General features: G+C 45.6%; 3 protein-coding genes, 2 non-coding genes and 1 pseudogene across 11 annotated transcripts; 2 read left to right on the top strand and 4 right to left on the bottom strand.

The window, feature by feature from the left end:
- Window positions 1-21659: 21659 nt before the first annotated feature.
- Window positions 21660-22546, bottom strand: LOC139177075 (polyadenylate-binding protein 2 pseudogene; annotated as a pseudogene).
- A 1210-nt stretch (window positions 22547-23756) lies between these two features.
- On the bottom strand, window positions 23757-50601 carry LOC109572944 (liver carboxylesterase-like). Of its 2 annotated transcripts, none has more exons than XM_019980119.2 (14): window positions 50484-50601; window positions 47820-48027; window positions 44180-44324; window positions 43271-43404; window positions 41034-41187; window positions 39232-39336; window positions 36907-37011; window positions 34540-34578; window positions 31901-32041; window positions 30036-30116; window positions 29608-29755; window positions 25419-25550; window positions 24357-24429; window positions 23757-24091 (listed from the first exon to the last, which is right to left on the bottom strand). In XM_019980119.2, the coding sequence occupies exons 1-14, from the start codon at window positions 50533-50535 to the stop codon at window positions 23908-23910; spliced, it is 1701 nt and encodes a 566-aa protein (XP_019835678.2). In that variant the 5' UTR covers window positions 50536-50601; the 3' UTR covers window positions 23757-23907. The 2 variants fall into 2 exon arrangements, with proteins under 2 accessions (XP_019835678.2, XP_019835679.2); XM_019980120.2 differs by having other exon boundaries at window positions 47820-48024.
- A 4503-nt stretch (window positions 50602-55104) lies between these two features.
- TRNAS-GGA (transfer RNA serine (anticodon GGA)) lies at window positions 55105-55176 on the bottom strand. Its single transcript has one exon. It is a non-coding gene; the product is annotated as a tRNA-Ser (tRNA).
- A 31484-nt stretch (window positions 55177-86660) lies between these two features.
- Window positions 86661-357698, bottom strand: CES5A (carboxylesterase 5A). Of its 4 annotated transcripts, none has more exons than XM_070770595.1 (13): window positions 357595-357698; window positions 189598-189728; window positions 110373-110511; window positions 108273-108406; window positions 105115-105268; window positions 103981-104085; window positions 101760-101864; window positions 99979-100119; window positions 96486-96554; window positions 94591-94738; window positions 89863-90012; window positions 87273-87345; window positions 86661-87182 (listed from the first exon to the last, which is right to left on the bottom strand). In XM_070770595.1, the coding sequence occupies exons 2-13, from the start codon at window positions 189600-189602 to the stop codon at window positions 86951-86953; spliced, it is 1455 nt and encodes a 484-aa protein (XP_070626696.1). In that variant the 5' UTR covers window positions 189603-189728; window positions 357595-357698; the 3' UTR covers window positions 86661-86950. The 4 variants fall into 4 exon arrangements, with proteins under 4 accessions (XP_070626696.1, XP_070626694.1, XP_070626695.1 ...); XM_070770593.1 differs by lacking the exons at window positions 189598-189728; window positions 357595-357698 and adding exons at window positions 113320-113527; window positions 114957-115174 and having other exon boundaries at window positions 87273-87342; XM_019978727.2 differs by lacking the exons at window positions 189598-189728; window positions 357595-357698 and adding exons at window positions 113320-113527; window positions 114957-115174 and having other exon boundaries at window positions 86662-87182.
- Window positions 276285-276357, top strand: TRNAG-UCC (transfer RNA glycine (anticodon UCC)). The gene has a single exon. It is a non-coding gene; the product is annotated as a tRNA-Gly (tRNA).
- Window positions 357699-360220: 2522 nt separating the features above from the next.
- On the top strand, window positions 360221-541101 carry GNAO1 (G protein subunit alpha o1). Of its 3 annotated transcripts, XM_019979878.2 has the most exons (9): window positions 360221-360352; window positions 360588-360630; window positions 458153-458294; window positions 513412-513572; window positions 520233-520361; window positions 522112-522241; window positions 535592-535745; window positions 538615-538830; window positions 539790-541101. In XM_019979878.2, exons 1-8 carry the CDS (start codon window positions 360235-360237, stop codon window positions 538800-538802), a joined length of 1065 nt encoding a protein of 354 aa, XP_019835437.1. In that variant the 5' UTR covers window positions 360221-360234; the 3' UTR covers window positions 538803-538830; window positions 539790-541101. The 3 variants fall into 3 exon arrangements, with proteins under 3 accessions (XP_019835437.1, XP_019835435.1, XP_019835436.1); XM_019979876.2 differs by having other exon boundaries at window positions 538615-541101; XM_019979877.2 differs by lacking the exons at window positions 535592-535745; window positions 538615-538830; window positions 539790-541101 and adding exons at window positions 525988-526141; window positions 528246-532679.
- The last annotated feature ends 473 nt before the right edge of the window (window positions 541102-541574 follow it).

Below are 541574 nucleotides of genomic sequence, written 5' to 3'. Positions count from 1 at the left end.
CGCTCAGTCGTGTCTGACTCTTTGCGACCCCATGGACTGTAGAGTCCATGGAATTCTCCAGGCCAGAATATTGGAGGTAGCCTTTCTCTTCTCCAGGGGATCTTTCCCAACCCAGGGATCGAACCCGGGTCTCCCGCATTGCAGGCGCATTCTTTACCAGTTGAGCCACTAGGGAAGACCGTGGTGGGGGAAATAAAATTTAATAAATGACTGCCAGTTTGTAAGGAAGGCAATGGCGAAACAAGCAGGGTAACAGGAGAGAGAATGCCTGTGTGGTCAGAGAGGGCCTCTCGGAGAAGGTGATCGCTGAGCTGAAACTTAAATGAAGAGAAAGGGTCAGCCTTGCATAGCCTTGGCTGCAGAACATTCCGAGTAGAGGGAACAAATCTGAAGGTTCCACGGGGAAACACCTGGTGTTTGAAGAATAGAAAGAAGAGGGGTATGCCTGGTAGAAGATGATAGAGCACAGGTCGGGTAAGACTCACAGCTGGGGGGGCCAGACTTTGCAGATCCTTCAGGCTGCAGCGAGAAAGTGTAAGTTATTCCTCATGCAAGTGGAAGCCACTGGAGGGTTTCATGCTGAGTTCTGACATGAGCTGGTTTACTTTTGTAGACAATCCCTCTAGTCCTTTTTGGGGGAGAATGGACAATAGGCAGCAGGGAGGAGCTGGGAGGCTACTTCTGTGTTTAAGACATAAAGCAGAGGACTTCCCTGGTCCTCAGGTGGTTATAAATCCACCTGCCAAAGCAGGGGACACGAGTTTGATCCCTGCTTCAGGAAGATTCCACATGCCCCAGGGCAACTAAGCACCACAACTACCGAGCCCAAGCAGCACAGCTACAGAGTAGCCGCCTCTTGCTGCAACTAGAGAAAGCCTGCCCATGGCAATGAAGACTCAGTGCAGCCAAAAATAAATAAATAAATAAAATGAAAAAAAGAAAGACAAGAGAGTGGAACTACGATTGTTGCAGTGCCCAGTCATGCAACACAATTAGTCCTTATTATCTGATGAGGAAGTGGGTACAGAAAGAGTGTATTTCAATGTAACATGTAAGGATGCTAAGGGAGTTTAACCCAGTCTGGTGGGTTGAAAGGAGCCTTCCCCTGGGGGTGGGTGGAGTGACACCTTAACTGAGCTGTAAAGATGAACAGGGCTCAGACTGGCAAAGAAAGAAGGGAGCTTTTTCCTCGCCAAGGGAATAGAATAAGCAAAGGTGGAGAGGAAAGAAATAGTGTCTGCCCACCCTCTCCATATATTACCTCTCAATTCTGAGAAAGGGAGCATCTACCCAGGCTCCTTTAAGACCTGTTCTCTTCTAAGCTTTCAACTTGCACCTGTAAAGACTTGAGCAAAACACTTAACATACTTTCTAACAGCTATTAAAATCAGATATGAAAGTGTGGACATTACTGCTGATTCTATAGAAATAAGGATAAGAGTACTGCGAATAATTGTACCCCAACAAATGATGGATGGTATGGACCAATTCCCAGAAACGTAAAACTTACCAAGACTAAATCAAGAAAAAGTAGATAATCAGAGTAGATCTGTAATTCATGAGATTGAATCAGTCAAAAATCTCTCAACAAATAAAAGCTTTGGATCCAATGGCTTCACTGGTAAATTCCACCAAATATTTTAAAAACTACTACCAACCCTTCTCAAATTCTTCCAAAAAACTGAAGGGGAGAGAACACTTTTTATGAGTGTTCTGTGAGGCCAGTATTACCCTGATTCCAAAGCCAGCCAAAGATACCACAAGTAAAAATTCTTAGCAAAATACTAGCAAACCAATTTCAGCAGCATATTTTTAAAGAGATTTTTTGGATGTGGACCATTTTTTAAAAGACTTTATTGAATTTGTTACAATACTGCTTCTGCTTTATGTTTTGTTTCCCTGGCCATGAGGCATGTGGAATCTTAGCTCCCTATATGTGCATGCTCAGACATATCTGATTCTTTGCGACCCTATGGACTGTAGCCCACCAGGCTTCTCTGTCCATGGGATTTTCCAGGCAAGAATACTGGAGTGCATTGCAATGTCCTCCTCCAGGGGATATCCCTAACCCAGGGATAAAACCTGCATCTCCTTTGTCTCCTGTATTGCAGGCAGATTCTTTACCACTTGAGCCATCAGGGAAGCCCTCAGCAGCATATTAAAATGAGTATAACACCATGACCAAGAAGCATTTATTTCTGGAACGTAAAACTAGTTCAACATATGAAAATCAATCAATGTAATACACCACTTTAACAGAATGAAGGAGAAAAATCATGATAATCTCAACTGATGCATAAATACATTTGACAAAATTCAACACCCTGTCATTATAAAAACACTTTGCAAACTAGGAACAGAAGGAAAGTACTTCAACAGAATAAAAGCCATATATGAAAAAAACATCATACTCAATGGCGAAGAGCTGAAATCTTTTCCTTTAAGATCAGAAACAAGACAGGGATGCCTGCTTTTGGCACCTCTATTCAACATAGTACTGGAAGTTCTAGCTAGAGCAGTTAGGCAAGAAAGAGAAATAAAAGGCTTTCAAATAAAAAAGGAAGAAGTTAAATTATCTCTGTTCCCAGATAAGGTTTATATGTAGACAGTCCTAAAGATCACACACACACACAAACCCTGTTAGAGTGAACAAATTAATTCAGCAAAGTAGCAGGATACAAAGTCAACACACAGAAAACCACTCACATTTCTATACTCTAACAAAGAAAAATCTGAAAAGAAAATTACAAAAACAATTCAGTTTTTAATAGCATAAAAATAATTTAGAAATTAACTAAGGAGGGAAAAACTTACACAATGAAAACTACAAAATAGCTGAAACAAGTTAAAGAAGACATAAGAGAAAACACATTCCATGTCCATGGATTGGAAGACTCAGTATTGTTAAGATGTCAATATTACTCAAAGAGATCTGCAGAGTCAATGCAATCCCTAAAAAAAACCCTTATGACTTTTTTTTGGAGTAGAAAAACCCATTATTTATGGAGAAGCCTCAAAAACTAAAAATGGAATTTCCATATGATCCAGTAATTCCACTTCTGGGTATATACTCCAAAGAATTGAAAGCAAGGTCTCAAAGTGACATTTCTACACTGATATACATAGCATTATTTACAATATTCAAACTACAGAAGCAATCCAAGTGTCCATGATGGATGAATGGATAAGCAAATGTAGTAAATACAGAGAATAGAATATTATTCAGCCTTTAAAAGGAGGGAAATCATGACATATACTATAACTGGATGAACCTTGAGGACACTATACTAAATGAAATAAACCAGTAACAAAAAGACAAAGACTATATTATTTCACTTAGAGTAGGTAAAGTCATGGAGACATAAAGTAAAATGGCAGTTGCCAGGAGCTAGGGAGTGGGGTGGGAATGGGGTTATCATTTAACGGGTTCAGAATTTTAGTTTTACAGGTTGAAAAGGGTTAAGAAGATAGATGTAGTGGTAGTATTATAATAATCATAAACACATTGTGAAAGTATTTAATACTACAGAACTGTACACTTGAAAATTAAGATGGTTAATTTTATGTTGCATATTTTACCAGAATTAAAAAAAAAAAATGTTTTTAAGGTTGTGGAGCAACTAAGACCATGATATACTACAGAGGATTTGTAAATAGGAACATCCGTTTTGGAAAACTAGCAAAACATATTAAAGTTAAATGCACACAAACCCCGTGATTCAACAGTTTTATGTATGTATGTATATGTTTGTGTGCTTTACTCCATCTCTTGCATAAATGTGTACATATTTTCACTAAAGCCATGTACAACGACACTTATAACACCATATTTTGTACTAGCCCCAAAGTGGGAACTACCCAAATGTCCATTAAAAGAAGAATGCGATAAATAAGTTATGGTGTGATACTGCAAAGTGCTGCAGTAAATAAATGAATATGTGAACTACATCCACATATAATACCATGAATGAATTTCATAAACAGAATAATGGTAAGCCAAAGCCAGACCCAACTGTATGACTCCATTTACATAAAGTTCAAATCAGACAAAACTCATCTATGGTGACAGATTGTCAGATCAGTAGTAGTGCTTTGAAGGCACATCAGTAGTTATTTTGAAGGGAGGAAAGGTTGTTGATTAGGAAGGGAAATGAGACAATCTTCTGAGGTTTGTTAATGTTCTGTTTCTTAATCTGGATGCTGAGTACATGGGTGTATTCACTTTTAAAAAATTCATTGAGCTGCACATTTAAGATTTATATACTTTACCACACATATATTATTCATTATACAATAAAAGTTAAAAAAGGGAAAATATCCCCTTCACTGTGGAATATTCGATATTTTTGCTACCCCCAAATTCCTATCACTTCTCTTTCCTCAAGTATTTGCAGTTTAGAACCTTGTTTTACTTCCTTGGTATCCCCCACAATCTTTAGCATGTAGTACATGGAAAGAAAGCTAGAATTATTTCTTAAATGACAGAATTCAGCTCCACAATTGCCCCCTATCTTGAGCTGCTACTGCTAGAGATGGGCTCTTAGTGGGTGGCAGCAAATTGCATAATGCTTTGTGATCTGTGGCTGAGTGATCAGCAGTATTCTTTAATAGTCATTAAAAGCTTAAAAGGGAAGCTTCTTACTTTGCTCTTTAGATGAATTTAATTTCAGCTGCACAGAAGGTGACTTGGCATTATCAGAGATGGCAAATAGGCTTTGACTAGAATACTAACTCCTGTGTCAGCACAATTGGCTGGGTCTACCAGAAGTCCTGTGTAAAGATGCTGAGGGTAGTTCCAGGCTCAATAGAGGACCTCTGAGATCATTTAGTATGATCTCTAATCATACAGTCAGGATGTTTGAGCTCCAAATAACCAATTGAATTTGGCCTGAACCATAAGGAAACGTGTTATTAACCTAACTGGAAGTTTGGCAGTAGATGTCAGGCTGGTTGATTCAGCAGCTCACAGTCTCCAGGGCCCTTCCAGCTCTCTGCTGTGTCATCCTCGGTGTGAACTCCATCTTGAGGCAGTAAAGATGTTGCTGATCTAACAGGATAGCCAGTTCTTACCCTATAAAATGGGCTTCCTTGATGACTCAGTAGGTAAAGAATCTCCCTGCAATGCAGGAAATGTGGGTTCGACCCCTGGGCTGGGAAGATCCCCTGGAGGAGGGCGTAGCAATCCACTTCAGTATTCTTGCCTGTAAAATCCCAAGGACAAAGAAGCCTGGTGGGTTACAGCCTACCACAGGGTTGCAAAGAGTCAGACATGACTGAAGCGATTTAACACGCATGCACAGGTGTATACATATCAAAAATTTATTGAGCTGTAGGCTTATGACTTGTGTACGTCACCAGATGTAATAATCTCTCAATGAAAAGATTAATAAGCTTGAAATGAAAGAAATGCGATTCACATCTAATATCGCACTTGAACCTTGCAACAACCCAGGGGTAGGCAGGGCAGGGCTGGTGATCATCGTGCATCCCGTGGGAACCCAAACTCCAGGAGGATTAAGTGATATACCCAAGCTTACAGAGGGAGGTAGTGGCAGCCTAGAGCCTACACTCAAGTCTTCCGATATCAAGGCCGGTGTTTTCTAGTCCAATGAAAGCCTCAGAGGTGAATTTAGAAGCCTTCGTGAACTGTAATAAGAGCTATGCAGTGAAGTTCTTATATGGACTTTCTTGCCAAGTTTCTGAATTGGGTTGGAAACAAACCTCACATTCTCATTAATCAGCAGCTAACTCTCAGATGACATTGTGGAGATGGTAGGATTTTTTTAAACATCTGGTTGTTTTATTTGTTATTAAACAAACTGTTGAGTGAAAGGAAAAAAAATCCTACACATTTCTTCGTTGCTGCTGTTTCAAAACAGCTTTGCCGACATCTATCAACTTTGTTTATGTCAAATTGCACAATTTGTCACTGATGCTGAATTTGCCAAAAGTAAAGTGAATTTGATTGACAAGGCCCCAGGGCTTCTCTCTCTTCCTTTTCAACATTCCAGATGTTAAAAAAAAAGTTGGATCCACCCCCAAGAAAGGCTCATCTGCGGGTGGAGCTTGGGGGATATGGTTATAGTTTGTTACAGTTTCTGTAGAAACTTTGCCTCCTAGAAACCCCATCTTCTTGATTGGTTCAAATTACCCTCCATTTTCAATTGTTGCCTTTCAATGGAGCCATCTGTTTTGAGGCTCATCTGTCAGGGGCTCTGTTGTGGTTGATTATTAAACATATTTGCAGCTGGAGGTTCAGAGAAAAAAAAAACAACAAAAAAAACCCTTAAATAACAAAAGAAAAGTGTCCCCAAAAATGAAAGTAGAAAACAGAAACAGACTTCTAGCTATTACCACTCTTAGATGGCTTAATCCTTCTCTGAAAACCCAGGAGAAAATTAATATAAGCAAACAAGTATGGTGGACAGTAATGGCCATTGGGTGGCATCGGGGCTTACCACCGCACAGTCTCCCTTCTTTGGAAACTACACCCAAGGACACACAGGCTAACTCTGGGGGGATTACCTCTTTCACATTGTGACTATTCTCATAGGGATAATAGTAATCCACCATGAAGGGCTGTCTCTAAGGATTAAATTAGTTAATGCATGTTAAGGGCTTAGAGCAGTCTTAACATATATCAGGTGCTCAGTAAATATTAATTGTTTTTATTTCTGGCAGAGCTTGTTGTTACAATATTCTAGAATTGAGTAGAGGTTTCTCTGACCCACCAGGACCAAGCCACCCTCTGCCCTCACCCATCCCATCCCACTCCACCTCACCCCATGCTAGGCATCACAGGACATGGCAACTCTCCATAACTTTCCCCTTAAGAGCTAGGTCACGGCACGTTCTGCTTTATGTCCACCAAGGGGTGATCAGTGAATCTTAGTTGAAAAAGGACCAGCCTGACCCCCTGGCTGGGACTCTCGGAACAAAGGCTCCAGCGTCCCCAACGCGTCAACTCCCCTGGAACAAACACAGAGCCTGAGATTCTCAAATAGAATTAGCAGCCTCAGCATTTGGTTCAGACTAAGGTTAACAGTGGTATGTGTAATATAGTATGTGTAGCCCCATCTTGGTGGTCACGGGTTCTGTAATATTCCTAGGCACTGGAAACATTTCCTGAAACATGATGCAGCCAGACCTTGTCTTGTGTCTTGCTTTGAGATAGAAGACTGCTGAATACTCAGACTTCAGTGAAGCAACGCCAGAGTTTACCCTTATGAAAACCATTTCACATACACTCACCAGGCTACAGCCCCTGGCTGAAATCTGGCTTAGGTGTCTCATCCTTTTTTAGAGTAGAAAAAGAAAAACAGTCTTCTGAAAGTCAGAGAAGAGGGGCATTTAGGGAAGAGTAAAACTTTCTTTATCCATCTGGTTGGTAATGTAATTTTAATGGAAAATATGTTTGTTTATGTTTTTAATCCATGTGTCTTCACAGCATTTACTTTTTTGTAATGCATTTAATTTTATATTATGAAAAGTATGACCTTCAGTTTCATGGTTCAGTTTAAACTGGAAGATTTGAAGGGAGAGTTTTTATCCAGTATGGTCTCAATTTTTCAAATCATCCGTCAATTTCTGTGAAGTTTTTGTGAAAAATCTATCCTGGCGAGAATCAGTGTTTCTGTTTTTGTTTGTTTGTTTTTTAAATGAAATTAATTCCTGCAAGTAAAATTAAAATACATTCATTTCAACTCAAGGTCTTGTATAGAATATTTAATAAATGTGTCAAGTGAATGAGAGAAATATTAGTATGAAAGCCTGCAAAGAAGTGGGGTAACTTCTGTGTTGCGGAGTTGACTGTGCTGGACTCAGCCCATCGTTTCATTCCACCCAGCAGCAACACTTAGGGAGGACCTGTCAGGGTCTATTTTGGAAGAGAGGGCTCTTTGCTCTTTGACTTCCATTTAGCCAGCCAGGAATGGTTGGTTGACAATCAGAACACGCCTCACTGGTAGCTGGATCAGGGTTGTTTTATCTCTACCTGGTGAATAATCTTAGCATCATACTTTATACCCAGAAGGTGTGTAATTAGTGTAATGAATTAACAGTTTCTTGCTTCTCTGGGAAAATGAATACCAGGAACCCTATTATCATAAAGGGCAATTGAGGGGAAAGGAACTCACATGGCAGATACTTGACTTATGCTGTTTAATTTAATCCCTCCAACAGCGCTTTCAAAGTATTCGTGTGTTTCAGAGCAGAAAGGAAGCTGAGCAGAGGAAAATGTCCAAGGTCACGTAGTGAAGTAACTAGAAAAGGGTTTTTTTGAACCAAAAGTTGGTCTAATGCTGTGGCCCATGGTCTTGCCGCCATATCATTCTCTTTGTAGAAGAATGAGGGGCTGCTGTTTAGAGACAAAGAACTGAGCTGAACATTGCACAGCAGGGACTCAGATGAGGCAGGACCTCATGGAGGATCATCCCATGGCACCTGACAGTGGGTAGCCCCTTGCCCGACCTGAGCCCTAGCTCTGGCACACTCCACTGTCATCGGGGGAAAAGGACTTCACCCTTGCCCTTTGAAATGCTTCATGCCCAGACATCCCTGTACCACTGTGGTTCTCAGGCATTTCCATAGTGCCCTGGGCAAAAAGTCAGGGGATCCCACCACTGCCTGTGGTCTGTTTGGGCCATGGAGGGGAATATTGGGCAAGTTACTTGCCTTCTGAATCTCAGACCTTTCCTGTGTCAGGGGAAGTCACTACTGCTTGTCCAAATACAACCCACCTGGAAGGATGCAATGAGACTCTATGAAAAGATATGTGTGGAAGTGCTTTGAAAACATTAGAGACTGTAGGAATATTCTTCCAGATTCCTCGACTTCTTTCCAAAAAACATGTGACCGAATTCCTGAGAAATTAATTGGTATCAGTTTTTCATTTTGTTTTGTTTTGCCTTTTTTCCCCCTTTGGTCAGCATCTTCTAACAAAGAACGGAGAATTCATTTTCTCCATCTCCCTCAAAGGAAAACAGCCAGGTGCAGAAGTTAGTATTCAATTCAACTGCAGAAAACAAACAAAACCCAAACACAGTAACACCACCAGTACCTGAACAAGGGAAGACATTATTTTTCTGTCACTTAAGAGAAGTCCAAAGAGAGGCCATGCAGACAATGTGGTGGCTCCCGAGTCATCAAGGACCCAGGCTCCTTCTTCACTGTTGCTCCACCATCCTTAACGTCCCTCCTCACTGGCCAAGGTGGTTGCTTAAGATCCAGCTATTGCATTCAGGTTCCAGCTAGCATAAAGGGCAGGACTCTGAAGAAGCTCCTAATTCCTTTAAGAATATATTCCTACAGTTTTATACCCACTTCCACTTACCAGTCATTGGACAAAACTTGGTTACATGGCCACCACTGGCTGCAAAATAAGCTGGGAAATGTAGTCTTAGTGGGACGTTCACCTCCCAGACAATTGTGGGTTCTTATTACAAAGAGGGAGAAGGCAATGGCACCCCACTCCAGTCCTGTTGCCTGGAAAATCCCATGGATGGAGGAGCCTGTTAGGCTGCAGTCCATGGGGTCACTAAGAGTAGAACGTGACTGAGCAACTTCACTTTCACTTTTCACTTTCATGCCTTGGAGAAGGAAATGGCAACCCACTCCAGTGTACTTGCCTGGAGAATCCCAGGGACAGGGGAGCCTGGTAGGCTGCAGTCCATGGGGTCGCGCAGAGTCGGACATGACTGAAGCGACTTAGCAGCAGCAGCAGCAGCAGCATTACAAAGAGGGAGGGGGTGCATAGCGAGGGCAAACCCATTGTCTACCCATCATATCTTGGGTTCTTAAGTTCTGGATTCCTTGTCCAGGTATGTGTGTGTGTGCGTGCATGCATACATGCACACGTGTGTTAGGTGGAAGAGAGCAAGCAGGGGAAAATATCCAATAGAGCACCACTGAGATCTCAAATTTTAGTGCAAAGCAGAATCACATGAGAAGCTTACTAAACACATAGTCAGTAGGCAGATCTTAGGCAGGAAACTAGCACTAATCAAAATAGGACAAAATAACAAACTGGTTTTCAACACAAATTAAGATTTCTGATCATCAAAAGATACCATGAAGAAAATGAAAAGGCAAGCCCTCGACTGAAAGGAAAATTTCCTAATATTTATCTATGACAAAGGACATATGACCAAAACTGTGTGCTGGTCTCAGCCTGTCGATAACCAATATTTTGGTTGGACCAGTCCATGTGGTTCTTACGATTGAAGACACCCTTCAGCTACAACCATCAGGAAATTTTGAAAAAAAAAAAATTTGAGGTTTAAGACTTATAAGATCTGGAAATGACACATCACATCTGGGGCCACACAGCAAGGTCAAGGGGAGAGAGACTGCATGGGCCTGGTGTTCCTCTTTTATTGGGGTTGAGGGTGGGGGGGTAGATTTTCCTGAACTCACTCCTTATTGATGAATTTAAAACATAAAAGTGGGAATTTTAAAACATAGAAAGAAGAGAAAGGGTAGCACCTAAGGTCAGTTGTTGGAATCAACCAAGATCTCTAAAAATAAAGGAATCTTGGTGGGGGAGGCAGCCTGGCTCTTTATCTTGCTGTGTAGCTGGCAATGTGTTTATTCTAAATGTTTGTTTTTGAAGTGGATGCTTCTTTGGAATAGATGCCCCAGTGATCAAAGTGTGTCAGGCACTTGCACTATAAAAAAGAAAATACTGTCGGAGCTTATACTATAAGAATATATAAAAGAATATCTGAAAATTAATAATTATTAATAATAATTTAAAAGATAACCAATTTTTCTAAATGGTCAAAAGACTTGAATAGGCACTTCATGAAAAGAGCATGCTGCTGCTGCTGCTGCTAAGGCGCCTCAGTCGTGGCCGACTCTGTGCGACCCCATAGACGGCAGCCCACCAGGCTTCCCCGTCCCTGGAATTCTCCAGGCAAGAACACTGGAGTGGGTTGCCATTTCCTCCTCCAATGCATGAAAGTGAAAAGTGAAAGGGAAGTTGCTCAGTCGTGCCCGACTCTTAGTGACCCCATGGACTACAGCGGGATTTTCCAGGCAAGAGTACTGGAGTGGGGTGCCAGTGCCTTCTCTGGAAAAGAGCATATAAAATGCCAATAAACATGAAAAAATAGTTAATATTCTTAGTCATCAGGGAAAAATAAATTCCGGTCACAATGATCCACCACTTCATACCCACCAAAATGACCACAATTTAAAAGCCTGATAATACCAAGTGTTGGCAGAAATGTGAAGCAACTGGAACTCATATTCTGCTGGATGGAGTCTTAAAGGTTACAACCATTCTAGAAAAGTTTGGCAGCTTGTAATAAAGGCCCAGAAATTCCACTGCTAGGTGTCTGCCCAAGAGAAATGAAAGCATGCTGTCCACAAAAAGACTTACCCTCAAATGCTCATGGCCGCTTTCTGCATAATGGCCCCAAACTGTGAACAACCTGACTGTCCAGCAAAGATGGGATAAGCTAACTGTGGGGCATGCATACAATGGAATGCTACTCAGATATAAAGGAATAGACTATTGATATATGCAATAATATGGTTGAATTTCAAAAACACTGGGCTGGGTAAAAGAAGCCAGAACAAGTATTAACTATAGGATTCTGTTTACATGAAATTCATGAATAGATGAAACTAATATGGGGCAGAAATCAAACGGTGGTTGTGGGTGGGTGAGACGTATTGACTGGAAGCGGGGCTGGGGAATTCTTAGGGTGATGGACATGTTCTATGTCATGTCTGGTGTGTGAGTTACATGGGAATGTTTCATTTGTCAAAACCCATCAGACTATGAATTTAACGTTTGCACATTTTACTGAATGTAAATGTAATTTAATCTCAAAAACTGTGTGTGTGAGTTGGTGGTGTGAGTGTGTGTGTGTGTGAATTGCCAGTCCTCATCTCAGAGATTTGGATTCATGGGATCTAGGAAACTGACGTTTTTCAGCTTAGGAACTGGCATTTTAATCACCCCCCTCCTCAGGGTGTCCTGATGCAGGTGGACAGGCCTGATGTGGCTTCTGGAACCAGGGAGGGAGCCGTGAAGGCCGTGTGGCTCGGATGGGAGTGGCTCTGAGTTCTGGAGGACCCCAAGGTGGAGGGTGGAGGAGGGGAGAGGGGCCTGGGTTCACAGCACACAGTGCCCTGCAGGGGGCCCTCGGGTGGGGAGGTGCAAGAATACTCCTGACCCTGGTGCCTAGTGCCTGGGCCCTGGGGGAGCAGGCAGGGCCCCATCAAGAAGGCCTGTGGTCAGTGGTGAGGGCAGCTGGGAGAATGTCCTTGTGGCCTGCTTAGAGCGGCTAGAGATGATGGCCAGCGGAAGAACAATCCAGGGCTAGTGTTACTGAACCAAGCTCGGGTCTGCTTACCTGCATGCAATTAAGCCCATCTACTGACACCAGGTTGTGGTGAAGGAACGTGCAGTGTTTATTGCAGGGCACCAAGCAAAGGGTTCAGGGCAGCTAATGCTCAGAAGGCCCAAACTCCCCATGGCTTTCAGGGAAAGGTTTATAAAGACAGGGAGAAAGGGTTGCAGGCGTGTGGACACTCTTCTGATTGGCTGGTGGTGAGGTAATCGGGAGTCAACATTATTAACCTTCTGGTTCCAGCTGGTCTGGAATCTATGTGCTTGTGGGCAGCACACCATTAACTTCTCCTACCTGGTGGGGGGTTCAGTTGCTGCAAAGCATTTGAAAGGATTTGGCTCAGAATATTGTCTACTGCCCTTGAGGAGGAACTGAAGATCCTCGACTTTAATGGCTAAACCATCACTTTTGTCTTGCTTGACTGTTTTCCTTTGTTCCTGAATTTTCTCACTTCTCTGATTAAATTTATTCCTTGGAACTTGGGGGAGGCCGAGGAGGCTAAAGTTTTTCTACAACCAAGGGGCAGGTGGAGGACATAGGGAAGGGAGGTCTGTCCCAGAAAGGCCCATTAGGGTCCCCCTTGGTGACAATTCCCTCTTTTTTTTGTTCCTCAATCCTGAGGAAGAACAGGTCTGGAACGAGAAAGGAAATAAAGCTTTGGATACAGAAGTTAATCGTAAACTCCGTGGAGGAGCTCAGTTTTGGGTGAGGGGGAACTCCGTTTCTCTAGGGATCAAACTAATAGTTATCGATCATTGAGTGTGAAGAGGTTTACATGTACTGATATCTATTCATTTCGTTTCCCCCATATTATAAGTGAAAAAACTGGGATGCCAGGGGAGCCAGGATTTGAACCCGACAGCCTGGTTCCAGGGCTTACATCCTCACCCTCCATGCTGATCTTCCCCTTCCACTGACCCCCACCCCTTGTATCTCTGCTTTCCTGGGCATCAGACAAATTGCTGTAGCCAGAGGTAGAATATACAGCCTCGAAAGGAGATTGAAGAAAAAAAAGGTAGAAACTGAGGTTGGACTCCTCAAAGCCTTGGTAAGTGGGAAGCCACGGCCCCTTGCAGGGCCAGGAACTCTTGCTCATGAGTAACAAGGCAGGTGTGAAACGCTGGGGAGTGGGGGGCGCGGGCTGTGGCACGACCACTTTGAAGGGGGCAGACGTTACTGAGATGGTCCCCTTGGGGACATGCAGCAACACTGATTTTTAAAGATTCTGATCCTTCTGGTTCACATTCCAGTCAAGTGAAACGTGGGCAGGTGGGATGCAACCCTGGGGGTGCCTATTGCAATGTCTGCTCTTTTCTGCTCCCTGGGTGTCCTGTGGCAGGATGGATGGCAGGCCAGTGGCCTTCAGAAGGTTGGCCTCAGGCTTCTCAGGGAGAGCATATTTAACTCCATTAGAGCCCACCCGCCCCTGTGTACTGAGCCTGAACTTTCTGAGGTGGCCAAGGGAGTCCCACACTGCCCTCGTGTCGGCGTGCACCCTTCCTTGCTGACAGTCAATAGCTTTATCCCAGAATCCTACCAGCCCTTCCTCAGGGGCTCCTTTGCCCCATGCCAGTTTTCCCAAAGGCCCTCACGTCTGCCAGAGCTGCCTCCCGCCTTGTCCCGCCACGTCCCACTGCCTCCCACTCCGTTGGCTGGCTGATACACATTTTTGGTTTCTTAAATTCCATTTGAGCCATCATGCTGCCCAATCTCTTATCTCACTCCCTATCTAGCTTCAGCCTCAGCGTGTGCGTCTTGTGGGCTTTGCAGCCAGATATGAAAGGAGGAGAGATTCATTTCCTGCCGCCTGCCTCTCCAACCCCACATCTTCCAGTTTAATTCACAAGCTCTTTTTTGGTGTAAACAGCAGACATTCGTTTTCTCACGATCCTGGAGGCCACAAGGCCCAAATCAAGGTGTCAGCAGGGTTGACTCCCCCTGCCCGAGGCTTCTCTCCTTGGTTTGTGATGGTTGGATTCTAGCTGCGTCCTCACTGAAGTCTTCCTTCTGTGCGTGTCTGTGTCCTCATCCTGTCTTATGAGGACAGCAGTCACACTGGACGTGGGCCCACCTTCATGACCTCATGGTAACTTCATTATCTCTCTAAAGACAGTCTCCAAATACAATCATTCTGAGGTGCTGGGGGTTAGATTTGCTTTAATGTCACACATGCTTTTTTTTTTTAATTAAAAATGTTTTAATACAAATTTTAAAGTTCACACTCCATTTACAGTTATTTTAAAATATTGGCTATAATCTGCGTATTGTACAATGTATTTTAAAAATATAATAATGTCTTATTTAATGCAATATATCCTATTATTTCAACATGTAACAAATGTTAAAAAAATTTTTAATGAGATCTTATTTTTTTCATACCAAACTCTGAAACCCTATGTGTATTTTATTTATTTATTTTTAAACTTTATTTTAGTTGGAGGATAATTGCTTTACAATGTTGTGTTGGTTTCTGCTATACAACAATGTGCATCAGCCATAAGCACACACACATTCCGTCCCTCTTAAGCTTCCCTGCCCCCGCCCCCCATGCTTGTTATGAAGCCTCGCTCACCAGTAGCTGATGGCTGGGTCTCTCGATGCACAGTGTGGGCGTGTTGCCATTCCAGGCCTCCTTACAGGCTGTCAGCATCCTTCGCCTGACACTGGGGCCTCTGCCTCTCCCTAAGATGCTTGGCAGGTTGCATCTCACTCCAGGGCAGACCTGAGGGAAACAAAACCCTTGCTCATAGCAGGACAGTTCAGTGGTATAAGTTCTGCACCCTAGTGGGAGAGGCCGAGGATAGAGGGTCCCTGACAATTATCTGTGCTCGGTGCCCTCCTTTCCTGTTCTCACCCTCCTTCCCTCCTTCTCACCTTCAAAAAGTCACCTGCATGGAATTGTGGTCTCCAGCTCTGAATCAGAGAAACCTGAGGGCAGAAGAGGGTCAGTGCTGGGCTGAGAAGAGAGCAGGGCAATGTCTAAGACGGGATGGCAAGAAACCCCTGTACTCCCATCGCTAAGTTCAAGACGCTAAAAATCCCATTATTACAGTGAAAAAATAAAGTCTTAGTTTTCCAACAATAGAGGCCAGCTTGATAAATTACAGCTCACCCTTACAATGCATATTCTGCCATTATTAGTAGTGCTGTATAGAGTATGGCAAAATGTTGACATTTGTTGAAGCTAAGGGATGGATACATTTCATTTTACTATCCTCTTTACTTTTATATGTTTGAAATTTTTCATAATAAAATGCATATAAAAAGATGGATGAAGAAAATGCCGTTGTACTTGGAAATTATTCACTATGTTGTTGAGTGAAAAAAAAACTGGCCACAACTAATTCAACTATTTAAAATAATACATCTATATGTGCATTTTAAAAATATTAAGAAATTAACTATTAAGAAAATAATATTTTAAAAAGAAATTGAAATGTACATGCCCGATGACCCAGCAATTCCACTTCTGGGTAGAGAAATGCATATGAGAAAGGAGATGGGTAAACAGCTGAAGTATCTATTAATAGGAAAATGGCTTTTACAATGGTACTATAATCATTCCTTGAAAATTTGGCAGCAGACAAAAAGAAAATTACTAGAACACTTAAGTGCAGGTACCCTTCTAAATACTTAGGCACGCTAACATAATTCTCACCCTATAAAGTAGGTATTATTGTTAAGCCATTTTATAGATAAAGAACAGAAAAGCTAATAAACTTGCCCGAAGTTCACTGGGCCAATGGTAGTTCTGGGACTGGAACCCAGGGAGCGGTCAGCCTGACTGCACAGCCCACGCTCTAAACCGCTACGCTACTTCACCATTTGATGAGGAAATGGTCCTAGAAATAGCAGCACATTTATCAGACCTAACATTCATTTGAAGTCGTCCATGTGGCAGGCCCTGTTTTGAACAGTTGACGTGTATGATCTCGTTTTGTCCTCATGACAACTCTTTTAGGAAGGGAGATAAGATACTAACTACTAAGAGCTCATTTTTCTAAAGGAGACAAAGAGCGGAGAGGCTAAGTAACCTTCCCAAGGTTACACAGCTAAGAAGCGGTAGAGACAGGATTCAAACCTATGGAATCAGGTTCCAGAGCCTAAGCTCTCTACCCCTTTGCCCTAAGTCAATACATCACAACAGGATAAATACAGTTCAAACACACGAAAAAAAACCAACAAAAATAATGTATTTTCTAGAGGTACATATGTGAGCATATAGAATAAGTATTCAAATGTGAAGTAGAAAGATGCACCCACAGAACTGAATTTACAATATAAAATATATAGATAAAGAATAGAAAAAAAAAAAAAAAAAAAAACCCAGGTCTCTGCATCTCCACATACATAGAAAACGGTCTGGAATGATACTTACTACCCTAACGAGTGGTCATCTGGGAGGCAAGGGCTGGAGCCAGCTACAAGAGTGGGGCTGGCTGTCTAAGGGGACTTGAGACCTATCTATAATGTTTTAATTTTTGACAAGAAGACTATATTCATGTATTATTCATAATTAAAAATTTAATAATGCCCCTAATAGTCTACATGAATATACACTAAAATGGCAGCAAGTACCATCTCTGTGTGGTGAGGTTTTTTTAGTTCTTTCCTATAATTTATAAATTTTCTACCAAGAAAATATGTGACTTTAGCAATCAAGGTGGGGAAGGAAGGGAGGGAGCAAAAAGAAACAAATGTAACATTACTGCCTCCAAATGATGCCCCAACTTCTCCTCCTGGATCATCTCTTTTTTTTTTTTTTTCTGGATCATCTCTGGTTCACTCTCCTAGCCCACCGCGCAGCGCGGTGTCCTGGTCCCCAGCCCCTTCCCACAGAACAGCTCACTCCCCACGCAGTGCTCTCTGAGCCCCATGGGGGCGCAGAATACATTGTTCTCTGTTGGTTGGCTCTGTGGCTTGGCAGTGAACTTCTCCAGGGTAGGCCCTCTGTGCTGACCTCTGACATCCCTGCTGGCTCCTCCACTCCAAGCGCTGGCCCACAGGCATCAATAAGTGTTGGTGGAATTTACAGTGTTCAGAATCCATCAAAAAAGGAGAGGAGAGGATCCTTCAGGTCCACCTTTCTCTCCCACCTGGGACCCCCTGTGAATCCTAAGGGTCTTCTGACCATCCACTCACATACCCCCAAAGATGCATTGCCAAGCCCAGCTTCCTTTTCACTGAGTACCTACTATGTGCCAGTCACTTCTGGGCACTGGGGTTGACCCACAGTGACATGCTCTGTAAAGAGCAAAGACAAGGATGGACCTCAGCCTTTGATACCATACCTGATACTGACCTCAGAACCTCAGACCCCAGACCATCAATGAGGAAACCCTTGGTTTTGTTAGGGCCACCACAGCACTCACAGTTAATTTCTCCAGTGTGGTTATTCAGAGACCTACGGCAATTCACTTCACAGCTGCCCTCCACTGTTCTTGTTTCTGCCTTGACTAAATAAACCCTTGAGGTAACAAATAGAAGAAATGAAGAAACATAGGTCAGATATCATCTGAATCTATAGAACCAAGATGGGGGATTGTTATGTTGCTTCGTGGGATAAGTAAAAAGTTAAGCCTTTTAAACCATAAATAGAAGACATCTTTTTACAATAACTGTATAATCAGTCAGTCAATCGCTCAGTTGTGTCTGACTCTTTGGGACCCCATGGACAGTAACCTGCCAGACTCCTCTGTCTGTGGAACTTCCCAGGCAAGACTACTAGAGTGGGTTGCTATTCCCTACTCCAAGGGATCTTCCCGACCCAGGGACCAAACCCACATATCTTATGTCTCCTGCATTGGCAGGCAGATTCTTTACCACTAGCTCCACCTGGGAAGTCTTAAGAATGGTTTCCTTCATATAACGTCCCTGTTTCAAAAAGCTGCTGCTGCTGCTGCTGCTAAGTCACTTCAGTCGTGTCCGACTCTGTGCGACCCCATAGATGGTGGCCCACCAGGCTCCCCCGTCCCTGGGATTCTCCACGCAAGAACACTGGAGTGGGTTGCCATTTCCTTCTCCAATGCATGAAAGTGAAAAGTGAAAGTGAAGTCCCTCAGTCATGTCTGACTCTTAGAGACCCCATGGACTGCAGCCCACCAGGCTCCGCCATCCATGGGACTTTCCAGGCAAGAGTACTGGAGTGGGTTGCCATTGCCTTCTCCGGTTTCAAAGAGAGAGACCTTTAATTCACAAGTTTGCTTGTCTGACTTATTATGTGCACACTCTGCCCATTAATGTCTGGAGAAAGCAAGGATTTTTCCATAATAAAGTCCCTGCCCTCATGGAGTGTGCCTTCTTTTAGGGGAGGATAGATAATGACAGGTGCTCAGGCAAAAAATAAAGCTGGAAAGGGGAAGGGGTAGGTTTCTGAGGGGGAGGGGCTGAGATTTTAAAGAAAAGAGGGCGGGAGTCCACTGACAGCGCATCACAGGCGCAGAGGACCAGAGATGACAAGGGTCCAAAGCAGAACATTTCTGATGGTCCCGAGGTACAGGACTTGGCAAATGGAGCTAGTGGGAGGGAGTCATGTAGGGCCTGGTGAGCCAACATAAGGACTTTGGTTTCTACTCCCAGAGGAGTGCTGAGCCATTAGAGGGTTTGCAACAGAGGATGACACGTTCTACCAGGATGAGTCTGGCTGCTGTGTTAAGAACAGACCAAAATCCTAGCTGAATTCTCTTGAAGCCTCTTGAAACACCATTGTTATTGCTATTAAATATTATTCATGTTAATAACAGTTGTGGGTGGATTCTGGCCAAGACTGAGCTCTGAACAACCATTTTATCTGGGCCCAGAGGGACAGGGAAGTGGCAGAAGACCGGAAACTGAGTCTTGGGACTACTCAGCATCCTCAAGGTCAGCCAGCATCCTGTGTCACCACAGCGACAGTGTTGACACTGTGACACTGAGGTCCCTGGGCCTCCTTGCTACTAATAGTCACTGAAAGGTCCTGCCTTGGGCCTGCTTTTTGCTATGTTTCTAATGTCAGGCAATTTGGAAAACAGTGCTTTAAAACAAGATGTTCCCAGTTTTGGGCATCCTAAATACGTATAATTATCTCCAATTGTACTATGAAATTCTCAAAAACATCTTCACAGGATGAATTCAACCATCCTTGACTATAAATTTATAAATGCATTCTGAATAGGGCTTTTAGTAGCAGGGAAGTTGGGGACAAAGTCAAGGTCCTAAAAATTCAAACTAAGACCCTAGGGAAAAAATGGGGGGGAGGGGAGGTCACTACATATATCAGCTCATGCTAACTCCAAAGTGTTTACTCAAGGGCCTGTCAGCTATAAACTTAGAACCACGTTCTAGGATCTGAGCAAAGCAAGTCTGATTGTTTCAACCTTTTGATGTGCTGGTTGGTTGACTCAGTTCAGTTCAGTTCAATCGCTCAGTCGTATCTGACTCTTTGCGACCCCATGAATCCCAGCACGCCAGGGCTCCCTGTCCATCACCAACTCCCAGAGTTTACCCAAACTCATGTCCATCGAGTCAGTGATGCCATCCAGCCATCTCATCCTCTGTCATCCCCTTCTCCTCCTGCCCCCAATCCCTCCCAGCATTAGGGTCTTTTCCAATGATTCAACTCTTCACATGAGGTGGCCAAAGTATTGGAGTTTCAGCTTCAGCATCAGTCCCTCCAATGAACACCCAGGACTGATCTCCTTTAGAATGGACTGGTTGGATCTCCTTGCAGTCCAAGGGACTCTCAAGAGTCTTCTCCAACACCACAGTTCAAAAGCATCAATTCTTCGGTGCTCAGCTTTCTTCACAGTCCAACTCTCACATCCATACATGACCACTGGAAAAACCATAGCCTTGACTAGATGGATCTTTGTTGGCAAAGTAATGTCTCTGCTTTTGAATATGCTACTAGGTTGGTCATAACTTTCCTTCCAAGGAGTAAGCGTTTTTTAATTTCATGGCTGCAATCACCATCTGCAGTGATTTTGGAGCCCCCCAAAATAAAGTCTGACACTGTTTCCGACTGCTGCTGCTGCTGCTAAGTCGCTTCAGTTGTGTCCGACTCTGTGCGACTCCATAGACGGCAGCCCACCAGGCTCCTCCGTCCCTGGGATTCTCCAGGCAAGAACCCTGGAGTGGGTTACCATTTCCTTCTCCAATGCATGAATGCGAGAAGTGAAAGTGAAGTCGCTCAGTCGTGTCCGACTCTTAGCGACCCCATGGACTGCAGCCCACCGGGCTCCTCCGTCTATGGGATTTTCCAGGCAAGAGTACTGGAGCGGGGTGCCATTGCCTTCTCTGACTAGTTAAGACTAAATTGGGATTTCCCGCAGCTTGCAATGAACTAAATTACCACTAGGTGGCAGCAGACACCCAGTAAAAGTCAATTCCTTTTTGACCTATAAAGTTCTCACTTGCAAACTCAAAAGATGAGATCATTGGATAACATTGGAAAGGGGAGTACTTAAAATTCTGGATAACTATAGCTAAATTATGTTGCTGATTAAAAAAAATGTATCCAGCTTTCTTTCTTTTTTTTATTTTATTTTCAAAAACAACTTTATTCATGACACATATTAAAAAAAAAACTCCCACCCCCTGGAAATGAGCTAAAAAAATAAACAAAATCCACCTCCCACCTCCCTGTTCCCACTTCCTCCCATTCCCTCCAAATAAAAGGGGAAAAAAAAAAAAGGCAAAGAAAAACAAAACAAAAAAAACCTGAAAAACAAAAAACCCCCCAAAACCCCCCAAAACAAGGTAGTGCATTCCCCAAGGCGAAGGGGAATTTACACTGGAGCCGCTGGGAGCCGAACGGAGATCTTCCGGCTACAGAAACCTGCAAAGAAAGACACTCAAAACAGAAAAAGAAACACAAAAGGAAACAAAATAGATCACCAGGCAATCTGGAGGGGCAGGGAGCCAGAAAAGAGGGGCAGGGTGGGTGGTAGACCTGGCAGGACAGGAGCAGGCAGGAGGGGACTGTGAAAGTGAGGAAGATGGAGGGAAGGTAACAAGCAGAACAGTCTGGTGTCCTTCCAGAGCCCTGGGTAAAAAAAACCCCTCCTACCACCCATGCCCACCTACCCTTGAGCAGCCCCCAAGGGGGCAAAGGGAAACAGGGAAACAGGGGAGCAGCTTGCGCGATTGAGACGTGTCCATGGCGAATCCCCAGAGTGAATGAGCAGCCCCCTGCCCTACTCCCTGGGCCTTCCCCTACTCCCCAAAGCAGGTCCCTCCTCAGCAGTTAGTTATGGGATTATTCCCCCCTTCCACAGTATATCTTTTTTTTTTTTTTTAATATTTTTTTTTCCATCAAGGTCATCTTCTGTTTTTTTTTTTATTCTTTTTTTTTTTTTCCTTCTTTCCTCTTTTTTTCCTCTCTCTCCTCCTAATACACACTTTTTTTTTAGTAAGGGGAATACCATGATGTCGCTCTAGCCCGGCCCCTGTAGACGCGACCCCGGGGCCTGCTGTTAAAACCACTGTAGAATCGAGAGCGGGTACTGTTGTAGTTGGTGGTTCGGGCACGGTATCGGGTTCGTGGGAAGCCTCGGTCTGTTGTGCTGATGCCTGGTCTGTTGGTTCGTTTAGGGATCACCTTGATCTGTCTTCCTCTAAATAAGGATTCATCTAAGGCCAGGGAAGTCCTCACTGACTCTTTGTCTGAGAACTCTATATACGCAAACCCTTTCGGATGGCCACTAAATTTGTCACAGAGTATAGTAACACGGTTGACTGAACCACAGCCATGAAAGTGTGCTTCTAGCTCTTCCGCTGTTGCACCATAGTCCACATTGCCAACATAGATGGAACGGGCATCAGCCTCTATCTTCTCCTCAATGGACATGATCACTGGGCCAGCATTGCCCGGAGGTGGACTCATATTCATCTGCTTCTCTACCTCATTCTGTAGCTCCTTTAGCTTCTCAGCTTCTTCCTCCATCTCCCTAACTCGAGCTTTGATCGCTTCCAGCTCCGGGTCCTAAATGGCGCCGTCCCCCGGGTCACCCTCGACCAGTCCCGACTCCTCCTCCTCCTCCTGGTTGCCGGGGACTCCCGAGCCAGGCCCAGGGCCCGGAGCTCCCGGGTGGGGGGGCGCGGGGCCGGGGCGGCTCCTCTTCGGGCTCGGGCTCCGGCTCGGGCTCCAGCAGCAGCTCCTCAGGCTCCAGTTCCTCAGACTCCAAGCCGTTCCGTAGTCCCCTGCGCCCCCCGGGGCCCCCTCCCCGGCCTCCCCACCGGCCCCGGGCACAAGATGGCGCCGCCGCCCCGGCCGGGAGCCCCGACCGCCCGCAGCCCCCGCTCTGTATCCAGCTTTCAACCTAAAATTTTCCTTTCCCTCAGCTTCAGTAGGTTTTCCCCAGGGCCCAAAACGGGATGGGTTTGCTGCCTTTTCGCAGTGGTTAAGAGATTCATTTCTTAGGGGAAGAAGTGTCTGAGCAGGGCTTCTAGCCTGCCCTCTTAGGACAGGCTTTCTCTGATCTTACTACCTGTTACCAGTATTTCTCAAAGCTCCCTGATAGAGGTCCAGGGAGAAGGGCCAGCAATGAGTAACCTTCCTGTGGGTCCTTGGTTTCTGAGGACTGTATACTCCCTTACCCGCTCACAGTTGGCCTTTAACACTTGATGCTCATTTTAAGTCACTCTACTCACACACGCAGTGACTCCATCTTCCACCTGTCAGCAGTCAGTCAGTGTTCATGTCCCATCTCTCTTCCACAGTGCTCATCTTCCTTCAGACTTCAGGGTAATTGCCCTGCAACCTCTTTGAATGAATCAGAAAAAGTCATGAAACGGAATAATCCAGATTTTTCTTGCAGAAAGTGTGGCTGTAACTTTCTTAGAGATTTCTACATCCCAGGAGAAGACAGTAGTCACCCCAGGAAATCTGAAAGAGACAGTTTTCAGGTGATACTCCTGGGACTCACTTCAGGGTGGTCACTGCTTGGATCTGATGTAGTTCAGACCGCAGAGAGGGTTCATATGAGTTGTTGGAAGAGATGGCCCCAGGGAGGGGCCTGGAAGGATAACACGTAAGTTGAAGAAAGCACTGTAGACCTGTGGGAGGGCCAGTAAGGGCCAGGCAGCCATGCCACATGTCGCCATGCCCCGTCCCTCTCTTTCCCACTCCAGGACATCCTCAGTCTGTGTCGCCTCCATCTCTACAGGCACCTCTGCATGGAGGAGGGGGACACGGCACTCTGGTCCCCCACATCCTCTCATTGGAGTTGTGGATGGCCCAGAGACATGGAGTGATGCAGCGTCCCCCTCAGCACCTCCCAGGGCCCAGCCCGCTCCACTCTGCACGTCCAGAGGTCAAGCCAGAACGGCCAGAGCACCTTCCTGCCGATGGTGCCCACTGCCTTCATCCTTCTCTCACTGAGGAGGATGACTATTCCAGCGCAAGACAAAGACATTGACTTGGTCTCCAAAAGAACGTTTATTTCCAAATCGAGGCCACAGAAACAGAAACTCCCCCTCCCTGACCTCTGCCACTCCCATCGGATAATTCCTCAGCCTCCACAATAAGATGCCTCTTTGGTCCATAAACATTTCTAGAGAAACCCCCGGTTTACAGCTCAACATGTTTTGACCGTGGTGCCTTCTTTGTTGCCTCCTGGGACAGAAGCTCATTCCAGAAAGCCACTTTCTCACTTTTCAGCTTCTCGGCTGCCTGAGTGTTAACACCAATCTGAAGGTATCCTTCTTTCTGGTCATACGCTGGCCAGTGGGGAAGCCCCTTCCCATTGGGATTCCTAGAAAAAAATCAAACAGAAATTCCCCAAAGCTGCTGTGTGGTCTTGGACCTCTGAGATTGTCAGGGACCCCCCTGGCTTCATTTCTGCCAAAGGCTCAAATGCCTCCAGAGATAGGAGGCTGACCATGTCCTGGGCAGCCAGTCTATCACAGGGAGCTCTCATCTCAGAGGTCACAGGGCGGGGCGTTTGACCATCACACATTGGAAGCTCCCCCCACCCAACAGACACGCCCAACCCTGCTCCATGTCTGCCAGCAGCTCACCCATTCCGAGCAAAGTTGGCCCAAAATTTCATCATCATCTTGCTGAGGTTGATCTCTTCTTCTGAGGCACCATCTGTGGGGAGGGGACAAAGCCAATGCTGCTCAAAGAGTGGTTCATGGGCAGTAGCAGCACTTGAGAAATTGTTAATAAATTCAGAAATGGGGGCCTTACTCCAGACCTACTGAGTCTGAGTCTGCATTTTAAGAAGATCTTGGGTAACACAAGTAGACTTTAAACTTGACAGTTACCAACTGAGGCTGGGCTCAGTGAAGGGCTGCAGTCGATCCATAAGCTGACTGCCTTGTCTTCTGTGCCCACACGACTGCCCTTCTGCCTTTAGTGTTTCAGGGACACACCCCAGGGTTGCTGCTAGAGTAACCCCACTCCCAGGATGCTCTCCTTTGGGTCTTTTCTCAGTGTCTTTGATCCACACACATTTTCATAGAATCTGGAAAATAACTGAGCTCCAAGATCCCACAAAAGTCACCCAACCAGGAAATGCCCAGAGGCATTGTGTGTAATGAACAGTTCTGTGATGTGTCACACACAATTTGTCTGTAACTACTAATGGTTAAGGCATTGAAGACATCTGTGAAAAGTTTTTATTTTTTTTAATATTACACACCTAGATATATTATGATATTAAAAGATATGAGTTTTAGACAGATAGATGATTGGATAGAGAGACACACATGTTAGTCCTGATTCAAGGTAAATAACAACTCTAATTTTACCCTCACGCACATTCTGATGTGTTCTTGTGAGGGCAGAGTGAGTGGTGGCCTTCTAGCCCTGAGCAGGGCCCTGCGGGTGACCCAGCTCCCGTCTTGCTAACGCCCGGTCTGGATTCTTACAGTGACCAGGGTGAGGGCACAAGGATTCACATTCTCCATCAGGTTCATTAGAGCAAAAGGATGGTTGGGACCTTTGTCCTTCCACCCTGTTATGGTGAATTCAGGAAACTAAGACCTGGAGAGAAGGAGGAACCTGCCCAAGGTCACCAAATAAACTTGAACCCAGGTCTCCTAACTCCAAGTTCATAGTCACCAAAGGGCCATCACCTTGCAAAACTGGAATCCCGAAGACAGAGGACTGTTCATCCCCATGGTCCCCTATCACTGTCTTGGATTTCAGCTCTGATGAGAATCTTGGGCGATACTGAAATTCGTACATGTAGGTTGGGACTCCAGCATCTGGAAAACATGGATTCATACATGGTTCATTTCAGCAGACGCACACCTGATGGTATCAAGGTCTCCGGGGGTCTGTGAGCAATCAGGAAATTGGGGGCACGCCTAGTCCTGAGTGAATAACAACAGTATGAATAGCAGCTGCCCGCTGTGAGAACCAACCGTGTGCCAACCTTGTGTGTTCCTACAGGAAGCCCCTGGTTATGAGCACATGAAAAATTTTGGAAAAATTTCATCACTTGTTTAAGGCTGCGTAGTTGGTAGAGGTGGAAAAGGATTTGAGCTGGGTATTTATTGAATGAGTAAGTGAAGAGTGAATGAATGAATGTTGAAACCTTGAGTAGCTCCATTCTAAATAAATATAGGGGCACTGGGTCAGTTCACATAAGCCCCTTTTGATCATCCATGCACAAGGACATCCATACATGCACACTTTATTGTATTTCATTGCTGACAGGCTAGTCTTCATTTCCTTTGAGAATACCTGCAGCCTGACAGGTGTCTTCCATTATGTCCATTTTTGAACCTTTCCAGTGATTTTCACATGTATTCCAAGAGTGAAGTAAATTCAAGTTGTGAGCCTGAACGTGCGGATTTAAACACAAACCTATGCAGAAAGGGGAAAATTTGCTCCCCGTGTCTCAGGAAACCTCAATCCAGTATTTCCTTTTTGTCCGTCCTCTCACATGTCTTGATTCCTGCGTGGCTCAGGGAGTGTGCAGCACTGGCAGAAGGAAGAAGGGGCTGAGGAAGGGGACAGTCCCTCTCTCCTGGCCTCTCTCCTCCCCTCTCCTCTCCCCTCTCCTCTCCCCTCTCTCCACCCCGTCTCGAAGCCCCAAGAAGAGTCAGTTTTCCTGCTGATGCTTTAGCAGAGATGCTCATCTTGTTCCTTCAGGGCTAACTCGTGGGCCCCCCACCTGGGGAGCTCTGTGCTTTGCACTGATCGTTATGCCACAGCCAGTGACTGTAATGGGGAAGGGTCAGGCCCCAAGGCAGACTGGTGGGCAGATATCACAACATCCCCTCCCCGCCTTGGGGATACTATCACATTTGGAAAATGCCAAAAAAAAAAAAAGAAAGGAAAATGAACAAAATGATCACTTATAATCGCACTGCTCAGAGTGCAGAGTGCTCTGTTAATATTTCAGAACTTATTCCACTTATGCATATAAAATTATGATACTATTGATAATTATGTTATTACATATGCCCATAATAATTGCTTCATGTCATTAAAATTTCCCAACAAAGTAGTTTAACAATATATGCCATCCCAACAGGAGGATGTAAAATAATTTGTTTAATTGCCTCCCTCATCTCCCACCTTTGCACTTTGGTTTAGCAAGAGGTGGTTTTTGGAAGAAGCAATCCTCTGTGGTCCCACAAGCCACTTATTAAACAGTTGCTTCAAGGCTGTGGGCTTCCCTGGTGGTTCAGATGATAAAGTATCTGTCTGCAATGCTGGAGACCCAGGTTCGATCCCTGGGTCGAGAAGATCCCCTGGAGAAGGAAATGGCAACCCACTCTCGCCTGGAAAATCTCATGGACAGAGGAGCCTGGTAGGCTACAGTCCATGGTGCTGCAAAGAGTTGGACACGACTAAGTGACTTTACTTTACTTCAATGTCAAGCAGAGAATGCCGTAAGGAGGGGCTTTAACCTTGGCTCTACCATTTTAAAGTTTTAGAAAGAACTCATGATCCAACCATAGGGGAAAGAACTTTCATGAATGAGAGAAATTATTTTTGGGAGCATATTGCCCAAAAGATATTTTTGTTCATTTTTTTCTTTTTAACATTTCTGGCTTAAACTTCTGAGATTTATTAAATTCCTACAACCACAACACAAGTCTTCAAAAGAATAAGTAGGGCACAGGTTTGAATAGTAACATTTAGGAACAATAAGAAAAGCAGAGGGAAGGAAATAGCTAGCAATAAAAAATACACAAATTTAAACAGTGTGATGTTCTTTTTTCTCTATTTGGTAAGGAGGGGCTTATGAAATTGGCAGCATTATTTTTATTTTTTAATCTGAGTATCTTAACAGAGAGAATTAAGAAATACTCATTCTTATATACTGGAAGCAATTTCACAATATGTATCAAGAACTTTAAAATGGTCCTACAAGCTAGCCTAGTAATTAAACCTTTAGTAACCAAATCTAAAAAAAAAATCATCAGAGATTTCGTTAAAGATATATGCACATCAGGCTGAGCATAATATTTTACAGCATCAAAGTATGGTCAGCCTGCCTCAATATCCAGTAGGACAGGAATACTAAAGTAAATTTTAATGTATTATTCCATGAGATAATGGATGCTTTTTATGAGTTTTCATTGACATTGAGGAAATGCTTACCATATAGGATTCCATGAAAAAAACACAATATAAAATTAATATTTAAATTATATGTAAGTCATGGGAAGATTAATGAAGAAAATATGTCAAAAATTTATAGTGGATATTTCTATGAATTTTGAAGGCTTCCAAGGTTAGAGCTAGCTTTGACTATAAATTTGACTAGAAACTAGAAATTTCTAGTTTCTTCTTTATGTGTTTCCATATTTTCAAAATGTTCTACAACTATAAGATGCTAATTTTTATATTCAGAATAAGTTCTCTTCTGTATAAAAAAAGACTTAAGACAAGTACAAAAAGTTAAAAAAAGGAAAGCATAATGTTAATGAAGTCTGGGAATTCCAAGCAAAAATGACTCTGATGGGGGTCCGACACATCCTGACTCACCCAAGATGACTGGGTCAACAGACAATGAAGCAGAGGAAACCACATGTATGGAGAGACAAGACCACTTTGTGAGAGAACAGCTCTGACCCCAGGCCGCCCCTGGCTGAAGAGCTTCATCAAGACCCTAGGGAGGAGGAAGGGTAACCAGAACCTATCCATGACTGTATTGAACTGGGGGGACCTGGTAGGTCAGCTGTAGCTACTTTTTATTATGCTTATAGAGTCCCAAATTCTAAAACCCTTCTAGCATGGTTAGAAAGAGTGATCTGGGTCAGAGAACCACGTCCTGCCTTGCAGACTAGGTGAGAGATAGCTCCTGGAAAGGGAGGGTCCTGTGAGGACCTCAGCAAGGCACTCCAAAAGGACACCTCCTGTCCAGGTGAGCTCCTCCATCCTTGGCCTCATGCCCCTAGGGCCCCCTCACACACAGTCTTGGGATATGCTAAAAGGTCCTGTGATAGACCCAGCACACACTGGCATGGAACAAGGCCAGCTGCAGACATCAACATTCTCCAGACCACTTGCCCCATACCTCCCTCTGCTCAGTCCTTTGGGTTTTCTTGGTCCCAGACAACATTCCCGATCCGACACTTGGCCTCATGCTATCTCAGCTCCACTGGTTAACAAACTAGTCTGAAGCTATCTCTGACCTTGGAAGGTTTCTAAGACAAAACCTCCAATATTTGCCCTGTGGCCCCACAGACTACTGTAATTCAGGTGAGGGACCCCGGGGCAGAGACTGTTGGTGTCTCCCCAAGTCCCCTGCTTCTGGGCACACTGGCCAGAGTTCCACCTCCTGCATCTGTAGCTCTTTGCCTGAGGTCTTCGGCAGCCAGAGACCATTCTGCCCACATGTGCAGCAGATTAAAGCACCAGGGAATTAACTGCCCTTGGGAACAGCCTTCAACTGATGACTCATCAAAGCTGGAGGATAAATACCCCAGCTCTCTTGCCACTGACTGGGGAAAACCCTGAGCCACGTCTTCTGCTGGTTTCCCAGTGATTCCCCAGCCCCAGGTGTCCGTGGTGGATACTCGCTTGACAGCACAGTGTAGACTGACTTCCTTGTCCATCCGTGTCACTTCTCCACTCCTCTACCAGTGTTATCTGGGATCACCCCAAATACACTGCCTGCATTTAGGTCCTTCCTCAGAGTCTGCTTCTGGTGGAAACCAAAATAGGACAGTGCCCCACCCCTGGCTATGTGGAATGCATCTTGAAGTTTTCTTATATCTTTCTGTGCTGAGGGTTAAGACAGAATACAGTGTGAAGCTGGTGGGGTCAGGGTCCCTCTCCTGTCCAATGTCGAAGACTCACCTCTGTGGTAGCGGGCCGTGTTCACAGACGGGACACCAAACAACCCATCTGCAATCAAGTCCAGGAGCAGGTCTTTCTTTTGGACGGGGTCATGTGTCCCTCCTAAATACTTGTCAGTGGCCACTGGAGCCAGTTCCTCAGGGATGTTCTGAAATAGATCAAAAGTTAAAGTGACCACCAAGCCCTAGTGAACAGCCCTGGCTTCCCCAGCCAGGGAGGAAGGCTTGCATTAATGGTGAACTTCTCAGGCCCCATGCCACCACTCCTGCCCACCCCTGGTGGTGAGGTGGAAAGGCAGAAAAATAGGAGCTGAACCCCCCTGACCCCTAGCCCCAGTCTTCATTTTGCCATCAGATGCTCTGAAATTGGAAACAAGCCCCTGCCCCTCTTTGGTGCTCAGCCAGTTTCTGTGATTTCTAGAGTCTTACAAGGATGGGGTAGGACTTCCACACGAATGACGTGGCCATCTCCTGGTCCATCTTGCCTGCAGTGAGTGGGAAGCCCATGAGCTGTTAAAACAAAGGTTAAGCAATTATGAAATCATCAGGAAATAGCAGGAAAAACCAAAGTGACCAACAGACCAAACTAAATGGAAGCTGAAGGTCACTTTGTCATGCGTTTTTGATGAGTTTTGGACTCAAATGGACTTTAATATCCAGAGACCAAGGAGTGTAAAGAGGATAATGTAATTGTTAAGGGCAGCTGTCCTAGTCCTTGTGTGTGTGTGTGTATATGTGTGTGTGTGTGTGTGTATGTGTGTGTGTAGACACACACAGACAAACAATTAGAGTCCCCAGAGTGGTCCAGACAGACAGGGAAGATTTCGGCCAGCCTAGGGTTGAAGTGAAGGGCTCTGGGGCAGATGACACGGACCCACAAATACCCTACCTGTGTCAGATAAACTGGTAAAAAAAAGTGAAAGTATTAGTAGCTCAGTCATGTCTGACTCTTTGCAACCCCATCGACTGTAGCCCAACAGGCTCCTCTGTTTGTGGAATTCTCCAGACAAGAATACTGGAGTGGGTAGCCATTCCCTTCTCCAGGGGATCTTCCCGACCCAGGGGCTTTACAGGCAGATTTGATAGTCAGATAACTGAGAAAGCCCCAAATCCTGCCATTATGACTTTGGTCCTTTGGTATAACCTCTGAAATCATTCTGAAGAACCGCAGAACTACAACTCCATTAAAGCTCAGCCCTAAGAGACTAGACCAAACTCCAGGACAGCTAAAGAAGGCTTAAGGCCATGTCCCCAGGATGACCGCAGGCCCCCTTCAAGAGCTCTGGGCTGCCAGGAGATTTTACTGTTTGTTTCCGCCAAAGCCTGGTGATAGGCAGGTAGGTCCCTGAACTCCCTCTTTGTGCAGTTACTTTAGAACTCTTGTAATTATAAATCTTTTCTTTGTCCCTTTACATGTAAATCTACCACCCAAAGCTGTTTCCTCAAGGACCTGAGAGCCATCTCTATGAAAAACAAACATGCAGGGGATAATTCTTGCTCTGTCCTCCAGTCCCTGTGAAAAGATAAAGGCCTAAGTTCAGTGGGAACCTTGATTCTACACACTGCCTCCTGTCATAAGACAGAAGTTTGTTTCTTCTCCAGATAAATGCCAGCTAACAAATCCAGGTGGTCCAGTCACATGGACAATCCACCCCACCCCACCCCACTCCCACCCACTCCTTAAATAAGCTCCAGGCTTTCATTTCAGGGATTGGATTCAGTTCACGATGGATCTTTTCCCTAGAGCAGGGGTGTAACTGAATCAAATCTGTTACCACGTCACCTAGTGTCCGGCTTTGTTTATCTTTGGCAGAAGGGAAAGCCCTTCCTAACTTTTGAAGTCAATTTTAACCCAGGAGGAAGCAGGCTCCTCTGACTCTTTCTGTGAGATGAGTGAGAGCATGGGTGACCAGGGGTGATTAGTGGGGAAAGCATGAAAACAGCAAGCCCTAGGGGAGAGGCTGCAGGTCCCAGACCTCACTCTCCAGAACCCCCGAGCCCCTGGCCCCGTCCAGGCCTTGGGTTTCATCTGCCCAGTGACGATCTCCACCGGCCCTCCTGGAACCAGCATTTCAGGATCCATGGATGGGGGGACAATCACAGAGTGTGTGGGGACGTGGGTCCCCAGGGCTACATCTCCCAGATGACAGTGTGGACCATCAGAGATAGTTTTCATGGAAATGTCAACTTTTGTATGACGGGGACAGCTGGCCTGGTCCCAGAGAGAGGTCTGTGACCAGAGATGGGAGGGTGATGGGATGGGAGACAAGTTTATGAGGCCTGCGCTTTCTCACCAAAGGCAGAATCCAGCCAAACTCTTGCTTGTTGATTCCGACGATGTAGGGAACAGTGTTGAAGTTCTTTTCAGCCAGCATCTCTTCTGGCATCTTTGGCAGCAGCACTCCGTCAACCACGGTGGGCAGGAAAGGATAGGTCTGGGGAAGAGGGCAGAGTATTGTCTGTGCTTCCCCTTCCAGGTCACACCCGCATCCCTGTCTCCACCTGCCGGAGCTCACAACCAGTATCGCACACCTGAGTCCTAACAAAGGGGGATAACTCTGTGGACCCCAGAGGGTAGGACTCTGACCAGGGGACAGCAGTGGCCAGGTGATGGGGACAGATCTTCAGTCAATTTGGTATAAAAATATATAATATATAATGTGCATATATTTGAAGTATCTATCTATCTAACTATATGTCTCTTTCCAGTCTCATTCAGCTCTCTGTATTTGTGATACTTAAGCTCTAAAAACTTACTGTAACAGACTTCCCTGGTGGTCCCCCAGTTAAGAGACTGTCTGCCAATGCAGGGGACATGGGGTTTAATCCCTGGTCCGGGAAGATTCCGCAGGCCTCAGGGCAACTAAGCCAACAAGGGCTCAGCGGTTCCCTGGGTGATGGGACTGTAAATCCCTTGGCCATCAGCCTCAACAGTGCTGCCCACTGTGCTTTTTTTTTAATCCGCCTTCATCTCATAAAATCACAAACATAGCTTGTTTTTCATGGCTTCGTCACACGCTATAGATGTTAATTTAGCATATTCCTAAGCAGCTCAACGAACTGATCGGCAAATAATCTTTTCCTTATTCTGGATGCTACACATTGTTGATTCATTAACACTGAATTCTTGACCAGCAGCACTGTCATCCATGCCTGAAGGCAGTTTGTCTAATACTCGTATTTCTCACAAGTCAGACACATCGTAGGCTGCCTGCACTTAGGCACACTAGACAGCCCTTCTGTCTGTGGTCGGGATTATTTTAAACAGCAAAACTGACAGCACAAAACTCAAGAATGCAAAAGGTGGCACTAAATAGGACCATGAAAAGATATGTTAATGGTATTAGAGATGAAACAAAAAGACAAAAATGTAGCTCCTTGTTTGATCTCTGTGAAGAAAAGGGAACCCTCCTACACTGTTGGTGGGAATGTAAATTTGTGCAGCCACCTTGCAGAACGGTATGGAGGTTCCTTAAAAAGCTAAAAATATTATCATATGACCCTGCAATCCCACTCCGAGGCATATATCCACAGAAAACTCTAATTCAAAAAGACACATGCATCTCAATGTTCACAACAGCCCTATTTACAGTAGCCAAGACACGAAAGCAATCTAAATGTCCATCGACAGATAAATGGATAAAGAAGATATGGAACATATGATGGAATATTACTCAGCCATGAAAAAGGATGAAACAATGCCATTTGCAGTAACATGGGTGGCCGCAGGGATTATATACTAGGTGAAGTAAGTCAGAAAGAGAAGGACAAATGCCATATGATATCACTTATATGTGGAATCTAAAATATGATGCAAATGAACTTATTTACAAAACAAAACAGACTCACAGACAGAAAACAAACTATAGTTACCAAAGGGGAAAAGGGGTCGAGTGGGGATAAATTAGGAGTTTGGGATTAGCAGATACAAACTCCTATATATAAAACAGATAAGCAACAAGACCCTACAGAGGGAGCTATATTCAATATCCTGTAATAAACCATGGAGAAGGAAATGGCAACCCACTCCAGTGTTCTTGCCTGGAGAATCCCAGGGACAGGGGAGCCTGGTGGGCTGCCGTCTCTGGGGTCACACAGAGTCGGACACGACTGAAGTGACTTAGTAGTAGTAGTAATTAAACCATAATGGAAAATAATATTAAAAAGATTGTGTATATATATGTATAGTTGAATCATTTTGCTATATACCAGAAACCAGTCCAACACTGCAAATCTACTTAAAAAAAAAAAAAAAACTTTGTTGAATGACTAAGTCTCATTTGATCCTCTCTACACCTTTTAAGGTAAGACTCCCCAGGGAGTCTGCAGAGAGGCCAGGACTGAGATGCCACAGAAGTAATGCCATCAGAACCTGGTGAAGGGAAGCGTTGGAAGGTGAGAGGAGACGAAGGAGATGGGAGACTGCTGTTGGAGTTTCCCACGTGGCTGGGAGGAGAGTGGTGTCCTGAGGACTCAAGACTCATGGCTCCTTTCCCCACATCCCTGCAAACAGTGCGACTTGCACAGTCAGTCAACCTGAAACCCCCCAGGAGATGATCCGGGCTCCTCCTGGAGGCTTCTGAAGAGCCCCTTACCCAGTCATCTCCACTCCCCACAGTGGAGGTTTCTCGTTCACCTTCTCCCAACAGGGCGTTTTCAGGAATGTAAACAAGACCATGGGCTGGTTGGGGACAGGGACACAGAGTTGGTGATGGAGAGCACTGCCCGGGGGTCAGGGTACTGGGTTCTAGTCTGATGACTGGTCTCCTCCTGGGGCCACCCGGACATTACTCTATCTCTCTCTGGGCGTCAGCAGGGTAAACACAAGGAGCTACTATGGCTTCGCATGGGAGAATTCCTGTCATTCATATGTAACTGGAGCTTAAAGGTGTCAAGACTTAAAACCCATAATAAAGAAACCAAAGGTCCTTACCTTTGTTGGGTCTCCCAAGAAATTAAGAGTGAAAAAGTTCTGTGAAGACAAAGACAGAGGTTGTGGTGAGGAGGCTTCCTGGGAAGAAAGCTGACCTCTGTGAGCTGTCCCAAAGGTACCAAGTGCTCCTTCCTGGTGCCACCCTGGCTGGGCTGAAAGGAAGCGGGCACGACACCCTCCCCTGGGCACCAGCACAGGGAGCAGGTGTGGGATGGGGGAGGGGAGCTCTGCAGAGGACTGTTGGTTGCCTGCCTTGCCCTCCACCCATTTCCCCTTCTTCTTCCTCCAGGCAACAACACCCTGATTTTCCTTTGGGGGGCCCCCTCTCCCCAACTCTCACTCCATGATTACAGGCATCTGTATGTGACCTCAGGTGCACCAAATCCCTGAATACAGGGACTACTTCAGCGGTGGACATGTGCCCATGTCAGTTCAATAGAGTTTACCCAAAACTTTTGCTGGAGTTATTGGGAAAGAGGGTTTCTAAGCAGATAGGATGTAAGACTAGAGTATTGTTGTTTAACTTCCCTAGGGGCCAGATCTGCCTAAGAGTGAAGCCAACACAGAAAGGTAAAAGGTGAGGGATAGAGACTGATTCTTAATAGCATCATATGTGCATCCAGATCCAGCCACGCCAGAAGCCGTCAACTCCTGGACTTGTCCGTGAGTTACCAGAAGATTCTGTCACAATATATTCCTCTCTCTTCTCAAAGCACTTTGAGATGAGTTTTCTCATCTTGCATTAGAAAATCCTGACTCCTACAAACTCACTGAAAATTCTCTTTGTTGTAAGTTTACCACGATTGTACTGACATTATTGTTATACTGTAGCTAACAGGCCTGACCAGTACATATGAGGTCACCAAAAACGGTCTCTCCATTATGTGTTGTAGCCCTGCAATCCAGGTGCATGTGTCCATGTGTGTGTGTCTATGTGTGTGTACTAGGGTGAGAAGGTAATCATGGAAACACTTCCACATGATCTCAGAAAACTCAGGAGGATTATAGAGGCTCTGGGTTTTACCAAAGTTACCAATTCTCCCTTTATAAACTGGACCTCATGTACCACATTGAGAGGTGCTGAAATAAATTCACATCCTTTCAGGCATTAGAAGGCAGTTGTGTTTTCATTCTTTGAACATATTGGTCACATCATGTGAGCCTGAGAAGCCAGGATCTAAGTCCCAAGGCCACACTGGAAAGGGCTCAGAGTCCAGTGTTAGAGACTTGTTTCTGGGGGTCCAGGAATACCCTCCGAGTCCAGACAGAGAGCCCAGGTGCTTAGGTTACTCTGGGCTTTCTTTCAAACCCTCCCCGACAGAGAGGATAGTTTATATTGGCCTGGGTGCTATATTTCTGGGTGTCCATCCTGCTGTGGCTTCTCTGTGATGACGCACTGCCACAGACATCCATCAAGCCTCACAGGTCACCTTCTCTGTGAAGTATCCTTGCTTAGTACAACAAATACTTCCCCTCTCTGTATGCCTACCACACAGAGCCCACAAAGTATGTGGGTGTGTTTCTCCCTGGAAAGTTCCTTGTGAGCAGGGACTATATAGCTGATTCACGTTCACATCACCCTCCCTGCTACCACCCCTCCCCGCCGCACACACATTTAACCTAGATACATGGATGGATGAAGTGGTCAGTAGGTGGAGTACTGGTGAGTCAGATGGACAAGTGGATACATGGAGATGGGTGATGGATGGATCACTGATTGGAGGGACGGATGATGGAGTGACAATACTGGTATCTGGATGGTGCATGGATAATTAATAATAGATGAATGAAAAGTTTTGAATGGATTTGTGGGCTGGATAGAGGAATGATAAGATAGATGAATAAATGAATGGATGGTTGGATAGATTAATGGGTTGATGTACAGTTTTCCTAGAATAACAACTGAGGCAGAGTCTTAAAAAAATCTAGAAAAGTGGCCCACCATTAGCTTAAAAATGAAAAGGTTTCTAAGTTAACTAAGACAAATTGTGATAATCTTTCCAAAAATATTTGTTTTTTATATTTCTGTCCCTAAAGTTCAGGATGGTAGTTACCTCTGAAATATACAATGTTTAATTTTTTAAAATATATCTAAAAATGAGAATAGAAAAAATGTTTTGATAGATCTAGAGGATTATTAATTGTTCATTATGTTCTTTTTTTGACTTTGCTAAAGTTTGAGGTATTCATAATAATAAATAAAAACAGTTCCCCATTCAGATCCAGAGGCTGACACTGCTCCTGGGAGGTGAGAAACTGTCCCAGGTAATTTTTCTAGGGCAAGAGGACTGAAGCTGAAATGGTGAAGCCTGGAGCCATGTTTCCAGGGTTGGCGGCTCGTTTTTCCAAGAGAACTGATGCACTTACCATCTTTTGTGTTATCTCCAAGAGCTCGTCCTCCGTCTTCTGGCGCAGGCAGTGAACAAGGACAGCCGAGGTGATGGTTTTGCACCCAGCAAAGGCAGCAATTCGCTACAGAGATCACAGGTGACAGCAGAATTCAAGAGTCACTTCTCTTCCCTCCATCAATACTGAGGTGTTCTGTCCCAACCTCAATTTCTCAAGGCAGCCAGAGGTAGCAGAAAACACCCGAGACCAGGACTTCCCTGGTGGTCCAGTGGTTAAGAATCTGCCTGCCAGTGCAGGGGATCCGGGTTCATCCCTGGTCTGGGAGGATTCCATCTGCTGCAGGCAACTAAAGCCACGCACCACAACTGCTGAAGCCCCTGCACCCCAGACCCCATGCTCTGTAACAAGAGAACCCACCACAGTGAGAAGCCTGTGCGCCACAACTAGAGAAAGCCTGCACACAGCAATAAACACTCAGCACAGTCAAAAATAAATACATGATTAAAAAAAAATAATAATAAAATTAAAGTTTAAAACACTAAAAGAAGAAGAAGAAGAAAGAAAAAGAAAATGCTCCAGACCAGTTTGCGTGGGTCCTGGGTCCCAGTCATGCCGATTATACAGCCTCTGCTCTGTTACTTTATGTCTGTTAAAATGGGCACAATATCCTTGAAACTGAAGAGAGGTATCATGGAATGGAGCTTAAAAATGTGGAATCCACAATCCCACTATCTAATTTCAAATCTTGTCTCATCCAATTAACAGCCATGTGGCCTCAGGCCAGTCACTGGCAAAGTGAAGCCAGAGGGGAAGATGCAGCGGAGAACTCAGGCGCCAGGATGGTGGGGCACTGGAGAGTGTGCACACTGGAGACGGGTCCAGTGTCTGACATGCAATCAGTGCTCAGCCATAAGAAGTGGACAGAGTAGGGGGAGAGAGAGAGGGAGGTAGGGCAAGAATAAGAATCTTAGATTCCTTCATTATCTTAGATTCCTCCCTTTAAGTGAGGCTGCTGGCCCTACCCCTCCACCAACCAGCCCGACCAAAATGCTCCACATCACTGACTCTAAGGCACACTCCTCAGCAGGGCCTTTGTGTTGCTCACCCTTCCCTGTCTTCCTAACATTCTCCAAATAAAGGCAAAGTCCCCACTAGGTCCTATGTAGCATGGCCCTGCCAATGGCCGCATCCTCAGCTCTCTCCAGGTGCTGTCTGCACTTTCTGCCCTGGCCATATCAGCCTTCCTCACCCTCTCACTTGAGATACCTGCTCCTGCCACAGGACACTTGCTCAGGATGTTCCCTCTTCCTGGATATTCTTTTCTTACCAAGTAATTTACTGCTCACCCTTCTCATCTCAACTCGTTGATCATTATTTTTTCCAGGAGCCTCTCCTGATAACTTCTCCCTACACACTGGACTAAGTGCTCCTTTTGGATTCTTTTGACATCAGGTACCTCTTCTCTCGGAGAAGGCAATGGCACCCCACTCCAGTACTCTTGCCTGGAAAATCCCATGGATGGAGGAGCCTGGTAGGCTGCAGTCCATGGGGTCGCTAACAGTCGGACACGACTGAGCGACTTCACTTTCACTTTTCACTTTCATGCATTGGAGAAGGAAATGGCAACCCACTCCAGTGTTCTTGCCTGGAGAATCCCAGGGACGGGGGAGCCTGGTGGGCTACCGTCTCTGGGGTCGCACAGAGTCGGACACGACTGAAGCGACTTAGCAGCAGTAGCAGTAGCTCTTCTCTATTGCTCTAGTCACAGTTGACATTTTACAAGTTGTGCAATTGTATAATTATTACTCTATCTCCTAAATTATAATAGAAGCTTCATGAGGTTGCCAGATGTCAGATTATATCAAAACTACTTGTTGAGTGAATGAATGATTGAATGAATGCTCCAGGAACCTACCCCAGTCACAAGCCCCCAGGGAAAATCCACTCCAGGCTCACATGAGGCCAATGAGTTCAGCAGACTCAGACACTGAGGGAGGCAACACAGATGCCACTGCCCACTGTGCAGCCCCTCACCCCACCTGGCACACTTTGGGACGCATGTTCAGTGCAAAGTGCGCCGGGGCTGGCAGTCCAGAGTCACGAGCCCGAGTCCAGCTCTGCCCTCATCACTGGCTGACCTTGACAAGTTCTTCTGCTCTCTGCCCCAGTTTGCTTAGCAGGAGAACTGGGAGGTGGGGTGGAGTGTGTCCTCGCCCTTCCTGGTCAGCCACCCTCACTGCTATGATTCTCTGAGGATGTCAGCCAGACCCTGTGATAAGAAAGGGCCCTGACAACTTCAGCAGAGCAGAGCATGGTGTAGGGACAGTCCAGTGTGAGACCTACCTTAGCTTCAGCCTTAGAGTCCTTCTTGACCAGGCCAGGAATAAGGGCAACGCCACTCTCTGAGATGGCCCGGTGGAAGAGATTCTTGGCCAGAGGAGATAAAACCTGGGAGGAGAGTGGCAAGAAAGGGAGTTTATGCTCACAGGGAGTGGGGTCTTCAAGAGCTAGACCCATCCATAGCCCCATCCTGGACTGTTCCTATGGAGACCGTGGGGCTCAGTGGACATGACAGGTCCTTGCTTGAACTGACTGACCTTGTTCCCTAGACTGACCGGAGGGTCCAGCTTCTCCAAGAAAACCTCCTCTAGAGGGAACCAGGTGTACAGAGTGAGGCATAACAGTCAAAGTATCTGAAAGGCAGCTGGAAATTTCTAGCATCGATTTAAACACACAGTTCTAATTTTCCAATTCCATTACTCAGGATTTAAGGGAAATGATTTGGAGGCAAACAAAAATCTCCAAGATGTTCACGTTATTCATAACAGTAAAAAGTGGAAATAACACAAGGTGTTATATGACATTGGGTAAATAAGGTATTTTTCATTCTTCATTCAAAGACTAGAAATACTAATGACTATACACACAAAACATAAATAATAATTAATGGTTAGGGAAACATATATGCTATAATGTAAAGGAAGCTTTTTTGTTTAAAAATTCATACATATAGATAGATGATAGATAGGGTGATTCATGGGAAAAGGGCTATTCTGGTGGCTCAAATGGTAAAGAATCTGCCTGCAATGCAGGAGACCTGGGTTCAATCCCCGGGTTGGGAAGATACCCTGGAGGAGGTCATGGCAACCCACTCCAGTATTCTTGCCTGGAGAATCCCCAAGGACAGAGGAGCCTGGTGGGCTACAGTCCACAGGGTTGCAAAGAGTTAGACACGACTGAGCGACTAAGCACAGAACAGCACAACAGCATGGAAAAAAGACCAGAAAAATGAAACTGTCCATGGTGAGAATCACTGGCTAATGGGATTGTGGATGAATTTTTATTTGAGGGGGTTATCTATGATTTTCTTTTTTCTCCATTTTATAAAATATAAAAAAGTTTTCCCTGAATATTCAACTATGATTCCACATGTTTTAAAAATATAGTAATAGTGCTCAATAGTGAGGTAGTTGGAGTGTTTCCCACAGCTCCCAGCACCTTCTAATCTGGCTTTCCAGCTTTGCTTCCCTTGGTGTCTCCCCCATTCCCATTCCCCACACCACACTCCCAGGTCCTATCTGTGTCCCTTGTCGCCTGTCCCATCCCCCATCCCTCCTCTTCTTCTCCTTCTCCCCAGCCCAGCTCCATCCCTCAGCCCCAGAGACTGCTGCCCTCCCTCCTGGGCATGGACAAGCCCCCAGAGCCCTCAGAGGGGACCCCCAACCTGTTCCTAGTGCTCGTGTCTCCCTGAACTGTAGGCCTGGCTTCAAGTCAGACAAGGACACCCAGACCAACCTCATGGTCAGCTCCTCTGATTAATCATTTACACCCACCCCTAATCTCAAAAGAAGTGAGGCGAGTCCTAATGTTAAAATGATTAAGAAGGAGAGGATGAGCTCAATCAACACAGGACAGCAAGAGAGTGTCTGTCGCAGCTGTGGCTGCAGCTACGGCCCTGGAGGCTGAGCTGAGTCCTGAGCTTCCTGGGGGCTAAGGGGAGTCTGGCCATTAACTCTCCACCATCTGATGCTGCACAGAGGTGGGTCAGCCTTGAATCCAGATCTTGAAAGTAAAGGTCCCAGGACTAGATGGGCTGGTCTGCAAGGGGTCCCATCAGCAGCCACATCAGGGCCAGGAAGACTTACAAGAACGGAGACACTTTCCGCTCCTGCTGACCCTCCAAAGATGGTCACAGAGCCTGGATCCCCTCCAAAGTTGGCAATGTTCTCCTGGACCCAGTGCAGCGCAGCTACCTGGTCCAAGTGGCCCCAGTTTCCCCGGCTGTGCTCGTCCCCTGTGCTGTGAGTAAGAGAACAGGGTGGGGTTGGGGGCAGAGATGTCCCGGCAGGGCCCTGAGGACCAGAGATGGGGCTGGGGGTCCAGGGGAGACTTCTGGAAAGGACTGGGCTTCCACAACCCTGACACAGGGTCTTCATCTTCTTCTATCCTATTCTGCTGTAGGGCTCTACATATCCATCCTTTATCTATTGACTGAGCATTTCCTATGAGTACATGGACTTCACAAATATCCAAAGAAGGGCGTTCCCGGTGGAAGAAACAGCAAGTGCAAAGGCCCTGGGGTCCAGTGAAGCAAAAGTGTGAGTCTAGGACATGCAGCTACAGAGGGTCCTGAGGCTCTGGGTGAGGACATCCATGTCGCTGTAAGTAAGAAGGGAAGCCATTGCAGAGATAACAAGATTCCATTTATGTCTTAAATGATCACTCTGGTTACTGTGGAACCAAGAGGATTTGGTGGTGACTGAATGTGGGGAGTGAAAAAAAGAGAAGAATTCATGCAACCATAAGGTTTTTATCCAGAGTAACTGGAAGGGTGTATTTGCCAATAGCTGAGCATGAGGCCCTGTTGAGGGGACCATGGGAGCCAAGGGTTATGTCTGTTAGTGGAGGAGTGAGGTGCCCTCAGATGCCCCATAGAGAAGGTAGGAGGCACTTAATGGTGTACTTGTGGGCTTCAGTGGAGAAAAGGGACTAAAAATAGGAAGCTTGGAAGTGCTCCCTGAGGTCACTCAAGGAATCAGTGGGACAAAGAAGGAGATGCACAGAGGCTGAGACAGGAGGAGGAGGGCCAGGGAGGAGCTGAGAAGGAGGACCCATGAGGGAGGAGGTGGCCAGGAGCCAAGAGAGGTCAGCTTTTCAAGAAGAACTGAGGGATCACGTGTGGATCTGCCAAGGTTGGCTGAGAGATGCTGGGGCATGGTGACCTGGACCAGAGTAGTCTGGTGTCTGGTTGGGGTGAAACCTTGGTTCATGTGGTAGAAGAGAGACTGGGGGAGAGGAAGTGGGGCGAGTATGTGCAGTTACACTGTCCCTGGGAGCAGACACGGGTCGTGGGGGGAAGAGCTGAAGGGTCTCCGTGAAGGGGACACATCCTGAGACACGACTCCCCTGGGACAACCCTCCCCCAGCCCACAGGTCTTTCCAGGGAGGTGACCACCTCTCACCCAGGCCACCCCCCAGCATCTCAGAGTAAGAGGTCCTGGCACCAGTACATTCGGGAAAAGCTCAGTAACTGCCTGCTGGAAACCTGGTTCCTGTCCCCACAGAATCCACACAGGAGACTCAAGCCTTCACTTACGCATGTGCCAAGTTCCAGAAGGAAATGGGGTGAGTGGCCCAACGCTCCTCCCAGTAGATGTACCCCTGGAGTCAGATGCTCCTTACCACCTCCTAGTTCCAGGCACCCGTTCCTTCACCTACAAGACTTCACGGAGCTCCCACATGAGTCTACCCCTTCCTTTTTTTAAAAAAATTAATTTATTTTTTTAATTGGAGGCTAATTACTTTACAATATTGTGGTGGGTTCTGCCATACACTGACATGAATCAGCCACGGGTGTACATGTGTCCCCCAGGTCCTGAACCCTCCTCCTACCTCCCTCCCCATCCCTTCCCTTTGGGTTGTCCCAGTGCACCGGCTTTGAGTGCCCTGCTTCATGCATTGAACTTGGACTGGTCATCTATTTCACATATGGTAATATACATTTGCTTCCCCAGGAGATAAGATGTGTGAGCCTCTAAGTGCTGTGCTGCATGATAACTGTCATCTTAAAGATACTGCAACATGCCAGGCAGCAAAGTGAAAACGAGATAAGTAGTTCAGATGAGATAACATCTGGGTTGGGCTTGGTAGGAATAATAGGAGTGTGTCAGGGAGATTAGGTGTTTTATGTGTAAGAGCTCAGAAGTAAGTGCACCAGGGTGGCTGGGGAATGAGAAGGTAGGTGGAGCCCAATTAGGAGGGGACTCAGATGTCTTAGTAGGGAGCCTAGCAAGGAGCCCCTTGAGGGCTTGCATGACCAGAGTAGGGTCCTAGCACCCCCACACTCGGGGCAATGTGCCATCAGGAGAGTCCAGAGTCTTACCTGAAGAATCCCCAGATGCCCAGGCGGTACTGAATGGTCACCACCACCACATTTTCATGGGCAGAGAGGACCAGCCCATCACAGCTTGATGCTCCACCCATCAGCAGAGCTCCTCCATGGATCCACACCATCACCTGGATTGGGCGGGGTGGGGGGGGGGACCCAACCACACAGGTTACAGAAAGCAGAGCTGGGGAAGACCTCAGAGGCAGGTTTGGTCACCTACCCATTCTCCAGCAGTGGCCCAGGCCGCCACCCCACTCAGGGCACCCCAGCTGCCCCTGCCTGTCTCCCCTGTCCCAGTGCCACCTGCACTCAGCGCTCTTCATGCTGAGAGCATCATCATGGGAACAGCCAAGGCTCGAGCATCATCTTCTTTCCAACACTCCCACCACCCTCACTCCTGGGCCCCTCACCCAGCTCAGTACACTCAGCATGCAGAAGCCCTTGGTTAGAAGCTTGTTTCAGCTTCATCTTAGTTACCTTTTGTGTGGCGAATTCAACTTCTCATGTGAATGAATGATCGTGTCAAGAAGCCTATGCCCTGGGTGGTACCTCATCTTAATATGACTTCCTGCTGCCTCCTTCTGCTCCCCAAATCTCACCCATCCTCCAAAGACCGGCCTAAAAACCACCTCCTCCAAGAAGTCTTCAACCATTTGATGAATATGATCTGAAAACCTACTAGGTGCCAAGGACTGTGGTAAGAATTGAGGCCATTCATAATGCATGTCCCCAAATTTAAGGAGTTCACATAGCAAGAAAGTGAGAATAGCTAAAGTTTTTGTTAACACCATCATCATGGGAACGGCCAAGGCTCGAGCATCATCTCCTCCCCAGCACTCCCACTCCTGGATCCCTCACTCCTGGACCCAACACCAGCCTTGACCAGTGGTTCCCACCGCTTACCGGCAGCCTGCTTCTCTTCATCAAGTCAGCAGGGGTGTAAATATTTAGGTAAAGACAGTCTTCAGAAAATTTAGTTTTAACAGTCTCCATTCCGTTGCTAATGAGGTCTGAGGTCATTTCCACCAACACTGCGTTTTGGGAGCACCTGGGAGGGGCAAGGAAAGAGAAGAACTCCTGATGTTCAATCAGAGCTGACCAAGGAGATGTCTCCTGTAGTGAGGCCAGGTCTTGGACTGGGAGAAGTAAGCCTGTAAACAGAGCTGTCTTACCAGATTCCAGACACTGGAATGGGTAGGAGACTACCTGGGGGGTCAGGATAGGGGGCTCTAGGGCTCACCAAGGTCTCTGGGGAGAGTGACTAATGAGAAGACCTGGCACCTCCCCCTTTCAGGAGCTTCGGAATGCATTGTGTCAAGAAGATGCTGCTTATGAGCCTGGAAGTGGACCATTTCCTGCATTCCCTGGTTGCAGCTGGCTCTCTGCTGCATAGCGAGTGCAGGGTGCTTACGCTCCTCTACAGGTCAACTAGGAGTTCCAGTTCATGGGAGACTTCCAAAAACGGTGAGAAGCCACTCTGTTGGCAGTCATTTAAGGCATGCCACAGGTCAAGGGCAAAATATTTGTGGTGAACATTAGGAGAGCTTGGTTCTAGTTCTGCCTCTGCACTTACGTGCCGGGTGACCTTGGGCAAGTTCCTTCTCTGTTCTGGGTCTCAGTCTGCCACGTCTGAATGCAGGGAATGATTTCTATACGGGTCTTGCAGCACTGACATGCTAAGATTTTGTCAGCTCATCTCGTCAAGTGTTATGCATTGCCCAAATAATGGATCTGAAAGGTCTAACAGCGGTAACAGGCAATACTTAATATTTAAAAGACACTTGCTCCTTGTAAGGAAAGCTATGACCAACCTAGACTGCATATTAAAAGGCAGCGACATCACTTTGCCGACAAAGGTCCGTACAGTCAAAGCTATGGCTTTTCCCATAGTCATGTATAGATGTGAGAATTGGTCCATAAAGAAGGCTGAAGGCTAAGGAATTGATGCTTTTGAATTGTGGTGCTGGAGAAGACTAGAAAGTTCCTTGGACTGCAAGGAGATCCAACCGGTCAATCCTAAAGGAAATCAACCGTGAATATTCATTGGAATGACTGTTGCTGATGCTGACACTCCAATACTTTGGCCACGTGATACTAAGAGTCAACTTGTTGGAAAAGACCTTGATGCTGGGAAAGATTGAAGGCAAAAGGAAAAGAGGGTGGCAGAGGATGAGATGGTTAGATAGCATCACCGACTCAAGGGAGATGAATTTGAGTCCAGGAGATAGTGAAGGACAGAGGAGCCAGATGGGCTACAGTCCATGGGGTTGCAAAGATTCGGATATAACTTATGGACTGAACAACCACAAAATCTTCAGATCAGGGGCTTCCCTGGTGGCTCAGTGGTAAAGAATCTGCCTGCCAGTGCAGGAGACACAGGTTCAATCCCTGATTTGGGAAGATCCCACATGCCACGGGGCAACTAAGCCTGTGAGCCACAACTACTAAGTCTGTGCTCTAGAGCCTGGGAGCCTCAACTACTGACGCCTGCGCGCTAGATAAAGACTGCACAGCATCAAAGACCCAGCACAGCCAAAAATAAGTAATAAGATAAATAAAATTATTTTAAAAAATCTTCAGATCAGACCCATGATATGGGTTCTATTATTATCCCCATTTTACAGTTGAGAAAACTGAGGCACAGAGAGGTTATAGAACCTGCCCAAGGTCACATAGCCATGAAGAGTCAGACTATGCACTGCTTATGTTTCCGAGGACATTATAAGCCACATTTCCAGATTTTCAGAAAGCAGGCATGGTGGCCCCCAGTACTGAGGTGCTTGGATGACATAGCTGTCAAATGACTGTCAGAGCCCCAAAGAGACCCTCTTGATTTCCATCCTGGAGGAGCTGTCCCCAGATCACCAAGGCAAGTGGATATAGTATTCATAAAAGGATACAATGAAAAATTAATGGGAAAGAGAGTTCAACATCACTAGTATTGAGATAAATGCAGAATAAACTCTAAAATTATATAAATAATTATGATGCTAATAATTATTATTATTTTGCCTACTCAATAGCCAAAATATTTTTAAATAATCTCAAGCATTGGCTACGGTCTGGTGAATGAAAGTTTTCATATATTAACGAAAAGAGTGTAGCTGGGACATTTTCGGAAGGAGATTTAACAAAAGGTGATACTGTTTTACTCAGAAATGTCATTTCTTGGAACTCAGCCTCAATTACTGTGAATGTGCATAAAGGTTTGGCTATAGGATGTTCATCACAGTGCTAATTATATTATCAAAAATATCCAGAACTTAATGGTCCCAAATAAGAGACTGGGTAAATAAACTATAACTCAATACCCAATGTAATGTAATGTCAGGCTGTGATATGTAATGACATATAACCATGTTTATGATACAAATGAGCAAAGCAGACATCCAAAGTATCTGTATCGGGCTTCCCTGGTGGTCCAATGGTTAAGAGTCTGCTTTGCAATGCAGGGACATCGGTTTGATCCCTGATCTGGGAAGCTCTCACACGCTGTGGGACAGTGAAGCCCGTGAGCCACAACGACTGAGTCCGAGCCCTACAGCCCATGCTTCACAACAAGAGAAGCCACGGCAGAGAGAAGCCCACGATCTCAACTAGAGAGTAGCCCCTGTTCCTTGCAACTAGGGGAAGCCCACGTGCAGCAACAAAGACCTGGTGCGGCCAATAAAACTTAATAATCAAAATTTTTAAAATTGTTAAAAAAAATAAAGAATCTGTATTGTGTGATATGATACTGTGATATAATAAGAAATGTGTCTTTGGTCTTCCCATTTCCTGCAAGGAGTTCCTAAAGCCCTAGGAATTTCCTAAGTGAAGAGAGTGACAAACGCATCATATGTTGTGTTAATGAGGTGGTTCTGGACCCCACCTTAGGGCGGAAAGTAGCGGCAAGAGGCAGATCCTGGAAATCCCCAGAGATCCACGCATGTAGATGTCCTAGGTGTTCTGGGGGATGACTTTGACTTCTTTGCCCAACGTGGACACAGTGACTAGGACACACCGACCATTGCTGTCCTCCTTACTAGGCAGCAGTCACACCTGGGAGTTAGGAACTGGCGATACCCCAAAGACTCCCCACCCACACACTTCCTGGCCCACCTCACTCCCCAGCTGCATCGAAGATCAAGACAGAAGAATAAACAGAATCGTTACTTCTGACCACTGCTCAACTCCTTGTTTTATTCCAAAGCACTTAGCCTATTCTTACATATTATTACTCTGCTACCTTGCATATTGCTCAGGATCTGTCTTTCCCTGCTACAAAGGCAAGCTGCATGAGGGTGGGATCTTTCTTTGGGTCACTGATGGATCCCAGGACACTAGAACACGCCTGACACATAGGAGGTGCTCCAGAAATATTGGTTGAATAAAAGGCTCTACAGTGCTGTGAGAATTCTGGAATGCTGGTAAGGATCTACAATATCTTGAGGATTTCAGAATAAAGCATAAGCCACTCAGAGGATTGCCTTGGCTCCTTCCTGCATCCCTTTGAGACTAACATCCCCACTGAACGATGCCAAAAGCCACACCCCCGGCTTACATGGGAGAGTAAGAGGTGGTATTCTTCACGAAGGTCCATGGTTCTGCAGGCTGCGGCGGAGCAAACCTCAAAGATCCAAGAGGAGGCTTGGCAAAAGGAATTCCCAGGAAAACGCCCACAGGCTGTGCAAATCCTTTTAAGCTGACATATTTTCCCAGGACTCTGCCCTGAGCGGTGTCCACAATAGGCGGTGAGGGTGGCAGCCCTGCTGGACATTGGGAGGAAATGAGGACACGTCAGAGGTGAAGGTTTGAACCGGATTCTGGGTGGACTTTGTTACCTTTGCCATGTGATCTTGAATGTCCTCTCAACTCTCTAAGCCTCAGCTTCTTATGTGAGAGACAGTGAAGCTGACTGTCCTTCCTAACTCACAGGGTCATCAGAGAGAGCGAGACTGGGGGTCACACTCTGTCTGTCCCATTCCCATGGAGCAGACAGTTCCTTCTCACTGAGCTCAAATGCATCTCCTGCAGTTGCCACGTCAGGCCTGGTCCTCCCTGCTTGGGGACATCCTGTACCTTCACAAGGCAGGTGGCCTTCGTGTTGACCCCTGTTCATGCTCATCTCTCAAGTCCTCTCTTGTCCATCCTCAACAGCTGCAGTTTGTTTAAGCATCCTAACAGAAAATGATTTCCAGCCTCTCACCCTCCCAATTGTTCCCTTTTAGATACAGATAAAACGACAACCTCTCCCTCAAAGCGTGTGGCCAGAACAGAGAAGAATAACCCAGATCTGGTCTTATAAACACATCTGATGATAACCTTCAAGAGACATGAAGTGGACAGATGGCCAATTGGCAAAGGTGAAAAAGTGGGTGGTGCTGTGAGGCACAGGCAGCAATGGTGACGGCGGCGGTTACCACCTGAGGTGCATGTAATGATGTGTATTGGGTACTTTCTCTGTGCCATGTGGACATTCCAATGACAAAAGCCTCGCTAGGGAAACATTAATATGCCCATTTTACAAAAGAGGTAACTGAAGAAATGGAGGAAGCCAGTATGGATCTTTAAAAGATGGAAATAGACTGACTCTACCCAGATAAACCAGCAGAAAGGGGATAATCAGCTTCTAATGTGCTTCTTACTCTGCTCTTCCCCTCAGTTCCAGGCCTCTCACAGTGTCACAGCACCAGGAAGAGGATTAAACCCAGTGTAGACTGGACTGTCAGAGCACTTGCTCTGGACTCAGGAGACAGGGATAGAATTCAGAGCATGATTTTCCAGCTGACCTTGGATACATACCTTTCCCCTCTCTGAGCCTCGGTTTTTCCATCTATAAAATGGTACAGATACATTCTGAGGGCTCTTGCTGCACCCTTGTATTAACCATGTCTTCTATGCTGTGTATTCTGATGCTTTGACACTGGGAGCCTTGCTGATTCTGGGGGGACTGCCCCTCCCAGAGTTAGCCAATCCCTGGAGACAGGAATGAACTTTCTCTTCCAGCATGCCAGAGGCTGAACCCCAACCACCTTATTTATCAGGCCCTCCACAATGGCCACTATCATCCTGCCCTAATCACTCCAAGGCAAAGTACCTAACAGTTGTGGGCACTCCCTAAGCCCTAGAGCGTGGCGGGGATTGGCTAGTTCCCTCACCCTATCCAGCCCACCCCACTAACCAAGATAAAGTTCTTGCCCTGATTCCTCCCTTCTTCCTCTGCCCCTGACACACCTGGTGCTTCACCTTCTAGCCCACCAGGTGGTGTCACACCCCCACCTCTGGGAAACTGGGAAAAACAAACTATCTCTTAAATGGCAATTGGCTCCTGATCTATGGGCTTTACCACACCTCAGGGTGTCTATTAATACACTATAAGTTATAACAACTCTTTTACTTATGAATCACTGCTTTTTCACTTTTTCCAATTCCAGACACTCTTTAGAAACAACCCATTTCACACTTAGAACAGCCCAATGATGTAGATACAGTTCTCACCTCCATTTTAGACGTGCAAAACTTAGACACAGAAAAGAAACATCCCTTGTCTAAGAATACATAGCTACTGAGTGCTGCCTTGGATGGGAACCCTTGTACACTGACTCCAGAGTGGACATTAATACTCCATTAACCCACTTTTGGAGAAGGCAGTGGCACCCCACTCCAGTACTCTTGCCTGGCAAATCCCATGGATGGAGTAGCCTGGTAGGCTGCAGTCCATGGGGTCCCTAGGAGTCGGACACGACTGAGTGACTTCACTTTCACTTTCATGCATTGGAGAAGGAAATGGCAACCCACTCCAGTGTTCTTGCCTGGAGAATCCCAGGGACCGGGGAGCCTGGTGAGCTGCCGTCTCTGGGGTCGCACAGAGACGGACACGACTGAAGTGACTTAGCAGCAGCAGCAGCAGCAACCCACTTTTAGCCATATCTGGACTAATGATCAAGGGGGAAACAGACGGAGCTCGCCAAAGTCCTCAGCTGCTCAGCGATAGGTGAGCTGGTTGCCCTCCTGCACGTGGCACGGCCGGTGGGCTCCCAGTGGGTACCCTCCCCTTTGTCTCCTGTCGCCGCCGGGAGTTGGCAGAGCCTCAGAGTTCTGACAGCTCGCGCTGCTGTGGGACCTGGCAGCTTGTCACTGCTTTGCACTGTACGCTTCTCCTCCACCTGGTCCCCTACAAGGATTCCCAAAGACCGCCTGCTATTTGCATTTCAGGACGACTCACCCCAAGCCGTGGAAATGGCGAGGGAGGTCAGGACGAGAGCGACGAGCCACATCGTGGCAGGACAGCAAGCTCTTCGTCCTCAGGTCTCTGTGCCTACCGAGGGCCTTATGAGTCAGCCCAGTTCCCGCCCCCTCCAGCTTCTCCCCTAGCCCCGCCCCCGCCGCCCAAGAGCCTGAGGAGACAACAGAAAAGCTCTCCCCGCTACCGAAGATGAGAGGGCTGACGTTTCCGCGGCCAAGCCCGTCCAGGCCCCGCCCTCCAAGACTTTGACTTTTATCAAAAGAGCTTGCATTAAACTTTCTGATTACAGATAACCACTGACTTGTTCAACCACAGGTTTCACAAGTGTTTCTCCCTTCCTGGATTCTAACCTTAGTGCACTGTGAGCTACCCAAAGCACGCATAAGCAAACAGAGGTCTTTAGACAAGGGCACACTTTGATGGAACAAAAGACTGGATACAAATGGGAAAAGGAGTACCTCAAGCCTGTATATTGTCACCCTGCTTATTTAACTTACATGCAGAGTACATCATGCGGAATGCCAGGCTGGATGAAGCACAAGCTGGAATCAAGATTTCTGGGAGAAACACCAATAACCTCAGATATGCAGATGACACCACCCTTATGGCAGAAAGTGAAGAAGAACTAAAGATCCTCTTGATGAAAGTGAAAGAGGAGAGTGAAAAAAATGGCTTAAAACTCAATATACAGAAAACTAAGATCATGGCATCAGGTCCTATCATTTCATGGCAAATAGATGGGGGAAACAATGGAAACAGTGAGAGACTTTATTTTCATGGTCTCCAAAATCACTGCAGCCATGAAATTAGAAGATGCTTGCTCCTTGGAAGAAAAGCTATGACCATCCTAGACAGCATATTAAAAAGCAGATGCATTACTTTGCCAACAAAGGTCCGTCTAGTCAAAGCTATGGTTTTTCCAGTGGTCATGTATAGATGTGAGAGTTGGACTGTGAAGAAAGCTGAGCGCCGAAGAATTGATGCTTTTGAACTGTGGTGTTGGAGAAGAATCTTGAGAGTCCCTTGGACTGCAAGGAGATCCAACCAGTCCATCCCGAAGGAGATCAGTCCTGAATATTCATTGGAAGGACTGATGCTGAAGCTGAAACGCCAATACTTTGGCCACTTCATGCAAAGAACTGACTCATTGGAAAAGACCCTGATGCTGGGAAAGATTGAAGGCAGGAGGAGAAGGGGACAACAGAGGCTGAGATTGTTGGATAGTATCACTGACTTGATGGACATGAGTTTGAGTAAGCTCTGGGAGTTGGTGATGGACAGGGAAGCCTGGAGTGCTGCAGTCCATGGGGTCGCAAAGAGTCAGACACAACTGAGTGACTGAACTGACTGAATTGACGCTTTGGTCTGTGGTCTTCAGAACAACTCAAAAATTTTCAGAGTGACTCATACCCCACAGCTGTCCGGTTGGAGAATATGGCAAATCTCTTCGCTTCCCCAGGTTTCTGTTTCATAGAATTCCATGCTTTCCACTTTGGAAGCATCTTAAATTTCATCCCATTTCCCTTTTGATACGTGGATTAACTTTACAGTGTTCCTGACAATTAACTCAGCCTCCTTTTGCACACCTCGCACAGAGTCGAACATGACTGAAGCAACTTAGCAGCAGCAGGGTCTGAGGACTCACTACTTCTCCAGGCAGGGATCTTTGGACAGAATGTTCTTATAGTAAAGGAACACTGTCTCTTCATAGTTCCTGACTCTAACCATCCATCTTTCCATCTATTCATTATTTCCTTTATTCATTCATTCTGAAAACATCTATCAAATATTTGACTCTATGCTGGGAAGTATGGATACAAAGGTACATTTAAGACATGTTCTAGTGCCCAGAGGAGTTCACCATGTAATAGATAAAAGAGATGGGGGAAGCTATGGGTGGCTTGCCATGCAATGTGAAAGTGCCATATACAGGGATATGTGCTATATATATAAAGTGCTCTGGATATACCTGGGAGAGTGTCATCTCCCTGGTGGGGATGCAAAGAAAATGCTCAAAATCTGTTTCATAGAATCATTAAATGTCCAACAAAAGAGAATTCTCCAAATATGCTCTGATGTTGGTATTTAGCTGGCTAAGACAATACTATCCATTCACTCAAACTAGTGATGCACACTTCTACATACGGACAAGAGAATACAGTCATGATCCACTGTTAAGGGGAAAATATAGGTTATAAAATAGTTAGGGTTGCTTTAGGACACAGCTTGGCAGTTTATTAAAAATTAAACTTAGGAACTCCCTGGTGGTTTGGTGGTTAAGAATCAGCCTGCCAACGCAGGGGACACAGGTTTGATCCTTGGTCTGGGAAGATCCTATATGCCGTGGAGCAACTAAGCCTGTACACCACAACTACTGGGCCCATGCGCTGCAACTACTGAAACCCGCATGCCCTAGAGCCTGTGCTCTGCAACAAGAGAAGCCACTGCATTGAGAAGCCTGTGCACTGCAAGGAAGAGTAGCCCCATTTGCTGCAACTAAAGAAAGTCCTCGAGCAGCAACGAAGACCCAGTGCAGCCAAACATAAATAAATAAAAACATAAATTAAAAACAAATAAATAAAAATTAAAATTAGAGTTACCATATTTCACAGCAATTTCACTCCTAGGTATGTACCCAAGATAATTGATAATATGTCTATACAAAAACTTGCACACAAATAGCAGCATTTTTGTGTTTGAGCACAACTGAGCACAATTGTACTCATCTCACATGCTAGTAAAGTAATGCTCAAAATTCTCCAAGCCAGGCTTCAGCACTATGTGAACCGTGAACTTCCTGATGTTCAAGCTGGTTTTAGAAAAGGCAGAGGAACTAGAGATCAAATTGCCAACATCTGCTGGATCATGGAAAAAGCAAGAGTTCCAGAAAAACATCTATTTCTGCTTTATTGACTATGCCAACGCCTTTGACTGTGTGGATCACAATAAACTGTGGAAAATTCTTCAAGAGATGGGAATACCAGACCACCTGACCTGCCTCTTGAGAAACCTATATGCAGGTCAGGAAGCAACAGTTAGAACTGGACATGGAACAACAGACTGGTTCCAAATATTGTCACCCTGCTCATTTAACGTATATGCAGAGTACATCATGATAAATGCTGGGCTGGAAGAAGCACAAGCTGGAATCAAGATTGCTGGGAGAAATACCAATAACCTCAGATATGCAGATGACACCACTCTTATGGCAGTAAGTGAGGAGGAACTAAAAAGCCTCTTGATGAAAGTGAAAGAGGAGAGTGAAAAAGTTGGCTTAAAGTTCAACATTCAGAAAACTAAGATCATGGCATCTGGTCCCATCACTTCATGGGAAACAGATGGGGAAACAGTGGAAACAGTGTCAGACTTTATTTTTTTGGGCTCCAAAACCACTGCAGATGGTGATTGTAGCCATGAAATTAAAAGATTCTTACCCCTTGGAAGGAAAGTTATGACCAACCTAGATAGCATATTAAAAAGCAGAGACATTACTTTGCCAACAAAGGTCCATCTAGTCAAGGCTATGGTTTTTCCAGTGGTCATGTATGGATGTGAGAGTTGGACTGTGAAGAAAGCTGAGCGCCGAAGAATTGATGCTTTTGCACTGTGGTGTTGGAGAAGACTCTTGAGAGTCCCTTGGACTGCAAGGAGATCCAACCAGGCTATCCTAAAGGAGATCAGTCCTGGAAGGACTGATGCTGAAGCTGAAACTCCAATACTTTGGCCACCTCATGTGAAGAGTTGACTCATTGAAAAAGACCCTGATGCTGGGAGGGATGGGGGGCAGGAGGAGAAGGGGACGACAGAGGATGAGATGGCTGGATGGCATCACTGACTTGATGGATATAAGTTGGAGTGAACTCTGGGAGTAGCTGATGGACAGGGAGGCCTGGCGTACTGTGATTCATGGGGTCGCAAGGAGTCGGACACGACTGAGCGACTGAACTGAACTGAGCAGCGTTAGTCAAAAGAGTTGAAAGTGGAAACAACCAAAATGTCCATCAACTGATAAATGGACAAAGAACTATTATGATCTATAATATAATCTATCCACACAATGGAATATTATTTGGGCATAAAAAGAAATACAGTATGGATACTTGCTGCAATGTGGAGGAACCTTAAAAACATCATGCTAATGGAAAAAGCCAGCTACAGGAGGCCAGATGTTGTATGATTTTATTTACAAGATGTTCATAATAAGCAAATCCACAGAAACAAAGTAGATTAGAGGTTCCCACAGGCTGGGGATGAGGGGAATAAAGAATGACTCCTAATGGGTATGAGGTTTCTTTTAGGAGTGGTGACAATTTTCTGGAATTGGATAATGGTGATGGTTAAACAACTTTGTGAATATACAGTCCACTAAATAGTGCACTTTAAAAATGTGAATTTTATGGTACTTGAATTATATTTCAAGAAAATAGTTATTTTAAAAATCCCATCAAGTATAGCGAAAAGTGAAAGTGAAAGTGAAGTTGCTCAGTCGTGTCTGACTCTTTGCAACCCCATGGACTGTAGCCTACCAGGCTCCTCACTCCATGGGATTCTCCAGGCAAGAATACTGGAGTGGGTTGCCATTTTCCTTCTCCAGGGGATCTTCCCAACCCAGGGATCGAACCTGGGTCTCCCGCATTCCAGGCAGATGCTTTAACCTCTAAGCCACCAGGGACAGTATCCTATGTTAAAAAATAAAGTTCCACTTCATAAATCTGAAGATATAATTGCCTTTTCAAATGATTCACACACAAAGCAGAAATCCATCTAGCAAGCAGAAAAGTTCTGAAAGGTAGGGAGGAGGTTGGACAAGCAAATCATAAACAAATGAAAAATGATGACGTTGGGCAGTGTCACTTTCTTCGAGGGGACAAAAGGGTCTATGAGGCATATTACCTCACTGGTGCTGGCTAGGAAATTCCAGACTGACTCGTTAAGATTACATCCCTGGGGAAGGTTGACACTCCACTTAGGTAAGGTACTAAATCTTCATCTGATGATGAGGGCTTAGCACAGTGACTGCATCTGAGGCCTGTTTGTTTTTGTTTTTAACAATTCCCCTCTTTTGATCCAATAGTTAGCTTAACTGAGAGAGGTGATCAAGATCTAGGCAAGATCTAAGCACCACTCTTGGCTACAGGTCACAACTTCTGTGGGTCCTTTGTGTGGTGTCCAGAACGCAACAATTTTTTTTGTTTAATCCCCATGACAGGTCATAGGTCATGGCTTCAAGTTCATGATACTTATCTGGTTATTCTCTTTCCTTCTTTTCCAACATTCCAGTCTTAGGGAGATCATTTTCTTGGTCGTTAGCAGCTGGGAACATGTATTTAAAGCTTTTGAGAGAATATAATGCACTCATGGAAATGACTATGATTGCAATAAGCACAGTAACTCTCAATGTTTGGAGTGCACTCAGTGCAGGAGATGCAAGAGAAGCAGATCTGATCCCTGGGTGGGGAAAATCTCCTGGTGGAGGAAATGGCAACCCACTCCAGTATTCTTACCTGGGAAATCCCATGGACAGAGGAGCCCAGCAGGCTACAGTCCACGGAGTCACAAAGAGTCAGACACAACCAAGTGACTGAGCTCGTGCGTGTGTGCACACACACACACACACACAACATACAGTAGAGCCATGGTACCCAAGAACTAATTCAAAGTCAAATCTGTCCAAGAAAGAATCTTTGAAGGAGTCAGCTTTTTAAGCCAAGTGGCTTGCTCAGTGACCTTACGTAATTGATCATACGTAACTAAGTCACTTCCCCAGAAATGTTAATCCAAGTGCAGCACGTGGTGTTGGTCAAAGTACAGATATCTCCTTGCTCAGTCAAAAGATAATCAGGCGAATAAGACACATGTATCCCATTGTTCACAGCAGCACTATTTACAATAGCTGGAACATGGAAGCAACCTAGATGTCCATCGATAGATGAATGGATAAAGAATTTGTGGTAGTATACACAATGGAATATTACTCAGTCATAAAAAGGAATGCGTTTGAGTCAGTTCTAATGAGGTGGATGAACCTAGAACCTATTATACAGAGTGAAGTAAGTCAGAAAGAGAAAGAAATATCATATTCTAAGGCATATATACAGAATCTAGAAAAATGGTACTGAAGAATATTTACAGAGTAGCAATGGAGAAATAGACATAGAGAATAGACTTACGGACATGGGGAGAGGGTGAGAGGGTGAGACAGTAAGACTAACATGGAAACTTACGTTACCATATGTAAAATAGATAGCTATTTTAAAAAATGGGGAATTTGCCGTATGGCTCAGGAAACTCAAACAGGGGCTCTGTATTAACCTAGAGGGGTGGGATGGAGAGGGAGATGGGAGGAAGTTCAAAAGGGAGGGGATATATGTATACACACCTATGGCTGATTCATGTTGAGGTTTGACAGTAAACAAAATTCTGTAAAGCAATTATCCTTCAACAAAAAATAAATAAAAAAGATCAAGGGCTATCCTGTTACCAAAAACAACTTTGGCTAGAGAGTCTAAGGAGTTTTCTTGGGCAGCTATTTCTTTAGTAGCAGATTCTGTAATACTTTCAACAGTAAAGGAGAGGTTCCTGATCATAGCCTCATTTACATTTACTCCTAACCATTTACATTTACACATTCCTTCAAAGGAAGCAAGTCCTGAACACTGAATGTCTCCTGGTAATTCCCATTTGAATCTTTGGCTCAAGATTGGAAAGGTGACAGCCATGGAGGCTAGTAAAAGGGTCTGTAGACCACCTAGGCAGTTTTACCTTTTCCTCATGTACAATTTTTTTTGCAGACAGCCTGGACACAAGGTTTCCCAAGTTTGGGGTTGTTAACAGAGACAAAGAAATGGATCAGGGTGACCCTGGCATCATGGACAGACAAGAGTTTTTTAAAATGACAGATCCAGCAGTCTGAAAACTTACTCCCTTTAGCAATGGATGATGGCATCATCTTTCCAGGCCATTGCCAGAGTCGAGGGAAGAAAGAGAATAAAAAGAAAGGTTTCATGTTTAAAGTATTAAGTATTTTTTTAAATTAATTTCTGTTGGCATATAGTTGCTTTTTACAATGTGTTGCCTTCTGCTATACAGCAAAGTGAATCAGCTATGTTGTTGATGTTCATTGCCATTTCCTCCTTAGGGGATCTTCCTGACCCAGGGATCGAGTGGCATCTCCTGCATTGCAGGCAGATTCTTTACAACTGTGTCTCCTGGGAAGCCTGCAATACCTATTGTTTGGGTAAATTCCTTTCTTCTTGAGGTTCCTGAGTCTGCCAGGAAGTTATTTTCCTTTCTCACCTGGTAAGCTTGCTGGGAAACCTGTAAGCAAGGTAACAGGTCAACTTTTTCAAGCAGCTCCTTAAAGTTGTCTGGTCATATTTGAGCCTTTATACATCTCTTTTAAATATGACGTTCTCAGGTTCAATGGCTGGGTCAAGGCGTTCCCCTGGAGAAGGAAACTGCAACCTACTCCAGTTTTCTTGCCTGGAAAATTTCATGGCCAGAGGAGCCTGGTGGGCTACAGTCCATGGGGTCCCAAAGAGTTGGACATGACTGAGGAACTGAGCACTAAAACTACTAGTCAAAGCTTTGGTAATATGTCCAATATTATTGTGTTCTGTTATAAGGAGAACAGAGTCTTACTGAACTTACTCAAATAAACTATATTACCATGAAAAGAATACTCAAGAGTTTCTGAATTTTGAAGGGGTTAGGTAGGGAGAAAAAGTAAATATTTCATCTTTGTTCGCAAAGGTATAATTGATTAACTTGTCAATCACTTCAAGAAAAAGAAAACAGGTTTCCTTAAATCTGGAAGAACAAAACATAAACGAACCAGCAACATTTCAAACAAAAAGTCATCAAAAGTTATAATGATCTTTATCAATTCATTTAGTCCTACATAATTAATTCTTGCTGATCTTTTGTTAGCAATTTTATGAATTTAATTTTTCCTTAGAGTTCTGAAAATTCTTACCCACTTTGGTGGTATGATCGAAAGTTATTACAATAGGTATTCTAGAGCACTTGTGAGAATCTCTTTTATGAATTTCTCTGAAGATGAAACATTTTGTTGGAACACTTTTGCAAAAGCATCCAAGTAAAACAAGAACTTTCTGTAAATGACAGAAGACTTAAAATAACCATGGTTAAAGATCTCATTAGATTTCATTACAGTGTGATTGATACGGAAATTTTGTTATTTCTGTGAAATACAACATTTTAAGATAATAACTGGAACTACTAAGCCATTTCAGATTTTTAGGAATTTCATGCAATTTTTGGAACACATAATACATACTAACATAAATACAACATTAAAAAGCTTAGTGTTACTTCTTTTCTGACAATGCTTCCCATGTAACTTAATATATCAAATATATCTAATTAATCTTTTCATATGAGAGAGAATAAATTTTTTAAGGTGTTCCAGGAACTCTTCAAAAGATCCCAAAGTTAGTTTAGGTTAAAAGATTTCATTTAGAATTTTATTTTGGGGACGTTTGTAAAAAATAACAAAAGGTTTAAAAACAGTCAAATAGAATCACAGGTCACTGTGAAACAATACTTAGTTATCTACTAAACCAAAGTGACAAAGACTTCTCAAGCAAATATGGAAGGTTATATATTCTGAGCAAAACTTCCCTCATTTACTATTGAGAGGGCTAGTTTTACTTAAGTAATCAAAGACAACATGCAATACAAGTGATTATTTTAACAAGTCTCAAGATGTTTGTTTTCTAGGCAGATCATTTTAAAAGGTAAAGAAAAACCTTTCACTATCAGACCAATAGTTCAATAAAACTTTTTCCCTTTAACAGTGAAAAAACCAACTTTTAATTTGTACCAGCTTACTTTTGATATTGGGAAAGTTCCCCAGTGGCTCAGGGGTAAAGAATCCACCTGAAATGCAGGAGAGGCAGTTGGAGCCGTGGGTTCAATCCCTGGCTTAGGAAGATCCCCTGGAGAAGGAAATGGCAGCCCACTCTAGTATTCCTGTCTGAGAATCCAATGGACAGAGGAGCCCAGCAGGCTACAGTCCATGGGGTCCCACAGAGTCGCACACAACTGGACAACTGAGCACACACTTTTGATATGAAAACTCATTCAACTTATTTAAAAAATATATTTTTTAGAAACATAATTTTTATAGTAAAATTTTCAATGTGTCACAAGATATGTTTACTAACATACCCAACAAACTTAAACTAGCTTTTATTTACTAAAGATTATTTTAGATCATATGAACTTGAGAAACATTTGGGCTAGTTTCTGTTATATTTCTGAGAGTTTGACTTATATAAGCACTTAATTTTTCTTAAACTAATTAAATAAAGCTCATTTTACAAGCTAATTTTAGAAATACCATCTAGAGGTAGAAAATACACACACATCTACAGCACACATTTTTATACATATAAACATACAGAGAGAGAAAAAGAGACTTTATAGTTTCATTTATGAATTGTAGCCAGGCCAGTACAGTAAGAGGCGGCAGTACCTCCCTTATGCTCACATGCTTTGACATTGTCATTTAGCAAGCCTGCTTTTGTCCAGGCCAGACCAATATTGACATCAGAGAGAGCTGAGCAACCAGCAGCTATAAAACACAAGATAATCCCCAAAAGGCTCATGGGTTCTTGGCTAAGGGCATAGGCTATAGCTGAAATGAAGCTTCTGGAGACCCAAATTCTAGAAAGGATGCTCATTTGCACTCATTCTGGCCACAATGGCAGGCCAGTGAGGGGAAGCCCTGTGTTTCAGATGAGGACTTTGTAACAAAATTGGGATCAGCCTTCAGAGAAGATTGCTTCTATGAAGTTTGATTTCTTCCCTTACTTTTATCTGAGAAAGAATCAGGGGTCATATGAGCACCCTAAAAAGGGAATCTCTATTTCTATTCATGTGGAACAATCCAAGTGGTCTACCTAAGCAAAAAACAAGGCTGTTTCTAATCACTTATCATAACATACACACACACACACACACAAACTTACACTCACACTAAAACTCATAAATGCATACGCCTGTCAAGAAATACGGAGAAGGCAATGGCACCCCACTCCAGTACTTTGCCTGGAAAATCCCATGGATGGAGAAGCCTGGTAGGCCGCAGTCCATGGGGTCGCTAAGAGTTGGACAGGACTGAGTGACTTCACTTTCACTTTTCACTTTCGTGCATTGGAGAAGGAAATGGCAACCCACTCCAGTGTTCTTGCCTGGAGAATCCCAGGGACGGGGGAGCCTGATGGGCTGCCGTCTATGGGGTCGCACAGAGTCGGACACGACTGAAGTGACTTAGCAGCAGCAGCAGTCAAGGAATAACTATCCAGCCTTTTGCCCTGGCCATTTGGCCTTTCCATTCTGGGAACACAACCCTAGCTGTTAGCCTAGGAAGACTGTGGGATGCTGTCTTAACAAAATATAAAAAGAGGGGATGAATTATTCTCTTCATCTCATGGTTCAATCACATACCTACTTGCGACACCCACAATTTCAAAAAGAGAGGCAGCCACTCCCAGACCTTGCTCTGAATGGCTACAGTTATGAATGCCCATACCTAGCTCATGATGACTCTGCAGAAATGGGTAAGGCTGAAGCCTATCAAATCTGAAGCCAAACCTCAGTTTCGCTTAATGTGTATAATTCTGTGGCATCACAATCACTATAAGTAACACAGCTCTTAGGTGTCAGTGGTGTTTGATTGGGATGATCACCTTTCCTTTGGGTAACTCCCTAAGGTTTCCATGTGAAACTAGATGATCTGGAAAGTAAAATCCTAGGAACTGACCTTAACTCCTATGCAGCTGGGCAGGTCTTAGGAGAGAAGACAAAACCTTTCCATCTCTATCAATTTATTCAAAAGATATACAGAGAGCACATACTAAAACAAGCACTAGACAAGTATGAGCTTGTGTCATATGGGTCCTTTACTGGGCTTTGTTCGGTTAATCATGGGATTAATCAGACAAAGACTTCATGGTTTAGAACATGGCACTGGGAGATCAGAAACCTGGGAACTCCACTGGGTAGCATTCGGGCATCTGTTCTGGAAAGGGAGTGGTGAGAGACAGGAGTGCCTATGGGTGAGGTGATCTCTCATGCACCACTCACTCTGAATCAACATTCTATGAATCTAGAATTATATGACATTTTCCACTGCAGCCTAGACATATGCAGTGTTTCTGGAACCTCAGTTGTTCTCATAATAACATCATGCTTTTTTGCTGTATCAGTATACCATCTGTATTATTATTATCATGAGATCCTGTGTGTGTGCTCAGGATCACATGTCCGACTTTTTTCAACCCGGTGGACTGCAGCCCTCCAGGCTCCTCTGTCCACGAAATTTTCCAGGAGTGGATATTGGAGTGGGTAGCCATGCCCTCCTCCAGTGGAACTTGTCCATCCAGGGATTGAACTTGTGCCTCCTGCTGCATTGCAGGTGGATTCTTTACCACTGAACTACCTGGATAGCCCATCAGAACATATATATATATATATATGCCCAAATTTGTCCATGACTTCTGATCATACTGGGCATTAAGAGGTGAGCAGGATTTGGAGAATAGAGAAGAAAGGACATTAGCAGCAGTGCAAAGTGGATTTGGAGGCTTCTTGGGGTTGGGCAGCAGGGGCTGAAAGGTGAATAAAGGACAGAGACCAATTTTTTTTTACTCTGAAAAGTACCAGGTTAAGGAGAGCTGGGTTTCACCCCAGATGATGGGGATGACAAGATAACACGGGTGTTTCTGAAAGTAGAATCTGGCAGAAGCATGTAAGCCATTGGAGTGGCCAAGAGGGTTAATCTGAAAAGGAACCCTCCAAACACTCACTGAGACAGTGGAAGGTGAGTTCTCCTTCCCAAAGATGGCTAAATTCTCAGCAGGTGAAAGTTTTTCCTTAGGGGATCCCACAGACCTCAGCAAGAATAAAACAGAAGAATCTCCAAAATGCTAGATTGCCAACAAGTTTTGTCAAATCCCAGGATCTATTTTTGTGAGCTCTTGGCTCTCACTCTGAAAGGTCACAGGAGCCATGGGAAGTTGTAACCCACTGAGATTCCCCTGAATCACTGTCTTGTTCTGTGCTTACTTGTCCTTCTAGGAAGCAGGTCAGGAGCACACTGGGGACCGGGCACAAGTCTGTGGTGCGGGCGGAGGTTGAATTAGTCCACGGTTCCCCCATCATATCACCCAGGTTTCAAGTACCCTTCAAGCTGCACATATATATAAAATGTCACTCCAAAGTACAAGCATGAACATCAAGATGTGCAAATTAAAACTATACATATCAAACTGTACCTGTCCAATTGGCAAGGAATCACCTCACGACAGTTTTAGTGGTTGTGCCAAGTATTGGCAAGAAAAACAGGAAGTTTCACAACTGATGTAGGAGATCAATTAATACAGCATTTCTTGGGGCAATTTGGCAAAATCTATCCCCCCCGGAGAAGGAAATGGCAATACACTCCAGTGTTCTTGCCTGGAGAATCCCATGGACAGAGGAGCCTGGTGGGCTACAATCCATGGGGTTGCAAAGAGTTGAACACGACTGAAGCAGTTAAACACATCCAAATACTTACAAAGGATATCCGGGTGGCCCTAGCTATTCTCTGCTGCTGCTGCTGCTGCTGCTAAGTCACTTCAGTCGTGTCTGACTCTGTGTGACCCCACAGACGGCAGCTTTCTCTACTGAGGAATAATTCTGAATGTCTGTATGATTCTCTACTGAAGAATAGTTCTCAAAGGTGTCTGTTTCAGATTGTTCACCTCAGTGATACTGATAGTAGTAAAAAGTATGAAATAACTTATGACCAACAAAGTAAATGATTACATAATTTATTAAGTGTTTCTACTGTGGGATGCTATGTAGCAGTCAAAAATGTAATGACATGTATGATATTGTTTTTAAGTGTTTATTTAAAAAGCAGTTTGGCACTTGCTATTAAAGAAGAAGGATCAAAACTTGCATTTATGGGGACTTCCCTGGTTGTCCAGTGGTTAAGAATTCGCCTTGCCATGCAGGGGATGCAGGTTCGATCCCTGGTTGGGGAACTAAGATTCCACATGCCTCAGAGCAACTAAGCCCACGGGCCACAATTACTGAACCGGAACACTCTTGAGCCTGCCCGCCACAGCTAGAGAGTCGATAGGCTGTAGCAAAAGATCCCACACAACACGACTAAGCCTCGACATAGCCAAATAAATAAATATTTTAAAAAATCTATTTTAAAACTCCATGCATTTATTTCCACTCCCTTCTCAAGTTTTTCTAAAAGGAGAGCAAAATAACATTTGTTAAGGCACAAGCTGCTGTGTCCAAACAAAACAGAAGAGGAGTTGATGGCAACAGTATTTTAGAAGCTGAAAGATGACAGAACAATGATTACTACTTTCAGAGCAGAGAGAGGGAGAGTCGATGTGTGGGGATGAGGGAACCCCCAACAGATGGATGCAGAATGGAGGCAATAGACAGCCTTCTAGCTTAGAGGTGCCAGGTAACTGTTAAAGTGGGGGTGCAGATATCCCCAACTTCTGTGCATCAAGAGTGCAGCTCTCCCCTCCAAGATCCACCCAGGCCAAAGTTCCCCACGTGGGCTCTGCTTCTGCCATTCCTAGAACTGGACTGCATCTGGGGAATCCAATCACTTAATCACAACAGGGCATCAGAAGGACCCTGGAAGCCTCAACATAATGTTATTTCTGTCCAGAGATCTTAGTGTCAAAAGGAAAAGTCTCCTGAAGTTCCAGGAAGTGACTGCAGTAACAGTGACCCTTGATGAAGACAATGCCTGATTACCTACCTAGTGGTCATGATGGTGGACAAGGTGGTCCCATCCTTATATTACTAGCTGATCATCATGGTATGCTTTTCCCACTGAGTAACTTATTTTCAGGAAAACAATTTTCTAAGGGAGTGGCCAACATGGTGCAGTGGAAAGACCCTGAACTCACCTCTTCCAACAGGCACTCCAAATAGGGTAACAATGAGAATGACCTGAAGACTAGCAGAAAAGGTTTTCCACAACTAAGATACAAAGAAGGAAACAACAATACAAGAGGATGGATAGAGAAGACCCACATCCCCTGTGTAGGTGACCCACAAGCAGGAAGATAAGCACAGTTGAAGGGGTTCTCCCCAAGGAGCGAGGAGTCTGAGTCCTGCCTTCATCAGGCCCCCAACCTGGGGAACCTACACCAGGAAGACCAGCCAGCCCCCAGAGTCTCTGGCTTTGAAGGCCGGCATGCAGGGGAACTGGAGACCTTGGGAAAGGTGCACATAAAATATCACATACTCTTAGATCCAGCAAGGAAGCAGTCATATGAAAGGAGCCTTGGTCTTATCCACTTGCTGATCTTGGAGAGCCTCCTGAAGAGGCAGGAGACAACTGGGGCACCCCCTAAGGAGAAATATTACAGTGGCAGCTATTTATGGGCTCCTGTTCTACCACCAGGACACCAGGGCTAGCAAGTGCCATTTGGGAGCCCTCCCTCTAGTCCATTAGCACTGGCTCTTCCCTATCCCCCAGTTAGTTGGCACAAGTCCCAGGACCCCTCAGGCTGAGCAGTCAGCCACTCTGGGACACAGCCCTGCCCATCAGCAGGCCCAGAACCCAGCCTCACCCAACAGGTCAGCACCAGCTGTAAAACCCCCCGACCTCAGCAGCCAACCATACTGGCACATGGCCCTGCCATGAACAGGCTGAAACCAGCCCTGGGACCTACCCCCAATTCAGAATCCCCTGGCAGCCAGCTGGGCCAGGGACCAGCCCCACTTACTGTGGGCCCACAGTAGTCTGCCCTGCCAAAATAGGAGGACTCTGGCAATCCACACAGGTGGCACCACTAGAGCCTATAATTTTGGTGACCTGAGGGGAGTGTGCTGCTGGCTCCTACAGGACAACTGCTGCATAAGGCCACTTCTCCAAGACTGGGAAATGTAACTGACCTATCTAATACAAAAAAATAAAAACAGAGCTAGGCAAAAGGGGGCAAAAGGAAAATATGTTACAAGGGAAGGAATAAGATAAAACCCTAGAAGAAGTGGAGATAAGCAATCTATTCCATAAAGGGTTCAAGGTAATGAATATAAAGAGCCTCAACAAACTCAAGAAGAATGGATGAACACAGTGAGATGCACAACAAAGAGTTAGAAAGTATAAAGAAAAATAGAGCTGAAAAATACAACAACTGAAATTAAAAACATGCTAGAAGGAATCATCAATAGAATAGGTGATATGAATGAACAAATCAGGGAACTGCAGGACAGAGTAGTGGGGATCCCCAAAGTGCAAAAGGAAAAAAAAAAGGATTAAAAAAATTAGAATAGTTTAAAAGACTGCTGGGACAATATCAAGTATACTGTCATTTTCAGGGTAGGGAAAGAGAAGAGAGAGAGAAAGGGGCAGAAAATTTATTTGAAGAAACGATAGCTGAAAACTTCCCTAATATGGGAAAGGAAACAGAAATCCAGATCCAGGAAGCACAGAGTGTTCCAAGAGGTCCACACCAAGACAAAATGTCAAAAGTTAAAGAGTGACTATTAAAAGCACCAAGGTTAAACCAACTAGTTATGCCTAATGAAATTCTCATAAAGCATCAGCTAACTCTTCAGCAGAAACTTTGCATGTCAGGAGGAAGTGGCATGGTGTATTTGAAGTCATAAGGAAAAATCCTACATCAAGAATACTCTACCTGAGATGGATATCATTCAGGTTTGAAAATAAGATAAAGAGTTTAAGCTAAAAGAAGGATTCCCTGGTGACTCAGTGGTAAAGAATCCACCTGGGTAGGGAAAATTGGATTTTCCCTGGAGAAGGAAATGACAATCCACTCCTGTATTCATGCTGGGGAAATCCCATGGACAGAGGAGCCTGGCAGGCTACAGTCCATGGGGTCGCAAAAGAGTCATCCATGACTTAGCGATTAAACAACAAAAGCTAAGAGTTTGATACCAGAAAACCAGCTTTACAATAAATGCTAAAGGGACTTCTCTAAGAATGAAAGACCACAGCTAGAGATAGGAAATTTACAGAAGAAAATATCTCACTGGTAACCAATGGTAAATCAGCTCCTCTACAACAAAGGGCCACATCAAGATGGGCTGGCTGGGCAGAGTCATGGTGTTCCCCAAACCCACCCCAGTATGGTGACCCACAAGCAGGAGGAATATCACAAACACACTGCTTATCCCTGAGGAGCAAGGGGTCTGTGCCCACTAGCCCTTGGGACCTGAACTGGAGAGACAGGTCCCAGGATGCCTGATTTTAAAAACCAACAGAGCTCCTGTTCAGGAGAACTATGGGCCTATAGGGAATGGAGATTTATCTCTTAGATTATACTCAAACTCACTTCCTGGGATATAGCACAAAAGCAGCAGCTTGAAAGATGCCTAGACCATTTGTGAAGAAGATTCATTTGGTAATCCTTAAGCATCTGCTGGAGGGGCAGGAACCTGCTGGGTTGCTCTCTGGGGACACGGCCTCTGGTGGGCACCCTTTTTGCTTCTCCTTCTACCTCGCTAACATAAGCTTGGCAGACACGTTTTCTGCACTCTGCCTCTGGCCTGCTAGCTCCGGGGGGGAGGTCTGGCCTCTGAGACTTTCCCTTGGCCCCACCAAAGCTGACCAAGCAAGTGCCTCACCCCTGTACCGCTTCTGCAGTCCCACCAAAGCCAGTTGGGTAGGTGCCTACAGTCTTGCCAAACCTGGCTGGGCAAGTACCCTGCCCTTGCACTGCTCCTGTGACCCTCCCCCAAAGCTGGCAGACACATGCAGGCCATAGTGGGGACACCCTGGTTCACTCTGGTGGCAAAGAGTTTTATATTTCTGGGTCCCAGGGGTCTGAAAAATCAGAAAGTTTTTGACACCCTCAAAAACTGGCACCTATCAAGAAAAAAACCAGGCTGCTTAGAAACAGACTCACAGACTTAGAAAATGAACTTATGGTGGTCAGGGAGGGATATGTGGGGAAGGGATAGTTAGGGAGTTTGGGATCGACATGTACACATTGCTATATTTAAAATGGATAACAATAAGGACCTACTGTACAGCACAGGGAACTCTGCTCAATCCTATGTGACAGCCTGGATGGGAAAGCAGTTAGGGGGAGAAGGGATACATGGATACGTGTGGCTGAGTCCCTTTGCTGTCTGCCTGAGACTATTACAACATTGTTAATGACTATATTCCAATGTAAAATAGAAAGTTAAAAAAAAAAATCTAAACCACAAAATTAAAAAAAAAATCAGGCTGCTTAAATAATCACAAATGACTAAGAGACAACTCAAGCTAGGTCAGGTTAAATGCTGTTTTATCTCCTACTCAAGTCTGTTACTTCAAGACTGGGAGAGATAGCTATTTTGCCTAATATCAAGGTATGGAACAAATACAGAGAGCAAAACAAAATGAGGAGATAGAGGAATATTTTCCAAATGAAAGAACAAGATAAAACCTCAGAAAAACCTCAATGAAATAGAAATAAGTAATTTACCCAATATAAGTCTAAAAGTAGTGGTCATGAGGATGCTCACTGAATTTGGGAGAGGAAAGGATGAACATAGCAGAATTTCAGCAGAGAAAAAACACGAGAAGGTACCAAACAAATCACAGGCCTGCAGAATACAAGAACTGAACCAGAATATACACTGGAGGGGTTCAACAGCAGAGTGAAAGAAGCATTGAAAAGAATCAGTGACTTGGAAGACAGGGCAGTGGAACTTACTAAAAGAGAGCAGCAAAGAGAAAAAAAGAACTTTAAAAAATGAAGATAACTTAAGGGACCTATAGGACCACATCAAGCAGAATACCATTCACATTATAGGGATTCAAGAAACACAAGAAGAGAAAAGAGAGTCACTTCAGATCTAATCTGAAGAAGAAAATGGCAACCTGCTCCAGTATTTTTGCCTGGAGAATCCCATGGACAGAAGAGCCGGGAGAGCCCCAGCATGTGGGGTTACAAAGAGTCAGACATGACTGAGCGACTAACACTTCACTTCAGATCTAAAGATGCACACAAACTGAAAGTAAGGAGATGGGTAATTTCTGAGTTTTTTGTTTTCCCAGTGCATATAAAAGTTATATTTGCACCCTATAACAGTCTATTAGGACTTCCCAAGTGGCTCAGATGGTAAAGAGTCTGCCTACAATTCGGGAGACCTGGGTTCAATACCTGGGTTGGGAAGATCCTCTGGAGAAGGCAATGGCACCCCACTCCAGTATTCTTGCCTGGAAAACCCCATGGATGGAGAAGCCTTGTAGGCTACAGTCCACGGGGTCGAAAAGAGTCAGACACAACTAAGCGACTTCACTTTCTTTCTTTCATAATAGTCTATTAAGAATTCAATAGCATTATGTTTTTATTTTTTTTATTTTTTTAAATTTATTTATTTATTTTTTTTGCAAATAAGTGCATTTGTATACTTTTTTTAGAGTCCACATATAAGCAACATCATACAATATGCATGTTTGTAAACGCATTCAACATTCTCGATTGTTGGCATATGTGCGTATTCTTTAAATTGTCCTTTGAACTTACTAATTTTCTCATTAACTAGTGAATGTGACAAAGTTTGCATTTGTGTGAGATTTATGACTTTATTCATTAAAAAGTATCCCTTTTCCCCCAATGATTTATAATACACATTTTATAACAGGAAACTTACTATACAGCACTATAATAAGCATTTCTGTTTTTTTTTTTTAATACAAATTTTTATTTACACGTGCTCCCCATCCTGAACCCTCCTCCCTCCCCCCTCCCCATACCATCCCCCTAGGCCGTCCCAGCGCACCAGCCCCAAGCATCCAGCATCGTGCACTGAACCTGGACTGGCATCTCGTTTCATACATGACATTTCACATGTTTCAATGCCATTCTCCCAAATCTTTCCACCCTCTCCCTCTCCCACAGAGTCCATAAGACTGTTCTATACATCAGTGTCTCTTTTGCTGTCTCGTATACAGGGTTATCGTTACCATCTTTCTAAATTCCATATATATGCGTTAGTATACTGTATTGATGTTTTTCCTTCTGGCTTACTTCACTCTGTATAATAGGCTCCAGTTTCATCCACCTCATTAGAACTGATTCAAATGTATTCTTTTTAATGGCTGAGTAATACTCCATTGTGTATATGTACCACAGCTTGCTTATCCATTCATCTGCTGATAGACATCTAGGTTGCTTCCATGTCCTGGCTATTATAAACAGTGCTGCGATGAACATTGGGGTACACGTGTCTCTTTCCCTTCTGGTTTCCTCAGTGTGTATGCCCAGCAGTGGGATTGCTGGATCATAAGGCAGTTCTACTTCCAGTTTTTTAAGGAATCTCCACACTGTTCTCCATAGTGGCTGTACTAGTTTGCATTCCCACCAACAGTGTAAGAGGGTTCCCTTTTCTCCACACCCTCTCCAGCATTTATTATTTGTAGACTTTTGGATCGCAGCCATTCTGACTGGTGTGAAATGGTACCTCATAGTGGTTTTGATTTGCATTTCTCTGATAATGAGTGATGTTGAGCATCTTTTCATGTGTTTGTTAGCCATCTGTATGTCTTCTTTGGAGAAATGTCTATTTAGATCTTTGGCCCATTTTTTGATTGGGTCATTTATTTTTCTGGAGTTGAGCTGTAGGAGTTGCTTGTATATTTTTGAGATTAGTTGTTTGTCGGTTGCTTCATTTGCTATTATTTTCTCCCATTCTGAAGGCTGTCTTTTCACCTTGCTAATAGTTTCCTTTGATGTGCAGAAGCTTTTAAGTTTAATTAGGTCCCATTTGTTTATTTTTGCTTTTATTTCAAATATTCTGGGAGGTGGGTCATAGAGGATCCTGCTGTGATGTATGTCAGAGAGTGTTTTGCCTATGTTCTCCTCTAGGAGTTTTATAGTTTCTGGTCTTACGTTGAGATCTTTAATCCATTTTGAGTTTATTTTTGTATATGGTGTTAGAAAGTGTTCTAGTTTCATTCTTTTACAAGTGGTTGACCAGATTTCCCAGCACCACTTGTTAAAGAGATTGTCTTTAATCCACTGTATATTCTTGCCTCCTTTGTCAAAGATAAGGTGTCCATATGTGCGTGGATTTATCTCTGGGCTTTCTATTTTGTTCCATTGATCTGTATTTCTGTCTTTGTGCCAGTACCATACTGTCTTGATAACTGTGGCTTTGTAGTAGAGCCTGAAGTCAGGTAGGTTGATTCCTCCAGTTCCATTTTTCTTTCTCAAGATCGCTTTGGCTATTCGAGGTTTTTTGTATTTCCATACAAATTGTGAAATTATTTGTTCTAGCTCTGTGAAGAATACTCTTGGTAGCTTGATAGGGATTGCATTGAATCTATAAATTGCTTTGGGTAGTATACTCATTTTCACTATATTGATTCTTCCAATCCATGAACATGGTATATTTCTCCATCTATTAGTGTCCTCTTTGATTTCTTTCACCAGTGTTTTATAGTTTTCTATATATATATTTTTATAGTTTTCTATATATATATTTTTAATTTAAAAAAACTTTTTTTGCTAAAAATTGTGCTAACCATCATCTGAGCCTTCAGCAAGTCATAATCTTTTTGCTGGTAGAGGGTCTTACCTTGATGTTGATAGCTGCTGACTGATCAGGGTGTTGGTTGCTGAACGTTGGGGTGACTGTGGCAATTTTTAAAGATAACAGTGAAGTCTGTGCACTGACTGGCTCTTCCTTTCATGAATGATTTCTCTGTAGCATGCAATGCGATTTGATGGCAGTAGGACTCCTTTCAAAAGTGGAGTCAAATTCTCCCAAATCCTGCTGTTGCTTTACCAATGAAGTTTATGTAATATCCTAAATCTTTACTGTTGTTTTAATAATACAGTTAAATCTAGTTATTTTAACTAGATCTGCTAGACAGAGTGCCTGATGAACTATGGACGGAGGTTCGTGACATTGTATAGGAGACAGGGAGCAAGACCATCTCCAAGAAAAAGAAATGCAAAAAAGCAAAATGGCTGTCTGGGGAGGCCTTACAAATAGCTCTGAAAAGAAGAGAGGCAAAAGGCAAAGGAAAAAAGGAAAGATATAAGCATCTGAATGCAGAGTTCCAAAGAATAGCAAGGAGAGATAAGAAAGCCTTCCTCAATGATCAATGCAAAGAAACAGAGGAAAACAATAGAATGGGAATGACTAGAGATCTCTTCAAGAAAATTAGAGATACCAAGAGAACGTTTCATGCAAAGATGGGCTCAATAAAGGACAGAAATGGTATGGACTTAACAGAAGCAGAAGATATGAAGAAGAGGTGGCAAGAATACACAGAAGAACTGTACAAAAAAGATCTTCACAACCCAGATAATTACGAAAGTGTGATCACTCACACTCACCTAGAGGTGGACATCCTGGAATGTGAAGTCAAGTGGGCCTTAGGAAGCATCACTATGAACAAAGCTAGTGGTGGTGATGGAATTCCAGTTGAGCTATTTCAAATCCTAAAAGATGATGCTGTGAAAGTGCTGCATTCAATATGCCAGCAAATTTGGAAAACTCAGCAATGGCCACAGGACTGGAAAAGGTCAGTTTCATTTCAATCCCAAAGAAAGGCAATGCCAAAGAATGCTCAAACTACCACACAATTACACTCATCTCACACGCTAGTAAAGTAATGCTCAAAATTCTCCTAGCCAGGCTTCAGCAATACATGAACCGTGAACTTCCAGATGTTCAAGCTGGTTTTAGAAAAGGCAGAGGAACCAGAGATCAAATTGTCAACATCCGCTGGATCATGGTAAAAGCAAGAGAGTTCCAGAAAAACATCTATTTCTTCTTTATTGACTATGCCAAAGCCTTTGACTGTGTGGATCATGACAAACTGTGGAAAATTATTCAAGAGATGGGAATACCATACCACCTGACCTGCCTCTTGAGAAACCTATATGCAGGTCAGGAAGCAACAGTTAGAACTGGACATGGAACAACAGACTGGTTCCAAATAGGAGTATGTCAAGGTTGTATATTGTCACCCTGCTTATTTAACTTATATGCAGAGTACATCATGAGAAACGCTGGGCTGGAAGAAGCATAAGCTGGAATCAAGATTGCTGGGAGAAATACCAATAACCTCAGATATGCAGATGACACCACCCTTATGGCAGAAAGTGAAGAAGAACTAAAGAGTCTCTTGATGAAAGTGAAAGAGGAGAGTTAAAAAGTTGGCTTAAAGCTCAACATTCAGAAAACTAAGATCATGGCATCCGGTCCCATCACTTCATGGCAAATAGATGGGGAAACGGAGGAAACAGTGGCTGACTTTATTTTTCTGGGCTCCAAAATCACTGCAGATGGTGATTGCAGCCACGAAATTAAAAGATGCTTGCTCCTTGGAAGGAAAGTTACGACCAACCTAGACAGCATATTAAAAAGCAGAGACATTACTTTGCCAACAAAGGTCCGTCTAGTCAAGGCTATGGTTTTTCCTGTGGTCATGTATGGATGTGAGAGTTGGACAGTGAAGAAAGCTGAGCGCCAAAGAATTGATGCTTTTGTACTGTGGTGTTGGAGAAGACGCTTGAGAGTCCCTTGAACTGCAAGGAGATCCAACCAGTCCATCCTAAAGGTGATTACTCTTGGGTATTCATTTGAGAGGCTGATGTTGAAGCTGAAACTCCAATACTTTGGCCACCTGATGAGGAGAGCTGACTCATTTGAAAAGACCCTGATGCTGGGAGGGATTGGGGGCAGGAGGAGAAGGGGATGACAGAGGAGGAGATGGTTGGATGGCATCACTGACACAATAGACATGGATTTGGGTGGACTCCAGGAATTGGTGATGGACAGGGAGGCTTGGTGTGCTGTGGTTCATGGGGTCGCAGAGTTGGACACGACTGAGTGACTGAACTGAACTAACAATCTTCACAACATCTTCACCAGGTATAGATTTCATCTAAAGTAGTCGCCTTCTTTGCTCATCATTAGAAGCAACTCCTCAGCTGTTGAAGTTTTATCATGAAAACATATACTTTGCCATATGTTAAATGGGTAGCCAGTGGGAATTTGCTGAGTGACACAGCGAGCCTAAACCCGGTGCTCTGTGACAACCAAGAGGGGTTGGATGGGGGTGGGAGGTGGGAAGGAGGCTTAAGAGAGAGGGGACTTGTGTATACCTATGGCTGATTCATGTTGATGTATGGCATAGACAAATACAATATTGTAAAGCAATTATCCTCCAATTTAAAAAAGTTTTATCATGAGATGGCAGCAATTCAGTCCCTTCATGAGGTTCCACTTCTAATTCTAGCTCTCTTGCTATTTCCATCATATCTGCAGTTAGTTCCTCCACGGAAGTCTTGAACCCTTCAAAGTCATCCATGAAAGCTGCAATCAACTTTTTCTAAACTATCGTTAATATTGACATTTGGGCTTCTTCACATGAATCGTGAATGTTCTTAATGGCATCTAGAATGATGAATCCTTTCCAGAAGGTTTTCAATTTCCTTTGCCCTGGTCCATCAGAGGAATCACTACCTGTATTGTCTATAACCTGAATGAAATGTATTTCTTAAATAACATGACTTGAAAGTTTAAACTAGCCCTTGATCCACGGACTGCAGAATGGATGTTTAAGCAGCATGAAAATAGAGCTTTTGAGCAGTAATATTTTGAAAGGAATCCTTCTTTTCCCTGAGCACTAGGTCTGAACAGTGGGCTTAAAATTTTTGGCAAACCATGTTGGAAACAAATGTATTGTCATCCAGGCTTTGTGGTTCCATTTACAGAGCACAAACAGAGTAGATTTAGAATAATTCTTCTAAGCGTCCTAGGATTTTCAGAATGGTAAATGAGCATTGACTCAACTGAAAGTCAGCAGCTGCGTTAGCCCCTAACAACAGAGTCGGCCTGTCCTCTGAAGTTTTGAAGCCAGATATTCACTTCTCCTCTCTAGCTGTGAAAATCCTAGCTGGATCTTCTTCTAATAGAAGGCTGTTTATATATAAAGTCTGTCATTAGCGCAGCTGCCTTTGCTAATCATTTTAGCTAGATAATCTGGCCGACTTGCTGCAGTTTCTTGGCACTTCTTTGTTCTTCTATGTTATGGTGACAGTTTCTTTCCTTAAACCTTATGAACCAAGCTCTGCTAGCTTCACACTTTTATTCTGCAGCTTCCTCACCTGTCTCAGCCTTCACAGAATTAAAGGAAGTCAGGGTCATGCACTAGATTAGATTTTGGCTTAAGGGAATGTTGTCACTGGTTTGATCTGCTGCTGCTGCTGCTAAGTCACTTCAGTCGTGTCCGACTCTGTGCGACCCCAGAGATGGCAGCCCACCAGGCTCCCCTGTCCCTGAGATTCTCCAGGCAAGAACACTGGAGTGGGTTGCCATTTCCTTCTCCAATGAGTTAAAGTGAAGTCGCTCAGTCGTGTCCAACTCTTAGCAATCCCATGGACTGCAGCTTACCAGGCTCCTCCGTCCATGGGATTTTCCAGGCAAGAGTACTGGAGTGGGGTGCCATTGCCTTCTCCGACAATAAAATGAGGTATGTCTAAAAAGGGGCTCAGATACATAGATGATAGATAGATGTGTGTGTGTATGTGTTAGTCACTGAGTCGTGTCCGACTCTTTGTGACCCCATGTAGCCTACCAGGCTCCTCTGTCCATGGAATTCCCCAGGCAAGAATACTGGAATGGGTTGCTATTCCCTTCTCCAGGGGATCTTCCCAACACAGGGATTGAACTCACACATTGTCTCCCACATTTCAGGCAGATTCTTTACCATTTGAGCCAGCAAGGAAGCCTGATAGATAGATATAGATGATAGATAATGGATGAATGAATGGATAGGTAGGTAAATTCACCTTTTATCAATCATCCCACTGTGAACAAAGAGATCTATTTCCTACAGGTCAAGGTATAAAAACTGTTCTCTAAGCCTCAAAGTTGTACTCCAGCAACCATAATACTCACCATGCTGCACATTGGGCTGACTCTCGCCCTGTCCTGCACATTTATGGCCGAGCTTCTACACACCTTTGCTGGCCTTTATCCCCCCATTCATTCTGGTCCAAATTTAAGACTCAGTCCATCCATATAGCATAGCAATCTCTTTGCCCAGGAATTCCCTTGTATTTGAACACAATCAAATGACAAGTTAGATTTTTTCCTCCCCACGCCTGCCTTCCCAGGGGATAAAATGAGGTGCACACTTACAAACTAGCAGAGCACAGGGCTATGGTGCGCTGGATCTGTCTTAGGGCAGTGGTCGCCCAGGCAGGGCAGCTTCCCAGGTCTAGGTCCTGAACCCCACCTCTGCCAGGAGGGGAAACCCGTGACTTGTGGCCAAGACCAGAGGCTGACAGGGAGAAGGATTGGGCTTTGGGGGGTCAGGCAGAAAGGTCCACCACGGTGCAAAGGGCCGCTGAGGGAAGAGTAGAAAGAACAGGATCCGCCGGGGAAGGAACTGCTTCTGACCCGTATGAGGCCCCGAGGGATTGATGGAAAACTAGAAAAAACAGGAAAGGAAAAGATCGCTGGCCCCAAACTCTTCTGCCTGTGAGTCATTCCAGTCAGACTTTTTTTTTTTAATTGGAGTATAATTGCTTTACAATGTTGTGTTAGTTTCTGTTGTACAACAACGTAAATCTGCTGTATGTACACATATGTCCCCTCCCTCTTGAGCCTTCCGCCCCACCCTCTCCCCTGGGCCATCTCAGCACTGAGCTGAGCCCCCCGTGCCACACAGCAGCTTCCCGCTCGCAGTGTATATATGTCGACGCCACTCTCTGCACTTTCCTCCCCTCCCCTTTCCCCACTGTCCGTTCTCTACATCTGTGTGTCCATTCCTGCCCTTGAGGTAATGAACTACACTTCTCCCCTTTCCAAATATCGCAGAGAAAAGAGACAATGATTAATGGTGTTGGTTTGCAACTTAACTGTTTTGTATGGTTTTCTTTTCCTTTTGCTGCTGCTGCTGCTGCTAAGTCGCTTCAGTTGTGTCTGACTGTGAGACCCCATAGATGGCAGCCCACCACGCTCCCCCGTCCCTGGGATTCTCAAGGCAAGAACACTGGAGTGGGTTGCCATTTCCTTCTAAGCTCTAGCATATCACAGCACCTGCATCCCAGGACCCCTGAGGGAAGGGAAAAATTTCCCCCCTTTACATTGCTGCCCTCTGCTGGATGAGAAGAAATTCAGGTGAAGACTGGGTTTGATTTAGTAATTCAATTCAAGATTGTCTGAAAAAAAATAAAGGATTTCTCTGTAAATAAAAAAGTTTTAAAGTTTGCAACAAGAAAGTAATTAAATACTTCATGCTTTTCAGTTTAGTTCAGTTGCTCAGTGTGTCCGACTCTTTGTGACCCCATGAATTGCAGCACGCCAGGCTTCCCTGTCCATCACCAACTCCCGGAGTTCACTCAGACTCACATTCATTGAGTCAGTGATGCCATTCAGCCATCTCATCCTCTGTTGTCCCCTTCTCCTCCTGCCCCCAATCCCTCCCAGCATCAGAGTCTTTTCCAATGAGTCAATTCTTCACATGAGGTGGCCAAAGTATTGGAGTTTCAGCTTTAGCATCATTCCTTCCAAAGAAATCCCAGGGCTGATCTCCTTCAGAATGGACTGGTTGGATCTCCTTGCAGTCCAAGGGACTCTCAAGAGTCTTCTCCAACACCACAGTTCAAAAGCATCAATTCTTCAGCGCTCAGCTTTCTTCACAGTCCAACTCTCACATCCATACATGACCACAGGAAAACCATAGCCTTGACTAGACAGACCTTTGTTGGCAAAGGAATGTCTCTGCTTTTGAATATGCTATATAGGTTGGTTATAACTTTTCTTCCAAGAAAAGACGAGTAAGCGTCTTTTAATTTCATGGCTGCAGTCACCATCTGCAGTGATTGTGGAGCCCCCCAAAATAAAGTCTGACACTGTTTCCACTGTTTCCCCATCTGTTTCCCATGAAGTGATGGGACCAGATGCCATGATCTTTGTCTTCTGTATGTTGAGCTTTAAGCCAACTTTTTCACTTTCCACTTTCACTTTCATCAAGAGGCTTTTGAGTTTCTCTTCACTTTCTGCCTTAAGGGTGGTGTCATCTGCATATCTGAAGTTATTGATATTTCTCCCGGCAATCTTGATTCCAGCTTATGCTTCTTTCAGCCCAGCGTTTCTCATGATGTACTCTGCATAGAAGTTAAATAAGCAGGGTGACAATATACAGCCTTGACGTACTCCTTTTCCTATTTGGAACCGGTCTGTTGTTCCATGTCCAGTTCTAACTGTTGCTTCCTGACCTGCATACAGGTTTCTCAAGAGGCAGGTCAGGTGTTCTGGTATTCCTCTCCCTTGAATAATTTTCCACAGTTTGTCGTGATCCACACAGTCAAAGGCTTTGGCATAGTCAATAAAGAAGAAATAGATGTTTTTCTGGAACTCTCTTGCTTTTACCAGATCCAGTGGATGTTGGCAATTTGATCTCTGGTTCCTCTGCCTTTTCTAAAACCAGCTTGAACATCTGGAAGTTCACGGTTTATGTATTGCTGAAGCCTGGCTAGGAGAATTTTGAGCATTACTTTACTAGCTTGTGAGATGAGTGTAATTGTGTGGTAGTTTGAGCATTCTTTGGCATTGCCTTTCTTTGGGACTGGAATGAAAACTGACCTTTTCCAGTCCTGGGGCCACTGCTGAGTTTTCCAAATTTGCTGGCATATTGAGTGCAGCACTTTCACAGCACCATCTTTTAGGATTTGAAATAGCTCAACTGGAATTCCATTACCACCACTAGCTTTGTTCATAGTGATGCTTTCTAAGGCCCACCTGATTTCACATTCCAGGATGTCTGGCTCTAGGTGAGTGATCACACCATCGTGATTATCTGGGTTGTGAAGATCTTTTTTGTACAGTTCTGTGTATTCTTGCCACCTCTTCTTCATATCTTCTGCTTCTGTTAGGTCCATACCATTTCTGTCCTTTATCGAGCCCATCTTTGCATGAAATGTTCCCTTGGTATCTCTAGTTTTCTTGACGAGATCTCTAGTCTTTCCCATTCTGTTGTTTTCCTCTATTTCTTTGCATTGATCACTGAGGAAGGCTTTCTTATCTCTTCTTGCTATTCTTTGGAATGCTGCATTCGGATGCTTATATCTTTCCTTTTCTCCTTTGCTTTTTGCTTCTCTTCTTTTCACAGCTATTTGTAAGCCTTCCTCAGACAGCCATTTTGCTCTTTTGCATTTCTTTTCCATTGGGATGGTCTTGATCCCTGTCTCCTGTACAATGTCACGAACATCCGTCCATAGTTCATCAGGCACTCTATCAGATCTAGTCCCTTAAATTTATTTCTCACTTTCACTGCATAATCATAAGGGATTTGATTTAGGTCATACCTGAATGGTCTAGTGGTTTTCCCTACTTTCTTTAATTTAAGTCTGAATTTGGCAATAAGGAGTTCATGATCTGAGCCACAGTCAGCTCCTGGTCTTGTTTTTGTTGACTGTATAGAGCTTCTCCATCTTTGGCTGCAAAGAATATAATCAATCTGATGTCGGTGTTGACCATCTGGTGATGTCATTCATACTTTTGGAATGATGAAAAAGCAGAAGTGTCTGTGAAATACATGTACCTGTATTGTTGAAGAAGTGATGTGATCTTCCAGAAGTGAGTTTGTAGAACAAAAAGACAGTAATGTAAATAGGGCACCGCCTTTGATCCAGTTGATCTTCTGCAAATTCAGAAGCCAGAAACAGTTTTTAAAAGTATCAATAAAAGCACATGTGCACTGTATAAATTTAAGGTTACAGAATAATGATGTGACTCACATTTACCATGAAATGATTACCACAATTTTAGTGAACAGTCATCATCTCACAGATATAAAATTAAGGAAATAGTAAACTTTTTTTCCCCTTGTGATGAAACTTTTAGGATTTACTCTCTTAACAACTTTCATACATAACATTTCCCAGGCAAGAATTTCCTGAGAAACCTGTACGCAGGTCAAGAAGCAACAGTTAGAACTGGACAAGGGACAACCGGCCGGTTCAAAATTGGGAAAGGAGTACATCAAGGCTGTATATTGTCACCCTGCTTATTTAACTTATATGCAGAGTTCATCATGCAAAATGCCAGCTGGATGAAGCACAAGCTGGAATCAAGATTGCCAGGAGAAATATCAATTACCTCAGACATGCAGATGACACCACCCTTATGGCAGAAAGCGAAGAGGAACTAAAGAGCCTCTTGATGAAGGTGAAAAAGGAGAGTGAAAAAGCTGGCTTAAAACTCAACATTGAAAAAACCAAGACCATGGTATCTGGTCCCATCAGTTGATGGCAAATAGATGGGGAAACAATGGAAACAGTGACAGACTTTATTTTCTTGGGCTCCAAAATCACTGCAGCTGGTGACTGCAGCCATGAAATTAAAAGACGCTTGCTCCTTGAAAGAAAAACTATGACAAAACTAGACAGTGTATAAAAAGCAGAGACATTACTTTGCCGACAAAGGTCTGATAAGTCAAGGCTATGGTTTTTCCAGTAGTCATGTATGGATGTAAGAGTTGGACCATAAAGAAGGCTGAGTGCCGAAGAATTGATGTTTTTGAACTGTGGTGTTGGAGAAGACTCTTGAGAGTACCTTGGACTGCAAGGAGACCCAACCAGTCAATCCTAAAGGAAATCAGTCCTGAATATTCATTCGAAGGACAGATGTTGAAGCTGAAGCTCCTATGCTTTGGCCACCTGATGCAAAGAACTGATTCACTGGAAAAGACCCTGATGCTGGGAAAGATTGAAGGCAGGAGGAGAAGGGGATGATAAAGGATGAGATGGTTGGAAGGCATCACTGACTCAACGGACATGAGTTTGAGCAAGTTTGGGAGATGGTGAAGGACAGGGAAGCCTGGCATGCTGCAGTCCATGGAGTTGCAAAGAGTGGCACGTGACTGAGTAGACTGAACAACAAGGCAAGAATACAGGAGTGGGTGGCCATTTCCTTCTCCAGTGGATCTTCCCGAAGCAGGGATCAAACCCGCGTTTCCTGCTTGGCAGGTAGATTTGCTGAGCCACCTGGGAAGCCCTTCATATATAACATACTGTAGTGTTAATTACGGGGCTTCTCTGGTGGCCCTAGTGGTAAAGAACCTGCCTGTCAATACAGGAGATGTAAGAGACCCAGGTTCAGTCCCTAGGTTGGGACAATGCCCTGGAGGAGGACATGGCAACCTACTCCAGTATTCTTGTCTGGAGAATCTCATAGACAGAGGAGCCTGGTGGGCTACAATCCACAGGGTCGCAAAGAGTTGGTCATGGCTGAAGTGACTTAGCACGCATGCATGCAGTGTTAATTATATTTATTATGTTGTACATTGCATCTCTAGTATTTATTTATCTAATGATGGGAAATTTGTACCTTTTGACAACATTTCATACAATTTCACCTTCCCCATCCCTGCCTCTAGTAACCAAAAATATAATCTGTTTTTCTATGAGTTTTTTAGATTATTTGCTTGTTTGGGCTTCCTATGTAGTGCAGTTGGTAAAGAATCTGCTTGCTAATGCAGGAGATGGAAGAGACACAAGTTTGATCCTTGGGTCAGGAAGATGCCCTGGAGGAGGAAATGGCAACCCACTCCAGTATTCTTGTCTGGACAATTCCATGGACAGAGGAGCCCTGAGGGCTATAGTCCATGGGGTTGCAGAGTCATACACTGCTGAACACAGCACAACCTTGCTTGCTTGTTTGTTTTTGAAGTGTAATTGCCCTACAACTCTCTGTTAGTTCCTATTATATAACATGGTGATCTATATGTTTCCAAAAAATCACCATGATAAATCTAGTTACCATCTCTCAATATACAGTAGCACATATATTTGCTATATCCCCCATGCTGGATATTTTACATCCACAACTCATTGTTTTACAACTGAAGTTTGCATTTCTTAATCTCCCTCCCCTATTTTTGTCTTCTACCCAACCCCCACTCCTTGACAACCACCTGTTTGTTCTCTGTATCTATGATTATGTTTCTGTTTTGTTTTTTCATTTGTTTTGTATAAGGGGAATCATACGATAATTATCTTTCTTTGACTTATTTTGCTTAGCATAATAACTGCTAGGTCCATTCATATTGTCAAAAACAGCAAGATCTCATTCTTCCTTATGGCTAAGCATGTATATATATATACACACACATATACATATGTGTATATATACCATATCTTCAATGTCCATTTGTCTTTTGATGGCACTTAGGCTGCTTCTGTATTTTACCTATTGTAAATAATTCTGCAAGAAACATTTCAAATTAGTGTTTATGTCTCCTTTGGACAAATTGCCAGGAGTAAAATTTCTGGATCATATGGCAGTTCTATTTTTAATTTTTTTGAGGATTCTCCATACTGTATTGCATAGTAGCTGCACCAAATTTACATTCCCACCAACAGTGTCGAGGGTTCCCTTTCCTCCACACCCTCACCGTTTGTTGTCTTTTTTATAATAGCCATTAGCCATTCTGACAGGTGTGAGGTGATACCTCGTTGTGGTTTTGATTTTCATTTCCCTGATGATTAGTGACGTATTTTCATGTGCCTGCTGGCCTTTGTATATCTTCTTTGGAAAAAATGTCTGCTCAGGTCCTCTGCCCATTTTAAAATCTTTTTTTTTTTTTTTGATGTTGAGTTCTGTGAGTTCTTTGTGTATTTTGGATATTAGCCTCTTATCATATATATCATTTGCAAATATCTTCTCCCATTTAGCAGGTGGACTTTTTGTTTTGTTGATAGTTTCCTTTGCTGTATAAAACCTTTTTAGTTTGATGTAACCTCATTTGTTTGTTTTGGCTTTTGTTTCCCTTACCTGGGGAGATAGATCCAAAAAACATTACTAAGACCAAAGTCAAAGAATGTACTACCTATGTTTTCTTCTGTAAGTTTTATGATTTGGGGTCCTACATTTAAGTCTTTAATACATTTTGAATTTATTTTTGATTATGGTGTGAGAAAGTCATCCTGTTTGATTATTTTGCATGTTGCAGTTTCCCCAGCACCGTCTATTGGAGAGGCTGTCTCTACCGTCAGCGTGTATTCTTACTTTGTGCTAGATTGCGTGCTGTGTGCCTAGTCGCTTCAGTCGTGTCTGACTCTTTGCGACCCTATGGACTATAGCCCACCAGGCTCCCTTGTCCTTGGGATTCTCCAGGCAAGAACACTGGAGTGGGTTGCCATGCCCTCCTCCAGGGGATCCTCCCGACCCAGAGATTCAAACTGTGTTTCTTATGTCTCCTGCATCGGCAGGCAGGTTCTGTGCCACTGGTGCCACCTGGGAAGCCCTAGATTAATGGACCGGATGTGTGTGAGTTCACTCGGGACTCTCCTCTGTTCCATTGATCTGTGTGTCCCTTTTTGTGCCAGGATCATATTGTTTTGATTACTGTAGTTTTGTACGAGAGTTTGAAATCAGGAAACATGATACCTTCAGATTTGTTCTTCTTTCTCAATATTGTTTTGGCTATTCTGGTTCTTCTGTGTCTCCATACAAATAGTTCTAGTTCTGTGAAAGATTCCATGGGCATTTTTATAGGAATTGTATTGAATCTGTAGACTGTCTTGGGTAGTAGGGTCAATTTAACAATATCAGTTCTTCTAATCCATGAGCACAGTGTATCTTTCCATTTGTTTGTGTCATCCTTAATTTCTTTGGTCAGTGTCTTATAGCTTTTTGAGTACAAGTGTTTTATCTCTTTGGTTAGATTTATTTCTTAGGTATTTTATTCTTTTTGATGTGATTGTGAATGGAATTGTTTTCTAAATTTCTCTTTCTGATAGTTCATTGTTAGTGTATAGAAACATAGCAGATTTCTGTATATTAATTTTGTATCCTGAATCATTACTGAATTCATTGATGAGTTCGAATGTTTTTTCAGTGGTAGCTTTAGGATTTTCTATATATAGTATCATGCCATCTGCAAACAGGAACAAAAGGAAATCTGGATTCCTTTTATTTCTTTTTGTTGTCAAATTTCTGTGGCTAAGACCTCCAGTACTAAGCTGAATAAAAGTGGTGAGGGTGGGCATCCTTGGCTTGTTTCTGACAAGAGGAAATGCCTTCAGCTTTTCATTATTGAGTGTGATGTTATCTGTGGGCTTGTCATAGATGGCCTATATTATGTTGAGGTTTGTTCCCTCTACATCTGTTTTTTGAGAGTTTTTATCATAAATGGTCAAATTTTGTCAAAAGCTTTTTCTACATCTATTGTGATTATCATGTGATTTTTATTCTTCAATTTGTTGGTGTGGTATTTAATATTGATTGATTTTCAGATATTGAACTATCTCTGCATGCCTGCCATAAATTCTGCTTGATCATGTTATATGTTCCTTTTACTGCATAGTTGAATTCAATCTGCTAATAGCTTGTTGAGGAATTTGCATCTATGTTTGTTAGTGATATCAGCCTGTAATTTTCTTTTTTGTGTGATATCTTCATTTGATTTTAGTATCAGGGTGATGTTGGCCTACTGTGATGAGTCTGACCCAGGTAATTTCAAATGACTGCTTCTGCCCTGGGTCTCCGAGCATGTAATATTCTGTGTGTGTCCTTAAGTGTGGAGTTTCTGTTTCCTACAGCCTTCTGTCTTTCATGAAAGTTAGATCCACTGGCTTGCCAAGTCAAATGTTTTGGGGGATCATCTTCCTGTGCAGGGTCTCTGGACTGAGGACCCCAATGTGGAGTTTCGACTCCTCACTCTTGGGGGGAACCTCTGCAGTTAGAATTATAATCCTGTTTGTGGGTTGCCTATACAGGGGTATGGATCTTGACTATAATATTTCTGCCCCTCCAACCTATCTCATTGTAGATCCTCTTTTAATTAATATCTTTAATTATTAGCCTATCAAAATATTTTCTGCTAGTCTTCATGTCATTCTCATTGATAATTGCTCTGTAAATAGCTATAATTTAGTTTGCCCATGAGAGTAGGTGGAATTGGGGTCTTCCTACTCTGCCATCTTGGCCATGCCCCATAAAAATGGATTTTTTTTAAGATGCTCTAACAATTAGAAAAATACATATGCCACATGATTAACGCTCAGCAGTTCTTATTCAGGGTGTGCATTGAACATGTAAAAGCTGAAAATATAGATATCCAGGTCCCTCCCAAGAAGATTTTGCCTCAGTTAGACTGGGGTGTGGCTGGACATTGGATTTTGAAAAAAACCTCCATATAATTCTTCTACTTACACCCCATATAAATTCTGAATTAAATGAAAAATGTTGGATACCAAATGTCATTTATATTTCAACTTTGATTTGATAAAACATCTGGTTGCAGGTGGACAGGAATATGAGGAGAGAGGGCCCTATATCTGGATGAAGTAGAAATATGCTCCCTCCAGCAAGATACCAACCAAAATAAGAACCATATTTGATGTTAGGACTGCATTCAGTATATAAATAATATGTGTAATTTCATTTAATATAATAATATTTAAAAATATGAATTGAGTGGTATTTTCTAGTTGGTAGTTTTGCCAAATATCAATGTAGAAATTAGCCTTCTGCAGCTGCAGAAGCAATTGAATTTTCAGCTTGCTTGCATATGGCTCAGTCCCTCTTTTAAGAGCCATAAATTAGCCTGAACATCACTGATCTGCAACTTTCAAAATCACTTAAACTAGAGACAATCCAGTGACTTTGGATCATCTGCTGATGGAGGCAGCCAACATGGCAGGAAGAGTCTTGCTCTGGAGGGACAAGAGATTCAAGGCCTGGTTGATTCAAAGTTGGCTTGCTGCTAACTCACTAAGTGATCTTGGGTGAATCCCATCACCTCTGCAGATTACTGTAGAATGAGAAGGTAAAGGGTCCAAACCTAAACACCTTCAGGGGGCAGGAAATGTCAGTGAGCGAAGTGGGCCAGGACCAAGACAGTGGGGAATAGTGAGGGCTGTGGAACATTGAGAGTTCATTCCTTTGTCAAGGGATAGCCACTCCTCAGCTCCTGCAGACTGTTCCATCAGAGGACAGTTATGAAGGTTGTCCACTGCACAAGGACACTACTTCAGAGGATGTGTCATTCATATCACAGATGTAGATATTTTCTGGGGAGAGTTCTGAGGAAAGGATATCTTCTAATTTGCACAAAGGTACTTCACGGGCTTTCAGAAGTCCACATTACCGTGTGGTAATTCTGTTCCAGTGTCACCAGATCTGTTGTTGAGAAGCTGTAAATATAGCTTTTAATGTGAAATTTCCCTAATTTAAAATTAGGTGGAAAATAATTCCAAAACATATTTGACATTGTGTGAGCTAAACAAAATACTTGTGGGCATCAGATTCAGGCTGTAAGCAAAAATCTCTGACCTAGATGAACTGTAAGTTACTGAGATTTCAGAGACTTTCTTATTCTGTGTACTTTATGTGTAATTCTGAAGGAATAAAAAATAAACACTAATTACCTGGGTAAGTTATATGGATGTAACAGGGATTATATGGGTATAAAAAGTCAAAGTATACCCTTTGACTGATGGTATGTATAATGTTCTCCCTAATTATCATGTGGTTAACTTTAATTCATCCCTTCTTATTACAAATGTTATTTCTCCAGAGAGAGCTTCCTGAGACTTTCACCTAAGTTAGGTTCCCCTCTTATACTTTCTTAAAACACCTTACTTTCCTGAGTGAACTCTTCAATGTAATAATGTAAGATAGTCACATGTTTGAATGTTTGCTTCCTGTCTGCTTACCATTCAGTGGAGAGTATGCCTTTGTTAACCACTATCTGCCCACTGGAGATATTACTGGTATCTATCAGGCACCCAGTGTAGATTTACTGAATGATGGATTAGGCTTCACACATCCATGTAACATCTTTTCTTCTTGGTGTCTCTGACTGAACTTGCTGCTTGGTGCTTAACTTCTGGGACTCAGACCCTGGAGGACACCTGGTTTCCATTTCTGAGGAGGATCTCTGGTATATCCCCCTCCCTGAAATATCTCCAGAGTCAGATAAGAGACATAGTTCAAGGCAGTGATGTTCAGGACATCCATTCTTGGTTTGTGGTTAAAATTCACCTGGATGGGGGTTGGAGGACTCGTAATTTGGGAAACGTACACAAGATACGTTTTGCTGATAGAAAGCCCACTTCATTTTGGTTGCTGGGACTATGGGGAGAGTTTTCAGCTCAGAATTAAATTCTGTTCCCTATATATGTTTTGCATTCTTATTTTATTTTAGATCAGTAACAGGATCATGATGATGCCAACTGATGGCCCAGCCCTCTTCCAGCTTTACTAAAGAAATCTGGTAGCCTTCCAAGACAAATTGCATTTTTTTATGTTGAAAATAGTTTTTTAAGGATCATTCCCAAGTTCCCAAAACACAGATAAAGCAGCTGATTCCATAAAGTAACTGAACACAGATGAAGCTAATGATGGTGGAAGAAATTGTAGGAGAAGGAAAACCAAAACTACACAAAGATAACTTCTCAGGGAGCAAAAGAGAAAATGAAAGGCAGGAGTAGAAAAAGGAAGGTTGAGGAAGAAAGAGAAGCCAGGAGAGCTCCGGACGAGGTCATCATTAAGGGGAGGGTTTCTGTCCAAAATTTCAGCTCCAGCTCTTTCAATCTCTGTCCCACGCTTATGTTCAAGTCCAGCTGCAAGTATTCCTCAGACTGCCTGTAGGCCGGCCACAGAGGCAGACCTTTCCCATTAGGATTCCTGGAAGTGAGAGATTTTTTTGCCTCAAATACCCAGTGAGATTTTCATCCTCAAACATCTGGTATGGAGGAAGATGGGAGGTTCACTTACCCAGTCCGAGCAAAGTTAGCCCAGTATCTCATCATCTTCCTGCTCAGCCCTTTCTCTTCCTCTGTGGCTTCTTCTGGAGGAAATAATCACAAAATCTCATTCCCACAATGATGTGCCAGAAGCCCAAGGGGCCTCACATTGGATGAATTGCTTTGGCGCCTTTCTTTCTGTTGCGTCCCTAACAGCCAGCTAAGTCGCAGTACTCATTGTGCATTTGCAGACAATCACCTTCCCAAGCAACCATGCTTTCGCATGGTAGAGGCTGAACACACACCGTTGCTGTCTGTCCAGTGCTCTTCCAGCCTTTTCCATGTGACTGCGATTTCCTTGGGGACAAAGATCACCTCTTTCCCTCTCTACCAATCCATTAATTGTATGTATATTTTTTAATTTGAAAATGTAATACTGCTCAAAGTACAAAATTAGAAACACAGAAAGTAAATCTAATGAAAGTTAAGTTTCTCCCCATCTCTTCTCTCTAGTCACTGAGTTACCAGCCTCAGAGGCAACCTCAGAGGCGACCATTGTTTCCTCGTTCTTGAGTGCACTTCTGAAAGAGTGTAGATGTGCACAGGGCTTTAAGCAGACATCTTTTTACACACTTGGTACTATAATGGACACACATTCTATATCTTTCTCTTTCACTAAAATCGTATCCAGGAGTTAGTTCCACATTGGCACCTATAAAACTTCCATTTGTTGCTCTTTGTTGTTCTAGAAACATATAATATATAAATATATATTTATATGTATGTGCTTGCGTGTGCGTTCAGTCATGTCCGTCTCTTTGTTACACCATGGACAGTAGCATGCCAAGCTCCTCTGTCCATGGGATTTTCCAGGCAAGAATACTAGAGTGGGCTGTTATTTCCTCCTCCAGGGGATCTTCCCAATCCAGGGATCAGACCCACATCTCTGGCATCTCCTGCATTGGCAGGCAGATTCTTTTCCACTGAGCCACATGCGAAGCCCATATTTATATTTAATTATATGTAAATATATTATTCAGGTATCCAGTACTATATTAATGGGTCTTGACATTTTTTGAATCTTTTGCTCAAAAAAGCAATGTTTCACTGTGTGCATATATATTTTTGCACACGAGGAAGTATAACTGCACACACAAAAAAATCTTAGAAGTTGAATTGTTGGACTAATGACTACGTGCATTTTAAGTTTTGATAGAGTGTTCCATTGATACATGAGGTTATCTATTATCCCCCACCTGCTCAAATACATTATGTAAAATGTTCTTCCCAACTTTGACCTATGAAAAATGATTACTTGGTCAAGGTTAGTTTTTAATCCTCTTTGCCAGGAGCCAGTCTAGGTAGATTTTTATGTTCAAAAGCCACTGGTGTTTCTGTTTCCCTAAACTATCTATTTATATCTGTTACTCAGTTTTTGACTGGGTTGTGCTTTTCTCATTGATTTCACAAGCTCTTCAGATACCAAGTAATTTAACTCTTTGACCCAAACACATGTTGTTCATTTGTCCATTTTTGAGAGTCCATGTGCCCATCACATACTATAGACTCAGTGATGGCTACTGAGTAGTAATAGTAATATTTATTAAGCACTCACCACGTGATTTATGAGAATTGTTTCATTTAATCCTTATGACAACCTAAGAGGTAGTTCTGTTATTACTGGCATTAAAGATAAGAAAGAATAAATAAAGCAATGAACAAACCACACTACACACACTCTAGAGGAGAGGTTCTGTCCTTATCACAGAGCGGCCAGTGTGAATTGGTTAAGGGTCCATATTGTGCAATTTTTTAAATGAAATAGTTTAGTCCTAACTCCTGTGTATAGTTCCTGTGGTTTTTAAAATTTTGATAACCTCAATGAACAGGTCATAAGCTCAGGAATAAATGAGCTAACCTCACTAGAAACAGTTCACAAGCATTCACATAAGATCACCTGAATCCACACCACTTTCAGCTAAAATTATGAAAAATATGGCTTTTGCCTTTGAAAGCCCTGGATGGTAGCCTCAGGGGAGCTCTGGGAAGGGCGGGGAGGATAAGATCAGGTGTCAGGGAGAGGGAACTAAGTGGCTTTGTTTCTCAAAATGATCAGATTGTGGGACTTACTGGTGGTCCAGAGACTAAGACTGTGCACTCCTAATGCAGGGGACCCAGGTTCGATCCCTGGTCAGGGAACTAGATCCTATATGCTGCTATTAAGAGATCACATGGTAGAACTTAAGATCCTGTGTGCCGCAAGGACAATGGAAGAACTCACAGGCCACAGCTAAGACCCAGTGCAGCCAAGTAAATAAATATTGAATTGCATGAGTGCCCCCAGATGGCCACCCTGCCTTTAGTCCAAACAGAAACATTTATCGAGCAAATGTTGGCCCTTCTTTTTCATCCTTGTTTCTAAAACTATGACTGGGGCCATTCTCCAGGGAAAGGTTGTGTCTGTTAACCAGAGGTTCAGTCCACCCCGCCAGCACTCCCAGGCTCTTGCATAGTGGTGGGGTGGGCGAGGCTTCATGCTAAAGGTGGTGATTCTCTCCTTATCCCCTTCTCCCTATTTCATGTTCCTGCAAGAGCAGGAACCCCTCAGGCCAGTTTCTTACCAAACATGACAATGTTGCCCTTCAGGAAGGCGCCTCCAAAGACGAAGCGGATTTCATCAGTGTGATCAGCCTTGACAAAAGATGGCTTCCTGTCCTTCAAGCACTGGGGCCGATGCTGAAACTCATAGAAGTAGACAGGGGCACCAGCATCTACAGGAAGATCGAGAGGGTTTGTGGTAGACATGCAGGCAGGGGACAGTAGAGGCTGGCCCCTCACTCCACCCATCTGGTCTGGGATTCACAGACTCACAGGTGGAACAGCCCAGAGACTAGAGGTGACCTAAAAAGCTAACTCCTTCTTCCTCATCTGAGGCTAGGGTTTCCTGCTCCTGGAAACAGAACTCATTACCCCTCAGGGCAAAATTCTGAAAGAGATGGGAATACCAGACCACCTGACCTGCCTCTTGAGAAACCTGTATGCAGGTCAGGAAGCAACAGTTAGAACTAGACATGGAACAACAGACTGGTTCCACATAGGAAAAGGAGTACGTCAAGGCTGTATATTGTCACCCTGCTTATTTAACTTATATGCAGAATACATCATGTGAAACGCTGGGCTGGAAGAAGCACAAGCTGGAATCAAGATTGCTGGGAGAAATATCAATAATCTCAGATATGCAGATGACACCACTCTTATGGCAGAAAGTGAAGAGGAACTCAAAAGCCTCTTGATGAAAGTGAAAGAGGAGAGTGAAAAAGTTAGCTTAAAGCTCAACATTCAGAAAATGAAGATCATGGCATCTGGTCCCATCACTTCATGGGAAATAGTGGAAATAGTGTCAGACTTTAATTTTTTGGGCTCCAAAATCACTGCAGATGGTGACTGCAGCCATGAAATTAAAACATGCTTACTCCTTGGAAGAAAAGTTATGATCAACCTAAACAGCACATTCAAAAGCAGAGATATTACTTTGACAACAAAGGTCCATCTAGTCAAGGCTATGGTTTTTCCAGTGGTATGGATGTGAGAGTTGGACTGTGAAGAAAGCTGAGCGCCGAAGAATTGATGCTTTTGAACTGTGGTGTTGGAGAAGACTCTTGAGAGTCCCTTGGACTGCAAGGAGATCCAACCAGTCCATTCTGAAGGAGATCAGCCCTGGGATTTCTTTAGAAGGAATGATGCTAAAGCTGAAACTCCAGTACTTTGGCCACCTCATGCGAAGAGTTGACTCATTGGAAAAGACTCTGATGCTGGGAGGGATTGGGGGCAGGAGGAGAAGGGGACGACAGAGGATGAAATGGCTGGATGGCATCACTGACTCGATGGACGTGAGTCTGAGTGAACTCCGGGAGTTGGTGATGGACAGGGAGGCCTGGCGTGCTGTGATTCATGGGGTCGCAGAGTCGGACACGACTGAGTGACTGAACTGAACTGAACTGAACCCCTCAGGGCAGCCTGCAAGGGCAACAGTTCTACTTTTCAAAACAAACAAACAAACAAAAACCAAAGGAGGGTGGGATAAATTAGGAGAATAGCATTGACATGTATTTAAATACCATGTGTAAAATAGATAGCTAGTGGGAAGCTGTTGTATAGCACAGGAGGTCAGCTCTCTGTGCTCTGTGATAACCTGGAGGGCTGGGGTGGGGGTGGATGGGAGGGAGGTCCAAAAGGGAGGGGATGTATGTATACTTATAGTTGATTCATGTTATTATACAGCAGAAACTAACACAACATCATAAAGCAATTATTCTCCAATTTAAAAAATGCTTTATACTGATCCAAGATGTACCTCCTTGTGACTTCCTTTCATTGACCCTGGTTCAGCTGTCTGCAGAAAATAGGACAAAGCTATCCTCCTGCTTCCAAGATGCTCCACTGCGTCCTATGTTGCTTCATCTCTCTTCTACTGCACGTCTTTGCTCTGCCATTTCTGCTCCTTCTCTGCATCAGTTTCTCTCTATTGGATCATCACCATCAGTGGCAAACAAGCTTACAAAGTCTCTCATTAAAGCACACACGTACACATGCATGCATGCATACACACAGAGAAACACATACAAGCATACATACTCTTGGTTTCAACTTGCCCTCCAGTTACTGGCTTATTTCTCTAAATCCTTTCTAGCTAGCCTTAATAATGCAGTTGCTTTGTACTCACAGTCTGTGCTTCCTTGCCTCTCATTTTCTCTCTTTTCATCAAAGTATCAGGTAAAAAGCACAGATTTTAAATGTGCATTTTGGTGAAATTTAACAAATGCGTGCACCTTCATGTAAACACCACCCCAAGCAGGATACAGAGCATTTCCATCACCCCAGAAGTTCCCTTGTAGCTCCTTCTAGTCATTCTACCAAGAAACACAATATTTTTATTCCTATCACAATTGATTAATTTTGCTTGTTCTTGAACTTTGTGTGAATGGAATAACACAATATGTACTCTCTTGAATCTGGCTTCTTTGGCTCATCATAATGTTTTTGAGGTTCATCCATGTTTTCCCTGTATCAATAGTTGATTCCCTGTCACCAAGTAGTATGCTGTTGCATGAATATACCATAAATTATTTATCTATTCATCTGATGAAAGACATTTTGGGTTCTTTCCAGTTTGGGGCTATTATGATTGAAGCTGCTGTGGATATCCATACACAAGTCTTATGTATATTTGAATAATAGAGTAGGTATATGTCTAACTTTGTAAGAAACGTGCTGTTTTCCAGAGTGATTGTAACCATTTCACATTCTTGTCAAAAGTACTAAACATTCCACATCCTTGGCAATACTTTTTGGTATATGGCTTGAGTTTTTAATATTAAATATTAATCATTCTAGCAGGTGTAAATGATTGCCTCATTTTGGGCTTACTTTGCATTTCCCTGATGATTAATACTGTTGAGCACCTTTTCATGTGCTTTTTGTTCTCATTTTTCCTCTATTGCATAGTGTCTTTTCAAGCCTTTCACCCATTTGTAAATGGATTATTTGTCTTTTCATTATTGAACTATAAGAATTCTTCTAGTCTGGATATGGATTTTTTTGGTGGGATAGCTGTGTTGTGAATATATTCTTCCATCTGTGGCTTGCTTTCTTCACTGTAAGTCGTAAAAACTCACCAACATAAATGTCAACATTTTAATAGTTTCAGGGTGTGTAATTCAGCAGCTTTTAGAAAGTTCAGAATGTTGTGCAATCATCACCACTATCTAGGTCCAGAACATTCTTGTCACTCCAGACAGAAACCCAGGCCCGTTGAAGCACTCATTCCCTCATTGACCCCTCCCTTTCATTCATGAAAACTCTATGACTCTGTAGATTTGCCTATTCTGGACATATCACATAAACAGAATCACACAACATATAAGCTTTTGTGTCTGGCTTCTTACACTTAGCAGTGCTTCCAAGCTTCATCCATGTTGTGGCATGTATCAATATTTCATTACTTTTTAATGGCCAAATAATAATTCATATATATAAATTAAATATATATGTCCTGCATTGGCAAAAGGATTCTTTATCACTAGCATCACCTGGGAAGCCCCATAATCCAAAAAGATACATGCACCCTAATGTTCATAGCAGCAGTACTCACAATATCCAAAACATGGAGACAACCTAAATGTCCATCAGCAGAGAGATGGATAAAGAAGATGGGGTGTGTGTATTATGTATTTATATATACACATATATACACAGTGGAATACTACTCAGTCATAAAAAGAATGAAATGATGCCATCTGCTGCAACACAGATGCAACTAGAGATTACCATACTAAATGAAGTAAGCCAGAAAGAAAGTAAGCCGTGAAAGAAAAAGGCAAATACCCTATAACATCACTTACATGTAGTATCTAAACTACGACACAAATGAACCTAATTGTGAATGGGCTCACAGACACAGAGGACAAATCTGTGGTTGCCAACAGGGAAGGGGGATGGGGAGGGACGGACTGGGAGTTTGGGGTTAGCAGATGAAAATTGTTATGTATAGAACGGATAACAACAAGGTCCTACTGTATAGCACAGGAAACTATACTCAATATCTGTGATAAGCCATAATGGAAAAGAATACTGAAAAGAATATATATATGTGTATATATATACATATATGTAGCTGAATTATTTTGCTGTATAGCAGAAATTTACACAACATTGTAAATCAACTGTACTTCAATTAAAAGTAAATAAATACAAACTTTTTTTAAAAAAGAAAGAAAGGCAGGTTTGTGCCCCACAAGTAATCTCTTTCTTATTGCTCCACTGCTCCTTATAGATATTTGGGAAGACATTTCCAGACAGGGCTTCCCAGGTGACTCACTAGTAAAGAATCCACCTGCCAATGCAGGAGACATGGGTTTGATTCCTGGGTCGGGAAGATCCCCTGGAGTAGGAATTGGCAACTTGCTCCAGTATTATTGCCTGGAAAACTGGAAGATTGTAGCCCACGGAGTCACAAAGAGTCAGACACAACTGAGCATGCACACGCACGCATTCCAAAGAGAAAGGTAAGTGTGGGCCGGCCTCTGAAAATATGGGGGGATGGGACTTTTCTACACAGTCCTGAAGAAAGGAAAGTACTAGAATCAACAAGGACTGATCAACATTCCTGAACTCTGAAAGGCAGGGGAACTGCGAAGGTCAGCATGCAGGGCTATATCCCAGGCAGCCTTGGGAGCTCCCTCTCAGCAAGGGAACAGCAGGGCAGGGCAGAGCAGGTGGCCGCCAGTATACAGGCAAAGGGATCCCTGCGGCCACCAGCCTTGCAGGAGGAGGGGTGCGAGGAGACTTACCTGTGTGATATTGAGCTGTGACCAGCCCAGGGATCACAAAGAACACATCTCCAAGCAAATCCAGGAAGCGATTTCGTATATCGACCAGAGAGTGCTTATTGTGGAAATATTCATTAGCCACAAGGTATAAATACTGGACAGGGATGTGCTGTAAAACATCATGGTAGCAAGAGATCCAGGTCAACTGCAATAGCCATCATAGCGACACTCGCCAAACATTTGCCTTTGCAAGCATAATTCTGAGTGCTTTATATGCATTGTCTCATTGAATCCACACAGTAATACTATGACGCAGGCATCAGAATTAACCCCATTTGACAGGTGAGGGAACTGAGGTTTAGAGAGGTGATGTGGTTTGTCCAAAGTGGTAGAACTATGACTCCTTCACAAGTCTATTTGCATCCAGGTCCCATGTTCTTAACTCCAGTATGAGGTGTTTGGTCATGTTCACCCATCCCAACAGTCTACAAGTCCCTCAAATTCAGGGAGAGTGCCTGCTATCACTGTTCAGTTCAGTCGCTCAATTGTGTCTGACTCTTTGTGGCCTCATGGACAGCAGCATGCCAGGCTTCCCTGTCCATTACCAACTCCCAGGGCCTGCTCAAACTTATGTCCATCGAGTCAGTGATACCATCCAACCATCTCATCCTCTGTTGTCCCCTTCTCCTCCTACCTTCAATCTTCCCCAACATCAGGGTCTTTTCCAATGAGTCAGCTCTTTGCATCAGGTGGCCAAAGTATTGGAGCTTCAATTTCAGCATCAGTCCTTCCAATGAATATTCAGGACTGATTTCCTTTAGGATTGACTGGTTTGATCTCCTTGCAGTCCAAGGGACTCTCAAAAGTCTTCTCTAACACCACAGTTAAAAAGCATCAATTCTTTGGCGCTCAGCTTTCTTTATGGTCCAACTATCACATCCATACATGACTACTGAAAAAACCATAGCTTTGACTAGACGAACTGCTTTTAAATATGCTGTCTAGGTTGGTCATAGCTTTTCTTCCAAGGAGCAAGTGTCTTTTAATTTCATGGCTGCGGTCACCATCTACAGTGATTTTGGAGCCCAAGAAAATAAAGTCTCTCACTGTTTCCATTGTTTCCCCAACTATTTGCCATGAAGTGATGGAACCGGATGCCATGATCTTAGTTTCCTGAGTGTTGAGTTTTAAGTCAGTTTTTTTCCCACTCTCCTCTTTTACTTTCATTAAGAGGCCCTTCAGTTCCTCTATCACTGTACCCAGGACCTAAGGACATGCCAGGGTGTGCAGACTCTCAAGAAACATTTATTCAATGAAAAAATGAATGAAATGAACCTGGCACAGAATACACACTGAGTGTATGTTTATGGAAAGAAGAAAGGAAGGAAGGGAAGAAATCTGTCTCTGTCTTAGTGTCTAGGTTGATATATCTCTATACCCCTAGTATAGGGAGTGAATGAATAAATGATTGGCTAAAGGCCCTCAGCACTGCTAGAACAGAGAACAGTACCTGACTGGTATGTAGTGAATATGGGTCTCTAGTCCCAGGTGGTTTTCAGAATTCAAAACTTTTCAGTTCTTAGATGAATAATTCAGTACATATGCTGCATATTATACGATATGCTCAGCCCCCACATTGATCACATAGAAACATATAGTGGGACAAAGTGAATGAACGTGTAGGAATAATGAAGACCAATGGCTGTGTATCAGTCTAGGTGAATTTTGGCTGCCGAGCTTGTGGGCTGTCAGAGCTATTTGGATGTTGAGACTGTGGATAAGGGATTGCAGAACTCTGTTTAGTGAAGATCTACTAATGAATGAATGAATAAATCTCTATCCCAGCCTTACCCCTGAGTGTGACCCAGGAGGTTTGTGAAATGAATGGATCTTGGAGGAGAGTCAAGCTCGCTTACCAGGACTGAGTGTATCAGTTGCAGGGCGAGGGACTTGTTGGAGCCCCAGAGGATCTCAGGAAACTCCTTCTGTGGAAAGAAGCAGGGAGTCCTCCGTGAGTACATCAGGTCATCAGAAGAGAAACTGGTCTCCCCAAGTGCCCAGGCACCCACCTTTCAGAGGGGAGGCTGGCTAGAGCAGGAACCCTTTCAGCCCCGAGGGGTCCATGTGTAAGGAGCAGCCTCAGTGGGTTGGTTGAGCAATGATGATTCTTTTTCTCACATTTGAATTTATCAAGCAGCCGTTCCCTGTCATACCTGAGGTCTTGAGGGAGCTGAGTGGCCACCACATTATGAGTTGGGTGTGTCCTCTACCAAATTCCTATGTGGAACCCCTGCTGCTGCTGCTGCTAAGTCGCTTCAGTCTTGTCCGACTCTGCGCGACCCCATAGACAGCAGCCCACCAGGCTCCCCGTCCCTGGGATTCTCCAGGCAAGAACACTGGAGTGGGTTGCATTTCCCTCTCCAATGCATGAAAGTGAAAAGTGAAAGGGAAGTCGCTCAGTCCTGTCCGACTCTTCGAGACCCCATGGACTGCAGTCTACCAGGCTCCTTCTAGGACCTCAGAATGTGACTGTGTACGGAGAGGAGGGTCTTTAAAGGGGTTGTTGAACTAACATGAGGATGCTAGGATGGGCCCTAATCCAGTCTGATCGGTGTCCTTACAAGAAGAGGAAATTTGGACATGCAGAGACTCAAGGGGTGTGCACACGGAGGAAAGACCTGTGAGGCCACAGCGAGAAGGTGGCCACCGGCAAACCAAAGAGGAGGCCGCAGAGGAAACCAAACCTGCTGGCACTTTGATCTTGAACTTCTAGCCTCTAGAACACTGAGAAAATACACTTCTGTGGTTTAGGCCACCTCTGCGGTATTTCATTACGGCAGCCCTAGGAAACTAATGCAGACCACCACTTGGCTTCAACAGCAAGTTGAAGTGGTTTATTTATTGCTCTCTTTCTAAAGTCCTTTGTCATTGGGCAGTTGGCAGAGGCAGGCAGCAAGTGAGGCTGCAGAGTGGATGGTTAAAAACACAGAGGCTGCTTGGTACAGAGTAAGAGCTACAAGCAGTTATTTTTAAAATGACCCTTCCCTGGCCAATATCACAGCTTAAAAACATGAGGTAATAGAAATAGTATTCACTTGTCAAATGAATTTCTCTGGTACATTTTCTGCTGAAAATCTTGGGGTAATGAATCATGACAGATATTTAAACAAATCTGTCTTGTGGAATCTGAGAGAACCCCTAGAGTCTTTCAAATAATCCACAAGTACTTTTAAACTACTAAGAACCCTCTCTGTATGTTCAGGAGCCAGGATTGGTTTTTGGAGGTTTTCTATGGTCTCAAACAACCACAGAATGACAGCACTCATGCAGGCTTTTGCTGTACAGACTTGGACACCAAGTCCTGTCCTCCTACTTGAATAATTCCAATATCTAATAAATGCCTAGCATTTAGACTATATGCCAGGCTATTTGATGTGTATCTGTGAGGCAGGTAGTAACTTTAGCCATATTTCATAGATGAGGGAACAGAGATTCAGAGAGGTTAGGCAGCTCCTCGAAGGTCACACAGCCGGTAAATAGAGAACTCAGCATTTACAGGCAGAACCTAAATATATGAAATTTATACACTGCTGTCTCCTCTCTAGCTAGGAGATTTAGGAAAGTCACATTAGCCTCTCTGAGTCTCAGTTTCTTTAGCTGCTAAATGGGGATAATAATGCCTGTTTGCATTATTGTACAGTCGCCAAACACTTGGCTTATGAAAGACACTCAGTCACAGTGATTATGGTGATGAGGCTGTTATCAGTAGCGCCTGTCTCCCTTTTTCTAGTACAGATCCACAAAGCATTAAAAGAACTAACTTAAGCCACAGTCTGTGACTCAGTTGCTTCAATTACAATGAGGGGAAAAATTCCCCACTCCACCTACCCTGAAACATTGCTCTGTATGTCAAATTAATAATCGCCAGAACATGCCTTTAACAACCCAGTGATCTCAGGGTTTTGATTCCAGAGGACCACCAGCTAGCCTTGTAACTCGACAAATCACTGTATTTCATAGCCTGCATTTCATACACTGTATTTCACTGCCCCTACTTGAAAGGTGGAGGTTGATCTGTAGAAATGAACTAGGAAATATAAAGAACTGAGCGCTCTCTTCTGAGCACAGCATTGCGCGTGTGCTAAGTTGCTTTAGTTGTGTCCGAATCTTTGCGACCCTGTGGACTATAGTCTGCCAGGTTTCTCCGTCCATGGGATTCTCCAGGCAAGAACACTGGAGTGGGTTGCCATTTCCTCCTCCAGGGAACCTTTCCAACCCACGGATCAAATTTGTATCTCTTATGTCTCCTGCATTGGCAGGTGGGTTCTTTACCACTAGCGCCACCTGGGAAGCCCTCTGAGGACAGATGAAAAGCTTATTTTAAATGGGGAGACTCAAACTACAGGGTCAAACAAACCATGGCTCCTACTAAGCATTCAGATCTCAGCTCAAATGGTCCCTCCTCAGAGAACTTTTTCCTGACCTCTTTTCTGCTCCCTAAAGAAGCCTCCTCTTCTCAGTCTATGTTCTTCATAGCCCTTGCTGCTGCTGCTGCTAAGTCGCTTCAGTCGTGCCTGACTCTGTGCAACCCCATAGACGGCAGCCCACCAGGCTCCCCGGTCCCTGGGATTCTCCAGGCAAGAACACTGGAGTGGGTTGCCATTTCCTTCTCCCACGCATGAAAGTGAGAAGTGAAAGTGAAGTCACTCAGTCGTGTCCAACTCTTAGCGACCCCATGGACTGCAGCCCACCAGGCTCCTCCATCCATGGGATTTTTCCAGGCAAGAGTACTGGAGTGGGGTGCCATTGCCTTCTCTGACTCTCTGAAACCATCCATTCAATCTTGCATATTATCTGTCTCTCCCCTTGAGAATGTAAGCTGGCAAAAAGCAGGAACCATGTGACTTGCTCATTGCTGAATGCTGTTTTTTTTTTAATGAGTGCAGGGCATAGAGTAAACCCTTGGTTCATATTTGTCGGATGAATGAAACAAGTCAATAATTTTGCAACTTGCAGTGGCATTCTTGGAAATGAAATGCCAGAATCAAGGCTTGAAATGAAAGTGTGAAGGTCTGCAGTTTTCTAAACCTGTGTGAATTTCACCTTTGAGGGAGAAACAGTGCTTATTTGAAACAATCATTTGTAATATTTTGAACAAAGTCCATTTGGATCTCTCACTTTTTTGTACAATTGTTTCTTTAACCCTATAGGAAGAACAGAGTGAACACTTGCTGCAGCTGCCCCCAATCCACAGTTCTCCTCCTTCAGAGAGAAAAAGTGACTGGTGTGTATTTGGGGTGATGGGCTCCAGCCCTCATAATGCTGGTGAGAGCTATGTGCATGCCCAGTGTGAAGCAGACAGCTGCCTCACTGTTGAAGGAGTGGGAGGAGGCACAGAGGAATTCTTACCATGGGTAGCAGGAAGCCACACTCGTGGTTATTGACTCCGATGATGGAAGGCACCAGATGAAATAATTTTTGAGCCAACAGGTCTAGCGGCTCATTAGGAAAGAAAAGGCCATCAACCACTCGAGTGAAAGACTTGGTTTTCTGAAACAAGGAAGAAGAGAAAAATCAGCAGCTGTTTCATTTCACAAAACCTGCTGTCCCCAGACTCTAGCCCAACTGAACCAATCCACTATAGCAAAAGGCATTAAGAAAAGAAAAATCAATCACTCTTGGCCCATCCCGAGGCATCAGTGCTTCCTGGCCAACTCTGCCACTCACTTGGGCAAAGGGGCCCAACTTTTCTGGGCCTGAATTTCCTGGTCTTCTAAATGAGGATAAAAAAGTAGTAACTCCCTAAGATATATAATACCCCAGCACAATGATTCTCAGAAAGTGGCTCCAGGACCAGCAGCATTGCCTGGGAACTTGTTACAATTGCAAATTCTCGGGCTTCCCTGGTGGTCTAGTGGTAAAGAACCCGCCAGCCAATGCAGGGAACACAGGTTCGATCCCCGGTCCAGGAAGATCCCACGTGCCTCAGAGGAACTAAGCCCATTGCGCCACAACTACTGAAGCCCAAGTGCCTGGAGCCCGTGCTCCACAAGAGAAACCACTGCGATGAGAAGTTCACACACCACCACAAAGAATAGCCCCTGCTCTCTGCAACTAGAGAAACCCTGTACAGCAATGAAGACCCAGCATAGCCGAAAATAAATAGAAATAAATTAAAAAAAAAATTCTCATGCCCTATCCCAGGCCTGCCAAATACAAAACTCTGGGGCGTGCAGCTCAGTAACCAGCTCTCCAGGTGAGTCTGATGCACGCTCAAGCATGGAACCACTGTCCAAATGCCATGGACAGAGAGGTGAGGTGAGGGGATGGCCAGGGTAGTGTGGGTTGGTATGCCGTCTTCCCAAGGTGTCTTCCTCAGCACTGAGACTTGGGTCTGGATGGACGGTTCTTGGGTCTTAGGAAGCAACATCTGGTTCTATTCATGCTTTTTTTTGTTTGTTTTTTTTAGGTCTCTGTTTTGGGAGTAGGGGTAGAAGAGAGCCCACAGAAAGAACTTTCACACTACATTGGGTCAAGAACTTATCTATTTCCTGGGTCCTAGTACAACTTGTAGCAGATTTTTCAATCCATGCCAAATAATTGTTTAACAAATGTTGGAAACGGACAGGTAAGGATTTCATTGTCTCTCAAGGACTATCAGAGGGTCTCAAGATTGGAAGATTAGGCATAAAAGGTTATCCAGTCCAATAAATTACTTGGTGATTGAAATTCATCTATGGTCATTTAGACCCTGCTTACATACCTACAGAGGTGGGTATCTCACTGTCTTCTAAAGGAGCTGATCCTTTTTCAGATAACTGAGTTTTTAGAAAGTGCTTAGTTATGGCTCCCCAACTTCCAGCTTTTGATCTTGACTTTAGCTCCTGGTGGCCTGTGGAGCAAATGTGGACCCTCTTCCCTGTAAGATCCCTTCACTGATGTAGAGACAGTTACAATCTTGGTGTTTTGTTGTGTCTTCTCCAAGCTAAGCAGCACCCTGGCTTGTCAATCTCCTTAAATTAAACTATAAGAGCTCTATATTCCACATTGCTTTTTTTTATAGTCATTACTAGGAATCCCCAACCCCCATCTGTCCAAGTTCTGAATTGAAATAAATAAGAGGGAGGTAGGATTTGCCTACGATTCCATTCAAAGGACAACCTTGTCCCCAAACTCCCCCCCCTCTTCACCTGGTTGATGCTCAGCAACTCCTTGGAGGACTTTGCCCGCAGGCACTGCAGCAGGGCAATGGAGTCCGACGCGCTGCAGTCACAAATACTTGCAATTGTCTGCAACTATTTTCGGAGAAGGAATAGGTCAGTGCACAGAACTGAAAGCCTCCAGGAAAATGAGAGTTGAAAAACGTCCTCAGTCCAGCCCTAGGCTGCTGCTTCATATATGAAGACCAGCATGTGGCCTCTCTCACCACGGGCCCATAATGGAATGCGCACACTGAGGACAGGCTGGCACTGCATCATCTTTTCTCTCTTGCCTGACTCTCCTCGCCATCTTTAGTAATCACCTGAGCTGGATCTGTTTCAGCCTGTCAGCTCCGCTCAGGCCCCACCGCCACCCCAACCTGGAGCATCTGAACATGTCCTGAACATCCTTTTTCTGTCTCTACCAATTCCATTTATTCCTTGAGGCCCAAGCCCCATCTTTTCCAGGATGTCCTTTTAGCCCATAGAGCCCATGAGCCCTTCCTTTTCTAATCTCCTGTTACTCTAAGTGTCCTCATCTTCCTGTCCTAGTTAGCCTTTGCTAGACACCTTCCTGCTCTCTCCCTGGACTTCCTACATATATAGAACTTGGCTCTTGATAGTAGTTGTCCTTACTCTTCTGGGAGTCATGGATGCTCTGAGTATCCAGTGGAAGCTACAGACGCTCTCCCTGAAAGACGCACACACATGCAGTCTGCATACAACTGCAGGGGTTCTAGAACCACCTCTTCTACTTTCCATGGGTTCCAGGTTAAAAATCATAAAAAGGATTGATGCCATCCAACCATCTTATCTTCTGTCACCCCCTTCTCCTGCCCTCAGTCTTTCCCAGCATCAGGGTATTTTCCAATGAGTTGGCTCTTTGCATCAGGTGGCCAAAGTAGATTAAGTAAATAAGCCATACATAATACAGAGGACTGAGTTATATATCACCAGCAAAGAATAATGGATAAGATGTAAGAACTATCACACATCTGCTTACACACACAGTCTTAAGTTTGTATATGCTTTCTCCACTTAAACACTCATTGGTCTTAAAATACAGCAGGGAAAACAAAGAGCACTCAATATGTGTGTGGCAAACGCACAAACTAAAAGTAGCTTGATATATCATTCTACCAAAATCAATATTCTCTGTGTATTGAGAGTATTTTTAAAAATCATATTACAGCTCTGTGTTCCCACTTTTGGTTGTTATTTTCTACAAGGTGCTTAAAAAAATGCACCACTAATGTGAATGATACCCAGGAGATGGCTCCATAGTCCAGTGCTTAATTAATATTCATCGAGTGAATCAGCTCATTTGTGAACTCATTCATTCGGCAAACATTTAGAATCTTCTAATACACACCAGATACTATGCTGGGACATGAAAGATACAGAGAGACCTTGGCCTCCAGGTCTTCTTATCTGGGTAGAGCGCTAAGACAAGATGATAGATGACAAATACCTGGGGCACATGCTTCACTTCCCCCTCACAGTCTCATGCCAGACAGCATTTATCAGTAACAGTGTTATTTCACACTGAGCTGGAAACAACCTCAGAACTTTTCTTAACATAGCACTCTAGGTAGAGTGCTGCTAAGTCACTTCAGTCATGTCCAACTCTGTGCGACCCCATGGACGGCAGCCCACCAGGCTCCCCCATCCCTGGGATTCTCCAGGCAAGAACACTGGAGTGGGTTGCCATTTCCTTCTCCAATGCATGAAAGTGAAAAGGGAAAGTGAAATCGCTCAGTCATGTCTGACCCTCAGCGACCCCATGGACTGCAGCCTTCCAGGCTCCTCCATCCATGGGATTCTCCAGGCAAGAGTACTGGAGTAGGGTGCCATTGCCTTCTCCGCTAGGTAGAGTAGAGAAAGCAGATAAGCCATACATAATACAGAAAACTGAGTCATATGTCACCAGCAAAGAATAATGGGTAAAATGTAAGAACTATCACATATGCTTACACCGCCCCTGCCCACCGCCCCCACACATGCAAGCACACCAGCAACAGTGCATTGTGCGCCTGGGCCAACGTCCTGTTGAACCAGACCTTCCATGAAGCAAGAAGGGTCACCTTGGGCCAACATCAGATCCTTTAGTCATGGTCAGTACGGACAGCCAAGCAGATGGTCTCTGGACACCTGATCACATTCTCTCCTGACCAAAGACAGGAAGCTGGAGAGGAGTATACAATATACCTACATCATCATTCCTCTCGTAATCAGGGGCCTTCAGGTAAGGGATGATGGCCACCCCACTCTCCATGATGGCTCTGTGGAATAAGCCTTTGGTCATGGGGGACAGAATCTGGAGAGAGAACACAGGAGGCCCAGGAAACGTTATTCAGGGAGCTTCCCACCCATCACACATAATAGCCAGCCTTTCTTTAGAGAAAACTTTCACAGAGAAGCAGATGCAGAGAGCAGACCTGTGGACATAGGTGGAAGGGGTGATGCCCTGAGAAAGCTGCATTGGCGTGTATATATACTACCGTGTGTACAGTAGACAGCCAGTGGGAGGCTGCTGTGCGACACAGGGAGCCCAGTCTGGCACTCTGTGACAACCTAGAGAGGTGGGATGAGGGAGGTGGAGGGAGGCTAAACATGTCTACATAGGCTGATTTGTGTTGTTGTGTGGCAGAAACAATACACATTTTAAAGCAATTAAAAAATTAAAAATAATAAAAATAAAAGAAATAAAACCTACCAGGAAGCCTCCTTAGTTGTTCTACCCTGCTAAGTCACTTCAGTCGTGTCCGACTCTGTGCAACCCCATAGACGGCAACCCACCAGGCTCTGCCATCCCTGGGACTCTCCAGGCAAGAACACTGGAGTGCGTTGTCATTTCCTTTTCCAATGCATGAAAGTGAAAAGTCAAAGTGAAGTCGCTCAGTCATGTCCAACTCTTCGTGACTCCATGGACTGCAGCCCACCAGGCTCCTCCGTCCATGGGATTTTCTAGGCAAGAGTACTGGAATGGGTTGCCATTGCCTTCTCCGTAAGTGTTCTACACTTAGAGGGAAAAAAAGTCCTGGTTTGGGAATTTCAAGGACTAGCTGCAAAGGTTTGGGCAAATCTAACCTCTCAGAGGCCCAGGTTCCTCATGAACTTGAAGGTCAAGCCTTCTGGCACGGGGGTGCTGGCTCCTTCACTTCTTGCCCTTGAAATGAGACTAAGCCCCCTACTCACCGTGTATTTGTGAGGCTCGAGGGAGACAATGTGTTTATGAGCATTTGTTCAACACGAAAGCAGCAATTAGATGTGCATGACTCATTGTCCTAATTTTTGTCACCTCTCCCACCGAAGTTCCTTCAGGTCCCAAAGAGAAGAAACTCACAAGGCTGGAAACACTTATCGCTCCTGCTGACTCGCCAAAGATGGTCACGCAGCGTGGGTCTCCACCGAAGAACTCAATGTTTTCCTGGACCCAGATCAGAGCAGCCACCTGATCCATGAAGGCCCAGTTCCCCCGCGCGTGCTCGTCCCCTGTGCTGTGGACAAGAGGCAGGGTGAGAACGCTCATCTGGCCACTGTCTGCTTCCCACAGCCTCAGGGGTTGGAGGCGGAGGCTGTGGGCTGTGTCAGGGCACCGCCACTCCAGCTGGAGAAAAGCAGGGAGCCAGAGGCCTGGGGTCGCTGGGAGAACCAGGCTTAATTCTCACCCTCTGTTGGGATTTGGGTTTCTTTGAGAATCTGATGAAAGCTCCATACCCCCAGAAAAATGCATGGACAATTTGGTATGTGCAATTTCAGAGTGTTCACAGGCTCCCCTGAATCCATGGATTCCAGAAGAGTCCTGCTCCTGAGAGTTGGTCTGCACCAGGAAGCAAGACCTCCCTGGGCACAGGGGTTCCAAGTGAATGACTGAATTAAAAATAATGATAATAATAGCAGCTGTTGCAGCATCGTGTACAATGCTGTCCCCAGGGCTTTATAGCTGGAGTTCCTATAATCCTCCCATCCTATGAGGTAGGTGGTGCTGGTCTTTCTCCTTCATCCTTCTGGGTATTCTCTCCGCCCTTCTCCACCTTGTTCTCAAAAGGGCGATTTTCATGAACTACCCCACTGTGTGTGGTCAGAGGGAGGAACCGGCTGGGGGTTTCAGGGTGGAATATTGAGAGACTGATTCCATCACCCCATGTTCCCCCACCTCTGCTGGGAAGTGGTTTGGGCAGTGGCTGCATTTCTAGGCAGCCAGAACTCACTCACGTCATGCCCACTCCCATGCTTGATATCCGCAAGCGTGTTCTAAGGATACTGAGGGATTCATCGTTTCCGTCTCACAGACAGGAAGCAGAGGCATAGAGAGGTGAACTCCCTAGCCCAGGAGCTAGAAAGTCGCAGATCTGGGTCCATTCTCCTAACCGTGTGCCCCTGCTGCTGGGTAGTACACGTATGCTTCCCACCACGTATGAGGGTGACCTCGGGATCATAGTCTACTCCTCCTCCATCTTCCAGTCCCCCACACCGCCCCTCCCCTTGGTTCTCTCTGTCTGTCCCTGATGCCTGTGCTGGCCCCACCTCCACCTTCTCTCTCCCACAATCCCTGCATCTGGTCAGGAGCCACACTCTGCTAATTTCACCTCCATTCCATCATGGCTCCCACGTTGGTTCCCATTCCTCCCTTTGTTTATCCTGATTCATAATCTGGTCACTTATGATCTGGGTGACCATGAGGAAGTCGCTTAACTTGCTTTGCCTCAACGTTCTCATGTCTGAATGGGGTTGATAATGGTACCTGCTTCACATGACTGTTGTGAAGACTGACGGTGCAGGCACACAGTAAGTGCCATATCCATGCTAGTAATCCCTCTAGTTATTCAGCCACCAGCCTGCTTCACCCCATGACCTGCATCTAGGCTGCACAGAAGCACCCCAATCAGATGTCCCATCTGAAGCCCAGGTACCCCTGGGCCAGCCTGCACTCTACTTTGGAGTGACCTTCCACTCTGTTGCTCTGCAGGGCACTCCTGGGTCCCTCCTTCTTTATCCACTAAAAACCAGTCACCATGTACAGCCTGGCATTCAGGGTCTTTCCCAATCAGGCCTGGCCCTACCTTTTCGCACCCATTTCCTATTATATTCTCATCTACCTGTCTATTAGAACCCAGATGTTATAAACAACTTTTGGAAACCTTTCTGTTGAGAGAACATTAGGCAGAATCCCAATGTACAGACCTGCTAAACATGTAAGCACTCTGGTCAGGACATTAGTCTGATCTCAGTCCTTTCTGCCTCCACTGCAGCCTCTCAGCCACCTCCCTGTGCTACATGCCCCAAAGCCCAGTTTGCAAATACTGTTCCAGCCCCAACTTCCTTCCAACTTCCAACTATGTTTCCTTCCAACTTCCTAGTCTTTGCTCAGGCAGCTCCTGTTGCCAAGAGTGCTCTCTCCCAACCCTTCATCCCTAAGTCCAACCCCATCTTTAAGGTGCAGTTAGTTCCAATTCCACTTCTCTCAGGAAGACTGGCTGATTTCTTGCAGCTCCCGCCTCTGTTTCTACATGCAGCTCTGGCACCTCTTATCCTCAGAACGTGACTGATGTCCTGCCTGGCGGGGATTTGTGTCCCTGTGTTATTTTCCCCATGACACTGACAGCCTCTCAGGGGCAGGATACATGCTGGACTCCTTGCTGCCTTCCCCATACTTTCTGACCTTTGGCTCACATCCTGGCCAGGGCTTGAGTTCTGCCATGTTCTAAATAGTATCAAGGAAGTGGCCAAGAGACCTAGCTCCGTTCTGGGAAGTTGTTTCACCTCTCTGTGCTTCCATTTTTCAAGTGTAAAATGAGAATAACAACAGTATGTTTCTCATAGAATTAGCCTGAGGGTGAGTTATAATGAATGCATAGCAAGTGCCTGGCATGGTGTTGGGCTCACATGAGCACTGAAACATGCCTGATATTACTTGGTGGGGGAGGGAAGTCATCAATGGAGTGATTATTCCTAGGTGAGCAATGGAGGAGGCTTGATGTGGGGCCCAATGGCAGACACTTGGAACTGCTCACACTCCTGGTTTCCTCATCTGCCAGGGAGCACATTTCCCTCGCAGTTGAGTGTGGCTATTATGACTGAGTTCTGCCAATTGTATGTAAACAGAGCAATAATCGCCCCCACCAGGCTGGCCTGGAAAGACCACCCTGGTATGATTCTCCTGCTTGTTCTCCATCTGCTGGCCAACTGCAGAGAAGCTGGGTGTGGCCCTAGAGGAGGGATGGAAGGAACCTGTGTCCCTGATTGACCATGGAGAAGAATGCCTGTCAGTCAGAAACACTTGGTTGGATTTTAGTTGAGTGAGAAGGAAAGTTTAAGTTTAACAAATAAACTTGGGGTTTATCAGTTACAGCTGCTAACATAACCTAACTAGTTTGGGCCAAATCAGTTCAGCGTCCCTGAAGGCTCATTTCTCCTTAGGTTGCTGAGCACTAAGTTCCCTGTGGCTGTGCCCAGCTGCTCCTCGGGGGTCAGGGGTGTCAATCCCTTGGGGAGACTCACTTGAAGAAGCCGAATATTCCTAGTCGGTACTGAATGGTCACAACCAGCACGTCCTCATAGGAAGCCAGGGCGGACCCATCAAAGATGGACGCTGAGCCAGTCTCGAAGGCGCCGCCAGGGAGCCACACCATGACCTGAGGAAGGGGAAAGGAACGCTCCAGCCAGCCCACCAGGCACCCACAGCCCCCCTCATGCATGCTGGGACATTCTTTCTTTAGGGAAATAGGAATGTTTCGCTTTCCTTCCCAAACAGCCTCAGCGGTTTTGTCTTTTCAAGAAGGCCCAGGGTTATGTATGTGAATTCTGGCATATGAGTGCCTGGGTTTGATTCCCATCTCTGCCCTTGACTAGTTGTGTGGCTTTGAGCAGCCTTCTGAACCTTTCTGAGGTTCGTTTTTCTCATCTGTAAGATGTGCAGAATGAAAGTGTCTCGTTTATGAGGTTATCATGACGTTTAAAGAAAATTCTTCATCTGAAGTTCATGGAACAATGTTGGCATATTTCAAGAGCTCAAAAAGTGTTAACTTAATGTCATGAAACTTGTGACCAACAGAAAAATGGAAATAGCTATAAGCGATATATGAGACCAAGAGCCACTTAAACTGTTTTAATCTAAGAGTTTATCCTACTTACAGAGAGAAGAGAAGAGAGAAGGGAAAAAGAGAAAAGTGTGGAAGTTTTACTTTACCAATTAGAAAAATTGGGGCCAGGAAACATCAAACATTCAAATGGTATTATCACCAGGTATATACTTAATGTATGTGTGCGAAGTCACTTCAGTCATGTCCAACTCTTTGCCACCCCATGGACTGTAGCCCGCCAGGCTGCCCTGTCCATGAGATTCTCCAGGCAAGAATACTGGAGTGGGTCACCATTACCTTCTTCAAGGGATCTTCCCGACCCAGGGATCGAACCTGAGTCTCTTATTAAGTCTCCTGCGTTGGCAGGCAGGTTCTTTACCACTAGCACCACCTGGGAAGCCCATACTTAATGCATATTACCATGTATATACTTAATTAAAAAAAAATCCCTTCTCTTCTCTTTTAAAAGTCATATTAGTGACTATAACTCATGGGGTAGGAAAGAGAAGAAAGCCATGGAGGTAAAGGAGAACTGGACAAAGCACTGGATTGATACCCAGATCTGCCGCTTACTGTGTGTATAATGTGGACCAAGCTGCTTATGCCCTCCCTGGTCCTCAGCTTCCGCGTCTGTAGACTAGGTCCAATAATCCTCCCCACTGGGTTATTGTGGGGGCTTAGATGAGAGAATGAACTGTACCTGGCACACAGTCAGCCCTCAATAGGTGCTGCTGTTATGATACAATAGAGCAAGTCTCTGTTGCAGTGGCAAGGGGGAGAGAGAGGGTGTGGTCCAAAATTAGATGCAAAGTACACTCACTTGTACAAAGATCTTTCGCATTCTTAAGTGAAACATTTCTCATTATAACCTGTCTTCATTTGAAAATAAAAAATTTGCAAAAGGCAATTATCTTCTTTAAAACAGGATGTCCCCCAGACTTCCTGGGTGGTCCAGAGGATAAGAATATGCCTGCCAATGCAGGGGGCACTGGTTAAATCCCTGGTCTGGGAAGATTCCACATGCCTCGAAGTGACTAAGCCCGTGTGCCACAACTGAGCTCTCACTCTAGAGCCCATGTTCTGCAACAAGACAAGCCCCAGCTTACAGCAACTAGAGAAAGACACTTGCAGCGACAAAGACCCAGCATGGCCAAAAATAAACGAATACATAAATATTTTTTAAAAAACAGGATTTTCCAAACCAAAAAAAATCAGAGTCCTTCAAAGCAGGGTATTTTCTGTTTGCAGACTATTTAATACCCAACAGAGGCGAAAACCAAAACAAAATAAAAAATCAGAGGTCAAATCACTAACCATAAAGAAGTAATCACAAAAGAAGACAAAGCGAATCTGTCAATAGAATGATTTTTAAGAAAGCTATTGACATGTCAAGTGATTACATTTCCCTTTTACCCAAGGGAGCCTATATTTGATTCCAGATATCCAGACACTCCACCCAGGTCCTAGGCCCAGAACCTGCAACTGGAGCCCCTAGCACAGCAGGAGCTGTGAGCCTTACCGGGAGCTTGGAGCCGGTTTCTGCATGGGCCGGTGCATAGATGTTAAGATACAGGCAGTCTTCCGATACTCTGAATTTGGGGTAATGCACCTTGAGAATGTGTTGATCTGTGAACAGCCACTCTGAGTTCTGGAAGCACCTTGGAAAAGGGAAGGAGAAGACCCCAGAGTTGCTGTCAGCAGACCTGCCTCGGAGGGGCCAGCTTTTGTGACAGCAGGGAGGCCTAGTGATGGCCTATGCCTGAGCAGAATAGGGATTCAGTGCTCTGGTACAAAGTTTAAAAACACCCCAGCCCCCATGGTGGCCCAAACAAGCTGTGCATGTTAAGTCACTTAAGTTATGTCCAACTCTTTGCGACCCTATGACTGTAACCCACCAGGCTTACATGGGATTCTGTCCATGGGGTTCTCCAGGCAAGACTACTGGAGTGGGTTGCCATGCCCTCCTCCAGAGGATCTTCCTGAACCCAGGGATCGAACCCATATCTTCTGGGTCTCCTGCATTGGCAGGCAGATTCTTTATCATTGGTGCCACTTGGGAAGCCCAAACAAGCTATAATTCTCCTTGATCTGGTTTCTGAGTAAGAAAGCACATTGTGCAGAATAATTACACCATGAACCCCCAGGACCCACTCATGCCTACCCCCATTACCATAATCCACACACACACACACGTAAAGACTAAAGCTGGCTCAACAATTCTCCAAGCTGTAGACAGTAGGTCACAGGGTTGTGTATCAAGGGTTGTGCTTTGGGGACTCCCTTTTCTGCCTCTAGAGGAACAAAAGGACATTCCCAGGCCTTTCTACCAGAAACAACAGAGGTAGGCTAGCAGCAAGATTCCTGCAATCAGGCCTTTGCCTAAGCTAGTCCCTCTGCCCTGACTACTCTCTCCCCAGATCTGCTTGTTCACATTCTTCCGTTTCTTTCAGATGCTGTCAAAGTGTCACCTCCTCCAAGAAGCCTCCTGAGATTTCTCCAGCTAGACCAGAGCTCTTGGAATTGTTTAGTCGCTAAGTCGTGTCAGACTGGTTTGCGACCCCATGGACTGTAGCCCGCCTGGCTCCTCTGTCCGTGGGATTTCCCAGGCAAGAATACTGAAGTGGGTTGCCATTTCCTTCTCCAGGGGAGCTTCCCAACCCAGGGATTGAACCTGTGTCTCCTGGGTTGGCAGGTGGATTCTTTACCACTGAGCCACCTGGAAGGTCTTTGGAAACACGTATATATTTTGTGTTCTTTCCTAGAATCTCTCCTAGTGAGCAGCTAAAAGCCTAGGGTTCTGTGTGAGTCACCTTGGTACCTTATAGTCCCTAGCCCAAGGCATAGTAGGACTAAGTAAGATTATATATGTGAATATGTCTAGTAAGTGCTCAATTAATGTTCATTGTTTTTCTAAAATAGAATAGTGTACAGATTAGGCAGCAGAAAATCATTGCTTCAAATGCTTTTTTCTTCCTGTGTATGTTGTGTATCAGAAATTGGGGCTCACTGCTTTTAACAAAGCCATCTCTGGCCTCCCCTCAAGGCTCCCTCACTGACCAGCTCTGTCTCCCTAATGCTTGCCTTGTCACCCCATATTTTAACTGTCCTTATTGTTTATGTCTTCAACACCACAGCCAGTCTGCAGGTTCCTTGAGGGAAGCTGTGTCTAACTCAAGCGTCATGATCTCAGGAACTAATGGAGAGCCAGTTTCTGAGTTGGTTCTCAGTGGATATTAGTTGAATGAATGAATGAACACATGAGGTTCAACTTATTGTCCTAGGTGTCTGGACAACATGGGGTTTTCTTCTGTGGCTTAGTTTTCTGGCACCAAGGTCCTCCTTCTGCCTGGGACCCCAATGCCAAGAACAAACATGGCCCAATCTGAGGGCTTCACAGAATCTGAGAGTTGAAAGATTCTTGGTGGACTTCACTGGTGGTCCAGTGATCAAGAATCTGCCTGCCAGTACAGGGGCCACAGGTTGGATCCCTGGTCTGGGAAGATTCCACATGCTGAGGGGCAGCTAGGCCCATGGACCACAACTACTGAGCTCGTGTGCTGCAACTACTGAAGCCTGCATGCCTAGAGCCTGCACCCCTAGAGCCTGTTCTTTACCACAAGAGAAGTCACCGTGATGAGAAGCCTGTGCACTGGGCTGGAAAGCAGTCCCTGCTCGCCAGAACGAGAGAGAGCCCGAGGAGCGATGAAGACACAGCACAGCCAAAAGTAAATAAATAAATAAACTTACACCTAAAAAAAAAAAGATTCTTGGCATTTCCAAGCCTCACCTCCCACCCAGTGCACTAGACACCTCCACAATTTACCTGGGAACTACTTGCTCATCTCACCTGGAAAATTTGCAGTGTCTGGGGGCATCAGCCCTCCCAGCTCCCCTGGGTCACAGAGACACATTCATGTATCCATTCCCCAGGTAATTATGGATTCCCCACTATGGGCCAGGCCCTGCATTGGGCACCTTGTGAATTGCTAGAGTTAAAATTCATCTGGGATGGTTCTCACTCTAAAGACCTGATCCAGTCCAATGGTGGAGACTAAGCCTGGGGTAGAGGTCACCTGGAGATGCATCAATAACCTCTTGTAACCCAAAGACTCAGTCAGCCCATCACAATGGTTCCCCAGCCTGACTGGTCCTCAAGATCACTAGAGAGCTTCTTTACAGTGCAGTTTCCCAGGCCCAGGTCTGGGGATTCAGGGAGTTCAGAAGAGAGCCCAGGGACTCTGCTTGTTTAAACAGGTGGGAAGCCATGTTAAACAAGGTGGGGAGCCATGCCATCACAGAAGCCTCAACCACATCTGACCCTCCACATCCTCCTCACAAATGCCCCCCCCTTTTCCACTGGGCTGCATGACCTTTACTTCCCCTCAACGTTCTGCCCCTACTCCCAGGTCACAGGCCGCCCCTACTCCCAGGTCACAGGCCACCCCTGGGACCAAGCCAGTTCTTACAATTTAGGGTAGGACGTGGCATTTAGGAAACCATCCCAGGGCAGTAAAGGCTCCGGTTTTGCAAATCGCAGGGGCCCTACAGGGGGTGCGGCATAAGGGACCCCAAGGAACACATTCACGAGCATGTCATTTCCCAGAACAGAAGCTTGCGTCCCCTGGACCCATCCCAGGTTGGTGTGCCTGGCTGGTGCATCAGTGGTGGCTGGCCCTGAGGAAACACAGAGGGAGGAATTAGGGGCGCAGGGAAGAGGCTGGGAACAAGCCAAACTCAGAGTTTCCCAGGGTGGAGAGCTCTTTCTCAACCCAGAGTCTGTGCAAGTATCTGGATTCCTTCTCAATGAATCCATGTCCACTGCTCCTTCGACATTCCCCTAGAAGTCATCTTCATCAAAGCATTCACTGAATGTCTCCTAGGAGCATAGACCAAGCCACAAAACTTTCTAAGATGTAAGTTGGGAACCCATCTCCCTGCTGCTGCACACAAGCTTTTCTTTACTGTGGAAAAAACACACATCAGCCTTTACAGAGCCTGAGTGTGTTAGTCGTTCAGTTGTGTCCATCTCCTTGTGACCCTGTGGACTGTGTAGCCTGCCAGGCTCCTCTGTCCATGGAATTCTCCAGGCAAGAATACTGGAGTGGGTTGCCATGCCCTTCTCCAGGGGATCTTCCCAACCCAGGGATCGAACCTGGGTTTCCAGTATTGCAGGCAGATTCTTTACCCTAGGACCCCATAAAATCTGGCCCACATTTGTTATTTTTATACCCACCAGCATAACTGCTGGCAAGTCTGTGTATCACCTGTGTGACTACTGGCTTTCTTCTTTTCTTAAAATTAAGTTGAGATAGGCTTCTAAAATTTTACTTAGTGGAATTCTACGATACTGGATGCTTGGGGCTGGTGCACTGGGACGATCCAGAGGGATGGTATGGGGAGGGAGGAGGGAGGAGGGAGGAAGGTTCGGGATGGGGAACACATGTATACCTGTGGCAGATTCATTTCGATATATGGCAAAACCAATACAATATTGTAAAGTTAAAAAAAAAATTTTTACTTAGTGGAATTCTAAACAATGACACCTATGGAACTGTGGCTTTGATGACTTAGGTATATGCTTTTGAGTATACAAGAAAATACATATAGAGCAACAAAAACAAAAAATTGTCTTACGCTTCCTGAAATCAGCTCATTTACCTCCAGGGGTACAAGGATAACACTTAGGGAGACTGTGCAAGCTTCTTGGTTTCCACATCAAATATGGAGCCTTGAGAAGTTAGTTGCCCAGGTATTTACTTAGGAGCGCCCAGATTTCTTGGCATCACCTGTTCTAAACTCATTTCAACAGCAACAGTCCTGCCTCAGCAGTCGGTGTTATAGAAACATAGGCTCCGTTCCATGCCCTTCCAAGCCTCCCAAGATTCAAGCAACCCAAAGACAGGACAGGATCTTCTGTGCTCTACACACACCTGAGAAGGAGACTCTGGCCTGGGGCTCTCAGCAACACCAGGACATGGGTCAGGTGCCCTGAGGTTCTACACAACCCTCCATTTTCCATTTTCCACCAGTAGAAAATCCTCCAAGGCAGGGAAATCCCCTATCCCATCTTCTGAGGGCCCTCCTCTCCCACTGGGCGTCTCACCCTTGGTGGCAGCTGCAAGGACCCAAACAGCCCAGATCAGGGTCTGGCCTGGGTGCACCCACTCCCCACTCATCTGGCCGGCCCGCCTGACTCTCTGGACATCCACGGCCACAGCTGGCCTCGAGGATCTTCCGTCAGGGACAAGAAACAACTTCCTGATAGGAGACAAGTGTTGAGCAGGCAGACACAGGACACAGCCTCAGTGACGAATAATAGCTAAGATTTTCGGAGGAATTGGCCAAGCAAGACTTTCCTGTTCTGATTTACATAAGAAGCTGATGATTAACTCTTGAGTGCAGTGTTGGGTGGGGGGAGGGGAGCATTTAGAGATAATTTGATAGGCTTTGGATTCACAGGATGGTAGAGGCAGAAAGTACATTTGGGAACTTTTGGGTGCATCTCAACTCAGATGCCTACAGAGGCTAGGAAGGCAGCAAACAAGCAGTGAATGAAGCTGGCCAGGAGAGACAATAGGGAATGGTAGGGACTGTGGAAAACCAGACAGCACATGCTCTGTTTAAAGGGGCAATGACTACTCCACTCCAGTAAACTTTTAGTTCATGATAATGTAGGTTGGCCAAACTAGAAGTCTATGATACTTTTCAATTCTTAAATGTGGCCTCAATTTAAAAAAAAAATCACCACATGAGCCCCAAAGCATTTCTACTGGCTCGAGTTGTGTGTGGATGAAGACTCTGCAATCCTAATCTAGATCCAGGCTCCCCACAGTAAATATAAAGAGACAAACCTAGGGAGTGAAATTATTATAAGCCATTCTGTTGGGACCAGTCATCAGCATTCTGGATTCTTGTTGCAGTACTGGTGGGTCATGGATGATCCAGTTCAGAACCCAGGACTATCACCATCCTGCCCCTCACAGGCTCCATACCTCACGTAGGGTTCAGGACTCAGGATAGAGCTTCCCAAATATTTGGGGCTGGGCCAGTGGGGTCAGAATTATCAGGGGCACTTGTTGAAAAGTACGTTATTCTGCCCCACCCTCTGGAGATACAGAGAAGGAATTTAACAACAGCAATAGTGGGTTTGAGAAGCAAGGGAAGTTTCCTAGAATAGTCAGCTCCTAAAAGAGACAGGGGAGTTATGAGCCAGATACAGAACTCTGCACTAGCAGGTAAGGTCATCCTCAAGGTCAGAGCAAGGGGCTGCCTGATGTACTTTGCTCATCAGGTGCTCCATAAACTTTTGTTGAACCTCTGTCCCCTGAATTGCAAGATGAATTCCTAATTACTGGACCACCAGGGAAGTCCCTACAAATATCTTAATTCATGTTTTGTTTGTTGTAATAGGTTCAAGAGAACTATAGCATTTTAGACATCAAAGCATTTAGTTTATGCCCAGACTGTATAGTAGGTGGTCAGTAGTGTTTCCTAGATCAGAATCTAAACCTTTTTCTCCAGGCCTCGGTCTCCCATGTTATGAGAATTGAGAAGACATTTAAGGATTACAAATTCTAGAGACCCCAGTACAAATGAGGTTTCCATTCCTGCCTGTGATGCCAGAAGAACCCAGAGCAGGGTGGAAAGGCAGAGAAGTTTCCGAGGAGAGGAAGAAGGCTGCTGATTGGATAAGTGATTGATTCTGAGGCATAAACTTTGCCAGCTCAGAATGGCATCTCCCCTGGCCTTCCCACCCAGTGTCTGAAATGTCCATTTTGTCTATAATCTTGAGCCTTCTTAGACTATCTCCCGGCTCTGGCCCTCCCTCACTGCCTCCAGAAAGAGTCTTGTTGCCCTACAATTCTGTCCCTCCATCGAATCAGAAATAATATTAACACCTTATACCAGTACTCATTCAACAGTTTTAAAAGTGTCTTCACTTGTACTCTTGCTATTGTCACATCTCCGCACACACATTTGAAAGTCTTTCAGTTCAATGGCCACCTCTTTCAAGAAGCTTTCCTAGGTTCTCCTGAACAACTGAATGCTCTGCTTTTTCCACCCGTCCTGCTTGTTAATGAGTTGTGTACATGACTGCCTTACGGTCTTTTCTACCCATGTACGTATCACAGCTTTTACCATGTTTCCCCAACTTGGCCATTGACCTCCTAACTTTACAATTTGTATCATTCCCACTACTAACTTTACTATCAATTCACTTGATATTTTTCTTTAAATTGACCTTGAAAACTGTTAATTATCAAAGAAATCATTAATATCTAATACAATAGGGATAGTATTTTAGAAAGAGTAAACCAGTATGTCTTGCATTCCCATACTGCAAAATCATTCCCCCTTCTCCTGGCAACCATCATGTGAAGCCAAAGGGTGTGATGTAGAGCATCTCAAAATAGGACCAAGAGGAGAGTCTTGGTCCCCTCTACACTGTGGACCTTGGGAAGGAGACGGAAACCGAGATAGGGAAGGCAGGCATTGACACAAGTTGCTCTGAGTCCCTCTCCTAGACTTACGTCCCAAAGTGGGAGGTATGAGAGGTGGGAGGGTACCAAAGCAAGCTTGGCTCTTCAGGAGGAGGAGGCTGCCTCCGGTGTGTCCACACCACTGAACCAGACTGCAGCGGCACAACAAAATAAAAGAGGACAGACAAATCACAGGTGATGCTCCCACTTCCCTCACATCTGCTGTTCCTTGGAAGGACCCCAGATAAAATCTTGAAGGGAACTCAGAGGTGATTGAGAACCTGGCCATGAGCTGGAGGGGGAAGAGGGCAAGAGGCCCACAGAGGTGCTTTCTAGGCTTGAAAACAAAGTGGAACCACAACTTGACCTGGGCGGAGCACAGTGCTGAGTGCTGGTCAGAGCTAAAGTGAGGGCTGAGTTAGTAGGGGAGGACCATTGGTTTTGATCAAGACAAGAGGACAGATCACTAGCCTACCACGTTAAAATTCGTCATCCTCCCAGAAACCTGGTGCAGAGGGAAATTGCCGTGGAAATCACAAGAAGATGTTTACAAATGGCTCCAGGCTCCTTCTGCCCTTCTACTCATATGCTGCTGCTACTGCTGCTAAGTCGCTTCAGTCGTGTCCGACTCTGTGCGACCCCATAGACGGCAGTCCACCAGGCTTCCCTGTCCCTGGGATTCTCCAGGCAAGAACACTGGAGTGGGTTGCCATTTCCTTCTCTAATGCACGAAAGTGAAAAGTGAAAGTGAAGTCGCTCAGTCGTGTCCGACTCTAGCAACCCCATGGACTGCAGCCTGCCAGGCTCCTCTGTCCATGGGATTCTCCAGGCAAAAGTACTGGAGTGGGGTGCCATTGCCTTTCTCCAATTCATACAGCCAGATTGCACCTTGGAGAGGAGGAGGGAAGCTAGGAAGCCAGTCTGAGAGGCCACACATTCATTTGAAAAAATTACTTTTTAAAGCTTATTTATTTTTTTAATTGAAGTACAGTAGATTTATAATGTTGTGTTAGCAATATGTGTATGTGCTCAGTGGTGAAGTCATGTCTGACTCTTTGTGACCCCATGGACTGTAGCCTGCCAGTCTCCTCTGTCCATGGGACCCTCCAGGCAAGAACACTGGAGTGGGCTGCCATTTCCTTCTCCATGAAAAAAGTTTATGTTACTTAAAGAGACTTTAAAGTATTGAATAGGACTGAGTTTACCAGATTAAACACAATGTAATTTTCTCCCATTAACCAGAGGGACAAGGGTGTTCTCTCTTTGTTATAAAGAAAAATTAACCAGATATATATGGTGGCTCAGCAGTAAGGAATCCACCTGCAATGCAAGAGATGGGTTTGATCCCTGGGTTGGGAAGATCCTCTGGAGAAGGAAATGACAACCCATTCCAGTATTCTTGCCTGGGAAATCCCATGAACAGAGAAGCCTGGCAGGCTATAGTCCATAGGGTGGCGAAGAGTAGGATATGACTTAGTGACTAAACAACAACAATATGCATATATATCTCTTATTAATAAGATAGATAAACATATATTTTATTTTATATATGTATGTATATCTTACATGTATGTATATATGAAACATGCAAACTGAGTCTATCTTTTCTGCAAAACCATTATTGAAAGAGAATTGTGGAGGATATGGCTTCCTAACCATATATCTTCTATTTCCTGTTCCGTCTAGGTCGCCTGTCCCCTAGTGCTCAGGAACTCCACTCTGGGAGACACTAATATATGTCAAGAAACAATGGTACTAGTTTTCATGTATGGAATGCTTTGTAGGTGTCAGATCCCAGGCTGAATGCTTTGCAGCCATTCTCTAATTTAATGCAATGATTGCCATTCTGTAGATGAGGAAGCTGAAGTTTTGCAAGGTAGGATGAATTGTCAAATATCACAAGGCTGAAAGGCAGCATAGCTGGGACTTGAGCCCAGATTTCCTGCTTCCAAGCTATAGGCTTTGCCATTTAGAGAGGATGGAGTAAGAAATGAGGAACAGAAGTAAGATTCTGGAAGGATGGCTGACTTCTGCAGTTCTTGATCTATGAAAAATCACATAATCTTCTCGGAGGCTGACTAATCACTTGACATCACCTCCTAGGACCTTGATGTCCCCATCAGTAGCACAGACCAGTGGCCTGGATGGCCCCAGAGAGACACAGGACTTCAATGGGCTCTCACTGTTCTCTAGATTGCTCTGCTACAACCCCTGAGGGAGAAACCAAAAATGAGAGAGGACCCCAGTCTGAGGCATGGCGTAAAGCATGCGCTCAACCACCCCTGCTGATAGATGCAAGTGGAGATCAAAAGCACACTTTCCGACTCTCATAATGGGAGACTGAAGGAACCCTGAAGGCATCAGAGCAACCCTGTGGCCTCAAAGTGGAGACTGGCCCGAAGGTTGACAAAACAAAGGGAGGATGGTCTGGGGATGGAATCAGGTCAGCAGGCAATGCCTCTGTTTTCCCGCATGGACCCAGAGCTGGACCTTTAGAGTTTCCTTCTTTCAATCTTTCTTCAAACCCACTTCACATTCATGTGAAACCCAAATACTGCCATCCCAGAGAGATGCCTCATTGCACCCCATCCCAACAACCCCATAAAAACATGCCATCACTACAGCCCCATAACTATACTCATCACTGTACTCCATCACTGTACACCATGGGTGTATATGGTCTTTGTTAATTATAGTTTCCTCTCCTGGATGTTTTGCCTTGACTTCACCTGATGAAATCCTCAGTCAGTTCAGTTCAGTCACTCAGTCGTGTCTGACTCTTTGTGACCCCATGAATCACAGCACGCCAGGCCTCCCTGTCCATCACCAACTCCCGGAGTTCACCCAAACTCATGTCCATCGAGTCGGTGATGCCATCCAGCCATCTCATCCTCTGTCGTTCCCTTCTCCTCCTGCCCCCAATCCCTCCCAGCATCAGGGTCTTTTCCAATGAGTCAACTCTTTGCATGAGGTGGCCAAAGTATTGGAGTTTCAGCTTCAGTATCAGTCCTTCCAATGAACACCCTATTTGTCTTTTAAGATCCCATGGAAATACCATCTCCTTTATATAGACCTCTTTATTATCAAATGTGAGATTCATTTTTCCTTTCCTCCTATATATTCTGTAGGTTTCTCATTATATTACTTATAACAGTGGTCCCCAACCTTTTTGGCACTGGGATTGGCTTTGTGTATGACAATTTTTCCATGGAACAGGGCTGGGAGGGGGGTGGTTTAGGTATGATTCAAACACGTTACGCTTATCATGCACTTTATTTCTATTCTTATCACATCAGCTCTACCTCAGATCATCAGGCATTGGCTCCCAGAGGCTGAAGACCCCTGATTTATATATATATATATAAATAACTCTGCCCTTGTTCTACAGCTGGTTTAGCCACAAATAATGATGATGAGGAGGATAACAATGACAATGATGATGACGTCACTCATCACTTGGTCACTAAACCTCAGCACACTTCTGGTTTAAGTCTTAGCTTCAGTGGACAGTTCTATGCACGCTCAGCCTCACCTTGCAGACAGAATGCCACTTGAAGCCTCAATGGGCCACATGACTTTCTATTTTCTGTTCCCGTTTGTCTTTGTTCAAGTGAGACTGGAATTATAGGATGGTTAACCCCCCCAGGAGTAACCCTGTGCTCCAGCCTCTGGAGATGTTCTGTATCCTGCTCAGGTAGCAGGAAGTCCTGGAGAAATTGGGCTCTCCTTGGTCACAGCAGCAGTTTTAGTAATACATACTTATCTTGTGGTTCCCCCCCTGTCTGTCTCAGGTTCTACTCTCAGGGGACAAAACTAAGTCAACTAGCCCTAGAGGGGGGCCTAGGAAGGAGACCCTCAGTGGGATTCTGTAACTGGATCACTCCAGTCTGACAACATCATGTCATTAAGACTCTCTCCAGCTGGAGGGACAGCACTGATATATGGATTAACTCTAAGTTATGGAGGCAATGGGCTTCCCAGGTGGCTCTAGTGGTAAAGAACCCACCTGCCAATGCAGGAGAACCAAGTGATATGGGTTCGATCCCTGGGTTGGGAAAATCTCCTAGAGAAGGAATGGAAACTCATTCTAGTATTCTTGCCTGGAGAATCCCATGGACAGAGGAACCTGGTGGACTACAGGTCATGGGGTTGCAAAGAGTTGGACATGACCGAAGTGCCTCTAGCAGCAGCATAGAGGCAATGATAATGATAAGGATTGTGGTTTGGGCTAGCTTTGAAGCTTCTTGGAAATCTTAAAGAAAATGACAAGCTCAGCTATTAACAGAGTATGCCACGAAAATTAGAAGGCTCTTTCAGCTCTGAAAGATACCTTCTCTCCTGGAACCATAGTTAGATCATGCTGAAAGTTATTCTCAAAATTTAACCACAAGAGTGAGAGAGCTACAAAGGAGGTTGAATATACAGCCATGGAAGATCTCCTATGCTAAAGGTCAGTTCAGTTTAGTTCAGTCGCTCAGTCATGTCCGACTCTGCAACTCCATGAATCGAAGCACGCCAGGCCTCCCTGTCCATCACCAACTCCTGGAGTTCACTCAAACTCAGGTGCATCGAGTTGGTGATGCCATCCAGCCATCTCATCCTCTGTTGTTCCCCTTCTCCTCCTGCCCCCAATCCATCCCAGCATCAGGGTCTTTTCCAATGAGTCAACTCTTCGCATGAGGTGGCCAAAGTATTGGAGTTTCAGCCTCAGCATCAGTCCTTCCAATGAACACCCAGGACTGGTCTCCTTTAGGATGGACTGGTTGGATCTCCTTGCAGTCCAAGGGACTCGCAAGAGTCTTCTCCAACACCACAGTGCAAAAGCATCAATTCTTCGGCGCTCAGCTTTCTTCACAGTCCAACTCTCACATCTATACATGACCACTGGAAAAACCATAGCCTTGACTAGATGGACCTTTGTTGGCAAAGTAATATCTCTGCTTTTGAATATGCTATCTAGGTTGGTCATAACTTTCCTTCCAAGGAGTAAGCGTCTTTTAATTTCATGGCTGCAATTACCATCTGCAGTGATTTTGGAGCCCAAAAAAAATGAAGTCTGACACTGTTTCCACTGTTTCCCCATCTATTTCCCATGAAGTGATGGGACCGGATGCCATGATCTTCGTTTTCTGAATGTTGAGCTTTAAGCCAACTTTTTCACTCTCCACTTTCACTTTCATCAAGAGGCTTTTGAGTTCCTCTTCACTTTCTGCCATAAGGGTGGTATCATCTGCATATCTGAGGTTATTTGATATTTCTCCTGGCAATCTTGATTCCAGCTGGTGCTTCTTCTAGTGCAGCGTTTCTCATGATGTACTCTGCATATAAGTTAAATAAGCAGGGTGACAATATACAGCCTTGACGTACTCCTTTTCCTATTTGGAACCAGTCTGTTGTTCCATGTCCAGTTCTAACTGTTGCTTCCTGACCTGCATACAGGTTTCTCAAGAGGCAAGTCAGGTGGTCTGGTATTCCCATCTCTTTCAGAATTTTCCACAGTTTATTGATGCTAAAGTGAGGTCCCATATAAAGAATGATTAAGACCCTGAGACATGGAATGGAGACATTTGGAGGTATGCATTTGAGAAATGAGCACCCAGATTCTCTTAAACTCTCCAAACTAGCAGGAGCAGCTCTCTCCTTCTCACTAGAAGAGAGCAGATGTGATCTATGACGTGTGTCTCCTATGAAAATGCTTTTCCTCATAAAGATCACCTGACTTCATGCATTGCCCCAAGTTAATAACCAGGGACAGGTTGCAGCCTAAACAAGAAAATACAGTTCCTTCTCTGGGAGGAAATGGACTTCTTACTGAATTAATTGCATGACACGGCTAATACGTCCTGGTAGGAATGAGAACGGAGAAGGCAATGGCAACCCACTCCAGTACTCTTGCCTGGAAAATCTCATGGACGGAGGAGCCCGGTAGGCTGCAGTCCATGGGGTCGCTAAGAGTTGGGCACGACTGAATGACTTCACTTTCACTTTTCACTTTCATGCATTGGAGAAGGAAATGGCAACCCACTCCAGTATTCTTGCCTGGAGAACCCCAGGGACAGAGGAGCCTAGCGGGCTGCTGTCTATGGGGTCGCAAAGAGTCAGACACGACTGAAGCGACTTAGCAGCAGCAGCAGGAATGAGAAAAACATATGTGGGAGTGACTCTTGAGGGTGGTGGACCTGAGGCATGGGGCAAAACATAAGTCTGTGTGGGAGGGAACTGATTAACACAAAAGCACATGCTCATGATTTAGGATTTATTGTCCTGAAAGAATGCCTCAGGCTGGTCTAGCATGCTTCAGGAATGGCTCCTTGAAGCTTGGACACATTGACAGCCTATAGTAAAAGAGATGGAACTGCTAGAATTGCCATGGCAGAATCTTGATGAAGAGATCAGAAAACTAGGGACTGTAGGTCTGTTAGAATACATTTATTTCCTAATACGAGGGAAACCACCACCTAATGATCTTTACTAAGAGAACCCAGGAACTCTCTTCACAAAGGCAACAAGAAATGCACTAGTGTAGAGGCCACCAGCATCTTTGAGAAGCCAGATGGTGACAGTCCTTGTTAGATCAGGGTTGACGGTAGTCAATTCTACCATGAAAATGGGCTTTATTCAGATTCCGTGGGAATGAGTCAGGAAAAGCAGAGGCCAGGTAGTGCTACTTAACCACTACAGATAAGGCAGAAATAATTACCTTAATGGGCAGCAAAGATAGTGGCAACCAGGTTGCCTCATCCCATGAAGATCTATGACAGCGAGTAATAGACCATGGTATTCCTAGAAGTAAGATAGGTGGACAGCCAATTTGAACATTATTTAACTTTTAAAACCAGAAAAAGTCAAGAGCTGGTGAGCAGAAGTTTTATGTAAGCCATAACAATGAAAAATCACAATATCTTGAATAAAGTCTTCTGGGTCCTCTTATGGAAGAATTATGCAATGCCACTACCTGTAAGCAACTTCTAAGTCCTTCCCTAAAGAAAACTGTAGCCAGGATCCAGTTCACAATGGAAAGTTTCAGAGTCATGGGCACTCAGTGCCCAGGATCTAGCATTTCTTCTCTACCAGGACCAGTAACATACCAGGAGATGCTTCTCACAGGGCATGTAATTCTCTGCTGGAGTTGGCAATGGCCTTATTCCAGAATTCCAGGGAACTGTATCATGATTATCCCACTGGAGCTTGACATAGACTCCACAGAGTGCATCTTTTCCTGACTCTGACAGCTCCAACACTATAAGGCCTGGCAGATCCTGTCACTCAAACAGCAGGTCTCTTTATGTTTCACCTGGTATTTGGAGCAAAGCATTATGCCTCGGTGTAAAATTTGGTACCTACAGAACCCAAGGAGGCCTAACTTTCTTCTTTTTGATAGGAATTTCAATTTGCATAGATTTGTCTTTTATTTTTAAAGGGAGATTCTCATATGGTCCTAATCACTAGATTCCTAAAACCTTCAATGAAGTGTCTACTCTCTGAATTTCCATAGGATTTATCTCCTGCCCTCTGGATCCTAAGGCCTCCAGAATGCTAGTCACCCCTTGATCATCCTGTCCACTCAGCATGACGTTGTCAATTTAATGGGAGAGTGTGATATTCTGTGGAATACCTGGCAGTCTAGATGTTTTTGGACTATATTATGACAGACAGTGGGAGACAGCCTTGCAGATGAATATTACTCATCCCATGTGAATGTGAACTATTTCTGATCTTCTTCCTAAATTGGAATAGGAAAGACTGCATTTTCTAAATCAATGGCTATGTACCTTATAGCAGAGGCCTTATTAGTGGCAAGGATACCACATTTAATGGCAAGGATACCACATTTAGCACAGCAGCTATGGTCAGGGTGGTGTGCATGCATGCTGAGTCACTTCAGTCGTGTCTGATTCTTTGCTTCACTATGGACTATAGCCTGCCGGGCTCCTCTGTCCATAGGGATTTTTCAGACAAGAATACTGGAGTGGGTTGCCACGCCCTCCTCCAGGGGATCTTCCTGACCCAGGGATCAAACCAGCGTCTTTTAAGTCTCCTGCATTGGCAGGTGGGTTCCTTACCACTAGTGCCACCTGGGAAGCCCCATGATCAGAGTTACTACTTGGTTAAGTCTGCTGTAGACATCAGTCATTCTCCAGGTTCCATTCAATTTCTACAGGTGCTAAACAGGTGAATTAAATGGATATGTGAGAGGAACTAACATCCTTTTATCTTTTAGGTCCTTAATGGTGGCATTGGTCTATGTCATATCCCTCCCCAAGGACACAGTACTGTTTTATATTTCTTGTTTTGGCCATGGGATGGGGACCTCCTGGATTCTGGCAGGACAGAGGTTTCCATTTGGCCTTCCCGTTGTGACAGCTCTAACTCCATAAACCATGAACCCAATATGAGGGACTACTCCAATTGCCAAGTATATCAATCCCAATTTATGCACTTGGGTACTGGAGAAATGATCACTGGGTAGGAGTCTACTGATCTAGTGGGCCCATTATGAGCTAAAATTTAGCTGAGATTCCATTTATTATTTGTCCCTATATAGGTCCCCACTCTAATAATGGGATCATGATGACACTCTGGGTCTCCAGATATTAAAGACAATTCAAACTTTGTGTCCAACAGTCCTGGAACTGTTTGCTGACACAGTCACCCAAGTACATAGCCATAGGAGAAGAACTACGGAAACTGTCACAGTATATACTTGTCATAATTTTGCAGAGCCCTTCTTCCTGGGGATTCAGTCACCTTTTCATTCAATGACTTTCAGATCTTACTATAACCTCAGAGCTACCTCTCTTATCAGGGTATGAACTGCATGAGGTCAGGGACACATTAGATTTACCTTTTACACATCAATGACCAGCTTAGAGCCAGACACAGCAAGTCTTTAACAAATGTTAAATTTAAAATTATAAATGTGTTTTCCTATTCAATTTGATAGTTAAAAGGGAGTTTTACACAAATGTGGCCTGGAATAATTCAAACCCAGCAGAGATATTTGAAGACATACTGGCTGCAAAACTGATGGAAGACATCAACCCACATATCTAAGAATCCTAACAAATCTAAAACAGGGTAAATACACACAAAGAAACCTACAGCTTGGCACATCACAATCAACTGCTGAAAACCAAAACTTAAAAAAAGTCTTTCCAACAGCCAGAGAATAAAATACATATTGGATTTCAAAGGAAAGCAATAAGAATGATAGCTAGTCTCATTAGAATGAATGGAAGGCAAAAGATAACAAAATGATGAAAGAAAAACATTGTCATTCTAAAATTCTTTATCTAGGGAAAATACCCTTCAAGGATGAAAATGAAATAAACACATATTCAGGAAAGAATATGCTACTGGCAGACTCAGACAATTCAGAAAACACGGGTTTGATTGATTCCTGGGTCAGGAAGATCCCCTGGAGAGGGAAATGACAACCCACTTCAGTATTCTTGCCTGGAGAATCCCATGGACAGAGGTACCTGACAGGCTGCAGTCCGCAGGGTCACAAAGAGTCAGACATGACTGAAGTGACTTAGCACACATACAAAACTGCTCATCAAGAGATATCATTAAGAAAGTGAAAAGACAAGCCACAGACTGGGAGAAAGCATTCACAATACATGTATCTGATAAATCATATCTGGAATATATAAGCATTCCCACAGTTCAATGATAAAAAGACAAATCATCTAATTAAAAATGGACAAAACTTATATGTGGAATCTAAAAAAATGGTACATATGAATTTATTTACAAAACAGAAATAGGGTTATAGATGTAGAAAAAAAATTTGTAGTTACAAAGGTGGAGGGAGGGATAAATTGGGAGATTGGGACTGACATACACACTATTACACAAGGTAACTAACAATCGACTGAATAGCACAGGGTACTCTATTCAATACTCTGTAATGACCTATATGGGAATACAATCCAAAAAAGAGTAGATGTATGTATATATATAACTGACTCACTTTACTGTACAGCAGAAGGTAACAGAACATTGCAAATCAACTGTACACAGATCAAAAAAATCTGAAAAAATGAATAGACATTTTATCAAAGAATCTATCCAAATAGTTAATAAGCACATAAAAGGGTGTTCAATATCATTAACCTTCAGGGTAATGTAATTAAAACCACAGTATAGTTACCACCCAAAATGCTAAAAATAAAAAAAATCTAAGTATTGGCAAGGATGCAGAGTATACATTGCTGGGAAGAGTTAAAATAGCAAAAAGCACTTTGTACAACTGAATGGTAGTTTCTATTAAAGTTAAACCATTGTACTCATAGTTGTTGGAGCAAAGGCTTCAAGCCTCCTCTGCAGGGAGCTCATAGGCCCTAGCATACTCCTCCCCTAGCCTTGAGGGTTTTCATCCTACCCTCCCACTTTGAGCTTCAAACCATGACATCTAACCCCAGGAAGTTGCAGGGCCACATCAAAGGAGAACAAGTGTTTGAGCCCCTATCAGAAGGAGGGGGTAAGGAGTGGGAAGGGGCCCCAGTAGATTAGTGGTAGATTTTGTCCATATCTACCCATATCCACAACTATGGCATTGACTCTTCTACAGTGACTCAGAGGTTGGCCATGTGATTTACTTTGTGGGCTTCCCTGGTGGCTCAGATGGTAAAGAACCCGCCTGCCAATGCAGGAGATGCAAGAGATGCCGGTTTGATCCCTGGGTCAAGAAGATCCCCTGGAGAAGAAAATGGTAACCCACTCCAGTATTCTTGCCTGGAGAAGTCCATGGACAGAGGAGCCCAGCAGGCTACAGCTGATGAGGTCGAAAAGAGTGGGACATGACTGAGCGACTAACACTTTCACTTTGAATTAAACAACAGCAAATATAACACAAGCAGAGATTTGAAAAATATCTATATATTGGGGTTTTCCTTCTCTTGCTGCCCTTTGGGACCCTGCCATTCCCTTGTGTTGAATCAGTCTGGCCAGCCTGCCAGAACAATGTTCTGAGGCCCAGGGTCCCCATTGTTCCAGCCGACAGCCACCTAACCCTCAGAGTCAGGGTCTCCTAGCTGACTGGCAGTTGACCCTGCAAGCCTCTTGCTCCCAAACCATGCCTTGATAATCCAGGGATTATCACTGGTTCTCCAGAACTGGACAGGGGGTTAGGGAACCCAGAAAGAGTTCAGGCTAGATTCTCTCACCATTTGTGTACAGTGAGGTCTCTGCATGCTAATTTAGCATTATCAACATCAAAGAACATTATATTTTTATTCTAAGTTTGGGGTAGTTACATTGCAATATTTTCCTTTACTTTCAATGATTGTCATGAAATTAAGTGTCATGAGTTAAGCTTTAGAAGTTCAGCTCCTTCCAGCTGGAGGAAATTAATTATTTAAATTATTTATGAGTGATCATATTAATATTATACAACCATGTAATATTTACTGTTTTGTTATTATTATCATGGCTTTCACTGTGCTAAGTGCTTTACATACATTGCTTTAATTAACCTACCTACAACTGTATGAAATGGATATTATTACTGCCATTCTATACAGGACAGAATTAAGGCTTAAGGGAATTAAGTACTTAGTTCCCTAACTTCTGAGTTTCATCCCCTATCTTATACTGCAATTTGATTTTGGAGGCAACAACTATGGCTGTACTGATTCCAAGAGAATTACAACTAGGAGGGATCTAGAGATTCCCAAAGTCAACCTCATCAGAGCGCTGGGGTCACGCAGAGTTATAGAGGGTCAGTTTTGACCAGAATGCAGGTTCCTGACTCCTGACCACTGTTCTCTACACAGATTCAGGGTGCCACCTTACAATATGCAAGCACTGTGGACCAAAAGGGTGGCAGGCATTGCCTCATTTAATCCTTATGACTACCCTAGGAGATGGGGTTTATCCTTATATTAAACATGACAAAACTGTGGTTTCAAAAGTTATTATCTTGCCCAAGGTCTTGGATGCTGAATGGACAGTCAGCATTTGAAAGTAAAACTCTATTAGAAAACCTGTGTTTTCAACTCATAATCTGCCCCCAGGGCAAGTGGTACTCATCCCAAGGAATGGGTTCACAGACTTGGATTTTCTATTGACTGGAGCCACGGCAGCATTCCCACATTCCTGAGTGAGGCCTGGACTGCTCACTTGTGTGCAAAGAGCTCTCATTTTGCTCCTCTTCAGCTTGTGTCTCCAGGGGACTGCTAAGTGTTCTGCTCCTCTAAAGCCCATGCCAAGAGCATCTAACTACCAGGGACTACTCCCTGCTGTCCTCTGTGGGAAACAAAGCACTTTTCTTGGAAGCAGGGGAGGGGAGAGCCAGCAGGAAGTGGGATGCAGGGAGAGCGATTTGTTCTTTACTTTGACCAAAGGCCAAGACACCTCCAGGGCTGGGGCTTTGGGGGAAGAGGAAGAAGTGGTCCTGGGACCCTGTAAGTGACCCAGGGTCTTAGAGGGGTCCAAGATGAAGGTTTGCTTTGTCTTTTTTTTTTTTTTTGGTCCTGCAAGAGGCATGTGAGATCTTAGTTCCCCAACCAGGGACCGAATCTGTGCCCCTGCAATGGAAGTGTGGATTCCTAACCCCTGGGCTGCCAGGGAACTCCCTGCTTCATCTTTCTTAGAAGTCCATCAACACCTAAACCGAATGGATGTGTTGAGTGGAAGCCAGCTGTGATGATTAATTTTATGTGTCAATTTAACTGGGCTAAAGGAGACCCAGAGAGCTGGTAAGGCATAGTTTCTGGGTGTGTCTGTGAGGGTGTTTCTGGGAGAGATTAGCATTTGAATCAGTAGACTGAGTAAAGATAGTCACCCTTACCAATGTGGGTGGGCATCTTTTAATCCATGATCCTGAATAGGACAAAAAAAAAAAGTGGAGAAAGGTCAAATCTGCTTTCTGCATGAACTGAAATACCTGTTTTTTCCTGCCCTCAGACATCTGTGCTTCTGGCCTTTGGACGTGGATGAGGACTGATGTCAGCGGCCCCCTGGGGCTCTCGGGCCTCCAGACCCAGACTGAATTATACCACCAGCAGACAGCAGGTCGTGGGACTTCCAGTTCTCCATAACTACGTGAACCAGCTTCTACAACTGCTCTCCTCTTACATATCTCTCCCTATCTATCCTAGTGTCTCTTGTTTCTCTGGAGAACCCTGGCTACTATATCTGCCTTAGCCTGAAGAAGGACCAGGTAGGAGCCTGGATGTAGCGATGTGTTCCCAGAATCCCCTTATTTGCCTGATGGAAGGACCCCAGGAAAACATTGCCTTCAAGCCTCTCAGTGTACAATGGGGAAAAAAAATCAGAACTCAGCATGGGGTAGATATCTCCATGTTTCCTTTTTGCTTAAGAGGCACTTACAGATGACAGTATGTCTTTACCATTAGGCTTTAGAAAGCTACTTTACTGTGCATAGCAGAATTATTTGTAAAAGTAGAGAATTGGAATGAATTCAAATTTCTGGCATCAGTAGGATAAGTAAACAAATGTATTACTGGGATAAATAACTGTGGTCTAGCCATAAGTGGAATACCATACAGTAATGAAAAAGAATGAACTGCTGCTATATGCCATGAAATGAATGTCTCTCCCAATGTCAAACTTTAAAAGCCAGACACAAAAAGATTACACAGTGCATTAGTCCCATAATCTCAATTTCAAATACAGTCAGGCTAATCTATGGTGGCAGAAGTCAGAACAGTGGTTGCCTTGGTGAGGTAGGTAATGACTGCAAGGCTTCGGGTAATGGGGATGCTCTCCATTTTGATCTGTGTGATGTGGTTGCATGAGCAAAAATTTGTGAAAACTTGATTTGTATACTGAGGATTTGTGCACTTTTCCATATACATGATATATGGTATATTTTGATAAAAAGGTAAAAGCAAATAGTGAGTATTTCCTGAGTGCATGGATGTAAAATCATGTGTAAGTGTATTCAGGAACTCTGAAAGGTGGGTCACAAGATGTCAAAAGCAGGTAGATCTTCAAAACAGGAACCAGAGTGATCTTTACTTTATACTTTTCCATATTGTTTGAAACTTTATTTGTAATGAGCAAGTAATATTTTTATAATTGGAAAAAAATGGTTATTTTTATCTGGGGAAAGACATACCTGAAGCAAAATAAAGGCAAATAAGAGACTAAAGGAGGAAGCCTCCAAAGTATAATGGCTCATCCTAAACACAAAAAATTCGGCAGAATGAATGTATTGATAAAACCTCAAGAGGTTGTTTCTATAGACTTGGAAATTGAAATTCAGTAAGAAGTCCTTTAAAGCCTCATCTCTAATTATGGAAGAAAGGTTTTATCCTAATAATGAGATATGTCCCTAAGGGGCAGCTAGGGCACAGAAGCCCCTGCCGCAATCTGGCTAGGTCTCTGCCACCATGGGAGAGGCTGGGGGCTTCCTGGGAAGATAGTCTGAACAAGGAAACTAGGGGTGGTGGTGCCAACACTGAAATTTACAGGTGTCGTCACACTCATGACCGCGTCCCAAGAGATCACTGTGTGCCTGGCACAGTGAAGGCACTTAAGTAGGTAATTTAATTTCCTCTTCTCAGTCATCCTATATGGATGTCTTAATGGCTGCATTTCATAAATGAGGAAGCAGAGGTTCAATCAACCCACAACTAATGTGACAGATGGACACTGAGATTGAGGTTCTGTGGTGAGGGCCTGGAGACACCTCAGTGTGGATCAAATACTGGACACCAGCATCTCAAAGATCTTGAAAGCTGTCTGAGCCTATAGCAAGGAAAGGACAGCTCAGTTAGGTGGAAAAGAATGGTTCCACTTAACTGGTTCCAAATGGTGCTTTCAGAATCGACACAGGAGTTGAGAGTATGTTCTCTCATTGGCATTATGATGGAAGGCTTCCTGGAGACGGTGTCCAAATGAAGATGCCCAGAAAAAGCACTTGCAGTGCTACACATCCTTCCAGAATGGGAGCTGGGAGCACTGAGGAGGTGACTGACTGTCCCTCCAGAGCCCCCTCCTCTGCCTTTCCAACTGAAAATCTGACTTGGAAATGGGGCCCTAGATTCACATGGCAATTCTGAGCTAAGAGACAACTGGGATTCTGAGTCTGTAAGTTTTTACATTGTGTCTCCTAAAACACTAGTGTGTCAGAAGAGCCTCTGGAGCAATGGAGAATGGAGAATGGATCCACATCACACTCCCTCCCATCTCCCTTCAAAGGAGACTCTCACCTTTTCACTGTTTTATTGGATTAAAATAGTGGGCTTCAATCAGGAGCAATTTTTCTCCCCTCCCCCAGGGACAAGTGGAAATGTCTGAAGACATTTGTGATTGTCACAATTTGGGGAGTGCTACTGGCATCTGGTGAGTAGAGGCCGGGGATGCTGCCATCCATTCCACAGGGCAGCCTCCCACAGTTATCCACCTCTAGGGTCAACAGTGCGGAGGCTGAGAAACCCTGCCCTAAACCATATGAACGAGTCAGTCTTAAAGGAAATCAACCCTGAATGTTTATTGGAAGGACTGATGCTAAAACTGAAGCTCCAATACTTTGGCCACCTGATGTGAAAAGCTGACTCACTGCAAAAGACCCTGATGCTGGGAACGACTGAAGGCAGGAGGAGAAGGGGACGACAGAGGATGAGATGGTTAGATAGCATCACCTACTCAATGGACACGAATTTGTGCAAATTCTGGGAAATGGTGATGGACAGGGAGGCCTGCCCTGCTGCAGTCCTTGGGGTCACAAAGAGTCGGACACGACTTAGCGACAGGACAACAACAACAAATGGCAATTTCACATGATCCATATTGCCTTTGTATAGATTTCAACTTAATAAAGGGTTCCAAAGTATTCTTAGATACTGAAATCATTAATCAAATCCAAACTCCTGATTGCACAGATGGCAAAAATGTGGCCCAGAGAGGATAAGGGGATTTCCCAAGGTCACACAGCAAGTAAGCATGGATCTAGACCTGAACGGAGTCCCTGTTAACCCTTCCCATCAACACAGAAGCCTCCACCCAGGCTCATTTCTCCAGCCACAGGAAATGGCTTTGTTCCTATTTACTGCTCTAATGTCCTGTCCCAGGAGAATGTTTCAGAGACGGCTGCTTCCCACTGAAAACTTGGAATGGCATTCATTCAGAACTCAAAAGAAAATGTGTTTGCTTAAAAAGAAAGAAAAGAGGGGGTGCCGGACAAAAAAACTTTATTCCCAAACAGCCATGCAAAGTAAAGGCCAGCTGCAGGGAATTAAGTGAGATTAATACCCGCTCATGTTGATCAAGAGAGAAAAGGCGGATGAGAAGCACATTGGGCCTTTGTGCTTTCCTCTCAAGGAATAATAACTGCCTCAGATGGACAAGGAGACTTTCACTCTGAAAGAAGCGACCCAGTACCATCCCCCCATAATAAAGCCTGTGCAGGGGTCTTCAGGAGTCCAGGGAACTTGTCCTTCAGGAAAAATGAAATTGCAATGCCATGGCTACTTCTAAGGGCAAAGGACACAGCCTACAGGAGCGCTTTCCTTGTCAGAGCCGGGAAGAACCTTAGAGACTGTCTTGGGGGAAAGAAGCAAGCCAAGTTGTGCAGATTTGGGGTGAGGAACAGGAGTCAAACTTGCCCTCACTCTGCAGCCAAACGCCAAGTCAGCTTGCCTGCCAATTTGAATTTAACCTGCACACATTCATCTTAGTACCAGGACATTTACATCCCACCTGCCCAATGTCTCACCCAAAGAAGAAAGAAAGAAAGAAAGTGAAGTCGCTCAATCGTGTCCGACTCTTTGCAACCCTATGGCCTGTAGCCTATCAGGCTCCTCCGTCCATGGGATTTTCCAGGCAAGAGTGCTGGAGTGGATTGCCATTTCCTTCTCCAGGGGATCTTCCAAGTTTCGTTCAACTACTTCTCTAAAGAGTGCATCAAGGAAGTGCTCATTTGATTGCACATCCTTACTGTGTGTCTCATGGGGAAATTGAGGCAAGAAGACAGGGAGGGGTTTGCCTGAGTTATGGGAAGTGCGGCTTACCTCTCCATACCTACACAAGGAGAGAAATGAAGTCCGCGAGCAGATACCTCATGGGCAACCTAATTAAAGTTTTGTTTTGTTAAAGAAACAAAACTTCACCGTAGAGTTAAACTCATACAGACAAAATACATGAAGCTGCTGACTATACAGCTTGGAAAGCAGATGCCCCATCCTCAGTGAGGAGGCCTTCCCCTTACAAAACACATCAAGCCTCTGCTCCAGCCTCTCTGGATCTCCTGTTTATCTAGGCCTCAGTTATGCCCCCTGCTGTGTGGGTGCCAGCAACAGTCTGCAATCACCTGCCAACACCTGGGTTCCCTCAGCTTCCCTCTGATGGTTTCCATGGCAAACACTCCCACCACCCATTTAAATGGAGGATTTAGGCCAACCAAAGGGCTCTTGGAATGAACTGGTTTTTCAGATCCAACTAGTATTGATTTCTGTTTTTGTCTTATAAGTCGATGGATTTTATTTTAATTGCAAGGCTCACAATGACATTGCAGCTGTCCCAAGATTGTCTGTCTGTCAGCACGCGGCTTCAGCAGCCAGCCGCCGCCCACATTCCTCATCCTTGTTCCTTGCAGCGCAGGGTGACAGAAGCCTTGGCGAGGACTGTAATGAGGAACAGGAGAGTTTGCTCTCAAATGAAGCCCATTCCCTTTGATCTTCACCTTTTTGACTGTGCCTCTGGCTGCTGAGCACCGCTTTGATCCTTCACCTGCCAGAAGCCATGGAAGATTTTCGACATCCTCTGCTCTATTTAGAAGGAAATAGAAGCTTCATCACCTGGCAGGCCGGGGCACCAGTGTCAGGGAACGAGAGAGGTGAGCATCCACTCTGCAATGGTGACTGGACATTTTGGGGGGCTGTGATCAATGGGACATGGAATGGGCAGTAGAAATTTTCTTACATGCTGCCTTCTGTCCAGTTTGGTCAAGTGTCCAAGGGGCCTGTCTTCCACCCCCAGGGGGGAAGTGATGGCACAACTTTACTGCCCATCAGGACTGATCTTCTAAGGCCCTTCCCATAGGAGATAGGAAGGCAGATGAAAGAAGACATCACCTTGGTTTCACCTCTCAGTCCTGACCAACATCCTATAAAATGATTGTTTATTTAAACCTTCCCCAGAAAGATATTCACAATGAAGTGGGATTATCAGAGGCACCATCCACAGCTGTTAGAGGCCTGGGGTCAGTGGGGTTTGAAGAGGGATTGGGGGGAAGAGTGTGCTTTGCAAGAAGCTTCAAACTGTAGATAATGTTGGGACTTATCATCTATTAATAGCTGCTGACACAAAGCCCTCATGATTATAGACCATAACCCTAGTACAGAGGAGAGAAACAATAATAATTGAGAAGAGGAAAGGGAGGGCTTCCCAGAGGGCTCTAGTGGTAAAGAACCTGCCTGCCATTGCAGAAGACATAAGAGATATGGGTTTGATCCCTGGGTAGGGAAAATCCTCTGGGGGAGGGTATGGCAACCCACTCTAGTATTCTCTCATGGACAGGGGAGCCTGGCAGGCTATGGTCCATGGGGTCGCAAAGAGTTGGACATGACTGAAGCAACTTAGCATGCACACATAAGAGGAAAAGGAAGTTTTAATTTATTCATTTCCTGGGAAATCTTTTGACACTTTAAGTGTGCCAGTTCATTTAATCCTTGCTACAACACCCCTGGGAAGAATAATTGATTTTATGTGACCAGTGAGAACACTGAAATTCAAAGAAGTTAAGCCCCTTGTCCAAATTCACAGAGAGAAAAAGTGACCGTCAGGATTCAGATTCAGGTCTATCTGCCTCTAGGGACCTGTAGTCTCAGACTATATGGACTGTTACAAATGGTCAATGTTGGGGCGGGGGTGGGGGCGGCCCCTCTTAGGATTACACACGCCCTAGGCACCAAAAAAGACACTTGGGCTTAAACCAGACAGTGTCTAGCTGAGATCACTCTTGTCTCCTGGTGAGAGCGTTTGAGGAGAGGGAAGCTGATTGATGCCAGTTGTAATAATACTTATTTGTCTGTAATTGCTCCTTGAATTCCAGCCAAAAGGGACACACTGAGCTGCAGCTGTATAAGACGTCTGGATTCTCCCACACAGCACAGAGTTGGGAATGGGGTGGTCAGAAAAAAAGCTGAGTGGGGCCGGAAAGATGTCTCCATTTAACAAATATTTATTGCACCCCTGCTTCATACCTAGACTGGGGAGGTGGGGAGGGGGAAGGAAGAGAAAAGGCATGAAGCTAAACAAAATGTAGTTCCTTTAGTTTCTTTGAATGTCATTAACTGTTTCCTTCATGGTGCAAAAATTTTTAAAAAGAGTCATCTCTTCCTTTGAGGGAAATAACAGGCACATGAACAAAAACCAGAAGCCCGATGTGACTAACATCATAATCAGGGTGTGCTGGGGAGGCCGAGAGAAAGCGCTCCCCAGGAAGCTGCAGAAGAGTTTCTATAAGAGGCGATTTTTAAGTTAGGGCTTGCAGGTAGGTCTTGTGTGCTTGTCCATCAGGTGGAGAGAAGCTGAGAGGTGAGGAGGCAGTTCGGGCTGGGGGGAACAGCCTGGGGAAAGTCTGCCAGGTGTGGGCAAGCATGGAACGCGAGAAGTTCAGTGTCAGATGTATCTGCTGTTGAGTCACAGGCTGCTGGAAAGATCTGAGGCCAGTACATTTCTTTGTGCCTCATGTGTCTCTTCTTGTAAGATGGAGAGGATAATAGTTCCTAGAGATGCGGGTTCGATCCCTGGGTTGGGAGGAGGAAATGGCAACCCACTCCAATAGTTTTGCCTGGGAAATCCCATGGACAGAGGAGCTTGGCAGGCTACAGTCCATGGGGTTGCAAAGAGTTGACGTTGTGATAAAGATGAAATGTTATCACATGTTTAATGCCTAGAAGAATTCCTGGCACATAGATGCTTAATAAAAGCTAGTTGATTTTAATTATTCATGTGATGAAGATAGCAATGATGATATAGGACAACGATGAGAAATGAGAATAGGACATTGGGTCAGGGTCAATTTATCAGGAGCTTCAAATGCTATGGGAAGGAATGGAGAATTCCATCCTGTGGGCAACATGTTTCAGAATAAAACTGCAGAAGACTTCTGCTCAGAGTGCTTTCATTTCTTTCAGATGAGCCCCATCACTTTGACAAGGATACTCTCCCGGGGTGTGGCAAGGCAGGCTCACTCATCCCAGGGATTCTTGGAGTGAGAGTGGGGGGCAGGGGTGGAGGGACAGACAGCAGGACAAGTCCCCCTCCCTGCCCCCACCATCAAGCTCTGTCACTGATCCTCACGGATGTGCTGCGTAGAAGGTTTGTAAGGATATCTCCAGGCCTCCTGCGGTTTGAGGCACACCACCTATAGGAAACCACCTATACTCCCTCTTTGGGCTCCACTCACTGGGTCCCTCCATCCCCACCCCCATACCTCCCCAACAGCTCTCAGAAAAAGGACATGGATGTCCCATCATTCCCTGAAGCCTTAGGCCATCAGTGATCTGGTGTGACTAACTGGCCTCTGGTCTGCACTTGGCTTTGTCTTCTCTTCACCCTGCCCTGCAGGGTGGACAAATTCTTTTCCAATTTGTTCCCTCCCATAGCCCTTGTCCATCTACCCCTGAAATCAGCCACCCCTCCAGGCTTGCTCCTACTCCTTCAAGCACAGGACCCCTGCTTTCTTCACCATCCTGGCCCCCCACCCCTGAACATGAATGCTTCCTGTTCCTGCTTCTCCTCTCATCTTGCCCAGATCCTATCTGTCAGCCTCCAATGGAGACTTCTTGTTCCAACAGTGTTCTCTCTTAATTCCTAGAGTCCATGCTAATTTTTCCCATCTCGCTTGCTACCTGTAAATCCAGGATGCTCTCTCTGCTCACAGTTTAGTCCACCTTATATCTTGCACGGGCCATAAGCACCTTGACTCATAATCTGATTCCCCAAAAAGGTTGCCCTACAGAGGCCTCTCCACCTCCCCACCCACAAGGGGCAAAGGCACCCAGCACTGGCTACAAGGGAGCCACCCCTTTCCCTTGATGGGTGAAGGCTACACCCCTTCTTCTTCCCTTCTCTCCATTCCAGGCACAAACTGCTCAAAGAGAACAAAGAAAATGCTCATATTTTCCCGAAGAGAATAAAACGCAAAGAGAATCTAGAACAGAAGAAAAAAATGTTCCATATTTATAGGTTGGAGGAGGGAGGAGAAGTGATGGGATTGTAATAAAGCAGAAAAGGGCAACTTTCATTTGCCTGGGGTTGGGTCAGGCTGTAGAGCCCACTGGTTTCTGAAAGACACTGCCCTCCACCCTTCCCTCCAGAGCCTTGGGGATGACTGGGACCTGGGGGTCTGGGTGGACAGTCCTCATCTACTTGTTCTCAGTCCATGGGGGCTGGAGGTGGGGGGCTGGATCCTTCCCTCCACCCCCTTTCCCATGGAAAGAGGAAAGAAAGTGAGGGCGAATTCATGGATTTCAACCCACTCCTCACTGTCATAATGCATAACGTAGCAAAACCAACCTGTATCTAGAGGTTAAAATAAATCAAACCAAAAGCGAAGCAGGAATGACTGCAGTAAGACACCAAGGAAAACTGGCAGACCACTGCGGTAGGACACACAGAGGTGGCAGAGAGGAGCTATGGTGTCTGAAGGGCAAGGAAAGGTGGCCTCGAGTGAGCTGCCATAGCTGAGGATGCACGCACGCCTGGAGACAGAGAGACCTGACCTGATCATCTCTTGAGTGCTCTTCAAATTCTGAGGTCCATGAAATAGTAGCCAAGACTCTGCACTTTCAATGCAGGGGGCTTGGGTTTGATCCCTGGTCAGGGAACTAGATCCCATATACTGAAACTAAGAGTTTGTATGCCTAAACTAGATCCCATATGCTTCTATGAAGAATGAAGATCCCACATGCTGCAACTAAGACTTGGTGCAGCCAAATAAATAACAAACTTTTAAAGGGTCCTACAAGTGGAGAAATGGCTCAGAAGTGGCCAACAGCAGATTTGAGGCCTGCACACAGCAGTAAAGAATCCACCTGCCCATGCAGGAGACACAAGAGACACAGGTTCAATCTCTGGGTGGGGCAGATTCCCTGAAGTAGGAAATGGCAATCCACTCCAGTATTCTTGCCTGGAAAATTCCATGGACAGAGGAGCCTGGAGGGCTACAGTCCAGGGGGTTGCAGAGTTGGACGTGACTGAGCACACACACACACCCTATCTTTATGTCAGCTGCATCCCCCAACTCTGGGAAATCAGGAAATCTGGATTCAGGTTCCTCTACTGGCCTTGGGAGTTCATTGCCTTCTCTGGGCTCAGTGCCACCATTCTCAAAATGACAGGCTAGAAAAGATCATCTCTAGGGGGCTCCCAGCTCTGCCTTCCAAGAAGTTGGCATGTTCACTGTGTGCTGAGACAGTGGGAGGCACTGCTCACAGGAGTGCCTGGCCCCAGCTGGTCACCCAAGGCACTACAGGACCCTCACTCTGCTGGGCAGCCACAGCCTCAGTGAGCCCTGACACACCAGCTGGACAGCAGAGGCATCAGGTGTGGGCTGAGGGGCACCAGCTAACGGTAGCCACGTGCCCTGTGGCTGGTCCCCCTCCACCACTCACTTCCAGCAAAGAGGCGCCCTGTAGCCCACTCCTCTAAATGCACAATGCACCCAAATCCAGCATCTACCAGTTCAAGACCACTGTTGTACCAGCACAACAGTCATTTGAGCTAAGGTACCTGTGTGCCCCCCACCCAACAGTGGAGCCATCCCACAGCTCAGTGAGGATGCCCTGCACCTCATCTCTTCCCGTAGTCTCCAGCAGGTAAAGTTTCAGGTTCTGTGACTATGCCGGTCCACACCCATTTGCCCCTTCTCTGAGGACATACACCATGTACTGCCTGAGCCCCAGAGATACCAAGGGCTGTATGCTCTGTTGAGATAAGTGTACTCCTTAGCATGAACCTTGTTTCCTTAACTGTGACAACCTCTGTGACTATCCAGGGGTCCAGGAGCTTGGAGAGACTGCATAAAACTGAAAGCTTCCATATGCATAGTATTTGGAAATTACATTAGGGTCAAGGTTAAGCTGCAAAGAATCCTCAGTATATAGTGGCTTGAGGAACATAGGAGTTTATTTCTCTTTCTGAAGAACCAGAGCTGAAGCTTCTGGTTCTGGGCTTACATTCCCTTGGATCCCCTTACTGGGCCCATGCCCAAAGCCAGCACCTGCATCTTTGGCAGAGGGCTGCCCTCGGCCTGATGACATTCACTTGGCCCACCAGTACACAGAAGACTGGAAGTGCCTGAGAACTAGTTCCCCCCAACCCCTGCCCTGACACTGATGGGTGTGGGCATAAATATGGCCCAGTTCCTCCACCCGTGGCTAGCTCTGAAGGCTGTATTCTACACTGTTTCTCAGAACTTCCCCATGGAACTCACCCCTGGTCATCCACTGTGGTAGCTGGCCTTTACTGGCTGCCTTCTCTTCCCTTTGTCACCTCTCCACTCACCTGCCAGTGCCCTGAGCCTTCCAAAGCAAACCACATGCACTCAGTCCTAGTCTCAATACCGGGACCCAGGTTCCCTCCAATCTCTTGCCCTGTCAGCCCTCCACCACTCCCAGCATGCCATCCTGCTTGGCACAGCCAAAGAGGTGTCGTGGCATAGCCATGCCCTGGCTTGTAGGAAGGGAAAAAGAGGACGTGCTGGGAGGCAATTTGCTACAAGTGAGTGACATCGAAGTGGCACCCACCCTCTCCTCTCATGTGTCCTTAGTGACCACAGAGCGGCAAGGCGGGCTGGAAGCGTACGCTGCTTGAAGCAGTAATCTGGAGGAGACGAGACGGGTGCCGTGGCCACTCTGTAGTTTCTGCTACAGAAATGAAATAAAATCTACCCATTTACTGGACTCCATAATAAAGGTGCTCTGCTTATTTTCCATGTGCTGCTTTGCTGACTCTGCACAACACAGTGAATGTCACTGTTGCCATTTACAGATTGGGAAACTGAGGCACTCAGGAGCTCAGGGTCCTGTGTGACGTCACACAGGGGCAGTAAGGGGGCAAGGTCAAGATCTGAACCCAGGTTTTTTTGTGCTCTCTGGTTATTCTGCTTTTTATCCCTATAAATGTATTTTATCTGGTTCCATATCCTGACTTTGAAGGTGACAAAATGGGGGGGGGGGGGTGGGCAGAGAAAGGCAGGGCCTCACCACAAATCACCCAGAGAGAAAGAGAGAGCAAAAGGCTGAATCGAGCCAGGACCCAGGGGTCCTGGCTGCCAGCAGGCTGCTTTATCCATGGAGCCTGCTCGGGGCTGGTACCTTCAAAACAGCTCCTGCTCCAGTTCAGATCAGTGCCTCCGGGGCTGCAGGGGAGGGGGACATGCACCTTTTGGGCTCACTGAGTCCAGAGCCCAGCCTTAAAACGCAGCAGCATCTACAGATTCCACACAGGAAAATCTACCAGTCACGGTGGCAGTGATGGCCCAGTGTCCCTTGTGACATGAACAGCATCCTCTGTGCTCAGCTCACAAGCCTTAAACTGGCTCCCTGTCCTCTCCCAGAAGAGGGATGCAGATTCCCTTGGGCCTCGCTGGCGGCATGCAGGAATTAGACAGAGGAGAGGGATTGGGCCATCAGGGTCCCCAGATCCTCCATGAAGTCATCCCCTTGCTGTCGTCAGTGTCAGTTGCCTAGCAACTGCCTTTGGCAGATGGTGGCACTGAGAGCATGCCAATCTCTCCACAGCTAAAAATACATTCCGACGACAACGGGTCTATTTTAAAAGATACAATGCGCTCCCAACATCTTCCCTTGTCTGCAAAGAACTGTGCCATGCCGGGTCTCTCCGCGCTTCTGATTTGGTCTGACGGTGTGGAAGACAGTATTCTAGGAAAGGAACTCAAGACCAGGCACCACAGGGGTGCTTAGCAAATTGCCCTGGAGGAGGATGAGGGAGAGGAAGAAGAGGAGCAGTAGGAAATAGTGGACTGGGAGGAAGACACAGGAGTTGGGAGCAAACCCTGTCGTTTGGTCATAATCCTTCCCTACTCAGAAGGGTGGGGTTAGGAAGAAAAGTCATAGAATCACAGAAGCCTAGTGCTGGAAGGGACCCAATCCCACTTCCCAGTTGGGAAGGCAGAAGCCCTGAGAGATTGAGATGAGAAGAGTTGGCTCTTTGCCCTTGTTCACAGTGCAAGGGCTGGGATTCCCAGGGGTGGGTGTGAGACCTTGGACCCTCAAACTCCTCTTACATTGTATCGGCATCATATCACTGCCCCCCTGCCCCACCAGCTTAGTCTTTCCGTTTAATCACCATAATTTGCAGCTTTTTTAAAAAAATAGAGAATAGTAAGCCTATTTGTGCATTGATTAATTCAACAAATACTTCTTAAGCACCCACTGCCATACTGTGCCAAGCTCTGCAGATACAGCAGGGGACCCATACACGTGGTCTCCACCACCTGTTGCTGGTGGTCCAGCAAGTGATGTTGGCATCAAGCAGGTGACCACAGGGTGCACTGTGCTTCAGACATCAAGGCAGATTTGGGTCGGGCCCACTTACCAGTTCTGCAACCAAAGGACATCATTTAGTTAGGGTTGCAAGGCAAAATATAGGGGACCCAGTAAAATATGAATTTCAGGTGAAAGACAATTATTTTTTTAAGATTAATGTGTTCCCAGTATTGTATCCTCTGAGGTTCAAATTTAACTGGGCCTCCTACAATTTTCTGGAGAAGGAAATGGCAACCCACTCCAGTATTCTTGCCTGGGAAATCTCATGAACAGAGGAGCCTGGTGGGCTACAGTCCATGGGGTCACAAAGAGTTGGATACAACTGAAGTGATTTGGCACAGCTCACATAGGGGTTATTTTTCAGATTAAATAAGAAAACATATATACTTCTATGGCTGGCTGATAAATGTTACTTCCTCTCCTCTCCAAGCAGTGCTTCCCTGGGGTTTAGCCCTGGTCAACATCTGAGCCCAGCTCTCCTCCCCTCAGGATCTAGCAATAAGTGATGGTTAGCGGTAACTCTGTTCTGTCCTAAGGCTGAGCTAGGATGAGGGAAAATCTGCTGGTGGACATTGACTTGCCAGAAGAACTAGGAACCAACCCAGCTTTACTTGGAATGCTGGTCGGGGCCAGCAGTTCTCCACTACCTGGGGTGCTTGTTAAAAATATAGATACCAGGGGCTTCCGTGGTGGCTCAGTGGTAAAGAATCTGCCTGCCAATGCAGGAGACACGGGAAGATCCCACATGCCATGGAGCAACTAAGCCCATGCACCCCAACTACTGAGCCTGTGCTCTAGAGCCCGGGAGCCACAACTACTGAAGCCCGTGCTCCACCACAAGAGAAGCTTCCATAATGAGAAGCTGGAATGGTCCCTATTCGCTGCAAGTAGAGAAAAGTCCATGCAGCAATGAAGATCCAGCACAGCCAAATATAAATTAAGTTATTTAAAAATTTTTTAATTAAAAAGACAAACAGATGCCAGGGTTCTACCCAAGATTCGCTGAATTGGCATGTCTAGGGAAGAATGTGCCATTTAAGCAAAATCCCTGGTGACTCTCTGGACCCGATAAAGTTTGAGAACCCCTGGTCTGGTGTGTGCTGAGAGACTGCTGCCCCTGTAGAGGCAGCACCAAAAGCTTGCTTTGGAATATAGGATCCTGGACTGGATTCTGGAACAGAAAAAGGATGTTAGTGGGAAACTGTCTGAAATCTGAAAAACATCAGTAGTTTAGTTAATGGTATTGTGCCCATGTAATTCCTTAGTTTCAATCACTGTACTATGGTTACATAAGATGTTAACATTAGGGAAAGCTCACACTGAAGGCTATCTGGGAACTCTCTGAGCTATTGTCGTAACTCCTGTATAAATCGCAAATTGTTTCCAAATTAGAGGTTTAAAAAACAACTGCTTTAGCTCACAGCCTGCTGTGGGCCTTTCCCCAGACTGGTGGAGCATCAGAAGGCCTGGCCCATGTGCTAACCTGGCTTGAGCTAAGCAGGTGCAGGTAGCTGAGAGCTCCCACTCCACAGTTCTGGGAGAGCTTTGCTCTCTTCCCTGTCACTCACACTGGGGCTTAAATGTCAGCCTCAATGAATTACATTTTAATCTGTTTCTGTTATCAACCTGGCCAGGCCCTAATTGGATGCCAGGCACACCGCTGAAGGGCATGCATAATTCATCAGCTGGGAGGCCAAGAAGGCCTTTCATCATGGGCCAGGGAAGCAGGAGGGAGAGAAGGCGGAGGGGAGGAGAGAAAGGGGAGAAGAGAAGGGGCAGGAGCTCGGAAGGGAGTGAGAACAGGTAGGTTGCAGGGGAGGGGAGGAAAGGGTCCCGGCACAGTTGTAGCCACTCCCTTTCAGCCTCTGCTTCAGGGCCACCTCCTCCAGGAAGTCTTCATTTGCAAGCCTCAGGCCCTTCTTTCCTTGGTTGCCCATTGCACAGGACAGACCTCTGTTACACTTGACTAATTGCAAGGTCCCCCTGATGTTCGTTTAAACAACCTGCCCCTAGACCCTGAATGCTCTCCCTTTGGGGTGACGTCTGACCTCATGACAGATCACCCCAGTTTGGCAGAGTCCCGGCACAGTGAGTGAGTGCTGAATGACTGGAAGATAGATTCTAACTCAGGCCATACAAAGAAACGGTCTTAATTTGAGCTCCTTGGCTCTGCCACCAAACTTGCCCTAGCCGGGTCCTGTTCCCCAAAGCCACCTTCCATTCTGTAGAGCCTCTGTCTCTTCCTGCCAGCCATCTCCCAGGACCAGGGACCACATGGAAAAGCAAACACAGTTATACCGGAACTGAAAGAGAAAGTCCGTATTTCTCTGACCATGCCTCATGCTATCAATACGTAGTTGACTGCACAGATCATCTGCTTTCCACACTTTCCTCAGTCTTCTCTAGGGGGACCCACTCGGCTCAAACCACTATTGTCCAGGTCACCAACCAGCTCCATGTGGTCGCAGCCAAAGTGCACTCCTCTGCCTTGGCCTTGACTGACCCTTCAAGAGCATTGACCTCAACCACCCTCTGACACATGACCTCCTCCTGATTCTCAATACCACACCCTCTGCCTTCCTCCTTCCACCTCAGCCACTTCATGCCCACTTACTTTGCTGAATCTCTCTCCTTTGCTCAATGACTCTGAATGTTGGGAAGCCCCAAGGTTCACTCTTCAGACCTCTGCTCCTCTCTAGCTACTGTTTCTACTTAAATAGTATCATTCAGTTCCATGGCTTCAAATGCCATCAAACACTAATGGTTCCTAAACATATATGTCCACCCTTGACCTCTCCCTTAAGCTCCAAGCACAAGTAGCCACTTGAGTGTATTAGTTCTCTATTTCCAAGTAACAAACGACCCCTTGCCCCGCCACCCCATTTAGCAGCATGAAACAATAAAGACGTGTTGTCTCACAGTTCTTGTGAGTCAGGAATTTGGGTGCCACTTATCTGGGTGTCTCTGGCTCAGGTTCTCTCATGAGGGTGTAGTCAGACTGTCGTTTGGGGCTGTGGTCTCTTCCTAAGGGTGTGACTGAGAGAGGACCTGCTTTCAAGCTCACTTTTGTGGCTATGGGCAGGATTTGCTTCCTTGCTGGTCACTAGACTGAGAGTCCCTATCTCTCACTGACTGTTGATGGGGGTCTCCCTCAGTTCCTTGCCATGAGAGCCTCTCTGTAGATTGCCCACAGCACAGCAGTTGCCTTGCATCATAGTAAGTGAGCCGAAGAACAAGAAAGAGTACCCAAGACAGAAGCTGTGGTCTTCTTGTCATTACTCACAGAAGGGACCTTCCACCACCTCTTCCCAGTTCTGTTTGCTGAAAGTGAGTCACTAAATTCAGACCACACTCAAGGGGGAAATATTACTCAGGGCATGAACAGCAGGATGCAGGGATGTTGGGGGCTATTTTAAATAGGCATCTCAAATTAAACATGTCCATGATAGAACTCCTTTTTCCCATCTCAAATTTCCTCCTCTCCAAGTTTTCTTTAAGCACAAAGAGGTGAAGTGATTTGTCCATGATCTCACAGACAATTAACAAAACAGATAGTAAGAGGGGCATTGGAGCAAGGTGCACGACTTAATTCTGGAGCCTTGAAAGCGCTCTGCCAGAGCCCCTTCCTACCTCAAGCCCACCTCAACTAATAGTCTCTGTTAGGCTGGAAGCTTAACTCAGCCATACACAGAGTCAGTAACAGAACTCCCCAGGTCTCAGATCAAATGTCCTGCTGGGCAGAGGTTGAGTGAGTCCCAGGTGGTAGGCTCCCCTCCTTCATGGCTTTCGCCAGCTTCCAGGCAACTCTACCCTGTGTTCCCCTGCAGAAGAGCTGGGCTGTGTCAGGCCTTCAAGGCCCACATGCAGCTCTTCTGAGGTTTGTTCAACAAATAAATACACAGAGATGGAGAAACAGTCTCATACTCTGGCAGGTCAAAGGGCTACAGAGAAGCCAGTGTCACTGTGATTAGTATCATCTCCAGTGGCTGCTGGACAAAGCTCAGGGGGTAGGGGCAGATAAAGCTTCACGGTGCCTGGGAAGTACCTGCCACCCTCTCTCCCACGTGGGGTCTTCCTGGGTAAGTAAGTTCCTATATTAAACCCACTCATGCTGTTGCAAGTGACAGAAGACCCAATTTGAATGTTAGTTGAAAACAAAAAACAAACTTACAGATTCATATAACTGAGACAGTCTGGCTTCAGGTATGGCTGTATCTAGGGGTTCTGATGATGTTTCAGGACCTGGTCCCTTAAAGTTTCTCATTTTTGTACTTCCTGTCAACTCAATGGACATGAGTTTGAGCAAGCTCTGGGAGTTGGTGATGGACAAGGATGATGGTGATGGCATGCTGCAGTCCATGGGGTTGCAGAGTTGGACACGATGGAGTGACTGAACCAAACTGAATTGTTGGCTTCATTCTCAAGTTCCACATTGTGACACAAAGCCTGCCAGAGGAATGAGGGCTTGGTGGCATGGTCTTAACAAGCTGAAGCTCAGGCTGGTGAGCTAATATTGAGGTTGGAATAAACAAGAGTGTTAAAGGCAGTGGGTATACTCATGTAACAGAACACCAGAGCCCCTCTAGTCTAATTTCCTAATCTGTCAGACCGGGAAGCTGAGGCTCCAAGAGTCAAAGGGATTTAAGGTTACCGTAAGTAGGTGGCTCAGCAGCCGGGACCAGAACCCGGGGCTGCTGACTTCTGAGCCAGTGCCTTGCCCCCTCCTCTTCTGTCCCTCTTATTTCTTTATTCAGAACCTGAGATCACGTGGTCCTGACCTGACAATGCCTTGACAATCAGATCTCAAGATTGAGAGTTCCCAGTTGATTCTGACTTTACATCATGGGTGGCCTTGGAGCTCAAGGCCCTTAGTGGACATCCAGGGTCTGCTTCCCAGCCTCAACCTGCAGGAGCACAGAGGCAGGTTATGTTCAAGGTCTGGGTACAATCTGAGACCTTGGTGACACAGCCAGGTCCACACGCCTGTGGGGTCTCAGCACATGTGGCCTCTCATGGGATCTACACAGGCCACATGAGAGAAGTCAAAGCTGGGACCAGGGCTCACAGGGGTGGTAATTGAGGAGGGGAGTGGCCCTGAGTAGGCATTGGAAGGGAGCAGATAGGGGTCCATTAGCCCCTGGGGACCATCATGGATCAGCCCCAAGGCAAGGCCAAGTTCAACCTTCCGACTTTCTGGGAAGATGGTTTTCCAGCAGCATCGCTGATGGAAGTGGAAGCCTAGCTCACAAGCCTGGTTGGCAGGCATGTAGGACAGATGGGCTGCTGACAGCATCCCCCTCTTGCCCCCTCCTCAGAATACTCCGAAGCAGGGAGGAACGAGGAGCAGGCCTGCCCGCACATCTCCTCCCGCCTGCATTCACACAATCTGGCTGCATCTCTCACATGGACCCACCCCCACTCATCTCCCCCACTCACCCTAGCCCTGTAGGCCTCTGCTCCCCACAGGCCTGAGTTACCAGCTCAGAGTTGGGGCTGGGACTAGGGTGAGGCAGCTGAGGCATAATATTTACGGCAGCTTCAAAATTACTCAGTGATCAAGATAAATAATCATTTGTGTGATATTTTTTAAAAAACAAAATTAATGCAAAAAAGTCCACAATGAACAAATATCAAAAACTTACATATAGACAGTCTATAACAAGCTGAGGATTGGGTTGAGGTGATGAATGCCACATTGTGTAAGTACAGTAGATTTTTTTTTTTTGCATTACCTTTAAATTTTAAAGTACTGCATCATTAGTTATCTTAGTTACTAATTTTTGGCCTCCACTTAAATTCCGTGCCCATGACAATGCCTCACTCTCCTCACCCAGTTCCTGGTAAAACCCACTGTGTTCCTGCCCCTCACCATCCTCAGTCCCAGGAGTGGCTCCCAATATTGTCAGGATGCAAGTGAAACTCTCAGTGTGCTGTCTAAGTCCTTGCGTGGGTCCCTAGCTACCCCTCCACCCTAACCCTGCTAGTCAGCAGAACATGGCATCGAGGTGGTTTGAGTACTGAAACACTTCCTATCTCTCATCCATGTCAGTGCACCCTCCCGTGTACTCTCCTGCGAATGTGTCTCAGCGATTAATGCCTTTGTTTGGTGTATCCTCTCTTCCACACACACTCCACATAGTCTTCCTGTCACCATACAAAATATGAGACAGGCAGGCCTGCCAACGCTCTCATCACAAAGTTATCAGGAATAGAACTTAATAAACAGGAAGCAACATATGAAAACACTGAGTCAGAGCAAAGACACACAAATGCTGAAATTGCCCTTGTTGCCAAAATTCCAGTCTGTAGATGGGTCCTTCACGGTCGCCAAGGACAGCCCATGTGCTCGGGTCTTCTGTTCTGCTGACTTCAGTGGGCGTCCTCTGATGTGCCACTTCAACTCTCATGCATCCTTGGGGCCTCCGTCACCTCTAGTCTTCGAGAACCCCCAGTACCTGGGCTGTTATTTCCGGACCATCCTCCATAGCATGCCTAACTTTCTGTGATATTTGGAAATCTACTTCCCGTGCCTCAAAGAACCAATGGAAGGGAATAGAAAAGGAGGGACTTGGCGTTTGATTTCACAATGCCGTCTTTGCACCTCTGCAGTCTGATATCTTCCCTTTTTTAGTGGACTTGTTTGGAGGACTTGCGGGAGAATCCACTTGAGAAGTTGCTGGGATCTCTCTGCCAAATCAGATAATTCCCCGATGCCCACCTTCCTGGCAATGATGCTCTCCATGTGAAAGTACCTACAAGCTGGAAAGCAGGTCTGTCCTGGGAAGTCTCCTTACAGTTGCATCCTAGCATATGTTGCATTTCTCCATCTGGTCCCTGAGTCATACAGCCAGGTCTGGGAGACCTTCTTCTGTGTCTGTTTGACTTTTAATGGTAGGTGCTTCTTTAGTCCTGGCAGATCACAGAGTGACACCCATATGGATCAGAGAATTAACTAATTCAAGAAAGGGATGCCTTTTGAGAGTAGACATGAGGTTACGAGAGGCTCCTTACAGTTAGAATAAAGTTTTTATTTTAGATGAGGGGTTACTTGAAGTTAAAGAACACTTTAATGCAGAAATCATTTTTGAGCAGGTATTATGTACAAAGTATTGTACTGTAACTTTTACGTGCACAGAGAGCACCTCCATTTGCCTCAAAGACATTCATACGTGTTAAAAAATTTAGTCCTCAAAAAAGGGAGCAGTAGTATTACACTCACTTTACAGATGAGGAAACTGACACACAGGGATGTTAAGTAGGGCAGCAAATGGGCTGTAGGAGTCCAAGCAAACACATGAGTGGTATCAGAAGGGCAGAGTAAGATAAACACCACAAGAGAGGAAAGTGTAGAGGGTAGTTCCCTTGCTAGAGTTCCCTCTTATGCCTTCCTTCCTGGAGAACTTGACATGTCCTTCAAGATTCAGCCCTAGATCTGTGTTTTTGGTAAAGCCTCTTCTTACCCCTCCCTCCAGCAGAGATGACCACTCCCTTGACTGATGCCTCCTGCCGGAGTCATAGCATTACCCAGCCTGACCACCCTGTGTGACAGCTGCTCCATATTTGCCCCCCTCGCTGGCTGTGAGCTCCTGGAGAGCAGAGGCAAGACTGTGCACCCAGGGCCTCCCCTGCATAGAGCATGGCACAGGATAACTTCTGATGAATGATACAGCAGTAAGTCAGGCTTACAAGTCCTGCTATGGTGGCTCAGTGGTAAAGAATCTGCCTGTCAATGCAGGAAATGAGGGTTCCATCCCTGGGTTGGGAAGATCCCCTGGAGAAAGAAATGGTAACCCACTCCAGTATTCTCACCTGGAAAATCCTATGGACAGAGGAGCTTGGCAAGCTACAGTCCATGGGGTCGCAAAGAGTTGTACACAACTTAGACATTGAGCACAAGCACAAACTTACTTAAAGGCCTCTATTCTCAGGTGACCCATGTCACTTCCGCTTACATTCTATGGCCCAAAGCAAGTTACATGCTTCTGGCTACACTTTTCACACCTCAGACCTTGCCTGGCCAAATTCAGCTATGCCAAAGAAGACTCCAGGGGGACTGCCAGATGGATTGGGGACAGACAGGTGGAGAGTGCCCAAGCCAAATTAACATATCCACACCTTGGGAACTCCCTGCAAAAAATGGGCCCTTCTGGAAATGTAGAGAAGCTGTAAAAGAGGTGGGTACTATGTGAGCTATGACAGGAAGGAGTTTGGACACTAATGGAGGAGCCTACACAAGGGAATATTCCTATCCTGCTGTTAATTCTCTGTAGATCTCAGGCACAGCCCTTTCCTTCAAGGGTCCTCTTTCTCTCCATCAGAATAATCCCAGGCTACAAGTTCATGGTCTCCATGTTTTTAAGCTTATGTGATCCCAACAACCAAGGAATATGTCTCATGACATGCCCAAAATATTATCTACCCCCGTAGTTTGGGAGCCTGATGAATTTTAGCAAATGCAGCAAAACACTGCAGAGAAACAGATCATATTCCTTTCCCCCCTACCTGTCTTTCCCCCCTACCCTCTCCCATTTTTGTTTTTCTTCTTGAATATTAAGTCTCCGGGGTGACTAAGCTTTGTCATCTCTAAATTCTGAGAAGTTTAGATTTCATGGGGTGAGGGAAAGGAGGGATGAACCATCTCTTGCCTGTCATCTCAAGAAGATGCAGCACATTTCAAAAGTAAGATTGGCTTCTGACTATTAAAAATAAACTCTGGCCCAGGGCCTTCCTTGCACATTAATCTTGCCAATAGATATAGGCAAGATATATTGCTTGCACACACACTCTCTGGCTCCACGCTGAGACCCAACTTCTCTGACCTGTTCTCATGCTAAGATTCTCTAAGGACAACCATTTCTGTTTGGACAACTGTGAAGTCAGCCATTTGTCCTTTCAAGGAAAGGGTGCACAGTTTGAGTCACATGCCCTTTCCCTACCAGTCATCGTAGACACTCCATTCACATTTCACAAACTGAGTGCAAGAGTATAGTTCCCCAAAGAGAAGCCAACGTTAAGACCTGGAAAAAATGCATGGAGCATTCAGAGGACTCTGTAAGGTAAATAATAACAGATAGATAGCAGAATAAGACCAGAATTCACAGTACTAATGAACCAGTTGTGAATTATCTTTCCCCCGCTCTCATATCCCTGGACCTGAATACAGACCAGCCTGAAACCCAAGTGGGCACTATCATGAACAGAGAGCTCTAGGATAACTCTATAATTTTAGCTCAAGGAGTAGGAAGGACAACTCTGAATTCTCAGATACAGATGAACTGAACACCACCAAGACCAAAGTACATCCATTTGACACTTACCAATTCCTTATTTTTCCCAGTCAAAAGTAGCATACACATTCTTTTCAAGGGAACATTAAATACTTACCAAGACAGACCATATTCTAGATATAAAACAAATTTTAACAATTTTAAAGTACTTGAAATCATGTAAAATATGTTCTCAAGCTATAATGGCATTAAACTGGAAACCAATAAGATAAAGATAAGAGGAAAATTTCCAAGCAGTAGCATATGAAACAATACACTTTTAAATAATACATGGGTCAGAAAAGAAGTCTCAGGAGAAATCAGAAAATACTTGAACTGAATGAAAATGAATATATGACATATTAAAATTTGTGGGATGCATATAAAGCAGCTGGGCTTTCCTGGGTGGCTCAGATGGTAAAGAATATGCCTGCAATGTAGGAGACCTGGGTTCAGTTCCTGGGTCGGGAAGATCCCCTGGAGAAGGGAATGGCAACCCACTCCAGTATTCTTGCCTGGAGAATTCCATGGACAGAGGAGCCTGGCAGGCTACAGTACATTGGGTTGCAAAGTATCAGACACGACTAAGCAATTAATACTTTCACTCTTCACTTATAAAGCAGTGCTTAGAAATTTATATCAAATGCTTACATTAGTAAAAAAGAAAGGTCTCAAATCAGTAGTTTAAACTTCCACAAGAAAGTAGAGAAAGAAAAGCAAAATAAAACCAAAGCAATCAGAATAAACAATAAAGGTAAGGCAGAGTAAAGGAAATTGAAAAGAAAAAAGTAATAGAAACAACTAATCAAGCCCAAAGTTGTTCTTCTCTTAGATGATCAATAAAATTGAAGTGTGTCTTGGAAGGTTCACAAAGAAAAACAAAGCACAAACATTAATATCAGGAATGAAAGAAGGGATATACTAATATCAGGATGAAAAGAAGGGATATACTACTTTACATTAAAAGAGTAAGAAGGAAATACTACAAATACATCATTTCATGCAAATTCAACAACTTAGATGAAATTAAACAATTCCTGGAAAACCACAAAGAACCAAAAATCACTCAAGATAAACAGACAACCTAAACAGTCCTATAAATATGAAAGAAAATGAATCTGTAGGTAAAAACCTTTCACAAAAGAAATTTCTAGGCCCAGTGGTTTCAGTGGCAAATTTCACAAAATATTTAAAGAAGAAATAATACGAATTCTATACAATCTCTTCCCAAAATTGGAGTGAAGGAAACACCCCTTTCATTTTATGAAGTCAGCATCACCTTGATACCAAAGCAGACAGATAGTGGCAAAAAGAAAACTACAGATAATATTTTTCATGAATATAGATATAAAATTTCTCAACAAAATAATAACAAGCGAATTCAGCAATATAATAAAAAGAATAAAACACATAACCAAGTGAGATTTACCAGAAAAAATATAAGCCTGGTTCAATATTAGAAAATCAATCAATGATATCATCATATGAAAACTTAAAAGGGGAAAAAGCCATGTGATCATAATAAATGATTCAGGAAAAAAGCTTTTAATACATTTCAACTCCAATTCGTGATAAAAACTTTCAGTAAGAGTAAAATAAAAGGGAATTTTCTCAACTTGATAAGTAGTATCTAAAAAACAAAACAAAACCAAAACCCTCTACCATTAATATTTCGTTTAATGGTGAAGGTCTATGTGCTGTCCCCTCAGATCGAGAACAAGCCATGGATGCCCACCAGAATAGCTATAATCAAAAGAGACCGACAATACAAAATGTTGAGTCTATAGACCAACTAGAACTCTCATGCATGGCTGCTGGGAACATAAACAGCACAACCACTTTGAATATCTGTTTGGCAACTTCTAATAAAGTTAAACATACATCATTTGCTCCAATGTGTCACTTCCAATTCAACAAACACATGCATGCATTTGTGCACCTAAAATACATACAGGACTACACCCTGAAGCCTTAATCATAATATTCAAAACCCCAAAATAACTCAAATGTTTTCAACAGGAAAATAGATAAACTGTTACATTTATACAGTGGAATACTAGTTGGCAGTAAAGAAAAGAGCAACCTTGGATGTTTTTGGATGAATCCCAATAATATTATGGTGGGCCAAAGAAGCCAGGCGCAAAAGAGTACATACTGTGTGATTTCATCCATGCAAAGTTCTAGAACAGGTAAAACTAAACTAAGGTGATAAGAATCAGAACAGTAGTTGCCTGCGGGGTGGGAAGGTTGACTAGAAATGGACCCAAGGGAACTTCCTGGAGTGATGGAAATGCTTTATATCTTGTTTGGACTGGTGGTCTCAGAGTCGATTACAATTGTGCAGACTTACAGAACCGAATATTTAGAAGTTGTGTGTTTCTATTGTATAAAAATAACCTCGATTTAATTAGAAGAAAAGAAACCCTTTACGAATATGGCACAACTTTTCATGAAACATTTTCACATCCATTCCCCTATACCCTCTGTTTGATCTTCCCAGCAACCTCAGGAAGCAGGAAGATTGGCTTACTTTACAGATGAGGAAACTAGAAGATGGTTAGAGTCAGGGAGGAACTCCCAAGGGTGTACAATGTGTGCCAGAGTGAGGACCAGAGCTCAGGTGTTAGGACCCTACTGCTCCTTATGCAATGCCCTGGTTTTCAATCTGTGTTCTCCCTGCTCTGAAGTATTGTAGAGATGCCCATGGGCAGATGATTGTCAGCCTCTACAATTCTCATCACTTTTATCCATACTTTTGCCTAAGATTTTAGCTGAAAAGTTTGAGAACTGCTGATATTACAGATGCTATTAATAAAGCAAATATAAATGTCCAGGGGCTCCCCTCTGCCCTGGCAGCCTCTGTGGTATGACTTGCAAGACTCTAGAATCTGATTTTCACTCTAGGATAAAACAGTGATATAGGCATGCTAAATCACTTCAGTCATATCCGACTCTTTGTGACCCTATGGACTGTAGCCCATCAGGCTCCTCTGTCCATGGGGATTCTCCAGACAAGAATACTGGAGTGGGTTGCCACGCCTTCCTCCAGGGGATCTTCCCCACCCAGGAATTGAACCTGCGCCTCCTACATTGCAGGCAGATCCTTTTACTGTTGAGCCATCAGGGAAGCCCAAAACAGTGATATCTGCCTGGAATAGTGCAGCCTGCAGACACCAGCTATTACATCAGAGTGTGTAAAACAGAAAGACCAGCTGGAGAAGAAGGTCTTTAACCAACGTTCTGCCACTGTTTGATGTCAACCCAGTCACCCCCATGCCCCCGAGTCTTGATTTCCTGATCTTTAATACAAGAGATCTGGGCTAGGTAAGTTCCAAGTAAGTATCCTATCCTAGGGTCTAGAGCTGGAAAGGAAGGATTCATGTTACTCTAAAACCTTCCATATGAACACTGTCAGTCCAGACATCCCACCTGAGATTCTCATTCCAGAGAAAACTCTCACAAGTCTTTAAGCTAAGAGGGACTCCCCTTCCGTGTACAGAAGTAAGAGACCTCCAGGATAAATCATTTCCCATTCCCTTGTCCAAAAAGATCTCAAAGGACCTGACACCTTTTGTGTGCCACTTCTGGGCCAAGAATTGATACTGCAAACACTTGGGTCACAGTCCTAGTTCTGTTAATAGTTGACAATGCAACTCTTAAACAAGACCCCTCCTCTATATGGACTTATTGCCCCACCAATAAAACAGAGTTCATGACCCCTGCCTACCTCCCTGGATAATTGAGAAGAAGGAGGTAAAATGGAAAGACATACTTTGAGCAGAATAAAACTCCCTACCAAGATAATGGAATCTTATCTTTGCGGGAGGGAAGTCAGAGACAACTTACCTTCTAAATCCTTGGGGTCCAGAACCAATCTTTTTTCCCCCGTGCCTGTATGGTGCTACTCAGACCACTAGATGGCGGTAGCTATCATTTGCAGATTCAGAAAGAAGGGTGTGGGAGAGCCAGGGGGCCGCCTGCTTTAAGAAAACTAGGCCAAAGCAGGCTCGTTACATCACCTCTAATGGAAGCAGCCAGTTCAGTCTGGATTTTTCTTTATTGCAGGCAATGGTGCAGGGAAACTTCCTGGTTCCTGCACATTTCAGCGCTAATTCAGGGCTGAAATCAGTCTTTATCTCCCAGGGAGAGGTCCTAGAGTCTGTCCCACCTTCCCTGGGGTACCGGCCTTTCTCCTCCAAGCCCCTCCATCTGCCCCACAGTACTCTCAGCCCCATGCTTGAAGTGCACTTCTTGTCTTGCCTTTAACTCTCAATTTAGTTCTTCAGGCACTCATGTCTGCTTATAGCCAGGGCCACTGTAAGTGCACCAGGCCCTACCCTCAAAGGAAAACAGGAGAGCTACAGGCTGCTTGAGAACCTCTGCCCCTCACTTGCTAAATGCATGGTTTTGAACAAGACATTCTAATTCTGTTCTTTACTTCCCTTAATTTTAAAATGGGATTAATCATTGTCTTTTTAAAACCATGAATCCTGGTTTTTACAGCTCTTGGAACAGGGTCTGGCATGTTGTAGGCAATAGTAATGATTCATTGAGCACCTAGTGGGTACATTATCTGATTTAATGCCCAAACCAATGGCCCTGAGAAGTTAAACAACATGGCCAAGGTTGCACAGCATCTCAGAAGTAAAGGCAGGATTTGAACCAGGTTCTGTCTGACTCCAGGAGCCCTGCCTTCTGCTGCTCTTGAAGAGAGAAAACAAGCACCCAAATGTAGGAAATGGAGAGATGAGTGAATCAGCAAACTACACTGTCAGTCCCAGGGTACCTACAAATCAGCCATCCTGAACTGTGTCATTCAGGTCTCAGAGATCTCATACGGATCAACTCTAGCACTCCCTTAGGCTTTGAGAACTGGGGCAAGACCCCTCTATACAGGCCGCAGATTTTTTTATCTATAAAATAAGGCAGCTTGATAGATCACTTTGTGCACATGCTCAGTTGTCAGAATCAACTGGGGTCCTTCTTAAAAGGATGGATCTTTGGGAGGGACCCCACTTTAGAGATGCTAAAATAGACTCTCCAGGGAAGGGATTGGAACTTCTATATTTTTAACAAGTGACTCATGATTCTCAGGACCAAGAAAATTAGAAGAAAACATCCTAGGTCCGGATGATCTTAGAAGTTCTCCCAATTCTGTCTATATTTCTGCACTACCTCTCATCTGGGCTCCTGACCCACCACCACGAACACCACAGACCCTCTCCCTCTGTCCTCCCATTTGATCCCCTGAGTATCCCACCCCACATGGACTTGATCCTTCCTTCCTGTAAGACATTCAGCTTCTCAAGGGAGCCGAAGCTGTATAAATAATAAATGGAATTTACAGTAGCATTTAAAATTCACTTAAGCACTAGAAACACAGTTGCAGTGAAGTCTTCTTAAAAAATCATCCTTTCATTGGGTAAGAAAGAACAAAGATAGCTTCTCTCTTGACTTTCCTAACATACAAATCTGGATATTTTGACACGATTTGATTCTCAATGTCCACGACGTCCTTTGGAAGGTATCATTTCCATTGTCAGAACAGCAGTGCCCTGCTGCCCCAGTCTGATATACACAGGAGCCCTAGGCCAAACCATGTTTTAGGCCAAGGACAGGGCTACTAGCCCCATGTCCTGGTGGAAGGCCTTGTGGAAAGACTGAGAAAGATGTGCCAAAGCATAAAGCCAACCTCAGCCTTATAAAACCAGATTCTCCTGTAAATCCCAATTCTTGCTTTTCCTGTTTGCATAGTCCTCAAATGGTACTGTTGAGCAATACTGGCTTCTCATTTTCCCTTCTTTCTGTGACAGTCTCTATCTCAGTCTCCACAAACCTCTGCTTCCAGTACTCAAAATTCTTACTGTTAGGCTAAGTCTTTGAGTTAAGGAAATGTTTTTTGGGAGAGTTAGTACCCTGGGCTGGGTTTTGGAAGGCTGGTGCAGTCAGCTATGGCCATGATAATGCAGTGTAACAAGCCATCCCAATACTCAGTAGTTTAAAAACAGTTACTTATTCTCACTCACACATATGTGTGTTGGCTAGGCAGCTCTGCTGATCTCATTCAGCTGATCTGAGCTCAGTAGAGTTTGGCTATGGCCTTCAGTTTGGTCCAGGTCTGCTTCAGGTATCCCTCAATTCTTGAACCAGTGGACTAACTGGAGCATGTTTCTCTTGTGGTGAATGGCAGAAGCCAAAGAAGGCAAGTCCACAGGTAAAGCTAATCTCAAGCCACTGCTGGCATCACATTGGCTCACAGTCCATTGACTAGGGCAAAAGGTAAGGTATACACCCTGCTCTACAAGAGGCCAGAGTGCATCAGAACATAGGCTGGGTGCAAGAAGGCAAGAACAGAAAAAGAGTCAGGCACCATGGCTTTAGTCCCTGCAGGTGAAATGACACAGGGACAATGTGAAATGATCCTGGAGCAGCTGGACCAGGCTCATATGGAACTAACTCAAGCCATAAAGGCATGGCCACAGTAATGTCTCCATGGGGAGAGGGGTGGTAAGGAAGGAGAAAATGTAAATCAGAAAAAATAAAAAATAAACAGTCTCCAAGTAGGCAGCACATCACTGCCTGGACTTTGACTGACCTAATGCCTTCTCTCTCCATCTTCCAGGGTGAAAACCCACGTGAGAGGTGCATGACCTCTTCTTTGTCACAACTGGTTGTTTGCTTTAGACAAATCACAGCTTTATAAAAGATCAGACTGGGAAGGGACTCTGGATGACCATCTTATCCCACCTCCTCAGCTTTCAGAGAGAAAAAGAGTCCTGTGGTGGGTCATTAGTCAAGAAAGAAGCAGAATGAAGAATACTGACTGTGCTTAAGCAATTTTCCCACTTGATACGCCTTCAAACAGCCAGGTAATTAAGATTTCATGTATTCAACAAACACTTACTTAGCACCTATTCTGTGCCAAGCACTGTTCTAGGTGTTAGGGATAAAGAAGTGAACAAAACACCTCTCCTGAAGCTTCCATTCTACTGAGGGAGGGGGCACAGGCAACAAATAAGCAAAAAGTAAATTCACTGTGTGGTGATAAGCTTGATGACAAACAAGATGAGTGAGGGGAAGTAAGTGTTAACACTGGGGCTGTAGTGAGAGGAAGGTGGTGTCATATACAGATGGTCAAGAAAGTTCTCACACATTGAGATGACATTTGATCAGTGCTATGGTCTGAATGTGTCCCCCCAAAGTCATACACTGAAATCCTAATCTCTGAGATAATGGTATTAAATGGTGTGGCCTTTGGAGGTGATTAGGTCATGAGGGTGGAGCCCTCCAGATTGGGATTAGTGCCCTTAAAAGGAGACCCCACAGGGACTTCCCTGGCAGTCCAATGGTCAAGGATTCACACTTCCATTGCAGGGGACATGGGTTTGATACCTGGTATTGGAACTAAGATCCCAAATGCCATGTGGTACAGCCAAAAAATAAATTAAAAAAACAGAGACCCCACAGAGCTTCCTTGCCCTTTCTGCCATGTGAGGATACAATGAGAAGTCTGCAACCTGGAGGAGGGCCCTCACCTGACTATGCTGGCACCTTGGACTTCCTGCCTCCAGAATGGTGAGAGATACATTTTTTCTGTTTATAAACCACCCAGTCTGTGGTGTTTTGCTATAGCAGCCTGAACAGATTAAGACAGGAAGCTGAAAGAAGCAAAGGGGCAACCGAGAAAATATCTGGGCCTTTTTGGCAGAGAGATCAACAAGCACAAAGGTCCTGAGTCAAGAATGAACTTGGCAGGGAGCAAGGTGAGCAAAGGGGATGTTGCGGTAGAAGAGATCAGCAGGACAGCATGGGGGCAGGACCAGGTCATGGAGGGCCTTTGGGGCTGGAACGGTTAATTTATGTGTCAACGTGACTGGGCTACGGATGCCCAGATAGCTTGTAAAACATTATTTCTGAGTGCATCTGTGAGGGTATTTCTGGAAAAAACTAGCATTTGATTCAGTATACTATGTAAAGAACATTCTCCGTCACCAATGGGGGTGGGCATCGGCCAGTCTCTTAAGGGACCACGTAGAATAAAAAGGCATAAAGAAAGGCGAATTTCTTCTCTCTTTTCTTGAGCTAAGACTTCCATTTTCTCTTGCCCTTGGAGACGGGTGCTCCTGTTCTCAGGCCTTTAGGACTTACACCAGTGCCCCCTCCCCAGCTTGATCCCCCACCCCTCCCACAACCGACATTCAGACCTTCAGCCTTGGACTAAATCATGCCACCACTTTCCTGGTTCTCCAGCTTGCAGATGTCAGACTATGAACGTCTCAGCCTCCATAACCACATGAGCCAATTTCTGTAATAGATCTCCTCTTTATATCCATATCTATATACCTGTATCTAAATCTATGTCTACATGTATCCTATTGGTTCTGGTTCTCTGGATAATGTTGACAGGGGCCATAAAAGAACTGAGGATTTTGCTCCAGATAAGATAGGAGATATTGCAAGGTTTTGAGCCAAGGAGACACATGATTAGACTTTGGTTTTAAAAGATCACTTTGGACACTGTGTTGAGAACAGACTGTAGAGGCTAGAGGTGGAGGCTAAGAGTCTGTCTGACTTGGCAGCAGTTTCCAAGCCAGCAATGGTAGTAGTGGCTGGGACCAGGGGTTGGCATTCCTGGTGGTGAGAAAGGGTGAGATTTGGGATTATTTTGATGGTAAAGCGGAGAGGATTCCCTGACAGATTGAAAGTATGGTGTTAGAGACAGGATTCAGAAAAGACTCCAGGAAGATTTTTATCTTGAGCAACTGGAAATGGTAGTCACCATTTTCTGAGTTGGGGAAAGTTGAAGAAGAAGTAAATTTGGGTAGGCAAATCAGAATGCGTGTAGAAAAGGCAGTTACTTCCTTTGCTTCCTGATTGCCGGGGTCTAGCCTCACACAACTCAGCTATCCACATCCAGGGCAGGTTAAATGGTTTCTGTAGCCAAATACACCCACAGTGGTCCTTTCCTCTGACAGACTTAGTGATTTCCAGGAAATTCTTGATTCTAGGATGGGATCTCCAGGAAGCAGACTCAGATAAAGTTTAGCATGCTGGAGGTTTTTTAAGAGAGTACTCTTGGGATCAACAGCTGTGGAATGAAGGAAAGGAAGCCGACTGGGCAGAGGAAGTGATGCGATGCAGTGTCAACAGAAGTGTGAGGAGATCTGAAAATGAGATAATCCTTCAGAACTGCCAGAGCTGGGGTGAGAAGCCTGGGCAAGGGAACTGCCTGCTGCCCAGGAAAGGATGTGACCTGAGAAAAAAGTCACTCGCTTCATCTGAGGCAATCCTGAAAGGGCTGAGAGCTGACATCTGTATTCCTAAGTCATTGCCAGAGCTGGGGAAATACATTCTTTATTTCAGAAGGAGGATCTGGGTGCTGGATCAAAATGTCCACCACATTTCCTTGCGTAAGTCACAAGGAGGCAAGCTAGTTTCTCTATGTCCAGTTCATCTGCACTAACTCATGGCTGGTCAGCAAGTGGCAAATTCCAGGTGAGTTCACAGAATTTCCAAGCAGTGGTGAAACAGAAGAATATCTTAACAATGGAAGTGAACTCAGAGGGAATTCTTAAGGATGTCACAGTGGAGCCATGGGCTGTCATGCAGCTATCAACCCAGATCCTGGTAATATCTAGTCACATATTTTACAGTCTTGGTTTAACACATCAGTCTTGGACCTAGTGGTCCAGTGGTTAAGAATCTGCCTGCCAATGCAGGGGACATGGGTTCAGTCCCTGGTCTGGGAAGATTCCACATGCCATGGAGCAACTAAGTCCATGTGCTGCAACTGCCAAGCCTGGGTGCTGCAACAACTGAAGCCCACATACCCTAGAGTCTGCATTCTGCAACAAGAGAAACCACCGCAGTGAGAAACAACTAGAGAGTAGCCCCCACTCACTGCAGTGAAGACCCCGTGCAGCCAAAAATAAATACATTGATTAATAAATTTTTTTAAAAAAAGGTTTTAAAAAATTAGTCTTCACTATATGAAAAACTTAGGAAGTTAGGTAAAAATTGTGAATCAAGTACAATCTTTGCATTCTCCTTCTTATCCTAAATGCTTAGAAAGAAGAATTAAAAGAAAGAATAATAATAATCATAAACATTGATGATTATATAAAAAATACAATATAAATATAATATATGCTTAATAATATAATGATATATAATAAAAATCCATAACAGTATTGAAACAAGAAGGGATGCTCAGACCAAAAAATGTCAGGAATCCCTTAAAAGACAAGGAAGGATAGGAAGGACTTAAAATAGATCACCACCACCCAGATCCTCCTTCTGAAATAAAGAATGTATTTCCCCAGCTCTGGCAATGACTTAGGAATACAGATGTCAGCTCCCAGCCCTTTCAGGATTGCCTCAGATGAAGAGAGTGACTTTTTTCTCAGGTCACATCCTTTCCTGGGCAGCAGGCAGTTCCCTTGCCCAGGCTTCTCACCCCAACTCTGGCAGTTCTGACTTAAGATAGGACTTAAGGACTTAAGATAGGAAGGACTTAAAAAAGAAACCACATTTTACCTAGCTGTACAAAGGAGAAGCTTTCTGCAAAAAGTTGGGGGAGTAGCCTCAGGAGGTCCAAGGATGATCAATAAGGTGACTGTTTCCAAAGAAACTCAGCACTATAAAAGAAAAGTACTAAATTTAATAGTTGAAAACTACGTATAGCATGAAGAACTAAATTCAACAAACTGAAGAACTAAAAACCCATGGAAGGAATCAATGAAACGAATGAAAAAAGACTTTAGGAAAGTCTAATTAGCATTCTCATGTGAGGCGATATTGCGTATATACAAAATAATCAACTAGAAGTTTTGGAAATAACAAACTTGGGTATTGAAATAAAAAACTCAACATATGGGCTGAATATCAGAATAGATAGAACTAAAGAGCAAATTACTAAACTAAGATATGGAACCAACGACTTCTCCCGGAACAAAGCATGGAAAGCAGCAGAGATGGAAAGTAAGAAGAAAGTAGAGAAATGGAGAATGAATCTAACAGCGACAAAATCCATCTAAAACGCGTTCTAGAAAGAGGGGAAAATTAAAATGAAGAATAAGTACTCAAGTAAGGAGTCAGGGGGGGAAATTCTGGAAAACAAACAAACTTGAAAGTCTGTAGATTGAAAGAGCCATCAAGTAAGTGGTGAGCAAGTTAAAGTTTAAAAAGATCTACATTTAGGTTGGATGGCATCACTGACGCAATGAACATGAGTTTGAACAAACTCAAGGAGATGGTGAAAGACAGGGAAGCCAGGTGTACTGCAGTTCATGGGGTTGTAAAGAGTCAGACACGACTTAGCGACTGAAGACCAACAGCATTTAGTTATCTTGTGGACATTTTCACAAGAAGAGACAAGTTGTCCATACAGACAAAACTGATTCCTCGCAAAGGAATGAGAGTCAAGTGTTATCAAAATTCTCACTGGCACCACTGAATGCGACAAGCAGTAGAACAATAGTCCCAGAGATCTAAGGGAATTTATTTTTAACCTGGAATTTGATGTTCAGTAAAACTATCTTTGAAGTAAGAGAGGAAATAAAGATATTGTCAAACATGCCAGAAAGAATTCTTAGACAAGATGGAACCATATAAATGAAAAAAGGAATCCAAGAGGGATTACATATTTTATCCAAATATGGGATTCAAGTCATGTTAAGAAAAGGAATCCAAAGGAATTAAGAAATCTTACTAATTGAAATGTATGATGATATTAAAACAAAATCATTAATATTTTGTAACTACAATCCCAAACCCTATCAACATGTTAAGTGCTGGAGAGGAGAGAAGAAAGATTAGCAGGAGAAAGGAAGTAAAAGGTTTTAGTATTCTTCACTGAAAGAATGTAAGTAGTGCTTGATTCTAGATACCATTATGCCTCTCAAAAACTCACCCAGCCTATTACAGTTGATTGAAAGTATGCAAATGAGATCCATAGCTTCCAAACATTAGAGAAAAAAAGAAAAGAAAAATGTATTTAATAATTTTTTTTAAAGAAAAAGGCAAGAGAGGGACTTCCCTGGTGCCGCAGTGGATGGAAATCTGCCTGCCAATGCAAGAGACGTGAGTTTGATTCCTGATCCAGGAAGATTCCACATGCCTCAGGGCAACTATGTCCATGCACCACCACAGCTGAGCCTGTGTGCTGCGACTACTGAAGTCCACACACCTGAAGCTGTGCTCTGCAGTAAGAGAAGCTGCCACGATGAGCAGCCCTTGCACCCAGTGAAGAGTACCACCAGCTTGCCATAACTAGAGAAAGCCCGTGCACAGCAACGAAGATCCAGCACAGCCAAAAATAAAAATAAAATAAGTAATTTTTTTTTTTTAAAGGCAGGAGAGATGGGGGGCACGGGGTGGGGGGGAACCATGAATTTATGATAAATAAAAAGCACAAAAATTGGCAGGAATAAGTTAAAATAATTAGTAATATCAATAACATGAGTGGCTTAAATGCCTATTGGATGAGAGAGACTATTAAGTTTAAAAATAAAAGCTTATATGCCAGGGGAAGGTTAAAAGTTAAAGGATGAAAATAGCTATGCCATGCAAATACCAATAAAAACAAAGTAGGCAGAGTTGTAATAATATCAAACAAAATAGAACCCAAGGGAAAAAACAAGAAAAGGGACTGAATAGTCTGTGGCAAGACTAAGACTTGTGGGTAGGACAGAAAGTAGAAAGGACAGAGAGTACAACATCAAGAATGGGGAAAAAACATACTAGATGAAGTATATTTTAATTAAAGAGAATATATGTGCTAATTTATATCAAAGCATTTGGATATCCAGATGAATCAGATAATTTTCTAGAAAGCAATAAATCACAAAAATTGGCTCAAAAAGAAAAAAAAAATCACGAAAGAACAATAATTATATGAGAAATATAAATAGTCATGATAACTCTACCCTCATAAAGTGCACCAAATTTAGTTTTGAATGTCCTACAAAACATTCAAGAAATCCAGAATTCCATGCAATATATTATTCCACTTTTATAAGAAGATAGAAATTACCCAACTCATTTTATGTGGCTAGCATAATCCAATTCCAAAACTGGACAGGGAAAACAGATACAAAAGGGGAAAATCCATAAGCCAATTATAATTTATGATAAAGATGCAAAAACTCTAAAGAAAATGCTGCTGCTGCTGCTAAGTCACTTTAGTCGTGTCTGACTCTGTGTGACCCCATGGATGGCAGCCTACCAGGCTCCCCTGTCCCTGGGATTCTCCAGGCAAGAACACTGGAGTGGGTTGCCATTTCCTTCTCCAATGCATGAAAGTGAAAAGTGAAAGTGAAGTCGCTCAGTCATGTCTGACTCTCAGCGACCCCATGGACTGCAGCCCACCAGGATCCTCCATCCAGTACTGCATTGTGAGCAGGTATATAAGAATGAAACACTAAAACATCATCCATGTTTCTGACTAGATTGAAATCCTCTCAACAGATCATTTCAACTGATACTGAAATTTAATAAAATTTAACATCATTTCTGATTTAAAACAAAAAACTGACTTAATAATGTTTTCTACTATAGACCCACAGCACACATCAAAGTTAATGGTAAATTACCAGAAACAATCCCATTACAGTCAGGATCAAGGCAAGGACACCCATAAACTCTGCCATTTTCAATAGTGTACTGAGGGCTTACTTGTGGCGAAAGACAAGAAAAAAAAGGAAATAAATACACTGCTGAACAGAAAGAGACAAAATGAATAGTATTTGCAGTCAATATAACCATCTACCTAGGAAACCCACTAGAACCAAAAGGCTAGTATAATCGAATATAAATTTACCAAGGTGACAGATATAAAATCAACACACAAAATTAATAGCTTTCATATTCCATAGCAACAACTAATTAGAACATGCACTTTATAACCTGATTCACAAAAGGGAAAAAAATAACCTGAAAAATATCTCAGACAAACTTAATAAAAAATACCAGCAGAAGAAAGGTAAAAAGCTTTAGGACATGAAGGAAAACCTGGGTAAGTATGAAGGCTGCAAAACTGCTAGGTTGGAGTAGAGCTTAAGTTTTGTTGTTTGTTGTTGTTTAGTCACTAGATATGTCTGACTCTTTTGTGACCCCACAGACTGTAGCCCACCAGGCTCCTCTGTCCATGAGATTTTTCAGGGCAAGAGTACTGGAGTGGGTTGCCATTTCCTTCTCCAGGGGATCTTCCTGACCCAAGGATGGAACCCAAGTCTCCTGTTATCTCCTGAATTGTCAGGCAGATTCTTAACCATTAACGCCACCAGGGAAGCAGAGCTTAGATACCTGTCTTTTAAAGCCCTATTTGTCTAACACTAACACCAGATTCTAGGTCAGCTGGTAAAGAACCCACTTGCCATGCAGGAGACCCAGGTTCAATTCCTGGGTTGGGAAGATCTGCTAGTGAATGGATAGGCTACCCACTCCAGTATTCTTGGGCTTCCCTTATGGCTCAGCTGGTAAAGAATCTGCCCGCAATGTGGGAGACCTGGATTCAATCCCTGGGTTGGGAAGGTCCCCTGGAGAAGGGAAAGGCTACCCACTCCAGTATTCTGGCCTGGAGAATTCCATGGACTGTATAGTCCGTGGGGTCACAAAGAGTTGGATAACTTTCACTTTCACTTTCAGGACCAGATTCAGACAACAAAGGCCCAAATAAGTCAAGTGTACAGGGCTTTGTAGATGGAAGACTTTGTTAGCAATTGGGAAAATTAAGAAAATGTTTTTTCAGGAAGAAAAATGAGGGCATGCACTGGAAACAGAGGGGAGCAGAAAAAAAAGACTGGAGGACATGGAAAACAAAACTTGCAGACTTAAAGTTCATCATTGTGGGCCCTGACCAAGGTGAGACCTGGAGTGGAAGAGGAGGAGGTCTCTGTCCCCACATATACCCCTCAAAGCCGTGGTGGCCAAACAGATGGCACACAGCACATTTTTAAACCACTTTTTAACACAGTCACTTTTTTTTGCCTGCTTGCTCTTTATTCCTCTAGTCAAAAGTTCCACCAGCTGTCACTGTCTCAAAGAAAATGTCAGGGGTTTGTGGCTGCCTGTGCCTCTCCTCAGGGAGGGGGCCGGGGGACCTCAGCCTGCTGTGGTCCTGGCTACAGGATAGGTGAAGCAGCTGAGAGGGTGGGCTCCTCACCAAAATAAACCCTCCAAGGGGGTCCACAGCCAATCTGTCCCCCATAGTCACTCGGTCCAGGTGGAAACATACAGACTTCCCAAAGCACTTTCCCTCCTATTTCTTTGCCTCCTTCCAGACTTTCCTGAGAGGCCAATATTATTTCCATTTCAAAGGGAGAACATCGGGGAAGTCTGGCTTCCAGGCTTTCAAGCTGTGTGACCTTGGAAAACTCCCTTTTCCTCTCTGGGTCTCAGTTTCCCTGCTGCAAAATGGAATTGACCAAAGGTCCTTCAAAGTCCTCCCAATCAGGGTCTCACAGAGTCGGACACAACTGAAGCAACTTAGCAGCAGCAGCAGCAGCAGCAGCAGCAGCAGCAGACCATTGCCTAGTATCAGGAAAACAGCCCTGGGACTTTCCTGCGGGTCCAGTGGCTAAGACTCCACGCTCCCAACACAGGAGGCCCAAGTTGGACACCTGGTCAGGGATCTAGAACCTGCATGCCACAGCTAAGATCCTGTGTGCTATACCTAAGACCCGGAGCCAAATAAGTTAATACTAATAATGATGATGAAAGAAGACAGCCCTGAGCCTTCTCTCTGAATGACAGCTCCTGCTGCTTCTCTGACTCTATCCTTCTGCTAAAGAGGATACACCAAGGAAATCAGAACCTGGGAACTGTGGGAAGCTATCAAACTAGGTCCTGTTCTTTTAGCATTTTTTTTCCTCTCCAAACACCCATCACTAACCTCTTTAAGTGACAGCCAAATAGGACAGTTGGTTTCTTGCTGAATCAAAAGAAAGACAAAAACTTGATGAGTAATTTGCTGAAACTAATCTTTGCTCCACCCCAAACCTTTTGAAATTACACATTTAAACTGATTTAGAGAACTTTAAAGATGCATTTAAAATTTCTTTCCCCCTTGTTTAACTATATAATTGTTTTCATTCACAGTAATCTTCTCTCGGAGGCGTATGCCTGACTTATTTAATAACTCCTTCTCCACATTTGAGCTAATCCATTAGTGATACGGAGCTCAACACTCCATTACCCACAATAAATTTCTGCCATTAAATAGCCACATGTCACATGGAGGAAAGGAGATACCTGGATGGCCATGTCGAGCCAGGGCAGCATCAGAGCTCAGCCCTGGAGCCTGCTCCAGGTCTGCCTCTGAGTTCCTTATTCCAGCCTTGGGAGTCAAGATATTGATCCAGCCAACCTGGAGCTGACCCGGAAAGACAAAGTAGGAGGGGCACACGCATCCCGCTCTATGGTTCACAGAAGGGGTGGGGCTGGGGTACAGGCAATTGGAGCCAAGGCAGGGAGCAGGCAAACAGAGCGGGTGGCCAGGACTGCCCTTGGGCTTAATACAAGGCCTCAGCAGCCCAGCTGGGCTTGACACAGAGCCCCAGTCCTCCTGTGCATCGTGTACACGGCACAGCTGATAAAGAAAAGTCAAACGTTGTTTACCGCTTTTCTCCACCTTTGCCAGCTGGCTGCATTCTCAGGGGGCACTGAAGCTTGGCTTACAAGCTGATGGCACCTCTGCTCATTGACAACAGGCAGCTCCATCATGGGGAGAAAGAACAGAATCATTAACTGGGGAACCTTGGAGTCAGAGGGAAAAGAGACCTCAGAGGCCACTGATTCCAGGAGTTCTCAAGCTTTGCTGTGTGTCTGCATCACCTCTGGAGATGGCTGAATCTTTAAGGAACACCCAGGTAAAGCTAATGCATCCAGAAGTGATCTGGTTTCCTGATTCTCAACATTAGCTATATGATATAATGACCTGGGAAGTTTTAAAAGTACCAATTTCTGGCCTCACTCCATACCAGTTAATTCAGAATTTCTGGCTATAGGCCTGGGACACAAGAATTATTGAAAAGCTACCCTGGTGATTACAGTGGGCCATCAGGATTGAAAACAACTGATCTGGGCATCTTACAGAAAATACATGGCCCAGAGAGGGGTTAAAACTTGCCCCATGTCCCATAGCAAGTGAGAGAGAGAGAGAGAGAGAGAGCAAGCTGTATAGAATCCAGGTGGCCATTAGTCCGATGTGAGCTCTTGGCGCCTGCTCGGATATGTGAGAGTAAGGAAGATGGCCAGTGTCACCCAGGAAAGCTTGATGCTCTGAAATGTCAGCCACTCTGCAGGGGATGATCGTTCAGAAGATTGTGCACCTATATAGTGTCAGAGCTGCTGACCCGAAAACACACTTTTAATAGCAAGAATCCAGATCCCTTTTATAATGCCTCCTCCTTCCTTTTGAATCTCAGTGCTCATCCATCAGGCATCAGCCCCTAGTTCTTCCCTGTCTCTGCACAGAATGAAGCCATGGAAATGAGCACACTGTATTCTGCACCTTAGGGAGGCATCCCAAGTATTGTGAGTGAATGGCAGGTTTGGTAATCTTATTTCCTGCCCAGACTGTGAGTGCTCTGAGGGCAGCTCTGAGCCCCCTTCTCTCGCATCCCTTGGCTTGTGGTTCAGGACAGCAAGACAGAAAAGGCTCCACATGGCCCTGGGCAAGTCACTTCTTTGCAGGAGTCCCATCTGTAATATCTGAATGCTAACACTCACCTCCTAGGACATCATTATGATTAAAGTGAAACATCAGAAGTAAAGTGCCCAGCCCAGAAGGGAAGTACAAAAAGTAGTTGATAATCTCAATTTCTGTACAGGGATGGCACATCAAGGGAGATGCTGAACTAGGATTGCCTGGGTTCCAATTCAGTCTGTACCACTTAGACCTGAACCTTTCTGACCTTGACCTTCTCTTCTGTATGATAATAGCAAGAGACACAAAGGATTGCTGTGAAGGTTAAATTAGAAAGTGCATTTAGGCTTCCCTGATGGCTCAGTGATAAAGAATCCGCCTGCCAATGCAGGAGACACAGGTTTGATCCCTGATCCTGGAAGATCCCACATGCCATGGAGCTACTAAGCCCATGTGCCACAACTAGTGAGCTTGTGCTCTGGAGCCCAGGAGCCACAACCACTGAAGCCTGCGTGCCCTAGAACCCACGCTCCACAATAAGAGAAGCCACAGCAGTGAGAAGCCTGTGCACCACAACTAGTGAGTAGCCCCTACTCACTGCAACGAGAGAAAAGCCCATGCAGCAGAGACCCAGCACAGTCAAAAATAAATAAAATCATATAAAAACAGAAAGTGCATTTAGAGCGCTGAGCACATGGTAAGCACTTGGTGAACATTAGCTATTATTATTACTGCTGACCCCAGCCTCCTTCATGTCATTTTCAGATTCATATCCCTGCAATTTATGTAAACTTGTTCCCTGACTCATAGCAGGTGCTCCATACTTGTTGGTTGAGTATCCAGGATGGTCTAGAAATGACTCATAATTGAAACAGTGTCTTGAAGAAGAGGCACACACTTTGCCAGGGGCAGGCAAGCTACAAACTATAGGCCAAATCAGTCCCCATCTGTTTTTGCACAGCCCACGAAGTAAAAATGATTTTTATGCTTTTATATAGTTGGGACAAAATCAAAAGAATAATATTTTGTGCAAAGTAAAAATCAGATAAAATACAAATTTCTGTATCCATAAATAAAGTGTTCTTGGAACACATCTACACCCATTCATTTACGTATTGTTGATGGGTGCTTTCTCTTGCCCCAGTGGAAGAGCTGAGTAGTAGGGGCAGACCATAAGGCCCACAAAGCCTAAAATATTTATTATTAGGTCCTTCACAGAAAAAGGTTGCCAGCTCCTGTGATAAACATTGAAAATATTTTGAAGAGCTGAGAGAGAGTGAAAGTAAGAAAGAGAAAGAAAATGAAGGAGAAAGAAAGAGATTAGCTTGGTAGAAGAGGAAGCTACTAATAACCTGAGTGAGCCTTACTCCATTTGGGCTGCTATAATTAATTGCCATCTACTGGGTGGTTTAAACAAAAACATTTACTTCTCACAGTTCTGGAGGCTGAGAAGTCCAATATCAAGGTGTTGACAGGTCTGGCGTCTGGATGGCAGATGGCCATCTGCCCGCTGCGTCCCCACAGGGCAGGGAACCAGCTCTCTCCTGTCTCTTTTCATAGGAGTACTAATCCCATCATGAAGGCCCCCCTCTCATGACCTCATCTAAACCTAGTTTCCCCTCCAAGACCCATTTCCAAATACCATCACATTGGAGATTCGGGTTTCAACATAAATTTGGGGACAGGGGAGAAAACACAGGCATTTAGTCTATTGCACAGGGTTATCCAAAGAGTATACAAAAGGCCTTGAAAAGGGTCATTTGTTCCCACTCCATTGGACACCTACTTCTGAGATGCTTTTAGGGGTTTCAAGCATTAGGACAGGGAGCTGGCAGATGATCTTTAAGCCTCTTCCACCCCTGAGATGCCCAGAATTTATGACTCAGATGCCCTCGAGGCCAGAGAATTCCAAGGTGACTCTATTCCAGGGGTCTGATGCCTTCAGGCTATCCCATTACATTCTTTGTGCACCACCAGTCCTGGGGTAAGCTTTTCTGGTACCAATAAGATAGCAAACCCACTGAGATGAATGCATCTATCCATCAAGTATGCATAGCTAGATATGCACGAGGCTGGAGATTCAAAGTTTATTCTTTAAACCAATAGCTGATGGCCATTACTGACAAGAAAAGTTATTTCTGATTCACCAAGTCTCAACACTTTTGATGAGTCATTCTTCCAATGAAAAGTGATATTGCAGTTATATCTGATTTTCTGTCACCACTCTCTGTTGAACCACATTGATCTATTTCTCATTTGAAGCCATAAGGTCCTGATATACCTGCAGTCTGACCTTCCATCTGAAAAAGTCCTATCAGCTCTCTTGACTTGAGAACTCCCATCATGGGATAAACAGGGGCGGATTCTGATTAAGGCTGATAGCTCAGCTGGTAAAGAATCTGCCTGCGATGCAGGAGACCCCGGTTCGATTCCTGGATCGGGAGGATCTGCCGGAGAAGGGATAGGCTACCCACTCCAGTATTCTTGGGCTTCCCTTGTGGCTCAGCTGGTAAAGAATCTGCCCGCAATGCAGGAGACCTGGGTTCAATCCCTGGGTTGGGAAGATACCCTAGAGAAGGGAAAGGCTACCCACTCCAGTATTCTGGCCTGGAGAATTCCATGGACTGTATAGTCCATGGGGTTGCAAAGAGTCTGACGCGAGTGAGCACCTTTCACTTTCCCTTTCCTGGGTATAGGCACAGTCTGCTCTTCAAAACTGTTCTACCCAGGAAAGGTTGTTTGAGGTGAACAAATAAAGTAAAGCCACAGAAGGAGCAAACAGAAGCCCTAGATAGCTTAGAGTAACCTCAGGGGATCAAAAGAGCTGGAGAACAGGTTGGTGTGATTAACAAAATTTTCTGTCATCTCAGAAGGTATGAGTCAGGTTTTATTGTAATAATGCCATGCAACAAACAATCCCAAAATTATAGTGCCTTATAACAAATAAGCGGTCATTTCCTAATCATGGGTCAACTGTAGTTGGCCATTCTCAGCTGGGTTTAGAAGCATTCAATAAATGAGATTGGACTCATGTTTTAGGATGTTTCAGATCTCCTCTGTGTGTCTTCCATCAGGGCTGGGGCATGTTACTCTCACAATACAGAACACAAGCTCCAAGAGGGCTGCAGAAACTCACTAAACCTCTTTAAGTCTCAGCTTGGAACTTGCACAATACCTCCTCCCACATCTCATTGGTCAGAGCAAGTCATATGATCAAGCCCCACATCAATGGGGCATGGAAGTATACTACAGCCACGGAGAAGCCATAGCCAAGGCATAAAGTGAAGGAAGAATTATGGACAAAAGCACACTCTAGGATGGGATCACCTGAGTGCCTTTACTTCCCAAGCTTTGCTGTCAGGATCCATTTTCTTTCTCACTTGGTAGAGCTAAAGGATTGTGAACGAATCTAGGTCTGATGATGGAGGACATGGGTGGTGTGGACCATTGTTGGAACACCACTGGTCCCATCTACTCCTGGAGATAAGGGAGGTTTATGAGAGGTGAAGCTAACTTCTCTAGAATGTGAAGAAAAACTGACTACATAAATGCATTTTCCCCTCTCTCCACCTGCTTGAAAGATTCTGTTTAACTGGTTAGTTCTAGTTAGTTGGCTTCCAGTTTACTGAGATTATATCTTGTAAGCATTTTTATCACCCATTTAGCACGTGGTGTTATTTCTGAATAGCCAGGATAATGATAAAATAAACAAAAGACTACAGTCCTTTTCACATGCTTGCTTCTTAACTGTTTAAAATTAGCTCCTTTGACACAATCAACCATTCTGTGAAGTGAGAACAAAGGAAAGATAAGAACTATTTTAAAAGTGCTGACATGACACCATCAACAATAGCCCAGCTCCAGTTCAGGCCTTCTTGTATGATCATAAGACAACCCTGTATGATCACAAGCCTGGATTAGACTCGAGGGCACCAAACCAGGCACCAGGAGATGGTGCCACCATATGTCCGTGGAGCAGAGGTCTAGGCACAAAGCCCTGAAAAGTGGCATGTAGACCAGGAGCATGACACAGACTAGACTCCTCATGATGCTCTGGGGTCTCCTTCATGGGGCTGGCTTCCTTGAACCAGTTTCCTACATGGCATGGATGCCTTACAGTCTCCTACTTAGGGGTCCTTGTTAACCCTGAGAGTTTCCCTGAGCAGAGAAATAAATACATGGCCTTGCATTGTCCCACCTGGGGCATGGCTACCCATTCCAGTATTCTTGCTTGGAGAATCCCATGGACAGAGGAACCTGGTGAGCTACAGTCCAGGGGGTTGCAAAGAGTTGGACACATCTAAGCATTGTCCCTGACCCATCTTATTGACAGCAGATGAAGATTCATCTTGACCACCCCAGGCAGTGGGAAGATGGCCTCTCAGAGCCAGCATTGGTTCCTTCTCCATTAAGGTCTATTATGCCATTATTCATCAATAGAAGACCGACTCTCACCACAGATTTTTTTTTTTTTTTGGCTATGCCATGCTGCATGTGGGATCTTAGTTCCCCGACCAGGGATTGAGCCTGTGGCCCCTGTATTGAGAGCATGGAGTCTAAACATTGAATCACCAGGGAGGTCCCCCACCATAAAATTTTAAAGTAGAAAAGAAACACATGTTACATGGTCTCCATCTCTCTTCAGCTGTCAAGGTATACATGCTTGCTTGCATGCTAAGTTGCTTTAGCCATGTTCAGCTCTTTGCAACCTTATGGACTGTGGTCCGCCAGGCTCCTCCGTCCATGGGATTCTCTAGGCAACAATACAGGAGTGGGTTGCCGTGCCCTCCTCCAGGGGATATTCCCAACCCAGGGATCAAACTCTAGTCTCTTATGTCTCTTGCACTGGCAGGTGGGTTCTTTACCATTAGCACTACCTGGGAAGTTCTATCAAGGTGTACACCTCATACTAAAAGAATAGTCCACTTCACACACATAGTAACACCAGCCATGTGACCTTGGCTAACCAGCTAAGCCTTCACTTCTTAAGAGCATCATTTATAAAAGGGGAATCAGTCTCACCAGGCTGCTTGGAAGTTGCCCAGAGATTTGAGTTTGAGTCTTTTATCAATCTTTATTTCTGTAACAAGTTAGTTTAGCTCTTCTACTTTAATTTCCTCTGTTATAAAATGGGAATACTAGTTAATTATTAAGGGTGCCAGCTCTAAACATCCATGAAATGTCATCAGATTGTTCAATTAATTTGATTAACCTACAGAAGATTTTCATATACAATAAAATATACAGTGTATTAGAGCATCATTTTAACTAGTATGCCATATTATATAATTTCAGAGAAGGCAATGGCACCCCACTCCAGTACTCTTGCCTGGAAAATCCCATGGATGGAGGAGCCTGGTGGGCTGCAGTCCATGGGGTCGCTAAGAGTCAGACACGACTGAGCGACTTCACTTTCACTTTTCACTTGCATGCATTGGAGAAGGAAATGGCAACCCACTCCAGTGTTCTTGCCTGGAGAATCCCAGGGACGGGGGAGCCTGGTGGGCTGCCGTCTATGGGGTCGCACAGAGTCGGACACGACTGAAGCGACTTAGCAGCAGCAGCATTATATAATTTATGTACCTAATTTGCTTTTTGTCAAATATAGGTGTGCTAATACACCTTGAAATTATGTGACAAGGTGTGTCCCAGTACACACCTCAGAGACTTAATTTGATTTGGAGATTAATAAAGCATGGAAGTTGCCCCTCTCTCGAGGTTACAGTGTTTTAAATACCGATTGCCTTGTGAAATGGATTTTGGGACTATTACAGCAATCCAAGCTGACCAGAGGGGAGAAAGATGCCATTGCAACAGTCTTTGTGTTTCCTGATGCCTGCTTCAGTCAAGACACGACAGAAGGCTGTGCTCTGGCCTAAAGAGAGGGGCGCAGGTTCACTGCCTCAACTCCCACCCAGCTAGACCAAGAACAGACTTGCTTTGGTGGTGGATTGGGGCCCAACAAAGGAAGGGTTTTACAGGCTCAAATCTACCCTGGAATGTGAGCTTCATAGGTGCAGGGACTGAATCTGCTTGCTGTGTAGAGCTGGGCACACAGGTCATCAGTGATATTTGTGGAGTGGAAGAAGTAAGGAGCAGTAAGACTTTATGAAGATTCCAGGAGGACCCAGGCAGAAGGTGAGGTGACCTCTTGCTGGGGATACTGCCCAGAGGAGTCATGCACTTGTTGCAGGAAGGGGAACCCCTTCCAGGGCCTAAGAGTGAGCTCTTGTCTAACACTCGGAAATGAATTATCCAAGGAGACAAACGAGCTGACAAAGCAGGAGATGTTATTGGTAAGGGGTGCCCAGGCAGAGAGCAAGAGGGTAAGGGGAACCCAGGAGGACTGCTCTGCCATTGGGCTCACAGTCTCGAGTTTTATGGTGATGGAATTAATTTCTGGGTTGTCTCTGGCCAATCACTCTGACTCCAGGTCCTTCCTGGTGGCACATGCATTGCTCAGCCCAAAACGGATTCCAATGAGGAGGATTCTGGGAGGTTGGTAGGACACATGGGATCGCCTTTTGACCTTTTCTTGGTGGTGGCTTGTTATTTCCCTGTGCCTTACCAGGACTTCATGTCATAAAATAACTCATGGAAGCGGTTACTATGGTGCCTGGCCAGGGTGAATGTTTTGAGTCCGGTGTTCCCCCTAAACACATTCAGTGGGGACCAGGGATCTTTAAGGTCTATATGAACCCTGAGATTCCACCTGGACGTGCAAGGATGAGTGCAAAATAGGCAGCAGACAGGAGACAAGATAGTCCCTCTTTTCATGTAGGTTCAGAGCCACGATGAGGTGTTGGCTGGTTCACATCTGGCTGGGTGCCTTTCTCTTCCAGAAGAGGGACTCTTTATTTTTTTTTTTTAATTTATTTATTTTCCAATTGAGGGATAATTGCTTTACAGAATTGTGTTGTTTTCTGTCAAACATCAACATGAATCAGCCATAGGTGTACATATGTCCTCTTCAAGAGGGACTCTTTAAATTTACGTCTGTCTGAGCTGCTGGTGGAATGAATCACAGAATTCAGTACAGGATGGGAGAAGCATGGTCTAAGCTATAGGCAGGATCATAAGAAGAATCAAAGCTTGGACCCTATATTAGTTTCCCAAGACTGCTGTAACAAAGTACCACAAACTGGTGGCTTTAAACACCAGAAATTTATTCTCTCACATTTAGAGAGGCTAAAAGTCTAAAATCAAGGTGTTGGCAGGGCCATGATCCCTTTGAAGGATTCAGGGAAGAATTCTTCTTGCCTCCTCCCAGCTTCTAGTGGTTGCCAGCAAGCCTTGGAGATACTTGCAGCTGTAACAGTCCAATCCCTACCTCTGATTTCACATGGCCTTTTCCTCTGTGTCTCTGTGTTTCTCTGTCCAAATTTCCCTCTTGTTAAAAGTACACCAGTCGTGGGATTAGGGTTCACTCTAATCCAGTATGACCTTATCCTAATTAATTACATCTTGGTCATGTATGGATGTGAGAGTTGGACTGTGAAGAAGGCTGAGCGCCGAAGAATTGATGTTTTCTTCATCAACTGAGAGAAGACTCTTGAGAGTCCCTTGGACTGCAAGGAGATCCAACCAGTCCATTCTGAAGGAGATCAGCCCAGGATTTCTTTGGAAGGAATGATGCTAAAGCTGAAACTCCAGTACTTTGGCCACCTCATGCGAAGAGTTGACTCATTGGAAAAGACTCTGATGCTGGGAGGGATTGGGGGCAGGAGGAGAAGGGGACGACAGAGGATGAGATGGCTGGATGGCATCACTGACTCGATGGACGTGAGTCTGAGTGAACTCTGGGAGTTGTTGATGGACAGGGAGGCCTGGCTTGCTGCGATTCATGGGGTCGCAGAGTCGGACACGACTGAGCGACTGAACTGAACTGAATTGAACTGCTAAGACTCTATTTCCAAATAAGGCCCACATTCTGAGGATCCAGGTGGACATGAAGTTTTGGGGGGACACTATTTGATTCAATACAGTCTGAGGACTCCAATGGGACACTCTCCAAGCTTGGAGCATGGACCTCATAGCCTAGTCTCTCCAAACCTGCAACCTCTGGCCTCCTGGGGCTCCCTCTGACCGCTTCTGCAACTAACATGCTGGCCTCTGGGGGCGCTGTGCCTCCTTTAACCCTCCCTCCGCCCCCATCTCCCCACCCCAGCTCGAGTTGCAGATCGACGCTTACTCCTTGGAGGAAAAGTTATGACCAACTTAGATAGCATATTGAAAAGCAGAGACATTACTTTGCCAACAAAGGTCCGTCTAGTCAAGGCTATGGTTTTTCCAGTGGTCATGTATGGATGTGAGAGTTGGACTGTGAAGAAAACTGAGCGCCGAAGAATTGATGCTTTTGAACTGTAGTGCTGGAGAAGACTCGTGAGAGTCCCTTGGACCGCAAGGACATCCAACCAGTCCATTCTGAAGGAGATCAGCCCTGGGTGTTCTTTGGAGGGAATGATGCTAAAGCTGAAACTCCAGTACTTTGGCCACCTCATGCGAAGAGTTGACTCATTGGAAAAGACTCTGATGCTGGAAGGGGTTGGGGGCAGGAGAAGGGGACGACAGAGGATGAGATGGCTGGATGGCATCACTGACTCGATGGACGTGAGTCTGAATGAACTCCGGGAGATGCTGATGGACAAGGAGGCCTGGCGTGCTGCAATTCATGGGGTCGCAAAGAGTCGGACACGACTCAGTGACTGAACTGAACTGAATCTAAAGGTTCCCTGAAGTTCAGAGGGAGGTTCTTGCTTTGCTCCTGTTCATCGCCATAGGGCAGAGATTCTATAAGAACCCCACCACACAGAGTGACCACAGGGGTATGAAAATGCCTGAAGTTATATGAACCGAAGAGAGGGAGACCGCTGAGGACAGCGTTCCTTCTTCCCTCTGTCCTGAATGTTCTAGCCCCTCCTACAGTGGAGTTCTAGCCCCTCCCCACTGGGAGGGGGCATAGTTTGATTCTCCTGCAGTAAACCTTAGTGTCTGGGTTTCATGGAGCAGGGCTACTCTCCTGCTGCTTAGGCCTGAGATTGGTGGAGCAGCGGAAGAAGAGATAGTGGGTGAAATTAGAACACAAAACGACTTCTCCCTCCCCCTGGTAGCCAGTGGAATGCTGTTCTGTTGGTTCCACGTGATGATTGAATTGCCTTTTCACTGAGGGATAAGCAGATCTTTAAAAGGCAGGTAATGTAAGCTAATGGTTTCAAGAAAATGCAGCCTATCAAAGGGACCATAAAAGAAAGTGGGGTTAATGGTTATGCTGCTAAGAATCTAGGGAGCAGCTCTCAATTTAATACTAAGAAAACCTCCCAGGTGCCTACTGCTACCTGCTCCCGTTGTCTCTCTCAACAACCTAATAAACTGGGAGAAATCAGTCATCCCCACTTTACAGATGGGGACGTGGATCTTTGGAAATCTAATATGAACTAGCAGGAAATGGCTCCTTAAGAGTATCCACACAGTCCCTTTGGTTTACATATGAGGAAAATGAGATCAGAAATGGTCACACACTGAACCAAGGTTACACAGCTCGTAAGATGCCCAACTGGAATTCAAATTTGTCTCACTCTGAGTCCAGGGCTCTTTACATGACTGCGTGATGATGTGGTTTGTGGTTTGCTCAGGTTCCCACAGTTAGTGGGTATTAGAACGAAGACTTCAACCAGGTCTTCCAACTTCTGGTCCAGCCTTTTTCCCCACTGTGTCCCTTGGGGTCTCAGCGGGAACTTGCACCCAGTCACCAGCTCAGTCTCCTTTTTGCTTCACCTTCATAGATGATCACTTCAGGACTTTTTTCCAGGAGCTGGGACTCCGTGGGTCCAGGCAGGATGGGAGGCCCCATGCCTAACCACTTGTTGGAAGGGTAAGCCCTGATCTTTACAACACAACCAGGCTATGTTCTCAAATTGGGCCAGAACATTTGTTATTTTGCATCAACTCTGAACACTCAATAGAAGAGAAAAAGTGGGACACTTTGGAACTGGCTTTCCTCTGTGCCAACAAAGTGCCATTATTTTAACTTCATTTGTGTGGTACAAATGAGGAGATAAATGTCGTGTTCCAGCCAGAGTCTATTAGTGGGTATGGACCGCAACATGGAAAGACTGTGCAATCTGGCTGGGTAAGGAAAGGGAAGAGCTGCACCCAAGGATCTCCGCTCTTAAATTCCTGCTGCCTGGGATTTCTGAATGGTGAAGGAAGATAAAAATGCATGTGGTATATTACACACCTACAGCTAGTTGCCTTTATATTTTTTTAATTACATACAAATTCTGATTGGGTAACTTTGGGCATGTCTCTCAATCTCTTTAGGACTTAACTTTCTCATCTGTAAAACTGAGACAATATCTGACCTCCCTGCTACACTATGTATTTTGGTGTTAGAATTAAATAAGAAAATGAACAGAAAATTGCAATTGTTCCACAAATGCTATTGATTATACATTATGCATTGTATATACACAAAATAATTAGGCACCTAAGTAATCTTGCTTGCTTGGTTGCTTGCATAGTCACTTCAGTTGTGTTCAACTCTCTCCGACCCTATGGACCATGGCCTGCAAGGCTCCTCTGTCCAGACAGGAATACTGGAGTGGGCTGCAATTTCCTTCTCCACCTAGGTAACCTAGATTCATGTTATAAGTATGTGTCTGCTGTGCTCAGTTGCTTCAGTCGTGTCTGACTCTTTGCGACCTATGGACTGTAGCCCACCAGGCTCCTCTGTCCATGGCATTCTCCAAGCAAGAATACTGGAAAAGGTTGCCGTGCCCTCCTCCAGGGGATCCTCCCAACCCAGGAATTGAACCCATATCTCTGGCATGCTCCTGCAGTGCATGCAGGTTCTTTACCCACTGAGCCACCTGGGAAGTCTGTAAGTATGTAATTCAAACTAAAATATATTGCCTTTTCACCTCCCTGATGTAACTAATCCCATGAGATTCAATAAGAAAAAGGAAGGAATGCTTAAGCCTCCATTCTTTTGATTTAATAAAATTTCACTGAAATATAGTGTATCATACAGAAAGTACTTGATTAATTTTTCCAAAGTGAACATATTTACCATCAGCACCTAGATCAACAATTACTATCAACCCCTCAGAAGCCTCCCCTAATATTCCTTCCCACTTAACTACCATCAACTCTTCCCCAAAGTTACCATTACTCTGAATGCTAATATTATTACTAAATTTAACTGTTTGTGCTTTGATAAACAGAATCATACAGTATATGCGCTTTGGGGTCTGGCTTCTTTCAATATTACATTAGTGGAATTCATCCAACACATTCTGTATAGCAGTAGCATATTTGTTTTCATTGTTTTATAGTATTCCATTATGTGAAAATACCTTTATCCATTCTACTGTTGATAGACATGTGCACTGTTCTCAGTTTGCAGCTAACACAAATAATGGTTCACATGTATATAGATTTTTGTTGAAGATGTAATTGGGAGAGGAATACTGGGTTATAGAGTAGTGAGGGCTTCAGTTCAGTTCAGTCGCTCAGTCGTGTCTGACTCTTTGCGACCCCATGAATCACAGCACGCCAGGCCTCCCCGTCCATCACCAACTCCCGGAGTTCACTCAGACTCACATCCATCGAATCAGTGATGCCATCCAGCCATCTCATCCTCTGTCGTCCCCTTCTCCTCCTGCCCCCAATCCCTCCCAGCATCAGAGTCTTTTCCAATGAGTCAACTCTTCGCATGAGGTGGCCAAAGTACTGGAGTTTCAGCTTTAGCATCATTCCTTCCAAAGAAATCCCAGGGCTGATCTCCTTCAGAATGGACTGCTTGGATCTCCTTGCAGTCCAAGGAACTCTCAAGAGTCTTCTCCAACACCACAGTTCAAAAGCATCAATTCTTCAGCGCTCAGCCTTCTTCACAATCCAACTCTCTCATCCATACATGACCACTGGAAAAACCATAGCCTTGACTAGATGAACCTTTGTTGGCAAAGTAATGTCTCTGCTTTTGAATATGCTATCTAGGTTGGTCATAACTTTCCTTCCAAGGAGTAAGCGTCTTTTAATTTCATGGCTGCAGTCACCATCTGTGGTGATTTTGGAGCCCCAAAAAATAAAGTCTGACACTGTTTCCACTGTTTCCCCATCTATTTGCCGTGAAGTGATGGGACCGGATGCCATGATTTTCGTTTTCTGAATGTTGAGCTTTAAGCCAACTTTTTCACTCTCCTCTTTCACTTTCATCAAGAGGCTTTTTAGTTCCTCTTCACTTTCTGCCATAAGGGTGGTGTCATCTGCATATCTGAGGTTATTGATATTTCTCCTGGCAATCTTGATTCCAGCTGGTGCTTCTTCTAGTGCAGCGTTTCTCATGACGTACTCTGCATAGAAGTTAAATAAGCAGGGTGACAATATACAGCCTTGACGTACTCCGTTTCCTATTTGGAACCAGTCTGTTGTTCCATGTCCAGTTCTAACTGTTGCTTCCTGACCTGCATACAAATTTCTCAAGAGGCAGGTCAGGTGGTCTGGTATTCCCATCTCTTTCAGAATTTTCCACAGTTTATTGTGATCCACACAGTCAAAGGCGTTGGCATAGTCAATAAAGCAGAAATAGATGTTTTTCTGGAACTCTCTTGCTTTTTCCATGATCCAGTGGATGTTGGCAATTTGATCTCTGGTTCCTCTGCCTTTTCTAAAACCAGCTTGAACATCAGGAAGTTCACGGTTCACATATTGCTGAAGCCTTGCTTGGAGAATTTTGAGCATTACTTTACTAGCGTGTGAGATGAGTGCAATTGGGTGGTAGTTTGAGCATTCTTTGGCATTGCCTTTCTTTGGGCTTAGCTTTATCAAATATTGGCAAATATGCCCCAAAGTGATTGTTCTAATTTGTACCCAGATCAGAAGTGTGAGTTCCAGTTACTACACATCCTTACCAGCACTTGATTTTTCTTTAACTGAGGTTACATTGGTTTATAACATTATATAACATTATATTTAGACTTCCGTAAATACTACAATGTACTTACTACCAAAAGTTTAGTTTCCATCACTGTACAGTTGATGCCTTTACCCACCCCCATTTCCATTCTGTTAACCCCTACTCTGTTTTTTGTACCTATGTTTTTGTTGTCGCCTTCTTGTGTTTGTTCATTCATTTAGATTTTTTAATATTCTACATATGATTGAAGTCATATGGTATTTCTCTTTTTCCATCTGACTCATTTCACTTACCATAATACCCTCAAGGTCCATCCATGCTGTTGTAAATGGCAAGATTTCGCTTTTATTATGGTCAGATAGTATTATTGAGGCTTTGCATGTTTTTATAAGTGGTAAAGCTAGTCATTTCTCTTACTTGTGAATATTTTTCTTATTATTATAGTTTGTTTATTTTTTCAAGTGAATTTTGGAACAAGCTTCTTTGATTAAAAACAAAACTCCAAATATCTTATTATGATCATATTAAATGTATAAATTAAATTAGGAAGAATTGACCTTTTTTTGAGAACTGATATTTTATTTGTAAGTTTTTCTATCCCTTTCAGTTTTCCCTTGGTGTTTGTATATTGATCCTTCTTTCCTGATTATGTATATTGATCCTTCTTTCCTGATTATGTTTTCTAATGATTTAGTTATCTTATTGTTTCAAAGAACTAGACTTGTGGATGTCCCTGGTGGTTCAGTAATTAAGAATCCACCTGTCAGTGCAGGGGACACAGGTTTGATTCCTGGTCTGGGAAGATTCCACCTGCCATGGGGCACATAGCCCCATGCACCACAACTACTGAAGCCTGTGCACCTAGAACCCGTGCTCCACAGTAAGAGAAGCCACTGCGATGAGAAGTCTGCACGTTGCCAACTAGAGAGAAGTCCCTGCTAGCCACCAGAGAAAGCCCACACAAAGACCCAGAGCAGTCAAAAATAAATAAATAAACTTTTAAAAAAGAACTAGATTTGGGATTAATGTATTAGTACTGTTTATCTAATTCATTAATTTCTGTTTTTATCATTAGTACTATTTCTGATAGCTTTCAATTTATTTTTGTATGCTTTTTATAACTTTTTGAGCACAGTGCTTAAATTTGTTTTTTATTCTCTCTTTTGTTATTTGACTATGATTTTCCTGTCTACATTGATTTAGCTGTGTATTCATTTCCTAGGGCTGCCGTTAAAAACTACTGTACTCTGGGTGGCTTAGACGATAGAAATACATTGCCTCACAGTTCTGCAGGCAAGACATCAAAGATCAAGTTGTTGGTAGGGTTAGTTTCTTCTAAAGCTATAAAACAGAGGGGTTCTATGCCTCTCCCCTGGCTTCTGGCAGTCTGTTGGCAATCTTTGGTGTTCCTTGGCTGGTAGAAGCAGCACCCCAATCTCTGCCTTCATCTTCACACAGTGTTCTCCCTGTGTGTCTTTGTGAACAAGTTCCCCTTTTCATCAGGACGATAGTCATATTGATTTAGGGCCCACCCCAATGGCCTCATTTTAACTTAATTATCTCTGTAAAGACCCCATCTCCCTAAAAGGTGACATTCTGAGGTACTGGGAGTTAGAACTTCCACATATGATTAGAGGGTGGGACACCATTCAACCCATAACAGGCTGTGTCCACAAAACTGCATAAAGAGTACCTTCATTATTGTTGTTGCCTAAGACAGTCTTCCATTTCTGTTTTTTATTTCCCTCTTTGAGAGTTTAAGAGAGCCTTTAAAAAATTTCCACATTGAAGGAACTTTCTCCTTTCTATTTTGTTATCAGTGTTTAGTGAATTGTATAATATATAATTTAGTAGTTACAAAATGTTATCCAAACTGCATCTAACTTTGAGAATTTATTGAAGATTTATTTATGGGTCAATGTACAATTGGTTTCTATGAAAATTCTCACAGCTTTTGGGGAAAAACAAAATGTTTATTCTTTGGTTACGTGGTTTAATTAGTTCTATCTCATTAGTTACTTAAATATTCTTATCTTTATTTATTTTTGTCTTCTTGATCTATTCTTACAGAGGGAATTATATTCCTCTTCTACTTATATATGTCTGCCTATTTCTTGCATCTCTTGTAACTTTTGCTTTATAAATGTGAAAACTATATTATTTGGTGAGTTGATATTTACAAATGTTGTCTTAGTCAAACTCATAAAATCAGAGTAGATTGGTTTGTTACCAGGCACTGGGGGGTGGGGAAAATAGAAAGGGCAAAGGTAGAAATTTTTTTGCTATAAAATGAGTAAGTTCTGGAGTTCTCATATACAGCATGGTGACTATAGTTAAAATATTATATTGTATACTTGAAATTTGCTAAGACAGTAGATATTAAAAGTTCTCAGTGCAAAAAAGTAACTATGTGAGTTGACATGTGTTAAGCAACATTATTGCAATAAAAATTTCACTTTATATATATACATATATAATCATGCTGTATACCCTAAAATTATACAATGTCATTTGTCAACTGTATTTCAGTAAAGTTGGAAGAAAATATTGTCTTTATTGAATTATACTCCTTAGATTACAATATATTTTTCTTTTTCATTTAATGATCTTTGTACTGAATGTCACCTTATCTGTCCTGTAGTTGTTCAGTCACTAAGCTGTGTTCAACTCTTTGCAACCCAGTGGACTGCAGCACACAGGCTTCCCTGTCCTTCACCATCTCCAGAAATTTGCTCAGATTCATGTCCTTTGAGTCAGTGATGTTATCTAACATCTCATCCTCTGCTGCCCTCTTCTCTTTTTGCCTTGAATCTTTCCAGCATCGGGAACTTTTCCAGTGAGTTGGCTCTTCACATCAAATGGCCAAAATATTGGAGCTTCAGCTTCAGCATCAGTCCTTCCAATGAATATTCAGAGTTGATCTCCTTTAGAATTGACTGATTTGATCTCCTTGCTGTCCAAGGGATTCTCAAGCATCTTCTCCAGCACCACAATTCGAAAGAATCAATTCTTCAGCACTTAGTCTTCTTTATGGTTCAATTCTCACATCTGTACATGACTACTAAAAAAAACCATAGCTTTGACTGTATGGATATTTGTCGGCAAAGTGATGTCTCTGCTTTTTAATACGTTGTCTAGGTTTGTCATAGTTTTCCATCCAAGGAGTAAGCATCTTTTAATTTAATGGCTGCAGTCATCATCTGCAGTGATTTTGGAGCCCAAGAAAATAAAATCTGCCACTGCTTCCACTTTTTCCCATCTATGAAGTGATGGGACCAGATGCCATGATCTTAGTTTTTTTAATGTTGAGTTTTAAGCCAGATTTTTCACTCGCCTCTTTCATCCCCATCAAGAAACTCTAGTTCCTCTTCACTTTCTGCCATTAGAGTGGTATCATCTGCATATCTGAGGTTACTGATATTTTTCCCAGCAACCTTGATTCCAGCTTGTGATTCATCCAGCTCATTATTTCACATGATGTATTCTGCATATAAGTTAAATAAACAGGGTGACAATATATAGCCTTATCATACTCCTTTCCCAGTTTTGAACCAGTCAGTTGTTCCATGTCTGCTTTTGATGGTGCAGACAGGTTTCTCAGGAGACAGGTAAGGTAGTCTGGTATTCCCATCTCTTTAAGAATTTTCCACAGTTTGTTGTGATTCACACAGTCAAAAGCTTAAGCATAGTCAATGAAGCAGAAGTAGATGTTTTTCTGGAATTCCCTTGCTTTCTCTATGATCCAACAAATTTTGGCAATTTGATCTCTGGTTCCTTTGCCTTTTCTAAACCCAGCCTGTATATCTGGAAGTTCTCAGTTCATGTACTGTTGCAGCCTAGCCTGAAGGATTTTGAGCATAACCTCACTAGCCTGGGAAATGAGCACAATTGTACAGTAGTTTGAACATTCTTTGGGATTGGAATGAAAACTACCTTTTCCAGTCCTGTGGCCATTGCTGAATTTTCCAGATTTCTGACATATTAGCATTTTAATAGCATAATCTTTTAGGATTTGAAATAGCTCAGCTGGAATTTTATCACCTGCACTAGTCTTGTGTGATGTTTCATAAGGCCCACTTGACTTCAGACTCCAGGATGTCAGGCTCCGGGTGAGTGACTACACCACTGTGGTTATCTAGGTCATTAGTATAGTGTTTTTGTGTAGTTCTTCTGTGTATTCTTGCCACTTCTTTTTAATCTCTTCTGCTTCTGTTAGGTCCTTACCATTTCTGTCCTTTATCATGCCCATGTTTGCATGAAATGTTCCCTTGATATCTTCAATCAAGGAGAGATCTTGAAGAGATTCTTGAAGAGATCTCTAGTCTTTCCCATTCTATTGTTTTCCTCTGCTTCTTTGCACTGTTCACTTAAGAAGGCCTTCTTATCTCTCCTTGCTGTTCTCTGGAACTCTGCATTCAGTTGGGTATATCTGTCCTGAACTCCATCTTATCTGATATTGAGATAACTACCTTTGCTTTCTTTGTGTCTATATTTCCCTGGTGCATATTTGTTTTTCTGTGGTTTTGTTTTAGATGTATTTCTTACATATAACATAGGGTTGGGTTTGCTTTGTGATTCATTCTGAAAATCATTTTATCGCAATAAAATTTACTCTAATAACAGGTCAAATATGCTTGGTCTTTGTTCTATCATATTAATTTTGCTATGTTGTGATTGAATAGCTCTAGTTTTTAAAAATCTTTCATTATGTACTCTATAGTTATTTTGTGTCTTGTTATTCTGATATTTAGAAAGATTTGTATTTTTGTTCTAACAGTCGCCTTTACAAGTATCAGTTCAGTTGTTCAGTCATGTCCGACTCTGCGACCCCATGGACTGCAGCACGCCAGGCTTCCCTGTCCATCACCAATTCCCGGAGCTTGCTCAAACTCATGTCCATCGAGTCGGTGAAGCCATGCAACCATTTCATCCTCTGTGGTCCCCTTCTCCTCCTGCCTTCAATCTTTCCCAGCATTGGGGTCTTCTCCAGTTAGTCAGTTCTTTGCATCAGGTGGCCAAAATATTGGAGTTTCAGCTGCAGCATCAGTCCTTCCAAAGTATAGTCAGGACTGATTTCCTTTAGGATTGACTGGTTGGATCTCCTTGCAGTCCAAGGGACTCTCAAGAGTCTTCTCCAATACCACAAGTATAGTATCATTTTAATGCCCTTAGCTCTCTATCCCCTTAGTTAGTTCTTTACCACAAGCAATAATGGAATGATTGTATTTCCTTTCCTTCCCTTGTCATATTTCTTAGTTTTCCTACATAGCTCATAGATGAGGCCACCAGTGATAATCAATAAACATTGATTAACTGCTACACTTTTCTAAAAACAAAACCCAAAAAAAACACACACTCAATGTCTAGAAAAAAATCTTCTCTGTAGTCCTCTGCCTGAATATCTTATACTGGCTTGTCTAGAACCAGCCACCAGTCCTGTTTGAAACCATTTTCCCTGGACCTAAAGACAGGAATCTGGACCTTGGAAAGTGAGAATTGCTGTATGTAGGAGCACCTGCCACACCCATGTTCTCCTCTTTGATCCAGCTCCTGATTTCTCCATTGCCCAAGCTTTGGGCAATCAGAGCAGCAGAAAAACGAGCAATCAGTGGGAATAACCAAGACTGGATCTCAAAACTGTTCCAGGGAGCTGGCCTCACCAAGTACAAAGGCTACAAGATTGAAAGGACTAGAGGTACAAGTCAGGAAACAGAAGTACATTTTAGAGACACACCTGATTACCAGAATGAGTCCGCGAAGAATAAATGCTGGAGAGGGTGCAGAGAAAAGGGAACCCCTCTACACTGGTGGTGGGAATGTAAATTGGTACAACGACAACCACTACGGAGAACAGTATTGCTACTGCTAAGTCACTTCAGTCGTGTCCGACTCTGTGCGACCCCGTAGACGGCAGCCCACCAGGCTCCCCCGTCCCTGGGATTCTCCAGGCAAGAACACTGGAGTGGGTTGCCATTTCCTTCTCCAATGCATGGAAGTGAAAAGTGAAAGGGAAGTTGCTCAGTTGTGTCCGACCCTCAGCGACCCCTTGGACTGTAGCCTTCCAGGCTCCTCCATCCATGGGATTTTCCAGGCAAGAGTACTGGAGTGGGGTGCCATTGCCTTCTCCGATGGAGAACAGTATGGAGGTTCCTTAAAAAACTAAAAACAGAGTTGAAAATATGATCCAACAATCCCACTCTTGGGCATACATCTGGAGAAAACCGTAATTTGAAAACATACATGTACCCCAACGTTCACAGTAGCACTATTTACAATAGCCAAGATATGGAAGCAACCTAAACGTCTGTTGACAGAGGAATGGATAAAGAATATGTGGTACAGATATATAATAGAGTACTACTCAGTCATAAAAAGGAATAAAATAATGCCATTTGCAGCAACATGGATGGATCTATAAATAGAAGTTACTGTATTAATGAAGTCACACAGAAAAAGACTAATATCATAAGATATCACTTATATGTCAAATCTAATAAAATATGATACAAATGAACTTATTTACAAAACAGAAAAAGACTTACACACTTTGAAAACAAACTTACGGTTACCAAAGTGGAAAGGTGGAGGGGAGGGATAAATAAGGAGTTTGGGATTAACATAAACACACTACTGTATAGCACAGGAAACTCAATATTCTGTAATGATCTAAATGAGAAAAGAGTTTGAAAAAGAGTGGACATATGTGTACATATATATATATAACTGAATCATTTTGTTGTACACCTGAAACTAACACAACATTATGAATCAAATACACTCCAATATAAAATAAAAATTAAAAAAGAATGAGCCCAAAGGCCTACATGACCTACTGCACCTGCCTTACCTACCTGTAGGGTGACCACTGGTCTTGATGAACAGTTTTGCTTTGTGCCTGTTGAGCCAAAGGATTTCAGTTTGGATAACAAATTATAGACTCACCTCATCCCAAAACCATGTGTTTGATTGACAAAGGTGCCAGGTAGTCTTGGTCTTCGTTTTCGTCATAACTGGAAAGCATACATGATCTGCCAGTGACTAGCTGTCTTTCTGGCTAAGTTAAGTGTCCTAATCTGTAAAATAGACAAAAAGAGAGTGAGTTTTTTGAGCTCAAAAGTCTCTTTTGTTAGTACATCAGAAGTGTAGTTTTACACAGCTTCATCATTTTTTTCATTAAGATCAAATTATTTCGGTCATGGCTATTTTAAGAGTCAGAATCAAAATGGACAAAAAAGTAATCAGTTGTGTGATTATATGCAGACAACAAGCACCATTATTACTTCAAGAGGCTTTCTGGCACTTTCCTTTAGAAAAAAAGAAAGAGAATTAAACATTCTATTGATTTTTAGAGTTAGGTTCATAGAAAGGTCTTTTCTACCAACGCAGTGATGTGTACAAGGTATGCGGTATCCCTGAGGACAGCAGGTCCTGCTTGACAGGAACTAGGATTTGAGAGGGATGGTTCATGTGCTCACAAAAATCTCCAGCATAAGAGTTTCAGGCAAAAGCCAATATGTGGGAGGCTCTGAGGGCCTTAATTAAAAGGTCAATCAATTTTTTCCAAGGTGATTTTATAGTGTGCATTAAAAGGATTCATGATTTGTTCTCTCCGTTTGGGTGGAGTTCAGACCTACTGGAGCACATGGTCCTGTGTCTAAGGAACAACAAGTAACAACAGATACTCATTAGACAAAGTTGCATCAACCTGACAGACATCGCAGTCCAGCCCCTCTTCCAACTTCTTTTAGAATCTATCTTTAAGGGGAAAAGTCTCTCAATAAGACTCAGAGCTTTAGACTTTCCTGTTTGGGAAAATTTTTCAAAGTATCTCAGTATACATCCCTTCTCTCGAACGAGTTGGTCATTTGCCTAGTTCTTCTCTAGATGCTGCCACCCTTCCAGACCAAGAGGCAGCAAACTTTTTCTGTAAAGGGCCAGGTAGCAAATATTTCAGGTTTAGCAAGCCATATGATCTCTGTAGTACCTGTTCAACTCTGCAGTTGGAGCCATAGATAATATCTAAACAAATGGGCATGGCTGTGTTTTAATATAATTGTATTTATGAACACTAAACCGGAATTTGAATTTCTTATAACTTTTATGAGTCATGAAATGTTATTGTTTTGATTTTCTTTCAACCATTTGACAATATAACAACTGCTGTTAGCGGCAGGTTGTACAAAAACGAGTGAACCAAACCGGGCCCATGGGCCATAGCTTGCCAACCTCTCTTCTATATCATGAACAACTTGAGGACAGGGACTCAATCATAATCATCTTACTATCTCCTAGGATTTCACTCAGTATCTGACACTTTTGAGGCATCCAAAATGGTGGAGGAAGAAGTGAGCAATGAGGACCATGAAAAAGACAGCAGATGCATCTATCACACTTCACATTGTTCTGTGTATGGGTATTGGAAGGGAGGATGTGTGAGAGCTAATAGTATCATTTTGGAGTCAGAAGGACCTGGGTTTTACTCACAGGTCCACCATTTTCTGGCTTGGGCCCAGGCAAGCAAGTGAACATCTGGATGCATTTTTTTTTTTTTTGTAAATAATAGAAAAACAACCAATGGTTGTTTGAATATAGCAGATATTCATTGTCTCGCTTATCAAGAAGCCTAGACATAGCGGTTCCAAGGCTTGTTTGGTGGCTTAACAATGTCACTAAGGTCACACAGTTTATATTTTGACAGCCTGAGCCATTGGCTTTTCATCTATATGTGTGTCATCTATGGTCACAAATGGCTATCCCAGTTTTCAGCATATTTGCATGTTCAAGCCAGGAATATGAGGACGGAGGAAGTGCCAGCTGAGTCTCCTCTTATCCTGCTATCAGGAGGCCACTGTCTTATCTAGAACATTCCAAGCAGGTATCATTTACATTCTCCATGTGCAGACCTGAGCTGTGTGGCAAAGGAGGTGAGCCTTTACTGCGGGAAGCAAGGGAAGATGGAATTGGGAATGGTTTGGGGAGACCCTTAACAGTGTCCATCTCACAGTCTGTTGTGAGGACAAATGAGGCGATGTGTGAGAAGCACTGGCACACGAGTACTCAGTCAACTGCGGCTACCGTTATCAGTAGGACTAACAATAGTTTCAAAATCCTAAATATAATCCCTACACTGTCAGTATGAAAACTGTAATTTCTCAGATGAAGTTAGAAAGCCTCCATACTCTCATTTCACTGTAATTACATATAGTTAAAATTAATGAATATTGAGTTGGAAGAGAGAGAATGTGTATGTGTGTGTTGGGTTATTGATTTATTTCATACTATATATGTACATGGAGCTATATATACACATATATGCACATTAAAATTAAATGAGAAAAACCTGGTGAGGCCAGGTATGCTCCACATCCTGCTTGTTAAATGAGATAACTCAGTCACTTTCTCCAGGCTTAAAATCTGAGTCATCCTTCCCTCTCTCTTTGCCTTCCCTGGCCAGTCAATAAGCCCTATAGATTTTTCACTACAATATGTCTCATATTTGTTCTCTATTTTCCAGAACCCAAGCACAACTTTTATCACCTCTTGTCCAGATGACTGCAATAGACTGCTAAGTATTCATCTGTCCCTAGTTGCTCTGTTTGCTACCAAACCAATCCACTCCCTCCTTCTTCCCAGAGTTATCTTCTGGAAGCAAAGCTCTGACCATGCCATTTTCTTGCTCAAAATCTTTCAGTGGTTTACCAATGCCTTCAAATTTCAAACTCCTCATGTTATTCAAAGTGTTCCTGACCTGTCCCCAACCTCCTTTCTTGTCCTCTCTTCTCCTCACTCACATGCACAGTACAGCTCACTTAGAACTTGCCTTCTGTTCTCTGAACCATCCTCTCCCCAACCCCCATGCATCGTTGCTCACACTGCTCCATCTCTGCTTTTCCAGATATGAGAATGATGGGTAGTTTCCATTTTAAGTTACAATGAAACTCTGCTTGTGGGTGACTACAAGAAATTTGGAATTTTATGGACCATAATTTGTGTAAAACTGTCTGATTAAATAGTCAATCATTGCTTCTGATGTTTTTCTAGTCCAGGGATAGTCAAATGTACTGACGATCTACAACTTAAAATTGAAATGCCTGATCCATCAAATGAGTTAGGAAGGAGACACCTGATTCAGGCCAGCAGGCTCAGCATCTGGACTTTGCAGGGAGCTGGTTGGAGCTCAGCTTGGTTCTCCCTTTATAGAGATATCGGAAGGCTTTTGTATGGCAGAGGGTTGGAGTGTTCTGTGCTGGTCCAGGCAGTGTAGTGGTAAAGAATCCTCCTGCCAATGCAGGAGACATAAGAGATGTGGGTTCAATCCCTGGGTCAGGAAGATCCTCTGGAGAAGCAAATGGCAACAGGCTCCAGTATTCTTGCCTGGAGAATCCCAGTGATCAGAGGAGCCTGGTGGTCTACAGCCGATGGGGTTGCAAAGAGTCGGCAAGTGCACCCAGTGACTAAGCAAGTGCACACACACACACACACACACAAATCAGGAAGGGAGCCACTGCATTTGGTGCCAGGTGCTGTGACGAATGTGCCATTCTGTTGTCTAGTTAACTCTCCCAACGGCTCTGTGAGGTAGGCATTCTTATTATCTGTTTTCTAGTGGAGATGAAAGATTCAAAGATGAGTAAATTCTTAAGGTCACAATGCTGGGGTGTAAAACCAAGTCTGTCTGACTCCAACATTTTCTGTACATTTTCTTGTGTATCCAAGATTACACAGCAGGTAAGTGACTAAATTCGGATCAGCTTCCATCAAGGATGCCACAGAATGCATTTGTACAGAGGACAAGAAACTGGGCCAGATGAACTTGGGAAATCTCTCCCAGTAAGGGGATTCTAAGAGTCTATGCTCATGGGATGGGCCATTAGAAGAGGACCCCTCCTCACTTCAGCTGTTGGAGGACTTTTCTTCATTCAGATCTGATATGAAATTCAAGCAGAAGAGCTCAGCCATCACCCTTCACATGACTTCAGTTTCAATGTATTTACTTTCAGCATCAACCTCACTCTCATATTTTATCATTTTGCTGTTCAGTCACTCAGCTGTGTCTGGCTCTTTTACAACTCCATGGACTGCAGCACGCCAGGCTTCCCTGTCTTTCACTATCTCTCAGAGTTTGTTCAAACTCATGTCTGTTGAGTCGATGATGCCATCCAGCCATCTCATCCTCTATCACCTCCTTCTCCTTCTGCTCTCAATCATTCCCAGCATCAAGGTCTTTTCCAATGAGCAATGCCACTCCCCATGATATATTGTTTCATGTTTGTATGATGACATGAAGTTGCTCAGTCATTTCCGACTCTTTGTGATCCAATAGACTGCAGCCTACCAGGCTCCTCCGTCCATGGAATTTTTCCAGGCAAGAGTACTGGAGTGGGTTGCCACTTCCTTCTCCAATGTTTGTATGACTAATCCTTAAAACCAGATCACAAAAACTAGACAGTAGCAATCAGTTCTTTTCCTCTTTGTGAGCAAGTGTAACTCCAGCTTTTCCTGTTTTACATAATTACTATCACATAATTTATTAGGCTAGAGATTGTCTGAAGTTTGGTTGATCTAGATTGGGTTCAATTAGGCTTGACTCCAGGCCATGAATTAGGTTCAGGTCTGTTTCATATAGTTCTCATTCCTCTGGGGCCAGCCTCTGGGGCATGTCTTCCTTATGGCAATGAGGAAGCACAAAGGAGGGTAAAAACCCAGTCACCCAAGACATTTCAAGCCTCTTCCTGAATCACATCCCCTCATTTCCCAGTGGCCAAAAAGTTATGTGGGGACTTCCCTGGTGGTCCAGTGGTTAAGAATACGCCCACCAGAGCAGGGGACAGGGGTTCCATCCCTTATCTGGGAAGATTCCACATGCCACAGGGCAACTAAATCTGTTTGCCACAACTACTGAAGCCCGTACACCTAGAGCTCATGCTCTGCAACATGAGAAGCCACTGCAGTGAGAAGCCCGGGCACTGCAACTAGAGAGAAGTCCCTCTTGCCACAACAAGGGAAAACCCACGAGCAGCAAGGAAAACCCAGTGCAGCCAAAAAATAAGTAACTAACTAAATAAATAAAAATTAAAAACTTGTCAATGTATACACACACATACGATATACATAGATATGTGTGTATATACACACACACATGTATGGGAATGTGTGTCTATATGTCCATGGGTACTTATATGTATATATGTACCCAAATTGGCACACAGCTGCTGTGGTCACTGCAGCCACAGACCACACTCTATCTCAAGCCACACTGACTGCCCAGGAGCTATGGGCTTCTTCACACTCTTACATGTTCTTTTTGGAAACAAATAAAGAGGTCATTCACAACCTGTGGTCGAATATGAGCCTCTCCTCTAGGCTGTCTCCCTTTACTTGACATCCAAGACCCCAGAATCAGCACCAGGAACATGGCCAGGGAATTCAGTCGTGCAGCTTCAGTCTTCAAACAGAAGAGACAGACTTTGGGGGTTTGATCCACCAGCCAAAAATATAAGACACAAAGGAGGGGGCATATCTTCAGCCATGATTCAGTAGCTGAACCCCTCAGCCCTTGAGCTGTCTGTTTTAACTACTGTTTACAATCTATTGTATCTCTCTGTTGTTTGGAGGGAAGGGTTGGGGTCTCAGTCAATCTCTCCCTCTTTCCCTCAACTTTTCTGACTACTTCCTGAGTGCAAAATGCCTACTCCCATACATGGCTTCAATTCTTAATCTTCTTTTTCATTTCCTCCCATTTCTTCCTGTCTCTACTTCTTTGTAATGGTAGCTACAAATACTTGTGGGAAGTGTCTTAATTTTTTAACACATTTGTAGTCAATTTCCCAGATTTGATGAGCATGCCACCCTGGAGCTCTCCAAGAAGCCAGGCCTCTCACCTTCCCCACCAGCCCTGGTCCTCAGGGGTTTAACATTGAATGGTTCTCTCATCACCTCGTCCCATAATTCACCAGTCTGATTTATTATACTTGGCTGAGGACTTAGAACCTACATTCAGAACAGGTTTCAGCTGTATACTTTGAAATTAATGCACATCTCTCATTCGGGGCTTCTTATTTCATGTGCATGTGTGCATGCTAAGTTGCTTCAGTCGTGTCCAACTCTTTACAACCCCATGGACTGTAGCTCGCCAGGCTCCTCTGTCCATGGGATTCCCCAGGTAAGAATACTGGAGTGGGTTGCCATGCCCTCCTCCAAGGGATCTTCCCGACCCAGGGATCAAGCCCTCATCTCTTATGTCTCCTGCTTTGGCAGCAGGTTCTTTACCATTCTCACCACCTGGGAAGCCTCCATTATTTCATGCATGGCACCAGAAATCAAACATCCTCTCTCCTGCTTGCTTTTGTGTGTGTGTTGGTGTATTCCTAACAAAAGTTTAAATTCCTAAAAATTTAATTATTCTAAAAAATCTTGGCTTTAGACAACTTCTGTAGCTAGTAGATTATGCCAATAAAAATTTACTATATACTTACTATGTGTAAGATGTTGGTCTGGAGCTGCTGCTGCTCCTGCTAAGTCACTTTAGTCATGTCCGACTTTGTGCGACCCCATAGACGGCAGCCCACCAGGCTCCCCCGTCCCTGGGATTCTCCAGGCAAGAACACTGGAGTGGGTTGCCATTTCCTTCTCCAATGAATGAAAGTGAAAAGTCAAAGTGAAGTTGCTCAGTCATGTCCGACTCTTCGCGACCCCATGGACTGCAGCCTACCAGGCTCCTCCGTCCATGGATTTTCTAGGCAAGAGTACTGGAGTGGGGTGCCATTGCCTTCTCCGTGGTCTGGAGCAGGTTGGGGCAAATTATAGTCCGTGGATTTTTGTAAATCAAGTTTTGCTGGGACACAGCCACATCCCTTTGCTTATGTATTGTCCACTGTGGCTTTCAAGCAAAATGCCAGAATTGAGCATTAGCAATAAAGATCATATGGTCTGCAAAGCCTAAAATATTTATTATCCAGTCATGATCTGGACACTGGACAGTTGGCTGCAAGCCATCTGAAGAATCTCATTGGTTCTCATGGCATTCACTGCAAACATTGCTGTTGCTGTTGTTTAGTGACTAAGTTGTGTCTGACTCTAGTGACTCCTGAATCTGGCAGCTCTCTTTGGACCTCTCTCCAAAGTTCCAGAGTTACATTTGCAACACTTTTCAGACAGCTCTACATGCCATCCCAATATTCTACTGACTCCTCAAGCCCAGTCTTCCCATATGAACCTCTCTTTTCATGGTGTCACCACCAACAGATCCTGGGTCTCGATCACCTGGGAGACACCCCTGGATCTTCCCTGTCCCTCAGCTGCACATGTAATCACCACTACTGCATTTATGTATCTCCAGATCTGTCCCCCTTACGTCATCCTTGCTGCCACACTCCCTTAGTCTCCCGCCTACACCAGAGCAGACGCTTCCCCTCTCCACCCCTGGGCTCACCTTAGACCCAAGGGTGAGGACTGACCAAACTGAGGCGCAAAAGAAGCACACGATACACAGCTTTTCATATGATTTGGGAGAACAACCCTTGTACTTTGAAAATAATAAGAGTCAACACTTACAGAGCACTTACTATGTTTCAGGTGCAGTTTTATGTAATTTGTGTTGTTCAACACTTTTGATCCTTATAACAGTTGTACGAGTTAGACACTCTTACTATAACATCACCAACTCAATGGATGTGAATTTGAGCAAACTCTGGGAGACAGAGCCCATGGGCCTGCAAAGAGTTGGACATGACTTAGCTACTGAACAACAAAAAACAACAACTTTCCCATACGCATTTGACAGATGGAGACATTGAGGCTTGATGACATTGAATAACTTGCATAAAGTCACAGGGACACAAGGAGAGAAGCCAAGATGCAAACCGAAAAAGAAGGGCTCCAGAGCTCATGCTCTTAACCACTGTGCTACACCACCTCTGCTGAGCCCAAAGCTTTATTTATTGTGCCAGGGTCACCAACATGGAACCACAAGTCAGTCTGGGTGACAGCTTCTTTACAGCCTGGATGACTCCTAAGAAAAATGTAGATTATTCTGACCCAAAGGACCTTATACTGGTACTCCAGGAGAGGGGCTGCCCAAACCCTAGGCCTCTCCTTCTGGTGTAGAAGTGGGGCCCAGGGGCTCAAGACAAAGATGAAACCCAGAAACCCCAGAGCTTCATTTATGAGAGAACAGCATTTCAGAATGTGGCTAGAATAGTTAGGACAATTATAACCCTTAAGCAGACTTTCTCCTGCATTTGTCTGCAATAAAATCCATTACCAAGTTGTCTTTCTGCTCCCTGATCTGTCACTCTTCAAGCTTTTATCATGAATAGCAACACTTAAATATTCAGCAAGTGCCCTGCAGAGCACTAAATACCAAAAGCACACATAAAGGTCATGGTCTCTGAGCCCTCCCTACTCCCGGGAATTTAACAGTTTAAGAGGCAAGACCCCAAAGCCGAACCTCATACGACGTGGCCTAAATATGTAGAAAGAAATTATTTCTTGCCACGTTTTTTTCAATTTTGACTTTCTTCTGTCTTTGTTGGGTACTGCCAAGAGGAAAAGGCAGGTAAAATGACATATTTAATTCATCTGAACAAAACATACTAAGAATCTACTCTGTCCAAAGCTTTGTGCTTGGTACAGAAAGTAACAGGAGTGCCAAATAATTCCTACCTTCAAGAAGTTTCTATTGAGCAGAGAGATCAGTTACATATCTACGTAAATAATAGTATCATATTATTGCCCCAAAAAGTATACACAAGGGAAATAATAATAAAAGCCACTCATTGAGTCCCCGCTATATGTCAGGAACTTTGTGTTCAGTGTTGCAAGCCTTCTGACAACTCAAAAGATCTTTACAACAGCTCTGCAAGGCTGGGATATTATTAGCCCCATTTTACAAATGAGGAAACTGAGGCTAAGAGAAGTTGAGTAGCCTGCCCTACAAGTGGAAGAGCTGGGATTTAGATCCAAGTCACTTGGACTCTGGGCTTCTCAGGTGGCACTAGTGGTAAAGAACCCACCAGCCAATGGAGGAGACATAAGAGATGTAGGTTCAATCCCTGGGTTGGGAAGATCCCCTGGAGGGCATGGCAGCCCACTCCAGTATTCCTGCCTGGAGAATCCCCATGGACAGAGGAGCCTGGCAGGCTACAATCCATAGGGTTGCACAGAGTCAGACACAACTGAAGCGACTTAGCACGCATGCACGTGCATTCAAACTCCAAAGCCCATAGTAGATACACTATCTGAGCTCCTTTTTGTCCCAGTGAATAGAACATTAATAATGATGAAATGGGCCAGTCAGTACATCCCAAGCAGAGGGAAGAGCCTGAGGGTGAGCTGGGGGCACAGAAGACTGTGAGGGGTGTGCCTGGGTAGAAGGGTGAGGGAACATGGTGGATGTAACTCATAAAGGCAGGTTGGGGTTTTGACTGGATATTATGGAGGGTCTATCGTTTGATGGCTGCTGGCCAACCAGAATGGTGGCTTCTCCAGAGGACATTGCATTTGGGACATAAAAACAGCCTCAGAAAGCTCTGACTTTTTCTGATTTTAAGCCAAATCATGTTCATCTCCCTCAGCACTGCTCCTATAACCTTTTTTTAGCACAACCACATCTTCAGCAATTTGGGGCCAAGCAAACATGGTCATTCAGGACGGGTCACTTGTCCTTGCAAGGGGCCTTCATGCTCTGGTGACAGAGATAGTTGGCACGTGGCTGCCCTCCAGCTAACCACTTCTCCCTCTGAGAAGAGTAGTTATTGCCTTGCATCTCTGCCTCATAAAAGGGGAATGCAATTGGCTGGGGGCAATCTGTTGGGATTGGTCTGTGGCATGTTGCATTAGTGTTTGAAGCATGGCCTTCAGAAAGTATGTTTCCATTTGTTGTACTTGATCATGATCAGAGACTCGGCTTCAAAAAAAAGAAAGAACAGAGTTTGAACTCTACTTATTGGATGAAAAGAAGGAGAAAAGCAGGGGTAGGGCAGGAAGCAAATTGTGGAAGAGACTCAATCTGTATTTTCAATAACAATAGCCATTTAAACACTGCTCAGATTATGTCTGATGAGCAGGAAGACTCAGGGTCATTGGAGGAAGAAGCATGAATCCAGGAGACAAATCTCCACACAAAAGCAACCTCAAAGGTCAAGAGAGGTCAGATTTGAATCATAGGTGGAAGGAACAATGGAGATTAGCCCCTCAATTTTTTATATTTTATTTATTTTTTCATATTAGAGGATAATTACAATATTGTGATGGTTTCTGCCATGAATCAACAAGAATCGGCACTACATGTACATATGTCCCTTTCCTTTTGAACCTCCCTCCCACCTCCCTTCCCATTCCACCCCTCTAGGTTGTCACAGAGCACTGGCTTTGGGTTCTTTTAAAACTGGAGCAGCTAAAGCCCAGGGGGTGCAAAGACTTAGTTGAGGCCACACAGATGGTGAGCAATGGGACAAAGTTTGAAGTATCTTGCTTTCCAGTTCTGGGTTTGTTTGACATCAAGCTGCCCTCTAGGAGAATGTGACTGTGAGCAAACAGTAAATGTTTTAAGATGTCAGAAACCTGGGTATGGGTGTAAAAGGCCAAGGATGGCTTCGAGGAGGACATGGAGCGATGTGAAATAGGTGGAGAGCAGAGGGCATTGTAGCTAGAGGGGGAATGCCCTCTACCTGCCCAGAATGTGCCAAGCCTGGCATCTCAGTGTCAGGAAAAGAAGTAAGCAGATTCTTGTGGCCAAAATAAATTGCTACAGCAGTAAAATTAAATCCCCTTTCCGGAAGAAATGGAAACCTTTGTAAGAGATGAGAAATCTAAACCTTTGTGCCCCAGCTTAACTGATTTAAGAAACCAACAGTTCCTTGCAAGGTTGAAGAGAGAAGGAGGAAAATACTAGGCTTGCCTCCTCACTTAAAGGAAGAGGATTTTCCTGCCGGCAGCTACACACATCTATGAAGCACAAGGGCTGCGTCCCCAGTAGGAGAGCCAGACAAGAGACAACTCCCCCCAAAACCTCGAGGGGCCGGGTTCAACCTCCCCCGAGCCTGACTTATTCACCAATGGGTGACAGGAGCTCAAGAGACCTGAGTCACCCTTGCTAATCATTTCATTTCATTGGCCCATAACAAATCTCCCTCAGCCGGAATGGGATGCAACCTCTAATAAAATAATGCAGGTGAGATAGCAGCTACCATGGAGAAGCATTTATATGATGAGTCTGGATAAAAAGTGTAGAACCCATGCCCAAAGCAGGATGACAACAGCGATGTAAACTATACACAAGGAGGAATTAAGACTGAAAAGAAATATTAACGCCATTGTGTTCAGTTAGTGGGATTATGGATGCTTTTAGAAATCTTTAAAAATAATCTTTATTATTCTTTTAAAGTTTTATTTATTTATTTATTTATAGCTGTGCCGGGTCTTTGGTGCTGCACACAGACGTTCTCTACGTGCAGTGCGAGGGCTTCTCGTTGTGGTGGCTTCTCTTGTTGCGGCTCATAGGCTCTGGAGTGCAGGCTTGGCAGTTGTGGTGCATGGGCTTAGTTGCATGTGGACTCTTCCCAGGGCGGGATCAAGCCTGTATCCCCTGCATTGGCAGGTGGATTCCTAACCACTGGACCACCAGGGAAGTCCTAAAACAATTTTTATTACAATTACATGTGATTTAAAGAAAGATAAATACATTTTGCAATACTTTTAGCAACTGCGCTTGCTTCTCTCTGCAAGCTACTCCCAGCATACATGGAGCCAGTTAAAGAAATAGGTGATGTTTTCTTCAGCACTCACTCCCCTCCCCCAATGCCCTCTCTTTAATATCTTCATTTTATACCCTGTGTTATCTCTCTCAGGCCTAATTCTGTAACCATTATCACAGATTCCTGACTTCTCCCTCTCCTTCTTCCTGCCCTCTACCTTACCAAAATATTTCCTAGTATTGAAGCTGTCCCCAGTGCTCAGCAGTGCAGCAGTTAACCTGGTGAAGGAAGGTGTTCATAGAGGTAGGTTGCTCTCTGGGATAATATTAACATATTTGCCTAATAGCTGGATAATCTCCAAAGACAGACGCTATCAGTTCCTTCTGTCTTTGCACATATATGTTACTTCCTCTCCTTAGAACTGTGTTGGCCTTGGTGAACTGCTTGACCAATAAAATGAAGTGGAAGAAACATTCTGGGTTTCTGAGATCAGGTCATAAGAAATCTTGCAGCTTCCTCCAGGCTCTCTTGGAACACTCACTCTTAGGATACTCTTTTCCAGCAGTCAGCTGCCATGTGATGAGAAGTCCAAGCCACAGGAAGAGACTAAGTATAGATGGTCCAGTCTAGTCAATAAGTATAGATAGTCCAACAGCTGACATCAACTGTCATGAGTGCAACATTTTGGACATCCAGCCCAGTCAAGCCTTCAGATGACTGCAGCTTCTGCCTGCATAGGATTAAAACTGTATGAGACCTCAAGTGAAAGGCACCCAGCTAGCTCATTCAGTCCACATAACCAACAAAAATAACAGCTTGATGTTTTCAGACACCAAGTCTGAGGGTGTTTTTTTTAATGTATCAGTAGACAAGGAGAACATTTTTTTAAATACTTTTTTTAGGTAGGATGACAAAACTTCAGTTTCTATGGTCCTTGATTTGGTGGAAGATTCTGAGAAGGACTGCTTTTCTGCTCAATCATTTCTTTAATCATTCATTTATTCACCTAACATACACATCATGAAGAACGCGTCATATAAGGCACTCTGCCAGATGCCAGGGAGTACAGCAAAGGATCAGAAATAGCCCACGCAAAAACTGTATTTCATCAAAGCTATTGACATGTTATGTAAAAGTGTTACAGTTACTTGAATTTTGATGGGCCAGGTGGATAAGATCTGAATATATATGCATGTTTAGGTGCAAAGGCATTGAAGAAAATGAGAATAATATGATGAAGGCAAAGCTCCTGAATCAAGACAGCAGGGAGTAAGCAAGGGAAGCAAGAGAAAGCCTTCTAGTTTGATTAGAAGGTAAGGAGCCCTAAGGAGGATGGTGGTCAATAGGGCTGGCTGGGAAAGTGGGAAACTGGCCCTTGAGCAGGTCTCACAGGATGGTCACCCTCTGAACCACATGATCAATATGTCCCTGAAGGCTAAGGTCAATGTGATCTATGTTCTCTGCCACAGACCAGTCACTGATAGCTTTGCTGAGAGACTAGAGACTACAGAATGCAAGAATCAAGTCTAAATAAATCCCCAAGGAATTCAAACTGCCCATCTTCCTGTGTATAAATTATGGCCCTCAATGCATTTGTGAGCTGTGGCAAAATCTACCACCCATTAATATTGATGATAGTCCCATGAAGACGTTATTAGGTGGGAAAACATGATTATAGCTCAGAGTTAATGGGTGAATGAATCAATCCCACTAAACTTCTTGGAAAGGGCTGAAGTTGGAGCTGGACAAGGGCTATAGGCATGGCTTCCAAAATATAAGCTGACTTAGATCCTAACACTGCTGGTAAATGCAGTGTGAACTTGCCAAAGTCACTCTCCCTCACTGAGACTCAGTTTCTCCACTTGCACAAGGCAGAGTATCTCTGAGGTTGCTTTAAGCTCTGATATTTCATGATCCTAAGGGACAGTGACATGTTACATGAATGGGAGAAAAGGGGTGACGTAGGACTTGACTCTCACACATGCACCATCAACTCTAAACTCATCCATGGAATTCTGACCAAATCCTAAAGGCCTCAGTGTTTGGGGGTGCAGTGCATGACTTAGTGCTTGGGTGAGAGTATGCTGCTAAGTCGCTTCAGTCGTGTCCGACTCTGTGCGACCCCATAGATGGCAGTCTACCAGGCTCCCCCATCCCTAGGATTCTCCAGGCAAGAACACTGAAGTGGGTTGACATTTCCTTCTCCAGTGCATGAAAGTGAAAAGTGAAAGTGAAGTCGCTCAGTCATGTCCGACTCTGTGTGACCCCATGGACTGTAGCCCACCAGGCTCCTCCATCCATGGGATTTTCCAGGCAAGAGTACTGGAGTGGGGTGCCATTGCCTTCTCTGGTGAGAGTATAACTAAACCTCAGATACCCACAGAGATGACTTTTCCCCAGAACATCTGGAGCCCACGAGCCCACGTTTCTCCCTGTACATTTCACTCTGGAGGTCAAGCTCCATTACTGCATGCTTCAATGTGATGAGTTTAGCTTTAGCCTCATGCATAAAACACTGTCATAATTCACTAGGAGAGGGGACATTCTTGTCAGATTTTCTTCTCTGTATCATCAGAAATGTAACATAACTTCTTTTCACCACACCATAAATTTACTTCAATGAGTCAAAAAAGCAGCTTCTCGTCAATATTTAAATGGGTCACTAATAGCCTGTATTTTACTACAATCTCCCAACTTATGATGGTCTGACTTGTGATTTTTTTTGACTTTACAGTGGTTGCAAAAATGATACAAGTGGACTTCCCTGGTGGTTCAATGGTTAAGAATCCACCTGCCCACGCAGGGGACATGAGTATGACCCCTGGCCCAGGAAGATTCCACATGCTGTGGGGAAACTGAGCCCGTGGGCCACAACTACTGAAGCCCTCATGGTCTCGAGCCTCTGCTCTGCAACAAGAGAAGCCACTGCAAAGAGAAGCCCACACATCTCAACTAGAGAGTAACCCCTGCTTGCTGCAACCAGAGAAAGCCCATGCAGAGCAATGAAAACCCAGCACAGTCAAAAAAAATTTTTTTTCAAAATTCTAAAAAAAATAAATTAAAAATTAAATGGGATGGGTAAATATGTTTTAAAAAAGCAAGACACGTTCAGTAGAAACCGTACATTAAATTTTGAATCTTGATCTTTTCCCAGGCTAGTGATATGTTGTAGGATGCTCGCTTGTGATGCTGGACAGAGGCAGTGAGCCGCAGCTCCCAGTCAGCCATGCCATCACTGGGATAAACAGCCAATAACACAACCATCATGTACCCGGACAACCATTCTGTTTTCTAATTTCAGAAAATTTTTCAATGAATTACATGAGACAATCAACACCTTATTTTTTAATAGAATTGTGCTACATGATTTTGCCCAACTGTAGGCTACTGTGTTCTGAGCATATTGAAGGTAGCTGAGGTTATTAAATGCACTTTTGACTTAAGATATATTAAGTCCATTAACTTACAATGGATTTATCAGGATGTAATCCTTATCAAATTCAGTAAGATCTGTATAAACAAGAAGTCGGGAAGTTCAGGATGAATTACGAGCTCACTGATTTATAGGATGAGTGCCCTCAGTTCTTTAATTTGAAGAAAGAGTAGAAGTTTATTTAAGATTACATGAAACTTCACAACAACGCAGGTCTCATTATCCCTAAGGTTGAATACTGAGATGCGCTTTCTTACACACCAAAAAGGGCTCCTCAGGGATTGCAGATAGAGACACAGCATTTGCTAGCAGTAGGGTGTGGTCTCCCTGTGCTGCTTCAGAAGCGATGTTCCCTTCACCATCTCTGTGGGTTGCCATCCTGTCAGTCAATTTAGCACCACGTGCCACCTTTTTTTCTTTCCAGGCAACCAGGTAGGATTCAGAGGGAAAAATGAAGGGTGTAGGACCCCCCACCCCTCATTATTTCTGACTTGTGGAAAGTAGTGGTGAAATGGGTCATCCAAGCAAAGTTTACTTTGGACTCTTCACTTTGATGTATTCCTTGATGTTTGCCCCCAAACTGTCTCCTCCTTCTTCCTTTGAACAAGTGAGAGTTTAAGTAACCAAGGGTAGGGCTTTGTTTGGAGGAAAGACAACCATGTAGAAAGACAGCCTGATGCCTTATTCCAAAAATCAAGAGACAAGGGACTTCCTTGGTGGCCCAGTAGCTAAAACTCCGCACTCCCAATGCAGGGGACCCGGGTTTGATCCATGATGGGGGAACTAGATCCCAAATGCCACAGCAAAGATTGAAGCTTCCATGTGCTGCAACTAAGACCCAGTACAGCCAAAGAAAAATTAATAAATATTAAAAAAACAAAAATAAAAATCAACAGACATTTCTGAGAATAAGAAATAGTGACTAAAAGCCAAGAAATAATGGCTAAGACATTGAAGCCTCACTGCTGCTACTGCTGCTGCTAAGTCACTTCAGTTGTGTCCAACTCTATGCAACCCCATAGACGGCAGCCCACCAGGCTCTGCCATCCCTGGGATTCTCCAGGCAAGAACACTGGAGTGGGTTGCCATTTCCTTCTCCAATGCATGAAAGTGAAAGGTGAAAGTGAAGTCGCTCAGTCGTGTCCGACTCTTTGCGACCCCATGGACTGCAGCCTGCCAGGCTCCTCTATCCATGGGATTTTCCGGGCAAGAGTACTGGAGTAGGTTGCCATTGCCTTCTCCAGAAGCCTCACTGTCTGAGTTCAAATCCCACCTCTGCCTCTCAGTATAAGTGTGATGTTAGGCACATTACTTAATCTTTCTGTTTAGATTTATAAAACAGTTTCCTGATCTATAAAACAGTGAGAGTAACAATGCTTACTGCATGGGGACGCAGGGATGATGAAATGACATGACACATAGAAAGCAATAGAGCAGTTCCTGGCATATGCTCCAAGTTTGCTCTTTTATTCCTGTGAAGGGTTCTAGCTACCAAGATACCATAGTGGTCCAGTGGCTAAGAGTCCACACCACCAATGCAAGGGGCACAGGTTCAATCTCTGGTTGGGGAACTAACATTCTACAAGCAGCATGGCACAGCCTTAGAAAAAATGTTAATAAAATATAAAAATATTCTTTTTAAAGAAAGATAACAGGACTTTCCTGGAGGTCCAGTGGTTAAAACTTCACCTTCCAGTGAAAGGGGAGCAGGTTTTCAATCCCTGATCGGGAGGCTAAGATCCCACATATCTTGTGGCCAAAAAACCAACATAAAACAAAAATAATATTGCAACACATTCAATAAAGGCTTTTAACATGATCCACATCAAAAAAATTAATAAACACCAGATAACCATAAAATTGAGCTGGTTCCACATCAGCTGGCCTCCTAGAAGACTGTGACCACCCCCAAAGAATAACCTTTCCAGGTCCTTCCCACTACGGAACTATACAAGTCATGGCCAACTTCCAGCCGCAAACCCTGGGTTGAGGAAGGGGAGTAAAAAGTGGAAGAGTTGAGAGTGCCCTGACATGTGCAGGGCACTGACAAAAGCTATGACTAGAAAAACCAAGGTTTGTTTGATTCCAATGCCAGCTCTGGCTTGGACTATACAAGTGATCCCTGTGGTGGTTGTCCTGGATGACTTCCACGGTCCTTTCCAATTCTAAGATTTTGACCCCCTGGAGCCCAGTGAGATGCTGGCTGCCATGGCTCCTATGTCTTTTGAAAATCCTGATCTGCAGCTTTCATGCCTGCTTCAGTCCATAGGACTGGGCTCATTTCAGGTCCCAGCTGCCTCCAGTTCATACCTCTCTCTGTCCTAAGATGAGATGATATCACTGAAGAGTTTGTGTCCTTTAAACCTGCCACATTTCTAGGTACCCAAATATTCTGGGACCCTATGAACCACAGGCCATTAATCACATCCTTTTTGCCTTCACAAAGGTTAGCTCTTTTCAGGGGAAACACTGAGATAACTAACAGACTTGTTTTTCAGCCCTGCCCAAAATAACGGCATATGTTTTCTGGGTTATGTCAGCTCACTGAGCTGTCAAAGACACTTGAGAGAAATCAAATGTTCTTCAAGGATAGTGTTGCCACACACCTCACACATAACATACTCACTGAGCCTTTTAAAGCCCCATAGAGTCAAGAAAAGATAGAGGACTGGAGTGCAGGAAAGAATTCTATATGCACTCGAGCATTATTCCTCCAGCTTGAATCTATGGGGGTTAAAAATACATCTGAGGGACTTCTCTGGTGGTCCACTGATTAGGAGTCTGCCTTGCAATGCAGGAAACATAAGTTCAATCCCTGGTCAGGGAACTAAGATCGCATATGCCAAGGAGCAACTAAGCCTGCTCACCACAACTAGAGAGACTGTGTGCCACAAGGAAAGATCTCTTGTGATACAAGGAAGATCCTGAGGGCCATAACTAAGATGCAATGCAGCCAAATAAGTAAATAAACATCCAATAGAATCTTGATTCTTACCTGAATTAAGCTAGAATCTTGATTCTTACCTGAATTAATCAACCTGAAATAGTTGGCAATCCGCGTTTAGTGAGCAACTTTGCTGAGTCAGCAAAAAGGAGAGTGCTCCACACTTGGTGCTTCCCCTGCTCTCCTGACTTGGCAGCTAATGGGCCTCTTGGTGACAAATGAAGACACAGAGTGACTTCCAGCATTTGTACTAGAATGTGAATGACATGTGTAAGGAGCTTTATTGGATTTTAGGCAGGTGAGTGATAGCCTTCCCACATCATAAGCTCTTGTCAAATGTATCCTGACTGATTGATATTTTCTCTCACTTTATGGGCTCCCTTAAGGAATGAATTCAGCTGAAAAGAACAACGCACAATTTCTACTTAATTAGACATGTTTTTCTATAAAACTAAAAATATTTATTAAGATATACAAGTATAGATATTAATTTGAATTACCATAAATGCCATACTTAAATGTGCTGCTTATTTCAAACCCAGACATGTACATATGTATATATAATTAGATGCTTTGCTCACTGAGGCTGAACTTTCTGGAGTGACTATTTAAACTAGTGGTTCTTTACCTTATGGATATTCCTGGACATTTTGAGAATCTCTTGGAAGTTATCAACCCCTCCCTGTAAAATGCATCCACAGACAACATGTTGCTTACATGTTAAATACAGATTCCCTGGAGCCCATTTACAAACCTTCCTCTTTCCCTCCACTCCTAGGGTCTATGGACTCAGGTCAAGAACCTCTGACTTGGTTCTCAGTCCTAGACCGAGCTTAAATACTGTGCTTTTCTCTCCTTGAGTTTTTAATAGCACTATGAATTTGAGCAAAACCCCTTCTCTAACCCAAATATTGTTTCAAGTCCGAGATTCAGAGATGCTTAGCATCAAAAGGTCACGTGTATTTTCCTTATAATGGTTTCAATTGCCCTAACAAAGATTTATTTCAAAAATAAATGCTGTGCCTTTATTTTCCTTCTAAGTTGTCTGTCTGGGAAACTATTTTTTTCACCTTGTAGCCAAGAAAAGAAAAGAGAAAACTACTGAAGAATAAAAATGACTTGTTAATCTTCAGAAAACCCATGTTTTGGTTTCCTCTAATTAGTAGGGGTTAATTTTCCCTCTCTTTTGACAAACATGTTTCAAGTTCCTGTACTCTTTTCTAATCAAAAGTCTAAAATATGGTTATGACTCTTTTTCTGTTGGAGGATAACTGTTTTACAATGTTGTAGTGGTTTCTATAAAGAAAGCTGAGCACCGAATTGAATTGTGGTGTTGGAGAAGACTCTTGAGAGTCCCTTGGACTGCAAGGAGATCCAACCTAAAGGTGGATCTAAAGTCCATCCTAAAGGAGATCAGTCCTAGGTGTTCATTGGAAGGACTGATGCTAAAGCTGAAACTCCAGTACTTTGGCCACCTCATGTGAAGAGTTGACTCATTGGAAAAGACCCTGATTCTGGGAGGGATTGGGGGCAGAAGAGAAGGGGACGACAGAGGATGAGATGGCTGGATGGCATCGCTGACTCAATGGACGTGAGTCTGGATGAACTCTGGGAGTTGGTGATGGACAGGGAGGCCTGGCGTGCTGTGATTCATGGGGTCGCAAAGAGTTGGACATGACTGAGCGACTGAACTGAACTGAACTGAACCATACATCAGGTTATGATTGTCATTAAAGACTCCCCTGTGACATAAACTCTGTTGCCTTTGTTGCAGAGTTCCTCTACCACCATCTTTGAAAGGAACACTATCCCTTTACACCGACCATAGACAGGGTGTTAAACAGATACACTTTTTTTATTAGGCTGTGTGTCATCAAATCTGGTGTCTGAAATGGTTATTCAGGCCATTCAAATTGGAGAAGGCAGAAAGTGAAGCTCAGAGCTAGTTTCCAGGTCTGTAGAAACAAAGCTGCTGATTCTAACCTTGCAGAATTGCCAGGAGGATTAAAGGACACAGTGTTTGTAAAGTACCCCGCACAACACCTGTTCAGTTCAGTTCAGTCACTCAGTCATGGCCGACTCTTTATGACCCCGTGGACTGCAGCATGCCAGGCTTTCCTGTCCATCGTCAACTCCCGGAGCTTGTTCAAACTCATGACCATCGAGTTAGTGATGCCATCCAACCATCTCATCCTCTGTCGTCCCCTTCTCCTCCTGCCTTCAATCTTTCCAAGCATCAGTGTCTTTTCTAATGAGTCAGTTCTTCACATCAGGTGGCCAAAGTATTGGAGCTTCAACATGAATATTCAGGACTGATTTTCTTTAGGACTGACTGCTTTGATCTCCTTGCAATTCAAGGGACTTTCAAGAGTCTTCTCCAACACTACAGTTCAAAAGCATCATTTCTTCAGCATTCAGTCTTCTTTATAGTCCAACTCTCACATCCATACATGACTACTGAAAAAACCGCAGCTTTGACTATATGGACCTTCAGGTGTTGACTATACAAACAACACCTGTTACATAGCTGCTAACAGAAACTGTCCAATGGGCTCTAGCAAGGGAAACTACAGCACCATGGACAGCTCCTCGTGGTCTGCCATTGTGGAGGCCTTCCTAGATGAGCAAGATTCTATGGTTCTTAAAAGAACCTTGACCACTTAGACAACCTCTGGCTTTCTGTGACAAGGGATTCATCCTCTTCTTTATCTCTGTGTGCACCCCACCAGATGGGAGGCTCATCAAAGGGATCTAAGTTGTTCAGAGGTTTTGCTGAATTAGAGACTTGGGTTTCTTTCTTCAGTATCCCATGGTGAAGCCCCCAGCTGATTATTCTTCATAGATCTTTTTCCCCTCCAGGCGAGTCCAGGGGAGTTTGGGACTCTTTGTTCTGACTCCACCCTAAAGACTGTATTTCTTGACTAACCATCCATTTCTCAGGGAGAATAATCTGGCCCTACCCTATACATTCCTTGGTCTGGTGTGTGGGTTTCAAGGGCAATTTCCTACTACATTTAGGACAGCCAGCTCCTACAAGTGAAAATACCAGCCAAGGCACTATCTTTCTAAATAAAACACTGACTAAATGTTAGCAGGCTTCTTCATCAGAACAAGGCAGGAGCTGTGAGGGGGTACTGAACAAACATGTGGATGTGCTCTTTGCTGACAGCCGTCAGCTGCTTGGACTCCTGCCATGTGCTGCTCCACGTGGTTGCCCACCCAGGAGCATGTGCATGTATGCCCCATTTCCCCACCCCATCTCCAAGAGAGAGTTCTTGACTCTTTGGTGCCAGCACTACTTGTTGGCAATATAGGTGGTTCTATAGTTTTGCTCCAGAAAAAAAATATATTTTAAAATTAGAATTTCATAAAGTGAGTGTCACTTTGTCGCTGATTGGTATTAATTGTCAATGGTCCCCTGACTGCAAATGTCTCTAGGTACTTCAGATTCCAGCCAGTCTGTCTCCTGACAAACTAGTTCTGTTAGTTGTTAGGAGTTTGATCATCACTTATCAACTTTCCCTAAGACATATATTAGTACTGTTTCCCTAGACAATAGTAATAGCCTCATGCTTTTCTACCTTTTTTTCTCCACTTTCAACCCAGATTACACAAAGCTGCCAGATTAATTTTCTTAAAAGTTTACCTAAGCATATATAGCCCTGCTTAAAATTCTTTTATTTATTTATTTATTTATTTTAAAATTTAATTTTAATTTATTTATTTAGACTGTGGTAGGTTTTAGTTGCTCATGCAGGCTCTTCATTGCCCTGAGGCATGTGGGATGTTGGTTCCCTGACCAGGGAATCATATTGACATCCCCTGCATTGGAAGGCAGATTCTTAACCACTGGACCACCAGGAAGTCCCCAAATCCTTGTTTTTAATAGCTCTTCACTGGCTACAAAATTACATACAAACTCTTCACCCTGGTATTCTTCTTGATATGGCTCCAGCCAGCTTTTCCTGCTATTTTTTTCTAATAATTACCCCTGTCATATGCCATCTGGATTCATTAATAATTCCTAAACAAGGGTATCCTTGTAACTTTATTCATGTTTCTTGTCTTTCTGGAACAAATTCCTCTTTCTTATAAAATGTTTCCATTTTTCTGGATACAGGTATATGTATGGCTGAGTTGCTTTGCTATGCACCTGAAGCTATCACAACATTCTTAATTGACTACAATCCAATATAAAATAAAAACTTAAAAAAAATTCTCCCATTCTTCAAAGTCACCACAAACCCCATTCCTTTGTATAATCTTTGCTAAGTAACAGTAAAAGCTAACATTTAGTAAGCACTTAGGACATGCCAGGCACTAGGCTAAGTGCATTATAGGCATTATACCTCATTTATTTCCAGCAAAATTAACCTATTATAGTCTATGTTTTGCAATATTAGGAAGGTTTAAGAAGTTGGACTTCTTGCCCAGAGTGTTAGAACTACTGAGTAGTGAGGCAGGCTTTGAACCCAGGTAGCCTGAGTTTTCAGATCTCAGCTTTAAATCACTCTCCTGTCCTGCTACAGTCAACCTCTAGTACTTGATTAATTCCTATAGTGTTTTCCTTACTCCACACCTATCTTGTATTATAATTATCATCTGTGTGTTTTTCTTCCTTTCCTTCACTCTGGACAGTGAATGTATTACCAACTTGGCCCTATTCATTGATATCAATAACCAGCACAATGCCTGAAACTTTAGTGGAAAGAACTTTGAAACAGCCACTAAAATATGTGGGTATTTTAGATGAAAGAGGGAACCTGATCTATTCCCAGAGGTCTGTGATTATGAGAGGGAACAGGGTAAATTTCATTCAAAATACATTCTGCAACCCTTGAGAAATGCCTACCTGCTTGGGGCAAGAGGTTAAGGAGCTAATATCCCTTCAGTCAGGGGGGCTGGCTGCAGGGGGTTGCATTTTCCACCCTTCCTGTCTTTCCTTGTCCAAAGGGACTGTGATGGGACAACAGCAAACCCACTCAGAGAGCAAGAGTCATGATGCGGTTCACCTCACAGAATGAATGTGTGGCCTGGGAAGCCAGCCAAGCCTTTGGCTGAGGCTGAGCTGTCCAGAAACTGGAGCAAGGTGAGTAAGGATGCAAAGGAGGGGGTGGACAGCTGATCCATTGATGAGGTTCTTTCATACTCTGGTGGTATCAGAGTCCAAGCACCCACAAATTAGGTGATTTAAGAAAAATGTGATAAGAGTACCCTTCTCAAGAGTACAGTAAGATGTAGGAAAGCCATAGGGGTGGTGCTATGTCCTGGGGTGTGCAGCAGTAGGGCTATTACACCCCCAGGTCTGAAGGCCAGGGAAGGAATGGAGAACTTGGAGACAGAGCAACTGTCTGAGAAGAGCAATGATGTTCAGTCAAGGGACATGGCAACTCGACACAAGGCTGCTAGGAGGAAAATACCCCAACTTGATTCTTCTTTCTCCCTCTAATCTACATCTTCACTTCACCATTGGTTGAGCCTAACTATCATGAGAGAGCAAGGAAGCCCACTGATGTCATCCATAGAGGTCAGCCTCCCCAGGCACAGGGCTGGAGGGTGGATCTGGAAGGGCCAAAGAAAGACAGGGGAGTCAGAGTTATGGTCCAGCTTCAGTGACCTTGTCAACAAAGTACACTCTCAGAACAGGTTATGGACTGAATTGTGCTTCCCCAGCTGCAGTCCATGGGGTTTCAAGGAGTTGGACATAACTTAGTGACAGAGCAACAACAACCCCTAAATTCACATGTTGAAAACTTAACCCTCAGAGTGACTATATTTGGAAATAAGGCCTGTAGAGAGGTAAGCAAGGCTAAATGAGGACATAAGGGTGGGGCCTAATCCAATAGAACTGGTGACCACATAAGAAGAAGAAGAAGAAAAGACAGTAGTGATGAACATACAGAGGAAAGGCCATGTGAGAACAGAACACGATGTCTTCTTGTCTGCAAGCTAAAAAAAAGGCCTCAGGAGAAACCAACCTGCCAACACCTTGATCTTGGATGTCTAGCCTCCAGAACTGCAAGAAAATAAATTTCTGTTCTTTGAGCCACCTAGCCTGTGGTATTTTGTTATGGCAGCTCTAGCCAACTAAGAGCAAGAGGGAATATTAGATAACATCCTACCTGACACTCTTACATCACAGGCGAGGAGTCTGAGCAGCAAGAGGAGATGTGCTTTCCCTAAAACACTAGTCACTTAGAGGCAGATTTGGACTAGAACCCAACCTGGCGGACTCCTAGGCCAGGTCCTTCCACCACACCCAGAAACTCCAAGGTGGTGATCATGAGTGAAATCCAAATTAGTTAAACATTTTGTTAGGCTTATAACCAGTACTGAGTTTTAACTGAGTTAGTTTCCAACTGTGAAAAACCAGGAGATTTCACATTAGTATCTAGATATTCAACTTCTCTTTAAACATCCTGGCTATACAGAGCCTGAACTAAGTTACAGCACTCTGCTTCTAAGACATCCAAAGCAACATGTCCACCAGGTTGCTTCACTCAATTTCTGTCTGGCTCCAGTAAGCAACTTCTATTATCAGTCCCTGACCACAAGCTATTTTTCAAAAGGAACACACATGGCTATCAATAACTAATCAATAGGCTGCACCTCACAGGAAATACATCAGTCAGTTGAGACTTGGGAAATAAGACTGTCCTCAGAGAGTTAAACTGTGAGGTCAGCCCACAGTTGTGTAGGGCAGAGTTAGGCTGAATTGTCTGAGAGAGATAAATGCCCCTGAGGTGTGTGGTACAGGACAGGAACCTGACTGTATGTGTGACACAACTGAAGAAGGAAGGTGTCAGTAGGTCTGGGGCTGGTCAATCATAGAAACTTAGAAATTAGAGTCAGGGACTTCCCTAGTGGCACAGCGGATAAGAATTCACCTGCCAATGCCGGGGTCATGGGATCGATCTCTGGTCCACGAAGATTCCACATACTGAGAACAACTAAACCCTCACGTCATAACTACCGAGCCCACACTCTAGAGCCCGCAGACCGCAACCACTGAGCCTGCAACGGCTACTAAAGCTGGTGTGTGGAGAGCCTGTGCTCTGCAACAAGAGGAGCCACTGCAGAGAATCCCATGCAATGCAGCGAAGAGCAGCCCCAGACCGCCACAACTAGAGAAAGCCATGCAAAAGCAATGAAGACCCAGTGCAGCCAAAAATAGATAAATAAAATAATAATAATAATAATAAAGAGCAGAAAGAAAACAAGAGTCAGAGCAAAACCTGCTGATAATCACCAGGCAGCATTGAGGAAGGAATAACTATAGTCAGAAATACAGCTGGGCCATTCCCAGGACAGATAAGATCTGCCATGCCATAAGACTATAGCCCATTAACCATTTGAATCATCTTATGCTACTTACTCTGGAGAAGGCAATGGCACCCCACTCCAGTACTCTTGCCTGGAAAATCCCATGGATGGAGGAGCCTGGTGGGCTGCAGTCCATGGGGTCGCTAAGAGTCAGACACGACTGAGCGACTTCACTTTCACTTTCATGCATTGGAGAAGGAAATGGCAACCCACTCCAGTGTTCTTGCCTGGAGAATCCCAGGGTCGGGGGAGCCTGGTGGGCTGCCATCTATGGAGTTGCACAGAGTCGGACATGACTGAAGTGACTTAGTAGCAGCAGCAGCAGCATGCTACTTACTCGGAGAAGGCAATGGCACCCCACTCCAGTACTCGTGCCTGGAAAATCCTATGGATGGAGGAGCCTGGAAGGCTGCAGTCCACGGGGTCGCTGGAGGGTCGGACACGACTGAGCGGCTTCACTTTCACTTTTCACTTTCATGCATTGGAGAAGGAAATGGCAACCGATTCCAGTGTTCTTGCCTGGAGAATCCCAGGGACGGGGGAGCCTGGTGGGCTGCCGTCTATGGGGTCGCACAGAGTCGGACACGACTGAAGTGACTTAGCATATAGCATAGCATAGCATGCTACTTACTCTGGGCCCATGCTCATCAAACCACCTCCTCATCAGACTCTTGCTACCATGTAGAAAATTAGTAGTCCCTCTTCATGCACCCAGGGATGGGTGATCACTGGTTTCCTTGTGCTTCCACATGCTCATTTTCTGATCGATTACATCAGTTTTGGAAGATTGATTAAAGGCTCACACCTCTGAAGATCAATTTGATTCTCTGTGCCCTGAAAAACCTAGTTTCTAAGCCTGCAAGATTGAGAGCCAGATGTTCCCCTGGAGGTCTCTTGGGAGCCCAGCAAGCTGGCCTTCCTGGCGAGTTTCCTCTCTGCTCCCTTCCTCTGTCCCCACACATGCCAGAACCTCATCTTTGGCCATATGGCCTCACTTAATAATAATAATAATAATAATAATAATAATAATAATACATAAGCAATTTAACAGGGGTCTTCTGAACACAGTGCCCTAATGAAAAGGAGAAATACTTTAATCTGCATATCCACGTGTGGCTATTTAAATTAATTAAAATTAAATAAAAATTAAAAATTCACTTCTTCAGTCATACTAGCCACATTTCAAGTATTTGGTAGCTACATGCAGCTAGTGGTGGTTGTATTGGACAGCTCAGTTGGAGAACATTTCTAGCATCACAAAAAGTTCTTTAGGATAGTAGCAAGATTGATGATAGAATTCAGATAAGACAGAGAGATAAACATAAGCAGAAGGACTCTTTGTTGTTGTTATTCAGTCACTAAATCATGTCTGACTCTTTGCAACCCTGTGGACTGCAGCAAGCCAGGCTCTACTGATCTCCACTATCTCACTGAGTTTGCTCAAATTCATGTCCACTGAGTCAGTGATGCTGTCTTAGCATCTCATTCTCTGCTGCCCTCTTCTCCTTTTGCCTTCAATCTTTCCCAGCATCAGGATCTTTTCCAGTAAGTTAGCTCTTCACATCAGGTGGTCAAAGTATTGAAATTTCAACTTTAGCATCAGTCCTTACAATGAATAGTTGGATTGATTTCCTTTAGGATTGACTGGTTTGAAATCCTTGTAGTCCAAGAGACTCTCAAGAATCTTGTTCAGCACCAAAATTTGAAAGCACCAAATTTTCAGCATTCAGTCTTCTTTATATCCATAAAGAAGCTCTTATATCCATACATGGATATAAGCTCTTATATCCATACATGGTCCAGCTCTTATATCCATACATGACTACTGGAAAAACCATTGTTCTCAACTCACACCGCTTGTGTTTCTAGATTCTGCATCTATTGGTGAGGCCTGGCCACTTGCAGATTCATAGTAAGTGATGAGAATGAGTGGCAAGAGGCTCAGGTCAGTTTCCCAGGGATACTGACTGACTGCCATGCCTCACCACCTAGAGATTAACTTGAACCTCAGCTGAGAGGGAGTTCTTTACAAACCCTTCATTACTCAGGCAGCTGAGTGCCTGCAAAAATGCCAAACTTTGGACTAAGCTCTCAACACCTCATCACCACGACCTCATACCTACTGAAACTCAACAAAGGGGGTCTCAGGACAGATGAGGGCTTCCCTGGTAGCTCAGTTGGTAAAGAATCTGCCTATAATGCAGGAAACCCCGCTTCAATTCCTGGGTCAGAAAGATCTGCTGGAGAAGGGATAGGCTACTCACTCCAGTATTCTTGGGCTTCCCGGTGGTTCAGCTGGTAAAAAATCTGCCTGCAATGTGGGAGACTTGTGTTCAATCCCTGGGTTGGGAAGATCTCCTGGAGAAGGAAAGGCTACCCACTCCAGTATTCTGACCTGAAGAATTCCATGGACCATACAGTCCATGGGGTCACAGAGTCGGACATGACTGAGTGACTTTCACTTTCAGGGACAGATGAGGACCAAGTTCTCTCATCCAGATGGCCCTGCACAGGCTTCCCAAGCAAGTAGTTCATTTGCTCTGTGTCAGAACTTGGTGAGAATGGCAGGGCAGGATTATAGATTTTACAGATGAGGAAACTAAAGCTCAGGGGATTTAGATAAATTGTCCTTGGTCAAGGCTGAGAAGTTTCAGGTGAAGTCAGGATTTGAGTCTTGATCTCCCAACTCCTGGATGAGTGCTTCTTCTGCTTGCACTGTGTTGCCTCTTTAGAAACAGCTCCCCAACCCAGTGCTCTGTGACAACCTAGAGGTGGCAGGATGAGGTGGGGGATAGAAGGAGGTTCAAGAGGGAAGGAACATATATTTATTTATGTCTGATTCACATTGTTTTATGGCAGAAACCAACACAATGTTGTAAAGCAATTAGCAATTATCCTCCAATTAAAAATTTTTTTAAAAAGGAAGAGCTCCCAAGTTTGCAAACCATTTGCCCAAGTGGCACAGGGTTGGGACACATGGTACAGAACCTGAAAGAAGGAAGGATGTCTCTGTACTTCTGTGCTCTTCATGGCAAAGCAATGGATGAGGATACAGAGGAGTCCCAGATTAGAGGACCAAGGGGAGAACAGAGGGAAAGGGGAGAGGGACCTAGGAAACACATTTCCCTTATAACAGGAGCTCTGCTTTCCAATCTGTAGTGCAGGGAAAGTGCTAATTGTCCCTTCCCAACCTCGCAGACAGGCTAGAACAACAGAGTGAAACCATGGATGAAAAAATCATTGGGAAGACGGTAAGAAGCTCAGAGGATTATAAACCTCCTGCTTCTCAGAACCCAAACAAAGTAAAGCTAAAATAAACAGACATTTTTCTCAGCCTTTTAGTTTCATGAAAGAGATAAATGCCAAAGAAATCAGGCTTACATCAGACAGATTATATATAAATTTTCCCCAGGAGTCCACGTGTCAGCAAAAGTTCAGTTCAGCCTCCTATATTTGCCCAGTTGGAGTCCTAAATAATGAGAATTACTCATAATAATGTAACAAGACCCTTCCAGGCTATGATGGATCTTCCGAATCATGAGAAGCAGTCCTAGGATTTTTCTACAGCAGATTTCACTGCAGTATAATTATCTGGACACTGGCAAAATGTACTGTGTAGTACATGTGACAGTCCTCTTTTAACATAGTGTGTATGTGTGTGTTTGTGTGTGTGCTGTTGGTGCTCAGTCATATCTGACTCTTTGGACCCCGTGGACTGTAGCTCTCCAGGCTCCTCTGTCCATGGGATTTCCCAGACAAGAATACTGGAGTGGGTTGCCATTTCTTTCTCCAGAGGATCCTCCCCACCCAGGCATTGAACCCACACCTCCTGTGTCTCCTGCATTGCAGGCATATTTTTTTTTACTGCTCAGCCATTGGGGAAGTCCTTGATAGAATATTATATTTTTTCTTATCATTTTGGATGATGGGGGTGTTAATCTATTATGGAAGAATTATTTGGATATGTCTTTGAGCTTTTTGAAGGCAGGGGAAGTATAGTGGGGAGAAAAATTCAATTTTCCCTGAGTTTTATAGGCTGCCATGGACAATGCTTTAACAAGACTGGGTGAGGCAAGTCTCACGTAAAGACAGGATTCAAGGGATAAAAGAGAAAAACATACAAAAGGGAAAATAGTGTATGTTTGTGTGTGTGAGAGAGAGAGAGAGACAGACAGACACAGGGACAAAGAGAAAGAAAGAGAGAAACTGAGCTAAAGTAATACCTCTTCCAGTAAGTCCTGGACCATCAAGATCCTCCTTGTGAGCAAATGGATTTCTAAGCCCCCCAGAGAGTTTACAGGGCTCCATTCAACGCTCACGAAGCAGAAGTCTACATACAGCTAATAGCCTTCCCCAGTCACGACAATTCCAATCTAATAAAGAGTCTTCCTGAAGCAAAGGCAGGGCAAGTATCTGACAAGACCAAACTTTATCGAGTGTCATGCTGTCTAATGCAATTCTCCAGGCAATATTTCTTAACTTTTTACATGGTTCTCATTTCAGCTCAGGCTTATTGATCTCCTGCCAGATGATCCAGGTAGCTATATGTGCTGTTTATTGAGGTGTTTTGATTGGTGCCCTGTATTAACCACCCTTCAGCCAAATGGGAGTCCCATTCCTTCTCACCTCTCTGTTTCCCCCTTATCTTGTCATTAAAACAGGATGTACACTTGGAGGCTTGTATTACACTTTGAGAGAAGTGACTCTTGTCCTAAGTTATCTTGCTATGGTCTGAATATTTGTGAACCCCCCAAACTGATATGTTGAAACCCAATTTCCAAGGTGATGGTATTATGGGATAGGGCCTTGGGGAGGTGATTAGGTCATAAGGGTCAACTCTATGAATGGGACTGGTGCCCTTATGAAAGCTGCCTGAGAAGGTGCCTGTGCCCCCTCCACCATGTGAGGCCACAGCCAGAAGTAGCAAATCTGCAACCCAGGAAAGGGCCATCACTAGAACACAACCACATTGGTACCTGATCTTAGACATCCAGCCTCTAGCACTGTGAGAAATAATTTTCTGTTGTTTCCTGGTCTATGGTATCTTGTTACAGCAGCCTGAGTGGACTAAGACATACCTCTTCTCCCCAAGTCAAAACCATCTAATTCACTCACTTAACAGAGGTTTTAGTGACCACTAAGTGTTCAAACCAAACCTGTTCCCTTAAACACAGTTAAATTATTAGAGTTCACCTAATTCCAATTTCCTATGTAAATGTCTCTGTGTGTGTGTATGTGTTTAGGAAAAGGGTTGATATGTTACTATATGCAAATATAAGTTACACTCTGTAAACAAACAAGAGAAATGTCTTTGTGTCTATCTAGACTTTTCTATATTCAAAATGTACACATTTCTAATCTCCCTGGACTCTAGAAAGGGTTCTCTAGTGATCTCTGTCTAGCGGTTTTCTCTGACCTTGACAAGAATAGAGCCCCAGAGAGACAAGGATTAGAGGGACTTGAGGCATTTGCCTCAAGTGGAAGCCTTGCCTTCTGCAGGGTTCACAGGAGGAGGAATGGAGAAAAGGAAGGCTACAGATGCCACCGAAATGAACTGAGTCAACAGCTGTGGAGACTATGTCTCATCGTGGACAGAATAAAGTCTGAGAGTCAAAATGGCTGGGCTCCAGTTCAGATCTGCCACCTACTTACTGCTCTTCCCTGAAGGTACCTAACCTTTCTGAGCCTCAGACTTTTATCTGGAAAATGAGGATAAAAAGTGCCTATGTCCCTCTGAGAAAGAATTGAGGCTACACTTGTGAAAGTACTTCATAAAGCATGGTTTCTGTCAGGCTTCACTAGGGTATGCTGTAGTGACAAACAACCCCCCAAAATCTCAGGCTAATGCCAAGAAAGTCTATTTCATTCACAGCACATTCTCCATGGCAGTGGGCCCCACTCCTCATAGTCAAAGACCCAGGGGGTGGCAGGCTCTGTGCTGACGGCTGTTCCACAGCCCCTGGACCAGTGGGAAGAGAATGTGCTGAAGTGTGCACAGGCTCTTAACTCTTCCACTGGAAGTAACCCACTTCACTTCCGCCCACATTTCATTCACTAATCAAGTCATATGCCACACATAACTTCAAAAGAGAGAAGGGCAGTTCTTCCATTGTTGTTTTTTAGTTGCTAAGTCATGTCCGACTCTTTCACAACCCCATGGAGTGCAGCCCACCAGGCTCCTCTGTCCATGGGATTTCCCAGGCAAGAATACTAGAGAAGGTTGCCATTTCCTTCTCCAGGGGATCTTCCTGACTCAGGGATTGAACCTGCATCTCCTGCATTGGCAGGTGGAGTCTTTACCATTGAGCCATCAGGGAAGCCCTGTGTATCCCACATGGATCATGAAATAATTATTACTTAATTCTGGTCCCAGTATTAGTTGAAATGAAAAGTGCCATCATCATCCCCTTTGAGATGCCATCACTTCTTACTTGACTCTGCATCATCAACAACTATCCCAAGTTGCATCCCAAATGTATCCTTTTCAGTGCTGATTTTTCAGCACCATTCTCTACCTCAATGTCTACACTAAAGACCAAGTCCTTTTACACAACACTCTTCAGTCCTCACTGCCCACACACTGTACACCTTTCTCCCCATCCACATACCACACTATATCTTCCCTTCCACCTCCTCATAATCCCATAGAGCTAAAAGACAGTTTAAGAATCATTTGCCTAATTCCCATATTTTACAAACGCGTGAATGAAGGTTCAGAGAAATTACGAAGCCTCTCTGCTGGGACCACATATGTCCAGGCAGAGCTCAGGATCCTGCTCTTCGAGTAGTTCTACTTCTTGTCTTCCAAATTCTCCCTTAATATGGAGCAGAATCTTACCATCCTCCTTACAGATGACTATTGCTAGATGTTTAGAATTGATAAAGACAATTATTAGCTATTGATTTATGGTCTGATTACTGTAAACTTGACAATGGAGATCAGATGACTGAGATTTGTTTTCAGAGTTCTTTAAATGAAGAAATTTTATGCCCAAAAGTTGGCCAGTTTTTGTTTTAGAACCATATACTCTGGAGTTCCCTGGTGGGCCAATGGTTAAGAATCCACTTGCCAATGCAGGAGACACAGGCTCAAGCCCTGGTCTGGGAAGTTTCCACATGCCACGGGACATCTAAGCCCATGTGTCACAACTACTGAACCTGTGCTCTAGGGCCCATGTGCCACAACTATCAAAGCTCTCGCACCTGGAGTCCATGCTCCAAAAGAGAAGCTACCACAATGAAAAGCCTGTGCACTGCAACTAGAGAGTAGCCCCTGCTCACTGCAACTAGAGAACAGTCCATGCAGCAAAGAAGACCCAGTACAACCAAAACTAAATACATAAATACATAATTTTAAAATGACAAAAAAAAGAACATTTTACCATGACTTCTTAAAGTGTCTTCTCCAGAAGTTCTCAGCTTCTCAAAGGGAAAAGCATTAAACTTACTCTGCAGGTGGTGATAGCCTTGCTAAAAGGTTCTAGCCTTTCCAATACAGTCACTGGGCACTGAACACTGATTTTTGACAAGTGTATCAGTCAGAGTACTGAAGGGAAATAGATGGCATAGTTTCATAGAGGAACTAGTTACACAGTTGCAAACAAGATGGAGAGAAACCACAAGAAACAGTGCAGTACCTCAGAGACAGTAGTTGCAGGGGAATTTCACCCCCAGGCCTTCAGGGGTGAGAAAGGGGTCCAGTCATGAGTCCCAGAAGCAGAGAACAACTATGCAGGATGGGCCACCTAATGGGTGCTGTGGTTTTCAGCTGAAGGCAGCAGCTGGTCTATGGTGAAACCAGAGGGAGAAATACAGGAATTGACACCCTGACTTTGCTCTGCTTCCTTCTTCAACATTTCCCACTAAGGCTCCCCTCAGGTCAGAGGACAAGGAAGCTCTTAGATTTAGTCCAAGCAGATCACTTTCCTGAGTCAGAGAATGATGGGTAAGTGCACCCGGAGAGGTAATGGGAAGATTTTTCAGCACAACTTATCCCAACTCTATCTCTTAAAGCTGTCTTACAAATATACCCAAAGTTAAAGATTCTTCTAGAGACCAGCTCCTCTTCCTGCCTCCAAGTAAAATACTACAAACAATCCTGAAAGGCCAGAACTCCAATCTTAAATATTTAGAGAATATTTAGCCAACCAGATTCATTTTCTCACAACTAGGGAAAAATCTTCTCATCGAATTTAAGCCCATCTCACTACATGTTAAACTTGTCCGAGGAGCTGAAACATGGTGACTCCACTGGTAAAGAGAAGCACAGTGGATTAAGAATGAGAAGATGGATTCTAGTCTTTACTTTGTTGCTGTCTGTGGTACCTGAGACAAATCATTTCATCAATCTGTGCTTCTCTTAGCCTTTGGGTATTTCACCAAAAGAAAATTATTGTCTTTTAGGTGGTCTAGAAAAAAAATCACACTTACACCAGGGAAAATTTTTTCATGATTATATCATATATCATAAAATATAAAACTTTTTAAGATATCCTTGAAGATGACCATTTAATACTTCCTCTCAAGATGGGGAGCACGTGTACACCCGTGGCGGATTCATGTTGATGTATGGCAAAACCAATACAATATTGTAAAGTAATTAGCCTCCAATTAAGATAAATAAATTTAAATTAAAAAAAAATACTTCCTCTCACCTAGTCATTTATTTAACATGGTCTAACCTTATTTTTTACAGTTTTTTCTCATAAGCTGTGTTTTCGGCTTTCTAGAATTTTCCTTGTTCCTCATCAAAATGCATTTATCTCTCATTAACTTCTTTTTTAAAGTATCATTTCTAAGGGAATAAGTCTTGGTTGCTTAAAGTATTCCTGGGTATTTGGGGGGCTTCCTAAGTGACTCAGTGGTAAAGAATCTTCCTGGAGATGCAGGAGACGTGGGTTTGATCCCTGGGTTGGGAAGATCCCCTGGAGGAGGAAATGGCAACCCACGCCAGTATTCTTGCCTGGAGAATCCCATGGACAGAGGCTGAGCATGCTGTCACAGCACTTACACCACTTGCAATTTTCTCCTCAATTCACTGGCAACAGAGTCTTTTAAATGTCTTTCATTTGAGAATGTCTTGATTTTCTCCTTCAGTCTTGAAGGATATTTTCACTGAGTATACTATTTCTTTCAGTATTTGGGGGAAAAAAATACTGTGCCACTTTCTTCTGGCCTCCATGGTTTCAGTTGAGAAATCTGCTATTATTTCACTTGTTCTCCCCTAGATATAAGATATCATATCCTTTCAAGATTTTCACTCAGTTTACAATCTTCCTGGTTCTTGGTGTGGCAAGTTATTTTGTATTGAAACTTGGACATTTTTCATAGTAAGTTATGAGACTCTGGATCTTATTTAAACCTTTTGTTTTAACTGGCTTTCTCTGACATCACTCCAGCAGAAAAAGGCATGATGCCTGTTTGTTACTTTCAGACAGAGGTAAAAAACCAGGTTTCCCACTCAGATCTCGTTGACAGCCAAAGTGAAGCTGGTGATAAGGGAGCTGTTATAACTGCTGAGCAATGGCAGGAGCTCTGGCTCCCCAGATGATTTCCACTAACATCAAGGTGGCACAGCTTCATTCCTGCTGGGTGATGGTGAAAGACCTGAATCTCCACTAAAACTCCTCTGAAACCACTCCAGCGTTGAGGGAAGAGAAGCCTCATTACTACCAGGTATAACTGGAAGTCCAATCTCGAACACTTCCTTAGCAGTCTCCACTGACACCATGGTTGCCGAAGGGAAGAGCTGGCCACCAGATCGTAGGGATGAATGCTCCAGTCCTCTACTCAGCTTTATCTGACACCAGCCCAGCAGGGATGTTGGATGCCTCATGACCACCTCAGGAGGGTGATAGTCAAGACTCCTCATTTGACCTGTGTTGGAATTGGGCCATAGCCTTTTTTCCATGGTGTTTGGCTACAGTGTAGATTGATTATTGTCTAAAAATATTTATTCTTGTCAGGCTGTCTAGTCAGAGAGAGCAGGATTTTGTTGGGGTTTTGTTTGTGCTCTGGGTTGCTGAATTCAATTCCAAACTTGGGACATATGACATATAAAGAAAACCAGGAAACTCACCACTGTGTCTCTCCTTCTTGAGTCCCAAGTTCTCTAGCCAATCTGTCTTCTTCCACTTTTTAGAACCTTTTCATGCTTGTGTTATATAAAGTGCCCAGGATTTTAGTTGTACTTTGCAGGAGTAATAGAGAAAAGTACATGCATTCCATCTTCCCAGAGGTGGGAGTTGCCCACTGTATATCTTTAAAATCTGAATTTACTGCCAACATTAAAAAAACCCAGAAGATTTCACATAACAATCCAGAGATCTGGCTTCTCTTAAAAAATTAGAATAATCTGGCAATATTGGGCCCTCTCTTCAAAGTGGAAACAAGTGGCTAGAGCTGCACTGTCCAATAAGATAGCCCACTAGCCACATGTGGCTATTATTTAAGTTTAAATTTAAATTAACTAAAATTTCATAAATTAAAAATTCAGTTCCTCAGTCACATTAGTCACATGTGACTAGTGGCTGCCATATTGGACAGTGTAGGTATAGGACATTTCCATCAATATAAAAAGTTCTATTGCACAGCACTGGGCTTACACATGATGGGGGCATGCGTGCTCAAGTTTGCCAACTCCCCACCACTTGATAATATATAAGGCCATTAGACCTCATCTGCTGACAAATTTGTGTTTATAATCCTTGGCTTAAAAGATCAGTAGAGTTTTTGACTTGTGAAGATACAGGTACAAGCAAACCAGATGGCAAGCACAGCAGGAGCAATGACACAGAGGAGGAGGAGCTGTGGTCCTGGAAAGTCAAGGCAATTAGGTTTGGATAGACAGTGGGAGAAGAATCAGGGAAGAAAAGCAAGGTAAAGAATGCCTTAGCAGAAAGGAGACATGGTTACAGTCCCCACTTTACCTCTAATTAGCTGTGGGACTGGGCTCAGAGATTAACCTCTGCTCTACAGGCCTCATCAAAGCTCACCTTGGACCATGCTACCCTTTGCTCTCTGTGATCTAGCTAGGTTGGCTTTCTCTCAGATCCATGGATGCTCCAAGCAACTTGCTTCTTTGGGACCTTCACACTGCCTGGACCAAACTACATCCCAAGTTTCACCCCCACATGCTGGGCCAACTCCACTTCACCAGTCGACCTCAGAGAAGCTTCCCCTAAACCTCAACTAGGTGAGGTTCCCAAACATTTGTGCTCAAAGTGCTGGGTTCAACTTCATTGTACTCATCACACGTACATCATCATCTACTAGAGAAGGTATTTATCTGTTTCTCTCTCCCTCAACCTGGTTCTGAGTTCTGTGAGACCTGGGACCATAGCCATCATGTTTACTGCAGTCTCTGAACTGGCAGAGCAACGGACACAGAGTGACAGGCACACAGTAAACACTGAGCAAACACAAATTGCATAAAGGTATGAAAGTTATCCATACCTTACTTTCTGTCTCACCAAAATGGAAGCAATAGCAATTACTGCTCCTGCATTACAAACATGTTTGGAGGAAAAAGCAAGGTAGAGAGGTTATTTTTAAATTTAAGACCGAAAAGCTACAAACAATTTAATTATTGAAAGGAGAGCTATTAGTTACCAACCATGAAACTCTGGTGACCTGGTTAAAAATGGATATGCTCCAGAACTCAGGGGCTAAACTGAGGCTCCAGAGTTGATAGAAAGTGACTAGAAAGCACTGCTATGAATTTTCCCTTAGTAATAGCTAATTGATTACTGAATGTTTTGCTTGGTTTTAATTATCTCGTGGGCTTCCCTGGTGGCTCAACAGTAAAGAATCTCCCTGCCAGTGCAGGAGACCAGGGTTCGATCCCTGTGTTGGAAAGATCCTCTGGAGAAGGAAATGGCAACCCACTCTAGTATTCTTGCCTGGAGAATTCCATGGACAGAGGAGCCTGGTGTGCTATAGTCCATGGCATTGCAAAAGAGTCGGACATGACTTAGTGACTAAACAACAACAACAATCTTGTAGCTTAATTTGTTTTAATCTAAAATTTGATAGATTTCATTCCATCTGGAGATACATTTTATGTCTTAGCTAATTACCTCCAAGTCAATCAAAGAGTAACAAACCTTCTGGACCTCAGTTTCCCCATCTGTTAAGTAAGAATAATAATTGATGGTCTATTAAACTCACAGGTTTGTGGAGATAACTGAGACAACTCATAGGAACACAACTGACTATGTTCAAACTATAACGTGCTGAGAAACAGTTCAGTTCAGTTGCTCAGTTGTACCCAACTCTTTACAACCCCATAAACTGCAGTATGCCAGGCTTCCCCGTCTATCACCAACTCCCAGAGCTGGCTCAAACTCATATCCATTGAGTTGGTGATGCCATCAATCCATCTCATCCTCTGTCATCCCCTTCTTTTCCTGCCTTCAATCTTTCCCAGCATCATGGTCTTTTCCAGTGAGTCAGTTCTTCACATCAGCTGGCCAAAGTATTGGAGCTTCAGCTTCAGCATCAGTCCTTCCAATGAATATTCAGGACAGATTTCCCATAGGATTGACTGGTTTGATCTTGCTGTCCAAGGGGACACAGTGGGGTGTTCTTATCTGGAAGCAGTACTTGAGCTTCTTCCCCAGGACATTGTGTTTGTCCTGTGAAAGGATCGACCCAAAAGTATCCAATCTGAGTAGCACGGGAAGAATTCCGACCTCCAACAGTGCCAGGAAGATAACAAATACATAGCAAGCTTTGCTAGGACTATCTTTGTGTCAGGAGACCCCGCCTGGGGAAGGCTTGGGACAATGACTACTTCTGACCCACAATCAGACACCAACAACCAAACACTGGGTGCTTTTGCCTCACCTCCTGCGGTGAAGAACTGCAAAGGCAGAGTGGAATAACACCAAGAGGGATAGATCAGTTGAGCCTCACAATGGGTGAGCGAGACCTTTTATTTTATTTCCACGTTCCTATCCCCCTCTGGGACAAGGTGAGGTGGGGATGTTGGCAACATTCACCTCTCAGTACAGCAGAGGGCAGTGGTGCTCTCGTTGCAGTCCACACCCAAGCCAGTCTGGAAGGCGGGGCAGGTCCTCCAGGGTGTGTGCGCAGGGCAACCACTCAGGAGGACGGGTCTGGCTCTCTGATACTCGGGATTAGCCCTGCTGATCCTCCTTCCTTCCCAACCCCAGTGACCCCCCAACCCTGGCCAAAATACACAGAAGCATACATACATACATACACACATTCAGGCACAGAGACATACATACATACACCCACGAACACACACAGAAGGAATTTTCCAAATTAATCCCTACAACCTACTGTAATTTAAACCATTTAACATCTATATAGGACAAAAACAAAAACCTGGATTATAGCTTAAGGTTTGGAAGCCTGAAGCTGTCCTTTAGCCAAGCAAAGAGATGAGTTCGTTCCACTAGACAGCCAGGAGCTGATGTGACTGGTGTCCTGTGGTCCAGGCTTAGCTGCTCAGTCCTGTCTGACTCCTCACAACCTTATGGACTATAGCCCACCAGGCTCCTCTGTCCATGGAATTTCCTAGGCAAGAATACTGGAGTGGGTTTTCATTTCCTTCTCCAGCGGCTCTTGCTGATCCAGGGATCAAACCTACGTCTCTTGTGTCTCCTGGATTGCAGGTGGATTCTTTACCCTTTGAGCCACTGGGGATTCCCCCAGAGGTGAACAAACCCTATTCTAGCCCCAACACTGCCACTGTGTGTCTGATACGACCTGAGGCCCCTCTCCCTGTGCTCCAGGTGCCTCTACCTGAAATGAGGCTGTCAGTGGAAACTTCTTGGCTCTGTGTTCCCCCTGCTTCCTTCATCTTCCTAACGGCAGACAGGGGAGGTGCTCTCTCTCTAGTCCCCAAGAAGCCAAGGTGCTTGGGGGCATAAAGCCAGCAGGGCTGGGGGGAGCTCCTTTCCTTCTTTCTAAAGGTACTTAAAATGGGTTTGGGCACCTGTGGAGTGCAGGGCATGGTTTTAAGGTATGTGGGTTTATTTGACTAAATTAGAAATCAGGAAAGAGGTCAAAAGGAAGTCAGGTGATCATTTTAAAGAAAACTGAATCCGTCCTGTCATTTACCTCTGATAGGTGGGATCCCAGAGGAGCCTGGGTTAATGGAGGGATTTGGAGTTGGGGTATTAAACCTGCAGTTTTTGCTCTAGGAAATAGGCTTTAGAAGGATGGGCTGAGGGAAGCAGGGCCAGATTTCAACAAAATTATGAGGTCGGTGACTTCTGTTCCGTGGTTCTCCCTCCCATTGAGGGCACCTTCATGACCCATTTTCGGGAAAGCCATCCAATGGCTTCGTGACAGACACAACTCCCTCCAGACTACTCCCAGGCACTGCTTCCCATCCCCGCAAAACTGCCCTGGTTAAGTCTAGTTCTCTAGATGTCACCTGATTTCAATGTAGGGAAATGCCTTTGGGTCCCTAAAAGCCACTTCATTTCAACAAATAGGTGTTCCTATCTATGAGGGGCCAGACCTGTATTAGAGACAAAAATAGGACATGGTCCTTTCCACAAAGGGCAGCTCCAAGGGCGCCACTTGAGAATGTCCCTTTCTACCCCTGTTCCCTGACAATTGTAAGCAGTGAGCTTGCCCACTTCAGGTGGACTTGAGATCCAAGCTGGCTTTGAGCCCGCCCTTCCACAGTACTACAGTCAGCCAGCGGGAGCAAGCGTTCTGCCAGGGCCCGTTCATCATCTCCTCCGCATACTGAATTGAACATCTGAACCCAAGAGCTCACCGTGTCTTCTCCATTTCCGATCACAGGGTCCAAATGCCCTGCTTATTGATAATGCATTTGGAAATCTGTTTTCTTCCTTCTCTGAGCGAATTGTATAAAATGTCCATTTCCTCAAACCAAAGCATTTCCAAGAGAATTAGCCAATTTGCTGATGTATTAAAAAATAACAGCATAACAAAGGAAGAGATGGCTTGGACTCTGCAGGAGACCATCAGAAAATTAATTCACAGATTTTAAACTTACAAAGCAGAGTATCCTAGTGTAACGGACCGATAATATGTGTCCCTATTTTTGCGACTGAGGCAACTGAAGTTGCCCTCTGTCAGTCAGAAGACCCGGATTATCATTTCTGGAGGTTTGAGGATGGAGCCCTCCTAACAGAGCTCACGTCTTTGAGCATTAGCATGGTACTGCTCTTAGTATGCTGGGTGTGGCTGGGAGGACTGGGCACTCATGCCCAGTGGCTCGGCTCTTACCAGCTGTATGGCAAGTGGGAGGTACTTAGAAGACCAGGCTTTTCATCAGAACCCCACAGAGGGGATACGAAGAGGAATGGGGAGAGTGGCTCTGCCCCCAGTCCCAATGGCCAGGATCTGAGCCAGGTACCTTCCCTTCTCCAGGTCTCAATTTCCCCACCTGTAAAATTATGGCTTTGGCTCTTGAACCAGACCTAGTCCGTAACAAAGTTTTTGTTGAAGTGGGGAAAGATGAGGACTGTGCAGTGAGTTCCTCTTAAAGCCAAACGTATTCTGTTTAAGAGACTGTTCTCAACCTTGACCTCAGGTTTTTCTTATGGACTTCCCAGGTGGTTCAGTGGTAAAGAATTCACCTGCCAATGCAGGAGATGTGGGTTTGATCCTTGGGTTGGGAAGATCCCCTGGAGTAGGAAATGGTAACAGACTCTAGTATTCTTCCCTGGGAAATCCCATGGACAGAGGATCCTGGCGGGGTACAGTCCACGGGGCCACAATAGAGTCGGACGACTTAGCAACTAAACAACAATAAATGTTAAAACTTTGTTTAAAAAAGTATATTATCATACAAATGAACGACAGTTAAGTTTTATTTGCTTTGTTTTGTTTTTACTGTCTAAAGTCAGGAAAATGAAAAAAAAAAAAAAAACACACTGCAATTCTTTTTCAGTCCTCAAAATATCTTATCAACTGTACTGGTTCACCAAATTGAGAGGTCAGAAACCTATAGATTGGATAGTCTCTAAGCTCACTTATGGGTGATTTCTACCCCTGGTGGTGGTAAGTTCAGCACTTGCCCTTACTAAGAAAAGGAGTAGTTTTTTGTCTTTTTTTAATGGTCCTCAACTGCACCTAGATTCACAAGGCAGCCTTTAAAACATGTTCAATCCCCAGGGCTCTCTCTCTCCACTTGTTGTTCAGTCGCTCAGTTGTGTCTGACTCTTTGCGACCCTACAGACTGCAGCACAACAGGCTTCCCTGTCCTTCACCATCTCCCAGAGCTTACTCAAACTTATGTCCATTGAGTCAGCGATGCCAGCCAACCATCACATCCTCTGTCATCCCCTTCTCCTCCTGCCTTCCATCTTTCCCAGCATCAGGGTCTTTCCCAATGAGTCAGCTCTTCCCATCAGGTGGCCAAAGTATTGGAGCTTCAGCTTCAGCATCAGTCCTTCTAATGAATATTCGGGGTTGATTTTCCTTAGGATTGACTTGTTTGATATCCTTGCTGTCCAAGGGACTCTCGAGAGTCTTCTCCAGCACCACAGTTCAAGTGAGGCCCAGGCAAGGGGACTTTGTTAAAAGGCAGTACCACTGATGTGAAGCTGGGAATGAGAACCACGGACAGAGGCATTCACAGGCCTGACTGTATAATAGTATTACTTGGGGAGATGTTCATAAAAATTCAGATTACTAGTCTTTACTCTGGATTTACTAAATCAGAAGAAACTCTAGAGCTCAAGGAATCTTTGTTTTCAAAAGCTTACCAAGTAAGACCATTGCAGCCAGGCTCCAGATAGATCTTAAGTACAGGTAACTGTTACATATTAAATACTGAGGAACCTCAGAAAGGCTCACTGCTCCTCTAGGCATCTTTCTGATATAAAGGTAACATTTGAAATGTCAGCACTTAGGATCCATTCATTGCCCCATAGCATCTGCCTTAAGAATGTCTCTGTCCAGAAGGTCAAGGATGTCATCCAGTACCTTTCATTTCAGAAAGATCTCTGAATTTGTGGAACTGGAGGAGGAATGGGCAGGCAATGCAGAAAAAGATGAGAAAGTGCCAGAAAGATAGATTTCTCTGCCCACTCCCTTGCCCTGCCTGGCCCCGGGTGTGTTCTATATTTAAACATCTTTTCAGTAGTTGTGGCTGTGATGCAGATTGTCTACACACTCCATGACACAGAACCCCTAACCCCACATACGATGCAGCCAGGCCACTGGCCACAGAGGGCCAATGCAACTTCCCAGTGACAGCAAACCTGGAAGCGAGAAGTTCAGCAAAGCTCTGGTTGTCTTCAATTAATATTTTTATCAGCTTAAGCCTCCCTCTGAGATGCTGAGATCTCTGTTTGCTATGTTCCTAAGCAAAGCCCAAAGGAGTTGGAAACCTTCACAAAATTATATTAAGGGTCCAAAGGCTGTTGCATGAATGAAGTGGTTGAGATAAGAGCTATTATAAAACAGAACTGTGATCAATGAAGGCAAGGAATTGTATCCAGAGCACTGTGCCGCTGAACTCCAAATCCTCATGAAATTCCCATGAGAGCACCCAAGGTTGAACTAAGGTCCAAGAGAGTTGCTACCCTCAAAACACCTCCCACCAAAACCAGCAGCCCCCACAGATCTGTCCTCCTTAGCCCAGACTTCCAGCCCAGGGTTAGGACATGGTTGTTTAGAAAAGGCAATGATATACTGCAGGATGCTGAACTGGTCCCTGAGGGGATGTACATAGAATCATTCATTTATTCAACAATTTAGTCAGCCCCAACTCTAAAAGGCACTGTTCTCAGTTCAGTTCAGTTCAGTCGCTCAGTCGCTCAGTTGTGTCCGACTCTTTGCAACCCCATGAATCGCAGCACGCCAGGCCTCCCTGTCCAACACCAACTCCCGGAGTTCACTCAGACTCACGTCCATCAAGTTAGTGATGCCATCCAGCAATCTCATCCTCTGTTGTCCCCTTCTCCTCCTGCCCCCAACCCCTCCCTTTTCTAATGAGTCAACTCTTCGCAAGAGGTGGCCAAAGTACTGGAGTTTTAGCTTTAGCATCATTCCTTCCAAAGAAATCCCAGGGCTGATCTCCTTCAGAATGGACTGGTTGGATCTCCTTGCAGTCCAAGGGACTCTCAAGAGTCTTCTCCAACACCACAGTTCAAAAGCATCAATTCTTCAACGCTCAGCTTTCTTCACAGTCCAACTCTCACATCCATACACGACCACTGGAAAATCCATAGCCTTGACTAGATGGATCTTTGTTGGCAAAGTGATGTCTCTGCTTTTCAATATGCTATCTAGGTTGGTCATAACTTTCCTTCCAAGGAGTAAGTGTGTTTTAATTTCATGGCTGCAGTCACCATCTGCAGTGATTTTGGAGCCCAAAAAAATAAAGTCTGACACTGTTTCCACTGTTTCCCATCTATTTGCCATGAAGTGATGGGACTGGATGCCATGATCTTCGTTTTCTGAATGTTGAACTTTAAGCCAACTTTTTCACTCTCCACTTTCACTTTCATCAAGAGGCTTTTGAGTTCTTCACTTTCTGCCATAGGGGTGGTGTCATCTGCATATCTGAGGTTATTGATATTTCTCCTGGCAATCTTGATTCCAGCTGGTGCTTCTTCCAGCCCAGCGTTTCTCATGATGTACTCTGCATATAAGTTAAATAAGCAGGGTGACAATATAGAGCCTTGATGTACTCCGTTTCCTATTTGGAACCAGTCTGTTGTTCCACGTCCAGTTCTAACTGTTGCTTCCTGACCTGCATACAAATTTCTCAAGAGGCAGGTCAGGTGGTCTGGTATTCCCATCTCTTTCAGAATTTTCCACAGTTTATTGTGATCCACACAGTCAAAGGCTTTGGCATAGTCAATAAAGCAGAAATAGATGTTTTTCTGGAACTCTCTTGCTTTTTCGATGATCCAGCGGATGTTGGCAATTTGGTCTCTGGTTCCTCTGCCTTTTCTAAAACCAGCTTGAAGAACTGGAAGTTCACGGTTCACGTATTGCTGTTCTAATCACTTTAAATATATTAATTAATTTACCTTAAAAGAAAATGCACTGTTCTTTTTTTTTTCATGTAAATTTTATTTTTATTATTTTTTTAATTTTATTTTTTAACTTTACAATATTGTATTGGTTTTGCCATATATCAACATGAATCTGCCACAGGTATACACGTGTTCCCCATCCTGAACCCTCCTCCCTCCTCCCTCCCCATACCATCCCTCTGAGTCTAATCACTTTAAATATATTAATTAATTTACCTTAAAGTATCCTTTAAGATAGGTATCATCATTAGCTACATATCATAGAGAAAGAAAATAAAACACAGAAGGCTAAATCAGTTCTAAAAAAAACACACAGGTAGCACATGTTGGAGTCAGGATTCAAATCCAGAAAGCCTGGCTTCTGAAACACGTGCCAGACCCTGAGCTAGATAGTTTTGAATATAAGGGTGGATCACACCACAGAGTTCCAGGATGGTGAAGGGTTAAGTTTGAGGCCAGAGTGCAGTGGGAAGGGTTATGGGAAGTAGATTCCTCCTTGATACACTTTGGCTTTGAGAAAGTCTCTTCCCCTCTCCAACCTCAGCTTATCTACCTATAAAATGTAAGGACAGTCTAAATATTCTCTAAGATCTTCTTAGCTCAAAAAAAGATAAAAACATAAAGTAGCAGGCTAGACAATGGAACACAGTGGGTAGGACATTTTATACGTATGAGGCAGAAGTGGTATGAAGAGGTGATGCAGGGCTTCCCTGGTGGCCCAGTGATTAAGAATCTACCTTTCAATGCAAGGGACATCAGTTCAATACCTGGTCTGGGAAGATCCCACATGCCATGGGGCGACTGACCTCATGTCACAACTAGTGGGCCCCACTGTGGAGCCCCCAAGCCACAACGATTGAGCCCACGTGAAGCAACTACTGAAGCCCACATAGCCTAGAATCTGTGCTCCAAAATAAGAGAAGCCACCACAGCGAGAAGCCCCTACACTGCAACTAGGGAGTACTCCCTGCTGACAGCAAATAGAAAAAGCTAGAACACAGCAATGAAGACCCAGCACAGTCAAAAATAAACAAATATTTAAAAAGAGGGGATGCAACCCCTCAAAGATGTAAAGAGCCAACCTGTCCTTCTCTATAACCTGAGGGAACCCACATCTAGTACCCTTCTTTAAAATCTGGGAGGTTCATGCAATACCCACGAGAGGGCAAAGGGAAAAAAACAGGAGCAGCCTTCCCTCCACTCCCCAGTGAGTTTGCTTTAAAAGATGTATCAACTGTCACTAAAAAAGAAATTAGACACGCGGACAGTTTAAGACAAGGACTTTGCTGGTCATTTCAGTGTACATGTTCCCAACAGCCAACAGTATCAAATATTCATCCCCATCTGAAAGTAACCCTGCCAGGGCATCTGAAAAGTGCATTTGCTAAATACCTAAACATCTGGACAGCAGCCTTTCCAGAGGAATCAGAGCCAGAGAAAGCAGAGCCAGAGCTCAAAGTGACAGAGCAACTAGCTTAAGCAGATGAAAGGACAGAGGCGGCCAGAAAATATCACCCCAGCTAGGCTGCCATTGAGTGGGGCCGGCTGGTACGAAAAGAGCATTGGCAACAAGCCTCTTGTTTACAGCAGTCTCCTCAGCTAACAAACAAAATATGTTGGTCTTTCTATCACTGCAAGGTCAAAAATGAACCTTCTGTCCCGTCTTTATTCCAATCAGAAGATCTAATTCTAGGCCACAATTTTGGCTTGGCAAAGCACAGCCAAAACCCTTTGAGATGTGCTGCACTTCTGTAGATTAACTTGGGTCAGTTCCCATGACAGCGATCAGCCTGGGACCTGATTCTCTTGGCTGAGCATAATCTCCAGCCACGGGTACCCAATATCCCCTCTTCCTCTCCTCCTTGCCTCTCCTTTCCTCTTCTTCATCTCCCTGTCTGTCTCTCTTAAAGCTATCATGAACTTCCTCAAAACAAATATAGTGAAAATTGTTCAGAAGCTCCTCAGAAAGGTAAATGTAATGTTATCCTATGATCCAGCAGTGATTTTTCTCCTAGGTATCTATCCAAGAGAACTGAAAACACGTGGCCATGCAAAAATGTCCACAGCAGTACCACTCACAATAGCCCCAAAGTGGAAACTATGCAAATGTTCATCACTGGGTGAATGAATAAACAAAATGGTAAATCCATACACTGGAGTATTATTTGGCCATAAAAAGGAATGGAATACTTATATGCTACAATGTGGATAAACCTCAAAAACATTATGCTAAATGAAAGAAGCTAGTTACAAAAGACCATACATTGTACAATTCCATTTATATGAAACGTCCAGAGGAGGAAATCTGTAGAGGCAGAAGCAGATTAGTGGTTGCTTAGGGACGGAGTGGGCTTCCCAGGTGGCTCAGTGTAAAGAATCTGCCTGCCAAGCAGGAGACATGGGTTCGATCCCTGGGTTGGAAAGATCCTCTGGAGGAGGAAATGGCAACTTACTCCAGTATTCTTGCTTTAGAAATCCCATGGACAGAGTGCTACAACCATGGGATTGTAGAGTCCATGGGGTCTCAGAGTCGGATACGACTTACAGACTAAACAACAACAAGGGCTGGAGTGACTGCTTACAAGTATGGGGTTTCTTTTAAAGGAGACAACACTGTGCTAAAGTTAGATTGTGGTAGTTCTTGCACAACCCTGTGAAATACTGAAAAAAGGAGCCATACACTTTAAGCGGGTGAATTACATGACATATGAATCATAGCTCAATAAATGTGTTTTAAAAATGAATATACTACTTATATATACCTGGTAATGCAATATAATAAAGCTTATAGGATATTTAAGTGGATTACATTTTTACACAATTTTAGAGAAAATGGATGTGAAATTTTCTATTACCTCTTTCTTCCTTTTCTCACTGAGAGGAAATGTTCTCACAAAAGTGGGAAGTAATTGCCTAATGCCTTTCACCTCAAATTTCAATTTCAAACAGAAGTAAATCGGATATTTTTATGATAGACACCACAAGAAAAGAATATTGCTTCAGCCAAAACCAAGAATGATGGAACCTGAATATATTGAAGGATTTTGTTATTTTTAATACAATTTGAGAAAACAGAAATTTAAGTCAGCTATAGAATTTTCCATACAGCCAAAGCTATGGTTTTTCCAGTAGTCATGTATGGATGTGAGAGTTGGACCATAAAGAAGGCGGAGCGCTGAAGAACTGATGCTTTCGAACTGTGGTGCTGGAGAAGACTCTTGAGAGTCCCTTGAACAGCAAGGAGATCAAACAAGCCAATCCTAAAGGAAATCAACCCTGAATATTCACTGGAAAGACCGACGCTGAAGCTGAAGCTCCAAAACTTTGGCCATTTGATGAGAAGAGCTGACTCACTGGAGAAGAGTTGACTCATTGGAAAAGACCCTGATGCTGGGAAAGATTGAGGGCAGGAGGGAAAGGGGGCAACAGAGGATGAGATGAGCATCTCTGACTCAATGGATATGAATTTGCATAAACTCTGGGAGTGAAGGACAGGGAAACCTGGCGTGCTGCAGTCCATGGGGTTGCAAAGAGTCAGACACGACTTAGTGACTGAACAACAAGTTAAAATGAGGTAATTCGAGTGGACCCTAATCCGTTATGACTGGTGTCCTCATAAGGAGACAGGGACACACAGAGGGAAGGCCATGTGAGGACACCCGGAGAAGACAGATACCTACAAGCCCATCAGAGAGGCCACAGGAGAAACCAGCACTGCTGGTATCTGGATTTCAGACTTCCAGCCTACAGAACCATGAGAAAAGGCCCCATTGCTTAAGCCTCCCCCTTGCTGTGACAGCCCAAGCAAACAAATATAGTAAGAGTAAGATAATCAAGTAGTCTTGTATTAAGCATCACTTATGAGCTCATACTTCGGAGAAGGCAATGGCAACCCACTCCAGTACTCTTGCCTGGCAAATCCCATGGACAGAGGAGCCTGGTAGGCTGCAGTCCATGGGGTCGCTAGGAGTCGGACACAACTGAGCGACTTCACTTTCACTTTTCACTTTCATGCATTAGAGAAGGAAATGGCAACCCACTCCAGTGTTCTTGCCTGGAGGATCCCAGGGACAGGGGAGCCTGGTGGGCTGCCGTCTATGGGGTTGCACAGAGGCGGACACGACTGAAGTGACTTAGCAGCAGCAGCATGAGCTCATACTTATGTCAGGTTCTTCCATCTATAGGAAAACCCAAACACTTGGTCTCTATCTCAAGAATCTTATGATGAATTAAAAGAAACATAAATTCATAAGATGGTGACTATACTACTCAACACTTTCCACAGGGAAGGGAGAGCTCAACAAGCTATGGTCAAGGCAGTCTTATACTAGAAGAGGTGGGCTGTAAGTGGGTCATCATCCATTATTTCAAACAGTAATAAATAGTATTACTGAATATAAACAGTAATAAAGGGCCAGCAGTCTTGATAAGATGGAGCTCACTGGAAACCTTACCCAGAGGAGTTACAACAAATCAATGGGACAGAAGTCATGTTTCAGCAAGGTGAGAAGGCAATGGATGGGTAAGAATTGGAGGCATAGAAACAGAGAAGAGAAGGAAAATAAAGAGGATCACCATTAGGAAGAGTGACAGGACAGAAAAAGAAGAAGGGGGTTGTTTGTTTTTTAATTTTTATTGGGGTATAGTTGCTTTACAATCTTGTGTTAGTTTCTGCTGTACAGTGAAGTGAATCAGCCATATGTATACATATTTCCCCTCTTCTTCGGATCTCCTTTAGGTCCCCACAGGGCACTGAGCAAAGTTCCCTGTGCTATACGGTAGGTTCTCATTAGCGATGTACCTCATACATAGTAGTGTGTATATATATATCAATCCCAATTTCCCAATTCATTCCACCACCTTCCTTTCCTCCCTTGGTATCCATACATTTGTTCTCTACATCTGTGTCTCTATTTCTGCTTTGCAAACAGGTTCATCTATACCACCTTCAGTGCTTATCCTGGTTCCAAATTCCTGGATTTGTGGGAGAAACTAACTACACAGTCTGAGTAAAAAGAGGAGTGAGAAGTTGAGGAAATGGATGCAATCTTCCACGCTAAGATGTGTCTTTAAAAGACAACTCTGTCAACAATGTAAGGAGTGGATGGAAGGCAGAAAGAGAAGGCAGAGAAACTAGTTTGGATTATGGTTATAATTCATTCACGAAATGACAGGAGCATGAACTAAAGCAGCAGCAGCTGTACTGGAGCAGCGAACACTGAGGATGTCTTAACCCCTTCTCCACGGGGAGAGCTTCGTCTCTGAGAAATAAGGAGATGAAAATCTGTCAATGGACATTACTTGGTGGTATTGATTGAGCCATGTTAGGCTATCAATTCCTAACATTTCTTCCTTGTGTTGTAAGACATGGCTATTTATCTTTAGTCTTCAATCCTGGATAAGATGATTCTTCGCTAGAAAAGAAAATCTAAGAGATAAATGAGGGCCTGCAAGGGGCCACACAGCAAGAATCACTGTAGTGTTACTATTGAGGTCAAAATACCTAACTGAGTTCCACACAGGTATCACAGCCCCTGTAGCAACTACAGTCTCAGCCACACTTTATGACACTGCTTATATTCTGCTATATTGTTTTTTTTTTTTTTAACCATTTACTGTGAACCTGAGTTTCTATGTTGAATATATAGTACAAGTACAATGAAGATAGTTGGCCTTGACTGCCTTTTGCTTCAGTTACCCTGCCTGTATCATGAGGTCAAATGTTATTTACTAATTTCTCCTACCTAGGGGGTACCTGTTGGGAATTAGAGTCAGTAGCCGGAGTGCAGCATGTTGGGGAGACAACAATAGGATGATGTCATTCTCTTGGGGACACCAAGTCAGGCTGCTTTGGTGCTTTAGAGCCCAGGTGTTTAATTCATTAAGTACTCTTCAGATGGGTGGCTGGGGAGATACCTGAAATTAATAGATCCACTACTGTAACCACTGAGGGCAGAGACTGACAAACTGAGGAAAGCAGGTCATTAAAAAAGGTGAGCTCTGTGACCCCTTCATTCCTCGTGACATGTCACAGAGGCTATGAAATTATCTTGCTCAGAGTCTTTATGAATGCTCTTCAGTGATGGGAAGATGGGCTCTGTGACCACCAGAGACTCTGATGTTCATCCACCAGATGTGGACCATGAGTCTCTGTCCCCCTTTTGGGTGAATCCAACTGGGACAAGTTGGTCACCTTACGAGATTCTGCCTTCTAGACCTTGTCGTTTGCTCATCTGGGGTGACTTTAAGCAAATCCTAATTTCTCCATGTACCAGAGTTGCATCCTGTTGAAGCCAGCCAGCTTGACATGCTATTGGGCCCATTGCTTTACACTCTGGAGTACAAAATTGCTTTATACTTTGGAGTCCAAATATTTATAAGAAACAAAGTTGATTATATCAGTGCTTTGATGCGTGCCATCATTATCACCTCTTGCATTTCTCTACTGCATTTCCTTCCAAAGGATATTCACAGCTATGGTCTCTATTCATCTTAACAACACTGTGAAAGAGAAAAGGTAGGTCAAAGTGTGTTAGTTGCTCAGTTGTGTCCGACTCTTTGTGACCCTATGGACTGTAGCTCTCCAGGTTCCTCTGTCCATGGAATTTTCCAGGCAAGAATACTGGAGTGGATCGCCATTTCCTTCAAAGAGACATGGAAATTATCCTGATCCCCATTCAACACACACACAAACAGAATCCCAGAAAGAAGTGACTTTCCTGAAGTCCCCCTGTGAGTGAGCAGGTGATCCTGGCCTCTGAGCTACTGCCCAGCAACTTAAGAGTCCTCACATTGGAATAGCACTAATGCTGATGATATGCAGCCCCATGGTGTCTTTGGTACCCTACTCTGGCTCTGGTCTCTCTTAGGGAGCAGATTTAGTATTTCACAATCACATGGGTCTTTCTTTAAGAGAGCACTGATGAGACTTTAAAGGTGGAGTAATTGGGCTGATAAGATAATGAGCCCTAAAGTGGATAAGAATATTGAGCTCTAGAAGGGATAATAGTATTGATCTGCCTATCAGGCCTGTTGGGAGGATTAGCTCACTGGCAATTGGGAAGAGCTTTGCAATGAAGGAACATAAATGATAGCACATTTGGGAGTCCCCTTGTTCCCTTTGGAATAACTCTCCCTGGACTGATTTAAGCAGTCATAAGATGCTATGGCAACCTAGGCCTGCCTAATGGAAACCGTCATTTCTATACTCCTCCTTCAATTCCATATTCTTTACCTCAACCATCAGGAGAGGACTTGTCTTCTTTAAAAATAAAGTACAGCGAGAAAGCATTGACTTTTAGGCTTCTGGTGAGAAGCACAGTCATGGGGGAAATGCCGGGTGCTTTTAAGAACCCTATCTACAGACACTCTTGTCCATAGTCATCGAAGTAATGGGTGGAAGAATGACCCTTAGAAGAGCACTGAGAGATGGCTATGAAGGGCTCTGCCAACTGGGGGCTCAAGAGAGGCTGATACGAGGCTTTGGGTTTGTGATTCTTTACTGTCGTCAGGGAAACATCATCTCTCTCTCACACACACTTCCATAGTTCATGTGGGAAAGCTACTCTGCTGTTTTCACAATGTCATTATTATAGTACTACTGGTTTCAGAGTAAGTGTTCAATAAATGCTGATTGATGGATGTTCTGGTGTTTGTATATGTATCATTGCTTCCCCACAAGCAAGTTTTTCCTATTTTGGCAAATGCTTTGCCATATTCCCTCTATCCTAAACCCCTTGTGAAAAAATACACGAATGAATGCAGTGATTAGCTCAGGGTCAAAGCTCGAAAATCGCTAAACCAAGATGGCCCCAGAGCTTCCAACACCAAGCCTAGATAGAGGTCCTTCCATTCTGCAGCCTGGCCAGCCATAGCCAGGTTGCAATCCAATCACATGCCTTCTTGAGGACTGTAATGGAAAAACCACTCCTGGGCTTCTCCTTCACTCTCACGATATTACCATGGTCACAACACTCCTGATACCAGCTGTTGGGGGTGGCTTCCTCACACAAAGCAACACTCTGTGACACTAACTGGAGTATCCTACAATTCGATTCAATTCTAATACTGACTGGAGTTAGTGTAGATCCACAAGATTGCCCCTGCTTCAGACACCAATTGCAGTTATAAGAGGTAAGTCCCCAAGTTACCCACAACTTCTATCCAACTTGGCTACAAATTAGAAGTTCCCATGACCCACCCCCACCCAGAATTTGATTATTTGCTAGAACAGCTCACAGAATTCAGGGAAATAGTTACTTACTGTACTGCTTTATTATATAATACAGGGTATGATACAGTATACAGGCAAATAGCCAGATGAAGAGATAGATAGGGCAAGGTTGGGGGTGGGGTGGTCCTGAGTGCATGAGCTTCTGTCCCTCTGGGTTGGGATGCCTTATCCTCCCAGAACATGGATGTGAACCATTCTGGAAGTTCTCTGAAGCCCACACTGTTAGAATTTTTATGCAAGCTTCATATAAGCACAACAAATTATTAACTTGATTTCTAGCCCCTTTCCTCTTCCCCTCTCAAGAGGGTAGGGAGGTGGGAGGAGGTGCACTGAAAGTCTGCATTTCCCCCATGACCGAAAGTCCTAAGCTTTGAATCATAGTTCCGTCTTTCTGGTGACCAGCCCCATGCAGGAGCCCACCAGGAGTTACCTTATTAAAACAAAAGACAGTATTATCACCCCGTAAATTCCAAGGGATTTAGAAGCTCAGTTTCAGATGCTCCTATCACTCAGGATATGACAAGGGTTTTAGAAGCTCTACATCAGGAACTAGGGTCAGAGAATAAATGTCAGAACAAAAGATTCTCCTAGCACCTCTATTTAGAAGGGTTTTAGGTGCTCTGTGCCAGGAACTGGGGACAGAGACCAATATACATATTTCTTATTATTTCCCTGTGCTTGTTTTTATTTTCTCTGTGTTCTAACCAGCTGAGCTAAGTATGCCCTTAACAATGGTGAACCACTCCAGGGAGGCCAGCATGCCAGGAGCCCAGCCTCCCCGGTACCCTCAAAGGGTCCTCTGGTGGACCCTGCATGCCTCCTTTTACACAGAAAAGGGAAGTTAACTTTTGTATTCCAGTTTCTTGCATTCCCCCTCCCAGCTTTTCAATTTCTACCTTCTCAAAGGCATTTAAAAAAAAAAAAAAAAGTTTTAAAATTGCTTAGAAATTGAAGCAAGATTGCCTAGTTATCGATTCAAATTTTGGAAGGTCTGACTCAGAGCTCTCTTTCATTACTGCCACCAATTCTGATGGCTGAAGAGGGATTCCAAGGATTTGGGATGTAATCAAATAACCCAAGAATCCCCATCTCCTCCCTGTGCAGGGGAATTTAATATTTCCATCCTACCTGAGGTTTCATTGCTAGGATGTTAACTGGAACTTCAGTTTTTCTCTCTCCATTCTGGGATTTTGCTTAAGCTAGTGGTTTTGGTTCCTTGCTCCTGTATCTTGACAGCAGACAACAAACAACCTCTAAATATTCACAGAATGGCAAGAACTGGGTTTAGTCGGCATTTTGGCAGATAAACACAGTAACAGTGGCCTCAGAAGCCCTGCTACTGGGGATGTGATAGGGAATGTGCTGTGGCAAAGGAATCCTATACTTTGTGTCATCCTCTGCATAGAGAAAAAATCTGTGTCTATTGCATCTTATAAGAAAAATGAGATATCAAGAGACAATAAGATAATAGTAATGAGTCAGTTTGTGTGTTAAAAGGTTTGAGACATCTGAATCATACAGATCTGAATCTACTTATTTTCTAGGCTTACTTTAGCAAATTTTCTTTGCTTGGTTTCTATGGAAACTGGAAACTGCACATGAGCCAGAGACACTCAGTAGTCTTCCTTGGCAGGCATGTCCATTTCAGATTTCTCTGCTTTAAGTGATAACCTATTGTAACTACTAAGAATAAAATAATAATAATATATACACTGTACTCTCAGAATCATCACTGAGGTCAAGGTTGATGGCTACCATTGTTGAGCCCTTGCTGAGTTCCAGGGCATACACTAAACAACTGTAGACCTTAACTCACTTCCCAGTAGCCCTGTGGGTTTGGTGTATGTAACTGTCAGTCCAGCCAGTAGAAGGCAAACCACTCCAGGTATTTCTAATGGAAGGGACTGAATACAAGGAGTTAGTTATGCATGTGACAGAATTGCTGAGAGGCCAAACTGGGGGCTGTGAGGCAGCTCAGAGAGCAGTGAGAATAAGAAGGAAGCTGCACCAATTCTGAGGCTCAAGAGACAACAGGAAGAGATAGTGTTTCCAGTGTCTAAAAGTTGAGATCAACTGTTAGGAATGAGAAATATCATGAGGACTGCATACAGGAGTTGAGACCGCTGAGGCAGGAGTTGCCTGGTGGGCCCTGGAACCACAAAGGAGACACAAGTACCTACTACCAGCACTTCACAGGAAGCAGAGAGGGAAAGAGAGAGAACACCTTGGCTTCTCTCTTCTTCTTGCCCTCATTTCTAAGCAATCTTCTGTCAAGACTTCCTACTGACTGAACCTGCACAGAAGCCAGAGGGCAAGAGATCTGGGAAATAAGTTCCTCTGTGATACAGAAGAGAGCAGAGGAACTGTGAGGATGCATCTGAGAACAAATCAGCAGTTGGTTAGCAGATTATCTGGAGAAGGAAATGGCAACCTGCTCCAGTATCCTTGCTGGAAAATTTTGTGGACAGAAATTTTCTACAGTTCAAGGAGGGCTGCAGTTCAAGAGGTTAAAAAGAGTTGGACACAACTGAGCGACTGAGCACCAGCACCAGCAAAGTATTACTATACCCATTCCATGGATAAGAAAACTGAGTCACGGGCGATTTTCTTAAGACAAATGCTAGTCAGTTAAATGAGTCATTATCTGGTTAGGAGTATATGCTCTCAACTTTATGATTTCCTCTCTGTAGAGAGGAAAATGACTTCCCCATGCTCATGGCAATTCTGTTTCACTTGCCCTTCACCTCAGTAGACCCAGTGGATTATGAGAACTTTACGCTGCAGTGGTCTGTCCATCTGAAATTTGCCCATTTGGGGGGTCCTGGATATTTACTTGATGTGTGCTTATTCCCGATGTTTCTGTCTGACCACATATCATCATCTATACCTTTAGTCATAAAAATGTGAAAAGGGCCATTTACTCATTAGGGACACAGACTTAAGAGTTAGAGGAAGATGGGACTGGAGAGAAATCTCACCTTTCTCATATTTTCTAGAGAACTGGACTATGAGGCAATGGGGGAAAACAGACAGAAATTCCAAGTTCCTATTTTCTCCCTTCATGTGTGAGCATTTGCCACTGCTAAATCTGTAAGAAAAATTTATCAGCTTTGTCAAAAATTTCTATCAATTCATCTTGTTTCTGAACTAGGGGAAGAAGACCATTTAGCTGAAAGATACCTTGGAAAACCTTGGAGAAAACTATTTCATTTAATAACAAGGGTAGACTCCTCTCAAAGGCATTCATGTTTTAAGAGAGTTTACTTTAAAAACCAATAAACCTTCTAACATAAGGATTTTCAGTGACTGGTTATGGAGGAGAACATTTTTTTGATAAATCATTCTACTGTTTTTCTTTAAATTCATGCTCTATGTGCAGGAACCTCTGTATTTGGAAAGCATTTTGGGCCTTTGTGGGAATTTCAATAAGATAATACACACAGAGCTCCTGGACCACAACAGGCTGTTAAATGATTGTATTCATTATAGTCATTGTCATCATCATCATCATAACTATGCCTGATTTTCAAAAAGGTATACAGAAAGACTGGCATAGTCAGGAAGCTTTCTGCAGGAGAAGGGCCTTCTGCTAGGTCTTAAAGGCACTTTTACTTTTAACATCTACAAGTGTCTAGTCTTTTCAGGCAAAGACATATAATAACCAATTTCTAGGACCTGAAAAATCCAGATGGCGGCAGAGAATATATGACAGGTTCATATTTGCTACAATTTCAGTCTGGACCGAAGGAAGAGGGTTTGATTATTCAAGTTATTTTTAAACTGCTTTAATTATATTTTTTTGAAACTCTAAGAGTAGGTTTTAAAAAGTAAAAACAGCAAAGAACCTCAATACTCTGTTTTTCCAGGATGATTTGGTTTCAAGAGAAGTTGGTAAAGTGATCTGATCTACCTGCATCAAGTTACCCTACAGAAAAAAGCTTTCTGGAGAGACATAGACACACAGAAATAGGCTGAATCTTTCCTCCCCAGAACCAGATAAAAAACAGTTACCTTCCTCATATCATGGGAAGTAGAACCATCTCAGCCCTTGTTACTGGTGCCAAGAAATGGTATCAAAGAGAGGAAAGCTATGCTTCTGCCTTCCCATGGAAAATTCCAGCTGGAGGAAGAGGAGAGGCAAAAGGCAGGGTTTTGCCCAGAAGAGCAGGCACACTGCTAAGCCCCTCCTTCAGCAGCCTTACTGTCCTCACTCAGACCTGGCCAAGCACCACTGCAGAGGTGACGCCAGCCCTGGTGTGGAAGGAAAACTTTGGAGGGTGGTGACAAAGCTCTCAGGTTCTCAGAGCAACAAAGCTCCCGCCATCTTCCCAGGCCTGAAACCATTCATACTCCTTTACCCAGCCCCCAGGGTGGAGGGTGGCAGACTCCTCATACTTTTAGGATATTGATATATGTAAAGCTCTCCTCCAGGCATTAACTCTCAGGCTGCAAATGGACCATCTGCTGACCTAACAGCAGAGCCACGAGAGGATGGGCATCGTGAGCAGCTTGTCTGGACCTCGCCACGGTGCTGTGCAAGTCCAGCTTTGCTGTGCTTGTTTGGGCCTCTACTTCCTGGAGCTTCACACTCTCCACTGGGCTCACACTTTTTCCTTCATTTCCATGGCCCCAATTCTACCTCTCAGTCCATCCATGATAACCACAGAGGCTTTCCAATGGTCACTCCTTCTTCTGACCTCTCATAGGTTTTAATTTAAGTAATTAGTTACTTTTTACACTGATTCTTAGATATGTCTTTATTTTCACTCTACTGGTTGCTGTGTTTCCACTGTGTTTATGCTCAAAAACACTTGCTAGATAAATGAACAAATGACAATTTGGAATCAGAGAAAATGATCCAGGCATCGTTCTCTGGAGAGTGTGACTGAGGAGGGCTCCAGGAAAGATGCTGGGAAGCCTGGAGGGTGCCTGAGGAGCATGCCATGTGCTCTAGGGCAGAGAGGCCTCAACGGGAGAAAGAGGGATTCTAAAAACAAATCCTGACACCTGACAATGCCTGTAGACACCTGACGGGTAGTCAGGATCCCTTGGTTTGCAAGTCACAGAAAGAACTCAAACTGACTTAAGCAAGAAGGGAATTATTGGCCTTCATGGATGAGAAGGATGCTGGAGTGGCTCAGAGAACAGAAAGAAGAGTTCTAGGAACCAAAACTCTAGGACAAAAGGCCTAGGTGGTGCAGTGGCAAAGAATCTGCCTGCCAATGCAAGGATGCAAGAGATGCAGGTTTGATCTTTGGGTCGGAAAGATCCCCTGCATGAGGAAGTGGCAACCCAGTCCAGTACTCTTGCCTGGGAAGTCCCATGGACAGAGGAGCCTGCTGGGCTACACTCTACGGGGTTGCAAGAATTGGACACAACTAAGTTAAGGACAAGAAGGACAATGGATGAGAAGGATGCAGGAGTGACTCATAGAATGGAAAGCAGAATTCCAGGAACCATAATTTTAGGACAGAAAATGCAAACCCACTGAAATGGATAGAAAGTGCTTTTCTCCTCTCCTCTCCTCTCCTCCTTGTGTCAAAATCTCAGATATGTTCATCTCACTTGACACCTCTTTCTTTTTACTCTCTCTTCTCCTTCTCTCTCTCTCTCTATCTCATTGTGTCTCTATCAAAATTCCTTTCTCTTTCACATGAGAGAATTTCTCTCCCCATATCAGAGAAAACAATTCTCAGCAACTCCAGACATATACTTTTGGTGATTTAAAATGAAGGAAATGAAGGAAAACTAGCCTTCCACCTCCAAACAGAAGATTCCACGCAATGTCGCCAGTGAGCCTGGATGCTATGCATACACCCTTCGGATGAGTCACTGTAATGTGATGACAGAGTCTAGACAACATGACTGATGGCTACACCAGGACCACATGGAGAGAAGAAACAAGAACACCAGCAACTCATGTTGTTAGCAAAAACCAGGGCCTGGGAAAGAGCTCTAGGAAAGGGTGGAGAGAACTTAGAACCAATTTTGGGCAGTTCAGTTCAGTTCAGTCGCTCAGTCATGTCTGACTCTTTGCAACCCCATAGACTGCAGCATGCCAGGCCTCCCTGTCCACCACCAACTCCTGGAGTTTACCCAAACTCATGTCATTGAGTCCGTGATGCCAATCCGACCATTTCATTCTCTGTCATCCTCTTCTCCTCTTACCTTCATGTTTCCTAGCATCAGGGTCTTTTCAGAAGAGTCAGTTCTTCACATCAGGTGGCCAAAGTATTGGAGTTTCAGCTTCAGCATCAGTCCTTCCAATGAATATTCAGGACTGATCTCCTTTAAGATGGACTGGTTGGATCTCCTTGCTGGTTCAAGGGACTCTCAACAGCCTTCTCCAACACCACAGTTCAAAAGCATCAATTCTTCGATGCTCAGCTTTCTTTCAGGGGTGACATCAAAACTAGGGATAAGCAGGCAGCAAAAGAGAGGCCCTCCCAAAACTTTCAAGGCTTTTGTCTTCTAGGGATATGCTGCCTAAAATGATCTCAGCCCAGTAACTTACAACATGTCAACACAGGTATTGTGAAATACCTTTCATGCTAAAGCTGAAGCTCCAATACTTTGGCCACTTGATGCAAAGAGCTAACTCATTGGAAAAGTCCCTGATGCTGGGAAATATTGAAGGCAAAAGGAGGAGAGGGAAGCAGAGGGTGAGATGGTTAGATGGCATCACTGACTCAATGGACATGAATTTGAGCAAACTCCAGGAGACGGTGGAGGACAGAGGAGCCTGGTGTATTGCAGTCCATGGGGTTGCAAAGAATTGGACACAACTTAGTGACTGAACAACAACTTCAAAATTACAATACATCTACCTCTAGGTCTTGTTTTTGGTATGCTCATAAAAATCATATATTACTATATCATTATTTTACTTTATAACAATTTAAAACCTGTATTTCAATGTAACTGGCTTCCTTTGTATTCCTATGTATTTTGTGCACTTCAAAGCATTATTCTGAGAAGGGGTCTGTAGGCTTCACCAGATTGCCCGAGGGGTCTATGGCACAGAAAAGGCTATGAGCCTTGTTTTAGTTGACTGTCAGATGCTGAACCGCTTGGTTTAATCCTCTAATTTTTACAGCATTTTCTCTATTTTCTGTATTTTTGTCTTTTTGTTCTACTTTCTGCACAATTTCCCCAATTTGATCTTCTGATCCCATTCTCTGACTATTTTATTTCTGCTGCATTCCCCTTGATAATATCCTGGTCTTATTCCAGAGTTGTTCTATCTTCTCATCTATTAGGCTATCAATTGTAGGGTGTAATTTATTCCTGCTGATCTTTAGCTGTCATAGGGAAAAAGCACTACAAAGTGACTGGGATTTCTGTACCCAAATGAAAGGGTTATTGGATGATGGCTTCACTGTGGGGTTTGCAAGCAGGGACCAACCATTTCATCATGGGATTCCCTACTTGTCAGAATCTGTAACTTTCCTTTTGGGGAAGCCTAGAGGACCGTTTCCAAGGCAAACCATTCAATATCACAGTAATCCAAGTCTATGCCCCAACCAGTAACACTGAAGAAGCTGAAGTTGAATGGTTCTATGAAGACCTACAAGACCTTTTAGAAGTAACACCCAAAAAAGATGTCCTTTTCATTATAGGGGACTGGAATGCAAAAGTAGGAAGTCAAGAAACACCTGGAGTAACAGGCAAATTTGGCCTTGGAATACGGAATGAAGCAGGGCAAAGACTAATAGAGTTTTGCCAAGAAAATGCACTGGTCATAGCAAACACCCTCTTCCAACAACACAAAAGAAGACTCTATACATGGACATCCCCAGATGGTCAACACCGAAATCAGATTGATTATGTTCTTTGCAGCCAAAGATAGAGAAGCTCTATACAGTCAACAAAAATAAGACTGGGAGCTGACTGTGGCTCAGATCATGAACTCCTTATTGCCAAATTCAGACTTGAACTGAAGAAAGTAGGGAAAACTACTAGACCATTCAGGTATGACCTGAATCAAATCCCTTATGATTATACAGTGGAAGTGAGAAATAGATTTAAGGGCCTAGATCTGATAGACAGAGTGCCTGATGAACTATGGAATGAGGTTCGTGACATTGTACAGGAGACAGGGATCAAGACCATCCCCATGGAAAAGAAATGCAAAAAAGCAAAATGGCTGTCTGGGGAGGCCTTACAAATAGCTGTGAAAAGAAGAGAAGCAAAAAGCAAAGGAGAAAAGGAAAGATACAAGTATCTGAATGCAGAGTTCCAAAGAATAGCAAGAAGAGATAAGAAAGCCTTCCTCAGTGATCAATGCTAAGAAATAGAGGAAAACAACAGAATGGGAAAGACTAGAGATCTCTTCAAGAAAATTAGAGATACCAAGGGGACATTTCATGCAAAGATGGGCTCGATAAAAGACAGAAATGCTATGGACCTAACAGAAGTAGAAGATATTAAGAAGAGGTGGCAAGAATACACAGAAGAATTGTACAAAAAAGATCTTCATGACCCAGATAATAACGATGGTGTGATCACTGACCTAGAGCCAGACATCCTGGAATGTGAAGTCAAGTGGGCCTTAGAAAGCATCACTACGAACAAAGCTAGTGGAGGTGATGGAATTCCAGTGGAGCTATTTCAAATCCTGAAAGATGATGCTGTGAAAGTGCTGCACTCAATATGCCAGCAAATTTGGAAAACTCAGCAGTGGCCCCAGGACTGGAAAAGGTCAGTTTTCATACCAACCCCAAAGAAAGGCAATGCCAAAGAATGCTCAAACTACTGCACAATTGCACTCATCCCACACGCTAGTAAAGTAATGCTCAAAATTCTCCAAGCAAGGCTTCAGCAATATGTGAACCGTGAACTTCCTGATGTTCAAGCTGGTTTTAGAAAAGGCAGAGGAACCAGAGATCAAATTGCCAACATCCACTGGATCATGGAAAAAGCAAGAAAGTTCCAGAAAAACATCTATTTCTGCTTTATTGACTATGCCAAAGCCTTTGACTGTGTGGATCACAATAAACTGTGGAAAATTCTGAAAGAGATGGGAATACCAGACCACCTGACCTGCCTCTTGAGAAATCTGTATGCAGGTCAGGAAGCAACAGTTAGAACTGGACATGGAACAACAGACTGGTTCCAAATAGGAAACGGAGTACGTCAAGGCTGTATATTGTCACCCTGCTTATTTAACTTCTATGCAGAGTACATCATGAGAAACGCTGGACTGGAAGAAACACAAGCTGGAATCAAGATTGCCAGGAGAAATATCAATAACCTCAGATATGCAGATGACACCACCCTTATGGCAGAAAGTGAAGAGGAACTCAAAAGCCTCTTGATGAAAGTGAAAGAGGAGAGTGAAAAAGTTGGCTTAAAGCTCAACATTCAGAAAACGAAGATCATGGCATCCGGTCCCATCACTTCATGGCAAATAGATGGAGAAACAGTGGAAACAGTGTCAGACTTTATTTTTTGGGGCTCCAAAATCACTGTAGATAGTGACTGCAGCCATGAAATTACTTGGTAAATACAAGTAATTACAGCTTACTCCTTGGAAGAAAAGTTATGACCAACCTAGATAGCATGTTCAAAAGCAGAGACATTAGTTTGCCAACAAAGGTCCGTCTAGTCAAGGCTATGGTTTTTCCAGTGGTCATGTATGGATGTGAGACCCTTGGACTGCAAGGAGATCCAACCAGTCCATTCTGAAGGAGATCAGCCTGGGATTTCTTTGAAGGGAATGATGCTGAAGCTGAAACTCCAGTACTTTGGCCACCTCATGGGAAGAGCTGACTCATTGGAAAAGACTCCGATGCTGGGAGGGATTAGGGGCAGGAGGAGAAGGGGATGACAGAGGATGAGATGGCTGGATGGCATCACTGACTCGATGGCCGTGAGTCTGAGTGAACTCCGGGAGTTGCTGATGGACAGGGAGGCCTGGCTTGCTGCGATTCATGGGATCGCGAAGAGTTGGACACGACTGAGCAACTGAACTGAACTGAACTGAGAGGAACGCTCTAGTCCCATGCTTGGAGGGAGTAGCTATATAGGGTCAGCATCCTAGGAGCCCCCCAGTAAGGACCTAGGCCTTAACCCTCATTCTCCATCTAACTTAGGGCTGTTCTCTGCTGTTTCCTGCTCTTCTCTCAAACTGAATTCTCTCTGGTTCAATTACCCAGGAATTAAATCTCCTGTTTCCTGCTGGAGCAGAAGAGAAACAACTGTCTGGCTGTTTGGACTGGGGAAAGAGACCTGAGATAAATCTTCAGCCTTTCCTCCTATGTTCCTTCCCACCCTGTCCCAGCTTTGAGAGTTGATTGGTGCCTCCAGTCCCTGAGCCTTCCAACTATTTTTGGAAGCAAGCAGGCCTGCTTCTTCTTAGCTTTCCCCTCTGTGGGCATCATTATCCACTCTGCCGAGACAGCACTCAACCCCCTACTCTTCATGTATTGTTGATCTTTCTTGTCTGGTATCACATTCTCTCCTTTTGTTTTTGTCTCTGTAGGTTTATACCTCTTCTTTCAGTAGGGCTTGGGGAGGGACCAAAGGTTATAGGGCATAATCTGCCACGTTTATCCACATTTCTCACTTTAGCCCAAAGAATATAAAAAGACACCATCAGACTTATACTGATACTTGTTGGGACTTTTATGTACAACTCAGTGTTTCAGTGAGGGAATGGCTGTTGTGAGCTTTGGCTGGCACCCAGTAACCAGTATGTCAGTTCCCAACCTGATAATGATTAACCTGAAACTGTAGGAACTAAACCATAAGATTATAAAGGAAGGAGAGAAATCCAATGTCCAAAATGGCCATCTTCAGACGGAGTTGGGAATGTCCACTTCTTCCAGGCGGACTACCCAGACTGAGAGAACAGAGATAGAAATCACCCTCTCTGTCCCCAAACACGATACACACTTGACAGCCCACCTAACATCCTCACAACTGCTTCCCCAAAGCCTTGCTCTGTACTTCAATATGACCACAAGGTTTCACTGTTCTGTTTATATACTGGTTCTACGGATGCTGTTCTATTGACAGTGTATTCTCTTGAGGCAGTTCGTGCGTTTACTGAATAGCTACCCAAATATCTCAATTCAAGCACAAATTCTTGCAGTACCAGATTTAAAATATTGATATTCTGATGAGGAGAGCAAATTAAGTTGAGAAGGACAGGAAAGAAATCTGACATGCTTCCTTGTTTGTTTTTTTAAAGAATGCAAGCATCTAAAATAATGTGTCTAAAATCTTGTACATATTTCTCGAAAGTAAGAGGAAAGTCTTGTATTTCTATGGCACTTTTCTTCAGAGGGTATCAAAGCTCTTTCCTTTAAAATTATACAAAAGAGAGACTTCCCTGGTGGTCCCGTGGTTAAGAATTTGGCTGCCATTGCAGGAGACATGGGTTCAATCACTGGTCGGGAAAGATCCCACATACTGTGGGTCAACTAAGCCCGTTCACCACAACTATTGAGCCTGTGCTCTGCAACAAGAGAAGCCACCACAGTGAGAAGCCTGTGCATTACAGCTAGAGTGTAGCCCATGCTCACTGCAACTAGAGGAAGCCTGCGCACAGCAACAAAGGCTCAGCACAGCCAAAAATAAATTAATTAATTTAAAAAATTAAAAATAAACATGCATGCATATGTTTGTGTTGGAACTGCTGTAGTAACAAGTTTCCATTCAACCAGTGTCATGGAGAAGGGTAGAAGATGCCTCTGAAGTAAATCCCAAGACACCTAACAAAGAATTTTAGAGTTCATATTTGTATTCTTAAGGACTAGAATCAATTACTAAAACTCTTTCTAGCCCAGACTAGTATTAAAGTTGAGATTATATCCAATTGAGACTCCCCATAATACCCTGAAAATGAATTTTGGGAATTTGTGCAAAAAAAAAAAAGCTTTTAATGATTCTGTTTCATTTTTGATGCATGTTTCACTTACTAATGAAAAGACAGTACCTGGTACTGTATTAGAATTCAAAGTATGATTGGCTGATATGGCATCATTAAGAAAATAACCAGACTAGAGACATAAAGTTCAAATTAAGGAAATGCAAAGAAACTAAGAACAACTGCTAAAATAAATATGACGTTATTTCAAAATTTGCAGAAGAGCTAACTTTCACCAACTGAAAAGGGTATTAGGGGATTTAGTGTATCCTTCCATCCTGAAAACTTCCTAAGATGTACATTTGAAAAGTAGATAAGTGTTGCTTAATAATAGGTTGTATGTACTTTACTAAGAAACACTGTGTACTAACGATTCATCAAGAGTATACTATATTTACTGCATTCATTTTATATATGTGGATAAGAATACATTATATAGAGTGATCCTATCTTAATATACTCATGTATTTATATTGTAATTTTGCAAATATTTTCAGTAAAATAAATATTTATCTGAGCTGCAAAAAAAAAAAAAACTATACAAAAGAAAACAAAGGCTCCACGTACAAATGTTTTGGTGTCTGTGCAGCAAGTCCTTGTTATTATTTAAAGACATGAAAACATAGATCCTTAGACAGACTGGAGCTGAGTTCATTTCAAAAGCTGGGGCTGGGAGGGGACCGAGGATTTCTTTCAAAGCCCTATGGCCCTACCATGAACTACTGAGCAGCTGGGAAGTGCTGGCCCCTCAAGTGTAGCCACAATCCTCCTCAGCCTCCACCTGAGGCTGGGGTTTAAAAGATGAAAGATGGACCAAGTGCAACAAGGTGAATGGCTCCCATTATGACAAAAGAAAACAGAGTATTTTTAATTTACCAGAACTCTAATTGGGTGGATTTTCTGTAATATGCATCATGGTCATGGGGGCTATTTTCTGGGATCTGATGAAAAATCAGAGGTGAGTTTTTGCTTTGAGGACATTTTTAGAAATAATAGCCTAATAGCTTAAAGTATAAGGCTAAAAAAAGAAAATGTCCTGGCCACAGCTTCCTACTGTACTGATGAGAAAGTCCAGTGCTGGCCAAATGTCATCTGAGCCATAGGCTTACTACACATTTTATTGGAGTAAAATTAAGTAGAACTGGCAACACTGCCATAGAGAAAGGCCACAGTGAATTATTTGACCACAAGTTGTCACATCAGGGCCATTCTGAGACTGCTGTGCCCCCACAATAGACAGGTCCAGATGGAGAAATTCCCAGAACCCTGCCAATCTGTGGGAAGAGCCCGTGAGCACTGTGGACAGAGTTGAGGCCAGAGGTGGACATTTCCATGTGGGAGAAGTATCTCCCTGGAGATATCAATTACAGGCTAGAGGATTATAAAATTCCTCTACTCTAGAGATCCACGCTAAACATAAACTACATGAATAGTGGCTTTTCATTCATTGATGTGAATACAAAGCAGAACTGGTTGCTTTGGGTAAATTTCAGAATCTTTCTGAAGAAGGAGAGAAAATAATGGGTGTTATATTCCTCTTTTCTATATTTAGGCTTTTTAAAAAAACCTAATATGTCTTTTTAATTTAATTAATTAGTTCACTTATGGCTGAACTGGGTCTTCGTTGCTGTGTGGGCTTTCTCTAGCTGTAGCGAGAGGGGGCTACTCTTTGTTGCGGTGCATGGGCTTCTCGTTGTGGTGGCTTCCCTTGCTACAGAGCACAGGCTCTAGAGCACGGGCTCAGCAGTGCAGCGCACGGGCTTAGTTGCTCTGTGGTATGTGGGATCTTCCCCCACCAGGGATTGAACCTCTGCCCCCTGCATTGGCAAGTGTAATCTCATCTACTGCACCACGAGGAAAGTCCCTGGATTTAGGTTTAATTTATTAAAATTCCACGCAAAATATAGGACCTGGGTCACCACCAGGTAAGGTTATGCAGGCTGTGCACTGAACTCCAGGACATTCTTACATCATAAATAGTAACTATAAATGAAGCCTGATCAAAGACGCTTCCCATTTTCAGATTCTGTCATCACAAATACCATATAAAAGTTACACGATGAAAGAACAGATCCTAACAATTACTGGCAAGACTAACTACAGTCTGAAGTTCCAATCTCAGGGTCTCTGAATAACCATTATTCTAGGCCAGGTTCTATTGCCAGAAGTAGGGACATGGGTGCTGTGGATGTTGCAGGGTCAACTCTGGGCAAGCCTGTTTCCATATTAGCCTCCACTTCTTCCCAAGGCTGCAGCTCCCCCTAGCCTCTATGGAGGCAGCCTGGCCGACCTCTGGATGCTTCCTTTCTGATCTGACCAGGATATGTTCTAAGGCCCCCACAGAGGCTATAACTTTCTCTCTTCCAAGTGCAACACAGCTCTCTGGCTTCTCAGAGCTGACTGCCTCCCTAATACCATCTTTGCAAGGGTATCATCAACCACATCTGGGCTCTAAGGATCCTGAAAGAAGAGCCTACAGTCTTCTCAGAGCCCATCTCTACCCATCAGCTGAAGTCAGCCAGCACTTCTGGCTCCATGATTTAAATACATGGACTAATTTTGTCCTGCCTGGTATTCATCCTGACCTGTCAGTAAAGTCATGGAAATTCATCCTGCGAGAAGCATACCCCATTCTCCCTGCAATAACAAACCACTTTAGCTGCTCCTCAAACCTCTGCCTTAAGCACTGAGGGGCTTTATGAACACTGACCACTCACAAACCCAGCACACTTCATGCACACTTCATATGATGACCATTGAAATATATATTCACATTGACAGCACATCACTTTTATTTATCTAAGCCTTGGGCACCAAGACACGTGAGCTTGAAATATTCTAATAAACAGTCTTTCTGATTTCAACCTCTATTCTTCTTGCTTACAATCACTCTCCAGCAATGCGGTATTCCATTTTCCTTTCCCCATCTTCACTTCTATGAAGATAAAAGCATTTGAAATGAGTAGTTGAAATTACCTACATTTAAACCACTCTGTTGGAAGTTGAAATCTCTTTATTTCCCTTCTTGATTTCTCTGTGCATACATAGTGTTAGATATAATTGCCTTTCATGACCTAAGATCATGGTGATACTTCCCCAAAAGAAAAGTGAAAATGAAAACCATCATCATCATCTTCACCAACATCATTATTGTCATCTACCATGATCCCGGTGAGCCTTTGCATTATTTTGGCCAACCCTATCTAGTGTCTGATAACTCCTCAGGTAAATAAAAGTCCTGACACCTGCCTGGGTTTTGTCCTCTCAATCTGTCCCTCATAGACACACTGTGGAGTACTTTCTAATACTAAAAATAATAAAAATAACAACACTTGTTTAAGTGCTTGCTATGTGCCAAGCACTGTTCTAAACCAATTGTATCTCATTTTCCCCCTGAAATCCCTCTGCAGTAGCTATCATCAATATCCTCATTTTACAAATGAAGAAACTTAAGCACAAGGGATTGAGCCATTTGGCCCAGGTGACATGACTGATAAGGATTCAAACCTAAGCAGTCTAGCTCCAGAGCATACAGGCTGAGCTCCAACACCACCAGGAATCTGTATGAACAGCCATCACTTAGCTAAGCTGGAGCAAAGCAACGCACAGTTCCTCATGTTTATTGACAGATCCCTCTTTAGAGACATGGGTTCTTAGAGAAAAAATGTTCTGCACCTCACTGGATCTTCCCCTGATGGTACCACTATGCTGCTGGCCAGACCAGACCTGCAAACCTTTAAGGGACTCTAGTGAAATGTCCCTCTGGCCTGCCCCAGTTCCCTCAGCACAGGCAGTGTCCCCCAGGCCCTCATTCCCACCTATTCATCTTTGGATCGCGGTCTGTACATCCAGCACTGTGTTTCCAGGCAGCCCTGCAAGTTTTCACAATCCATTACCTCCTTCTCCTCCCCGCCCTACAAGTTTCACATGCCCGCCCAATCAGTCCATCCCTATGCTAATTGCCCTTTCAAAGCTAACATTTCCAAATGGCAGAGAAGTTCAGAGTCATTTAAAGGAAAAATAGGCATACATGAGACGTACCATGAAAATCTTGGACTTAAAAAAAAGAAAAAAAAAATCTCATCCTTACTCTGCCTGTAGAAATAGTGAGCACAGGAGGCCTCCTATTTATTGTTTTTCCCACAGAAGCCAGTTTCAGTTCAGTTCCCACTGTTTCATAACAAGAGAGCTCAACTTACATACTTCCAAACAGAGGGATGGGTCCTTGGTTTTGTTTTCTTCTTTCCTCAAGAAAAAGCCTCAATCTCAGTTGCAGGCTTAAACAGACTTAATAGCCATAAGCCCCATAAGCTCTGGCATGCCACAAATAGTTCTTTTCATCAGAAACTGCAAATCACAATTCTACTGTAAAATCCAGAGCTGCTCTGATAGCTGCCCAGGGCATTGAGCATGGGACCTCGCATTTAGTGGCATTTAATAAAGATTTGTTGATGGACTGCTTGATCTGGTTCTCCCATATCAAGTGTAGCTTGAGTTTCTTAGATTTTTTTTTTTAAAGGGATTTCAACTAAGATTTAAAACAGTCTGGTGCAGTCTTAATGCACCAACTTCTCCATTCCCACAGTCCTTTGGGCCCAGGATCTTAAAACCTATTTATGATGCCTGAGTTTCAAAGCAACTCAGAGGGCAAGAAGGCAGGCAGGACAATCCAGTAAAAGCCCCTATACCATCTGGGCCACAGCACAGTGATAAATGGTGTCCTCGTGACAGAGGGGCCCTCTAGATGATCAGAGAAGAGTAAACCAAAACTCCATTGTGATGGTTGAGAGCTTTGGAGTGAGGAATCCAGACTTCATCACACATAGCCTTATGGCCTTAGGCAGGTTACTCAGCATCTCTGTGCAGAAGTTTCCTCATCCAAGCAGTTCAGAGGATTAAATGAAGAAACAAGTGTGAAGCCCTTGAGACAGTATCTGGCATGACAAAAGCATCATTTGTGTTTTAAATAACTAGTGTAGCAATACAGTGAAGGAAATTTTACCATGCTTTTAATGTTATAAAAACTGAGGGTCCATACATACCAATTACGGGAGCTTAACTCACCAGAATGTTCAATTAAACAAACACCCTACTCTCCAAAAATGCCAGACAAATTAGAGCTCATGGTTCATATGAAAGAACTGAACAGAACAGAAACCAAGTAGGGATAGGTTATAAGTGAATTTAATTGGGATCCCCAAACACTAAAAGTGCTAAATACTGTGCTTAAAAATTTTTTAATAAAGTTATAACTTCAAGGACAGGCACACCATATGAGTTATTCCAACTTTTAATAACACTTTGTCATCACAATGGGCTTCCCTGGTGGCTCAGCTGGTAAAGAATCTGCCTGCAATGCAGGAGACCTGGGTTCAATCCCTAGATTGGGAAGATCCCCTGGAGAAGAGAACAGCTACCCACTTCAGTATTCTGGCCTGGAGAATGCCATGGACGTAGAGTCCATGGGGTTACAAAGAGTCTGACACGACTGAGTGACTTTCACTTTTCATCACAGTGGAAGAAAGAAAGCTGAGCTACTGATTTTCTATTTCAGTCATCAGACTTTAGCAAGAAAATTTAAGGGAGCGGGATAGATATATACAGTTAGGAAGTGATTAAGACCATGTAAACACAGATGTTGATTAAAAAAAAACACAGGTAAGGAAATTCCTAGAAAAATTAAATGTAATAAACCAGCAGGCAGGATAAAATGGTTCCCTAGGCAGTGAAGAAACTTATTAATAGACTTGCTGAACCACTAACAACTCAGAAAAGTAATAGTGAGCTAGGACAGAAATCTTACAATACATCTTGACGTGAGCTTGGGAAAGAGAAGACTTTTGGGTGACTAGTAACTTCCAGGGAAAGAGGAGCTGTGAAATGACAAGGGTGGAAGTGGCAGAGTTTCCCTTCTTGGCCTCTCTCTGTGGTTACGACATCATGTTTCAAGGATGGATCATTGTCAGAGTTAGAATAACCTGAAAGAAATCAATTCCCCGAGTATTTATTGAGCTTCTCTCATGTCCGAGGCACCATGACAAGTGAGAGATGCAAAGATGAGCAAGTTTGGTCCTAGATCTCTGGAAACATCCAGACCATGAGGGACAACAGCTGTGAGCACAGTAATACCAGGTAAAAGGCAATCAATAACTGTAGCAGAGTTACACACATACATATAAACAGGAGGGAGGTGAATTTACACCAAGAATATCAAGGAAAGCTTTCTGCAGGAGGTGGCATTTGACCTGACCTTGAAGGATGGATAGGTAAAAAGCTTCAGGCATGGTAAGATCATTCATTCATCCACCTATCACCCATCTATCCATCCATCCAACCATCCGACTATCCATGCAATTAACAAATATTTACTGGGCACTTTCAAAGCAAATAGAAAGGGGAAAACTGGAAACAGTGACAGATTTTATTTTCCTGGGCTCTAAAATCACTTCAGATGGTGACTGCAGCCATGAAATTAAAAGACACTTGCTCCTGAGAAGGAAAGCTATGACAAACTTAGTGTAATAAAAAGCATCACTTTGCTAACAAAGGTGTATATAGTCAAAGCTGTGGTTTATCCATAGTCATATATGAATGTGAGTTGGACCATAAAGAAGGCTGAGCACTGAAGAGTTGATGCTTTCAAACTGTGGTGCTGGAGAAGTTTCTTGAGAGTCCCTTGGATGGGAAGAAGATCACCCAGTCAATCCTAAAGGAAATCAACCCTGAATATTCATTGGAAGGACTGACCCTGAAACTGAAGCTGAACTTTGACCACCTGATAAGAAGAGCTCACTCACTGGAAAAGACCCTGATGCTGGGAAATACTGAGGGCAGGAGGAGAAGGAGGCAACAGAGGTTGAAATGGTTGGATGGCATCACTGACTCAATGGACATGAGTTTGAGCAAAGTCTGAGAGATAGGGGAGGACAGAGGAGGCTGGCATGCTGCAGTTCATGGGGTCGCAGAGTCAGACACAACTGAGTGACTGAACGACAACAACACTGGGCACTTTCTGCCAGGTACTGTGCTGGCTGTTGATGGCAGAATTTTGAGCAAGAAGAGACAGAATCCCTACCCTTGGGAGCTCCTCGGGAGGCAAATATTGACGAAAGCATAAAACCTTCAGATGTAAACTGCAGTGTAATATTGTCATGAGGGGTGGTCCAAGGTTCTGGCTCTGTTAGAGTCTAAGGCTCTAACAGGAACATTTGACCACGGCAGAGAAATTATGGAAGGCTTTGACTGTGAAGTGATCAGTGGAATTGAAATCCTATGGGTTAAGGGTAGGGGGAGAGTTGGAGACACCCAGGCAGAGAGAGGATGGCAGCATTCCCAACTGAGGAAGTGGCACATTTCACAGTGGGAAAGAAGCAGTGAGAACAGGTTGAAACAGTCCAGGAAGGCTGGAGGGTGTAACATGGGATGATCAGTGTGCGGAGATGCGGCCAGAGGGAAGAGCAAGGCATGGGAGTCTTGGAGGCTTAATGAGAAGCTCCCAACCTTTACTCTAGGAAATATTCTTAGACTACTTTAATTAGAAACAGCCTTAGAAATATTTTAATTGGTGCCATTATATGGGTGGGGGGAGGCAAGAGGTGGCATGGTGAGAGTTTTATTTTAGACAGATTGTTTGGCTGAAATGTGAAGACTGGGGGCTTCCCTGGTGGCTCAGTGGTAGAGAATCTGCCTGCCAATGCAAGAGATGCAGGAGACATGGGTTCGATCCCTGGGTTGGGAAGATCTCCTGGAGGATGAAATGAAAACCCACTCCAGTATTCTTGCCTAGACAATCCCATGGACAGAGGAGCCTGGCAGTGGGGATCGGGAGAAATGACCTCAGGAGACATGTAAGGCTAAGTCAACAGGACAGGAAGGTAGGCTGTGGGGCTTTGGTATGAGAGAGGGAGGTGTCAAAGTTACTTCTGGTTTTTAGACCTGGACAAATGGAAACGCTGATCCTAGGTAGGGCAGAGCGTGGTAGAGAGACTAGCTGTGAGGAGCCTGAGGTGTGCAGGTGGGGTCAATATGTATTTTCCCAAGTAGACTGTTAAGTCCCCCAAGGACAGGACTCTGTCTTTTTTTACTCAACATTGTGTCCTTGGCAAGCAGTATGGTGTCTGACAGACAGCAAACGCTCAGTAGCCATTTACTGAGTGGACAGTTGGATAAGTGGATGATTTTTGAGGTGCTTTAAGACATCTGAGGCTTGATGGCTCAGAGGGTAAAGAATCCACCTGCAATACAGAAGACAAAGGAAACTTGGGTTCAATCCTTGGGTCAGGAAGATCCCCTGGAGAAAGGAAATGGCAACCCACTCCAGTATTCTTGCCTGCAAAATCCCATGGACAGAGGAGTCTGGCGGGCTACAGTCCAAAGGGTTGCAAAGAGTTGGACATGACTGAACGACTAAGCACAGCACAAGACAACTGAGAGATGTTTGGCAGAAAGCTGGATAGATGGGCTGCAGTTCAGGAGAGAGGTTGGGACAGGAGCTATAGATGCATGATCTACCCCAGGAGGGTAACTCCAAGGAGAAGATGAAGAGGCCCTGGATTTAGCCTTCAGAAATTTCAACACAACAGGTCAGGGCCAGGTAGCAGAAGGAAGGCGTACAAAGGAGAAAGAGAAAGGGCAATCAGAGAGAGTATTTCTAGAAGGAAAGGGTGGTCAATGGTGTCAGTGGCAAGTAAGATGAGAACTGAAGAATGTCCTTTGGATTTAGCAGCACTGAGGTCATCAGTGACCTTTGTGGGAGCTGTTTTTGTGAAGCAATGGGGTGGAAGCCAGATTGGAGGGGGTGAGGAGTGGGAGGTGATGAAACAGCCACAGGGTGTAGACACAAGTCTTAGGAGAAGTTTGGCGGTGAAGAGGAGGAGATAGGCGGGGCGGATGCTGAGCAAATGCAGGAATGTGCTCAGCAGGTTTGAGACGTTAAAACAGCCCAGCCTGTAGTGTTAATGTGGCAGCCTGGATGGGAGGGGAGGGGAGTTTGGGGGAGAATGGATACATTATATGTATGGCTGAGTCCATTTGCTGTTCACCTGAAACTATCACATTGTTAATTGGTTATACTCCAATACAAAATAAAATATTAAAAACAAAAACACCCAGCAGTCTAGTATGGCTAGAACAGTGCTACCTGTGCCTTTTTTTCCTGTCCCAATATCCCCTGAGGAATAGACATCCCAGGTTCTTAACAGAAATCAGATTATCATGAGAAGGAGCTGATTTCACTGGGGTGATGAGCTTGAGTTTTGGAGATCTTAATTTGCGGGGCTTATGGAGCAGGCAGGGGAGAGTGATGTCAGGATGGTGGTGGGAAATACAGTCTAGGGCAGCGCTGGCAAACTGCAGGCCCCAAATCCAGTCCCTCATTTATTCTCAATATGCCAGCCCTTGAGCTAAGAATGGCATTTACATTTCTAAAAGTGAAAGTCTCTCAGTCATGTCCGACTCTTTGCGACCCCATGGACTATACAGTCCATGAAATTCTCCAGGCCAGAATACTGGAGTGGGTAGCCATTTCCTTCTCCAGGGGATCTTCCCAACCCCAGGGATTGAACAGGTCTCCCGCATTGCAGGCGGATTCTTTACCCTTACATTTTTAAGTGGTTGAAAAATAAAAAGGAGAATAATATTTCATGATAGGTAAAGAGAGTATGAAGGTCACATTTCAGTGTCTGTAAATAAAATTTTATGGCAATTAGTTTATAGCCACACTCATTCATGTATATATCATCTAAGGCTGTTTTTGTACCACTGCCATACAGCTAAATAGTTGCAACAGACCAATTGGCCCTCACAGCCTAAAATGTTGACTATCTGGCCAATCCTTAGCTAAAGCCAGAGGAGGACAATCAAAGCAATTTCCTGACAGCCAATTTTGGGGAAAGCATCAAGTTAAAGGGGTCCAGATCACACTGCACATTAAAGGAAACCACTGGCTGGCCATTTGTGGAGAGGGGATGGCAACAGCCTGATAGCTCTGGGTCCAGGAGGGGCATCTTGTCCCCCCCTCAACATGCCCCCTGCTCGATGATGTCATGAATGGGACCCTACAAGGCTCAGTGTAAAGGAGACTTCTTCAGGGAAGCATTCTCCTTCCCTTCCCCAACTGAGCCTCCCAGCCATCTTAAACAGAGCTCCTTACACGTCTCCATTACAGCATTTATCGCCATGGTAATGAAATAATTATTTGTAGAATTCTTGGTTCACTGCCTGTCTCTCCCTCTAGGCTGGGAGCCACTCTGTTGTAATGACTAAGAGAACAAATTCGGGAGACAGGCTGCTCAGTTTCGATTCTGGTTCTACCATTCACAGGCAGGTGGCTCATTTACACTCTCCTGGCTTCAGTTTCCTCCATAGTAAAATGGGGACGGTGAGAATCTGTACCATTTGGGGAGGGCTGCAGGATTAAACAAGATAATAAAATAATAGGACACAACGTGCTTGGAGCAGTGCCTACGATGTACTAAGTGCCCAAGAAATATATCATTGTGGGTAACTGTTTGGATAAGGGAAGGAGTGGTAAAGGAGTGGGAGAAAACAAAGGTAAAACCTGAATTTGGGGGCAACTGTGGGGACAGTGATGTCATTTCTGGAGATAGGAAACACAGGAAGTGGAGGAGGTTTGAAAATTTGCCGTGTCTGAGGTGCCCAGGGACAGCCAAGTGACGACACAAGGTAGACAGGTAGATGTGGGCCTCAGCAGAGATTGTGGGGTGGAGTGAAGGGTTGGAAGAGTCTGGAGGCTTGAAAGAGCTGGGAGAAATAGCTGTGGGAGAAACATAAGACTGCAGGGCTGTGGTTCTAGCCTATGTAAACATGCAGATGGCAGACCAGGGGTTTCTCAGCCTTCATAATTGTGTGAGCCAACTCCTCATCATAAATCTCTTTCCATACCTCTATATTTAGCCTATTGGTTTTGGAGAACTCTAATACAGTATCCTTGGGTACAATTTCCTGAAAAGCTTTCTGTAGGTGAATTCAAGTTGCTAGTGAATGCCACTTTCCCCAGTCTCACCTGTCTTACCTGAGAAGCACTAGGAAAGGGGAGACTTGCAGGGTATCATTGCTACTCTCCCCCTACCAAGAATCTTCTCTCCTGTGTGGGTTAGCAGCTAGAAGAACAGAACTATAGCTGGAAGAAAGCTCTAGATATCTACACATCTAGCAATTGGACCTTTCTACCTTCCCTTTTTGACCTTCTTAACAATTCTAATTGAAATATCCTCATGTTATAGGTGAGGACTCTGGGGCTTGGAGAAAAGAAGTTCCTTGTCCAAGATCATACAGCTAATAAATAGCTGAGTGGGGATTCAAAATTAGGAAGGTCTATGTGGTTCCTAGCAACCCACTCCAGTATTCTTGCCTGGGAAATCCCATGGACAGAGGAGCCTGGCCGGCTATAGTCCATGGGGTCACAAAGAGTAGGACACGACGTAGTGACTAAACAGCATGTGGTTCCTAAGCTGCCCTTGGCAGGATTCTCCAGAAAAATAGAACCAATAGGTTATGTGTGTATGTGTGTGTGTGTGTGTACACAATTCTGGATGCTGACAAGTCCTAAGATCCACAGGGTGAATGGGCAAGTTGGAGACCCAGGAATGTTGATGCAGTGGCTCCAGTCCAAAGAACAGCAGTACTGGGATCCAGGAAGAACCATTTTCCTGCAGATGAGGGAAATCATGATGGTACCGCCTTGCCCCTTCTTCTTTGATTTTCAGCTTGGAAGTCTTCCTGGGTTTGACGGTCATCTCCCACCTCTCAGGCCTCCTTTTCCCTATTCTTTTACAGATAAAATATTTCATCCCCCAAAATATTTTGTTTATTCCTATGAATATAATCAGTGATCAATGCAAAGAAATAGAGGAAAACAACAGAATGGGAAAGACTAGAGATCTCTTCAAGAAAATTAGAGATACCAAGGGAACATTTCATGCAAAGATGGGCTCAATAAAGGACAGAAATGCTGTGGACCTAACAGAAGGAGAAGATATTAAGAAGAGGTGGCAGGAATACACAGAAGAACTGTACAAAAAAGATCTTCATGACCCAGAAAATCACGATGGTGTGATCACTCACCTAGAGCCAGACATCCTGGAATGTGAAGTCAAGTGGGCCTTAGAAAGCATCACCATGTAACCCTCCATTGTGTATATGTACCACAGCTTTCTTATCCATTCATCTGCTGATGGACATCTAGGTTGCTTCCATGCCCTGGCTATTATAAACAGTACTGCGATGAACATTGGGGTACACGTGTCTCTTTCAATTCTGGTTTCCTGGGTGTGTATGCCCAGCAGTGGGATTGCTGGGTCATAAGGCAGTTCTATTTCCAGTTTTTTAAGGAATCTCCACACTGTTCTCCATAGTGGCTGTACTAGTTTGCATTCCCACCAACAGTGTAAGAGGGTTCCCTTTCTCCACACCCTCTCCAGCTTGTAGACTTTTGGATAGCAGCCATTCTGACTGGCGTGAAATGGTACCTCATTGTGGTTCTGATTTGCATTTCTCTGATAATGAGTGATGTTGAGCATCTTTTCATGTGTTTGTTAGCCATCTGTATGTCTTCTTTGGAGAAATGTCTATTTAGAAAGCTGTGGTACATATACACAATGGAGTATTACTCAGCCATTAAAAAGAATACATTTGAATCAGTTCTAATGAGGTGGTAAAACTGGAGCCTATTATACAGAATGAAGTAAGCCAGAAAGAAACACACCAATACAGTATACTAACACATATATATGGAATTTAGAAAGATGGTAATGATAACCCTGTAAGTGAGACAGCAAAAAAGACACAGATGTATAGAACAGTCTTTTGGACTCTGTGGGAGAGGGTGGGATGATTAGGGAGAATGGCATTGAAACATGTATAATATCATATATGAAATGAATCACCAATCCAGGTTCGATGCATGATACTGGATGCTTGGGGCTGGTGCACTGGGACGACCCAGAGGGATGGTATGGGGAGGGATGAGGGAGGGGGGTTCAGGATGGGGAACACGTGTATACTTGTGGTGGATTCATGTTGATGTATGGTGAAACCAATACAATATTGTAAAGTAATTAACCCCCAATTAAAATAAATTTATATTAAAAAAATAAAGAAAAATAAAATAAATAAAATATCAGTGAAAAAAGAAAAAAAAAAGAAAGCATCACTATGAACAAAGCTAGTAGAGGTGATGGAATTCCAGTTGAGCTATTTCAAATCCTGAAAGATGATGCTGTGAAAGTGCTGCATTCAATATGCCAGCAAATTTGGAAAACTCAGCAGTGGCCACAGGACTGGAAAAGGTCAGTTTTCATTCCAATCCCAAAGAAAGGCAATGCCAAAGAATGCTCAAGCTACTGCACAATTGCATGCATCTCACACGCTAGTAAAGTAATGCTCAAAATTCTCCAAGCCAGGCTTCAGCAATACCTAAACCGTGAACTTCCAGATGTTCAAGTTGGTTTTAGAAAAGGCAGAGGAACCAGAGATCAAATCGGCAACATCCTCTGGATCATTGAAAAAGCAAAAGAGTTCCAGAAAAACATCTATTTATGCTTTATTGACTATGCCAAAGCTTTTGACTGTGTGGATCACAATAAACTGTGGAAAATTCTGAAAGAGATGGGAATACCAGACCACTTGACCTGCCTCTTGAGAAATCTGTATGCAGGTCAGGAAGCAACAGTTAGAACTGGACATGGAACAACAGACTGATTCCAAATAGGAAAAGAAGTACGTCAAGGCTGTACATTGTCACCCTGCTTATTTAACTTATATGCAGAGTACATCATGAGAAACGCTGGGCTGAAAGAAGCACAAGCTGGAATCAAGATTGCCGGGAGAAATATCAATAACCTCAGATATGCAGATGACCACCCTTATGGCAGAAAGTGAAGAGGAACTCAAAAGCCTCTTGATCAAAGTGAAAGAGGAGAGTGGAAAAGTTGGCTTAAAGCTCAACATTCAGAAAACGAAGATCATGGCATCTGGTCCCATCACTTCATGGCAGTGTCAGACTTTATTTTTTTGGGCTCCAAAGTCACTGCAGATAGTTGACTGCAGCCATGAAATTAAAAGACGCTTACTCCTTGGAAGAAAAGTTATGACCAACCTAGATGGCATATTGGAAAGCAGAGACATTACTTTGCCAACAAAGTTCCATCTAGTCAAGGCTATGGTTTTTCCAGTGGTCATGAATGGATGTGAGAGTTGGACTATGAAGAAAGCTGAGTGCTGAAAAATTGATGCTTTTGAACTGTGGTGTTGGAGAAGACTCTTGAGAGTCCCTTGGACTGCAAGGAGATCCAACCAGTCCATTCTGGAGGAGATCGGTCCTGAGTGTTCTTTGGAGGGAATGATGCTAAAGCTGAAACTCCAATACTTTGGCCACCTCATGCGAAGAGTTGACTTATTGGAAAAGACTGATGCTGGGAGGGGTTGGGGGCAGGAGGAGAAGGGGACAACAGAGGATGAGATGGCTGGATGGCATCACTGACTCGATGGATGTGAGTCTGAATGAACTCCGGGAGTTGGTGATGGACAGGGAGGCCTGGCGTACTGTGATTCATGGGGTCGCAAAGAGTCGGACATGACTGAGTGACTGAACTGAACTGAACTGATGAATATAATGGCTCATCTATGAAGCTCCCTTGACTAACCTAGAAAGGTTGGACTGCTGAGCCATTTGTGACCTGCAGATACAATAAATTCAGAGACTGCATAATTGCTGCTTAGTCCTGAAGAGTCGCAAGTGACTGCATTCCTCATTAACTTGGCCTTGTGTGACTCTTTATGATGGTTCCTAGATACAACAACTGAGTCTGTGACCAGGGAGCTCATGGAGGAAAGAAAGCATGGTCTCTAACACCTTGTAGCAATGACATCCTATTCCCAAAGGAGGAGGTCCAGGGCTTTGGACTTTACCAGGTGCTTTGAATCTTCAGGAAACCCTGTCCCAATATCATTTTCTAGCCTTAAACACCAGCAAAACTTCCCAGATAGACAGACCCATAGAATTTCTCTAACTCTGTTTTGTGTTCAGCACTTATTAACTCTGTGATAACCAAAGAAATTTATAAGTGGCTCCTAGAACTCTGCTTTTGATCATGATGGAATAACTGGTGCCAAGTAGCCATGGCAATATACATCTTTATAATACTGAGCAAAATGAATGAAACACTTCTTTAGACAGTGAACAACATGTGCAACCCTAACCTTAACCAACAAACACATGAAATGATGCTAAACATTACTAATTACTAGAGAAATGCAGATCAAAACTATAATGAGGTATCACCTCACACTGGTCAGAATGGCCATCGTCAAAAAATCTATAAACAATAAATGCTTGAGAGGGTATGGAGAAAAGTGAACACTCCTACGCTATTGGTAGAAGTGTAGACTGGTACAGCCACTATGGAGAACTGTATGGATGTTCCTTAACAATCTAAACATAGAACTACAACATGACCCAGCAATCCCATTCCTGGGCATATACCTGGAGAAAGCCATAACTCAAAAAGATACACACACCCAATGTTCATTGCAGCACAATTTATAATAACCAGGACATGCAACCTAAGTATCCGTCAGCAGAGGAATGGATAAAGAAGATGTGGTACATATATACATTGGAATATTAGCCAATGTGGATGTACCTAGAGATTGTCATACAGAGAAAAGTAAGTCAGAAAGAGAAAAACAAACATCATGTAATGTCATTTATACGTGGAATCTAGAAAAATGATACAGATGAACACATCTGCAAGGCAGAAATAGAGACACAGATACAGAGAGCGAATATATGAACACCAATCAGGGAAAGGGGTGAAATGAATTGGGAGATTGGGATTGATCTACATACACTATTATGTATGCTATGCTAAGTCACTTAAGTCGTGTCCGACCCTGTGCGACCCCGTAGATGGCAGCCCACCAGGCTCCCCCATCCCTGGGATTCTCCAGGCAAGAACACTGGAGTGGGTTGCCATTTCCTTCTCCACTGCATGAAAGTGAAAAAATAAAGTGAAGTTGCTCAGTCGTGTCTGACTCCTTGCAACCCCATGGACTGCAGCCTACCAGGCCCTTCCATCCATGGGATTTTCCAGGCAAGAGTACTGGAGTGGGGTGCCATTGCCTTCTCCGACTATTATGTATAAAATAGATGATTAATGAGAACCTACTATATAGCACAGGAACTGTACTTGATGCTCTGTGGTGACCTAAATGGGAAGGAAATCCAAAAAAGAGGGGATATATATATATATATGTAGAGCTGATTTACTTTGCTGTACAGCAGAAACTAACACAACATTGTAAAGCAACTATACTCCAATAAAAATTAGTAAAAATAAAGTGAAAAGCAAGCCACAGTCTGCGAGCAAATATTTACAATACATAAACTTGATAGGACTTAGATAAAAATATAGAAAGAGGCCTCAAAACTTCACAATTAAAAAGACAATCAAACATTTTTAAAAGGTAAAAATTTCAATAGATACTTCACAAAAAATGTGAATGATCAATAAGCAGATGAAAGTGTATTCAAATCTTAAATCATCAGGAAAATTCAAATTGTAACTATAATGAGATGTGACTACATAGTCATTAAAATTTAAACGGCTGACAATGCCAAGTATTTGGTGAGGTTGTGGAGCAACTGGAACTTTCATACTACTGGTAGGCATGTAAAATAGAGTAATCACTTTGGGAAATAATTTATCAGTTTCAAAATAAAATTAAACATGCACTTACTAGATGACCTAGAAATTTCACTCCCAGGTATACACCCAAGAGAATAAAAACATGTCTACACTAAAACTTGTGCATGAACACTTATAGCTGCTATATTCACAACAGCCAAAAATTGGAAACAATCCCAATATCAATCAACATGTGAAATTATAAACAAGTTGTGGTATAGCTATACAGTGGAATATTAATCAGCATCAAAAAGTCATGAACTCTTGATACACACAATATGGAAAAATCTCTAAAACACTGTGCTGAGCAAAAAAAAAACCCACAAAAGAATACACTCTTTGTGACTAAATTTATGTGGAGTTCAAAAACAGGCAAAACCAACCTGTAATAATAAGTGGGTACCTGGGTCAGGGGGTGGAGAGACTGCGTAGTGGCACAGAAGGACTTTTGGGGTGTTGGAAATGCTCTCCACCTTAGCTGTGGTGATGGTTAAGTTACATGGGTATGTACATTTGTCAAAACTTACTGAAAAGTTTCAAGCAGATGGATTTTATAATATATATTCAGTTCAGTTCAGTTCAGTTGCTCAGTCGTGTCCGACTCTTTGTGACCCCATGAATCGCAGCACGCCAGGCCTCCCTGTCCATCACCAACTCCCGGAGTTCACCCAGACTCATGTCCATCGAGTCAGTGATGCCATCCAGCCATCTCATCCTCTGTCGTCCCCTTCTCCTCCTGCCCCCAATCCCTCCCAGCATCAAAGTCTTTTCCAATGAGTCAACTCTTCGCATCAGGTGGCCAAAGTACTGGAGTCTCAGCTTCAGCATCATTCCTTCCAAAGAAATCCCAGGGCTGATCTCCTTCAGAATGGACTGGTTGGATCTCCTTATGTTATACCTCAACAAATTTTAATAAAGAGGTTTTCATTCCTAAGGAGACTGTAGTTCAGATGGGGAAACTGGATTGGAAATGAGAAGGAACCCTTATAATCACTCACAAGTCAGAAGGGCATTGGGTACTAATTTATACCTTGCACCCCGGTGCTGTGGAGAGCTCAGGAGAGGTAGGTGAGCAGTCAGTATACCTTTCAGAGGGAACCTATCCCAGGATCTGAAAGGAAAGGGAGAATCTGAGGCGTGGGGAGAAGGCTTGGGGTCTCCAAGGACAGATTCACCATAGTGGTGTGGAAATGTGGATGGCCTTCATTGTGGTCATGCAGATGACTGTAGTTAATTCAGATGAAGTGAGATATGGGAAAGGAATAGAATAGAAAGTCTTAGAAGCAGACCAAAAAGTATATAAAGCTGAAGATGGGCATTCTTGTGAGTTCTGAGCTGGGCAATAGCAAATGGGAGCGACCTAGCTGCAGTGGGTTATCTGAGACCAAGAATCTGTGAAGGAGGCCCTTGCAGGTGTGCAGACATAGACTGTTACAGGCACGCTCTAGAGCATGGACCTGGGGAAACACAGGGAGGAGTAGACCTGAGAACCAGTCTGATGAGCACAAGCCTTTGGGAGATGCTGACTCTATCTTCAGAAACTTCTGAGCCATGGAGGGGCAGCCAGCCCCAGGGAACAGAGCTCAGATTCTGAAGTCCACACTCTTTAGCTCCAAGCCTGGTTCTATTACAAACAAACTTGGGGAAATTTTTTAAAGCACCTCAAATTTTACTTTCCTTATATATAATATGGGAGTAATAATTCTTAACTTGTGGGATTATTGAGAGGATTAGAGGTGAGGTAGGTGGAGCATCTGGTGCCAAGGAGATATTAAATGACAGACATTGTGATGAGTCCTGTGCCTGATCAGAGACTCCTGGGACCACTGTACAAGGTGTCTCCTTTCTGAGGGTCTCGGCAAGGTGGGGGGTGGGCCACAAATACACTGGATAAGTGGAAAGAAAAAATTAACATACACAGAAACACACCAGTATACTAGCCATCAAGGACAAGCAACACAAGGTGTAAACATATTTACATATGTGCTGTGTGGGGCCACAAAAAGAGAGTGAGGTGGGGTCCTCTCACTAACAAAGGACCAGGGGGTCTGATTATGGAAATTTGGGCCAAGGGGTTCATAATTTGAAGTTTCTCCATTGGGAGAAGGATGCCTTTTTAATTTTCAAATTGACCGAGAGTAGCCTACTTAGCCCAACATCTCTGTCATTGAGTGGCCCCCTCAATGCTCTGACGCAGGCGTCTGGCTCTTGGAGAATCCTCAGAGACCACTGCTCCAGAATCTCATCTCCAGGGAGGGGTGTGTGGTGGGGATGTCAGGCAAGCACAGACTTAATGTAGCTGCTCAGATCTAGGAAAGATTATTTTCTCTATGTTGAAATAGGCAGGCAGGCATTTACTGATACCTAGTGTTTACAAGGTGAGCACTGTGCTAAGAGGCTTTATCTGGATTGTCTGGAATAACCACTCACTTATTCAACAATTATTTATTAAGTTCCAACAGGCACTGTGTGGGATGCTAGGGATGCTTGGGGATCAGGGTGACAGATAGGTAAGCAGATCATAACCATGAGGGACAAGTATCACCTAACCATGAGGGACAAGTATCACCGGCAAAAGCGGGTGACTACTTTTGTGCACCAAAACTCAGAGTTCCCCAAAATACAAGCCCACTTTTCCAGATGGATACCAGCTCCCCACTGGAGTCACCGTCACCTCCTCTGCCCCTCACTACCACAGCCAAACCAGATTCAGAGACATGAACTGACAAGGTGGAAAGGACCTACAGGGCCAGTTGCCCAGTGTCCCCCTTTGAGCAGGAAACCCAGCCACTGCCGTCCCCACAGACCCCATCTCCTCTGTCTAGCTCTTAAGAGTTGACTCCAGCCTGTAATAGTCTTTCCCCCACCTTTCACTTCCACTAACAATATGCTTAGGTGCCAGAAAGTACTTTACCAAGCTAATTAGAGCTGTGTGTTAAGTAAGAGTCAATGATCTCTGAGCAAGGGCCCAAAAGGCTCCTCTGTGTGGAAAGAGAAGCTCTGTAATGCAGAATCCAGGTGCTCAGGGATCTATCTCATCTCCTCCCCCTCTTGTTCCAAATGGATGATCCTGCCTCCTACCTGGGTGCCACAGATGAGGTTAAACAACTGTTTGGATGAGCATGACCCAGGGTTGCTTTAGTCTATTTGAACAGCACATGGGAGAAGATGGAGGGGCGAGAGAAGGGTGATGTGCACTCGGCCGGCAGAATCTCCTGCAGGAAATCACTGACGCCAGCCGGCATCTCCGGGCCTCTGCCAGGCTGTTTCTTCCGCTCTCCTATCTCTCGGGGGTTGGCCATCCCGCTGGGGCTTGCCAGCTCTGAAAGACAAAGAGGGCAAAGCTCTCGGCCTGCTGTGTACCTACCTTCAACACGTCCCCCCACAAAATCACCCACAAACACTGGTCTGGCCAGGGGTGGGGGTGGGAGGAAGTGTCTGGCAATCCTCTTTTCTTTAGAAATAGGATTGGAAATGGGGTAATCGTCTAAATGGGCAGTCTTGATGAGTCGATAAACATAACTCCCATTTTTATTACAGTGATGAGGCTGCCTGAGTGAGGGTAATCCCTCTCCTGGGCTCCAGGGGAGATTGCCAGGCAGCCAGTCGCCACCCCACCCTTCACCACAGCTGCATTAGTCTGATGGGAAGAGGCACTGAGCTCTAGACGGACTGCATTTCATAATGGCATTTAAAAGCCTAGATCCTCGGGTCATGCCAGAGTCCAGGACACTGCTGACCAAGCTCCCTATTCCCTCAACACTGGTCCCTCAAACACTGAAGGGGCAGAGATGGTCTGAAAGCAGGGCTGCCCTCAGTCATGTAAGGTGTAAAAGGCGTGAGGAATAGACCCCAACTTAAAATGGCTCAAGCAAACAGGGTAGCATGGAAAAACCTCTGGGTTCTAGCCTCAGCCAAGCCACTAAGTCTTGAGTCCTCAGTTGCCTCAACTGTATTATGTGGTTTCTCAGTTTCCTCATCGGCATTTCTGCTTTGCCTTGTAAAAGAGAGGTTCATGACTCTCCCAGCTGGCCGGGAATTCCACCCTAATAGAGTAATTCCTTTGTGTTTGAAAGGCTGTTTTATCTTTTTACACCTCCCTTGAAATTATAATCTTCCATTTTACTAATGAATGCCTTAAGGGAGAGGACAATCTAGTGGCAACTGGAAGAAAGGCCCTGAGAGATGAGCACAGGCAGGGGAGGGGTGGCCTTGTGTTCCAGGAAAAGGCAAGAGGTTCAGGAAAGGAATCAGAAAGACACCCAAGGTCACGTCATCTGGGGCCCACCGTGTGGGCAAAGTCCACATGGAAATGGTTGAGGTCCAGGCAGATGGACTGAGGTTAGGGCAGCTGGTTCTGCTGATGGCAGGTCTCCGGACCTTCAGAACAAGTCATGGACTTTGTGTGCTCATTTGGCTCCTGGGTGGAGTCTTTATCACTCCCCATTCACTCATTTACTCAAACACAGATCAGTCAAGAGGCCACAAGGCATGGCCAAATTAAGACTGGATTTAGATGCAGAAGCTGAGCCCTAGCTGCAGCACCAACACTTACTTGTCACGTGACACTAACAAGGCATGTCACCATTCTGAGCTGCAAAATAAGGCAAGTGCCTGCCTTGCATGCTTCACAGTCAGCTTTGCTACCATGCACGCCTCCAGGGGATGCCATCCTGTGGGGGTCTATAGGAGTGGCACCAGTCAGAACTGGGCAATGCAAAACTGGTACAACCAAATGTTGCAACCCTGCTTGTAGTTAAAAAATATCAAATGACACATTAGCCAAGAACACTATTAAGACAACAGTGTTATTATTAATATATTGGTCACACTGTAAAAGGCAATGCTAGATCCACAAAAAACATTTATAAAAAGTTAGAATTTCTTGGCATAAGGATTTCCCTGGTGGTCCAGTGATTAAGAATCCATCTTGCAATGCAGGGGACATGGGCTCAATCTCTGGTAGGGGAACTAAGATCCCACATGCCCACGAGCCACAGTTAAAGAGTCCATATGCCACAGTGAAAGATCTGCATGACACAGTGAAGATCTAAGACCTGACACAGCCAAGTAAGTTGGAAAAAAAATTTTTTTAATTTAGTGGCATAAATTTTTAAAAATTAAAAACTTAGTGGCATAATCTAGTTTTGTATTCTATCTAACAGTGACAGAGCAGTAGAACAATCCACACAATCCTAGTGCTGTTGTTGTGATTCAGGTCTACAGGAACCACAAAAAATAATAAGCAGGGGCTTCCCTGGTAGCTCTGATGGTAAAGAATCTGCCTAGAGAAGGGAATGGCTACCACTTCAGTATTCTTCCCTGGAGAGTTCCATGGAAAGAGGAGCCTAGTAGCCTACAGTCCATGGGGTTGCAAAGAGTCAGACACAACTGAGCAACTAACACTTTCACTTTACTTTCCCTGGTGGTCCAGTGGTTAGGACTCTGTGCTTCCAATGCTGGGGGCCCAGGTTTAATCCCTGGTCAGGGAACTAAGATCCTGAAAGCTGCACAGTGCAGCCAAACAAAAAAAGAAAGAAAAGTATAAGCAAATAAGAGGTGTGGCCCCAAGCCCAGGTCTGACCTGGTGGTCCCAAGACCACTCTGTCCTCCATAATTCACCCATTTCAAAATACCCTTCATTTTAAGACACCCAGAATCTCAGTTAAGCCAGGCCTCCATTGATAGACTTCTCAGATCAGGACTGGAAGGCGGGGATCAGATATGTTTAGCCCCAAAGGAGGTTCCCTAGATTTTGCACCCCTCACACACCAATTCAGCATCAGCTCAGGGCAGCAAGTCTAAGAGTATCCACTCCTCTTAACCTTGCACAGGCCACAATTGCCTGGGAAAGGAGAAAGACCCACAGATTCATGACTCTACCACACTGCCACTACCCCAACAGTTTCAAAACCCTCTCATTCTTCCCCACATCAGTGACCTTGGGGTCAGACAGATTAAAAATGTTAAACCATGTAAAACCCCTTGATCCACTGTTTCCATCCTTAGGGGGAAAACAGAAGGGGGAAATAGTAAAAGCGTTTGTCCCCTCCACTCCATTTTTCCTCTCACAGCCCCAGGGCAGGGCATCTTCAGCAGATGCTTCCAAAAGTGTTGCCCTGGTTCTAAGATCTTCTGCCTCTATTCTACATCCCCCCTCAGAGCTACTCCTCTAATACACAGCTCTTGGGCTGTCATATCCTTGTGTCCCAGGCTGCTCAGCACCCCCGTGCCTAGGCGACAATATCCTGACCCAGTTTCACCTCTGGCTACTTCTTCCCATGGGGTGGCCCTCCATTCATGAACAACCATCGTGCATTCATTCATCCAATGCATGATTAACAGAAGTTGTAAGGCAGTGCACTGGGTATCAGCACTGTGGCAGAGAGCAAACCCAGCCAGGCATCCCAGAGCTTACAACCTTCCAGGGAAAACAGACATGTATCAAATGACCACAAAAGTACATGTATGGTTACAAACTGATATTTGATAAGGAAATGTGTTCAGAAATATACACGGTGGAAGGGCTGAAGTAGTCTGGGGGATCAGAGAAGGTTCCCCTGAAGGAGTGATATTTGAGTGATATCTGAAAAATGAGAAGGGACAACTTAGGCAAAGCGGGTAGGAGTGGCAGCAGCAACAGAAGAGTGGATTCCTGCCAAGGGAGTTGCCGGGGCCTGGGGCTGCTGAGGAGCAGAAAGGAGGCTGGTACTGCTGAGGACAGGGGTGGGGTTGGTGGTCCAAGGTGCAGCAGGGAAGTCGCCAGGGGTCAGTTTATGAGGGGTCTTAGAGGCTCTACTGAGGATATGGGCCTTTATCCTGAGAGAAATGAGACAGCATTAAGAGGTTTTATGCAGGGGAGGAGGGGAGTTAGGGAGCGTGGGACATAATCAGATTTGCCTTTCGAAATGCTCACTCCAGCTGCTGTGGAGAGAAGGGGATGGGGGCACAGAGTGGGTGTGCGGACCCAGTGAGGAGGGAATTGCATCCCTCTCAGGCAAGTGATACGGATGTAAACTTGGACTGGGAGCTGGGAGTGGTGAGTGAGCCGAGAAAATAAATTTACCGAACCTGAGTATAGCCAACCAGATGGATGGGCAGTGCCATCTGGAACGATGGAACATGGGAAGGTGACCAAATTGGGTAAAAAGATCCTGAGGTCAGTTGAGGACATAATGGGTTTCGGGAGCCCTTGAGGCCTCCCCATGGAAAGACAAATGATAGATGGGTCTGGGCTGGAGATGTACGTTTCCAGAGCCATCTGCACCCAGATTGTAATAGAAAATGTGAACATGAATGAGATTGTGTTATGTCACTACTCACGGTCACCTTCTCCCTCCAGTTGCTCCAGCTGTGCCTGCCCCCACACCAGGAGAGCAGGTCTCCGCTGGTTCATAGTGACCCCTCAGGCCTCTGTACTCACTCCTGCTGCTATACGGCTCCTTGTATCACTTTGTGGCCACTCCTTTACATGTCTTCCCCACTAATGGTCCAGCAACACCTTGGGGACAGAGACACCAAACACCAAGCTAAGGAGTTTATACTTGACCCTGTAGTAACTGAGCATTGCCTAGAGACATCACTCTGTGATGGTTAATTTCACATCAACTTGCATGGTCCTCAGGGTTGCCCAGATTAAAAGTTACTTCTGGGTGTCTGTGAGGATATCTCCAGATGTGATTAGCACTAGAATCAGTGAACTCAGTAAAGTAGGTTGCCCTCCTCAAAGCAGGTAAACATCATCCCATTCATCGAGTGTATGAATAGAGCAAGAGGTGGAAGGAGGAGAAATCCGCTCCCTTTCTCCTGCCTCACTACTTAAGCTAGCACATCTCTTCTCCTGCTTTCAGACTGAGATTTAAATCATCAGCTCCTCTGGTTCTCAGGCCTTCAGACTCACACTGAATTATACCACTGGCTTTTCTGGGTCTCCAGCTTGCAGACAGAAAATCATGAGACGTCTCAGCCTCCATAATGACATGAGCCAATTTCTCATAATAAATCTCATTTTAGATAGAAAAATAGATGGACAAATAGATCATAGAAAATTGAAGAGAAAAAGAGAGAGTGTGAGAGAGACAGAGATCCTATTGGTTCTGTTTCTCTGGAGAATCCTATTACATCTTTTTCTCCCCAAAGCAATGCCATGGAGAGTGGGGTTTCAGGATTAGTGCTCACCAAAGAACCCCCTGGCATCTGTAGGTCTATGAAGGATGACGCTGGACAAGGAAAACAACTAAATATCTTTGTGCTGACATGGTGTGTGTTCAGTCGCTAAGTCATGTCCACTCTTTGGGACCCCGTGGACTGTAGCTCACCAGGCTCCTCTATCCATGAAATTTCTTAGGAAGGGATACTGGATTGGGTAGCCATTTCCTTCTCTAGGGGATCTTCCAAACCCAGGAACTCAACCTATGTCTCCTGTGTCACCTGCATTGGCAGGCAAATTCTTTACCACTGAGTCACCTGGGAAGTCCTGTGCTGACATGGAACCTCAAATAACAAAGTCTCATCCCTTACATTTGTGTCATGCCTAAAAATAGATATTTTATACCAATACATTCATTTTCACAAGTCTCATGTAATTAATAGGATGAGGAGACAGAGCAGTTAAGGGCTTTGATGAAAGTCAGAGAAAATTCAGAGAGGCAAATCTAGGACTGGAACTCAAGCCACTTCCTCAGAATCCAAAGCTTGAGGGTGCCCAGCCTCCCGGCACTTGCCTCAACAGGGTCCGTCTTTCACCAGCCACCACACTGACTACCTGAGTCTGCCAGCCCTGCCAGGTCCTTTCCCAGAAAAGACAGAGCTTCGGAACAAGCAGTGATGACATTGATTATCCCGAACCCGAGGCAGGGGTTTCTGGATCATTTCCTGAAAACGCTTGCTCAGCAGCACCCCTGTCCTCATCCCTACCACCCCTCATTCCAAGAAAGATATGTACGGTTGTTCATTAACAGGAAGGGAAAATCATTCCCTGTGGATTTCTGCAGTCTCATTTTCCTAGCTTGTCAAATGCCAGCAGCAAGCCAGTCTGGCTGCATTGTTAGATTGGCTCTCTCTTGTAGTGTTTTGCAGATTGCAGCAGTCTTTCTTTTTTCTCCCAATTGGGCAAAAACATATCACCTTTGAGCTTCCTGGTATATCATTCAAAAGATTTCTCTGTTGAACTTGGACTGCATAATATAATATTCTCGTCTGCTATCACAAGCCATTTTTTTCTCCAAGAAAGAACACGAAAGTTATTTTTAACACCATACTCTGTGAGAAAAATATAATTAAATAAATAAACAGAAAACTTTTCAATATGCCATGCAAAGCCTAAAAAGCATGCTGTTCAAAATATGATAATTTTCAGTTATTATATTTACATCTCCTCCCCCCACTTTTTTTCCTCCTTCAATTCTTTTGTTACTAAGAAGTTGGAATGAAAGGGGATTTGCGTCTTTTTCTCAAAGACCTATCTCTCGCTGCTGAATTTCTCCACACCTGAATTCACACATCTCCCACATCATGACAATTACCTCCATGGTAACCACTCATGACATCACAGACACAGGTGACCGCCAGAGAAACAAGAGCTCCTGAGACCCTGCTGGAGGCATATGGCCTGTATGATCCAAGGGATTCCAAGGCAAGAACAGAGGGAACTTTGTCTTGAGGTTCTAACGGAAACGTCATTCTTGAGATCTATTTTTATATTTTAATATTTATTGGAGCTTCTCACTGCCCAGAAGCCTGTGAATATGGTTAAAGGGCCAAGATATTTTTAAAATGGTGCCACAGCACCTGCACCCAAAAACAGACTAATGGGACCAACAGATTTCAGCCTAAAGACATAAATCCCTAACAATGGTATTTCTCACAGTCAACAGAGGACTCTTCAAATGGTTCCACAGTTTTACAGAAAATGATATATTCATGGAAAGTCTTTTTTTCTTTAACTTTTTCTTAACTATCCACTCCCCCACCCAAATAAATCACTCAAAGCCTCAAGCCAAGGTTAACAGTTCTTAATTTTGTGAACAGCGGGCAAAAAGTGTGGACACATTACCAGTGTGACACGTACAGCACACAAACATCCCAGAGAAGAATGGAAGCGTTTTGTTGTAAGGCAGTGATAAGATGCGAGATGAATCCTAACATCCAGTTTTCCTGGGCATGTGTCTCTGCAAATGGCCCCAGCTTAGGGACTTAAAATCTTATTCCAAATACTATTAGATATATCAGGGCTCTCAAAATATGAATTTCAAGTTGGAGACATCAAAGCACATTGTTTACTGAAACCACTGTGGCTTTCATAAGATGTTAGTGTAAAATTCAGGCTGCTTTAATCTCTGAGATTGAAAAAAGAAAGGAAGGAAAAGAAAAGTGCAGCTTAAAGAGAAACTGAACACATAATCTGGGAGCTAAAAAGTAAACATTACCCAGTGAGCTCCTCAATTTAATTACTGACCTGAGAATTTCAATTTACATGTGTTTTAATTATCCACAGAAGGCCTCACCTATTATTCTCTGAATACAAAACTTAAAAAGCAGACAAAATGGAGGAGGAAAGGCTTATTCAAGGGCTTCCAAGGATTAATCTTTGCATTCTTCTCATTTTTTTCCCGAATTTGGTAATAAAATTTGTCACAGAGTATTTGATCTTAGGGAAAAACTGAGCTTAACTTGGTGAACACAAACTACTTCTGACCATTATTTTAGCAAACAATTTCAGAAGCACAGGGCTCTAGCAGAAGGCATAGATCTCTGCACAGAACTCTGCATGAATAGAATAATACAACTGTTTCCTATTTGCTTTATCCTGTTGGCATCATCAACTCAATGGACATGAATTTGAGCAAACTCCAGGAGATACTGGGAAGCCTGGCATGCTGCAGTCCATGGGGTCTCAAAGAGTTGGACACGACTGAGCAACTGAGCAACAACCTGTTTGCTTACTGAGTGAATGAGTGGGTGAGTGAATGAAAGTTTCAGAACTCCATTACTCATCATGCCTTTTATGTCCTTAAAGTTCTACTTGCATTTTTAGAGTATGTTAGCTTGTTTTGCTTGCCCATGTTGGGTGGTCAGTTTCTACCAACAGAAAAAGAAGAGCAAAACTTATTTTAATTGATGTTAATTTAAAAAATGTGTCACTCCAGATTTCTAAAAAGTAGAATTCTCAACACGATTGGGCATTGCCAAAACTTCAAGGAGCCTTTGAATGGCTATAACTGACTTATCACAGTCTCACAATGATACCCATGGAGAAAGTATTTTTTCATTGTGAAGGAAAAACCTTTTTATTAAGGCTGGAGTCCCTGGTAGGCATCCCAGCTAACCAGTCAACATCTGTTCAAGCAGGTCTAACTGAGCTGCTACAATGGGTACGGAACTCTGCTAAATGCTTTGAGGAATAAAAAGCTGTCATTATATGGTTCTTGAGGAGTTTCTTAAGAGAAAGAGGACCTCTCTTGACATGTGGAAACCATCAGTTATAGTCAGTATGTGCTTTGAAAGTTCCAAGGAAAGAAGACCACTTCTGAGTAGGAGGATCATTGTTGGCTTCGCAGAAATCTAATACTTAATCTGAGAGGATTCAGCAAGAATCCATGGAGAGACATAATATATGCAATGATTCAGACCCAGAAGCCTGGGATGTATTTAGAATAATGAGCAGAGGGACTGGCTTTGTTGAGTGTCTGTTGTGGGCAGGGTGCAGAACAGAAAGAGTACCTTGTGGATCAAGCCATATATGTAAAAGTGGAGAATACGGTCAACCTATACTCCCAGGATCTGAGTGAGAGTCAGAGCAGAGGAGGAAATGGGTGGCAAGAGCCTACAGTAAGAGCTCTCAAGGAGACATCCACAGCTTAAGGTAGAGACATGGTCACTGTGAGTTTCTCAGGCAGGATACAAGGGAAAGAAGACATGTGGTCAATCACTAAGCCATTGAGCTGTGAGAACCTGCCCAAGTTTGTCCTGTTGGTCTGGAATGAGTTTTTCTGGGCCCCGCAAAATGGTAGTGGCTTCCACCCAGTAACTTCTTAAAGGCATCACTCTACTTCCAACACTTATACCAGCCGTGACATATTAGAATGCACTGGCTGCTGCTTCCGGGATGGCCACAACCCAAAGACAGCTTGTTAGGAACCATGTGCCTGCCAACCGCAAAGTCCTCAGGTCTTCAGCAAAGTTGGGGACACTTGGCAGGATCTTTGGTCCCCAAAGTAACGATGGAAAGAACTCTGGGCTAGAAGTCAAGAGAGCGAGTACTGGCTGATCCTTGCTGGGCATTAACTCCCTGTGGACTCTAGGTGAACCTCTTCCTCTCTCGCAGTCCAATGTCATTCATCAAATGAGGAGGTTGGACCAAATACTTAATTCTATATTTTGTACTCTGTGGACTGGGGTCAACTGACTGTCCCAAGTTCATGTAGCCACATAAAAGTGAGAGGCTAGACCAAATTCTGGGTCTCCTGTCCTATTAATCCAGTATTCTTTTCACAATGCTGGGCTGCACAAGCAGGAGATGTTAATGGTAACAGTTAACACTAAGTGGCCACTGCAGGCCAGTGTACTCTCCCCAGTTAGTCCTCATATCAATCATTTGAGTTGAAGTTGTCAAATCACTTTACTGATAGGAAACAAACCCAGAAAGATTAAGACTTTTGCCTATAATCACAAAATTAGCCCATGCAAAGCCAAGATTTAAAGTCAAGCAGTCCAATTCCAGGACCCATTATCTTCATCTCTACTCTCCATACCACAGGCTAGAATTAGAAGGAGCAACAGAGCTACATAAAAGACATGGGACCTTAAAATAGAAAGCATGGCAGTCTTCCAGTAGTGAATTCACACTGCAAGTATGAGAGCTTTCAGGAGAAATATTTTTGGTCAGTGTTGCTTGCCTGCATACCTCCCTTTCCCTCCCCACAGATGACCACATGAACAGTCCCTGGGGGATCATTTATGAGCCAGTGGTCTTCACTGTGGTCTGAATGGAGTATGGATAATGACCACATAGAAAATCAGGAGTCAGTGGCCTCCTGGCTGACAATCCCATCTCATAAGACAAGGAAAATAAAAATCACCACTAAGTATTTTTACTACAAAATAAAACCTGAGAGGAGGCATCCTCTTGAAACCTTCGGGGAACCACGTCAACATCACCCCTAGATGCATAAGTGCACATGGACTAGAACACATCTCAGACTCCTGGCTGTGGCGAGTCAGACATTATTTTAAATATAATAAAGAGAGAAGGTACTTACAAAACTCTAAAATTTCTTTCAGATGACTATGCTACACAATCTCTATACTTTTTACCTACAACATCAAAGATCTCTATTCTAAGAGGTTTATGAGTTGTTTTTGAGTAGATTTTCCTGTTGCTAATAAAAATTGCAAGAACCCTGGATGAAGGCTGGTAAGCTTTCTTGTAGTCCAGTGCTTCTACCAACTTGCCACTTGACCTTGGCCAGTCATGTGACTCTCCCGAGCCGTGGTTCCTCACCTGGGGTGAGAGGGCTGGTCTTGTCCCAGTTCTGTAGTTCTGGGAGCCAGCCAAGGACCAAGAGCCCTTGAATCGTGTTTAGCTAGATTAGAGCCACAGAACAAAATTGTGATCCATGGGGATTCAATTCAAGTAAGAGACAAGAGGTTGTGAATGCTCTTCTGAAAAAGGAATTAAGTTCAGATAAAAATCTGCGCCTCTATCTGGTTCTGGAAGCTTGGCTTGGCACTGACCTGCTGTCAAGCCTTGGGGGCTCCTCAATCTATCCACACAGCAGGGACAGTGAAGGCTCCTTCCCTGGAGGGATGTTTGCATGAAGCAAAGCACTGAAATCCTAGGTGACCTCCCTGGAGGGAAGGTTTTGCCTCCTTCTCTGGGAGAGCTTTAGCAGTATAGATAGAGTAGATGAGGTAATGAGCTGGGTAGAACATGGCTGAGAGGAAAGCCAGATACAAGGCCGGTGAAACTTTCTGGGGTGGGAGCAGAAGCCCCCTATCATACTTCATGATTCTGGCTCATCAGACTGTGGGTTTTCCCATAGTTCTTCCAGAAAAACCCCCTGTTGCTTTCTTGATGGCCATACACTTGGATGATCTCCCTAACGTTCCAGTTCTGGATTATGTTTGCCAAAACCTGTATTTCTCTGAGTTTCTAGGATCTTCCTAATGCTGTCCTAGGGAAGCAGGTTACCACTATTCAGAGTTCAGTACTATTTTCAGTACAATACAATACTCTAAGTACAGAATTATACTTAGGCACTTTAAAAAGAACTTCACATTTCCAGCTAAGAGTGGAAGGCACTGTTCCTGTTCATTAATGTGCTTTCCTAGACATCTCTACTTATCTACAAAACAACCTAAGGAGGTCACATTGTTATTTCCATTCAACAGATGAGGAAACTGAGGCAGAGAGAGCACACAGTTTGCCCAAGGCTACCCACTTGGTAAATGGTAGGGCTTAGCTTCAAACTCAGGCAGTGGCTCCAGAGGGAATGTCCTTAACCCCTAGGCTTGCTGTGTCAGCATCAGCCCTGCTCAAAACTGGAGAATTCATAACAGATCTCTCAACTAGAGGAAAGGATGCTCAAGGTCTGTAGGCTTTCAAAATTATCTGGAGCACTTCATGCTCCATCAGACTCTCCAAGGCCCTACTAGTTTCCTCTGAGTTTTCATCTGAGTCACTGAAGAGTACTCTTCAAAGTAGAAGGATTGCAAGTGACAGCATAAAATGTATTCAAGACCAGATACCAAACCTTGTACCAGTTCAGACCTACAGGTAGAGACAACTCTGTCTAAATATATATTTATATAAGCCTTTCATCATCACTGTATACCAACATCTATTATTTTTGACCTCTAATGGATGGTCAACAAATGTTAAATTAATAAATTTATCAATAAATTAATGAATAAATAATTTAATAGAAAATTTCAAGTTAAAACCCTTTTTTTATACACAACAAGATGTCATTATTCTTGGAAAACACATATCTTCAGTGTCTGCCATGTTCCTAGCTCTATGCTGGTCATTGTATGAGCCAAACGGAAGCAATTAAGAGAAACCCCACGGTTGAAAGTTACAGTTGAAGTGGGAAAACAACTAGACTGCAATATATTCTAACTTCACAGAAACATTTGACACTATCCCATGTCTTAGGATAATTGAATGTGTTCTTCTAGGTTTATTCTATATATTTTAATTGATTTGAGCTAGGTAAATGGTCAAATCCATTTTGGAGGTGAGAAAATGAAGTATGGAAAAGTTAAGTCAATTGCCAAAAATCACACATGAATGAAAATTTCTGCACTATGGATTGCTATTGGGGAAACTGTTTGGTCAAAGTAAACCACATTTTTTGTAAGTGGATTTGTAAGGGTTTTGTGATCTTGGCTAAAGGCAATTAAAGTCCACAGACAGGCATTATGGCCGCATATCTCATACTTATATATAGTACCTCACACTTTCCAAGGAGCTTTACATATATTATCTCCTTTATCTTTATAATAAGTTATGATAGAATGCTATTCTCATTTTACAGATAAAGAAACTGACACCCAGCAGTATTGAGAGACAAGTCCAGGGTCATTCCTTTTAATTTAATTCCATGAATTAAAATCAGAGCTGGAAATAGAAAAAAAAAATCTCATTTGTAATTCAGGGCTTTTTCCTTTAAACCCACACTGGTATAATAAATGGTATATAACAAAATGTTTAGTTTGTGCTCTGCTGTCAATGAATCTATGTACATAAGTTTTTTAAAAGTGATTGACATGAGCCTAGTTAGGCCTGCAAGTTTTGAGGACAGAAATACATAAGAGAGGATGAGCGGGGGCGGGGGGGGGGGGGGGGGGGGGGGCAGGGTACTCTCCAGGTCAAAAGTACTATGATTTTATGATCCTACAGAATAAAAAATAAAGAGAAGACTTCTTTGCTGATAAAATGGGGATAAAAAGTAAAAATGGTCCAGAAAATGTGCTTAGAATAGGAGATCCTACAAAAACTGGTCCTAGGAGTCCCCACAAGATCTGCAAAAAAGAAGCCCTCAGAACATGCTCACTGTTTCGTGGAAGCTGGAGTAACCCAGACCCAACCTTCTTTCCTAAGAACGGTATTTCAACCTAGAAGCTTCTTATATAAACTGAAAGGTGGAAATGACAATTACTTGATCAGTAGAGAATTCCAAAAATAATTTACTCCAAGTAAAAGATTTCATTGCTAAATATTACTTATGATTGAACAATAGGTATCATTAGGTAAGAGAATTTTGAAGAGGAATGAGTAAGCTTCTCTGCAGAAATGAATACAGAAATCTGTTCTTGATCATCTTGATCAGAGTAATGACAGAAGGAGTAGGAAACCTACAAAGATGTTTTGATAAACTTACTCAGTCAGGTGCCCTAATATTTACATGTAAGTTTCAACTAAGGATTCTGCAAGGACTTAAGATAACTCAACAGTTGTGAAAAGACAGATTGCCCCTGTTTCAGCTCCTTTCACTTGCTAGTATGTAATTTATCGATAAATTGTTACTCTCCTCTAGTTCTGACTATATAAACTGCAAATGAGATGAATTAGGACAGGATCAAAGATAAGGACTCAAGCTGAATAGTACTTTAGAAGATAGCTGCCATAGAAGATAACTTTTAAAAAGATGTAAGATGTTTAGGAGGAATATTCCATGGTTAGGAGGAAATAAAAAGGGAAAATGCATCCTTCAAGACACATGTTTTCTGAAAACTATACAGTTCTTTAGGAGAAGGTCTTGGACTACGAAAAATTGTTGGCAAGAGATGGCACACTATTACTGCATACCACTGGGAGTTTAGGCTAGAATTTACAATTTTGGCTTTAAGTAGGACACTCAGTGTCCTGGCCATCGTCTATAAAAGATTGGCTGTGAATTTTGCCAAGGACTTATTCACATTTCAGCTGACCAAGATTTTTAATAACTGTATGACTTCCAAACCACCTATTCTGAGGTCTTCTGCAGCAGCCCATGGGAAACAAAAGCCTTCATACTCATTTCTATTTCTCCTTTGACTGGCTCCAGCAAAGAGTCTCCTCTCTCTAGGGATTCTTGATAAATATGTAGCACATAAAGAGAGCAAGGCAGGGGTTCAATCTGTGACAGGAAGGATAGAAACCATGGCACCTTCATAGGACTCTCAACAGATGCTCACTGCACAGAGGGCTTGAAGGAACTATGAGATTGCTGTTACTGTGGCAACCATGCATGCCTAAATGAACAACAAAATTAATAGTCCTAACAGGCTTTGGTGGCGTCAACAGTATGACAACACTTGTTTTTACTAGGGGATGTGTACTCTCAATTGCAATTCCACTGAGATATGGTTCTCACATAAAGAAAAATAGTGTCCATTAAGGACAAATAAACAGAATAACCATTAAGTACTTGCCACATAAACTTCTCCAAGCCAAGGGCAAGGGCCATGTTATTCTGCCTTCCTGCTAAAGTTAAAAGGCACCTTTCAAATTCCCAGGCCTTTTTGTGACATTCTATTTAATTTTATCACGTTATCTCCTATTGAGCTTTTGTTGTAAGCAGATAAGGCTAAAGGGGGAGCTGAGGGGAAGTAGAATGAGACACAAAAAGGAAGAAAGTAAAATTAGCTATAACGCATAATTGGACCCTGCTTGGCCTTGAAGAAGGCATAATACATGTTAATTAAGTAGATTAATATGTTGTTTGCTGAAGGGACTATTCTAGACAGCAGGAAGTAAGTTTAAAACAGGTAAGAACTGTTTTTTTCTGGACTAAAGTTAGTTAAGCCATTGCTCTGAACAACTGGATAAATTTTATCCTTGGATGGAGACAGGGAATGGGTGGGGGGAAGAAAATCTTTCTTAGGATATTAAAAAATCCATTGGGCTAAGTAACTTTTAGATCATGAAGGATTTTCTAGAAATTTCCCAGTCACTGTTCACTGTTCTATTAATTGATCCGTGTATTGGCCGTGCAGATAAGTTTAACACTCTGATCCAATATTAGACAGAAGATTTATTCCCCAAATGTTTATTATAATTATGTGACAGAATTAGTTACTCCAAGAGTTGAAATGAGACTGTTTCAGCTTAAATAACTTGTCCAAAGTTCTGGGAAATGCCTACATGGGGAATAAAGATTTCATCAGATAGTACTGAAACAACGTTTAAAGCCTGGTACTAATGAGCTGAGCCACATGCGTGGGTTAGCTGGCTTAGAACAGAGGCAGGTCAGCTCTTCAATCAGACATGCTAATACCAGTCAGTCCACACAGAAATACATCCAAGTTTGCCAAAAAGTATAAGTAAAAACACGTAATGTGCTCCATGCAAACCCACTGGGGCTCAGAGTAAGTGTGTACACTGCTAATAGTAGATTGACGATTTCACCTTCTTTTTAAAAGAATAAAGCACACATACATACCAATGTTTACAAATCTCACGTAACAAATGATCCCTGAAAAGTGTTCTAAAGTAGGTATTTAAGTACTATAGAATGAGTCAGATTCATACTGGTATGAATGAATTTTATGATTTTAGAACTTTATGATTTTACAACCAGCCAAACACATGGTAAGTCTGCAAACAAATAGGCAAATAAATACACTTCACCTTCATTACAAAAGCAAAAGGATATATTCTTTAAATGCTGCATTATGAATTGTGAGAGATGCACGTAAGGATAAGTTGTCATCTTAAAGTTCCTTCCCCTTTCTACTCACCGCCCATAAGAACCTATATATTTTATAGAACATATGTAGGTGACAATATAAAAATAATCATATAATATTTATAGTAAAAATCTTCCATAGTTAATGTCCTGTTTCTTGATCTGGGTGTCTGTTACATGGATAGATTAATTTTACGAAAATTCATTGTGTTTATACAATTTTCTGAATGTATGTTAGAGTTTTCTGAAAATCTTTTCTTGTGACTGCACTGCTGAAGTTTACAGATAGTTGTATGCTGCTTTAGAGCTAACACATTTATTGCAATAAGTTTGAATGTGAAAAACATTTTCATAAAGTAATCATATTTTAAATGCATCACATAAATTCATTATTTAAGTAAAAGGTGTGGATTATATCAATAGCTCTGGCTTGGCCACTAACTAGTGGTTGAATCTGCACCTCTTTGTGCCTTATTTTCTCTCTCATCTAAAAAGGATTAGATGAGCTACAGCCCAGCGTCATTTCCAGCTTCAGTGTTACACGATACCCGGTAACGGGCCAAATGAGAAGTAAGGATCTTTTGGTGAATCTTTCTGTAAAGCAACAAGCCACTTCCTGGTTTATCTCTTTTGCAGACAAGCATTTCATGAGGGGTGGGGAGACAGCTGGAGTGAACAAAAGCTTGACTAAAGTGATATTCTTGACACATAGGCTCTGTTAACCACAAGAAAGCCTCTGTCTAGTCATATAATTCTGGAGTCCCAAAGAAAGGAGAAGCTGCTGGGTATTTCCTTCCTTAGAGTCTGACAATTCACTAAGATGAGGATTAACCTCTTCCTGCCAGAAGAACTGTGCAGTTTTCAGTGGAACTAAGTTTAGTCAAGGGCTTCCCAGATGGCACAATGGTAAAGAATCTACCTGCCAATGCAGGAGATGCAGGTTCGATCCCTGGGTTGGGAAGATCCCCTGGAGGAGAAAATGGCAACCCACTCCAGTATTCTTGCCTGGGAAATGCCATGGACAGAGCAGCCAGTTTATAGGGTCACAAAGGGTCAGATAACTTAGCGACTCAACAACAACAAAAGTTCAGTTAAAAGACTACTCCTTCCATAAACATTTATTGAGCTCCTGCTGAATGCCAAGCTTCCTGGTCGCTGCCAGGGATAAACTGGCAAGACAGGCCGATGGGATCCTGCCCCATGGGTCTCAGGAGCTTGTGGGAAACATAGACAAGTGAACAAGCAATTGCAGGCAGCCTTGCATGATAAGTCTATAAAGGGAGAAATGGGAGGTGTGGCTGAGCAGACACAGGAAGAGCACATAACCAGCTGGGGGCTAGGGCAGGAGGTATCAGGGAGGTTTTCTGGAGCAAGTGATGTCTAAATAATGAGTAGGAGTTAGCCACGTAAAACTGTTTAAATCACATGCTGAGAGGCAGTATAGCCAAGAGTAGGCTCAGGAGTCAGACTACTTAGCGTCAACTCCCTGTGTTCATACTTAATAGCTGTGTGAGCTTGGGTAGGTCTCTTACATGCTCATTAAGCCTCATTTTCCTCATCTGCAAAATGGGTATGATAGTACTCAAGGGTTGTTGTAAGGATTAAGTGAGAGAACCCATGTGAGCCCTAAGACAGAGCCTAACAACTACTACTACTACTGTCATTACTAATAGACGGATGTGGGAAAAGGACAGCAGGATGCCTGTGTGCAGACTGGCCCAAAGAGGACAAAGAATGTAGCTATGTGGTGTCCTGAGATTAGTCCAGTCCAGGAGAGAAGACAGGGAGGACGCCATGAGACGAGGCTGGCGTGGAAAGCAGGGACCAGTGGGCAAAAGGCCCTGAGGGCTGTGTTAAGAAGTCTGGAGTCCATCCTAGAGGAATGAGAGCACTGAAGTGTTCTAAAGAGAGAAGTTCATGATAGTTCACCACCCACATTTATCAACAGAGGAGAAGGGAGCTTGCCCACATAAAAACTATTTTACCCCCAAAGAATTGAGAATTCTGCATCCACTAGCCATTTCCTCTCAGAGGATGAGCTCCGGTTGGAATTTAATAGCTCACTAACATCCAAGGATTCCCTTCTGTTGGTAAGTTGGAGATGCTGGGTGCTCAAATAAATGCAGTTAATTCTGGAGAGGCATCACCGAAATAATGTAATTCAGCTGAGAGACCCAGTTCAGAAAATTAACATAGTATATCTTTTCATGAGCCATGAGCTATAATATACAGCAGACCTCTCTTGAGTATTAAACTTGCTCTATTAGATTACAGAAAATCCCAGACAACTAGCCCTGCTCTGGCTGGAGTTTTGTAGAACGCGGATCTCTTTTTCCCTACGAGGAAGAGCAAGTGTATACCACAGCTGCAGAGCCTCATGTAACACAGGATGCAAGATATATACTTCTTATCCTGCACTTCCCATCTCTTTAGACCTGACCTCTAAGGAAAACTAATAAGGACCAACCATGGCTTCTTGCGATGAATAAATATTAAACTGAAGTCCAAAAGGGATGGATGTAAGGACTGACATGACTCAATACTCATAAATGATATGGAAGAAGAAATAAGCAATAAACCTCTAACTCAGACAAACTTAAATGCTTCTGGGTAGTTCAATGCCAAGGTGTCATGGACCAAATGTAGGGGGAGTGGGCAGGAGAAGGATGGCAGATGTAATGCAAGTGTATTTTGAATAGAATGATACAAATCCTCCCAGTAAAAGGATGAACTACCAATTAGAACCAGAAAGTGACACCTGGAATTACAGTGTCCGCCCCATTAGGCTGGCTTCCCTCATGGCTCAGATGGTAAAGAATCTGCCTGCAATGTAGGAAACATGGATTCAATCCCTGGGTGGGGAAGATCCCCTGAAGAAGGAAATGGCAATCCACTCAAGGATTCTTGCCTGGAGAATCCCATGGACAGAGGAATCTGGTAGGCTACAGTCCACGGGGCCACAAAGAGTCAGACATGACCGAGCGACTAACACTTTCACTTCACTTTCTCTCCCTATTAGGCTACTGCAGCCAGAAAATTTGGGGTATCATCAAGGAGAGGACTGAAAGCAGGAGAGAAAGCAAACCACCATTCTTCAGTCCTCTCAGCCAAAATGGAGGCACAGCTACTCCTGAAAAGCTCTGTAGCTTGATGGCTGTGCACCAAGAAATAGAAAACAGAACCCGCTGCCATATTTACACACCTCCTGTTTGTCCACCAGACTCAATGAAATCACATACACTATTTTGCACACATCAATGGTATTTGTTAAACATTAGTAACAAATGCCATTTTGTTCATGCATTTGGTGAGTAATTTGCTACAAACCAGCTCAATGCAAATGGCCATGCTAGCAACTGGGGGCAATATCAAAGATGAGATATGTACACTGACCTCAAGTGGCTTACTGCCTAGTAGATGAACTATAGACATTAATTATAGCACAAGGCACAAAGGAATAAAAACCACAACAAAAAGGAGCAGATTAAGTGTTATAGTAACATCCTACACATATTAAGAGGACATTATGTCAAAAAATCACACACACGCACACGCACACACACACACACACACATATATACATATAAAATCTATTTGTATTTAACTGCATTAATTTTAAGGCTTAACCTGGACTGTGATGGTCATTGTGATTTTACTGACAATTTCATTCATGCCCAAAGCCAGTGGCTGATATTGATCAGCAGTTCATAGTGGCAACAGGAAGCTGGGAAGTTTCTGAATGAGGCTAAACTCTGGAGCTATTACCAATAGTGAATATTAAGAGGGTGAATTTTTTTTATGGTGGCAGAAAGTAGAAAGGCAAGGGAGCTTTTGAGTGAGATCAGCCGTTGTTTCTGCTGTCTTAGCCTTCAGGGCACTTGGTTTCTTCTGCAACTGCTAGAAAGTAAAAGAGCCATGCTCAAAAGCACTCTTTAATGGAGGGGAATAAAAATCAGGCTCATTGTCAGGATCAAGTATCTAACATCCTGTTGCCAGCTAAGTCAGCTTATAGAAGCCATTTACTATATTAATACCAAAAACTCTGTCCTCTCTTGCCCTAGCCCATACCAAAGGTACACACTGGATTTAGGAGATTAATCCTGCTTGCAGAACTGCTAGCTCCCTCCAGCTTTCATAATCGGAGTTCAAGGGGGAAAGCAGTGATACTGTCATAGGGCTTGAGAGAGACATGTCTTTGAGAATATGAAATTTCCATATCCTCAAAGTAAAATACTCCAAGGAAACCAGGTATAGAAAAAGGACTTTTCATTTGTACTTAGATACACATAGGAAACAAGCTACATTTGCAGTTATCAATGACTTTAATTAATTACCTCTTTAATTAATGCAAATAGATAGACTTACTCTGTTCTCCATTGTTTCTACCATTACATTTGCTTTTGCCTCTGGGTGTATTAGTGCGGGGGAGGGGTATATATATATGTGTGTGTGTGTGTGTGTGTGTCTCTCAGTTAATAGAATGCATTTAACTGAGAATTGAGTTGCTATGTGTAATAAAATCACATTTCAGAATGGAATAAATCTCTTAAGATCACATATTTAAAGAAAATGAAGAGTTTCCCTGATGGCCCAGTAGATAAAGAATCTACCTGCAATACAAGAGGCACAAGAGATGTGGGTTCAATCCCTGGGTAAGGAAGATCCCCTGGAAGAGGAAATGGCAACCCACTCCAGTATTCTTGCCTGGGAAATCCCATGGAGAGAGGAGCCATGGGTCCTCTGGGTCCCTTTGCAGTTCAAAGGGTTGTAAAGGGTTGGACATAACTGAGAAACTAAGCACAGCGGTATTAAAAATTTTAGCATTGAAAGCAGTTGAAGTAATCTATCAAGGTATGTTACAAGATGATATGTAAGATTTCTTTTTAAGTTGAATATATGACCTCTATTTCAAGAGACACAATCTAGTTGGGAAGACAAGTTTTAAAATATATACAAAATAATGGCTCAGGAAACTCAAACAGGGACTCTGTATCAACCTAGAGGTGTGGGATGGGGAGGGAGATGGGAGGGAAGTTCAAAAGGGAGGGGATATATGTATACCTATGTCTGATTCATGTTGAGGTTTGACAGAAAACAACAAAATTCTGTAAAGCAATTATTCTTCAATCAAAAACTGAAGTAAAAAAAACATTTATATATACAAAATAAGTATAAGACTTAAAAATATTAGAACAGGACCAACATATCTAAGTCTCAAAAGTTTAAGGAATAGAAAAGAATGAGTGTAAATGTTAAATTTCATTTCCAAAGAACTTGGGGTTGGTAGAAAATAACCAAGGTTTTAGGAATTTCTACTTTTCAGCTAGACCCACTGTGAGACAGGGTAAACTTGCTGACCCTACTAGGCAACAGTTTTGCAGTTTTTGTGTTCCATTTTGGGTATTTTTAATTTTATGGTTTATGCTAAATGTAACATGACATTTTTTTTAATATTGTAAATATTCTTTGCCATCCCATCCCTAAAGCTCATTATATTAAAAGAGTTTCAATTAATTAGAGAATACGTACATTGTTCAAATCATATTTCATCTGGTTTCTTTTATTTTAAGGAGGTATTACCTTTTCCGGGTTCTGTAAAATAGGGGAGCTACAGAATTACAAACTAATTCTATGCTAAATAGGATAAGCATGATGTTTTGGAAAAACAGTGATTCCATTTTGTGGGTGATTTAATTAACAACTGAATTTGTAGTTTCAGTTTAAACAAAATAGAAATCTTAGTTGTTAACCAAAACAACTCTAAAACTTGAGTTTTAAAATGTCATAGTTTAGAATTCTTAGTTCTCTGTCTCCCTTCTTTCTTTCATCTCTAATATGCAAAGAGCCCAGAAAGTCACAAAACTTAGAAAAGACCTCAAAATCAAGGCTGAACATTCGGATTCAAATTGCAGAGGAGGAAAAGGAACATTTTAGAGAACTGTGGTGGATATGACTGTTGTTATTGCTTTAAATCAGTTTGAGCACATGGTGCATTTTAAGTAAGTCATTTGCCTGGTTTGTGTTATTTTTTATAAATAAACATAAAACTATAATCTTAAATGCATGGTGAGAATACAAATAATTGCTTTTACTTTTATAATTGGGAGTCAGCTGTGTCTCAAAACACAGTGAGTCGGAAAACCGCTCTGGGGATGACACACTATGCATTTAAAGTAACACGGGAGCAGGACTTCCTTAGTAAAACAGTAGACCTGTGGTCACTGCACTGGTGTTTGTAAGTTTCTGTTTTATGTTTCTAGAGTTCCCAGCAATATGGACAAAGATATTCATGTTTTTAAAAAATGCTGTTGTTGTTGTTTTTCAGTCACTAAGTCATGTCCAACTCTTTCAACCCCATGGACTGCAGCACCCCAGGCTTCCCTGTCCTTCACCATCTCCCAGAATTTGCTCAAATTCATGTTCATTGAGTCAGTGATGCTATCCAACCATCTCATCCTCTGTCTCCCTCTACTCCTTTTGCTTTCAGTCTTTCCCAGCATCAGGGTCTTTTCCAATGAGTCAGCTCTTCACATCAGGTGGCCAAAGTACTGGAGCTTCAGCTTCCGCATCAGTCCTTCCAGTGAAAATTCAGGGTTGGATTTCCTTTAGGATTGACTGGTTTGATCTTCAATTATTTTGTTACTAAATTAAAAACTAAAGTATCCCCAAACTATCCAACTCCACATTCACACACACAAATTATAGCATCATAGTTGAAAGCTTCTAAGTCTAATTACTGTGCCAATATTAAGATGATAATACACCCCATTCTGTATTACTCAAAGACTAATTATCTAGGCCAGGCACTTAAGCTTGTCCCTAGTCCCTTGGTTTTCTGCCATTTGGCTATTTTAAGGTTCATTAGCCTCTTCACACTCAGGGCAGACAAAATAAAAGAAGATGAAACTTAAATCAGCAAACTTAAACTTTTCACATGATCTAGTAAAAATGATGGGAGGAGAGAGGAGAGATAGTTAACGTGACAATCAAGGTTCTCCGTATATTCATTTATTCACAGTGTTCTCTTTCTCCAGTGATAAGCTGACCAGATATCTTGAATTAAGCAAAATAACACTTGATTTTGACTCCTCTTTTTTTTTTTTTTTTACTCTTTGACCTTCCTATTCTTTCATTTTATTGATTAATTTTGTACCGCAGATGCCAGTTCTTCCTCCCTTTGTCCTTTCTTCTCCTTTTCCTTTCTCACTGTCAGCAGGAGCTACATTTATTTACTAAATGGCACTCCTTTACTTCTGACATTGAAGGGAATCCCTAAGAGTTCCAGGCCTTTCCCATCACACTTTTAACTCAACTAACTTTGTGAAGCTAGCCCCTATATAACCTAAACGCCCATACTTAGAACAGTAGCTGGAAATACTATGGTATATCTATGCTTATATGCTAGCCTTAGCAGAGAATGGGGGGCAGCTCTTTAACCCCTCTCTGGATTGCAAGTTTTATCATGTCTTCAATACCCTATCTGAAGTTTTGGCACTCTAGCTATTCATGTAGATATTTAAGATGACCTATTATCCAACTCTCCCTTAACCCCCTTCCCACTATATATATACTTATGCAAATAACAAAATCTTCAGCCAATTGAATACAAACCAAAGCATTCATTCTTTCAGTCCTGCCTCCACACAATTGGTTGTTCACCAGCCAAAGGCAAAACAGTTTTGTGAGGCTCAAATTGTCAAGAATTTAATCAAAAGCTTAGACCACAGAGAGGATGGATCCCCAGAGAATAATATGCCGATGAACAAGATCCCCCAAACTCATCAAATTCATCTTTCACTAGCTCAATGTGGGCACCAAGACCTCTATTAAGCCTGCAATTTTCTGTCCAATGTGAGGAACCACAGTCTGCTAAACAGCCCAAAACCTGAAGGGTAATGACCTGCTCTTCTCCACACCTCTAAATTCTAAAAGGTATATCATAGTTTCAGGATAATGAGGGAAGAGCAGGAGAATTCAGGTTATAGGTAACAGGCTCATATACTTATCATAGTCTATTCTAGTCTGATCTATGTGATATGATGTGATGATTCACATAGCTATATATCCATATCTATATCTCACAGAGACTAAGTGGTTTAAGGGCATCATCTCTAATCATCACAGCAACCCTGAGATAGGTACTATTAATATCTATCACACATGAGAAACTGAAGCTCCACTTAACAAGGAAATGACAGAACTGGCTTCAAATCCAAATTGCCTGACTCTAGAGTCCATGCTCATTCTATTACATTATTATTACACAGCCCAACCCTGGGCTTCTTGCCCACTTATCTAATCTTATTCTCCCATTTTTACCATACCTCAAGCTGTCACCAGCCAAATCTTGTTGGAGTCAGTCTATAAATAAACCCTCATTTCTGTGTAACTGATCACTTAAAACCACTCTAACTTCACACTGACCTGCCTCTTAAGGAACCTATATGCAGGTCAGGAAGCAACAGTTAGAACTGGACATGGACAAACCGACTGGTTCCAAATAGGAAAAGGAGTACGTCAAGGCTGTACATTGTCAGCCTGCTTATTTAACTTATATGCAGAGTACATCAGAGAAATACTGGCCTGGAAGAAGCACAAGCTGGAATCAAGATTGCCGGGAGAAATATCAATAACCTCAGATATGCAGATGACACCACCCTTATGGCAGAAAATGAAGAGGAACTCAAAAGCCTCTTGATGAAAGTGAAAGAGGAGAGTTAAAAAGTTGGCTTAAAGCTCAACATTCAGAAAACTAAGATCATGGCATCTGGCCCCATCACTTCATGGCAAATAGATGGGGAAACAGTGGAAACAGTGTCAGACTTTATTTTTTTGGGCTCCAAAATCACTGCAGATGGTGATTGCAGCCATGAAATTAAAAGACGCTTACTTCTTGGAAGGAAAGTTATGACCAACCTAGATAGCATATTCAAAAGCAGAGACATTACTTTGCCAACAAAGGTCCGTCTAGTCAAGGCTATGGTTTTTCCAGTGGTCATGTATGGATGTGAGACTTGGACCGTGAGGAAGGCTGAGCGCAGAAGAATTGATGCTTTTGGACTGTGGTGTTGGAGAAGACTCTTGAGAGTCCCCTGGACTGCAAGGAGATCCAACCAGTCCATTCTAAAGGAGATCAGTCCTGGGTGTTCATTGGAAGGACTGATGCTGAGGCTGAAACTCCAATACTTTGGCCACCTCATGCGAAGAGTTGACTCATTGGAAAAGACTCTGATGCTGGGAGGGATTGGGGGCAGGAGGAGAAGGGGACAACAGAAGATAAGATGGCTGGATGGCATCACTGACTCAATGCACATGAGTTTGGGTGAACTCCGGGAGTTGGTGATGGACAGGGAGGCCTGGCGTGCTGCGATTCATGGGGTCGCAAAGAGTCGGACAAGACTGAGCGACTGAACTGAACTGAACTGTGAACTTCACCCAGGCTTTGGCATATAGATTATAGCTCTTTCCAAGATTCTCCAACTCAGGCCTAGATTCCCATTGATAAGACTCTTTTCCAGGTGGTCTTTTAACAAACTCTATCATGAAGAGCAAGGGACAAGACTATAAAATGGTACTGACTACAGAAATGTAAATGGAAAAAAAAAAAAGAAATGTAAATGGCATATGGAAGCATAGATGACAAAGAAACAAGAATACGGTATAAAACATCCAGGAAGTTTATACCAACAGCAAGATGCCAGTGATTAATGAAATTTAGCAACAATTGATAGAGCAATCAAAATAAGTAAAATAAAATATTATACACATTTCTGAAGACCCCAAGTAGATTAGAACACATGCAAAGATTTCTTCTTTTCTTGGATAGGATGATGCAACATCATAAATATGTTGGCTCTTCCTAAGTTTAGTTATAAATGTAATTCAATATCAATAAAAATATCAACAAGATTTTTATGGAGTTAGATAAGCTGAAACTAAAGTTCACATGGAAAAACAGTCATGCAAGAATAGCCAGAAAAATAGAGGGAAATAGCTCAACCAGACATTAAAATATACTAGAAAGCATGCAAGTTCCTATTTAGTCTATTTAGGTTAGATAAAGATTTTTAATCATGGTCCAAAACCTAGAGGTGTTACAAGAAAAGATTAATAAACGTGACTACATAGAAAAATTTTTATATGGCAAAAGAAAAAACACTAGAAACAAAGTTAAAAGACTTTGACAAATGAGAAAATATTTGCAACATATACCACATACAATGGGCTAATATTTCTAATCACTTCATGGCATGGTCCCATCACTTAATGGCAAATAGAAGGAGAAAAAGTAGAGGCAGTGACAGATTTCATTCTGTTGGGCTCCAAAATCACTGCAGATGGTGACTGCAACCACGAAATTAAAAGACGCTTGCTCCTGGGAAGGAAAGCTGTGACAAACCTAGACAGTGTATTAAAAAGTAGAGACATCACTTTGCTGACATAGGTCTGTATAGTTAAAGCTATAGTTTTTCTGATAGTCATGTACGGATGTGAAAGTTGGATCATAAAGAAAACTGAGAGATAAAGAGCACAATGCTTTTGAATTGTGGTGCTGGAGAAGACTTTTGAGAGTCCCTTAGACTGCAAGGAGATCAAACCAGTCCATCCTAAAGGAAATCAACCCTGAATATTCATTGGAAGGACTGATGCTGATGCTGAAGCTCCAATACTTTGACCACCTGATGTGGTCAGATGTTTTTCACTGGAAAAGACCCCGATGCTGGGAAAGATTGAGGGCAGGAGGAGAAGGGGGCGACAGAGGATGAGATGGTCAGATAGCATCACTGACTCAATGGACAAGAAGCTGGGCAAACTCCAGGAGTTAGTGGAGGACAGAGGAGCCTGGTGTGCTCTAGTCCATGTGGTCACAAAGAGCCAAACAACAAAAACAACATTTCTAATATATAAAGAACTCTTAAAAATTGAGAGACAATGTGCTAAAAATGAACAGACACACAGAGACCACGATTTAAAGTGGCCCTTAAAAGTGAAAGTTGCTCAGTCATGTCTGACTCTTTGCGACACCATAGACTACAGTCTGTGGAATTCTCCAGGCCAGAATAGCCTTTCCCTTCTCCAGGGGATCTTCCCAGCTCAGGGATCAAACCCAAGTCTCATGTATTACAGGCAGATTCTTTACCAGCTGAGCCACAAGGGAAGCCCAAGAATGCTGGAGTGGGTAGCCTATCCCATCTCCAGGGGATCTTCCCGACCCAGGAATTGAACTGGGGCCTCCTGCATTTCAAGTGGATTCTTTACCAACTAAGCTAACAGAGAAGCAAGCCCCTTAAACATGCAAAAATGATCAAACTCACTCATAATTAGAGGAATGTAGATGAAAACACTGAAATACCAATTCTCACTTATTAGATGTGTAGAAATTTGAAAGCATGACAACATATCCTCTTGGCAAGTCTGTGGGGAAACAGACACTCTCATATATTGCTGACGGGAAGGCAAACTGATATAACCTCTCCGGAGAATAATTTGGCCATATCTAACAAAACTACATATGCATGTACCTTTTGATCCAGCATTTCCACTTCTGGGAATCTAGCCTGATGATACATCTCTGACAATCCAAAAATACAGATCCACAAGATTATTCATTGCAACACTGTAGTTGCAGGATAGAAGAGACAATTTAAATGCCCATACTTAGAACAGTAGCTGGAAATACTATGGTATATCCACACAATGGAGTACTGCGTTATGTGTAGCTGGAAACAAGAATAAGGAAAATCTCTACAAACTGATATGGAGAGATTTCCAGGATATATTGTTAAGCAAAAATAATAAAAGAGAAAATTACAAAGAGTATCTACAGTATACTACACTTCAAGTAAGAAAAAAAGGGAACGTAAGAAAACATGTATCTGCTCATTTGTGCAAAAGGAATACAGGAAGAATGAACCAGTAACTAATGAGCATGGTTAATTTCTGGCTGTTAGTGGGAATAGGGAGGAACAAAGAGGGCAGGGAAAGGGAAGTAAGGATGGTAGGAGCAACATTTCTCTGAATACATCTTTTTATATAACTCTTAGAACTATGGTACAGTTTCACAGTACTATATACTCTGTGGATAATGAGAGCCAGCTTTCCTACTATCAGAGAAAGAAGCTCAACTCAGGAAAAGGGAAGGCCAGAACAAACCCTATAGCATTAAATTGGAGTTGGAGGTATCAGTATTCATTCATCGATTACAATACATATATAGATGGGTGTATGCTTGTGCATGCATGTTCAGTCACTCAGTTGTGTCTGACTCTTTGTGACCCCATGGACTGTAGCCTGTCAGGCTCCTCTGTCCATGGGATTTTCTCAGCAAGAATACTGGAGTGGGTTACCATTTCCGCCTCCAAGGGATCTTCCTGACCACAGAGATAAGTAAGTATATGTGTACATGTGTGGTTCTCTACATACATACATTTCCTAGTTCTGTGCACTTGAGAGAGCCTGGAAAAAATGATACCCAGTAGCAATAAGAACACCTAGTGCCCAATTTCAGGTTTCTAAATAACACTTTGACAGGGACCAGGGGTCCCTGGAGAAGTAGCTGGTTTCAGAGCTGGGATAGGAAATATAAAAGATGAGCCTGGAACACCTTGTGGAGAAAGGTAGTGTTGTTTATTGTTTAGTTGCTCAGTTGTGCCCAAGTCTTTGTGATGTCATGGACTGTAGCCCCCAGGCTCCTCTGTCCATGGGATTTCCCAGGCAAGGATACTAGAGTGGGTTGCCATTTTCTTCTCCAAAGGATCGTCCCAACCCAGGGATCATGTCTCCTGCATTGGCAGTTGGGTTCTTTACCACTGAGTCATCAGGGAAGTAGAAAGAAAGAAAGTGAAGTTGCTCAGTCGTGTCTGACTCTTTGCAACCCTATGGACTGTAGCCCACCAGGCTCCTCAGTCCATGGAATTTTCCAGGCAAGAGTACTTGAGTAGGTTGTCATTTCCTTCTCTAAGGTAAGTAGAAGCGAAGTGAAGTCAAGTCACTCAGTCGTGTCAGACTCTTTGCGACCCCATGGACTGTAGCCCACCAGGCTCCTCTGTCCATAGGATTCTCCAGGCAAGAATACTGGAGTGGGTTACCATTTTCTTCTCCAGGGGATCTTCTCCAGGGGATCCGACCTAGGGATCGAACCCAGGTCTCCCGCATTGGAGGCAGACGCTTTAACATCTGAGCCACCAGGGAAGCCCCAAGGTAAGTAGAGAAGTGCTCAAAAAAGTGACACAGAAGCCAACCTGAACGAGCTCCCAATGGCCAAAGATGGGACAATGGGAACAATAAAAAGATAATAATAATAATAGTAATGGTTTATAACCCATAAAATATAAAATATCCATGATTCAATATTAATCTAAATAATCAAGCAAAACTAAGTAGGGGATAACCCCTGGATGAGAGCATGGCAACCAACTCCAGTATTTTGCCTGGAGAATCCCCATAGACAGAGGAGCCTGGTGGGCTGCAGTCCATGCATCATAAAGAGTTGGACGTGACTGAGCAACTAAACACAGCAGAGCACAAGCAGGGGATAAGCCCGTCACAGAAAGACAAACTTTGTAATATTACTTTTATATGACATTTCTGAAGTAATAAAATTCATGGCGACAGAAAGTATTGATAGAATGGTAGAGGCAGGAGTTGGAAATCAGTGTTTAATGGGTACAGAGTTTCAGTTGGAGAAGATAAAAAAAATTTGTGGAGATGGATGGTTGTGATGCTTGCACAACAGTTTGAATGTACTTTATGCCACAGAATTGTACGTTAAATATGGTTAAAGTGGTATATTTTGTGTAATATATATTTTGCCACAGAAATTTTAAATGCATTTAAAAAGCAAAAACGAAAATAAATAATAAACAAAGGAGAAGGCCTAGCTCTTTCTTAGAGTCAAAATTTAATTAATAAATGTAGAAGAAATAGGGAAAATAAGAAAATCTCCAGCAGACAAACATTAGCATACTAATTGCTACAGCAAGAATTATGGGTAAATGTTAAAAATTATTGGGCAAAAGTATGATGAGAAACAGAATGTTTGCATAGTCAGAGTATTTCCCCAAAGATACTTATTAATTACAAAGGGAAAAACAGTTAACTTTGAAGTGTAGAAGCTTGGCAGACACCATCTTGGCTATGTGATCAAAGTTAACACCATCACTAGTAATGCATATTGACATGGGGAACACAGCATTGATTCTGTGATATTCCTGCCAAAATGCATACCCTAAACCCAATCACGAGGAAACATCAGACAAACAAAAACGGAGGGACATTCTACAAAATAACTGGTCTCTAAAAACCCAAAGAATCAAGATCATTAAAGTCAAGGAAAGACTGAGGAACAGTTTGGGAATGAAGAAGACCTAAAGGGACATGACAACTAAATGTCACTAATTTCTAATCATTTCCTATAAAAAATATTATTGGGAAATTCAGAGAAAGTGGAATGAAGCCTGAATATTAGATGGTGGTAATATGTCAGTGTTAATTTCCTGGTTTTGGTGGTTGCATTATACTCATATAGGAAAAAGTCTGAATGTGCAGCAAATGTCCACTAAAGTACACAGGAATAACAGAACATGAGGTCAGCAAAACATTCTTAACTTTTTTGTGGTAAAGGAAGTTACTTTACTTAATTTGAACATATATAAATTTGTAATCTCAAAATAAAAAGATAGTAACAATTATAAAGAGATAGAAAACTAGAAAACATGAAAGAGTGGGAGAAGTTCCAGTGAATACCTCATGGAATTCCAGAAGCAGAGAGTAAAGGAAGTGACAGAAAGGCATCATTGGAAGAACTAACAGCTGAGAATGGCTAAGAATTTTTCAGGCTGAAGAGTAAAGAAAGACATGAGTCCCCAGAGAGAATGTTTATATCAACTGCTGAGACAGAAAAACAAAAATAAATCCACATCTAAGCATACCATAGTGAAAATTCAGAACAGCAGGGATAAAGAGAAAATCCTAAATGCTACCAGGAGAGAAGACAGATTACCTACAAAGCAGCAGTCATTAAACTGAAAGCATGCTTCTCATCAGTGAATTGACGCCAGCAGACTGTGGGGAAATAGCTTCCAAATGATGAGTGAAAATAATGAGAATTGTCTATAGAGCAAAACCAGTGCTGCTTCAACTGAAGTAGGTCATGAAAGGATATACTTCAGCGAGAAGAAAAATGAACCCAGAAGGAAGGAGTGAGATATAAGGAGCACAATTAGCAAAAAAATTAACAAAATGAATTGGTAAATCTATTTAGGTATTGGTTGCTAATGATAATAATCAAAATAACAACAGCAACTAATTTTGTACCTTTAAATACTGGTAAAATTAAAATCCTACCTGACAATAAAATGGCAGATTCAAGGAAGGATTCTCTGGGTAAAGTCTGCTAAATTCATTGTCTTGCTCAGAAGGAGAACAGAGAAACTAAACAGTGATGGAAAGCTTAACGTGTATGTTTAAAATGTGAAGAAATTATTTTTAAATACCCAGGCTCAAAAATTTTTCAACTGCTGGGGAGGAGATGGAGAAAAGAATAATAAAAATGTATAAATCTCAAACAGAGCAATAAAGGATAAAAAAGAAGTAGGTAAAAAGCTTGGTAAATAGCAAGTAACATAAGATGGCAGAAATAGGTCTAACTATGTCATAATCACAATCAATGGAAACAGAATAAATTCAGCTATTCAAGAAAGTTGCCATAACTGTGGATAAAGAAACAAACATTAGCAATTGGCTACTTCCAAGAGATAGACCTAAACAAAATACAGAAAGGTTAAAAATAAAGAGATGAGAAAAGGCAAATACTAAAAAAGGGCTTCCCTGGAGGCTCAGCAGTAAAGAATCTGCCTGCAATGCAGGAGAAGCAGGTTTGACCCCTGGGTCCTGAATATCTCCTAGAGAAGAAAATGGCAACTCACTCCGGTATTCTTGCCTGGGAAATCCCATGGACAGAGGAGGCTGGTGGGCTACAGTCCATGGGGTTGCAAAGAGTTGGACATGACTTAAAGATTAAACAACATCAAAACAAAAGAAATCTAGAGAGCAATATTGATAGCAGATAAAACAGAAAATAAGGCTAAAAGCATTAAGGGAGATAAAAGTCTTCACTTTAAAATGAGTTTTTTAAAGTCTTCAAGCAAATATAACTATCATGAACTTGTATGCATCTACTAATACAGTTCAGGCATACACAAATTAAAAAATGATGCAATCACAAAGAAAATTGGATAAATTCACATTTATAGTGGGAGATTTTAACACAACTCTCTTAGACACTGATAGATAAGTCAAACAAAACAATTAACAAACATGATATATTTGACAGCTACATTAAGAGAACACTACACCAAAAGACTCTTGAGAGTCCCTTGGACTGCAAGGAGATCCAACCAGTCCATCCTTAAGGAGATCAGTCCTGGGTGTTCACTGGAAGGACTGATGCTAAAGCTGAAACTCCAATATTTTGGCCACCTCATGCGAAGGGCTGACTCATCGGAAAAGACCCTGATGCTGGGAGGGATTGGGGGCAGGAGGAAAAGGGGACGACAGAGGATGAGATGGCTGGATGGCATTGCCAACTCAATGGACGTGAGTTTGAGTGAACTCTAGGAGATGGTGATGGACAGGGAGGCCTGGGGGGTCGCAAAGAGTCAGACGCAACTGAGCGACTGAACTGAACTGAAATGAACACCCCCCAAAATAGCAATTATACATTTTTTGATGTATAAGTGGCATATTTATCAAAAAAATTAAATCACAAAGAAAGTTTCAACAAAATTCAAAAAATCAACAGCACATAGTTTGCATATTCTGACCACCAATGCAATTACATTAGAATCAAGAAGAAAAGACAGTAACAATAAAACATCCTATATTTAGAAATGATTTTTCACTTTAAATAATCAAAGGTTAAGGAATAAATTACAATGGGAATTATAAAAGATTTAGACTGAATGACAGTGAAAATATTTGTTCTCTGAAAGTGCTCCTTCAAAACTCCTAGGACGGGTGGGCAATACCAATCCTGAACCTTCTCGCCTCTACTCCCCTAGCCCATTTACTAGAGCCAAGGTTGCAACAGGCAAATTTCCTTTCTGCCTACCTTGAGAACATGAGCAGAGTAGATTTTTCCCAGTTTAATCACTAAATGGTCACTTTTCAGGTCCTGGACTCATTCTGGAGGTCTTGAATCCAACTCCTCATCTTGCTTGAAATCTTAGCTTTCTCTCCTACTCCCCATTAGGATCTATTAAAATTGAAACTCAAAGGATTAAAAACAACAAGGGAATCTAAGGCTTTTTCTTACTTTCTTTCCACAAAATATCTTAAGATTTTTTTTTTTAATGTTTCATTCAGCATTACAGATGTTTGTATTAGGGGGGGCTTCCTGGAATAGCCAGTCTCCTTTTGACCCAAATTGAGTGCCACCATTAATCAAGTTACCAGCCCCTCTGTGCTTAGCTGCCTCTTCTATTAAATGGGGTTAACAATTTATCCTATAAATTTGTTGTGGGAGTCAATAAGTAATGCATGGAAAGCTCCTGGCACTAGTAAGTGCTAAAAAAAAAAAAAAAAATGCTGACTATTACCAGCAGCAGTTATAGTGTGAACCTGGTTCCAATAAAGCAAGTACCCCCTTCAAAAAATCAGTATCATAGAGCAATCTCACCAGTGAATATACATGGAAAATCCTCTAGTAAAAATAAAAGTTAAGCAAATTAAATCCAAAAGAGTATAAAAGAGCACAAAATAGCCAGTAGGTTTATCTCTGGTGACATTACACTTAAAAAAAGAAATTAACCAATACAGTTGACCATAACAAAAGATTAAAGGAAGAATCTACATGATTATCCTAATCAGTTCAGTTCAGTCGCTCATACGACTCTTTGCAACCTCATGAATTGCAGCATGCCAGGCCCCCCTGTCCATCACCATCTCCCAGAGTTCACTCAAACTCACGTCCATCAAGTCCGTGATGCCATCCAGACATCTCATCCTCTGTCATCCCCTTCTCTTCCTGCCCCCAATCCCTCCCAGCATCAGAGTCTTTTCCAATGAGTCAATTCTTCGCATGAGGTGGCCAAAGTACTGGAGTTTCAGCTTTAGCATCATTCCTTCCAAAGAAATCCCAGGGCTGATCACCTTCAGAATGGACTGGTTGGATCTCCTTACAGTCCAAGGGACTCTCAAGAGTCTTCTCCAACACCACAGTTCAAAAGCATCAATTCTTCGGCGCTCAGCCTTCTTCACAGTCCAATTCTCACATCCATACCTGACCACTAGAAAAACCATAGCCTTGACTAGACTGATCTTTGTTGGCAAAGTCATGTCTCTGCTTTTCAATATGCTATCTAGGTTGGTCATAACTTTCCTTCCAAGAAGTAAGCGTCTTTTAATTTCATGGCTGCAATCACCATCTGCAGTGATTTTGGAGCCCAAAAAAATGAAGTCTGACACTGTTTCCACTGTTTCCCCATCTATTTGCCATGAAGTGATGGGACCAGATGCCATGATCTTTGTTTTCTGAATGTTGAGTTTTAAGCCAACTTTTTCACTCTCCTCTTTCACTTTCATCAAGAGGCTTTTGAGTTCCTCTTCACTTTCTGCCATAAGGGTGGTCATCTGCATATCTGAGGTTACTGATATTTCTCCTGGCAATCTTGATTCCAGCTTGTGCTTCTTCCAGCCCAGCATTTCTCATGATGTACTCTGCATAGAAGTTAAATAAGCAAGGTGACAATATACAGCCTTGACGTACTCCTTTTCCTATTTGGAACCAGTTTGTTTTTCCATATCCAGTTCTAACTGTTGCTTCCTGACCTGCATATAGGTTTCTCAAGAGGCAGGTCAGGTGGTCTGGTATTCCCATCTCTTTCAGAATTTTCCACAGTTTATTGTGATCCACACAGTCAAAGGCTTTGGCATAGTCAATAAAGCAGAAATAGATGTTTTTCTGGAACTCTCTTGCTTTTTCCATGATCCAGCAGATGTTGGCAATTTGGTCTCTGGTTCCTCTGCCTTTTCTAAAACCAGCTTGAACATCAAGAAGTTCATGGTTCACGTATTGCTGAAGCCTGGCTTGGAGAATTTTGAGCATTACTTTACTAGCGTGTGAGATGAGCGCAATTGTGCAGTAGTTTGAGCATTCTTTGGAATTGCCTTTCTTTGGGATTGGAATGAAAACTGACCTTTTCCAGTCCTGTGGCCACTGCTGAGTTTTCCAAATTTGCTGGCATATTGAGTGCAGCACTTTCACAGCATCATCTTTCAGGATTTGAAAGAGCTCCACTGGAATTCCATCACTTCCACTAGCTTTGTTCGTAGTGATGCTTTCTAAGGCCCACTTGACTTCACATTCCAGGATGTCTGGCTCTAGGTGAGTGATTACATCATCGTAATTATCTGGGTCGTGAAGATCTTTTTTGTACAGTTCTTCTGTGTATTCTTGCCACCACTTCTTAATATCTTCTGCTTCTGTTAGGTCCATACCATTTCTGTCCTTTATCGAGCCCATCTTTGCATGAAATGTTCCCTAGGTATTTCTAATTTTCTTGAAGAGATCTCTAGTCTTTCCCATTCTGTTGTTTTCCTCTGTTTCTTTGCACTGATTGCTGAGGAAGGCTTTCTTATCTCTTCTTGCTATTCTTTGGAACTCTGCATTCAGATGCTTATATTTTTCCTTTTCTCCTTTGCTTTTCACTTCTCTTCTTCTCACAGCTATTATCCTAATAGATGCAGTCAAAACAACAGAATTTAATCGTCATTCATTATAATTACTCTCGACAATGTAGGAGTAGAGGATTTCCTTAATAGATAGCCTCAATTAATGAAATTATTCAAGATGCTTCTATTATTTTTTCTGCACTTGATACGATATTCTCATAAAAATGTTAATATGTCTCACTGTGATTATATATTTTTTCTTTTCCCTTATGTTTCTTCTGATTTTTGCTTTATGTGTCTTTGCTTCTTTGCTGTTAGGTGTTTAATGGTTTATGATGTCTATTTTCTTCATGGATTGTACCTTTTGTCATGAAAAATACTCATCTTTGTTTCATTTAAAAATATACAAATAAATAAATTTAACAACAAAAAGTAGATAGCTACAAAATACTAAAAGCAAACATCAGAAAGCAGTGTTTCCACAGAAGTTGCAAATAAAACAAAGAAGTCTGCTTTCACTAGGAGTATTTAATATTATACTGTAGTTTCTAGACCTCTGCTGTCCAATAGAAATTTACTGAACACTACATATGCATTTTAAAATTTTCAAGTAGGCACATTTAAAAAAGTAAAAAGAAACAGGAGAAATTAACTTTAATAATATATTTTATTTAACCTAGATATCCAAATTAATATCATTTCAACATGTAATCAATAGAAGAATTATTAATGAAACATCTCACATACTTTTTTCACATTAAATCTTCAAAATCTGGTGTGTATCTTACTCTTTCAGCACAGCTCAGACTAGCCATGTTTCAAATGCTCAATATGCCCAAAGGAAAAGGTGCTAGGCCTCATATGTAACCAAGGAAACTCACCAGATTGACAAAAATGTAAAGGTCTGACAATGACAAATTTTGGCAAAGATAAGGAGGACTCATACATTGCTGGTAAAATGTTCTACCATTTGGGGAACAATATTAATATCTGAAAATGTGGATAACATTCACCCCAATGAATCTACTTCTAGACATATACTTTAGGAAAATTCTCCCCTGTGTAAATTAATATTTTTTAAGATGGTCTTGTCAGTATTGTTCATATTATAGTAGGAAGAAAAATTGGAAATGCTCTAAATAGTCACAGGTAGAAAAAGAGACAAATTGAGGTATGCTTACACAATAGAATAATATATAGCAGCTAAAACAAACTAAAATAGATCAAGTCCCAAACCAATAATAGAACAATGTGTACAGTATGATAACATTTATGGAGAATTTACCAAATGTATAAAAAATACTACATATATATTAAGCAGATTCTATAGCTAGTAAAATATAAACAATATAGTGGATGATTGCCACTAGAATCATAATAGTGGTGCCTCTGGGAAGAAACAGAGGGAAAGAAATAAGTATGAGAAAAGAAGACATCAAAGATTTATCAGTAAAGCATTACTTCTTTAATTAAAATAAATCTGAAGCAAATATTACAGTGTCACTTGGAAATTCTGCTTGATGGCTCCATTGGTATTTCACAGTATTGTCCTCAGCACTCTTCTGTATTTTTGAAAGTTTTCATAACAGTAATCATAAAGTCCTTCTTGCAATCTATGTATTAAGGATGAATATTTCTTACTAACTCTACAGAATCAGAACATTTGCTATTAAAAGGAAACAAATGTAACTCTACACACGATCTGTGTGTATACCCACACATGGACACACACATGTACGTGGCAGAAGTCCAGTCTTCTGCTATCAGACATGCCATGACCTGTGTCCAACACTGTGTCTGGCACATAACTGACATTCCATTAGCACAGGTTCAATGAGTGCATAAAGTATGTTGTGCTGCTGGGTGGGACTTCAAGAGTCACTTTGCATGAAGGGAGGTTTGCCACTCATGTGCTGTGATTGCTTAAGAATGAGAATTTGCTTTTGCAGGTGTATCTGAGGGTTCACCAGGGGGAACAGAATATGGTGCCTGAAGGAGATACTGGTCTCTAGTCCAACTGAGGTCATTGCTTTTTGGAAAGAGGAAAGATGTCTAATTTATAGGAGAAGTGACTTTTCCCCATTTTACTCTGCACACAGCAATTCTCCTTTGGTAGCCAAGTGACAAAGTGTATCACCCATTGGATGAGCATGAGCGAGAGGCAGAAAGGATGTTTTCCCTAATTCCTCAGACACAGCATGGCATTGACTCAAAAAGGACTCCAGGAGACTTGTACTTACTTTGGTCCTTTAAGAATTTGCCACAGAAAGCTGCATATAGCTCTACTGGCAGAGCTTCATGGTAACTTGACCTGACATCACATAGTTTTTCGGTGTCTCTTTCCCATACAAAACATTTATGTAGCATAAAAGCTGAATCTAACAATAATTTATAGAAAGCTAGAAAAACAGATGAAAGATAGGTGACAGATAGAGATAATGGATAGATACAGAGATATCTTCTCCTCATTTGAGAAGATTTCCACTCTTAGATAAAATATAGCTGCCAAAAGATTGAACAAATATGCCAAAACTCATGAGGCTTCTCTGTTAAAAAAAAAAAAGTGAGAACCTCAGGAATGTTTTGCAATTAACCACGCTCCATGCATAACAAACTTAAATATGGGAATTGGCAACCAGACCTGCAGATAGTGTAAAGAAGAGGGTTTTGAGTGCTTCACGTTGTCTTTTTTGGCTCCAAGTTAAGAGGACCAAGATGTGATTTCAATTTTGGATGCGCTAATTATGTTTGTCAACTGTGAGCTTTGCTTAATTAATTAGTCATGCAAATTTAACTTTAGTATTTTTTGCACATCTAAATCATTACTATAGCAATTAAAAAGCTGCTTTGATTAGCTCCTTCACAGTGTGTAGCACAGCATCCTTTTGTCGACTTCCTTTTGACAAAGGAAGTACTGTTTAGACAAAATGTATTCTGTATGTTTGGGAGAAAGTAAAAACCAAGACAGGTGACAGTGAAGGTGTCCTAGCAGTAAAAGATAAGTCAGCAACTCTTGGCACCATACAATCAGCAAATGCAGACTAGAAACTGTAATAGCACATGTTCAGGAGGAGTTCCCAGGGGTGGAGATGTGGAAGAGTCAGGAACATGAATCTTTTGGTAAATTAAGCTGAAAAGATGAGAAGTAATTTATATGTCTTTGCCCTAAAACCAATGTCAAAACTTATAAAGCATCCAAGGAACCAGGCTGGTCCCTGTCTGGGATACCTAGCCTGACCCTCATACTCACTAATAAATACTGCGGCCAGGTGGAGCTGTATCATGTGAAGCTCTCCTGAAGGGCCATTTCACACTTTAACAAGCCCAATTGTCAGAAACATGTTCTAATATTAGTTTGAACTTCCTTTTAATTGCTAAAAAGATGTGTTGCCCCATGAACCACCTGTGTGGTTCATGGATGCAGTATGACCCTCCTTTCTCCAGAGTGAGAATCTGACACATACAGGGATTTAATTTATTTCTCCCACCCCACATTGGACAGTAGTAGAAAATTCAAGAACACAATCAAGTCGTTCAGTTGTGTCTGACTCTTTGTGATTCCATGGACTAACAAATACAGGCTTTTAGCCCTGCCTAAAGAGATACGTGTCAACCAGATCTTTCCACCCGTTCCTCTCGCCATCAACCTTACAGGCCAGAGGATGGCAAATGACAGTTATGATGTTTTAAAAGCACGAAACAGCAACTATTTAGAGAATATGGTACCATTTCTCATTTTAGAGTCATCCCCAAAGGCTAATAAGTTCACACATCTGGTTTCTCTAGGTCACCAGCACATCTCTGATAGAATCCAGCTGTGGGATAGAAAATAATACAATAATATTTCACCTAACAAGTGGATGATCCACAGGTGGCAAATGAAAAACTACTGTTGAATGCTGTAAGATACATTTAAAGAGAGGTGGGGAAACAGCTTTAAGTGACTTATGGAAAACTCAGTGCCTACAAGGATAAATAAAAGAATGGAAAAAGATGAAAAAGGGAAGTGTTTCTTATAGAATCTCCAATGAGTAGACAAAACAAAACAAAACCCTATGCGTTTCCTGAGCACTCCAGAACAGGTGATTGAGGTATCAGTCAGACTGAAACAAAGGTGGCCCTGTCATTCAGAAATGTGAATGTCCTAAATAGAGAAATAAAATAACTAAAAAGGCATGACTTGAATCCCACAATCCCTTGATACTCCAAATCCTCCAGTACCCTGAAAAAACATTCATTTTCAAACACTTCTCAATAAATTTGTCTCTTAAAATATCCCAGATATTTGGATACACAGATACATGTACACATATGTGCTGAATACATTCCAATTATATTCGAGTCTTACTCTCTCCACCTCCTCACTTCTCAGCCCACTGCAATCTGGGTTCCACTGAAAATGATGCTGCTAAAGTCACCCAAGCCTCTCCATTTAACAAATCAAGGGCAGACTTCTGTCTATCTTATAGGTCTTTCTGATAGCACTGGACAATACTCATCTCTCCCTTCTTGAAATTTTGTGACCAAAGCTTCATTGGTAACACTTTTTCCTGTTTTTTTTTTTTTTTTCCTCTCTCATTCATTCATTCTGTCTCTCCCTTCTCATTCTCTTTTACTGCCTCTTCTAGCATTCCTAAAAGTTGAGAGCCCCAGGGGTTCTACTCCAGTCCCCTTCTCTTTCTCCTAGATTCCTTATGGTAGATCTAAGCCAGAAGCCTGGGAATTATTCTATTATGCCCTTGTCTTCATCTCCACATTCAATGTACCTCAAGTTCTATTTATTTCATAACTTCTTCTTCTGTCCAGCATCCCTACTCTCTAACATTTTGTCCAAACTGCAACCAGAGTAAGATTTCCAAGAAGAAAATCTGATCATATCACTCTCTTGCCTGACACCCTACAGTGTCAGTTTCCCCACCAAATATAGCTGTGGATTTCTAACTTTTTTTTTAAGGAATACTTTCTACCATTAAAAAAAAATTATTTTCTAATTGGAGGAAGATTACTTTTAAATGTTGTGTTGGTTTCTGCCATAAAACAACACGAATCAACCATAATTATACATATATCCCCTCTAACTTTTTTAAAGGAATGTTTTCTGCACTGGGAAAGAAGAATTGTGTATATCAGCACAATGCCTGGCACCTAGTATTTGCTAAACAAATATCTGTTGAGTGAAATGAAGTCCAACTTAAAACCTGCACACATGTAAAGCTGAGTGGTTTCTACTGAAGCAGGAGTGGGAGCAACTTCCTACCTGTTAGGCTGGATTACATTCCCACCAACACCTCAGGTGTCTACGAATACTCTGGCATGCTGGAGCATACCTGGAAAACCAGAAACCTGAGCTTCCTAACTTGGCTACAGATCTTTAGCAAAATGATTTCTACCCACTCTCCAACATCATTTCCAACTGCTCTCCATTTTCATCTTCAAGCCATGCCTGGACATGCAAGGGCTTTGCACGTGTAGTTCTTTCTGCCTAGAATGTTCTTACCCTTCTTGACATCCTAGAAAACCCCAACCTATTCCTCAAGACCAGGTCATTCTGATTCCATAAGGAGAATGTATCATCCCATTTGTGCCATTAACATATCTCATACATATCTTTTTTATAAAGCTGCTTCTGCTGCTAAGTCACTTCAGTTGTGTCCGACTCTGTGCAACCCTACAGACGGCAGCCCACCAGGCTCCCCCATCCCTGGGATTCTCCAGGCAAGAACACTGCTACCATACTCTAAAGCAATTTCTATTTATAGGCATATATGCGCTACTGGGCTATTAAGGCAAGAATTGTTTCTGTCTTTCCTTTATAACCCAGGGCCTAGCAAAGTGCCCAGCTGTTATTTAGTCACTAAGTTGTGCCCAAATCCTTTGTGACCTCATGGACTGTAGCCCACCAGTCTCCTCTGTTCATGGGATTTCCCAGGCAAGAATACTGGGGTGGGTTGCCATTTCCTTCTCCAGGGGATCTTCTTGACCCAGGGATCAAACGTGTTTCCTGCATTGGCAGGCAGATTCTTTACCACTGAGCCACCAGGGAAGTGGCTCAGTAACCAGAAGTTATCCAATACATGCTTGCATGAATAAACAACATTCTATAGGAACAAACCATTCTTTAGTTCATATCCTTTTTGCAATGAGGTGGAAAATAAACAGTTCTTAATTCTATCAGGTCACATTATTTTGTCCCATGTTAAAAAATGTCCAGCTAATCTATGTTTCAACAGAAATGAATTGTGATTAAGCCTTAAGGACTCACCTTAATATTCAGGAAGAATGTTAGTCTTTTTAATTGAAAAGAAGATGTCTGAAATCTAATGGATTATTATAACTGTCCTGCTGGGAACTATTGAAATAACACCTTACATCTTAGATTTTATACAATGAAATAAACAAGACAGGAAAAACATGTGGATCATATTTGTCCAATGTGGATGAGATCAACAGAGCAAAATAATCTGATCCCTTAATAGATTCAGATGAGGGCCATCTCTTTAATGATATAAAATAGGAAATGAGAAGTATAAAATGCAAATTTTAAAAATTTGATAGCAAAATTTAACTCAAGCTATGCAAAAGAGTCTTCCCAGGCCATTAAAAAATATCTAATTCTCCTCCATTGGTCTCCAGAGTCAGTGTTTTGCATCAATACTTGTATTAGTTTCCTTATGATTCTGAAATTCAATGTGTTGGCCTGGTGGGTGATTTTGTCGTTCACTTTTAAGGCAATTTTTCAATTATGTAGCAGAGAATCATATTTATCTTTGACATATATCACTCAATCACGCTACAGTAACAAGTAGTTTACCTACCACTTTACTGTTGTAATTTACTGTTTAGTCACTAAGTCATGTTCTACTCTTTCGCAACCCACATGGACTTAGCCTGCCAGGCTCCTCTGCCCATGGGATTTTTCAGGCAAGAATACTGGAGTGGGTTACCATTCCTTTCTCCAGGGAATCTTCTCGACCCAGGGATCAAACCTGTGCATCCTTCATTGGCAGGTGGATTCTTTACCACTTTATTAACTAAAAATTATGTGGTATAATCCAAGACTTCTATACATATGAACATAATGTGCTCGATGTTCACACAAATGGCACTGCAGGAACCAGAAGTACCCTCTGAATCAAGGAAGAGAGATGAAATTAATCCCTTGAGTTTTCCTTCAAATCCAAGTGTACATTACTGTATTCTAATTTCCTGAAAAATTATAATTCTTATAGAAAATACAGGGAGTATATATATGTATATGTGTAGAATATTTGTTTGTAATACCCAGTCAACCAACCATGACCCATAATGGGAAACTTACTATAAATTTGGTGTTCTCAAAGTGTACTCTAGAGACCTTTGAGGAAACTGGATAAATTTTCAAAAGCTCCATAATGTAAAAATTACATTTATAATAATAATATGATTTGTCCTTTTCCTTCTCATACTCTCACAACTTGGAGTTTTCCAAAGGCTACATGATATTGGAACAGATTGAATGTGGAAGCAGATAAGAGAATCCAGTTGTCTTCTTGAGCCAAACATTAAATAAAAGAAAAAGAAAAAAAAAGATATTTGCAAAATGCAAAACAATCTAATTTTGTTTTAGAAAATATAATTATATTTCATAAAATATGTTATTAATATTAAAACAAAATGGGAAATTTTGGAATTTATTGTGCTTCCTAAATCTGATGAGTTGTCTTTTATCTATTCTGTAAAATTCTCACCTTATCAAACATTTCCTATTTCCTTCCAATCTCTTCTCCACCTAGAATGCCCATACAATGTATGTTGATCATTTTCATGTTCACATGTTCAACATTTTTCATATTTTCCATCCTTGTAACTTTGTACTTTATTTTGGAAACTTCCTTTAGATCTTTCCAGTTTGTTAATTCTTTTCAAAACGGAGTCTAATTTTCTTAATTAGCTCTGCTATTGCATTCCAAAATTTAAGTTCTGCTTTGTTTCTTTTTTAAATCTGTCAGGTCTTCTGTGTATTCTGAGTTACATGTTACTTCTGACATATATTATTTTCTTAAACCTTTTCAGTTCAGTTCAGTTGCTCAGTCGTGTCCAACTCTTTGTGACCCCATGAATTGCAGCACACCAGGCCTCCCTGTCCATCACCAGCTCCCAGAGTTCACTCAAACTCATGTCCATCGAATCAGTGATGCCATCCAGCCATCTCATCCTCTGTCGTCCCCTTTTCCTCCTGCCCCCAATCCCTCCCAGCATCAGAGTCTTTCCCAATGAGTCAATTCTTCACATGAGGTGGCCAAAGTACTGGAGTTTCAGCTTTAGCATCATTCCTTCCAAAGAACACCCAGGACTGATCTCCTTCAGAATGGACTGGTTGGATCTCCTTACAGTCCAAGGGACTCTCAAGAGTCTTCTCTAACACCACAGTTCAAAAGCATCAATTCTTCGGCCCTCAGCTTTCTTCACAGTCCAACTCTCACATCCATACATGACCACCGGAAAAACCATAGCCTTGACTAGACTGATCTTTGTTGGCAAAGTCATGTCTCTGCTTTTGAATATGCTATCTAGGTTGGTCATAACTTTCCTTCCAAGAAGTAAGCGTCTTTTAATTTCATGGCTGCAATCACCATCTGCAGTGATTTTGGAGCCCCAAAAAATAAAGTCTGACACTGTTTCCACTGTTTCCCCATCTATTTGCCATGAAGTGATGGGACCAGATGCCATGATCTTTGTTTTCTGAATGTTGAGCTTTAAGCCAACTTTTTCACTCTCCTCTTTCACTTTCATCAAGAGGCTTTTGAGTTCCTCTTCACTTTCTGCCATAAGGGAGGTGTTATCTGCATATCTGAAGTTATTGATATTTCTCCCGGCAATCTTGATTCCAGCTTGTGCTTCTTCCAGCCCAGCATTTCTCAGGATGTACTATACATATAAGTTAAATAAGCAGGGTGACAATATACAGCCTTGACGTACTCCTTTTCCTATTTGGAACCAGTTTGTTGTTCCATGTCCAGTTCTAACTGTTGCTTCCTGACCTGCATACAGGTTTCTCAAGAGGCAGGTCAGGTAGTCTGGTATCCCCATCTCTTTCAGAATTTTCCACAGTTTATTGTGATCCACACAGTCAAAGGCTTTGGCATAGTCAATAAAGCAGAAATAGACGGTTTTCTGGAACTCTCTTGCTTTTTCCGTGATCCAGCGGATGTTGGCAATTTGATCTCTGGTTCCTCTGCCTTTTCTAAAACCAGCTTGGACATCACGAAGTTCATGGTTCACATATTGCTGAAGCCTGGCTTGGAGAATTTTGAGCATTACTTTACTAGCATGTAAGATGAGTGCAATTGTGTGGTAGTTTGAGCATTGCCTTTTTTGGGGACTGGAATGAAAACTGACTTTTTCTAGTCCTGTGGCCACTGCTGAGTTTTCCAAATTTGCTGGCATATTGAGAGCAGCACTTTCACAGCATCATCTTTCAGGATTTGAAAGAGCTCCACTGGAATTCCATCACCTCCACTAGCTTTGTTTGTAGTGACGCTTTCTAAGGCCCACTTGACTTCACATTCCAGGATGTCTGGCTCTAGGTCAGTGATCACACCATCGTGATTATCTTGGTCATGAAGATCTTTTTTGTACAGTTCTTCTGTGTATTCTTGCCACCACTTCTTAATATCTTCTGCTTCTGTTAGGTCCATAGCATTTCTGTCCTTTATCAAGTCCATCTTTGCATGAAATGTTTCCTCGGTATCTCTAATTTTCTTGAAGAGATCTCTAGTCTTTCCCATTCTGTTGTTTTCCTCTATTTCTTTGCATTGATCACTGCATTCACTATCTGAAAATCCTGCCAACAGTCGTGTTTTTCTCTACTTACATTTATGCACGGAAATCTGTCCTTCCTGTACGATGCAACTTTAGATTGTGTGTTTGTGTTCGATCAAACTTTTTACCTACAGGAGCTGGTTTGAAGACACAAGTCTTTACAGAGGACTTGTATTCACTTCTATTAAGCACCCAAGGTGCCCAAGGTAGTATATATTAGAACCCCCTCATTCACTTGAGGGCATGTCTGTGGCTATAAATCCTCAGGAGAAACTTTTTTTCCCAACGGTATCATCAGGCTAAGCCAGAGAATTTGCTTTACAATATCTTCTTGCAGGTTGTTTTTTTCCAGTCCATCTTTTCATGGCAGATATAGTGCTTAGAGATTCCAGTTTCACGTGAAGGTCTTGCTTTCACCTTGATTCTCCTTTTGCTGTGACCAAAGTCTTATCTTCATGTGGCTGTTAAACACTGAGCATCCTGGTTACCAGGAACAGCACATGTCCCTGGACATCTGTGGCTTCAATGACTGCTTCCTCTCTTGCTTTTCAGCAACTTTCATTTTGGTCCCTGGGGATTGTCCTTACTTTTTTTCACAAACCTAGCAGATGAGATATTTGTTACATATTGTTTAATATTATAGGTGTCTTTTCCGAGAAAGTTTTCAGATTACCTAGTTTGCCATATTGCCCAAGAATATAAATTGGTACAACATTTCAGAACGGTATATACATCTTGAAATGTATATACACCTTGACCTAGCAGATTCCTCTTCAAGTTTATTCTTTGGATAGAAATTTGGTAATATCGATCAAAGTTTAAAGTATACATAAGTTTTAACACAGTAATTCTACTTTATAGGAATTTATCCTAGAAAAAAATATATGTACTCATACTTGAATAGAATGCCATATGAATAATACTATTTGTTCCAGCTGGCTTAGTGAAAGTTTAAAGATTGTAAACACCTTAAATATCCATCACTGGGAGACTGGTTGAATAAATTACTTCCCACAGTATTCTGCAATAGTTAAAGAGAACTTAAAAGATCCATATGACCTGATATGGAAAGATGTTTATGATGCAAGTTGTCTGATTTCTTTGTATAAAAAAATACAAGGTATATATGTGCTTATATAGTCAGTAGAAGCTTCTGAAAAGATACACAATTAACCATTAACAGCAGTTTCTTCTCTAGGGAATGTAACTGAACCATTGCTATATAAACATTGCTTCCAAATGACAAATGTGCTCATTTAAAATGATTTTTTAGCAATTTATTAACATCAACTTCTTACTACTTCACTATCACCAGCAGTGGTCCTGGAGGCATACGAAAATAAAGTCCTGGGACTTCCCTGTTGGTCCACTGGCTAGAACTCTGCCCTCCCAGTGCAGGGGGCCGGGTTCGATTCCTGCTTGGAGAGCTAGATCTCACATGGCACAACTGAGAGTTCCGAGGCTGCAATTAAAGATCCTGTATGCTACAACTAAATCCTGAGTGTTGCAACTAAGACCCGGTGGAGACAAATAAATAAATTAAAAAAAAAGAAAATAAAGTCCTTCTCTCCAAAATGTTGTACAGCTCTTATCATCCACTACCTGTCTGTCATTCCTTGCCAGTCCCTTACCTGTCAATTATTATTCCAAATAATCTGGTTGTCCTCTGTTGATGTCACTAGATCACTCATTACCTAATGCTCTAAATACAATGCTATATAGACTGAAACGGATAGATTTCTTACACCCACCTGTCCTGAGAAGGAATGGTTTGTGGTGTACATAAAAGTCTTAGATTTTAAAGGCCACACTAATGCATAGGGAAAGGAAGGACTCACTGAAGATTAAGCGAAGCCAGGCCTATTACTTTGACTGTGTCACAGTTTAATCAGCAGGAGATACTGATTTCAACATCTGAGTTCAGATGTAGCTTCTGGCTAGAGCCTGAATTTTCAATGAGCAACTTAATTTGTAAGGACTAGTAGCTGAGTTCAGAGAAGGCAGTGGCACCCCACTCCAGTACTCTTGCCTGGAAAATCCCATGGATGGAGGAGCCTGGAAGGCTGCAGTCCATGGGGGCGCTGAGGGTTGGACACAACTAAGCGACTTCACTTTCACTTTTCACTTTCATGCATTGGAGAAGGAAATGGCAACCCACTCCAGTGTTCTTACCTGGAGAATCCCAGGGACGGGGGAGCCTGGTGGGCTGCCGTCTATGGGGTCGCACAAAGTCGGACACGACTGAAGTGACTTAGCAGCAGCTGCAGTAGCTGAGTTAGGCACGTATGCAGCTGGAAAGACCTTCTGGCATGAGCCTGAAGGCTTTCCTTTGAACATCTTCATTCACAGGATGAACTCCTAGTGATGACAGCATCAGTTATTCCTGGTGCATCAGAGTTAATTTCCTGTTATATTTAAATGCACAAATACTGTGACACAGCCATGTAATTTTGCCTAGCTTTTCACATACTGAAATGCTACTTCCTTTCTCATCTTCCTTGAACTAGGCTTCAAGGAAGCCTATGCTAATGGAAGCTAATGCTTCGAGGAAGCTTTCGCACTATGATGAAAGCAGGCACAGATATTATTCTACACCTGGATTACAATTTTCACCATTTTGTGATGCTATGTCATGAGTTATATGTTTAAGATACTGTTGCAGAAATAGGTTGTTTTGATTATGGGAGGATTGTTTTATTGTTTTGGTTTTTGTGAAGTTTATTTTATTTTGTTTTGAGAAATAATGGAGAAACAGATCAGAAGAAAAGAGAAATTTTCCTTTTATGAGGATGATTATTTCCCTTTTGAGTTTTTCTTAATAGTATTATACTGTTTAAATAGAGTTCAAAACCATGCAAAAGAATACTATACATTATCTCTGAATGCATGCATGCAAATCAGTGATAAAACCATACTTGCCTATAAACAGTATAAAATTACAGGAGGTTTGCATCTTATATTTTCCCGCAGCAAAGCCTTAGATCATGATTGGATGTAGGGCATTTATTGAGGGGTTATCCCAGGGAGTAGGAGTGAAGGAGCAGGGAGAATGAGATAGAGAAGGAGAAAGCCAGGAAAGGATGTGTTATTGAAGTCATTGCTTTAGGCAAAAGGGTTCACCTTTACTGGGACCTCTGAGAATTGCCTCTTAGGGATGGGGGAGCCTGGTGGGCTGCCGTCTGTGGGGCCGTACAGAGTCGGACACGACTGAAGTGACTTAGCAGCAGCAGCAGCAGCAGCAGCAGGGGTTCCACCCCTTTTGGTTCATCTTTTCCCTGAGGGTGTTATTTCTCCCACACCTTTTTTTCCCAAGAAATAGTTTCTGACGTGATTTGATTTCAGCTTTCCTGAAGTATAATTGACAAATAAAACTGTAATATATTTAAAGTATACAATGTGATTATTTGATATATGCATATATTGTGAAAAGTTTCCCACAATTGAGATAATTAACACATCCATCAACTCACATATTTACCTTTCTTTGTGGTAACAGTTAAGTACTATTAAGTACTATTCTATTAGCAAATTTCAATTATACACTAACAGAGTTATCAACTGTAGTCAGCATGTTATACATTAGATCCTAAGACTCTATTCATCTTTAACTGAAAGTTTGTACCTTTTTACCAGTCACCCCCAATGACCCCAAATCCCGGCCCTGGAAACCACCACTCTATCCTGTTTTTGACTTTGACTTTAAAAAATATTCCACATATAAGTGATACCATGCTTTGTCATTGTCTGTCTCACTTATTTTTCTTTCCAGTAATCCATTGTTAAGTATTTAGAAACAAAGCTGATTTTTGTGTATTAATTTTATACCCTACAACTTTACTGAACTCATTTGTTAGTACTAATAGTTTATTTAGTGGAGTCTTTAGGATTTTCTAATGTATTACCATGTCATCAGCAAACAGAGATAATTTTACTTCTTCCTTTCCAATTTGGATGCCTTTATCTCTTTTTCTTGCCTAATTGTTCTGGCTAGGCTTTCCAGTATTATGTTGAACAAAAGTGATAAGAGTGGGTATGCTTAATCTTATTCCTGATCTTAGAGGGAAAGCTTTTATCTTTTCACCATTGAATATGATGTTAGTTGTGGGTTTGTAATATATCACCTTGATTGGGTTAAAGTGTGTTTCACCTATACTAAGCTTATTGAGTGAGTTTTTATCATAACAGAATTTTTGTCATAAAATAATTTTGTCAAATGTTTTTTCTACGTCTATTGAAATAATCCTGTGATTTTTATCCTTCATTTTGTTAATGTGATGTATCTAATCTATTGAGTTATAAATGTTGAAACATCTTTGTATTCCTGGGATAAATATCATTTGATCTTGGTGTATGGTCTTTTTAATATACTGCTGAATTTGGATGGCTAATATTTTGCTGAGGATTTTTACATCTATGTTCATCAGACACAGTGACCTGTAGTTTTTCTTATATTGTCCTTATCTGACTTTGGTACTAGGGTAATACTGGACTCATAAAATGAGTTTGAAAATGTTTCCTTCTATTTCTGTTTTTGGAAGAGTTTGAGAAGTGTGAAAAGGATGAGTATTAATTCTTTAAATGTTTGGTAGAATTCACCAGTGAAGTCATTTTATCTTGGACTTTTTTTGTTGGAAAGTTTTGATTACTATAAATCTCCTGACTACTAACTGGTCTATTCAGATTTTCCATTTCACCATGATCTCCCTTCAGAAGGACAGGGAGGCCTGAGGTAATGCAGTCCATGCAGTTACAAAGAGTCGGACATGACTGGGCAACTGAACAACAACTTCCTTCAGAAGTGTTAATATTTATGCATTTAGGTGGTCTCATGTTGGGTGCGTAACTGTTTACAACTGCTATATCCTCTTGTTAAAATGATCCCTTTACCATTATATAATGAGAACTTTTTTGTCTTTGCTACAGTTTTGGGCTTAAGGTCTGTCTTCTCTGATATACATAGGCTTCCTTGGTGGCTCAGATGGTAAAGCATCTGCCTAAAATGCGGGAGACCTGGGTTTGATCCCTGGGTCAGGAAGATCCTCTGGAGATCTGGAGAAGGAAATGGCAACCCACTCCAGTACTCTTGCCTGGAAAATCTCATGGACGGAGGAGCCTGGTAGGCTACAGTCTATGGGGTCGCAAAGAGTTGGACACGACTGAGCGACTTCACTTCACTTTCTCTGATATATATATATACAGCTACTCTTGCTTTCTTTTGGTTTCCATTTGCATGGAATGTCTATTTTATCCCCTCACTTTCAGTCTATGCATTTCTTTAAAGCTGAAGTGAGTCTCTTGCAGAAAACCCAACCCAGCATATAGTTGGGTTTTCTTTTTTATCCATTCAATAACTCCATGCTTTTTGCCTGGAAAAGTTAGTCTACTTACATGTAAAGTGATTATTGATAGGTTTGGCCATTTAGTTCATTACGTACTGGCTGCTTTGTAGTTCCTTCGTTCATTTCTTCCTCTCTTGCCCTCTTCCATTGTTATTTAAAGACTTTCTGTACTGGTATATGTTGATTCTTTTTTCTTTATATTTTGTATTTACTATAAGCTTTTTGTTTTGTGGTCACCATTAGGTTATATAAAATAGTTTACAGTTGTAACAATCTATTTTAAGCTGATAAAAACAATTTAAAATACATACAGAAGCTCTACGTTTTTATACTCCCCCTACATTTTATGTTTTTGATGTCACAATTTACATCTTTTTATACTGTCTCTCCATTATCAAACTATTGTTATTAAAGTTTTTTTAATACTTTTGCCCTTTAACTTTTTTACTAGTTATAAATTTACCGATCATCATTACAATATTAGAGTATTCTGGATTTAATGGCATATTTACCTTTATCAGAGAGTTTTTTACTTTCATGTGCTTTTTTTGTGTTACTAATTAGCATCCTTTCATTTCAGCTTGAAGAATTCCTTTTAATATTTCTTGTAAGACTTGTCTAGTAGTAATAAAACTTTTCAGCTTTTCTTTGTCTGGAAGACTCTATCTTTTCTTCAGTTCTGAAGGTCAATTTTGCTGGGTAGGGTATTCTTGACACCCTGTTTGACAGAGTTTTGTTTTTTTTTTTTCTTTTGACACATGGAAAGTATCATCCCACTCCATTCTGGCCTGCAAAGTCTCTGCTGAAAAACCTGCTAATAATTTTATGGGGGTTCCCCTTGTACATAACAAGTTGCTTTTTAAAATTTAATTGTAGTATGTCTGCATGTGGGTCTCTTTAGATTCGTCTTATTTAGTATTCATTTGACTTCCTGGATCTGGATGTCTGCTTCTTTCCCCAGGTTAGGGAAGTTTGCAGCCATTATTTCTTTGAATATGCTTTCTGTTCTTTTTTTTTTCTCTTCTCCTCGGAGTCTTATAATGAGCTTATTGGTCCACTTATTGGTGTTTCATAAGTCCCTTAAGCTGTCTTCACTCTTTTTCATTATTTTCTCTTTTTTCCCCTCTTTTGGGATGAATTCAACTTTAATTTTGCAGATCCTTCCTTCCACTTGGTTAGTCTGCTATTGAACTCTATTGAATTTTTCAGTTTAGTCATTGTACTCTTCGAAAACATGATTTCTGTTTGATACTTTTAATATTTTCTATCTTTCTGTTGAAATCCTAACTTTTAAAATGTATTGCTCTCCTGACCTTGGTGAGCACTTTATGATTGTTATTTTAATTCCCTATCAGGTAAATCATTCATGTCCATTTCATTAAGATTGGTTTCTGGAAATTCATCTTGGTTTTTTAATATATTTTCCTGTTTCTTCATTTTTCTTGACTTGTTTTCTGCACATTAAAATAACAATAAAATAACAACCTTCCTGAATCTGAAGACTGGTTGCAATATAAGATGAACATCATCAATCAATCTGCCTCAAGTTTCTGGTGGTCTCTCAAATTTCTGTAATTGTCCAAACCACTGTCTTTGTTCTTACTGGCTATAACAGAGGATATACCAAGACTTATCAGTATTCCAAAGGGGAAGATCACAGTCAGCACATAGATGCAAGCTGACTAGAAGCTGGACCATCAGATAGCAACTAGCAAAGTATGTAGTTTAACCCCTCCAGGGAGAACCTGGGAGATGAGCATTTTTGCCTGTTCCCTCTGCACTGAACCTGAGTGTATAGTCATGGAGGAGTATTCCTGCACCTATTTAAAAACTGTTTTCTTGCTACAGTTCTATGTGACCCATAGGTTATCAGTGCCAGGTGATCCAGAGGCCCATCCCTCAGCTTGCAGTTGCAAAAGCTGGGGTGCCAAGCAAGGCACAAGTTCCTTCCAGAGAGATGTTGGCCATCTGGTTTTACCACTGGAATGAACCATAAGGAGAAGGTGAAAGAGACACCCACCAGCTCCCCCAGGCTCTGTGGGAGATTGTAGCTAGACCCTGGATGTGTGCAAATTAGAAACCAGATCCTCGGGCAGTAGGTTGTAAAGTATGTAGCCAGTCTGCTTCCAAGGAAAGAATGGAAGATGGGCATCTTTGCCTGCTCCATATGTACTGAGCCCTGGAAGGACAGCCTCAGGGAGTGCTCACTCACGCATTAAAAACTACGTCTTTGTTTATCATAGTCCTGTGGGTCTTGTGGATGAAAGCCCTATTGACTTTCAGAGTTAGGTGTTTTAGAGGCCCATCTCTTTATTGAAGAATGTTAAAAGCTGGGATCCTATATATGTAATCCAAACCCTCAGCACCTCAGGAAGAAGCTGGGAGTTAGATGTTCACTCTCAATTGTATGGTGCTGTGCCAAGGATGGAGCTTGGCTATAAAAAGAGAGTGTGTTTTAGCCTTTCCTACTCATTTCACTGTGGGTATTTTTTCAGTTACCTGATTGTAGAAGTTACTCAGCTAGTTTCTAGATGTCTCTCAGAGGGAACTGCTCTATGTGTAGCTGTACATTAGGTGTATCCATGCAGGAGGGAAGTCCCATGTTGCTATCTTGGTCTCTCTTGAATTTTTAGTTTTTATTCACATCAAAGTCCATGAGATTTGACAGTGAGGTCTTAGAGGATGCAGACATGTTTAAATAAAGATAGAAGTTTGTAAGATAATGTGGTCTATGGACACAAAATAAAAATCATACCAAGTCAGATGGTTTTATAGAAAAACACAGACAAACCTCTAATGATCATTATCTTAAAAGTTTTTCAAGAGAATACAAAAACATGGAAAATTCCCTAACCATTTTAATGATGATTAATTGTCATCAAGACTGAAAAAGTAAATTAGAAAGGAAATTGCTAACTCAGCTCATTTCTGAACATATTTACAAAAATCATAAATATTAGCATACAAAACCCAATAATTTATACCATAAATGTAAATATATATATACATATATATAGTGTTACCAAGTAAAATGTATCCTAAGAATTCAAGTCTAGCTTGATATTAGAAAGTCTTTTAATATATTTTAACACATTTACAGACTAGAGGAGAAAAACCATTAATTACCTTATTACATGTAGAAAAAGCATTATTAAATTTACTACATCATCATCATAAAAAGAAAAGTCCTCAAAAAATCAGGAATGAAAGCAGATTTCCTAACCTGAAAAAAGCATATTTCAAAACTCTATAGAAAACATCACAATTAATAATGAAACTTTAGAAGCATTTCTCTTGAGACCAAGGAAGAAGAGGAAAATTATTGTTATCACAATTATTCAACACTGTTCTGGTAGTCCTAGCCAGTGGAATAAGATGGGAAAAGAAATAAAACTTCAAAGAATTACAAAGTAATTATTGTTATGTAGGCCTATCCAAAAATTTATGAAGGCCTTGGGCTGATTTGAGATATTTCTGCACAGAGTAAATCTTCCTTTCTAAACTAGAATTCCCAACTACACTTCCAGACTCCTTTGCTATTAGGTATACAGAACTGGGTGTTGAGCAGAGTGTCATGTTATAATTATTAATTATGCTTCTTTCATACTCAGAAGAGTTCTGATTTGGATGATAAACCATACATTTATCTCAATTACATGGGCAAAAAAGCAACATGTAGAGATTTGTTTCACTAGTAGCAATCATGACATGGATCTTTAGCCCTTAGCTATGGAAACCTGGGTTTAGCAACTTCTGTATTAGGGTGGAGAGTATACAGATCCAGAGCCAGTAGCTAGTGTTTATTTATGCATTCGAGGTGATTCTAATGCATGCCCAATTTTGCGGGCCATCATTCTCCAAGAATTCTTGCCCATATGCACAAGAAGAGATACCTAAGGATGTTTACCACAACACTATTTGTAATATTAAAAGAAGTGGAAAGAACCTTGGCATCTTCAGTAAGGTAAGGGATAAATGGCTTTATTTATGAATGAGCTAGGGATAAATCTCAACAATCTAATGCTCAATGGAAAAACCAAGTTGTAAAAGGACTTATATGGCCTGATGCCGTTTGTTTAAAATTTTGAAACACACAGGACTACAGAATATTTTATGATTTTTACATAATTTTTTAAAAACAGAAAAGCATTAAGTGAATCCCACATACCAATTTTGGACTAGTGGTTGCTTCTAAGGAAGAAGGGAAGGAAATGGTTTAAGGGCATCCTTTAATATTTTATAGGAAAATATGCTAGTATTTTAGTATTTATTAAAACTGGATGATGGGTTCATGATTTTGGTTATACTTCCCATATTTTTCTTCATATTTAGAAAAATCATAGTTAAAACACATGTTTGTTTGTTTGTTTTTTAGTTAACTTTCACTTGATAAAATGATTTTATAAAACATTCAGCAATGATGCTGTGTTTCATTTCCAGGGACCTAATGTCAGACAGAAGCTCAGTCCACAATCAAAAGTAAAATGTTAGATCAAGCACCTCAGTAAAATATGTATTTTAAGTTCAGTTTGTATTCAACTTGATCCCTGGAATTGCTGATAGCCAACAATTTAGGGAGGACAAAATATATCAAAACTACAGGAGTAACGCATGTATGGGACAGGCTTGCCTTGTATATTACATGAGATCTAATGTTTCTTAAATAAGGACTCTGGGTAAAGCATTTTGTAAAATAAATAATTATTCTTGAATCCGCTAGTAAGTTCCTGAAATATTACATATCTATAAAAGCATATAAACTAGAAAACTCAGCTTTCTACCATTGCTAAAATCTTACATGACTGAAGGGGTAATTCAGGAACACCTTGGGGGAAGAAAGCCAAAACGTGAGACTAATCTATTTATCCATCTATGTTTTTCCTCCATCCATCCATCAGGTGCTCAGGTACACATCTAATATGGTTATCACACACTGATTCCAGACTGTGCCAGCATTTAGTATTCAAGTGAAAAATCCATGACAGTTAATTTATAAATACTACATTGATGCGTAATGAGTAACTATTTATAAGAAATGTATATGTTTCTAGGATTTTATTTACTTAGTCTTATAAAATGTATTACCCAAGTGAACTTAATAGAGTACACATAATTGTTTTTACTAATCTTATTGTATGAAATATTTATGTATTGTTAATATTTACCTACCTAATCAAATATTTATAACCTTTGAAGAAATGCAAAAACTGCTAAAACGTGAAGATCTCTGAGAAATGGTACTCATGAGACATCAGAAAAGAACTCACAAAGACTAGGAGGTTGAAATGAAGTGTTAGGAAAAAAAGAAGGCAGAAAAAGTGGAAGAAAGGCAATTTTAAAACAGATAAGAGTGAAGCACTGTAGTAGGAATCATTAAAGAGTTCTAGGTTCAGCTCCTTAACTAGGTGTAAACAAACATAGGTAATATAAAAGATGAGAAGTACTACTCATGATTCTAGGACAAAAGTTAAATGCATCGAATAAATTAATTAAATGTGGTCATAGTGGGATATTTCCCTGTCCAGTTCAGTTCAGTTCAGTTGCTCAGTCGTGTCTGACTCTTTGTGACCCCATGAACCACAGTATGCCAGGCCTCCCTGTTCATCATCAACTCCTGGAGTTCACCCAAACTCATGTCCATTGAGTTGGTGATGCCATCCAGCCATCTCATCCTCTTTCGTCCCCTTCTCCTCCTGCCTCTACCTTTCCCAGCATCAGAGTCTTTTCCAATGAGTCAGCTCTTCGCATCAGGTGGCCAAAGTATTGGAGTTTCAGCTTTAGCATCAGTCCTTCCAATGAACACCCAGGGCTGATCTCCTTTAGGATGGACTGGTTGGATCTCCTTGCAGTTCAAGGGACTCTCAAGAGTCTTCTCCAACACCACAGTTCAAAAGCATCAGTTCTTCGGTGCTCAGCTTTCTTCACAGTCCAACTCTCACATCCATACATGACCACCGGAAAAACCATAGCCTTGACTAGACGGACCTTTGTTGACAAAGTAATGTCTCTGCTTTTCAATATGCTGTCTAGGTTGGTCATAACTTTCCTTCCAAGGAGTAAGCGTCTTTTAATTTCATGGCTGCAATCACCATCTGCAGTGATTTTGGAGCCCAGAAAAATAAAGTCAGCCACTGTTCCCACTATTTCCCCATCTATTTGCCATGAAGGGATGGGACCGGATGCCATGATCTTAGTTTTCTGAATGCTGAGCTTTAGGCCAACTTTTTCAATGTCTTCTTTCACTTTCATCAAGAAGCTCTTTAGTTCTTCTTCACTTTCTGCCACATTTCCCTGTAATATGTACTTAGTTGAGAGCTGTTTTCATTGCATACATGAGAAGTTAAAAAATAGAGTACAGAGATGAAATCAGTCTGCATTTAGTCACAACCATATAGCTTCCTCGAGTTTAACAATTAGACCAATTAAGTATTGTGTTTATCATGCAATATAAGTAAATAAGAAAAAATAAAACGTGTTGCTAGTTTATCAATTACAATTAAGAGCTGCTAGGACTATTTATGTTCCGTAGTTTATGTCTTGAATCTTTTTGAAATAATAAGAATCTTATGATGCAAACTTCCACAAAGTAGCACAGGTTTCAAACAGGAAAACTTGAGGTTGAAATAGAAAAACCTCCCAAAACTTTTTTTTTTTAATTTTATTTTTAAACTTTACAATATTGTATTAGTTTTGCCAAATATCGAAATGAATCCGCCACAGGTATACCCGCGTTCCCCATCCTGAACCCTCCTCCCTCCTCCCCCCCCCTCCCCTCCCTCTGGGTCGTCCCAGTGCACCAGCCCCAAGCATCCAGTACCGTGCATCAAACCTGGACTGGCAACTCATTTCATACATGATATTATACATGTTTCAATGCTATTCTCCCAAATCTCCCCACCCTCTCCCTCTCCCACAGCGTCCATAAGACTGATCTATACATTGGTGTCTCTTTTGCTGTCTCGTACACAGGGTTATTGTTACCATCTTTCTAAATTCCATATATATGCGTTAGTATACTGTATTGGTGTTTTTCTTTCTGGCTTACTTCACTCTGTATAATAGGTTCCAGTTTCATCCATCTCATTAGAACTGATTCAAATGTATTCTTTTTAATGGCTGAGTAATACTCCATTGTGTAGATGTACCACAGCTTGCTTATCCATTCATCTGCTGATGGGCATCTAGGTTGCTTCCATGTCCTGGCTATTATAAACAGTGCTGTGATGAACATTGGGGTACACGTGTCTCTTTCCCTTCTGGTTTCCTCACTGTGTATGCCCAGCAGTGGGATTGCTGGGTCATAATGCAGTTCTATTTCCAGGTTTTTAAGGAATCTCCACACTGTTCTCCATAGTGGCTGTACTAGTTTGCATTCCCACCAACAGTGTAAGAGAGTTCCCTTTTCTCCACATCCTCTCCAGCATTTATTGCTTGTAGACTTTTGGATCGCAGCCATTTTGACTGGTGTGAAATGGCACCTCATAGTGGTTTTGATTTGCATTTCTCTGATAATGAGTGATGTTGAGCATCTTTTCATGTGTTTGTTAGCCATCTGTATGTCTTCTTTGGAGAAATGTCTATTTAGTTCTTTGGCCCATTTTTTGATTGGGTCATTTATTTTTCTGGAGTTGAGCTGTAGGAGTTGCTTGTATATTTTTGAGATTAGTTGTTTGTCCGTTGCTTCATTTGCTATTATTTTCTCCCATTCTGAAGGCTGCCTTTTCACCTTGCTAATAGTTTCCTTTGTTGTGCAGAAGCTTTTAAGTTTAATTAGGTCCCATTTGTTTATTTTTGCTTTTATTTCCAATATTCTGGGAGGTGGGTCATAGAGGATCCTGCTGTGATGTATGTCGGAGAGGGTTTTGCCTATGTTCTCCTCTAGGAGTTTTATAGTTTCTGGTCTTACATTGAGATCTTTAATCCATTTTGAGTTTATTTTGTGTATGGTGTTAGAAAGTGTTCTAGTTTCATTCTTTTAGAAGTGGTTGACCAGTTTTCCCAGCACCACTTGTTAAAAAGATTGTCTTTAATCCATTGTATATTCTTGCCTCCTTTGTCAAAGATAAGGTGTCCATATGTGTGTGGATTTATCTCTGGGCTTTCTATTTTGTTCCATTGATCAATATTTCTGTCTTTGTGCCAGTACCATACTGTCTTGATAACTGTGGCTTTGTAATAGAGCCTGAAGTCAGGTAGGTTGATTCCTCCAGTTCCATTCTTCTTTCTCAAGATAGCTTTGGCTATTCGAGGTGAAAAACCTCCCAAAACTTTAAAGTAAAGGAGATGACAATCATCACAAGCTTACACTCAATGTCTATCAGTAGTTGCTTTGCAGCCCTAACAAGACTGGTATGTCCTCTTAACCGAGGGTGTTGACTGTAGCATGTTGAAGAAAAAAAAAAGCAAATCTCCCTGAAGTTCTTTCCAAATTAGATGGGAACCAAATGTGAGGGGCCTTGAACCAAGGAAAATACCAGCTGGTTCAGGTACAGTTTGAAGTGTCTTGGCTTGTTTTTGTTTTTTGCTGGTTTAAGCCTTTAAATATAGAATACAATTTGTTTCTAAACAAATTGATTTGTTAGGTGGAGTTTAGTCTTTGCTTGTGTTGGAAAGAGCATTATTCAAAAGAACCACCAAAAAATGAGGGCTTATATTCCATTCCCCTGAGGCAAATATTTTAAAATATTTTAGCTGTTTCTCTTTGTGATTATCTTCATATTTCTAAATATGTGTTATATCTTGATTGATCAATTTTGGACATTGACTTACTATGTGATTTTGGTGAGAATGTAGCTCACGTTCATCCATCTTCCTCTCTGTGTTTTCCCATCATAAATATATCCCATGCTTTCTTTTTAAATCAAAGCAATAGAGTTTACATTAATTGGGACATTTAAATACTGTTCACTGCTGAGTTAAATGGTTGACCATGATTACTTCTCCTTTTTCTGGAGCCAATACTTGTTCTTCCTTAGGATCTGTTGGGATTTTTTTGGTTGTTGCATTGTTCTAGTGGCTAGATCTTCCCATGCCCTTTAACGGCAATAATTCAGCTTTCCATATACTGAAAGCAAACAGATGATCATTTTCCCTGGAGCCCTCCACACTCCCTGTCAGTCTGGACTGGTTGCTCTGTAGGCCTAATACACAGCTGTATCCTGGGATTTTCCTTCAGGACCACCCTAAGGATTCCCTATACATTCCTCCTGTTTTCCAGAACCCCACACCTTTTCTTTCTTGACTTAATCCCTCATTGTGATGGAGTACATCCACCTGCAGATTCCTGAGAAAAGATTAATGGATAAAGAAAGAAGCTGAGGGATTTCACCATTCATGTGCACATTTTAACCTAATCTCCCTGTTTTCAGTCTGGGATCTCACTTCTCAATGGGTTCTTACTAAATGAAAATTATTTCAAAGAAAGCAACTGTTAAAGCTAAAGCTTTATTTCATTTGTAAGAGCTAGGATCTGTTGCAGGGGAAAAGGGGATTTATAGGTCACAAACTTGTAGTATTTGGAGTAAAGCGTCTTTACTATAAGTCACAGCATAGAAACGATATTGTTTATGATGTAAGGGCATTTTTCAGTACATGAGGTAGAAAGAAAAGGTCTTTCTGGACTGGGGCGGGGGTGAGGGGCAGGGGTATCTAAGGGTAAAATAGCCAGAAAGTGGAGTTTCGGTAAAAATCTACTTTTTGCTTAGTCATCTTGGATTCAAAACCCCAAGGGATAATGGAAACTCTCAGGCCTTAGGAAACGTGGTTGGGCAGAGTATAGCCTGGGAAATGCAATATGAAGGTCAAGGCCAAATGTGCTAAGAAGATGCCCTTGATTTAAATCAGATCTTATACAAAGTTAGAGTGATGGGAAAAACACACAATATGCCTTGGCTTCTATTTCTCTCCTAGAAGTAGCCTTGGGTTCCACACCATCTTGGAACAGCATAGCTAGAAGCAATATATCTTATGGTACTCTGGTTAGGCTTGAGCCAGGGCACAGAGGGGTGCCTTCTTTGCCAGTCAGCAATCCGAAACTCTGGTGAGATTTTTCAGGTTAATAACAAACACATTGCTGACATGGGTGAGGATATGGAAGCTGAGCATGACTGAAGACTGTTCACAAAGGGCCTATTTTCCTATTCAGATGATCCCTTTTTATCTAGCTGAAGTGAAAACTGAGTTATTCATTCTAAAATACAGTGGGCCAAGAACAAATCTGTCATCGAGACTTAAGTAAACAAACTTTTGGCATTCTCCTCAGCAAGTCAGACGTCCTTTCTCTTTTTCTAGAGCGCATATGAAAGCCCTTAAGAGACTCTGAGTGAGGCATTCAACAACTGATCACCTGGTAACAGAAAAAACACCTGGGCTGAAGCTTGCAAAAGAAGCTTCTACTCTTGTGTACTGTATTGGTGGGAATGTACTGTTACAGCCACTATGGAAAACAGCTCTGCAAAAAAACTACCATGTCATTCAGCAATTCCATTTCTGGGTATATATTCAAAGGAAAAGAAATCACTATCTCAAAGAGATATCTGAACTCAAAGCGTTCATTGCAGTATTATTCACAATAGCAAAGATGTGGAAACATCCTCATTATTTATCAACTGACGAATGGATAAAGCAAATGTGAAAGCTATATATTACAATAATGGAATACTATTCAACCGTTATAAAAAGAAATCCTGACCTTCGCAACAACACGGATGAACCTAGAGAACAGTATGCTAAGTGAAATAAGTGAGACACAAAATGGCAAATACCACATAATCTACCTTTGTTATTGTTTAGTCGCTAAGTTTTGTCCGACTCTTCGCAAACCCCATGGACTGTAGCCTGCCAGGCTCCTCTGTTCATGGAATTTCCCAGGCAAGAATAATGATTGGGTTGCCATTTTCTTCTCCAGGGGATCTTCCAGACCCAGGGATGAAACCCGCGAATCTTGCACTGGCAGGCGGATTCTCTGCCACGGAGCCAGCAGGGTACAAAGTTTCAATTATGCAAGATAATAAGTTCTGAAGATCTAATGTATAGCATGATGACTATAGTTAACAATACTGTACTGTATACAGACTGGTTCCAAATAGGAAAAGGAGTATGTCAAGGCTGTATATTGTCACCTTGCTTATTTAACTTATATGCAGAGTACATCATGAGAAATGCTGGGCTGGAAGAAGCACAAGCTGGAATCAAGATTGCCAGGAGAAATATCAATAACCTCAGATATGCAGATGACCACCCTTATGGCAGAAAGTGAAAAGGAACTCAAAAGCCTCTTGATGAAAGTGAAAGAGGAGAGTGAAAAAGTTGGCTTAAAGCTCAACATTCAGAAAACTAAGATCATGGCATCTGGTCCCATCACTTCATGGCAAATAGATGGGGAAACAGTGTCAGACTTTATTTTTTTGGACTCCAAAATCACTGCAGATGGTGATTGCAGCCATGAAATTATAAGACGTTGACTCCTTGGAAGGAAAGTTATGACCAACTTAGATAGCATATTCAAAAGCAGAGACATTACTTTGCCAACAAAGGTCCGTCTAGTCGAGGCTATGGTTTTTCCAGTAGTCATGTATGGATGTGAGAGTTGGACTGTGAAGAAAGCTGAGCGCCAAAGAATTGATGCTTTTGAACTGTGGTGTTGGAGAAGACTCTTGAGAGTCCCTTGGACTGCAAGGAGATCCAACCAGTCCATTCTAAAACAGATCAGTCCTGGGTGTTCTTTGGAAGGAATGATGCTAAAGCTGAAACTCCAGTACTTTGGCCACCTCATGCAAAGATGCTGGGAGGGATTGGGGGCAGGAGGAGAAGGGGACGACAGAGGATGAGATGGTTGGATGGCATCACCGACTCGATGGACAAAAGTTTGGGTGAACCCCGGGAGTTGGTGATGGACAGGGAGGCCTGGTGTGCTGCGATTCATGGGTTCGCAAAGAGTCAGACACAACTGAGCGACTGAACTGAACTGAACTATATACTTGAAATCTACTAAAAGAATAAATCTTGGGTTCTCATCACACACAAAAAGGATGGTTAACTATGTCAAGTGGCATGTTAATTAGCTTGATTATAGTGATCACAATGTATATCAAAACATCATATACTCTACCTTATACATTTCTATTTGTCAATTATACCTCAATAAAACTGAAAAAAGAGTGGTTTCCAATCTATTTTCTCGGTAACTAACTCTGTGACCTTAAACCAGTCATGTCTCTTCTCTCAGCTTCAGTTAGCTCATTTGTAATTGAAGGGGATGAACTTGCCTTTATCCTATGGGTCATCTGTGTACTTCAGCAGAAAAACCAGCTGAATATTTTTAGGTAGCTCAAATGAATAAAAATTAGATTTCAACCACATTGCTGTTATTAAGTGGCTACCTAATCAGACCCCTCCTTTATCCCAAATTCATCTGTAATGATTTAAATTTAACTTACAGGTTTTGAAGTGCTCGCTTATTTATTTCCCTCTTTTTCTCCATTTGTGGTAAGTGGGACAGGCATCCTATCTCCATTGCTCTCTTCCTGGGGAAATGTACAATTCTTACCCTAGGGTCCTGGTAGTCTGTGGCAGCAATTCTCCAGAGTGCACCTATCACAGATGCTCATTCCTGGGCCCTACACTAGAACTACTAAATCAGAAACTCTGAGATTGAGGCCCTAGGACTTGTTTTTCTGACAAAATACCTCTAGGTGAGTTGTATACATTTTGTGAATTCAAGAATCACCAGTTTATGGAGAAACTTTTGAGGCCCTATTACATGTCAGGCACTATACTGCTTTGCTTTTATTCTTTCATTTAATCCTTGTAACAACTCAGTGAAGAATATATAGTTTTAAAATAAACTTTTTGCCATAGTTTTAGATTTAAGAAAAGTTGCAAAAATAGCAGTGATAGTATCCACCTGCCATAGTTTCAGTGGCCCCTATTGCTGTTATTTACATTATTGTGGTTAGTTCTTCAAAATGGAGAAACCAACACTGGTAAATTAGTATTAACTAAGCTCTATTGTCTGTTTTTCTTTTCTAGGATCTCGTCTAGGATACTACATTGCATTCAGTTGTTGTATCCCCTCTGGTTTGCGAGAGTTTCCTGTTTTTGTTTTTCATGGCCTTGATAGTTTTAAGAAATGCTGGTCAGGTATTTTGTAGAGTGTTCCTCAAATTAGGTGTGTCTGATGTTTTTCTCACAAGGAGATTTGGGTTATGGGGTTTTTGAAAGAATACCACAAAGGGGAAGTGTCTTTCTCATCACATAACAGAGGGTACATGATATCCATGTGATATCACTTGGTGATGTTAACAAGTACATGTTTGTAATCCCAACTCAACCAGTTAGGAAACAAAATTTTATCAAGTGTTCTCCAACTGTTAAGTGATGAAATTAGGGTAAAATTTCATTTTTTCCCCCCTCTGTCATTTTGGTTGCAAGTGACCATTCCAGCTTTATCATCCCTGCATAAAACTCTCCATTTCAGCTTGACTTGTCCTTTCCTTATGTTATTTTATGCTATACTCAACCCCCATGCTTTCTAAGTCCTTCAGTGTTCAAATCACTGTTCAGATATCCAATTTGCTCTTTCAAACTCTTCATGACCCCCAACATACTTCTCTTCCATAAAATCTTGAAGTGCCTTCTGTCTGCCCCTCTAATCTTTCACTTTGCATATACTGTCTTAACCTCTGTCTTTCCAAGCTAAAATGGAATGATAATGGAGAGACCAAACTACACGTGACTCCAAGTGCTCTTGAGTTCAGTGACCTTGGTATCTCACCAACCGTTCTTACCCTCTTCAATCTTCCACACGATAGAGGAATGCTTCTAAACTGCAAATCTAATTATGCCATTACCTTATTTAAAACTCAATGCCTGTAGACTATTTACAAAATAGTGTCCACTTATTTGATTCTGACATATGAGGCCCTTCATGCTCTGATCCTTGGCTACCATTTCACCTTGTCTCTAGCCATCACCCTACTCGCAACACTACATCCTGCACTTCAGTCAGGAAGAACTGGTGGCAATTTCTAAGTAGCCTGTGACTGTTCTGAGCCTTCTGCCTTTGCATCTGCTCTGTTGTCAGTGAGGATGCTGCTGCAGAAGACTCTAATTCAAAGTGGTCAATAGAACAAAAACAGCTCTAACATGTGACAGGAAGTTGAAAAGGTTGTTCAGAACCCAACAATATCATTGAAGATGCTGGTTCTTTTTATTATCTCTTTGCTTTGCCATCCTCAGAAATTTTGATTTGCCCTCAGATTGGCTCCCTTCACAGTCACGAGATGACTGTGGTAGTTCTAAGCATCACTTCCAAGAACAGCAATATCGGGGGTGGGGGGTGGCAAGGAGAAGGGCAATCTCTTTCAGTGTTTTCCTTCTTAAGGGCAAGAAGCATTTCCTAAGGCGCCCCAGCAGGTTTCCTTTTATATCTCATTGGCCAGAATTGGTTCATATGCCCAGCCCTAGGCTAATCAAACAAGAGGAGTGGACTTGCCATAAATGGTTTAACCAATCAGCACTTCCTTCTGAAGGCAGCAATAGGATCACTCTCCCTTGGGTCAAGCAGGTGAGGAGACACTTGAGCAAAATCTTGGCACTTCCAGAAAGAAAGAAGGTAATGTGTGCCGAGTGGGCAGCTGTTGATGGCTTCCACACTATTATTGCTGCCTTATTTTTCTTGTCTACTAGATGGACTCTTCACTTTTAAGACTCACTTTGAATATTACCTCTTCCAGGAAGCCTTCTCTGATATCATCAAGCAAAATGGACTGCTTCAATCTCTGAGCTCCCATATTATTGGGTTCATATCTCTACTGCAGCTCTTAATATATAATTCTGCTACCTTCAGAAAAAGTGAAAACTTGGAAAAAGGTACCATGTTCCGTAAGGCTCAAGCTTTTGGAAAAAAAAAAAAAGAGAGAGAAGGAAAGAGGAAGGGAGAGAGGGAGGAAGCAACTTAAATTCTCTGAGTCTCAGGCTGTTCACCTGTTAAAATAGGGATAATTTTAATTCCCAATAGCTGCTTTTTTTTAAGATTTTTTTTTTTAATGTGGACCATTTTTTGAAAGCGTCTATTGAACTTGTTACAATATTGCCTCTGTTTTATGTTTTGGTGTTTTGGCTGTGAGGTATGTAGGACCTTAGCTCTCTGACCAGGAATGGAACCCACACCCCCTGGATCGGAAGGCAAAGTTAACCACTGGACCAACGAGGAAGTCCCCTAATAGTTGTTTTAAAGATTAAATGGGACAATATAAAGTACCAAACACAGTTCTTAACATAGTTTTCCTTACATTTTTGGAGAACATGTACTCATCTTGTGTTTTTTAAATACCATCATCTCACCTTTCACACACATTTCCTAACAGAATGCTTTGTATACATACAGTTGCTCAATAAATGTGTTGATAATTTGCATCAATCTTAAAAAATACAGATTACTGAATAAATTAAACAACCAGCCTAGTTTGCCATGTCCTGATTTCCTTTATTAGACTGGCTTAGAGAACTTTTTAATAACATTTCCTAAATTCTCTATTAACAGAACTCTTAATTGAGGCTTTTCCTACAACCATCCGGAACATTAGCTCTGTGCTCACTGCTTTGGTGACCTTTCACGAGGCACTCTTTTGCTTTTCCATACCACTCTCGTCAGTATTCTGGGCTTCATTTCAGATCTGTCCTTCTGAGGTATGCCTTCCTCCCCTTCCTAACACTTCTTTGTTGCTAAAAATAGGTGATGTCCCTTCGGAGGAAAAACACTTGGCAAATCAGCTAGCTTTAACAGGTACAGCTTTAGATTGGTCTCTGCAAGACTGGGGCATGGATGGATTAAATAAAGGAAGAAGTTCACCACTGTTTCTTTCTATGTACCCCTGCATTCCTCAAAGAAGTTCACAAAACATGTAAAAATAGAAATACCATATTCATCAAAAATGCACAAGCTAAAGGATGCTGAGACTTTGCAGAATGCTAAAGAGTAAATAAAACAGCCAGCTCAGAAGATCATCAGAAAGCATGTTGAGGAGACACTTGATTAAAGGGCCCTATGCCATCCAGCAACCTGGGACTGGAGCTGTTGATGATTGTGATTTAACAAATGCACTTTTTCACGGAAAACTGGAGCATGTAATGGTGGCCAGTTTCCTGTAGACTATAATGGATATCTGTAGAACGTCTCTCACCTAGACTTGCTCTTGATATGATACTATACTGTCAGCTTGGGTTCTGCCTACACTTAGTTTTGTGACATTAATCCTGAAAGAGGCATCAGTATACCACCTAAAATAGCCTTCTCGTCCATCAGATATTTGCTTTGAAATACTCTTATTTCCCTGCATGTGAAAACTGTCTACCAGATACCATATTTAATACTCTTTACATCTGGCATACATGTGAATGAATATATACGTATGGATCGATTCTTATCTCTATGGGTATCAGGGCATGAACATGTAGTTTTAAGGTCCTTTTAAAATATTTATTTATTTATTTACGTATTCAATTTTTGGCTGCACTGGTTCTTTGTTGCTGTGGGTGGATTTTCTTTAGTTGCAGCGAGCAGGGGCTGCTCTCTAGTTGCTACACGCAGTCTTCTGGCAGTGGCCTCTTTTTGTGGAACATGGGCTCTAGGGTGCACAGGCATAGTTGGCCCACAGCATGTGGAATCTCCCAGACCAGGGATGGAACCCGTGTCTCCTGCACTGGCAGGCAGATTCTTAACCACTGAGCCACCAGGTAAATCCAAACATGTTGCTTTATTTGTGCACTAATTTGTATATGTACATACTTGAAAATGAATGTTTTTACCACTTGGCACTTCTGAAACTCATCTCAAGCTGCATTGTCCTAATTTCTTTGAATGAAAGTAGCAAAGTTGCAGCACCAACTAAAATTGCTCAGAGGCCTCAATTTACAGGTAGCTAGTCCAATTTAGTACCAAATTAAATCCTATTCTGTTTCATCTATTAGTAACTGTGTCGACCTGCCTGTCAACTACTATCTTCTGATCTTCTGTCTTTAATTCAAAAATCACTCTACCTTCTCTTTATTTTCTAGAGTTCATGCTAAGTTCCCTGCCTGTTGTTTGGTATTTCACACACATTCCTACGGTCAGTTTTCGTAGCTTGATTTGCATGCTTTCTTGGTTATCTGTCAAAAAGATTCTTTAGGTGTATAAATAGTCCAAACAGTGAATCACAGAAAAATGGGTATGGTGTCAGGGTAAGGTGTGAAGAATGTGAAGTATTCTTTAGTGAAGATTGATATTATCATAAAATCATAAGACAAAAAAGAATAAATCAACATCCCAACAACATTATCACTGATGGGTCATCCAACTATTAACATCTCCAGTGTTGGGGGACTGAGAGCCATCCCCAAACATGCCTTCTGGTCATAACAACACTCTCTTGTACATCAAGGTCATATCTGTCTTGCTGTTGTTTCTCCCACTCAAGTATTCATCGAAAGTCCATCAGAGTGTTAACTTATAGTGTTTACCCACTGAGTCTCTGAACCCCTGGAGAATCTAATGAAAATGATGGATCTGTTTCAAAAATTACACGTGCAAAATTAATTTTTTTTTTAAATTTCAGGGAGCTGACAAGTTCTGTGATGCTCATCCATCCATGGACTCCCTGGCAAAGAATTCCTCACTATTGAGGAATTGTCCTGAGTAGAGAAGTGGGGTAGAAATAATCCATGGTGTCTTCCTTGAATGAGCTTACTTTCTAATAGCAAATGCTTGTGAAACATCTCACAGCAATAAGGCAATATATTGTAAAGTACTCATCATACACAGAGGGACAGAAAATTCTACCCTTGCTTATTTAGCAGGACAGAAGTCCTTACGAGTGGCCATCAAGCACTCACATTTTACAAGGGAATTAAAAGCCGCCTACTGTGTTCTCAGAAGCATCATCTGATGGCATAACACCAGGACCAAAGAGGAGAATGCTGGTCATGGTCTGGTGCATGGCACTCAATAAAAGTTTGGTGAAGTAAAGGACCCAAGAATAAAATGCCCCTTGATCTTCTGAGGAGAAAGTTGAAAAGAAAAATAAAAATATTTCATTCTTTTCCAAGCTTTTTTAGGAATAGCATGCCCTCCTCCAGGGGATCTTCCCAACCCAGGGACCAAACCCAGGGCTCCCACATTGCAGGTGGATTCTTTACTGTCTGAGCCACCAGATTTTTGCTTAAGTAAAAGGATATTACATAAAGACAAAATCTTGCAAGGTAGTTAACACTCTACCAACTATAAATGACATATTCCCTTTAACTTCTTACAATGTCTTTCTCCAGAAAAATCAAAGATTTTTGCATTATGTAAGGAGATTTGCAAATACGAATTAAAATCCCAGCTCTACCACCCAACAACTGTGTTACTTTGATCAAATCCCCTAGCCAATCTGAGCCTCTATTTTGTTACCAGTAAAACCGGGGTAATAAAACCAGCCCTATTACCTTCCATGGTTGAATGAGGTTTGCATGAGATGATGCACATGAAAAGAGCCTTTTAAAAGTCTGTGTCTGTTCTAAGGCAATATAACTTCATCCAGAAGAGATGCTTACCTGGTGATAGTTGGGTCTCTTTCCACTTGCTCAGCATCAGATTTCTGAGGTCAAATTAGAGTAGTGGGTATAAGAATTAAGATCACTGCCATGGATACTCCCCTTTTACCTTCTCCTGCATCTCAGTTCAGCTCTACCAGAGTCATAATCAGCTAAAAAGCATCTAAGTTGCCCCTCATTTCATGAACATTCAAAGCTATTTATCTGGAGGAAAGCAAAGACATATATGATGATTTGTTCCAAAGTCTAGGGGCACAGTATAAACAGTCAGCAGCTGAATTCAGAGACTCCAGGGCTCCCACTTTGTCATTCAATAGCCAATTAACAGTTCTCAACACACTAGATTACAAGTATATCTTTATAATAGTGTTGATAAACAAACTTAATAAAGGGGGAAAACAGTCCTTATTTTTAAAATTAACATATACAGAGTCCGGCGAGTTCAGAGAAATAGCAATTCAGAAGTGTAATCCTGGACAGATGGCTGCTCTCCACATGCTATCTCTGAGAAGGATTTTTTTCAAGGTAAATAGAAACAAATGCTTTGTGTACCAAAATACAGATCTCACAAGAAGCATTTTCCAGCATGAAACAATTTTCTTAGTAATTACATTTTTATGACACAGACAAAAACTGGTGTATGAGCTACTTTAAGGCATTCACTGATATTTCATCATTAAATTACTCTTATTAATAGACAATATGTTCAAGCTACTTCTAAGATATCCAAGTTATTGTAAATCTGCAATGTTCCCTCATTCCTACCCCACCTTCACTTGGTTTTTAACAATATGAAGCCAGTTTGTCTCTCTTTGAAATGTGCCTTTTAGAACCAATAAAGTATGAGTATGTTTAAAAGAACAATACATATTATTGTTTAACTTATTTACTCACCAAATGTAGTTCAAGGATCCACACAAAGGGTAAAAGACAATTCTGTCACCGATTATATGACATGAAAGACACCTCATAACTTCTCCTAGCTTCAGTTTCATCATCAATAATAATAGTACCTGACGTGCTCACTTGACAAGCCTGTGCATGAATATGCTCATTCATTTATTCATTCATTCAACAAATATGCATCGAGCCCTACTCTGTGCTGAGCACTGGCATGGTGCTACAGATAACACAGTAAACCAAAGACATGTCCCAACTTTTTGAGCCTAATTTATCATTATTCACAGAAGGAAACTAAAGTGAGAGGTCTTATTTGAACAGGAGAGTGAGAGAAAGACATACTAATTTTGGAGCCATTAGAGGCTGGCATCCTTTTGCCCGAGCTACAGGTTAGGCTCCAGAGAAATGGCATGGATGACAAGAGAAAAACTTTATCAAATATGCAAAAAGGACCACCTCATAATTGATTCATATCCATACTGGCACAAAACACAAGTTAAAATACAATCCAAAACATTTCTTCCTCTGGGTGTGACTTTTTTCCCCAGAACTGCCCATAGTGGTGTTTTTTTTTTTTTTTTTTTGAAGGGAGATGTTATAACTTTAAACACAAACGAGTAAACAAATGTAGCATTCTAAACAACACAGCACGGTGTGACATCTCCTCTAGTCCAGAATTTTCCAAAATGTGGTACGCAGACCACTGCAAAACATGAAATTATTTTAAGTAGTATGTAGACAAAATTTTAATAATGATGTATCTACTTTAATATATATCAGAAAAAAAACCTAGTATATCAAAACCATGATTTCACTGGTATTCAGGTTTTAGCATGAGGGTAAAATAGGTAGCACTATATACAGTCTACTTTATACAGCCCACATGAATTACAGGAGCAGGGCTTAGGCAGGCCCATGAATGTTTTCCAATCTTCCATCATAACTTTAGAGACAGAGGAAGAAGTAGAAGTGAATTGAATTTTGTATCCTCAATGTCCACATGTATTGCAGCAATCTATCCGTACTGTTACTGAAAACAGTAGAAATGGTCTTGGGGGAAGTATTCACTGATACAGCTTGTGTCCCTTGCTCCTTTATGGCAATCTTGTGCCCACTGGGATGAGATTCTCAAATTGGCTGGATCTAAGCTTTACTGCCCCCTCTGGAATCTGGGGCTGGAACAAATCTACCTAAACTATATAAACTAACAATGGAGGAGATGTGATTCCACAAAAAGAAAAGTGAGGGACAGTTCCTTGCATGTATAATGAGGAGAATAAGTCTTACATTAGAAATTGTGGTGTCAGTTAAATAAATATTTTGCCCTATTGACTCAGGGAGTGGCTCAAAGAAAGCGCTCACCAAATGGTGGCACTAGTGGTGGTAGTAATAACTGCTATTATTATTTGTTAGCAAGATGGTTGTTGTTGTTGTTATAGTAGTGGTTGTCTAAAGCAGTTTCAGGGTCACATTTTTAACTTAATTATTCTATCAAACCAGAAATGAAGGATAATTATTTGACTATAACCTTTGGAGAGTCATTAATCCAAGGCGGCACTTCCTTCAATTATACCCTTAATTTGTCTATCATCTCTATGCATAATTACGGCACTCAATTATCACAAAAAATTTTTCAATGTCTTACCAAATAGCTTTTGATTTGTTCTTAAGTAATAGTTTTATCATAAAATAATTTAATCTAAAGTATGCAACAATAGTGTATTCACAGTAATACTATATTTACAGTAAATTGCAATGCATTTTTCATAGAGTCCATATGATCTTATGGGTTAGTTTAGTGTTTATAGTTTCAAAATTAAAAGTAGTGATTATCATGATAAAACATATCAGCAAGAACTTAGTAATACTGCTAGAATCTTTACTTTTTAAAAAGCACGTTCTGTGGTTAGGAAGAAGAGTTAAGCCAAACTTGAAGACTATAAAAAAAAGAAACAAAGTTGGTTATCCCTCTGTAGATCAAGGATAGTACTACATACATCTTTTAAGTAAACCAATTAATTGAAGATTTATGATAAGACAGACATAAACATAAAAGTTAACCAAAATATTTCTAGTTAAACAATATATGAATAAAACATATTTGGTTTATAATTTTATGAGTAAAGATTATCATCTGCTAGATTACCATGAAAAAACACACAAAAATATAAAGCACTGAATGAAATGAAGCATTGAAAAATTCAAGTTTTAAAATATAGATTCAATATATTTCTTTTACCTTCATTACTGTAAACCTTGACAAATTTCAGGAGAAATGAGACAAAGTGGGTGAAATATTATCTAAATATCATAAACTTTAAATATTCTAGAACAAGTCATTGAAGGAATTTTAAAACTCTGAAATTACAAGTGGTAATTGCTCCTGATTTTTTAAAATGTAAATCCTGTCAAATAAATTATAAAAAATATTAAATTATAATAACCATAGGTCTCCTACCTTTATATAGTGAAGGCAGTTATAAAGTCCCCTGGAGGGCAAAGCCATTTCTATTTGTGGCTTTTTTATGTTCTAGTGCTTCCTCACTTTGAATCAGTTTTTTAGGACATATACTTTATTAGTGATATAAATGCATGTGGCTTTCTACCAAAAACCTCAACTGAATTAAGAGAAGCACTGGGGTTTTGCTTTTAGTAAAGAATTGTGAGCTCCTTTTTCTTTAGAACATTTGCATCTATGTTCACAAGGGATCAGTTCAGTTCAGTTCAGTCGCTCAGTCTTGTCCGACTCTTTGCGAGCCCATGAATCGCAGCACGCCAGGCCTCCCTGTCCATCACCAACTCCCAGAGTTCACTCAAACTCATGTCCATCGAGTCAGTGATGCCATCCAGCCATCTCATCCTCTGTTGTCCCCTTTTCCTCTTGCCCCCAATCCCTCCCAGCATCAGAGTCTTTTCCAATGAGTCAACTCTTTGTATGAGGTGGCCAAAGTATTGGAGTTTCAGCCTCAGCATCAGTCCTTCCAAAGAACACCCAAGACTGATATCCTTCAGAATGGACTGGTTGGATCTCCTTGCAGTCCAAGGGACTCTCAAGAGTCTTCTCCAACACCACAGTTCAAAAGCATCAATTCTTTGGCGCTCAGCTTTCTTCACAGTCCAACTTTCACATCCATACATGACCACTGGGAAAACCATAGCCTTGATTAGATGGACCTTTGTTGGCAAAGTCATGTCTCTTCTTTTGAATATGCTACCTAGGTTGGTCATAACTTTTCTTCCAAGGAGTAAGCGTCTTTTAATTTCATGGCTGTGCATTGGTCTGTAATTTTCTTTTATTGTAATGTTGTCTGGTTCTGGTATCAGGGTGATACTGGCCTTATAGAATGAGTTGGGAAGTATTCCTTTCTCTTCAATTTTATGGACATGTTTGTGAGAATTGTTTTTTTTTTTTTTCCTCTTCCTTAAAAGTTTAGCAGAATTCCCAAATGAAGCTATTTGGGCCTGTCATTTTTTTCTTGGGAATATTTTTAACTACAAACTTAATTTCTTTAACAGATATGAGGTAATTCAGGTTATCTATTTTTTCTTGAGTAAGCTTTGATAGTTTGTGTCTTTCAGAATGAATTTGCTAATTTCTTTTAAGTTGTTGAATTTATTAGTATCTAAGTTTTTCATAATACTCTCTCATCCTTATTAATACTAGCATAATATGTAATGATGCCACTTCTCTCATTCTTGGAATTAGTAATTTGTATCCTAAATCTTTTTTTTCTTATCAGTCTGGCTAGAGGTTTATCAATTTTAACTGATCTTCCCCAATAAGCAACTTTTTATTTCATTTATTTTTCTCTACTTTTCTGTTTTATATTCACTGATCTTCATTCTGATCTTTTTTCTTTTCTTTCTCTGAAATAAATGCAAAGTGCTGATGGAGACAATAGTTCATGCATTTCTAAAACACCCTGTTTTCCTCACCACAAAATTAGAACCCAAAGTATGAGCAAAATCTGGACTCTAAATTGTGGTATATGTGAATGACTAGTCAGAGTTCAGTTAGCAAGGTATTAGAACCTCTGTAAAGTTTTTAATGAGTAGAAAAACAGAAACAAAAATAATATTCTAAAGTGTAACTGATTATAATATTTAGAAATTCCTCATGGTAAAGCAATTTTTTCATGATCTGTCAAAATCAAGTTTGGTTAGTAATGGGATGGGCCTAAGGAAGGATCAAGTCCCAGAGAATAGAACTGTGGTCTCAAATTGTAGTTTTTATACTATCTACTCCAAAATTATTTAGGGGTATGTGTTTAAATGCAAATGTCTAAGCCCAATTTCACAGAGTTACTGAATCACAATCTCTAAAGGTAGAACCCCAAAACCTGCACTTCTAATAAGCACTCTTGGTGATTTTCATGCACATTAAAGTTTGAGAATGACTATATGTAATCCCATTGGGAGCAGGCAGGAAATTAGGTCTACTCAATAAGCACCAAAAATAAAAAATCTAAATACGCAGGCAAGACATGGTATCAAGGGAATCTGACAGTAAGTAGATGGTTCATGCAGACTACTATAGGAGTGGGACGAAGGTCCTACAGTGTAAACATGTGGAAATCCAAAAGAGGAGCAATTTGTTAGGAGTCAGGCACCGACAATAGGTAAAGTTTAAGTAAACTGGTGATGGGCATCAGAGAAGTAGCAATTTGTAAGGATCCAGTTGTGCAGGCTTGGGTTTCAGGATTGGGTTCGAATTTCCATGAAGTTGAGAAGATCAAAGAAGAACTCCAATCCCAAAGCACAGTCAAAGTCAGATACAAGAATCTAACAAATGCTATTACCTGAATCAGTCATAAGGACCAAGTTGAGAGCCTAGTACTCAAGGCCAGGGTAAGCTCAGAGGACCACTGCAAAGACTTATTTGAATGTCAGCCACTGAGTAGCTTAACAAGGGGCTCTTGGATTTCTTTGCTTATGGCCTGTATCAGTCTGGGACCTGTTACAAGGGTTAGCTTCCCCCAGGGAGCTAAGTGGTCCTGATGAAAGAATTGGAAAAGATCTATCTGACCCAACTCCTCATCTCCTACTTGAACTCTTTTTCAGACATAAGCCTCAGGATGTTGCCACAGAGGTAACGGTGGTTTTTCTCAATAGTTCTAATAATGGCAGCCAGCTGTGAAAGAGGATGATTCCTAAATAGTATAGGTCCCTGAGGTGAGCAAGGGGCACCTGGATTCCAGAGCCAACAGCAAGTTCTCTTCACTCCCAAGGAATTCTGAAATATAATAGCCTAGAGTAGAGAAGCCAGGTGCCCTCTGTGCAATTCCACTTTTATTTAAAGTACCAGATCACTTTTTCAGTGAAAGAAAAACTAACTTTTAGCTCACTGTTGAAGGAATCCATAAATCCTCTCTTCCATGCTTAAGTTCCTTCATGCTTAGAGACTGGTATCTCTAAGCACAGGCTGAATTCCTCCGTTCTCTCGATGAAACCCTTGCAACAAGTAGGCAGGGAGCAACTAGTATTCATTAACCAAATGATTACTAACCTAGCAGATATGCTCTGGGAGTGTGGGAAGTGAGGGAAGAATTGGGAGAACTGTCAGAACCAGCACCAAAGAAAATCACAATAAGGGCAGGGCTGAAAAGAATTCGGAGAGGCTGTTGGGAGAAGGCTGACCACTTTTCAAGCTCATCTGCCCCTCTGGTTATTTACCCCTGGCTGTCTCACTCCTGGATCTGTGCTACTCCCTTGGCACTCACCCCCACCCCCAGCCCCGTGGGATGTTTCCCACTCATCCTATTCACCCACAAAGAAATACTCTCAAAATCAATTGGGTGGTGATTATGAGCCATTATGTGCCTGCTGTGCTTAAAGAGACATAAGGCAATTTGGAGAAAACCTTTCAAGATAGGCTTAAAAAAAAAATCTAGTATATCTAGGAGTGGTATCACTTCTAAGTTGAAAAATCAGAATCAAGCTACAGTCCTTACATAATATTGGCTTGTTTTGTTTACAAAGATGTTATATTTCTAAAGCAAATGCCATTAAGAAGTATGAAAAATTCACTCTTGATTTGAAGAGAAAAAAAAAGAAAAGGGAACCATTTCAGTAGTGGAACCAACAGACTCAGATCAAAGAACTGAATGGGTTTGTAACGTTTTCTTGCTTTGCCCTGTGGAAGGACCTGCTGCTCTCCCTTCAATAATTTCTTAAATGTTCCTCTCCAGGGTCTCTGTCCACTGAACTCAGATTTAGAATTATGGATGTAGATCAGAGAATATGCTTAAAATTCAGCTCCTCAGTTGAGGAAATTGGGGCCTGGAAAGAAAACAGAATTTCCCGAACCAAGACTAAAAGTTTTGTTTCTCAATTCCTAGCCCAGTGCTCTCTTCCCTCTGTTGACTTTCTTGATGTTAGTGTTTTTGTTTTCTTTTTTACTTTTGAAAATTACTTTCTCAAACATACTGGGACTAAAATTTTTCAATATCTTCCTTTAATTATTATATATATCATCTATTCCCTATTTCTGGTTGTTACTTTTATGAGGGAGAGAGTGTTGCAAAACATGGAGAATATTTTGACAATTATGCACTACAAAGATAACCTATTTTATATTAAGAACTACAAATAACTTGGAATAAATATTATGGGATCATAAATTGCTTAAAGTTCATTTACTATGATCAATAATATCTGACAAAGGGGGAGGGGAGTATTGAGTAAAGCAATAGCTCACTAAATTATAAATAATATAATTGGTTTAGGTGCTATTTAAAAGAGCAACTTAAAAAGAACCTGAAAAAGAGTATATATACATGTATATATGTACACACATATGTATAACAATCCCTTTGTGTATACCAGAAACTAATCCAACATTGTAAATCAACTATACTTCAATTTTTAAAAAAGAGCAACTTAGACATAATCTTCGAACTTTGGATCTTAGGCATAATGTGACAGAAAGAACACTGTTTTGGAATTCAGAAAATTAGGGTGACCATCCTGATTATACAATTTACCAGCTACATGGTCTTGAATAAATCACTTGAACTCCCCTAAGTTTACTTTTATTATGCATAAAATATAAATAGAAATCTTGGCATTTCAAAGGGTTGTTAAAAGAATCAAATCAAATACTGTGTGAGACAGAGTGCTATAATTCAAAGATCAGAGCTAATATGCACTGTGACGGCAGGGGACCAAGTGTGTTATATTCAACAATGTATTCCCAGTGCGTTCCCGGAACAGAGTCTGGTACACAGTAAACACAATAAATATGTATTAAATAAATGAAGGCAATGATAGGGAAATTTTCATTCTTATCATTCTTTTCTAACTGGAGAAATGTTTATGCTGGGATTAAGCCAAGTACTGGAGTGCAGCAGAGGTGGGAGAAGCAAAAAAGAAGGAAAGGAGGATTCACCAACCCTTTGATTCACATCTCTGCTAAAACAGAAGCAGAGGTGGTAGAATAAAAGAAAGGATGAACAAACTGAGCAATCTCCAAATTTACCCTTTTTCTTTCCCTGCCCAACCTATTCCATCTCTCAATCCATGAAAACTACTTCCACTATTAATTACTTTTTTAAGATTGCCTTTGTGCATCTACCTCTTTAATTTTGGTCATTTTATACCATTATATTCATGTTTTTATTGAAATCTGTATATGTCCTTTCTTTGGTCACTAGAAAAAGTGCTGTTATAAATTTACTATTGGATGTAACTAATTCAAAGTCCTCCTTCCTCCTTTTTCTTTCCTCTTCTGTTAGCTTTCTCCAAAGGCTACAGTGGCCAAGGGGAAAGACAGCCAACTGCAAGTTTCCTTGAGAGGAAAACCAGTTCTTTCTGCTTCAAGGTCTGAATGATCCTAGTTAAAAGTCCTACAGGACTGTTTGGAAATACATTTCTCTTTGAATTACCCTTCTTCAATTTTATTGATGTGTTCCATCACACACACAGGAATTTCATAAAAATGTTTTTCTCTGCCACAGAGGTCAGGGTTTTACAGGGCCTTGGGGAATAGATAATACGCCTAAATGTCCACACAACTGAAGAACCATGTTTCCCCACTGGAACACTACGTTCTCAGCACTTGGCAGACTTTGGGAACACCCCAAACCACATGTACTTTAGAGGATGCAGACAGGTCACAAAATTAAATCAGTCTAGTCTGGCCAAATACCCTCAACCTACTTCTAATAAGTTTGAATTAATTGATAGCCTCACCCTCCTCCAGTCACACTGGTTACAGACAATCCAAACTGGTTTTAACTGAATCCAGATAAACTCACCTCTGTTTTGCTTTCACAATTACAATTGTCAAGAACAAACAAAAACATTTTTATCTTTAAAAAGCAATGCAGTAATAAGACTGGACCTTGAGCTTACAGAAGACTAATGAGATAATGTCTAAAATGTGTTTGAGCTGCATGTGTGAAAAGCTCTATGGAGATAGAAAATATGATAAATAATGCAAGAAATCTTTGTGTCAGGAAATCTCCTGTCTTCCGGAGGACTCAATAAATATTAAATAAATACTTTATAAACATGTACCTGCTAATCACCCAAAGATGGGCACAATAAAGGACAGAAATGGTAGGGACCTAATAGAAGCAGCAGATAGTAAGAAGAGGTGGCAAGAATACACAGAAAAACTATACAAAAATGATCTTCATGATCTAGATAATCACAATGGTATGATCACTCACCTGGAGCCAGACATCCTGGAAGGTGAAGTCAAGTGGGCCTTAGGAATCATCACTACAAACAAAGCTAGTGAGGGTGATGGAATTCCAGTTAAGCTATTTCAAATCCTAAAAGATGATGTTATGAAAGTGCTGCACTCAATATGCCAGTAAATTTGGAAAACTCAGCAGGGGACACAGGACTGGAAAAGGTCAGTTTTCATTCCAATCCCAAAGAAAGGCAATGTCAAAGAGTGCTCAAACTAACACACAATTGTACTCATCTCACACCCTAGCAAAGTAACACTAAAAATTTTCCAAGCCAGGCTTCAACAGTACGTGAACAGTGAACTTCCAGATGTTCAAGCTGGATTTAGAAACAGCAGAGGAACCAGAGATCAAATTGCCAACATCCATTGGATCATAGAAAAAGCAAAAGAGTTCCAGAAAAACATCTGCTTCTACAAGGGCTTCCCTTGTAGCTCAGTCGGTAAAGAATTTGCCTGCAGTGCAGGAGACCAGGGTTCAATCCCTGGGTTGGGAATGATCCCCTGGAGAAGGAAATGGCAACCCACTCCAGTATCCTTTCCTGGAAAATCTCATGGACAAAGGAGCCTGGTGGGCTGCAGTCCATGGGGTCGCAAAGAGTCGGACACGACTGAGTGACTAACACTTGCTTACTTACTCTGCTTTATTGACTACTCCAAATCCTTTGACTGTGTGGATCACAACAAACTGTAGAAAATTCTTAAAGAGATGGGAATACCAGACCACCTGACCTGCCTCCTGAGAAATCTGTATGCAGGTTAAGAAGCAATAGTTAGAACTGGACATGGAACAACAGACTGGTTCCAAATTGGGAAGAGTACATTAAGGCTGTATATTGTTACCCTGCTTACTTAACTTATATGCAGAGTACATCATGAGAAATGCAGGGCTGGATGAAGCACAAGCTGGAATCAAGATTGCCGGGAGAAATATCAATAACCTCAGATATGCAGATGACACCACCCTTACAGCAGAAAGTGAAGAAAAACTAAAGAGCCTCTTGATGAAAGTGAAAGAGGAGAGTGAAAAAGTTGGCTTAAAGCTCAACATTCAGAAAACTATGATCATGGCATCTGGTCCCATCACTTCATGGCAAATAGATAGGGAAACAGTGGAAACAGTGACAGACTATTTTGGGGGGCTCCAAAATCACTGCAGATAGTGATTGCAGCCATGAAATTATAAGACATTGACTCCTTGGAAGGAAAGTTATGACCAACTTAGATAGCATATTAAAAAGCAAAGACATTACTTTGCCAACCAAGGTCCACCTAGACAAAGCTATGGTTTTTCCAGTAGTCATGTATGGATATGAGAATTGGACCATAAAGAAAGCTGAGCACCAAAGAATTGATGCTTTTGAACTGTGGTGTTGGAGAAGACTCTTGAGAGTCCCTTGGACAGCAAGGAGATCCAACCAGTCCATCCTAAAGGAAATCAGTCCTGAATATTCATTGGAAGGACTGACGGAAGCTGAAACTCCAGTACTTTGGCCACCTGATGCAAAGAATTGACTCATTTGAAAAGTTCCCAATGCTGGGAAAGATTGAATACGGGAAGAGAAGGGGACGACAGAGGATGAGATGGTTAGATGGCATCACTGACTCAATGGACATGAGTTTGAGTAAACTCCGGGAGTTGGTGATGGACAGGGAGGCCTGCCGTCCTGCAGTCTACAGGCTCACAAAAAGTCAGACACGACTGAGCGACTAAACTGAACTGAACTTACAAACATGTACCTGCTAATTAGCTCAGATAAATTGAAAAGTCCTATGACACTTATTATAACAAATAAGAATCTTGGTTTCTGATGAAAGATTTTCCAAGAAAATGCCAACAGGGATCAGGGCCATTAAGTAATGCCTTTACTTTAAGCCAAGCCTCCAACTTCAATTTCAGCTCTTGATCAGTTTTACCAATGTGAAAGCACCAGCGCTAACCCCCTTCAACTTTCTACTTAATTTAAGCCAAATGCATCCCTGTGGGAGTCTCCTGCTATCCTAAATTGAGAAAAATCATAAAGCATACCCTCTTTGGGGTTCTTGAACCATCAAAATACAGTCAATAAATAACATTCTCAACAGTTACCGCATAATGGACTTCAATAACTTAAGAGCTCAACTCAATTACCTACAAGTTTTCAAGCAAGTCCTTTCATTTAAAAGTACAAAAATCCTTTATTTCTTCCCATGTCATCTTTTATTCTAACAATGACAAACTATTTTTTTTCATAAAGTCCACAAAACAACAAATGAGAGAAGAAATTTAGTGAAAAATATTCTGATGAGAACTTCAGAGACATTTGGCATATGCTCTTCTCACAAGTTCCTAAATACCAATACATTTCCCATGTTTGTTTAAAATCAGTATCATTTTTCAGAAACTTACTTGAAAATAAGTCATCACCTGTTTGAAATCACCCAATCTTAAACATTTTCTAGAATTAAGTCATAAAATTTCCATTAGAAAAATCAAAAAGTCTCAGAACTGGGAAAAACTCTGATATATGATCAGCTTTAGCCCTTGCACAGGTGAATTTGGTTAATAATCATTAAAACTGATGATCTGTGGTTGACCTTTTGGGATATATAGGAAGTGATAACTCCCTCCCCTCATAGGAGTTCAAAGTCCAGTGATGTGTTTCCTAAGTGCATCACTTGATGGAGAAGGTATGATCTTAAAAATGAACATTTCCAGGCTCCACCTGAGACTCACTGAATCAGAAATTCTAGACATTGACTCAGCAATCTGCATTTTAGAAAGCATCCCACATGGAACTCTGCTCAATGTTATGTGCCAGCCTGGATGGGAGGGATGTTTGAGGGAGAATGGATACATGTATATGTACGGCTGAGTCCCTTCTCAGCCCGAAACTATCATAACATTGTTAATTGGCTGTACCCCAGTACAAAATGTTTTTGGTGTTAAAAAAACAAAAATAAACTTAAAAAAAAATCCAAAGAAAAAGAAAGCATCCCAAAATAATTTGTATGCACAATAACATTTGATAATCACTGCTCTGGTAGGTCTGAGAGATGTGCACAAAATAATATTAATATCAGCCAGAGAAGCACTGAATATTAATAGGTTAATTAATTAATAGGGGTTAGTCCTATTAATATCTTCTAGGGACATAAAAAGAATTGGATCAGCATCTTCCCTAATACCAGATATTTATCAGAAACTCTAAGTCGTGTCTTAGCCTTACCCAGACGACCTTCTAAATTATATTCACCACTAAGTTAGAGTGTAAGCTATCAATTAAAATAAATAAATAAATAAAAACCCTAATGCAGAAACTTAAAAAGTCTCTAGTGATCTACCATTCTCCCCTAAATGCCTAATACATATGACATTTAGTTTGGTTTCATTTTGCTCATGAACACACATATTTTAGTCTATTTTCTTCCTATGAGGATAATAGTGTTCATAAGGAATAGTAATTTTCATAAGTTTTTCCTTTGACAGAAATACAAAAACTACCAAAGAAAATTTAAATTCAGAAACAGGTAAGATATTTGGACTTTATATATGTAAATATATGTAAACTACTAGCAGCAGCAACAGCAGCAGCAGTATTAATTAACACAGATTCTCTATAAGACCTAACACTGTGTACAGAAAAATCATTTAGGGAGTGGCTACCAATGCAGATTTTAGAGTAGTCTGATTTGGTAGAATTAAGATTAACTGAATTTTTAACAAGCATCCCATTTGGTTCTGATATGAATGGTTTTAAAACATTCCAGGGATTTCAAGATTGCAGGAAGCCAAGCTCATGTCTAAACCTCTCTTTGAGTCTAAATCAATACATTAAACACAGTAGGTGGTAAATACATGCACATTTGATTAAAGTAAACACAAAAGGTAACAAATAGGGAAATTCAGTTCATCAGATCAGAGCCCATATTCTGTAAGTCAGAGCTGGATCTTGCTTATATAATAAATTACTGTCCTCCAGAATAAGGAGCCACATGTATAAAAGCAACTCATTGTAGGCTTTGTTGTTCCTTTTAGAGTTATAAAATATGCTGACCATATACCTTTAAAATTAAAAACATGCTGAACGGGCTATAGTTGACCTGAAGAGGGGTAAACGAGAATTATTCTTTTGGTCAACAGTAACAATCAGAGAAATAATTCCAAGGATTATATAAAATAAAAGTAAGTGAAATCTGTCCCTGATTACTCCTGATGTTAGGACTGTAATTTCCTCATTCCCACAGGAATTAACTGTGGACAAATTTAACATATATGGCATTATCTAATTACTAATAATTCATTGAGAACTGAGATGTTGTCATCCTCACTTCTTTTGGTGAGGGAGACCAGAATATGATTGGTTTCTGGAGTTTGTAAGCTTTCTGTGAGCCTAGGAAGCATAATATATGTATATATATAGACATATATATAGTAAGTACATGCAAAATGTTATCTTTCAAATGGTCCACAAACCTGTAAAAGGAGTCTTAGATTAGTACTTCATGACTGTATGACCTTGAACAATTTATTCAGTCCCTTGGAGGCTCAGTTTTCTCAGCTGTAAAATGGGAACCCAGGCTGATATGGGCCCAGGCTTTTTCCACTCAGCCATGATGCTCCAACACCACAGTCCCTAACTGAGGTTTATGTGGAAGGATCACAAGAGACAGTTTTCATAAAAGTGCTCTGTAAACCGTAAGGCACTACATAGGTGAAGCAGATTATTATTAGCATTTTATGAAGCCCAGCTATTAAGATGCAAAGTAACCCAGGAAAAGAAAACAGTGTACACAAATCTGAAACACAACATCTACAGTGCCTAGAACATCAAGTTGTTCATGGCAGGCAGGTGCTTAATAAGTACTGAGTGAGTAAAGAAAAAACACAAAACACAAGTTTGTGTCTCCACCATACTAGGTATGACACCAATAAGGAATAAATATACCAAAAATCAGAGACAGTTTGATTCAACCATATAAACCACAATGCCCCAAGAATCTAAGATCTTAAAATAAAAATTACTTGATATGAAGGAGCATTAAAATGTAAAATATGACCCACCATTTACAAAGAAATGGCTATGGTCTTACCTCTTCAGTATTTCAGACGCAGCCTTTCAGGGATTGCAGAATCTGGGTGAGGTGGCTTAATTTTTTCCCTGTATCTGATAGATCTGCATAATCATCCTAGCAACCTTTAAAAGAAATAACAAATTCTATAGAATGTTGGTTAGCTAAGCTGTTTTAATCTGGGAGGCTGATTTTTAGTGACACCCAGATTTTAAAGAAACCATATTTATCCCCTAAACTCCCCTCCTTTATACACAAAAAAGGAAATTGGGTAGGGGTTGGGGTGGGGAAGAAGGGAAGTTATTTACTTCATAAAACAATTCTCTATAGGAGACTTTTGTTAGTTTTCTAGGACATGTAAAATGTGATCTAAGTGTAAATATTCAAATTACATTACATACAACTTTTGACATAAATAGCTATTTGTGGAATTAGGCAAACCCAAACTGGGAAAAAACAAACTGAAAAATACAGGGGTAAAAATGTTTTCTTCTGGGTGGGCCTTAATTGCCTTTTTTTCCCCATTCCAAATGTATTTTTATGTTGGGTAACATTTCCAAAAACAGGGGTGTTTTTTCTATTGTTGAAATGAAACAAACAAGTTCGCTTTTAGAGCCACAAAAATGCCCAACTGTTAGAAAAAAAAACAAAAACACGTTTTCCACTGGCCGCCTGCCTCTCCTATCCCCATGCAATCTTTCCCATTGGCCCCTTTCTCTAGGAGTGCCCCTGAGGCTGCCTGATGGAACTGATTGTAAAACCATTTTGTGCAGTGAGAACTATTTAATAGTTTCTTCAAAATCACCCAGACCACACAGAATATGCCCAACCCTTGGAGAAGTGTACGTGTTTCCTCAGTATTGGATGAGGTGTACACTAACTGACCCAGGTTTCTGGGGTTTTATTTTAAAAAGAGATGGGGGAGTATTTTAAAACAGAAAGAGGAAGAAACTCTCTTCTCTTAACGAAAATTTATTCAAAATTCATATCTGTATTTTGGGAGATAGGTTACAATCAAACTAAACCCTCCAAAATGAGAAAAGCAAATGTTGAGGAAGTAAGCATCACTCCATGAAAACCTGTCCTGCCCATCGAAAAGCTTCTCAGCATGGGAACTGTCGCGTGTGCTGCCCCCTTGGCTGGGAATCACGGAGCAGGATCCGCGAGGGCAAAGGGAGGCAGAGGCTCCTTGAGAACTGGCCCTGTCTTTATCTTAACCTTCTGTGTTCCTCTCTTCACAGCCTACTTCTCTCACATACTAGGTGCTCAATAAATGTAGGACGCAGGAAGCGAAAAATCCGAATCTGCCCCCAATCCCCAAGGGCGAATGACAGGGAACGCAGGTTTCCTCAGAACCACCGTCTCCTCGGTGGGGCCACCTGACCTCAGCCGTTACGGCCCCAGCAGCAGGAGAGCAACCAAGAAGGTGAGCTGCCGGAGCCAAGATGGAGAAGAAACGGCAGAGGCAGGGAGGCGGCGCCGGCCCGCAGCTAGTGGACCCACCTGACCGCGGCGCGGGCCACCCAGTCCCGCGCTCCCATTGACCAGAGGGCCGGAGCCGCCGGCGCGTGGGGCCGGGGCGGAGGCGGGGGCGGGGAGGGGCGCCGCGGCGCGAGCCCGGCCCCCGGCTCCGCCCCCGCTAGGCCTGCACGAGCCCACCTCAGGGAGCCTCGGGCCTTGCGGGGAGTGGGGGGAGGGGAGGCCGCGCCACGCGCGCGCCGCCGCTAGTTGACGCGGGCCCCGACGCGCGCGCCTCCCCCGCCCCCCGCCCCTCCCGGTCCCGGGGGCCCGGCGCGCGGCCCTGCTGACGTCAGCGGGCGGCTGGCGGTGCGGGGTGCGCAGAGCAGCTGGCGCACTCGCGCGCTGCGCTCGCCTGTTCCCCCCTCCCGGCCTGTGCGCGCGCGCTTGCTCGCTCGCTCTCCCTTCATTTTTTTCTCCCCTCCCTCCCAGCCTCTCTCCTGTCTCTCCCCCTCGAGCTCTCGGCTGCCCGCGGCTCCCTCTCGCTCTCCCTCTCTCTCCGGTAGGCTCCGTCGAGCGATGCGAGCTCTGGGAGACAGCGACACCGCCTCCCGCTAGAGACCTGCCCCCCGGCCCGGCCCCTTGCCCAGCCCTGCCCAGCGCGCGGGGGTCGGCGAAGGCGCCGCGGACGCACCAACGGCGGAGGATCCGCGATGCAAATGCACTAGCGGCACCCCCTAACTCACTCCCTCCACACCCCGCGCCGCCTCCTCCTCCGGCAGCAGCGGTAGAAGGACCCACCCTGCCCCCCCACCCCACCCTCCGCCGACTCCGGCTCCTGCCTCGACTATTATTTTATTTATTTTGGGTCGTGCACAAGCCTCAGTGCCTGCAGCCCGCGCCTCCTCGGACCGCGGGCGCCTCCTCCCTCGGCTCCGGAGCCCCAGACCCCAGCCACCTTCGCCTCGACACCCCCCCCAGAGCCCCGCCAGCTGCCGCGAGTCTCCGCGGCTGGGAGCTTGTTGGAGGCTGTCTTTTTGGGGGGTTCTGGTTTCTCGACATTTTTGTTTTCAGCCAAGGGGAGGCTATCGTGATTTTTTCCCCTTTGAGCCCAGGTTCTGCTCTTTGGGGGGGTGGGGGGCGCGCCGAGCCGGGGAGCCGTGCCAGCAGAGTCGTGCGGGCTGTGGCAGGGAAGGGGCCACCATGGGATGTACTCTGAGCGCAGAGGAGCGAGCCGCCCTCGAGCGGAGCAAGGCGATTGAGAAAAACCTCAAAGAGGATGGCATCAGCGCCGCCAAAGACGTGAAATTACTCCTGCTGGGTAAGGACCGGGGCTGCCACCCCCATCCCTCGACCCCGGACACTCTGCACCCCCCAACCAGTCCCCCGACCCCGCTCGCTCCTGGGGAGACCTGGCCCGCGAGTTGGCACCACGATGTGCCCACGATCGCCCACTCTTTAGCATGCCTTACCCCCTTCCCCCTGCAGCGCCCCCCCCCCCCCCGTTCCCCTAAGCTGACACTCACCAATTTCCCCCCCACTGTCTGTCCCAACAGGGGCTGGAGAATCAGGAAAAAGCACCATTGTGAAGCAGATGAAGTAAGTCCCTGTGGTATTGGGATTTGTACTTTTATTAAGCGTAATTTTTAAAATGAATTTTATTACCTTGTTCACTTCACATCGCTCTCCAGGCCCGGTTTTTAATTCGTACACACACACACACACGCCCCTGAATTTGACTCCCCTCTCCCAGGCCCTGCGTTGGTTCTGGGTCCTCCACCCCAACTCCCAGGGTGGGTGTTTTTTTTTTCTCCCCAAGGGGGTGGAGGGAAGGGGAGCGCCTGTAGTTGTATGAATGACAGTGTCCGCCATATTGATCAGAACATCACATTATTGGCATGATTATGGTCATTACTCTTGTTTGTGGGATGTTTCCTGTGTATCACTGCCTCCATTTCTGTTTCTGTGTCTCTGTTTCATTCTGCATATCTCTCTCTCTCTCCTTCTTCCACCCCTCCCCCCACTCCACATCCATAATCCCATTTACCCCTGCTCTTCTCCTGGGGCAGTGATTTTTGAACTTGGCAAAAACATGGAGGGGACACAGCCCTAGGCTAGGGTGGAGTATCAGGTGTCTGCTGTTCATGGATTTGGTGCTGAATTAGAGGCTGTGGTTTCTGCCCCCTCCCATCAAAAAGACGAATGTTTGGGGAAGGGGCGTGTGGTAGGGGCAGGGGTGGACTTCCAATCGAATGAGACTGGCACAGATGTATCCAAGGTAGAGGTGGAAGGTAGGACGCTGGATGAGAGGCTGAATGCCCGCCCCTTGCTGCCCCTTCCTTCTCCCCCACCTTTCCAGCCTTTGCTCTCCTGACACTGGCAGTTTTCGTTCACTCTCTGGCCTTTATCAATGTAGTTATTTACACTCTGCATAGGCTGTGTTCCATGTAATCTACCCACAATGCGGATTTCAGGCCCCACTTGCCGCACCACCCCCTTCTGCCTTTAGATATCAGTTTCCCCTCCTAATTAACTGGGGGTGGATTTGAGTGATGGTTGAAAATTAAAACAAAATGGGATATTCCTTCCCTTTCACACTTGCTCAGTAAGGAGCCTGGCCCCTCCTTGCTACTCCCAGGCTTGCTTCTTGCCCCATCCACTCCTGGTTAGCAGTTCCTGGTGAGCCCACGGGCAGCTTTGCTTGGGGAGGGGGTGGCTTTAGGAAAAGGGAACGCGCCTCGGGCCTCCTGGCCCTGCTGCTTCGTTGTCTTGTCAGTTCGGGACGGAGGAGTTCGTTAAGACCGTTTAGCGAGGATTCCACGTCGCTTTGCTGTGACACCTTCGTGCACACACAGCTCCTAATTAGGGGTTGCTGTGCAGTAAACAAAAATGATTATTTTTCAACTTGACAGAATAGCCGAAGTAATTGCATCCCGTAGGAAAATAATGGAAAATAAAAACCCCTTTCGCAGAAAGGTGGGTGGGAGACGAAGCATGCCTGCGATTTCAAAACCAATATGCAAAAAATCTTGCATGTGTAACAGGCATGACAAGCGGGTTCTAGGCGGCGCCATGATGGTAGGGAGTAGCGACTCGGAGACAATTTCTCCCGTCGGCTTGACATGTTCTTATTTTTGTTCTAGAGCTCCCTGGGGCTTTCTTTGCAGAGGCCCCTCGGCTTGCCGCACCCCACTGAGCTACGGGTAATTTGGCCTGGGGCTTCTTTGGAGCTTGTGCAACCCAAATGGATGGGGAGGCGGGGCCTGGGGAATTGCACTTTGCAACAAGGTGCATATTGCATCTGCCAGGAGCTCTTGCAGGTCGGTAAATGCAAGCAGCACCACACCTTTCTCCCAGCGGGGGACATTTCAAAACTTCAGAACTCTGTAATCTGCGGTGACCGGCTTGAAGCCGGTTAGAAGCCCCAGCCACCGGAGCGGGGTGAGGTTTCAGGCGCTGCGAGTGGTGGACAGCGCCCAGCCGAGGCCGGAAAAGTCGATGAGGCTCAGCTCGGTGGCGCTCGGCTGGGCTCGGCTCGGCGCAGTCTGGGCGCGGGGCTCGGAGGGACTCGGCAGTGTTCGGAACCGAGCGGGGACCCCGGCGGAGAGAGCCGAGCTTCTTCGACGAGGGGACCGAAGGCTTTCGGAAACACTCGGGTGAAGGGAGCGGGGATGAAGTGCGGGGTAGGCTCCAGCCTGGAAATTAACTTTACATCTGCCAAAGCAACTCCTTATCTGCTTTTCCTGAACAAGCCTCATAAACTAGGCTGATTTAATAAGTGTAAAAATATATACCGACTCCCCTGAAGGGTACCTTTCCTTTTTTAATCAAAGAGAGCCACGCTTTCCAAGGAGATAGGTGTGCCATTTTAGAATGAAAATTTCTAATTGTGTAATGAAGGCTGTATTTAGACTTCCCCGGAAAAGTCTTAAGGGACTTATGGTTGGTTACACGGAAGATGGAGAGAAAAACAATTTTAAAAAAATAAAGCGTTAGATGTTTCGGATGGTTAAATCAGACGACCTGGCACTTTTTCTCTTTTCCCTGCTCTCCCCCGGTCCCCCCCCACCCCCACCCCCCCCCATCATCCCACAGGACGCCTTTTTGGAGAAAGATTATCAGGCAAAGTTGAGATTTTTGTAGGTAAAACTGAATATATTTTCTAAAATACATCAGTTCTGTCTAGAAAGTGAGCAGTTTGCTCACAAAAGGTCAGTCAGAAAGATTTCTGGCCCATGTAAATTTTGCAGCTAGGGTCCCTGCGTCGTCGTGTCCTGCTGAAGCATTCATGAATGGCTGCTCTTCCTATGAGCCCTCCAGCTCGGCTTGAGATAAATCAGATCAGGGCCTTGTGCCAAGCTGGATGCAGAACTTGTTTTATTAACCACAAAATGTGGGATTGGTGTCACTGTATCCTAGTGACAAATTCCTGTGAGTCCTCCCTCGAAGAGGTGATTTTCCAGATCACCACTTGGCTGAGCATCAGTTGAGTCAGGAGAACTGTACTGTTCTCTGGGTGGGGCTGGCCCTGAAAATCTAGGTGGCGTTTACAGAACGCAATTTTGGACTTGCCTGGGCAGCACAATGGGTGACCAACTTATCAGACCATACTTAGGAGTTAATCTGGATGCTGTTTATTTCACCTGGGCAAATGCAATTAGCGCGTTCTCCATGGGTGATGTCCTGTGAGAACTTGATGACTTCCTAACAGGGACTAGGCTTTAATGGCTCAGCCTTTTGCATTGAGAAGAAGACTGTTGATAGAGAAACATCTCTAGATCCTTTGAAGTCAGCGTTTCCAAAAGAGCAAAGAGCCACTCCATTCAGCCTACCTTCTTATCCATGTTATGGCATGCTGATTATAAGAAGGACGAGACTTCCATGTATGCCCCTACTAACTGAAAGTATATGGAAAAGCCTGACTGGCAGATGCTGCTTAGAACAAAGTGTTAACACCCATATCAGCCTAGGATATCAGTACGGGGAGACTGATCTTTGAAATTCTTTTGCCTGACACATTTTGCAGTGGGAAATGTGCATCCATCAAGAGATGCCACGGGTTAAATTGTCATTGAAAACCCTGATTCCTAATACTTTCTTAAAATTTTCATTCGAACATAGCTCGCTAGGTTTTATTCCCCCCCACCTCCCACTTTCATGTGTGGGCTTCTCTGGCAACTCAGCTGGTAAAGAATCCGCCTCCAATGCAAGAGACCCAGGTTTGATTCCTGGGTCAGGAAGATCCCCTGGAGAAGGGATAGGCTACCCACTCCAATATTCTTGAGCTTCCCTGGTGGCTCAGATGGTAAAGAATCTGCCTGCATTGTGGGAGATCTAGGTTTGATCCCTGGGTTGGGAAGATCCCCTGGAGAAAGGCATAGCAATCCACTCCAGTATTCTTGCCTGGAGAATCCCCATGGACAGAGGAGCCTGGCAGGCTGCTGTCCATGGGGTCACAAAGAGTCAAACACAACTGAGCGACTAAGCGCAGCAGAACACATGTGATTGTGAACTAGTGTTTCGTAGTTCAATGTCGGATAATCCAAAATATTTCTGTACTGAGAAATAAGCAGTGATCATCGAGACAGCAAAATATAATTTTATACATACCATGAGTAATCAGTGACTTTTGTGTGTGCAGCATTTTAAATAATTTTGCTTGTTAGGAGGTCATGACCTCACCTGTGATACAGCCTCGTCATTTTTGCAGCTTCCCTGGTGGCTCAGACGGTAAAGCGTCTGTCTACAATGCGGGAGACCCGGGTTTGATTCCTGGGTCAGGAAGATCCCTTGGAGAAGGAAATGGCAATCCACTCCAACACTCTTGCCTGGAAGATCCCATGGACGGAGGAGCCTGATAGGCTGCAGCCCATGGGGTCACAAAGAGTCGGACACGACTGAGCGACTTCACTTTCACTTTCAAAGTTTTAACAATAAGTGTTAACTTTAGTTAATCACCAAACCCTCCCAAAGAACTCTCTCAGGGCATTATATGTGGAATCAACATAATCCCTTTAAGCGACTTCCCATTCTGAACAAATAGTGACAACTACTTGGACTGTCTACCTGATGAAAATGTAAAATGAACCGTGAAGTTGCTGCGGGCACCACAGTTTGTCCTCATTTGAGGTGTTGAGTTTTCTTTGATGTCCTGTTCGGGCTATCTGTTGTCTCTGGTGCATTTGGTTAATTTTTAGGGAGCTAGAGAGTCCGAAGGTGGCAATGAGGCATGGCTTGCTAGCTGGTAAGCTTTATGTAGATGGATGCGGTAAAGTGGAACACTTTGGATGTGTGTTCTTTTCCAAGTACTTGCTCAGTGCCATTAGTAAATCAAAACTTATGGATTTGCCCGGTAAGGACATCATTGCTCATACAAATTAGCCCTGCCCTTCCAGTAGGAAACGATTCTGAGAACAGACCCTACCAGACAGGGAAGGCGATTTTAAGATTGCCGAAAGCTGGTAGTTTCCTCCTACCAGATGACTCTGACTTTGTGATTGGGGTGTGGATTGTTTGGCTTGAGTTCAGGGCAAGCCTGTGTTCATTCAACACACTGCTGTTTGGCACCTGCTAAGTGGCAGGCATGAGTGGAGATGAGTAGCAACTTGGAACCATTACTCGGTAAAAGTACAGTGGTCTGGAAGGGTGTTTCCTGCACATCCCCAACGGGTCCCATGTTGAGGCAGCGTTCCCCTGAGAGCTGCTCTTCTAGATCTGTGGACTTGTTTCTGCAATCATCTCTTTGGCTGCTCTGCTCGCCCTCCCCTTCCTCCTGTCTCCATGTTTATCCAAATGGATGCACCTTGCTCTCTGGAGACATTGTGAGTGCAAACAGAATGTCAGATCAAGTAGCAGAAGCATTCTCTTTTGCTGATGGATGGTGCTCTCTTCCTCCTTACTGTTCACTGAGCTGTAAACACCAGCAGACCTTCCTGCCAGAAGAGTAGCCCAGAGTCCACCTGATCTCCTCAGGAATCAGCTGTGGAATTCTTGAACCTCTGTCACCTGTCGGATTCTGAAATTGAACCCGTGTGCTTATTGAAAGGGTGTTGCTGATGAGATTAAATGGATGAAACTTCATACAAGATTGACAAGACTCCAGAGAAATCCAGAATTTCTAGTCTCTATTGTAGGGCTAGATTAGGTTTATAGTGCCCAGAGTTAGAGGACTGTCTTTTTTTTTTTTTAAAGTGCTTGGAGCTCCCCAGATTATATTGTGCATTTAGCCACACCTGCTAAAGATGGGACAGGATCACTTAGATTTTTCAGCGGCTCACAGTGCCTGTTAACACTGGAGATTTAATATGAGCAGAGGAAGGTCTTATTTTTCTGATGTATGTTCCATCCATCTAATTCAGGGACTTGGTTCCCTCTCTCCGAGGTGTTTTCAGTCTCACATTCCTTAGAAATCTAGACAGACCATGATCACAAGAGCACATTTTGATCCAAAAGACAGTAGACAAACTGCTGAGATGATTTCAAACTGAAAAAAAAAATTTTTTTTTGAAAGGATTACTCCAAAATTTGACACTAGCAAAGAACAAATTTTGACTTTGAAAAAAAAAAAGTTTTTTAAATTTTTGAATATATTTAAACACGTACTACATGGATTTTAAAATGGCTAGCAGATGCTATACAAAGAGCACTTCACCTCACTTTATTGATTGCATTGCCATAAAAAGCTTGAAAGTGCTCAAACTCCATTCTAAGAATTTATTCCAACCAGTATCACATTCTTATTTTATTTTGTGTCTCTCATTCATGCACAATAGTGGATAGAAAAGAAATCGCCTGAGAAATGGCAGGAGGAAGGAGCAGTGGCCTTCTACTGTTTCAAAGAGATAGGTAAGGTTCCTATTGAGAGAAGTGGTTTAGTTTGTTTTTAAAACTGAGAGGTGGTTAGCAGCTTGGACTCTGTAACCAGGCTGCTTGACTTCATATCTTGACTGTACCACTCACTAGATGCCTGCTCTTAAACTTCAGTTTTTGTGCCTCAGTTTTCTTACATATGAAATGGGGTGGACGGTAAAAATAACTAACAGTGTTGTGAGCATTAAGGGATGTAATATATGAAATGCCCTCATAACAGTTTTCTAGAAATCATTTTACAATTGTCAGCTACAGTCTTGATTCCTTTGACTGATTAGTGGGTGTTCCTTCCCATATGGAATTCTGAAGGATGTGGGCCATAGCTTGCCAGAGAGCCAGAAGGGGGGCGCTGTGGTCCACGCTCAGGTCTTTTCCCCCTTGCCTGCTCTGCAGCATCAGTTATATAACTAACTGTGTTGTCATAAGTGATGTGACATTTTTGATGGCGCAGCTGCTTCAGCCCAGGAGGCTGGAGTGATGTTACAGGGAGTGGGAGAGAGCACTGGACCAGGAGTCGAGACAAGTTGCTCTGCTCCTGCCTCTCTGGGGGGCCCTGTTTCGTGGAGTAGTTGTCCTGGGGCTGCCCCAAGCTCCTTTTCTGTTCTAAGTGGTCAAGGAAACTGGGAATTACCTTCAAGTTCAGGGTCTTGAGGTCTTTGATGCAAGGTTCTAAACATAGAAGAATCAATTCTGGCTCCCTCCTGAGGGGGTTTGGGGGTACCCATGAAAGCTTTCTTAAGGCCAAGATAATTGCAGAATAGCAACCTCAACCACAAAGCTTTGTCAGCCAGGAAAGTCAGAGTCCTGAAAGGCATTTAAAGAAAACCACCTCTAACCAAACTTTTCATGCAGACATGCTTCTCAAACCAAAGAGGAGGATCTGAAAGTATCCTGTGATTGAGAAACAAGATGTTTATGGGAGAAGGACCCAGTGACATGTTAGAGGAAGAAGTGGTTTGTCTGTGGCTTCCAGGATGCTTAGCAAAAGAGACAGCCCTGGCTTCTACCCGAGATGGGATGGCTGCACAGACAAGAAGGAACCTGCCCAAGTTCAGGTGCCCAAGCTCTATGAAGTCGGGGGATTTGCAGAATGGGTAAAGGGGAGAATCAGGAGGGCTGTGTTTTAATTTTGGTTCCTTCTCTAACTTGACTTTGGGCAAGTCATTTAGCCCCCTGAGTCTGTCTGTTCATCTCTTCCTTAGGATATGGGCTGGACTTCCTCAGGCCTCTTTCAGGTTTCTAGCTCAGTAACTGCAAAGAGAAACCTGGAAGCCTGAAATGCAGGGGGACAATAGTGGGAGTGTTTACCACCCACAGCTTTTTATCTGCGGAGCCATCTTTAGTTCTAATTTTCTTTACAGAAAAGAGGGAAAACATTGTGCTTTTCATAGCACCAAAAAAATTAAAATAAAATCCTGCAAGGCTAATAGTCAGTACCCTGATTTTGTCCCCCTGCTCACTTGATTTCTCAACCAAGAATGGAGAAAAGGGGAATAATATATATAAGGATAGAGCTCCATGGTCAAGAATTTACCCCGGATTCTCTGCTGATGGCTTGACCAGCAGATAGGTTTTCTGTGGAAAATTGTTACTTATAGGAACAACTTTGCCATGCTATAAGATCAACCTGGGCCGCCTGCCTTCAGAATCGTAGAGCACTAATATTTATCACACATTAATTAGATGTTGATGTGTCTGTCTCCCTTCCTAGTCTGGGTGTCCCCTCCCTACCAGAGCTCCCTAAGAGAAGGAATGGTGACTTATTTTTGCCCATCATACAGCACTGAGCCCAGTGATGCTTAATAAATGTTAATTGAAGAAAGAGAAAGAACTGAGGCATGCAAAGAATGCAGACTCATTTCTACATAGGACTGAATAATAGTATTGAAAGCCTTTGGTCTTAAACTGTGTTCATCATTTTCAGTCCCATCTGTTATCTTCATTTGTTTCTTCTCATCAACCCATGATGAAATAGTCATCAGTCCCATCTTACAGATGAGGAAGCGAGGCACAGAGAAGCTAGGTGACTTACTCAAGGTCACACAGCTTAGTAGGTGACAGCAATATGTTAAGATCATGATTTGTCTAACTCCCAAACCTGTATCCATTCTATTCCTACCCTGCACAGCTGTTACTAGATCACCACTTGCGTGGGCAATAGAGAGCTGGCAGTCTGGGACCTAGTACCATCAGCAAACGGGGTGGCATGAGCCTTGGTTGAGGTCAGTGGCTGAGAGAAGAGCAGGTGCTTAGTTGGTGCTGGGTCCCTTCTGGAGGTGGTGGTCACCATCGCGTATCACATTGATTCTCAGTGTTCCCTAACCACCATCTGGACAGCTCCTGAAATAATTTCCATTCCAGCCTCAGAAGTGTGGGCCATTAGTAGGTGACAGCAGAGAGGACCTGCCACTGAAGGCTCTGACTCTGTTGGAAGGAAGTGGTCAGAGAAGAGAAACAGGATAATAGGATATCCATCCATCCATCTGCTCACTCATAAGCATTTACTGAGCACCAGGTGTGCGTTAGACATATATACGGAGGTATGGAGGAAGGTCTTAGTCCCTGCTCTTGCGGAACTCAGCCTAAAGGCAGATACATGTAAAACACACTTCTACTTCAGAGCAGGAAGTGTCAGGAGGCTGAGGGAGAACAGAGGGTACCTTCTCTATGTGTGAGGTTCAGGGACATTGGCCAAGAGAAATGCCATGTGGGCTCAGTCTTGATGAGTGGTCGTTAGCAGGTGGAGGACAAGAATGGCAGGCAGATGGACCAGAGTGTAAGAAGATACTGAGCTATGTCGCCACGTGGAACATGTTGGGATGTGGAATAATTTGGTGTGATTAGAGCACCATATATGAAAGAAGTGTCAAGAGATGGAGGATGAAAGATGAGACAGATCTGTCATGAAGTTCCTCGTACCAAGGACTTTGGATTTTATTCTCAATATAATGAGATGCCACTAAAGGGCGTTTTGTTTTTTTTTTTTAATTGAAGTTTAACTGACATGACATTATACTAGTTTCAACTATACAGTGAAATGATTCAGTATTTGTATGTATTGCAAAATGATCACCACAATAAGTCTATTTAACATCCATCACCACGCAGAGTTAGTTTTTGTTTTTTTTTAGCCTTGTGATGAGAACTTTCGAGAACCAGAAGGTTTTAAGGAAATGGGTGGCAGGGTGACTTTGCACGTTAGAAAGATCACCTGTGTGACTGGAAGGAGTCAGGTTCTAAGGTTGGGAGACCAGATGGAAAGTTATTTCTGTGACTGTTTTTCCAGGAGGGAAAAGTTTAAACTAAAGCAGTGGTAGCAGGAGGTGAGAAAAGGAGACAGATTTAAGAGCCATTTGCACAGTGGAATAATTGAATTTTTTTGGATGATCAATTGGAATGGTATTGAGGGGGCTGTACATTTTAAAGGCTGTACACAAAAATGAGTCCAGGATTCCTGGCTTGGGCCACTGGTGGGATGTAGTGCCAGTCCCTGAGATGGAGAAATGAAGGAGGAAGAGGGAAGGCTCCAGGAGAAAAATGCTGACTTATTTGGTCATCTTGATGATTGTTGTGGATAGGCTAAGTGGAGATCCCTGGCAGGCAGGCGGTTGGATAGTGGGTGAGGAAATAGGGTGCACCTGAGGAGGGGGGTCAGTTTGAAATTCTGTGGTGCTTGCGGGCAGTGAGAGCCACAGGGGCCGAGTGAGAGAGGGAGAGAAGGCACAGGATGCGCACAGAGCGCTCCCCACACAGTTCCAGAAACGGAGGACCATCTAGGGAGAGGAGCCTGTGAAACTAGCAAGGAGGGAGCCAAGAGATGGAAAAGAAAAAGCCAAGAGAAAGCAGTATCATGGGAGCCAAGGAAGAAAAAAATTTCAAGAAGGCTCGGAAGTGGTTAGTTGAGTCAGATACTGCCACAGTCAAATACGAGGAAGACCGGCAGATGCCCTCTGGGTCTGGAAAGTTGGCAGTGACCATGGCAAGAACAGTTTCAACAGAATGGTGGGAGAAAAGCCAAAATGCAGTAGGGTTAAGCAAGTGGGACTGAGGAAGTTGAGGCCAGAAGTGGAGTCTCCTGGAAAAGAAATTGGAGCTATATAAGGAAAGGCAGAGACAGAAGGGAGGAGAGAGGTAGTGGGGCTCAGGGAGGGTTTATTTGACTTCATTTGGCTCCCGTGGAGGGACTTGGATCCACCGAGAAGCTGTAAAGAAAGAGCCCAGACTGAGGGGGGTGTGGAAGGTAGAGGAAGGAGGAAGTGGTAGGAGGAGCAGAGCCCAGAGAGGATGGTCAGGGAGGAAGTGCAGAGTCAGGATGAGCAACTTGATCTGGACATGAACGCGCATCCCTTCTCCTGAGACTGGCAGAAAGATCATAAGCACAAGGATTGTATACAGAAATTTGGGCGTGGGATGGTGGGTACAAAAAGTTGGAGTTCCTGCCTTGTCATTTGTTTTTCTCTGTAAAGTAGGGAGAATTAAAAAGCAGCTGTGCTCATTTAACAAATACCAAAGGCTGGTAATCTCTGTTCAAACCACTCATTTGTTCGTTTACTCAATATTTATCCAGCACCGGTTGTGTTAGGCACTGTTTTAGGTGCTTGGAGATTTGGTAGTGAGCAAGTCTGCCCCAGGGGAATCAGGCCACCACTTCATAAGCAAATAATTGGACATAGTAATTGCAAACTGTGAAAGTTTTCTGGAGTCACACCTTTGAGTGAGGTCTTAAACTGTTCGCCTAGGGATCCAATTCCTGCCTTCAGAGAGTGCAGGAGACAAGTCAGTACACAGAAGAGGCAGAAGTGGGGTTTGATTCGGACAAGGGCTCAGGATGAAGCCTAGAGGCACCAGGTAGAGAAATGAGAGCTGCTATCACTGCTGATAGAAATGGGCATGTGACCAGACCTTGCCATTCACAAAATCCCATACCCCTGGCCCAGAGGATGGGGTGTGACTCAGTCCAGGTCGGCCAGAGTCCTTCTCTGGGATTTTACAGTCCTTGTGAGAAAGGAGCTCTTCCTCTGGGGCCCCAGCAAGGTCCTCACCGGATTGAACTGATGGTAGCGCGGAGCTATCTGCGGCCATGTTTCCACGTCTGCATTACTCTCTGCAGAAAGGAAGCTTACCTATTGTGGGAGAGACTTCAGGATATGGGCGAATGGAGAGGAAAGAGAAAAGGAGAGAGGGGAAGCCAGAAAGACATTTGACTATTTGGAAGGAGTGATGTTAAAGCTGAAACTCCAGTACTTTGGCCACCTCATGCAAAGAGTTGACTCATTGGAAAAGACTCTGATGCTGGGAGGGATTGGGGGCAGGAGGAGAAGAGGACAACAGAGGATGAGATGGCTGGATGGCATCACTGACTCGATGGACGTGAGTCTGAGTGAACTCTGGGAGTTGGTGATGGATAGGGAGGCCTGGCGTGCTGTGATTCATGGGGTCGCAAAGAGTCAGACACAACTGAGTGACTGAACTGAACTGATTGCAGTCTCTGAAGCAGGCTCTATGCACCGGACAGTTATGTGAACCAATAAATCCCTTCTTCTTTATATAGACTAATTTGAGCTGGAATCCTCTCCTTTATAACCAAAATCATTTTGAAAATGGATAAGGCCTTCCAGGAAGACAAAACAGTATGAGAACATAAAAGCACAGCTCGAGCAATCAGGCTGCCGTCATGGGGGTGGGGCAGTCCTGTGTGACTGGAATTAGGGTTGAGGGGTATATGAGGAGAAGTGTGTAAAGGATGAGTGGAGCTGGGTTGTAGGCTTCCCTGCACATTTGGTTTCAGGATACACTGAATCCATGGTAGGGACACTAATCTTCTCCCTACATGGTAGGATAGTATGGTGCCAAGCTGGGAGAGCTTGAAGAGGGAGACCATAGAAGAGGCTTAAAAGCAGAGAGAGAAAAATTCTGTAGTCTGTACTAGAGGATCGCTAGGAGAGGTAATGAGGAATTGGGTGCGGGAGAGATTTTGGCAGAATAGTTGAGACCTGGTGTCCAGTTGAACATGGGGAGAGAAGAATAGATCAGAGAAGTCCCCCCAGTTTGGAACCTGGATGATAGAACTTAGTTATGCCATCAAGTTAGGAGGCATAGGAGTAGGGAGGGAAGTGGTAGGAGAAAGATGGCAAGTCAGACCACTGGTACAAATTTCAGGTCCTTCCCAGATGACTTTTGTGTTCACAGTGTTCTTGGGGAAGTCATTCTGCCATTTAGAAGAGAGGTCAGTTCTAGAAGGAGATGGGGCTGGGCTGTCCTGTGTGGTAAGACCATGAGAGTCAGTGGGTGTACTGTCCCTGGAGAGAGTCTGCAGATGGAGAGGAGGGCTCTCAGGGAAGGAGCCTCCCCTGTTGTGGAGGTGAAGCCTTTGACAGATGCAGAGGCACCTGCCTTTGATAGACACAGAAGTAGCTCACCTGGGAAAAGGGGCTGGAGGTCAGAGGAGCGCAAGGAGACCACGCCATGTGTGCTGCAGGAAGTTCTGTGTGTGTGTTCTGTTCATGGCATTGCCCCATTAGATGAAGACTGAAAACAGACCATTGTATTGGGTGGGCCAAAAAGTTCGTTTGAGTTTTTCCATAAGATGTAAAGGAAAAAGGCGATTGAACTTTTTGGCCAACCCAGAATTTGTTGATTGAGGCTATTTCTGCTGCTGCTGCTGCTAAGTCGCTTCAGTCATGTCCGACTCTGTGCAACCCCATAGATGGCAGGCCATCAGGCTCCCCCGTCCCTGGGATTCTCCAGGCAAGAACACTGGAGTGGGTTGCCATTTCCTCTCCAATGCGTGAAAGTGAAAAGTGAAAGTGAAGTCGCTCAGTCGTGTCCGACTCTTAGCTACCCCATGGACTGCAACCCACCAGGCTCCTCTGTCCATGGGATTTTCCAGGAAAGAGTACTGGAGTGGGGTGCCATTGCCTTCTCTGGATTGAGGCTGTTACTGGCCTTGGAAAGAGCAGTTTCAGTGGAGGGGAAGGGATAAACACCAAATTGAAAGAACATTTTTTGGGTGGAGATAAAGCTGAACTGGGATTAAAGACAAGTTTGACCCCAGCTCTGTCCCTGTTTGGCTTGGTGGCCTCAGGCAAGTTCCTTCACGTCTCTGGGACTTAGTACCTTCATATATAAAATTAGGAAACTGGGGCTTCCCTGGTGGTCCAGTGGTTTAGAAACCACCTTGCAACGCAAGGGACGTGGGCTTGATCCCTTGTCTGGGAAGATCCCACGTGCCGAGGAGCAGCTAAGCCTGTGCAAACAGCTGTGGAGCCTGTGCTCTAGATCCTGGGAGCCGCAACTGCTGAGCCCGCCCACCCTAGGTAGAGCCTGTGCTCTGCAACAAGAGAAGCCCCCGCAATGAGAAGCCCACGCACCGCAACCAGAGAGTGGTCCCCGGTTGCCGCAACTAGAGAAAGCCCATGCAGAGCAGTGAAGACCCAGAGCAGCCAAAACATAAGTAAATCTTAAAAAAATAATAGAAATAGGAAACTGGACGGAATGATCTGTAAGCTTCTGCTCAAGTCTCGAGGTTATAATTTAAATTTTGCTGTCCAGCAGAACAGATGTTCTTGTGGTGAGGAATTCCCCGCCTTCTCCCTTGGCCATCCTCAACTGAGATAATAAATTATAACGAAATCAAGCTCTCAGAACTGCAGCGCTAATTGAGAATGAAAACTGGGACATCAGCTCAGGGAACTGTGGCACCAGGGCGTGTTGCACCCACGTGTGCACTCCACTGAGAGTGTGGGGCCCTGTGAGGCAGGGATTTGTCTCATAATACTGTCAGGGTTTGTAGGACCAGGGTCCTGTGAGGCTCTTCCGAAGGGAAGAGTGTAAGACAGAATAACCCCTGGGGTCCCCGTCTCTTTGAATGCACATGGGTGGGAGAAAAAAGGACCATGAGTCTGAACTGGCTGCGGGGGGCTGTTCCAGCCAAGTAGGCAAAGAGGAGTTGGAGGGACCCTCAGCCTCAGGAGAGGAACAAGCCTGAGGGAACCAGAGGGCCAGAATGGGAGAGGCCTGGCTCTGTGTCCCAGGCACATTGTGACTTCATCACTGGAAAATGGCAGTAGGGAGACCCTGGTTCGGAGTTGTGGCCAGCCCTCCTACCAAATAGAAAGCCTGTTTCTTCTTTGAATCATCTTAGAGTTTCAGTCACACAGACCTCACCAGTCCCTATTTCTTCAGCACACATGTGTTCATTCTGTGAATACCAGTGGAAGACCAATCATGGGTTGGCGTTTTCTAAGTTTCTAAGAACAGAGCTCTTAACTCTGTTCTCTAAAATCGACAATCTCCCTGTCTTTAAGGCTCTTGCAGCTTTAGAGAAGGGGGATAGACAAGTAAGTGAATAAGCAAGGTCGTTTCATGTAGTGATATATTCCAGTAGAAGAAGCTGGGCTTGAACAGTGTGGGGTAGTTAGAGGAGATAAGGGAAAGAGAGCTGGTCAGGAAAGAGCTGAGGAAGAGGGAAGAGCATATGCAAAGGCCCTGGGGCAGAAATGAGCAAAAAGGCAGCCAGGGAGGCTGGACCTCAGGGAAGAAAAAATGTCACAAAATGGGATTAAAGAAGCTGAGAAGAGCCACCATGCAACCCAGGGAGAGACATTTGGGTTTCAGAATGCCCTAGGGGCCTTAAAACGTGGGACAACTTGACATGATGTACATATTTAAAAAAATTCCTCTGCATTCTGGAAAAAGCAAAACCATAGGGATAGAAATCACATCAGTGGTTTCTAGGGATGATAGGAGAGAAAGATTGACTATGAGGGGAAACAAGGGAACTTTGGGAGGTGAGAGAAAATACTCTCTCTCTTAATTGATGGTTACACAATTGTATATGTTTACCAAAACTCATCCAACTATCTACCCCAAAAGAGTGAATTTACTGTAAGTAAGTTATGCTTCAGTAAATCTGACTTGTAAAACGTCCATTTTTTTAAGGAATCCACCGGCCGTGCAGTGGTTAGGATTCCGTACTTCCACTGCAGGGGGCATGGGTTTAATCCCTGGTCAGGGAACTAAGATCTGGCATGCTACATGGCACAGTCAAAAAAAAAAAAAAAAAATTATTAATTAAGGGGGAAAAAGAATCGCAGTAAGCTGTAACAAAATCCGTCTGTCTGCATTGCTCTGTGGCTGTTGAACGACAGAGCCGGCCTTGCGCAGCGCAAGCAGTACACCCACTGCTGGTCTTACAATTGAGCCTGTATTGTGTGCTGTTCCTGAAGGCTTCCGTAAGTCAGTTTATTGATGTGTATTCCTAGTTTTCCTGTTCACACAGTTTTCCTTTAGAACTGGTTTGAAAGCTCAGTGTGGGTGGAAAGCATCTGCTTCTTCTGTGTGGGCCCATGGTAAATGCTTACTACCTATTACATTCCTTACCTTTGAGTGGTGCTCTAGAGTGTAAACTGCTGCTTCTACACTCGCCATCACCTTTGAGCCTTACAACAGTCTTGTCAGGCTGCACAGACATTCCCGTATCCCCATTTTACAGATGAAAAAACTGAGGTGAAAGTATAGCACTATCAGGAAAGCATGAATTTTGGAGATCTTGGCTTTGCCATTTGTTGGCGATCATGTACTTTGGGGGAAATTATTTAACCTTAGTGTCTGAATCATTAAAAAGAGATTAAAAAAATTAAACACATTGCAGATGTACTGTGAGGATTAAATGCAGCAACACAGCTAAAAGCATTTAGCATAATGCTGAAGTTCCTTAGATGGTCATAGTATTTTTACTATCAGTGAGAGAGGCGAGGCGAGAGATCCCATATAGGCCATCAGTGCACATGTGCTCAGTTGTGTCCGACTTTGCAACCCCATGAACTGAAGTCCGCCAGGCTCCTCTGTCCATGGAATTTTCCAGGCAAGAATACTGGAGTAGGTTGTCATTTACTACCCCAGGGCATCTTCTCGACCCAGGGATCAAACCCGAGTCTCTTGTGTCTCCTTCATTGGCAGGTGATTCTTTACCACTAGTGCCTCGTGAAAAAAGTGATTTATTTAAGACGATGTGGCCAGGACACAATAGAGCCAGAGCCTGGTTTTTCTCACTCCAGGTGTGCCTCTCCTTCCATCACATGAGTATATTCTTCCTGGTTTTTAGTTGGTTTGTCCAGAGCTAATTACTTTTTTAATTTTTTACATTTATTTTTTTAACTGGTGGAAAATTAGTTTACAATTTTGTGTTGGTTTCTGCCATACAACACTCGAATCAGTCATAATTATGTGTTTATCCCCTCTTTCTCTCCCTTCCCCCTATCCTACCCCTCTAGTCAATACAGAGTGCCAGACTGGACTTGCTGTGTTATTTAGCAACTTCCCAGTGTTTTACACACGATGACGTATATATGTCAGTGCTGCTTTCTCAGTCCCTCCTACCCTCATCTTCCCCCACTGTGTCCACAAGTTTGTTCTTGACTCAGTTCATCGGTACCATTTTTCTAGATGCCATATATATGCGTTAATATACAATACTTGTTTTTCTCTTTCTGACTGACTTCACTCTGAATAAGAGGCTTTAGGCTCATCCACCTCACTTCAACTGACTCAAATTTATTCCTTTTTAATGACTGAGTAATATTCCATTGTATAAATGTACCACAACTCCCTTATCTGTTCATCTGTCGATGGACATCTAGGTTGCTTCCATGTCCTGGCTATTATAAATATTGTTCATCATTGGAGTGCATGTGTCTTTTAGAATTATGGTTTTCTCATGGCATATGCCCAGTAGTGGGGTTGTAGGATCATATAGTAGGTTTATTCCTAGTTTTTTAAGGAATCTCCACATTGTTTTCCATAATGGCTATATCAGTTTACATTCCCACCAACAGTGAAGGAGGGAGCTAATTAGTTTTTTACCAACACAGGTCCTTTAGTGCAGTCATTGGTTAAGTTCCCAAATATTTATTGAGCATGCACTGCATGCTCCATGTATGCACAGGATACAATGGTGAGCCAAGACAGGCTCCATGGTTGCCCTCAAGGGCAGACATGCCCTTAAGTTCATTGGCATCACAGCCAACTGAGAAGTGAAGAGTGCTGAGGGAGCACCAAAGTAGATTTGGAGTATGGAAAGGCTTCTGGAGGATGTAACGTTGAATTATTTTCTTTCTTTAGCAAAAACACTTTTGTCATGACATAGATCAATACATATGCAAAATATGCATTAATCTTTCATGTTTAACAAGCTTTTGCAAAGCATGCACTCGTGTAAAGAAGATCCCCGAATATACCTACTCAGTCATAGCTCTCTCTCCCTCACTCCCCACTGCCTGAATTTTCACGATGTTTCCTTGCTTTTCTGTATAGTTTGTCACCCTACATGCATCTTCTTATCGTAAAGTTTATTCTTATCTGCTTTTGACCTAGTCGGAATCCTAACTGTTATGTATTAAGTTGTAGCGTTCCTTCAACATTGTGTTTGTAATGTTTACTCAAGTTGTTGTACATAGCTGTAGTTCATTTTTATTGCTGTGTAGTATTTTATAGCATTTTCTCCCAAATATTTATAATTTTTCTGTGTAGCATTCACAGATATTTGTGTATACTCATGAATTTGCCAGATATTATTCAGTTCTCTGCTGTACAACATACACCATTCTATACCAGCTCTGAAGACCCTGAGTTTATTTACCCATTCTACTGTCGATGAGCCTTTGGGTTATTTTGAGCTTGGGGCATTTGTGAAGGATGCTGCTATGAATACCCATGTAGATTTATATCCTGAGGCACCTACGTTTGTAAATGGTTATTTGAAGTGGAGTTGCTGGGAATCTTCAGCGATGTTAGATAATGCCACAGTGGTTTCCACAGTGGTCACTCCATTTTACATTTGCACTAGCAGGGAGAATTCCTGTTGTTCTAGATCCTTGTCAGTATTTGGTATTGTCAAACTTTTAAATTTTTGCCTAATTGATAGTATTTCTTTGTGGTTTTACTTTACATGCTCTACTAATGAGGTTGAACAGCTTTTCATATATTTATTGGACATTGGATTTCCTTTTCTGTGAGGCACCTATTCTGTTTCTTTTTTAAAAATTAGGTTGTACTTTTCTCATTAATTTGTAGGAGTTCTTTATATGTTCTTGAGAGTAGTCCTTTTCCAGTTTTATTCATGTAAATTTTACCTCCCTTTGTCCTTTCACTTTGTTAATGATGTATTGTGAGTTTTTAGAAAGGTTCTTTTTAAAAATAACTTGTTTATTCTTGGCTGTGCTACGTTGTCATTGTTACGTGGGCTTTTGTCTAGTTGTAGGGAGCAGGGGCTGCTCTCTAGCTGCAGTGTGCGGGCTTCTCATTGTGGTGCTGCTCTTGTTGCAGAGCATGAGCTCAGTAGTTAAGGCTCCTGGGCTCTAGAACACAGGCTCAGTAGTTGTGGTGCATGGGCTTAGTTGCTCCTGGGGATTTGGGATCTTCCTGGATCACAGATCAAGCCTGTATCTCTTCCACTGGCAGGTGGATTCTTAAGCACTGAGCTCCTAGGGCTCAGTGGTAAAAGAAGAAGCCTCAAAATTCTTATTTTTAATATTAGATTTTTCAGTCTTCCCCTTTTTGGTTAGTATTTTTTGTGTCTTGTTTAAGAGATCTGTGTTTTACCTATTGATGACAAAACTTACTCTTTCTCTTCCTTTTCAAGAAGCTTGGAAGCTTTTTCCTCCCATATTTTGGTGCTCAATTCATCTGTAATTGATGTTTGTATATGGTATAAGATAGGGTTCCAGTTTCATTTTTTTCCCCTTGAATGGATACCCATTTGTCCTAGCAACACTTATTGAAAAAGAGAGGTTTTTTTGGTCACGGATCTGAATAACCACCTCTGTCATATGTCAGATGTTTGTGTACACAGGGGCCTGTTTCTTGACTCTCTGTTCCAGTCCATCAGACTCTCTATTCCTAGGTCGTTGCCACACCATCTTGATTACTGTAGCTTTATAGCAAGTCTGGATATTTGGTTTAGTAAATCCCCCCACCTTGGTCTTTGTGAGTGGTTTGGCTGTTCTCAGTCCTTTGTGTTTGCATGTAAATGTTAAAATCAATTTATGTAACACACACACATACTGCTATTGGAATTTTGATTTGTATTTCTTGCTTTCTTTCTATTCTAGGTAGAATTGATGTCTTTACATCTTGAGTCCTCCTGATCTATGAGTGTGTGACATTTCACCACTTATTTAGATTATCATAATTTCTCCTAAAATATTTATAACGTTTCCCATAGAGGGCTTACATACTTTCTGTTAAATTTATAGCTAGATACTTGATATTTACAATGGTCTTCTCCCCTTTCCTCAGTCCCAGACTCTCCGTGCTCCAGATAGGAATACAGCTCAGCTGACATGTTTTTAGCAGCAACCATAGCAAGTCTGGTCTTTTGATTGGAAAGGCTTCCTTCCTAAGGTGATGGTAGAAGCGTTTGAATTGCATTTTGTATCTGTTGCTGGTGTACGGAAATAACAGTTGGTTTTGTGTATTGATTTTGTATTCATCAACCTTACTTAATTTTTATGTAAATTATAATGTTTTCTTGTAGATTGTAAGGCCTAGAGAAGGGAGTGACTGTCCAGGTTCCCGTGGCTAGCTAATATCAGAGCAAGAATGAGTGTGCTCCCATTTCTCCCTTAACTTCTCCAGAGAGAATATTCCAAGGAAGGGTTGGGAGAAGCCAATGGGGAGAAGGAAATAATGTTTCTTGAACATTTATTATTTAAGACGTTTAATAAACATGATCGGACTTCCCTGGTGGCACAGATGGTAAAGAATCTGCCTGCAGTGCAGGAGGCCTGCATTGGATCCCTGGGTCAGGAAGATTCCCTGGAGAAGGAAATGGCAACCCACCCCAGTATTCTTGCCTGGAGAATCCCATGGACAGAGGAGCCTGGTGGGCTAAGTCCATGGGGTCACAGAGAATTGGACACGACTGAGCAACTAATCCAGTATAGGATCAGCTTAACTCTCCCTGGAAACAGGTTACTGGTTATCCCTATTTTAATTCTTTTTTTTTTTTAATTCGGCTGCTCCTAGTTGTCATTGTGGCATGCAGGATCTTTAGTTGTGGCATGTGGGATCTAGTCCCCTGACCAGGGGTGGAATCCGGGCCCCTTGCATTGGGAGCACAAAGTCTTATTCGACATTGGACCACTTAGAGAAGTCCCTGGTTATCCCCATTTTGGAGTTGAAGAAAGTGAGACTCAGAGGTTATCTGAAAGACTTGTACAGGGTCACACCTTGGTTCATAACTGAGCAGACATTCCAGAGGTGGAGGGGTCCTGTTGCTCTGTCATGTGTATACCAGTCGGCACACCTTCTACATTCGGGGTTAGAACTCTCTGGGCCTCCCATCCCTGCCATGCTGTCTTCCAGAGCCCAGCCCTTGCAGATCTGCGCTGCCGCTAATGAGGCCGTCCTAGCGTCTTTGGACTCAGGCAGGCCTGCTTTTTGTCAGCTCCTGGGTTACATTCCTACCCAAAGTCCTAAAATCAGTTTCCACCTCTGCCCCCCTACGTAGTTCCGTCTCAACTGAGAAAATGAGTTCACAGCTTGTTGGGTTCTAGGAACCAAATTAGGTGTTGCCCTGGGCCTCTCGTTTCAGTCCTGGCTTGAAAATACGATTGTGGTTTTTATGAGCCTGCTTTGTTATACAGTGAAGTAGAGAGAATTTATGGTCGAAGTCCTTCCCAGCACCCCTGCCCCCAATCTCGCCCATTGGCAGGGGCTGCCTGCAGGCAAGGAGGTTTGCTGTTGCTGGCTGTGCAAAGGAATTGTGCAATGCTCTGTTTGTGAACGCAGCCCAGCCGCGCTCTATTCAGTGTGACAGCTTCCTACTCGGGAACACACGGCCCTTCATGGGGTGACTGTAAATTATGCAACCCCAGAGCTAAACAATGAGGAGTCGTGGGGAAAAGGAAGGGACCAGCTGGATTGTAGCCTGGACCTGAGATGAGAGCGTGCAGACTTCGGCTGCTTGGCGATGGATGGGAGGAAGGTCTTTGGCAATTGAGAAAAGCCAGGAAGTCCTGTCACAGTGCTACTTGTGAAAGCGAGTTTTACTTTGTAAAAAAAAGTCAATGTTCCTTTCAAGCTCTATTTATCAATTCAGGGAGAGGTTTAGAAACTAGGAGGGACATTTGCAAAAGAAAGTGGTCATATGGTGTGACCAAAAGTAACTGAATGCTGAACACTGTATTTAACCTTTGTCCTGGTGGCCCCAAGTCATCACTTTTTGCTATCGCTTTGGTGCTAAAAACCAGCAGTGCCCCTGAGGGCAATTGATGGGCAGACTGTTTCCTCCCTACCCGCCCTCCCACCCCCTGCAAATGGTCCTGGAATGTAATTAATTCTGCTTTGATATGCTTTATATAACTTTCCCATCTCTTCACTTGCTGTCATCTGTCCCTTCTTGCTCTTTCAGCGTTCCTACCTCAGATGTTATTTCCCTTGCTTCTTCTACCCTGAATCTGCGGTGGCCTGGAATGAAATGACTGGCTTTGTCACAGTCGTGTGTAGGGCAGGAAGAAATAGGATATAAGCGAGGCCCCGAGGAACTCTTGTAGAGTGCTTATGCTGTGGTACTTGGACTTTCCGCGTTTCTGCTTGCTTATGACATGGGATTAGTATGTAAAAATGAATTGACAGCCATGAAATGCTTTACAAATGTATACAACGATGACAAGGTTCCTATTGTACAATCTGCTGCTCGGCGTTCCTTGTTGTCCGTCGTGGCTCCTAGCAAGGTTTTGACTCATGGAGATTGCTGGACACGTGGCTCCCAGATAAGAGCGATGCCCTGTCGTCTCTTGTTGCAGATGTTGGCCTGACTGCAGCGGCAAGGAGGCTAATGCGAAGAATCTCTGTAGCAGAAGTGCTCTGCTTGGCCCTTTCTGTAAAATGGCATGGGTGCCACACAGGGTCAGACTGTATGGGAGGGTTCCTGGGGAGCCCTCCCCAGTGGTGGGCACCACGGCCGTATGCTCACCTGCATGAGAACTTAAGGTCTCTCGGCTCAGCCAGGCCAGATGTATTTGCTACCTTCTGGTCAAGGTCCGCACTAGCAGTTCTTCCAGGGAAGAGGGAGTGTGAATGGCTATTTTCAGATGTTTGTGGTCTTTGCCCTGAAGTGTGTGAAACCAGTTGGTTAAAAAGCTTTCCACCAACGTTATCGTTCATTCATGTTTTTACTCTGCAGGTCTTTATTGTGCTCATACCTTGTAGGGAAGGGGGATAAATGTGGAGGGGTTTTTCAAAGAGGTCAGGAAGGCCACACCAAGAAGATGAAATTGGAGTAAAGACTTGGTGGAGGGGAGGGAGCCAGCCGTGTACAGTGGGGGAGGAGTGTTGTTCAGTCCAGTTGCTCAGTCGTGTCCAGCTCATTGCGACCCCATGGACCGCAGCACCCCAGGCTCCCCTGTCCATGACCAACTCTGGAGCTTGCTCAAACTCATGTCCATCAGGTTGGTGATGTCACCCAGCCATCTCATCCTCTGTCATCCCCTTCTCCTGCCTTCAATCTTTCCCAGCATCAGGGTCTTTTCCAATGAGTCAGTTCTTCATATCAAGTGGCCAGAGTATTGGAGCTTCAGCTTCAGAGTGTTGTAGGCACAGGGAATAGGAAGTGCGGAGGTGCTAGGCCAGGAGTGTGCCTGTGTGTGGGAGGGAACCACAAGGAAGTTTCCATAGCTAGAGTCACAGATGAACCAGGAAAATGGGTGCCAAGTGGTTACTTGGAATGTGGTCTGATCTAAAGGCGAGGTCAGAAAGAAAGCTCCCTGACAGACCCTTGCGGACCCTTGTTTTGTGGATATGAGGACTGTTATTCCCCAGCAAGACCTGGTGCCTGGGGGTGGGGAGCCTTGGTGATCTGTGCACGTGTGTGTGTGTGTGTGTGTGTGTGTGTGTGTGTGTGGTGTGTGTGTGTGTCCTGACAGAGGAGGGATGAAAGAGGGAAGGAGCCCTCCCAGGGATGAAGTGGGTGGACTCTACATGGCCTCGGAAGGACAGTCATTTCTGGCTGGCCTTTAGGAGACAAGCACAGGGTCAAGGTGCAGATCCCTGGCAGTCAGACGCTCAGGGCAATCTTCTCCAAGTGTAGCCCAAACGCTTAGTGGTGTGCAGGTGAACACATATGTTAATATGTTTACTTTCATGTGTTTTAGGACCAAAGTCCCTAATACATCAAAACCACGGTCTTATAGATAATTATAGTGTAGAATGACGTTTAAGCAGAATTTTTTTTAAAAAAGAGAATAAAAATCATGCAGTGGCCAAAAAAAAAAAACGATGCTGACTCTGAGCAGCAGTTCCACCCTCTTGAGGTTGGGGGTACCTGGGCAGAGCTCCTCCATGTCATCTTGGGAGCAGCAGCAGTGTCTCTGTCCCCACCTAGGTCCGTGAGCCACCACCTTCTCCCCAGCACCTGCCTGCAGGTGTGTCTGTCCCACTGCCTGAGCCTAGCCAGGGCCCCTCATGGCCATCTCTGGCTCAGCCTTTCTCTGAGTCTGGTGCCTGGAGTCTTCTCTCACTGCCCTGTGCAGCCACCTCAAGTGGGTCTGAAACCCTACCCGCCACCCAGATCCCGAGCCCACTCTGGGATGCCCACCTCTGGCATTCCTCCATCTCTCCATCTGTGCTGGAGGCCCAGGCGGGCCCCTGCTGTCTTCTGTGTGTGTAGGTCTGGCCTCTGAGGACCAGCTCACTCTCTTCTGCTCCGCAGGCCGTTGCTCTGTACGTTCGTTCACCCATGCCAGGATCTCTGTTCTCCAGATTGTCTTGTGCATGAATCCGCACCACACTGTGCAGCATCTTAATATACTGTCATGGTCGTGTAGAGATTCCCCGTTTACCTGGGCGTCATTCATGCACGGTGCACACACGTGCAGTGTTCCTAGAGCAGCCCTGCTCCCGTGAGCCTAGTGGGGCGCATTGCACCTGAGCTGTGCGCAGGAGGTCGCGTGGGTTGGAGGGCACATGTGCCTGCTTTGCTGCCAGCCCTGCCTGGGTGGCATCCTGACTGTGCCACCTTCCAGTGAGTAGGTTGGAGGCATGTAGGAAGCAGAGAAGAAGGTATGTACCCCAGCCCCGAAAAAAAAGTGAAGGTGTTGGTCGCTCAGTTGTGTCCGGCTCTTTGTGACCCCAGGGACTGTAGCCTTCCAGGCTCCTCTGTCCATGGCATTCTCCAGGCAAGAATACTGGAGTGGGTTGCCATGCCCTCCTACAGGGGATCTTTCCGACCCAGGGATCGAAGCCAGGTCTCCTGGCATTGCAGGTAGATCTTTACTGTCTGAACTACCAGGGAAGGCATATAATAATAATTATAGTTGTTATTGTTTACCAGTTGCAAACATTTGGTACATTTAGGACTTGTTTCCTCATCAAGGTTGTAACCTTCCTGTGGAGGGAATCTCAATTCTTACTTTTTTCTACCCCACTAGCCAAATAGGTCCATGGTGTGCACTGAATATTTGGGGCCGATTTACACCATCAGTAGAGCAGCAAATTTACATTGCTGTGGGTTTTCTTGTAAATCACCTATTGGGCCTGGAAGAAGTGTTCACAACTCTTATATGAAACTCCACTATACATGTGTGCTATGTATTATTTGTGTATGTGGGTCCCCAGTGAATTAAGGCTGGCTGAGCATATGAAGCCACAGCTTTTTATTGAGCACTTACTGTATGCAGTGGGAGGGAAGGGCTTTGCTGCCCCTACTTCTTTGGAGGAGACTTCCTCTCTGGTTGCCCTGTCTCCTCTCTCCAGAGCCTAGGCTGGCTCTTTGCTCCTTTTCCCTACAGATCTTGAAATTTTCAATTCCTTCCTGCAGATGCTAGAACCAGGTCCAAGCAGTAGAAGAGTTTGCGGCAGGGCTCCGGTGCTAAGCCCTTCCTTCCTACACTAGGGGCCCAAAAAAAAAAAAAAAAAAAAATCTAAAATAATATCTTGATCTAGGCAGTGGTTACACAGGTTATAATTGATAGAAATTATGGAGCTGTATACCTAGGATTTTATGTCTTGAATGAATGAAAATCATTCAGTCCTGTCCAACGCTTTGCAACCCCATGGACTGTAGAGTCCATGGAATTCTCCAGGCCAGAATACTGGAGTGGGTAGCCTTTCCCTTCTCCAGGGGATCTTCCTAACTCAGGGATCGAACCCAGGTTTCCCACATTGCAGGCTGATTCTTTACCAGCTGAGCCACATTACTATATGTAAATTACATGTCAGTTTCTTAGGACTTCCCTGGAAGTCCAGTGGTTAAGACTTTGCCTTCCAATGCAGGGGTTGTGGGTACTATCCCTGATCGGAAAGCTAAGATCCCACATCCCTCGTGGCCAAAAAACCCAAACAGAAAACAGAAACTATGTGGTAACAAATTCAATAAAGATTTTAAAAATGGTTCACATCAAAAAAAATTCTCAGTTTCTTGAAAGGTAATAATAGTGCATTCTATTAAGCAAAGGAAGGTCCAGGAAACTAAGTGATGCTCCTTTGAGTCTATCAGCCTCAGGAGAATCTAATGCTGGGGGAGCAGGGAGCAGTACTCTGTGGGGGACGTGTTTGAGTCCTCAAAAGAGAAAGGCATGCCCCATACTGCCTAGATTTCCCCCCTCACTGCTGGCGTCAGCCATCTGTGAACCTCCCTCATCCCCCACGTTTGCAGCTGGAGGTACAGAGCTGGAAGGAGATACCCCAGCACCCACTGTAGAGTCCGTGAACCGCCAGCACGTGCGTTCCCGGGCACAGCCCACTCTTGTGCACAAACCTCCTGCCACTGGGAAGTGCAGGCACTCAAGTCCTGTCTCTGCGCCTTGCCAGGCTAGAAATCAGCAAGTCTGGACCCTCAGTAAGCCCCTCGGAGGGTGAGGGGGTCATCCCCTGTAAAATGGTCATAAGACATGTTATTTCATATGGTTGTCAGGAGTAACAAACGAGATCCTGAATGTGGAAGTTTCTGATAGACTCTGTAAGCAAAGTGGACTCCCAAGCCCAGCTTCATTCCTGGGTTTTGAGGGGCAGTAAAGCCCAGTGGTTCAGTGTGCAGGTGCTGGAGGTGGACTGGCTGCCTGGCCCAGCCGCTTACTACCTGCGTGACCTTGGCGAGCTGTGCACCCTCCTGGTACCTCAGTTTCCTCAGATGTGAAAGGGGAGTAGTGACAGCACTTGGCCCACATCGTTGAGCAAAGAATTAGACAAGTAAATCCAGGTAAAGCACTTGGATCAGGGCTCAGTTACGCAGTTCATGTTACCATAGGGCAAGATTCTCTGGTAAGCCTCGAGAGGACATCTTTAGTGGCCAGAAAACAAAACAAAACAAAACAAAAACTAGAACAGGTCTTATTTGAATATAACTGTTTCATGCACTAGCTATATTTTGCATGATTAGGGAACTTGAGATTATTTGCTATATTTGGTAACTTTTTCATCCTGGAAAACCTTTAATCTTTCTAGTTTGTCTAATAAATAAAGGTCCCCTGTGACGTGTCCTTGCTTCAAGAGTTTCTGCTGCAGCATCAGTTGTGAGCACTCTGATTTACAATTCAGCAAAAAGTGACGGACTGGGGATTCTTGTTCAATTCAAGGTGATTGCTGCTTAGTCATTTTTAACAGGACACCAGATTTAGCTAAATGCTTGCAGTGAGGGAGTGTGCATATCAGCTCAGGACGCTGCTTACACAGGCCGAGCCTCTGCAGCATTGTGTTGTGTGAGCCTGGCTTCTAGAAGCTCATACACGGCTGACGCAGTGGCCTCTGTGTTGCCCAAGGGGGCGAGGGACCCCTAGCACTAGAGTCGCATCGTTGACTCTCTCTTCACCCAGGTTTTTGGTGAGTATTTGTGAAGGCCCAGGCTGGGGACTGTAGGAAAATGCAGAGAAGGAGTAAGAAGGCCAGATTCCCTGAAGGTCTGCCAAGTGGCAGGTGTTGTATATGCATTAAGATTATTTAGTCATCAGGCATTACACCGAGACTTAGGTATTATGACTCCCTTTTTACAGACGAGAAGACTAAAGCAAGGTTAAGTCAGTTGTCCAGGGTCACTGTCTTGCGGTATAGCCCAGGCGCTGAACTCAAGAGCTTTCCTAGGACCCTCGGTTGTACTGTCCCAGGGCTGCCATTCCCCTCGTGTTATGTATGCGTGACATCCCCAGGATCTTATTCCTGAGTAAACATAAAAATCAAGTAGCAGGGGACTTCCCTGGTGGTCCAATGGTTAAGAATCCACCTGCCAGTGCAGGGGACCCAGGTTCAATCCCTGGTCCGGGAAGATCCTACACGTCGTGGGGCAACTAAGGCCATGCATTGCAGTGACTGAAGCCTGTGCGCCGTACAGCCCATGCTCTGTAACAGGAAGAGCCACCACAACGAGAAGCCCTCGCACCGCAGCTGGAGCGTAGCCCCTCCTCGCCACCCCTGGAAGAAAACCTGCAGACAGTAACGAAGACCCAGTGCAGCCACCAATAACTTCTTACTCTTTAAAAATAAAAAATGAAGTAGGCGAGATAAAACATAAATAATTCAACCACAACACATGACATAAGTCCAGTAAGGGACAGAGCTGTTTGTGTGCCGTGGAGGGCAGAGGCGCTTACTCAGGGGGAGGCAGAGGAGATGCCAAACAACTCGTGATCCGAAATCAGTTCTGTTGTGCTTTGTGCTCTGATTCAGATGTCCAAGTGTGTCTTTCTGATACTCTTGGAATTGCCGTAAAACAGCTATCAAGCTGTGCCTGGCCCCAGGTGGGCTCGGAAAGTCTCTCAAACGTCCCACTTCTTCGTTTCCTCCCTATGCTCTGCGGGAGATGGGCGTTGCCCTACTGTGCTAAGGAGAGCTGCTCCCCCCTGAAAACTGGATGCCCGGCCGGCTCACACTTTCTCGAGCAAGGAGGTGATTTGTTTGTGGGCCTCAAATGTCTTTCCTGGTAGGTGGGGACAGACCATCACCCACCCTTTGGGTGCTCCCCGGGGTGTTGAGTTGTAGGGAAGGGTAGGAAATGAGGTGTCAACATCAGTGGAGAAAAGGGATAATGTTCTCCTGTGGTGATAAGTTGGCAAGAAGGGTCCCAGCATAAAGCTCTGCACAAAATGAGGGCTTCCTTGTGGTCCAGTGGTTAAGAATCTGCCTACCAATGCAGGGGACACGGGTTCGATCCCAGTTCCGATTTGATCCCACAGCTGTGCGGTAACTAAGCCCATGCGCCCCAGCAAGAGAAACCACCACAACGGGAAGCCAGAGCACCGAAACGAAGGGTAGTCCCCGCACACAGCAATGAGGAGCCCAGCACAGCCAAGATGAATAAATTAAAAAGCTACACAGAATGAGAGATGATGAGACCTGATGGTGAACTTGGGGCGTAACCATGCTATCCACCGTGATAACTGACTCCGTGGGCTGGCTCAAGAGGAGCATTTGCTGGGCACCCATGACAGCTCAGTAGTGACTCACGGCTCCCCGTGGCCTGATTCCCTAGGTCAGGCTCCAGGTTATGCATGATCTGGCCCTTCCTGCCCCTCCAGCCTCTTTCCTTGCCTTTTCTCCTTGTCTGCTGAAACCACGCTGATCTTTCCTCGGTTGCTGTGACAGATTCTGCTTGCTCACTTTCATCTCCAGGCCTTTGTCCATCCTGGGCCTTATTCCTGGAGCCCCTTTTACCCTGCTCTTTGCCTGGCCAATTCCTACTCCCCATCCAGGCCTCAGCAGAGACATAACTTCACAGAAGCCTTCTCTGAACCGTGGGCCACTGGCGTTTCCATCGCACATGGAACAGAGCGACTTTTCTCTTGTGTCCGATAATGAGATCTTTCTTTCTGCCATCTTCTGCCCTGTCTCCAGATAAAGGAAGGAGAGGAAATCTAACTTGTCATAGGTCAAGGAATGCCCCAGAAGTGAAGACTGGAGCCAGTACCTCTTGACTCTTGACGCAGGACCGTGTCCACTGCCACCTTCTGCTTTTCTGTGTGGCTCTGATTTCCTGGGTTCTCTGGAAGAATCCTGAAAACCCCCGACCTGTGAAATAGCCCCTGAGAGAGAAGCATCTGGAAGTGTGTACTACGCCTGGAGCAGCCGGAAAGAACCCTGCCCCATGGCTCCTGTCGATAGGGAAGTCCCTAGTGCCTTGGGCTGTCCAAGATCTGAGAATTTGAATCAACGGAACTCGAGGAGGCCTGGTCAGTCCAAACATCCAACAGAACAGAGAAAAGTATATGTCAGCCTGATGCTGAGAAACAACGGGTCTGGGCTGTTTGCTCCAGAAACACGACAGGAGAGGTAGAAAATGACAAAGCTCCCCATAGCTCTTTGGACAGCCCTGCAGGACAGATGGTTCTGGCCTCTTTTTGCTGGTGAAGAAACTGAAATTGGAGGCAGACCTGGTACCAGGACTAAGATCGCCTAGCCTGGGGATCTGCCAGGATACCCATCCGACTGCAAAAATTCATCCTCCATCTCCCCCACGTCCTTTTCCTCCTCTCCACCCCCCTGCCTCTCCCATGAAGAAATCACCTCAGGTGGTGCTTTCAAAATCATTCTTTTAAAAATAGTTTACCAAGAACCTACTATGGCCGGGTTCCATGACAAGTTCCCGGCTTTCAGAACAAAGTGGTACTTGAACTTCCAAGTATTTCTCAGAGGCTCCAGGAGGAGTTTAGGTCCTAAAACCAGCATTCTTAATGTCTTTTGGGTCTCAGGTTGCTTTGAGAAACTGATGGAAGCTGTGAAGAGTATCCTCAGGAAAAACAGAATCTCTTCAGTCTCCTGCATTGTTTTGAGTTGGTAAAAACAGTATTTGTCTATCGGGGTTAATAGTCTCCCAAAGGCAGGCTGTGGGTCTGCCACACCTGGGCTTGATTGCAGATTAAGAAACTGGACCAGATAAATGGGATTATAGCCTTGTTCTTTGAGAACAGCTATTGGTTCTCCCAAGGCAGCTTGTCACAGTGAACAGAGGCTGGGGGCATGGCTGTGACTTTGTAGTCATGGTTCTCGTTTTGGCAAAGTTGTACACGTGCCAGTGTCCCATGGTCTTTAATTTTTCCTCTCCTCAGGGTGCGGGAGGAAACCGAGGCAGAGAGAAGGATAACCGGCATGAGAGCCAACAATGGTGCTCAGAGAGAATGCAGCCATTGGACCCGAGCCTTCAGGGGGTGCGGGAGGCTGGGGGGTGGGGGAGGAGGCCAGGTGGGGTGTGGGAGAAACTTAGGAAAAAAGCACAGAAGTTTTGCAATGGGATTTAACAGCGTTTTAAAGAGAGCTCAACTTTGAGATGAACAGGAGGCTGAGAAAGCCTTTATAAGGTCTTCCTAAATGATGCTGACAGCTAAGAGTGGCATGCCCCTGAGAGTCTATGATTATCTCGAAGGAACGATCTTTATGGGAGCCTTATTAAGCACAGAGCGTGTCAGTGGGAGGAGCAGCACAGTGTTCACAGCTCTAGAGGGCAAGTGAGGCAGCCTCCTCGATTTGCAGTGAGCTTTGCAGCCCTTTCCCATTATTTCCTTAGCAGACTGTGGGGCTGGTAGAAGACCCCCTTGCTCCCTAGAAACCAAAGAACACTAGGGTTGTTAGCGCAGGACATGGTGGGCTTCCCGTCTAAAGGTATCCTTAAACCCTCAAAAGAAAAATAATAACATAAAATAAGCCCTTCCTTGGGCCTGGGGTTTGCCCCTCTACAACCAGGGTGATGTGACACTCTAGAATGCCCACCCCCTCCCCCAAGCTCTGGGGCCCTGGGATTCCCTGGATCAGTGGCCTCCAAGAAAAAGCAGGAAAGCCATGGCCTGGTGAGGTCTTCTCCCCATTCACGTGTGCAGGGAATCTGCCAGCCCTGCCAAAGGCTTACCCTGGAGCCCGGCAGCCTGTGCGTCCATCTCAGGTAGAAATGCACACATGGAGTGAGCAGAGGATAAACCCAGAGGAGATAGGTCTGGGGAGGGCAGGAGAGCGTGGAGTCCAGTCCCTTTTTGATAACACAGGGAAGCAGTGCAGTGTCACTTAGCTGCTAGACGGTAGCGGCTGATGAGCAGGGTGACAGTAGGATCATATTTTGAGGGCTTGCTGTGCACCAGGCGTACTGAACTGATGTCATCTCGCACTCTCCAGGGGCTTCCCAGGTGGCTCAGTGGTAAAGAATCTGCCTGCTAAGGCAGGAACGCAAGAGATGTGGGTTCAGTCCCTGGGTTGGGAAGGTCCCCTGGAGGAGGAAGTGGCAACCCACTCCAGTATTCTCACCTGTAAAAATCCCATGGACAGAGGAGCCTGGCAGGCTACAGTCCATGGCGTCACAAGAGAGTCAGACACAACAGAGCAACTGAGCACCCATAGACACGCATCCTCTACGAGACTAGCATCACAGTGTGGCTGAGTGTCCATGTATGCACAAGGTCCTCCATAGAATGCAAACCTTGAAGCCCCAGCACCTGGCTCCAGTGCCTGCTGAGTGTGTAGCAACTGTAATAGTTCTCAATGACTGCTGCCCACATATCACCACAAAGTGTCATGACTTAAAGCAGGACACAGTTATTCTGTTAGCAAGTTCTAGGTCAGAAGTCTGGTACAGGTCTCACCAGTCTAAAATCAAGGTACTGGCAGTCTGTGTTCCTTTCTGGAGTCTGCAGGGAGAATCCAGTTCTCACTCTTTTTGAATTATTGGTGCAATTCAATTCCTTGCAGTTGTAGGAGTCCCACTCCTCCTCTTGAATGAAACTGAGGGCTGTCCCTAACTTCTGGAGGCCACTGCGCTCATTGGCTCGTGGCCCCTTTCCTCCACTTTCAGAGCCAGACGTGGCTAGTTGAACCCTTCTTCATCGCGTCTCTCTGATCCCTCTTCTAGCTCTGCATCTCTCTCTGACCCAATTGGGAGAGCTCCTCTGCTTTTAAGGACCCATGTGATTAGATTGGGCCTATCTGGATAATCCAGGATAATCTCCTCTTCTCAGTGTCCATAACCTTAATGACATCTGCAAAGCCCCTGCAAAGGTTCCAGGGATTAGGGTGTGACTGTCTTTGTCACAGTGACTTAGGGAAAAGGGCTTGTTTTCCTGCTTTTGTTTGCCATTTCCCCTGGAGAAGGAAATGGCTACCCACTCCCATATTCTGGTCTAGAGAATCCCATGGACAGAGGAGCCTGGCAGGCTATGGTCCATGGTGTTGCAATGAGTTGGACACAACCAAGCGACTGTCACTCACTCACTCCTGGTTTTGTGCGGTGAGGAAGGTGATGGTGCTTGCCTCTGGGTTGTGATACTCAGTCCAGGCACCTTGGTAAATGCTTTGTTGGTCTTTGTTGTGGGAATTGTCACCAAATCTGTTTTGTATTGAAGAAACTGAGACTTAAGAGATGTTAAGTATCTTAACGATGAAGAAGATTCAAAATTCCTTGAGGGAAAGGACTACATTTTATTCATCTCTGACATCCTCCATGGTACCTAACACAGCGCCTGGCCCAGAAAAGATGTTCAGGGAAGGTAGGTTGGATGAATGACTGAGGACCAGAAAGAATGAATTGTATGAGCACCCTCAAACGCAGATTGTCACAGATGGAGGGACTCTTAGAGGTCACCAGTCCCAGCCCCTCATGCATAGCTGGGGATCCAAGGCTTCGTGGGGAAGGGCCCTCCCTCCCGTGATGCCTCAGGGAATGGCAGAGCCCAAAACGGAGCCTGTGCCTCCGTGACTAGTGCATCCTCCTCTGTGCCAGGCTGTGTCCACTTCTGTTGGGCTTTCTAGACCCTGTGGTCTCAGCTAGGCTGGCAGCCAGTCCTGTGGGATAGAGGTGTTGACTCTGACCCCTGGTCCAGCCTTGGAGGGAGGATCTGACACAGATGAGTGAGAGCCCCCATTCTTTCTTCCTGGAGGTGGCCCGTGGCAAGGCATTTCTGTAGTTTGTTCCTCAGGCTTCGGTAGATTCCCTAGGCAGTGACGCAGTAGGATAGCAAGCAGATGCCTCACGCTACATCAGTGCCCCTTGCTTTGATATAAACTGCATGGCAGAGTCAAGGGACCTGAGTTCAGGCTGCTCACTTAGAGTGTTATGAGACCAGGGACCATTTGGCTCTTTGGGGTTCGGCTGCACCATCTCTAACCCATGTGGACACCTCCAGGGTCCCAGGTGACGACCCTGGGTTTCAAGACCCTTTCAGAGAGATGGTTTGAAAACACTCACATCAGACTCCAGGACTGAGATGCAGTGTTGTTCCCAGGGCTCCCTGGCTCTGCTCAGGCTGAGGGCAGCTCAGCAGCCAATGAGATCTTTCTGGGCAGCTGGTGGTGTCCCCTGTCTCCACGAGAGCCAGCTCAGGCGGGCTGGGTGGTGCCCAGTATCTCCGGGCTCTCGGCTGTGCCAGGCTGCCCCTGACACAGGGCAGCCACGGGAAAAGCTGCTAACATCTCTCTAGAGCAGAATGTGGCATTTATGCTGTCTCACTGGAATGAGGGCTTTGTCATCGTGTCTGGTTGTTGGAGGAGAGTTGAGCAAAGTCAGAACTCTTCTTTCCTGAGCAGCCCATGTCAAGTGTTACAGTGTCAGCAGTAGCAGGAGGAACGGAAGGTGCTGTGGGTGGGACCAGGAAAGGGGTACTAATGTGTATTCCTACTGGGTGCCAGGCCTGGGCTCAGCGCTCACTTTGACAATGGTCCCTTGAGGCAGGTACGATTTTCCTAGTCTTACAGGTGGGGAGATGAAGGTGGGGAGGTGGCGACTCCCTGGTCCCTCGGCGGGTAGCAGCGGCAGTTATTTGGGCTCTAACTAGTTGAATCCGAGCTTCACTTGGTTGTCAGATCAACACCAAGGTGTGTGCCTGCTCTCCAGATCTGATGGGCCTGGAGCATCTTCCCCCCCTTCTGATGGGAGGCTGGAGTCCATTCTAGCAGAGAGGGGCCGGGCAAAACAGTGGGTTCATTACCACAGCCCCACTTACCAGTGATGCTGTGTGTGCTGTGTGTAGTGCTCCAGCACTGGTAACGGGGCTGTAAGAGGAAGAGTCAGGGTCCTCAGCCTCAGGGAGCTGCCATTCTGGTTTCAGCAAGACAGACAAACACACAGACAGGAAGTTGCGGGTACCCAGGGCTAACCAGAGGATAAGAGAGGAAAGTGTGATGGTGGATAGCTGGGGAGTGGCTTTAGCTAAGGTGGTCAGGGAGGCCTTCCTGAAGGAGTGAAACCTGAGCTTAGACTCCAGTGGTGAGAAAGGGGCAGCCCTGCAGAGACCTGGGGAGAGAACTTTCCAAACAGAAGGAACAGGACAGAGGTGAGCATGATGACCTGGAGACGGGAAGACTGCCAGGACTGAAGCCCAGTGAGTGAGGGAGAGGGCGGAGGGAAGGGCCCTCAGGAAGTTTCTCTGAGCATGATGAGAAGCTGTTGGAGGGAGTTAATTAGAAGAGAGATGCTCTGATTGGTACTTGGAAAGTTCACCCTAGCTGCTCTGGGGAGGATGGTGGTGGAGAGGCACAGAAGAGAGCAGGGTGACAGGAAATGGGCCATTACGGTCTTCCAGGTGGCCAAGAGTGGGTGGCGACTGGGACCTGGGGTGTGGTGGTGGACCGTGAGACATTACTGGAATCAGGCTATTTGGGAGGTAGAGTCAATTGGGCTTACGTATAATGAGGACGATGGGATGCCAGAAAGCCAGCTGGGGTGGGAAGGAAGCCCACACTAGCAGTGGGCCGGTCTCTGCAGTGTAATATCCCCACCGTGGTTGATTTCAGGCTCCCAGTTTCACAGTTAGCTCTGTGAGCCCATCCTTGCCAGCTCCAGCACACTCCTGGGTTCGGCCTTGGGAGGGTGAGGAGGTGGGAACTGCTGAGAAGCATCCCGAGGTCTTTGGTCTGAGTGTCTGGGTGGCAGTGATGCCGTCCATGGAGCTGGGAAAGACCAGAGGTCAAGAGAAAGAGGCTGGGACAGCAGTGGGGTAGTGGTTCTTCTCTGGCCATGTTACATTTTAGATGCATGCTTTAGATCAGACCAGCTTCCCTGGTGGCTCAGTGGTAAAGAGTCTGCCTGCAATGCCAAAGATCCAGGTTTGATCCCTGAGTTGGGAAGATCCTCTGGAGAAGGGAATGGCTACCCACTCCAGTATTCTTGCCTGGAGAATCCCAAGGACAGAGGAGCCTGGCGAGCTACAGTGCATGGGGTCCCAAAGAGTCAGACAGAAATTAGTTACTAAAAAACAACATCATATTAGACATCTGTTTTGTAAGTTCTGGGCAGTTGCATGCTTTATCTCATTTTAATGCTAGTCCTTCCAGTACCTATCTATGAGTTTGCTGGTTTCTTCTCCATGTACAGAACAACAAAAGGGGCCAAAAAAATTGAAGTGAGGTTGCACAGCCAGTGAATGGCAGAGCTGAGTTTGAACTGAACTGGTTTGATGCTGCCCCAAGAGTCTAACCACTGCAGAAACCACTCCATCCTCAGCTCTATGCTGCTCTTCTTAGGATGTTGCAAGTGGGTCTTTAGAATGTTTTGCAACAGTCTTCAGGCTAGAGATTACAGTAGGGTTGACCACACCCACCTTTGGCTGTGTTGTGTGGGATGGGGTTTTTTGACAAGGGGGAGCTTTTCCTGTTTGAATCATTTTGTTTTATTGGCCTAAAAAAAAATAGGAGAAAGGTGTAATTGCCTTAGATGAGAGTGTATTCTCCGCTGCCACCCCCACGCTCCTCCATTCCCTCCTGTGTCACCACCTGCCTGCTCTGCCCATTACTGGCTTGGCCCAGGAGGCATTGAGGTGTCCCTTGCTCAGGAGGAACGCAGCTGTGGTGGCCTGCACAGGGGCTCTTGGTTTGGTCCTTGCACATCAGGGAGTGAGCCGCCAGGCTCCTGTCCCGACCCCCATACCTGAGCCTGCCCCCAGGGTGTCAGGGGTGTTTGATTTGCACGTTCAGTGGCTCCCTTCCAGAGCCAGCCACCAAAGTCACCCTGTTCTTGAGCACTGAGAATTGTGATCATTTGAGTCAGTAAAACCTGAAATTGTCCCATCCCAGCAATATTGCTGTTATTAATTTGCTAACAAAATGAGGCATGGGGCCCTTGTTTGTCTCTGTTCACAGCCTTATGGCCTGTCTTGCTGGTGATATAATCAATGACATGGTGCACTTGAGCATCACCCAGCTCGGCTGGCACTGAGTGAAGCTCCAGGGAGGAGCTGAGAGGCACGCACAGCCAGCTGCTGTGGCTGCATCTGCCTGGCTCCCTTGGATCGAGAGGGCCGTGCTGGGCTGGGTTACCCGAGCGGCATAGCAGGGTTGATGGGAAGGCGCCACCCCAGAGTTGGCATGACCAGGTCGCCCCGCACACTGCTCTGGAGCCGACGGCACTTGCCTGAGCCAGGGAGGGAGGCCAGCCTGCCTCCATCTGGGCAGGTTCTTGCATTGCAAGTGCAACCTGAGGCGAGAGATCCCGGGCTTGGTCAGAGCCCCAGGCAGGCTGGACCGAGGGTAGGTGGAGGCTGACCTCTCGAGCAGCAGGACTCTGCAGGCATTTCAGATTCGGCCTGCAGAAAAACATCTTTTTAGTACAAGGTGTTTAAGTCTGTATTCCCAGTAGGTGTATTTTAATATTATGTAAATTAAGATACTTAAGGACAAATAGAAAAGTTAAGTAAAAATGATAACACTTTCTCCTATGCCCCCATAGGTCCTGGCAGTGGGTGTATTTTTATATTATGTATATTAAGATACTTGAGGACAAATAGAAAAGTTAAATAAAAATGATAACACTTTCTCCTATGCCCCCATGGGTCCTGGCAGTGGGTGTATTTTTATATTATGTATATTAAGATGCTTTAGGACAAATAGAAGAATTAAGTACCAATGATAACTGGAAGTGATAACACTTTCTCCTATGCCCCTATGGGTCCTGGCGGTATCCTCCCCTCCCTCTTGCTGACCTAGAGCTCATGCAGCCGGAAGAGCATCAGGGCGTCAGAATCCTGGGTGCCAAGTCTCAGGTCTACTTATTAATCACCTGCATGCTGTGCACACGTCTCCTCGCCTCACTGGCTCCTGTCCTTCAGGTCTGTGCAAATGTCACTCTCTCAGTCCTTTTCAGAACCTCCCCCCCACATCCTGTGGTAGATCCCAGCCCACTTTGTAATTCCTAGAAGTCCTTACTGCTACCTACGGTGTTTATATATTGTGTTTGTTTGCTGTCTGTCTTCCCCCACGCTTCCCCTCCAGGGGAGCGGGGCTTGCCTGTTCTGTGGTGTGCCTGGCACACAGTAGAAACTCAATAAATATTTGTTGGTTGAATGAATTAACCTCCTCTATGTAATGTAATGCTGCTTAGTGTACTTTTGTGATGGAGGAGAAAGAACCAATAACTTTAATGCTTGAAAAGAGGATTTAGAGGGTGGAAGTGGAATTGTCCTAAGGGGTATCTGCTTTGATGGAAAACATCACTGTTGCCTTTAACCATGGTTGAGGGTCAAGAGCTGCAAGTAATTGAATCTCTGCTGACTACCAGGTGCTGTTCTAGGAGAAGATGGCTAGCTAGGTAGGTAGATAAAAAGAAATAATTTAATCTTAATAATAACCCATTGCGGCAAATTCATTATCTGCATTTTACAGATTTTAAACTTGAGATTCTGGGCCTCAAGTTTGTTTTGGGGTTAGAGTGATTCTGCTCTGAGCCCACCTCCAAATTGTTCTCAGTCAGTCGCCTTGGGTTTCAGAGTGTCAGGACCTGGCCACAAAGAGGTCTAAATAGAATCTCAAGCACAACTAACTCCAGAATGCCTAAACCCATGGGGCACAGTTCAGACACCCAGTGAGTACCAGTGGAATGAAAGATAGCCCAGGCATTTATACCCCTAAAGCTTGTTAAGGTTTTCTACCAAGTAGCCTGTGTGATGGAGAAGGCACTGGTGACCCACTCCAGTACTCTTGCCTGGAAAATCCCATGGGTGGAGGAGCCTGGTAGGCTGCAGTCCACGGGGTCTCGAAGAGTCGGACATGACTGAACAACTTCACTTTCACTTTTCACTATCATGCATTGGAGAAGGAAATGGCAACCCACTCCAGTGTTCTTGCCTGGAGAATCCCAGGGACGGGAGCCTGGTGGGCTGCCGTCCATGGGGTCGCACAGAGTCGGACACGACTGACGTGACTTAGCAGCAGCAGCAGCAGCCTTTGTGGTAAAGAACCATGCCAGGTGGTACTAGTGGTGCCATCCCAGGTGGCGCTAGAGGTAAAGAACCTGCCTACCAATACAGGAGATTTAAGAGGCACAGGTTCGATTCCTGGGTCAGGAAGATGGCATGGCAATCCACTCCAGTATTTTTGCCTGGAGACTCCATGGACAGAGGAGCCTGGCAGGCTACAGTCCATAGGGTCACAAAGAGTCGGACCCGACTGAAGCGACTTAGCAACAGCCCTTGTGGAAAAGGCTGGTGAGTGTGCACACAGGAAGGTCAAAGGGCAGCACCTGAAGCAAGCTCAGAGATTCTTTGATGTCTAGCTTTTCATTTTAAAAATTTAATGTGAATTTTTGTATTGCCTTTATATTGTAAAACAAACTCCCCTTTTTACTATAAAAATGATGCTTTTCATTATTTAGCAACCTCCATTTTGTAATTTTTTAAAAATTCCAATTAAAACTGCTGCTCTGTGTTCAGCTCGTTCAGGTGGTACGCTCCTGGTGTGAGTTTTGTGCACCCAGGGGACGTTCAGCCCAGTGTGCGGGGGCCCCAGTGGCACCTGGTGTGGAGCCTGGTCTCTGGCACAGCCCTCAGCAGGCTCTCATGCCACTTGTCCCTGGGTAAACACGGCCTGTCCAGAGGAGACGGCATGTTCGCTTCCAAGCCCGGGCCATCTGTTGTTTCAGACCTGCATGGTGGCTGCACCCAGGCGGACGGGGCCTTCAGCAAACAGTGCCTTGGCAGCCCCCTGATAAGGGGTTGCCTCTCAAGCAGATTTTATAGCTCTGCCCTTCATCCCCAATCAGAGAGTGGGCGGAGAGAGAATGAAATATCCCTGAAGCTGTCGGAATAATCTTTAGAGTCTGTTTTATATAAACCAGAGGTCCAGAGCACGGTACATGAAATGGACCGCTGAGACTCGGCCCACAAGACTTTGATGTCGGAGAGCCGAGGGCCTCCCAGAAGAACCTCTTTGTGGGTTAATGCTTCAGCGACTGCGTTTCCGATCGTCCTCTCCGGTGTGGGAGTGACGGCGTTCCCCTGACTCTTAGAGGTTTCTCCACTCTCTGGGTCTTTGCCTCTTCCTAGAAACTCAGTCCGTGCCAGTTCAGAGCCACACAGTGGTTTAGGACCAGAAGGCCTCTTAGAGACCCTTTAGGCCTCGCATTTCACAGATGGAAAACTGAGACCCGGAGACAGACAAGGAGGCCCCACCCCACTGTCATCTGCCAATCTGCAATCCCACAGTCCAGGGCTGTGGACTAGGGGCCCTGAGTATATGTCTCTGCTGGGAAAGAGCTGACACTGTTCTCTTTTCCTCTCTGGTTAACCTCCGCCCCATGGATCCATCACAAAGCCAGGTCCCAGAGACACAGTGAGAGGGGAGGAGAATGGGATGTTCAGGTCCATAAAGAGGATGTTGCTATGACCTGGGCAGTTTGACTTACTCTCTCTCTGTGAAGGGCTCGGTTGGTCCCTGTTCAGACCTCTCCATGGCCAGGCAGGTCTCCTGACACTCTGAAACCCAGGGCGACTGGCTTTGTGAACAGTCTGGAGGTGGGCTCAGAGCAGAGTCACTCGCTGCTCCAGAATGACTCCCTTCATTCAGGTCTCTGCCCAAATGTCACCTCCTCCAAGAGGCCTTCCATGATACTCTACCTTTTAAAAGAGCATTCTTCATCTCCCACTGTTCCCATACCCTGCTTTAATTCCTCACTATGACCACCTCTCGCGTGCTTGTTTGTCATTTTCTGTTTTCCTTCTCTAGAACATACATTCCCTGAGAGCCCAGTGCAGGTCTGTTTTGTTCTCTGCCGTATCCCCACAGCCTGGAAGAGTACCTGGCATGCTCTGTTGCTTACTAAGTATTTGTTGACTGAGGAAAAGAAGGAGTGCGGGAATAGGAAGGACGGGGTACAGTGCGAGGGTGCTGCGAAGGTGGGAACAGAGGGGAAGGCAGTGTGCGGGCCCTAGGGGCTTTGCGGGCCGTGGAGCACCCGAAGGCGCTGATGGACTGGGAGGGGGCAGGGGGGCGTGGGGGAGGAGAGGCAGCGACAGGGGTGGGGACTGGGGCCAGACCCTGGGAGATAGAGGGCGTGCCGTGCCCTCTGAACCACCTAGACAACCCCGAACACAGAACGCTCAGAGCTGCTTCAAGGCGGTCGTCTGTGATTCTTTCCAGAATCACCAGGCTCAGTGCTGGGTGCTGGCACATGAGGTTGAATGTTTTAGGTTCCCTACTGGCCCAGCCTGTATTTCTGCAGGGGCCTCTGCTCCTTTTAGGCGTGATGTCCTTCCCACTCTGTAGGGCAGGGCCCCTGGCGAGAAGGTACCTGGTCTCAGGGGACACGTGTGTCTCAGCTACTGTGTCATCCCCAGCACTGTCCACCAGTACTTCTGGTGACAGGTCAGAGGGAGAACTACAACATGGGAGTTGGAGGGGCCCCCAGACCATCTGGTCCTTCCCCATCTGTTGCAGAAGGGCGAGTGGGGCCCGATGCCCAGTGTGTAAAGAACCTATGTAAAGGGCACACAGCAAGACACTTGCAGAACCCAGACGAGAACCTTCTCCCTCACTTTTTTTAAAGTTCTATAGTATTGCTGATCTTTTGATGTTCCCTCCCTCCTATAGCCTCCCCTGTTTAAAAACATCCCCCAAACCCTGGCAAGGACCTCCTGCTGTCTACTCTAACATGCTTGACCCACTGAAGACTTGTAACTCTGGGGTAGTTGCTGGAGGAAATTCATGCATCTTCAAAAATTGTGCCCAGTAAGAAAAATGGGACTTCTGGCAGAGAAAGTGGTTTCAGTGAGTCAGGTGTTTCCCAGGTTCATATTCCCTGGAATTCTGGTTTCCTGAGCCTTGAGCCTTTATTCTACACCTCCCCCCCCAAATAGTTGTACAGTCAAGTGAGAAAATGCTACCTCCTGCATCCCTGTCTTGGAGAGACACAGTGGTCTTTAACATATTAGATGTTCTGAAAAGTTCTGTAGTTAAAAAAAAAAAAAAAACCAGCAGCTCTTTGTGTATAATTCAGAGTTTCCCACACTTGTTTGACCTCAGAACTCTTTCTGCATGAAAAACTGCTGGCCTGTCTCAGAGCTGGTCTTCATCCAACCACAGACTAACTAGATCACTCACACAAGGTGGTGTCCAGCTTTTGCTGTTTATACACTCCTGGGTTTTTTTTTTTTTTTTCCAGCTTTAATAGTAAAAATATATTTTCAAAAATAGGTCATAAGGCCTTTTCAAAAGGGGTGGGGTCCCCTCCGATCAGCCTTTCACTGATTCGAACTAGAAGGATGGAAGAAAGCTTCACAAAGATATCCCCTCTTCTTTATATCCTGTGATTCTGTTTTTATTGTCCTAAGAAAGCCCATAGGCACTTTCCATTTCGTGAGTAAAACATGTTCTCTACACTAATGGCTTTCAAGACAGGCCAAAAAGGATTCCCCGTTGGGAAATGGCATCAGTGATGCTCACATAGCTCAGGAGTCAGAGCGTCAGAGCATTAAGTGGGTCTCAGTCCTGCCTTCCCCATGGGATGTTAACTTCTGTCTTTCTGTTTCCTCCCCTGTTAAGTGGGATGCTCTTGGTAGGGTCTGTGAGCCTTTGGTTGTCTTGAGGGTTACACAGGATCCATGTCCAGCATTTAGGTGGTATCCAGTGCAAAGCCAGGGCTTACTGAGAGTGCCCCTGTTAATAATCACCCCTGCATTGAGGGCTCTGCTTCAGCCGGAGCTGTGTTCTGTTAACTCCTATACCCCCGGTGTCTAGAACAGGGGCCGGCACATAGTTGATGCTTATTTGGTAAAGATGCTGGTTGAATGCCTGAGAAAATGAACAGATGGCCTGCCCTGTGTGGAAAGCAGAGCACCTTTCTGAGAGTCAGATTCCAGCAGAGCAGGCCCCTGGGTACAAGTGAATGACCTTCCGTTGGGCAGGGCGGTGGTCTCCTCTGCCTCGTCCTTCCGGCCCACAAATGAGAGGATGCAGGTCACAGCGGGGAACCCAGAAGCGGGAGGTGATTTCCTGGAAGGTAGTGGTGTCATCTGAACGTTGCGGGCTTCGAGGTTCCAAGCCTCGTGGATTTCTGTTCTTGGTGACTACTCGAGGTCTGTGTTTCTCCCAACCGGAGAGTGTTCAGCAGGAGAACTGCTTACCTAGGGAGGGCCATCGCCAGAAATTTGCTGCCAGGTGCGGAGTGTGGGGTGGGCTGCTTTGGGAGGCAAAGCACCCCCGGCTGTCCAAGGGGGCCCCAGAGTCCCTTAGCCCGTTTGACATCCTAGCCCCCAAAGGTACCACGTTTGTTCCTTCCTCTGTGAGTTGGCACCACAAAGTGGCATGCGAACCCTTGGCCTGCTGGTGTTGACTTTACCCTCTCTTGAGAAAACAAAACCGAGGCACTGGACCAAAACTAGCAGTGCAGACTCTGTGCCGACCAGGCTCTGGTGGGAAGTGTGTTATTGATTTGCCCCTGGCTGCTCTTTGCCTTCCGTTACCCAAGCTCTGCCTGTCTCCTGGGCTGGGATATTAACTCCACTCATTCCATCCAGACACCTATACCCGCTTTGTTGTTACTCCTGACGGAGCCAGGGTTCTTCTCCCAGAGTTAGGGGCTTCTGAGGACTGTGAGTGGCCCAACCCACTAGGTCTCTGCTCCGGCTGGACGTGAGTGGTCACACCCCTGGCCCACCCTCTCTGGCTGGAGGACCCAGTAGCAACCAGTCTGTTCAGGGAGAGGCAAAGGCCTGAGTCATACTTGTATGATCTGCCAGGTCCATGGCCTTGGCCCCTGGCCCAGAATTGTCCTCAGGTTGGGGAGACTTATGGCCCAGTCTTATGGGTGCAGGTCTCCGTGGAGGGGGTGGCCTGCAGCTGAGTGCCGTCTCTCAGGAAGTGTAGCTGGAAAGAGAGGTTACTGTGATTCAACCAGGCCTGAAGTTCCTCGGGCCCTCCCATGGGGTTCTGATGTCCAGTTTAGGGCGCTCTCACCAAAGACGGACGCCTGGATGCACCTGTGAGCCATTTCAGCGCTGACTCAGCTCTCAGCTCTGCAGCTTCCATTTTCCCAGTCCTGGGCTCAGTTGCTTCTCGAACCCAGAGGGTGTTCTGTGAGGGGCTAGGAGTTCTCAGGTCCAGACTTGACCAGCCCTCTCCTCTACCCTCCCCACAAGACTCCTGCTCTAGTGACCTCCAGGGATGTGCAGGGGGCCCTTTTCAAACTCACAGATTCTCCAGTAGAGTACCCCAGCCTTAGTAGCCAAGGAAACCACCTTGCTCTCTCCCCACTGTTGTCTGTCTGAGTCAGAGACCTGTCTCCCTTGGGGTGGTGAGCACACAGCCATCTGCAGCTGGCCTGCACCTGGCTAGCTAATGTTCAGCCACCTGCTTGCCCAGAAAATGTGATTTGTGTCTCTCCCCCAATACCCCCACACCCGACCCATCAGAGAGTTTAAATGTGGTGCCAGTGCTTGAGTTCTAGAAATGACACCATTCTCTGACCAGGCAGAGATGCCTCACCACAACTCACAGCTCTCAGGGTAGTTTGGAGGTGGGGGAGAAGGTATTAAGCTCAGCCTTCTGAAGGCTGATGATGGAGGTAACATCCTTTGTCCTATCATCTGGCTCCCTCAGAGAAATTCAGTACTTCCCTCTGATCACAGGGGGGCTTTAGGATGTTACTGAAAGCTCAGTCTGTGTAGATCATCCAGAAACTTGAGATAGATTGAGACTTACTCTTAGACAAGATGGAGCTTAGAAGAGCATGCAGCCTGGCCCGTTTACAGATGAGGAAGCTGATGCCCACAGAGACCACAAGGATGTAGAGAGCGCTAGGGCACCTGGAGGGCGGCCTGAGTGAGCAGCCCCCGCTCTCACAGCCTCTGCCCACACCCCATTTCCCCTCGGCTCATTTAGAGCATATTGTTGTTATTTAGTTGCTAAGTCATGTCCAGCTCTTTGTGATCTGGCTCTTTGTGGACAGTATAGCCTGCCAGGATCCTCTGTCCATGGAATTTCCCAGTCAAGAATACTGGAGTGGGTTGCCATTTCCTTCTCCAGGGGATCGTCCCAACCCAGGAATCAAACCCTGCATTGTAGGCAGATTCTTTACCACTGGGCCACCTGGGAAGCTCCCTTTACAGCATGCACCAATCTAAAGCTTGTCTCCAAAGGTAGTGCTTATGGTGAGTTACTTACTGGGAGAGAACTGTCTATTTCCATAGGATTTTGATGGAAATGTGTGTAGAGTATGCCCCACCCTCCTCTGGCCTCCCTGGCTGTTCTTCTGTGGAGACTGCAACCTCTGTGTCCTTTCACCCTCTGCCCCAGCACCCAGCTGTCTGCTGGGGAACCTCACCTTACAGCTAGGCACTTGCCCTGTTGGACTAAGATGAATATGCATTGATTCTGGTGGGAGGTTAGGTATTTATGTTCATCACTTGACCTGTGTGGATCTCATGGTCATATGTAAAATAAGAGGAGAAAGGGAGTGGCACTTGATGTGCATGACTTGAGTGAGTCTCTTTCATTTGAAATCATCACAAAGGCAGATCAAGACTGCCCTGTTTAGGACTTCCTGGTGGTTCAGTGGCTAAGACTGTGCTTTCAATGCAGGTAGCACAGGTTCAATCCCTGGTTGGGAAACTAACATCCCACATGCCAAACGGTGCATGGTCAAAAAAAAAAAAAAAAGATCATCTTGTTTTTTATCTGAGATGGTGACTCTTGAGTCATAGCACATTTTGACACAGGGAAGCTAAACATCAGTCTTAAGATATAGATGTTGTCAGCCCAAGTCTCCCCTTGATTTCAGGCAGTCAATCTTTACTTCTCAAGTAAAGTGGAAACAGTGTTCTCCCATCACTGCTTCCTAGATCTTTCCTGAAGTTGCCAAACTGATGGACCTTTACTGGCAAATCCACATTGATCTACTTTAAGGAGAAGAAGTTAAGGGTATGGGAATACTCACTGTATTATAAATTGAAGAATCTCACCATAGGCAGGACTTGCAAGATGGATCATGTTGGAGAAAAGGGAGACTCTGTTAAATTGTATCTTTTTTATTTCCCCACCACACACACACAAGTATACACACGCTCACAGCATTCAGTTTCAGCCACGGAACTCACTGTCAGTAGTAGTTTGGAAGAAAAGAAGGGCAAGTAGAGGTGCCCTTCCTAGGGGCCTTAGAGATTCCGAGCAGTGACTGCCCAATATGTCTGAACAGCATTGATTCAGGCCAGCCTGGTCACTTTAATTGGCTAAGGTCAGAGAAATGAAGTATTAGGCTTTGGTTCTCCTGCAAACAAACCTCCTAATTCCCAGTCGAGTGCTGTGTTTCACTATAATGTGTTATTTCTCTCCTGGAGTGACCTTTCCAAGCTGGTTCATGACTCACCAGAGCAAACTGGGTCTCCTGGCACTGTAGTCACACAAGCAGCTTTGTTCCCAAACTCAGTGGTCCTCTGTGATCATCACACACCTTATGGTTTTGAATGATTTATCTTTGTTTCTCAAAGTTAGCCTCATCAATGGAGACTCAAGTTTTAACACCATTAAATACTTTCAGATTCTGGAAAAGGCAGTCAGAAGTGCTTTGTTGTTGTTCAGTCACTCAGTCATGTCTGACTCTTGACCTCATGAACTGCAGCACGCAAGGCTTCCCTGTCCTTCACCATCTCCCTGAGTTTGTCAAATGCATGTCCATTGAGTCAGTGATGCTATCTAACCACCTCAGTCTCTGTATCCTCCTCCTCCTCCTTCTGCCTTCAGTCTTTCCCAGCATCAGGGTCTTTTCCAGTGAGTCAGCTATTTGTATCAGGTGGCCAAAGTATTGGAGTTTCAGATTCAGCATCAGTCCTTCCAATGAATATTCAGGGTTGATTTCCTTTAGGATGGACTGGTTTGACCTCCTTGCTGTCCAAGGGACTCTCAAGAGTCTTCTCCAGAAGTGCTTTAGCCAACGGCAGTGTTGGTGGAGTATGTGGGCTTGTGCATTTGGGTGTCTGTGTCTAGTTCTACCACTTACTGCTGGGTGATCTTGGAGAAGTTTATATACTTTATCTGGGCCTCAGTTTCTTCATCCAAAAAATGGGAGCAATAATAGGACCTAATTTATAGAGTTGTTGTGAGAATTGAGTTGTATGCTGTACATAAAGTGTTCATTAGCATGTTGCTGGCACATAGAGAGCACTCACAGAATATTTGCTATCATCATCATCATTTTATTCTTTGCTCTCTTGTGTTTAGATTGGTCTCTCTTATAGCTGTAGACATTATCACCCAATGCAGATAAATATGAAGAATCAAAGAACTAAAGAGTAGTGACATTAGCCTAGTGGGGTGTGTGCAGTCTTCCAACAGACATTTATTAAGCACTTACTTGTGTGCAAGGCATAGAGTGCACGTTGGGATGAATAAGACAGATGTGATCCTACTTTCATGAATCCTACCCTCTTGGCGGGGAGACAGGCATTTAATGGGTACTTAACAGTGTGCAGAGTGTTACAACACGGATGCCCTGTTTCTGACAGAGGAGGGAGAGGGGAGAAATCACACATCCTGGTGGCCACCGCCACTCTGCCAGCCAGGAGAATGCAACAGTCTCCCTGGAAATCCATCTGGGTAAATTTAACTCTAGGGGGAAAAACACAGCCGTTCCATTTCCAAACTGGAATTCTCCCCCATGTGTTTTTGGGAAGCGCAGATGCCTTGGCATTTCCCTCTAACAATAACAGAGATTGTTCACAATTATGAATGGTTTTGGTTGACTTCAGCTCCAACAAAACCATGAATCATTTCATAACTCCTGAAATTGCAAAGAAATAACAGACACTCTGGCTCTAGAAGAAAAAAAAAAAAAGGACAAGTTATAGAGCACAGATTCGTCTAATTAAATGTGAATTCTTTTTTGTTTGTTTGTTTGTTTAACAGCTGCATATAGCAGGGCCAGCTGGCAATGGATAAAAAAAGCCAGTTCAGTGTCTGGGTACCTGGGGTACCACTTGCACAGTCTCGTGTGTGTAATCCGTGACTGGCTATCCATAACCTCCTCTCTCCATCCTTCTTAAAGCTTTAGGCCAGAAGCATTATTTCATACATTTTACCATGTTCTAAGGAATTGAGGGTAAAACGAAATACATGGGCTGAGGCTCGTGTGACAGGGACTCTCCATCATGAATCCCAATCCCAGATCCCCATTGCACAGACACCCTTAGGTGGGACCACCTTTTCGAGCAGGTTTTTGACTCCTCCTGATACCAGGCCATAAGATGAAATTTTCTAAAGATGGGGTAATGAGGGTCAGGCTTTCCCAATTTGTGACAGTCTTATGAAGTGCCATTTGAGGGACAGGCTAGCAGCTTCTTCTCTTCCCTCCTAATCTAGAAAGGTGCATCTTTTCTTTAAAAAAAAAAAAAAGAAAAAAGGTGCATCTTGGCCGTAACCACCCTGACGCCCTTGCCCATGCATGCATTCAGAGGCACAGCTGGGTTCTAATATCCCAGAACTGAGACCAGATGGAGAGTGGGGGCAAAAACATGAGAACAGCGTCCCAGTCTCCAAATCTTGCCTTCCATTGTATTGACATTCTTTTTTGATGTTAGTAATGTTAAATGCTATAAGAATTTCTTGAAAAGGTGCTTCTTTTGGAAAACAGGTTCAGGGGTGCCAACTCTGCTTCCAACCCCTGGTCCATTTCCACCCTGGAGAGTACAAAACAGACCACAGTAGACTCAGACTCATTGGCATAGCATGTCCTAACACACACACATTTATCCTTAATAATGCAATTAATACTTTATTGTCGCAGATAAATTAGAGTATTACAGACGTCAAAATGGAAGAAAATTAATATAACCTGTATTCCCACTATGCAAGGAAGCCACAGTTGGCATTTTGGGATATGTAGTTCCAGACTTCTTTCAGTGCAGGAATATGTGTCTTTAAACAAAAATTAATATCAAACTGAACACATAATTTTGTTACCCCTCTTTACATTCAGTATACACGCTGAACATTTACCCATGTCAACAAAAATAATGGCATATCCCTTTGTACTGCACTCTTGGCAAATCTTCCTTTTATTTCTCTCTTCTTGCTGTCAGAGACAGAGACAAGAAAAAAACACACTTCACTGTTGGGTTGCAGACTCACATCTTCAGCACCTCTAAAAGTTTGCACTGACCCATCACAGACACTCTACCTTCCCTCTCTGAATTGTAATTATGAGCATGCTCAATCCATCCATCAGTATCAAGGTAAAATGCACCTGCATCTTTGGCACCATGGAGACGGCAGGAAGTTGCCTTGGGTACCACTTAGAAAACCTACTCAGATTTTCTTAACAAAGAAAAGGGGACTACATTTTGATAGAACTCTCTTTGGTGATTAGATACTTATAAAAAGAAGCCAGGTCAGCATTCCCCTTCCCAGCATAGGCTTCCTGCAGCTGGAAAAACCCTTCCATGGACAGAGAGGGTCCTAGTGACATAGTGAACAGGCTTCTCCAGCTGCCGAGCCCACAGGGTCTGGTAAGACACCACTAGATAAGAATATCTGTCCCCTTTGGAGCCTAAATCAGAGGTGCTGAGGCATCACATTCTTCAGGTTTTAATGAAGAATTGTTTCAGTGATGAGTTCTATAGATAATTGCTGAATGTGTATTATTCTGGGAGAAAAAGAAGTTAAGAATTTCCATATTTAGAACAAACTGGTTAATGTGGGAACTGCACACGTAATCCAGGTGCCTAGACCCTTGTAAATGTCATTCATTATCACTGGATCCTTCAGCCCTGGCTCTGTTTTCCAGAGTAGATGAATAAGATTGCCGTTTATTCATTGAAAGATAGAACAGATAGCATACAGCATCTGGGGAAGGTTGCTCTGCAGATGCTGTGATAGTGCCTTTAAGGGGTTTGGTGGGGGAGGGTTTCAGTAAGTGTCCTTGAGCTACTCAAAGAGGGAGTCCTGTCTCCACAAAGGTGCTTGCAGGTCAAGCTTTTTAAATCAGAAGAACAACTTGCCATTGTCCCCTTGGACCACAGAAGATGGAAACGTGGATGGTCTGGAAAGTTCAGGAGGAGGCTTCATACAACACAATCTGGATTCAGGGCAGGGGCCCGGTCAGCTCCTGATGTCTGAGGAAGGCATGGGGCCTCTTCTCCAAGTGCATCTGAAAGCCACCTCATAGCCCCTGGAGAAGTGTCATCTTGTTGGTTTCGGCTCAGTCTGTGCGGGGCTCACGAAAGGCAGAGGCAGACTTGGAGACCCTTTCTCTTGTGGACACCATTCCCTGGACCCTCTTTGTCCACTGAGTTATGGAAGGCATTGTGCTGCCCTCCATATCCAAACCGTCATTGGGCGCCCCTTCTGTGGCCTCGCCTCCAAGTGTCTACAGATGTGAACACCTGTAACTTCACCGCCTGGGGTGGTATCAGTTTTCAACCACTTCCCTAAAATGTCCTGTCAATCCGTCATGGCCCTGTGTAATGCTCTTAGTAGGTGGTGGGTCCCATACGTATATCCATTTAAGCATGTCAGTTTGGTGGCATTTCTTCTGTCATCCTGAACTTTGATCTGCATCTCATATTGGAATCTCATTTTCCCCATTTCTGTAAACTTGGCAATTCCTTCATGGATCCCTATTCAAGGTCCTAAATGGAGCTCCATGACTTTGTTTAATTGATTGGTCTTAGATTGTGATTACCTCTCTCAAGGCTCAGGGCTATTCATAGCCAGGTGCTCAGGATGACAAGATTGTGAGCTGTGAAGTCAGCCAGGGTGTTCTCCTGGAGTGGGGTCATCCTTCAGAGCCCAGGTGTGGGACGGGTATTTGGAAAGTTTAATAGGACAAGTTCTCTATGGGCTCTGCTTTGATTCAGCTCAGCTCAGGGAGGCCAACCTTTGTGTGGAGGGACAGTGCAGGTGAGAGCCAAGGTCAGGGTGCCTCCAGAGGAAGGGTGTGCCTTCCAAAGGGCGGCGTTGGCATCATCCAGCTCTCTCTAGGGCTCTGCGCTCCGTGGGCTCTGTGCGTTTGGTGGTCTTGGGGAGCAGGGGCAGGCCTTGAGCACCAAGCAGTCCCTTGACTGCATCCCAATAGGAGCCATGCAGGACTCTCCGGTGACCCTCCTGAGCTCTGATGCTGGTCCTGCAGAGTTTTTCAGGGTGAGTTCAAAGCACTTTGGGTGGGTGGCAATGCCTGGTGCCTGTGTTGTGACTCTCAGCATTAGAGAATGCCAGGATGGTTGAGCAGAAGAGCTGGAGGGTGAAGCGTCCTTTCTTGAGCCCCTTCCTCAGCCTTGTGTGCAGCATTGGAGATTCAGGGGTGACGGTACATAGCACAGCACTCCGTCACTGAGTGGAGGGAAGTGAGCCTCCTTCCCATTCTCTTTCAGGCCTCCTGATCAAGTTGAGAGAGTTTCAGCTGGGCACTAGGATGTCTTTAAATCCCTCCAAGTCTTGCTAATCTTCTTTTTTTTTTTTTAACAAAGAGCATTTTATTCTATGATCTTAAATTTTGCGGTTTTGTTTCTACTATTTGCTTTCATCATTATCTCCTACTTAAAGCCTGTGATACTGGTTTTTTCATTTAAGGCAGTCATATAAAATTTCTTTTTTAAATAATAAGATACATCTGTTTCCAGTGTGCAGAATTAAACTACTGGACTAATCAAGTAGGATGGTATGTGGCTATGGCCAGAAATCATGAGGGTGGCCCTTGAGTGACTCAAGTTGGAGAAATGCTAAATAAGAGCTACTCTTTTCCTTACCACGCCACCCAATGTCCCTTTCTTGCCAAGGCAGCTCAGAAGGCATTTCAGTTTGAGTGTGTGTGGTTTATGTCACTCACGGGAGCTCCCGATTACAGGCCTGTGCGAGCTGAAGGGAGTAGAGGTCGTGCTGTCCTCTGGCAGAGACTTCAACCTTGAGCCTCAGTAGGAAGCCCCACTTGGGAAAAAGCAAAGTCCTGGACTCAGGAGTCCCTGTAGCAAACCTGACGGCAGCCTGCATTCTAGCGTGGTTGCCAGCAGAGTTAGGGGTGCTGTGGAGGTCACTCAGTCTGCTCTCCTGCCAGCCTCTGGGGCCCAACCAAAAACACTTAAGCAAACGTGTATTGAACCCTTATTATGGGCTGGCACGTCACATGAGTTGTCTTATGTACTTCTCATAATGGTAAAAGGTAATAGTAATAATAGTAGTAATAAGAAGAGGAGAAGGAAGAAAAAGATGGGGAAAAGGTTAATATTTATTGAGCACTCTACCCCAGATGATCTACAGATTCAGTGCTGGGCCTTTCAGGATCTCAGATGCCTTCTTTGTGGAAACTGACAAGCCTATTCTAAAATTCATGTAGAATTTCAAGGGACCCAGGATAGCCAAGACAACCCTGAAAAAGAAAAAGAAAGTATGACCTGTACCTCCCAATGCTACAAAGCAACAGTGATCAAGACAGCATGGTCCTGGCGCAGGATGGACATGTGGGTCAATGGAGTAGAAACAAGAGTCCAGAAATAAGCATACGCATGTGTGGTCAACTGGGTTTTACAAGGGTGCCTCATTCAGGGAAGAGATAGTCTTTTCAGCAAATGGTGCTGAAACTGAATAGCCACATACAAAAGAATGAAGTTGGACCCTTACCTCACACCATGTATGAAAATTAACTTAAAATGAATCAAAGACCAAAACATAAAAGCCAAAAGTATAAATAAATAAATAAATCTTTATAAATAAATAAAGAAATAAATCTTCATGAGTTTGGTAAAGAGTTCATAGACATGACAGCCAAAACACAAACAATAGAAGAAAATATAAACTGGACTTTATAAAAATGATAATTTTTGTGCTTCAAAGTACATCATCAAGAAAGTGCAAAGACAGCTCAAAGGGTCGGAGAGCATATTTGTAACTCATGTATCCAAAAAGGGATTTGTATCCAAAATATATAAAGAACTCTTAAAACTCAATCATAAAATGGCAGATATCCCAATTTAAAAATGGTCAAAGGCTCTGAATAGACAGCTCTCCAAAGATAACATATGAGTGGCCAATAAGCACATGAAAAGATGCTTAACATCATTAGCCATCAGTAAAAGGCAAATCAAAACCATTTAACACTCGCTAGGATGGCTAGAATCAAAAAGATAACAGCTAGTGTTGGTCAAGGATGTGGAGCAGCTGGGACCCTCATACACCACTGATGGGAATGTAAAGTGATGCAGCTGGAAAGCAACCTGGCAGCTCCTCCAGTGATTAAACATAGAGTTACCTTATGGCTGTACGGCGTGACTTTATGACTTCATGGTTGGAGAACAACCCAAGTAGACAAATGGATAAGCAGAATGCAGTATATCCATACAACAGACTGTTATTCAACTATAAAAAGAAATGAGGTACTTACACATGATACCAATGGATGAACATTGAAAGCCTTATGCTCAGTGAAAAAAGCCAGTCATAAAAGAGCACATATTATATGATTCTGTTCATATGGAGGTCCCGAATAGAGAAATTGATAGAGACAGAAGGTAGATTACTGGTTTCTCAGATGTGGGGAAGGGTGTGGGGGAAGTGGGGGAGGAAGAGGGGTGGTAACTAAAGGCTTCAAGGTTTCTTTTTTAAGTAATAAAAATGTTCCAGAATTGACTATGGTGATGGTTTGCACCTATCTGTGAACATACCAAGAATCCTTGAACTATATGTTTTAAATAGGTGAATTGAATGATATGCTAATTATATCTCAATACAGCTGTTAAAAACATTTATTGAGTCTTACTAGGTGCCAGGCAGAGTTCTAAGCATTTGTGCCCACATTAACTCATTTTGTTCTCACGATCACCCAATGAGGTAGGCCCTGTGGTATGGATATATTCCCCCACTTTACAGCTGAGGAAACTGAGGCAGAGTTGCCCCGGGAACTGTTCTCAGCTTAGCACATAAGGAAAATGAAGCACAGGGTTCAGTGCTGCATCTCTGCCCATGCAGCGAGTGCAGAGTGAAGAATTGCAATCGGGTACCAGACTCCTGCTCTCAGCCACTCACCATGCGGTACTAGAGATAAAGGAGTGGGGGTCACTATCCCAGTGGGTTACAAAGAGAAAGAAGCCCCAGAAACACTGTCTGGACGACCATCCGCACTAATTCACTCTGCGACTTTGGTTAAGGCAGAGCATTACTGGGCCTCCGTGCCTTCATCCCTTCAACCGTGTCTTAGGCTCGATGCAAGGAGGGGTTCTTGAAGGTACTAATGAGGATCTGTGGACAACCTTTAGCATTAAAAAAAAACAATTCTAGCAGGATCCTATCTATTATCAGGCCTTGCCGGCTAACGAGACCACAGAGCATCTTTGCTCTTGGCTGGAATTACATCCAACCAGGGCGGTAACCCTGGTTACCTCAGGCTGATGAGAAGCTCTGATTAGCAGTTACATATCTGACTCTGCTTAGCAAGAACAAGAAACTGAATCATGCATTGCTTGAGAAGTGCCGTGAGGTGGGATAAGCCTGATTCAGAGCCCATTTTGGGGCCACTGGGTGGGGACGGCCAGTTGCAGGTCAGAGAGCTTCCACCTTTCTGTCAGACAGTGATTCTCCAAGGTCATTGGATCCCCATGGGACTTGTCCTGTGCTGGACCCCCAGCTTTCTAGTCACTCAGATCCTAACGAAAGAAGCATTCTCTTACTACCCAGGAATTCCCTGTGGAAGATGGGAGCCCAGGTGGGCAGGAGTGGGGTGGGGAAGCAACCGCTGTAGCCAGGCTGGGCGAGCGCTTTGCTGTGAGGAAGAAAGGCAGGGCCCTCCATGCTCTGAACCACGAGTTTTTCTCTTTTGTAGGCAGAGGGCAAGGCCCGGGCACTGCTCATCAGCGCCGTCCTCGGCCGTGCCTGGAGGGCTCTGAAAGTAAGCCAGGTTAGGAGTAATGGCCTCGTGTTGGCTCCAGCACTAGTGTTCTCTGGCACTAAGTTTCCCAACACGGTCTACTAAAATGTTCTCCATTTACTAAAGTAGTGCCTGTAGGATCGGCCTGGGCTAGAGCCTTAGGACAACTGAGGCAGGAAGGAGCCCTCAAACAACATTTATGTTATAGATGAAGAAGCCCTTCGGGTTTGTTTAAAGAGCTGCCTCAACCACCACTGTTGGCCTGGAGAGAGGTGGTGGCCTGCCATCGCTGCTGCTGCTGATCCGATAGTCAGGATCATTTTTATCCATTTGCAGGAATCAGCAAGGACTGCTGCTGCTCCCTGCAACTGCTAGACTCAGTTTGGGTGGAATTTATCACAGCCTTGGTGTTCCACTTGATTCAGCTTGGCTGGGGTGATGCTCAGGTCTTTTGTAGAAGAGTGCATGGCCCTGGCCAGTTAAAGAGTGGCCTGCCCTAGAGTGGCCAGAAAATGTTGCTCACTGACTCATTCGTTAACTCACGGACGTAGCAGACCTTGCCCCAGGAACTTGGGGAAGTACCAAAGCAGTTCTTGTGAATGTGTTCCTGACCCAGAAAGAACTGACGGGTGTACTGAGGAAGGTAAACGCATGTACTCATTAAGGCAGAAAATATTTGGACCAGTGGGAGGGCTGGGGCACTTGAACAAAGAAGGAGCAGCTATGGGATTGCTAGAGGCCCACGGGAGGTTTTCTGGAGGAGATCTCATTTGAGCTGCCCCTGAGGGATAAGTAAGATTTGGGAACTGATATGGTGTACTTTCTCTGTCAAAACACGGCCCACTGAGAACAAAAAAACAAAGCAGTTGAGACATTCCCAGTGCCAAGACTGGAAGCTGGAGCTGGACAGTGAGGCAGGAGGGGGGTCCTTGAAGGTTTCCAGGATAATCACTCCCCTCTTCCCCTCTCAGTGCTGGGTTTCCCGTCCTCCAAATGGTGGGGCTGATGAGACAGATGGTCAGCCACTTCCTGCTCTGACTTCTGAAAATCCAGTCCAGGCTGCTTGTTTTTTAGGAGCACTCTGTGTGCAGCTACACGCATTAGGTGCTGAGCATGACCACGCGCTGTGCTGAGTGCTTTGTTTGCACCAGCAACACCCAGTGAGGCTTAGAGATCAAGTCGCTTGCTCACCAGGTTCATCCAGCCACTTAGCAAATAATGAAACGTCTGTGTGCCAGATACTGCCCTAGGCATAAAATGTTGAGCAGCGCAAACACACCCTGTGCACCTGTGGGGCTTATAAAGTTTTATGGAGGAGAGGGACACTAAACACATGAACGGATGTTCTTAAAAACTGCGGAAAACCAATAGGTCTGTAACAGATTTGGCGTGTTCTGGTAAGGGGCAGTCGGACTCAGATGCAGATCGTTCAGAGCCTCTTCTGTATAGATTGCCCAGCCTCTTACCAGCTGGGTAGTCTTTGCAGGGCCCCTGCACAGTCAGGGACAGAAGTCAGGTCTCCACCCTCCTAGGTCACCGGCTCCCTGCCACTCGGGTTACTGTCTCAGGATACACACCTGTCCGCACGACTGATGGGAAAACATGGCTGACTCCTGCATGCCCTCTTTGAGGGGAGGTTGGTCCTAATACCCAACTCTCCTTTCCATCCACCTTCTAGGAGCTCCCAAGTCCCAGGTCTTGCTAACACAGTTGATAAGCTTTCCTCAAATGTCATGTCATGGAAAACTCCTGCTGAAATCTGCCGGCTGCAATCACAAAGGGCATCAGCGAGAAAACCTCTTCCATGGAGTGTCTGTGTTCATGGTAACGTACCAGGGTTACAATCCAAGACATTGGAGTCTGGTACACACAGGCCAGGATCCTGTTGCAGGCGTCCCTGGGCCCTGCCACTGCCTGCGACAAGAGGATGCTGGATGTCCAAGTTCAGTGTCTCTGGCTAAAAGCAGCTCTAGGAAACTTCCCAGCTGGGGGCCAATAAGGACAGGGAGCCAATGTGTTCAAGAACCAAAGGCGCTTTTCTCTGCTGGGATTGTGCTCAGGGAGAAGCTCATGGCATTGCAGCCCCCCAAACCTCTGCCGTGCACCTTGCCCCCCAAACCCCTGCCGTGCACCTTGCCGCCCAAAGCCCTGCCGTGCACCTTGTTCTCTGTGCTTCTATGTTCTCCCTCATGTGACAGTCCCTCTGTGGCCAGTCCGCTGGCCTTTCTTCCCTACTCACCCTCCTTTCCTTGCCTACAGCCCCTCCCCCTAGTACAGCCCTCTCATCTCTCTGCCCTGGACATCAGCGTCTTCAAAAAGATTTTCTAAAGAGCAAAACTGTAATTTATGTTTGTTAACTAAATGAATTAATCACTGAAGCCTTTTTATTATGTAATGTTTTGCCCATAAAAAGAATATATGACATCAATATAAGGTATTAATAAAATGCCCATTCTCCTGAGTTAAATCTCCTGTGCGGCCCTTCCCCAGAGTAACAGCCTCTCTAACTGGCAATGTTCCCTCTTCCCAGTCTTTACAAAGAGGTCCCACTTGGTCATATGGTTCTAGAAACACTTCGAAAGCATTTCTTATCAGAGATAATCTTAGGTAATGATGACTCTTCATCACACGCACACACACACACACACACACACACACTGCACTGTCCAGAGTACACAGGCTGGCCATCCTGAGCAGAGCAGAAGCCCCTGAACTCTGCTTGCCTGCCTGCCTGCGGTGCATGGTTTCCCTTACCTGGAATAACCTCTGCCCACACAGCCCACGTCTCTGCCTGTCACGCCCACCTCTTGTTCTAGGCCCCGGAGTGTCATGGTTTTCCAGAAGCCTCACCTGATTTCTCCAAGCTCTGCTCCCTCCTCCTCTGAGCCTCTTTAGAACATGGCTGGTTTTTCCTTTTCTCTTGAGGCAACTGACATATTGCTGCTTTCTATTAAGGTTGGTTTTTCCCGATCTTATCTCACACAGTGCATTATAAGCTCCTTGTGGACAGCCCTGTGCTGAGTTTGCAGGGCCCAGCGGAGCGCCTTGCACATAATGGATGCTCAGTGCGTAACTGGAACAGTCCTCCTCCAAAGCCCACCTCTCACCCTCTTCCCTGAAATCCTATAAAAATAGGTACCCCCGTGTCTCCCTAGGAAGTTAGGGGCTCCTTAAGTAGGAATGTGGTCAATTCTTGAAAAATGCTGGCTGGGTAAATGAATATTTGTAATTATTCTGCCCAAGATTGAGAATTACACTCAGTGCTTCCTAAGGCCAAAAGCCATTTAACCTATATCACTTCTTGATAATTAACCCCCACTTGATAATTAACCCCCATGTAGTGATATTCAGAATTAGAAATGAAATAGCATGTAAAGTTAAAGCAATTTTGATGAAAAATGTGCATTTTCACAAGCACCAATTGAAGATTGTGGTTCTCTGTTATTCATAAAGTTTTTTTTTTGTTGTTGAAGTATATTTGATTTACCATGTTTTGTTAATTACTGCTATACAGCAAAGTGATTCAGTTATACATATGTGTGTATGTACACATTCTTTTTTCAATATTCTTTTCTATTATGGTTTATCATGCTGCTGCTGCTAAGTCACGTCAGTCGTGTCCTACTCTGTGCGACCCCATAGACGGCAGCCCACCAGGCTCCCCCGTCCCTGGGATTCTTCAGGCAAGAACACTGGAGTGGGTTGCCATTTCCTTCTCCAGTGCATGAAAGTGGAAAGTGAAAGTGAAGTCGCTCAGTCGTATCGCAGCCCACCAGGCTACTGAATATAGTTCTCTATGCTATACAGTAGGACCTTGTTGTTTATCCACTCTGTATATAAAAGCTTACATCTGCTACCCCAGTCTCCCACTCCATCCCTTCCCCACCCCCCTTCCCCTTGGCTATCACCAGTCTGCTACCTGCGTCCGTGATTTCATTTCTGTTTGATAGATGTGCTCATCTGTGTCATAGTTTAGATCCCACATCTAAGTGATACCATATGGTAGTTGTCTTTCTCTCAGACTGACTTTGCTTAGTGTGATCATCTCTAGGCCCATCCATGTTGCTGCAGATGGCATTATCTCATTCTTTTCTGTGGCTGAGTAGTATTCCTCTGTGTGTGTGTATATGTATAGATATAGATATATTGGTTGGCCAAAAAGTTCATTTGGGTTTTTCCATAGCATCCTGTGGAAAAACCCTGATGAGCTTTTTGACCAACCCAATATGTGCCACATCTTCTTTAGCCATTCATCTGTCAGTGGCCAGTTAGGTGGTTTCCATGTCTTGTCTGTTGTGAATAGCACTGCTATGAACATAGGGGTACATGTATCTTTTGAATTACAGTTTTGTCTGGATATATGCCCAGGAATGGGATTGCTGGATCATATGGTAACTCTATTTTTAGTTTTTTGAGGAACCTCCATACTCTTCTCCACAGTGGCTGCATCAACGTACATTTTCACCAACAGTGTAGGAGGGTTCCTGTTTATAAGGGTCTGAAGTCTCCCTGTAGATATCTTTGGTGATAAGGGGTTCTGAAGGAGATTTTGTCTGCACGTCTCACTTGTTGGCACCTTTAACAAAACACCAGCTGCTTTGTTTTAAATGACACTGCTAAAAAGAACATGTTCAGTTCTTTGAAATGGTTTTTGACCTTTTGGTCAAAAGGGTTATACCTTTAAATTGGACCGTCATTAACAGTGGTTAGAGAGTTTAACATACAAAAGCTTCCACCACCCATAACTGCTGTTTCTGTTTTTCTCTGATACTTTCCAACCCTTGTCCATATGTAGCAAAGAAACTTTCATTTCTGCCAGGAATGAAATTGAAGCGGTGATGTGATCACATTGTAGACAAGCTTTCTGAATACCTACAAAATCCTGTGCTGAGAGTGGTGTGTGCTCAGTTACTCTGTGTGACCCCATAGACCGTAGCCCACTAGGCTCCTCCATCCATGGGATTTTCTAGGCAAGAATACTGGAGTGGGTTGCCTTTTCCTCCTCCAGGGGATCTTCCTGATCCAGGGATCAAACTTGCATCTCTTGCATTTCCTGCATTAGCAGGTGGGTTCTTTTACCACTGAGCCACCGGTTCAGGATACAAAAAAGAGATTTTCCCCTGAACAGATGTCTGCTTGGTGTCTGCTCTGTGACTGGAGCTGCTCTGGTTCCCAGGGTGCCACAATGAATAAGGCGGAGCCCCAGCTCTCAGAGATGGGGAGGCAGGCACCAAAGAGATTAAAAAAAAAAAAATAGCACGTTGCCTGTGAAGAAAGATAAAGCCAAGTAAGAGAGATAGAAGGAGTTGCTATTCTAGGTGGATTGTCAGAGACATCCCCTCCAAGGTAGCTTTGAAGCAGAGATTTGAAAGACATCTGGGAGTGAGGGAAATGTTTTTGGCAGAAGGAGCAGCCAATACAAAGTGCAAAGGCCCTGAGGTGGGAGCATTTCTGATGCATTTCAGGAACCAACAGAGGCTTGGGTGGCTGGAGAGTGGTGGGCATGGGATGGGGAAATAGGAGGTCAGGTGAAGATGCAGGAGGCTGGGGTTGGCCATGTTGGAGGCTGCAGTAAGGACTTGGACTTTTATTCTGGTGTGATGGTGCCTTTGCAAAGCACGAACTTCACTGTGGAGAACAACCCAGGGAAAAGGAGTGGGCCCAGGGAGATTACTGGGGGCCTGAAGGAGTTGTTTGAGAAAGAGGCTCTGGTGGCCTGGACCAGGGCGATGGTGATCTAGGGCTAAGGCAGTAGAGTGGTCAGGTTCTGAGGGTGTTTTGAAGGTGAAGCCAACAAGATTTCCTTTCCTACTGAATGTGAGTGTGCAAGAGAGAGGAGTTGAGGGTGAATTCAAGATTTTGACCTGAGTAACTGATAAGATGGAGACGCTGCTAAATAAGAACACAGGAGAAACTGGTTTGGGCAGCAAAATCAGGAGTTTTGTGTGGTAATGAGAAGCTGGGTGAGCCTCCTCCTAAGTTTGTGGCAGACAACCCCCAAATGTGGCGTCAGCATCTCCTTGACACTGTGCTTCAACCCACACCCAGGAGGAAGACTTTTGCTTTCCTGATGTTGACAGAGAATCCAGTGAGGGTGTGCTGATTAGGGCAGCGCTGGGGGACAGGTGGGATCTGGGAAGGTTCCAAGGAGGAGAGGAGCTTGAAGTGAGCTTTCATATCAGGTGGCTGTGGTTGCAGGTGACAGAAAACCCAACTCGAAATGTCTTAAACCACATAGGAAATGACTAGCTCACATATCAAGAAGTCTGGAGAGCAAGCTATCCCGAGGTTGCCCAGTGCCGCCGTCAGGGACCTACGTCTTTCTGTCTTTTTGTTCCGCTAGCCTTAGCACTTAGCTGGCACTCTCACAGCTCCAGGCATCCTGGCCTCTCACACCTATATCCAAGGGCATCCCAAGGAAGGAATTCTTGAAGAACTCAGAGGCAGTTAGAATAGCAGGTGCACTTATGCAGAGGGCGGACCGTCCTCAGCTTAAACCCTGTGCTGGGGCCAGGTGTCGTCGATGGCTCTTGGGTAGAAGATGGAGCACACAGGACAGTGTCTTCCTTTGGAAAACACATCCTGAAACTGTTTTTGTCATTCCCGCCTTCATTCAGGTTGTGCATCAGACTCTTTGAGTTGCAAATGATAGACATGCCTACCCATCACTGAAAACTGTGGCTCCAAGGACTTGAAAGATACCGTCAGCACTAGTGTCTGTCTTCTCTGCCTTCCTCTCTGTTAACTTTGCTCTCAGATGGGCTCACCCCTCAGGGCCATGAGATGTGGCCTCAGCTTCGAATCCCGTGGGAACTGTGTTTCCTTACTGGACATCCCCGGAAAAGGCTTACTACTTATGCCTCTGACTGGCTTGTGTTCCTATCCTTGAATGAACCATCATGGCTCTGGGGAGTGCAGTGTGCCCAGACCCCACCTTAACGACACTGAACAGGAGTGAGTGAAAGGTAGCACTCCAAACTCTTGATGATAGAACAGTCGGTAGTCCCAAGCCACAAACATCAACCCAAGATTCTACCTCCAGGTTCAAGAAATGTCTCACATGTTTTGTTTTGACATCCCCTTGTGTGTTTACAGTCTACAGCAGGCTATCTCAGACATGTCAGTCAGTCCTCACAATACCCCTATAAAGGTGGCGGGGAGAGATTTGGGGACTATCCCACGTTACAGGACGGGGTCAGAGAACTTAATGACTTACTCTGAGTTTACCAGGTAGTAAAGACCTTTGAACCCAGGTCTTCTGACCCCAGGTTCAGTGTTCTAATCTACTCTGCCAGCAAAATTGCCCATTACATCGAAGACTCACTGTGAATCTGTGTGCATATTTGATGAAAGAAGTTCTTTAAACTGCACAAATGAGATCAAGTTGAAGAGTCAACTCAAGGAGTCCCTGTCACTTGAAGGCTCAGGATATGTAAATGGTAAAAGAAAGAATGTCATTAAGCTCAAGGGCATGTTTTAATGACACTTAATTAACTTCTTTAAAATAGCAAATCTTTTCCCCTTCTGCTGAGATAGGTCCTGGGAAGAAGGATTGTACTATCCCCAGGTGGCTAAGGACCAGGAGAATTTTCCTCACGGCCTCCTCCGTAAAGAAAAGCTCGGGGACTTCCATGGTGGTCCCGTGGTTAAGAATCCACCTGGCAGTGCAAGGACATGGATTTGATCCCTGGTCCAGGAAGATGCCACATGCCATGGAGGAACTAAGCCCATGTGCCACAACTGCTGAGCCTGCGAGCTGCAGCTACTGAAGCCCGTGAGCCCAGAGCCGACGCTCCTCAACGAGGGAAGCCACTGCAAGGAGAAGCCTGTGCACCACAAGGAGTAACCCCCGCTCGCCGCAACTAGAGCAAAGCCTGTGCAGTGACAAAGACCCAGCACAGCCAAAAATAAATAAATACATGAAGTTATTTAAAAGCTAAAAAAACTTGGCTGTAGCTGAGTCTCCTCTCACTCCCCAGCCTCGCCCTCCCCTGGCCAACATGCAAACCATTGTCGGCTGAGGGTGCTACAGCTCGTGGGCCAGAATTCAGTCTGTCCCCAAGGTTGGCACCCCGAGCTTTTTCCTGCAGGAGTCGATTCCATGCCAAGTGGGGCTGTCTGCCCACCCCTGTCTCTCTCTGAGCTCCAACTGCAGTCCATTAGCCAAGCCGCCACTTTTTCTCATGAACAAGTGGCTCCAGGGTGGATTCTCAGGCACCCCGTTAGATTTCTGGGTGTTTGGAAGTATTTTTCTGGGATCTTAGACGGAACCAGAAGGCTTCAGGCTTCAATTCTCTGAGGCCCTGTTGTACAGACAACAAGTTAGACTTGTTCTCTCCAGGAGGAGCAGTGGGCAGATAAGTTACAGAGAGGGTAAGGAATCATCCTCCCACTTGCACAATAGGGTCACGCGGGGGATAGAGGGAATTCTCGCATCAGACGAGCTGAACAGGCTGGAAATGTGTTCATGATTCACTGAGCACATAAATGAAGGCCCAAGGTAATTGTAGGTCCTCCACTGGCTCCCCACTGGTTATTACCCTCCGGATGACAGAGCAGTAGCAGGACCAGGTCTTCTGACTCCTCGTCCCCAGGTTGGCCCCCCGATGCCAGGCTGCTGGCAGGACCCCCTCAGATGAGGGTTAGGGGAAGCCGCGAGTCCTGCGCTGGGCTGGCAGCCTCAGGCTGCTAGGCCCTGGGGGAGCGGGCGAGCTGGGCTGGCAGTGCCTTGGTAAGAGCGCAGGCTTTGGGGTGAAACAGAAGCCAGCACCTGCCGCCTACTACCTGTGTGACCTTGAGCAAGTGAGCTCATCTCTCTCAGCCGCCACTTCCTCCTCTCTGACATGGGGGTAATCATCGTACCCTCCTCAGGAGTTGTGGTGAGGATGAAATGAGATGGTGCGTGTGAACCACCGAGCACAAGGTTTGGCACAGAGTAAATTCCTCAGTGTGTTCAGGCAGTGAGACGCTGACCTCTCCCATCCCGTGTCCAAGTCCTGCCCAGGGTCTCGGGAGCAATGCCCGGGTACTAGCCCTCTCTGAGGAGCGTGGCATCACCTAGCCGGCCATGCTCATCCGCGTGCCCGCATCAGGGATACTCAGGCGGGCTCCCAGATGCCCGCCTCACCTTCCTCCTGGCCCCAGCCCCGGCCCACTGTACCTTCTTCTCAGGGGCAGCTTGGTGGGCCCTGTGTTCACGGGGGAGGGATGCCCAGCCGCTTTGCTGAACGGTCCTCCCACGGCCCCCAGGGCCCGTGTGGGGGGTGGGATCAGAGGAGGCGCCGTGCTGGAGCCAGGTTCTGAGGTGGCAGTGGGGCTTCCGGGGATGGGCCCATCTGCTTGCCTCGCTGGCCTCATGCCAGGAGTGTAGCTAAGGAGTTGCTCCTGTCTGACCTCTGAGTGGCCGATGAGCCAGCAGCAGCTGCTGCATCTGGAGCCAAGTGTTGGAGCCTGGAACAGCGTCACCCCCCGCTTGGGGGCCCTCTAGCCTGGCCCAGATTTTGGCCAGCTCTCTCGAAAAGGCTCCCTGAAGGACCCTGGGTCTAGTGCCAGGACCCATCACCCCCGCCCTCTCTCCCCCTGGCCTGCCGGCAGCAGCGTGTGACTCCTCTTATCACAGAGATTAGCGGGGAGGAAGCCGGCACGTGGAGACAGAAGGCCGAAGGTGAGCCCCGCCGCGGCCGTCTGCCCGCTGCTGACCTTGAGAAAGTCACATTTGCTTTCCAAACATGCTTTTTTGCCTGGAAGAGAGGGAGAAGAGAACAGCTATCCTTTCTCTGTAATAGGGTATGTGTGAATGTCACATAAAATAACCATAAAGCAGTGCTTGGTTGTTTGAGAAGATGTTAAAGAAAGTCAGAGGTGAATCTGAGAAATGAAAAGACTCTTTCCAGCCCAGTTAAGCAGATGCTGACCACTCTTTTCATCTATTCGGAGTGAAAGCAGGCACTCTCCCTGGACCACCCTGCTAGTTTCAAGGCTGAAACTGCAACTGCTGGGTCTCGCTCAGTTGACCCTCCAGTGGGAGGTCTGCACAGGCCTGGGATGTCTCGGAGGCCTGGCCCTGACCTAGTGGGCTACATGTTTCTGTTCTCCTGTGAAAGCGGAGCTGAGGGATGCGTGGGTGACTAAGTGGGATTGGGAAGCCAGCACTGAGGCCCTACCTCCTCCCTAGCCTGGGTAGGGGTGGGAGGGAGGTGTCAGGTCTTCCTGGAATTCAGCTTCCAGTGAAAAACGCAAAACAAAACAACCTTGTTGAAATTTTAACTGAAATTTGTATTAAATTTCAATATATAAAGGAAGAGATTTTAAAAATAATACATATTCCCATTCAAGAACATATATATTTTCTTCAAATCTGGTTTTATAGCCTTCAGTAAAAAATTTTTTTACTATTATTATTTTTTAGTAATTTAAAAGAAATTTCCTTTTGGCCGCTTTGGGTCTCCCTTGCTGCCTTCAGGTTTTCCCTAGCTGTGGAGAGTGGGGGCTGCTCTCCTGTTGTGGTGCGTGGGCTTCTCATTGCACTGGCTTGTCTTGCTGCAGAGCACAGGCTCGAAGGCACGGAAGCTTTAGTAGTTGTGCCCCATGGGTTTAATTGCCCTGTGGCATATGGGGTCTTCCTAGACCAGGGATCAAACCTATGTTTCCTGTGTTGGCAGGTGGATTCCGAACCACTGGAGCACCAAGAAAATCCCAAAATGTCTTTTTTTGAAGTATATCATACCTAGTGCGGGCGTGCGAAGTTGCTTTAATTGTGTCCCACTCTTTTCAACCCAAAGGACTATAGTCCGCCAGGTTCCTCTGTCCATGGGATTCTCCAGGCAAGAATACTGGAGTGGGTTGCCATGCCTTCCTCCAGGGGATCTTCCCGACCCAGGGGTCAAACTGCCAGTTCTTTGCCACTAGCTCCACCTGGGAAAAGACACAAGCCCTAATGTACAGCTTGATGGATTTTCACAGGGTGAACACACCGGCGCCCGGCTTGGCCTGCACTCCTCTCTTCACCATTGCCTCCATGTCCTTGACTTCCAGCAGCTTAGGTCGGTTTGCCTGTTGTTGCCTATTCTGCAAATGGAACCATTCAGTGTGTGCTCTTCTGTTTTTGTCTTTTACTTCACAGTTGAGACTTATCCACACTGTTGGGTATAGTTGCTGTTTCTTCTCGCTGCGTATATTATTACATTGTGTGACTAACCTCAGTTCTTTTCATTCCTTCTCCAAGTGATGGGGATGACTTCTAGTTCTGCCCTATCACCAGCCATGCTGCTAGGATCATTTGTGTTCATAGCTCTGGGTGAACTTAGGCACACATTTCTCTTGGGTACTTGCCTAGGAATAGAACTGGTGGGCAGTAAGATTTTTATAGTTTTCTTCATGTAGGTTCTGTAAGTTTCTTGTATAATTTATTCTTAGGTATTTATAATTTTGTCACTATTGTAGATAGGCTATTTTTTAATGTTCTCTTTTTGGTATTTATGACTAGGAAAAAAATATTAACTTTTGAATATTTATCTTGGATCCAGCCACCTTACCAATTCTCTTATTAATTGTAGGAGACCTTTTTTTTTCTTCTTTTTTGCAGTAGTCTCTTAGATTTTCTGGCTATCCAAATATGATCAAAGAAATTATTTTAGTTCTTATTTGATAACATTGATACCACTTTCTTGCTATACTACTTTAGATAGTAGTGGTAGATCATGATAAATAATCTGATTACACTCATCCTTATCTAGTTGTACATTTTAGTTAAAATCATTAAAAAATATCCCTGTTAATAATCATGTTTGCTACTGGATTTTGATTAATAGTTTCTATTTTGTATAAATCATTAGCTTCTATTCAGGAATAGAATTTAGATAATTTTACCAAAATTTAGATAATTTTACCAAATACCTTTTCAGCATTTGTTAATGTGACTTTCCCATCTTTGTGGTTGCCATGGATAATGATGTTGGACCATTTTACATTTCTGGGTTTAGTTGTAACATGTTTTTTTTCTTTTGATACTTAACTAGATTCAATTATGTAGATAATTTTTGCATCAAGTTTAATAAATGAGAATGGTTTATAGTTTTCTTTCTTGTGCTATCTTCTTATTTTTAATAGAGTTCAGTGGCTTCATAGCACTAATTGGGGAACTCTCCATCTTTTAGTATGACCTAGAATCCTTGACGGAGAAGGCAATGGCACCCCACTCTAGTACTCTTGCTTGGAAAATCCCATGGATGGAGGAGCCTGGTAGGCTGCAGTCCATGGGGTCGCTAAGAGTCGGACATGACTGAGCGACTTCACTTTCACCTTTCACTTTCATGCATTGGAGAAGGAAATGGCAACCCACTCCAGTGTTCTTGCCTGGAGAATCCCAGGGGTGGCGGAGCCTGGCGGGCTGCCGTCTATGGGGTCACACAGAGTCGGACACAACTGAAGCGACTTAGCAGCAGCAGCAGAATCCTTGAAATGATGTTGCAGTTATCTGCCATTTAAAGACTGGATAAAATTAATTGACTCTATCTGGCACTAAATACCTAGCACCATTTTCAATAGTAGATCTTTGATCAGTTTCCAGTTTTTCTATGATAATTTGTCTTTTCAAATGTTCCTTTTCCTCTTGGGTCAATTTTAGTAATGTACGTTTGTCTATGCAATTACCAGATTTTCAGGTTTGTGGCCACGTGGTATTCTTTTATGGTTTTGCTTTTCTCTTCTGTCGCTTTGGTTGGATCTTCTTTCTCATTTCTGATCCTTTTAAGTTTACTCTTTTCCTCTTAGTCTCATGAAAGTTTTATTTTACTTATTTTCAGTTTTGGCAGTTATTTATACTCTCCACTCTTCTACTATATTTTAATCTTACTAATTCCAGCTTTTAACTTACTAGTTTATAATCATGTTTCTTCCATTTTGGTTTGTTCTTTTTGTAATCTCTTAAGAAGAGGACCAAATTTCTTTATTTTTCATATTCCTTCTTTAATCATAGAGGCTTTGAATTTCCCTCTGAGCGTGACTTTTGCTCTGTCCCATGGGAATTGATATGAACTACTTTCTAGCTACTTTGTCATTTCCCTTATGATTTTCTCTTCAACTAGATTTTATCTAGGAATGAGCTCCTTAATTTCTAAGTCAATATTTTTCTTCTCACTTTTTTCAATTTCTAGGTTTATTGATTGTGATTAGATATTGTGATGTATAAAAGCTCTCCTTTGTAAAATTTATTAAGGTGTTATCTCTTCAACCTAACATGTAATCAATTTTTGTAAACGATCCAGTCCATTAGAATAGTTTATTTTGGGTTTTAAGGGGTGTAGGTCCTGCATATTTCTAGAAATTCAAATTATATAATTCGTTTTCCTTAGTTAATATTTGCCTATAAGATTTGTCCATTTCTGAAATAGACATTTTTAAAATTTTCCATCAGCTTTTTGTTTATTCCATTTCTGATACATGTTTTATATATTTAGTTTCTCTGTTGTCTAATGCATACAAGTTTCTGATGGTTGTTAACTTTTTCATAAAGTATTCCTTTTATCATTCCAAATACCTTCATCCTCTGCATTATTTTTCAGCTAAAATTCCCCTTTATCTAATTAATTTTGACACTTATGCTTTCCTTTTGTTTGCATTTGCCTGGTATCTATTTGTCTTTGAATTTATTTTCAACATTTTTACATACCTTTATTTAGATTCTTAAAAACATTGTGTACCTGGGTTTTGTTTTTTGTTCTGATTTTTCAATCCAATCTAACATCGTCTTCATTAACTGATGTACTTGATTTTATTCCTTCCATCTTATGGTATATTTTTAATTTCCTTCCATCACTGTTTCCATGTTTTCTTTTCTCTTGTTTGTGCTGGTTTGATGTATTAATAGTTGCTTTGCATTTCCCTTGTCAGTTCGGATGTTCTCTACTTTTCCATCTTATTAAAGGTTACATTCTTTCCCCCTTGATTCATAATCAAATGCATATTGCCCTACTATTATTTGAAAGCAAGAGAACACAAATAACCATTTCTCCTTGGGAGTTGCTCCATTTCTTCTCTCATTTTGTCCACTTCAGTGGGATGAGACCTTAGAATCACATCCCTGACCCCTGCTTAAGATGAGACCTTGGAAGACTTTTACTCCCTTCCTTTTCAACCCTTTGATTTTGTTAGGATAATTTAATATTTTTAGCCGTGGGCTGTGGTTGGAATTTCCCTGATAGTATGTCCCTTCTATTTTCAGAGTCCTCATTTATTGGCTCTGTTCCCAGAGAGTCCACCTTTCTCCATTCAGATTGAGGAGAAAGGGGAGGGAGCAAGCGTGTGAGCAAACATCCATATCCATCATGCTTTCCTGACCTGTTCACTTTCCCCATGTTGAGTTCTGTTCTGGTGCATATATGTTGCCTTAAATATTTTCCATAGGTGGGATGTGTGGGTGATAAACTCCATGGACTCTTCAGTTCAGTTCAGTTCAGTCACTCAGTCATGTCCGACTCTTTGCGACCCCATGAACCGCAGCATGCCAGGCCTCCCTGTCCATCACCAACTCCCGGAGACTACCCAAACCTATGTCCATCGAGTCTGTGATGCCATCCAGCCATCTCATCCTCTTTCGTCCCCTTCTCCTCCTGCCTCTATCTTTCCCAGCATCAGGGTCTTTTCCAATGAGTCAGCTCTTCGCATCAGGTGGCCAAAGTATTGGAGTTTCAGCTTCAACATCAGTCCTTCCAATGAACACCCAGGACTGATCTCCTTTAAGATGGACTGGTTGGATCTCCTTGCAGTTCAAGGGACTCTCAAGAGTCTTCTCCAACACCACAGTTCAAAAGCATCAATTCTTTGGTGCTCAGCTTTCTTTGTAGTCCAACTCTCACATCTATACGTGACCACTGGAAAAACCATAGCCTTGACTAGATGGACCTTTGTTGGCAAAGTAATGCCTCTGCTTTTTAATGTGCTGTCTAGGTTAGTCATAACTTTCCTTCCAAGGAGTCAGCATCTTTTAATTTCATGGCTGCAGTCACCATCTGCAGTGATTTTGGAACCCAGAAAAATAAAGTCAGCCATTGTTTCCATTGTTTCCCCATCTATTTCCCATGAAGTGGTGGGACCAGCTGCCATGATCTTAGTTTTCTGAATGTTGAGCTTTAAGCCAACTTTTTCACTCTCCTCTTTCAGTTTCATCAAGAGGCTCTTTAGTTCTTCTTCACTTTCTGCCATAAGGGTGGTATCATTTACATATCTGGGGTTATTGATATTTCTCCTGGCAGTCTTGATTCCAGCTTGTGCTTCTTCCAGCCCAGTGTTTCTCATGATGTACTCTGCATATAAGTTAAATCAGCGGGGTGACAATATATAACCTTGACGTACTCCTTTTCCTATTTGGAACCAGTCTGTTGTTCCATGTCTAGTGCTAACTGTTGCTTCCTGACCTGCATACAGGTTTCTCAAGAGGCAGGTCAGGTGGTCTGGTATCCCCATCTCTTTCAGAATTTTCCACAGTTTATTGTGATCCACACAGTCAAAGGCTTTGGCATAGTCAATAAAGCAGAAATAGACGGTTTTCTGGAACTCTCTTGTTTTTTTGATGATCCAGCAGATGTTGGCAATTTGATCTCTGGTTCCTCTGCCTTTTCTAAAACCAGCTTGAACATCTGGAAGTTCACGGTTCATGTATTGCTGAAGCCTGGCTTGGAGAATTTTAAGCATTACTCTTGCATATCTACAATTATCTTTTGCCTTGAAAAATATACAGAGTATTTGAAGGGCTTTGCTTCTCTTTTCTGAATGGTTGGTAGATGGTACTCTACTCTTTCAGTTCGTAGTGTTTCAGAGGAGAAGTCAGATGTGTTATGTTTTTTTCTTTACAGGTAATATGTTCTTTCTGTCTAGAAGCTTTTAGGGTTTTGTGTTCATCCTCAAAGTTGAATTTTGCCAGGATAACCTGTTGTATACATCTCTTCTGGCCACCCTTCCGGAACTCTGAGTCCTTTCGGTCTGTAGACTCTGGTTTTTTTCTTGGCTTCAGGAAATTATCTTCTATGTCAATAGAATTATCTTCTGTTGTTTCTTAATTACTGGCTCTCCTCCATCCATTCCATTTCTTTCTTCTAGAACTCCTAGTATTCTCAAGTTAGATCTCCCTGGGTCTGTCCTCCAGGTCTCTTATATACGTTGTTGTTGTTCAGTTGACAAGTTGTGTCCAACTCTCTGAGACCCCATGAACTGCAGCATGCCAGGCTTCCCTGTCCTTCACTATCTCTCTGAGTTTGCTCAAACTCATGTCCATTGAGTCAGTGATGACATCCAACCATCTTATTCTCTGTCACACACTTCTCCTCTTGCCCTCAATCTTTCCCAGTATCAGGGTCTTTTCCATTGAGTCAGTTCATCACATCAGGTGGCCAAAGTATTGGAGTTTCAGCTTTAGCATCCGTCCTTCCAGTGAATATCCAGGATTGATTTCCTTTAGGATTGACTGGTTTGATATCCTTGCAGTCCAAGAGACTCTCAAGAGTCTTCTCCAACACCACAGTTCAAAAGCATCAATTCTTCAGCGCTCAGCCTCCTTTATGGTCCAACTCTCACATCCATACATGACTACTGAAAAAACTATAGCTTTGACTATACGGACCTTTGTCAGTAAAGTGATGTATCTGCTTTTTAATACGCTGTCTAGGTTTGTCATAGCTTTTCTTCCAAGGAGCAAGCATCTTTAATTTCATGGCTGCAGCCACCATCCGTGCATTGGGTTGTGGCATGCAGGCTTTTCTCTACTGTGGTGTGTGGGCTCTAGAGCACAGGCTCGGTAGTTGCAGCACATGAGCTAGTTGCCCTTTGGCATGTGGGATCTTAGTTCCTTGACCAGGGATCCAACCCACGACCCCTGTGTTGAAAAGCAGATTCTTAACCACTGGACCTCCAGGCACATCCCCGTCCTCCAGGTCTTTTATCTTTTCCCTCATGAACCCTGTCTCTCTCTACTTTTGTTCTGTACTTGAAGATGCTTTTTCCTTTTGGTCTTCCAGGCCACTAATTCACGTCTCAACAGGGACTCGCCTACTATAGTTGGAAAGTCGTTTATGTCTTCCCTGACTTGCTTTAGGACACGTGTGATTTTCTTTTTGACCTGTCATTTGTCTCTTGGAGCACGTGCACTGTTTATTCTGACTGGTCTTTTTCTGCTGGACTTTGAACATGTTGTGAACTTTTCATTGTTTCTGGTTGTAGAGTCCAGAGTCAGAGCTCTCCCCTGTAGAGTGCAGCTGCCCTTGCCCTCTGGGCCAGTGGTGTCCAGAAAGGCAAGCCAGTGGTCTGCTCCTGGGATACCCGAGAGGAATCTCTTCTCCCCGGGCTCCCTGTTCTCCTTCAGCCCCAGGGGCAAGGGGAGTGTAGCCCACTTATTCTGCTCCTTCTGTTCCTGAGGTCCAAGAGACCTGGGCCAACCAGGCAAAGCCAATTTCAAACTCCCCATCCCTACCCCCAGATTACCCCACACAGGCCAGTTCCACAGGTCTCTCTTGGTCAGTCTCTTCCCAGTACCTACAGCTTTTGATTCTTTTTTTAAAACTGTTTATTTTGTATTGGGGTGGTACTAGTGGTAAAGAACCCTCCTGCCAATGCAGGAGACGTAAGAGACATGGGTTTGACCCAGGGTGGAGAAAATCCCTTGGAGGAGGCCATGGCAACCCATTCCAGTATTCTTGCCTGGAGAATCCCATAGACCGAGGAATCTGGCAGGCTATAGTCTAGGGGGGGTCTCACAGTGAAGCAACTTAGGATGCATGCATAGCCAGTTAACAATGTTCTGATAGTTTCAGGAAAATAGCAAAGGGACTCAACCGTACATATACATGTATCCATCTATTCTCTGCTAACCCCCCCTCCCATCCAGGGTGCCATATAACATTGAGCAGAGTTCCCTGTGCTATACACTAGGTCCTTGTTGGTTATCTATTTTAAATATCAGCTTTTGATTCTTGCTCCAAAGCTCTCTTAAACAGCTCTTGAGGTAAAAGAGAGACCCTCACCCCAGTGTTTCACTTTTATCTCCCCCATGTACCCCCATCCACCCAAAGCCCTCAGCAGTTCTCTGGTTCAGGATCGGCAGAGAGATTAGAGATGCTGGTCTCTTTCAGGATATCCTGGCTATCCACTCTCAGTTTCCAGTAGGTCTGCTGAGACTGGATCACCCCTTCGCCTCCCCTTCCTCTGAGCAGGCTCTTGTTGTGAGTGGCCCCTGGCACCCTAGCATCCCTCCACACTCTAAAGCCCCCTCCACTCCTTTGTCCACTTGAATCACATCAGATGCTGGACTAGATTCCAGAATCATATGCTCCAGGGTCCCTTGCATTGTAGACTGGGTAGTGCTAATGCTCCCAAGATGATTTACGATAGGAAGAAGGACCCAATTTCTCTAGCACTGAATTCATGACTGAAAAAAAAATTTTTTTTTCTCAATTCTCTTTCATTTCTTCTTGAGTTGGATGTTACTATGTCTGTGACACCTCTTTAACACTTACACATCTTCCTTTTAACCAAAAGGAGAGCATGCTCAGAGTCATTGGTAGGCAGCAGGATTTGCCTTAAGCTGGGGTGGGAGGAGGAGAGATTTGGTGGGAAAACCAGTAGTTCAGTAAGGAATCCATTTAGTCTCTAACGCCAGTGTAGATGTTTGGTTGGCAGGCCAAGGTCTGAGCCCTGAGGCACCCCGGTGTTTAGAGACTAGATTCCTTCCTCCCTGCCATCCCATGCATAGATAACTTTCCCACTGGTTGGCTAAGTGCCTTCTTATTGGCTCGCTCAAGAGATTTGCTTCCCATCACTTCTGAAGCACTTCTCGGCAGCCAAAGCCACGTGATTGTCATTAGTGCTCCATGTGTCTGACCACGCAGCACTTAAGTGCAGCCATGGACTGTGGCCAAGCTTCCAGCTGTGCAGACCCTCCTGGTTGGCCGTGCATCTTGTCAGATCCTTGGCATGTGTCATACCCTTCAATGAGGCGGCATTGAAAGATGGGAGCAAGCTGGACCTGTTTCACAAACTGGAACGTGGTTCCCCATAAACTCCAGGTTCCTCGGGCCTGTCAAATTCCTGGCCATATTTGTTATTATTATTCCCACCCATATTTATTAGGATAACAAAAAAATCGGCCATTAGTTTAGCACTTTTCCTCCCTAGCAACATGCTGGTAATGTTTAGTCTACCAGAACCGTGACTAACACCACCAACTGGGGTCATAGTGCCCACAGGGCCAGCAGGCAGTCCACCGAGGGCTGCGGATCACTCAAGAGCTCTGGTCCTGCCCGCCACAGGAGCCACAGTCAGGTCCCACCTGACAAGGCAGATCAGCATGTCCAGTTTTTTTGTGGAGAAACTGGAAATTAGTATCTCTTAGAATTCTCCTGATTTATAAACATTCGCTCCAATTAAAAAAAAAAAAAACTAAGCTAAACAAAAAACAAAACCACTGCGGGCCAAACAAAACATCTCTCTCTCTGGCCCAAATCCAGGGTGCAGATGGCTAGTTGCAGGCCTCTGCTCTAGGACAGTGGGCCAGATAGTCACTTCGATTCTCATGCCTCCCCCATTACTGTGAAACGGGACCACTACCAGGGTATTAGGTTGGAGGTAATAATCAGGACCCTGCTTCCACCTGCGGCTCTGCTGCTAACCAGCTTCAAGACTGGCCAAGCAGTAGGTTAACCTCCCTAAGCCTCAGTTTCCTTATATGTAAAACAGGGATAACTGTGTTCCTTATCCCTGAGATGTTTTTGTTATAAGGATTAAATGAAATATTATATATAGATGCCTAGTACAAAGCCGGTGTTAAGTCAATAGGAACTATTAGTATTGTTCAAACAGTACCTGTAAAAATGCTTGGAAAACCCAAAAGGGAGCGCTGGGTCACTTGTCAGTGTTCTGTGTCGTGACTCGCCAGCCAGCTCAGAAAGCCCCTTGCCATGTCTTGACAGCAGGGCTGGCCTGAGAACGGCCTCGTTCAGGCCTTGCTCCTTTGTTTTGTTCAGGGTCATGATGGTAATGATAAGATTTCTGAAGCCCTGAGACTTGCTGTCGATGAAGGCCCAGCGCCACATCCCCACAGCTTCCCCTGGGGCTGGTGTCAGAGGCTCGCTGCCCACCACACCCCGGCTCTGACCCACACTAGGTCTCTGAGCGGCCCCCTCCCGTCCCAGGATCGAGGGGTGCTGAGGAGACAGAGGGAGAGCGTCTGTCATCTCTTTGGGGAGGAGTGAGGGGTTGGGCCGGGTGTGGTGAAGGTTTAGTCTGACGTTGCGCATGGGAGTCCCACACAACCCTGGGCTCCAGAGCCCTGCTGGGGCCGCTCCTTTCCCTGTGGACCTCACGGTCCAGGCTGTGCCCGCACGAGCACTGCCGGGCACGTGTCTGGCTTCAGACGATCCTTGATCTTAGCCTTAGAGCATGGTGATGGCCTTGAAGCAACACACCCCACTCCAGGAAGCAGGACATTTGCTTATACATTCTTGCATGATCAACCAAAGAGTCCCAGGGACGTTTGGTGATCCCCATGAGCTGGCCAGTCTGTGTCGGAGCTGGGGATGCTGGAGCCAGTGCGGGAGGAATGGCCTGGCTTTCAAGGGCATGGGCAGCGCCACTGCCTGGCACTGCAGCCATTGCCCTGGAATAGGACCTGGTACACCATCAGCTTCACACATGCTGGGAATGCTGCCTCCTCGTTGCGGGGCATGATCTGCACTAAAGGGGCAAAGGCTGTGCCTTGCACTAAAGAGATATTGGGGAAGTGCTCACTGAATTGAAGTCCATTCTTGGGAGCCCTGTTTGGGTTCACATTAGATGCTGGAAAACCGTGTGTCTTCTCTGCCTCTTCTCACCATCCTTCCGGGGCTCTAATCACCCCTGCACCCAGACCGTGCTGACCAACATGTGTGTGGGAGCTTAAGCTCTTTGAATGCAAAAGTGTCTTAGAACAGCTATCTCAGCAGTCAGCTCTGGTGCTAATAAACAAAAATAAATTTGGTGGGGACACACAGTGTCAGGGCCTCCCAGGACAGACCCATTCATTCATTCACTGTTCACTGCTTCAGCACCCAGGGGTCTGGCTCTGGGGCAGGAGGAAGAATCTGAGCTGGATTCTGCCTTTGAGAGGCTTTCCATCCAGTGAGAGGGGCTGAGATGTGTCATAAGCAATAGGAACATCAGGTAGAGAGCGGTGAGTAGAGCAGACGCAGTGCTGTGAGGGGCCAGCAGAAGGGTCAGGGCAGGGCATTCATTTGATGAGGATTAAGCTGTGACACTGCAAAGGTGTTAAAGACGTATAGACTAAGGGGCCAGTGTGGTCATAGTCCTAGAGAAGGGCATGGCAACCCACTCCAGTATTCTTGCCTGGAAAACCCCATGGACAGAGGAGCCTGGAGGGCTACAGTCTATGCACTCATGTAGAGTTGGACATGACTGAGCAACCAACACTTTCATTTTTCATATGGTTATAGTAACCTCCTGATTGTGGGGACCCCTTCCCAATGCCTTTCCCCTCCTTTCCAGTTGGTCAGAAGTCTTGCCCCTCACTAGCCTGGTCTCCTTCCTCTGAATGTGCTTGATGACATCAGTATTCCTTGGAAATTGTGGTCCACAGGCTGTCCATACGATAGTTAGGAGCTTGGGCTTTTGGAAACACCCGCCTTTACTTGCTGCAGGACCTTGAGAAAGTGCATGAACCTGGCTGTGAGCCAGTTTCCTCATCCGTAAGATGGAGCTGACATGAAGATTCACGCAGCTGTGCTGAACTGGATACTGAGAGCTGAGGTCCCAAGGGTGTTGGGAGGATTGAATTCGTGAGTGTCCAGCCATTCCTTGGCACAGTGCTGGCACCTGGGGGGTTGGCAGGTGCTGGCCATCCATGGTCTTTCCTAGGACCCGGCTCCTTGCTCCTGGTATGGCTGCTGCTGCTAAGTCACTTCAGTCGTGTCCGACTCTGTGTGACCCCATAGACGGCAGCCCACCAGGCTCCACCGTCCCTGGGATTCTCCAGGCAAGAACACTGGAGTGGGTTGCCATTTCCCTCTCCAATGCAGGAAAGTGAAAAGTGAAAGGAAAGTCACTCAGTCATGTCTCACTCTTCGCTACCCCATGGACTGCAGCCCACCAGGCTCCTCCGTCCATGGGATTTTCCAGGCTGGAGTAGGGTGCCATTGCCTTCTCTGCCTGGTATGGCTGAGCAGTGCAATTCCAGTGGGCTTCGAAGATAGGCAGTGTGCATTTTTCTTTTGTCTCTACCTGAAATCCTAATGAGGAGAGCCTGACCAAGTGGACATATTCTCAGGATGGCAGCTTGTGAGGCATCCCAATGCACTGCTTGATTTCAGTGTGAGCCCATGTGGGGCTTAATTCACATTTAAATCCCTCAGCTGCCAGCCTCTGGACTAGGCAGGAGCAGGTCTGCTCCTCAGCAGCAGCTCAGAGATCACGATGAAGCACTAGGCTCTACTTACCCTCCTGCAGGCCTCACAGACAAGCAGAAGAACCATCAGCTGAGCCCCAACTCCACGACCTGCCAGCCCCAGCCGTGGCCAAGACAAGGCCAAGAGGGTACAGCTCCGCCCCACCTGCAACCCAAGTGGGTGCCTTCGACCTCAGGAGGAGAACACACGGCCCCACCCCAGATCCCTGGAGAGGAGAGCTGAAGTGGGAGCTTGCAAAGTGCTGTTTGCAGACTTTGTCTTTTGTGTCATATGCTAGTGGTTTTGCATTAGGATCTTGGGTCTGCCTGAGAAAGTCTGGGGTGGGAAACTTGGACTGTTTGAATTCACTGGCATCCTCTCTGGGCCACATCCACCGCCAGGGAAGAAAGGCTGGCTGGGCTGGGCTGGGCTGCACGTTTCTTGGACTATATTTCTCTGTCTGGCAAGACAGGCCCTCACTTGGAAATTACCTCACTTTCTTTCAAAGACTCAACAAATGGGTGACACAGGGAACCAGAAGAACACAGCTCACGTGGTACCATCAGAAAAGTTCAGGGGCCCAAGGACAGATGGGTTCCTTTGTCTGGGAAGCTGGTGTGGCTGCTGACTACTGCCGTTAGGTTAGGTCTGGGGGAGACACGTGAGTTACTCTGGAGAGGAATGTGAATTCAGACTGCCATTTGGCTGGCTTCACCACGACCGTTTCCCTGGAGGGCAGGAGAAACGCAGTTTCCCCAGGGAGCCCTGTCTCAGTGACCTGTTCCTTTTGCCTTGAAGTCTCCTCTTTGGCGGGGAGCTGAGAAGGGCCTTTTTGTTTGTCTCTTTGTCTCAGAACAAACGCTCACCTAGCACAGTCCACCATCTGGGGCAGTGCTTGGGAGGCTCCATGGAGGATCTCAAAAGCTGCCCACTGTGTGCGGGCCAGGCAGCCCAAACCAGAGAACAGGAGGTGCTTTCCATGCCCTCTTTGTCTCTGCCGGTTGATGGTGGTGTTTTGGTGTCCTTCCTGCCTGATCAGTGGGAAACAGGGAAAGCAGAACAAGTCCTCACCTAAAAAGAACAGTAAGGGAAAAACCAAGAGCCTTTTAAAAGTCTTTTCCAGGCTGCCTGGGTCCGTGATCTAGAAGAGAAGCAAGGAGAGTGAAGTTCCTGATTTTAGGTGGGGTTGGGGGACAGCAGAGTGTGCTTTGGGAGCTGCTGGTCCCTGGAACATGTAGGAAAGAAAGTGATCCCCACGTTGGCTTAGCCACTGTAAGGTGGGATGGGGCAGAGACTTTCCTGCAGGGCTGTAGCCCGCAGAGCCCCCAGAAGTTACCAGTTACCAGCAGTGTGCAGTCACTGCGCCCTCTTTCACATCATTGAGTCTCTGTGGCTGGTCCCGTGTCCTGCTGCCATCCTTCCAAACAAACTCCCAAGGGCTAGACAGTATATCTGCCATCATCACAATTTCTGGTTGCTAAGAATCAAAACCTACCTCTCAGTGACTGAAGCGCTGAAACACGTTGGCTCATGTCACTGAGTAGCCTAGGGATATACTAGCATCAGGCACGGCTGGATCCAGGTGCACTCAGCACTGACTGGCCAGGTGTGAATCAGAGGCCCACCTCTGGAACTTAGGCTTGGGACAGGGAGATTCTGCAAAGTGGGAGGAAGGATGGTTCTCCAAAGAGAAGGAGAATAGAAGCTGGGCGAGCAAAACCAGCAGCCACCACACCAGCCCTCATTAGCTGTTTACAAAGCTCACTGTTGCTCACAGGTGTTTTCCACAGTGAGTCACCCGTGCACCCCACAGCGAGTGGTGAGGGAGCCAGGAGGAACCCAGAGAGGAGCCCTCCCACGGACTGTCAGAGTCCAACCTGGTCTGCTTAGACCACAGAGCCTTCCGGTTGTGTCAGAAAGGGAGATGTTCTAGGTGGCCATCTCATCTGTGAGCTGGCGGCCAGCGACTGTGGGCTCTGGTGGTCTTTGCTGTCTTCCCTGGGGTTCATGAGACTGCGTCCCAGGGCTAATGAGCGAGGTCATAAATGATAAATGAACATGCTGGAGGCAGGAAGGGTTTCTTCCCCAAGGATTGAACAAGAAGAGCAAAGCACTGCAGCTTCACTCACGCTTTCTCCACAAAACACAAGCAGAAAGCTGTGCAAACTGCCCCCTGGCGTATAACATTATCCATAGACTAGACATAACGCACTAATAAGAATACTTCATTTCATTATCTCAGAGGAGGAGGAAAGGGCGATCCAGCAGCTGCCCTCATCAAGCAGATGGGAAACCAGAAGCGTTGCTTAGATTCAGGCAGTAAAATCGACATTGAGCCAATTTGCCTTACTCGCAGGCTTTTACTGTGTTTAACGAAAACTCACGTCTTTACATAAGGCATCATAAAGCGGGCTTGGGAGCCACGAAGCTCTCTGTCATCTTTGCAGCACAACCAGTGAGTGTCACAGCTGGGCTTCAAAACACGACTGGATTTTCCCAGAAACGATGTGGAGTGGGCAGTCTAAGGTGTCTGTCCGTCCTCACCCTTCCTTAGAAAACCTACAAGAACCGGGATATTAATGTTCAAGGGGGGTGGGCCCCTGCTGGTGAGGAAGGGAGGGGTTCTGGTTAATCACTAGGAAAAGGGCCACAGTTTCTGGGTCCTCAGGAAAAAAACTGTTCAGCACCCAAAGTGGCAAAGCTGGGTGGAACGCTATGAGGTGGTGTTGGGCCAGGGAGGAACGCCTGTTTCCTGGCTCACAATTTAAAGCCTGTGTCCCTTTGCAGAGAGGAGTCATGTGTAGAACCTGCTGTCTTAGAGCTGCCAAGGTCCTAGGCTCTCACTTGTTTCATTCAGCTCTTCAGCCAGCGTTTATTGGTCTCTCACTGTGTGCCCAGCGCTGCTGATGGTGCTGTGGTCAGTGAGACAGATGGGGTCCCTGCCCTGAGGGAGCTCACCGGTATGTGATGAAACAGATAACATACATGTAAATCTATGTTATATGAGGTGATGGGGCGATTTTGACTGTTTTGAAGGGAAGTAAGATGAAGACAGGGAACTATGGAGGGCCTCTTAGTGGATGGAGGAGGTGACCTCTGAGCAGACCTTAAACTCAGCGAGAGATGCAGCCCCCTATTTCACAGCTCCTTGATATTGTATCCACCAGGAGCTGCTTGGATTGTTTGCCTCCCCCGTTTTGTGATTTGTTTTACCCCTAGAAGACAGAGAGGTGACCACAGAGCTTGGTTAACCTGAGTGAAGCAGGGTGACCACAGGGAGCTGACTCTACCCAGGCCCGAAGTTGGCATCTGACCAGTCCTGGAGGCTAGGGCAGCACACGTGGAAAGTGAATCCAGTGGTTAGGAATGCACTTTGCAGTGCAGGGGACACAGGTTTGATTCCTGGTCAGGGAACTAAGATCCCACATGCCGTGGAGCAACTGAGGCCTGACTCAGCTAAATAAATAAATACTTTTTATAAAATGGACCTGGAGCCCCAGGGACTCACTCCAGCTGGTCAGTAGCAGAGCTACAACCAGACCCCCAGCATCCTGAGTTACCAAACTGGGGTCGAAGCTGCCACAAGAAATGCCGGTGCTTTCTAACAACACAAGCATGGCAAGAGCCAGGGGCTGAAATCTGAGGGTGGGTTAGGGGGCCAAGGGTGTCCTCACAGGAGGCTGGCAGAACTTCCTCGAAGGACTTCCTCGGACCCCACGGTGGCGTCCCAGGCCAGGGTGGATGGGGCTGGCCAGAGGCCCCAGCTCTCTGGGGCCTCTTTCCTCCCACTTCACCTGAGGTCACAGTGCTTGTTAGTGACCAAACTGCATAAGAACCCAGGTCTTCTGCCTCCAAGTTCAAGACATGATGATGTCTCTAACCCAAGGCTGGGGTCCCAGGAATCAGACCACCCATGCTACCCAAAGGAGGAAAAGGAACAGCCCCGTGAAGGCAGTGCTGAGAGCATCACGCCCCCCACCCCACTCCAGTGAGAGCCCCTGTGCCCATCCCCACCCCGCCCCCCGCACCGGGAGGCTTGGGAGAGGGCAAGGTCCACACTGTTTTCCAGATAATGGCTGCAGAGGCTGTGTGCTGGAAGCACAACAAGTCCCGGCCTTGCCCCTGGCTCTGTCTGGTGACAGTTGGCAGCTGACATCTTTGCTCCTGGCCCGAGTTCCCCCTCATTAAAAATGGCATCTTTATAACAGATTTCTGCAAGTCACTGTCAATAGGACGGACCCCTTGTCTTGTGCCAGTCATTCCCCTGGGGGATTGGTCTGCCTGATACTATTCTTTTTGCATTCCCTCCTCTTCTATGTTATTCTAATATTAGAATATCAAGTTTTAAATCTAACCTTAATTACTAAGGGATCTTATTTATTTTTTTAGATAATTTTTCTCATACCATACAACGTCACCCCACAGTTACATGGATGGGTTTCCAATCAAGTCTTGCATGTCTTCTTTACAAACAGCTGAAAGACCCCATGGTGCTCACATGCTTCACTCGAGCCCAGCCTGGAAGGCCAGGAGTCGCTCAGCCTTTGGCTTGTTCTGTGCAGGTTTCGTAGCTTTCTGCCTTCCCTGTGAGGGGTAGGCTCACAAGCAGCCCAAATGGCCCCTGATAGGGGTTTGGTTGAATGACACAGGGCCCATTCAGATGATGGGACCCCAAGCAGCCAGACAACTCCTGGTTTTCTCTGGGGAAACAGTAAGCAGATGGACTCCTGGGTGAGAGGACTGAAATTTACACTCACCTGTGGATGGGCCTTCCCTCCAGGTGATGGGATGATGGCTGAGTTTTTCCTTCTTGTTTTCCTAGCTGTGTGAGTTGGACTCTATGAGTGTTCCAAGAATAGGCCTTTCAGGCGGGACTGGAGAATTCAGGGAAAGAGAAGGGAAAGCTGCTGCTTTAAAGTGACTTTTCTGGTGGTCCAGTGGTTAAGACTCTAGTGTTTGGTTGCAGATGGCTCAAGCTCAATCCCTGGTTGAGAAACTAAGATCCCTGTATGCCATGCAGTACAGCCAAAAAATAAAGTGGTCTATGCTTAGAGCAGAACTGGTAGAAGTCAAGATGGCTCAGGGCGGCACACAGATGAACTTTTTAAGAGAATTTTAATAGGTGACTGCATAACGTATTTTTTAAAAATTTAAGTAGTACATTAGCCTTACATATCAGGACCCTACTTGTTCTGTCTGACCTCATCCCCGCTACTTTCCTGGCTACTTACTTCATTCCAGCCCAACTGGCTCCTCACCATCCTTCTAACACACAGGGTGCCCCAAGACATTTGCACAAGCCTGAAATGCTCTTCCTCACATATATGCAAGATCCACTCCATCTCATCCTTCAGGTCTCAGTTCCACATGTCACCTCATTTCCTGGCTCCTAACTCTTCACTCCCGTTTTGTGTTTATCACTGTGATGTTTATTTGTTTGTTTACCAGACCGTGCGTCCATTGAAATTAGGGCTGTGTGTGACCTGGTGCCCACTGCCTTGTGGGTGCAGTGTGAACGTCACCTGGCACCTAGTGTTCATCTCTGCAGGTGAGAGGAGGAGGAAGAGGTGGGAGACTGGACGCAATAATCCCGAGGTGGCTCCAGCTTGGCCAGTCAAGGAAACAGCCTTTACGCCTAAAGTAGAGCAAAACTTCCAGCCTCCCATGAGGGGCTTCCAGGTCTTAGTGCCTTTACACTCTTGGGACTCTGGGAAATCAGAGTCAAGGACCCAGCATCATTACTTAGTAAGACACATGCGTCATGCCTCTGCCCAGCTGGTGGCCTCTGAGCCAGTCATTCACATCATGGATACCCTCTGGCTCCAGTCCCTCACTCATTTAGGCCAGGGCACTGCTGCCCTGGATGGGTGGGAGACCTATGGCCTGGGAGGCAAGGCACGTGGTCTACCTGGCACTGGTTAGTCTGTGACTTTTAAATAATACTAGCGACTGGCAGTTACTAGGCCCAACTGTGTGCCAGACCTTCCCCACACGTGCTTTTGTACTATGGACAGCCCTGCACAGACAGGCATCATCCCCGTTTTTTAGAGGCGAGACCTAGGCCCACGATGGTTAACGTGCCTGTGGTCCATAGGGCTAATGAGGAGGAGAGTCAGGTGTACCCGTCTCCTAACGGGTGCTCAGTGTCCATTGTAGAATGCATGAAATGAATGACTAGTGTGCTCCAGGGGATTTGGCTGCTGTGGGTCCTGGAAACACCACCCCCACCCCCACGCCCCTACCCCTGCCCTCCCCAGTCCCTCTGGACCACTGCCGACTGCCCTGCTTCATCTTCAGTCTTGTGGCATCCACCAAACGGGGGGCCAGAGTCTGTCCTGCAAGTCACACCTCATTGGGCACCAGACTTCATCAGTGAGAGTATGTACAAGAACAGAGTCAGTGGGGCTCCAACGGAGGGGTGGTTTCAGTGTGACCAGCCCCACCCCCCATACAAATACACACATCAGCTTGGGTGCTTCCCCTCTGCCCTGCCAACCGCAACCTGCTCTGCTGGTCCTGCCAGTGCCCGTAGCCTGCCTGGTGTTCATGGTGCTTCCCCATTGAGTTAACTTGCTGTTTGTAGTTCACTATGAGGCACAATGAAATCCTCCCTCCAAGGGAGCATCAGCCCTGTGCCAGCACCAGGCCCAGACTGGCCCTCCTGACTGGGCTCTCTGGCTTCTAGTCCCACCTGCCGGTCCATGAAGTGCCTTCTGTCCATTTAGCACAATTTCCTGGCACCCCACGTGCCAGCCAGGGGCTCTGGAAGACATGCAGAACGCACACTGACCCTCCACGGCGCCGCCTCTGCCTGTGCCATGTCTACCCCCCACCCGCACCCTAAAGTCCCGTCTCCCTCCCTGTCTCTCCCACCAGCTCCTGCTCCACTTGGAATGCTGCTTCCCCAAGAGGTGGGCCCTGCACCCACCCCGCACCACTGCTAGGTCCTCCTTTTGTAGCTCTTCATAGTTTTATTTTTTTCTTGGGTAGCACTTACTCCGGTTATAATTTAGATAACCATTTTTAAAAGTATCTCTTGGATATCTTACCTTCCACATTCGAGCTCCACAAGGGCAGAGCTTCACATTGATCGGGTCACTCTTACATCCCCAGTACTTACCTGGTACATACATGTATGTATGACGTCCATACATACGTCGGTCCCTGAAAAATATGTGAAAAGTGAATTAGGGACAGGATGAAGAAGCTTACAAAATACCCTCTGAGAAGCCTCAAAGATGGGAACTAGAGCTTTTAAGACAGAAGGGGAAAAAAAAAATCTTTCCGTTTTGCAGTTGATTGATGTTTTTCTCACCTGGTATCACCCATCACCTTGCCTGTCTCAGGGATGCACTAAGGTAGGCAACAGGCCTATGACACTGTGTAAGAGTCTCTGGAAATTTTGTCCCTCCTGTACCACGAGCTCACCACGTGACTGTAGGCATGTCTATCCTCTCTAAGTCACAGTCACCGACCCAGGCAGGGGGCATCATGGTGGGAGCATGACCTTTGTCATCAGACTGTCTCAGGGTTGATTCAACAGTTCTGCAGTGTTACTAGGAATGTTCTATATCCCTCTGACCTGCCATCCTTAGGGTGGTGGCATTTAACCTCATGGGCACAACATGGCTGCCATGGCTCCAGTATTTACTTCTTCACACAACCACATATAAAGGCAGGAAGCCACAGAATGGCTGGTTGAGGGACAGCCGGGAGAGGGGGACAGTGGAAAAGTGAGTGGACCGGAAAGCAGTTCTCAAAGGCCTCTCACTGGAATAAGAAGAGAAACTCTTTCTCAGGGACATTTCTAGCTAACTCCCCTTCAATCTTACTCACTTGAGCTGGTTCACATGGTCACTTTTAGCCGCAAGAGAGAAACGGAAGGGGACGCACCATGATAAGAAGTTTTCCTTATGACTGTTGGGTGGCAGTCAGCATGTCTTGACACACACACCCTTCAGTTAGTTCAGTTCGGTCACTCAGTCGTGTCCAACTCTTTGCGACTCCATGGACTGCAGCACACCAGGCTTCCCTGTCCATCACCAACTCCCAGAGCTTGCTGAAACTCACGTCCATCGAGTCAGTGATGCCATCCAACTATCTCAGCTTCTGTCATCCCCTTCTCCACCTTCAGTCCTTCCCAGCATCAAGGTCTTTTCCAGTGAGTCAGTTCTTCATCAGGTGGCCAAAGTATTGGAGTTTCAGGTTCAGCATCAGTCCTTCCAATGAAAATTCAGGACTGATTTCCTTTAGGATGGACTGGTTGGATCTCCTTGCAGTTCAAGGGATTCTCAAGAGTCTTCTCCAACACCACAGTTCAAAAGCATCAATTCTTCAGTGCTCAGCTTTCTTTGTAGTCCAATTCTCACATCCGTACATGACTACTGGAAAAACCATAGCTTTGACTAGACGGACCTTTGTTGGCAAAGTAATGTCTCTGGTTTTTAATATGCTGTCTAGGTTGGTCATAGCTTTTCTTCCAAGGAACAAGTGTCTTAATTTCATGGCTGCAGTCACCATCTGCAGTGATTTTGAAGCTCCCCAAAATAAAGTCTCTCACTGTTTCCATCGTTTCCCCATCTATTTGCCATGAAGTGATGGGACTGGATGCCATGATCTTCGTTTTCTGAATGTTGACCTTTAAGCCAACTTTTTCACTCTCCTCTTTCACTTTTATCCAGAGGCTCTTTAGTTCTTTGCTTTCTGCCATAAATGTGGTATCATCTGTGTATCTGAGGTTATTGGTATTTCTCCTGGCAATCTTGATTTCAGCCTTTGCTTCATCCAACCCAGCATTTCTCATGATGTACTCTGCATATAAGTTAAAAAAGCAGGGTGACAATATACAGCCTTGATGTACTCTCTTCCCGATCTGGAACCAGTCTGCTGTTCCATGTCCAGTTCTAACTGTTGCTTCTTGATCTGCATACAGTTTTCTCAGGCAGGTCAGATGGTCTGGTATTCCCATCTCTTTAAGAATTTTCCAGTTTGTTGTGATCCACACAGTCAAAGGCTTTGGCATAGTCAATAAAGCAGAAATAGATGTTTTTCTGGAACTCTTGCTTTTTCGATGATCCAGTGGATGTTGGCAATTTGATCTCTGGTTCCCCTGCCTTTTCTAAATCCAGCTTGAACATCTGAAAGTTCATGGTTCACATACTGTTGAAGACTGGCTTGGAGAATTTTGAGTGTTACGTTGCTAGCGTGTGAGATGAGTACAATTGTGCCAAAGTGAACATTCTTTGGCATTGCCTTTCTTTGGGATTGGAATGAAAACTGACCTTTTCCAGTCCTGTGGCCACTGCTGAGTTTTCCAAATTTGCTGGCATATTGAATGCAGCACTTTCACAGCATCATCTTTTAGGATTTGAAATAGCTCAACTGGAATTCCATCACCTCCACTACCTTTGTTCTTCATAGTGATGCTTCCTAAGGCCCACTTGACTTTGCATTCCAGGATGTCTGACTCTAGGTGAGTGATCACACCATTGTGGTTATCTGGGTCATGAAGATCTTTTTTGTTTAGTTCTTCTGTGTATTCTTGCCACCTCTTCTTAGTATCTTCTGCTTTTGTTAGGTCCGTACCATTTCTGTCTTTTATTGTGCCCATCTTTGCATGCAATGTTCCCTTGGTGTCTCTGATTTTCTTAAAGAGATCTCTAGTCTTTCCCATCCTATTGTTTCCTCTATTTGTTTGCATTGATCACTCAGGAAGGCTTTCTTATCTCTCTCTGCTGTTCTTTGGAACTCTGCATTCAAATGGCTATATCTTTCCTTTTCTCTTTTGCCTTTCACTTCTCTTCTTTTCTCAGCTATTTGTAAGGCCTCCTCAGACAACCATTTTGCCTTTTTGCATTTCTTTTTCTAGGGGATGATCTTGATCCCTGTCTCCTGTACAATGTCATGAACCTCCGTCCATAGTTCTTCAGGCACTCTATCAGATCTAACCCCTTGAATCTATTTGTCACTTCCACTGTATAATTGTAAGGGATTTGATTTAGGTCATACCTAAATGGTCTGGTGGTGTTCCCAACTTTCTTCAACTTAAGTCTGAATTTGGCAGTAAGGAGTTCATGATGTGAGCCACAGTCAGCTCCCAGTCTTGTTTTTGCTGACTGTATCGAGCTTCTCCATCTTTAGCTGCAAAGAATATAATCTGATTTCGGTATTGACCATCTGGTGATGTCCATGTGTAGAGTTTTCTCTTGTGTTGTTGGAAGAGGGTGCTTGCTGTGACCAGTGCGTTCTCTTGGCAAAACTCTGTTAGCCTTTGCCCTGCTTCGTTTTGTACTCCAAGGCCAAATTTGCCTGTTACTCCAGGTATCTCTTGACTTCCCACTTTTGCATTCCAGTCCCCTATGATGAAAAAGACATCTTTTTTGGGTGTTAGTTCCAGAAGGTCTTATAGGTCTTCACAGAACTGTTCGACTTCAGCTTCATTCAGTATTACTGGTCGGGGGATAAACTTGGATTACCATGATATTGAATGGTTTGCCTTGGAAATGAATAGAGATCATTCTGTCATTTCTGAGATTGCATCCAGGTACTGCATTTCGGACTCTTTTTTTGACTATGACAGCTACTCCATTTCTTCAAACAGATTCTTGCCCACAGTAGTAGATATAGTAGACATCTGAGTTAAATTCACCCATTCCAGTCCATCCTAAAATGTCGATGATCACTCTTGCCATCTCCTGTTTGACCACTTCCAATTTGCCTTGATTCATGGACCTAACATTCCAGATTGCTATGCAATATTGCTCTTTACAGCATCGGACTTTACTTCCATTACCAGTCACATCCACAGATGGGTGTTGTTTTTTGCTTTGGCTCTGTCTCTTCATTCTTTCTGGAGTTATTTCTCCACCAATCTCCAGTAGCATATTGGGCACCTACTGACTGGGGAATTCATCTTGCAGTGTCCTATCTTTGTACCTTTTCATACTGTTCATGGAGTTCTCAAGGCAAGAATACTGAAGTGGTTTGCCATTCCCTTCTCCAGTGGACCATGTTTTGTCAGAACTCTCCACCATGACCCATCCGTCTTGGGTGGCCCTACACGTTATGGCTCATAGTTTCATTGAGTTAGACAAGCCTGTGGTCCATGTGATCAGATTGGTTAGTTTTCTGTGATTGTGGTTTTCATTCTGTCTGCTCTCTGATGGATAAGGATAAGAGACTTATGGAAGCTTCCTGATGGGAGAGACTGACTGAGGGGAAAACTGGGTCTTGTTCTGCTGGGCAGGGCCATGCTCAGTAAACCTCTAATCCAATTTTCTGTTGATGAGTGGGGCAGTGTTCCCTCCCTGTTGTTTGACCTGAGGCCAAACTATGGTGGAGAAGGCAATGGCACCCCACTCCAGTACTCTTGCCTGGAAAATCCCATGGGCGGAGGAGCCTGGTAGGCTGCAGTCCATGGGGTTGCTAAGAGTCGGACACGGCTGAGCGACTTCACTTTCACTTTTCACTTTCCTGCATTGGAGAAGGAAATGGCAACCCACTCCAGTGTTCTTGCCTGGAGAATCCCAGGGACGGTGGAGCCTGGTGGGCTGCCGTCTATGGGGTTGCACAGAGTCGGACACGACTGAAGTGACTTAGCAGCAGCAGTAAACTATGGTGGAGGTAATGAAGATATTGGTGACCTCCTTCGAAAGGTCCCATGCATGCACTGCTGCACTCAGTGCCCCCTGCCTGTAGCAGGCCACCACCAACCCACACCTCTGCCAGAGACTCCTGGACACTCACGGCCAAGTCTGGGTCAGTCTCTTGTGGTGTTACTGCTCCTTTCTCTTGGGTCCTGGTGTGAACAGACTTTTGTTTGTGCCCTCCGAGAGTCTGTTTACGCAGCCCTGTGTAAGTTCTGGCGGCTCTATGGTGGGGTTAATGGCGACCTCTCCTAGAGGGCTTATGCCATACCCAGGTCTACTGCACCCAGAGCCCCTGCCCCTGCAGCAGTCCACGGCTGGCCTGTACCTCCACAGGAGACACTCAAACACAGTTCTGACTCAGTCTCTGTGGGTTCTCTGGGTCCTGGTGCAGACAAGGTTTGTTTGAACCATCTACTCTGCCATCTTGTAGAATGTCAACCCTTCAGTTGGCCCTTGGCAAATGCCACTTGTTACTGTTAACTCTCATGTTCTCAGCACCAGCTTTCTCACTTGGCCTGGAACAGAAGTCCTAGGCAGGCAGGGACCAGGCTGAACCCAAGTGAAACACGTCAGGAAATTCCTAATGATTGATGACTACCCCTTGTTACTTGATTCTTCTCTTCTGTTAAACCTGTTAAATAGTGTCTGTCTCCCACTGAACATGATTTGTTGTTCTTTCAAATAACAAACACACATTTTTAATGAAACAAAACATAAGAAAGTAAAAAAAAAAATCAAAAGTGATCTTGGTGATAACCATGTTAAGCATCCTCCTGTGTCATCTTTTCTCTCCCCCGCCTTCTCCCATCTCTTACCAACATCATCACACACAAATCTAGCTTTACACAGATGGCTGTGCAGGGTACACTTTGGGCTATACCTGGTGTTTTCATCTTATAGTCTTGTTCAGATCCAGTGCTCCGGTGGGTTCTTTGAAGCCCCTAATTGCTGGTATGTGGTTCATTAACTCACTAGTATCTCACTGCTGACTGTTTGCTTAAAGCTGCGTTCTCTGGAGCCAGGGTGGTCACTTCCCCCCTTCACTGGGGAGGGCGGTGGCTCCAGGGCCAGAGCCCTGTTACACATCAGGTCTCCCTGACAAAGGGAAACCCTCCTCAGTGGTCACAGCAGTGAAGCTCTGAGCACCAAGTCTAACCCAGGCAGCCTGCTTATGATCAGAAGCACCTTCTGTCACCTCATGAAGCAGTCCCCATTCAGGAAGCTCAGCCTTTCACTTCACTGCTGCTCCTGTGATGTTCAGTAGGTGAGTAAGCAGATTCTCCGCTCCAGTCTGGTCAGGGCCCCCTCCCCACTGCCTAGGCTTCCTTCTCCCAGGGGGCAGGGGTTCTCCCATAGTGTCCGACCTCCCTGCTGCCCTGCAGCCCCTGGTCACTTTGTGCCCTCAGGAAGACAGACACAGGACACCCTGTCCTTTCTCCCTCAGTCCCACTCACCAAATACAATAACAGTCCTAGTAACAGCTGCACTGACTGCTTCCTGTGCTGGGCCCTCTTCTCTACATCCACAACCCAGCGAGGATACTTACTGTTGATTACCAAGCCCCTCTCCATGGAAAGTTAAGGAAACTGCAGCACCAGGCAGTGAAGGAAATTGCCCAGTCACACAGCTCGAGTCTGGCTCCAAAAGCACCCCCTTTGTCTGAACTCTTAAGGGGATTATCGTGGAGGATGGAGTGACAGTCCCAATGCAGGGGAAAGGGTGCTGAGAAAAGGAGGCAGAGAAGGGGCATTTAATCCACCGTGGAGATGGAGTGAAAAATCGTGTTCCAGCAGCTTAGCGTCTGTGAGTCTGTGAACCTCCAGAAGTTGGGCGGAGGGGTGTGTGTGGTAAAACTGTGTCTTGGTGCATTTGTCACAGTGTCAGAAGCATCTTGATTCAGAGAGGGGGGATGGCTGCCGGGCCAGATGATCTTCCAGGGTCCCTTCCAGCTCCCAAGCCTGTGATTCTGTGACCATATAAGGCTGTGGTGCCTGGGGAGCCTCAGTGCTGCGGAGTGCAGTCCTGTGTGGAGAAGGGGAAGCAGAGAGCAAAGGGAGCCCCAGCCCAGGCCCCCTGAGGGTCCCCAAGACAGCAGAGAGAGGAGCAGGGTAGGGAAGGCTGGGGGACCCTCCCTGGTCGCCTCTTCCCAGAAACCTCACGTGAGCTCACTGCTGCCCTCCCGTGCTCTCCCCGTCTCCACGTGGGTTCTCCTCCCTCGGATGCGTTGCCAGGTTTCCAGAGTCCTGCCAGCGGCTCCCGTCCAGAGTCGGACACTCAGGGCTGCAGAGTTAGCCTTGCTTGCTCCTAGGTTTCTTCTGCTCTGGCAGCTTGGAAAACCCCTCAGAGCCCCTGATTCCTAGTACAATTATACTAGGAGATGACCTAGTATGGAGTGGGCACCAATGCTGCATCTAGCCTGGTCTACCTTTGTGATGCTAGCTCTGCAGATGTAAGGAATCCAGTGGGTTCCCACTCCACCCCACCCCACCACACACACACACACACACACACACACACACACACCTACCTGTCTTTTTTGGCGAGCTCCTTGGAGAGGGGCAGATCTTGTGCCCCAGTGTAATCTTGCTTGTGGAGTTACATCCCACGTTCTCTGAGTTCATAGAACCATCCTGTGTCAGTCTATTCAGAGCCTACCCTGTGTCAGCTGATAAGGATAGCGGGAACTGAGATGGAGGGGATGTGGTACCTGACCTCCCAGGACCGACAGACAGGCTGCTGGTATGGACAGAAAGTTAATAAACAAGTGTACTAGGAGATGGCCTCCCAAAGTGTGAAACATGTTTTGGTCATGACTGTGTTGGTGTAAGTGACAGAAACCCAAATCAAATGAGTTTATGCAAAAATAAGAGGGAGTCAAAGAGCTCATGTCACTCAAAAGTGTCAGGACAGGTCGCGCTTCAGGAACAGCTGGATCCAGTGACTCAGCTGCTCTCTGGGGCTTGATTCTGTGCCTCTGTCACTCAGCGGTGCAGATGGACCTCAGTTTGTCTGAGGCTGCTGCAGCGTGAGATGCTGGAGCTGCCGCTGACTGTTACTAAGGTGCCCCCGGCAGACTCATTCCTGCTTTCCAGATCCCATCCTCATCTCTTCCAGGGCTAGACTTGGGCTGCCACAGGAAACCCGACTCCCCCAGCCTACCTCTCCAACCCCTGTGCCTCCTATCCTCCCTTCCTTGCTCCACACTCCTTGGACTGATATAGGAGGTGTTCTGATGCTAACTTTGTGTGTGAAATCTCTGGGTTCTCAGGGAACCTGGATATAGGAATCCTAGCAGAAGAAGCAGTCCTGCATCTCAGCATCCACTTGGTGGGCACAAACAAGCACGGCCTCAAATGCCACTGTCACCCTTACCAGCGGTGTGACCTCGGGTAACTGGGTTAACCTCTCTGAGCCTTTGTTTCCTTTCTCTGTTGAGCGGAGATAAAAATAATCTCCTAGGATTGTTTTGAAGATTAGATGTGATAGTACATGCAAAGCACTTGGCACGGAGAGTAAACCCTTGAACATTAGTGGCTATTGTGGTTCTGCTTCTCTTATACCACCAGTGAAGGAAATTCTCTTTAAGGGACTTTGACTTTAGAATGAAGGTATCATTACTAATAGCTACTATATATTATTGTTGTTGTTGTTTGTTGTTGCTAAGCTGTGCCCGACTCTTTGTGACCCCATTATAGCCCGCCAGGCCCCTCTGTCCGTGGATCCCAGGTGAGAATACTAGAGTGGGTTGCCATTTCCTTCTCCAGGGGATCTTCTCAAACCAGGGGTCAAACCTGCATCTCCTGCATTGGCAGGTGGATTCTTTCCTGCTGAGCCACTAGAGAAGCCCACCATATATTATATACTTACTATGCAGTGAAGTGAAGTGAAACTCACTCAGTCATGTCCAACTCTCTGCGACCCCATGAACTGTATAGTCCATGGAATTCTCTAGGCCAGAATACTGGAGTGGGTAGCCTTTCCCTTCTCCAGAGGATCTTCCCAACCCAGGGATCAAACTCAGGTCTCCTGCCTTGCAGGCAGATTCTTTACCAGCTGAGCCACAAGGGAAGCCCAAGAATACTGGAGTGGGTAGCCTATCCTTTCTCCAGGGGATTTTCCCGAACCAGGAACCAAACTGGGGTCTCTCCTGCATTGCAGGTGGATTCTTTACCAACTGAGCTATGAGGGAAGCCCTAGTATACAATAGGTACTTTACATTTATTTCTCACAATGACTTCTTGAGTTGGAGAAACCAAAGCCTGAGGAGTTAAATCCTTTCCTAGCAACACACAGCTCACGAGTGATGGAGTTGGCGTCACCCACATTTTTCTGACTCCTCAGATCTGACCACTGCTCTACTCTTTTCTCCCCGGAATGAGACGGGAAATAGAAACAAAAGGGGCCTTAAGTGATACTTTTAAGGATAAATGATTCAAATCAATGCTGAGGCAGAGTTGGGGGAGAAGAATGTGGCATGAAAGAAATACTAAAGGACTTTTACTAAAAATGTGCAGCGTTTTTCTCTGAATAGTAGCATTATGAATGTTACTTACTTTCGGTGTTGTTATGCATGGTGCAGCTTTTCTAGGGTTGAGTCAGTGGGAACGGAAGGTATAAAATTCTACCCTGAAGCAAGAAGCCCAATTTTAAGCTAGTATAAGCCAGCGTGAACAAGTTATGCAACCAGTAATCATGATGTGAGCAGTTTTTGCCCAAATTGCATCATTTTTGTAAGCCCCAAATGAAGCTTTCTTATTTTGGGCTGCCCCAGGCACCTGTGAGGCCTTCCAGGCAGTATTCGGTCTAGTCTACGCCGGTGGTTAGAGACCCAGGTTCTGTTCCGGCGTTTGGCTCTTACTGTTTTTGCTGACAGCCGTTAGGCCAGTTACTCAGTCTTACTCAGTCTCAATACAGATGGATAGAATAAAAATTACCCTCCCTACCTTGTCAGGTGGTGTAAAGGTTAATACTAACAGGTGTGAAAAAACAACCCTAGTGGAAGGAAATCCTGTAGGCAGCCAAGGGGATAGAGAGCATTCCCAGGAGAGTAGCAAGGCTGGCTGGTCCAAAGCAAAGCGTGAGAAACTCATGGTGCCGGATTCTCGCGAGAGTATGTCATGGGAACCAGCAAATCCAGGCTGCACCTCTCGGGGCACCCAGAGTTCCCACCCTCTGAGGAGAGTCGGCCATGAAGGCTTTTGAGTGATGGCTCTAGAGTTTACAGTATGTATCGTATCAGGCTTTCTTTTCAAGTAACACTATGCTTTGTTGTTGTTGTTTAGTCACTAAGTCACGTTTGACTCTTTGTGACCCCAGGGACTGTGTGCAGCCCCCCAGGCCCCTCTGTCCATGGGATTTCCCAGGCAAGAATACTGGAATGGGTTGCCATTTCCTTCTCCAAAGATCTTTCCGACCCAGGGATTGAACCTGTGCCTCCTGCATTGACAGACATTGGCATACAGATTCTTTACCACTAAGCCACGAGAGAAGCAATATGACGCTACTTCTTGTATAATATAAGAATTGTTCAGCAGTATATTTCCATTTTACCCCTCCCATCCTTTGTGCTATCATTGCATAGATTTTGCTTCTACATGTTATCCTATGTATGTCACAATACATCTTTCAGCCTTTTTCCTCTCTCTGCTTCAGTTTAGATGGTTTCTATTGCTGTGTCTTCAAGTTCACTATTCTTTGGGGTGTCTCATCTGCTGTTAGTCCCCGTCAGTGAAATTTTTATTTCAGATATTGCATTTTCATCTCCAGATACTGTTTTATTCTTTTTTATATCTTCCATTTCTCTACTCATTACGTTCATGTTTTCCTTTAGTTTCTTGAGAATATTTTTTTTTAATTTTATTTTTAAACTTTACAATATTGTATTGGTTCTGCCATATATCGAAATGAATCTGCCACAGGCATACATGTGTTCCCCATCCTGAACCCTCCACCCTCCTCCCTCCCCATACCATCCCTCTGGGTTGTCCCCAAGCATGCACCAGCCCCAAGCATCCAGTACCGTGCATCGAATCTGGACTGGCGACTCGTTTCATATATTATATTATACATATTTCAATGCCATTCTCCCAAATCATCCCAAGATAGCTGTTTTTGAGGTCTTGTTTGTTAATGCCATCATCTCTGACACTTCTGAGTTTGCTTCTGTTGACTAATTTGTCTCCTGGTTATGGATCACACTTTCCTCCCCCTTTGCATATCCAGAAATGTTTTTGTTGGATGCTGGATACTATGAATATTAGATTGTTAAGGGTCTGGATTTCACCGTCCTCATTTAAAGAGTGTTAGATTTTATTCTGTCACGCAGTTATTGACTTGTGGGTCAATTTGGGTTTTTCTTTGAGGCTCATTTTTAAGTTCTGTCAGGGCAGGTCTAAAAGTAGCCCTTACTACCGAGGAGTGAGCCTTCTGGGGTCTCTGCCAAGTGCCCTAGGTGTCTAACTCTCCATTCTGACTAGTGGGGACTTGCACCACGCTCAGCCTTGGGTGAGCTTTGGGACGGGTCTATCTTAGAAGCTCCCTGACGCATGTTTCTTCTCAAGTTTGTAGAGTCTCACTCTATTCAGCCAAAGCCTCAGAAAGACCCCCAGTCAGATACGTGGAGCTCTCTGTCTCGCTGTCTCTCTCTCCTCTCCTCTCTTTCCTCTCAGGTACCCTGCACCTCAGCCTTCCAGAACTTTTCCCTTTACCCCATGCGCTCAGGAAGGCGGCTGTGCGGGTCCTCCCTCCCCGAGCTGAGGTCTGGCGGATGCCTCCAGGCAGAAAGCCAAGGCGATCACAGGACTCATCCCTCACAGGTCTCGCCACGCTCCCTTCCCTTCCGTCCCAGATCACAAGTCCTGCACTGCTTATTCTCCAATGTCTGAAAGCCCTTGTTTCACATATTTTGTCCAGATCTCTAGCTGTTTACAGTGGGAACTAACAATTCCCTTTGAGATTCCCTCCAGAGTAGTACACATCCATGATGCAGACTGGATGTACGCTCGAGAAACTTGTACAAAGCCGGATTTAGGGCTAATAAAAGACAGTGAAAAGGCAGTGGGGTCATTTTGATCTGCTGCTTAGAGAAGCTCAGGATAAAGACTCAACCCAGCACCAAGTCACATTTTATAATAGAAACTGTTAATATCCATCAGCTGACCTGGGGATAAGTAAAACATGGTATATCTGTATATGAAATCTGGTTTGACAATAAAAAGAAAGGGAGTACTAATGGATGCTTCAGCACGGATGAACACAGATGAACACGCCAAGTGAAGGAAACTAGTCGCAAAAGACGACACTTCGTCTGATTGCATATATGTGAAATGTCTACAGCAGACAAATTTGTAAAAACATAAAGCAGATCAGATGAGTGGTTGCTTCCTGCTGGGGGTGGGAGATTGAGTGACTGCTAATGGGTACAGGATTTCTCTTGGGGAGGGCAAAAACATTCTGAAATTAGACTTAGAGATCACTGCCCAACCTTGTGAATATACTAAGGAATGTTGAATCTCACATTTTCCACGGGTAGATTATATGGTCTGTGAACTCTTATCTCAGTAAAACTGTTTATAGAGAGAGAGACTCATTAGCAGTGTTCTCCAGTACCGAAGGACACAAAAGGCTGGAGGAGGGCTGCAGAGGTAGTAAGGGAGTCTGAGCTTTCACACAGGTGGATGTACACGTCGCAGGTGGTCTTCAGTCTTGGACTGAAAAACGTGACCACAGGAGAGTTTGCAGTTTATTGGCAGATGACTAATGTTGGATGTGTGTGTGTGTGTACGTGTGCATGCGTGCTCAATTGTGTCCGACTCTTCATGACCCTATGGACTGTAGTCCCCCGGGCTCCTCTGTCCATGGGATTCTCCAGGCAAGAATACTGGAGTGGGTTGCCATTCCCTTCTCCAGGGGATCCTCCCAACCCAGGGACCAAACCCACGTCTCTTGTATTTCCTGCATTGGCAGGTGGATTCTTTGCCACTGTGTTGCCTGGGAAGCCCCTAATGTTGGGTGTTAGTCTTAAAATCCAATTGTCTTTTCTTAATTACCTCAACCGTGAGCAGATTCTTGCAGAGTCTCAGTTTTACCCCCTTTCTAGTTTTCTCTGGTCCCTGGGCCCTTGTCAGCAACGGGCACCATCTGCAGGGCACAGGAGCCTCAGGGCATGTCTGGCCTCAGCCTTGACCCCAGCCAAGCCTGAGCACAGAAGGGCGCTGAGTGTCGCGCGGCCTCCAGGAGCTGCAGTGTCACCTCTGTGTCCTCCGTGTCAGGTTCAGAGCCACCAGAACAAGGGCGACACAGTGCTCACATCCCAACCGAGGGTGGAGAACAGGCCCCTCCTTCTGCTGGCTCTCCTGTTGTCAAAGATGAAGGTGGTTCGTTTGAAGTGAGTGACCTTAAGCAGTGGAAGTTTGCTGTGAGAGAAAAATGTGTTCTTCATCTGCAGGCTTCTTTCAGGGGTCTTCAACAGTATGCTCCTGAGTGGATATTTAAGCTAAAACCCTGAGCTTTGCTTAAAAATACTATTGGCAGGACTTCCGTGGTGGCTTAGTGGTTGAGAAATCTGCCTGCTGATACAGGGGACAGGGGTTCAATCCCTGGCCTGGGAAGATTCCATACGCCTTGGGACAGCCAAGCCCGTGTGCCACAGCTACTAAGCCCGCACCCTCGAGGCCTTACCCCACAACAACAGAAGCCGCGCATTGCAACTGGAGAGTAGCCGCACTCACTGCGACCAGAGAAAGCCCACACACAGCACCACAGACCTAGAGCAGCCAAAAATAAATAGTAAAATATTGATGACAAGCATATATTGAGTGCTCAATGTGTATTCTGAGTGCTTTCAAGTGTTATTAACCCCTTGACTGATCTTGCTTCCACGGTATGTAGGGAGTATAAAGAGACTGCATTTCTTTTTTTCCACAATTCTGTGTTTCAAATTAATTTTCGGTAATTCAGGTAGATTTACCCTTCAGATATTGTGGTGTGACCATAGCAGCTCAGTAACTCAGCATCCAGGTTGGACCAGGCCCTCAGCCAGCTAAGCCAGGAGGTTGGCCAGGGACCGGCGGGGAGAAGGGAAGAAGAGAGGGGAGGGGAGGGCTCCCATGTCTGACGGCGCTCGTTGCCAGGTGAGGCCAGCGCGCTCATCATACGTGCTGTGTGTGGTTTCTCTCTAGGATCATCCACGAAGACGGCTTCTCTGGCGAAGACGTGAAGCAGTACAAGCCCGTGGTCTACAGCAACACCATCCAGTCCCTGGCAGCCATCGTCCGGGCCATGGACACTCTGGGCATCGAGTACGGTGACAAGGAGCGAAAGGTAGGCCGCTGCGCCCGTGGGCGCGGGGAGGAGATGGCCTGTCCCTGCTCCCCGCCATGTCCTCTCTCTGAGGCCGGGCTGCCGTACGGGGACAGGACGAGACTGTGCTGTGTCACCAGCCAGGGCACCTGTCCATCTGGCCAGTACAGCCCAACAGGGGGCTCCAGTGGTGGGCAAACCGCCATAGCACGATTGCCGATGGAGATGACAGACCAGAATTCCAGGGTTTATTGTGTAGATGAGAAAGGGTTGGTGATACTGCCCTAAATCGTGACCCTCACAACATTGTCCAAGTACATGCCCTTGGGCAACTCACTTGAACAGAAAAATATATTTTTTAGGCACTACAAGCCCTTAACCTGGCCACCATCTCCCCTCCTTAGGGGAGCTTTCCTTTCCTTGCCAGTGGTGGGGGCAGCTGTTTGAATCCACTCTCTTCCTCCTTTGCACCAGGGGGCTGTGTTTTCTGCCCCTCCAAGGTGAGTCTGAGGACCAGGCGCACTCTCCTTCCTGCAGGAAGTTGACATCCTAGAACAGGGATAGTTTTCAGTTGAATTTCCAGGCTTCTGATAGGTGGTGAATGGAATAAGTCATAAAAACTCTTATTTGCAAATGTCTGTGTTCACTGAACCTTACACAGCTATACTGCTGCTGAGTCACTTCAGTCGTGTCCGACTCTGTGCAACCCCATAGACGGCAGCCCACCAGGGTGCCCCGTCCCTGGGATTCTCCAGGCAAGAACACTGGAGTAGGTTGCCATTTCCTTCTCCAATGCATGAAAGTGAAAAGTGAAAGTGAAGTAGCTCAGTAGTGTCCGACCCTCAGCAACCCCATGGACTGCAGCCTTCCAGGCTCCTCCATCTATGCGATTTTCCAGGCAAGAGTACTGGAGTCGGGTGCCATTGCCTTAAGCCGAATAAAAGGGGCAAGGGAAAACAGCCTTGGAAAATTCTCTTGAGGAGTGGCTCTTTATCTCCTGCTGGGACGCTGAATCCCAACCGTCCTCTCCCTATGACCTGGAGTGTGAGGTGGGGAGCAGGTGGAGGCCACCGAGTGCCTGGGCCCCTCATTGAAGCCTCTGGATAGAGAGCGTTAAGCTCCGATTCCCGTGTGGTGTGGTTGTGCACTGTGTATATATCCTTTCTTTGCCAAAAAATCACCTCCCTCACAGAGGAAAACCATCCTCACCTTCACTGGGTATGATAAATCATCTGTGACAGATAGCTTTAAATGTAAAATTCAATATTTTATGCACAAAATCCTAATTCTCTGCGACAGTCATCCCAGCTCAGGCATTGCCTTCCCCCGGAGGAGGGGAAATTGAGTGACGGAGGATGTCCAGGGCCAGCCTGGGGCGGGGAAGCCAGGCGCTGCCCCTCAGGGAGGAAACCGTTCTCCCTGGGGATGGGCTTTGGTTTTGGTCACAGAGCCAGGGCCGTGAAATGAGGGACACTGTGAGGTCTTCAGTTCTGTTTGCACTAAGAATTCACTGAGGAGACAGTGTGCCAGGCCTTGCTGGAGATGTGTGTGTATGGGTCACTCATTCGTGTCCAACTCTTAGGACCCCGTGAACTATAGCCTGCCAGGTGGCTCTGTCCATGCGATTCTCCAGGCATGAATGCTGGAATGGGTTGCCATTTCCTTCTCCAGGATAGTAGAGCTGGAAGACCAGTCAGCAAAGAGCAGCTCAGATCATCAGATGTAGCCAAGACAGGTTATCAGTAGCCAGACAGCTTACAGGACTTCATTCATTTTAATAATAATGGTCACAACAGTAACACCAATAGCTCTCTTGTACTGAGCACCTACTAGAGGCCAGGCATTGTGCCATAAGCACTTTGCAAGTATTAACTCACTTTTGTCAACTTGGGCGGGTGTTAAAGCAGAAAATGCCCGGTCTGATCTTCAGACATGGGACAGGCCTTTGGTCTCTCTGCCTTTCAGCCAAAGAAAGCTTGGTGCCTGAATCTCAGTTAACCAGGTGACAGACACAGTGCAGAAGGCTCACATGTCCATAGCACACACTTTACACAAACACACACACCCACCACAGCCTGTGAGACCTTCCAAGAGTGTGTGTGTTCACTGCCACGCCCACCTCTCAAGCAACTCTTCCTTCCTCAGAACCTCCTGCCCTGATTATAACCCAAAACAGCGTGACTTTGAAATGCTTTTCTCCTTTGGTTTTGGAAAACATTTGTTGTTCCTGGAGGATTTTGTTTTCCCAGTTTATTATCCTGAGTAGAGAGGTGGTTGCTTGGGTATTGCTAGGAACATAATGTGTTAAGGTCTATACTGGGAGAAGGCAATGGCACCCCACTCCAGTAATCCTGCCTGGAAAATCCCATGGACGGAGGAGCCTGGTAGGCTGCAGTCCATGGGGTCTCTGAGGGTCGGACAAGACTGAGCGACTTTACTTTCACTTTTCACTTTCATGCATTGGAGAAGGAAATGGCAACCCACTCCAGTGTTCTTGCCTGGAGAATCCCAGGGACGGGGGAGCCTGGTGGGCTGCCGTCTATGGGATAACACAGAGTCGGACACGACTGAAGTGACTTAGCAGTAGCAAGGTCTATACTGTGGGCCCCTTGGCCTCTGTGGCTGTTTCTTGTGTGGTGGAGACAGCCCTCAAGTAGGGGATTGGGAAAAGGTCCACTGAGAAGGGAGACCAAGAACAGAACGGGTACTCCCTGGAGAGTCCCCTGGACACGGAGGAGCTGGAGCCCAGTCCTCTGTCGGCAGATGGCACCACGGCACTCAGGCTTGTCAGGAAGTCCTCCAGGCCCTGGGGCGTCTCCTCCTGTTTTATTTCACCTTAGGCCACAGTGAGCTGGGCAGCTGGAGAAGGTGTTTCCTGGGAGTGGCCTAGTGTGGCTTTGCTGTCTAGGAGCTGCTGCAGGGACCGCCCCCCCCTCCCCGCCCCCAGCCTGCCTGTGTATCAGCTGTGGGGGGTTTGAGGGATGAGGTGGAAGGGGGCAGCTACTTCACACTAGGTGGCCAGGGAAGGTTCCCCTGAACCTGAAAGGGATATTTGTGATGAAACGACCTGAGAAGGAGCCGTGGGAGGAAGAGAGAGAGGCTCCAAGCAGACACCACCAGGCCCTAAGAGAAAGTGAGCCTGGTGAGTTGGGAGTGAGAAGTGGAAAAGAAAAAAATGAGGCACAGAGAGGCAAAGTGATTTATCCAAGGTCATTCAGCACAGAATCCGTATTTATAGATTTGTAACCCTAAGGAAGCTATGATCCATGTGGCTCAGGTCCAGGGCAGAGTCCCATTTAAAGAGGCACAGTACAGCCAGGCAACATAAACCTTCAGAACCCTGTTCTTCGGAGTCTCTCCCAAAACATGGAAAGGCACTCAGAGGACAGCCCCCACTGCTCTTCTCACAGGGCCTTTCCTGTCTTCCTCGGGTCTGTCCCAGTCCTGCTCTCTTGAACTGCTTTCTTCCTAAGTGCCCCGGACACCGTCTATCTACCCACCCCCACAAGCCTGCCAGGCTTTCCCCTCCTGTCCTCTTTCGTCTTCTCGCTTGTCCGTCTCTGCCTCCTGCCGCCTTCTTCCCTCTCCCCCTCTCCCTCCGTCCCCGTCTCCAGCTGTCTCTCGGTTGCCTTCTCCCTTGGTCTCTCTTCCCTTGCTCCACCTCCTTCCTCCGCCTCCTCCCCGCCTCTCTGCATCTCCATCTCCCTCCTTCCCCCCCCCCCTCCCTACTCACCCCAGCTCATTGTCATGTAAATTGTCCTAAACTTTTGAGAGGATCTTCCCCCTCCCTCTTCTCCCTCCATCCTCACGCCCAGGGCCTGCATCTGCATCACAAAAGCAGAGTAGCTTGTCTGGCAGAACTGGCCTCAACCCTGACACTGGAACAAAGTCTGGGGGAAACTGGACAACTAGAGGATTAGGAGGTTTGTTTGGGCAAGCTGAGGATGGGGAAAGTCTATGAACACTCCCTTGTGATAAATTTGATCACACCCACGTGTATATAGAAATACACACAAAATTTATGTGCATATGCAATATATACTTGCATATGTAAAGCACATTATAATGGGACAATAGCAAAGAAATAATGCTTTGAACTTGTGTGAGGCTTTATTAAATTGAAAAACCCTCTCATTTTCATTTTTTCTTTGTGCACATGCCTATTTCTCCCACTAAATTTTAAACTCCCTATGGGGAGAATATAGGTCTTATCCATCTAGTACAGTGCCTGACACAAGAAGTACTGGATAAACTGTGTTCCAGTCCCGGTTCAACCACCAACTGTATGGCCCTGGGTACACTATTTAGCTTCCTCAGTATTTCTGTCTGTAAGATGGGCATAATTCTAATACTGTCTCCTTTCCTCTGGTGTTAAGGTTAGATGAGGTGATGCACATGAAACGCTGGGACAGTGCCTGACACATACAGCACCTAACCTGCAGTCCGTGGCCAGTGCCCTAAGCGGGACTAAAGATCAGTGCTGGTGCTGGAATTGCCACCCAGCCTCTGATGGTTCACCAAGGGGCTTCGTTGGAATGCCCCCTCCCTGCCCTGAGATGAGATATGGTACTCTTTGGGGAGGCAGAATCAGATTTCACACTTAGATTCCAGAATGTCATCGGATCTCCTCTGGTAAGAGAAATCTTGCCGTTTAAGTCACACAGTGGAGCGCTGAACACGGTCTCCTTTTTAATCAGGGAAATGCTGTGATGCCGTCTCAACGGTGCAGGGCTGTTTACCCTGCAGTTCACAAGAATTCTGAAAGAGACGAAAACAAGGATGCTGTCTAGTCTGTATCTGCCTGAGTTCTTTGGGGTCTGGAGAAACCTCAGCAGTCGTCAGGTCTGATGGGGGGCTGGGGAGGTGACAAAGGCCCAAACCTGAGGCCGGAAAGAGGCTTCCTCCAGGCAGCAGTGTGTACACCACCATGCGTTGGACGCCGCCACTCTTCAGCTGTAGCAGGCCAGCCCCGGCCCAGCTCTGACCCTTTGCCCACCCAGGCTACAGAGCTCGAAACTCCTCCGTTTAAGACCGTCTAAGTCTGCTGCTCCATTTTGCAGATGAGGGCCCCACCTGGCCCCAACAGGAAAGAGACTTACTCCAGGGATGACGTGGCAGGCCCGGGACTAGAACTTGAGGTTTTCTGAATCTCTGCTCAGTTCTCTTTCCATCTCAGCAGCCTGCCCAAAATCACTCAGCCAACCTGGGGCCTCATTGTCTTTCGTTTGGTGGGTCAGCCAGTCATCCCACAAATACTCAGTGAGCAGTCACAACACCCCAGGCAGACAGTGCACAGGAAGGCAGGGTTAGATGCAAAAATGAAAGAGGGAGCCCACCCTTTGATTTGCAAGGCCTCCTCAGCTCTGCAGGGTTCAGTGCAGCCAGGTTGGCTTGCTTCCTATCATCTAAGACTGGATCGGGCAGGCCCTGGGTTTGGGGCAGGTGTCTGTTTTTTAAGCTCTGCCGTAAAGAGTGCCACACCTGGCTGCTAGTACCTTGGCCCAGATTGGCAACACAAGTGGCTCTTCCTGGCCCTCCTCCAAAAAGACCAGCTCAGAGGAACGGCAGGTTTTAAGATGGGAAAGGAAGAAACGGGGGATTAAAATGCCAGGTTTTGAGATGGCCCTCCAATGCCTCTCTTCCTTAGCCTCTTCTTGGGTTTCCACAGCTGAAGATGGTCGCTCCCTCTTCTGAATGTGGTCATTCTGGAGCTCCAGCCCCAGCCGTCCCCTGGACTCTGCAGCCGGACAGGGAAGGAGGGGAGCCTGAGGGCCAGAATGGTCTTATCTACCTGTACATTCACCCATTCATTCATCCACATAGGTGTTCCTGCAGGGGTGGGCAAGACCCAGTCCCTGCCACCAGGGCGTAGGCAAGGAGGACAGATGCTTCGGTAGGCAATGGTGTTTTCTTTTGATTTGTTTTAAATTTTTATTTATTTGTTGGCTGTGCTGGGTCTTTGTTGCTGTGCACAGGCTTTCGCTAGTTCCGTCAAGCTTGTGGTGTGGGGGCTTCTCCTTGCGGTGGCTTCTCTTGTTGCAGAGCACGGGCTCTAGGGCACTCGGGTTTTAGTGGTTGTGGCACACAGGCTTAGTTGCTCCACAGCATTAAACCACAGCACGTGGAATCTTCCTGGACCAGGGGTCGAACCTGCAGCCCCTGCGCTGGCAGGTGGATTCTCAACCCCTGGACCACCAGGGAAGTCTGGTAGACGGTGTTTTTTCTTTTCATCAAAATGTGGTGATAATGATGCTCCTCAGGGGGTTGTCTTGAGGACTAAATGACTACTAGGTGCAAGATCTTAGAGTAGAGCCCGGCACCCAGTAGGTACTCAGGAAAGCTTAGCTGTTATTAGCATTGTGTGCCTTGAAGCAGAGTGACAACTACTCCAGTTTTCAAAGGCAGCCCCCTGGCAGAGGGCAGGGATCTGAGCTCTCACGGGAGGAGCCCTGCCTTTGCCTGGGTTTTGTACTGCTGTCAATGCCCATCCTCAAGAATCAGGAAAGCTGGAGCCAACTTGGGCTTCTCTGTGTGATTGGCATTTAATGAAGGGGTCCTCATGAGAAGAGGATGGTTCTCCTCCAGAGAGCTTTGAGGGCTAAACAGGAAACCATTTTTCTGAATCTTGATAAAATGCTGAGCCCTTCCCTGCCTTCATAAGTCAAGTGTTGAGAACACATGAGGATATTTCCTTGTCAATGGAGGGTCATAGTGGGCCTCAAGGTTCTCTCCATGGACGTCAGAGATTGTGGTCCAGGCCCAGAGACAAAGGACATTCCAGTAGAATGTTGGGCCTAATATGCCACCCCAGGACATTCGTATAGACACCTTCCTTTGAGCAAGTCATAGAGCTCCTCTGAGTTGCACTGTGTAAGTTAGGATGTATTTGGCTGCTAGTGAAGACCGCCCAACTGTCGGTGTCTTTGACGGTAGGGACACCGTCAATTCCTGGACAGGGACTCGTGAGAGATGGCAGCCCCGGGGCTCCTTGCAGCATCAGGCCTGGGTCCACCCTGCAGGGCCCTCTGGGTGCTTGTGGCTCCAGGTAACACCTCCCACAGGGACTCCAGGGCAGGAGGAGAATGCTGGGTTGCCCAACTTCGAACCACACATCAGCCTAGCGGGGAGGGAGCTGAGGAAAACAAAAACATGGCTTTTTTTGGGGGGTCTAGTAGGACACAGAGGCAAGAGAGAAGGGGGCTGGGGGATGGCACCGGTCACCGCCGGCCACTCTGCCTGTGAGCTGTCATGGGGATCTGTAAGAACGTGGAAGCAGATGTGCTGAGTCGGTGGGAAGTCCAGTCTGGAGGCTAGAAATGGGGGTACGGTGGGGGAGCTACTCTGGGGAACGTGTGCTCCTCCAAGCTGGGACAGAGGTGGTAGTAGCTTCTTCTCTGGTTTCTGCCTTTGTTTGCCCATTTTAGTCTTTTCTGGCCAATACAGCAACAAGACCATAGATGGGTGGCTTAAACAACAGGAATATGTTTCTCACAGTTCTGGAGGCTGCGAAGTCCAAGGTCAGGGTGGCAGCAGATGAGATGTCTGGGGAGGACCCCTTACTAGTTCACAGACAGCCATCTTCTCTCCGTGTCCTCTTGAGACGGAAAGACTGGGATTGATCTCTGGAGTCTCTTATAAAGGCACTCGTCCCCTAATCCCCTCCCAGACGCCCCGCCTCCCAATATCAGGACACTGGGGATTAGGTTTCTACGCAGGAATTTTGAGAGGACACAGTCGGTCTATAGCACCCATGTCAGAAGCTGGAATGTTGTCCTGAGGGGCACTGGGGACGAGAAGATGGTTGGTGGCAGGTAAATCTGGCAGCGCAAAGCTGTGGCAGAGTGTCTGGGAGGAATGTCCGTGCAGAGGAGCCTGGGGTGGGGCTCGCTGAAGAGAGCAGGGCAGTCCACCCCGAGACCACCACCCACCCGGCCTGGCGCCCCAGCTTCCCTGGGCGGGCTGGGTGACTGCCGCGCCTGGCCTCCATCCGGCCCCTCCACGTCATGGCTCGTGGAATGGGTGGGTGTTCCGGCCTGCGCCTTGGCCAGGCTCCGCACGTTCATCATCTGTAGAAAGAGATGTGGAATTTTAGAAAGAAAAAAGGAAACCTAACGACTCCAACTAACAGTAAATGAAAACCACAGGCAGTGATGTCTTGCGCTTGTGTCTCCTCCCTCCCTCCCTTTCTCTTTCTCTTTCTCTCTCTCACAATCTCTCTCTCTCTCTCACAGTAGCGTACACTCCCCTCATCTGTCTCTCCCTGTAAGCCCTCTAATGGGGAAAAAAATGTTATGACTGTGAAAAAAATGGTGAAAAAAATGTTATGACTGTGCAAGTGAACATTTCCGAGCATCAGGATAGGGGGTCCCCACTAGTGGCCTTTCCCTTGAGTATATGGGGGCCCACATGATGGCCCTCAGTCTACCCCTATCCCCTGCATTTCCACCAGCTACCCACAGGAAAGCCAAGAGCCTCCTCTTTGGAGCAGGAGTGTAGGGGGCACATCTTTTGGGCTCAAGGTGGCAAACAAGCTGCCAAGGATCTTGCCCAGCCTTGGAAGACATAGAGGACAGCTCAGAGAGGCCTGCCTGGCCAATGCTCATGTGTTAAGGCTCCTGGCATGTTGAAAAATAAAGAATTCTTAAAATAAGGCCACAAAATTGTATATTTTAAATGGGCTTCCTCTGGTGGCTCAGACGGAAAAGAATTTGTCTACAATGCAAGAGACCCCGGTTCCATCCCTGGGTTGGGAAGATCCCCTGGAGAAGGAAGTGGCAACCCACTCCAGTACTCTTGCCTGGAGAATTCCATGGACAGAGGAGTCTGGCGGGCTATAGTCCATGGGGTCACAAAGAGTTGGACACGACTGAGCGACTAACACTTCTAAATGTATGCTTAACAAATTAATACTTTGGACCCACCATTAATGCAATGCAGTATAATTTTGCTACCCAGAACATGGTCAGAGGATCTATAAAAATGTTAGTGCACAGTGCAGGGCTGGCTGCACGGCCCCATAGGGGACACAGGTTCAAGCCTTGTGGTGAGCACTGTCACCGTTCACCCCGGAGGGCGGTCTCTCCCTGACCATATCTGTTGCCTAATTTGATCCAAACCCCACATTGGAGCCCCTTGTGGATGACGAACCCTTTCTGAGGGACCCGGTGTTTTACAGAGGAGCCAGGGGGACCCAGAGGTGGACTTTGGCTCATTGTGGGGTGTCATGGGTGTGTCGAGGCAGCCGTGTGGGTGAGATCGAGAGGGTGGCCGCGGAGTGGTGTCTGGGTCCCTCCCCAGCTAGAAGGCCCCGCGCTCTGCGTGCCTGGGCCAGAGGGGTGTAGTCCCACACAGGCAGGGTGGTGGTGGCTTCCCCAGGAAAACCAGCGCCTGTCTGCCCTTGTCATAACCACACACACCCATCTTCCTCTTTACTCAGCTCCTTCCCCTCTTATTTATTTACGCCTCCACAACCTACCAGGGTCTTGCACCACTGCTGAAGACCCTCTCTGGATAAGATAGGACACTCTTGGTCACCAAAAATAAGAAATACAATCAAACTGGCTTGTGAAAGCAAAAAAACACTCCCCGGGGCCAGGGAGGAAGAAGTCCAGAGGGCCCGCTGCAGGAGAGGCTCCACCAGCAGCTCTGCTGAGCTGCCCCGGCTCCTCTTCATCTCCTCTGGTCCCCGCAGCCTTCCTGTTGGACCCACAAAATCACTTCTCATCTTGCAAGAAAATGGCTGTCACAGTTACATCACCACTTCCTCCCGCTCCCCGCTGCCCCGACCCTTGAGCATCCCTGAATGTGCAGAGCAGAGGGTGTACCCTTGTACACCCTTCCCTGAGAAGCCACTTAGATCCTGGGAGTTGCCCTCTCTCCTTGGCCCCACTGAGATCATATTCGCATCCCTGAACATGCCTGAGCCAGTCACTGTGACCAAGGAGATGTGGTACTCTGATTGCCTGAAGGGTTCCTGGGACCAGAGTGAATTCCCCAGGAGCTCATGAAACAGGAAATGGAAGCAGAAGAAAGAGATGCTGGGGAGGCCACCGTAGTCATCCTGAATACTCTCCTTGACTTCAGCGCTGCCCACTGTGCCTGATTCATATCGTATTGGTGGATGGCCAGCCACGCTCAAGCTACTATAGCAGGATTATGACGCAACCCAGTTTGGCTGGAGCCAGAGCTACTCCTCCCCCGGTGGCCTCTCCCTCAGTGGCCAGCCAGGATTCCGGGTGTAGCCCCCAGCCCACCACTTACCCTTCCTTTCTCACCTTTCCGCTGGGGCTGCAGCAGGGGGTGATGGCAGAATGGGAGATGAAGGCAAGTGGAAGACATGGGCCCATGTGTGGGAATATCTCCTGGGAAGACTCCGGTTTCCCTGAGCCAGCAGGGACCTTAGCCATGTGCTAGTCAAGGCTTAATTTAGAGCCAGACCAGTGCAGTTGCAGAGGGCCATGCCCAGGGGGAGGCAGCTCGGCAGGGGTCAGAGCCAGGGCTCGGAGTCAGAGATATAACCTTGAGTCTTGGCCTTGCCTGTCATCAGCTTTGGACTTTAGGGTGGTCACTTGGCTCACTCAGCCTCAGATTCCTCATCTGGAAACCGAAGGTAATAATAACAATGACCTACTCACAGGGCTGTTACGGTTGAAGAATTCATATATGTTGAGGGCTAAGCATGGGGCCTGGCACGCAGTAAGTGTGCAGTAAACAGCTCTTGTTTTCATCTTCCTCTCACCCACACATCACCCCCTGGCTGGTGAAGGGAGAGCCAGGACTAGAAGCCCGGCTGTGACCATTGTTCCAGGCTGGGGAGCAAGGTGTGTGCCCCGGCCCCTGTCCCTCTTCCTGGCTTTGCAGGAGTGGAGCTGAGGAAGGCTGCTCCTGAACCGGGGTCCTGCAAGGCCCAAGACAGAAGCCAAAAGAGGTAGACCCAGGGAGAGAGGAGGCAGGACCCCAGAGAGGAGAGAGGCGGTTGGCCCTGGGTGACAGTCCCCCAGAAACACTTGGGATGGTTCTTCCTGAGTAGGAAGGTTGAGCCCCATCAGGTGTCCCAGCGTCAGTGGGGCGCCTGGCCCAGAGCACATGCTCCCTAAACGGTCGCTGCTTTGTTTCTTTGTATTAAGGCTGTGCCTGATCTGAGAACATCATTCCCACCATAAACCCTACCTAGTCCCTGTGGCTGTAAGTATCTTTTCCATCTCCTGGGCACCTCCAGCTTCTCTCTCCCTCTCTGTCTTTCATTGATTGTCTCACTTGTTCTTTTTTTAAAGTCCTTATTGAATTTATTAGAGTATTTCTTCTATCTTATGTTTTGGTTTTTTGGCCGTGAGGCATGTGGGGTCTTAGCTCCCAAACCAGAGATCGTACCTGCACACCCTGCATTGAAAGGTGAAGTCTTAACCACTGGACAGCTAGGGAAGTCCCCTCATTTGTTCATTTGAGAAACGTGCTGTGGCCTTCTGTGCACTAGCAGTGTGTGAGGCACTGGGTGAACAGAAATGAGCAGAGATGAGCAGACTGGCCTCAGTTTCCTCATCTGTAAAATAGGAGTGTTTTTTTTTGGGGGGGGGGGTGTTTTTATACTTAGGACAGCACATGCCACAGACAGGGAGTCCTGCCATGTCACGTGCTTGTCCAGGCACAGCGTGAGCGTGTTTCTAGCTCTGATGGGCACAGACCCTTCTGGCTCAGACAGCAAACACGCATCACCCAGCGCAAGCGCTGGCCGTCAGCCCCTCTACGTCCTCGCTCCCGAGTGAGCCCAGGAGCAGCTGACGGCCCTAGAGGAGCTGCAGATTAGGAGCGTTTGCACAACCAGACTCTCCTCCCCCGGTGTCTCTGGTCCGAGGTCCCCGGGGCACAGTCCTGAAATAGCTCACTGCCAAATTAGGTCCCGCTTTTCCAGCTCTGTGGGCACCCTCCCCCTTCTTGCCCAGGCCTCGGTCTTCCTTCCCTTCTCCCTGCCGCACTTCCCTGCCGGGTGCCTGGACCAGCTGGTGCCCTTGATGACAACCAGCCGAGGAGAGGAAGGCGGCTCTCTGTGCCCAGCTCTGCAGACCAGGGTGACTGCTGGGGGCCCAGGTGTCCCCCACCCCAACCCCAGCTCTTCTCAGGGTCCGGGTTGTGCACCTGAGTGAGCAGTACCTTGATTCCCGGTTACGGCCCTCTCTGGGGCCACGTCCAAGCGTCCCCTCTGCAGCAGGGAGCCTCATGATAAGGCCTCAGCCTCTCGTGTCTTCTCATGTGGAACCACAGCGTGCATCCTCTGAGTGAGGTTCTGTGTGTCATGGGGCACAGAGCACATGCTCAGGAGTCAGGCAAGTGCAAGGTCAACACTGGATCCTCTTATCTTTGTGGCCTCAGGCAGGTTCCTTAAGTACCCTGAATTTGAACCTCAGTTTTCTCCTCTGTAAAATGGAAATAATATCAGTGTATATCAGCCAGGGTGCAGGTTTCCCTGCTGTTACAAAGAGCCCTAAGTAACAGTGGCATAAATAAGATGAATACACATTTCTCTCCTGCCTGAGCAGCCCGGATGTGGCACTGGTCAGGCCCTTCTGCCCAGTTGCTCTGTTACACTCAGGGTCTCTGCCTCCGTTCCAGGCCTGAGGTGCTGCCCCTGCTACCCCTCCTAGCCTGTGCTGTGCTGTGTGCTGTGCTTAGTTGCTCAGTCGTGTTCCATTCTTTGCGACCCCATGGACTGCAGCCTGCCAGGCTCCTCTGTCTATGGGGATTCTCCAGGCAAGAACACTGGAGTGGGTTGCCATGCCCTCCTCCAGGGGACCTTCCCAACCCAGTGATCGAACCCAGGCCTTCCTCATTGCAGACCATGGGGAAAAGGGTGGGTTTGGCTTAGAGAAGGTCCTGAGTGTCAGGGTGAGGAGTATGGATGCTCATGGCCTGGACCAGGGGATGTTTGCATTGGGGGAAGAGCCTGCGGCCAGCAAGGGCTCCATGGAGACCGCCTGGCGGGCAGGAGAGGTGCAGGCCCCTCCCTGGACTGTGTTGCGTCATGTCAGTGCACTTCTGGTTTACTTCTTCTCCAAGACCCAGTGGTATGGAAGGTCCTGGCCCAACACATCAGAATCTCAGATCCTCTTCCACCAGCCACTCAGGGGCAAGCCTCCCTGCAGTATGAGAGTCCCATGGTGCCCAGCGCCTCCTGCTGGACCTGCAAAGGGCGTCCTGTCCCTGGAGGCCCCTTCTCTTCCCGCGATGCTTCCCTTGTCTGTGTATCCACATCTCTCACTGTCTGCAGCAGCCCTACTAGAGTTTGATCCCAGCTTTCTCAGTGCACACTTCGCTGTGAACCTACAGTTTTGTGCTGGAGGAATCATTGACACTCCTCTGGCTGGGATTCCTCAGACAGTCATCCTTCGATGTGATGGAGCAACACCCTTTCTCGTTGAGTAAGTTTGGGGGCACGGACTGTGTCTCCTCTTGGAAAGCCACGAAGGCACTCAGAGCCCAGCAGAAAGGAGGCTTGTTGTCGTGGGTCTCATCCAGAGTTTCCTAAACTTTTGGGGTTTTTTGGAGTAATCCTATGAAGTTTTTGGTTCACGTACTGTTGAAGTTTAGCTTGAAGGATTTTGAGCATTACCTTGTTAGCATGTGAAGTGAGTGCAGTTGTATAGTAGTTTGAGCATTCCTTGGCATTGCCCTTCTTTGGGATTTGAATGAAAACTCACCTTTTCCAGTCCTGTGGCCCCTGCTGAGTTTTCCAAATTTGCTGGCATATTGAGTGCAGCACTTTCACAGTATCATCTTTTACAATTTGAAATAGCTCAGCTGGAATTCGATCACCTCCACTAGCTTTGTTGGTAGTAATACTTCCTTGGCCAGCTCCTGGGGGCTTGCCAGCCATAGGGGTGAGCAGGTGGAAAGACCACTCTAAGCGTCGTCATCTTCCGGAGTGTGCAAGGAAGCAAGGCCCGAAGCTTATCCTTGGGCTATAAGTCCTAGACATTTCGAAGCTGGATGGGGAGAAGAGAATCAGATCTAGCCTTTGTGTGGAGGCTGTTTCTCCTGGAAAAGCTGGGGAGGTGGGAGATCACAGCCCCCCCCCTCCATCCCAGCCCTTCTCTTACCCGCCACCCACCTGGATGGGGAGAACACCCAGCATGGGGACCCATCTTCCCTCTCTGTGACTCTCTGGCACATGGAGGGGCAGGAGCCCAGTCCTTCTGGGCCCCCCAGGAATTTAGGGAGAGGCCAGGGTCTTTGTCAGATTAGGGTCAGACTTGAGCTGGAGGTGTAGCAGGCCTCAGCTCATGGCAACCCACTCCAGTATTCTTGCCTGGAGAATCCCATGAATAGAGGAGCCTGGCGGGCTGTAGTCCATGGGGTCGCACAGAGTTGGACACGACTGAAGCGACTTAGCATGCACACACGCAGGCCTCAGCTTATGGCAGAAGAACACTGATGCTTCAAGGAAAGCTGGGCTTTGGGCCCTGCCCCCAGCCTACTCTGTGGCCTCAGGCAAGTCCTTCATCCTACAGTTGCTACTGAGGAGCCAGAGGGCCTCTAGATCTCCCCTCTACCTTGCCCCCTCATTTCAGTTCCATAACTTCTAGAAAGTTCTGTAAATGCTTCTGGCAAAACTTAAATGCTCAGCTTAGGTGATTGCCAAGCCCCCTCTTCCCTTGTATCCAAAAGAGAAAGAATCCCCTGTGTTGCAAAGGTGGCACAAATTAAAGGCTGACTTGTCTAGGGGAGGAAGTGGTGCTGGACAGCTGGCAGACAGTAGTCAGCGGTGGAGGCGGCCCCACTGTGGGCACCAGGATGCACAGCTTGGGGCCAGGGCCTGGGGCTGTAGATATGGGTGCAATGCCAGCCTAGGAGGAGCCTGGTGTGGGGTGACACGTGGGCCACCAAACCACGGGCATAAAGCCATTAAATCAAGCAGAAAAACACCTTTTCTGCTTGATTTAAGTCAGGTATCACTGTCGCCGCATCTGTGTCAAGGGTAAACCGTGTTGGAGGACTGTGGGGGGAGATGAACACAAATGGCCCTGGGAAGCTGTCAGCTTCCCTCTGATCACTAGGGCAGGCTCCCTGGGGGCCAGAGAGTGGATGGTGGATTTCGGGAGCCATTTGCTTGACGAAAATGAGATGGCAGAACATACAGAGCCGGTTCAGGGTTGGGGCATGAGGCCAGCAATGCTTCTGGGCTTCATCACAAACGTCGTGCACACAATTCATTGACTGACCCACGCCCTCAACCCAGACCTCACGGTTTATGCACACAAGGAGCTCACAAACTTGTATAGTGCTTAGGCTCACTCTCTGTAGCCAGCCTGTCCACTCGTGGAGCCCAGTGCTGCTTTCTGTACCCGACGTGACCTGGGGGAAGGTACCCATCTGCTCTGTGCTGCTTGTTTTTAATCTGTAGAATTGGGATAATACCAGTTGTTAACCTCATGCCTGGGACAACAACGTGAAGGGCTTGAACAGTGCCTAAAACACTAGTATGCAAAAGCCCTTTGTATTAGTCAGCTCAGACTGCCATAACTAAACATAGACTGGGCAGATTGAACAACAGAAATGTATCTCTCACAGCTCTGAAGGCCAGAAGCCCAATATTGAGGTTCTGGTCCAAATAGTTTCTGGTGAGAGCTCTCCTTCTAGCTTGCAGACAGCCACTTTCTTACTGTCTCCCCATGTGACCTTCTCTAGGTAAACACACCTGCAGAGGGCGGGGAGTGAGAGCTCTCTGAGATCTCTGATAAGGGTACTAACCCTATCAGGTCAGGGCCCATCCTTATGATCCCGTTTAACCTTCATTCCTTACTCTTAAGTACAGCCACACTGGGGGTTAGGGCTTCAGCATACGAATTTTTGGTGGACACATACACTCAGTCTATAACACTCTTACCTAGAAGATTTAGCCTTTATGATCTACTACCGTGATTTGGCCCTTGGTAATGAAGTTGCCTGGCATATATGAGGTCTTTAGCAATTACACAGCTCTGTGATGAGCCCCTTAAGGGGAGGAATCCTTTGTTTCTCAGCTCCAAGCCCTGTGTTTGGCACAAAGGTAAACCCGTTTTACTACCGCCATCTTTGTGCTCTGGACCTCCCACCTGTGGGGCAGGTATAACAGGTGTTCACACATGAGGAAACTGAGGCTCAGAGAATTCAGATGACTGGCCCAGAGTCAAACAGCTAGTCAGTGGCAGAGCTGTTCTTGGGCCCAGATATCTCAGAACCTGGCCCACTGCCCTTTCTGCTGTGGATATGACCCCCATGAGTTCAGAGGCAAAAATCGGATTGTGGAAGACCAGAATGGATTTGGATCCTGACTTGTAGAGCCACCTTCTTCATAGACCATCTCTCAGGCCTGAGTTTTCTCAGCTACTGAATGAAAAGCACACATCCCCCCTCTGGAGTCTGTGCAGCAAGGAGAGCAGGTCACACGGGGGACATGTGCGAGAGGCGATACCTACTAGGAGCTGGCTCTGTGCATCTTCCCCTGGAACATGGACCCTCTTCAGACGGGACACAGAGGACAGGCACCCAAAAAAGAAACCTCATACCCGAGCAGCCACCCTCAGCCCCTGGCCACCCCAGTCTCCTTTCTGTCCCTGTGGATTTGCCTGTTCTGGACATTTAATTGGAGTGAAATCATATGGTGTGTCCTCTTTTGTGTCCGCCTTCTTTTCACCCAGCATTATATTTGCAAGGGGCATCCAATGTTATACATCGAATAATATCCCATTGTATTGGAATTTGGATATATCAGACTTTGTTCATGTGCGTATTATATGATGGACCTTTGGCTTGTTTCCACTTTTGGGCTATCCTAGCAATCATGCTGCTGTGAACATTCATGCAAAAGTTACTGTGTGGTCACACTTTTATTTCTTTTGGGTGTATACCTAGGAGTGGAACTCATGGGCCATATGTGAAGTCTGTTTTTCTGTTTTAACTTTCCAAGGAAGTATATAACTGTTTTCCAAAGTGGCCACACCATTTTTTATCACCATAAGCAATATGTGAGTGTTTCAGTTTCTCCACATTCTCACTTACATTTGTTATTTGTCCATCTTTTTTATTGTAGCCATCCTATCGGGTGTAAAGTAGTGTCACAGAGTGGTTTTAATTTGTGTTTCCCTAATGACTAAGGCTGCTATTCATGGGGTTGCAAAGAGTCGGACACGACTGAGCCACTGAACCGAACTGAATGACTAAGGATGTTGAGCATCTTTTCATGTTATTAGCTATCTATATATCTTCTTTGGAGAAATGTCTATTCAGAATCTTTGTCCACTTTTTAATTGGGCTGTTTGTCTTAACTGTTGAGTTGTAAGAGTTCTTTATACATTCTGGATACCAGTCCTGTATCAGATGATTTGCAAATATTTTCTCCCCATCTGTAGGTTATCTTTCCGCTCCCTGGATGATACCCCTTCAAGTCTACCCACTTCTTCCCCTAAACCTTATTTGGGCGTCTTTCTTTCTTTTTTTTTTCCTAATATTTATTTATTTGTTTAGTTGCACCAGGTCTTCATGTGGAATCTGCAGTCTTCATTGCAGCATGTGGGCTCTTTGGTCTGGATTGAACCCAGACCATCTGAATTGGGAGTGTGCATTCTTAGCCACTGGACTGCCAGGGAAGTCCTGGGCCTCCTTCTTTTCTGGTCTTACTCATCTTTTTCACCAGCTCACCTGGAGCTACAGGAACTGCCTCTTCCTTGCTTTGTGGACAATGTTCCCAGCAGGTTCTCACCCAGTCAGCAGCCCCAGCCGCACCCAGACTGTGGTTGCCCTGGGTTTGAGGGCTCTGTGTTGGTCAGACGAGTGCTGCCCACAGGCCCACAGGGTGAGAGTGGCAGAGTAGAGAGACCACCATATGCTAAGCATCCACTGGGCACTTGATGCTTTGCTCACATCATCCCACCGCATCTGTAAACAATCTTGAAAGATGCTAGTATTTTGTCTTCCCTGCACAAATTGGTGCCAGGGTTTGCTCTTTGGGTTGTGTGGCTGCAGAGCATGTGTGTGGCTCACAGGCAGCAAGTTTGCCTCTGCTGTCCTATTTGGTAAATGTCAACTCCAAGAGGAGCCCAGTGTTGTTCAAAAACCCTAGAGGATGTATTGGTCCCTTCCTAATACTAAGTCCCAGGATAGTAGCAGCAGAGTTTCCGTGACATTCTGAAAAACGCCTGACTTCACCTGCTGTACCAACCAACCCCTAAATCTCAATGGTTCAACACAGTAATGTTTCTTGTTCACATCACTACCTAATGTGAAAGGTGAGGGTGCTCTGGCTGCCCTCTGCTCAGTGGCTCTGCCAGACCCCCAGCCTTGGGGTCTCCTGATACGAGGCCAAGCAGACAGGGAAAGGAAACACATGGATGGTTGTAAGGAAGGTTAGGGTTGAGGTAGGGACAGGTCACATTCCATTGGCTAGAACTTGGTCATCTAGTCACACCCTGCTGCCATGGGATCTGGACAGTGTCTAGCTGTGACCTCAGGAAGAAAAGCCAAAATGCTCTTGTCACAGGAAGCCAGTGTCTGGCACAGCCTGTGGATGGGGATTTTAGCTCAATCGCCTCCAGCTAGTAGAAGCCCCACCTCTCCTGTGGTGAGAGGTGCATGTTCCTGGCTCTCCTGGCCCTGTTTATCTCCTCCTCAGTGGGGACCCAGCTGAGTTGGGGCCACACAGTGAAAGAGCAGCGCTTCTCTGTGACCCGATGGAGTAAACCTGGACTTGGCTCTTGGTGGTGGCTGTGATAAAGCCTCCCTGTCTCCTCTGTCCCAGCTCCGTAGAAGCAGGCTGCCTTCCAACACCTACATGCATGATAGCCCTGGAACTCTGATTCCATATGCTGTGTTCTAGGAGCTTCTGTTAATGTCATTTCTCGAGCTGTTGTCTCTCGAGTCTCATACACACACTTTGGTGGATGTGAGCTACATATAAACCTTTGATTTTTACTGTCATTCTATGTCTGTTGTAATGGGTACTAGAAAAAAGTCACATCAAACTCATAATTTCACACAAATAACCATTGAAGATGAGGCTGCTATCAGGGCTCTACTGGCATGGAAAAAGAAGTGACTCATGAAGGACTGAGTTTGGGAACATGGCATAGAGTGAAAAGGCTCAGGTGCTAGACTGCCAGCTGGAACTGTGGTTCCAGGGCTGGCCAGCTGTGTGACCACCCCGCACCGAGTGTGTTCATGCAATGTAGACAGAGCCTAGGGTGGTTAAGGTGTCAGACAACGGACAGCAGTATCTGGTGTGTGTTACGAGTTTAGTATGTGTTAGGCATTAGGACACATTGCATCGTGTCACTGACTGTGCCCCAAATCCTGTAGTAGCTGTTACTACTGCCATTTTAGAGATGAGCAAAGAAAGGCTAAGTCACGTGCCCAACTAGCAGCAGAGCCAGGCTGTGTCCCCCAGTGTGGCTGACTCCCAGGCTGGTTTCTGGGGGGGGCGTCCACTCATGGCCCTGGCTCTGGCACTAACTTAGGAGTCCGTGTCTGCAGGCCTCATCCCTCTCTGAGCCCCTGTATGCACGGGGCAGGAGGTCCGCTTAGTGGCTTGTGCAGCACCCGGCTCACAGAATGTAGGGCTGTGTCCTCACTTCACCCACAGCAGAAGCCTTTGCCTAAAACAAACAAAAATAAAACAGAGCTGGACCAGATGCGATCTCGATGCCTACAGACTTTGCCCGTTCCTGACCCCCTGCCTGACTGTGGATTCTTGCTGTTGTCTCTTTCCACAACACCTGGGTACTTTATTGTGAGCAAACTTGAGGTGTAACCCAACTATGAATGCTCAGTTGTGTCCAACTCTTTGCAATCCTATGGACCATAGCCCGCCAGGCTCCTCTGTCCATGGCATTCTCCAGGCAAGCATACTAGAGTGGGTTGCCATTTCCTTCTCCAACCCAAGTAGAGGCCATCATTTATCCACCTAATTATCTGTTGATGGATATTTGAATTATTTCTCTTCTAGGGCTAATGTGAATTAATACTGCTAGAACACTGATGTACAGGTTTTTGTGTGGACATATATTTTCACTTCTCTTGCTACTTACTTATGAATGGAATTGCCCGGTCATCTGGTAAGGATATGTTAATTTTATAAGAAGCTTCCTAACTGGTTTCTGAAACGGTTGTACTCTTTAAACCACGAGCATTGTAGGAGAGAGTTCCTGTTGCCCAGTACTCTCACCAACACTTGGAATTGTCAGTCCTTTTATATTTTAGCTATACTAGTTTGTCGGAGAATGCGATGGCACCCCACTCCAGTACTCTTGCCTGGAAAATCCCATGGGCGGAGGAGCCTGGTAGGCTGCAGTCCATGGGGTCGCTGAGGGTCCGACACGACTGAGCGACTTCCCTTTCACTTTTCACCTTCATGCATTGGAGAAGGAAATGGCAACCCACTCCAGTGTTCTTGCCTGGAGAATCCCAGGGACGGGGGAGCCTGGTGGGCTGCCGTCTATGGGGTCGCACAGAGTCAGACACGACTGAAGCGACTTAGCAGCAGCAGCATGATAGTTTGTATGTAGTAGTATTTCATTGTACCTTTAATTTTCATTTCCCTAATGACTAGTGGTATTTGGCACCATTTGTATATCTTCTTTATAAACTATCTGTTCATACCTTTTTATTCTTCCCTTTTCATGGGTTGTTAGTTGTCTTATTAATGAGTTGTAAGAGGTTTTTATTTTTTATTTTTTGGTGGGGGTGGGGGATACATTTTTATGCTTAAAATGTTTTCCGCTAGTCAGCAATTGTAAAGAGTTTTTTAAAAAAAATCTCTCCTGGATGCAAATGCTCTGTCGGATATATGTATTGTGACTATTTTCTCCAGTCTGTGGCCTCCCTTTATCATGAACATTTTTAAGTGGATTAATTAATAAGTGTTGATTCGTTGACTCTCAGGTTTCCATCTCTAGCTCATACCTCTCTTTTGAGCTTGAGGGACCCTTTTATTCCTTTGGCTGCAAGGTCCCTTTATCTGCAGGTGAAGAGGCAGTGTGGCGTTAGGGGTAGACCTGTGGACTTTGGGGTCAGGCCGTCCTGGGTCCAAGTCCCGGCTCCAGGCCTCACGAGCGGGCAGATCTTACCCTCTGCTCTGAGCCTTCCTTTCCTGGCTTGGAAAAAGGGGGACAATAAACGATCATTCCCTTGGGCTGTTGTGAAACTTAAGCATGATGATGATGGTAAAGCACCGAATGAAGGCCCAGAAAGGCTGAGCTATACCTGTTGGCATGCCTGTCGTCAAGGGGGCGATGTGCCCTCCACACTTGGGCTCCAGCCCAGACCAGTCCAGGTGGCAGAGCCAGCTGCCTCTGTCCTCCTCCTCTATGTTGAAAACACCATGCTCCTCACCATTACCCAGGGCTGGACACCTCGGACCTCTCTGTTTCTTCCTGTGCCCCACTTCCCTTTCCAGAAGGGTTCTTGCACCAGCCCCTTCCCCTCTCTGCCCAGCCTCTGCCCCAGGCAGGCCTCCTTCGCAGTCTGCATAGCTCTGGGAAAAGCTCCTTACCTAGACGGTCTCCCTGCCTTCTGCCTCCCCCATCTCCCACCCTGCTTCGCCAAAGGCTCCTTTTCTGAATCTGAACCCTGAGGCCCCAGGGTGCATGTTTGGGGGAGACCACTTTGTGAGGGTGGGGCTCAGCGGTCACCAGCTTCTTCTCTGGTTATAAATAACAGGCTCTATTCTTAGGCTACCGCGAGTTACTTCTCCTCCTCTACCTCCCAGCAGAGCCTCCATCGGAGACCTTGGCCGTCCTTCCTGGAGACAAGCCATTCCTTGGCCTTTGGCAGGACCCATTCCTTTGATACGTGATCAGAAAATTCAATTATAAAACCAATTACCAATTTCCTGAGCTTCACAAGGGAGACATGAAGGTTTGATTAAGTTTGAGTTCCTGTTGGGCTGATTGCCAGCAGAGGCCACATGGGCTTGTGGGAAATTTTCTTGTTGATTCTGTTTTGTTTTGTGGCTGCACTCTTGGGGAGAGAGGGGCCCACTAGTTTTGTGTGGTGGGGTGTTTTTTTTGTTTTTTTTTTAACCACCCCTCCAACTTGCTAAATGGCTTTTCCCCTGTTGTGATGCATGAGATGTAAATCCCCCAAAGACCCGTTGCCAGGGTGACAGGCTCTGGAATTGAGCTCAGCTAAACAAAGTCCTTTAGCATTGAAGGTTGAAGCACTCATTTCTCATGCAGAGTTGGGTTCTAGGGGCCCTCAACGAGGCTGCGTTCAAAGTCGCCCAACAGGGACAGAGAAGGGGTTGTCTCACTGGTCACTGTGGAGTAGCTTCAGCAGTGTAGCTGGGCTGTCTGCTTCCAGCCCCTGCCCAGGGAACACACAGATGCTGAGGCCAAGGATCGGGGGCCAAAGCCCTGGAGCCCCCGAGCTGCTTCTACCCAGCTGATAACGTCTCCCCAGAACCTGCAGGGTCCTAACAGCCAGGGTCAAGGGCAGGTGGGGACTAGAAAGCAGATCTTCATCTCTAGCCAAAGCACCTGGTGTTTTCAATACTTCTGGGCACCTGAACGGAGCCTGCGATGGGGGCTGACCGGGAGTCCAGGTCAGAGTCTTGAGTTGGTTCTAGGGTCCAGGTTCCCTCCCTAGGAACAAACTTGAGAGGATTCAGTGTTTGGAAGCTGGAGCCATCCCAGGACTGTTCCTACAAGAAACTCATTATCCCGAACTGGGAATGAGGCCCCATTCAAAACTGTCTGCCCCGGACCTGAAGTGCTCCAATTAGAGATGCAGCCCTCTGGGTTTTAAAGACTGTTAGGTCTCTAAGAAGCCTGGTTGAAGTACTGATACCCCTCGAGAGAAGATCATCTCCCAGTGGGGACTGCTAAGCTAAGTCACTTCAGTCGTGTTCGACTCTGTGTGACCCCATAGACGGCAGCCCACCAGGCTCCCCTGTCCCTGGGATTCTCCAGGCAAGAACTCTGGAGTGGGTTGCCATTTCCTTCTCCAACGCATGAAAGTGAAAAGTGAAAGTGAAGTTGCTCAGTAGTGTCCGACCCTCAGCGACCCCATGGACTGCAGCCTTCCAGGCTCCTCCATCCATGGGATTTTCCAGGCAAGAGTACTGGAGTAGGGTGCCATTGCTCTCTCCGCCCAGTGGTGACTAGCCATCAGCAAATTGAGAAAACGGCCCTCTGGGAGTAGGATATGGGATTCCCTAGGCCCAGGGCAGAGTTGGGTGACCTCCACCTGCCTCCCTCAAGGCCAGGCCCACAAGTGACCCCTCAGACGGAAAATGCTCGCACCTCTGCTGTCCACACGGTACCCCACACCTCACAAAGCACTCCCAGCCCACCTCACCACACAGCGGCTTCATGAGCCAGCCACCCTGACCCCGCTGTTGCACTGGGGTTCCGAGGGGTCAAGTGCTGTCCAGCCCCACGCTGCTGGTGAATGCAGACTCTGCCCTGGCCCTGGGACTTCGCGTCCTGCCTGCTCCTCTGCACTTGCAGCCTCCAGCCGCGCTGAGGCCACCGACACAGCGCACCCGCTTTGTTTGACTGGTTTGCTTTGTGCGTGTGTTTGTTTTTACAAGGTGAGAATTTTTTGTAAGGCTTGAATTTGGGCTTTTTTCCGTCTCTCTCTTTCTCTCTTAATGAAACTGTTACAGCTTCCCAGTGGAGTGGTAATTAGGAAATTCTGGGTTAGTCAGCTAGGCAGAATTGACAAATAACCAGGCAGTGCTAGATGGAGGACTCTTTCCCCTCCTTTGAAATTCAAGTTTTGCCAGATTGAAGGGGGGACAGGAGAGAAGTTGCAAAGATGGGAAATTGTGTGCAGCTGGGCTGGACCATTGAGCGTGGACTCTCTCCTTTATGGAGGACTAGACAAGAAGAAAAAGTCAGTTATCATTGCATATAGCATGATTGTTTGAAAGGCGCAGATGTGAGTAGGGTGGGAAGGGCAGGGGAGCAGAGGGAGGAACCCAGGTTGGGGTCTAGGCTTTGACAGGAGACTGGCACCCCACCTTACACTGGTGGGGTAAGGGCTCCTGAGCAGGTCCCTGGAGGGGACCCCGCCTTTGCCCCTATGCCACTTGTACTTCTGAGTGACAGTGATGCCAGCAGGACGGTAGCCGCCGTGTCATGTAAGGAGCACATGCAGGCAGGCCCCAGGCCAGACGCTGTTTGTTTATGATGTCCTTTATTTCCATTCTTCATTTTAATAGTGACATGTTTATTATAATATGAATCCAAAAAGTATGTAGCCCGTTTAGCTCATGATTACCCAGATATTAGAGTAAGGCCAGTGTAGGGACTTAACTTTTTTAAAAAGTGAGTCAAATGAAATACATACTACACAGCTAAGGCCAGGAGTATTACACAGATTGGGAAGACATGATGAAAGCAGAACAGAAAGGAGTGAAGTTGGGGAAAGCGTGCCTGAATCTGTGGGTGCTAGGTAGGTGATGTGATTATGCTCGTTTTACAGCTAGGAAACAGGCTCAGCAAGGTTGAGTGACTTGCCCACAGTCACACAGCTGATTGGTGGCAGAGCCAGGACCAAGCCCCAGGCCTGCCTGACTCCAGAGATAGGTGAGCAGCCCCAGCAAGGCTCAGAGCCCACAGTCCAGGTGAGTATTCTTGTCTCTGTGCTCCAGGTGAAGCCCCCAACATAGGGCCCCGAGCCAGCTTTCCTGGGACTGTGGCTGGAGAAAGAAAGCTTTTCTAGCTTCTCGTTCAAGGGCTGATGGAGATGAATCCCACTTGAAAGGGGGCTCTAGGCTTGCTTCCTCCAATCAGTCGCATTTAATCCTCTCAAATAAAAGCCTTTTCAGAAAGCACCTGGCACACTGCTGCATGTGACTGGCAGAGCTGCGATGCCCAGGACCGTCTGTGCCTGCGCCAGCCCCAGCCCAGCTCCACCCAACCCCGAGGGCCCTCCTGGTCTCCCTGTCCTTTCTTCCCTGGCCTCTCCCAGCCCTTCCTTTCCTTCTTTCTTTCTTGTCTCTGAATCACTTTTTCCAATAAGTTGCATGCTCAGTATATCAAGTAACTACCTGAATGATCTCTGAAAGACTCCTGGGGACTGAAGGAGTCTTTATAAATATAAGTGCATTTGTATTGATGTGGGGCCGAGATTTCAGAGCAGTATGAAGTTCGCAGGGGGAGCTGGCCGAATAGCCTCCTCCATGCAATCTAGATGGTGATGAAACAGCAGCTTCAGCAGGGTGAAAACTGTCACACGAGCAACTTTGCAAGGTCTGTTACTCCCCTGGGAAAAACCAGCCCAGTTCACCCAGGCCTGGGGCAGCTGCAGTCAGACAATCAGAACAGATCTTGTGGCTCAGAAACCATTGCGGTTCCCATGTTGTATGGTCAACTGGGCTCCTAACTGGGGATTCTGGGGCTGCCGCCCTAGAAATAAAAGGCAGGCAGTTGGTTTGTGTGTGTGCTTGTGTGTGTTTAACCAGGTTCTTTCTCTAAAGAAAGAGCTCTTTGCTTTTGTCACCTCTCAAAGGGGCCTCCTACAATCCTAAAAAGGTTACACTAAAGACCCACTATATGCCAGGCACATAAGCTGCTAGCTGAGGCCTGTGGAGAGAGTAATTCTCACTGAACTTAAAGAGTTGCATGGAAACATATACACTGACATGTGTAAAATAGATAGCCAGTGGGAATTTACTGTATGACACAGGGAACTCAAACCAGGGCTCGGTGACAGCCAAGAGTTTAGAGATAGGAAATGAATATGTAAACAAGAAGAGTTGAGAGAAGAGACACCAACAAGTAAACAGGAAAAGCCAGATAGTGCTCAAGCAGTGCAGAAGATTTAAATAAGAAGGTTCCATGAATGGGTGGTACTGGAAGTCAAGGGGGTAACCCACCAGCTCCTTGCTGCAGCTTGTGCTGTGTGACACAGTGACAGCTGTCACCCACCGACAGCTCATCATGTGCCGGGCTCTGTCCTAAAGGGCTTACGTTATTTCCTTTAACCCTCCCAACTCCCTAAGAGGTTGGGACTGTTGTACAGATTTAGGTGGTAAGGCTTGGTGAGGTTACACAGACATCTAGTAAGAGAGTCATACCAAAATCTAACGTTCAGTTCAGTTCAGTCACTCAGTCTTGTCTTACTCTTTGAGACCCTATGCACTGCAGCACGCCAGGCTTCCCTGTCCATCACCAAGTCCCAGAGCTTACTCAAACACATGTCCATTGAGTCGATGATGCCATCCAAACATCTCATCCTGTCGTCCCCTACTCCTCCCACCTTCAGTCTTTCCCAGCATCAGGGTCTTTTCCAGTGAGTCAGTTCTTTGAATCAGATGGCCAAAATATTAGAGTTTTAGCTTCAACCAGTCCTTCCAATGAATATTCAGGACTAATTTCCTTTAGGATGGACTTGGTGGACCTCCTTGCAGTCCAGAGGACTCGCAAGAGTCTTCTCCAACACAATTCAAAGCATCAGTTCTTCGGTGCTCAGCTTTCTTTATAGTCCAGCTCTCACATCCATACATGACTACTGGAAAAACCATAGCTTTGACTAGATGAGCCTTTGTTGGCAAAGTAATGTCTCTGCTGTTTAATATGCTGTCTGCTGCTAAGTTGCTTCAGTTGTGTCCAACTCTGTGCGACCCCATAAATGGCAGCCCACCAGGCTCCACCGTCCCTGGGATTCTCCAGGCAAGAACACCAAAGTGGGTTGCCATTTCCTTCTCCAATGCATGAAAGTGAAAAGGGAAAGTGAAGTCGCTCAGTCATGTCCGACTCTTAGCGACCCCATGGACTGCAGCCTACCAGGCTCCTCTGCCCATGGGATTTTCCAGGCAAGAGTACTAGTGTGGGTTGCCATTGCCTTCTCCGAATATATGCTCTCTAGGTTGGTCATAGCTTGTCTTCCAAGGAGCAAGTATCTTTTAATTTCATGGCTGCAGTCACCACCTGCAGTGATTTTGGAGCCCAGAAAACTAGTCTCTCACTGTTTCCATTATTTCCCCATTTATATGCTATGAAGTGATGGGACCTGATGCCATGATCTTAGTTTTCTGAATGTTGAGTTTTCAGCCAACTTTTTCACTGTCCTCTTTCACTTTCATCAAGCTCTTTAGTTTTTTCTTTGTTTTCTGCCATAAGGGTGGTTTCATCTGCATATCTGAAGTTACTGATATTTCTCCCGGAAATCTTGATTCTAGCTTGTGCTTCATCGAGCTCAGTGTTTCTCATGACGTACTCTGCATATAAGTTGAATAAGCAGGGTGACAATATACAGCCTTGATGTACTCCTTTCCCGATTTGGAACCAGTCTGCTGTCCCATGTCTGGTTCTAACTGTTGCTTCTTGACTGACATACAGATTTCTCAGGAGGCAGGTCAGGTGGTCTGGTATTCCCATCTCTTTAAGAATTTTCCAGTTTGTTGTGATCCACACAGTCAAAGGCTTTGGCGTAGTCAATAAAGCAGTAGATGTTTTTCTGGAATTCTCTTGCTTTTTCGATGATCCAGCAATTTGATCTCTGGTTCCCCTGCCATTTCTTGAACATCTGGAAGTTCGCCGTTCACGTTGAAGCCTGGCTTGGAGAATTTTGAACGTTATTTTGCTAGCATGTGAGATGAGTGAAATTGCGTGTTAGTTTGACCATTCTTTGGCATTGCCTTTCTTTGGGATTGGAATGGAAACTGACCTTTTCCAGTCCTGTGGCCACTGCTGAGTTTCCCAAATTTGCTGGCATATTGAGTGCAGCACTTTCACAGCATCATCTTTTAGGATTTGAAAAAGCTCGACTGGAATTCCATCACCTCCACTAGTTTTATTCATAGTGATGCTTCCCAAGGCCCACTTGACTTTGCATTCCAGGATGTCTGGCTCTAGGTGAGTGATCACACCATCATGGTTATCTGGGTCATGAAGATCTATTCTGTATAGTTCTTCTGTGTATTCTTGCCACCTCTTCTTAATATCTTCTACTTCTGTTAGGTCCATACCATTTCTGTCCTTTATTGTGCCCATCTTTGAATGAAATGTTCCCTTGGTGTCTCTAATTTTCTTGAAGAGATCTCTAGTCTTTCTCATTCTATTGGGAAATCTAAGGCTGCTCATGTCCAAATGCTTCAGTGGGTAAAATGCCTCCCTCTCCAGATCTCATTTTTCTCATCCATAAAAATGGGACGATTCTGTCCTCAGCTTATCCCTGAGAAGCAAAGAGAGCAGTTTTTAAAATATAAATTTCTGTACAATAGACCTGAAGGTGCCCTAGATGGAGCTGATGGCATGTCTGTGGTTTTACAGATGTTCCGGAGTTTTCTGAGACCCTGTCAGGGCTTCCAGTGGAACTGCCAATGTGAGGAGTTTCCCTGAAACCTCACCTCACTTAGCTAAAGTTTGCCTTGTCTCCCACTCCCCTGTCAGAGTTCCAGGGAACAGCACTTCTAGTTCCAGAAAACTGACACCCGCAGCCACTGGTCCCTGAGGTTGCAGTTCTCACTGCTCACTCGCTGCCAAGAGGCCGCAGGCTCACCTCTCTCAGCCCAGTGCCAGGTCTCATCCCTTGGACCTCTGGGAGCACCAGCATTTGCCCGCGTGGCCAATGTGAGCACAGGCTGACCCGCGTGGCCAGTGTAAACACAGGCCGACAGCAGGTGCTGACAGCGGCTGATGCTTAGCCACAGGCTGATGGCATCAGATAGTTACAGTGACCTAGAACGCTGAGTCTGGGCCCCCTTAACCCTGCCACTGATGGAGGGTTTTTGATGTTAGCCCCCTGAGAGTATTAATGGAAAGTGTAACCCACTTCATCAAGTACCTTGGGGTGACTTGGATGTGCTTCTAAGGATCAGAGCCCTTACAGACGGGGTGCGGTAGAGCCAAGAGCACAGGTTTTGGGAGTGAGAAAGATCTAGACACACCCCACTCTAGCTTCCAGGTTTGGGATCATGCCATTTATTTGCCTCTTCATCTTCCTCTGCCCTGTTCTCGTTTATCCAAGGGCTGTAGGAGGTAGGGCCATTCTTCGCTTAACCCTCTAAGCACTTACTAATCAGAAAGTAGATAATTTTGTTCATTATTACCGTGTGTGTGCATCTGTGCACAGGGAGACTGGTTTTTTGTTTTGTTTTTCCGTATTTGTTTGTGGTTTCTTATTTTGTTTTGGTGAGTTATTTTTAACCAGCACCCTGACTTGTACATGTTTTACTGTGCATTCCTTCCAAGTGGGACACAGCCCTACCGCTCTGCTTGATTGAGGGGTTCAGTCACAGCAGCCCTAGGTATTCGTGACTCATAGACCACAGTGGCCATTATGTTGCATTCTTACTCTGTCAGGCCAACTGCCTGACTGCGCTAATGTTGAAAACACCCAGAGTCCTATGCCATTGTAATCCCATGTCACAGAAGCCAATACTGAGGCTCAGAGAGGCTGTTGGCTTGGTCCCAGAATCCAGGGGGTCTCGCCACATTGCTGTCTGGAAACATGACTGTAGCTGAAAGTTTTGGGGCCCTGAGTGCCCCCACCCAAGGGTCCCCTTACCCCATCCAGACTGTGGCACCTGCATCCCATCTCACTTTGATGTGAGCTGTCTTATGCATGTGTAGCTCAAAATCTGCCCCTTCAAGCTCCACTGACAGCTCCATCCCATCCTCAGGATTCAGTTCTTAGAGACTCCAGTGCCAGCCCTGAAGTTCCCTGGGCCCCAGCTACTTGGCAGTTCAGACAGTGGCATCTCCCTAATGGGCTTCACCCACACATCCACACCTTCTCTACCTGGATGGGCCCCACGTCCCAGCCAGCCTGAGCTGAGTCCTACCTCCTTGCTGGGAGCCACCAGCTGGACCAGAGAGGACCCTGCAGCCCTTCCCCTCTGTGTCTCCTGTGTACGTTTTCCAACTTGTAAAATGACAGGCGTGGAGACAGCATCACTTCTGAGGGTCTCTCCAGTTCTACATTACACACCCACACCGTCCCTCATCTGCTGACGGTGGTGGCCTCCTTGGGGTTCTCTCTATGGCCACCGGCCGAGCTCTCCCACACCCCACCTGGCTGCACAGAGCAGCCAGAGTGAGCTTTCAAAACCAGAATAACCTTTCTCACCCCTCCATTAAGCCATCCCATGGTTTCCCACCAAACTTGGGATGAAAGTCAAACCCCTTGTTGTAGTCGGCAGCGCCCAATGGTGGCTGGGGGCTGGCATGCTGGCCGCTGCTCAGAAGGCGCCTGGAGCACAGGCGGCCTGCCGGCCCACCTGCTGTTAGGCCCTGGTACCCACGTCACCGATAGCGTCCCTCTGTGTCCTAATCCCTCACCCAGCCCGTGTCCTCAGCTTGGTAAGTGCTTGCCCTGACGTTTCCCTTTTCTTACGTGTCCCAAATTATTAAAAACAGCTGCTTTACAGTTAATTGAATGAATCATGGGAAAATCATTTTTTCTCTGTCTATAAATAATTCCACCTTAGATTTTTCTGGGAGGATACAGTGCTGTGACGAGCCCCCAGCGTGCACCCGATGCGCACCAGCGTGCTCACAGCCTCAGCTTGCGCATGTCCTAGCGTCACTGGAACTCCCTCTGGCCCGCATATGGGGTCCTCCAGGGTCCCTTGAGGTGCGGGGGTGGAGAAGGCCCACGGGAGTCACAAGCTGCCTTCCAGTGCAAATGCTGCCTCTTCTCGACAGTGAAACCACCCCCAGAGGGATCAAAGTCTTGTTTTCAAGACCGACACACAGAAGCCCATTCGGCAACTCACTGGTGCGACTCACAGCTGCCGAGTGTCGGCCCTCAGGGGAGAGGCAGGCGTGGGAGCTGGTGCAGCACCTTCCCAGAGCAGAGACTTCCCCCCTCGCCCCAGCATGTCCTGGAGCAGGTGGGTTACAGGTGTACCCAGGGAATCCCCTCCTGTGTGTGCAGGAGGTGCTATACAGATCATCATTCTCCACTGGACCCTGACATGTTGAGGGACCAGCCCACAGGAGGTAGAGCCTGAGTGGGCATCGTAGGTGGTGAGCTCTTGGGGAGAGATTTCAACGTTAGGGGCAGGGGAGCCCCTCACGACTGCTGGACGTGTTAAGCACTCGCACGCTTGTGCAGTGTCACACAGTGTGATGGTTTCAGCCACCTCAGGGTCACGTCCAAGGAGAGGCACAGAGGCGGCCTGTGTGCTGCACTGACCCCCGGCCCTCTTCATGCCTGGCATCCCTGCCAGTCAGTCCCAGCACTGAGCCTGGCCCCGGCGTCCTGTCTAGATGACTGCGTCAGGCGGCCCTCGAGTTGAAGCCAGCTCCCAGCTCTGGTCTGCCCGGTTGTTGTTTAGTCGCTAGATCATGTCTGACTCTGCGACCCCGAGGACTGTAGCCCGCCAGGCTCCTCTGTCCATGGATACTGGCGTGGGTTGCCATTTTCTTCTCCAGGGGATCTTCCTGACCCAGGGATTGAACCTGCATCTCCTGCATTGTAGGTGGATACCATTGAGCCACCAGGGAAGCCTGGTCTGCCCAGTGCTGGTCCCTTATTTCAGAGCCTGGCAAGGGAGAGTGAACTGGAAGGCCACGTGGGAAAACACCCATCTTACACCGCAAGTTTGTAACCCTGGCTGTAGCGCTCATTGGCTCCTTCCCTAGCAAGTTCACTAGTCCCACCAGTGTTAACCGAGCACCTGCTGTGTGCCCTGCTCAGTGGTAGCTCCTGAATGCATGAGGGAGCCAGACTTAGGCGCTCAGGATCCAGAGAGAGGAAACACATGCCCTGGAGGGTGGTGATAACCACCCTCATCCGGGGGAGCAAGACTCGACAGCCCCAGGCTTCGGTGGGGCCCTTGTCTCTGCCCCAGGTCATCCTCAGGGGCTTTGCCGGCCATTCTGGATGCCTGTGTTCTGTCACTGCTTGCTGGAATCCTTGCCCCAAATTCCAGCCTCGTCTCCAGGGCTGACCAAGACCCATGACATTGAGGCAGGCAGATCCTCATCAAGCCAGTATTTTGGGGATATCATTTATCATTTATTTAGGGAGTTCATGGAAACCCTGGTTTTCTAGGTTTTCTATTAATGGGCATTTTTTTTTTCTACACTGTTCCAAATCAGGGATATATTACCTGCACCAAACATAGCCTCGTGTTTCACTTTGGGGAGCTGGCTTTCATGTCCATCATCTGTAACAAGAGAACCCTGGTTCCTCGTAGTCCCTGAGGGGAGAAGGGGCCCATCTGGATGTCATTACACAGTTAGGCTCAGAAGTCAATTTACAAGTTCCATTTTGTTTTTCTCTTCTTTCTCCACTTTTCTGCAGTTCAGTTTTCATTTGCAGGACTCCCAGCTAGACAACTTCTTGGAAAGAATATGAGAGGATTCGAAATGTAGACAATAAAACAAATCCCCTCTTCCCTGAAAACAGCCCTACACCATGCACAGCTCAGTTTTAGAATTCCACGGACCACCCGACTTGGCCTGGCAGGGAGCTGGTCCCCGCGTGTGTGCCCCGCACGTGTGTGGTTGTATCCCTATTCAGCTGGCAGAGGTGGGCACCCAGGAAGGACACTGTCCAGCACTGCTAGAGCTGAGCCCGCTCGTTCCCCTGTGGTTGCTCTGGAGGCATCCAGGACACGGGGGCTTCTGTCCACACCTGTGGCATTGCAGCTCCTCTCATGACTAGTCTGCCCCGTAACTGCTCTCCCCAGTTTCCTGTTGAGGTGCGCAGAGACCTTGAGACCAGGCAGTCCCTCGTCTGCTTCCCAACCCCGTCTTTGGTTCACCCTGGTGCTGCCAAGCCTTCCAAGGACAAGGAGGCAACGGCACCTGGTTCCCAGCTCCATGTATGTCCTGGAATTCATTCATTTCTTCATCCCATAGGCAGCACCTTGTCAGTGAACAAACTAGTCAGCAAAGCAGATGCAAGCCCTGCTGGTAGGGAGCTCACAGTCTCTCTGGGAAGGTAAATAGCCAGTAAATGAATGAATTCTAGTACGTAAATAAATGTATCTACTTACACACTGCAGTAAGCTCTGTTAAAGGGAATAACGTTGGCATGAGAACAGTAGGAAGCACCTGCTTGAGATAGGGTTGGGGGTCATCAGGGGACGATCTCTGGGTGGGGGAAGTTGGGGGAATGTTACTTTTAAACTGAGACTGGAAAATAAGAGCTGGTCTCTCAAAGTCTTAAGGAAGCAGGAGGAACCGTGCAGAGGCCCTGGGGTGGAAATGAGCTTGGCAGCTGTGTTGCAAAGCTGAGAGGTGGGGAAGGGTGGCCAGGAGGTTCAGGGAAATGAGGGCAGGGGAGCCTTGGGATAAGGTTCAAGGGGAGGCAGGTCCCAGATCCTCGTGGCCTTGTAGGTAGGGTTTGGAATGGTGGACAGAGAACCACCACTCCCATCCCCAGGAGACCCCATCTTGGGTGCTGTATTTGTTTGCTTGGGCTGTCACAGCAAGGGGGAGGCTTAAGCAACAGGGCCTTTTCTCATGGTTCTGTAGTCTGGAAGTCTGAGATCCAGGTGCCAGCAGAGCTGGTTTCTCCTGTGGCCTCTCTGATGGGCTTGTAGGTATCTGTCTTCTCCGGGTGTCCTCACATGGCCTTCCCTCTGTGTGTCCCTGTCTCCTTATGAGGACACCAGTCATAATGGATTAGGGTCCACTCGAATTACCTCATTTTAACTTGTTCAGTCACTAAGTCGTGTCTGACTCTCAGCAACCTCATGGACTGAAGCACACCAGGCTTCCCTGTCCATCACCATCTCCCAGAGCTTGCTCAAACTCATGTCCATTGAGTTGGTGATGCCATCCAACCATCTCATCCTCTGTCACCCCCTTCTCCTCAGGGCCCTCAGTCTTTCCCAGCATCAGGGTCTTTTCCAATGACCTCAGCTCTTTGCATCAGGTGGCCAAAGTATTGGAGCTTCAGCATCAGTCCTTCCAGTGAATCTTCAGGGTTGATTTCTTTTACGATTGACTGATTTGATCTCCTTGCAGTCCAAGGGACTCTTAAAAGAGTCACAGCACCATGATTTGAAAGCATCAATTCTTTGGCACTTAGCCTTTATGGTGCAACTCTCACATCCACACATGTGGAAAAATCATGGCTTTGACTATACAGACCTTTATCGACAAAGTGATGTCTCTTCTTTTTAATATGCTGTCTAGATTTATCGTAGCTTTTCTTCCAAGGAGCAAGCATCTTTTAATTTCGTGGCTGCAGTCACTATCTGCAGTGATTTTGGAGCCCCCAAAAATAAAATCTGTCATTGTTTCTACTTCTTCCCCTTCTACTGGCCATGAAGTGATGGGACCGGATGCCATGGTCTTCGTTTTTTGAATGCAGAGTTTTAAGCCAGGTTTTAGTCTCTTTAAAGACCTGAGGTACTGAGTGTTTAGGGCTTTAACATGTGAATTTGGAAGGACACCATGAAGCTCATAACCTGACCCCGTCTTTGAGGACTGGGTTTGGTTGGGGAGCAGCATAGTCAAATGCCCCCAAGGCAGAGGAGATAGTCCTAGGCCGCCCACAGTCTCTTTGTTGAAAGAGCTAATTAGCAAATGTTTAGGGGCATCAAAGACTTAATGGCACCAAACAGACGTTCTTATCCTCGGTTAATCAGAGTCTTTGAGAGTTGGAATGGGAGTGATTCAGTGGTTATTACTGCAGGTCCCCAGTAGCTTACACTTGGGGGGACATTGCCAGGCAGGGCAGAGTCTAGGCAGGGAAGTAGGTGACAGACTGGATTAAGGAAGGTGGCTAGGGCTAGCTAAGCCCACGCAGGCACCTTCGTGTTTTCTCCCAACCCCTAGCATAGCCCCATTGCCTAGGTGAGAGGCCCAGACGGCCTGGTGCTGAATTAACTGGAGGGAACTGAATTAACAACAGACCTCAGGACCTGCCTTCCTCAGACCCCTCAGGTCAGTGAGTTCTCAGCTTCCAGAGCCAGGGGGGCAGCTGAACCCCAGCTGCCAGAGAATTGGGCATGTGCAGGTGTCTGCAGACTCACAGATTAGCCTTGGTGAGACTCACAGACTCGCTTTATGCCAAAGATAAAAATAAGCAAAAGGAGGGAAACATCCTAGAGAAATTACCTTGAAATTCAGAAAACACGAAGCCAGGCTTCATCTAATTAAGATGACATTTTAAAAGGGGGTAGGGGGGACAGGGGACGCCTCGGTGGCATTTTAAATTGCAAGCTGATTGTGCGGCCTCTAATTTTGGTTCTGAGCCATTTCCAGTTGGAACAGAGGACCTGACTTCAAAGGTACCGCCTACCGCTGGTAGGGGGAAGAGGGTGAAAAGAGCAGCGGGGGGCCTGGGGCACACTCTGACTGAGACTCTGGCAAAGGCTTGCAGGCTGGGCCGGCCCCGCCTACAACCCTGGAGGACCTGCTGTGCCTTTTAGGGGATCAGTGGAGCCGCTCCTGGGAGGACAGCTAATTGAGGCACTGGCCTTGTCCTTGGAGAGTGAGCTTTTGTCCAGCCTGGGCCAGCCTGGGGGCGCCCACCAGGCAGAGCTCTGGCCTGGGCTGGCCGCAGGTCTCCCCACTACTCCAGTCTCTCCCTGGTACCATAGAAACAAACAGGCTTGGTTCTCAAGTAACAGTCCCTAGCGCCCTCGTGGGAGGGGTTTACTCCCTCTAGGGGACTTCTTTCTGCCAGCCTTTAAGGCCTAGCAGGTGGAGAAGGCCTGCTCCCTCCTCCCAGAATCCTGGGAGCGGCAGGCCCAGTCCCTTTTAACTTAGAAGGCAGGTGGGTAGATCTCTGAGTTGGAGGAAGTTGTCTGACTGGCCCTTCCCCAGACACAAGATAACTGCTCCCCGGCTCTCAGGACACGGCGGCCTCAGGTGTGTGCGGAGGCAGCTGCCCTTGGGGGCTTCTGCATGTCCTCCCTGCTTCTGTCCTCCCCGAGTCACCTCAAAAGATAGCATTACTCAGCAGACTTACTGTAGCTCAGACTACTAGCATTGGTCTGTACACATGCTCACATGAATGCACTCCATGGCTGAAGCATTTCACAGTTCAGAGAGCACATGCCCCCAGACCCTGGGTTCTTACAGAAACCCTGGGGGGAGAACATGACATGGAGACCACCACCACTCAGAGCCAAGGAGTCACAGACTGTCGAAGTGATGTGCCCCCATCTTTGGAGGCCAGATCCTTGCATTTGCTACAAATCTCATGTGGACTCATGTCACTTGCTCCACTGGACTCCCCTGCTCCCTGCCCCCACTGCCCCCAGCTTCTGACCCACCTGCTAGCTCTCTGTTCCACACCCTCCCTCTGGTCTCCATCTCGCTGTCTCAGCCAAGGTCTTTATCCAGTTCCTCTGCAGGGAGATGGGTTGGCGAGGCGGCTGATGAGCCAGAGTTGGGTAACAGATGGAAGGAGTTCTAGTATGTGGGCGGGTGACGTGGCCTTGGTCACACCATAGTCTGGAGCTGTGGAGGGTTTCGTGATGGTGATTAAGTGCTCCTCTGGGAAGTAGACTAATTAAAGGGAGGGAGACCTGGAGACTCGTGGGACCCCTAAGGTCCTCCATACTGGAGAGGGAGTGTGGTCTTGGAGGGGAGTCAGACCTTTCTGGGGAAACATGACAGTTCTTGGGGATCAGTTGCTGCAGGAGCAAAAGAAGTGAAGAGGATGGAGCTGGCCTTGGGGCCTCCATCTTGTGTGATGGAAACACAGAGTTGCCTTTGAAAGGCAATGTGTCCCCAGAGTGGTACAGGTGCTCCTGAGGGGGTTGGGGTTGGGGGGGGCGGGTCACACATGTTCACCTAGGGCTTCCTGCAGACCACTACTTTCTGTTTGAATAGTTTTGTTTTTTCCCTTCACAATTATTTTTCCTTTTTAATTTTTATTGGAGTATAGTTGATTTACAACTTGTGTTTCAGGTATACAGCAAAGTGATTCAGTTATACACTGTAGATTTTTTTCCAATATAGACCATTACAGAATATTGAATAGAGTTCCCTATGCTACATAGTAGATTCTTACTAGTTAATCGATTTTGTATATGATAGTGTATATATGTCAGCCCCAGTCCCCCAATGTATCCCTCCCCTCCCCCATCCCCTGGTAACCATACATTTGTTTTCTACATCTGTAACGTTTGAGTAGTTTTGTGTGTTTTAACATATATTAGAAAAATTAGCACACCAACCTCTGAGTTCGTGGATTATTGTTGAGGATAAGATTTTTTTAAATGTATTGATTTTGGTTGATTTACAATGTTGTGTTAGTTTCATGGGTACAGCACTGTGACTCAATTATACCTATGTACGTATATATGTTTTTTTGTTTGTTATTTATGGCTGTGCTGGGTCTTTGTTGCTATGCGCATGTTTTCTCCAGCTGCGGTGAGCAGGGTCTGCTCTCTGGTTGCGGCGTGTGCGCTTTTCATTGCAGTGGTTTCTCTCGTTGCAGAACGCGGGCTCTAGAGCACAGGCCTCAGTAGTTGTGGCACGCGGGCTTAGCTGCCTTGATGCACGCGGAGTCTTCCTGGCCAGGGGTCAAACCCATGTCCCGGCTTTGGCAGGTGGATTCTTAACCCCTGGACCACCAGAGAAGTCATATATATATATATATATATATTTTTTTTTTTTATTCTTTTCCATTATAGATTATTACAAGATGTTGAGTGTAGTTCCCTGTTCTATACGGTAGGTCCTTGTCGGATACTATTTTGTATATAGTACTGTGTATATTTTAATCCCAAAGTGCTAATTTGTCCCTCCCCAGCACCCCCCTTTGATAACCATATGTTTGTTTTCGGTGTTTGTCACTCTGTTTCTGTTTTGTAAACAAGTTCATTTGTTTCATACTTTAGATTCTGCATATAAGTGATATCATGCGATATTTATCTTTCTCTGATTTACTTCACTAAGTATGATCATCTCTCTGGGTTCATCCATGTTGCTGCAAATGGCATTATTTCATTCTTTTTAATGGCTGAATAATATTACATCTCTTTTATAGGATAAGCTGGGTTTTTTATAAATGAGTTTATTTAATGTCACTTTTAAAAATGAAATAAGCAGCAGTGGTCATTTGCTGGTGCAGCAGGAATCTTGAGCCTGAGATGGGCAGGAAGGCCATGATGGAGACAGTGAGATGGGAAACCAGAAGTCGGGGCGAGGGTTGGACTGACCAGGAATGTGCTGAATGGAGTAGAGGAGACAGTGAACCCAGGGTCACTGCACAGAGGAGGGGCTGGCGCTATCTGGCCCACCAAGAAGGTGATTTGTGAGAGTAAGAAGAGTTTTGAGGACTGAAGAACTTAAGTGTCTGGTGGAAGGACAGGAGCGCACAAGGGAGGCAGGGGAGCTCACTGCCCAGGAAGCAGCATGCACAGGACCCAGAGCTCCAAGAGAAGGGCGTGAGCAGAGGGCAGGCAGTGGGGGAGGCACTGAGAGCGCTGGTGGGAGAGGAGACAGAGGCAGCGGGACGGCAGGAGGAGGGGGGACCGGAGGACAGCAGCCTGGGGGACAGGGCCAGAGCAAGGTCAGCGTGCGAGTGCCGCGGGAAGGTGAGAAAGAAGGCCCCAGAGAGGGAGTGAATGGGGGATGTGGGTGGGGCGCGGATGAAGCATCCACAGAAATGGCCTGAGAGGACTGATGTGGGATGCAGGGCACTGTGACTTCCCTTTCAGGGTTTGGCTGAAGTTCATGTGGAGGCTGGGTGGGGTCCCAGAGGCCTGAGAGGGGGCAGTCCTGGGTGTGGATTCAGTGGTCCGGGGGACTGGGTCCTTCTGGCCTCCCCACAGGCAGGCAGAGAGGACAGCCCCCCTCACTGGAGGGCAAGTGCCCACTCAGCCACGGGGATGCTGGAGACAGGTGGGCAGGGTGGGTGCCCTCCCTCCTTCATTCTGTCCGCTCTGCAGGCCTGGGGGTTGGGCACGCACCATCCGCTCCCTACTCCCTTCCAAGAGAACGTTGGCAGCTAGGAGACCGGAAGTCACCATGACAACAGAGCTCCTTACTTACTGGGCCAGAGCCCCTGGTTCTTCTGCATCTGTATCCAGGCTGTTTGAGGCGATCATCTCTTAACAAAGGTGAAGCCTCAAGTGGGCTGCTGATGGTGGGGAGCCAGGGCAGAGGGGGTAGACTCACTACTGCCACCTCCCCACCAGGAAGGCAAAGACGCTCCTCCATCCCCCGAGAACATGCCACATGCCTCTTACAAGCTGGGACCGCCAGGGAGCTCATTCCTGTTGGAAACTAAAACCAGGGAACCAAGGAGGGAGGCAGGGACAGAGAAGGAAACAGGAGGCCTGCAGCTGGTGGAAGCTGGAGCCTGTGGCCCGCCCCTAGTCCTGTGATCCCTGCCAGCCAAAAGCGACACACGCGGTAAATCAGGGTGGCTCTCCAGGCTTCATGGGACCTGCCGGCGAGGCCCTGATAGTGGGAGGAGGGTCCGGGCCAGCAGAACTGTAAGTGAAGTAAGCTGTACCCAGCCTCCCCGCTCCAGGGCTTGCTTCTTCTGCTTTGTGTCCTGAGGACACACTGGCTGTGTGCCCATTTTATGCTGGGCACTGTGGGATGGCCCTTCCCAGTGAGTGGACACATTTGAGCTCACATGATGGACAAACATTGATTTTTATCTCAGTTGGACACGACTAACACTGAGCGACTCACGCTTTCACTTTTTGTCACTTCAGTCTCATGGAGAGGGTAGTGTCTTGCTCACTGAAGCAATAAAAGAGGGATTCAGTTCAGTTCAGTCGCTCAATCGTGTCCGACTCTTTGCGACCCCATGAATTGCAGCACACCAGGCCTCCCTGTCCATCACCAACTCCAGTGTTTACTCAAACTCATGTGCATTGAGTCAGTGATGCCATCCAGCCATCTTATCCTCTGTCGTCCCCTTCTCCTCCTGCCCCCAGTCCCTCCCAGCATCAGGGTCTTTTCCAGTGAGTCAACTCTTCACATGAGGAGGCCAGAGTATTAGAGTTTCAGCTTTAGCATCAGTCCTTCCAATGAACACCTAGGACTAATCTCCTTTAGAATGGACTGGTTGGATCTCCTTGCAGTCCAAGGGACTCTCAAGAGTCTTCTCCAAAACCACAGTTCAAAAGCATCAATTCTTTGGCGCTCAGCTTTCTTCACAGTCCAACTCTCACATCCATACATGACCACTGGAAAAACCATAGCCTTGACTAGATGAACCTTTGTTGGCAAAGTGATGTCTCTGCTTTTGAATATGCTATCTAGGTTGGTCATAACTTTCCTTCCAAGGAGTCAACGTCTTATAATTTCATGGCTGCAGTCACCATCTGCAGTGATTTTGGAGCCCCAAAAAATAAAGTCTGACACTGTTTCCACTGTTTCCCCATCTATTTCCCATGAAGTGATGGGACCAGATGCCATGATCTTCATTTTCTGAATATTGAGCTTTAAGCCAACTTTTTCAACTCTCCTCTTTCACTTTCATCAAGAGGCTTTTTAGTTCCTCTTCACTTTCTGCCATAAGGGTGGTGTCATCTGCATATCCGAGGTTATTGATATTTCTCCTGGCAATCTTGATTCCAGCTTGTGCTTCTTCCAGCCCAGCGTTTCTCATGATGTACTCTGCATAGAAGTTAAATAAGCAGGGTGACAGTATACAGCCTTGACATACTCCTTTTCCTAAAGTACCAGGTAATTCATAACTGAGGGCTGAACAGAGGTCAGAAGTCACGTAGGGAGCAACAGCCAGGAGAGGAAGAACACTGGAGCGTGTATTGGTCAGAGACCACTAGCTGCTGCAACAGGTGTGCCCCAGGGCCTCGTGCGTCAAGCGCGACAGGCTATGTCTTGCTCATCTAATAGTCTAGGCAGCTGCTCTCAGTGGGTGCGTGGCTGTCCGTATGGTATTCATGACACCGAATCTTCCATCTTAGGGCTCTGTACCCCCCCTAGTCTTTGTCACCCTCTGCATTCAGGGGCAGGAGGCGCACGTGCACACGAGGGGCCAGGCCCACGAGCGGCACGCTGTGCCTTTACCCTCCACCGACTCCTGCGCATCTGGGAGGCAGGCTGTGGCCCGCAGGAGGGTCCCACAAGAGGGCCGAAATGCAGCCCACCTTCTTCTCACTGAGCCCCGTGTGTTATCACTCAGTCGTGTTTGACTCTTTGTGACCCCATGGACTGTAGCCTGCCAGGCTCCTCTGTCCATGGGATTCTCCAGGCGAGAATATTGGACTGGATTGCCACTTCCTTCTCCATCACTCAGCCGTGAGGCCTGAAGAAAACTTCCTTTTTCTGACCCCAAGGAAGGTGCCATGTGGACAGGCCTCTACCCTGGCCAGGGGTGGGGGCACAGGGCATGGAAAGGGGTGAGAGGGGAGGGATGGGGGCACAGGGCATGGAAAGGGGTGAGAGGGGAGAGAGCAACCTGAGCCCGGGCGGCACTTTTGGCGCCCCCTTTGGCACCCTGCCACTTCAGAGAGTGAGGCCAGACCCTGGGGGTGCGGGGGCCGTGGCTGCCCCTCTCGCTCAGGGAGCCCTGTGCTGCTGTTCCTCAGCATCAGGTTGAGCTGAGGCCTGGACACTGCCCAGTGGGCACCTGACCACCTTGCCATGCCCAGGTCTGTGCAGCCTTGTCCCACCCCCCATTGTGGTGCCCATGACCCCCCGGTGTTCACATCGGGTGGTGAGACTGGCAGGGGCTACGCGGAGAGGGTAGGCCTCCCACCCTGATCCCCGCCTCAGAGGAGGCTGCCGAGGTGGTGGCCCTGGGCTGAGCAGCTCCCTCTGGGCCAACTTCACATGAGAGTCAGACCCCCCGGGGCTTCACTCAGCCCCCAGCCTCCCCCAACCCTGCACTCCTCTTGTGGTTAGGTCTGGGCATCCAGGGAGCTGGCAGCCAGCCTGGCCCCACTGTGCCCTCCCCCTCCTGCCCGCCCAGAATGGCCCCCTGGACCCTCTGCTGGGGCACAGTGGCGGGCGCCACCCTGCCTCGCCATGTTTTGGTCGACCCGCCTATTTGTTACCCTTGTTTTTTACACCTGTTGCCATCCCACCTGCCTCATGTAAACACTGCAGCATCAATAGGCTGACGCCAGTCCCCAGGGTGGGCACCAGCCGGGCCCCCAGGGAGCTCCAGCCCCTTAGCAGCAGGGCAGGGCAGGTGATGGCAGCAAGTGTGAAAGTATGAAACTCCGAGAAGGTAACATAAGAGGCAATCTCGATGGCCTTGGGTGTGATGATGCCTCTACATACGGCACCAGACACAATCCATGAAAGAATTGATAAACCAGACTTAATAAAAATTAAAAACTGTTCCGTGAAAGGCGAAAGTCAAGAGTATAAGAAGACAAGCCTTGGACTGGGACAAAATATTTGCCCCCCGCTAAAAAAATATATGTGTGTGTGTGTGTGTGTGTGTTCAATAAACAGCTTTTATCCAAAGTATACAAAGAACTCTTAAAATTCAACAAGAAAGCAAACAATCTGATTTTAAGATGAGCCCCAAACCTTAACAGACACCTCACCAAAGAAGGTCTATGGATAGCCAATAAGCGTATGAAAAGGTCCTCCACATCATATGTTGTCAGAGAAATGCAAATGAAAGCAAGAGGGAGACCCCACGACACACCTACGAGTGACCAAAGCCTGGAACAGTGACCACACCAGGTGCTGGTGAGGGTGTCAGGCAGCAGCAACCCTCAGGCCTTGCCGGTGGTCCAGTCACGCTGGAAGAGCTTGGTGGTTTCTTACAAAACTAAACATACTCCTACCATACAAGCCAGCCATCGTGTTCCTTTATATTTACCCAAAAGATTTGAAAGCTTATGGCCACGCAGAAAGCCTGCACACAGATGTTTACAGCAGCTTTATTGATAATTGCCCAAACTTGGAAGCAACCAAAAAGTCCTTCAGTAGGTAAACTGGGGTACACCCAGACATGAAATATTATTCAGCACTAAAAAGAAACGAGCGATCAAGTCATGAAAAGACGTGGAAGAACCTGAAAAGCATATCACTAAAGAGGAATAACCTAATCTGAAATGGATCCATCAAATTATACTGTATGATTCCAACTACATGACTTTCTCTAAACGGTAAAACAGTGGAGAAAGTAAAAAGATCAGTGGCTGCCAGGGGCTGGGGAGGAACAAATGAATAGGTAGAGCACAGAGGAGTTTTAGGGCAGTCAAAATACACTGTATGATACCACGGTTATAGATACACGTCATTATGCATTTGTCTACACCCATGGAATGTGAGTTGGAGCAAACTCCGGGAGATAGTGAAGTTCAAGGAAGCCTGGTATGCTGCAGTCCATGGAGTTGCAAAGAGTCAGACTCGACTTAACAACTGAACAACAAGAAGAGTGAAACCAAAGGTTAACAACAGGCTTTGGGTGATTATAATATGTTGGTATCGGGTCATCTTTTTTTTGTTGTTTAATTAAGTATACCATTGTGAGTGATGTCAGTAATGGGGGAGGCTCTAGGGTTATATGGGAAATCTCTGTACCCTCTTCTCAATTAAGTCTTTTTAAAAAATCCATTGGTTTACTTTGCTCTTTGAATGGGTCAGCCATGCCAGATTTTTGACATCATTTTGATCATTTGGAAAATAGTGGTTCAGAATTATGCACATCTTCCAAACAGTGACACTTTTCAATGGAGAATATAAGAAACTCGCATTTGTTAACATCAGTGTCTGTCTTACCAGAAAAGTCTTCAGGTGTTGGAAAGCTGTCAAACTTACGGTATTAAATACAAGCTTTCCAAAATTCTGGTTCTTCCCTTGGAAGCTGGAATTTTTTCATTTTGGTAGCAAATTTGTTAGGTGTTTTCCTTGAAGCAATAGGCTAGCTTGATATTTTAGAAACTTGTCTTCCAGAGACCAAGTCTGAATTACCTACATTTGTCTGTCGGTCATTCTTTCAAGTTCAAGTGGTGTCTTGTGAGAAAAAGGAAGCATTTTGGCTGGCGGGGCAGCCTTTCGCGTGCCTTCCCTCCAGACAAGCACCACCTGCAATTTGCAGGACCCTCCCCGTTTCATCAGAGAATATGAAAAAGACATGTGTGCCACAGGAGGGCTTTCAATTCCCAATTTTGACTACTTCCTCAGGGACAGTCTTTGTTTCTTAATGCTTGTTTGTTTTTGGCTGTGCCAGGTCTTAGCTGCTGCACGTGGGCTTCCCTCCAGTTGTGATGAGAAGGCTCCAGAGCACAGGAACTGCGTCACAGCAGCGCACGAGCTCCATGGCCCCTGGGGCGTGTGGGATCTTAGTTCTCCGACCAGGGATCAAACCCACACACCCTGCATTGGAAGCACAGAATCTTAACCCGCTGGCCCACCAGGGAACTCCCGCGGACATTCTTAAATGTCTTGGGAAACCAGCACTGGTTTTACTGTGACTGCGCGGTGGCAAAGAATAGAATGGCAGTTCGTATCATTTGGTGCCACTACTTCCTGCTGAAGGGTGCTGTCTTGTCTCTCATCAGTTTAGGCATTAATACCTTCGGAGAGGCCAGTAACATCGTCTAGGAGTTAGGAAAACAGTTTTGATCTTAGGGACCCCTCAGAGGCCCCCAGGGGTGTGAGAACCACTGATCCAGCCAACCCTGTCCTTGTGCCTTTGAGGACAGAGCCTCCGAAAACAGATGAGACCTGCCCAGGGTCAGAGCATGGACGCCTGATGACGTGCTCCTTGTCAAACAAAAACATCATCTCATCACTTTAATGGATGGTGCGGGGACTTTCGTCCCCAGTGAGGAGACAAGGAAAGAGAAGGGGGTGTCAGCAAATAAGCCTGAGGAGAGGACCCACCCGCCAAGCTTGCTGTCCCCAGGGCCCGCCAGCCTACTGTCACCCCTGCCATCTGCACATTGCTCCAGCTTCCATCTTTTCTCTTCCATAATTGTGTGTTAATATCTCACAGCCGAGGTGGCTCTAATTAAACTCCTCAGCATCGTCACAGTGTGTTCTGAAGAGCCGAGCTTGGCCGTTATCACTTGTCTTTCCCTTTGACTGCGCTCTGTGTGGGTAATTTCATTCTGCCCTTGTTCGTTTCTTAGAAACTTAGCCTATCCAATTTTAGTTCTTTTCTCCTGTCTTAGAACATTGAGCTCAGGAGACAGAGGGTGAGGCTGTGGGAATGTCTGCCCTGCTCACCTTAAGGTTTATTTTGGCCTGATAGAGCCTGCTGTCCTCCATGCACCCCTCACTCCGGCCCCCACCCAGGGGGGAAGGGCAGCAGGAGAAAGTGGCACCACATGAGGTGGTAATTAGGGTCTTGGACAAGCGTGCATGCCCACTCCATCCTCGGAATCTGAGGAGGTCAGAAGCCGTGGTGACATGAACACACCGCCACCCTTGGGCAGCTAGGACAGCCGCCACCCTACACCCCCTGCCTGTGCCAGGACACCCCCCTGCGCTTGGGCCAGCTGTCACCTCTGCAGTCCCTGCTCCCGCCATCTACACTGGCCTCGGTGTTACCCTGCCCCATACCCACCAGTCTCCCTGCCCCGAACCTCTGTCAGGGTGGCTTTAGGAGACGCACATAGCAGCTTCACCTAAGACCGCAAAGCTGGCGAGAGGACTGGGGGCCCGAAAATGTCCCTGGTCCCACCCTCGGGGAGTGTTAGCATCCGCTCAGTAAGGCTTCCTCCCCAAGCTACCAGTCGATGGCCCAGGCTGCCTCCAGCCTCTCCCCTGGGGGTGGGAGGTCCACAGTTCATGCTGGGCTCAGTCTGTGTGCGGGCTCCTGAACCACCTGTGTGGGCTTGGGTGCCATTCTTCATTTCATGTCTAAGGGCTGCATGGACTCTGAACCCACCATTGTCCACAGGCCCTGTTGATGGCCCAAGGGGTGTCTGATGCCCCCTGGCAATACCCTTAGCTTCTCCTTTAATTCCCCCCTCAGGGAAGGCCAGTCTCTGAACGGTGCCTGCCTTGTGGGCACAGCCAACCTACGACTGCCTGTCTTCCAGATGGACCCCTCTCACCTCCCCTGCCCGCAGCAGTGTGTCCTTGAGGAGTGGCCCTCACTCAGCGGCTGCCTCCTTGGAGGAGCCTCCCTGACTCCAGAGCTTGGTTAATGTGTCTGAGCCCCCATCGGACAGCAGGCTCTGGGCGGGGAGCGGGGAGGCAGTTTCCATACCCTGCTGTCCGCCATGTCCCCTGCGCCCAGTCCTGGGCTCAGCCAGCCTGCTGAGCCGACATTTGCTGCTGTAGCACTGGTCCTTCTGCTGAGCTTGGGCCAGGGCCAGGGGTGGGAAACCACACCAGTTACAGAAGCTGCCACAAAGCTTCTGAGTGGAAACTTTTAGGTGTGTGAGAGCTAGAACTCAGATCAAAGTCATCCCCACCCCCACAACCCCTGGTTCTTGAAGATACATAGTAAACCAGCGGGAAAAGCTGCTTCTATAAACAATTGGAAGATCCAAGGGTTTTGAGACTGAAAAGGGTGTGATCCTTCAGAAAGTAAGATTCTTGGGACTTACCTAGTGGCCCAGTGGTAAAGAATCTGCCTGCCAGTACAGGAGTCATGGGTTTGATCCCTAGTCCACATGCTTCAGGGCAGCTAAGCTTATGCACCCCACAGCTGTTGAGCCTGCATGCTCTAGAGCCCACACTCAGCAACGATGAGAAGCCCACACACAGCAGTGAAGACCCAGCACAGCCAAAAATAAATTAAAATTTTTTAAAGATTCATTAAAAATAAAATAAGTGAGTTTCTTTAGAAAATCCAGTCTTACCCTCGCCCCTTCAGAGGCAGCCTGGGCCCCAAACAGAGAAAGCTCTCAGAGGGGCTTAGGACAAACACATCCCTGAGGAGCCCGGTGGACCCAGCTGGAGGCCTTAGGAGAGTCTTCCTTTACAAAGCCCTGGGCTCCTGACAAAGACCAGACCTGGGGACAGAGTGAGGGGCCATCAAGGGGGCAGCTCTCCCCTGATGTGTTCAGGGCTGGGGAGAGGCAGGCTGTCTCTCCCTATGCCTAAAGATTTCTCTTTCTGGCGAACGTGAAAGTTCCTAAGGTGGGGACCTCACTGGGTAGTGGGTGTACGTACAGTGGATAAGTGAGTGACTGGGTGGATGGACAGTTGGATGGCTACACAGATCAAAGAGGAGTGAAAGGGATGAAGAGGGTGCACACGTGAAGAACGAAGGGATGGACAGACGCTATGAAAAGACAGATGGGAGGCGAGGGGTGACCGGGTGGGTATGGGAGTGAGTTGATAGATGAACAGGGTGGCTGATGGGCGATGATGTCATGGGTGGGTGGACGCATGACGTTGAGGAGGTAGGTACCCTGGATGGGGCCGTGGGATGTGTGGATGGATGGATGGCTGGAGAAGGGATGGGCACAGCCGAAAGGAGGCAAGATTAGAAACAGCAGCAAATCCTTGGATCTGCTGTTGCATCTTTCCAGGGAGACAGGAAGGCTCCCTTCACTGAGACAAATGGTAGACCTGTGGGGTCCTCCAGCTCTCCTAGAGACCCTGTCTGCCTGACAGCGTGCTCCAGGTACAGGCCTCACTAAGACAGCGTTTTCCAGGTACAGGCCTTTGCTAAGTCTCAGCAAAGAAAGAGCCCCATGCGTGCTCAGCTCCCAACTGCTAATTGCCTATAGTGCCCCAGGTTTTGCCACCAACAAAAAAAACGCCTCACGAATGTCTGAAGTACCCCTGGGGGGACCACGTCCACTGAGAGTCACAGCTCGGGAGCCATCTGCCAGCCCAGGGCCAGGGAAGCAGGGATGAGGGAGTGCACCCCTCTCTTTCTCACCCCAGCGGCAGCAAGGAAGGGAGAGACCAGGACCACAGCGTTTCCTGAGATGCTCAGATCTGGGTGACATGAACAAAGTGCCTGGAAAGGTGCCCCCTGCCATTCTCCACCTGCTGACCTTGCAGCGCACAGGCTGGGCCTCCAGCAGCAGGGGTCTCTCAGCCCCTTTCACTTGAGGAACAGAGTTGGCAACCATGCCCCCGGCCTGGCCCAGCCCTACCTGGTCTCTTGGGCTGGGCTTGTGCAGCATCCCTGAGTCTCCTGTTGGCCTGTGCACTCCTGCCCCCTGGCGGGAGCTGAAGCTACTGCAATGCACGTGGCAGGACAGGGCAGGATGGCGATTTCCTTTGCAACCAGAGGACTGTGCGTGTGTGTATGTAAGTGTGTGCGTGTACATACATGCACACACTCACACTTCACCAGGCCTAAAAGATTAGAGGAAGAAAACTCTGAAAGATCCAAAGCAGCTACTCAAACGGAAGGGGTTATTATTATAATTACTATGATTATTGTTATCAAGATTATCCTGCTTGCCTGAGAAGTCTTGTACAAAGCAGGCTAATTTTATGTCAGCTTGTTGTTTGTGTCTCAGGGACCTCATCTTTGCTTATAATAACTAACATTTGCAGGGCTCTTTATGTTGCAGAGCTGTGTCACATCGATTTAGCCTTTCATCTGCGCAAACAGCCCCACGAGGTGGGAACTAATGAGAGCAGAAGCTCAGGGAGGTTAAGTGGTCTGTCCAAGGTCACAAGTCTGAAAAGCAGCGGAGCTGGGATTGAACCTGGGTCACCTGACTGAAAATCCCTGTTCGCTTCCCTCCCATATCCTTTGCATTTTGTCTCTTGAGAGGGAAAGGCTCTTGTTCTTACTTTAGCTCTAAGCCCCTTTGCTCTGAAGAGAGGGGAGGAGTTTTGCAGACGCAAGTGCTTATCATGCACTCAGCCGTCCCAGTTTCAGACGATGCGTCCACAGTGGGCTGGGGGCGGCGGCGGCAGCAAGGACTGGCAAGGCCCTGCAGTTCCTGACGTGTGAGCAGATGTGTGTGGTATTGGTTGCCAGTGGCTCAGCCAGCTGATTCCCACTCCCTTGGTCACCACTCACCCTGCAATCACCCCCGGTGAGGCACAGAACAGACAGGCACCAGCCACATCTCTGAGAAGGGTGAACAGGAGACATTAGGCAAGAGGAGTGGGTGCAGGGGGCTCTCTTGTGGTCCAGGAAGTGGGAGACGGGCAGGGCCATGGGAGCCTCCAGCCCTCCTCATAGTATGGAGATGGCTTTCAGGAAGGAGAGCCCCTCAGCCATGGATGCCAATGGGCAGCCCCACCAACTGCCCCCTGCATCATGGGCGCTGCTTTCCAAGTACACTTATGGCCAGTCCCCAGGAGCCCATGTCCTCCTGGTGCAGGGGGCCTGGCCTGTCTGCTGCAGGGGGGACCCCTGTGTGCTACCAGTTCAGGGGGGCAGCTGTCCCCATCACCTCCCCGGGCACCCTGCTCCCCAGAACTGACCCAGAGCAAGACTACTTCTGGGAGGCACCCTGGCAGAGCTCCCCACCCCCCTCAAATGCTGGAGGTGCCCCCTGTCTCCAGGCACTGCTTCCTCTCCCTGCCCACCCCTTTCTCCAGCTGCTTATGGATGCGGTGTCCACAGGAGCATCTCCACCATTGTGGAGCTTTCCAAAAATATCTCACCTCCACCTAGGGCAGCTTCAGAGCATGTGTATGTCAACATTCATGTGTGAACATTAAGATATCATTTAGCCAGAAGCCTTGTACCGGCTCTGATGAAAAGAAGTGTCAATGCTGATTTTAAATCACTGACCTGGTGAGGAGAATCCTGCAGGTGGCCCTGAGAGTTAGTCACAGACTCTCCTGTGCCCCAAGCCTCCTGATCCAAAACCCATCAGAATGGCATCTTGCCTGCAGTTCACAGTCCGAAATGCAGGGTCCCAGACATGCGTTTCTCAACGTCTCATCCCTTCCCGTGGCCCCGGCCCGCAGGCATCCCGAGGGCGGCAGGTTGGCCTCCTCATCTCCTGTGGTCCCCAGGCGGCTGGGGTGGTGGGGCTCGGCCCGGCCCGCCCCTCAGGCCATCCTGTGCTAGTGCACTGTCTGCTCCCACGACAAGAGGGAGCCCCTGTGAAGAAAGCGATGAGACTGCCACCCTGGTTTTCAGGGGAGGACGCTGAGCCTCAGAGAGGTTAAGACCCCACTCAAGCCAGGAGCCCAGGTGTGGATGGAGCCTTGAGCCTGTGGCCTGAGCCCCCCAAAGTCCACATGGAACAAACTAGAAGCCCAGGGCAGGAGTGACCAAAGGGGGCTGTGGGAAAAGGAGGGAGACTTGTTGGGGGTCAGGGGGCATGGGAACCGGATGTCACAGCATGGGCAGCCCCAGCAGGTGGACAGCGGCGGCCGTGGAGGGCCGGGCACACTGGGCACATTGTACTTGCTGGACCCACGCCACGGGCACGTGTGTCTGAGGAAACGCGGCATCTCGCACATTCACTGGGAGCACCCCTCCGTCCCTGGAGGCCATGGAGGAGAGAAGGGCCCACTCCCTCACCACTGTTTCCCTGGCCCTGGGCCAGCAGATAGCTCCCTGACTGTGACCCTCAGTGGGCATGGTGCCCCACAGGGGCATGTTAGACACTTGTCTGTAGCAGTGGCAATAATTGGCCCGAGGCTGCGTTGTGTGACAGAGCCCGCAGTGACGAATGTCCTGCACTCAGCCCACCACGCAGGGACCACTGGGCACGGCGTCAGTGGACAGCCTCCCTCAACTCCTGTGTAAAACTGTCTCCAGGAACCCAGTAGACAGCCCCTGGGACGTGCCCAGTGCCCCCAACCCGTCTTGGTGCTCCCCCCACAGGAACTAGCGCAGCATGTGGGCCTGTGCATGTGCCCAGGGCATGGTCCAGACAGGAAGAGGGGAAGGGAGTCAGATGCCAGAGGAACTGTGTGGACCGCAGTAATGGGAGGGGTCTGCCTGGAGGAGGTGAGCCTGGTATTGGTCTCGACACACCAGGAAGTGTAACACTCTTTGAGGTTATTGTACAAAAGTACACCAACCAAACAAAAACACGTCTTCAGGGTTAACAAAGAGTCAGAGGACTGATTGATGGAGGTAGCTGGAAAGCCAGAGATGCGTGTGGCTGCAGGTGCAGCTGGATCCGGGTGTTGACGTGTCATTGGGACTCGGGGTGCCTCCCTCTCTCAGCCCTGCTTTCCTCAGGGACGGCTCCACATTCAGGTGGGCCCTTCCTTGGAGGGTCTCTCCTGATAGTTTATGCAGGTGTCCTGGGGCTGGTCAGGTTAGTCTCACTTGACGGATTGGGATTCTTTATCCACCCGGAACTGCTCACTAAGGGCAGAGGGATGGATTGGCCAGGCCCAGACTGTGTGTCCATGCCAAGATTGTGGGACAGAGGCCACCCTACCTGGACTGCTCAGGCTGAGTTGGGGAGGAGTGCTCCCCTTCAGGGGAGCAGAGGCTCTGGTATCAGAAAAGGAGGGACTGGAAGCCCCACCAGTGGAGGAGGCAGCCGTCCAGCAGAGAAAGGTGCAGATCAGAGGGACTGGGCCCTCTGCAGCCACCTCGAACCTGGTCACCACCAGCAGTGGGAGCACAGGGTGTGTTTTCTACAGAAGCTTGCCCCAGCATCCTCCACTGAGCAAATCTGCACAGGTGGGGCTGCCCCAGTCCATGCATCTTCTGTGTCACACCCCCTGCTGCCAGGACAGCTGGGCATGCTCTGACCAGTGCCATGGGGACTGTAGCTGAGAGCAAGGTGTGGGAAAATGCACCCCCCACCACCACTGGCCCAGGAGGGGACTCGGACAGGAAGGTCAGGCCCAGTGTGAGCCCCACTCTCCCAGGGCCCCAAAGGCAGGAAAACAAAGGGATAAGGGGCCCCCTCTGGCTCTATTAATTGCTTGTTAGCTTGACCCCCACAGGGCTGGCCAGGCCTGGCAGCCACCATAGTCCTCCAGGTGCATTGGCATGACCCCTCCTTCCCGCCACCCTCACCCTTCCTTCTCTCTTACCCATCGCCCACACCTTTGCTCAGGGTGGTGAGGTGAGGGGTTGGGCTGGGTACCAGTGTCTGAGATGCAAGTCAGGGCTGTCCCCTGGAGCACAGTGGGGGTAACCCTGGGTCCAGGCAAGTCCAGGGCTGTCCCCTGGAGCACAGTAGGGATTAACCCTGGGTCTAGGCAAGTTCGGGGCTGTCCCCTGGAGCACAGTAGGGATTAACCCTGGGTCCAGGCAAGCCCAGGGCTGTCCCCTGGAGCACAGTAGGGATTAACCCTGGGTCTAGGCAAGTCCAGGGCTGTCCCCTGGAGCACAGTGGGGGTAACCCTGGGTCCAGGCAAGTCCAGGGCTCTCCCCTGGAGCACAGTAGGGATTAACCCTGGATCCAGGCAAGCCCAGGGCTGTCCCCTGGAGCACAGTAGGGCTTTACCCTGGGTCCAGGCAAGCCCAGGGCTGTCCCCTGGAGCACAGTAGGGATTAACCCTGGGTCCAGGCAAGTCCAGGGCTGTCCCCTGGAGCACAGTGGGGGTAACCCTGGGTCCAGGCAAGTCCAGGGCTCTCCCCTGGAGCACAGTAGGGATTAACCCTGGATCCAGGCAAGCCCAGGGCTGTCCCCTGGAGCACAGGAGGGCTTTACCCTGGGTCCAGGCAAGCCCAGGGCTGTCCCCTGGAGCACAGTGGGGGTAACCCTGGGTCCAGGCAAGCCCAGGGCTGTCCCCTGGAGCACAGTAGGGATTAACCCTGGGTCCAGGCAAGCCCAGGGCTGTCCCCTGGAGCACAGTAGGGATTAACCCTGGGTCCAGGCAAGTCCAGGGCTCTCCCCTGGAGCACAATAGGGATTAACCCTGGATCCAAGCAAGCCCAGGGCTGTCCACTGGAGCACAGTGGGGGTAACCCTGGGCCCAGGCTCTCCCACTTGCAGCATGTGACCTTGAGCCTCAGTCTCCCCATCTGCTAAACAGGATGTCTCCCCAGCAGAGCTGTTGCTGTGGTTGACCTAGACACACTGTTGTTGAGACGGACGAGATTAGAAGACTTGGGAGACGTAGTGGATGGAGTGAGAAACTGGGGTCATGCCTGGTAGTAAGATGCCGAGGACCGGTTCATCTCACAAATAACTGCAGAGCACCAACTATGTACAGAGCATTGTGAGATGGGGGTGCCCTGAATAATCGGAAAACCGAGGGACAGGCACACGCAACGCCAGCTGTGACACATGGTATGGTCGGTGCACCGTGGGGGCAGACTCTACCTGGGGGCATAGAGGAGGGCTTCCCTGAGGAAGTGACGTTATGATGGAGAAGGGCAGAGCCAGGGAAGGATGATCTGGCTGGGTGGAGCACCCTGAGGTGAGATGACCCTGACTGCTTGGGGAACAGAGGAAAGGCTGTGTGCTTAGAGGACCAGGAGAGGGAAAAGGTGGGAGGAGGGTAGAGCAGACAGCAGTCAGGCCGGGGCTTTGGAGGTCATGGTAAGGAGTTTGGAATTTAGAAATAATGGGAAGCTATTGAGAGTTTAAACAGAGAGAGTTATTGTATCCGTTAGAATTAGGTTTGACTGTGAATATCTGAGACCTAGAAAACAGTGATTTAAATGAGCTAGAAGTTTAAAAAAAAGTAAAAGTGAAAAAAAGAAAAATGCAGAAGGTATGGAGTGTCTACAGAGCTGTCAAGGACCTGACTGTTTTTAGATCGCCAGTCCACTGTCCCTCAGGTGTAGATCTTATCTTCATGATCCATGATGGCTGCTAGAGCTCAGCCATCACAGGTTTCAGGAAGGAAGAAGTGAGAGAAAAGGGGTGCATCTTCCCTTTACAAAGCCTTTTGCAAAGACCTCACTACACTTGGGCTGATCTCTCCATGGGTAGAACTGGTCACATGGTCACATTTTTGCCACAAGCAAAACAAGGAGATGCCATCTTTAAGTTGGATATCAGTGTCCCCAGTTGGAAAAATGGGGAGTTCTTTTTCTACAGCCTCCCTGCTGGCTGTGGTGTGGAAGACAGACTGAAGAGAAGCAAGAGGGAGGCAAGGAACCCTTGGGAGGGGGTCCAGGAACAGCCAGGAAAAGACAGGGAGTGGCTTGGACTCAGGGGTGTCCCGGAGGAGATGCGGAGAAGTGGATATGGGGATGGAGGTGGGTGACTTGAGTCTTAGTGGTTGGGCCAATGGTGGTGCCATGCACTGAGCTGGGCAGACGGGAGAGAGACAGAGCAGGGGCCCATCGAGAGGTGTCGCCAGCACAAGACCCGCCACCACCACACCTCGGTGATGGGGTGCAGCCGGGAGGACAGCTCCAGGCTGCCCTTCCCCAAACCGTGTACCATATCCCCCTGGAGTGCAGTTCCCAGGATTCCACATCAGACATAGAGGAGCACCAAGTGGCTCTGGAAGGCCCAGGTTTCTAAACCACACCCTCTAGTGGCCTGGCTGAGGCATAACATGGCTCTAGGTGGGAGGGTGTCTCCCTCTAGCAGGAAGTCTGGCCCTGCCCACCACCCTCAGGTCCCAACTCCCTTCTCTCAGGATCAGGCAGAAACCTTGACAGTGGGGTCTAAAGGAAGAAGTTTGGGAAACTGGCCAGGTTTTTCCCAGTCATTCCTCACACGGGTGAGCCTTCCCGAGGTCATGCGGGCACACAGAGCAGCATCAGCGTGTGGGCCCTGACTCACAGGCCTGTTTTTAGCCCCAGGTGGAGGCACCACCCCTGCTCACCCACCCCTGTCTCCCTGAGTCACCGCCTGCTTAAGGCGCTCAGCGCCTGGGTCCCAGGGCCAGCTTTCTGGTGGCTGCCCGCAGGAGAGGCTCGGGTCCTGGAGAGGGGCCGGGACCCAGGCTCTCCTGGTGGGAGACTTGGGAATCCGAGGGCTGGGGTCTGTGGGACACTGACCCTAGGGAGCTGGGTCTGGGCTGGCATCATGGGCATGGCCTGCTGGCCTCCAAGCTAGTTACAGCTTCCTTCCCAGGGCAGGCAGACAGGAGGGGACACAGTGCCTGCACCTTCACGTTGACCTGCTGCATTAGACAGGCCCTGACGTGCGAATAGCTACTGAGCTGGCAGCTCGATACTGAAAGTTTCCACGGAAGGCTTTGCCCCCGACATACCTTGGTAGAGACCCATGGACAGAGAAGCCTGGCAGGCTGCAGTCCGTGGGGTTGCACAGTCAGACACGACTGAAGCAGCTTAGCACACAAGCACCTTGGTAGAGAATCTTTTGTCAGCCATACGCCGTCCAGGTGTTGACCTTACCCCCTTCCTTCGTGTCTTTCCCACCCCAAAGGCCACCTGCAGATTGCTGCCTCCTGCTCACTTCCTGAGCCGTGGCCTGGGGCGGGGGGGTGGGTGTCTGTCTCTCTTGCTCTCTTGGAGGGTGGCGGGGTTCAAAGGACTCAAGAGTGGGGTCACCGACCAGTGATCATTGTTGTGCCCACAAATAAAAGACTCTGTCCGTGTCCTCGTCTCCTCACAGGCCGACGCCAAGATGGTGTGTGACGTGGTGAGTCGGATGGAAGACACGGAGCCCTTCTCTCCAGAGCTGCTCTCCGCCATGATGCGACTCTGGGGCGACTCGGGGATCCAGGAGTGCTTCAACAGGTCCCGGGAATATCAGCTCAACGACTCTGCCAAATAGTGAGTGTCCTGGGCAGGCGGGAGGCCACCAGCAGGGCAGCGATGCGGCGTGGAAGGGGCTGGGGGTGGGGGCGGTGGGGCAAGGAGGCGTCCTGGGCTGAGGCTGCAGCCTATGTGAGATGCTTTGCCTTGTGTGTCAGGAAGGAAGGAGAAGGGGCATCTCCTCCTGTCCGTCCCCCGACCCCAGGATGAGGAGGAGGCCAGGGAAGTCGGGGGCACAAGAGACAGCTAACAGCAGGGCTCCCGGAGGGCCAGGGCCATCACCCGCCTGCCCTGGAGTGGGCTGGGCCCCCCCAGAAGGAAGGTTTTCAGTGCAGCAACATTTTTTTTCCCCTGGAGAATCCTTGACCCCGTAAGTACTAATCAAAGGCAACATAGGCAGAAAATAACTTACGTGGTTTTCTTTTTGAGAAAACAATAAGCTTTCCATTCCTCTATCTTTAAAAATAAGGAATATGTAACCCATCAGATAAGTGAAATAGTCAGGCATACACTTTAATACTGCATTACAACTAATAAGGAAAAGTAGAGGACAGAGGGGAGAGATCGACCCCAGGGCAGGAAAGAAGTGGGGGTGAAGCACTGAAGGCCAGAGAGAGTGGGTGGGCAAGAGAGGGGAGGGCAGAGAGGTGGGCCTTCCAGTGACCACGGGGCCACATGACTGCCCACTGCAGCCTAGTCACTCCAGGCGTCTGGAGGTTTACATGTCCTTGGCCCCTGGATCGGGGGCTCCAGGGAATGGTCCTCAGTGGTCAGGGATGTGTCTTCTGTTTGAAGACACTGGGATTGCATTCCAGCTTTCAGAACACGCACTCACATTTACAGACTCGTGCCCAGGTTTTCAGTGGGCACCTCTGGGCTTAAACCCCGCTGCGTTAGGACACATGTGCTCTGACACTGATCTGCTCAGCCTCCTCTCAGCCGGGGCCTCTTTGCCCCCCAGGACACACCAGCAGTGGTCTGGAGAGGTTTTCAGTTGTCCTGACGAGGGTGGTGCTACCGGCATCTAGTGAGTAGAGGCCAGGGATGCTGCTGACTTCCTAGAGACACATCGTACAGCCCTCCACAGCAATATCACACCCACAGTGTCAGTAGCGCCCAGAGTAAGAAACGGTGGTCTCCCTGATGCTGATGTAGAGGAGGCCAGCGCTGAGAAGGCAGCCTCCACTAACAGACACTGGAACGTGGCCACTCTGCACACCTAGACTGTCCCGGGGGCAAGCGCTCGTGTCCTGTGAGTCCCAGGTGGTGGTGAGCTAGGCTCCAGTCCCTGAGGAGCCCCCAGGACACCTTGGTGGCAGGGATGTGAGCCCAGAGACTCAAGTCCACACCTCTCTCTGTGCACGCAAATCATAGATTCTGACCCAGATGTCCCCTCAACCCCCAGCCAGTCAGGCCTGGAGAGGGTGCCCCCTTCCTCTCCCACTCCCTGCGCCCTGCTCAGCCTTAGTCCAGACCCTTCCCATCCCCCCACTGCCCTCAGGGGCTGCTGCTGCTGCTGCTGCTAAGTCGCTTCAGTCGTGTCCGACTCTGTGCGACCCTATAGACGGCAGCCCACCAGGCTCCGGGGCACCTCAGGACATCAAATCGTGCTCCCCACTTAAATGAGCACCACTTAACTAATCATAATATCAATCCATTGCAAAAAAAAATTCTTTTTAACAGTATGGAAAGATATAAAATTCATAGTGGACTCCTCCTCCCAGGCCCGTCCCCCTCCCACTGTTAACTATCTCTGTTTGTCCCGGTGATGTCCAGAAAACCTGACCTGCCAGCTCTCAGTGGTGTTTAATGGCTGCAGCTGTGAAAGCTGAGGAATTTAGCTCCCCTCCCTCCCTCCCGTTTTTCCTTCCTTCCTTCACTCTTCTCCACTTCCACCCCCAGTTTTTGGCTAGTTACAGGGTTATTTTTAGTTCTTCTGGTGGTTACCTTGATAAGTCAAAAGGAGCGACTTGAGTGAGCACTTGTCAACTCCCCCAGGTGAGCTGAGGAGACGGCCCTCTGCTCTCTGGGAGGGGCTCTGCCGAGGGCAGTGGGGCCCGCAGGCAGGTTCCCAAGGCCCTCGAACACTTTCTGGTCCAGGGTGGCTTTGCTGTTGTAGTTTTAGCTGCTAGCCTTTGTCTTCTGACAGAATCTGGGGCCTGAAGTAGATTTATTGTGATGGAAGGGAGAGAGAGCCCTAACAGGGCTGTCGCCTGGCACAACTCTGGGTGACATACACACCTCACACTCCTCTCACACACACACATTCTCACATACACCTCACACACAGCTCACACTCACCTCACACACACAAATTCTCACACCCTAACAGACACCACATACTCTCACACTCACCTCACACACACACATTCTCACATACACCTCATACAGACACACACACACATTCACACACACATTCTCACATAACCTCACACACACACAGTCTCACATACACCTCACACACACCTCACACACACACATTCTCACATACACCTCACACACACACACACACACACACACACACACACACTCACACACACAAATTCTCACACCCTAACAGACACCACATACTCTCACATTCACCTCACACACACACATTCTCACATACACCTCACACACACACACACACACACACACATTCACACACACAAAGTCTCACACCCTAGACAGATACCACATACTCTCACACTCACCTCACACACACACACACACACATTCACACACACATTCTCACATAACCTCACACACACACACATTCTCACATACACCTCACACACACACCTCACACACACACATTCTCACATACACCTCACACACACACACACATTCACACACACACATTCTCACACCCTAGACAGACACCACATACTCTCACACTCACCTCACACACACACATTCTCACATACACCTCACACACACACACACACATTCACACACACACATTCTCACACCCTAGACAGACACCACATACTCTCACACTCACCTCACACACACACATTCTCACATACACCTCACAAACACCTCACACACACACATTCACACACACAAATTCTCACACCTTAGACAGACACCACATACTCTCACACTCACCTCACACACACACATTCTCACATACACCTCACACACACCTCACACACACCTCACACACACATTCTCACATACACCTCACACACATTCTCACATACACCTCACACACACACATTCACACACACAAATTCTCACACCCTAGACAGACACCACATACTCTCACACTCACCTCACACACACACTCTCACATACACCTCACAAACACCTCACACACACACATTCACACACACAAATTCTCACACCTTAGACAACACATACTCTCACACTCACCTCACACACACACATTCTCACATACACCTCACACACACCTCACACACACATTCTCACATACACCTCACACACATTCTCACATACACCTCACACACACACACATTCGCACACACAAATTTTCACACCCTAGACAGACACCACATACTCTCACACTCACCTCACACACACACATTCTCACATACACCTCACACTCACCTCACACACACACACATTCACACACACAAATTCTCACACCCAAAGACACCACACACTCTCCTCACACACACACACTCACACCCGACCTACACACCACAGACACACTGTCACATACACCTCACACACACACCCCTCACACACACACACTCACCTCACACACATACACACACATATACCTCACACACACACACACCCCTCACTCACACATACACACACACTCTCACACCCTAGACATACACCCCACACACACACACACCTCACTCACACACACACACACACACCTCACTCACACACACACACACACACCTCACACACACACATATTCTCTTTCACACCCTAGACATATACACCCCCCACACACACACACACACACTCTTTCACACCCTAGACAGTGTGAGCGGCTCCCCAAGGCCCAGAGCCCAGTCGCCACATGTCCCCACCCAGCCGTGGGGGGCAGGCCAGCCGGCCTCTCACGTTGCTGGGAGGCTCCAGGGCTCAGGGCGAGGGGATGCCATCTGGCCTAGGTCTCCCTCTGTCATGGGTCTTTGAACACGGCCAGCACTCCATCTCCCCTCTGAACGATGGCTCCAAGACGGGTCCCAGAAGCCCAGAAACCCCAGCACCTGCCAGCCAGGGCTGTAAAAGGTAGTTATTTCCATGGTTTGGGAGGATCATTGTTCCCCAGACCCGGGTCCCCACTAGAGGTGTGACTGGCAAAGCACCCTTCTGGTCAGAGCCCTCCAGAGTGAAAGCCCAGGCGCTCACACTGAGCCCAGGGGCCCACTTGCTGTGCCATCACCTCCGTCACCCTCTGCAGCCTCACTGCTCGCTGCCTGCCCTGCCCTGCCCCGTGCACAGCCTCTCCCTGACTCCTGTCCAACGCCTGCAGGCCTGGCTCCTCCTCCAGGTGTGGCCTCTGCACCAACTGGTCCTTCTGCTGGACCACGAGAGGCTCATCCCCTCACTGCCCTCCGTCTCCTCTCGAATGTTGTCCTGCTCCACGAACCTTCACCAGCCACCTGATACCAAACAGCGGCCCCCAGGCGGCCTTCCCCTACTGATAGTCTGAGTCTTCCCTCCTGACACTTACCACCTCCTGACATGTTGTACAGCTTAAGTCGCTCAGTCGTGTCCAACTCTTTGTGACCCAGTGGACTGTAGCCTACCAGGCTCCTCCATCCATGGGATTCTCCAGGCAAGAATACTGGAGTGGGTTGCCATTTCCTTCTCCTTACTTCTCTGCTAATTACCTCATGCACACACAACCCCAGGAACAGAGGCTCCGGGAGGGCCCCAAAGCACCCGGGACAGTCGGCAGGCAGTAGACACAGTAGGCACACAGTCCCCTGAGCGCAGCCTCCACCCTCCCATGGTCGCCACCCTGCATGAGGCTCACCCAGCAGAGAGAGGGAGGGCCAGGCTGTCTGCCTAAAGGAGGGTTCCCCAGCTGGGATGGGGCCAAGACCAGAGGCTCCCAGCCCAGGTCTCCAGCTGGGGATGAGAGGAGGAGGCTCCTGAAACCGGTACCACTTCTGGGCAAAGGCAGTGTGGGCAGGGGAGAGACACATACAGAGAGGTTGGGAGGACCTGCTCCAGGCTGAGGTTGAAGGCCACCCAGATGCCCATGGGCCTGGCGAGGAGGCTCCATGGCGGCCAGGGCTTTTAGGTCTGCTCTGCCGTCTCAGCCTCCCTCCTTCCACGGCAGAGAGGAGGCCTGGAGGCCTGTGTAAGAGCACTGGCTCTGGAGTCGGGCAGACCCAGCCTTGACCCCCGTAGCAGTGTCGTCCCCTTTCTAGGAGTGTGGCTTCAAGCTCACCTTCCCTGAACCTGGGACCAGCATCAGCTATGTTTACTTAGGGAGAATTCTCATAAGGATTTGAGGCAGCTTGGATTGTTGGTTTACCAGTGGACACCCTCCTTGGTGAGGCGTCTGCCCTTCCCAGCCCCGCCCTGCCAGCAGGTCTAGAGTGGGTGCTTACGAAGCTGGCCCCTCTTGCACAACCTGGGACTCCCACATCACGCCATGACTCAGACGCTCGTGGTTGCTCCCTGTGGGCTGCGTGGGACTCTCCCTGCACAGGCGTGGGTAGCCCAGCTGGCCCTGGGGGTCACTGAATCTTCCTGCCAGTCTGAGCGAGCTCCCTCCTTCCTAGTTTCCTGGATCCCAACCTGGCTTAGGGTTCAAACCTTAACCCATACCAACCCCTAAAGCCTTCCCAGCGTGTGGCCTTGGAGGACCAAATGCACAGGCCGGGTCTGTCTCCAGGGCAAGTGATGGCATGGCAGGAGCCATGATGCCTAAGGTCCCAGTGAGGCCCTGCCCCTGCCTGTCTGTGTGGCTTCTGGTGCTTCTGTGATGCTTCCCAGGAGCATCAGATGGGAAGATGTGACAGCCCCCTGGTAAACCTGAGGAGCGCGAGAGGCGGGTGGAGGCGCAGAGGGCCTCTGGGAAGCACTGCAGGGTACGGTTAGGAAGTGGGATCCCAAACCCTGACTCAGGGCTGGGCAGGCACTCACCTTCATTAGAAAACCTGAGTTTTCTAATCTAGGAAATAATACATTTACCTTAAGAAATTAAGGGTGGAACATGATAATGCACAAAAAGACTAAAACCTAACTTTAGCCCATTGTTATTTTAAGATGAAGAAATGACAGTGTTAGAAACACATGTGTGCATGCTGGGTTGCTTCATTCATGTCCGACTCTTTGAGCCTATGGGCCCACCAGGCTTCCACGGGGTTCTCCAGGCAGGAATACTAGGACGGGCTGCCACGCCCTCCTCCAGGGGATCTTCCCAACCCAGGAACAAACCCAAGTCTCTTACATCTCCTGCATTGGCAGGTAGGTTCTTTACCACTAGCACCGCCTGGGAAGCCCATAAACATGTTAGTCTCATTGAAAAGTCTGACCTTGTCTGAGCGAGCCTGGAACCGTGCACGAAGCCCTTGGTCTGAGTTAGAGGCTCTGAGTGCCTGAGGCCGGTTCATGAGCATCTCTTCCTCAGCTCCACCCCATGCCTGGCCCTGGACGGGTGATGCCATCCCTCCCTGGCTTGGGTCGGGGCTGGTGCTCTGGGAGGGCAGTGCCCACACCTGGTCCACGGTCCCCGTGTGCTGCCGTCCCCAGCTACCTGGACAGCCTGGACCGGATCGGGGCCGCCGACTACCAGCCCACCGAGCAGGACATCCTCCGAACCAGGGTCAAAACCACCGGCATCGTAGAAACCCACTTCACATTCAAGAACCTCCACTTCAGGTGAGGCCCAGGGAGACTCCCCAGCCCTGGAGAGGGTGCCGAGACACGGGCGACCCCTGCCTCGGCCTCAGCTCATCTGGAGCATTCCTGTCTCAGGGAGCTCTCAAGTTGGGACAAGCATTGGATGCGAGAAGGGACCTGTGTGTGCGCCTCTTTGCCACCAAGGTCAGGGGCTGCGGTGAGCAGGGAGGCTTCCTGGCAGAAGCGTCCTGGAGGGGGGCTCTGAGGAACAGGGAGGATTCAAGAGGACAAAAGAAGGGAGTCCTGTCCCTGCGTGACTTCCGAGGGGGAGGATGGTGGATCACCCAGGTGGTCTTTGAAGGCGTAGAGGCATGGGGAATAAGGGTGGGCGAACCTAAGCGACATGTTTTGTGTGACCCAAGGACCCATGTCATCTCACAGCTGGAAAGGGCTTGGAGATCTGCTGGCCCACCCTCTCCAGGTATATAGGGGAAACTGAGGCCTGGAGGAGCAAGTCTGTTCCCCAGCACAGAACACAGCTCAGGCCCAGGGTCTGAGCACCATAGGGGTCATAGCACCACCTGGGGCAGCTTGCATGCCCTGAGGCCTGGGTGCCCCTAGCTGCCTCCAGCTGCCTCCCAGGTGTGGTTTCTGGGTGTTGGGTGGAGCAGGAGGAGAGGCCAGAATGGCTGGGGCAGTAGACCAGTAGACCCGTGTGAGGCCGCTGCCTGGCCCTGCCCAGCCTGAGGCCCAGCCCCCGCCTGCTCCCACACAGACAAAGGGCTGGGGTTCTGTCTCCATCCCCGTGAAGCTGCCTGAGGCCTCCCCTGAACCCAAGGAAGGCAGGGATGGGCCAGGCAGCCCCACGAGATGCCCCTGTGCTCTAGTCCCTCGGTCTCTCCCACTCACCGCTCTGGGCAGAAGGTGTAGAGCTGGGCTGGGGGCGCCCGACCCGCAGCAGCTGAAGAGTACATGCTGTGGAAGGGCCTCAGAGACTGTCACCAGGGCCCAGTATTTCAGATGGAGAAGCAGGGTCCAAGGGAGGCGGTGACGGGATGAGGACCTGACCTGCGTCCTTACTTCAGGCCCGCTGTGGGCTCCGGCCTGCAGTTGCTCTCCTCTGTCAGCGGGTTGGGGCCCAGCCCACCCCGGCAGCTGTGCATCAGGCCTGGGATCTGCACTCAGGGCGTTAGATGTGAGGTTGACCTCGCACTTCCAGGACCAAAGCCCCTCTACCACTGTCTCACCTGACAGCTCTCATGCCCTGGGGGATGATGTCTGAGAAGGGGTGAGGGAGGGAGGGCGCAGAGCAGAGGCTTTGTCTGCAGACAGACCTCGGTCTCACCCCAACTCCCGCTGGCACCCTGCACTCAACCCCTTGCTGCCTCACTGTGCCTCCATGTGGGAGCTGCAGGTCCCTGCCCGCCTCCCTCTGTGCCTCCCAGGCTGCTCTGGGGTTTCCACAGACCACAGACATGAACAGACATGCTTAGAAAGCTGGGGGCTCGCAAAGGCATGTCCAGCCATGGTCACCCCTTAGCGACAGCCCTGAGACATAGGGGCAGGTCTTGGCGTCGCTGTGTGGGGCTCTGCCCAGTCCCGGGACAGAGCAGTGATGGCCGCCCCGCCCCAAGGGTGCCGTGCTCAGTCCTCAGCCCGGAGCGAGGCTCCTTGGGAGGCTTGCTGTGTGCACAGCAGCCTTCCTCCCCAACCCCTCAGCTCAACCAGTGTCCCCACACCTGCTGGGGTCTCCCTACCCCCACCCGCAGCTCCCCTGTCTTCCCGACAGGCTGTTCGACGTCGGGGGCCAGCGGTCTGAGCGCAAGAAGTGGATTCACTGCTTCGAGGACGTCACGGCCATCATCTTCTGTGTCGCGCTCAGCGGCTATGACCAGGTGCTCCACGAAGACGAGACCACGGTGAGTGGCCCCCGCCCGCCCGGCCTCAGCAGCCCACGGTGGCTCTCGGGTGGAGCCAGCTGTGGCGGTAGGGGGCTCCTTTTTTGGCTAGGTTGTTCCCACCTCTCTCCTGACTTCAGCCAGTTGCCTCATGATGCCAGTGCAGTGAAGGCAGCCGTGGGCCCCATGCTCAGAGGCTGTGTGCAGACGCCAGGGGTCGGGCAGCAAGAGCCTCTTCAGTAAACACAGCAGAGTCACAGAAGCCGTCAGGTCAGAACCAAGTTAAGCAAATCCTAAATGAAACCAGGGTGCAGTCAAGCAAGAATGTATGTAAGACAGAAATAGCAGTTCTTAGCCCCGACAGCCCTCCCTGAGCAGTGGACGGGGCTGGCAGAGGGTTGGGCCATGGACCAGGGCTCATGGTGAGTGACGGGGTGGCGGGGCACAGGCCCCTCCCCTGGAGGGCGCCAGCCCGGGTTCCCACCTTCCGTCACTGCGTCTTCAGTCTGGGCCTCGGTGAACTGCCAGGCTGGGGGGAACTTCAGAGGGGGGCCCTCTCTGCAGGGGTGCTGTCTTTCTCTGGGCCTGGCCCTGGTTTGCTGCTGGATTCAGGGAGCACCCTCTCTGTCTTAGGGGTGTAACCATTATACCTGCCTGGTGGGGTGTGGGCAGTGGGGTGAGAATCTTCAAGGATTTGGAACCGTCTCTGGCTTAGCAGCCCTCGGCTGGTATTCGTGTCGTCCGTGGGGGTTGTCCTGAGCTGGGGGCCCACTGAGCTGCCCACAGAGAGGTCGGCCTGGTGGGGTCTCAGGAGACAAGCACCCTCTGAGGTGGGGCTTCTGGGCCGTGGGGTCACATCCTTGGCAATTGTGAGCTCTTGTGTGTGATGCAGGCAGGCACAGAGCCCTGGCGCTGAGGTTTTGGGACTGGGGTCATCACAGTGGGCCTTGATCAAGGCTGTCTTCCTTCTGGGTCTGTCTCATCGTCGGTCCTGCCTGCTGGTCCCACGGGGCTGCTACTAAGGTCTGCTGGGCTATGGGAGGAGGCGCCGCCGTTCTGAGAGGTCGGGGTTATGCAGTGACGGTGCTGTGGTTAGATGGGGCCAGAGCCACTGGCCGGGTGGGCCGTCAGGACTCGCGCTGCATGCTGGCCTGTCCCCCTTGCCCTTTCTTCTTTGGTCCCTGGAACACTTCTGAACGGGGCATCAGCGGAGCCCCACAAACCCTGCCGTGTTCTGGGGCGAGGCTCTGGGACCCCAGCTGTGCGGCTCTTTCCAACGCCAGCACTGTTCTCAGTGGCCTCAGGAGCTGTGGTGGGTAAGACCCCCAGACCTGGACCCACTGACTATCCTGAAGGCCGGGTCGGCTCCCACTGCCCCCACAAGGCACCGCGCACAGAGACCACCCCAGCACATCTCTCACTGATCCACTGTTGACCCTGCTTCTGGACCCACTGTTCACAGTCCACCTGGCCACCGTGTGGTCTGAGCTCCATTTGGTTCATCTCTTCTCCTTGCTATGCCTGGGAGTGGGAAGCAGGGCTGGTGCAGGAAGCCAATTCTGCCGTGAATTTGAAAGAAAACCAAGCAGTGGAGTGTCGAGGGCCCCAGGCCTCTTCCTGGGGACCCGCCCGGCTCAGTCCCAAGCCCCAAGTCCCTCTCAGGAAGGGGCGCGCGCTGGCCTCCGGAGCATGGGCAGAGCGGAGGACCTCGGAGCAGGTCTGGCAGCCACGGAGTCCCAAGCTCTGTGGCCCTCAGGCCTCAGGTGAACCCGGCAGGTACCGGGCCTCACGCTCAGACGGCCCTCCCGGTCTGCCGGCCTGCCAGCCCTCGCTCTGGATCAGGGCCCGTTCTGGAGCGCCTTCCTCCTCGCCTTCCTACTTTCACTGTCTCTCTCCCATCCTCTCCCTCGGCTCCTTCTCCCCCTTTTCCCTGCCCTTCTTCACAAAGGCTGGGTCCGAGGACCTTGGGGAAGCCACAGCGTGTGGGGTCGCGAATGGGCTCTTCCTGGGTTCCTTTCCACCCGGGAGAGAACAGCAGCCTCTCCAGAGCTTGGGCATTGGCATCACCACTCGACAAGAGCCCGCAGAGGCGGCTCCTTGCCATGGTGCCAGTGAGAATAGCGCCCTGCCTGTGTGTCCAGGGCCTGGTGGACATAGCCCAGGGTCTAGCGCCACCACTGGCACCGTGGGAGCGTGGCGGCTGCTCCACCTGCTCCTCTGTAAAGTGGAGCCCACGGCGAGCGGCCTCTGGGCGGCTCTGAGGACCCCTGGGGCTGGGGGCTGTAAGAGTGCCTGCGCTCGCTCGGAACCCTTCGCGTAGCAGATGGCAACTGCAACACAACTCTGCCCAGGAGCTCCACTTGAGGCCAAGTGGTGGGACTCGCACGTGCTGCCCCCGGGAGCAAGAGCTCCAGCCGCTGACCCATCCTTAGTCATCCACCTTTCTCTTTGGTCAGCCCTGCTCCGCCCTCTCAGCCCAGACTGGCCGGGGTGAGAATTGGGGCTGCCTGAGAAAAAGGTGTCTGGGGGCTCCTGGAGCTTGGCCAGGAGCCATGGGGCTGGTGGCTGCCCGCCCACCAGCCGGCCACCCTGCCCGCCACAGCCCGGACCCCCGCGGCCCTGGGCCTCACTTGCCACAACTTCTCAGCAGCAGCACCGTCACCGCCGCCTGCAGGGCCTTAACTTGGCAAACCAAGGCCAAACCCATGAGCAGATTCTGAGAGACGCTGCAAGTCGGGCAGGTATGAAGCGCCTCCTTCCAGCTGAGACCGTCAGCTAAGAGTTGAAAGCAGCAGGTTCCCAGGGCACCGCCGGGTGACTTTGCTGTGAAGCCTGCCCCTACTCCCGCGTCCCACCCTCCTCACCAGCCGGCCTAGGCTGGTGCGCCCTACCTTGCATTCCATCTCCAGGCACACGATCCACAGCCCCGGGGCGGCTGTGGTCTCTGGAGCCTGCCCCGGGGGCCCAGACGGATCAGCTTGGACTTCCTGGCCTGAGACTGGTTGAACTAATTTGGAGTTTTTGGGGTTTTTTTTTCCCCTCTTTCCTTCTCTCATGTTTTCTGGGTTTTTTATCTTCCTCTCTGTTTTAATCTGTTTTGTTGGCTTTCATCTTGGGGTTCTTCTGGCCCCTCTACTGGGAAAACAGTCTCGATAAGCAGCTCACACAGAGCTGCCCCCAGCCCAGCCACGGCCCAGGCAACCCACCCGGTCCCCAACCAGACCAAGGCCACAGCAAGAGCACTCCCCCGACGCTGTCCCCCTGGTGTCTGCTTCCAACTCTGGATTAATGCGAGGATGCCTCAGTCCTCGGTTAATGTTCCCCAGCTGTACGCGTGCATCCTCCCGCCCCTGCTGGTGGAGCCGAATGCGACCCCCTGTAGTGCCGTCTGCATGCCCCGGGGTCCCACGTGGGCTGTGGAGGGTGGCGGGGTCCTGCCCCCGCGTGCATGGTGCATGTCCCCTCTGTGGTGGGCTGGAGTCCTCCGGCGACCTCACTGCCCCTGCCCGGGTCAGCCCTCTCTGGGGAAGGGGCAGTGTTCCCCTGCCCTGCCCTGCTCCTTGCTCCACCCCCACCCCACCCGCGTGTCGAATGCAGCAGGGACCAGGTCCTTGTCCTTGTGGGTCCTCGCGTCTGTGTCCCTGGTGGTGCGTTCAGCCGTGTTGGCAGACCGTCCCTTTGCTTGTCCCGCTGTGTCACTGGCCGCGGTGGGTCAGGGCCCCAGGCGCCGCATGGGCCTCACTCGCCTCTCCTCCGTTCTGTTGCAGAACCGCATGCACGAGTCACTGAAGCTCTTCGACAGCATCTGCAACAACAAATGGTTCACGGACACGTCCATCATCCTATTTCTTAACAAGAAAGACATATTCGAAGAGAAGATCAAGAAGTCCCCGCTCACCATCTGCTTTCCGGAGTACACAGGTAGAGATGGCCGCTTCCCACAGGGGCTGCAGGGGCCTCTCAGTCCCCCTTCACCATGTGCTGCAGATGCACCAGGCTCTGCCCCAGAGGATCCAGCACAGAGCCGAAGGCAGGTCCCCTGCCTCCCTGTAATGTGCTGTAGCAAGGGGCCCGGGGCAGCCAGCTGGGCTTCCTAGTCAGTGGAAGCAGGGCTGAAATCCTGGCGTGGCCACTTACAAGGCCTTGACCCTGGCAGCCTCTGGACCTCAGCTCGGTCGTCTGTATGTAGAGGCTGTCAGTACAGTGGTAACACCAAGATGATGCTGGGGTGAAAATGGGGCTTTGAGCTAGACAGCCCAGGGTTCCTGCCCCCACTCTGCCACTCACAGCAGGTTATACAACCTCTCAGAGCCTCAGTTTCCACATCTGTGAGATGGTTAATCACCGTGATTATCGATCCCTTCCTCCCAGAGTTGCCAGGAGGACAAAGTGAGCAGGAATGAGCTTATTAGCATCGCAGGGCACATAGTAAGTGCTCACTGAACACACTTTTGTGACCGTGATTACAACTGAGAAGTACCCTGAGGGCACCCCCACATGGGTAGTTATGAGTCAAAAAGCCTACTGGATGCGAGAGCCTCATGAACGGTCCTGCTCACACCTCCCTGCAGAGGACGCCATGGCCGGCAGAGGCCACCTTTGTCACAGTTGTGGCAGGGTCACCTGGCTGTGGGTGGGCGGGCAGCCTGACCAGGCCCCTGTGGAGCAGCAGCGTGGCTGGAATAGCCCACAGGCCCACTGGCTCTTCAGGATGGCCAGGGCCTGGTCAGAGAGACAAGTGGAAGCGGAAGTGGGCATCTCCAGCCTGCCCAGCCCCCAGCCTGGAGAGCACAAGGGGAGTCAGAGTCCCAGCTTGGTGTAGGGGAGCCTCCAGGCTGAACCCCAACTCCCCAGGAGTGGACGTGGGGGTCACGGCTCAGAGCTGGGCAAGTGGTGCACAGCTCACTGTCTCTCCTCTCCCTTGAGATTCGGCTGACAGCCCCCCGGGCCAGACCCCAGCAGCACACGGCCAGAGGCGGGCTGGGCTCAGCACCCTGTGCATACACCAGTCGGCCTCTGTTTAGTCACATACGAATTGTGGAGGGTCCGTGCATCCAGCCCTAGGTGGCCGAGACTGTGACCCACAGGGCAGCAAGAAGCAAGGGAGTCAGTCACCAAGGCCAGTTTGGGGCTGATGAGGTCCCAGGGACCCTCTCCCTCACCTCCAGCACAGATTTAGGAAAGAGCTGTGGTCTAGAAGGCCCTCCAGGCCAGGCCTGGTGGTCTGTGCCCCTATGCCGAGGGGCTAGGTACCCCCCATCCCCGCAGGCGTGCCCCTCCCGGGTTTCCGGTCTGCACTGCGGCTCCAAACCAGCCCGTTCCCTCCCTCCCTCCCTCCCTTGGTGGGTCTGGCAACACTGCCTGGGCCTGTGGAGGCTTCAGGCAAAGCCAGGAGTCCCTTCTGTTCCTCCCTGAACAGCAGCTGCTCTCCTGAAACCCCACAGAGCAGTGTGGCAGCAAGTCGGGGGGCCAGACAGTTCTTCAGCCGTGGAAGGTGGACGTGACAAGGAGGCAGGAAGGGATGAGAGGAAAGAGGCCAGGGCAGCTCGCAGGTGCTGCTGAGTGTCCACCGGCTTGCCCAGCAGTGGCCAAGGGCATACCCATCTGCTCCAAGGAGTGGCCACTGGCAGAAGACAGCCTGCAGGGGCTGGCAGACTTCTGATCCCCTGTGAGCGCTGGTTCAGGCTTCTTTGGGCAGGACCCCCAGGAAGGAAGCCTGTTTGCGTCAGGAACCTGTAGGTGCATCTATAAAAGTTGAAACAGGAGTTCCCTGAAATAGCACCCGAGCCTTAGTGCCGGTGAGGCCCACTGAGGTCTGCGCTCTCGCTTCCTTCATTGTTTTTAAACTGGACATGAGCTGCAGACTGGATTTCATAACCCGCTGTTGATTGCGCTGAGCTGTCGTTAGGTTCCTCCTGCAAGGGAATCACTAAGGGGCCCCCGGTGTCCACTCCTGGCCTGTGGCCTGACTGGCACCTGGGTGGGGGCCTCGCCTCACCAGCTGCCGACCTGGTCTCTCCCGCAGGCCCCAACTCCTTCACAGAAGCCGTGGCTTATATCCAGGCCCAGTATGAGAGCAAGAACAAGTCCGCCCACAAGGAGATCTACACCCACGTCACCTGCGCCACCGACACCAACAACATCCAGTTTGTCTTTGACGCCGTGACGGACGTCATCATCGCCAAAAACCTTCGGGGCTGTGGCCTCTACTGAGCCCCGGCCCGCTGCCCAGCCGCCTGCCACCCTGCTGCCCCAGCCCACCCTGGAGCCCACGCTCCGCCACCTCCCAGCCCACTCTCTGCCCTTGACAAGGAAGCGCCAGCGGCTGGCACCAGGGGGGCTGGACAGGAAGCGCCCTCTGGCCACCCTGGCCCCAGACGCCAGAACACGTGGTAACGGGGCCGGTCGGGAGGCCGAGTGCCCACACCTGCCGCGATGGGCGACTCGCCAGCCTCTGCTTCGTCGCCGGGTCTTTTCCCTGGGGGACAGGGCTGTGGGGTCAAGGCCGCCGGAGTGGGTGTGTGCTCTGTGCGATGATTCACGCTCGAAGTCTTGGGGTCTCCTCCTATCATCTGAGGCTGTGCAGGGGTGGGGGCGGTGGGAGCCACTGCTCAGCTTTTCTTGGGGTCTCTCTGGTTGAGGGCAGCTCCGTCACCAAAAAGCAGGGTGGGACCAGGCCACCAGCCGTGTGTGGGTCTGAGGGTGCTCAGGCCTCAGCCACTGCCTCCCTCCTCCTCCCCTTGGATCTCTGCCCCCTGGACGCCAGCCCTTCCTTCTCTGGGCTCCCCAACACCCTCCTGGGGAACCCCCACCCCCGACTCTCGTAGGTCTGCAAATGCTCCTGAGACTGACTTCTTGCAGAGGTGTGTGGGGGGTGGTGGGAAGGTCGAGTCCCGCGGTGCCTGGACAGAGGTCGGTGGAGGAAGGCCGTGGGGAGGGGAGGCCCAGGGGAAGTGGCATTTGTGTTGACTGCCGTGGGGGCCTCACAGCCCACCTTTGCAGGCCCAGGGTGGTTCCTCTACTTCTGCCCTCAGCCAGGTCTCGGGCAGCCACTCTGGAGTGTGAGCGGATATGCTTTTTTTGTCTTGAATTCAGGATGAATCCAGTGCAAACCTGCCGGGGTCCCAGGAGGCCTGGGGTGGAGGAGGCCCAGGAGAGGTGTGGACACAGCCCCTGTAGCCAGTGTCCCAGCCTCCTCCTGTCTTGGTGAAGAAATAGGAGAGTCTGTTCGCAGCCTTTGGGGTCCCGCCAGCTCAGGGGGCAGAGGAAGGCACGTGGACAGGCTCACCACACTGGAGTGCCCTGTGAGGGGTACAGCCTGGCCCACACACACCCAGTCCCCTCCTCTGGACCAAGAGTCCTCAGAGCCCTTGGAGGAGCTTTGCTCCTGAGATACCTGAGCAGAAAAGGGTGGGGTGACTCCTCCTGCTGACTCAGGCCCTGGCTGGCCTGGGATGGTGAACACACCACCCCCTCTCTCCTGGGCGCCCCTCGCTGGCTGATGCTGCCAACCCACAGCCTGGCAGACACCCCATGAGCTTGGGTGGTGGCTCTGTGCCTTGAACGATGGCTCTGCCTAGGGAGACATATGTGCCTATGGGAAGAGAGGGGCTACCCCTCGAGGGGGCTCCAGCTCCTCCCTCCTCAGGCCCTCTGCTCCTCCAGACCCCACACGGGCTCTGCTCAGTCCCAGGTCAGGCAGGACCCCTGAACTCCCAGCGCAGCCCCCGACTGCCCTGCAGCCAGGAGCCCTGGGCTTCTTATTTCCCACAGGCAGAGCTCTGGGTGGTACATGGGAGAGCCAGGGCACCTGCCCTAGTGCCAAATGCCCGCAGGGGTGGCTGAGCCCCGTCCCCCACCTGGCTCTCCGTTGCTGGCCCTGGTCTCATGGAACTCGCCAAGCATCCAGGCCACAGGAGCCACCCTGCCAGCCCAGGTCCGTTTCGGTCTTGTCTGCCTTGCTGTGTGCTGTGCCTTGTACCGGGTGCTGGATCGTGGCAAAGATCAGGCCCCTAGAGCCAAATGCCTCCGTATCCCGTGTGGGCAGCCCAGCCCTGTCAGGCCATCTTGCCCAGTGCTGAATACGTCACTGTTATTTCCGGGCACCACCACCCTGGGTATGACCAACTGTGCCCCTCAGTCTGCCCTATGACCCCCAGGCTCAAAAACAGCTGACAAGCCCCATCTCTAAGGCCATCATCCTGGAGATGGCGGTCACCAGCTGTCCTGGGCAGCAGGCAGGTGGGAGGGCCCCAGACCCCAGCCCACCCTGCCTGCAGCATTAGGAAGCTGGGGAGTAGGCTGCTTGGGGCCTTCCTGCCCCTCTGTCCCCTGGGCGGCCTCCCCTGTCTCTACCCTGCTCAGCTTCTTGTGCTGTTCCTGCCCTCTGACCCCGGCCTGCCCAGGGGTCCCTGGCTGTCTAGTCACAGCCCCCACGAAGCAGGAGTCTAGGGGTGAAATTCCCTCCTGTCTACTGCGTCTCCCATCCGCATCGTTCCAGGCAGCTCCACCCTGTGGAGGAGCAGCTGAGGTGACAGATGAGTTTTGGCTCCGTCGTGGGTGTGGGGTGCTGGGGGCGGTGTTACGAGTGGCCAGACTGGGTGGCCCCATGTGTGCCCCACCACAGGCCATGCTTCAGACCTCTGAGGTCCTCTGGTCATCAGGCCAAAGATAACCTGATTTTGGGAGGGGCGCCCTCGCCGAGCCCGTGAAGGCTGCACCTGCCGTCTGGATTTGTAGGCAGCGTCTGTGTCCTGCGCCGATTGCCCGGAAAGAGCGGGCGCTTGGCCTTCCCACAGAGAGCAGGGAGAGGCCCCAACGCGCTCTGGCCTGACTGGAGGAGGCAGTGCCTGAGGCCCGCAGATGGGCTCGGTGGAGCCTGTGGGCTCTGCCCTGAGGAGGGGGCAGGGGTTGCCCCAGCCCTGAGCAGACAGCACGGCTCGGGGCCTCTCGCCAACAGCTCGGACGATACGGTTCTGGGGCGTCCTTCCATGGAGCACTAGAGGCCTGGCACCCTGGCTCCTGTCCTGTCTGGCTGCAGCAGAGCCTGGGGGCCCATGGCCAGATGGGGGTAGGAGGCACAGCTCGGGCAGACAGCCACCCTGGTATCTGGTGCCGGGATACCCTGGTATCTGGGCCTCCCAGCGGCCCCCCCCACCATACCCAGCTCCACACCCCAGTGACAGAAACTGGAGGCACCCCGCCCCCACAACGGTCCTCTGTGACTCCACAAGTGCCCTGCCTACCTGGAGCCCCCACAACAAGGCTGTCCTTAAACAGCCTTGTCCTTAAACAGCCCTCCCCAGCGGGGAGGACCCAGGCATCACCTTGCCCAGGCCCTTCCTTTCTGCCGGGGAGAGTCCTGCAAGGGGAGAGGTTATCCCCTGGCTTCACCCCTCCCTGCCCTGGGACAGTTTCTGCCTGGTGCATGATCCTGCCGGTTCTCCACTCTGGCCCACATCTCTCCTGGCCCCTCCCTCTTCTCTGGCCTGACCCAGGGCAGGCCAAGCACATGCCTCTTGGTGAGTAAATCCACTGCAGTCCGGGCCCCAGCCTTTTCTCCACACCAGGCAGTGTCCTGCCCCGTCTCTGCGAGTTGGGCACACGGAGCCTCCGTGGGTGGCCTCTGCCCTTTCCTGAGCCTTCTGGATGCCTTCGGGCACAGCCTGGCAGTTCTCAGGAACTGAGGCCCGAGGCTCCGGCTCCAGGGCCACCAGAGATTCAACCTGGGGTGCCAGAAGCCAGCACCCCCCAGATAGCCCCCCCGACGTCAACCCACAGGCCTACAGAGAGAAGGGTCCAGCTGCCCACGGCAATGAGACCAGACAGGACAGCCAGATCAGGAACAGGGTCTGTGAGCTGCTGCCCCCGACTGCACCCCCACCCCCAGAAAGGCAAGTCTCAGCCCTCTGGGCCAGAAGCAAAGTAAGGCCTTCCCTTGGGGGCTCCAGGCAGACCCCACCCCAACAGGTGAAGGCCCCTGTCAGGGGAGAGCCTGGCCTGGGCAGAAGCAGAGAAGGCCCACCCAGACCCTGTGCACCCAGACCACCAGCCTGAACACACAGCCCGTTCCCTGCAGAGCCAGCGGCTCACAAGCACCGCTGTCCTGTGGCCTGTCCTCTCATTGCCCCCCACACCCCTGCACCCCCATACCTGCCACCTCCCCGAGCAGCCAGGCCCTTCACCTCCCTGTCTCCTCTGCCTTGGTCCCCCTGCGTCCTCCCCTCCTGTGCCCGGCAGAGGTGGACCTGGGCACCTCCTTCCTTCCTTAGCAAACCTCCTGTCTTAGGTACAGTGGTCCCACCTCCCAGCCCCACCCCCACCCCCCCCCCCTTATTAACTGTAATTTTGTAAGAAGAGTGACTCTTTGGTTTAATAAATCTCTAGTCATTGTAATAATTTATTGGCTGCCGTAATGTATTTATTAGTCACCTACCATTAATAAAAAGTGCCAGCTTTTTCTAGTGTGAGTGTGGTGTGTTGTATCAGTGCCCAAGTTGCTTCCGCCGGGCACCGCCCCACACACCCCATGTCCTGGGGCTGGACTGTGGGCCACCCGGCAGAGGGCACAGTGGGACAGGGCAGGGGGATTCCAGGTGCCAGGGGGTGTGGTGAGGGCAGAGGCTGCCCTGTCTATCCAGAGGGCTTGGCGCCGGCCACTGGCCACACTCTGCTGGTGAGTGGGAGAGACAGGAAGATGACGCTGAGCTGGGATGGGTGCTGTCGCCTGGCTGTGACCCCTGGCTTCCTTCTCTTCTCTCAAACGTTGACATCTCTTCTGAATGTGTTCTGGCATCCATGTTCTCTGGGCAAGCATGTACGCACAGGCTGGGCTCTTGGTTCCTTGGCAGTGGGTTCCAGTGTGTTCAGAATGATGAGCGGTGAGGCCTGTGGGGTGAGGAGAGGGTCTCAGCGCCGGCGCCTCCCCTCCCCACCACCGTCCCTGCATCTCCCTCCGTCCAGGCTCACTCCCCAGGTCTGACGGGGAGCCTCACTGCCTGCAGGCCCCTCTCCTGCTCTGTGCCGCTCGCTCGCTCGCTCGGAACCGGGACCTCTTCACGTGTGTGCACTTTCTCTCCGCGACTAGACTGTGCCCTCTCTGCGAGCAGGAGCCTGTGCTGGTCATTCCTGCAGCCCCACAGAGGACTGCGCACAGACCCCGCTGGTGTGAGTGGGAAGAGCGCCCTCTCTGCAGCCCCGGAGCGGGGAGAGGCCGAGCCTTAGCCGAGTGGGACTTGAAGCCGGGAGCTGGCCTGAATTGTTCCTTTGGACCAACGCTTGGCGGCCTCCAGACCTTTCAGCCCAGCCCATGAGCGTTATGCTCAGAGTCCCCACTCTCAGCTCAGGTCTCCCTGGTGGCCTCTTCTGTTCCTGGGAGTGCCATGGGCATGTGTCCCCGACATGCCCCCTCTCCACGTCTATAGATCAAGTTGAGCTAGTTGGGCAGCGAGGTGGGAACTTGCCTCTGGCCGTGGGCTTCCAGCTTGTGGTTGAGCAGCTGTAGGCCCAGGTGCTGCTGTGTGGTGGGGAGGCGTTTCCTGTTGAATCCTTGGCTTGGAGCGGCTCTGCTCTGTTTCCCTGGTGGTCTGGGGACCCTGAGTGTTCCCAGCCCTGGCCCCGTGCAGCATCCGCATGACCTCCCAGGAAGCCTCCGCCTGCCCCCTTCTGAACAGGCTCCACTGAAATGGCGCCAGGTGGAGGTGTCACATTTTCTCCACTCGAGTGTGACTGTGCAGTGACCAACCGGCAGAAACCGGGTGGGGGATTGAGAAGGAAATGGACTGGTTGAGGCCAGGAGGGTAGTAAGACCATAGGAGTCTGCTGGATTTGTGTGGCGCGTCCCAGAGGCTACAGTAAAACTGTTGTCTAGGGGCCCCTGAGGGGCAGCTGAGACCCGAGACTGCCCCCTCCACCAACTGGCTTTGGCTGTAAGAACAAGGGTTTGGTGCCAATACCCCTTCCAGGTCACCAGGATAACAACCCAGCCATGCAAGAGATGACCAAAGACACACAGGGCCGGCCGTTTATTCTGACCATTTATTCTGGAGCCCACAGGCTACTCACACTGGCCAGAGAGACCCATTGTGTTGCAGAAGCTGTGGTCTGGCCCAGAGTTGGGGGCACATCTCTGTCCTTCCCAGTCCCAGCCCTGTCACCTCTGTGTCCCCTAAGGATTAATGGGGTTAAATGACATGAGGCAGGGAAGAGCTGGCAGAGTGGGACTCGGTGACAGGTGGTGGTCACTTCACATTCAAGCAGCCCATTCAGCTCCACTGCCTGCTCGTCTATCTCCGGGGATAACGCCCAAGGACGCCCACAACCACTGCTCTGCTCTCCGGTCATTTGCTTCAGTCGTCTTACTTCAGAGGGAGCATGCAGCCAGGAATTACTCCTGGGCTTGAGCTGCAGACCCACGGAGCTGGGCTTGCGGATCGGACAGGGGTCCCCCTTCCCCTGGAGAAGTAGTTCACGAGGGAGCCACCTTCCCGTGCATAAATGGGTTAGTTCATAGAGAAGGGGCTGCCGAGAAACAGGTTAGAATAAGGCCATCCTTGCCCAGGGCAGAAGGCTGTCCCCAGGGTCCTGCTTGATTGGGAGTGCACATCCTTTTGGTTCATTTGCTAAACAAACTCCTGTGTGCAAAGCAGTTCTGCACGGCTTTCAGCTCTCGTGACCCAACCTGTGGTTGAGTTTGACCCAGCCCGAGGGAGAGCAGCCATCCCCCAGGCATGTCTGCAGGCAGCCTGGGCAGTAGCATCTCCCCAGTCCCCGGAGGATGCTGGCAGGAGTCTGGCATGACCCTTAGACCACAGGAGAGGCCTAGAGCCCCTCTCCGCTCCCGGAGGACACCCCCACCCACAGGTTAGGCCCAGCAGGAAAGGTGTGGACCGGAATACCAGAGCACAGATCTCACGCTCTTGTCCAGCAATCCCCCCAACACACACACATGCCTGGAGACCACACACATGCACATACAAATACATGCATGCACTTGCACAGACCCACCTGGAGGCCACACAGACGCAGGGAGACCCTCTCATGGCTTCAGACTCTGCAGGGGGAGGGTTGGTCTCCCTGTCCTCAGCCTCTCCCAGGGAGCCCTGGTTGGTTCCCAGTCCTCTCTCTGCCACCGGCCCTGAGACGGGGGTATGGGTTGCTCTGAACACTGGACACAAGAAGCGCCGTGCTGTGCAGGACGTTCTACCTGTCAGCCTTCCAAGGAGCCGTGGGGGCCCAGCAGCCCCTCCTGAGCTGCCAGGTAGCTCTGATCCTCCCTTTCCTGCCTAACTGTCGTCTTCTCTTTCCCTGTCTCTCTGTCTGTCCCTCTCGCTGTCTGTCTGACTCTCTCCCCCTCCCCGCCTGGGGCTGCAGAACCGCATGCACGAGTCTCTCATGCTCTTCGACTCCATCTGTAACAACAAGTTCTTCATCGATACCTCCATCATTCTCTTCCTCAACAAGAAAGATCTCTTTGGGGAGAAGATCAAGAAGTCACCTCTGACCATCTGCTTTCCCGAGTACACAGGTGGGTGCCGCGTGGGCCTGCCAGGGACCCGCGTCTCCCGGGCATCTGGCAGGTGGGGTGGGGCTAGAAGAGGCGAGGGTGCTGCCCTGGGCGTGGTGGGAAATGAACCTTCATGATGCACGCATGTTGAGACCAGATGACTCGGAGGGACATGGCAGGATCGGGAGGCCGGACCAACCCCGATTCCCCTTCTGCTTTCGTCCTGGCCTCCCATCTCCCCAGCACCCCTCCTTAACTCCTGCCCTAGGCCTCTGCTGGGCCACACAGCCCATTTGCCTGCACTAGAGAGGGTGCACGCGTGCCTGAGGAGCGGGGCCTGGGCCGCCTCAGCCCTGCTCCCCACCTCCACCAGCATCCCACCTACCCTCTCCTGCTCTCCCTCCATCCTGGGCTTTTCCCCAATCAAACCACCCCGACTCTGCAGGCCTCCTCCCACCCCTCCTGTCTGCCTCTCTTCCACGCCTTCTCGGGGGCTTTTCCTTCCCAGCTGGCTCCAGGGGAGTGTGTCACACACCCCTGTGATAAGGCTGTCTCTGGCAGCTGATGGAGGCTGGCTGTGTAGGGTGGCCCAGCTCTGAGCTGCTGCTTAAAGGCTGGAGCAGCACTGATGGGAGGCCAGAGCCCAGCCTTTGTCACCCTGGGGACTGGCAAGCTTCTAGAGGCTCCTCAGGAGGCAGCAGAGGATGTGTCTCGTGGGGCTCAGTCGGGAACCCTCTCCCTGCCAGCCCCAGGGCAGAGGCTCAGCTCCCAGGGTGACGTGGGTCCTCAAACCCAGCCCGATTCCAGGAGCAGTGGATGCTGCCCCCAACCCCCGCCAACCTCCTCCATTACTGGGGCGAGTCCGCCCTCACCCTTGGGTGTGGAGGAGGGTGCACTGTTCTGAGCACTGCCTGTCTCCCTGTGTGAACCTGCCGGCTACCCGCCCTCCCCAGGCTGTAGGGAGGCTGAAGCAGCCTCTGGAGCCAGACCACAACCTGGGGCAGGTTAATCGCCAGTGTGTGTGTCATCATCAGGGCCCCACAGTAGACAGGAACCCCCACCGCTTGGAGGGAGCGTGGGGAGGAATGGAGAGGATGGCACCCAGTGCCAGGCCTGCTCCACGCCTGCCATCAGCACCTCAGTACCATCCAGAGGATGGACACCACGAATGGGGGGACTGGCTGTGTTTGAGGTGCCCTCTGCGGGCGGGGCAAGTCCAGGAGGGCACAGGGCAGGGCCAGGGTGGGGTGAGCCAGGCCGTATCCCCTCTTGGCAGCCACCTCTCCCAGCCCCAGCGAGGACCTTCAGGACTGCTTGGGTCTTCAGAAAGTTGTGGTCACTAGATGGGGCTCGGCAGGCCCTCTCAAGCCAGTGCCACCTCCGAGGGCTCTTCCTTGTCCCCAGGGACCAGGTGCCCCTGGAGCCCAATTCAGGACACAGCCTGAGGAGTGGTCAGGCTCATTGCCGGGTTGTGTGGGGCTCTGGGCACACCCAGGTGAAGTCAGTCTGACTCTGGGAAACACTTGAGTGCTTCAGGATCTCCAGAGGGATCCAGCTTGAGTTCGGAGAACATGACAGGTGACAAATGGTCAATGAGGTGGCCCCTGGGGGTGCCTAGGCCTGTGGGGACAAAACCAGCTGGTGTTGGGATATGTCTCGGGAGCTCTGAGGGATCGTCGGGCTGTGTAAGGGCACGGACTCAGTGGACGCTGAGAAGGGAGGAACGGGCACCCTCAGAGTCACTCCTGGGCACTTTTCACCTTGACGGGTGCCGTCTTGGCCCCCTCTGCATGGGAGGGCCCTTGGTGGGGTCCTCCCTGGGGCTGTCTAGTCCCTGAGCTGCCCCCAACTTAACGCTTCACTGGTGGCCAGCCAGCGGTGGAGTTGAGGCTCTCTGCCCTGTGGGCTGTCTGGAGCTGGTCTCCGCCCTGACCCCCACCCAGGGGTGTCCCCACCCCTTAGCCCTGACCCCTCACATTTAATTATCTGGCTGCAGACACTTGCCAGCGCCCAAGTTGCAGATCCCCCTGTGACTCACTGGAGACTAGAGCAGCTGAAGGGGGGTGGAGGAGGTGTAGCCGCCCACCCTTAACGTCAGACTGTATCCTTTCCATGCTGGCCAGCTCCTAGGGGCACTGAAGAAAATGGGGCAACTATACTTGGACAGGCTTTTAGGCAGTTCTGGGTTGGTCCATGTTTTTTTTTTTAATGTTGATAGAAAACTACAGAATAGAGACATGGGGCTTGGGTTGCAGCTCGTGGGCAAACTGTCCTTACGTCATCCAGATACCCCCACCAGACCCTGGCCAGGACCGAAGGAGCATCCGAGGAATTGGGGGGCCAGTGGGGCCCCAGTTAGTATTATAATACCACCAGCCCCTCAAACTTCCCAACTTGGGGATGGAGGGTACCCATGCCCCCGTCCTGGTCACTCACTTTAAGCATGGGGACTGCTTAAAGACAGTCCCTGCCCTACCGGTGGAGGAAGCATTGAGGAAAGTGTAGGCATGGCACCCCGCATGCCCAGAGCCCCCACCCTACCCGGAACAGCTGCAGCAGGAGCAGCAGGACTGGTTTGGACCAGGGCTGAGTGCTGTGAAAGGCAGACCTGCAGGCCTCAGAGTGCTCCTCTAGAGGGCGGAGGGCTAGCCTGTGGCCACTGTCTGCCCAGGGCCTGTGGGGGGACCGCTTGTGAACACAGAGGGAAAGACCTGGGAAAGCCAGGCGATCGCTCAGCTGTGTGTGGTTTTTAACGTGAGCTGCAACTCTGCCTTGGAGGAGGGCCCCAGGCAGCCCCCTGGAGAAGGTCACGGCTGAGTCTCTAGCCCACCCACCCCCAAGCCCGCTCTCACCAGGCCCTCCCCCCACCCCCTGCTGTGTCTCCTTACAGGCTCCAACACCTATGAAGACGCCGCCGCCTACATCCAAGCACAATTTGAAAGCAAAAACCGCTCACCCAACAAAGAAATTTATTGTCACATGACTTGTGCCACAGACACGAATAATATCCAGGTGGTATTCGACGCTGTCACCGACATCATCATTGCCAACAACCTCCGGGGCTGCGGCTTGTACTGACCTCTTGTCCTGTATAGCAACCTATTTGGTAATGATTCCAGCACTCACAGAAAAGCTTGCACACATACACACACACCCCACCCCTCCCCACTAACAAATGCAAGTTGGTAAACAAATTCCAAAAAGGCATAACAAACCTTATATATATAGACAAATATATATTAAAGTTTTTTAGTCTGTACTAGAAAGAGCTTCAGACAGAACTGACCACCATTCCATTGCTCATCAATTTCCTGGGACAGCACCTGAGCGTGCGCTTACGCGCGTACACACACATAGACACGCACTGCGATACAAGTCCTGATTTGGGAGTCCGTCCTTTTAAGAACAGCCACATGCTTTCACGCTCTGAGACCCACCCGTTTCTGTGAGCAGGGGGAGGGCAAGGAAAGCCCTGGCCTCAGTCCAGCCTTTTCTCTGCTTCCACCTGCTCAGGCTGTGTGCTCTTGGTTCTGTCCTGCACTTGTGTGAATTCCAAAACTGTTTTTTTAAAAAATGGCCCGCACCCCAAATGTCTCCCTGCCCCATACTTTGCAACAAGAGAAAACTTTAGGATGCTTCTCTTTTGGGTGGCGGAGGTTGTTAACTTCAAGAATTTAGAAGAATCATTGCTCCGACAAATCCACTGTCTCCTGAGTTTTCTTTATTCATGTTAACAAGGCAAGAGTCAGAGAAAAGGGAGACTTGGTCTGCTTCCCACATGCAGCTGAGCGGAGGGGCCGTCACAGCACAGGGTCACCTGCAGAGCTGAAGCCGCTCCTCAGGCTCCCCCTCCAAGAGGGCTGGGGCAAGGTCCCTGGGCTGAGGCCTCCCAGGGGGGCCTGGGCAAGGCTTCCTTGGGTTCTGGATCCCCCCTGCAATGCTGCCCCATCCTGCCCTCACCCCCACGTCATTAAACACGATGGAGGGTTTTTCGGTCGGTTGGTTGGTTGGTGTTCTAAATCAAGGAAAATGGTCCGACTGGACCCCTTGTCTCTCTCTCTACAGACTGCTTCACGGACTCTTTGCTGTTGACGATCTCCTGGTAGCATGACCTTTTGGCCTTTGTTAAGACACACAGCCTTTCTGTATCAAGCCCCCTGTCTAACCTACGACCCAGAGTGACTGACGGCTGTGTACTTCTCTAGAATGCTATAGAATCCGGCTTTAGTTTGAGTCTTTACATTTAGAATTTGAAAGGAAAGGAAGAACATTTCTCACATGCTTTGTAGTGTTAAAAAAAAAAAGAGGATAAAGGAAAACTCACCATCTCATCCATCTTTTTTTTTTTCCTTTGTGAAATAAACACAGGCCTGCAGCCTCACCCACCCCACCCACCTGCAGAGGTGCCGCCTGTCCACACCCTGGGCGCTGGTTCCCGGGTGTGTGCTCAGGCCTGCTTTCCCAGTGCAGCCTCCACGCCCACAGCACCCCGCTGCTCAGCCCCGAGCCACTCAGACCACACGCTCACTCGGGGTTTGTACAGATAAAGCACAGCTCTCACTGGCCAGTAGCCGCCCCCAAAGGATACAGAACATATACATAACTAGAGCCCAGTAGAAAACAGTTTTCCCCTCACTCCCTTCCTACAGAGTCCCTTTATCATTTTTTATTTTTAGTTGTTCTAGGTTTTGGTTTTTTTTGTCCTGATGAGCACTACGCGTTACACACCAGATCAGCTTTCGTAGTCTTTGGGAACCGGGTTGTGGTTTTTCCTGCTGACACGTTCGCTTCTCCGTCTCTCAGATGGATGCTCCGTGTGTGTGTGTGTGTGTGTGTGTGTGTGTGTGTGTGCACGTGCGCACACCCCTCCACCTTTTCCTTTGTTTCAGTGACCTGTGTTCGCTCTTTCTCATGTGGGGATGTTTGTGCTGCAGATAAAAAAACAAAAATTTTTAAATACCACAAGATGGAAAAAAAAAAAACAAAAAAAATTTAAAAAAAAAAGATGGAATGTAATGTTTACATGAAAGCCACAGTTCTCATGATCAGTCCAATGTCATTTCTACTTTGACTAGTATCCAAACCCCAAACCTCTTCACGGTTCACTTTTAAGACAATATTTGCTGAAGAAGACCAGTCACAGCCATTTCAGATAAAGAGGCAAAAAGACAAAACACAAAAAATTTAAAATGCAGAAAAAAAAAAAAAAAAAAAAACTTGGAAAAAAAAAAAAAGGAAAAAAAAAAGCCCACGGGTCTTTCTAAGCCTTTCTATTCCCAATCGGTGAGGTTTCTGTGATATCTTACACACTGCCAGTCTACTTCTCTGACTAATGGAAAATTCATGTGTAGCTCAATAAAGAGAATGTTTGTCTGTATTCCTGAGTCTCACCCTTGGGCTTCATTCTGACAGGAAAGGGAAGGAGGGACTTGACTGGGCCACAGACACTGGGAGGCTGGTGCGTAGGGCTTGTGAGTGCCAGATTAAGTCCCCTTCATCCTGGACCTTCCCCATGCCTGTGCCAGTGTTGCCATCAAGGGGGAACCGGCTGAGCGCAGCTACCTGAGAGCAGGGCAGGTAGAGGAATGGGCCACTCTAGCCTGCAGTGCCCCCTTCCTCCTGGTCCAGCACCCCCTCATTGGAAGGGCAGGTAATCCCAAGTCTCCTAATACGTGATCCTGTACCCCGGGCTCCACCACAGCATAATGGGTGGTCCCAAGGATGAGGCCAAACTGCCCCAGCCCTCCGCACCCAAAGGGTCATGTGCACTCAGTCAGTTCAGCCTCCCCTGTTGTATCTGGATGCCAGCAGTCCCCAGCAGGCCTAACACGGGACGACTGAGACCAGCAC

The sequence above is a fragment of the Bos indicus genome, chromosome 18, assembly GCF_029378745.1.
Source record: "Bos indicus isolate NIAB-ARS_2022 breed Sahiwal x Tharparkar chromosome 18, NIAB-ARS_B.indTharparkar_mat_pri_1.0, whole genome shotgun sequence".
NCBI lineage: Eukaryota > Metazoa > Chordata > Mammalia > Artiodactyla > Bovidae > Bos > Bos indicus.
This window is presented reverse-complemented; position numbering and strand designations above follow the sequence as displayed.

What these genes read in the sequence shown, in the direction of transcription:
- LOC109572944 (XM_019980119.2), bottom strand. Translation starts at nt 50,535, where the DNA reads ATGTGGCTCGTCGCTCTCGTCCTGACCTCCCTCGCCATTTCCACGGCT. An exon ending in ACCACCTCTTACTCTCCCAT is followed by an intron (nt 44,325 to 47,819) that starts GTAAGCCGGGGG and finishes TGCCCCTCCCAG; the next exon opens with GTGCTCCCAAAACGCAGTGT. An exon ending in TGGAGATAACACAAAAGATG is followed by an intron (nt 34,579 to 36,906) that starts GTAAGTGCATCA and finishes TTGTCTTCACAG; the next exon opens with AACTTTTTCACTCTTAATTT.
- CES5A (XM_019978727.2), bottom strand. Translation starts at nt 115,029, where the DNA reads ATGAGTGGGGAGTGGGTGCACCCAGGCCAGACCCTGATCTGGGCTGTT. An exon ending in GGAATATTCGGCTTCTTCAA is followed by an intron (nt 105,269 to 108,272) that starts GTGAGTCTCCCC and finishes TCTTGTCCACAG; the next exon opens with CACAGGGGACGAGCACGCGC. An exon ending in GGGCAACATTGTCATGTTTG is followed by an intron (nt 87,346 to 89,862) that starts GTAAGAAACTGG and finishes TATTTCCTCCAG; the next exon opens with AAGAAGCCACAGAGGAAGAG.
- GNAO1 (XM_019979878.2), top strand. Translation starts at nt 360,235, where the DNA reads ATGGGATGTACTCTGAGCGCAGAGGAGCGAGCCGCCCTCGAGCGGAGC. An exon ending in ACGGTGACAAGGAGCGAAAG is followed by an intron (nt 458,295 to 513,411) that starts GTAGGCCGCTGC and finishes GTCTCCTCACAG; the next exon opens with GCCGACGCCAAGATGGTGTG. An exon ending in CTCAACGACTCTGCCAAATA is followed by an intron (nt 513,573 to 520,232) that starts GTGAGTGTCCTG and finishes TGCCGTCCCCAG; the next exon opens with CTACCTGGACAGCCTGGACC.